This window comes from Perissodus microlepis, chromosome 23, assembly GCF_051167445.1.
Source record: "Perissodus microlepis isolate ML-2025 ecotype Zambia chromosome 23, ASM5116744v1, whole genome shotgun sequence".
Lineage (NCBI taxonomy): Eukaryota > Metazoa > Chordata > Actinopteri > Cichliformes > Cichlidae > Perissodus > Perissodus microlepis.
Window position 1 is genome coordinate 15,130,033 of NC_140482.1, and position 576,716 is coordinate 15,706,748.

A 576,716-nucleotide genomic window follows, 5' to 3' on the forward strand; every position below is an offset into this window, starting at 1 on the left:
TAAAAAAGGCCCACTATAACATAATTAAGGATTATTTGACAAAACACCAGAATAAATATTTGCTACCAAGCATACAATGATAAAATATTTCTGCAGTCCTGGATTATAGCAAAGAATGATTGCAAGTACAACATTTTCTTCCTTAATTTTACATCACATTTGCTGTGAATCTCTAACTATGCTGGGAAATAGACGGTTAGGATTTAACAATAGAAATGGTACTCTGGTTGAAACCTATAAGGCATAGAAGGGAGAGTGGCTCAGTCTCCACTGAGTTGGCTGCACCTGAATGATTCATAGGAATTTAGAGACATAAAGCTATTTCTGTTTATGTAGTGCATCTGTCACCTCTTCAGAGGGTGGACATCTCATTTTGATTCAGGATCCATATAACATATAAAGTAATGGATGTGTGCACATCTGTGTGTGTGTGTGTGTGTGTGTGTGTGTGTGTGTGTGTGTGTGTGTGTGTGTGTGTGTGTGTGTGTGTGTGTGTGTTTTGTTCTGGCTTGCTGGACTCTATGGTCTCCAAAATTAAAGTAAGTTAATTTAGCGGTCTATTGAGTAGTCCATTCTATTTCCCATCACATCCCAAGGTGACAGCATGATACTCCATAATACACTTTGCTGTTGTTTTGAAGAGAGAGCAAAGGGAAGGAACGGGCAAAGAGATGGCCGGTGTGTTTGCTTTGTCCTCTCCTCATACACTATAGTGCTTTCTCTGACACAACCTGCTATTACAGCCCCTCTAATCAGATTTGCCGAGCGAGGCCAAATGCAGGGCTCCTATCTTGACTACCTTAACGCAGCGAAATGGGTAAGCCATCAGAACCCTCTTTGGACAGGCAGCTGAAATAACAGTGATCACTCCTGACAGCAGCGCATGAGTGGAGACTGCACTCGCATTTGGCACGGTATTCAAATGTCATTTCACCTTTGCTGCACGCTAAAAGGTGATGGCCGTCATCTTTCTTGCCACACAGATAGGTTGGCTGTAGGCAAGGACTCAGGGGACAGATACTGACACCAATATGAATCGCAGAATGAAATTGAACAGATATGTTAATGACACGCCACAAATGTCACACGGGCAAGGTTGACGCTCAGATGTGCAGTGTATAATTAGATAATATTTGAGGGCAAATTGCTGTGTTGATGGGTTAATGCGGCTGAGTCAATAGCAATAACAAGTCCAAAAACAGGTCAAGTATCATCTGTAAAATGATGCAGGAAAATCTGCCCATGCTCAGTGAGATAATGCTTTCAAAAAGATGCAAATATAATCAGTTTTTCATAATCAGAAGGTAGGAAAGATTAGCATGTTTCTTGCTGCTTGTGAGCAGATAATTTCAGTAACAGCATATATTACACAGTGGGAATTAGTAAGACAAAGGAAGGAAGCAGAAAAAATACATATAATAAAGCCAAATAGCTGGTGTTTGGGGAAGTTATGACATGATAACAACAATGATGAATTGTGACACTTGCTACAATTTAAAATTCATTAACAGGAATTGAGCACCACAGTCTGGTTACCACAATGTTTTGCTCACAAAATCAGACAATAAGTAGTAATGCACTGTATCGTTCGGTTATTATAAAAACCAACTCTTGCAATTGAACTGAAACTGTAACAAAATTTGACTTTTATACTGGTGAGTCTAAGGTATAATTTTGATATTTTCACTTTCATAATTTAATTAAAGATACAGACACAGATGCACTGCAGTAAACAGATAAATCTGAAATACAATAGAATAAATGTCAGCATAAAGCCAGGGCTCTTATAGTGTGACCTATCCATGCACTATTTACACTGCTATACATATGTTTCATCCAAAGTTTGTGTTATACTGTCATATACAGTCGTGTGAAAAAGAAAGTACCTTAGTTCTAATGCTTAACTAGGTCACGCCTAGTTAGACCAAAAACCAAAAAACAACATTTTGTGTTTTGGTAATTTTAGCCATTCGGAGGTGGACTTGCTGGTGTGTGCTGGTTCTGGTCATTGTCCCAATGCATAACCTAAGTGCTCTTGAGCTTCAGGGCATGAAATGATGACATAGAAAACAGAATTCGTGTATGACTGTTGGTATGATGTTTTCTTTATGAAGTGCTGGGTTAGTTTTCTGACAGCTGTAACACAACTCAAACCTTCCAAAAAGTTCAGCTTTCGGTTCGCAGTCCAAAGAATATTTTCCCCAAATTTTGTTTGGGTTTTTTTTTGGCAGATGTGAGACACTCTCGTAGTTTGGTTTAGTATCTGATAGACATTTAATGTAATAATGAATAACAAAATATCAGAAGTTGTATTTGAATTATTTTATTTTATTGCATTGTGTCCTGATTTATGAAAAAATAAGGTATCAACCCTTTCTTTTTCACCATGATCATAGCAGTTCAGACTGAGAATAAAGAAGTATCTCCTTTCAGTTTGAATTCATTTCACCACTCCATCACAGGGTAACCTCAGAGAGACTAATAACCATGATGCTCATATCTACACCTATCATCCATGTCTAGATTTTTAAAGAAAACCAGAGCAACTGAAATTACCCTCACCAGAAACCCAGAAAGTGTGAGCAGTGATGCAGCAGTACTAACCACTACACCATTCATTTATGGCACCACAACATGTACTGCACTCATGTGTCTTGTTTTAGGAACTTTGTGACCCAAAAGTCTCTCTGAGAGACAGCAGCAGGTAGTAGGAAGCGTCATCTAGCATTGATCATTACATTAGGTCACTGTAATCAAGTATGCAACATCTAGATTTGCATACATGTTAGTACAGCTGCTTTTGAATCTTGTGCATCTTGTATTCTGGCTTGAGAGAATAAAGTAAAGGTCAGTTTAATGCAACATTATGATACTGCATATCTCTCTACATGCTAGTCCTGATCCCAACATTCCAGCCAAATTAAAAAAAATTCTCCCTTATGCATGTGTACACTGACAGCTGTAGATAGCAAGAGCCACTAGGCTGCTTTTTTATTTTACTTTTTAGTCTGCTTAGAGGATGCATGCACAGTTGGTGCCCTTTAAGCACAGTGTTTATAACAAATTGGTGGGTAAGGAGAAATTGGCACATAGCCATACATACACACAGCCTGAGGAAATTTACTTTGAGCAGACCAAGACCTAGACAAAGACTAAGAGACATGCTTGAAAGGAATGATGGCAGGACAAGCGACCACAATATAACCAAATAGCAAAGCCACAACAAGATACATGAGAACTTTTATTTAGTAAAACAGACAGTAGTGCAAAGATAAAACCCTAAAACAAGAAGAATAACACTAGATGTGAACACTGGACGCACCAGAAGAAAATAATTCTATAAACAAATAAGAGTGGAGAAATAAAACAGGGACCATGAAGACAACAGATCCAAATGATAGTTGAATTGTGACAGTGAACTGGCGAACCCTATTTGTCAAGAATTCTGATTTGGAGGAAGTCCTAAAGTAATCATTAGCCAAGAATAAAAAGTGAGTGAACATTTCATTAATTTCAGTGCCACGCACCTCAGGCAGACTCAGGCTCAGGGAGGGCAGCCATCTGCTGCAACCATTTGGGGTGAGGGGAAAGAGAAGAGAGGCAGAACATTAGGTATTCAGAGATTTGTAGTTAGCTACAAATTAGTATTCATCTGTGTTTCTTAGGCTCTTTTTGAATTATTCCATAGTCACTGCAAAATTCAAAGATAAAGCTATTTGACTAGGAATGAGACAATTTGGATTACCTACCTGTGATTTAATCTCAGTGCTTATGGAGCTACCACTGCAAAGACTAAAATGTCAGTAATATCAGTTAACTATCTGCAGAAATATTACATCCTGTCTTTACAAAGCTGGACAGGAATGCCATCGAGTGCCATGCTGACAATCAAGCGAAGACAAAGAAGCTGCTGCATGAGTCATTTCTCAGCAGGATAAAGTGAGAAAGCTGTCCACGGCCCACCTGATCCTCACATTAAAATATCACTGAACCTTCAGAGGAGTACAAGGTGTAGAGCAGATTTTAAAATCCTTCATCTCTCAAAGAACCAGATGCGTTTCCTTTGATAAGATCAGCAAATCTCCCACAGCTCACAGCCATGGAGGACTGAAGCTCATCTAAAGGCAAGAGGAAAGTTCTGTCACTTAATATATACAGTAGGTGGGTGTTACATCAATCCAGCTATTTTCTTAACCGCTTATCCAAATCAGGGTCGTGGGAGTGCCAGAGTCTAAACCTGGCTGTCAAAGGGCAAGAGACAGGGCACAAACGCCACACAGTGAGGTCTGGAGTAGGTGTGGGTGTGCCACTGTCTGGGAATACATTGCACTCAAGTTTGAAAATGCATTACTGTGAAATACTGCCTATAAGTAATGTAAGTAACAAAGAAAAAAACAACAACAACACAATTTTCTGATATAGTAATCCCTTTTTGCCTGATAATGTATGTTTTGTTCACTTTGATGCATATTCCCCCGGTTAACCTCTAGCCAACAAAAAGAACAATGGACATCTTTTCATATTATTCCTTGTAAGTGATTGATACAGCAGAGGAAGGAGACAATGAGATAAGGGCAGGAGTATCAATCATCATTTGCGGAAGGTCATCTGTGTGGACACTGAAACCATTTCGTCCCTTTACTTGAGTTTTAAATTTAGCCTCCTGTCAGCTTCAGTCTGGATATTATGGCAAAAGATCCCTCTTACAGTAATTAAGTTGACCTTCAGGATGCTGATTATTCCCCTACACGTTCTTGTATGGGTTGGCTGTATTAACATACAGCCATATTATGCAATCCAATTGATTACACCTTCTTAATTAGTTTGACCTAGCTCAGTAACGTGTTCATGTTCAGTCAGGAAATACACTTAAGACCAATGCTATGAAAACTGTCTAACATATAATGAAAACAACAGTAGCTCCTTGTTCCTAATGACTATTTTCATGCTCTTATCTACCATCTGCTGCACTGACAAGGTGTTGCCTCTCCGTGATGCTTAATTATGTCCTGTACAGTGGCAGAAATGCATTAGTGGAAGTGCTGTTCCCCGGTTCATGCACTGAACTCCACCTTTTAATGCCGTTCAGCTGATTAAACCGTTGCTTAAAAGTTAATAAAAGTCGAGCATGCTTTTTCTACCATTGTGCACCCCTAGCTACATCCACCATTAAACATTTTCATTGTTGCCTAGCAGCAAGAAGGAAGACTGATTATGGCAGAGACCTCTAATCATTCCCTTTACTCGAGTGACATTCAGAAAGTGCTTGAAAGCAAATCCTTTTGAAATTAATTCAGTCTCAGCACTTACATTTACTTCACATGTTGTATGCCTGTATAGCAATTCTGGCTGTCTGTTTTAAATCGTGCATGTATAGGCATCCTAGATTGTGGCTAACACAAGCTGTGAAGTGATAGGGTAAACTTTTAAGAAACATGCCTACCAGGCCATCTACATAAGGACTTATGTAGATGAATGGGAAGTAAATGAATGGGAAAAAGGTTATTCCAGCACAACAACATGATTGGCTTTCTCTTTCTGGTTTGGTCGTTTTAAAGCAGATGATTGACTTCTGGAGTTTATTGGCAAGAGTGGTAGATGTCCTACAGTCACCAGCTGATGGAATTATCTCATATATATATTAAGGATTTGTTAAGTGCTTTCTCTCTGATGTAACTTGGCTGCACTCATACTAACTTCAAGGTAAGTCAAAAACTTAGTCGTCTTTTATCTCTTTTATGTCTTTTACCTTTTACCTCTGTTTTGCATTATCTTGCTGGAAAAAGCCATCAGAAGATGGGCACACTGTGGTCATAAAGAGATGGATGCACTCAAAAACAATACTGCATTGTTTAAACAAGCTCAGTTGGAGCTTATTTAAATCCCACTAACAGCCTGGAGCCTTATTTTCCTTTTTTCATCTCTTAGCTTTCCTGTTCTCAGTAGAACACGGTGTGATCTTCTGCTGCTATAGCCCACATGTTTCAAGATTCAATGTGTGGTGTGTTCAGAGACGCTCTTCTGCATGCATACTTGGCTGTAATTACCAGTTATCTGAATTACTGTTGCCTTCCTATCAGCTTGAAACAGTCTAACCATTCTCCTCTGACCTCTGGCATCAGAAGGCATTTTCACCTAGGGACCTCCATCTCCCTGGATATTTTCTTTTTTTCAGACAATCCCCTGTAAACCTTAGAGGTGGTGGGAAAACATGTCAGTCAATAGCTTGACTGACATGCTAAGTTAGTATAAAGATTCCTGCAAAGAAATAGGCTCAGAACTGTACAGTAGGTCTGCATGTGAGCTCATGCTTATTTGCCTTGATATCAATACTGCTGACAAAAATCTCTATGAATCATCTGAGTTCCCTGAGTGGATTTCCTGCTGAACTAAACCTTAGTATGAGAACAGTTCAAATACACTGGTGCTTGGCAGGTGGCATACAGTGTATAATGAAAACAGCTGCCAACTGCATTGGAAAATGACACAGAGGAAAACTGCAAGAGTGTCTATGCGCTGTAAAACCAAAACAAAGAGTTTGAAAGGTGCTAAAAGGGATAATTTTCATATGCAATCAGACAGTATTAAAATGTTTAGAACAGCTCCAAGTTTAACTTCTAGCCTTCAAAACATTCACTGTATGTAGGCACGGCTCTGTCTGTGCTACACTATAGCCTTCACACATATGAAGTGGTTCCAGGCTATGCTATTGCAGAATAGAGCCCAAATGGCATATGTTTTTTAAGACTGATATCGATATGTGATTATTTAAAAGTCGGATATTCTGATAAATCAGGTGATACTTTTTTTTGTCAGACTCACAAAACAGAAATTGATTTCAGTAATATTTGCAGTTATATTTGTACAGTTATTAATTTACACAGTACAGACAGGTTGGTAAATAGCTGATATGGGCCGATACTGGCTCGCCAATTAATCACTTAGACTCTGATGCAGCTGGCTTGGCACTGATTGAGAAGTATCCTAAATTTCAACATGTTGGTAAGCCAAGTGATATGCTGAGAGACTCTGCAGAGTACAGAGTATATGCAAATGTGTTGCACCAGCTGCTCCCTTAGTTCTGTGGAGCCAAAGGCTGATTTGGTCAAGTACAGTAAACCTTGACTTCATCCTCACCCTGTTACACTCTTAAAACTGTAATCTCATTAAATTGATTACAGTAAATTTCATTTTTTTGTATGTTTTTTTTTTACATTTTGTTGGTTTTCGACAGATAACAGATGACAGCGAATGTTTCTTCTGGGACATACAGAGAATAAGTGGTAAAGTACACACATGATTCAACCAGGAACTTCATCACATCAACAAAGAAACCCTGACTCTCCAATATTGCTCAACAAGCAGCTTCTGACTGTTAACTATGCTTGTCATGCAAATTATTTCCATATCACAGTGCATCAGTTTATCAAGAAGCTGAAAATATGAGGTCAGCCTTAACTACACTACTCCCTTAATGACACAGCAATGCATAATATAACATGTGCGCTTGAAAACATCCACACTGCTTCAGCTGCTGTTTGGTTTACAGTGTGCTGTTTCTGGTATGACACCATTATATTCAAGACAAACTATCTGCTTTGCAAAAACCCAACTCTACCGCTGTGCTGTGGGATCTCACCATCAATTATTCCTGAATTTCCTTAACCCCAAAGTCACCACTGTAGAAGTGACAACTCAGTCGTACTGGCTAGTTGTGAGCAATCATTCAAAACATCACATGCTCTGAAATGACGATACTACGCTGCTGATTCAGACAACGAGGCAGCAACCAGATCATGGATCTGAATATAGATATTTCATCTTTGCTGGATGCCTCCCCTTTGATAGTCTTATGCATATTCATTAGCTGTGATATCCACCAGAAGGTTATTATCCATAAATGTCACTCTGTAATTAATTAATCCTGTCTGCTGGTTGCTCTCCCCGCTTCATTAATGAGCCAAGTCTAGCTGATTGTATTCATATTCATGTGTCCAAATATACAGCTCTATTTCAGATTCAGATGCCAGAATATTTCACTTCATTAGCAGCAGGAATCGCCGGAGGGCCATTTGACAGGCAGGATCTGCATTCTGAGTTTCCTGTCAGCAGTGTGCTCAGGATCCCGTTTGTCTGTTTGGGTTGTTACAGTAATGAGGGAGCACATGGCTCTGGAGTCAAAAGTGAGGGGAATCTCTTGGTCAATGAGGTAAAGTTTACTCACATCGGAATGAGAATCACCTTCGACGGGTAATGCGGTCCAAGGAGATGCTTATGGGGGTAATTTTGTGCTGTTTAGCAAATTGATTTTTAAAGCTACCCCAGAGGCACATCTATTAATGTTGGTTTGAGTTTTAATAAAAATCCAATATGAATTTGCACAAAGCCGAGAGGAGTAACTCTGGCACATTAGGCTAATAGAGAAGAATACCGCAGCTCACGAATGGCTTGCAAATAGTTTGACATTTACCCTGCCATGCACTCAATTATTGGCTGAGAATTTTATCCTTAGGCTCTGCTCAGTTATGCATGGTGCTTTCTGCAAATGGTAATAATCTATATGGGCTTTAAGGGAAACAGTAACACATGCCCTGCTGATATGTGGCCAAAGTGTGTGCTTAGCAGCATGGCTTAGCGCTACGAGAGATAGCATCATAATTGAAAAGTCACATGTCAAATCCCCCAACATTGTCTGGATGTAAAGTGTTCTCGAGTAAAACACTAAACCACTCATCGCAAGCTGATAGGAGCATGAGCAAAATATATAACACATCAATGTAAATTGAAATACTTGAGTGGAAGGATTCTTTTGTGTTTTCCAGGGCTTCTGATTTAAATCACCTGCAGCTGGGTCTCTTATATTAAACTACAATCCCTCAGCAGTTTTCGAAAGCCATTGAGTAAACTGGCTTGCTAACTTTAGGAAAACGCCAACTGATAATAGAGATGAGCAGCTGGTGCAATACTCTTCATTAATGACACTTAGACAGATGCTTTAGTTTTACTTGAAGTTGGCTAAAGCTTCTTTTAGTCCTTTGCTTTAGTTTGATTACAACGGTACATTATGAATTGCTATTTGGGCTGAATGCTAACCTCAACCACCTGCTAATGTTTCTCAGACCTTAGTTTTGAGCAAATAATAAACAAATTAAATGTGAACAGTGCAATAAATGTTTTGGCAGTTTGCTGGAGAATTCAGGTGTGTGTAGCGGACATCCCGGGAAATCCATCCCAAAATGGTGCAATGCTCAGAGAAACTTTAATTTAAGAGCTGCATCTCAGGCTCTGTTGGCCTCAGGTAGCATTTTAAATGATGCAGCTCATGACAGTGCAATTAGAAAAAGACTGAACAAGTATGGCTTGTTTGGAAGAGTTGGTCATACTGCGTAACGTTGTATCTGAACAAACCGCAAGACTTCTGGAACAATGTCTTTTGGAGAGATGTTTGCTCACAATGCACATTTGGAGAAAACCACACATATTAACTGTCAAATCACAGTGGTGGAGGAGTGATGATTTGCGCTTGTTTTACATGCACATGACATGGGTACCAGAGTATTCTAGAGTCAAATGTGAGGCCATCTGTCTTACAGCTAAAGCCTGGCCTATGCAACACACCTCAACCTTATTGACATATTAACTTAAGAAAGCTGTATATGAACCAATATTGCAAAGAAGACTGAGCCAAATTTCCACCACAGTGATTTGAAAACTTTCCCTTTCTGTTAAATTTAGTTCTACAAGCTACTGGGGTGTACTCTCTTTCACATGGTTGTACATAGTGTTACAGTGGTTTATCCTGTTGTAAAACATGACCAAAATTCAAATGATGATTTCTGCTTGTATGAAAATAATACCTATGTTACAACAGCCATTACATAATTTAAGACTACCACAAGAGCTTGTAAAAACATTGTTTGTTTTTTGTTTTTTTAAATTAATTAATAACCTTACATAAAAAAGCAAGAAGTGGTATCTCCCAAAAGCAAACCTCAGGCATGCCTTTATTCCCACCCTGTCAGGTATAGACAATTGTCAGTTAAGCCTTGGCAACATCCAGAGACTCTTGCACTGCCACTGCAAGGTGAGTACGGGTTGCAGAAGGGGAGAACACCTGTAAGCCAAAAGTTAAGGCTTCTGCTTGAAGTACTCTAAGGACTTGATTTTGTACTCGTGCCTGTGGACAATGACAGTGAGGTTGAATATCCTAATACGGTCAACAATGTTTGGTCTGTGAGCTCAGCAGCCCCACTCAGCTGCTGTTTAAGCCTTTTGTTTCTAAAAGAACAGCTGATCAGAAGAAATTTTAATCTTATAAGGAGGGTGGCTTTATAGGGATAGGAGCTAAAACTCATGAATTGAAGGGCTTCTCCAAAGCCTGGCATAAGATAAATAAGGATTATTTTGAATTACAAATCATGCAAAACTAGTCTAAAAGACATCAAGAATAGGAATATGACACTGGAAATGTCCATAAATGCCCCACTTTAAAAAATGTAATTAATTTCCCAATGATGCTGGTCCTGGTTGTTGCTGTTTAGATTAAACACAAAGTTTAAAGCAGACACTGACAGCATTTTTCAGTTCATAAACCAAAATATTGGACAAATTAAACATATAACATGATGATAATGTAAGTCATTATCTACTAAAATTATTAAAAGACATATATCCTCAGTGTTTGTTCAAGAAAATGTCATGATAATCTCGCTGTGATGACGTATTCTCTAAAGTACAAATGTCACACTGATGTTGATGCAAGATGAAAAATTGGGAAATCACTGAAGTCATTAGTGGTTCATCTTCATCTATAATAAATTTCCCACTGATTGACATCATCATCTCTGAGGCCAGGGTAGTAGCTTCAAAAAACGGACTCCAAGTGATTATGAACTAATGAAATATACAGAAATACATAAAGGTTAAAAAAAAGAATAATTATCTGTGATATGTGTGATAATATGTGATCAGCACCCCTCCCTTTGCCACAGAGGAGGCCAGCTGATGTATGCCACTTTGTACTACAGCGTGTGGTGAGTCATACCTCAGGTCTTTCAGTGAAGAATGGTGTGGTTAATTGAAAGCTCCTCTGGGTCTCAGTTAGGACTGAATCTTGTTTGGCATCGGAAGCACTTTTTCCCTGGGAAAAATCTATAGTAGATTAAAAAAATATCTTCACATTTATTAACTTTGAGCACATGGGATTATCTCAAAAAACTACACGTCAGCAAGCTCAAATCAAGGCACTTTTTTTAGATGATACATGTTTCACTGGAGAGCCGTGTGTGAGCTCATTAATCCCAAAAGCAACGAATTACCATGATTAGCTGACATTAGCTGTCTTTAATCAAGCTTTGTGGTTTATGCACTCTTAAACAACTCTGAAAGGACTCGAGGAATTTAGTGCAGTGCAGACTTTACTGACTTTCAAATTTTAAAAGTTTCTTGGTAAGTTTCTGTTTTTATAGCAGTCTGAAAAGAGGAAAACTTAATGCTTCAGCACTGCTATTAGCTAATTGCTCTTTTGTTGACAGTTAGCATACCGTTAGCTACTGAGTGACAAGGCCTGATAGAAATAAAGCAGGATTGCTCAGTCTCCAATGCAATTTTTGATAAAAACAGTTGACGCTGTATCTTTTATAGTAAAATCAGATAATTATCCCATGTAAAAATACAGTAGTTGATGTGGTTGTTATTAGTCGCTGTTATTCTTAGAGCAGCTATTATGCCCTTCTGTCAATTTCATGCTTGGTGCTGTTGTTCTATTACTCACATTTATGCCATGGCCAAATGTAGATAAAAGCCATATCACTGCTTTACCAGCACAGCTGCTTCTGCAAATGAAAGCAATTACAACATTTTATTGTAAAATACTGCACAGAGCATCACTAATTGATGATTCCTAATTGTGTAAGATTATCCAAGGGTGAATATTTTCTTTAAACTCCACAAGCGGCAGCCGTTTTTCAGTATTGCGTATTGTATTTTCACTTTAGAAAGGAGGAGATTCCTAAAATTCATCCTTCCGCTTTCTACTGCGAATCTGGGTCTGGTTTTTGGGGATAGAAGTCAAAAGCAGAGATGCCCAGATGCTCCCTCCCCCCAGTTACTGCCTCGAGCGCTTCCAGGGGGATTGTGAGGTAACTGAGAAACATAATTTCTCCAGATTGCGTTTGTCTGCCCCAGGTCCCCGCCCAGTTAGACATGCCCGAAACACCTCGCCTGGGAGGCATTTTAATCGTATCCCTGAACCACCTCAAAGCAGCTCTGCTCCGCATCCCTCCCAAAAACCTTACCTCCTCATCCCATCTCTGACGGTGAGCCTAGATACAATGGGATAAAGCTCATTTCCACCACGCGAATCTGTAATCTTATTCATTTACAAATCCGTTATGTACTGAAACTGAGGTGGAACATAGTCAAGTGAGAAAAGATTGGGTGGAGAATTAACACCTTCAAGTTTGTAGTCAAGCTTCTTAGCTGGTAAACTCTGAATTGTCCACTCTGAGCTAGGGATGAGTTGTTGCCTTAAGTGGATGAGTTCAGGTATCTTAACTGGTAGTAAAATATTCTCTAAAGATATTGCTTATAAGACCTATGCCTAAAGATAGATTTAATGGATCCTTTACAACATTAAGAAACATAAACGCTTACTAATAAGATTCTGGCATATAATCCCCCCATGACTTCCTTCATCCAAGCAAAGAAACTCAAGTGTTTCTCTGGAAGTTTTTTATTGTGTGAGGAAAGCTTTCTGTCATCTGGCTCTAAAAGCCTTTTCTCACCACTTGGATATATATGCACAGACTCAATTATGCTTCCTGTACAGTAGCGCCAAGCTTTATAGTGAAAGAGCCCCGCATCACAGCACAGAGAGATAAAGTGACCAGGATACGTGACTTCTTCACGATTTCCGTCCTAATGCATTAATCTGTGTCTGCTCCGAATATCAAAACGCCTTTCTCACCTGAGCTCAACGCACCGCTGTGTTTCTCTTTTTTAAGGCGCTGCATCAGTTTGAAAGAGTTACAACCTGAAGTAATTTAGGCCTATTCCCTTGGAAAATCCTCCTGGTGTGCCCTTGAACATTGAGTCCGCGATGCGAACAGCCATAAAGCTCTCATTTGTCATCTGGATTGTGTCTCGGTTCCCCCCAGAGCTGGCATGTCGGGACAAAGAAAGAGACAACATGAGGGCTACTTTATTGCCTGATGTTTAGTTGCTTTTAATAAGAAAAATAGAGTTTGGGCCGCTTCATTTTCTCCCACTGCAATTTATGTTCCCAATTCCACTCCATCTTTTTTTGAGTGCACTGTTTCCACCCTGAAAGCCGATTTTAAAAGCTTCAGCAGGTGATGTGACCTCATCTTGAATTTATAAAGCATAAATCAGCGAGTTCTTGAAAGCGCTGAGAATTCACTGCCTACCTGCTCCCCTTTGCGCCATTTAATAAGGTTATATTGAGTCTGACAGGTGTGAATGCAAGCAGTCGTGTTATGGCATATTCATCTCTGTTCCCCCCCTCTTCAAGTCAATGACGGTATAGGCATGTAATGGCTTCCATAGAAATGCTAAGTGAAGCTTCTTTGCTGAAATGACTGGTAGAAGTGCTTATGAAGGAATTACAGAGAAACCTCAGTCCCAGATACACGAATCTGCTGGAAAGTCAAACACATCTTCTTTGCACCAAAACATGGCGTGCCTCCAAGTTTTCTCACCTTTTCAACCCTCCATGCAATTCTCAAGGTGCTTGCTTTGCTCCCAGCATTAAATATTTGTATCCATCCTTCATGGTACGCTTTTACTTTACCACGTGCTACCACCAGCTACCAGTCAGTTTCTAAACCTACGAACTGTCAAAACAATATTCATCTTCAAGTTATATTCTGTAAAAAATCATGGCTAAATGTATTTATTGGTTTTTTTTTTTGCACCAATACCAGTTTGTACAGAAAGCTTTTTTTCTGTAATAGAGATAATTTCTCTTCTGCTCAGGATTTTAAGTGGAAGAGGGAAGTCAATTCTTTCAAACAAGAACACTGAATTTTATTGTTAAGACTGCACTATGTACGTTACATACACACAATCCTAATGTGTGCAACTAGAATAAATATAAGATAAAAAAAAAAAAAAAAAAAACCAGACAGTCATAAGAATGTTAACTTACAGATATGTAAATAAATATGAGGGATAAATAAGAATTGGACAAGAGATAAACATATATCATTGCAGTCAATTTACATTATGGTTCGAGTGAGTAAACATCAGTCCCAGACTGATGTAATGACTTCATTATTCTAATAGAATAAGCATTTCTCTAAATTTATAGTAAATAAAGGCTAAAGAATACAGTCCTGCTTATTGCATTAGGGTTAACAACCCACAAGACCCACAGGATCCATAGTTATGACCTTTAATCTTTTGATTTGTGTTGCCAAACATGATTTTTCAGTGTTCTTTGTTTTCCTCAACACCGTCTCATTTTGGTGATCAACAAAAACTTTATGCATCTGACATTAAATATATATTTTTATTCAAATGCTTTAGTTGCAAATTTAGGTTCACTGACATAAAAAAAATAAAATAATACAAATAAAATGCATGTGAGAGAATTATCCCATGTTTGGTTTAAATGCAGTACACTGTAAACCCGGTTAAGTTCAATACACTTAAATCGTTTGAGGAAACCGATTCCCTTCAAATGATTTGAGTAATCAACCCAAAACAAAAAATTAACTGATTTAGTCAAGTAAACTTAAAAGTAAAATTGTCACAATTTACTATATTGAGTCATCGCTACCTAAAGTGTTTAAGTATTCAATATTTCAAAAATAATTTGTTTAAGTACAGTTAACTTAATCTAATAGAAAAAACTAAATTGTTTAAGTGGTGCTAATATTACAAAACTCACTTTTTTGCGTAGTGTTTAATTAAAAGCGTCTTTTAATTAAATGTATTAGTATTACTAAAACTTAATATGTCAAGGCAAACACACTCAAAACCAAAGACCACTAAAGTGTTTTTTGTTTTGTTTTTTACTTTATTTATAACAAAACAAGACTTTTGTTTTCCTTTGAACAGTATTCCAATTTTTACACATGGCGCTTCTAAGAAGACATTTCTTTCAGAAACAAACACAATATTTCAGTTGTTCCTAGCCACTTTTTGACAAGAATTTATTTGTGGTCTCTGAGGTAGTTTTTTTTGAACAGTAAGTTTTTTGTTTGCACAATTGGACTTCCAATAAAACATTTTCTTTAAAACAATCCTTTTAAACAGATAAAACTGTGTATCACAAGTAAAGAACTTTGGTGCGACACTCTGGGTAACAAGTTGTAACAGTAAAACTTATTTTCACAAATATTTTAACTTGGAAAAATAAAAACTATGGAATAAGGAATGGCCCCAGCGAGACAATGAAATTAAAGGAATAGTTCACTGATTTTACATAATAAGATATGTTCTTACCTTAGCTTTGACGAGTTGATGCATACCTGTCTTGTCTTTGTGCGAGAGAAAGGCTCTCCCATATATTCCAAATACCTCCACTTTTTGCTCCTTTTAGAAGCTACCGAGCTCCCCCACGTTTTCCCTATTTATGTAAAATTACATGAAAAGTGACACTCTCCAAGTTTAGTTTAACTAAATTTAACGTGTGGATTTTCTAAGCCGATAAGAAGGGGTACTATATAACAAGGTGTAATAACACTGTAGGAGCACTTCTTCATCCCCCCAGTAACTCAGTCTATGCTCCAGAGTGCACTAGGGTTACTGCGCGCTTGTAATATAGTGCCCCTTTTTATCGGCTTAAAAAATCTATACGTTAAATTTAGTGAAACTAAACTTAGATAGTGTAACTTTTCATGTAATTTTACATAAATAGGGAAAACGTGGAGGAGCTCGGTAGCTTCTAAAAGGAGCAAAAAGTGGAGGTAGTTGGAATATATGGGAGAGCCTTTCTCTCGCACAAAGACAAGACAGGTATGCATCAACTCTTCAAAGCTAAGGTAAGAACATATCTCAGTATGTAAAATCAGTGAACTACTCCTTTAAGCCCTGGTTTTGCCATCCACTAAAAACAAAAAAAGACAATTACAAACACAATAATGACTTCCTGAACTTGAGAAAAAGCTGCTCAATGAAGAGTGAACATTCAATGTATCTATGCACACATTGAAAGCTCATTTTTTAGCCTTTGGAGTTTTGGAGGAGGATCGTTTCGTCCCAGATTCAGCATAATCTGCTGGATAAACAGGAATGTATTCTTCATGCACTTTGGGTACTCCAAGTGGAGTGCATAAGTCAGTCCAAACAGGAGACACATTGCCAAAGGAAGAGTGCAGATGGAATCCATTACCACATTGCCCTCTAGAAGGATCCCCAGCTGGGAGGGGTTCAGTTCTTGCTCTGGACTTCCGTTTTCACCATTGAAGATGATTCCTATTGGGATTTCAAGGTCACCATCAGCAGCATTCTACAGAGGGGGGGAAAAAACTGTGAGTTAACCTGTTGGTGGAGAGTAACACAAGTATAAAAGGTCAAAGTATTGTATTTCTATAAATGCTGTTTATTATTTAAGTACAAGTTAATTGTTCAAATAAAAAAAATAAAAAAACAGGAAAATTTGGGGAATCTGTAAGGCTTATTGTCATTATACAACTGTATAATGAAGTTTGTCCTCTGCATTTGACCCATTCTTCAATGTTGATAAGGCAGCAACCCGTCAAGAGATTTTTTTTGTGCAATTTTGAATGCATTATTTTACAGTTTATGAAGCACGACGTGTTCTGCGTTCTGATTGGCTGAGGACCGTGACTCCTGTACGGCACAGAATGCTTTCAGTTTGTCAAATGAAGTGCTATTTGTCACATCCAAACCTCAGTAAAGTGTTAAGTCCAGAGAGAGGAAAAAACACGAGTTTTTCTGAAACACGAGTCCCGTTTGCAGAGTTCAGTACGATGTACCGCACGGAGCAGCGAGGGCCGAGGACGAGACGCTGCTCAGCTCTGTATGGCGCTGCAGCGGCGCACATGTTAATAAAGTAAACTTTACGAGAGGCCGTACAGGTGCAGAGGAGCGGTGTTCAGCCCCTCGAGCCTCAGCGAGGGGCTGAGCGTCAGAGCGCGGCTGTGCAGAGAATAATGACAGGTTTATTTGTCCGTGTGAACGGCTGGAGGTGCCCGGCCGTGCTCTGGTCCTCCTCCTTATGGCAAGCCATTAGTGCCAAAATTCGCCAAAAACTAATGGCTTGCCATACCTCCTCTGACCGGGGCCGGAGTCCGGACCCGGGCTAACCCTGAACACGGTTTGGATGTGCTCACATCACACAATGGAACCGCGCGGTTTGGATGGACGAGGAAGATGCTAGAACCATTACGCATGAGCAGGGGTTAAGGCTGTGAGGGTTACAGCCTTAAAACATTTATAATAAATACTTTTCACTACTTTGCGGATTTCACTTATTGCGGGTTGTTTTTGGGACGTAACCCCCGCGGTAAACGAGGGTTCACTGTAGATTGAATTAGCGTGCACATTTGCGTAATGTAACATGCAACTATTTTTGCTTAAAGTTGAAATACAAAGATTTAACTCACCTGTTTGCGTGGAGGTTGGAGGAAAAGTACTCCCTATCGACTGTAGACTGAAACAAACATGTCCAATCCCAGGCAAAACCACCAAAAACGACTTGTCTTAATTTTTCCTGACAAACAAGTCCAGACGTCTCTTCGGTTCCAGTGCCGGGAAAAATATGGGAGGGGCAACAAAAACTTAAAAATAGTGAAAGTGCTTTCAACTAAACATGATCAGTAAACATCAAATTTACTTTTATTATTTGAGTGTTGAGTTTAAAACTTATTCTCTTATAAAAAATTGAACTTAAACTATTTATTAGAATAAACTTAAAATAGAAAGGACCATGTTAAATGTATTCATTTTAGTGCATCACATGCAAAACAATATAGGTTAAGTGCAAAAAGCTTCCACCAATGAGTTCTGTCTGACACAGTTATATGATTTTAGTTTTACAAAGAAAATTAATTACCATCAGTGATTATAGCTAAACCATTTGAATGCAAATAACTTTTGGGATTACAGTGTAGTTGGCTAGTGAATAGTAAATTTGGAACCACTGGTGCACAATTATTTTAAAGTGAAATGGGTCTGTGAACCACACCTCCTCCTTACAAAATCTATAAATATACCAGTCGAGACACAATCACTGCTCTGTGTTTGCCTTGCTATGCAAGACAATTCAATTCAATTCAATTCAATTTTATTTATATAGCGCCAAATCACAACAAAAGTCGCCTCAAGGCGCTTCATAGATACAGAGAAAAACCCAACAATCATATGACCCCCTATGAGCAAGCACTTTGGCGACAGTGGGAAGGAAAAACTCCCTTTTAACAGGAAGAAACCTCCGGCAGAACCAGGCTCAGGGAGGGGCGGCCATCTGCTGCGACCGGTTGGGGTGAGAGAAGGAAGACAGGATAAAAGACATGCTGTGGAAGAGAGACAGAGGTTGCAGAACTGCAGAGATAACTGATGTTGAGCCCAGTCACGACTTTTGTTTTTGCAGCACTCCTGTGCTCTGTTTCGTCATCTGTCTGGTCAACACAGCAGAGGAGCCAAACAGAAAGCACAGGAGCAAAGTGAAACAACAACTGCACATACTCAATTAAACTAACAAACAGGTATACAACATAAATATTAGTGCTGTCAATGTCAGTCTCGTTATGCGGTTATGGCATTAACGTCATTTTAACAAGATTAACGCTGGCAGCACTAATAAATATACTTAATATTCCATACTTCTGCTTACTTTTAGTTACATGTTTTTAGTCTTGGCTCTCAATAGACTAAAAGTAGGATGAAGAGTTTTAAAGAGAGGGACTGTGATTCTCCTGAGATAGCCACTATATCTTTAAATAACAGTGTTGTTTGCCGCTAAATTCATGTTCAAAAGTTAATTTTGGGCTTTTCCATTCTATCAAAGTAAACATGAAAGAAAACGTCACCTGACTGAGGGTAAACATCTGGCTTAGAAAGATGCCAAACAGTGGACGAAATCTCATTATGATCCCTCCTTAAGGACACCTTATATCACCACTCCACCTAGTCGCAAGTTCTACAAAGTTTCAACTTTCGAACTCTCGTGTTTTACTTTTTCTCTTTGAGTAAAGTGCCGTTGCAGATTTATTGTATCATAACTCTTGAATGACAATTAGTACACCTCCAGTATACTCACAGACATACCGTTCTCTTCCCATCTCTTCTCCTGACAAATCAGGAGAAATGGACCTCTGCGGGGAGAGTCTGAAATAAAGCAGATTAAGGAAGTGGAGGGTTGTACCTGCCAAGAATCTCTCTGCTGGATTTGCCCATGCGGCTAAGAATTTGGGGAAGTTTCAAAAATTAGCCTGTGAGCACGTCTCATGATGGAATTCTCTGTGCAAGCATGCGAGAGGAGGCGTTTAAGTGCATGTGTGCTTGTGAGTGTCTGAGAGAGAAAACTTGAACAATGGCATGGAGAGTTCTTCCACTTCTCTAACTTCTCTCATAGTTGGGATTAAGGTGCTGTCTGCGCACAGTGTCGTGGGACTCTCTGCAAACGGAAAGATTAGAGGGAGAAATATTACCTGAAGGCTTACTCTGCTATCTTTTCACATTTTGCCTGACTTCCCTGCTGTGTTGAATGTCCTTTAAACACAGTGTGCTTATGTGTGTGCTTATGAGTGGTCCATCCCTTCTGTTGTTTGCCAAACTTCCTTCCTTCTAGCAAAAATAAAAAGAACTTGCAGAAGACTGCCAGCCAGTCCACCATGTGACGAAAGGAAGGAAAGTGTCTTTTCTTCTCTTGTGATTGTTCAGCTCGTTCCCACCCTCCTCCTCTGCACCCCCCCCCCCCCTCCTCCTCTGCACCCCCCCCCCCCGTGAGCGGCCAATATCGCTCCTCTCTGCATCTCCTCATCCAAATGAGGCTCAGTGTTTGATGTGCAGACTTCCTTTGAGCCCCTGTGGGAGATGAAGTTGAAGTTTGTTCCCCTTGTTAACAGAGACCCTTGCAGCCAGGATCCAACAGGCAGCCCGCTGCTTCCCTCCCTCCCTCTTGTAGGAGGGAGACGTCTGAGAAACGTTATCTGCTGACTTCAAATGAGCGCTGAAGAGGGGGCAGCTTTGTTAAGGAACACTGTGGCTCCTCCGTGCTATTCAGAATTGTTTTAATTCCTCCTTTGAGCAAAGCTCCTCAGTCGCTCTGGTTTTTATCATTAAAGCACTTCTTCTGTTTCGTGGAAGGGAGGCCAGATTTGGATGCAACACAGTTGCTGCCTTTAAAGCGGGTGTAATGAAGGTTTAGGAATGACCTTGATGAGAATAGCACTCCGTTCTCTGAAAAAAAGGAAAAAGGGAAAAAAAAGAGTTCCGTCGACTAGAACGCAGGAAAAAAATTAAAAGCTATTAAAGTTGTGTCTTTGTGGAGCAGTCTGCTTTTATCACAACTGGACCAGACTAAAGTGTAACCCATTACGCTGGAGAGGATTATAAAGAAATGTTCGCCCAGTATCAGTGTCCTTTGACTGCATGGTGGTCAGTGTTACATTACCTCATTAAGAACCTGTGCAAGCTAAAAATGTGAGAAAGAATTTACAAGATTTACAACCAAATTTAGATTAATGCTTCAACTAATGATGGGTTTATGTTTTTCATTGTTCATAACATTTTCTTTTTTAATTTTTGCAGGCTCTCTTTACTGCTTGGACTCAGGTCTAATTCACACAAAGGGTTTGGAATATCGAGATAAATCACTTTTTAATTTAATACAGCCAAAAATTGTACCATAAAAATTGCAAGTAGGTCCCCCTCTCTATCTACCAGCTCTGAGCAGAAAGCCAGATGAACTATGGTGGACCACGTCTCAAAGACTGCAGTGACTTCAATGTCATGTTCATAAGACCAGTCTGAAATGATCTGAGCTTGTTGACATGGTCTGGTATCCTGCTGGAAGCAGCCATCAGAAGATGGGTACACTATGGTCATAAAGGGATGGACATTGTCAGCAACAATACTCAGTCTTTGGCATTTAAACAATGACCAGTTGGTACTAACACGGTAAAGTATGCAAAAAATATACCACACACCGTTACACCACCACCAACAACCTCAACTACTGATACAAGGCAGGATGGATTCATGCTTTCATGTTGTTTATGCCAAATGCTCACCAGACCAAATGTAACAGCAGAAACTGAGACTCATCAGATGAGGCAACGTTTTCCAATCTTCTTTTGTTGAGTTATGATGAGCCAGTGTGAACATCAACAAGACATCTTTGTCAGGAGAGAACTGCTGCTTACTGGGTAATTTCATTATCAAAGCCTTCCTTGTAAACGCTAGAGATGGTTGCGCCAGTGGATCAGCATTTTTTGAGACACTCAGAAACACTCACAGCTGTCTGGCAAAAACAACTGTGTCAAGATTAAAGTCACTTAAATCACCTTTCTTTCCCATTCTGATGCTTTGTTTTAACTTCAGCAGATCATCTGTACCTTGTTTACATGCCTAAATGCACCGATCTGCTGCCATGTGATTGGCTGATTAGATATTTGTATTAACAAGCAGTTGAACAGGTGTACCTAATACAGTGACCAGTGACTGTATATGCTAACGTATCATAATGTTAATATTTTAAACTGGTTTAAAATGAGTTTCACAAAGGCTGGCCTACAACTTTTCTTTTAAATTTGTGTTATGTCACGAAGATGTTGCATCCTTTTCTGGAGTCTTGTCACAGCAAAATGTCAAGGTAGGGAACCACAGCACTTGTCTAGGAAATAGTGTAATTTAATTTTTTCACTGATTTAAGCCTTGGAGGTGCTAGTTTTGAAAAATGACCTTTTCATTATGCTAAACTTACCTGTGGCTTTGTGGGCTAAAGGGATAAACTACTGTATAAATAAAAATGTTTGCTTTTAAAGCTTTTTTGGACACCCACATATAAGATGGAAAGTCGGTAGAAAGAAAAAAGTGAGATCAGGAACGACAACGTCTCGCTGTCTTCTACCAGGACATGTTTATTTACAGCGGCCAATGATAGGAGTCACAAGTGTTCCACAGGTACGTACAGAGAGACATCAATAGTTCCCACCTCCTGCACAAAGCACACTCAGCGGGGACAGTCCAAGGGACACGGGGAGCATGGGGACAAAGAGGACACATACTGTACACTGAGCTCAAACACACCTGTTTTTTTAGCCCCCCTTTTACAGAAAAAAGGGCCGATGGATGATGGAGGAGACAGAGAGGAAAGGAGGACAAGAGAGGGGAGGAGAGGAGGGACCGGAGGAGAAGAAGGACAGGGGTGGGGGGGGGGGTTTAGACTTATATTCAAATACAAAAGAACATGTACAAATCGTATAGCCCCCAGGCACTGTGCTCCCATATTTACAGTGATCGTAACAGGCAGCGGAACCACTCCATGGCAGGACCATCCTTTAGAGATATGCAGGTACAAGGGCTCGCTGTGAGAAAACAAAGCCAGCACTACGTAAGTCTGAGATAAAAACCAGTGGAGTCTGAGAGGCAGGGAACAGTGGCGGAGAGGGGGGCGGGTGGGGAGGACAGGAGGGGGGCTGGCAGACACATGGAAGGAGTGCTGCAGCCTAGGGAATTAATCACTGTCGAGAGCTACATAATCAGGTTTTAACTATCAGAGCACACCCCGGAACTCAGCATGAGAGCTCTCGCCAACTCGCACCACGGTTTAAAAAAATGTTTTAAAAGGAAACACCCCGTGCACTTAGAGCACTCTGACATTCACACTTGGCATGTGGTCATCATCACCTTCGCTTGCCACATGGTGCACCATGGTGATGGAAAGTGTACTCGCACTTTATTATAAATAGGTAACAACATTAAAAAATAAATATAATAAATGCCAGAATAGCACTTAACTCTTTAATGTAGTGTAAGGTTTGGAATCTGGAGACTCTTATTGTGGAAAATTGAAAAAAAAACACAGTAAAAATGGGAACACATCCTCGCAAACATACAAACGGATTAACTTACAGTACGTGCAGATACATTCAGCGGACATACATGCAACCTGATTCATGTAGACGAGTCTAGTCACCCATGGATGTATGCCCTCATACATGCGCACACACATAGTCATGTAATGATTCATGTGATGCCATCAAACCACTCAACAGCCTCGACCTGACATCTAGTTGTACTAGGTAGTTGCACACGTCCGTTCCTGTCCAGTGTCGGTGATTAGAACCCACAATCCTATGACTACGTTTCCCAGAAACCACAGCATCACAATACAATTCAATCTTATGACACATTCTGTGGCACAAAGCAGCTAAGCTGTGATCAAAAGTTCATTTGTTGGTCTACACTGCTACAGCGACTTTGGGCCACAGGGGGGGGGGTGTTTAAAAAAAAAAAAAAAAAGAAAGAAAGAGAAGGCACACTAATGCCGTAATTACTGCCTCCATTGAAATGCCGTGAAATAGCCTCAGGACATGGGTTTTTCTTAAGGGAAAGCAAATGACTGGGAAAAAACAATATTACACCATCACTGAACTTTGGACCAAAACACAACAGAAGGAAAAAAAAAAAGAAGAAGAAAAGAAAAAAAAAAACAGCCAACAGCTTTTCATCCAAGGAGTGTTCACAAAAAAAAGAAAAAGCCAAGCCTTTTGCATTTGGAAAAAAGGACACATCCTTTAGGGTATATTTACATAAAAGCTTTGTAAAATACTCTTTTTTTCACCTATGTACAACACGTGACAACATCAGAGAGAATAGTGACCAGACCAAAGAAAGAAAAACTGCATCAGAGGCCAATCTGAGGCAAGAATAATCAAAGAAACCAAAGTTTATCATTTAAAACAGACATGACGTACATGTTGATTTATTTCTCTCGAGCATACCTTTTCTCTTTTGTTCCCATGCCTTGAGTGGTACCTTGCTGCTACTTCTGCTTTTACAGATAGCAAAGATTACTGGTCAGGGCACTCACGGGGACGCCTTTCAACACATTAACATAATTTTTTCATTACTCATTGTATACCAAAGCGTAAATTGACTTGCAGTGCGGCTAACCTCTGGCAACAATATACGACACATTACGGTGTATGCAGCTGATGAATAAAACATTCTTATGCGCACATTGTTAGAGAGTGAGACGCCTGAAGAGCGCCAACAATATTCGGCGTCAATTTAGAAGGCTTTGCTAACAGTGACATCAATGCACATGTGTGGTTTTTGTACTGTATACTTCATAGACTGCAACACACTCTTCCTTCTTGTGATTTTTGGATACTGTTGAGTACTTATAAAGAGTCGCAAAAGCCCTTCTGAAATCAAACCAAACCAAATATTAGGCCTAAAGTCTTCTGGAAAAAGTTAATATTGTTTCAGGTAGAAATGCAACCAAGAACTAATGCATCACATAAGAGTTTTCTTTAGACAATAAAGCGTCAGAGCTTTTAAGGACTTCTTTACCGTGTGCTAGCGAAGCCTGCTAGCTTAAAGTACAATGACTGAGAATTTGCCTTTGTAAGCTAGGCACCTAGCTTGGCTATCACAGGCATAAAAAGGATGTTGTAGAGTAACACTCAGGCATGGAAACAGGCTTAAATCACTGTGACATCCTGCAGTGAAGGTCAGCCCATGCATTGCTCTTACAAAGACAAAAAAAAGCATTAGCATTGAGATATTTGGGGCACACCAGCGTACTAGCTTATGCCTCCGCTTGTGACTGTCTTTTTTGAGAGACATCAAAGAGGAGAGTGCTAGAAACACCTTTCAACTGCATGAAAATCCCATGTGGGGTGTAAAACAGACAAATAAACAAAAACCAGAATCTGAGAAATAATATTTAAGGCAGAAAATAATATACAATCATTGATCAACAAGAGCTTTCCACTGATGCCATGTTTGTAAGAACATGATACATTAATCACTCAGGGTGTCTAAAAGGTTGACACTTTCTTCCTATTTTCTCTCTATTATTTTTTGTATTTACACATGCCTTTCTCTGGGGCATTGCTATAAACAGATATGGTATTTTACTCCACTATTTTCCAGTGTTGTAGTTTCTCTGGGTTTTGGTCTTGTGATCCGAATGTTCTTTTGGTGGCGGGAGGACCGACCCTTTTACGCTTTGCTGTCGTCGGGCTTTGTGTGGATGCTGTTGTCACTGTGCACTTTGATTTCAATCGTATCCGGCTTGAGAACCTCTCTTCCATTTTCTTCCTTCAGCGGTAGCTTCCTGCAGAGACAGAGAAATGCACAACGTGGAAGTGAAATACGCAGTTTGTGCACTTCAAAGCTTGGTCATTACAAGAACTTAAAGCATACATACCATTATTGTGAACAGGCGCACAATAAATTGTACATAAAGCAGAGCTGAATTACTGCCGTAAGAGTTTAGGCTTAATGGTTTCCTTCAAAAAATGTGTGCCTAACAGCATTGAACTCCACCTTATAGACCTTTCGGTGTGTGAATGAATTGCCTCCTTTGGGATTAATAAAGCTAAATTTAATTGAAGAGAACAGGCAGCAGGAATATTAAATATAACAGCCTCCACGGGGCTTCACAAGGGGTTAGAGAAAGCCAAATTATTCCTATTTTGCCTGTGTTTGGTCTGGATGGTTGGAGAGCTGATCAATTTGTCAGCTTGTGTTTGTTTTCAGTGCTCTAGATGTCTGATGAGGATGGAGATGAGGCATGAATAATTATAAGCAACATGACTTAGCAGGCTTTTTACAGGACTTTCTCCATCTGTTCACCAAGGACGAATGGCATCCACTTACGTTTTTAAAGAAATCAGTGCACACATATGGTACATAGACGCTAAAGTATTTGTTGGTTTCAGCAATCTGTGATAGTTCAGTGATTCCCAACTAAGCCATACTATGTATGTTCAGGAATAGCAATGTAGATCGATCGATTTGCTTTGGTCCTGAAAGAATACTTTAAAAGAATGCCACTGATTGAAATTAATTTTATTCAGCATAATCATCCTGTTATCCTTATTTAGAACCCAAATTTTCTTTTACGTTATTATTAAAAATCCTTATTATCTTACGCTGTTTCTAACAAGTCAATTTCTTTAGGTTTCCCCTCCCTAATGGCATACTTTTTCTGACTGACATTCCCCCCCAAAAAACACCACATGTGAGCCTCAACCCCATATTGTACATACAGCAGGAAATGTGGCTTTGGCTAGGCCTAAGATGAACCCTATAACACCAGAGTTACACAGGTCTACAGCCCGATCAGTGACCATCTGACAAATAGTCCCAAGTAAATAATATGTATTACCCAAACGGCTGCAAGTAACCGCAGGAGGTTGCTGGCTGATGCACCTTGGACAAAACTGGTTGCAAAGAATTTGCTGCACCAAAAACTTCAGTGCAATTTCTTTGGCCCCAAGTAGATTGCCACTGTCATTCGCACTTTGCATTTTAATCTCAAAGCTGTTATCAAACTTGAAAAGGTGTGACACAAACTGGAAGTGGGGAATGTTCTCCAGTAAAGCAGAAAACGTGCCATATTGCCACATCCAACATATTTCAGAAGGGGCAACTTTTACTTTGAAAGCAAAAGCTCTCTGGTTTCACTTTCTTGCTACCACTTGGCAAATAGTTTGCTAGTGTTTGCAACCAAGTTGTCATCTTCCTTGCAACCTGTTGGTGAACAAAATCATTGCTCATGACTCAGTAAATCCAGAAACCATTTGCCAAACGCTCATGGAATACATACTCTTCTATAGCAACCTGGTGGATGCCAGCTTCTCAGTGACTAGTCTTTAGGCCGGCGTAAATGGAGATGTGGCAATCATATTCACATATGTCAGCAACCACTTGCAACTAATGATGGAATACAACTTGTCATCTCCCTGCATCTGAAACATTTGCTTTAAAGATAGGGACAAAGTCTGAGACCACTTAGTCTGCCATCTTTACATTGACACTGGTGCATTAAGACAGGGATAAACCAACAATAAGATTGAGTCAGTCAGTTTTCCACTGCACAAAGGTGTTATACTCGCTTATGCAAGACTGAAGGAGACAAACTTCATAATTTTTTTTTTATAAATTTATAAACAAAGATACAGCTAGTTCATTTCATTAATAACCACCATTCTACCAAGACCAGTGCAAATCTGCAGCTTAAAAATGAGTCGCCAGAGCTTGAAGGTGCTGCACACTCAACCTTAAAGTTGGTTGTCATAACTACTTGCAACCGGTCCCAGACTCCGTGCTATGCAAGTTGGGGAAACTTGCATTCAGCTGAGACTGAAGAAGTCACTTGGATGAGCGAGGAAACATTTCTCCCGCTGAAAACCCTACGTCCAGATGAACAGAATCAACTTTTTTGGACTGCAATAACTTCAGAGCTCGCACATCTTCAATATGGTGCAAGTCTGACTCATTTTGAGACAGACAGAAAAGGAAATAGGCACGGGCTATTTGACTTACTCACAGCCCTGTTTCAGGCACGCTTGTTCATCTAATCTTCCACGAGTTTTGTTTTGAGTAATGCAGCAGAAGGACATCACAGCTTTATCTTTATGCTAATATGCATCAGTATGATGAAAATCCAACCAGCTTGTGCTTCAAGCAATATGATATATGAGAGCTTTCATCTGCATTTGGCTGATCTGGCTTTATCCAAGTGCGGTTAATACAGGCAGTGGGTCAGAATAAAGTAATGCTGCAACATAATGAGACCTAAATAGTAGCATTTTCTAATATCTTTTGTTGTAATGACCCACATTTCTATTCTAATTTGACTTGCACAAATTCAAACATGCAAAATGACCCATAACTAGGGAGTAGCTATTAGAAAAAAGCTATATTATTCCCCCTTCTGTGCCATTACAGGTGGCTTCTTGCCATTATGTGCACTCTGTCAATCGAATTAGTATCCTTTGATGTGTTCATTCGCCAGGAGGACAGAAATTTCAAAGAAATATCTATCAGCAGTGTCAAATCTCCTCATCCTAGCCTCTAAAACACTAAAGCCTAACCAAAAACCACTTATTGACAAACCAACAGGGACACATTCACCGAAAAAATACGAACCACGGGGGGGCTACCCATGTAAAATCAAACAGGCGTCTGTCTTTTGTCATTTCATTTTGGGGAATAAAAACCCTGCTCTGAAATTTCAGCAAGGGATGTCTAAATGCAATTTTACTCTCAGCGGTAGCTTGCGCCCACACCAAACAACCAAAATAAAAAAAAGAGAGAGAACAAAATAAAGCAAATAAACAAAAATAAAAGAAAGAATGAGAAAACAGATGACAATTACAGAAAATGCAAAGCGAACGTGGCACTGAGTTGCATCTCTTCCTGCTACACAGCCCTTTCTTTTACCCTGCGTCTCTTGGAAGTAAGACAAGTTTAATAAGGAGATCAATAAGGAACTTTGGCTTTTACATTGATTCACATTGTCAGAGGCCTCTTGCTCCTAATATGCGCTTCATTCAATGCGTATTTCTCCAGTTCTATCAAGACATTGAGGGAAAAAAGAAGGGGGGGGTTAAGTCACAAACAAAGAAAGGAATTATAGACCTGTACCAGGCCAGTATTAATAACACTTGACCTTAAAGATTTTCATTTTCCTGAGTTCATGAAGCGGTTCCACTTTTTATTTTGCCGCTGCTAGTCTGTCATGACTCAGAGACATAAACAATCTGTCAAATGAAGATTCTAAATGAAAAGCTCTATATTGTCTTTTGAGTATAAAAAAAATCATTTGAATTTTTTAGAGCTTTTTAAAAATCTTTTTTATTAATGTTAATGGTAGATATATCCACATGATAAACATTTCCCGGATGACTCATACATTATTCTTGGAGCAGAACTTCTCCTTTGAAAGAATACTTAATTCGAGGCTGACACGACTCTCTAAATAAATACAAACCTGCAGCTAGCAGGGGTTGACCGAAACAGCTTGTTGTTTTACTAATGCAGTTCTTATACAGCTATTGACATTTAATAAAACATTGCATATGAATCAGTCATCCCTGCTGTCATTGAAATGTATTCATTTAACTAAATAATTCTGTTTTTTTGCATTGTTTCTTTCTTCAAAGGTCTGAGATATCTCATCTAGTGCATCAGTGGACACTTTTATTATTCCCATTACTGGATGTTTTCACTGTGTAAACGCTGAATTTCCTCAACTAAATTGTCAATTTTAAAAGGCACTCTACATCAACACAAAATCACCCTCAAATTGCCATGCTGGACGTTTTACCAAGCTCCGGGAGAGTTCTTCAGTGAGCGAGATCATGAACGTAAAACAGTAACCCTGCATGATACTGTACCTAATAAGCCCAAATATTGCAACTGGCCAGAGGGGGGTTCCCCCTTTGGTTGATTGTGGATGTTAAAGTTCCTGCACAGTGAAGCCAATTTCATGTCTCATTAGCTCCATGCAAACCTAGATTGGACTTATACTCAGATGGGGAGGTTTCCTCAAGTTCTGCGAAGGCTCTTGCTGTGTGACGTTTCCTGTTTTTTCAGTGAGGAGGCAAAATCAAAACAATCCCGAATCCATTTACTGAAGCAAAGTATCAGTACAGTTTGGAAGAAAAAGAAAAAAAAAAAGAAGAAATTCTATCAAAAAAATATTAGAGAAAATATTGGCTGAGGCAACTGTAACTGTTAAAGCGTCTGCAGTTGGCATACGGCATGCTCTTTGCCTTCTCTGCAATTTGATAAACTCCTTAACATAGTTTTACCATTTTAGTTATTCAAATGGTCAAAAAAAGTGCAATGAAAAACATAAAACTACTAGAACTTCTAGAACTACTTGAGGTTGGCGTTAATAATTATTGATGGGGCTCTGTGTGATGAGAAAGCAATATTTCGCATGTTATATGTTGATTCAAATTATAAAAATTGCAGTTATACATCTGCCGTGGCCCCAACTGGTTGCAGCAGATGGCTGACTCTCCCTGACCCTGGTTCTTCTGGAGGTTTCTTCTTTCTAAAAGGGAGTTTTTCCTTCCCACTGTTGCCAAGTGTTTGCTCATAAGGGCTCCTTTAATTTTTATTTATTTATTTATTTTTGGGGGGGGGGCTGTCTTTTGGCTGCTGCCTTCCAGAGTCACCACAGCAGATCATCTGTCTCCATCTCACTCTATCCTCAGCATCCTCCTCTTTCACACCAATCCTCTGCATGTCCTCCTTTCCTATATCCATGAAACTTCTCTGAGATCTTCCTCTTTTCCTCCTGGCTGGGAGCTTCATCTTCCCTCCTCTGCACATGTCCAAACCATCTCAGCCTTTGTCTCCAAACTGCTTAAACTGAGCTGTCCCTCTGACTCCGTTCTAATCTTGTCCATGCTGGTCACTCCCAATGAAAATGTTCAGCTCTGCTACCTACAGCTCAGCCTTTTCCCCAAATGCTAAAAGAAATAGAGCCATTTGGAGTCATTTTTCATCACTGTGAACATACTATCTCGTGTGCATATACTGCTTGTTTGTCCAAAAATATGCACACACCATCAGAAGTTCAATTCAAAACATTGTTTGGCACACAAGGCAAACAGCAATGCTACTGGGTCTTGACAAACCTCTGATTATGCTGCGAGAGCCAGCAGCTGTGTGAAGCTCACGGTGCGCTGGCGTGATATCAGAGTGCATATGCAGATACGTATTTGTAGTCTGTAAGCTTCTAAGTGACACCAAAGCGCAGCAGGGGCGACTTGTTCTTTCCTCTGCAGACATTAATTAAGCACATGGCCATCTATGGCAGGCCATGAAGGCAGGCTACAATCTTTGCTTTTTCACTGTTATAAATTAGGTGGCTTGCAGTCTTAGCTGCGGTATGTGCCTGGAGAGTTTGTTTACACCCTTATCAAAATCTATACATGTATATATATTTTTTTCCAGCAAACATTTTTTTTTTTGTTTTAGAGTTGGCATCCGGGATCTTACTGTGAATTTAGAAGTGGAAGTCTTTGTCAAAGGCACTTTGACGGAGCTGCTGATGGACAATTTGGCTGTTTACATGTGGATCAGACGCCTTGTTCCCTGACCTGATGTAGAAATGAGCTTGTTTACACGACTGCGGAGTAAGAATGTAGGGAAACGAAGACCAGACAGATATATGTCCTTTTTCTCATTTTTACACAGTCAGGTATGCTCCAGCCAAAGCCTTTTAGCTTCTCGAGACAAGCAGATTTCTGTTTGCTCTGGAGTTAAGAGTACTGTGAGCTCACACTTAATTAAATGTCATCCACCTCAGTCTGCTGCTCCAGAATTAGAAATTTATGTGCTCTCTACATGTCAATAGCACAGACTGTCTTGTCTTTCAAAAAAATTGGAGAATCAAGAGGCTCCGGATCCCTGTAATGATGTTTAATTTTATTGAAACAGGAAAACAAAGGGAGAAAAATGAATGTGCTTGCGTTGAACAATACATTATAGAAAAACATGGTGAAGCACTAATTAGACTAGGACTCCTGGTATATTCTTGAATGACAGCAAATGTAGTAACAATAATTCTTCTTTGATTAATTCACTTTACCTTTAACTTCATTTTCTCTAATGCAGTATCCTTCAGCTAAACCTTAAAGTTATATTTACATATGCAAAATATAGTTATACTTTCATTTGTTCCTCTTGTTTTGCTATATTAGATATTATTAATGACTTAAGGTGTCACCAAAGTCATAGCTTTAGAACTCAGAAGCTATTTCTGGTGATTTTTCAGTGAATTTGCCTTTTTTATTTTGATAATTTTGTCGTGTCCTTAAGATTTTAGGCTTTGTATGGTCGATGCTAAGCACTGTGGAACCATTAACATGTCTGACAAATTTCTAGGCTAACATGCTACCTCTGAGCTGACGCTAGGTAAGCTAGTTCCCTGATGCTTGACTTTTTTTTTTTTTTTTTGCATCTCTTTGCATTTACAGATTTCAAAGTGTCTTTCAACTGGCTATTTTGTTTAGGTCCTTTAGCCCCCCACTTTTTGTTTAATTCAAACAAAAATAATCAGATTTTTTTTCTTTTCTTAAGAGTACGTGTGCACATGCACAGTATGTGGGGTTCGAGGTTGCTTTTGTTGTCTTTGCTTGGACTGCCAGTGTACAGCTGGAAAAATTTAAGATAGCGTCAAACCACAAGTTTTTCACTGCATTGCTTATCACATTATACGTATGGGAGGGGACGAACTAGCATAGCATTAAAACAGTCCCAGTAATTGCTAACTTTAGGTTTTTATCTACCCGCTTCACTTATAGGACACTAGTAGGAACGAAGTGTGTTCAGACTTCATTTGGGATTCGTGTGACGTCAACAGGGGCAAATAAAACACTCTGACCTTCTTTTTACGCCATTGGTTTAGAACTCCATGTTGTTAGTGGACAGGAAGTCGTCATGAACAACACACTGACTGGCATCTCAAACAGATTTTTCTTTAGTGACTGACACTTCTGTAGAAATTCTTTCTTGCTCCATCCCCAGGCTGCCATGGCCTTAACTGTAATCTTCCATTCTGTTTTATATTTCCTGCTGTGAGTCATCAGGTATATATAAACACTTTCAAAAGTCTATCGACTCCAAGCCAGATCTATCACTGAGCCTCTACTCAAACTTCTTAAACCTGAATAAACAGCAGACTTCACCAGACGCCCCTCCTGCGCCACCTCAACGGTTAAAATGTCACTGTGACATATCATCAGCTTTACTCAACACTGACTTTTTGTCTCTTAGTAAAAGATTATCAGCAGCTGTTGTTTTGTATTAAAAGTCAATACCAAACTGTTCTTCTGGGTTTCTTGCCAGCAGGTTACTGGAGAGCCTGACAGGGGCACAAATCTATTTCTGGTTCACTGACTGACAGGATGGGACTGGAGCTGGCTGCACAACTATGACAAGCAACGAATATTAGGGAAAAAAAAAAAAAACAACTTCCAGAAAGAAAAAAATGAACACAGAATCCAAATTAAATGCAGGTAGAAAGAATATGAATCAATTTAAGTTTCCCTGCATAAACATGTATTTACTTTTTCTGTCTTTTGCCTGAATAGTGACTTTTTAAGGTCGTAAGGGGTTAAACAGTATAACTGGAGTCACATTTGACTTGATGCTACAGACTAGAGGTCCATTAGGTGTACCAGTTCTCCTCTATCTCTATATGGGTCCCATTGATATCTCAGCACACTGTCAAGAACTTAAGACTGAAACTGGAAGTGAGGACTTTTGAAGTCAACAGTACTACTTGAGTCTTTCAACTTTCCCTGAAGCAGCTATGCAGCCCAGTGTGTTCTGCAGATTCATAACAGAAAGACACCCACACACTCTCTGTCGTGCGTTTGTCCACTAGCCTAGCTCCAACTTCAAAATAACCCTGCACTGCTGGGTGTGTGGTCGCTCTGCTAACCTTCAGCATCACATTGAGGTTGGAAAACTGTCTCTATAACCCCGAATATTAAAAAAAAAAAAGATCTGCTGTGTCAGAAGTGCACTGACGATACCCTCCAGATTTTCTTCTTGGTTCCAAACCAGCCCACACACTCCTCAGCTCACATCCTCAGAACAGACACCCAGCACACACTCTGATCTGTGCCACTCATCACCTTCCTAATTTGAAGTTCACCCCATGCTATTTATCGCTGTAGACGCTCTCCATTGATGTTATTATTGACACTGTTGCTCACGCTTCGCTAGTCTTTACAACTTATTACCCCTCAGCACCTTCAGACTTGCACTATTGACATCTTGGAAACTCAGTTGGAGTTGTATTATTTCAAGTGTTATCTTATTAGTCTCCAGCTCAGTGGCATGACTCATTGTAAAGCAGACCACGGCATTTACTCCATTCTCGCTACACTAGTTCAAAGGAGTTATGGCCATCTTCACTGCCAGTTATGAAACCAATCTCTCTGCAGAGACACGGACTGCAACAGGACAACAATCAAAAGTGCTCAAACAACCAGAAAGTTTCTAACAAGTACTGTAGAATCTCTGAGGTACTGTCAGATGGACTCAAGTACCTCCTTCATCAACACTACCGTCATTCAAAATGTGTTCTTTTGGCATAATTTTAAGCTTGCTGTTGATTAGTCCTGTCAGTTTTAAATAAAGTTAATAACAATGTGCTGATCATAGATTGGTCCATGTTTAGAATTAGTAGCTTGGTTTATATGACAATTTCAACCACTTGCCTTTTAGCGATTCTGACTTCTCTGCTTGCTTCTACTAGATTTTTATGAACTGCAGCATTTCATATACATGTTAGTGTTGATCCATGTGTGGGGGTGTCATTTCCTGTGAAATCCGAAAATGTTGCCGGTAATTTGGAGCTATTTGTGATAACAAGAAGTCCTCCAACTAAGTTTGTTTGTGCCAACTTTTTGAAAAGACCCATGCTAATGTCCCTGGCACCACACGGGGAGTGATTTCATTTCAAAATACCTCCAGTGTTTTGGAGTTCGAGCCTCATGTGTGACTATTTTTAAGCCTCGCTTTCAATTGCTGTTTGATGTCACCATAAAAAACTACAAGTACTTTTTGGTTTTTTCACATTCACACGATGGCTGCAGGTCTCATACTGAAAAACTGAAATAGATGTAAAAATAAAAGGTTGCAGAAACATCTGTGGGGTAGTTTTCCACAGGAGGACTAATTCAGATGATAAAACTCAACAATTAAAAGGGAATGCCCTGAATCCAAGTCACATTTAACTGCATGTGTCTGAAGAGAAAACCACGAGATTCTGTGGTGACTGGGCATAATAATTCTATTTAATACAATACTTTACACTATTACTATAAACACTATGGTTTAAGCCTTGAGCTTGATTAACACTCATACAAGCTTATAATTACATTTACAGCAATATAACCTTTAGATTTATATGACCACTGACGCCTAAAAAATAGAAAATTTAGGATTCATCTTTTACTCAAAATTGAAATCTCAATTTTGTTGGTTTTAAAGACTCCTCTGTAGGTGGATTTACTTAAAAGAGGAGTGTTTTTAAGTTTAATCGAGTCATTTGTGTTATTTTAATGAAAAAGCCATCGAGTTAACCTGAAAAGCAAGATAGTATTTTATTCATTGCAATAATGCAAATGATGTGAATGAAGTGACCTGAAATATTTCTTAGCAGTTAATTAACACAGTTGCATGAAACCACTGACATTGACTTTTCTGAAGTAAATTAAAAAACAGACACAAAGAATTTTTGATTGCTCTTTCTATCGTGTTGGATTTTTCTCTCGTCATTTTCTCTACCTCATGAAAGTGAGATACTACACTGCTGAAGTATGCCTTTGACAACGTAAATCCAGTGTTGCTATTGCTGCAGTAATCACCTGATTGCCCAACTGACTCTATTTTAACAATCAGTCACTATGTACCTGTATATCGTCACCTGGACCTATACTACCTTTAGGACTATTTTGTATCATCCTGCTGTACTGTATGTGACTGTGACACTAGTCACATGCACACATCAGACAGAGTGTAAAGTCTTGTGTGAGTTGCTGCTCTGTAGATTCTGTGTGCTGTCTGGGCAGGCAGGCAGTCAGCCCTCCAGTGTCGCGAGATTAGTGACTCAGCAGAACTCAAACCCCTCCCTCCTCCACCTCCTCCTCACATGTGCCCCCTCTCTCCATCTCAGACACTGCTGGCACACTGACAGGCACGGCTGTGGCCAGTGACTAAGACTCTGTTTGTGCTATCTCACAGACACCGCGATGTAGTTAGCACCCTGCATAAAACGGTGGGACTACATTTTTTTAAAAATCAGTTGTACCATGAATTTCACGGGGGTGGGCTTCTAAATTGCATGCTGTCTGATGAGGGGGAAACAAAACAAAGAAAATGGTTTTCAGAGACGCTTGTGGCAACACTCATGGACTATTAGCATGCATATAGCATGAAATAAAGGAGGGTACACACACACACACACACACACACACGGCTGAAAACAAAGCGTGACAGCACAAAATGTACACGGTTGTACATGCATGCACGCTCACATAACGCATGCAAATGGATACTTAAAAGGTGAACTTGCTGCACATCATGTAAAAGGCACTGATGTAAGTGAATAAGACGTAATCAAAGACATACTGTGGTTGAAAGGGTGGCTGGGCGGCTGTTGTAGGTGTACCTACAGTAAATGGTAAAAAGAAATCTCCTTTTCTCATTCAGACTAAATATATATACGTATACATAAGAGGAATGAACATGGCATGAACAGCTAATGTTATTGCTCAGCGAGTCACTCGGGGATGAGATCCTTGAAAAAAACTGTTTTTTTTCTCCTTTTTTGCAGGCCTTATTGTTCATTTCTGAGAAATGCAAAGGCTTTTTTTGTTCTCTGTTAGACGTTTTCATACCAATTTCTCAAAATCTTTGTATTGACTTGTATTCACCCATTCAGGGCTTTCAATTCATTACTGCGCAAAAATTATACATTGAGAAGAAGAAGAAGCATAACCCTCAGCCATAAAGATACACCCACAGCAGATGTTCCCTCTTCAGGCATGAGCTGGCAAAATTGATACTGTCACTACACAAAATCAAACGCTTGGACTGAAGCAGTCAAAGGTTTCAAAAAAGAACAATGCAAAGAAAACCAAAGGGGATACTCACAGATAGGCAGCCTTCCCCTCCTCGATTTCTTTGCCCTTGCCGCTGGTGGCTGTTTTTTTGCTGCACAGGGTGCGCGTGATGCACATGAGCAGGCCGCAGTGACGCAGGAAGAAGCAGCTGACGTCCACCAGCACGAGGAGCAGCAGCAGCGCTCCCAGGCCGAGGCCCACCACCGCCCCCAGCCCCAGACCGCTGAACAGGGATTCTGCTAAGGCAGTGAAACACACAGGCGGACACACGCACGCACACACACACACACAGCAAGGATAAAACCACTGTTAGCAAATTTGGTTCGCTGACTTGTTCTCTAAGACACGTTCAGAGGTTAGGGTCAGATTGGGTGCGGGATCAGTGGAGCTGGAAGGGATTCATTGTCTCACTCCTGTGTCTTCAGGCCGGACGCCTGCAGAGTCGAGGCTGGAGGTCAGCTTCCTCCCCGGGAAACTATAAAGCTGTACCAAACTTTTACTCCAAGGTCAATGAATTCCTCCAGAGCCAGTTGGATGGTTTCCAACACACAGATAAGTCCTAATCCACAATTCCTCAATGCGCACAATCCTCGGAGGAGGGTGGAATTATCTCGATTATTAGCGTAAATCCACCAAATCTCCTCCAAAACAAATCAATTCTTGCCTTATAAAGTTTCTTCTGTATATATATAGTTCATGGAATGAAAGTTTGAAAGATTTTAAATAATTGAGCAAAATGAGATTTATAGTGCTCCAAAATAGGTGGAAATGTAACAAATATGGCTTCATCTCCACTTAGAATACAGTAAACGCTTCGTAAAACTGAGCATTTAATTGGCAGAGAGGGCAAAAACAAAACAGTTCTTCTCGGCCATATTTGCCCTCAGGCCTTGCATCTACCTCCTGTATCATGTGCCAAATGTGAACATCACACAGGTGCAGAGGTTGGCGCACACGTTCAGCTCTGCACTGAAGCCCGAGTACGCGTTAAGCATCGACGCACTGATGCTCTGGCCACTTCGTCCACTGTTTTATACCTCGCAGCACTAAACAGAATCACGTCGGGAATTAAATTAAGGGTTTTCAGCTCAGAAGTAAATGCTCTCTCTCAGAGCAGTCAACACACTGCTCTTAAAAACACGCAGAGATCTCGGCTCAGTTGGGTACAAGCAGCGAGGCCTGCTTCCATTTGAAAGTAATACAAAAATGAAGGTAGTGCAGTAAAGAGACACTCCCAGTGGGTCTCTCTGAATGGAGCTGTGGCCTTAAGTGATCCTGGGGTTGAGCAAACGGAGCATCCACTGCAGGATCAACGCTGACAGCTGGAGGTTGGACCTTGCCAGAAGTAATCAGTGATGGAAGAGTGAGAGTGAATGACCTTTTCTACTTAGGTACGCTCTCATCTGCGTGTTCAGTAGCCTGTAAGTAAAAAAGGGAGATCAGACAATAATGGGAAGGTGTAAGCACTCAGAGGCAGCTGAGTGGTGTAGTCTGGCACCTCCAATTTAAAAATAAAAAAATAAGTGAGCAAGGGGAAAATGCTGCAGGAGGCTTTGTTCGACTTCCTGCATCCTGACAAACCACAAAGTAAATGCAAGCTGAACGCAGGAGGTGTAAGCCGCCTTCTACCTATATGTTATATGTTTGATAGAAAGATGAATTTACACGCATGAACCATTTGGTTTTTCAAGGAAAAAAAAAGGAGATGGTTTGATATCTCATTCTGGATGTTATCCAATTGAATCTGCGCTAAACTGTGTGGGGAACCATACACTGTTTGAAAGCACAAAGCCTCAGGCTAATCAGTGTAAACAATTTCAAGGTCCAGATATCGCTCCTACAACAGTTTATCTTTGATAACAAGAATTAAAAAAAAAAGGTCAAAACCTGCGAGGCAGAAAGCAGTTTGAGTTTTAATCTCTTAAAAATACCAGATCATTTTCTCTCAACAATACAACTTAATAGCATGTTACACTTCATTCTCCAGAGTATTTACCTGCTTGCTAATTGATGAAGTACCAACCCTCCAACCGGCTACGACATTTGTTCGCTGCAACATGCTAAGGCTTGACTGAACAGTGACAGATAAGTATACCTAATGATTCGGTAGCTTGTTGAACCACCTTTAGCAGCATTAACTAGAAGTAATTGTTTTCTGTATGATTTGATGAGTCTCTCACGTGGTTGTGGAGGAATTTTCGTCCACTCTTCTTTACAAAGTTGCTTCACTTCATTGAGGTTTGCAGGGGTTTTATTATGCACAGCATTTCAATCGAGGTTGAGGTTTGAACTTTGGGCCATTGCAGCACAGTGATTCTATATTTTTCAGCCATGCTGTTGTAGATTTGCTGCTGTGGTTGAGTTTATTGTCCTGTTACATGACACAATTATGGCCAAGCTTTAGCTGTCAAACTGATGACCTAACATTGACTCTTCATAAATCCATAAATCAACTCAAGGAATGGAAGGTGCTGAAGTCCTGCTGCAGCAAAAGTCCAAATGATGTGCTGATATGTTGTGTTTGGTCTGTCCAAAGGATGCTGCTCGAGAGGTCTTGTGGTTTGCAAACCTCCACCATGCTATGTTCTTTTTACAGAGAACCTTTGTCACAGCAAATCTTCCATATGAGCCAAACATGTTCAGCTTTTTCTAATTGTGCTGTCACAAACATTAACATTCAACATGCTAACTGAGACCTGTAGACTTTGAGATGCACCCTTGGGCTAGTTGCAGTTTTTCTGAGCATCGTATGGTCTGACCTTGGGGTGAACTCCTTGAAAGATCATGGTGGTGTGTTAACACAAACCTAAATGCTCCAGACCAGCAAACCTCAGCAAGGTGATCACACTAGCTGATAATCAGTTAATCAAGTGGATTTAATTAGCAGTAATTGTCTGCTGCTGCACTCTTACTTACTATGGAAGCAGTGAAGGTAGAAAGAGTCCTGTGAAAACATTATTTGTCACATGAGTTTAACACCTGTGAGAAAGTGTTGAAAGAATATGGACGGTTTTTAACTCTCAGCGGAGCTTCAGAGCTTGTTTGCTTTTAGCAATAAAGATGCGTTTGGAACAGGAAATGGATAAGTGCTAATGGGCTGACAAGAAGGTGGAGAAGTCTATGTGCCTTTTTTGGAAGCTGAACTTCATGTGTAACATCTGTGAAGTGGTCCTTCAAAAGTATGATCTCCAAATGTATAAAGGAAACAATTTGGGAAGAGGCATGTATTTAGGCATGGTCTGTTTTCGACACACTGTGGTTTACATATTTGAGGATGCAGGAATCCTTATACTAGTGTCTTTTTGCACCATCCAAAAAAAACAGTGATACAGTCCCCTTCTCGCTGAAAATGCCTTTCGTTTAAAGCCGAGAGCGAGCACTTCAACCTCAACTACTGTTTCAAATCCAGTGCAGTGGAGTATGGAGCCAAACAAACAACAAAAAAATGTGTGAATTCCCAAATACTCCTGCACCGCACAGTGTCACGACCCAAATGACTCTTATGTCAGTGACTTTGCTCTTGACTTAGAGCTGAGACGGCAGACAGCGGATCCTGGCAGCGAGTCAAAGCACAGCGAGGCAGAGACAAAGAACCTTGTGGCAAAAGGAACTCTAATTAAAACTTTGCATTTTCGTAGAATCAGAGGGATTTGGGATTTGAAACTTGTCGACTGAATCAATATTTTCGCTGCGCCGAGGGCTACAGTTTTATATCTCACCTTTTGAAAGTCTGTCTAGGTTCCACTGGCTTCTAAAGCCACAGATTGAGAAATGGTAAACAACACCTCTACAGCTCCCAGGAAGCATCCACATATTCCAGAAAAGGCAGAAAATATCAGTTCATTCTTTAAGCCATACTTGACTGTTTGTCATCATCACACAGCTGTAGCTTCAGGCTTTCAAAGCAGTCACTCTGTCACTGCCACAGTCTGCTCTGTGTCTTTAAGTTTTAGGTGCTCTCCCTTGACGATGGGCCATAGACATTATACAGTGTCTATGTCATTAATTATAAAACTCAAGGCACCTCTGAGTAGGGATGGGTACCGGTATCCGGTGCCATTATGGCACCGGTTCTGACATAAACGGTAGTAACCAGACTGAAAAACAGCGCACATTTGCTTTATTTCGTTGCCTTTTTTTCTTCTAGCCAATCATTTTACCTTTCCAAAGATAGAAGGCCGGCCCAGGTACGTACGTTCTTTAAGAGCAGAGCTACAGATTAAAAATGCCCAAGGTGAAGCAGTCAAAAGTCTGGCTGTACTTCACAGCAAAAGATGCAAACTCAGCAGCCTGCAACAAGTGCTTTAAGGTGATACTATGCAGAGGTAACACCTCGAATCTGATGAAACACCTGGCGACGCATAGCGTTTTTTTAAAAGCCGAGAAATGCGCCGTATTTGATAGCTTGCTGCGAGACCTCACACCGAGCACATCTACTGCGGGTGTGGTGCCTGTTCTCGGACCCGGAGTCAGCAACATCCCCCAAGAACCCGAAGAGTAGAGTCCTGGCCCCTAGCCCTGCCAGTGTAGCAGAAATGAGCACGGATGATGATGGCAGCAGCAGCAGCTTCTCTGAGCAAGAAGCTTAATGTTGTTTGTGTGTAATTTACGTTGAGTAGGCTAACCACGTTATTAAATTAATGCACGTAAGGTGAACTAGCAAACACCGTCGTAGTTACATGCAGCTGTCTTCTTGTTTGATAGAGTGATACCATATATGCCCTATAGCTGCAGAAAAGTCTAACATTGTTATCTTTTTACAAAAAAAAAAACAGTTAAACACGAGAGGTTTTTGGACAAAGTTTTCATTTTCCATTGTTTAAGGACCGGTTCCAACCAAAGGAGGTATGTTGTATCAACACAAAAGGCTAACTTGGTTATCATTTTGCAGAAAAAAAGAGACTGCTAAAAATAAAAACATAAGAGGTTTTTGGACAAAGTTTGTGTTCTCCATTCTTTCAGCACCGGTTTGAGCACCGTTTAGGCACCGGCACCGTTTCAAAAGTACCGGTTTGGCACCGTTATCGGATAAAACCTAAAAGATACACATTCCTACCTCTGAGCTACATGACCTTAACACCGGATCCATTTATTAACACTTTTATTCTGCCTTTTGTTAACAAATGGCTAAAAATGTCATTATGAGAGTTTTTCCTGTGTTGTACATTTACAGTAATCCCTAAGGTGTCATATTTGATACATAGAGTTTTGTGATTTTTTTTAAATGTTTAAAAAAATGCCAGATGTAGCAAATATGATACAAATAAAAAACAAAACAAATATGAAACATAATATTTAAATATTAAAAGGTAATTATTACACAGTTTAGATTTTAAAGGGTTATCTAATGATACTAATATTTTCACTGTCTTTACATAAAGTGAAATGCACACACTTGCTCCTAAATTAAAAACAAGCTGATAGTTTTTTTTCTCCCCCCCCCCTCCAAGACTTCGAAGTGTCCCGATAAAGATTTTATTAAATTGTCATTTTTTTTCTTTGGAAGGGATGCCAGCAAAAACTCTTGAGCCTAAAAGACTGAAATCCATAAATATCAGGCTTCCATCCGATAAGGAGTATTACACTAAAGTGCTTAGCAGCAGCTTGACAGTTTGAGGTTGGATTGATATGTTACATGCTTGTTTACTTGTAGCTGTTTTTCCAGCCATTTTATTCAATTTATTCCCAGGTTCTGAAGTGATTTAGGATACGAACAGTGTGAGCTGTGCTGAAACACACGCACACAATAGGGCTGTTTCTGGATAAAGGTAGAATACTCAGAATAAATCTTTCAGAATAAAACTGAGATATCAGCTGTTCTTGTCAGCATTAAGAGGCCTCAGTGTCTGCTGTAGTTGACACCTCTATGGTGGTCCTAACGTGCAAAACAAATCCAGATGAAATACTTGCAACAACAAAAAATGATAAAGTACAATAAAATTAGAAAAACAAAACTACCTGACATGCATTAGAACTGTTCTTAATTTGCACACAAAATAAATGCATGTTTCAGGAATTAACGGTAACTTTGCACGGACTATGTTGAGTCAGTGACTGTTACTGTTTTAGCGAAACCAAATTATAATATATTTAATATAATATAATACATTTATTTTATTATTAATAGATCAATATTTTAAAATAACATATTTTAAAACGTGAACAACTTATTTAGGACGATAGCCACAGAGCAATGTCTTCATATAAAAAAACCACAAAACATATAAGTTAGACAATCGAATGATGGTGAAAGCATGCCTAAAAAAAAGAAGCTTACATTAAAGTCAATACAAAAGAAGGAAAAACAGAGCAGAAGAAAAAGACGTCACCACGCTGATATCAACAAGCACCTGATCTGTTAGCTCAGGAAGGCGATCAGCGCAATTACTGGAAGAACCTCCATGAGCGGGATTTTTGCCAAGAAATGGTGATGAAAGCAATAAGATCAGGAAAGCATTAAAGGGTATCAGTTTCATATCATATCATTCATATCTGTTATTCAATAAATGTTGCCAGTGCATTAGTCAATTTACAGATTCAAATGTTGTTGTCTAAGAAAGGCATTGTATTTAATGTGATTTTAATAGGCTCATCTTTGAGTTTAAATATGTGCATTTGTATTTTCTAGTACAGCGCGTACTGCCAGTGCATCATCACTGCTTTGTACGTATGGTCTGAGGTCATTTAAATTAGTTTGCAAACAATGACCAAATTCGGTAAGACAACACTGACGAATTTGGGACTTGATTATGTGCCACCATCAGTCATGGATTGGCCTCCACAGAGCCCAGACCTCAACATTATTGAAGCAGTGTGGGATCATGTTGACAGAGAACAGAACAAAAGGCAGAAACATCCAGAGAGTTCAGACTGTGTTGAAGAATAAAGGTGGTCACACCAAGTATAGACTTTCAAGCTCATTAGAATTGTACAAACTTTTTTTCCCTATATACATTTCTATGTATGTGTGCATAAATTTGAATGCATCACTGCACGTAAATCCCAAAACAAATCAGGAAAAAAAGGTGGCTCAACACTTGCACGGTACTCTACTTTTAGAGCAACATTCAAAGGTTCAAACTGTTGTTAAAGGAATCCGACTGGCATTTATATAATCTCATTCCTGCTCTTCAAAGTGCTTAAGATTACAGTTTACCCAAAGCCATATGGTTATATAGCCGTTTATTCAATATACTTAAAGTGCTTTATCTATTTCAGATCCACAGTCATTTCCAATTTAGTGTCACCAGTTAACCTAAAGCTACTTTCGGCTGCTCCTTTTTTCACAAGGTGTCACCACAGCGGGTACCCCACATATTTGATTTGGCAGGGGTTTTTTACATCACAAGCTCTTCCTTGACACAACCCCAAAGGGATTTGGACATGCTTATTTATTTATTTTTTTGTGTGTGTATCTAAAGTACTCATCTTTCTATGCAAGCTTTTACAATTATAACTACACTTTCAGATTAGGGTAGTCAAGGACTCCGCTGTGGCTCTGTAAAAGTCTATCAATTTTTATTACAGAAAATGTTCAGCCTTCACCTTTACTATATGAAACAGGTCAGATCTCTGCGTAAGAAATTTTTAAATTGCTTGATTTAAATATAACAAATGTGTGTTCACGAGGCACATCATGAGAGCTGCTAGGATGCTTTCCATAATATGCCTGGAAGAGAAAAACATGCACATTACTGCTTACATTTGATCAACTACTATTTCCTGTTGTTTTATTTGTTGGTGATGCCCAGTTTTTACTAATGTGCAACAAACGCTCATCTGGTCACCTAGAGTTGCCATAGTTGATTTATAATCTCAGAGTAAAGAGAAGTAATGAGGTCATTTCTGTTGGAGGGTCTTTTAGGAAATAGAGGGCAGTGCTGCCTTCCTCTTGCACTGAGTGATCACCTGCACTCAAACTGATGCAACGGCAGCAGTGAAAACCATCCTCTGTAATAACCCACAGGTCAGAGTGATAAACTGCCTGCGGGGCTTTGAGGGCAGAAGTTGCACTATGGATGCAAATACCTCTTTGCTGGCTTTTCAAAGGGAATTTTCATTGGATTTAAAGCTATTATTTATTCAAAGGCATGCTTCATTATCAAATGAAACAAAAAAAACTGCCATGCTTTACGTCTGAGTCACATACCAAGTTATCTACTTGGATAACAAAAAAGGTTTTTTCAACACAGAACTGCTTCTGATCTTCTTTGAACTTTCTACAGTGCCAATAAACAGGCAGTGATGGGACTTTTCACTATCAGAAATGCTTATCATCTGTGATGCTGGCATCTCTTCTGGCACATGTTTCCCACAATTTAGATATCAAGAAAAGGTGTCTGAAAGCTATTGTTTGCGCTTGCCTTTTTGTATTTGGATATCCGGTCATTAAGTCTGACGTCACTAGCCGTGTCTGGGCCTAAACTCCGCTGCAGGTCCATATATCAAACGATCACTATGGCATTACTGAGAGTTGAAAAACTGTCTAAAGTCTTTCATCTTTAATAAAATGATCAGCGTTCTGCTCTACCAGGTTGAGTTTAACATCCAGGCATCCATGAAAACGGAATTTATGACATTTAACGGAGTTAGAAGTTAGCAGGAAGTTAGCTCGCTAGCTTCTATCTAAATACAATATAGCATGTCCTGACTGCGTGGTTTTGGAAACAAATTAAAACGTACAGCTCTGTTATCACTTTAACATAAATGAAGACAGAAAACTAAACAGCAGTGACGTTTGTAGGGTTACTGAAGTTTGGCTAGCTGGTATATAATGATGTGCTACGTGACCGCTAGCGACACAGCTATGTCAGCATAACAAGCTAACTTTTTTTTCCACTCGATAAAAGTTAACGTGAGTGTTCTCGGTGGTCAGGAACAAATGTAATCGCATGGCAGGATGCTGTAAAAGGACCAAACTTCAGCCAGGAGAACAACTGAGATAATCCATCCACAATACGAGGTTAGTCATTCATATACTGCTGCATGGGCTGGGCTGTAGTTACATCCTAAGGTTTTAAAAACTGAGCTTAAATAAATGATTAGCGGTAATAAAAGCCGAGGGAGGTCAACAGTGATCACTGACTGTTTTAGGAGCTTTTTGAGATTAAATAGAAGAAAATACAAAACATTAAACATGTTAACAACACAAAAGCCATATTAAACGCAGACTACTTTAGGCCCGGAAGTAGGATTCGTCACGTCATCACTTAACGACCGGATAATACTCCAACTGAAAACTCCCAAAATCAACGTTTGTGCCTTCTCTTCACCATGATGTTCCAAAATCAGGTGCACTATGATGCACAGGACATATATCCAACATCATTCACTATGCAGAAAGGGGGAGAGAGTCTATCTTTACCTCTGTGTCTATGGTTATATTTTCACTTTCTGTATCTGCAAATGAGGCCATGCTGCAGCATCACTGTGCTTTCACTGTGCTTTCTCTCTCCAACTTGAGGTCTGCCTAATAGAAACACAGACAGGCAGTCCAACACTCGTGTGCTTGGCGCAGTCATCACTTCTGTATTTTGGACTGAGGATGGCAACAAATTTGACTTTGTCTTGAAATTTACAATCTGGCTGTGGGCAGAGCACAGAGACATGGAGATACTTTTGGCTAACAGTTCCTTAAGAGTGTTTGTTGATGTCAAAAAACAAATGGTGGCTAATTTTGTGTTGTCACATTTTTATTTTGCTGTTAATTTCCAGTATTGGCTGACTAGTATTATCATTTTTCCATCCTTGTATCTTCAATCCATCCATGACTCAGACATAAATTCAAAGCATTGCAATAATTACTATGTTCCATTTTGTCCAACATTTTCTTTCTTAACTACAGTTTAAATGAAGTCTTTTTGGTCTACAGAGTTATTAGTCCCTCGTACAAAAATTTCATATTTTGAAAGAGTGTTTCTTAAGTGCTGTTAAACAGAGCAAGGAATTTTTAACACAGCTTTTTCAAGTAAACTAAAACCACCTTTTCTTTCAAAATCTTCTCATATCCTCCTTTCTTCATTATTCCTTCCAACAAGATGACATTCCCTTTTCCAGATGCACCAAAGCAGCGTAACTAAATAATAATATTTCCAAGACCGTGTTTCATTGTGGGGCCTGCAGTGTTCTTTGGGTTATATTCCTCTCACTTCTTTCTCCAAACATAAGCAGGATCTCTGTGGCCAAATAGCTCTAGTTTCATCTCATCTGACCAAAAGATGCAGTTCTGGTATCTATACTCTTTCTCCAGGTTGTCTTTAACATACTTAAGTCTGGTTTGAAAGTGTCTCTTCTACAGATTATTTCTTAGTCTTCAACCTCTCAGTCCATTCCTGAAGATGAGCAGGGCTCTCGTGATAGTCTTCTTTGAGACTACAATTCCCAACTTGGCTAAATCCTTCACTACTGTCTTGACAAAGATGTTTTAAACCATTTATCACTTTTAAAAAAATAAGGAATCATGCTGTTTAAATGTGCCTCAACTCGCAACGTGCATTATAAACAGTGCAAGTTATACTCCAGAAAGGCAATATAAAAGAAAAACAATTGAAACAAACCAATGTTTAATGTAAAATGAGAACATGTTAGACGCTCATGTATTACTAACATGTGACAAGTTAACATCCGAAAAACTAATACACACTGAAAAGTGTGGCGCGTTGCCGTGCATTATGAATGACGCACACTGTTTGAAATTTAATGACAGCCACTAAAATAAAAGTTCAAATGTAAAATAACAAAACAATAGATCATCCTGCTGTTTTCTTAAGGTTATCTGAAGTCAGTTTGCGGAGGCATTAGTAGGAAAGACCAGACCTCCTACTTGCTACGTCCTCCAGCTTATCTGGGGAAACATCGAGTCTTTCCAAGGCCACCCTATAGAGGTAATCTCTCCAGCATGTCCCGGGTCTACGCCAGGCCTCCTCGTGGTACAGTAGGACAGCGGTCCCCAACCTTTTTCGCGCCACGGACCGGTTCATGCCCCACAATATTTCCACAGACCGGCCTTTAAGGTGTCGCGGATAAATACAACAAAATAAAACTAGTACCGGTACCGAAAAAAAAAGACGATTTATTCATAACACACGTGAAAAGACCCAGGAAAACCGAGTTAACAATAAAAACGATAACAAAATAACGCTAAAAAATGCTAAAAATCCTGAAAACCATACATTTCACACCTGAGCCTCAACTCTCGCGGCCCGGTACCAAACGACTCACGGACCGGTACTGGTCCGAGGCCCGGGGGTTGGGGACCGCTGCAGTAGGACATGCCAAGCTAGAACACCTTAGCCATGATGCAACAGCCTTAGCTGTCTGCTTTTGATGTGGAGGTGTAGCGGCTCTACTCTGAACCCCTCCTGAATGACTGATGTCCTCACCCTATTGCTAAGACAGACAAAAACAATGCGCCATCTGGTGGGAGATAGCTGCATAACATTTAAGACACAATTTATCGTCATTGGGTATCAATTAAAACTTTTACAATTACATTAAATGACTAGTAAGTCTGGTCCCGGCCAGTGACAACAGTGACCATTAGGCGACTAGTCGTGCACATCCCTAGTTTTTAGACACATCTCTCACTAGTCTTTTGTCCAGTGTCTTTGAAATCATCCTACCAGGCTTGTTATTATACTGTGTGTAAATTGGAAGATAACTCACACTGATGATTGATGTTACAAGCTTTGAGCATTACAAAGTTAAAGCACATCATTTCACAGTAGTGGTTTGTGCTATGGCTCAGTTCAAAAGGTCAACATTTCAGAGGGTTGATAATGCTGAGCCTGAACATTTTTATCTGTTACTGTATGCAAATAGAAATAATTTATGCTTTCTAAAAAGAACAGCATGTGAATTATTCCCATATGTAAGATCTGAGTTCCAAATTGATGCTTAAATGGCTCAAGATATGTTCATATCTGGATAGATGCTACTTATATGTTAAAGTAAGGAATTCTTTTTATCTTGCAGCTACCTGGCAAAACTTAGCAACACATTTTCCCCAAAGCATTTGTGTAAAAAACAATTGTGTGTTTTTTAAGACTGAAGTTTTCAAAAACTTTTGACTTCTGCACACCCAGTGTTCATTAATTCTTATTTCTCTGCTCTATTAACTAGTTTACTGACTTCTTCCGATTACTTGTTGATATATAGGCCCATTAGTACCATTCGGTGGCTAGACATCCAGCTGCTTGCGTGGCACCTGAAGCCATTCATACACATCTTTGACAATACAAACTCATTAGGTCTGACCAGTGATTGACTGTCTCTAGATGGGATCTATGAGAAAGTGACTCAATTAATGATGACCAAATGGGCAAGCATTGATTAAGAAGGTAGCAGGCCGCGATAAACATCATCATTTGCGGAGGGGAGCAAGTCTTCCTCCTAAGTGCTCACTTTGCGACGTGATGAGGAGTGGAGAAGGGGAGTTTTTTTGAGGACATCCTCAAAAAACTCAACATTATAATTAAATCCTCTCTAGTTTGCGAGAGATGGATGGGTTCTTGTTTTCCGTCCATTTTCAAGGAGGAAGCAGATCAGCCCTGATGCGATTCAAGTGCACTCAAGTGCCAGCGTAGAGGAAATGAAAAACCATGGGAAATTACTCTTAGGTTAGAAGAATATGGCATACTTAACAATCAACCTCAAAAGACTTCAAAGAAATTCAGCTTCCTTTTCTGTAATTGCTGCTGTCTGGGGTTATGGCTTTTTAAGGAGTAATTCAAGTGTCTGTACCTTGATCTTTGCAGTTACAATTCAAAGTTTAAACTCTGCTTAAGCAGTTTCCTATGCATGAACAAAAGTTTAAAAGCCAAAAGGTTACAATGCCATGTAACCCCTGAGTGTTGAAGGTCCTACAAGACCCTGCCTTGCGTGCTGAATCTTGCTGTACTTCACCACCAACAGTCACTTCCTGCTTTTGTTGTTGGTTAACAATGTATTGGCTTCTTTTCCATTGTTTTTCCTCTCTTCACTTTGCCCTTCTATCCCAGCTTTGGTATCTAAGTAGTATTTTAACAGTGCAGTGTTGATTCATGACTGTTCCCTCACAGTTCTCAGCATCCCGACTCCCCAAGTCCACAAGATCTTTCTTGACTGGAATCTAGAGTTGGGATATCGCCCATACAAGCTGGTTGCAATCAGGCATCATTTCTGAAAATACTTCTATATTTTTTCTGCCAAAAGGGCCTTCAGAAACTTAACTTTGTGAATATCAAGTGTTTTCTGTCTCTCCCAACAGAATCTGTCCTTAGAAGGTGTTTGGAGCTGAGACTCAATATCCTTGAAATGTTCAAAAGGATCTTTAAAAAAATAATAATTAATAACTGACATCAAGGACAATACATGCAGATTTAAGTGTTTGGAGATGGAGATGGTTTCTTTACCCAAGTACTTTTTACCATATTGAAAGCCAAATGTTTTAGTGACACACTGGAAATGGTGCCACAACAGACATTAATCTCACAATTCAAGTGGATTCAGAGAAACCCAACATTCATACATGCATATATAGTCTTATTATCTGTGCATGCCCATTGATCAAATGCAGATTAAAAGCAAACGTGGCTAACGTGTCCTAACTTGGTTCAGCCTGTGTGTGATTAACAATATCCAAACTGCAATTGTAGCGTAAAAATATATAATATGTTAAAACTTGGGAATCTTGGATGATTGAAAAGGATTTTCCCAAAAGCCTCTTTGCAGATCAACTCCATGTTGCTGCACCTTTTATCCATTTCCCAAGAAAATATAAAGAAATCACTTGTGGTTAAAGACTTTTGCACAGTATTTCAGAATGCAATTGAATGCCACTGCACTTTAGTGATTAAAAAGGCTAGTCTGTGCATATTTATTTATTTGCATGCCTATTCTCTCCTTCAGTGATCTATAGTAATGTGCCATTACAACCGACACTGATACACTAGAGAGTGCACTCACTGAAAGGTTTTATGTCAATAGCTGGTCGTTTTGCACACTGCCACATCCAGAGCAGAGGGATGTCCACACAGATCGGACTTTGTTATAGTTAATGTGAAGCGACATCATCCCTTCTGGACAGTTCTGAATGTAAATGTAAAGTCTTTGTATGTATAAGAATTTCGTCATTGCTGCTACGCGCACACAAATGTACACCTATGGGAACTACAAATCCCAGTTTAATCCCTGGTCACGGGCAAAACAAAGATCAGACAGTCTTCAAACACCATAAACCATCTGTGTGAGCCATTGTTCCTGCTCGCTTTCCTTTGCAGTAGCTGACATCAATTTTGTCTGATGTTAAAAGTGCTCCCTCAGAAACGCAATCTTTTGATCTCAACAGGATTATCTTTGTTCCATGAATAAATGAGGAAGTAAACACGTAAACACCACCATTGATCTCCTATTATATTGGCCTTCTATACCAGTAAGTATTACACTCCGTATATTTACTGTGGTGCATTTTACACAAGGCAAACAAATGTAGGTCTTGGATTAAAGCTTTTACAATTAAAATCCCTGCGGGTCAGCTTTGCTTGTACATCTCTTGATGTCTGACAGTTTTGTCAACTTCAGTCTGAATTTTCAGCTTTAATCTGACAATCTTTCCAGCCACACATTCAGCAGCAGATGCAGTTTTTATTTTGGAGTGGCAGTTTCAGAGCAACAGTACTTCAACTGATTATACCGAATGAAGCAATCCACTTTCATATGGAGAAAAACTGAGCAAGGACTTCAGAGACTGCAGTCAGTAAACATAATGTAAATGATGCTTTATTATAAGGCTCCTTTTAATCTCACAAATAGATATTGGGAAGTGTATCAGCTGGTTCAGTATCAGCAGTAACAGCAAGTGATCGTGTTGAGAAAGTTGCATTTTTACACACTAAATGATTGAACAATAGTTTTCTTCATTACACTGCTTGGCTTTCATTTTGAAAATTGATGAAAGACTTGATTTTTGTAATGGGCAGCTATAAAAGTATTCATTTCCCATTTTGATTTGCTGGCAACACTTCCAGGAAGAAGTTTCATTTGAGCTCCACGGGGGAGGAGAGAGTGCTGCCTAGATTATTTCTTCAAGTGCTTTGATGAGATTATTACGCACAAAATCTATGATGCCTGTTACTATCAAAGCTTTTTATGGCACATGACTGGAAAGAGAAGAAAGCGAAAGCCAGAAAGAAATGCGGCAGCCACAACAAAGCTCAACACAAGCAGTGTCAGACTATAGCAGGCCGCAGGGGCAGATTTAGGCATACTCGGGCATCATCGTGTCATATTTATTTCTCTTTTATGTAAGCGAGAGTACAGCGATCGGTGCCAGGTGCAATTACTGTAAAAGCCTATGTGACTTTAGTCGCTTTCCACACAAAACAAATAAAAACAACGCCTTCTGTTAGAAAAGGTTTTATTTTTTTATAGTCCTATGTGTCAATCTGGTGTACTCCGAGGTTACAAAGAACATGCATAAAATAAAACAATAAAATGCTGTTTTTACTCTTAAATTGGCCCTTGGTTGTTTGATATGCACCACAGCATGAGGCACTGATGACATGATGCATTATGGGACTCAGAGAAGCCTGTTTTAGTGTCATCAAAGTTTACACCTTATCATGTCTACATGAATGAATGAAAGTATTATTATAAAATATTACTCACAGTAAGCAATAACAGTCATGTTCATTTATTTCCACAAGCACGAACCTAATTCAAATGATTTTCTTTTCTGTTAGTCCGTGTGTAACCTTGGCGACTGCTAACGCTTGTGTCATTTAAAATCATTGCAGTACAGACTCGGATCACAGAATAAACAAATAACCAAAAGATTTTTCTAATGTTTACTGTTTATTTAGTTTCCATTCTTTATTTTGTAGGCCTGTGACTAACGTTTGAGGCTTTGTGTTATCTGGGAACACATACTGGTGGAATCCCATCTGTTGTCACTTGCCTTGCAGCCATCAGTGTAATTCTGATTGATTCAGTAGCTTGCAGAACCACCTTTAGCAGCAATCACTTGACGTAATCATTTTCTTAGTGACTTTATTAATCTCTCATATTGTTGTGCAGGACTTTAGTCTCACTCTGTGATACAGTGTTGCTGCAGTTCATTAAAGTTTGTGCACACTTTTTTATGCACAGCTCTCTTAAGGGCCTAACATAGCATCGATCAGATTAAAATCTGGACTTTGCGTCATTACAACACCTTGAATCTTTTTTCTTTTTTTAGTCATGATTTCGTCTGATTTGCTGCTGTGTTTGGGATCACTGTCCTGTTTCTTGACCAGTCTTTAGCCAAGTTTAGTTGCTGGACAGATGGTCCCACATTTCACTCTAGAATACTTTGGTATACAGAGGAGTTTGTGGTTGACTCAATGACCGAAAGCTGCCCAGTTCATGTGGCGGTAAAACAAGCCCAAATCATGACGTCTCCACCACCGTGCTTGTAGGTATGAAGTATTTGTGCTGAGACGCTCTGTTTAGTTTGGAAATCCTTCCAAACAAGCCACACTTCATTCTTTTACTAATTGTATATAAGCAAAATGGGTGTACTTACTTATTTAGAGGACCGTATAGAGTCCCTTAAAAACTTTGTTTTTCACATGACTGAACTGAACACAGCTGAAGTTTCAAATAATGAGGTCAGCATATGTTCAAGTAGTCCATGATCTAAAAGCTCAGACTTTAGACTTCTCTAAACACAATTCTGGATATTTTGTTTCTACTCTTGGCTCTGTGCTCTGACAAATGCGGAAATCGTTTACATGGTGATCGCAGGTACACAGGTCTGGCTGTGAGCGCAAGTGGAGCTGTGCTCAATTCTTTTGATTTTGAAGGGCAGCCAATCAAAAGAAAGCTAGCTTTAATTGAACAGGAACCGGAAGGAGTTGCTTCTGACAGCATAAATAGGGTACCAGTTTTTTGTTTTTAGCATTTTATTTTATGTTATTTTATAGACATGTGGGACAACGTGCCTATAAAATAACATGGAAAACATGTGGGACAGTTTTCCAATTTCACTGTACTACTGTACTAATTGTGACTGTGCAATGAAATAAAAAGAGTTATTATATCTTATCTTATGGTTGCGTTTAATGCTGAGCAGTGAGTTTTAAAGCTGGAGCTTGAGCTTAGATTGAACATAAATGATGAAATTATGCATTAATGTAGCAATTCCAAAATCCAGCCTTTTCTCATTCCCAAGTTGACCAACAGAAACATGACTGGGATACCGATCAGAAGCTTTCAATCAGTGATTTTCACTATTCAACTGCTTTCAAGCCATTGTGTAAACATCTAAATTCATTTGAAAAAGGAGACTGCAAAAATCTCTCCACCAAGAAAGCAGTTTGGTTGACAAGCCAATAAATAAATAAATAAATACAAACTGGTGTTAGAGAGACAATGTTGTAACTGGGTAGGGAAGAAGGACAGCTTAGTGGTTGAGAAGGTGAAAAAAAATATTTTCGTTTGAAAGAAAAAACTAAACTAAAATAAAAAGATGGAAAGGAAAGGGAGTAAATTGAAAAGTATTGCAATCAATGGTGTTTTTCTTAAAGAATTCTCTGTAAGCAGGATGTGAAGAAGGTTATTCAGCCTTTTACAAACTAAAATAGGATGGAGAAAGCGGATGGATGAGGAGGAAAAAAAGAAAACACATACTGAATACAGTAGCTGCATAACACACCGAGAGAGAACTGAGGAGAGAATGGCTACTGGGAGATAGAAGGTACCGATATAGCCTGACCATATTTTCTGTTTTGGGAAAAAAAAAGAAATAAACACAACTGGATGTTTCTTTCCTTAAGTGCCATGGTGTTTATACGAGAAGAGGAAAAAGCTAATGCAGTGAATTAGAAAGATGGCCCGCAACTGAGACTAGGAGAGATTTCACTTCTAATATTGTTCATTGGGATAGATGGACTTCTTTATGTCTACTTTAAGTCACTGAAGCAGAGAATGTAAAGGTGGAGTCTTTCCCTTTTTCTTTGCTAAAGCTGTATGATCAAATCAATATGATTTTGTCCGGAAGTATCAAGATGCTTTTGGTTAATGAAAGTTAAACCTTAAAACAGATACAACTAAGCTATCAGCTGGACTGGGTCAGTGGTTTAGAAATGGGAGTAATTAGAGTGTCCTGTGAAATATAACCATGAGACAATGATTGATAAATGACTGAGTTCTCTGTGAAAATCCTGCTCCATCCTTGCTGCGGGACATGACAGCTTCCTACCCTCTGTGTCTACTGTAAGCCCCTTTATTGCCTTCGTAGCTGGAAAGCTCAGCCGACTTATTCTTTCAAACAAACACATTAGGAGGAAAAGTGTTTTTTCCCAATTTCACCCTCTTCTCTCTCCCAGGCTCTTTCCCACGATGCACCTAACAAGATAGGACAGCCAATCGAAGTGACCCGCCTTAAGCTTGCCGTTTCCCTTGTCTTGTTTGCTGTTTGAAAAGAAGCCCACACTCTTACAGGCTATTTAGCCAGTGCAATAATGACAGAGGCAAACATCCAAAACAGCACAAATGGATGCGGTAAAAGGCTCTGAGAAGAAAGCAAAACAACACTGAAGCAGCCTTCCTTTGATTTTTTTTCTTTTAAATCACATGTGAAATTGGGGTCTGTAGGGGGAAGTGCATGGGATCAATGAAAGAAAAAACATTTTTATGTGTCTGTATCGCTTCATATATATTCCAGCTTCAAAGTGTATTCAAAGTGTATATATTTTTGCTTTACTGTGCACGTGTGCATTTGCATAAGTGCATGTTTAACAAACTGTGGAGGATTTAGTAAAACAAAACACTGTAGTTAGCTAAAAGTAGCAATGTTTTTAAACAACAACGTTCTTATTCCCTTTCAGGAAAATTAAATTTCTGTGTTCTCAAAGGTTTGTCAAAGGTTTGTTAACCTTTGACAAGGTCGGAGCGGGCACGCTCTGTTTTGCGTAACTATTTTTAAATCCCGGTAGCGCTGCAACCACGTAAGCTGGCGCAATAATTTTTTTTGCATATGAAACCGGAGGAGTTGTACTTACATCTTATGCCATCAGCTTGTCCTAAGTCACAGCTTCCTTCCACACAGTGGCGGGGCGGAGCGGGGGGGGGGGGGTGGCTTACTGGGCTTAAGCCCGGGTTGTTTTTTCAGAAGCCCAGGGTCTTTTGGAGTGTAATTTTTTCATAGTTAGATGCCTGGCTGACAACTGTATAAAACAAAAAGTACACACAATATTCGAAGCACATAGTGCACACTGTGGGAATTTACGACTGTGCGTAAATCCCCCCTAATATTGGTATGATCCGAGCTCAGCGACTGAACGAGGGGGCGGGGGGAGCTGCTGCCTGCGAGTGCGCTGTTGGAGAAGCGCAGCCAGGCAGACAGAGGAGAACTGAAGTTCGAGCAGGTACCAAAGCAAATCATTCGTACTGTACAAATAATGTAAATATGACGGTGTATCACGAAAGATTGATATCAAACTGATCACTTGACCCATATTACGCTACTTGCTCTTCAAGTGAATCAACAAATGGCGAAATGAAAAGCCGAACAACAACAATGCTGTTTCTTTAGAGCAGTGGTTCCCAAACTTTTTTCGCTGGGCCCCCCTTTGTTTTACAGAAAAATGTTCGCGCCCCCCCCCCCTCGCGCGCACGCGCACACACGCACGCACGCACGCACGCACCAACACGTCCTCCAACCACACACACCCATATTTTGCTCCATTGCGGTTTATTTCACACCTCAAACATTTAGTAAACAATTAAGCAAATACAAGTAATCTGCAGGTAGTAAGAAAATAAAACTACTAACTCTTTTACGCTACGTCCACACCTACACGGGTATTTTTGAAAATGCAGCTGTTTTGTCCACACATAAACGGCGTTTCGAATCACCGAAAACGGAGAATTTTTAAAACTCATTTTTTACGTTTAAGTGTGGACGAGCAATACGGAGTTCGTCACGCAACGTCAAAGGTATGTGCCTTTTTTCACGTCAGCTGTGCGCCACGTTATTGTTTACATGAGATGAATTGCAGAATGGCAGATAGTCAGCTTAACAGTATTTTGTCTCTATCTTCAGGTTTTACACGCTTACATACACACACAGTTACTGTCCTTCCATTTAGAAAGGCAGAGGCGTCACAGTGTAATTATTTTACATGTAGTTGTTTTTTTTCTTGTGTAATAATGTTCAACATTGCTATCAATACATTTTTCAAAAAAATGCCTCTCTGTGTAAAATGGGTTTAGAAACATAAACAGCTGTAGGATACTGTTTGTCCGTGATTTAGACAGGGGGAACAAATCGTGGCAGGATCAGCCTGATGTTATTTGTATCCCACTGTAACTTTACTGTATAAAGAGCTAACATCTCCAAAATGTCAGGAGTAGTTAGTCATTACAACAAGTGTTTTTTCCCTTTTCATGCCGCGCCCCCCCTGCAATGGCTCTGCACCCCCTCTAGGGGGCGGGCCCCACACTTTAGGAAGGTATGCTTTAGAGAGTCTTAGCTTACATGTGTGTTTATTTCCTATTTTCAGTTGTTACCCTCCACGGCTAAATAAATCGGTTTCAGTAATGTATGGGCTCAAAATGTGGTCATAAATATTTTGTACTTGTAAATCAGTTTTGTACTTGTAAATCGGGATTTGTATGTGTAAAAAGAATTTGTGTGTGCGTAAAAAAGATTTGTATGTGTAAAAAAGATTTGTGTGTGTGTAAAAAAGATTTCTATGTGTAACAAGAATTTGTGTGTGTGTAAAAAAGATTTGTGTGTGGACTTAGCCAAAAAAACCCTGCAAGTTACAAGTACGAATTTTGACCCTATTTTTCTTCCTTTAATCTGATTGGTCAATGTCATGTCAATCACAAATGTAACAATCCAATCAGAGAACAGATGGGTTTGGCTGTCGGAGGGGTACTTTTTTGAACTGCAGGTCCTTGAAGGGTAATACAGTTTGAAGCTGGAGGATCTCTATATAAATATCCGATAGCAGTTAGGTCCCCTAACTTTCAGCAGCTGTTGAAAGGATAAATCTGTGGTATATCAGTGGTTAGAAATACCATTATTACTTTAGGATTAGTTTAACACAAACTCAGGGCTGACCCGGGACCATTGCTGTGAGTCACAGTGCGCAGCATAAAAGTCCTTTCACATCGGACGCAGGAAGTGCTGCAGCTACCTGTACTAGATGCACCTGCTGCTTGTCGTTTCTATCTCTGACTTTATGTCCTCTACAAGAGTTTCTGTTTTTTTTGCTAGTTCTTCAAATGTTCAATAAAAACATGTATGCTAATTCGTAACGAAGAAAGCTTTGTAATGAAGACTGTCATTTCCAAAACACTGCCCCCCCCGCGGTCCGCAGCGCTGTCGAAAAGGCTGTGGAAGTCCCTGTATTAAACACGTAGACCTGTGACACAGAAATCACCAAACTCGGACGACCACAGACTGTTTTCCTTCGTGGTGATGAAGGAAAATGCTGGGTTGGCATGTAAAAGGGCATTTATTCCCTTCAAGGACCTGCAGTTCAAAAAAAGCGCCCCTCCGACAGCCAAACCCATCTGTTCTCTGATTGGATTGTTACATTTGTGATTGACATGACATTGACCAATCAGATGAAAGGAAGAAACATAGGGTCAAAATTCGTACTTGTAACTTGCAGGGTTTTTTTTTTGGCTAAGGCCACACACAAATCTTTTTTACACAAACACAAATCTTTTTTACACATATAAATCCCGATTTACAAATACAAAACTGATTTACAAGTACAAAATATTTATGACCACATTTTGAGCCCATAGTAATGTACTGATAGGGATGGGTACCAGTATCCGGTGCCATGATGGCACCGATTCTGTCATAAACGGTAGTAACCAGATCGAAAAGCAGCGCACATTTCGGCGCTTTATTTCGGTGCTTTTTTTTTTCCTGAGCTGTGATACACTTTAGATTCTAGCCAATCATTTTACGTTTCCGAGGATAGTAGGCGGGTCCAGGTACGTACGTTCTTTTAGAGCAGAGCTACAGATTAAAAATGCCCAAGGCGAAGCGGTCAAAAGTCTGGCTGTACTTCACAGCAAAATATGCCTGCAACAAGTGCTTTAAGCTGATACTGTGATACTGTCAAAGGAGGTAACACCTCAAATCCGATGAAACACCTGGCGACGCATAGCGTTTTTTTTAAAAGCCGAGAAATGCGCTGTATTTGATAGCTTGCTGCGAGACCTCACACCGTGCACATCTACTGCGGGTGTGGTGCCTGTTATCGGACCCGGAGTTAGCAACATCCCCCAAAAACCCGAAGAGGAGAGTCCTGGCCCCTAGCCCTGCCAGTGTAGCAGAAATGATGACGGATGATGATGGCAGCAGCAGCCGTTCTTCTCTGTGTGAGTAGCTTAATGTTGTTCGTGTGTAATTTACGTTGAGTAGGCTAACCACGTTATTAAATTAATGCATGTAAGGTGAACTAGCAAACACTGTCGTAGTTACATGCGGCTGTCTTCTTGTTTGATGGCAGATGCTCCCTTCACCCTGGCCAAAAAGGCTAAAATGACCAAAGAAAAAGTGGAAAACAGTTAAACATGAGAGGTTTTTGGACAAAGTTTGTGTTTTTTCCATTGTTTAAGCACTGCTTCCAGCCAAGAGTGATACCATATATCCCCTATAGCTGCAAAAAAGGCTAACATTGTTATCTTTTTACAAAAAAACAGCTGAACATGAGAGGTTTCTGGACCAATTTTGTGTTCTCCATTTTTTAAGCACCGGTTTGAGCACCGTTTAAGCACCGGCACCGTTTCAAAAGTACCGGTTTGGCACCGGTATCGGATAAAACCTAAACGATACCCATCCCTATGTACTGATATACAAGAATGGACATAAGGGGCTTCTTTCATAGAAAAAACTCTGGTAGATGTTATTTTATATATTATGCTTTGTATGTTGTTCAGTATATTTCAATGCAAACAGGAGGAATTTCAATACACAGCAGTGTATTCACAGTTTAAACCAGATATTTACATACACTTTATGGAAACACAAGAACTTTTTTTACTGTACAACATCAATTTAGAGTAAACCTGTTTTGTTTTGGATAAATAAATATTGAAATACCTTTTGAATTAGTTAAATGTCAGAATAAAGAGAGAGAGAGCTGTCTCTTTTTTCACTTTCATCAAATTTAGGAGTACATGTACACTAAGTTTATTGTTAATTAATAAGAAAACTCCAGACGATTTCATTCTGAGCTGAAGAAGCTTCTGATAGGTTAGTAGAGTCCATGTGAGTAAACTGGTGGCACACCTGTTGTTACATCCCCCAGGAGGATGTCTCTTCTCCCTACTAACTCTTTGTTTTGTCTAGGCTCCACCTCCTCTGTCCTGATTGGATGCTGCTCCGAGTCCGGCTAATTGTTAATCAGCAGAGCACTACTTAAGGCCTGTGGAGCTGTGCTTCTGTGCCCTCTGGCCATTTTGGTTGCCATACCTGTACAGGCTTGCATGCCTTTGTGATTTGTATGTGCATTGTTGTTTTCATGTTCAGACTGCTTGTAGGGGAGAGCTGCCTTTTTTTTTGACATCCCGTTTTCTCCTGTTTATGTGTTGTTAGGTAGGTTATGGTTATAGGTTGTGTATTTTGTTTTCTTTGGAGTTAGGTAAGTTTCTTTTATTTTTACATCAGGGATGTTTTGTTTGTTATGTTGGCCTTGGCTCTCCCTGAAGTTATACCTCAGTCTGAACCCAAATCTCATCACCAGCATTAAATAAACCTTTTAAAGTTACCATCTTGGCTCCTCCTTCACTATCCACCTTTATGTTCGTCCCTTCAACCCCCTAGACTAGCCAGGGGACGTAACCAGTGTTGGGTAAGTTACTTTAAATTAGTAACTTAGTTACATTACTAGTTACTTCTATCAAAAGTAACTCAGTTACTTCAAGTTACTCGTTACTTTCAGAGTAACTAGTTACTAGGGAAAGTAACTTTGGTTTTACTCAGAATTCTCTTGTTAATGTGTTGCTTCTGTAACTGGATACCCAGCAAGATTGCCAATCTTCTAGCTTTCTTACTTGCCACAAGTGCACTGTGCCACCTATAGAAAGGAAAAAATAGTGTGCACATTTCCACGAGAGAAATCCTACACCTGATTCTATCCTAGCCTGCTTTTTACATCCAACACAAAAACTGCAGTCGTGGTGTTTTCGATTGTACTAGGAACTCGGAAATTCTGCCTTCTGAATAGGAAGATGTAGGTAACACCGGACTGAAGATGAGCTGCATACAGGGCTGGACTGGGACAAAAAAATCGTCCCGGGCATTTTGACTAGAGACCGGCCCACCATTATAGGAAAAATCATAAAGCCTTTGAATGAAAATAAACACTGTTGTGACAGTGATGTACACTGTTCTGATGGTATATATGTATCAATCTATCAATTGTTGTAAGACTCAGATAATTATTTTTTTAAAAGTGAGACATTTTAAATGAGAATAAGAAAGTATTTCCTTGTGCCCCCCTTTCCCTTTTAATGCCCTACATGGACCCCTGGCAACACTTTGCTAGACCCGCCCCTGCACAGTTACCAGCTGTCAGCTACTTAGAAAAGGATCCTGGTGTTATTTGTCTCTCAGAAACAGTTCATAACTTCCCTTCAACTCATTCATGTCACCTAAAAGGTAAACCTGTTTCTCCATCACAGCTCTGATGATTCAGTAAGGACATCTCCTGGTTTCATCTGCATGTTTCCCTCTCATCACATAACCAAACCGATATCATGACCAGCAGCTTTACAGCTGTGGCTCCAGCCAACATCAGCTGATACTAGAAATTAATATTAAATACATTCTAACAACAGCTGATCAAGCTTAAAAGTGCTGCTGTTGTTTAGCGCGACAGCCGCTGGTTTCCTCTTTCTGGCGCAAAGAGGGCGACAAATAAACGAGAGAGAAAAGCCAATCAGCTGATCATTGATCAGTTTCATGATTGAAGTAGAAACAGGAGAGGGAGGGTGAGAGGATGAGAGAAGAAGAGGCAGCTGTGCAGCAAAGACACAGAATAACTCCAGCTTTGTGTCTTTTTCATTGTAGCTGAAGTCCGGGACAAACTGTGTTCCTTTTCACCTCAATACAAAATGCGTAACATTTTCTCTGAATACGAGACGATTCCGTTTTTTACGGGACGGTTGGCAACTCTAATAATTAACCGTATGAACAAAATAAAGTTCAACATCAGTAACATAGCACCCACCCAGCTGTATAGAAACTCCGTCATGCTAGCTAGCACGCAGTACGAAAAAGTCAGCATAACGAAAATAAACTCCAACTAAACTTTATATTTATATCTGACCCAGATGGACTGCAGGTCATAACTTCTTACCTGAAGTTCAGTTCACCTGACACTCTCGGACCAGCGGCCGCTTCGGGTCTCTCCTCTTGCCTCCCTTTTCCTTCATCCACCTGCTGGCCTCCACCACTTGCTAATGTTATTGAATCTGTGGAAGCTCCGCGATAGCCACCACACGAAGTAACGAATAACGAGCCTATCTAAATCCCAGTAACGCGTTCCCGGTTTTGGCATAATAACTAGTTACCGTGCTCGTTACCACAATAATAACGTAGTTACTGTAACGCGTTACTTAATAACGCGTTACAATAATAACGTAGTTACTGTAACGCGTTACTTAATAACGCGTTAGTCCCAACATTGGACGTAACACCTGTGGATCCATATAAGGCAAAACACAGAGCCTGTTTCTTTGACATGGGAAAATCAAGAGAGGTCAACCAAAACACCAGGAAAAGAATTGTGGAGCTCCATAAGTGTGGCTCAAGTTTGAATACAATTTGGTGCCATTTACAATTGATAATTTCTCTCTTTACTCTAAAATTTAACAATTATGTTTTTTATATTTATCAGTCTAAAAAAAATAAATATTTAGTCTGATTTGATGTTACAATTAAAAAAGTGTTTGTGTTTTTACCTGAAGAGTTTGTAAATATCTGGTTTCAACTGTATATTTGATGATGTTGGTGTTTGGCTTGATTGTCAGGACAAAGAGGGAGAGAGAGGAGAATGAGGACAGAACAGAGAGGGAACAAGAGCAGGTGAGATAGACATGTTAGTCAAATGGTTGTTTACCAAAAGTATCACCGTATCATAGGTACTCGTGTATCTCGTACCTAGTGTTTCTTTTTAGGTTTGTTATTTTTCAAATTCTATATTTATTAAGTTATACAGGCTTGTTTGCACAACAAGGCTAAATAATTATATAAACCTTTCTCAATCTAAATAGTGTACTTTGGTAGAATAGTGCTACTATCATCTAGTCAAAGGAGCTTGCAAAGAAAAGCGTCTGGACTTCTTTAAGTTACTGGATGACTGAGAACCTTCACAGACATGCTACTATCATCTAGTTCTGATTCTGGTTCTGTTTTGGTTAAGTCCTAAGTAGTCCTGATTTTGAACTGTTGTAGTCCTGTTTTAATTCCGGATCAGTTCTTGGTTTGGTTGAATTGGGGTTTAGTCCCTGTGTCTTGATACAGCCCCGACTTTGTTCTGCCTTGCTGCTTAATTAAAAAACTAGTTTAAGGTGTCCATGCATACTACCCTTTAGGGCTAAGCCCCGGGTGTATCAAATGTCTGCCTCCGCCTCTGCTTCCACATATGGCTTTGCAAAAACTGCATAAAAAGCACTTGCATCAACAAAAACATAATATTCCAGAAACACGCTTTGCCGATCCAATCAGCTGTTTGTAACACTTCCTACGTCCATCAGCTCGAACTATTGCATGTCCTCCATGTCCTCCCCGAAACCGGAAGTGACGGCATTTTGCGGAAATTTAGTTTTTTTACCATCAGGGCCTTATGAGCCTATACTGGTGTTTTTAAAAGTTATGTTTGACTTTATAACTTTCTGTGTCATTTCTGGGATGCTTAGGACTCATATTGCACTGCTGGAAATAGTTTATTTTGATGCATATGCTGTTTTTTTGCAAATTTGCATTATAATATTTATTTTAGTTTTTCCTGCAGTATATAAAAATTGGTGTATTTGTAAAATAAAACTGTGAAGACACTTAAAATAAATTTCATGTGGTGGGAAACTATTTTTTGCAACTTTTTTGTATTTACAGTTTTGAGGGATACGCCTCTTAAATTTCTCTAACTAGAAATATATGTTAAAAAAACAAAACCGATTTTAAATTTTTTTGTAGTTTATTGCACTTTTTTGCAATGTATGTAATTACTATGCACTTAATGCAGACATATTATTAAAATTTGGGCTATAATGGTTGTATTGATGTATATCAACTTGAAATGCTCCCAAAAATGGCTCCACAACATGTAAAAATATAATATAAGCTCTGGCGGACTTGGTTCTATGGTAGGTCTTAAAGGGTTAAGTTGCATATGTTAAAAACATACTACAGCTAGCAAAATAGTTGGTCAAAATTGCAGCTGTTACTTCGAGTGAGCATTTTGCTGTGTTCAGTTTAAGACAGCACTACTCTCACTAAATTCACATGTTATACAAGTACTCTACATAGTGTACTTGCATAGTGTGTATCATATAATAATAGTATCACAATTAAGAAACAGTCACAGTCATAGAAGCTAGCTCAACTTGCTAGTCAACACTAGCAGTAAATCATAACAGTTTTCCAATCAAAAGATAATCATTTATTTCTAAAGATAACCCTAGAACAAACAAAAAGAAAAAAGCCAAATCTAAATGAATACTACACAGAAGATGCCGCAGTAGCTGTAACCATCTTTATCTTTATATTTTTCTAGCTTTTTTTGCCCTCCCCGAACAAAAAAACAAGAAGGCTCAAGTCAAACTATCAGGAGAGAAACAAGCACATACACTGTTATGCAGCAGAACAGCGCAGTCTCGACATAAGAATACCCAAGACCAAGAGCTGAAGAAGTTATCTGTGTCTGTATATTGGCTTATGTAACCGTGTGCGTGTCGCTCTTTCAAATGAGAAGCGAGCTCGACTAGAGACGTTCCATCTGCGCTCCATTCTCAATGAATTTCAGCAGAATTGCAAAGCAGCACCACAGGAGGACCATAAGATAAACAGCGAGAAAAAACAAGAAGAAAAGAATGATATTTTAGAGAAGAAAAGTACAGCCTGAGGGTATTTTCACTCGTGCTCTGCTGGGTTTCTTTGAAGCGAACCGTGGTGTGATTGTAATACTTGTGCTGTTTTTATTAGAGCAGACGAGAATGAAGCCCTAGCAAGGATGCCAACAGTCAGAGTACCTGAACAGGAGAATGGTGATACATTTACAAGAACCTTGAGGTGAAAGCATAAATAAGAACAGTCAAAAAATATAATTCTGATAAAAACAAAAAGCAACAATATTAGCATCTTGACATGTTTGGCCAAATGCCAAAAGGGCAAATACAATAATATAAGGCACATTCGTTACGGTGACAAATCTTAAAGCAGAAAATACTTGCCATTTTTGCATGATGAGTGGCTAAAATCTACAGTTAGATTGCTGACTATTCTCCAAATGCTATTTTTTGATATGCCATCATTACAAGAAAATTTTTTTTGGCCATTTGCTATATAACCACCGCTCAGCTTATAATGTTGGGAAATATTTACATCCCTTACATTTTAGGTTCTTTTTTTGACCAGTAATTGGAACAACATAAAATATGTAAAATTTTCCCTTAGTTCCTGCTTGCATTTTATCCAGGGACATTTGAATAGAATGTCCAAACACATGAGACTGACATGTTCTGGACTTTTTTCCAATGATTTCTAAGCAGAATTATTGTTGTTCATTTTCTGAGATCATATCCTAAAAAAAAGTTCGATTTGACTACTGTAATTCATTATTATCAGGTGGCTCTGAAAGCTCCCAGAACAGCTTTCAGTTGATCCAAATGTTGAAGTGCTGACAGAGACTAGAAAGACAGATCATATGTTTTTCACCTTGGCTTCTAGATTTTCTAAAAGTATAATGGGAGGCTTCAACTTTCAGGCCTCTCTCCTGTGGAACCAGCTCCCATTATGGATTTGGGAGACAGACATCTTCTCTACTTTTAAGATTAGGCTTAAAACTTTCCTTTTTTAATAAAGCTTATAGTTAGCGTTAGATCATATGATCCTGAACCTCTCCTTAGTTATGCTGCATTAAGCCTAGGCTGCTTTGAGCTTCCCATGCTGCACTGAACACTTCTTCACTCACTTCTTCTCACTCTCCATTTGTTTATACACCATTACTGCTTTTCATCATTAGTAATTATGAAACTCTGGCTTTTTCCTATATTGTCTATGTGTCTTTTGTGCTGCGTTTCTAATATTCTAGTGTCTTTACCCTAGAATATAAAGCCCCTTGAGGCAACTCTGCTCCTAATTGGTGCTTTCTAAACAAACCTAAGTTGAACCGAATTTAACCACAGGTGCTTTCCACATCCAAGTTTCATCCACTTTTACTGCTCCATCATATTACCATGTTTTTAGCAGCATGGCTCAAGTTTCACAGGCAGAAAACAACTCTCTTTTCCCCATCAGGACTTCAGCGTATGTAGCATCAGCCTCAGGTAGGCAGACAGAAGCAGATGGGTTACTCCAAGGCGAAGCATCGTGAAAACAAAGTGAAAGAAATCTTTTTCTTATTTTCATCTATAAAGACTCAAAAGGAATACTATAAGCAAACTACTTCATTATTATTTCAACAGCATTTGTATAGAAAAGATACTGTCCAATGCTGTCCCAGCGATCACTGTGAATCCATGCAGTGACTACAGTCTGGAACTGCTGACTGTGTCGCTAAATGGGCCACATTTATAGTCTTTCTGTTTTTGGGACACCGACATCCACCTGTCCCTTTCACCTCATGCAACTGTGTGCTTCTTGTCTCTCAGCTTGAAAACCTGTGGTCTCGACTAAGCACTGGTGTGCACAAGCCCTGAAGCAGTTTTAAAGGGGACTGCACTAATGCACTGAAGTCAAGGCTGCTGCTCAAGCTTCCTGTAAAAAAACAAAACAAAACACTCTTCCCTTAATCGTTTGAAAACGTGATCCTGATAATGGAAATCGCTATCCGGGTACAATATATTTTGGGAGCATGATCCTGTTAGAGATTACTAGTTTGAATAGTTCATCCTTTACAGCTTCTTTCACTTTGTGGAGTATTGCTCTAACACTTAATATCTGTTCTCCAAACTCTCCAGTTAGTTGTTTTGTTTGCTCACTTTTTCTTATGCCTTCAAAAAACTGGCCAAATGTAGACAATAGGCTGTCAAACTAAGGACGTTTTGGCTTTTCACAGAGGAAAAATTCTCAGCTTTTCAACGCATCTCTAAAAAACTTCGGAGTAAAGTGCTTCCCTGTGGGATTTAAACCCCATTCGACAATCATACAGAGAGAAATCTGTTGCCGGAGAGGCCGGGGCACTATTTCTGAGATGACAGCAGCATCATTTGTCCAGAAAGCAAAGCGGCAACAAGGCCTGCTGCGTTTTCAGGCTCGCTTTATCTTGACTGGAACGTCTTGCTCTCTTGCTTTTGTTATCGTCAGCGCTCCTTCTAGTGGCACGAATAACCCACCACTTAACACAACAAGTTCAAAAGTGTTCTTTGGGGACGTTCAAAAGGCATTTAAGAGCAACTCAAGAAGGCATCTATGAGAAATTGGAAATGTTAAAAAAGGGCAAATTACAAGCCGAAGTTTTCCTCTATCATGCTTTTACCTGTAATGTCAGGTTTCTGTGGCATGAAGAACTGATAGAAGGTGGGCTCCGACAGGCCTTTCACGTTGCGCGCTGTGATTTCCACTTCATATCTCGTGTTCCACTGGAGCGGGTGCAGCAAGGCATGGTCCTTCGCACCTGGAACGAGCTTGGTCATCCACTGTTCCTCTTTATCCTGGCGGAGGGAGGGGGTAAGAGAGGGATAAGAAAGATAAAGAGTATCAAAAGACACCCTTATTACCTGGTTTTAATCAAAGCTCTATGTTTCACTTTGAATCAAAGGCGATCAGAGAAAGTGTTGTTGTATTTGATAAACAGCAATTTACCCTTTGTGTTTTTAATCTGGGAGTTTTGAGAGTTACTACAATCAGGCTCGGTTGTGAAACGCCCCCACAGATGTGTCTGAATAGGTATAAAGAAACAGTAATCCTGAGCCTGTCATCGGTATCACACAAGTTCTCTTTGTGGCCTCAGCCTTTTGTCTCTACTCCTTCCCGAGCCTTCATAAAGAAACCAACTGCAAACAAAGCACTGGAAACTGAAGAGTCAGTCTGAGAGCGTGGCGCTGAAAGCATGCTAACTGTACTGTGTGCTTATTAGTCTCACCTCCTTGGCACTTTTTTCCTCCCTGAGTTTGAGAACCACTAAAAATGGGATTTTACAAAAGTCAAGGTGCAGGACTTAAAAATATGCAACATTTCATCTGAATTGTAAAATCCTGACTAACGAGTCTGTGCAAAAACTGAGTGTAGCAATCCCAACAGATCAGCTGATCTCCATGCCAACTCACATCAACCAATGGATCAGGTCCCTTCTACTGTAGGGCTTGCTATTTAAGCTACTTTTATCACTTCTATCCCTGTACTTTTCTGCATTCGCAACTCCATCTATTTCGATAAGATTCCCAAACCACTGGCAGAAATGATAAATGGACTAGCTCTTATATAGTGCTTTTGTACTCTACTTAAACACTCAAAAGCTTTTATACAACATGCCTCATTCACAAATTAACACTCATTCACACAGTTACTTTTTGTAATACCTAAGTGCTTTCTATCTAACTTTCACACACATTCACTCGACCATGAACGCATTGGAGAGCAACTTAGGGTTCAGTATTTTCTGCAAGGCATGCAGACTGGAGGCTGGAGCAAGCAAAGCGCAAACCACTAACTTTCAAACTAGGAGATAACCTGTTCTATGGCCACCTCATAAACTGAGAGAGCAGATCCTGAACATGACAGAGCCTCCACCGTGTTCTACAGATCGGTATAGATACGCACTCTAGTACCTCTCCCCTGACCTACTCTGTACATTTTGACAACAACATTCCTAAAATTTCAAGTTTGGATTTATCAAAACACAACAACAAACTAAGTCTGGCTCCAATCAAGAAATGATGATACTTAAAATATCAGCAAAGATCTGTTTTATGTTGACTCAAAAACACACATTTTCAGGGTGAATCTTCATGAGGGTCAGCAATGTCATGTCTGATGTCAGTGAGGTAGCAGAATAGAGTCAATACCTCCAATTATAAATACCCGCAGATAAGAATCTTCTGCCTAAAGCGATCCGTACTGAAATGCTGTCTGCTTTCAGGCTCTCTGTTCCATCCACAGTGAAGCAGTTTGTGTGTTCCTGACGCCAGACAGGGGCATTAGATTAGTGGGGTGTGAAGCATCTTCACTGGCATCCTTTTCGGCCTCCAAAAGCCTCATTGAGACTTCCTGACCCTCTTTTCAGCAGCATGGTTTTATTATTTTAAATCTCTGCCGCTTTCTCAATGAGACAGAGAAATGCCTGCTTGGACACATTAGCACTGGGGAGATAGGAGATTTGGACCAGCCTAAATCCACTTAGTCCTGTGGAGAGTTTTTGTGCGAGTGCCATCTATTCTGCTTCCTGGCCTCAACTCAGTCGCTCCTCTTGTGAGTTTAAGCTGCTTTTTGCATTTTAACACACACACACACACACACACACACACACACAATATCAACTACTTGCTCACGTGTGTACCCCCATTTAGAACAAGTGAGTGAAACAAGAGCTGAAAAAATGTCAAACTAGAGAGTCACACACACTCCAGTGGAAGGAAAAGGCATTCCCAGTATCGTGTGCTGTCTAATGACTGTCAAAAAAAAGACATACTTGGAACTATTAGAAAACACTGACTTCTGCTGAATTTGTTGCTCTCATTTTTCTTGATTTTGAAAATAGTTTCTAAAATCTGCCAACTGTGATGGGTTTATTGTTAAAAAAGACTAGTAATCGGGAAAAAAAAGCCTCAATGACAACAAAAATACATTGATTGAACAAGTGAAACCTGCTTAAAAAGTGTAGCAGCAGAAAACAGTTACCAATCACTACAGGTTCTCTATGCCAAATCAGATTAAAGTTACTGGACTCTGAAGCATAAAAAAGGCCCCCAACTCAAAGGATGAACTAGTGTCTACACATAACAGACAACGTAGTAAAAAGAAAATAACTAAGTTGTCAGTTTGTTACTAGCAGCCTGCCACAAAAACACATTATTTGTTCCCATTTCTTTAGATGAATCTATGAAAATGCCAAAGACTACACAGTGTGAGACAGGCATGAAATAGTATTTTGCAACAACAAAGTGATCCCAACGAGCTATTAGCTGAAAACTTGTCATACCTCAACATGGTGTCGTTAAAAAAAAAAAGATGAACAGTATCTGAAAATCATGTCGAAAATCAACATTCCCTTTAAGACAGAAGGGAAAGAAAAGGAACACACATAAAGAAAGCTCTTAAAACATGTGGTTATCCCAACTGGGCTTTCATCAAATCAGCAAAGATGCACGGGAAAGAAGGTCAGACATCAACTAGGGAAAAACAGAAGGACAAACAGGACAACACTGTCATGCCTTATGTAAAAGGTTTATCAGAGAAACTCAGGAGAGTCTTCTCCAAGCACGACATCCAAGTGTACTTCAGACCCAGCAACACACTCAGTCAAAAACTGGTTCATCCCAAAGACAAACTACACAACGTAGTATATGCTGTGCAGTGCAGCCAGGAATGATCAGACATTTACATCGGAGAAACCAAACAGCCACTTCATAAATGCATGGCACAACATAGAAGGGCCACCTCGACAGGACAAGACTCAGCTGTACGTAGGCATCTAAAGGACAAAGGTCATTCTTTCGAGGATACCAATGTTCACATTTTGGACAGAGAAGACAGATGGTTTCAAAGAGGAGTAAAAGAAGCCATCTATGTTCACTGTGAATGACCATCTTTGAACAGAGGGGTGGTCTACAGCACCAACTGTCTGCCATCTATAATCCAGTTTTGAAAAAACTTAAAGAAGTCCAGTCGCTTTTCTTTTCAATCTTAGAACATTCATAACATTCATAGAAAAACAAACAGTGGAATCCTATCAGTCATGGATTGACCTCCCCAGAGCCCAGACCTCAAGATTATTGAAGCAGTGTGGGATCATGTTGACAGAGAACAGAACAAAAGGCAGAAACATCCAAAGAAGAGCTTTGAATGTCCTTCAAGAAGCCTGGAGAACTATTCCTGAAGACTACTTAAAGAAATGACAAGAAAGCTGCCTAAGACAGTTCAGACTGTGCTGAAGAGTAAAGGTGGTCATACCAAATATTCACTTCCAAGCTCATTAGAATTGTACAAATGCTGTTTTTGCCTTATATACTGTATTTCCATATATATTTGCACATTTCAGTACATCAGTTCACCCTTTTCCCCCATTTTCCTAGCAAAATGAGGTGGCTCAAGACTTTTTGCACTACTGTAATTCACTAAGCGGACATAAAATGGTACTTTCTTTGTATTTCAGTTTTCACTGTGTCCTTTCAGGTTTCTCTCCAAAAAGCAACAAGCATGTGTAATTTGCTACCTGGAAAGGTAGCAATTGGGAGGTAAACTGCTGACCTAAGGATGGAAAAATGAACGAGTGACAAATGAGTAGTGCCGTTGATTTAATGTGACCATTTCACAACGAGGACAAAAAGGCAGTGAAATGACTCACTAAAACTTTCAAATGCATTGACATGACATGAAAAACACCCTTAAAAGCAGCCTACTACAATTTAAACTTTGTGTTTCCAGCTGATTAATGATACAGAAATACAAATGGAGGCCAGTAAATGAAGGTTTAAAATTGCAGCAGCATTTCAGTCATCCTTTCTCAAAAAAAAGGTTAAGAAAGATTTTTCTTTCTTTCTTTTTTTTTTTTTTTTTTTTTTTTACACAAAACAAGGAAGTACAAAATGTGAACCTTCTACCTGTGTTAAATGTGCCTGCGTTTATTTACCTTGCGCATTAAATGTGGATGGGAGTGACTGGAGCAGGGATACGTTAATGAAGGTATTAATGTATCAAACTGGACTTGCCACTTATATAGGCTTGATATAGTGGGGCTGTCATGAGAAACTTGAAGGCAGCAGCTGTGTTTAACTGTAATAAATCACTCACAGTCTTGTACTTGACTATATACTCCACAATGGGCATGCCTCCGTCGTCCTGCTTGACCAGCCCCAGCCTGTAGGCCCTGCCCATGTCCCTCTGCCCATGGACTGCTGGCGGACTCGGCTCTCCTGAGGAAGACATGAGGCAGAGGCTGAGATGTAAAACAATGTCTTTGTGTGTGTGTGTTGGAATGTGCATTCCCAAGGAGGGGGGCAGGTGGCAACGTGACATATGAGATAAGGATGCAGTACAAGGAGAAAGAAGGTTTAAAGCTGAATTAAATTCATATTACAAGGTAACTCCCATTGCCTGGCTATAATTAATGTTGACTCCAGGTTTTTATTATTCACTGTATTTTGCTAATTGGGTCTTCTTTCTAACATTCATTCTCAGAAGCTGCACTGCTGTATATTATTAAGGATGGAAACACTTTTCCTGTGGCCTTGCCTGGATTTACTGCAATCCCGCCGTGCCAGATTGCTAGAATAAATGAAATGCTTACCGTAAACCCCTGCAGTGCATAATTTTTAATGCAGCAGTTTTACATCAAGACACAAATTTGACAGGATCTATTTCCAAGCCCAAATAATCTGAATTCATATCAGAGAAATAGGAGCAGGAAGCCGTCTCTGATAGAAACATGGCAAGGCTGCAGAGGATTGCAAATAGGCTTAATTTCACTAAGGTGCTGGTGCCTTGAATAGATTCCTGAAGAATGTTTGCATTCCAGTCACGTGGCTTTATTATGATCTATAGTTTCCAGATGTTTTATTTCATCTGTATTTTCTAATCCTAACAGCTGATATATGCCAGTAGCTAACAATTAACCCAGTATAACTGCTATCAAACTATTATATATTAATAATATATTATTTCATTCCATACGTTGTGGTCAGAAATGTACATATACTCCTCATGGGCATGAATGTCATGGTATATTTGGACTTTTAATGACCTCTTTGAAGTGTTCTTTTTCCAGGGTAGAGTGATTGTACAGCATACATCTTTAATAACTTACTAACTGGGTGTGCTTTACACGTTTGTTTTTTGGGGGAATTTTCTAGCAAGTTGTACTTCAACAAGATGCTTTTTGTAGCCATCAACAAGTCTCTGGTGTAATTCTTGCTGGAAATTTGACCACTCATGCCCAGGACCAGTGGATGTAAACTTTTGACCACATATGCATACGTCACTGATTCAGATTTGAATAAGTAAGTGGACTTACGGATGGGTAAGGTCTGGAAGGTTTCCGTGTGGCTGAAGTCGCCTTGGCCCTTTCCGTTGACAGCTGCCACTCGAACCTCGTATGTTGTGTTGGGCTCCAGTCCTGTCAGCACAACTGTGGCTGCAGAGACACAGGAACAGACATCGTGTCACCTGGAAGCAAGTGGTGACCATCCATCATGCAGATAGCAAAGCAAGTCATTAAGAAAGGGAGCTGGTTATTTTTCAGAGGGTTTCCAGTGTCATTGGAAGACAAGGAAAAAAGGGGAAATGGCAGCCTGCTGCCTGCTGTTTAGACCTCTCCAACTAGTATCCACCTGTAGGCTCCTGTGCCTATATGACTTCCCCAATTTATTTGCAGGAAGTGTAGATCCCAAACTTTAATAGCTATATTCTGCTGCTAATAAATTATTCAAAATCTCACTTGTCTGACTGAAATATGTTCAATGCTTTATTGACCTGTTAAAACTAACTAGTTTAGACAGTTACGCCTACAATTACAGGTTGGCAAAGCAGGCTTTTATAATAGAGAGAGTTGGTGTGATGGGAATAATGGTGCACACTTTTAAAAATTGTGGACTTTTAAAGGAAGGTATTACACACTCTTGAGCACATGAATCCCAAACACTTCTAGAGACTTCCTGTAGAGAAGGTAACTCCCTCCCCACTACCAAGAACTACCTGGCATTCATCTTTTGTTATTGTTGTTGTTTTCACTGACACTATTAATAGGAACTCTGAACTAATGTAATTGCCAGCCAGTGGTTGGTAGTGAAACATGGGCTCTTGCTGTTGTCCCGTATTTTCTCATAATCCTATTTCAACCTCTTCATTTTCGCTCCAGATTGCTTCGCTGTAGCGGATACCGAGTAGCAAGCTGAAGGGAATTTCGTGCAAGGATTTTTATATTTCCCCCTGATGAGCCACAATCACACTGTATTTCCAACATATCATGTAGGCGCAATAAAGTTTGGACTTCACTGCTGGTTCATTTCTCTGTTTTGTTCTAGAAGGGTCAACATAATAGCTGTTTGCACTTTTTTAATGGTGGTGGCCATTGATGAATTCATACTTCTGACAATTTACTGTACATTTACAGCTGGACCAATCACTGTAACACTCAGGTCTCTCAAGGTTAGCTGAAACAAGAGACCTTAAGATTGAGTTGTATGAAGTACAGTAGGTAATAGATCCTGAAGCACAGACATAGGAAAAAAGGAGGGCGCAATCAACCGTTCAAAGAGTTAATAGAAGTATGAAAAAGTTCCTGCAGTCCAAAAGCATCTACATTAAGAATGGCATTAATTAGACTAGTACTGAGTAGTTTTCTGGCCTTACTGAGCAGTCATAGAACTTTTTACGCTATAAACTACATGCAAAGTCACGTTTGAAAGCCTTTTAAAGTGTCTGTGTGGTTCAGCATCTTGCCCAAGGACTCTTTGACATGAAGACTAGAAAAGCCAGGAATGAAACCCCGACATTATGAAACTTCTACCACCATACTTACAACCGTTTAAATTAATCTATTGCACTTGTTTTTTTCTTTATATTGACTTAAATGCATTATTAGTGCTTAGTCTGTGAAATATAGAGAGCTAGATGCATGCAATGAAAGTTAGATTTTCTATCTATCTTAGGTCATTTGTTCCAAGACTAAAAGCTTTAACTGTGGTTCTAAAATATAAGGGAGCAACCGCTTGACTCTGCTAAATGATCAATAATGAAAAACATAAGAAGATTTAGAAACTCACCTTCAACAAAGTCATAGCAAACAGTGTGGTGGAAGAGTACATGTGCCTCTGACTCTAATGAAACCGCAGTAAAATATCAGATAGAATATTAATACGATAGTAACTCGGAGAATTGTGCAATGCGTCACATTCGTACTGTAAATTACATCTATTATTGAAGAAAACAGGCAATCTCATTATCAGACCATATTACAGATTCCTATTTAAATTCTACAGTCACTCGAGCCCATTTACATAACCGTCACAACTCAAAAAATCTGGGAGAGAGTGTGTAGTGTAATGAGCTTGAGTGAAAGTTGTTGTTTTTGTTAGTCTGCACAAATTAAATACTTGAATGGTAATAGGTGCTTTTGCAGTTCTTTAGTCCTGGAACTGAAAACAAATTCTGCAATTTGCAGCCGTGCTAGGTTCATTCCAGGCTGTAAGCGGACATTTCAATTTGGGCAGAAGCATTCAAATGAAACGAGGCCAGGCGTCTCATTATATGGAAGGGTTTATTGTGTAAGAATTTTCTGCTGAGGTTATCTGAAATGGCTTCTATGATTATATGACGCCACTTGGTGTGGCTTGTAATTAGTCTGGCTCACTTTAATATTTCTGCTTTTGCATACAGAGCTAAATTTATCTATATTAAATTGACAATCTTGTGCATTGTTCCTTTGTTCTTCTACACTATCTGCTTATATGTGCCTATATGTGATGTATGTATTTTTTTTTAAGTTCACTGCTAAAGTGCTACTTCCTATTTAGTATTCACCTCACTGCATCTCCATACTGTAATTGACTCTGAAATGAGGGGATATTAGTGATAAGCCCTTCAGGTTTGTCAGGCCCGCTTATCACCCGACCATTCGTCCTCTGGCTTTCATTTTCCATCCATCCATCTATCCATCCATCCTTCACCTCATGGTGTACTTTTCACCAACAGGCTCAGAAATCAATTTGCAGTCATAAAGCATAGGAAGAGGAGGAATGCGATCTTTCAGCTCAGACAGATTCTGGCGCTCTCCCCATGACGTGTTTGAGTTTCTTCATGACCCAACAACATCTCAGAGCCAAGGCTTTGAAGGAGCACATGGCAGGTCATGCAATACGGTGGAAACTTGGAGACCGTATTGCATGAGGTGTTAGTTGGTGTATGTGAGGTAGACAGAGAGAAATATTGATTTGAGCTAGATAGGATAATCTGGTGTGTTGAAGCATAATCTTCGCAGTCTGATAACTAAGTTTGAAACTGTGAACAGAAGGAGTCATTTCTATCTTGAAGTTCATGTGCTTTATCAAAGTGGAACTGGTAAATAGCAGTAATTACTTAAGGGTCAATAGTATATAATCTATGTGAATGTTTTTCATGTATTTAATGTGGGACAAGAAAAGAAACAGCTTTCTTTATATTCAACCGAGTTTGAGGAGGTCATTTAATTATTTGAGTTTATTGATTAGTTTATCGACTAGATTAAGTTGACAATGCTTTCACAGTAAATTATTTACATTTCTGTTTTTTAATGTATTATTTAGATAATTTAATATTTATGTACTCATCTTTAAAACAGTGAGAATAACTTAACTGTTGTGTGGATCCCTCATATTTACTCACTGACTCTATATAAAAGACCCTGAGTCCTTTAATTATTTGTGAAGTCTGGATTTGAAGCTTCAACCTGAGCTTGATTGGTTACATTGTAACCCAGGTTCTCTGAGGGGAGAGAATATCGTGCCACTCTATTTATTCTACATCTATGGCACTTGAGAGACGTTGACACAGTAATTCCAAAACATACATGTAGGTGTTGGATTTAGACATAAAGCACTTGCATAGAAATAAACTCCGGCCTCTAGTGTAAAGTGTGTGAAGACTAGAAAGGTGGTATATAAATCCAATTCTACTTCATCACCTTCCTGGTTCCTGTTACTTCGTTTAGAAGTACCGTATTTTCCGCACTATAAGCTATGTATATAGGCTATGTTTACTGACCTCAAACCGATTTTATGTGGTACACGGCGCTCAAAAATCTGTCAAAAAATGTTTTAGTAGGACTTTGCTAAGCTACGAAGCCTGATGGATTGTCTGAGCGTTATAGCTACCATAGTCAGGAGCCTCGCGGCTCATAGTAATTTGGGTCCATTTAATAAAATGATCAGTGTTGCTGCTTTGCCAGGTGTAACAATTAAGTTTAACATCCAGGCATCCATGAAAACAGAATTTATTAAATTTAACGGAGTTAGAAGTTAGCAGGAAGTTAGCAGAAAGTTAGCTCGCTAGTTAGCTAAAGATGATATAGCATGTTCTGATTGAGAGGTTTCTGGGCAAAAATAAAACGTACAGCTCTTCTATCACTTCCAACATGAATGAAGACAGAAAACTACACAGCAGTGACGTTTGTTGGGTTACTGAAGTTGGACTAGCTGGTATATAATGCTGTGCTAGTGATCTCTAGCGACACAGCTATGTTAGCATACCAAAGCATAACACAGTGAACCTGGAGAATGAACGCTAACTTTTTTCCACTTGATAAAAGTTCCCGATGGTTTTTTTTTGACAAATACAATCGCATGGAAAATTGCTGTAAATGGACCAAACTTCAGTAGGGGTGAACAACTGAGATAATCCAGCCACAATATAAGGTTAGTCATTAATGTAAAATAAGATAATCTTTATTAGTCCCACATGTGGGAAATTTGTTTTGTTACAGCAGAAAATGGACAGTGCAAAGTTACATAGCAAAAATTTGAAAAACACTAGAACAACATATACTGTTGTTCCAGTGTTTATAGAGCAGCTACCAGAGAATTCAACATTAATGAATCAATGGTACGTAAGTGGAGGAAGCAAGAGGAATGAGTTGAGTAAAGTTTGACTTATCTGACTGTTTTGTTTTGTTTAATGCACTTTATAATCCGGTGCGCCTTACGTATGAAAACAGACCCGTTTGTCAACAGTGCGCCTTATCTGGTCGTTAAGTCTGACGTCACTAGCCGTGTCTGGGCCTAAACTCCGCTGCAGGTCCATATATCAAACGATCACTATGGCATTTCTGAGAGTTGAAAAACTGTCTTTCATCTTTAATAAAATGATCAGCATTCTGCTCTACCAGGTGTAACAATTGAGTTTAACATCCAGGCATCCATGAAAATGGAATTTATGACATTTAACGGAGTTAGAAGTTAGCAGGAAGTTAGCTCGCTAGCTTCTATCTAAATACAATATAGCATGTCCTGACTGCGGGGTTTTGGAAACAAATTAAAACGTACAGCTCTGTTATCACTTCCAACATAAATGAAGACAGAAAACTAAACAGCAGTGATGTTTGTAGGGTTACTGAAGTTTGGCTAGCTGGTATATAATGATGTGCTACGTGACCGCTAGCGACACAGCTATGTTAGCATAATATAAACAAGCTAACTTTTTTCCACTCGATAAAAGTTAACGTGAGTGTTCTCGGTGGTCAGGAACAAATGTAATCGCATGGCAGGATGCTGTAAAAGGACCAAACTTCAGCCAGGAGAACAACTGAGATAATCCATCCACAATACGAGGTTAGTCATTCATATACTGCTGCATGGGCTGGGCTGTAGTTACATCCTAAGGTTTTAAAAACTGAGCTTAAATAAATGATTAGCGGTAATAAAAGCTAAAACAGTGATCACTGACTGTTTTAGGAGCTTTTTGAGATTAAATAGAAGAAAATACAAAACATTAAACATGTTAACAACACAAAAGCCATATTAAACGCAGACTACTTTAGGCCCGGAAGCAGGATTCGTCACGTCATCACTTAACGACCGGATAATCCCATGCGCCTTATGGTCCGAAAAGTACGGTAAAACAGCATGCTAACATGTTAGTAATCTGCTGTATAGCAGATGCTCCTTCATAATCAGTTCTATACTAGACACAACTGTGATTGCCAAAATGATCATCAAGGTCTGTCAAATAAGACATGAAATAACCAACTATGACTACAAATTTCTTAGGAAAGTCTTTACGTAGGTTGTAAATTAAGTAAGAATTGGGTTTACTTAATGATGGACTTCAGTGCAGTCAGATAACCCCTTCAAATCAGGATTTTTTATTCCATAAAGAAATTATAGAAAACTGAAAAATGCAAAAAACACATGAAACCTGAAAAATAAGAAAGCATTTTACACATCATTAGACTGTAGAAAACTCAGAAGGCTTATAGTGAAAATATGAGTAAGAATCAGTTGTTGACAGTGTTTTCAACTTGCTGGTATATTCTGGTAAAAAATCTTGAGATTTCCATAAAATAAGCTGAGAATGTAAATAGATTCATGCTTTTTCATTGATCTGATAAAATTCAACCTGCCTGAGCCATAAAATGGAAATGGTTATGGAAAAGAGTTGAAGAGGGCTTTTAGCAGACTTCACAATAACAATATGTAATGGGGTCAAACTTAACAGCGGATAAATGTTTCTCCCATTTCACTCAGTCAGTGTATATTACAGCGATTTTTAGGGAAGGTAACTGGCATGAAAAAAAGAAAAAAAAGCGAAAGCTGTGGATAAAAATAAAGTTTACACTTACTCTGGACACTGTGTGACTTGACATCCCTCCAGTCCTGTGAGCCCACCTCCTTGTACTGGACCAGATAGTAGTTGATGGGAACGCCTCCATGAGAGTCTGGCTTCATAAATGTTACGGTCGCTAGGCGCTGGGAGACAGCTGACAGACGAACTGAGTATGGATTCGATGGCGCAACTGGAAACACAAAAAATAAAGGCATGTCACAAACAAGCAGACAATTTCCATGTAGTTATTTTCCTTTGCAATCGTGTTGTTTTGCTATGAAATAAGCCTTGTCTAATCCACTTGCATGGTGTCAGAAACAGAATCCTGTTTCACAAACTTAGGAATGAATTCAAAACAACCTTTTCCTTTGCCTTATGCACTGACCGTGTAGAGAAAGGAAAAGACTGAGTAAGGCTGAAAGCACCAGATATAACCTTTAATTTTTAAGTTGTCATGCATCAACATCATTCATCATCAACTATTATTTAGGAGTAAATCAGCGAATACTTGATGAGGAATTATAACTACAAACATAGATCTAAACACGGTAAGATAAGATAAGATAAGATAAGATAAGATAAGATAACCTTTATTAGTCCCACACGTGGGAAATTTGTTTTGTCACAGTAGGAAGTGGACAGTGCAAAAGTTATATAGCAAAAATTAGAATACAATAAGAATAAAATACTGTACACAACTGTACAGAATAGAATAGAATAAAATAAAATACTATATACAGTAGAATAAAATATACAATAGGATAAAAATAGAATACAAATGCTTAATACAACTGAGTAAAAATACAACTTTGTCAGATAAAGAGTATTGCACTTAGTGTTATTGCACATGTGTGGATGTGTGTGTTTGATCAGTTGAAGTCTTTGTTGTGGAGTCTGACAGAAGTGGGGAGGAAAGACCTGCAAAATCTCTCCGTCCCACACCGTGGGTGCCGCAGCCTGCCACTGAAGAAGCTGCTCAGTGCTGTCAGAGTTTCCTGCATGGGGTGGGAGATGTTGTCCAACAGGGATGAAAGCATAGCCACCATTCTCCTGTCACTCACCACCTCCACTGGGTCCAGAGGGCATCCTAGAACAGAGCTGGCCCTTCTGATCAGCCTGTTCAGTCTCTTCCTGTCCCCGGCAGAGATGTTGCCACCCCAGCAGACCACACCGTAAAAGATAGCTGAGGCCACCACAGAGTCATAGAAGGTCTTCAGGAGTGGGCCCTCCACTCCAAACGACCTGAGTCTCCGCAGCAGGTACAGCCTGCTCTGCCCTTTCCTGTAGAGGGCTTCTGAATTATGAGTCCAGTCCAGTTTGTTGTTCAGATGAACACCAAGGTACCTGTAGCAGTCCACAGCCTCAATGTCCATACCTTGGATGTTCAGTGGTTGCAGTGGAGGATGTTTGTGCCTGCGGAAGTCTACCACCAGCTCCTTGGTTTTACTAGTGTTGATCTGGAGGTAGTTCAGCTGGCACCAGTCCACAAAGTCTTGGGTCAGTCCTCTGTACTCCTTGTCGTCCCCATCAGTGATGAGGCCGACTATTGCAGAGTCATCAGAGAACTTCTGCAGGAAGCACTGGGTGGAGTTGTGGGAGAAGTCTGCAGTGTAGATGGTGGAGAGGAACGGAGTCAGAACCGTTCCCTGTGGGGCCCCCGTACTGCAGACGACCCTGTCTGACACACGGCCCTGAGTTTTCACATACTGTGGTCGGTCGGTGAGGTAGTCCAAAGTCCAGGTAGTGAGGTGATGGTCCACTCCAGAGTTCTCCAGCTTGTCCTTCAGGACCGAGGGAAGAATAGTGTTGAAGGCACTGGAGAAATCAAAGAACATGATTCTCACCGTGCTTCCAGCCGTCTCCAGGTGAGCGAGGGAACAATGTAGGAGGTGAATGACGGCATCATCCCCTCCAATGCCAAGCTGGTAGGCAAACTGAAGTGGGTCCAGTGATGAGCTCACCAGGTGCCGAAGCTGAGCCAGGACCAGCCGCTCCAGGGTCTTCATCAGGTGGGATGTCAGAGCCACCGGCCTATAGCTGTTGAGGTCCTTGGGGCGTGAAGTCTTTGGCACTGGTACAACACAGGAGGTTTTCCAGAGCTGTGGGACTCTCCCCAGCCTCAGGCTCAGGTTGAAGATGTGCTCCATCACCCCACACAGTTGGTCCGCGCAGGACCTGACGACCCTTGAGCTGATGCCATCTGGGCCCGCTGCCTTCTCGGCATTAATCCTCCTCAGTTCCCTCCTAACCTGGGTGGTTGAGAGAGACAGGCTGGAGCCTTGTGTTGAGTGTGTATTGGATGCTGTTATTGGGGGTGGGGAGGAGTGAGCAGGGTGAGTAGAGGAGGTGTGAAGTGTCTGAGGTGTCAGAGGTGGAACAGCAGCAGTGGGGGTAGGTGAGTCTGCAGCCGATGTTGGAGACTGCCTCATGGATGAATTAAATCTGTTGAAGAAATGATTTAATTCATCCATGAGGATGAATGAACTGAATCTGTTGAAGAAATGATTCAGTTCATTTGCCCACCTCGCATCCCTCCCAGGCAGAGAGTTCTGATGTTTGTGGCCCGAGATGGTTTTGAGGCCTCTCCAGACTTCGCCAACGTTTTTTTGCTGAAGCTGGTTCTCCATCTTCTGCCTGTAGCTGTCCTTCCCATTCCTTATCAGTCCCCTCAGCTCTCTCTGCACCCTTTTCAACTCCTCTTTGTCTTTGGATTTGAAGGCCCTCCTCTTCTGCTTGAGGACAGCTTTAATTTTTGGGGTAATCCAAGGTTTGTTGTTGGAGAAACACCACACAGTCCTGGTAGGTACGGTGTTATCCACACAGAAATTAATATAGTCAGTAATGCATGTAGTAAGGCTGTCGATGTCCTCTCCGTGGTCGTCACAGATCACCTCCCACACAGTCGACTCAAAACAATCCTTAAGAGCCTCCTCGCTCTCCTCCGACCATCTCTGTACTGTGCGGGTGGCTGGTGGCTCCCTGCGCACTAAGGGCTCATACACAGGGACAAGGTGTACCAGGTTGTGGTCAGATCTGCCCAGGGGAGGGAGAGGTGATGAACTGTATGCCTCTTCTGCATTGGCATACAGTAAGTCCAGTGTTCTATTGTCTCTGGTTGGGCATGTCACATACTGGGTGAAGGTGGGCAGCGTGGAGTCCAGTGAGACAGGATTAAAGTCCCCTGATATTATGAGAGGGGCTCTCGGAGATTGTGTTTGCAGTCTGCTGACCACAGAGTGGAGAGAGTCACAGGCTGCATCTGCGTTGGCTGAGGGGGGGCATATGCTACGAATGTGCCCAGCCACATTATTAATGAAGGAAAGAAAAAAACTATAAAGCATTTAAAGTGTTTATACATTATGCAGGCAATACATCCCATTGTTGGTGGGATATTTCAGTCTAGAACAAAGAGCCAGAAAGACTGACTGATTGACTGACTAAGATTTCCACTCCCATCAGCTGATAAGAAGCAAGCACCAGCTGATGGCACCGCTGATACCCTTCTACACATCCTACTACCCAAGCTACTGAATTTGCTCCTAGCTTTTCAAGCAGCTTTGCAACCCACCTCCACAAAAGCTCATTGTTTTCATGCTGTGTGTGAATGATCAGCCATTCATGTCATTCATACCAGCTCTGACCTGTGCTGCAATGTAGTGGGGGAGGGAATTCTTGTGTTGGAGGGTGCACACTGCCAAACAGCAGATACTGCAGAAGGATAAAAAAAAGTCTTCTAGTGTGATTAATTTGACTAATGTGAAAACAATTGGGAGGACCTCAGAGTACAGAGGCAATTGTCTTAATATTTATGGACCTAACTCTGACAATTTAATAGACAGCAACTTATTTTATTTTCAGGTAAGTTGCCACATCACTTGACTGCATCACTTGTCCTTGGATATGTTTTTGATGTGACTCAAGGTGTTTTGGTTGTATTAGTGATTCTCACTTAAAACATCAATGCAAAATTCAGAACAGTTTGACTCACTACAAACACACTTCCACCCTCAGATTCTTCTATCAGTTTATGATCGAGCTTTGAAGCCAGTGTATTCTACATAAGGTACGTCTCAAATATCCGTTAACACAAACATGTTCACAGTGTGTTTTCTTGCGTGTGCCTGAGTGTGTGTTGTGCTGAATTGTAAGAGTCACAAACTCTTCTAAAACCTACTGTTTCCTGCAAGACAACATTTTTGGTCAGCTTTTTGCTCACTACTTTTTTCTTCCTTAGCTAGAGCAATTCAATCTGCACTAAAGATAATTAGACTGCACTATTGTGTATTAGCCCTCGCTACCGTAAATTAGGGAGTACTTCAGTTAAATAGCGAGGGGTATGGTAAATCAGCCAGCACTATTTGAGATTAGGCGAGGCTGAATAGGGGTTGGGAGTTGTAGTGGAATTTATCTTCCTGAGAATTGCAAATAAGGCTATTACCATTAGTAGAGAGGTAGAGGGTTACAAAGTAGTTGAATGGCTGGAGTTACTGGGAGAGCGGTTATTGAAAAGATGCAGGGTCGCTGAGACGTCCACACGTTCTGGTCTTGAAATTGAGTTGCTAGCCTCATTAGCGCATTAGTGGCAGTTCTGCAGACTCACCTGCCTGGGCCAAAATGAACTCCTGGTATCGAACTCCAATGTTGTTTCTGGCCGTGCAGTTGTAGCGGCCAAAGTCTCTGTCGGACATAGGAGTCACCTGGACGCAGATAAACAATACAGTCGATCACAATTCATATTAAAACTAAAGATTCCACTTGGACTTTTCTGCTTTCACTCCAACTGTGCTCAATATATAACTGTGCTTTATATACTAAACATGCACTGAATAATATGTATTTTTGGTGTTCATAGGACTGATTTGAAACAGAATTATACTGATATGCTTTGGCATGACCTTAAAAACACCTTCCAGTGGGGCTGATTTAAAACAATTCTACAAAAACGAGAGGATCAAAATCTTCCACAGCCTTGTGAAAGACTTGAATGCTTGATTGCCGTTCTTGCTGACAAGATAACCAGTTATTAGGTTTGGGGGGTGATTACTTTTTCACACAGGTCCATGTAGATTTGGATAACAACTTTTTCTGTAATAAATGAAATCATCATTTAAAACTGAATATGGGTGTCTAGTTTTCATGACTTCTTCAGTTAAAAGCATCCTTTATGACAAACTATTCACAATGACCACCACTGGGGTTTCGCTTACTTCCATTAAACTGGGCTGCCAATAGAAACATCAAAATCTGAATTTTGTCAAATTTTTGAAAACTATATCAGTGTGAGTAACTCTTCATAAAGATCCATCAGAATTTATTTTCTTTTTAAACTCATTAAACTACAGGTCTGTCTTTCACTGTTGTTTTTATTGTTTATTTAATTGTTTTTTTCCCCTCAAAGAAGAAAATTCAATTCATTACAAAAAACTCCATTTCTTTTGCACCTCTGTTTGATAAACCACACTGACAGAGTCATTATTAAACTTTCAAACACATTTTTTGTCTCGTGACCCTAAACCTAACCTGGCTGCCACCGGAGGACTTGAACTCACCTCCAGCACAGACTTGCCCTCGGTGCTGTGCACCCTCATGTTGGCGGTTCCCTCTGTGGAGATAGTGAAGCGCTCTCGCCTCCACAGCATGGTGGCAGGTGGGTTGGACATCACGTCGCAGCTAATGTTCACCGGATTTCCCTCCCATGAATAATAAACGGTGTGGTTGGTCAGGAACTTTGGTATATCTAAACAAAACAGAGTAATGTCACTTCTTGCACCCACCTCGTTTACATGGAAAAGGAGCTTTTTTTAAAAAACTAAAACAAGACCTGAATTGCTAAAAGAGTAATTGCTGGTGTGTCTGGAATTTGTGGCTGCCAATTAAACACTCAAATCAAAGGTGGAGCTGTGCTGGATGATCATAGATGTAAAAAAAATAAATAAATAAATAACTTGCTGAGGCTTCACCTTAAAGAGAAGACAGGGGGGGAAGCATTTAATTGCTGCTTCCTCAACTCCTTCGGCAGTGTAAAAAAAGAAAAACTTAATTGAAGCTACCTCACGCTATGGGTGGGGGTCTCCATTGCGATCGTGCCCCCCAAGAATAGGAATAAAGCATGCAAACAGAAGCTCATTGGCGCCGGCAAATAGAAAGGGCAGTAATGGACGACTGCGGCGGCGAGCTGTTGTGCGGATTTCTTTCGGCCCGGTCGGCCCCGCTCAGTCGGAGAGGCATTATGGTTGTTTTATGCTCGCTTGCAGGATTCCATTAAAGAGATTGATGCCTGGCTCTCTGTCACAGCCGAGGACGTGTTATCCCCCTGCAGCCTGCAGTGACTTAGTAAATGAGTTCATTAGTTCGGTGGCAACGGCTGGCTCAGCCCCTCCACACTCAGACTCACAGCCTGTGTCTCTGTGCAGAGCGCAGGAGCGAGTTGTCAGCTGTGGCTCCAGCAAAACAAGTTTGCAGTGTAATGACAGCAACTTTGCTTCACGGTTAGAGAGTGGGTGCATGAATTTGGGATTGTTTTTTTGCTACAAGTTTTTCCTAAAATGTCAACTTTTCAGGAACCGTGCAAAACAAAATTTTGAGGGGAATCCGTGAACTCAAAAAGTCACCTCAGTCTGAAAAGGAGAAAATTGGTTTGCATGTGACAACGCAGATATGGTCTTAATTTTTCCCTCGCTGTCTCTTTGGATATATTTGTTTGCCTGGCCTAGCTCTTTGTTGTTCCTCTGAGCTTCAATTGCTACCCAAAGAAAACGGAAAAAAAAAAACTCCACTGAGCCTCGCTACTAATGAACCTAATCATTCTGAGGCCAAAATGGAGATCTTTGCTTCAGAGCTCATTAAGCAGGGGAGAGCCCGCCCCAAATAACCCCAAACAACCAGCACTGAGGAATGGATGCACTCGTTGGGAAGTAGCAGAGCTGTCAGCAGGAGAAAAAAAGAAAGGCGATGCATGATATCCTCTCACTAATTAACCCTTCTGGAGGCAGTGTGCGTGGTGGGTGACTTGTTTATAATGATAGAATGCATTTCAGAGAGGGAAAAAAAAATGAAATAGCCAGACTACAAAAAGAATTATTAGAACTGAGCGTGAGTGAACTTTTGAACTCTCCCTAAATGTGTTTATGTGTCCCATTTCCACAGCAAGGACCGCAAAGAGCCGATAGAAAGGCAGAAAGGAGAAGCTTGTAAGAGGCTGTAACAGGTGACCAGGGCTCTGCAAAAACAACACTCCTCTGCATTTTACCCACAGGCAATGTTAGGCAACTTGTTGTTTGAATATCTCCAGTTCTTGGAAGCCTGCTGTGGACTGCATGTGCACTCTAACAAAAAGTGCGTGCATGGCGTTTAATGGGCGCGCTTACATTCAATGTCCAGGAACATGCTCTTCTGATGACCTCCGATCCTGCTGAGCGCCTCGCAGTCAAATCGACCCAAGTCGGAGAGCCTCACGCCGCTGATGGTCAGCACCGACTTGCCGTGACGCCCACGAACTTCAAACCTCCCATCCTGGCTCTGAGGACACAAACACAACAATAATTTTAAACTCAAATCCAAATGTAACAGACAGCTTAAATGGCAGAAGTTTCAAGTAGTAAAGACAGCATATGTACTAGTAATCCCAATAAGCCTATAGCTTAAGCTTCAGACTGTTTTCTTTCTACTCTTGGATCTGTATAATGTCATAAAGCAGGATATCTTTTTATGTGGTCATTTCAGACACACACGTCTGGCTGAGATCACAGAAATCATAACCACATGCTGCTCAAACCTTCTGTTTGGGAGTGACAGACGTGTCAAAAGAGAGTTCAGTTCAAGCAAAACAGAGAATGGAAATAAAACCAAACGCCCCAAAGGAAAAATACAGCAGGTCGTCTTTGTGCACGTTGTGAAGCTTAAAACTTATTTTCACTCTCTGACTTTTCCCCAAACAAGACACGGATTGCCTACTTGGTCTCTTCTTACTGACAACACTAAAACCTGTACTGGAGACACACACTGGGTCTCAAGTTATTGGACGTTAACTGGAAAACTGCCACCGCTTCAATATACTACCCACTATACTACAAGTTAATCCTTGTCTTAAATATGTACAAGGTCCTCAATATGCTATACTCATAGTCAACACAGTAAAACTTGAAAAAAAATGTAAAAAAGTAAAAGAAACAGTAGAAACACCTTTCAACTGTTATGAGTATCGAGACTGCATAGTTTGTCCACCAGAGGGCACTCTGGACAACTTTTCTGATGGAAACATGTTTGAAAGGCTGTAAACCAGGGGTGTCCAACTCCAGTCCTCGAGAGCTGCTGTCCTGCAGCTTTTGGATGCCTTCCTACTGCAACACAGCTGAATCAAATGGTTGGATTACCTCTTCAAGTTTGGCAAAGGCCTGATAACAAGCCATTCATTTGATTCAAGTGTGTTGGAACAAGAATGTGTCTAGACTTGGGTGAACAAATAATGGCAAACAAGTACACAAATTAAATACACATAGCAAATGTTAGGGAAATGTTATTTATGTTTCATGTATCTGGAAGAAGAAAATATCCTTGAGTATCACAATATTGGAATTTAAAATCAGCAAATATAAGTATCGGTATTGAAAAACTTATATCAGTCAGAATTTACTCAACTGTCTACCACAATAGCATAATTTAAAGTTAAATGTACTTCATTTTATGATAAAGTTTATAAGAAATAAACTCAGAAAAAATATAAATATAAAATATAATTACAAATGGTCAATTAAGACTATTTGCACACATCTCTTACATGATCGAGACAACACATTTTTTTGTTTTGACCCATACATCACACGGTTACATGAAAGCTGTTTATATCAACATCTGAACAACATCAAGTCCACCTCCAAAGCTGCATGGCGACCTGTTGCTCGCTACACCAAATCACACACCAATAGGAACCAAACATGGATATAAAACCAATATGAAATATTAACCACCTCACTACTATACACTGTTGGGATGATTAAAGATGAATAATGATATGAGTCTATGAGAGTCTATAAGACTGGCTCTTTTCTGTATTTAGAAAAATACAGCATAGATTCAGAATTTAAACAAGAATACATAAACTATATATCACAATATGTGGTAAACAAGTATACCTTAATATTAATTAGTTAAAATAAAAATGAAAACTTACATCAATTATAGTCATCGGCACTAATTTAGTGGTTTGAATTAGTTTGAGGCAGCACATAAAAAATAAACAGAAGTGAGCATATGAAAAAAATATAAATGCAAACAAGAATTCAAGCCTAATAAAATCAACTTTTTAAAAATCCCATAAGTATTTATTTACTGACCAGACTTAAAAGAAAACAGTATTATGCCGTTAAAATACAGAAGATGCTTCAGAATATCAGTTAGTTTTAACAAACAGCCTTGATAAAGAAAATATTCACAAAGAGGCAAAATATGTGCCGCTTTCTGAGGGATTTGTTGGTTGCAAAAAGAATCCAGATCTCTTTGTTTCACTCTGATGATCTTAGAGCAGATTTTAACAATGCTGTTCAGACTGTTGCGAGGCTGTGAACCCAGCTGATAAAAGAAAAACTCAAAAGAGTCAACGCTGCAGTGTCATCAGAAAATGTAATCAAGACTCTGTTCTCCTGAGTGCTTCTGCATCCTTCAGTGTATGTAATAAAAAAGTAAGCAGTACTAGATGTATCCTTGCATACACAGAGAGCCTGTGGACAATCCTACGGGGTCAGAGAGACGGTCATTTGCTTCCTGCTGTAATGGTTTTAGATGTTGTTCTTTAATATTTTATTGTTTTTATTGGCTCGCTCTAATCTGGCCAGGGGGAAAAAGTTGAAAATTAGCCATTCTGCCAGCACTTGTAGCTTTACAGTAACGCTGAATAATGTGCATTTTTAAAATACAATTTAAAACATATACAGTCTCTCTTAGCGAGTTGAAACTCAGGTGATGGAATAAAGCCAGAAATGAAGGTCAACTAATTTAGAGAAAGTTGTTGGTCCAACTTTGTTCTTGCCACCGAGTGGCGGCCCCTTGATCCATTTTGACACCTCCCTTTGCAGGCAATCGTCACTTGTCACAAAGAGTCAGGGTTAATGCAATAAACTGTCGATTTATTACAAGGTCATTACATCTGTATGAAGACAGATGGTATCAATTTGAAGCAACGGGTCAATTATGGCAGACGAGGCTATCATTCCAGTAATCGACATTCCCCCGTAATGAGAAAAAACACCTCAGGAGCATCCCCGCTGCAGACATGATACGGCCATAAGCCTTCAGACTGTTGCCATCAGATAACCTCCGTGACCCCAGAGAAACTACTTTTCAGTGATGCTGCCTATGGATGCAGAGTTGACACAATAGAGACCCGCAGCAGAGGATTTGAAGGTCACAGACAATAGGCAGAAGAACCGTTTCAAACATTGTTACCTTCCATCTCCGTTTCGGCTGATTTCGAAGATAATTTATCTCCTGTTGACACAGAGAAAGACTCTATATCTTTGTGTTATGTGAAATGATATATCATCGCAACGTTAACACTTGCACAGGAAACACAAGTTTGATTCATTATTGCTACTTCATGTCATGAAGTTTGCTGACATTTATTTGCACATAAGGTATCGCCATGAATAGGAAACACAGCTTTAGTTGAGCTCTTATTATTCATAGAGGCTTGGTGTGCTGGAGGGTATTTTTAATGCAAGTACCCGCCACACCACATATGACACATTATGATAGCGATCTCTCCCAGCCTCTTGAAGCCTCCGTGCACAAAAAAGACACAGCAGCAGCAGATTATGATTGAGCTATCACTGCTAAGTAACACTGAATGGCACACTGAAATAGACTCACATAATCAGCAGTGCTATGGGTTGTGTAGCTGCTTGTAGCAAGACAACAAAGGGATCATGATCAGGGACATGTCTGAGGGGTGAAAGACTGGTCAACAAATGCACTGACACATTTAAAGAAGCTTGGGATTGAGATGAATGTTAACCAACCCAAAGTCCCGATCAGTCATGATACCACTCCAAACTTTCATGCATCATTGCCAACTAATTAGTCAATTAATAGTAAAAACTAGAAGAGATGGTTTTTGGCTCCAGGCTTGATTTAAAACGGGGTTCCAGTTAGTATTGAAGATGTGTTACTAATAAAGGAATTATTAGAATTTGTGAAAAAAAGGAGCGGGAAATCTGAGGCTGAAAGTCAAATTGAGTTTCTATTAAATCTGTTTAGTAGATGTTTATGCCACAGGGCTTTGCAGGCTTTTGTAGCGATAACTGGAGGATAAAAAAATAATAATCTTGTGGCCATACAGAACTATGACGTTCTGTGTTTTGACAGTTTGTGTTTTCAGTTAGTTATCTTCAGGTACTTAGCCACAGCTCAGTTGACACAAATTAAGGCTATATATGCAACACATTTTGATATTGACCGACGTAATCTTACTTACTTGCATCAGCACAACAGAGCGATGATATAGAGGATTGTGATCAGGGACACATTTAAGGGGAAGTTTTAAAATGTCTGGCTAAAAAAATAGAACACTATTAGCTTAACTACAGCAGTTTAATTTCTGATTAGTCCGTTTATACATTTAAGTCCACAAGATTTTGTACAATTACACTTTTACAAACAAGAGTTTTACAAACAAGCTTACGATGTTCCCCCTCTGGACGCACAGCGAGGATGTCAGGAGTCACTGCAGCCACTGCTGTTTTTATTCCACCTACTGGCAACCATGTGAACCTCACCAGTCTTATTTTTCTAACGGTACATGTCTTCAGCATTACCAGTGAATAACTGTGGAACAACCTTTGACGATTACTAATACTTTAATACTTTGAACTCCTTTGTAGATAATGACTGCCTAAAGTCTATAACCCATGGACATCCCAATGCGATGGTGTACAAAACTGACAAATAGACAAAACTTTTTAAAAAGTGTTATTATCAAAAAACACAGGGATCTGAATGCATATCACACATATATGTAAAAAGCACACTTCAAGTTCATACGTAATGCTAAAGTAATTTCTAGGAGAAGGTGAGCCATAGCCCCAGGCTATATCTACAGTAAATGACAGCTGAGCGTAGACAGAATTTTTCTAATAGGACACAATAATATTTGACAACTTCTGTGATGAGATGGCCCGCCATTTCTACTTACAGCACTTTTTCAAATGAGAAAAAAATATACTTTTTCGCCCTGCACACATAGCCCTACGTAAATTGCATTACTGTTTCATCATGTGATTTTTTGGCAAAATTATTTGTACAGCCCCCTGGACGGTCACATAAGAAATAATAAGCCTAAACATAATACTTCCACATATAGCTTTAGTTTAACATAGCACACAAACCCAAGGCTCATGGGTGAGTTTGAGTTTGAGCCTTTCATCCACCAAAACCTCTTCTTCATGTGGACTTTGTTGATCTATATGTCTTACAGGTCTAGCTGCGCTTTAGTACTCCGCCTCACCACCCGTATATTACATTTGTAGCCATAGAAACTACGAAAAGGGAGGTTTAGTTTAAATATGTTCCTTTTTTTGAGGCCATCACCCTTCTTCCGTTTTATGTCTGCATTGCTAAAATCTTGCAGGACTCCTGCATATGCCCATTTGCATTTTTCTATATTCCAATCTACTTGCATGTTTGCATACTGAGTGTGTATTTGTGTGTACCTTCTGCACACCTTCATAGATTTCCCCAGTAAATCAATGCACATCCTGCCCCTTCTACTGCCCTCCTGTCACAACGCCCCCCCATCTCCCCACCTCAGGTAATACTCATTATGTGTCTAAGCCCCATAAGCCTCGGCCCTGAAGCCCCCTCTTCTGAATCACACACTCTTTATGTTGTCGCTCGCAGACTGCTTGGGCATTATCCTGTTTAGAATGGCTTATCTTTGCTCTTATCATCGCAATACTATCAACCAATGAGGTGAAGCGGCGTTTAAAGGCTCGGATCTGGTCTCTTTGTGCTGCCACTGCAGACTTTGCTTGTTTGCCTCGCCAGCTGAGGTCAATGGGATTGAGAGTGTGTGTGTTGAATAGGAATGCTGAGGGGGAAGGAGAGGAAATCTTCGAGGAGAGAGCTTCTGAGTCAGGAAATTACTCGCTAACACCGCCGCCTCCCCGCAATCCATCCACCCGCCCCCCCGTCTCTGCCAACTGACAGGGTCTGTGTCTAGAGACGAACTCAGCCCCCAAAGCACAGCCTGTTTGATATGCAGCTCAGTCGGACGGCGAGGCGAGCGGCCAGAAGCAAACACAGCAGCGACATGCACACCCATGAACTGCACATACGTGTTGATTCAACGGCACACTCACTGCAGGTACTCTGCACACACGAGCAGCAAACAACATAAAGACATATATTATAAGTAAAAAGAAAGAAGGGAGTTTAAAAGGACGGGGGAGATGACTAGCGAACAAACGGGTAGGCATGAGCAGGCATAAAAGGGGCAGACACATATGAAATCCTGTCCATAACTGATCCATATTTTCACAATAAAAACCAGGCATGTCATGTGCCACATCAAACACATGAAGCTATATCTGAAATGCAATCTCTCAAATGGAATTCTGGAGCGTGTTCCAGTGTTATTTCAGTCCAATTGTTGGAGAGTTTTCAGATATTAAAAATGTCAGCTGTAAATGTCAGCGAGGCTGGAAACACAGCTAGTCTAATTCTGGCAAGTGCAGCTAATTCTAACAGTTGGGTGCTGGGGCTGAACACGGGGGTCTTCATATTTGCACAACTATAATGATTACTGCATCACCTCAACCTCAAGACAACAACAAAATGACATTTAATAATGGCTTCTTGGTTGAAGGAAATGGAGGCCAACGAGGGGTTTCACATGGGATGCGACAGGAAATGATTTGCTAGACACTGCTATTATCTATTTTTGGGTGTTGCAGTGACTGAGGACCTGTACTGTCAGGCAAGAGACTTCAGGCTTAACCCTGATGTCTTACTGGCCAACAGTGGTTCATTTCTTTCTGAGTACAGTGCCTCTGTAACTTGAGAGACTGGAGAAGTTATCTTTGAGATAACAAGTTAACTGACTGATCAATTGTCTTTGAAAATAGCTTCAAAATTCCTTGAAGAGAGTAAGAGGCTTTTTAGTTTTTAGAGACCAAAACCTTTTGGCTTTCTCTGACAAGCGTCAGTGAGGGAAAATGTCTCAGAAAGGGTGGAATGTTTGTGCTTGATGCCACCAATTTCAGAGCAACTCCATTGTTATTTAGGGCCTATTACAGCAATACGGGTTTGAGACACAGACTCATTGGCACTAAGGCCTTCTGCCTGTTGACCCTGCAAGATTTGAAAGAAGGGCTGCTGAAGGAATTCTACCGTATTGCTAAAAAGTCTTGAGTCACCCTTTATTTCTTCATATTTTGCTTGGAAAAATTGGAAAGAGGTGCATGGATTTATTGAAACATTGGGGAAAATATATGGAAATACAGTGTATGAGGCAAAAACAGAGTTTGTACAAGTCTACAATCTTAAAAGTCAATATTTGGTGTGACTGTCTTTATTCTTTAACACAGCCTAGACTCTTTAAAGTTGAAATGTATTCATCACACATCGCTTTGAAACTGACACACGCTTACAGATGTTCCAGAAATCAGTTGCTAAGGTAACCTACCAATATAATTACTACAAGGTCATATGTTAATCAACAGTACTCGTTATTCTCACTGGTAGTTGCTTCAGCCTCTCACTCGGGAGTTGAGAAAATTTATGTCAAGTGCAACCTACTTTCTACAGTATCGGGTCACCATATTGCTTCCAGTGTGTACGCAGCTTTAGAGAAGCTTTCTTGTCATTTCTTCAGGAATAGTTCTCCAGGCTTCTTGAAGGACATTCAAAGCTCTTCTTTGGATGTTTCTGCCTTTTGTTCTGTTCTCTTTCAAGATGATCCCACACTGCTTCACTAATGTTGAGGTTGAGGATCTGGGGAGGCCAATCCATGACTGACAGTGTTCTACTGTCTGTTCTTCTATCCGGGTATGTTTTTACAGCATTGGCGGTGTGTTTGGGATCATTGTCATGCTGAAAAGTAAAGCTGTTTTCCAGACACTTTCTAGATGGCATTGTATGGTGGATTATGGTGGATTCTCAGCTTATAATTCCATCAATTTTGACAAGATTTCCAACACCACTGGCTGAAACGGAGGCCCAAACCATGACTGTGCCTGGGACTTTGTTTTTCTTCCATATATCCGTTTTTTTAAGGACACACTGCAAACCATGCTATGTTTTTGGCTAGTAGCTCTTTGGAAATCAAGTTTTTAGTATTTTCCATTGTATGACAGGATGACCATAACGAAGATACAATTTAATTTTTTTTATCTTGTCTATTATGTGCAGGCATAAGACTGGTTCAATCCATGAGCTAAGTGCCTGTGTGTGTTTGAATGATTCGTAGGCCGGTGTTAAGTGGCTTAACCCCAAAAAGTTTTTTTTCCAGGTATAAGAAGTGGACTAAAACGCCTGAAAAAGCAGCAAATGTCTAAATCTTTGAAAGGCCATCGAAAAGCCTAAGAGAACTAGTGCTCAAGACCCCCTAAAAAAAAGAAAGAAAAAACACTCAAAAAACCCACCAAAAAACAAGAATGTATGGCTCCTTCGAAGCAAAATATAATGAAATGGGCGGTCGTTCAAGACTTTAGCGCAGAACTATACTTTTATACTTTTTTTATTTTCTTCAAAGATTGCTGAAAGAATAAGGCTATATCTGTCGTACACATCAATAAAGTTAATAAAATGTGCCCAGAGATGACTACTGTCGGGACAATCACATTGAACTAAAAATAACATTGAACTGAAGTGAGTATAAACAATGAGCATAGTTTGAAGAGTGAAGTCGCTCAGGAAGTGCTTTAAACCTGCATTCTTTCTAAAGACAAGCCAGAGGTGACTCTTCTGGTTCCAGGAAAGGCATGCAACAGTACAAAAACTGCTACTTCCCTCTCTTGTTTTATGCCCTCCATAAAAAATTTCTTCAAGGCTTTATGTTATCAGTCAATAGTTTCAAGTAATTTTTAACCAAGCAATATGTTTACTTTGTAAATGACAATTGCATGTAAAAATACTTTTGAAAAACTAGTTGTTACTGTATGAGTCCCATGCATTCTCTTGCAAAAGAGCAAGATAGCAAAAAGAAAAAAAAAAAAAAGAGTCCATCCATCCATTTTCTTCCACTTATCCAATTTGGGGTTACAGTAGGGCTGGAACTACTCCCAGGTGTCACAGGGGAAGAGCAGTGGATACCCTAGATAGCCCTGCAACAAATTGGTGACCTAACACAGAGAAACAGACAAGCATTCACAAACCTACGCCCGATTTAGAATATCTTTGGACTCAGACACGGGCCCCACACAGAAAGGCCCCGGCCAGCTGGTGGATTCAAACTCAGGAATGGCTTGTTCTGGGGCAGTGGTGCTAACCACCACACCACTAGGCGAGGTCAAAGTGGCATTTATTACACGCTAACACACATGGATTTGGAATACATACAGCTCTAATTGCAGTGTGGTGTACTAACTGCCCCCTCAATGATTGGGGGCAGTGAGTTACTTTGGTAAGCCTGTCAAACTAGACAGCTTTTCTTTTTCTTCAGCAACTGTGTTACTTTCAGTCTTTGTTACACGTGCCTCATTATGTGGTTTGCACTTCTTGTGAGAGAACTGCAGCTTTATACCTGTCTGCTTTCTTTTTTAAAATTTCAAAAACCTGGGTTTACTTGCCAGGTTATTAATCACAATGGTGTGACTGCTTCACTGCAGTCTTTCGGCACAGAGAAGTCAGGAAACAATTGGTTGGAGTCTTCTTATTTCAAGGTTTAGCTGTGAAATCAACAGTTGAATCACAGCAAATATGTCAATCTTTTCAGAAGTCATCTACACAAAAGCACGGAGTTAATGACACTTGCTCTCTAGCCTTGGATATTCTGAATGACTACAACAGCAGACAGTAACTTTGATCAGAAGCAAAACAATACCCGAGGTGTCACAGAATGCTCTGCCTCGATTCATAATTAAATTCCAGGAACTGCATCCCATTATGCACTCATACCCTGGGTCAGGGTGTTAGCCTGACAAAGAATGAAAAGGACGGAAGCAACACTATGTAGTACGTAAAATTACATGTAGGACTTTCCGAAGCTTAACAACTCTAAACGGGAGACACGTGTGTGGCGGCTGGATATGCAGATTGGAGAGCAAATTGAGAGAGGAACATCCTGCTTTAAACCTAAATGACTGCTGCCATCCATCACGCCTCGCACTGCATGACTCATGTTTGTCTTTGCGTATGTTTAGGTGTGTTGGTTTGCACTGTGCATTTCCATAATTGCATTTGCTGTGGGAAGAGAAGCACTTACTCTCATTTTCGGCTGTGATTTATCAACCCGAGCGATTCGAGCCAATGCACACACTCATTTATCTCTGCGATGACCTTTTTCCCCAGCAAAAGGAACGGCTGCCATCTTTGTTTTTTTGTTTTTTTTTCTTCCTCTTTTTTAAGCTGCTTCTTACCCCCTGTCATGGAAGCGAGTATGGTTTTGACATTGATGGCATGCCATTCAGGAATAATTACTATTTCAAGAAAAGGCTTCTTTCAGTTTGTCACTTGTGTGGCTGTTATTATGGAGAAAGTGAATAATGGATGCTGGGAGAAACAAGTAAAAATAGAAGCTTTGTGTCGCTTCGGTTAAACCTGATTGAATATAATGTCAGCGAGTCTGAGGGAGGTACTGAAGACAGAAAGAAAGTACAAACTAAAAGATTTGCCCTGAAAACTTCAAGGTCCTGGCTTCCAAAATAACCAAAATAAAAGTGTTTACTGATTTCCCTTGAGATAATAATGTGAGTACAAGGTGAATGTGCATTTGTTGTTTGAGGGTCGCTCTCTTTGAGGGTTCACAGAGCGTGAAAATAAAATCTTGTCAAAAGGAAAAGATCCGGATCAATCATAATGTACAGCAGTGGCGGCAATGAATGGCTGTAATTGCAACATTTCACGTAAGGCAGATGGGAATGCTTTAATTTTAACGGTGCGACATATACGAGTAATTAGCCGTTACTGTCTGCTGTTGCTTTTTTGTAGTCCGCGGCAATAAGAACCAAGACTTGGTTTTTCTTCATATATATAAAATATAAAGTGACATTTTAATGGTCACCATGACAACGAAAGCTGGTATTTTCTCTGTAGCTCCAGTTAAGCGACTCCGTGACCTCGTGGGATTTGACGGAGAATTTTAGGACACCTTTCCGTCATTAAAAAAAAAAAAAAAAAAAAATCATTAGTGAAACTCCTTAGAGTTGACATTTGGCAAATCCGTGGCTCTCACTAGAGAGAAATTGTAGTCATTTCATAGCCAAAGATGCATTTCAAACCACAAGAACACACAGCAACGAATAAAGATTTGCAGATTCAAATGACACGTTTGTTTCTTCTCCTCATTTTCTTCTTCAGTCGTGGGTGAACTCAGTGAAGTGTGGTGCTGCGTTTTGCTGCACAGCGACTGCAGTGTTTTGATTCACACCACTGACTGACTTTCTCCCATAGCAACAGTGCCCGAGGCTCACTGGTAGAGCCATCTGCTGCGCCACAATGAGAGACAAAATGTGACTTCTTCGAAACAAAGCTACAATGAAATTGAATGAAGCGATGCTTCCATAAAACCAGCAGCGCCTCTGTCTTCACACCTCTGTCCATTACCAGTACGTGCACTGTTTTATTTGGCCCAGGACACACAATCTGTGGTTGACTCTCTAATGATTGGATTCTTTTAAGTCAGTTTTTGTACCTGTGATCATAATCAAAATACAATTTAAGTAGCTCCCATCCATATACATATGAATACTGTCAAATCTGTGTCTCATCTGTAATGTAGAGTGATCAATTCTGATAATAAACTCAGGCATGTGACATAAGAATCGAATAAGATCAGTTGTGGAAATTGCCTTAACACATATCACCCACCTAAAAATTGTAGCAGAACAAGTAACAATAGCAGTGACACTCCCCGATGACTGTGGTCTCTCAGAAGACTATCCAGGTAGACCCTGAGCTGAAAACCTAAGGGTGTTTTTCCCTCCTCATTCCAGCAACACAACAAACATAGTAAACTAGACAAAAGACTCACACGGATGAACTTTCCACAGGATTCACCTTTACAGACTTGAAACACATAGGCCAGGGATGTCAAACTCATCCACTTTAACTGGTAAAACTGCCCAGACATTTCTGTCATTTAATGGTTTATCTATTACTGAACTACTTTCGTGTGGTATGAATGGCAGTGTCTGTATCAATAGGCAAAGCTGTAAAACTTATGAAAATACAGTTAGAAGTTTAAAATCTGTGCACTTCTTCACATTTTCCAAAGCCTTGCAGTCGGCCAGATCGGAGTCTTTGCCAGCCCTATTCTGGGCCTTATGTTTGACACCCCTGACATAGGCCTTACCTAAACACCCACAAAAGCAAGAGGTGCCAGACACACCCAGACATCACATGAGCCTTTTAAGCAGCACTAAGGGGACTTGCACAGTATTAGGCAGGTGTTTTAATGTTTTGGCATATGGCTGTAAATGCATTTGGTATGCAACCCCAGTAAATTTCCCATAAATCCTTCCTACCTAAGTCATATCCTTTGAGCACGACACTCATGCCGTAATTCCAGCCTATGCTGTACGATGATGAACACAAACATACACGCACAGCCAGATGGGCTTTCTGGCAGCTTCTACCTTGTCTCCGTCCATGAAGGTCTGACCGTCGCTGGCTCTTCTCCAGGAAATGTCAGGCAGAGGCTCGCCCTCAGCCACGCAGGAGATCATGGCAGCGCTGCCCTCTACGGCTGTCACGTTTTTCAGCTGGGTGATATGGGGCTGGACTGGAGATCACAGAGGACAAGCGGGGGAGAGAAGGTAAATAAGAGAAAAAAAAGTGAGTAGAGGAGAACAGATTTGAAGGCCAGAAGAAAAGGTGTGAGTAAGGAAGGAGAAGTGAATAAAAGGATGAGCAGGAGAGAAACTGTCAAAGATCTAACTCATAAAGTGAGTTAGAAGATGAAGGCTATACCATGGGGTTTAAACACCGAGCTGATGCATGACTTTGGTACTGACAGTGTAGGCCAAGATAATTTATACAGTGCAGTCATACTCTACAGGTTTGATATAGTGAGAAAGCATGGCCTCTGGCCTATTTTGCACACACTCATTGGACTAGATGAGAAAACTGACTTTGCTGAAGTTTGAAAGAACAAATCAACTGTTCCACGTTTTTTATTTTAAATAAATACAGATTTCTGTCTGGAAGGATGCCTCTCCAGCACCGTGTGATTTGCTTTTGGCACAGAGTGAGCACCGCGATAAGTGCTGAAAAGCGTGCCGTTGGGGGCTGGTCCCTGCTCGCCTCCTCCTGATAAGATGCTCTAAGCAAGCCCTGAAACCTGATGCATGTCAAGGGCATAGAGCATGTCACATGAATCATGGATTACTTCTTTTTTCCCCCCACACACACTGCACTTACGTTGTTAACAGGGTGCTTGCAAAGTAGCATGGCATAAAATCCGAAAGGCAAAGGGAAGTGAACAGGAAATAGTGACTACTGTACTGAAGGCTTTTAACACCGCCCGGGGGGAAGTGTTTGGCAATTTCACATGGCTTCAACCTCAAGGTGAAGGAGCCATCTTGAGGGATTTTGGGAGCTTGTCAAAACATGGGGGTCACAAAAACATACACACAGGCAGCCAGGCAAATATTCCTCTGCCTACAAAGACTTTTAGTAAGTGATCAAACTGCGTAGGCACAAATAACCAACAAAGACGGTTAGACAAAATTAGCCTGAATCTCAACTTTAATAAAAAAAAAGGTTTACAGTAACAATAAACTCACTAAAAACATTCACGAAAATGGCTCGATTTAACCTACTGTATTCATGAGAAATTCACAAGTTTTGTTATTGGATGGTAGATGAGACATGGTTTAAAGGTTTAGGATGATATCACTGCAACAGCCCTTTAAAAAGGTTCTTGGTTTGAAACAACCCTTCTGGAAGTAATAAAAAAATCATTAAAACTACAATCACAGGTGGGAAATGTACACACATGCTTCACACAGAGAAAAAGTTGAAGTACTGATTCAACTTCTTTACTCAAGTCAAAGTGAAAAAGTTCTGGCTCTGAATGAATGTACTTACAGCGTCAAAGTAAAAAGCAGCTCTTTGAAGGACTTTTCAAGCAGCTATTTTTGTGTAACTGACCTTCGTTTCCTGTCATGATGTCACAAACTGTACTTTTCTCTGTCATAGACGGGTTTGCTTTGCACTCGTTTTCCCCAAATATGTTATTTTGCCTCTTTCATCTCTGTCTCAGATCCCTTCCCTTCATTTAGGTTCAAATCAGTTTGATATCGAGAAGGCGCGCAGTGACAGGAAATAATCAATAGCAGCCCTCACATATCTTGAAGCAAAAGTAATAAGGCTCCTTTGAAAATGTACAAATGTTGGGAGCGAGAGTAAGAAAAAGCTTACTTTCTCACTGTGTCAGAAAAACAAAGGGTTCTAGTAAGTTGTAGATACTTAGGGATACCTAGGGATTAGCGAATGGTCAGCTGCACCAACAAAGAAAACAGCCAATAAACAAGAAAAGGGGGTTTGTCAGATTACTGTATTTGGAGATAAAATAGTAAGATATAATTTGAGCAATTTAATCAGGTATGTGCAGAGGTTAATGTGGGCTGGATAATCTAGCTGTACTCTAACTGTACTGAGAGAATTAATAAGCAACGCAATCTGACATGCATTGAAGCAGGTTAATGCATGTCATTCTTGAATGAGTTAATCTTTCATGTGCTGCAGCCTGGCATTGCTTCTAGTGACAGCGTGGATTTAGTGCACAGTGGTGAGAAAATAATGACATCACACAGCCCCGTTACACCCTCCAGACATTAGTTTTTTTCTTTTTATTACTTTGATGCGTTCATGGTGCAAATGTCAATGAAGTTGTGCATGTGTCAAACTAGCACTACAGAAGACGAGCTTCCATGAATGGACTAAAAATTTTTTAGGTGGCAGGCGATTGCAGCTCATCAAACATCATCAAAAGTTGGTAAGCTAAACGTACAGTTGGGAAACAAAGGGGATTGCACTTTCCACAACCTAGCGGCAATACTGTGGAACAGTTTACCTCCTCTACGCACCATCGACTCTGTGGCTTCTTTTAAAAAACAGCTGAAAACACATCTATTTAGACAGACATCTGGGTCATGTTCTTGTTTTTGTGTAAAGCACTTTGTAACAGATTCCTGTCTTAAAAAGTGCTATATAAATAAATTTTACTTACTTACTACTAGTCTAAGGAGCTTGGAAAAAGAAAAGCATCTGGACTTCTTTAAGTTGCTTGAAGACGTTTCACCTCTCATCCGAGAAGCTTCTTCAGTTATAAGGTAAAATGTTAGAGAGTCCCAGATTTAAGCCCTATGAGAGTATCCCCCCAAGAGGGACGATGGACCCCCTAATGATCCTCTACCTATTTACATAAGCCAATGTGTGAAAATAGGTGTAGGTCACAATCAGCCAAGGTTTCCTAGCCCCACCCTATCATGTGATTTCCTGAGGTGCATTGGTGACCTCAGGAAATCACACGATAGGGTGGGGGCTACGTTTCACAATGAGTTCACCCGAAACCTTGGCTGATGGACCCCCTGTCCATCATCCCTCTTGGGGGGAACACTCCCATAGGGTTTAAATCTGGGACTCTCCACCATTTGACCTTAAAACTGAAGAACCTTCTTGGATGAGAGGTGAAACGTCTTCAAGCAACTTAAAGAAGTCCAGACACTTTTTTTTCCCAAGCTCCTTAGACTACGATGACCTGGATGACTGAGAACCTTCACAGACATACTTACTACTAGTTGCTGTATTTCTCAGGGAGAGTAACAAATGTTAACGTTTGACGCAGACATTTTTTTCAAAGATAAGAATTGCTCAGCGAAGTGAAATTTTTTGAACTAGAAATGCAATCAGATATTGGATCCATACATGATGTGTTGAATTATGTTTTTGTGAAACATCTCACAAAACGAACTGAAGTATAGAAGTTTTGCATTATTCAAGGTTGCATGAAAGTACTGCACTTTGACAAAAATGTCCAACTTAGTAGACATTTATGGTCCGAAAAAATTGAGTCATTGTTTTTTTTTTATGAAGAATGTTTACATATGGCATGTGTTATTGTAATGTTAGTCAGCTAATAGCCAAGGAGCTAATGAATCATCTCATTTTTACATTTTTTTTCTTGACTTTTGGCCTCCCTGTGAGTCCTGAAACTAAAATCTTCCATATGCCAGCATGTGCAGAAAGTATCTTATCATTGATAAGACACTTTTATATTTCTATAAGCATTTTGGATATGATTGATGCCTTGTGCCCGGTCTCAGTGCAGTTATACGAATATCGGCAGGCAGTAGGGATGAAGCAAACAATAAAAAAGAAAATCACTTAACAATAAACATCTTCTCAAATTCCAGCACAAACAACCACATTAATGGCTTATTTATGCTACAACCAAGTCCTCAACTCTTGTTTTCCTCAATCAAGTCAAATAGATTTGCTGGGAATAGCAAGGATAATTTTACTTGTTTCAACAACAAATCAGCGCACTTCAGAACTCATTTAGAATCAAGTGTCCTTTTCTTGAAAATAGTGCAACAATCTGCTTGATTCTGTTTTGTGTCCATACAAAAGGCCACATAGAGAAGAGGCAAAATTATCTCAACTGTTGGGTTTTTTTCCCCCCTTTTTTTGCTATAAGGCCCCATAATGAGGCACAATTTCTTTGTTAGGATGACGTCTGCAGAGTGAAAGATGTTAAAAGCATCATGTTCTGACAGCTCTCCGTGTGCAAACATACAAATACAGATTCAAAACGATCTGACTGCCAAACACAGAAAACTGTTAATGGCTGAAACTGGTCTGAACCAGTTCTACAGTTCCTATCCACAGCTGTTTGCCTCAAATGCTCTTCATCATAAAAATATTAAATGAAAAAAAAACTCATTTGTCAAGCGTGATGCAAAAACCACTCTGCAGGGACTGCTATTAATAACATTTTATTGAAAACATTTCCTCTTTAAATGAGAAGCGTTCTTTACGCTAAAAAGACAAAAATCCTAAATTTATTTGACCTTGGATTTTTACTAAGTGAACTTTATTCTTATTCAGTTTGTAAATTCAAATGAACTTCTTTAAGTTTCTCTTAAACTCAGCATGACAAAAAAACTATTAGTATTTTACTCTAACACATGGTAATACCTCTAATTACGCTTAATTATTCTAATTACAGGTATTATAATAATTGTACTTGCAAATGTTGTATTTTGCTACTGCACATTGTCAGCCCTGGCAGGCTCAATCCTAACCATAACCCGTGAAAAAGCCATTAGTATGTCAGAAAGAGAAGAAAGTGGCATAAATGTACAGTTTGTCACATTATTAGTTCATGAAAGACCAAAAAAGATGGTTTGCTTTGACGCCTCTTGGCTGCTTGCAGACAGTTAATGCAGGAATAAGCCTGCTTATGCAGCTAAACAGTATTTTCATCCTCTCTATAGTAATATTTGACATAAGGCTCTTTTCCCACCCACTGACAGGTATCAGAAGGTAAAATGTGGTACTGACTGTATCTGATAATTATAACGTCTGCATTTGTTGTTTCAGCTGTGCCGATCCACAAAGCAAATGTCAGCACAGATTCTCTCGTGTCATCCCTGATGCCTCTTGTAATGCTCCAGAGTTTAGAGGGTTTAACTGAAAAAAAAATCCACTGTGAGACAGTATTATTATTATAATCATCATTTTTGTTATTTTTATGGTGATGTAATTTACTGTCTTTGCTGTCAAGACTTGTTCTTGGCTACATGCATGAAGAAACAGAAATGGTAGATTCAAGTGAACATACATAGGGAATAAACCCCCCAGAAAAGAATGTATTTATGATGTGTTCAGCGAACGTGTGCAAATTACAGAATGAAAAACCCATTAAAGTGGGTGCTGTGTTTCATAGACTACTGACAATGGGGGAAAAAAATGCAAACTGTGGCAAACTCTTAAGAGTCTGTCTGCAGATAGATGAAAATCTCTGCTTCTGTGATAAATGTCACCCAGTACAGCTGCTGAGTGTTGCAGGGAAAATGTAGGATCTGCTTACTCTTTTTCTGAAACCTGACATTTACTGTTGATGCTTCAGATAGCTGAAGAATTATCTTCTATCAAACTGTATCGCTGACAACATTTAGCCATGGAAGCTGTCAAAAACGAATACTCTGCAGGTCAAAAACTGTTGCTGTAGCTAACAAAAGTTACTGTGCAGCAATGCTTAGCTAACTGCTAATATTGCTATCCTAATGTGCTGAGAGCGCCAATCATAACACTGTGTTTGTTAGCACTCTTTTTTCAAAGGGATCTCTTTCATTCTAAGACTCTGTATTTGCATTCAGAGACTTTAAAAACATAGCTTTGCATGCTGCCATATAAATGGGCTCTTTTAAAGAGTGTCTGAAACAATCCATTTTAGCACGTTTCTTACAGGTCACCTTGCTTACAGCCCATTTTCTTCTTCTTTTCACAGTCTTTGTAGAAGCCTTTGCTTGTTGGCATTTTCATAATTTAATTAAAAAAGATAAACTTATAAAAGATAAACGTGCATAAAGATTGCAATCCTTTTTCGTTCTAATCTCGATGAAAGTGACTTATAGCTCATAAAAATCCCAAATCCAGTATCTCAAAGTGTTCCTAAGATCAGTCAGGAGATATATATATATATATATATATATTCTATACAATATAAAAAGAAGCCTGTGGCACTTCTGAGGTGTCATTGAAGCCTGGGTTGTGGTGTTCAGGTCAGGCGAGGTGGCTGGCCAATCAAGCAAAGTAATAATATGGTCAGCAGATAATTTGGTAGTAGTTTCGGCACTGTGCCAGGTGATAAGAAATTGGCATCTCCACAAAGCTCACATGCTCTAAAATCACTTGGTAGACAGCAGTGTTGACTTTGGACCTGATAAAACACAGCAGTCCATCTGCCAGCACCTGCACCAGCAGATCACATGTCACTCTAACTCAGGGGTGTCAAACTCATTTAAGAATGAATCTCTTCTTATGGACTCAAACAAGTTTTGCTGAAAAACCGAATATGGAACAAGCAAAGCTTAATACTAAACAATATATATATTAGCTGTATAATACCAGTAGGCCAGCTCTAATAATAATTTGGTATGGCTCGCGGTATGGCCAAATTTGGCCCGCGGGCCAGAGTTTGACACCTATGCTTTAATTCATCACTGACTTCACCGTAGACTTCAAACACCTTGGATTCTGCTCTTTGCTCTTCCTCCAGACTTTAAGAACTTGATTTCCTAAAATACTGAACTTACTTTCATCTGAAAATAAGAATGTGTCACAGAACCTTTGGTTTAGGAGTGTCTTGATATAAGGGGTGAAACAGTTGTTTGTTGGCTCTGACAACATGCACATGTTAGTAGGTGTACAACAATCACCATCACACAAACGTTTATGCTATTAGCAACAACATTTGTTAAAAGCCATTATAGAAAAAAAAAGCAGATCTGAAAGGAACAAAATTAGTTTTGCAGGTTTGATGGATTTACATTTTGACATAATGGTGGTAGATAATTAGTAAAGAGGAAACTCCCACCAGATCCCAACTCTCGGTTGTTTTTTTTTTTTTTTTTTTCTTGGGGGGGGGGGGGGGGGGGGGGGGGGGGTGTTGGGCTTAATCAGGTCAGGTAGTTATAACCTTTAAAAAGAAGCACCCTTTACCTCTAAATTTGGTTGAAAAGTGTGATGGAAAATTTTTGTTTCACCTCATCTAACCTCTGCGTACTATTGATATGCAATTGTAAATTTCTTGTATAACGAAAGAGTGTATGAAGACGGGAAAACAAATGACTTTAAGATTTGCTCAAGGCCATGATACACTTCATTATCAAGCTGGTGCCTAGATGATGGCAAGGATTTCACTCCCAACCACTGAATAGACAAAGATTGTATCCGCACAACGGCTTTAAAGGAGCTGTTATTATTTTACCTGTTGGTCAACGCTGGTACAAACCCCGTTTGCATTGTATTGATCCCTTTGCAAGGGTTTAACTTTCTTTCAATAAATCTCAGAAAATCTGTTTGGTTTCAATGCTTAAATTATTTTTCCGCAACAAAAGAGAAGAGGTGATTCATGATTTTTTTTTCTCAAAAAAGAGCTTGGCATTTTTACTAAATTAAATAACTAAAATCTTATCCATACATCCATCCATTCGCTTCCGCTTATCCTTTTCAGGGTCGTGGGGGGCACTGGAGCTTATCCCAGCTGTCTTAGTGCGAGAGGCAGGGTACACCCTGGACAGGTCGCCAGTCTATCGCAGGGCTAACACACAGACACATTCACACCTCTTTTCAATTTAGAGTTTCAAATTAACCTGTCCCCACTAAATAAAATCTTATTTGGTTGTGAAATGTTAGAATGTGGACATATAATGCCGACTAGCCCTGAAAGTCATTTTTTAAACAATAACAAATTTAGTTTTATAAATCTCATGTCATTATGTGCTTCTGTCACTGGAAACAACATTAGCAGGGCAGCGGGCCTCATGGCAAAAATGGCCTAAGCTCTAATCTCCTGTTTGTCTGATATTTATATTTTATTCCTGCATAGTTGCCGTAGAGCACCCACAATTTCGTTTTAAATGTACAATGAAAATAAAAGACTATTCTCTTCTCTTCTATTGTTGGCATAGTTGAACTGTTGATAAAATACACCATTTTACTCTTTAATAGAATTTAAGATATGTTTTCTAGACTACTTTTGAACGAAACTGATGAAGACAGCATTCAGGTTTTACTTTTTTTACCAAATCTCAGTGTTGTTTAGAATTCTCCAAAGTGATCTGTAATATCTTCTCAACAATATTTGCTGGGTAGGAAAGTTAGTGGACCAACAAAGTCATAAAAGTCATTAAAGTAAATGGAAATCCACAGAGAAATTGTTGAGATATTTCAGTCCAGACTAAAGTAATAGAGTGACCAACCAAGCATCCCTTGAGCCACTCTTCTAGCATGTCTAACAAGTACATGCAGCTATTCCTTAATAGTATGGATTTTCTTCTACAGCAACAAATGACTCATTGCCTGAAAAGCAGGACAAGTTGACATAATCCCCGAAGACTGCAGGCTTCAGCCTTTTACAGCTCATGGACTGCTCTTGCAACTTTACAGAGCAGCCAAAAGACACACTATGTTTCCTGGAGGCCCCCAGATGTGAACATCTTAGAGTGTATAAAAGCAAACACCTAACAACAAACATGTGCAAACAGATCTGTGAAAGTGCCACAGAAAAATATGAGGCTCACAATGGGTTACAGCGCCTAAACACGAGTGAAGCGCACATACACACCTGCACACACCTTGTCTAACTTAAAATTCCTGTTTTCCTCCTGCCTGTGCTGTCAAGGGTAATAAAACTAACTTACAACTGTGTTCTCCCACCACACGGCCTGGAAGCAGAACTCCTCCCACCCCCTTAACTTCTTCATTTAAATGTGCATTTTGAAGAACAAGCGCTTTTCACATCTCCAAAGGATGTTGATGACTTGAGCACAAATCGCCATACATTTTCATGAGCTAGAAGGAGCGCTATCACAGCGATCTGTGAGGAAATAGCTGGCAGGTTTATGAAAATATAAATTGAAATTTTTTATGAGGAGCGCAGTAATTGAAATATGAAGCAATAAATGAAATATTTATTTTTCAACAGAAATATATCACTTTGATAAAGCTGTTATTGGTGTGGGCCGACTGCCATATTTGGACATTTTTTTCTGCATTTCTTTATAAAATGGAATTTGTGGATGTCCTTACAATAAAGCTTTATGGATCAACATAAAACACTGTTTACTGTCATGGGTAATGCTATTACATTTAAAATCTTTGGTAGAGCACCAAATACAGATAATGGAAAAAGAAAACAAACCCTTTAAAGTGATAGGAAGGGATTTTTTTATGTTAGTCCTGGTTTGGGGAGATAGAAGAAACAACGTGGTTTTGCTTACACTTATCTGTTCATGCAGATAGTTTCCCTTTCATTAGTCCAGGCTTTGAGATATTTCTATTTTTCTGCTGTCCCAGCACAATGAGGGTAGCTGTATATTGGGACTACAGAAAATGGTCCCCAATAATGCTCTACAATGGCATTTCAAGAACCACTTCAGTTCAGCTATCTTATAAATGATTTACACTCACCACTTTACACTTTATTATAGTAAAGGGTTGGACCCCTGTTTTTAATTCAGATTTGCCTTAATTCTTTGTGACACAGATTCAACAAGGTAGTGGAAACTCTCTTCAGATATTGTGGTCCATTGTTGACATGATAGCATTTCCTGTTCCACCACAAATGTTCTCTACTGGATTAAGATCTGGTGACTGTGGAGGCTATTTGAAAGTACAGTTGGTGCTCAAATAACACTAAAATGTTCCAAGAAAAAGTCCTCCAAACCATTACACACCAACAGACTGAACTATTGATATGAGGCAGGACAGAACCACACTTTCATGTGAGTTGACCAAAGACTGACTCTACCAGGAGAAGAAATTAAGACAATTTTTATAGTCTTCTGTTGTCCAGTTTTGGTGAGGTGTCTGTAGCCTTAGTTTCCGTTTTTCATTGGAAGATGGCGCCAGCAGTATGCACGGCGACACGTCCGTCAATTCTGCTAGCTTTGCTTTGGCTTTCGCTAGCCTTATCCTACTCTATTTTATCCCAAAATGCCCTCGCTCTGCATGTGTACAATCGCCAGTTACTCTTAGAAATCAAAGCATCGTATGACCTGGCTCTTAAGCAAACTGAGACAGGAGATGATTATGGGCCTCCTCCACCACTTTTTGAGCCCTGTATCCCGGTTTATCTGTGCCAACACACCTACACCACTTCCTGGAAGAAGCGCCCGAGGAAACGAGGAAAGTGGGCTGGTACACTCATCAAAGTCCGAGCTCTTCTCCGTGCTTCTCGTGGAACTACTGGACCAGCAGAGTGCATCTTTAGATGGATCCTGCCTGTTGTCCCTGGAGCTCCCACGACACTTGATCCCCCGCTCTCAGCTTTTTATTTCCCTAAGCGGCCTCGGACCCGTGGATGCGGCGTGGACCACGGAAATCTTCGCACACTTAACCGAGCTGGAACATCTGATGTTAGGATCTACACACTCCAAATGGCTTTACTAAATGTAAGATCATTAGCAAACAAGACGTTTGTATTAAACGACTTCCTAAAGTCACAACAGTTGGACTTTCTGTTTCTGACAGAAACATGGCTTCAACCCGGTGAGTCTGTAGCTTTTTCGGAACTGGTCCCTCCTAATTTCTCATTCTTCAGCCTCCCTCGGTCCTCTGGTAGGGGGGGAGGCTTAGCCACCGTGTTCAACGCTCAATTTCATTGCCATCAAACATTACAGCACGACTCATTTTCTAGTTTTGAACTCCAGTTGTTTGAGTTACACCTGAATTCTGCTGCGCCTTTGCTGTGTGCCCTCATATATCGCCCTCCCAAGTTTAACAAGGATTTTATCAAAGACTTTTCAGGTTTTATGGCTGGAATCGTTCTTAAATTTGACAGTTTTTTTAATCCTTGGTGATTTTAACATCCATGTCTGCTGTGACTATAAACTTTTGGTCAAGGACTTTTTAAATATTATTGACTCTTTTAACTTGACCCAGTGGGTTACTGGTCCCACGCATGAAAAAGGTCACACACTGGACTTGGTGCTCTCCCACGGGTTGGATGTGTGCATCACGGAAATATCCGAGTTGCGCATCTCCGATCATCTTCCTGTGTTGTTCACTCTAACACTGCGCTGCTCGATGGATAAGCCGTACGTCCCAGTGCGCAAAAAGCGAGCGCTTAATGTACTAACAGCGCCTGCTTTTTCTGCTGCCTTTATGGACTCTGGAATAATGAACTCCAACTGTAAAAGTGTTGAGGACCTTTCGGACATTCTTCATTCTACCTGCACTGATATCTTGGACTCTATTGCTCCGCTCAGGACTGTGCGCGCTAAGCATTTATCAGAGCCGTGGTTAAATGAACATACGCGCTCCCTCAGACGTGACTACAGACGCGCTGAAAGGAGATGGAAAAAGGACAGATTGTACAGGGAGTGCAGAATTATTAGGCAAGTTGTATTTTTGAGGAATAATTTTATTATTGAACAACAACCATGTTCTCAATGAAGCCAAAAAACTCATTAATATCAAAGCTGAATGTTTTTGGAAGTAGTTTTCAGTTTGTTTTTAGTTTTAGCTATTTTAGGGGGATATCTGTGTGTGTGCAGGTGACTATTACTGTGCATAATTATTAGGCAACTTAACAAAAAACAAATATATACCCATTTCAATTATTTATTTTTACCAGTGAAACCAATATAACATCTCCACATTCACAAATATACATTTCTGACATGTCTGTGAAGGTTCTCAGTCATCCAGGTCATTGTAGTCAAAGGAGCTTGCAAAGAAAAGCGTCTGGACTTCTTTAAGTTACTTGAAGACGTTTCACCTCTCATCCGAGAAGCTTCTTCAGTTCTAAGGTCAAATGGTGGAGAGTCCACCATCATTTCTGACATTCAAAAACAAAACAAAAACAAATCAGCGACCAATATAGCCACCTTTCTTTGCAAGGACACTCAAAAGCCTGCCATCCATGGATTCTGTCAGTGTTTTGATCTGTTCACCATCAACATTGCGTGCAGCAGCAACCACAGCCTCCCAGACACTGTTCAGAGAGGTGTACTGTTTTCCCTCCTTGTAAATCTCACATTTGATGATGGACCACAGGTTCTCAATGGGGTTCAGATCAGGTGAACAAGGAGGCCATGTCATTAGTTTTTCTTCTTTTATACCCTTTCTTGCCAGCCACGCTGTGGAGTACTTGGACGCGTGTGATGGAGCATTGTCCTGCATGAAAATCATGTTTTTCTTGAAGGATGCAGACTTCTTCCTGTACCACTGCTTGAAGAAGGTGTCTTCCAGAAACTGGCAGTAGGACTGGGAGTTGAGCTTGACTCCATCCTCAACCCGAAAAGGCCCCACAAGCTCATCTTTGATGATACCAGCCCAAACCAGTACTCCACCTCCACCTTGCTGGCGTCTGAGTCGGACTGGAGCTCTCTGCCCTTTACCAATCCAGCCACGGGCCCATCCATCTGGCCCATCAAGACTCACTCTCATTTCATCAGTCCATAAAACCTTAGAAAAACCAGTCTTGAGATATTTCTTGGCCCAGTCTTGACGTTTCAGCTTGTGTGTCTTGTTCAGTGGTGGTCGTCTTTCAGCCTTTCTTACCTTGGCCATGTCTCTGAGTATTGCACACCTTGTGCTTTTGGGCACTCCAGTGATGTTGCAGCTCTGAAATATGGCCAAACTGGTGGCAAGTGGCATCTTGGCAGCTGCACGCTTGACTTTTCTCAGTTCATGGGCAGTTATTTTGCGCCTTGGTTTTTCCACACGCTTCTTGCGACCCTGTTGACTATTTTGAATGAAACGCTTGATTGTTCGATGATCACGCTTCAGAAGCTTTGCAATTTTGAGACTGCTGCATCCCTCTGCAAGATATCTCACTATTTTTGACTTTTCTGAGCCTGTCAAGTCCTTCTTTTGACCCATTTTGCCAAAGGAAAGGAAGTTGCCTAATAATTATGCACACCTGATATAGGGTGTTGATGTCATTAGACCACACCCCTTCTCATTACAGAGATGCACATCACCTAATATGCTTAATTGGTAGTAGGCTTTCGAGCCTATACAGCTTGGAGTAAGACAACATGCATGAAGAGGATGAAGTGGACAAAATACTCATTTGCCTAATAATTCTGCACTCCCTGTATGTTTCCCTACAGATTTTAAGGACTCGTCTTTCTGCTTACCAAGAAGCTGTAAAAACTGCAAAGACACAGTTTGTCTCAAACTTAGTGTCAGTAAACAGTCACAGGCCTCAGGTACTTTTTAACGTTCTTAATCGCTTTCTTAGTTTATGTGATAATTCTGGAGTCACTTCTTCACCAAGTATGTGCGATGATTTTTTAGCATTTTTTAATGACAAGATCCTATCGATTAGGGCCCTTGTCTCGTTGTCTGCTGCCTCAGATCAGAGTCCTTCTCCTGTGTCCTCAGCTGTCTTAGAGCAGTTTGATCCCGTCTCCCTTAAGGACTTGACCGCGGTAGTTAGTAACCTAAGATCATCACACTGCCCCTCTGATTGTCTTCCCCCGAGCTTGCTTAAAAGCACTTTTAATACTGTTGGGCCTTTTATCCTGAGATTAATTAATACGTCCCTTGCTACAGGCTGCGTCCCATCATGCTTTAAACAAGCTGTAGTTCAGCCTCTTCTTAAAAAACAAAACCTGGACCCAACTGTTCTGTCCAACTACAGGCCTATCTCAAAGCTTCCTTTTCTATCTAAAGTCTTGGAGAAAGTGGTCTACCTACAGTTGCAGGCACACCTTAATTTTAATATGATCTCTGAAAAATTTCAATCTGGTTTTAAATCACTACATAGCACTGAGACGGCACTTTTAAGGATTTTTAACGATATTCTTTTAACTCTGGACTCTGGCAGCCCTGCTGCCCTTTTATTGTTGGACTTGTCAGCAGCTTTTGACACGGTCGACCATGACATCCTGTTATCACGGCTAGAATTTCATGCTGGCCTAAAAGGATCTGCCCTACAGTGGTTTCGTTCCTATTTGTCAGAAAGGTTTTTTTTATGTCAATATGGGCCCCCACAACTCCAAAATAGCCCCTCTTAAATACGGTGTACCTCAAGGCTCTATTTTGGGTCCTGCCCTGTTCGCACTCTATTTGTTGCCATTGGGCTCCATCTTCTCGCGGTACAGCATTTCATTTCATTGTTTTGCTGATGATTTGCAGATTTATCTACCTTTAAAAGCAGGGTCAGACCATCCGCAGCTCTTATTACGCTGCCTTGATGATGTCAAACAGTGGTTGTCATTAAATTTTTTAAAGCTAAATGAAAATAAAACTGAGGTTGTCATTTTTGGCAACTTTAATCATATCGACAGCACTCTGGGCACCCTTTCCTCGTATTGTAAAACACATGTAAAAAACCTCGGTGTCTACATTGATGGTTCTTTTAAATTGAATAAGCAGGTGAGTGCAGTAGTTCAGTCCTGTTTTTTTCAGTTAAGACAGCTAGCCAAGGTAAAGCCATACCTTCCGGCTAACGTCTTTGAGCGTGTTATTCACCTTTTTCTTACTTGCAGATTGGACTACTGCAATTCATTGTATTATGGTCTAGATCAGGCCACCATCCATCGTCTTCAGATGGTTCAAAATGCTGCTGCTCGCCTGCTAACTGGTACCAAACGGAGAGAGCATATAACCCCAGTTTTAGCTTCTTTACACTGGCTTCCTGTCTCCTACAGGATCCAATTTAAACTTCTACTTTTTGTTTTTAAGTCACTTAATGCCTGAGCCCCTCCTTACCTGTCTGAGCTCCTCTCTGCCTATGCTCCAGGAAAAACCACGAGGTCTAGCTCAAAACTAATGTTGTCCATCCCACGGACTAACCTCAAATCCCGTGGTGATAGATCCTTCTCTGTGGCAGGTCCCAGACTTTGGAATAGTCTCCCCTTAAATATTAGATCTGCACAAACACTTGAGCAATTTAAATCTTTACTAAAGACACATTTCTATGCCCTGGCTTTTAACACACTATGACCCAAGCATTTTGGTCTTATTTGAATTAGTTTAGTTATTGTTTTAATTCTTTTACTGTCCTTTTATTGTTTTTTATTGTTATTATTGTATTACATTGTTGCTTTTTAATACCATTTTTATATTGTTAAGCACTTTGTGCAGCATCGGCTGTTTGAAATGTGCTATATAAATAAATTTGACCTTGACCTTGACCTTAACTGACAGGAGTGGTACCCGTAATTATGAGCACTGTTGAAGAGGTGTATATAATAAAGTGGCCAGTGTCTGTAGAAAATTAGAAAATTAAATTAAATTAAACCTTATTAATATTTTATATATTGCTCTAAAACCTTCATATTTCTTGAACATGTCTTATTATATTTTGATTTTGATCCACAGTGCCTCTTACCTTATGGATCTATTTTATCTTGTTATATTATTGTATATTTTCTTTTACTAATCTTTTTGACATTATTTGCACTATTTTTAATAGTTGTGATTAATATCTGAAAATTTAGGATAAATAAACTATCTTATACAACTATAGTATTTTACTCAGATTGCATGCTTACCAAACACTTTGAGGAAGAGCTCTCTTTCCTGGGATCCTGCCTTATTGGTGGCTCTGCAAGAGTAGGTGCCTCCATCACCCTGCCGGATGTTGCGGATGGTTAACATGCTCCGCCCGCCATCAAGCCTGTTCAAAATGTACTGGTCCGATGGCTCCAGCTGCTGCCCTTTCCTGCACGAGTGAAAAGCAGAGGCACATAAGTAAGGAGTGGAAATATTTGGCAACTACCTCAAAACTGACACTGAACTCCTAAAATATGAATGCGTCAGTACACGTTTGATGTTACAGATGTATAATCTCTGTATTTTGGGTGTCAACCGATCCCATAAAAATCAGGCAAAGTGCAGACACCTCGGCTTTGAAACTATTTCTATCTATAGCAGGTAAACAGGTGAAAACATGACGGCACTTTTTATAGACACTATTTGAAGTGTGATGAAAGGATTGTTTTGGATAAACAGATCAGGCAATAATTGAAATAACAATTGCTCAATGAATAGTTTGTTGTATGTCATCAGAGTTGTGAAACTCTGCCATGCAGAAAAGTAACATCTTTATTGTGTCAGTTACAGGCCTGCCAGCACTCACTAGTGTTGCTGTGAATGTTTTCTTATGGACTGCAATGCTCACTAAATGACTCCGGTGTGGTGTGGAGATGCATTGCTGACTTAATGTCTTTTCTTACTGGGCTCTGTGGGGAAATTATCCAGAAAAATCAAACTGATAAATTGACGCATGTCTATATTTAAGCTTCCTAACAAAATCATAATAGTCTGACGCATGTTAGCTGCCTCCTCCGCTTGTTTATTTGCAGCTAGTTAACCAGGCATGTAGTCTAAAAGGTTCAAGGGATAGCTTTGTTTTTTCCCATACTTGCACAGATTTAGACAAGCTCACAGGTCCTTTTACAGCATTTGTAAGCCGGTAAAAATAAGATTAGCTTAGTTACTGAATTCATGTAGGATCAAGCAGCAATGGCACCCAAAACACGGGAAATACCTGTTTACATACATTTAATTTTGTAGCACACAAATTTAATTCTCTGATATGTAACCAGAATTTTCCTTTAAGATCTACTTTCCTATACTGCATATCAGCAAACTACAGACAGCTGAAGTTTGTGTTTAGTATGTGAATACCCAATACAGCCCAATACTTTACTTATGAGCTTATGGATATTACAAGAAAACAAATTTAGTATTGACCTGGGGGACACAACATGGGAAGATTGCTGATGTTGCTCTCCATGTCCTGGATTTGTAAATACATACCTTTGGTAACATGGTAGCATTCTTACTATGAAAACTGATAATACTGTTGTGCTATTTATGAATATTAATAAATACAAATGCCAAAAAAGGACAAATTTGGAAGGGACTCTTTAAAACTAACATATACAAACCAGTGTGTACAGTGCAGATTTAACTAGACTTTGTTTTGCATATTGCATTTCCTCAAATAAAATAACTGCAGCCAGTTAAAAGCTGTGTCTCTAATAAACACTTGGGAAGTGGTTGATGCAAACAAATTAAAGCCAGACAAAATGAATGTTTGTTCATGCCTGTGTCAGTTTAAGTAAACTGTGACAACATGGGTGCAGCAGTTTCTGGGTTGCTCTCTGGCAAAAGTAAGATCTCTACAGAGATCCAAACTGATCTTTATTATGTGTGACTTACTGCGCTCTGCAGTTTTATCAGTACATGCATTAACTTTACCAAAGCAAATGGAAAGTTTTTTAGTGAAATATACTACTTATTAAAAAAAAAACCTTAAAAAGAAATACAGGCCTGCCTTTGATCCAAGCCCTGGTTACTACTTCCTTCTGATAACTTGTGAAGAACCTTATTCTGTCATAAAACAAAAAGTTATTGCTTTAACTACTGCTTCAACACAGCTTTTCTCTACTTTGTTGTTATAACTAAGCTTAATTGGAGCTTTTCTAGTGCTTATATTTAATTTAAGCTCTATGAACGAACCCTAACACGTAAGACGTTTATGTTCTGGGAGTTTTCATGTAGGATAGCATGTTCAAACTTGAACAAGAGTGCCACAGTCACCATTTTTTGCCCAATTTATGTATTAATTAAGTAAAAATTTGATTTCAGACAGTTCATTATCAATTGAAAAATGGCTCATTTACTGCATGGTTTGCAGTTAGTTTTTCTCCCCAATTCTCACTCAGTAAAATATTTAATCTGCCCAGGGGATCTGAAAGGCTTACATATTGTTTTATGTATCAGTGTGAATGTGAAGCAGAGCATAAACGGATGAGATTCTCGAAATTAAAATCATTAAGGTTTTACATAAACGAACACAAAACAGATAAAGCTGATCTGATGTTTGCAAATGTGCTTCAGCATATTCAGTTGTGATTCATTATTAATCTGCCCCACTCGCAAATATAAAGAAAAGGTATGAAAAGAGATTAAAAAAAACAACAACATTTCGTTAAATATGGATAATAGCATCTTGTTTTTTTATTTTATTTTACAAGTTATTTTATGTAATAAATTCAGAACAGATATATCTCAAGTCTTCAGTTCAGGCTGTTGTATTATTCACAGTGTATATTTTACTGTTCCACTAAAAAACTTTTTTTAGGGATTTCACATGAGGGGATTTGAAGACTCAGACACAAATAGACACGAGTGCAGTTATAGTGCGTGGTGAGCTCAGCCTCATTGTACTGTAGGAAAAGCGAGAGGGAGGATAATTGAAAGTCGTCAGAGGAAACACCAAAGCCAAGTAATAATAACTCTGGTGAGCCAAAGAGGAAATGAAGAGAGGCCTCATCTTTGGAATGGACAGTGGAGGACGTGCTGCAGTGCTGAATGTCATTATACTGACTGACTGCTGACAGGTAGTCCATTACCCAAGATGCACAGAGGATGAGGTGAAACCTCGCTCTGACAGGAAATGCAACGGGAGAGCCTGGAATTAGTTAGGAGGGGTGGCATCAAAAGAAAAACTAAATTGGAATGTGATGTGTTGTTTATACCGAAGCCTTTGTTGTGATTTACGCATTTTAATTCTGTAGTCTGGGACTGACACACAGGACTTATTGACCTGGGAAATGAAACAGACTACACAGAAATGTTTGGCAGTCCATGGTCACTACAAAGTTCAAAATCTGCAGTCAGCTGAAATGAGACCTTGACAGGTGATTTATATTTTATTCAGTCAGCATTAAAAAAAAAATAGTACGTGAGCATTAGAGTGAAGTGGGAGCATGCAAGAGTACCCTTTCAAGTAAACCTCGCAGGATGGTATGCTAAAATAAAACATGCAGCACATTATGTACATTATGCTACTGACATCCACTGGGGTTTGGGTGTATTTTAGCCCCATGCTAAAGCACGTATGATATGTGTTTTTATGGTTTTTCTGTTATGCACTTTTTTCATTTCATGGTGCTAAAAGTGGCAAAAAATTCATAGAAAGAGGTGGATGTTGCTCCAATGTCACCATAAGCCTGTATCTAACCCCAAATGTTACAGAATCAGTCTATAACTGACTGTGACTGGTCACTGATGACCTTGTACTGTGACACATCTCTTTGCAGTATGGAACTTGACCTTGAACCTATCTATCTATCTATCTATCTATCTATCTATCTATTTCTATATAAAACAAGGTTGTCAGGACAAATTGTTGTCCTGCAGCAACTATGTTAATATTTGTTTACTCATTTTTTAGTTTAGATTTTTGCCAGTTTATCTCAAATAATTGCCATATTACATATTGCCGATTGCAAGTAATTGCCAACTGGACTCCGTTTAGCTGCAGACTGATTCCTACTGATTCTTAGTGCTCTCTTGATGCACCAAAGTTGCTTTGAAGACAGCAACTGACTGCGAGTGGTCTTCAAAGCAATAATTCCGAAGGAAATGAGATCACAAGTTCATTTCACAATGTCTTGTTAATATTTTTTCCAAGTATGACTGTGTCATAATAGGTTAAAAAGCACTCGCACAAAGTTAACATGCTAATTCAAATGGTGATGTTGAACTTGCAATTGTCATGTCTCTGATAAAGACTAAGGTGTCTAGGTCTGGCACAAGGTTGTGCCATTATCTACTTGTAGCAGGGTAGTGGCCAAGCCACATTACTACAGCTACACTCCATGAGACTAAAAGTGTCACAAAACCCCAAAATATGTCAAAAGAGAATCTCAGTATGACCCACACTTTGAGAGCGAATGACATACTGCCAATGTGCAAGCCTAAAAACCACAGAGCAATGAAAATACATGTGCACAGCAGGTTTTAGCGCCTCAACCTGCTATGTTAGGACACAAAGTTACTCCAATCACATTACAGTAATCCAAAGCATTACTGTAAAAACAAATCAAGTAATCATATTGTCAGTAATCCATCACGTATGCCTTTATTTGCATTGCATATGGTACCAGTTAAAATCCGACACACTCACCCATTCAAACCTTCAACTGGTACTGCAAGTTCTTCAATTATCTGCACGATGAGCACTCAGATAAAACAAAATCAAGGGTAATGTTTTTTCTGTGCACTTGGGCTACAATCAGCTGACTTCAGCTGATGTAGTAGGGGAAGAAAAATAGCAGAGCGGTGTCCAGCTTTCATTTTTCGCACAGTACTTTCGACAGCATGCTGTCAAAGCGAGCAGTGAAGAACTCAGACTGATGTCAGAGTATATGCTGACCCCAGCCAAGCATCTAAAGCTTCATTTTCAACAGGCAACAAAAGCAGTTACGGCACCTGTTCCTATCACAGAATCACTGTGGCCGTAACATTTTTCTTTGAAGTGCTGCGTTTTAACTTTGCCCTCGGCTTTGTGTGAATTCTTAAACACTTACAAAAAGACCTTGTGTGTGTGTGTGTCCTCATTAGGATAGGCCATGATGCCGGTGTGTGGAACAAGGTTCATATTGTTAAATGGTAATTGTGTGCCAATGCATCTCAGGTGGTTATGCGAAATAACACAAAATTAATGTGATGAGTGGTGTTTCTAATTCATTTCTACAGGTATAATTAAGTAACATAGCATTTTAACCTTTAAAAAGTAATGAGTTATGTGTAATGCATTACTTTTTGGTGTAATAACCCCGATCTGTTAATGCTCCTAACAAGAATCACCTTGCAAGATGAAAAATTAGGCTCAAGGATACCCAAGGTAGCGTAAGTGTAATGTCAAGGGGTTCTGAACAAGCATCCAAGTGTGACGAGCTGGGTGTCACCATTATGGTGACCCCTGGTATTCCAGCAGAAGCCAAAAGACACCTTGGGCATATCTCTGAGAGACCAGCAGCTTTAAAAAAAAAAAAAAAAACCTGGAAGAATCTGAGCACTGGGAATGAGAATAGGCTGCCTTCTGACCTGAAACCGCAACACTTCAGAACGGGGGTATCAAATATAAGGCCTGGGGGCCAGAATCGGCCTACCAAAGCCTCCAATCTGACCCACTGGAAGGGTTTGGAAAATGTGAAGGAGGGCATACATTTTAGACTTTTAGATGTGTTTTCATAAGTTTTACAGCTTCCTCCAGTCATACTGCACCAACGTAAATAATTAGATAAACCATTATGAATTTATTTGAAATTAACAGTCGCAATGAGCTAACAGAACTTTTTCTGTAATTTTACATGTGTATTTCTTACAATTTAAGCCCAAAGCAGCGTTTCATTATCATGTAGAAAAACTGAGATATATTGTTGAATTTACACTTCTTTTTTAAAATTAAAATATCTCAGGGATTAAATGTGTGATTAAACTTCTTTACGCTGACAGAAATAGGAGTTTCACTGGTCCGTCCCACTTAAGATCAAAGTGGGCTGTGCATGGCCCACAGTGTGAAACGAGTTTGACTTCCCTGCTGTAGAAGAACAAAGAATAAAGTCTCATTAGCTCTCGGTACTCCGCTGAGTTTCTCTGAGACTTGGTTTAAACTTTTCTTGATCTTGCGAACATCAAATTTTGTGAATGGCAGTTACATATCTGACCATGCAAGAGAATTTTATTAAGAAAAAGGTTTAGTCGCTTACTTCTGTGGTCATTTTTAATTGCCTCAGCACATCAGTGAGCACCATGTAAGAGTGAATGCTTCTGTATCTAAGCCTCTTTCATTCTGTGATACTATGAGAAACCTATCAAGATATCTTATTTCCCAGGCTCCTCATTTTAACGGGCTTTTTGTGAACTCACAACGTCAAACAAAACTCACTTTTACACTTAAAGCAAAACTGAGACTGAGGTCGTTAAGATGTCACAGGGATTGTCTCAATATAAAAGTAAGGATGGAGATGTGCACTTTGCCATCTTCACACTGAAATATTCTGCAAAATATAACGCCTGCTGTTAAATCATTAAAATTACATTTCACTGTTGTGCTCCAGAGCTGAAAAGCCAAGGTAAGACACCCCGGAGTAAAAGTAATTCCTGCTTTTTGGAGCCCCAAAACAAGGGAGCAAGATGAATGAGGTTTACAAAGTTGAGGCTGCTTCCAGCTGTGCGTCACCTTTCAAATTTTGTTTGTACTTCACAAAGTGATGCATGTGCCTCATTTTTTTCTGCTGTATTCAACCTCTCTTTCAAACAGACAGTTCAGTTCTCATTACATCTGTATTACTCACAGAGACAATGTCACATGAAATGCAGGAGTGAAGAATTCACCTCGCTGTGCTTCATCTTCTGCAGAATTGTGCAGCGCTCCTGTGATGAAGGTAAGCGCTCTGAGAGGTATGTGACCTCTTTGTTAGGGTGATGAATAAAGGCATCTGTGTTTACCATTGATGCACATGCTCAGCATCGGTTTATGTGCTTTTATCTGCTGCGCAGCACTGACCAAGTTACTTAAAAGTACAATAATAATAACAACAGATCATAGGCCCACATCATAATTATGGACTATGAAAGCATTAATTAATGCACTTTGCTACAGTTCGAATAATGCTCAGCTGATATATTAACAGAGAGCTAATATCTGCTGATATTGGCATATATTCTTTGAATGCCACAAACACAGCAATCAGCTGTAAATGAGTAATCCATGACTGGCTGCCCCTTCCTGAGCCTGGTTCTGCTGGACGTTACTACCTTCAAAAAGGCTAAAAAAAAAATGACATACAGCAGATGAACAGTTTCCTTAAGAAACAGAAAAAATTCCAGCAAACACCGGACGCAGGATCTGAGAGATGTATCTGTCCCTTCAGTTGATCCATCTACTGTTCACTGAGGCCACATCAGAAATCATCTCAGTGGAAGGGCGGCTGTCAAGTCATTCTTAAGGAGAGAAAACAAGGATAAAAGGCTGATATATGTACACAAGAACTGGACTGAAAATGTGGAGCGATGAATCCAAATTTTTTGAAATTTTTGGTTCAAATCATCATCAATGTGTATGTAGAAGGTCAGGAGAGAGGTACAACAGTGAGTGTCTATGACCATCTGTAATACACAGTGGAGGCTCTGACTTGGTTTTAGTTGCATTTCAGTTATTTGTGTTGGAGATCTTGTCAAAATCCATAAAATTATAAACACAGAAAAGGACCATCGATTGATTCACCATGCAATACCATCTAGAAAACATCTGATTGCCATTAGCTTCATTTTTTCAGCATGACAATGATCCCAAACACACTGCCAATGCAGTAAAGCATACCTGGATAGAAAAACACACAATGAAGCACTATCAGTCATGGATTGGCCTCCCTAGAGCCAGAAACATCCAAAGGAGAGCTTTGTATGTCATTCAAGAAACTGGTAGAATTATTCCTGAAGACTACTTAAGGAAATGACAAGAAACCTGCCTAAAAGAGTTCAGACTGTGCTGAAGAACAGAGGTGGTCACACCAAATGTGGAGCTTCAAGGATGTTAGAATTGGACAAACTCTGTTTTATACTTTATTTCCATGTATGTTTGCACAAATTTCAATAAATTGTTGCAGCTATTTCATTTTCCATTTGTACATGGTAAATGGTGGAGCTCAAACTCTAGTGGGGAAGCAAAATATCTTAATTTAAGACTAAACTAATATGTTGTTGAATTGTTGCCCTCTTTTTGCCCTTTAGAAACGTTGCCAAGCCCACAGTATTTATTTTACCAAATTAACTACAAAATATAGCAATTATGAGGAGCCATGAGGTCACTTGTAAGTCATGTTTGCTTGGATTGTTTATAACATTTATAAAGACATCATGTCTCAAGAGAAGATACTACAGGCTTATTTTCAGTTTATTATGTTTATTCTAGGATTCTATTAAAGTAGCTTTGCGTGATTTCAGAGTTCAAAATAACCCTCATTTATCTCAAACTGGGCCTTTAAGCCCCCTTAAATATAGAGATGGTTTAAACAGCAGGTGGGTAGGGTATACAGTCAGATCTATAAGCCTGAGCTGACCACAACCAGGCAGGGCTATTCATTCTCAGTGACATCACACAGAGACAAAAACAGGCAAAAAAGAGCTTTGGTGATTACTTTTACATACACGGACCTCATTACTTGAAACGTGTTTAATATGAGCATCCACAAATGAAAAACATAACAGGGCCCCTTTTTGAAAGCTGGACACAGTTCATTAAACTAAATTGTGTCAAATATGTTCAAACTACTCTTTCCAGTAAGTTCCAATAAGGAAAACTGGGGGGGAAACAGCATTTTAAGCAAACACTAAAAACTTCAATGGAACAACAATAAAGTGTTATCAATAGATGCTCAGGTGCAAAGAGCTTGTTATGATTGTCTGCCGAGTGGGTGCAAGCTAATTGCTCGATGTCGAGCTGTAGAGAGGATAGCGGAGTGTCAAATGCTCTTCAGGTGCAAATTTTCGCTCTGTTGCTATGTGCCATGGATATTACTGTGTGGCTGCTGAGGGCAATGTGCGAGGGTGGACTATAAATTCCTCAGAACTATGAAAGAAAGTGTAGTTGCTCTGAAAACAATATATGCATATTTGTACATAGGCATGAATGGGTAGTAGGGAACATAATAGCCTGTATTATTTGAAAATTAAGGTTAAATCAATCAAGCAGTGCTGTTTTTGTCCATTATGTTTTCTAACTGAATATATGGCTATTTAAGGAGTTGAACCTTTTGTGTATGATCGCCTTAATCATTTGGTTCAACATCATTTCCTCTCTTAGATGGATACAGCCATTTTTTCCCAGTCTGGAGTGGAAGAGTGGGCTTGTGTAGAGCTCAGCTCATACTTTATGGGATAAATTGGGGCGCCAATGCAAGCCAGGCTTTATCGCCCAAAATCAACACTGAGCCTCACAAATGCTGTTGGAGCTGAATGGGAGCAAATCCTCGAAAGCAGGCTCCAAGAATCTTGTGGGAAGCATAAGTGTAGGCGCTGCTATATCAGCAGATTAATTCTCATGGTTTTGGAATGAAATCATATTAGGGTAGCACTTTCGGGTGTCTACTTGGGTATAAACCTATCCTACATCCTTGAGGGAGCACCAATATTCTTTGGATGTCTCCCAATCCCAATATCTCTTTGAGCTTTACCTGTGCCATGTGACTATGGGGTCCGGAGATCCAGAAGTGATGCAAGTAAAGGTGACAGATTCCTGGTAGTCAGCTGTGGCATTGAAGGACTGCTGGAACACTGACAACACCGGAGGGACTGCAGACACACACACACAAAAAAAGAAAAGGAAATAACACATGGCGCTATTAGATCCTGAGAGTTAATCAAATCAATCCGGACTGAAAGCTAAAATTGGACTATAATCTAGCAAAACGTTCAGTATTCATAATGCTACATGGTGCAGGATTTTCACAAGAAGCAAATAAAAGACTTTCATGAGGATTGAATTGGCCTTGCGAGTGGCCTGTATGCAAGCGCTGGAAAAATGCTACTTCTGCTGGTAATCCCGTGGGGATTTCAAATAACATTTTGACCCAGCTTTGGTAAAAAAAAAAAAAACAGAAAGGAACCGAATACACTGACGTGAGGCCATTATTCTATTGTGCGCCTCAGAAATGCTCCGTTAAATCTATATAAACAATGGCAAGACAGAAATGTGTTTCAACATGAAAAAAAACAGCTGTGAAAACTAACGCTTTCCTTTTGTGAATAAACTATTCCTGTCAAGCGCTCGAGCTCTGACAATTGTTCCTCTTGTCAGGCCAATTTCTGCAGAATCAAAAGCAGAAGTGCTTTGTTGCCCTGATTTTATAGGTCTGTGGTTTGATGGACATGCAAATGCAAACTCTTTTTTTAGGGCTACAAATGACTCGTATTTATTTACGCAGTGCTTCTTTCACTTTTCTTGCAATCAAAGTGAAATACGACAAGGACGCCCTTTGACAAATCTTTAAAATGTCTTCACAAATCATATTTACATATTTTTTTTCATCTCCTATGGTTTATGTATTTTTTAAAGCACCTGGATCTTGATTTCTAATAAGAGTTTTCAGATGTATTTTTTGGGCCACCTGACACCACTAAATTCAAGAGAAAGGAGAAACTGGGACTCATATATACAAAACAGATGGATAAATAGAACCAGAGGCCTGAAGATTGATGCATTTGACTTTGGAGTGAACATTTATTTGCTTCAGTGTCCATACAACAGAAAAGCTTGGACATCAGAATCAAGAATAAACAGATGTGTCCAACATGATTTCATTTTACCGATAACAATGTTTCAAACAGTCTCGATGGTACCGTACCTCATTTTATTCACTGTATATAACCCTCATCTGCATGACTTTATCAGTCTCTTACATCATTGTGGATGAATTTTGGTCCAATCCTCTTTAGAGCATTTATTCATACAAAATTTATTATTCAGGTCATTTAGATTTGTAGGTGGTCTTTTATTTACTTCTTTAGGTCCCACCACAGCATTTCACTTAGGTTAAAGTCTGGACTTTCAGTTTCAACCATTTTATTGTAGATTTGCTGCTCTGCTTAGCATCATTGCACTGCTGTGTGACCTAATTTGAGCCAAGATTTAGCTTCACATTTGACTCTAGAATACGTTGGTATACAGAGGAGTTCATGCCCAGGGTGCCCAGGTGCTGTGGCTACTAAATAAGCATTAATCATCCACCACTGTGCTTGACAGCAGCTATGACGTGTTTGGTTTTAAACCTAAGTGGCACTTATGGCCAAACATCTCCACTTTGGTTCCGTCTGTCCAAAGGACATTGCTCCAGAAGTCTTGTGGTTTGTTCAGATAAAGCAAACCTGACCCATGCTTCATGTTCTTTGTAGCGTTCCAGGCAAACCACACTTATTCAGTCTTTTTCTAATGCTACTGTCATGAACTTTAACATCACAGCAACGTGAGTGTGTGGGGAGGAATTGTAATTGTCTTTGTCACTGCAGAACGATGGACTTTAAATGCATTCATAATTCTTCCCTGACTGATAGGCAGCAATAATTCCTTCCCTAAGATCAATACTGATGTCTTTCTTCCTCAGCACTGTGTTAGCACACACCTGTAAGCTACACGTGTGCACCCTCTGCAAACGTTCTGCTTTTATAGAGGTGCTCACACGTGCTGATGATCAATTAATTAACTGCTACCTATCCTCATAATTTCAATGGAAGCAGTAAAGGTGTATTTAGTTTTTCACAGGACTTCAAAGATTCTATTACTCTCAGTCATATATTTTTGCACAAACCATACCAAACTACTAGAAGTTCCCTTTAAATTCCTCTTTGTTTTTGCATGTTTTGCCACTGCATGTACTCTCCTTTGCTAAAATATGCGGTTATATCTAACTAACTGACATGCATCAGTCAGTGTCCACGTAAATGCAGCACGCTTTGCTAATCTTCCACAAGCAGCTGCACTGGCATGCTGGTAAACAGCAGAGGCCTTGATGACTTTATCAAGAGTATATGGTGAGCGCTGTCGGGAACATGTAGTGTGCCCCTGTCATGCAATCACCTGAGGGCTGTCATCTTGTCATTCAGTGAAAGGAGAGCGGAGGAAGAGCAGGCTTTTCTTCGTTCTCACTTGCAATGACAAGGGAATGACAGCTTCATGGTACAAGCATGTTTATCAGGCATCTCAATCCGTTTCACAAGCCTGCATTTACGCTGTACTTTGACTACCACTGTAACTGCTCCGCTGTGGTCCTGACCAGTCACAGGAAGTGATTAATCATGTCTGGAGCAGCTTATTGGAGCTCTGGAACATTTACTCCTCTATTTTGCTTCTGCTGGGCAGTTGACGACTATAGGTGAAAATCAATTAAGTGCACTACCTGAAATCCACTGAGTTAGAATAAGTGAACCAGTGAGTTGCAGTACTGTTGTTGATGTCTGTGGTTTAAGCTTTGAATTCAGGTCCATGAACCAGCTAAAGTATCTTTGTGGCCTTTTGTTGTATAACCAGAGTATTTATGGGTTTGTGTTTTCTACTTCTTTTTATTTTTATTTCATTTTGACTTTATGTTTTGAATTTAGTTTAGTTTCCAAAGTAAATTGTATTATTTCAATTCAGTGTTTTTCAGAGTTATTATATGGAGGGCATATGTCAGAGGCAGGACTGAGAAAAAACAGTAGGTAAAATCAGAGGTAGTACAAAAAATAAACACAGAAACATCCACAGCCTTTTGAAAGCTGTTGACTCACAGGTTTGTTTCTCAATAAACATGTTTATCAATGTGTCATCATTCAAGGTGTCATAAACTATACTACCTCTATGTTTTTATTTTAGTTTAATTCGTTTTCCAACTCACAAAATTATTTCAGTTAATTTGCTTTTTTTTTTTAAGTCTAGCTTTTTTTTATTTTTGGTTTAGTTTTAGGCAACTATAATGTAACTTCTTTCCTATCTATTATCAAATTATAAAGATACTTCATGCACCATGCATGAAGAAATGCATTGTGGGTAAGCAAAAGCACAGGCTGGAAGGATACTGGATCAATCCCATCACATCTGAAGGAGAAGATCAATGCTATCTCCACTTCTCTGTCTTCTCTTGTTGAAAAGTCTGCTTTGCATGTTGAAAGGTCACCAAACTCCTCCTCCTTCTCTTTTTTCTCCCTTCTTTTCTAAACGAGGACCATCTAAAAAGGTACGGGAGGAAAATAGTAAAAACGACTGAAGTCCAGACAACACGATGAGGACGTGCTATATTTGTCAATTAGCCCCCCAACTGCACCTACTGCATTTGCATAATTTCATCCGATTACAGCGTGAGCACAATCGAGGTAAAGGAAATACTTGGTGATATCATGTCCGTCATGTGTTAACATCCAGATAACATCCAGCACACCTGGATACAGGCTGATGTGTAGGTTTAAATCAAGGTTTTAGCTTTATAGAAGTTAAATTTCGCTTCTTCCACAACGAGCTACCAAAATGAGGCATGTGCTGCCACCGGTGTGTTTACAAGATCTGGTCTGCTTGTAATTAGAAGGCATTAAATTAAAACAAACAAAATGCCCTAAATGCAGCAAATTAAAAATGATGAAATTGCTGAAAAATGGGGACGCTTGCTATTGGGATCCAAACAAAAACCTGCTTCACAGGTACTGCAACTGGCAGATGCGAAAGACATTTCGCTCAAAGATGAAATTAAATATTAAAAATAGCTTCAGGACTCATTAAACTGCTGCTTTTTGATGAAGAACAGCGGCAAAGCAGGTAGACTTGCCTTTTTAAAAAAAAAACATACAGTGGATAGGGAATTCTAATCAAAACAAGGCATCAGCGCAGAAATGAAGCAATGCTTCTGTTCTGTAGTCTTTTTTTAAAGATCAGTTACACTAACAGCATCAGTGTGTATTACTATGAAGAAAAATACATCGGTACATCTACAGTTCCATAGTGTCTGATCTATGTGCCATCTCATGTTGTCTATGTACTGTTTCTCCTAAAAACAAAGAAAAAAATCAATGAAAATCTCCTTTTTTTGTCTGTAAAATCAACACAATATGGAGTGCACGCACACACACATTTTAGGTGCAGAGAGCTTTTCAGGGATAAAAATGGCCTAAGCAATAATCAAACACTATGAGTCCTTTCCAATAGTTCTGACTCTGCGAGTGAGATGAGCAAGCATCTGGCTGACATGATAACCATTGATTTCCAAGCCAATAGATCTCTATTCTCCAGTGTGTGCCCTCCTCCCCTCTCTTTTCCTATGCAATACGCTCCCACATCAGCGGGCCTTGTTGAAACAGGCCTGTTAATGAGACAAACTGCCAAGCAAGGAGACTTCAAAAGAGCAAATCAGCAACAGGGTTTAAGCATCCAAAAAGAATCTGGCAAGCTTTATGAATTCTTCATGTATTAGTCATATGCTTCAAACTTCAGAGGCTTGGGCGAGATAATGCGAGGTTCACAGACATGCCCACCAATGTGAGAATACATAAAAACATATTTAAAGATGACTCATTTTAAATGCAGGAGCTGGAGGACTTGTTTTCTGTTAGCCCTCTAATTAGCTTCAATAAAGTCAGGATAGCCCGTGTTTAGAAGTTGTGAAATCTTCTTGGTTAATGTCATGACTGTATTACACCTACTACAAATTAAGCGAGTCAGTGTTTTGAGACGAGACCCCTACTGGGTTCTCTATTCAGGATTTGTTTCGCTTTCTAGATTAACACACAAGTTGGAGTCAAACCAGCCCTGATTTACAACTGGGAATGTAATGTAACAGAGATGGGTATTTATATTCCCTTATTGCACGCGAAGCAGTTTTGATTGATGTTGCTGCAAAATCATGTAAGAGATCCTGAAGGACACAGCCAGTAGTTTCACTGACAGCTCAAAGGGAGAAAATTGTGGGGCTTCGTGTTTGAGTGAGCGAACCCACAATTAATTAGATTTGTTGAGGAAGAATGCAGGCAAAAAAAATCAGGAAGTTATTTCCATTTTACATCATCATCGGTTGCTATAGAAACTGGCTGCTGTGGCTATTGGGTCAGAGATGAATGAAAATCTGTGTTAAAGTGTTAAAAATGAATACAAGTGGCAGATGACAGTGCCGAACACTACAATCTGAAACAAGTAATCCAAAAATTATTGGAAAGTGGAATTATTGAGAAGAAGTTTTTTGAAAATGTACTTATTTTCTTGCTGTGCATTTTGTAATTTATGGTTTATAAAAGTAGACACTAAATTCCGTGACTGAATGTGTTCACAGGTCACAAATCAAGCCAGAAGGGGGGTCACTGTCCCATAAACATGAATATATTTAAAATCATTTTTGAAGCTAGATGAGCTAGAGGAGGAACCATGCAGATTTCATCTTCAAACTTGACATCTGTCCCTCATATACATTCTACAGTCTGGCTCCATTCAAGGGCAACAAACTCTGTCTACCACAACCTACAAAGCTAACTAGCTTAGTAGCCCCTTAAAGCTACTTCCTTATTCATTAGAGCTCACCACAGTACATAGTTCCACATACACCTCCTCCTGTAGATTTATTCCCAGATTTGTGTTAGGTGAATGTGTTAACCACTACAATACAGGCCCGCTTTGTAGTGCTTATACTTACTGAACCTATACCGAGCAGTACTGGACTTTCTCTGGGTTTTAACATATTGTCTTAAATTTGTCTTAAGTTCACTTAAGACACATATTGTAACATTTAGTGTAAATAGATGGTGCAAACTTTTGCTCACCACCAGGGGTCAGCATTTTTCCAGGGGTATGGTATTTATTTTTTAGATTTTTCCTGCTGTTCTTTTATATTTGACATGTCTTATTGTTATCCTACTGCTCAAAAGGCTTTGCCTTTTCCCATGCTGCCAAATATAATAACGCACAGCAGTTATGATGTGTTAGTAATGACTTAACAGGCTGATGTTCCCCATCTTGGCTCTATATTTAAGTTTAGTTGATATCTATTCAACAAAGTATATGCATGTTATGGAAGTTCCTTTAAATTTTGGTAACAGCTTTAGCTCATTTTGGAAGGCTGCAAACTACTTTTAACCGCAATAAATTATAGTAAGTGAATTTCACAAACCATGACAGAAAGCAATAAACAAAAGTAACAAATGGTGAAAATGTGCCAAGGAAATTACAAAAATGGAACTCAAACTGCTATGCAACTGTGCTTTATATTTTCATTTGAAAAACAGCATGAATGGTTTTACAACTTTGTGAGTTTGTAAGTAACTTTCTGTTCTATTGAATCTTTTCAGCATTTTTCTTTAAATTATGTTAAATATAGTCAATGAAAAGCTTCCTTGACTCATATGTGGATACTTTTGAGATCACTTCCTGAAATGTTCTACATTCTTCTAGTCACCAAGCTGTTTTTGCCCTCAGGTTGATTAGCCATTCAGCGGGTAGCCTCCTTCTCTCGATACACCATCATCTTCATCTATGGTCTGCTTTGATGATATGCTGGAGACTGGGAGCTGCAGCAGGTCAGCAGAGCTTCATTCGCTGCATGCTTGCAGGGAAGAAACCACTCTTTTATCAACTGACACATGAATATTTATGACTTCACATTGGTAGGGGAGTATACAGTAAGTTATTTCAGCTCTGCTTCTCGAAAAGAAAATGTTGTTCTGCATCACTGGCTAAAGTAATGTCTGTTAACATGTTGCTGAAATAGAGCAGACACTTCTTCTGACGTGCTAAATCAAAAGAACAGCATGACGTATTGTTGCTGCATGCTGAATATAAAAGCGCAACGCCCAACTTGAAGATGGTTATCAAGTTCAATTCTACTTCACAATAAAAAATTAACTAAAAAGACACTGCGGCATTCAATCAGCCAATCATCTCAGCTGGTAACTGGATGTGCAGAAACCAATTCAGGAATAAAATTTACAATTTTGTGCAGAAACTCTAAAAAATATTGTTTGACTGCTTTTTTAACAAAATGCACTAATTCAAGAGGCAATCTCACATATACATAAAATGACTCAATGAAATAATCAACATTATTTTGGGACAAAACACGCTAAATACTCTTTTTCCTGAGCATGCCTGCACTGTGCTGGAAACCTTTGTTTTTGTTTCCTTGACAATGTCACTAAATAAGATGCTTCTGCTGGCAAAGTCTATATAATAAAGTTGGCAAGCAATGTTCCCTCTAATTTTTCATGTGTCTGAGCGACACACAAACTCCCTTGGACCACTGTGAGCAACAGCAGACGTGTGCACTGTGGTCACGCCAGCATCGAATCCATCCAAGTTACATGGTTTATTAAAATAATCAAATTACAGCATTTACATTTATGTTAGACTACTTTTAATTACTGCTTTACTAATAACTGCTTTAGCCCACTTACAATGAAAAATTAAAAAAAAATCTTGTTCATGACCTGTGTAGTATGTTAACACTATTGGAAGTAAAAATAACTTGAACTCCAAGTTTGAAAACACAACTTTCTTTTTTCTTTTTCTTTTTTTTTTTAAATAAAGCTCTGACTTGTATTATGAGTATGAGACTGTGGTCTGGGAGAGAGTCCTGTAACTCTGTCTGCAAAATACAGTATATAAGGACCAATGTTGGGCAATTAATTATATAGTTACTTCTTCAAAAAATTAACTGAGTTATGCAAACAAAGTTTTTTGCAGCTGTTTACCTAAAAATGCAGCCAAGGCGTGTTTTTTTTTTTAAAATAAACATTTCAAACTATTTACAGAACAATCAGCTGTTCTGCATCAAATTTGATGCCACACAAATAATTTGTGCCACTCCAAAAAATAATTTCTGTCCACATAAAGGAGAACAGCCTGATACCTGCAGGCCTGACAACAGCAGATGTATCACTCCTGTAACACCCGTAACATTCAGCAGTCGCCTCATTGTTCTGACGCACACAACAAAACTATTGACTACACTACACACTAACTACACAAGATTCGCACTAAACGTCGCAAATCTCTCACATCTCTAAACACCGCCATCACTCCTAAAACTTCCCCCTTCCTAAACAATAAATGCCATGTTGCCATATCATTTTTTGATTGGTCCACATGGTACATTTTTCCACCAATAGGAAAAGGTGGGTTTTTTTTGGTGTTGTTTTTGCTCACAGGCCGAGAGTGCTTTCGAGCGTTTTCCTTATAAAACGCCGTTTTTACCGTTTCTTCCCGCAGTAAATATAAACAATGATAACATTCAGGATGAAAACCAAACATTGCAGATATTTTTATCATAACTCTGGTTTTACGTGGCCTATCAACACAATTTAAAAACTGGTATAAAGTCCACACTTTTTCCGTTAATTGTTCCGTCTGTCCTGCTCCAATGGTTGTACACGTTGTCATTAACGTGGCTTCACTCCACATCAGCCACGCCACTTTGCTAGCTAAAACACCGGTGTCGGCACATAAGGACGCTGTCATAGCCTGTCAGCGACGTTGATTAGCTGCGTATATACACGAATGTGAATCGCATTACTGGCTGGACTATGGGATAAGGTGGCATCATTCTAATCCCATATGGGAACAGCCAGTCACTTACTGACTAACACTGCCAAACAGAATTGTTAAAGTTTTAATTTTAATTTCATTCAGGTATGATTTTTTTTTCTTTGCGCAACACAGATATTCTGTGTGCAGAGACCGTGCCACCAGTGCGCAATTGCGCACGCGCGCACCTTAGAGGGAACATTGTTGGCAAGGTACTTGAAGGATGGCCTAAGGGCTTTTAAAACTTATTTCAAACATGAAGTGTTGTGCTGAATTCATCCCTCTTTAAACTGAGCTGTTATTCATTCAGAAAAATATTCTGATTAAGGAAATGTAAAGCTTAAATGAATGGATTATAAGATTTACTTTGATGGATACGCATTGTTACAATTTTGAAATTATACATGTTGAAAACGTAAACATTGCCATCCTTTTCCCCAATTTTCCTGTCTGAATACAGCAAAGTAATGTGTGAAACCTCATTCTGAGGTCTCAGGTTGAGCATTTCAGCCATATTGTTGTAATTTAGTAACATTCCATCAGGGAATGGAAACGTGGTTAGCTGTGATTTACTATATTTGATGGGAGTTGTACAGCATGTTTGGATTTCATCTTACAGTTTCTGTTTATTTCATCTTATAGTGTCTGTTGATTGTGTCCTATTAGCAAAGACTGGCACTTGTGAAAATTGTGAGGTCAGTTGTTTGCACATGAGCATTGTGGATTGACCTTTGGTCTTTGATGGCAGACTAATTGTAAATAAGTGTACCACACAGGCTGCCACTGGTTTCACTTTTTCCTGCTCCTTTTTTCAGAGAGACCGCTCATAACTTGCTGCAAAAATACATCGCTTTATTCAAGTAGTTTATGACCTAGAATGGTTGTGAAGCAGAATTCAGAAATAAGAAACTTGCACATGCAACAGAGTGAAAGGTGTTAAAAAATGAACCATAGCAATAAATGGGATGAAACTAGCTAGTATGACATTTCAAAAAGCAGTTCAAGTGAAGTTTTATATAGATGTGTCCAGATTTAGCTTCTTTTCATTGTTGGCTGTAACTATATCTTGGATAAGAATCAACGTCCAGTCTTATTTGGGCACAAATGAGTGTTTCAAGTTTTCCATGTTACACTGATAGAAATTAGGATGAATCCAAACATGCCCTGTAGCTGTATCAGTTTAGTTCTTCATAATTTCTTCTTCTTCTTTTTTCAGAATCTATAAACACAGAAGAACTGTGTTTCTACCTTTTTTCGCCACAGTTTGTGTCTTACTATGCTACCAAATCCCCAGGCGTCACAACAGGAAACTGTTTACAGTCTGTAGCTGACAGATAAAACATGTACCCTGTTGTACTCATTGACACACCTGAGGCCCCTAGCAATCTACTTAATCTCCATCTGGTTGTGTTGTCTGACCAATGCAAGGTGTCAATACAGTAGATCTTCTAGCTGCCCCTGTGGCTTACTTTGGAAAATCTTTGCACGAATAGTACTTCTTGCTCTAATTTGGTTTCACAGCTGCAAAGGAAGGGACTAATCCTAGTCAACACTACTGAAGTGTAATGCTCTACAAATGAAAGGCAGTGTTTTTGGGATCAAACAAGACTCAAGTTCTAGCCTCTTCCCCAGCCTACAAAAATAGCTCTTCAGATGAGATATGTAGCTTAAGGGGTTGAAATGGAAATAACTGGAATGCACAGGTTTGCTTGTTCAAATAACTGAGAGTAAAAACTATGGTATGGGTGCAATATGGCTTTCCATAGTTGAACTGCACAGTGCCTCGTACACTTTAGAAAACTCCTTAGGGACTATTTACACCATCAGGAAAAAAGAAAACGTGGATGTAAGTCAGATAGAGATGTCAGAGGAACCATAAGGCAGCACATCCACTGCTTTGTTCTTGGATACTTTGCATACTAACATAGATTTGTTGAAAAGAAGCAGAGCAGCAGTTTTTCAGATCTCTAAGTATTACTGTGAAGAGCTGAGTGGATGACATGTTCACTTTCTACAGAAAAAAGATGGGGAGCTTATACTATTTGTCTGCCCCATGACACTAGGTGACATTTAAGCAAATGCCCTCTCTATCTTTTCTACCTTCAGACCAACTCTTTTATGCCAGAGGCTTAACTAAAAGTCTCTCTGAACCACTGCTATCTCAGAACTAAATATCATGATGGCAGTTTGAGAAGTTGTGCAAGAAAAACATCAGTTTGCAGTAGCAGATCTTCTACACTACTTGGAGGCCATGCAGCTGTAAACACACAATGGTTTGATTATACAACCTGCTGAGACAGAGAGCAGAATTAACATTTACTGAGGCAGGAGGGGTTTAAGTGACCCAGCGAATGTACTGTTTTCCCCAGCTTTGTTTTGGTTTCCACAAATTTATGAATTAAGTACCTAGCTATTTAGGCCTTTTGTTTGTCATTTGCCAGTAGGTAAATTTATTGTTTGAAGCTGGTCAGTTTATGTACAAAGGTCATAACAGACTTTAAACAGAGACAAACAACTGTGGAATAAAAGCAGCACTACCACACACACTGTTCCTGGTGTGAGGAGTGACTGGCAGTGAGATAGAAAGAGAGCAGCGAGCAGGGAACATAAGTGGACAGGTATCAGCTGAGCAACCAAAGCTTAACTAGATTAATGACTGCACCTTTCTAGCAAATGTGCACCTTTGGGGTGTATGTGAGACCAGTCTATGTAGACCCACGAGCCCCACAGTGGGCCCCTTACTTTTAAGAAATGTGGGACATATGTTGGCCTCACATGGTGGGGCTTGTGTGGACAGGACAAATCCACAGTTACTTCATGCAGGCTTCACAGCAGTTTTTTTTTTAATTTGGATCCCCACAAGGGTTTTCTGAGTTCAAGCCCCATATGGGTATGCACACCTGCTTGAGGCCCAAATGGGAAAAAAAGAATTTGCCCTTAACCACATATCCCCAGAGTTCACGCAGAGTTGCCCAATGTGTACCAGCATAGGCATGTTTGGTGGTTTTCTTTCCCAATGCTTATGGCCAACAGTGGTCAGTTTAGTCCAAACTGCCAATAATAGCAGATGGTTTACAACCCAGCTCTGCACCAGAGAGAGTAAAGTAACATTTGAGCCCCATTTGACAGTACTTTAGATTTTGGTCAGTTCGTGGCACCAAGAAGAAAAGAAGTACTGCTTGTATAGTGAAATCAATTCTTAAGTGCCATAAACCTGCATTCCTTCTAATGACCAGCAAGTAGCGACTCCTCAGGTTAGCTTAATCACTAGTTTCAAATTCTTTCTATTGATGAAAGAGCATTCCTCGCTCCTCACATACCCGTTCAATAAAATGAATGTGACTTGACGATTTAAAATGGTAGACAACATCTTAATGGAGGACATATCATTGTTCGTGCCCACTTTTACAGTTTATATCGTGAATGAGCAGTTGCATCAGAATCATCCAGTTTTATTTCCTAACTTCCAGGTGGACAGCTTTAAGGGAACATTTCGAGTGCTCAAAAAAAAAGGAGACAAAGGCGCTGGTGTAACAGATGTCCCCTAGTCTAGTGGTACCGTACCAAAACTCATTAGTTTCAAGAAGACTTATTTAGCTCTAAGTGCTTTATATATTTCATGAGGACCAAATGGTGCAGCTTTTGTCTCACTCATGCAAAATGTTAAAAGTCTTCACAGACTTGCAGAATAAGTCTCTTGGAGGCAAAGTGAAGTTCACTTTAATGCATCTCCCTCTGGGTGTGGCTCCCTTACGGAGTTAGGATGCTTAGTGAGGTCTGGTCGCCTCAGCACCACATGGCGAGTGTCGTGTCGCTGCAATAATAGGTCGTGCCTCATTGAGCAAGCTTATTGGATCTTCCTCAGAAGTGAGGTAAGTGGTGTGCTAAATTGAATGCAATTCATAGTTTTTGGCGGAGGCTTGATCTGCTATTACATTAGGAGTGAGAGAATTACATAGGCAGAGACAATACTGCAGCTGTTCAACCGTTACAAGATGCTTGTGGCCGTAGTAAAATCACATTTCAATCACCTCAACAGTCTCAGGTGACTCACGGTAAATGAGGACAAATGAGAAAATTAATATGACATCCTTCGATTTTTGGGCCACAGAGCCCGAAGGCATCGCTAATTAAAATTTTCAATCATACTGAAGAACAGAGAGAATTACAAACTAAAACCACACCCCATAGTAGCCAGTAGACCAGCTAGTAAGTATTTATAATTCACTGAAACTGAATCTGTCAGAGCTGACAGCTCTTTTCTTATACTACAACTACAGGTCCATGCATTCAACCTGAATTTCCATCTGAGTTGCTGCACGACTGTAGGAGCTGTTTCAGAGACACTGCCTTCAGTCTGCAGATGATCAAAACTCTGCAAACACTCAGTGAAATATGTCAGCTACATGCTATAATACTCTACTAATCTTAAGTAACTGTTAACAAACTGACAGCTTACAGGATGCAGCTATTTTACCCCCAGTCTGGAGACTGGGGGTAAAATAGGTAAAATAAAATAAAATAGGTAAAATAGACAACAAACTAGAAAACAGAAAAAATTAAAGGAACCAAATTAGTGCTAATTAATTATACGAATGATACCTTGTTATATTTTGTCTTTTTCTGCAGTCACAGAGAAAAGGTACTGCTAAACTAACCTTGATCAGGTATTATGTTTTTAACCTTGGGCACCTGCAACCCTTAAGGCTTTGTAAGTGCAAAAATGAAAAGAATGAAAGGCGTTCAATTTTGAGAACAACAACAACAATACTGCAGAGAGGAAATTCATACCTTAATGTATGCTAATCTATTGATACTATGTGTGCAGGAGCATGGTCTGCAAATCTGCAAAGCTTCCTTTAAAGTTCCATCATCACAATTACTCTTCAGCTGAGTTTGTAGTCAGTACAATGTTGGCTAATAGCTATGAAACAAAAGTGGTTGGTGGTTCAGTTCCTAGCTCCTTTAGTCTCCAAGTCAAAGTATCAGTATTGGATACACATTAAAGTATTGGTTAAAGTATTGGTTAACATTTAAGCACTTGTGTGAATGGTTGAATGAGGCTTGCAGTAAGCAAGCACTTAGAAAAGCACTAAATAAGTACCAGTCCAAATATGATGTCAAGTCACCCGCAGCACAGATGCCCAGCAGTCTAATAATACTGGTGATTTAGTTTTTTTGATTTTTGCACTATGTAAGAGAATCCTCTGGGATTCAAGTGAGATATCTCCGTCTCGTCTTCCTCCCCTCAACCGGTAGGATGAGAGAGGGTATGTCATCTGAATGTGATACAGGTCTCGTTGTTGATGGCAGTTTTGAGTAACTAAGTAACTGTCGTCACCCCCAACCGGTCGCAGCAAATGGCTGTCCCTCTCCGAGCCTGGTTCTGCCTGAGGTTTCTTCCTGTTTAAAGCGAGTTTTTCCTTCTCCTTTCTCTGTATTATTGTAGGGCCTTTATGATACAACATAAAGTGGCTTGAGCTGACTCCTCTTGTGATTTGATGCTATATAAACAAAACTGATTTGAACTGAATTGAATTAAACTAAATGTCTGCCCAATCATCTCTTGATGGTACTTTATGTGCGTGCCATCGTGGCCATGAGTAACAAGGAATCCGGATTTAATCCTGTAGGGGAACCCTTGGACACAGCTACTATATCCAAGGAAGCCAACAGTCACACAAATTACCCAATCTCAGTTCAGAGGGGTTATGATGAAAAATAACAATACCGAACTCGTTTGGGGATCTGTAACTGGAATGAGTACAGCTGAATTCCTTTAATAACCATCTATTGGGGGGTAAGTCAAGCAAGGGCGGTATTTCCAGAGTGTTCCAGAGTGCTTTACCGTATCTTATACCTGTGTTACTACACTTGGATATTTGGACACTTTAGACATACACAACACAGTGTTGCCCTTGTTATTCTTTGCTGTTGTAATCTTTTGTTTTAAAGGCCTCATAATTTTTGTGATTTGTTTGTTCCTGGTTACTGGTATCGAGTTTAAAATTCTACCACTGTTATAACTCCAGCACACCCTTGGAAGCGCTGAGGCAGAAATTACAGCAGGGGAATCCCTCCATCTCCCTAATCCATTAAAAAAGCTAATTTTTCTTGCTATCCACATTGCTAAACTTTTCCCAATCTGTCACTGACAAATTCCCCAACTGTCAAGCTATACTGAGCACAGATCCACACAAAAACGTCACTGTTAAATTGCACTGAAGTTCTGGCACCCCAATATGTCAGCATGTATCAGCAATGTGTCTATTTTAATCTACAACAACTTTCCAACTGCTAAACAAGCAGGACATGTATGTATGTTCAGACTTTACAGCACTAAACTGTCAGCTGTTTTGTAGCCATTACACTGACTATTAGGAAAAACAAAGTTTTTAGCACGATTTTGCCACTATGGATATTTTTTATTTGGGTGAACTGAATCTCAGTCTGCACGTCCTTGCCCATTTACCCTGATTTTAGTTTTGTGTCCTCCCTGAAGATGTTGATTTTTTACTGCAGAAATCTTGGTTATTGTGGTCCGTTGGCAGGTAGACCTCAACATTGCTCTTGCCCATAAAATATAAATAACCTTAAACAATCTGTTATTGTTGTACATCAGAATGTCATCACGAATTCAAGTAAATGTTAAAAAAATCCTCACTCACCATTGACCACCACTGCAATGTCCACAAAATCGATCTCCCCGCGTGCCTCTACGCTGGCTTCACAGCGGTACACACCCTCGTCAGCCTTGGTCACCTGATGGATCTGCAGGTTGTTGTTTGGCAACACCTGGAACCTGCCTTCATAGCACACGTGAAAAGGAGGACAGAAGGACAGCCGGAGAAAGGCAGAAAGGGAGAGTGGAAATAACAAAAGAAAAACAGTGTATGATAGGGAGAGAAGCGAGATAGGAAAGTTAGAAAAACAGCAGGAGAAAATTGCCATCTCCACTCTTCAGTAGTTAGACTGTCAATCTTCTCTTCAGCACATTTACCTGATAAAGTCCACACAGATAAACACTTGCGCAATTACAGTTCCACACAGTCTCCTATTGTGGCCACTGGGAGATTGGCCTGGATTGCTCGGGCCTCTATCTCATTTCTCCCAAGCAAATATATTTATAACCACGAAGCGTAATTAGAGTGAAATGATTAAAGGAAAAAAAACATTCTTCTCCATGTTTCATCATTACCTTGCTGCTGAAGATTTGAATTTCAATTAAAAACCGTGACAGATTCAAGGGGTCACTCTTTCTAATCTGTTCAGGCGTGTGTTTTGTCTGGAAGGAGGACGGGGAAGCGGTGTAGAGAGTTGTAAATCAGGGAAGAGGCGAAGACGAAATAATGAGTCCTAGTCTGCTGGTTCTAACTGCAGCACCTGCTTTCTATCAGGGAAGACTGTTACTGAAAGTGAATCTTTCTTTTCTTTTAATATTAAGTAGACTACTCTTCTGACATTTAGCACTATTAGCGCTGAAAAGGGTGGTATTACCAGAAAGAGCTTCATAAATGACATACATCAGCCTTCCCTCGAATAGGATGGAAGATGATAGACAATAGTGCCACATAAATACACCCATTAGCTGGCTTTTTCCCAAAAGATGCAGGGTGTGGGTTTGCATTTTATCTCATGGGAAGCGGTATCTTCGAATGTCGCCATCCAACTGCTCAATAATCCGTCCTCTCAGCTGCTTGTTAACATCGTCTCTGTCTGAGTTAGACGCCTCCCTCCGGGGCTGATGGGGTTTCTATTCATAGAATTTTAGACCTTTGTCTTATTGTGAATCCACACAAAAGAAGGGAATAGCATTTCCCAGAGACCTGAATTTTTGCCACATTAGTGAGCCTTTTCAATGACCGAGAGAGAGAAACAGTTGGGCAGGCTGAGACTGACAAGCTTTTTTTCCTCTCAATAATTAAGTGTTTTTGGCATATTTACATTCGTCGTGCAATCCTTTTGAGATTATCACTCACATGCAACTTTTATTATTACCATAAATTACTAAAATATTCAATATCACTATACACACTGACTATTCACACTTAAGCAGTGGTACTTTATCCAAGTACTTTCTTTGACTAGAGACTTTGGGATGATTTGATCCAAAGCATTTCACACTTAAAAACAATATATATATATATATTTTTTAACAGGAATTTACCTTTAACACACGATTAAACAGATACATTATATGCTTATAAACAAAAAACAGATAACTTAAGCAGATTTAGCCAGAGGATGAGAAAATGAATAACGACATATAACCAATGCTAGGAAACTGTATTTCTGTGTGTCTGAAAGAAAAAAATACAGAACACTGCTATCGGTCTCCTGTATTGGTCACGCACTAGCCTAATACAGTTAAATATTTGTGTGTTATTTCAAATTTATCCCAGTACAGGTCTTACAAAGGGGGAACTTAGCCATAGATGCTGCAACTAAATAAACTAAATGACATTTTAACATGGTAGTCTACAGGGATTAGGTATTAGGCAGGTAGTTTTCAGCACTGGAGGCTCCTACTTGTGTTTTGTTAGCCATCTTCTTCTCCTTGGGTCTTTGCACATTTGTGGGCGTGCAACTCAATCAGCGTGATACCATTGACAGGAACGACGTATCATGTTATTCATGCACAAAGTAGAAAACTGCTCTTTACTACTCTCAGTGGACAAAAACTTTTACCGGGATTATATTATATATGCTACTGGCCTGTTACCAGTTAACCTAATCACTTGCAAAATGTTCCAGCAGCTGTTTCTTTTTAGCATCACTTAATCGCCCTTTGCCGCCCCTGTTGCAGCTTTTTTTGAGAGTAGTTGCTGCCACCAAATTGAACATGAGCAAATATTTTCCTTAGAATGGTGTATTTTCTCTCGTTAAACACTTGATATGTTTTCTGTTTTGTGCTCACAAGATTTGAAAAACTTTGGATTCTGCTTTTATTTATATTTTTACAGTATATAGCCTCTCAAATTTTGGGCAATTACAACTCAATTACTTTTAAAGAACAGTCATTGATACTGATTTTTGATTACCTACTGTAATTCAGACTTCACATCCCAAAACATAACTTTAAATTGTGTCCCTGATCTTGAGGCCTTCTGAATACCTTTGAGCTAACCTAACAAGCCATTTTTTGTTTGGTCACTGCAAATGACAGAGCAGTAGGATGTAATTTCCCACGGCAATTAAAAATAAAAATTTTAAAAACGCACCAAGAAATGTAATGAAAAAAGCCTATACGTGAAATCAGGGGGGTCAAAACTTACTGTGGTGCTCCTCAGTGATCTCTTTGTCCTGGTAGTACCACACCACCACGGGCACCGGGGAGCTAATGACATCACACACCACTTCTGCTGTCTCACCATAGCGGAACTCCTGCGGTGACTGAACATCCTGGAATGTCAGCCTCTCTGCAAGATCAAACAAGATGGAGATTGAACAGCTTTTTCCCCCCTCTGAGCATTCAGAACAGACAATTTATTGCAGGTCTGAACATCAAAAGGAAAATAAGCAGAAATTGTTGCGCTTTTACTGCCCTCTTAACTATGACTGTTTGGAGACAGAACATAAAGTTAGGGCTTTAAAAAAATAGTTTCCTTCCACTTGTCTTCATCTTGGCTGTATCCTGTGAGGAAGGGTAAACCCATAATATGGGTTTACGTGTTAGGGTAATCTACTAGCTGCTCATCTTGTGGCTAGGCAAGAACAGTCCCTGCAAAGGTACAACAGCTTTTTTTTTGTTTCGAGAATACAACTCTTGAATTTGTAAGTATACAAGAAAAAATCAGATCCACCTCATCCAAGACACTACAAACATAAAAAATCCAGAGTTTGAGGTGTCTTAACAGGATTTTACATACAACAGGTGACATCATTGTGTCAGTGTGACAGACCAACACTGTTATCCATAGGACTATTTCAAAACTATAATATTATACAAACCCAGCGTGCACACATTCACTGTTGACATTCAGTGCTTGAATTCTCAATAACACCCCTTGTGTGCACAACAACCACATTATTAAGCATAGCTGTCATGTTAAATAATGCTGCCCATCGGTTCCCACCGAAAGCATTTGGAAAGACACGCAGGAGAAAAATTATGCACAGTGCAAACTGACGATGAGCTTTTACTCTGAAAATCAAACAAAGCAAAAGCTTAATCCCTCCTTGACTGTTTTTCTGGGACACAGATAAGGCAAGTGTGATGAAACAGCACCAGGTGACAGCAAAAAGTAACTCGCTTTAACTTGCTGCCAGTCATAAAAGAATCAATGAGCAGAGTTATTCTGCAGCCTTACTGTTTGCAAAATTTGACAAAAGCACAGGCAGGCTTTGATTCACTCTATCTTGGTTTCAGCATTCTTTAATAGGTTCCCCTTGGTGCTTGTTTAAAGCTGTGTCCTCTTCCTGGCAGACATTGGGTGTTTTACGAGGACGCCGTTCTTGGACCAGCATTTCCTCACAAAGTGGGGTTCGACGAGAGCTCGCGTGACAACGCGAGCTCTCGTCGAACCCCACTTTCCTTGGCTTTTGATGTGTGTTTGGGCTGGCTCTGCTAGCGCCGCAACCACCTGCGTGCTATATTGTGAGCAAAGATGGGCAGTAACGCGTTACTGTAATCTGATTACTTTTTTCAAGTAACGAGTAAAGTAAGGGATTACTATTGCAAAATCGGTAGGAACGCTGCGTTACTGCGTTACTAAAACGTGATTTTTTTGCGAGAATGTCTCATGACAGTGACATAAGCGAGTGCCCCGTTGGTGACAACAGCTGTGTGCAGATCAACAATGGATCATATATCGAGTGCAGGAGAGAGTATGAGCCCGTGGAAGTACTGACCTTATTTTGAGTTTGATTCCATAAAAAGTGACAAAAACATTAGCGTCCGTTGTGCGTGGGAAGAAAACTTTTTACAGCGAAAAAAAACCCCTAAACTTCCAAGCAAGCACCGAGTGCGCAACGAAATTCACAGAGAAACTCGCGGATTCTTCAACTGACCGCGGCACACCTGCACCAGGGTAAACCTCCGCCTACCATAGTCCTGCTTTACAGGTGAAAATAGAGCAACAGGACCGCTGAGTCTTTGACTTTATTTATTTTTTGCTGTGTTTTACTTGCATCTATTTGAAAGAGTGAGTGTAAACACAAAAAATATTTTATTTTATGTGCTAGAATGTGCAGAAAATAGGTTTAACTGTTAAACTAATTTATTCAAGTCAGAGAATGTTGCATATAATTAAATTTTTGCTTGATGCATAAAGTTAAAAGATTAAAACTGATAAAACAAGTTAAAAAAAGAGACTTTTCCATTTGATTACATTTTGTATGATGGATTATGCAGAAAAAGTAGAATTGGGCTGAAAGATCTATCGCTTTATCACCTATTCAGGTTGTAAATCGTGTTTTTAAAAAGTAACTAAGTAACTAAGTAATTAATTACTTTTGAAAATAAGTAATCAGTAAAGTAACGGGATTACTTTTTTGGGGAAGTAATCAGTAATTAGTTACTGATTACTTTTTTCAAGTAACTTGACCAACACTGATTGTGAGGGTGTGAATAAATCAGCTACAGCTCCTCTATCAGTCCCTTCCCTTAGTGAGGCTTCAGCATTAGCATTTTGCTGTGATTTATGCCAGGCTGCTCCCCAAAATGAGCTTTCACTCCCCGGCTGCATCCTCCGCCTGTGAACGTGTCTGGCATCTCAGTGTCTTCATTAACTTCAAGGATGCCTTTGCGTGATTTTGTCATTCACTCCGTTGGCTTCTTATCATCCACCCTCCCCTCCATATGTGTTCTTTTTATTTGCAAAATCTGCTTTCTCCCCCTCTGCCTCCCTCTCAGGTTTGAACACTTCTGGTGTCACTTGTTCCTTCTGTTTGTATCCATTTCCTGTCTCTTTTGTAGTCGTGCTGCTCTACAAGAGAATCAGTAAGGGAAACATCCTCTCTGGAGTAACACTCTACTGCACACTTGACACTGGTGAATTGAGAATGTACTCAGTACTCTGGAGTTTCTTTGCTGTCTTTCGTAGACACATCACTGCAAAGATAACTGTCTGATAAGCTGACGAGCCAATTTCCCTGGACCTGCCTCAAATGTGAGACAGATTTGTTTCTGTGTGTTCCGGCCAAATTAGCTGGTTTTGGAAAATGAGCTTGTGCAGCATTATTGCGTTGTCCATTAATAAACTAACAGGAAATGAAAGGCTTAGACATTGTACTGGCTCACTCTATAATGACTATGAATTTTCTGTCACTGAATACGGTTGAAAACAGCACCATATTACACCAGCTAATTGATGTTGCGGCTTTTGCCACCAAAATAGGTTTTCATGTTTTTGTGACAGTAAAGGGTTTATCTTGAAATAAGAATCACTTTGATGCTTACATTACTTATACTATTTTGACTGCATAAGTCTGGTTATGCTAACAAGTACAGGTAAACTGCTTGCAGTACAATATAAATACCCTGATGGTGTGGAGGGTGGAACACTATTATAGGCCTTAATGGATCCCATTTTAGTCGGCAACAGAGGAGGGATTACTAACTATTTTCGGTGAGTAAAAGGACATGAGAATGACAATTACTATGCTACCTAGCTAACAGCTAGATAACATGTGTTACATGTGACCTTGCACGTCGTCATTCTTCATTAGCAGAAGAATTTACTGCTAAAGAAGTTGCATAGGTTCACGAAATGTGACAGCTGACAGACAATCATGGTTAAGCTGATATTTCAGATAAGAACAAAACATGCCATGCTCAACAGGTAGAGAAATAGCTGTAGTGCTTTATTGAAACTTTATTTATTAAAACATTATGGATGTACATCATATACGGTAAAAACAGAGTTTTTCTAACAATCATAGTCAATATTTGGCATGACCACCTTTATTCTTCAACAAAGCCTGAACTGTCATAGCCAGGTTTTCTTGTGATTTCTTCAAATAGTCTTCAGGAATAGTTCTCCAGGCTTCTTGAATGACATTCAAAGTTTAACTGTTCATCTGCCAACATGATCCCATGTTGCTTTAATAATGTTGAGGTCCGGGCTCTGGGGAGGCCAGTCAACGACTGATAGTGTTCCTTTGTGTGTTGTTCTATGCAGCTTTGATTTTACTGAATTGCCAGTGGGTTTGAGATTATTTTTGCCAACCAGAAACTTTCCAGTTGGTATTGCATGTTGGATCAAAATGTGATGGTACATTTCTGTGGTTGTAATTCCATCAGTTTCACAAGATCTCCAACACCACGATTGGATTCATCAGTCCATAAGACCTGTTGCAACTCATTTTCAGTCTGTTTCTTTGTAATTTACCCTGTTTCTCTCCCTTAAGAATAGCTTATTGGCAGTCACTAAAGACAACTTTGAAAAACCTCCACAAATATGACTGTCTACTTGTTCAGAAAATGAAAAAAAAAATAGGAGTGGCTCAAACTGTAGTGCTATTATAATAGCAACCATACTGCATTACACTGAAGTACTAACAGAAATCAAGCTAGCAGGCACAGCACACAGAACAGCAATGTTTTTGCTTAAATGGCAATCCTAGCATGCTACATTCTCACGTTGACAAATGTACATGCTAACCAGACAATGTTCTTATGGAGAGCATCAGTGTTAAATATGTTATCTTGCTAAAATTTCCCAAGTATCACTTTCTGTAGCTAATTGGCCATAAACCATAGTGCATAAGAAAAACGAATTTTGAAATGACTATAGATAAAAAGCAAATTGGTTACTTAACTTTTCTTGTTGTTTAGGACTCAAATGTCAAAATTTCATGGCAAGATTTGCTTTTAGATTTTACAGTTCTAATTAAAATCAGAAACACTAACCTCACTGTGGCTTTGGTGGAAAAAACTGAATCAGAGGATCCCTGAATTAATTAGTTGCCATCTCAGGGAACATGTGTGTACTAAATTTAATGTGAGTTAGCACAAGATTGGTCACTAACTCATTGCTAGCTACTGCTTTGTTTGTCTATGAACTTCATCAGACTGTGGACCAGCTTTTAATTCCAAACTGATCTGACAATCCGTGCTGCATGATTACATCTGGCCATCATAGAGAAGTCAGCAACTGCTGAGAAGATGTCAACACTTGGTCTCCCACAGGTCATGAATTTCATGTAGAACATGTTGCAGCACGCAGGTCTGTGCACCGTGCAGAGGAGTCCTCGCCTGTTCCGACTGTGTGCTGGCAGAACACCTGGCTGGATTTTAGGGTGGTTTTCATCCGCCTGCTGCTCATGGAATCTACACCGAGGACCCCAGTGAGTGATGCCTGGTTACCATGGAAACAATGGTTTTAGGGAATTGGTTATGTGTTGAATGAGGCAAAGGCTGAGTGGTGGCAGGTGTGATTGAAGCTGTGATGTCTCCCCTAATGGTTTGCTGGGAGAGGATGAAAAGGCAGCCACACAGCAGGTGATGATTTCCAGAGTGTGTGTACATATAACTGTGTGTGTTTGTGTGTGTGAGTGAGCTCTGGAATCAAATCCATGTACCTTGACGTTTTCTCCAATTAAACTTTGTGTAGACTCCTGATCAAAGACTCACACCTCAGAGGTCACTTGGCTCTTATGTAATCTTTTGTGCTTGTAGCTTTTGGAATCTTTGTCCTCTCACCTGCGAACAGAGAGAGTTCTACCTATGGTCTTTTTTTTAATATAAACCATGCTCTCGCAAGCATTTTGTAAATAGACTAACAAAAAAACTTGCATTTCTATAACCCACTTTAAACTGTTGCACTAAATGACTTCACACCTTGATTTGACACCAAATTCTCTTGAATAGCAGTAATTACCAGCACCAATTACGGCAACCTTCCGATTACAAGGCGAACTCCCAACTCTTGAGCCACGATCGCCCCTACCTTTTGGAGCTGTTGTTAGTACAATTAACCACAGAAAAATCCTTTTTAATTTTGAGACAACTGAATTTAAAATGTTCCAAAAGGCATAAAGCCCACAAAGCAGAGTAGTGAAGTATGGAGTAGTGAACCTATCTTTTAGGGGTTTGTTCAGATTAAATAGAACGCAATATAAAAAAATAATTGGACCCAGAAGCAGGGCTTAAATGTCATCACCTAACAACTGGATTGTGCCTGGAAAATGGCTAACAGGTGCAGCCAGTTATTGACATCTGTACAAAGATACATGTAAATGCAGTATATAAGGAAAAACAGAGGTTGGAAGTAAATTAGGTGTGATCAACTTTATTATTCAACACAGTCTTTCTTGCAATTTCTTTACATAGTCTTCAAGTATAATTCTCTAGACTTCTTGAAGGACATTCAAAGCTCTTTTTTGGATGATTCTGTCTTTTGTTCTGTTCTCTGTCAACATGATTCCACGCTGCTTCAATAATGTTGAGGTCTGGGCTCTGGGGAGGCCAATCCACAACTGATAGTGTACCACTGTGTTTTTTCTATCCAGGTGTGCTTTTATTACACTGGTAGTGCATTTGGGATCATTTTCCTGCTAAAAAACAAAAAAACAAAACTAATGCTAATGAAACACTTTCCAGATGGTACTGCATGGTTGATCAAAATTTGTTGATACTGTTCTGTCTTTATAATTCATCAATTTTGGCAAGATCTCCAACACCGGTGGTTGAAACGCAGCCTCAAACCATGACAGAGCCTCCACCGCGTTTTACATATGGCTGTAGACACTCACTGTACCTGTCGCTTGAATTCTTCTCTATAAACTGATGATTTCTGAATCAAAAATATCCAGTTTGGATTCATCGCTCCATCAGACTTGTTGCCACTGATAATCAGCCTTTTCTCCCAGTTTCCCTTCCTTGACAGCCACCCTTCCACTGAAATACTTTCTCATGAGGTTTCAGTGAAGAGTGGATGGATCAGCTGAAGGGCTAGATGCATCTCTCAGGTCCTGTGTCAGGTTTTTGCTGGTCTTTTCTTATTTATGTCCTTTTCTTAAGGACATTACTTTTAGATACTGTTCATCTGCTGTAGATAGTTGTTTTTAGGCTTGACACTTCTTTTGTCCTCCACTTGTCCAGTGTCCCCAAACTTAAGTACACACCGCACATGTGCCAAGTTTTCAGCTAATAGTTCTGGGAATCACTTTATTGGTGTAAAAATGCTATTTTATGCCTGTTAGGCTTTGTTATCTTGAATTCTTTTCCACTTATATCCGCATAAAACATGTGTTTGTGTTTTTTAGATCTACATTGTAATTTTCCCTAAGTTGCACAAAGCTCCCAGCTCCAGGAGATGATCTTAGTGAAACCAACATGTTTTTCTCGTTTTATTTCTAAATTAAATCACAGCAATAAGCTAGTGGGGTTTCAGTCGGATGTCTTGCTGAACAACAATTTAAAGATGCAAATTCACTGATTACTGCTAGAATGGAATCAGTAAAAGAAAAAAAAAAAAGGTCTATAGCCACCAACACTATTTCCTGGGCAAAACATTAAGTTTTTGCCCAGGAAATAGTGATTGGTCAGCAAGGCAGGTAAGTCAGTGCCCGATCTCTCATTATTCCTGACAGGATCTAAGTCCTGTGACATTGCTAGCCGTCATTATAATTTAATCACAAGAATCAGTCTAACTCACACACAAAGTCAAAGGTACACATAAACCTAAGATGCATGTGCACACACAGAGAGCTAACACAGCTTGTGGCTGTGGAGAGGGTGAGAATATGAATCAGCTGGTTGTCCTGGTGATCAAATGCTAATGTGAGGTGTTTATTCTCTCCGTGTCCTTATGTTCCAATCTCCTTAGGAAGCAAACACAGAGCATCTGTGGGTAAATGTGTCAGCTAGTGTGTGTGTTATCAAGCTTACGGTAGATCTCCAGCACAACGGAGGCCTCCTCGGTGTGACCACTGACATCGGTGGCCTGGCAGCGGTAGATACCCGCATCTTCGATGATGGCATTATAAATAACGAGCTTGGATCTGGATGCTTCTGTGTGGAGCGCCATTCGCTTAGAGGCCACGATGCGCTCACCCTGGGGGTTATACCACTCCAACTTGACCGGCTCACCGATAGCTAGGAGCAGAGAGAGAAGGAGATATATCAAATAAACTGATTACAAGGAGTGTATTTTACTCCGTTAGACCGGCAAAGTAAAGATTATGTCACAACCCAGGATAATGTTTACATTCATTCGTTGAAAAAGAGCAGTTTTCATGATTACTCACATTCACACATGAGATCTATAAAGAGGGCAGTTTTAAGTGCATACTTTGCACCTTCTTGACCTTCAGCAGCTTTATGTATTTCAAAATGAATCCAATAAGAAGAAGCTGCAACAGTTTCAGCAGTTTAAAGTCTCAAGATTGCTTATGAAAATATACCAGATTGCCCTTGAGTACCATTTACTTGGCATGGCTATACCGGAAGACTCAGCCTGTAGCAGATAACTAAGTTTGCTCACAACTGTGTCCCCACCCACTCTGTAAAAACAAGCTTTTACAGAGTGAAACTTTTACAACTATGTGAACATGGACACCTAATGCAGGGAGGAATTATCTGAAGCATCCACAAACCGAAAATGGAGTAGTCCAGGTAGCTCCACAGCAACTAACATTAAAGTTAACTTGAATTCTACAGTCATGTTGAAATAAAAATCAACTAATTATTTTAATTGGACACATGAAGGCTGCAAGCTGCTTCAGACCTGCTTAAAAATGTTTTCTGGAAAATAGTCATTATTATCCGAGTTCAAAAATATCAAAGCATTAAAACAACAAAGTGATCCAATGCGATTCATAAAATGTGATTCAGTCTCTCCAGTACAATTTTCATATTTTTGTAGGTTTCTTTTAACTGGACAAAATGACCAATTAGTATGGGTGCAAAGTAATTGCCATTATGCTGTAGGGCACATCTTAAGCTTGCTTTTGACCTGTCAGTGAACAGCCCATTGTACCCAAAAGACATTCAGCATCAAAACAATAGTCAAAGCCATCAACCACTTCAAAGACTTTTCACATGATGCCTACAAAAAGAAAATCTGGTTTCTAGGAAGAGGTTTTCCTCACTGAGCCTAGACTGAAGCAACTCAACTGCTTTGTTTGGCAGATCCAAAACTCATACTTGGTTATTTAACCCTGGTTAAATGAATAACTGGGGGAGAGATGAGCTATTAGGAGATGGATCTTCAAAGTCCTCATCACTAGAACGGTGTGCATCTGGAGACAAAATATAATAAGACGCTTCTCTCTCATCAAATAAGCCAACAGAAATATTTCTGTTGGTATTTCTATTGGTTTTCATCATCTAAATGTGATACAGGTCTCATTGTGATGGCAGGTTAGCGTAACTAAGTAACTGTCGTCACCCCCAACCTGTCACAGGAGATGTATGGCCCCTCCCTGAGCCTGGCTCTGCCATAGGTTTCTTCCTGTTAAAAGGCATTTTTTCCTTCCCACTGTCGCCAAGTGCTAACTAATAGAGGGTAGTTTGATTGTTGGGGTTTTCTTTGTATTGTTGTAGCATCTTTACCTTACGATATACAGTGCCTTGAGGCAACTACTAATGTGATTTTATTCTACATAAGTAAAATTGAATTTAGTTGACAGATGATTTGGTTTTTGACCTGTATCCAGAAATACTGATTTAACCAAAGTATCACAGTGATTCTGTGGCTCCATCCATACCACCAAAACCCAAAGCTCTTTGTCTTCCCATAGTCCACACTCGGTTTTCGACACAACCTGGCAAACTGAAAGTGCCCATGACTTGTCTTGGTCGCCATTTTTATGCTAAAATAAGCAAAGTACACCTTTTTTTCCACAGAATCTGTGACGGTTTCATCCTGTTTGGATGTAGTGAAACATCCACAAATATAGCACAAGAAAACTTGTGAAAAAACATGATGCAATGAGCAAACATGAGGAAAAATGAACATTACTTTTTGAAATCATTAAAGAACAAGTGTTAGGTTTCATATAGTAAAAATGACGCAGGGGGGCAAAATCCCAATTGAATACCCTTTATTTCATTAGATATTACATGTGAGTACTTTCTTGCTACCGTTTGGTTTGCTCTGCAGAGCTGAGGACCATCCACTGTCGTTGCTGGAACTAGTTTAGCGAACAGACGGGCTGAAATTACATGATTATGTCATAATCTTGGATTTACATGGCTAATAACTCTGTACAGGAACTGGGACATATGCAGTCCATAAATTCCACTCTTGTTCCTATGTTTATGCACAGCACTCCTGCGATTGCAAACACGGATAGATTCTTAAACATGGGTGCAAGCAGTAGGCCCGCTGAAAAGCTAACCTGAATTCTGATTAAAATGGCGCCCATATGTACCTTGTGAAACATGAACTCATCTGGCTACTGTAGGAGATGATAGAACCATCTGCCCGCAGCAGGTGCTGCTTGCCTGTAAATTCTGCAAATAAAAGTGTCAGTGTGGAGGGCCATTACTTGGCCCATCAATCAGCCAGAGACTGGAACAAGAGAGGATACAGACAGAGGCTTGTCCAGTTAGGAAACAAAAGATAGAGGAAGAATAGAAATGGCAGACACTGTTATATCATATCATAATAGAAAAACGGCAGTATGACCCCTTAGAAAGAGGGAGTAGAAAGCAGGCAGTCAGAATTCCCTTTCCCCCCCTCTCTGCTACTGTCTGTAAGATGCCCTTGAGTAAAGCTTTTATCATTCAGGTGCACAGCAGCCTGCATCAGAGGCCTGCAATGGCTCAGCTCACAACAGGCAGGAGTAACTGTGAGGGGATGGCTTCAGGTATGACTGGATTTTTTGCTAGGGAAATATGCGGATTATAAAAAGAGCATAGAGCTTAGATAAAAATCTATTTTAATGGCTCACAAACACAAGAAGGTACATGATAACAAAGTTCCTTCTTGATGTCCATGCTTCCAAAACGCCGGCTCCAGCTTACATACCCCAACTCCGATCATCATCACATGTTTCCAACAACCATCAGCGTTGCATGCTTGGCGTGTGCTGCTCATTAGTTTCAAAGCCAACAAATCTGATGAGGCAATCAAACACGAGTGTTGCTCAAATCACATTACAGCACCGAGCGTCCCGGGCTTTCCGACCGAAGGCTTGTGGGGAGCAGATAAGCTTCTAGCATCCCCGCGGCCGTCTCTTTATACCTGTTAGAATCCCAACGTTATCAGCACTTTCCATTTTACAGTCTGTTGACAGTTAAATATGCTCACACTGATGCAGCTAGTGTGGTGACAGGCCATTTGCTTCACAGATGATCTGAGAGGACAGGAGTGCAGAGCGTGATGCCCTGTTTTCCACGCTCAGCCCTGCCTCCCCTCTGTGCGTCTTTACAACTGCATGAATAGCTTGTGGAAATTTTCTGTTGAACAGCTCTGAAAATCTGCATAATCTCTGGTGTTATTACTGATTTCTGCTGGAAGACAATGACCGTCTCTTCTAAATGTTGTGCGGTAAGACAATGATCACTTTTTCTACACGAAACGTCTACTGCGGCACTGTGATTGAATGACAGCTTAATCCTGAAAATCACAAAGAAGTGACCCTTCAGATGGAACCGGGCCAAGCGGAAAAGCTTCGTGTCCTCGTTGGCAGTGAGAGAGCAGCTGAAAGAAATACCGAAGCAATCTCCTCAGCTCCTGCACAGGGTAGATTATTGATTAAGCAGGCCTCTTGGTGCCAAAATTAGCTGACCACAAGCCTAAACACTCTCAGATTCCCACAGCACCTGGCATTGGGGTCTTGGTAGAAATTGATTTAGGTCTCCAGGGAAGTAGATAGCAGCAGAGTAAAAGGCTGACCAGGGAAAGAATCTCACCGGTCAGCGTGTTTATGTGTGCCGCTTAGTATCAAAATGATTGGTTATATATCTATCTCTGTCTACTCTGTAATGTCTAGCCACTGGGAAAATGCAGGTCTACTGGGACGAGGGATGTGGCCCTCCCTGCTTTGGTTATCTGAAGAAAACACAGAGAAACACATTAGCTGCTGGATCTCGGCTGGCTACCGAGGTTGCTTTTGTAGCTGTCTCCTGTCTTCTGCAGCAGCCAACACTTGTTCTGGCTCTCTGCCACTTCAGTCACATGGGAGGTTAACCACACACCTAAACACCCATTTATCCACCTCCTTATTTGTCACACCACGAGCCCAGGTTATTTTCAAATAAGAAGAAAAGAGCTCTGCAGTAGGTGTCGTTGTTGCTGTTTGTTTTCTCCAACTGTAAAAAAAACCCCAAACTGGTTACAATATTGAATACTAATAAAGTCATAATTGTTTTTAATGACGCTTAAATTTGTTTGGAAAGTCTTGCTGACATGATTGTGCTAGTGTCTTCAAATAACAGGCAATAATTTCCCAAGTTTTAAGAAAAATACAGCTTCCTGAATGGACATTAATGAGACAAAATGTTTAATTTGTGGTGGACCACTAGAGGGCTCCACTCACACCCAGTGTATAGGAAGTGTGCTCCAAACCTTTGACGTTTGCGATGTCCAAGGTCTCTGACCCATGGAGCGCACGCCAGCAGCGCCAGTTGGCGGCCGTTTCCGAGTTTACCACAGACATTCAGCATGTGGCTGGTAAGTCCAATCACGTCGCTGACTGTCTCTCACGTGTGTTGGTTTCTCCGGTGTATGTCGGCGTCGACTACGCTGCCATGGCTGCCGAGCAACGTGCTGACCCGGATGTCCTTGCCCTTCGGTCAACAAAAACGGGCCTCGTGCTGGAGGACACCCCGGTGTGGGACGGCGGTCCGCACCTTCTTTGCGACGTTTCCACCGGCCGCCCCCGCCCGGTGGTTCCCCTTTCGTGGCGTCGTCGTGTTTTTGACTCGGTACATGCCCTCTCTCATCCCGGCGTCCGGGCCTCGGTCAAGCTGGTCAGCGCCAGGTTTGTTTGGCCGGGCATTCGCAAGGCGGTGAAAGAATGGGCGGCGGTTTGTATCCCATGCCAACGCTCGAAAATCCACCGGCACACACAGGCACCCCTTGAACCTTTCCGTGTCCCGGGTAGGCGTTTCGATCACGTTCATGTGGACCTGGTTGGTCCCTTGCCGCAGTCACAGGGTTTCACGCACCTTTTGACTGTGGTGGACCGCACGACCAGATGGCCGGAGGCGGTACCCCTGGCGTCCACGACAGCGGTGACGGTGGCCAGGGCATTTTTGTCAACGTGGGTTTCACGTTTCGGTCCCCCGGCTGACATTACCTCAGACAGGGGCCCCCAGTTTGTTTCTGAGCTTTGGTCTGCTATGGCTGACGGCCTGGGGGTCAAGGTCCACCGCACCACAGCATACCACCCGCAAGCTAATGGGATGTGCGAACGGTTTCACCGGTCACTTAAGGCCGCGCTCCGGGCTTCCTTAACAGGTGGTGACTGGGTCGACCGTCTGCCGTGGGTTTTGCTGGGATTGCGTAGCGCGGTTAAAGAAGACCTCGGGGTTTCCCCGGCTGAACTGGTCCTCGGCCAGCCTCTCCGGGTCCCCGGGGAATTCTTACCTGAGAGCCCTCCCCCATGTTTCGATACCTCTTTGTTGCCTTTTCGCCCCCCAAGAGACTCGTTTCCTATTCCTGGTCCTGTGCACCACTGCCTGCCTGACACTTTTGTTCCGAGTTCGTTGGACTCTGCTCGTTTCGTTTTCGTCAGGCACGATGCCCATAGAACTCCGCTGCGTCCACCATATGACGGGCCATACAGGGTTCTTAAACCGGGCGACAAACATTTCATTTTGGACTTTGGCGGTCGGCAGGAGGTTGTCTCTGTTGACAGACTTAAGCCTGCACATGTTATGCAGGAGGATCAGGTGGTCCCGGCCCAGGCCCCTCGCCGCGGCCGCCCACCTGCCACCGGGCTGATGGATTCTGTTTTTTCCCCCAGGGGCGACCCAAAATCAACGGAGTCCGGGTCGTCTGCAGCTTTTTCTGACCGCCAGTGCCAGCCTCGCTCCCGGGCTGGGTTGCCCTCTGTCAGTTCCCCACCCCCCCGGTTCAGCCGTTCCGGCCGTTTGCTTAAGCCCCGGGTCCTGGACTAGTTCTGCTGGGTGTTCGGGGGGGGCATGTGTGGTGGACCACTAGAGGGCTCCACTCACACCCAGTGTATAGGAAGTGTGCTCCTGTGTTTTGTGGCGCGATATGCTCAGTTGATGTTGGAGAAGAATAAAGAAGGAGTGAGAACTGAGAGCTCTGTGTCGTTAATGCTATACCTCCACAAATTGACATTTTCAGGCACCTCTCATATCTTTTGCTTGAAAAATGAGAAATCTGTGAAGCAATCTATTGAAACCTGACAAAACTACATGGAAATAAAGTGTATAACTACTCTTTAAGCAGTCTTCAGGAATAGTTCTCCAGGCTTCTTGAAGGGCAATCAAAGCTGCCTTTTGTTCTGTTCTCTGTCAACATGATCCCACACTGCTTCAATAATGTTGAGGTCCGGGCTCTGGGGAGGCCAATCCATGACTGATGGTGTTCCACTTTGTGTTTTTTCTATACAGGTATGCTTTTACTGCATTGGCAGTGTGTTTGGGATCATTGTCGTGCGAAAAAAAATAGATACTTTTCATCTGCCGTAGATAGTTTATTTTGTTTAGGCCTGGCACTTCTCTTTTGTCCTGGACTTTTAAAAGGACACATTACACAACACTCTGAGACACAGCAAGTTTTCGTCTAATAGCTCTTTGCTGGTGCAGGAAATATTTGCACCAGCAAATGCAAATAAAAGATATATTTAAGGGCCTGTCAAACTGTGTTAGCGTTGGCATTTTGAATACATTCAAATAAAGTCAACTCAAGAAACTGGAATAAATTATCTGTTTTAGTGACAGGCTGCTAGATACAAAACTAGTTCTTTCCAAGTTGTCTGTTATGTGTAGACACAACACTGTTTCATTCCTTGAGTTAGTTTTTGTATGCTTAAATGACTCATAGGCCAGTTTGTTAAGCGACTTAACAAACTGGCCTCAAAATAAGTAAGGAGTAAAGAACCAACGTCCAAAGGAAAGTTGTCAATGACTTCCAAAAAACCTGAAGAACTATTGCTCAATACCACTTTAAAAAAAAATGGCTCCTTCGAATCAAGATATAAACAAATCAAGGGTGACTCAAGACTTCTGCACAGTACTGTAAGAAGGCAATAAATCATGAAGGTATGTTATGAAGGCTGTTAATGTTTATTGATTGACTGGAGGTACACTACTTACTGCAACTACTGGTCATATTGTGAATAAACACTATGCAGTGTTTAAAGATGGCTGTTGTAGTGTAAAGTCTAGCAAAAATATATGATTTGAGCTACCAATGCCATACGCCGCCTGGTGTGTACCTGTGAGCACTGGCAAAAATGGTGGTATTTGACTTCATGGCAATGCAAACAGTTTCAGAGACCAGTGAGATGATGAAAGATCATCTATGACGTTTGAAGTTTGCACAGCAGGTCCATGGGAGGTTAGCATTTTATCTTCTGCTGCCATAGCTACTAAATAAATAGCAGAAATACATAATCAACCAGGTTAATGCACTTGACTAGTCAGTGGCACTTCTTCAAAGACTGAGGTTCACCTATTTCTTGATAAAAGGTCCAACGTTTTGCAGTGGGCTCCTTTGCAACTCTCCCTCAGAGCCTCATTGAAATGAATAAAGGGGCTGAATTTTTCTATTTAATGGCATGAACTCAGCTTTATGCTGTGAACCCAATACTGACACTGGGAGTCATTTCAGTTTGCAGTTTCTGCATCATGTCCCTGGTAAAGTAAACAGTGGCCACACAAGTACTGGACACAAAATATTTTACTTTTAAAGAGATAAAATAAACTATTCTGAATATTTTAAAAGGAAAGTTTAATTATGGTTTGTAGATACTGTGTTAGTAATGTTTTTTAATGTAGCATGCATTTTTTCCAAACCATTTCCTCAAAATGTATAATTACCATCCAAACCAATCTTCCCATTTGGTAATAATCCTTGGCTTTCTCACCTTATTGTCTTGCCAGTTTTCTCCAGTTCAGCAAAAAAACTCACGCTTCCTGTTTTCACGGGTCCGGGACTGCATTAGCAAAAAAACAGCCCATTAAAGTAGCAAACTGTGCATGAGGAATAATTAAATGAGGGAGTTTTTGGTGGGTGTTGTTTTTGTTTTTAAAGGTACATGCAATTAGCACTGTCAGTTGCCAACAATACTATTTGTACCTGGGATGAATATTTGCACCCATGTATAGCACAGTGTACAAAGCACGACAGACACAAGCATCTACCGTAGCCAGCAATGCCATTTTCATCCACACACACATTGCCAGAATGGCTTTCCAAAATATGGATAATGTTGTGAAAGGATTTATTTTAGCCCAAACTATTTCTACAAGAATCATTCATATCTCTCAGTTTATCCATTTAGTCATTCATATTTTGTTTTGCTTTTCCTGACCTGTGAGATCTTCAGGTCTTCGCTGTCTCCCGTCATCTCATGGTCTCAAATAAAAACTCCACTGAAAGTCATCTTTATGGAGTAAGTTTAATGAAAGAAAATGTGCTTAGTTTATTCTTTTGTGTATTAATAAGAGCTAATTCTGCCTCTCATATTCTCTTTTTAAAGCAAAGGTCACTGAATAGATAGGACTTCATTTACTCTCAAGTCAATGGTCTATATTTTAGAAGAGTTTGGTGAAAATGCCAGTGGATTAATGATCTATGTGATAATTAGCTGTAATAGAAATACTACGAAGGTCAAAGTTCACAGATCTAGTCATTCTTGACCTTTGTAGCAGCAGCTGAAGACAGGATAGAGGAGCTAAAGAAGATGTGAAGGGTGAAGGCAACAGGAGTCTCCAAACTGGCGGAGTGTTTCCAGCAGATCACAGAAACGACATCAGGAACATTTCTGTTCCTGATGTCAAGCTCCCGGGCCTCTGGTAGAGGACCCGAGCTTGAACGATAAACAGACCACCTGCAGGACAAGTGGGAAATGTATCTGATATATATTCATTAATTTTATAGAAAGTCTTTATTATAAAATTATTATTTAAAACGGGACCAGCAGCCTCCTTAAAGGTGTCTTGTTTAAGTCATTGCTCTTTCCTAATAACTTAAACCCTTGCATATTATTCGTACTTCATCCCTTCAAAGTATAATCCTAGTCAACTTTAACCTGGGCCATAAATATCCTCACAATAAGTGTCTAAACTGGACTTTGAGCATTGATAAATGGATGGTTAACCCTTTGTGAATATTTCATAGAGCAGGGAGAGTGCATTCCAACACTCATTTTGGAGAAAACCCTCAACTATCGCACAAAATCATAGCCTGTTTTACGTAAGACATGAAAACATATTGGTCATACTGCTTTAAATATAATTAAAGAAATGTTGGGATTTATTATTGAGTGATGTATAAATCTTACAGCTGTTGAACACTGTCCTCATTGCTATAGCATAAAAATCCTCACATCTACAATAGCTTCTGTCAGCCGCTCCCTTGTTAACCCTTTAAAGCCGGTGGGAACGGGCACGCTCCTTTTTGCGTAACTATTTTTAAATCCCGGTAGCACTGCAACCAGGTAAGCTAGCGCAATAAGGTTTTTTGCATATGAAACCGGAGGAGTTGTACTTACATCTTATGCCATCAGCCTGCCCTAGGTCACAGTTTCCTTCCACATAAAGCTTTGCAAAAACTGCATAAAATGCACTTGCAGCAACAAAAACATAATATTCCAGAAACACGCTTTGCCGACCCGATCAGCTGTTTGTAACACTTCAGCACGAACTATCGCATGTCTGCCATGACCTGGCCGAAACCGGAAGTGACGTCATTTTGGGGAAATGTAGTTTTGTTTTACCATCAGGGCCTTATGAGCCTATACTGGTGTTTTTAAAAGTTATGTTTGACTTTATGACTTTCTGTGTCGTTTCTGGGATGCTTAGGACTCATATTGCACTGCTGGAAATGGTTTATTTTGATGCACATGCTGTTTTTTTGCAAATTTACATTATAATATTTATTTTTCGTTTTTCCTGCAGTACATAAAAATTGGTGTATTTCAAAAATAAAACTATCAAGACACTTAAAATAAATTTCCTGTGGTGGGAAACTATTTTGTGCAACTTTTTTGTATTTACAGTTTTGAGGGACAAGCATCTTAAATTTCTCTAACTAGAAATATATATTAAAAAAACTAAAAAGATTTTCAAGTTTTTTGTAGTTTATTGCACTTTTTTGCAATTTATGTAATTACTATGCACTTAATGCAGACATATTATTAAAATTTGGGCTATAATGGTTGTATTGATGTATATCAAATTGAAATGCTCCCAAAAATGGCACTACAGCATGTAAAAATATAATATAAGCTCTGGCAGACTTGGTTCTATGGTAGGTCTTAAAGGGTTAACAAAGGATCAGCACAGCAGGGTCTTCATATTTGATCTTGCAAATATGTTGGATCTTTAGTTTCGAATGCCAAACCTGATGGAACAAACAAACTGTTCTTTAGGTGTACCATAAATGGCTCCTTCACATATAAAGTGATATGCACAAGATTTACTACAAGGTTGGATGCATGGCCAAACGTTTTTGTCACACTAGCCACTTGTGATATATGTGTACAATCTGCACCTGCGTCCTGTAATTCTTCATTTTTTAGCTGTGCAAATGTACAGCAGTTGTGAGTGCTCCCCAGACGGCACACTTGGACTCCACTTCGTTTTGCTCTATGCAGTAAAAAAGCATTCATGTGTGCCACAGACCATAGGGAATAATGGGTTTCAGAGCACAGCAGTGCCAGAGTAGCAATGCATCTGAAAGAGGCTTTATGGTGTTTTACTGTTTCACTGTTTCAAGATCGCCCCCGTGACCCTTCAAAGACCAGCAGGTCTCTGCCTCAGTGGGAACTTGGGCAAATGTGGTGGGGACAAAGAAAGTTCTCAAGGCAGTGCCGAGGTTTTCCTTGAACTCTGTCACCGCTATGCCATAACAAACACACACAGACACTGCATGTACAGTTTCACAGTTTCCCTGAAGGAGTGCCTAAAACCACAATTATCTAAAAAGTAGCTAAATAGGTATGGAGCAAACTTGAGTCAGGTTTGCTCCAGATCTTTTGACTCTGTCAACAAGTTATCCAAGACTTAGCTGATGAGCTTTATCGGGTATGTGGGAATGTGGTGGGATCAGACTTCAGAAGGCGCATTTGAAGGCCGATTATGTTACAGCCAGGCAACGAAGGCTGCTCCAAATGCGTCAGACAAAGAAGGATGGGTCCGGTGTATCCTTCGTGGCCCAACCTATCCCAGAATTCATAGCACGGCCAGCCAATTCCAGTTTCCAACAATGGCAGCAGCTACCTAGTTTTAATATTACTCTTTCTGGGTCACAAAATAAACTTTTAGCATATTTTCAGGCGAGAATGTAGCTGTGTAAACTTCAAATATCTGCTCGATTCATCAAGACATCACATATTTGCAAAAGTGCTCTGACGTTTTCGGAGACGTCTGTTACCCACCAGCTCGATAGCTGACTGGGAGGTCGAGGCTCACTAGAGCCGGCGAGAACACTGGACTCCCAGCACATCGTTTTCAGACCCCAGGTCTTTCGCTACTCAGGTTTAACATGATATATAAGTCGGCTAGATAACTAAAAAATGTTAATGTTTGACTTTTTCATTGTTTTATTTGTTCCTGAGTAAATCGGTTTGGCTGAGCTGGTGATGCAAATCTGAAGGCTAGACCGTCTCATTTCAAAGCCTTCCGGCCTCCTCGGTCTTCGAAGGACCCGGCCCACGTAGACCACAAAGGCCGGGTCCTTCGAAGGATGTGGCCTAGGAATTGGGACACAGCTCATGACTGTAGACAGTAGACTGGGTTTCATGTTTCTAAGCACTAGCTGGTGCGTCAAAGTGCATAACATCTTATTCCAAAGTAATTAAAGTGACTTTCCTAATACAAAAGTAAGAAGAGAACTCTCAAAAATTATGTGCTCATGTTGGATCCCACCGAGCTGACTGCATTTCCTTCGACTGGGAAAGTTGTGCAGTTTGTGTTTTGCATTAACAGCTGTTTAATGGACCAACATGGAGTTGGTCCATGTCAATCAAATGTAATTGATGCACACCTACACAGCCACGCGTAGCAGAGCAGCTGAGTTTTCTTTTTCATTTTTACTTGAAATTTGTTTGGAGAGTTGGAAATCTTCTTCTATAGGCTGCTCCCTTCCCCACTGTCAGCACAGTAGATCATCATCTGCCTCCTTCTCACCCTGTCCCTACTATTCTCCGCTGCCACACCAACCACAAATCACGATCTAAAGAAACCGCTAAGAAACAAAGCCATGCCATGTATCAGTGTGGAAAGGCTTAAAAAGCCATTTCTGAGGCGTTTTGAAATGACTGAAATTGATAAAGTTTCAGCTGAAATTATTTAAAAGAAAGATTTGAGATCAGACATGAATAATGCAAAAGCACTGACATTCAGCCAATATGATAAAAGGATTCTTCCTTCAGGCTACCACGTTGACTCATAGTTGACCTTATTTTGATCTTTGCTTTAATGTCTTTAAGAAAAAAGAGAGGTTGTGATCTTTTGATATAAAGAATGTGTCTATCGGTAACCCTCTGGCTTGTTCTTCATGGCAAACTTTTCAGAACAAGAAAGACAGGCATCAAATACACAAATCACTTCAACTCACATTCTTTTTGTCTTTTTAAAGAGAAACGTACTCATTGCTGCTCTCCAATCCGTGAATCAGCATACGACACAATTGCCTCTCTGCCCTTTCTGATCCTTCCTTTTATCGATATTGACGTAGGCCTAATTCATTCGGCCTGTGGCGACTGAAAGGTAAAAAAAAGTCACTTTACTTGTTTGCGGGTGGGTCTCAGTTTCACTGAGTTTTCTCTTTTTCTTGTCTCTCACTGTTTCTCAGTTGGCAGAAATGCATGTGAATATGGTAAAACTCAGGCTCGACGTGGCCGCCTGTGGTGAAAAAGGCCAAAAGAAAGCAGCGTGTGACACAAACACCTCCTCCCGTGCACTTTGACAGCGGATGGTGGCAACTTATCTCCCACCTACATCTACAATTCTTTTTCAAAGCCTTTTCCATTCTTCTCACTTCTGAGCTCTCCACAGTGAAAGCTCCAACTTTTCAATCTCTGCCAGTTTGATTCCATTTGCCTCGGTTATTTTTCTGTTTTTTTTCTGTCCCACCGAAGCTCGTATTAGACTTCGATGCCCCCTGGATGCTCCTCCCAGTACGTGTATCTAGTCCCTTTGCTGTTAGCTCCACACTGAGTGTGTTGGCAGGACAGAAGAGGCAGTCAGCAGGGGACGGCCTGGGCTGCCAGAGTGTGCCGCCACCCCACTGAGCCACTGGCTCCCACCATCGGGTTTTCTGCTATGCTGATATAACGTTCAGAGAGGACAATGAGAAGGAGGAATAGTAAGCCAGGAGCATCCCCCCCGCCCCCGTGTGGATCGAGTCACAGTGGGGTCAAAGAGTCCCTCACCATATGGAGGTTATGGATTGTTTTATGTTATCTGTCACACAAACAGACATTCATGAGCGATGATATAAGACTCCCCCCGTTGCCTCCAAACAGTCACAGATACAATACATATGCATAATATTAAAAAGAGATCCTTTATGGTCATTTTCAACGTCCTCCTTTTACTTTTTTGACTTTTGCACCATCATCAAATCAAAATGATGCTTGTTTATCTGATACTGGGCTGTAGTGAAGTGAAAGCCATTTTATCTCTTCTCCTTTTAAGGTGTATATGATATCCTCATGTTGGTATTGTTCCTGAATGATCATAATAACATCGGTCTAGGATCAGCATTGCTACTGACCAATCACATTGTTGCTTTGGAGTGTTGAGGGAAAAAAATGAGGAATTTGGTAAGCATTTAAATTCTTTGTTAATTCATACAGTATAATAAATATGTTATCAAGTTAGGTTTGCTGTTAGCCAAATTTAGATCACCCAGGATGGTTTGCTAGTGAAGCTTTAGCTAACTTCTTGGCTAATGCTAACTGAAAGCTCAGACAATGTGATTGGTCCAGTGCAATGTTGATCCTAAACCAGCTTTGTTATGACGTAGGAAAGGAGTGTCAAACATAAGGCCCGGGGCCTAGAATCAGCTTGGCAAAGACTCCAGTCCGGCCTCACAGGATGACTTTAGAAAATGTGAAGACGGGCTTAACTTTGTGGACTGTTAAATGTATTTTAATAACCTTTACAGCGCTTTCTGCTGATAAAGAACTCCCCAACAGCTTTTCATACTACAATAGTAGTTCCTGATTTTTCACTATTGACTATAAAAAAGTCTGTATGTTAACAGTCTAGTGTTCACAGTTTTCAAGATATCATATTCGATGTTTCTTTGATGGTCGACATCAATAACAGCTCAAGCTCATTTAATTTTGGTGAAAATCAAGTCAAGGTCAAAATCAATTTTTGCTACCAGTTTGTTATGGATCAATAGACCTTCGGGCACATGAGTTTGGCTAAGCATTTGAGCTTGACCTTCACAAGGGTTCACCACACAAGGTAAAAGTTGACCCTAAAAAATATTCTCAACAAATCATATCACGTAATATATCATATGAATAGAGAGAGCTGTACAATACATGTTTTGTTTTTTCAATATGACACCCTACATCATCACAATAATGCCATAACAGACTGAGGTCCTCATGTTGTAATAAAACCATCAGCAAAAGCAGGTTTCAGTACAGCCCCTTGTCCCTTGAGGCGTTGGCCTCAAGTGGTCTGGTTTATTACAGTTTAAGCCCAAAAAGTTGTGCTGACACATTTCTTTTGTTTACTGTAGCAGCATTTATATATGACTGAGGTTTACTGTTGGAACTGCACTTCTTTGTCTTATGTTAAACTGGCTTAAATGTGTAGTTAAACATTGCACAAACAAAAAGGGGTGTTTGACCGGTCTGGCCCACTTATGATCAAAGTGACAGGAACAAAGGATCAACACAAACACACGGATATCAGATCGTGTTTTCTTTTAAAGCCAACCTTTCTTCTGATTGGCTCTCATTCTGCACTCATGACATCGCAAAGAGCCAAAGGAGGGGGAAAAAAGTCTCAAAGGAAGAGTATAGAGAAGTTTAAAAAGAATAGCTCGTGCAGGTGGGGTGGGTGTCATGCCATTTGTGTACCTGTGCAGATGAAGAACTTGGACTCTCCGACACTTAACTCCACTTTGTTCAAGGATATAGACACTTGCAGGGCAGCTGTAAGAGAACAAAAGAGAGACAGAGGAAGAGCGGATAATGGATTAGTTATTGCAAGTGAGACTACAAAACACAAAGAAGTTTCACATTTGTTGACTGGATAGACATAATAATAGAAAATTGCTCCCAAAACGCGTCACCTTCCACAGCAAAGTGGGCTGTTTCTGTCCCTTTTTAAGAGATTCTGTTGCATTATCTGTTTGCATCACTTGTGTGTCGGGCTTACGTGCATGAACCCTTGCCGTATAAAAAAAGCGCTCCTCAGACATGTTTTTGGCTCGTTCTTGTATAAGAGGCATTGTCAGAGCTGAAAAGAACAGTTTATATATTCTTATTCAACTTTAACTGCTTTTCAAAGTTTCCGTTCAACAGAACAACAGACGCCTATTCCGCCGCACAAAGCTCAGAGACAGATTGGCTTGATACCTTCTATTAGGCACATGGCTGTTTGTGACAAGCTTGTCAGTCAGCCTCACAATGAACGGGATTCCTTTCAGCCTGAGGTAATGCTATTTGCTGTTATCTCTCTCTACAATGGTATATGAATTGAACAACAGTGCAATGCGGGATTTTAAAAGCTCAAAACGAGCAGAAATCGGCAAATAACTCAATAATGCCGGTGTTTTCTTTGCTCGCAAAACTTGTCATGCAAGGCTTTTTACACCCTCGCTAAGATACACCAGACTATTGTGCGGGGGGGAGTGCGGGCAATATGCTGCCTGGAAGACAGTAAAAACTTGCAGCGGGTGGCAGTGACAGAGGCAAAGTACAATCAGAGGCCATTTGTCTGTGCTGGTCCATTGTAAGTGGCACTATAATGCCACACAATAGCCGATCCAGTGAAAGTTTTTAAAGGCTGCAGTGAAAGGCAGGTATCTGAATAAGAGCCTGCCTGAAGTATGTGAGAGTGTCAAAGGAGGAAAACGGGAGGAGGAAAAAAAAAAAAAAAGCAGGAGCAGAGATGCAGCTCAACAGCACCGTGGAGCTGAGTGTGTCTACATGTCTAATGTGATGAGCGGTGATTGGCAACTCAGTGGGGAGAGGGTCAATTTTAGGCCAGGGCCTCTCGACGCAGCAGTAGTCACACGGCATCGTGAGACATTTTGATGAGCCTGTCATGTCTCAGCTCCTCGTTCTCAGCCCTTGGAGCTGCGAGTCTAGTTAGAATCAAAATCAAACCCCACACAGATACAAACACACACAGGCGCACACAGGCACGTAGATGAAGGCTGAATAATACTCTAATGGATGTTAATTCTCTCTATAACACTGGGAACTTAACAGGGCGGCTGTCAATAATTGAGGAAATGATGCAATGATTAGCTGCAGCTTCTCCGGGGAGAATGACTCTAACCAACAGCAGCGCCACACTCAAGCTGCTATCACTGGGAGAACTCTGTCATAACTGGGTGCCACCTATAGATGGCAGTAAAGAGGCACTGCCACATTTCCATGGTGGGGGTAGAGGAGCAGCTTTCAATACATTTGATCGTTTCTGCAGTGCAGCTCGATTGTTACGATGTCAAATAGTCAATGGTGGAAGTTCAGAGACTTAGTGGGCTCATTCGTATTGGGTGGATTATTTTCTTTTGGTGTTGCACAATGAAAATTCAATAGAATTCAATAGAAAGTCCATTCCACTTGCAGAGTTTGAAGTAGAAACAATTACTGTACCGCTTTCACACAGAGCTATAATTTGTATAAAGTACAGTTTTTGTGCTTAGCGTCAACTAACTTTGGACTCCACTGCTAAATAACAGAAGCTAAAGTTTGAGCATGTTTGGTTGCTTCACCAGCATCTAGAATTCAAATTTTTAAAAATGTTTTTCAGCTCTGAGCAGTTCATTCGCCCACTTTGTGCCATCATTGTGGCAGAGGGAACATCCATCAACAAGACACTCAAAATAAAAGCCACGTGACACCTGTGAGTACGTTTAAATTGGCCACTAATTGCCTGATGTGAAAGCACAGTACACTTCAAACATACGTGTAATTAGTCTGGAGTATAGCTACACACACCGCTACTGTCTACACACACATATACACACACACACGCATTGTTTCAAATGGATGCAAATGCTATTCTTAGGTTGATTAATCATGTCTATTTAACCCCGTGCCCTTCCGCACCACCTGCCTTTGACTTAAGGCAGATTCCAATCAGTGCTTCTAGCACTTTAACGGTTTTCAATTATTAATTGATTCTGGTCTGTTCTTGCTGTATGTGATTGATCACATAATAAGTCGCTCATAAAACTCAGTGGGCAAAATAAAAATGGCTTGATTTTTTTTTCTCCACATGCTTCTGGAATCGTAGGTGTGAATCATATAATTAAGTCGAACCTGGGGAAAATTAGTGTTCAGTTGGCATTTTTGAGCTAGAATGCACAACATAGAGTCCACACGGTGGCTATACATTGACATTTTAATGAGAATGCTGACGGGATTTGGAATATAGCATGGGATGGGAGAATTTGTTTACTCAACACTGTCTCGCCTGGAGGGGACACAAAGAGACATGCTATTTATATCAATTTTCAGGCATGGAATGTTTTTCGGCTGCATTCAACCGGCTTATTACAGAGCTTGGGTCAATACGTTATGTGCCTGGTAGCAATTATCAGCTCCAATTATTAGCTCCTTTGAGAAGCTTTGGAGACAAGCAAAATAAGACAACAAACAAAACCACTGATTGCCATTTGTAATGTGTCAGAGGTGGTCAATACTATACATGACTCGCCAGCTTTCCTAACAACAATGAGACATGATTAATTCCAGCATCAGTTATGGTATCTGAACTCGGCAACAAAGGTGAGAAAAAGCACAATGTTTGCCTCAGAGTTGCTAGATTAATACACACAACTGGCTGGTCATAGTACTCAGGAGGGCTACTGAAAAAATACAACCTAAATTTAAAAAATGAATCATAACTTTCTTGTGAAAAATTAAGAACAAATTATCCTCTCCCACTTATAGTGTTTGCCAATACCCTCCTAAAGATATTTAGAGGGTATTGGCAAGCAGAGGATAATGGTCCCAGGTACCCATGTATGTGACACTAATGCAACATTTTCTTCTTGGACACAGCTGCACCCATGCTTGGCACTGAAATGTAGCATGAAGCTCAGGAAAGTTGAGTACAGTAGAAAATGCTCCACTAACTTTTGGCACGTGGCTGTCACAGCCTGGATTCATGTGTGACTGTAACGGCTCATTATCTCACAGAGAAATACCTGTAATAGCACAGTAGCCCACATGTTTGCATTCAGTTTGTGGGAGTACAAAGACTTGATTTTGTCAGCATTTAGGACAGGTTTTAATGACTGTGTCACTTGGTAATCTCATTTTTGCAATAGCAAAAACTGACAACCGATAGTTGCAGACTGAAAATCGTTCTCATTTGGTAAATCAGATACCATCCCTCTATCTATTTAATTCCACTTATTTAGTTCAGAGTCACAGGGTGGTTGGAGGCTATCCCAGCTGTCCAGGTACTGTCCACCCTGGATAGTTCAAAAGTCTATCAGAAGGCTATCACAGAGAGACAACTATTCACGCTCACTTTCACACCTTTGGCAAATTTAGAATTGCCAGTCAACCTAACTCAAGTAAGTCTTTGGACTACAGGAGCATGCTAAAATAACCAGAGAGAACCCAGGATTTTAACCCAGACCATGCTGCTGTGAGGTGGCGTTGCTAACCACTGCACACAGTGTGATTAAGGCATTTACTGTAAATTAATTTGACATTGTGTAACCCGGTAGAGAAAACTGCCTTTGTTATTTTTTTCTTGTTTTCGCTTTATTTGTATAAATGTATTTTCATTATTTTATTTTGAAAAGAAACATTTATTTTGAAAAAAGGAAGTGTGATCCTCCAGCAAACTTTATTTTTCTGTTGCCGGATCACAAGGGGTAAATGCCTTTTTCATTGGTTGAAGGTGGTTTTAGCTCCGTCTTCCGAAACACCAGACCACCATTTCACATGAGCTAGATCTTTTCGCACGTGGAAGTAGATGAGACAGGCTACGGATCGCTGGTGCGGAATTTTCTAACATTTTGGTGAGTTGAGCCCATGTGTTTGAAAAAATAATAATGTGTTAGTCTGTTGCTAAAAGTTGTTTCTTCTGTTCATACCAATTCGCGAGTGGTAATTTGCTGTTTAAAAACGATTGAAATGCTGTTTGTGGTAGAATTTGTTTAGCATACTTGAAGGATGATTGGAAAAATCTATTATCTTGCTGGTTATATCTATTAATTACGGAGCCCCGCAGGGGACATGGGAGAAAAAAAAAATTAAGACGGACTTTTGCGGGATCTCGCAAAACTAACTCGGGATCTCGCAAAAGTTTTAGCCGCATTCTTCGGACGCCGGCTCGCAAAAGTTTTGCGAGATCCCGAGTTTGTTTTGCGAGATCTCGCAAAAGTCCGTCTTAATTTTTTTTTCTCCCATGTCCCCTCCGGGGCTCCGTAATTAATCACAATTTCATGGTTAAAAAGAGAACGAGAAATTCATTTGTTGTTTTACATGTGGTTAAAATAATTTCATGTACAACGAGAGATATATTCAAAGCATGCATGTAATGTATTACTGTGGTAATGTGATAGAGATGTGAAAAGAGATAAAGAACTAAAGCTATAGCTGTGATACAAGAGAAGAAACTGAGCTGGCTGTGTGCAATAATGTTAATATTGTTGTGCGGGCTAGGTTTTTTTTCCCTTGTTCGTGTGGAAGGAATTAAGATTTTGGATTCCGATGGATTCTCTCCGGATGGAGATGGCGAGCCTGAGCCCGGACTGAACTTTGCAGAGGAACTTAGTCTTCTTCCTCGACGGAGACTCCCAAGTGGTAACGCACAAACCACAAATGAAAGAGAAAAAGAACTAGACTAAGAATTTTTGACTTGACAAATGACCAAAGACAAAAAGACAATTGAATATTGAGCTCAAAACGACTATTTTTGGGGTTATTTTTGTTTTGCCGGCTTATTCTTATTATTGTTATTATTATCATTACTACTGTCAATGTGGAATTTGTGTCTTGTTTATTTCATTTTTGTGCAAAATAATAACCGTGCTGCTCAAATTCCTGTCTCCAGCCATTTCATTCTGTATTCGCCTCACTTTCTATTGTAGCCCTGCCGAAACTAGCAACTGGTTCGTAGTTTGACTGTCTTAAACTATTTAAAATGAGTCAGTGGTTACAATTGCATGTGGTCAAAAATGCAACAAATGTTCATAAAATGTAACAGGAAGCAGCTCTGTCACTGTCAATCTTCCTCCCGCATTCTAACACAGCACAAATGCTCCTTTAAGTCCAAAAGGCAAAGCTAGATGCACCATTAAGGGTGAATGGATCTAAAGTCCCAAAAATTAGTGAAATGAAAGACTAGTGTTGCATTTTCTCCCAGGTGGTATAATCACAGGTCCACGAGTCCTGGAAAGAAAAGAAGCTTTCGGGGATTTTCCAAAGAGTGAGTTACAAGTAGCTAGCTAGCTAGTACAAATGTGGGAACTTCAGAAAAGACAACTTTTAAGCCTTTGAGCATAAAACAAAAAAAAACCCCAAAAAAACAAAACAGTATATGCTTTGCAGTTGTTTCTTGTTTTTAATTGGGTTTTTTTTTTTTTTTTTTTTTTTAAAAACCCACAGCTCTAGCTCTTTAGGAGTACAGGGTGAAGGTTAAATGGTTTTCAGTACAGGTGCTTGCCGAGGGTCAGTCAGCGAGGTAGGTCTGCAAGTGCCATGTGAATCATAGACAACTGTCATCATATGGCAAAGCAAAGACACTGAAAATGGATGAAAATTCAGCCAAGAGAGCGTCTGAGAGAGCGAGGGGTCATACAGAACACGAGTGAGTGTTCTTCAGCCGTTAAGTGGGTGACTCGAATCACTTCGAGTGCCCCCGTCCATATTAACCACATCTACAGCAAATAGAAAAACAGAGGGATTGCTTTACAACTGCAGCTAAACACAGGGATGCTGCTAGCATGTTAGCAAAGCTTTGTGGTGAAGTCCACAGTTTAATTGAGCGTGTAAACAGCATGTGTAAAGTACAGTGCAAGAAACGGTGACGGAGAAATAAATGCTAAATTAGCCATGTGCTTGTGGTGCTCATGCTAGACTAATTAGCCACAGGGAGATGCCATGGGAAGGCCTGGTTAACACGTAAGTGTAGTGAAGACCATAATATTAAAAATGTGTTGAGGTAAGGAGCTGTAGACAAGAAAAGTAGGATTCATTACAAGAGAGGGCAAGTTATTTCACATGTTAAGTTTTACAGAAGCTGCCTCGTGCCTCAATCACCGGATTTCTCAATGGAAGTGATTAAGGTCAGCCAAGGAGGAGCTGACTGAGCTGGCCTTGTGACATGATTCAGCGACATCTGGAAGCGGTACAACAGGGTGCAGGAACTTGCCAGCAGCTAAGTTGGTGTGACTAAATCTAGAGCAGACTGAAGCGGGCTAAACGCACCGTTGCATTTAGCAGCAGGATAAATCCAGTCTTTGATTGACAGAGTGGAGAGTGCCCAATCAGCTGGAAGCGAGAGAGAGGGATGCGATTCTGTAATCCTGTACTCAATAAAAAAAAAAAAAAAAGAAGAAGCCCCATTAAAGCCATGGCCAAATAAATGCACCGCAGAGAACGTGCTTTTGTGTGTTTGTTTGTGCGGCTGTACATATAAGAACGCGTGGGGGTGTATATGTGGTTTGGGCCTTTACTTCATTGTGTGTGTGCGTGCGCGCGCAGGTTTTTTTAAGCACACAGAGCAGCGAGGGCCCGAGGCAAAAATGCTCTGCTTTAATTGTGTGTGATTTTGTGAAGACATTGAAGGGATTTCTTCCCTTGAACCACGGAGACGGCGAGAGAGAGACACACACACGAGTGGGATAGAGCGAGAGAGAAAGAAGGAAGGAGATAAAATACTACGTACAATGTTTTGTATTCACCTGAACCTGCATGTCTTACACACTTCTTCAAAGGCGTTAACAAAGGGTGACAAAAAAGGTGTTTGCAGCAGGAAATCATCGTCAAAAACACTAAACAGGCAGATTTTTTTTTTTTTTTTTTTTTTTTTTTTAAAGCTTCAACGTCTCTAGGTGAGCACTGGCACACGGGACTGAGCGATGGTGTGAGTATATGAAAGTAAAGACTATGATCTGGCTCTTACTTTGGTACTTTCGGCTCCTGTTTCTGTATTTTTATTGGTTATTGTAACACAGCCCCCCCCAAATTAAGTGACATTAGGTCATTGTGCATACAATCTGCACAGCATTATCACTTTTTATTATTTGAACCTCAACCTGGGTAGGAAAAAAACAACAAAACAAATACCCATGTTCTTAATATATACATCTCTGTCAAGATATATAATATATATCTTGACAGAGACGTTGACACGACAGGTCAAAGGTGATCAAAGTTGCTCTACTGGATGGAACAAAGCAGGGGTGTCAAACTCCAGGCCTCAACAGCCGGTGCCCTGCAAGTTTTAGATGTGGTCTTGATCCAACACAGCTGATTTAAATGTCTAAATTACCTCCTCAACATTTCTTGAAGTTCTCCAGAAGCCTGGTAATGAACTAATCATTTGATTCAGGTGTGTTGGCTCAAGATGATATCTAAAACCTGCAGGACACCAGCCCTTGAGGCCTGGAGTTCAACACCCCTGGAATAAAGTCTGGTGACTATGGAGACCATTTAGTCTACAGTAATTTCACTGTCATGTTTAATACACGGACTGCTAATTATATAGCACTTTTGTGCTCTGGGCACCCAAAGAGTGTTTTACTATAAGCCTCATTCACCCAATCATGCTAGCAGTCTGGCTAACATTTGTGCACACCCTCACAAGGATGCACGTGGTTCAGTATCTTTCTCAAGGATAATTTGGCATACTCTTCCAGTAGATAGGCGTGCTTTACTTCCTGAGCCACAGTTGCCCAAACTACTTTGTTCTCCGGCAGACTGTTGCATTTAAATGATGTCAGTTGGTATTAAGGACCCAAAGTATGCAAAGAAAATATCCTCCACACCAACACATCACCACTAGCAGCCTGAACTGTTGATTGAAGGGGGGATGGATCCATGCTTTCACGTTGTTTATGTAAATTTGTGATCCTACCAAATCTCGCAACAGAAATCAAGACTTTTCAGACCAGTTGGTGTTTCTTCAACTTTTAATTGTCCAAGTTGATAATCCTCTGTGAACTGTAGTCTTAGTTTCCAGTTCTAAGATGAGAGCAAATTGTGAGACCTGGTGCAGTCTTCTGCTACTGTAGCCCATTGACTTCAAGGTTCAAGGTGCTGTGCATTCAGAGGTGCTCATTTGTATACCTTGATTGTAACAAGTGGTTAAGTTACCATTGAAGCAGTTGGCCTTTATAATTTTTATCCTGGGGAATGTTTCTCACTGGATATTTTTGCTTTTTTCCAACATTCTCTGTAAACCCTGCAAATGTTTATATGGGAAAAACTTCTAGAATACTTAGACCAGACTGTCTGGCACCAGCAAATATGCCACATTCAAAATCACTTAAATCACCTTTCTTCTTCACTGATGCTTAGGTTGAGCATGAGCAGGTCATCTTAAACATATCCATATGATTGAATGCACTGAGTTGCTGACATGTGATTGGCTGATTAGATATTAACAATTGAAGCTAGCTCAGTATGGGGATCTGGTGGCTCTGTTATGCTGTGGGCTATGCTTTACTGGCATGGCATGCCTTGAGTCCACTTGTGGGACTAATAAAGGTATATCAATATCAATATCAATATGAATAGATAGCAGAACACCTGGCACCCTCATTGACATTGAATGACCTGCTGAATTACCTTGACAGTCACCAGATCTGAACCCACAACAATGTGCACAACATCAGTCAACCACAGTCATCAAAACACACATGCATTAATATTTCTTGGAAAGCTTGTGTTCCAGTAGAGTAGCAGTAGTGGAGATTTAATGCCATACTGTGCAGCAATCTTATGGCAGCACAGGTGACCATGTCAGTTTCCCCTGTCTTAGTGTCAGTTGGTAGCCTTTTATTATGTAAGAAAGTGAAAGCATTTTTGCTGTAGGACCTTGACAATGAATAAGCACTTGATTGAAAGCAAAGCAGTAACCTTTTACTGGGAGCACTGAATGCTGGAAAAGAGCTACAATGCAACGCTATTACAAAGATTAATTTCCTCCAGTGCAGCAAGGACGCTTTCATAGTATCTGGATCTTTAATTCACATAATATAGCAATGCTCTTGTGAAATACTTGTTGCCAACTTTGCCTATGGATTCATCTGAAGTTGTTTTGAAGTCTGTCAAAACATACCTGTATGTCTGCCAATGCTGCCTCCCTCAGTCCCCTGCTCTATGTATCTGTCCCTCTACATAACAAGCCTGCTTTCATGCTGCAGAGGAGAGGAGAGAAAAGGAGAGCGTCGGTTCTACTCAGCCAACCATATCCAATCGTACCGACATACAGGCTCAGGCCACGTGTACAGTCTCAGGCACAACCCACAGCTACCTATTATCTCACCACTCTCCCGCACACCTTCTCTGTATCTCTGCTTTTTGCTCACTGGCTGCTTTGCGATTTAGGTTCCCATCCTTAAGCTGCTGCGCATTGGGCTGAGGCGGCCGTGACGGACCACTCACTCTCTCTCTGCAGTCACGGATGCGTACGTGTTATGCGGCGACATGCAAATGCACAGATGCATTGTTTCAGACAGATGTGAAATCTTCTGCTAATTAGCACGAAAAGGCAAGATGATCTTATCTAGCAGGTGGCCATAATAGCATGTTTTGCTCATTTCACCACCACTGGCTCTCTATCTCCCTGTGGCCACTAGGCAGAATAAAACACTGTTTGTGTTCATATATATGGGTTGCTACAGTTCGCCTCTGGATCTTATTAACAAGGCCATTAGCATTACAGTAAACACCATACACATACTGCCTGTCATTAAAAACTTTGCTGTTTTCCAGTCTTATTGCATGTTGGTTTTTGTGGCTCACATTGTATCAGAGTGGAGAAAATATGCAAGCTGCCCTTGGGGCACTTGCTAAATGAATGCCACTGCTTTTAAAGAAAGCCCTAAGAGGACTGGCATGAAATTTCATCAAAGTGATATTTCTTAAAAGTACAGAATTACTTTACTTCCTTCTACCATAATTTTATATTAGCCCCCCTAACTTTCTTGAGCTACTTGCATTTATTAGACCCATAAATATTTTAGATCAGAGCTCTAAATACTAATGAAGGTAGTCTTTGTGATTATGAAAGACACAAACTCATTTTGTCAAACGCTTTTAATGATGACAGAGCCTAAGGCAAGGTCGATAACAGGTCAAACAGCTCCCATGTTCAGGTTGTGTAGCTCCCAAAAGGAAAGAGGTGTCTGCATTCATTAGGTCTACACTTCTGTGATAGAAAATGCAACTTGTCACGTCTTTGTCACTGGGAACAATGAATTCGAACAAGAGAGGAAGCTTGCTCATAACTCATGATCCAGCCACTGCTGAAGTATCTCTAACAGATTCTGATTTGCTATAAATCTTGTAATTAGTAAATCAAAATGGGCAGCACAGTTGCAAATTATACTGCAAAAGTCAAAGGATCGTAAATGCTCCCTCAAAAAGAACTAGTAACCTTGGTAAAACATTATATTCTTTTGTATTTCTTAACCAAAATTCTCAAAACAACTGGTCCAGAAAACCCAGATGCCCTCTTGGATACAGAACTCCAAAGAAAAAAGTGAAGGGAAAAGTGACAGAAAGTCAAAACAAGAAGGTATGAAGTTGCCTTATGTCAGTCTGAGAAACTGTAAGAAAACAATAGTACTATTCCTAAAGGACCATTTGTTCCACAAATCAATCACCAAACTCATGAAGCCAGACAGACAATCGAGGCTGTGTCAGAGGGCAGATGAGTTACCAGAAGGAAAAGCACAGAGCCCCAAGTGGCAAGGCAATCACCAGCTATGATAGAAATAAGGGGAGTAGAACAACAGGGCTCCAATTTGAGTTTTCAATTGTTACCTTGCAATCAGAGTGTCTAGATGTCAAAGGTGATGGCAAATGTGGGGAAAGAGACTCTCCAAATGACATCGGAGTGCATCGAGAAGCACACAAAAGCAGGTCGGCATGCAGATCCCAATGTTTAGAGCATAAAATCTCCAGCACATAAAAATACACCACCGCCATCCCAAAGTACCTCTCAGACAAACACGCTCTGGTACAACCTTGGTATTGTCTCATGACCTTTGTCTCCCTTATCCTCCATCACCAAAACGATTTCTATTCCAGATTGTGCAGTAAAGTGCAGCCTCACACTGTGACAGAATAAATCCAATTTTCTTGGATATTGTGTTTGTATTTATGGAAACATAAGGGGGGGAATCCAGCCTTTAAGCATAGGTGCAAGATAATGCCCTTATCCTCATTCCCTTTCTCAAAACAGAATCATGCTCCACTGGAAATTATACAGAAGCTCTGACCATTTCATTGCTATTTCGTTTCTTTTTTATCCCCCACTCACTCAGCACGCCTGAGTCCTGTGACTAATCTATTAGCCTTATATTTTCTTATCTCTGTCACCCTACCATTTCTGTTCCTCTATTTCCTTCCTTTATCCTTTCTCTTCTCATCGGGCTGCAACCTGTTTCTCAACATGGTGGCATCAGTGTGCTTCAGGGATTGGGGATAATACTCATACCTTTTTTTCCAAGTTTTTCCATTTTATTACACAAAAAAGCCAAAAAGTTCTCAAACAGTGTCAATCAAAAATCTTCTAATTAAAACTGATGCTCGGATAAGTACAATCAAGGTGTCAATCCATCACCTCGTCAGTCTGTATGCCAGCCTAGATTGCTAATGATGTGTTGATCAGGTGTAAAATTGCACTACAAAGGTAGAAGAAGAAGAAGAGCATCGCTGACACCGTAAATGGGTCGCTTGAGTGAGTTTTTTCTTTCTTTCTAAGGAATGTGGCAGCTTTCTTTTAGGTATTAATAAGGTCATCCATCAAGACAGAAAGGTTCCAGTCAAATAATCAGCTTAATAAGGCCAATTATAATGACCGACCATTTTTTTCTGCATACAGACAAGCTAATTAAATATATATTCATGAGATGCCAGTGCTGTCACTTTAGTGTCGCTTTGCAATGCTTCACTGAGAACTTTCCAAACTGCGTCCTCGGAGTCGACAGAAAAGGACCGTTTTTAAGTGACGTCACTAGCTAATCACTTCAGATTTGCCTGAAACGCAATACAGGGCTGATGGCCTGCTCCTCTATTACACGTTTTACACCTCAGATTCTAAAGAGGACTTTACAAATGTGTCATATGTTCACACACATACACACAGGGGCAAGCGATGGCGAGCGTATGTGGCTCAGGAGGTCAGCTTCTAATTGGAAGGTCACTGGTTTTGTTCCTGGTTCCTCCGGTCTGTGTGTCTAAGCGTCCTTGGGCAAGACACTGAACTCCAAATTAGCCCCGATGTATCTATCGAAGTGTGACAGTTTGCCTGATAGGTAAAGAGAGCTTAAGGTACAGCCTAAAGCTTTGTATGAATGAATGAATGCCCCCTCTGAAAATAGTCTGAGTGCTGAGTGAAAATAGAAAGTACCAGTCCATTTACCACTCACTCTCATATGATCACACGCAAGGTCATCGCAACTGACCTTAGCTAAAGGATGGCTTAACATGTAAAGGACCAGGACCAGGAATCACACTGACAAACCTGTGAGTATGTCACCCAGCCAATCACTTGCATTACTGTTCTTAAATTCTCTAATCCCATTAGAGTTCTGCTTCTGCTTCTTCTTTTTCTTTTGACTTTTACCTTTACAGGTTGCCACAGAGGATCATCTGCCTCCATCTCACAGTATTCCTAGCATCCAGTCCTCCCTAACTACATCCATGAATCCACCACTTATTGTAAATAGCAACCGCAAACCTCCACCAAGGCAGTCTCTCGGCAGTGTTCAGTTTTAAAGGAATCATACTGTATATTGCATATATTCTTTTTTTAAATATTTTTAATGTTTAAGAATTTTGTAGCGCAATACTTGACACAATTTTAAGTATAATTATTATAGTTTTTAAGGGGCTATAGTACATGTGTAGCACTCATGTCATTGTTTAGTAACATTTGTTTAAGTGTAGTAATGATTATCATGTGAAAGACATTTTTGATATTGAGTTTATTTTGTTTTCCATTAAAATAAGATGAGTGTTATATATTTAAAGGGTTCTAGCTTGTAATTGCAATCTCCATAACAAAGTCAGCATAAAATAATTGTTGCCATTAAAAACGCAGGCACCTGTTTCATAAAAGACATTTTATGAAAGTTTGACCTCATTTGATCTTGAAGAAAAGGTCAGAGGTCCAATGTGATATTTAGAATCTCCACATATCATATGTCTATATGTTGTCAATACAAACAATGGCATTAAGAAATATCGGTTTACTAAATAGGTCTAAATAGCATTATTATAGCTTTGATCTTCACATCATTCTATTGACCTAGAAGTAGAGGTCAAAGGTCATATCTGATCTGATATTTTAAATCTTTACATGGGACTTTCAATATCATGAAAATACCACACTAGTAAGAATCATACTTCAAGTTATGAGGCTTTTTTGTCAATTTCAAACATTAAATCATTAGGCTGACCTTGAAGACCTTGGACCTACTTGTACACCAAATTAAAGTTTAAAGTTTTATCAGAATCCATGCTTACACTATTATTGTATAGTGTATAGTTATATTATCATATAGTGTATAGTTATATTATTGTGTAGTTTTTTATAATGCGCTATAAGCACTTGTGCACTTTTATAGAGCTGTTTCCAATTTCGTTATACTATGTATAATGACAATAAAGGCTTTCAATTCAATTCAATGTTTACAGACATAATGACACATCTACATGCACACAAACATTCCCCAAAACAAACAGAACCTCATTGGCACATGCAATTATATTGTAGGTGGTACACTGGTGCAATGGTTAGCACTGTCCTGTCACAGCAAGTAGGCTCTGGCTTCTGACAGACTGGAGTGTTTCTGTGTGACATTTGGGCACACGTGAGGTTTCACTTTACGCTTGTAAATGGAAATGACTTGACGACGGATCTCAGGGGATTTGGCAATGGCATGCAAAAGTATGTAGTGCATTGAATTTAAAGGTAAAAAAAAGTATTATTTTTGATGGCAAAGGCTAACTTCAGACTTCACTAATATTGCTGGATGCGGAAAGGTTCAGGTTTACATAATTACAAAGTTCTGAGCACACCTCTCCATGCCACTACTGAAGACTGTGCTCTCTGATCTCTTTTGACTTGCCTCACTCAATCACCAGTGTTTCTCAATGTTTCTATGGCCGCCCTCCCCCCCGAAAATGGAACTTTTTCTCATGTTCTGCAAATAATATAGGAAATGCATGACTAACGTCATGGTGTTCAAGTTAATGGACCCCAGTATATGTTGGTGAAGGGTTTGATCATGAAGATCTCTTTGAAATTCAAAAAGTCCCTGCCATCAAACACACACTACATATTGATCTTCTGAAGAGGGTCGACTGAGTTCACATCATTGCTACGCCAGCCCCTGTATAAGTACACTGAGAAGATGGAACCCACGTGCAGTGGGAGGCTTTTCCCGCCTCTGTGGGAGGAGGTGACTCAATTGGGTTTGGCGAAGAGTAATTCAGTTATAAGACCTGGAGGACTGGGAGGCACTATCTGATTTCGGAGGGCCACTGGGAGGAAGTCTCGACGGTCCAGCAGAAAAATGAGCAATGAAGGAAAAAGAAAACATGAAAAATAGAGCTCATTGTGTCAAATCCTGCACATTAAGGTGTGTTATTTCACAAGCTAGAAAGCCAGTTTCAGAAGAGACAATCAAGCAGAAAAATGCAAATAGAGGATGAGTGTCACGACAAGGAACAGCAGTCTAAACACACCAAGAATTACGTTGGGCTGCTGTCAGCAGGAAGAGCCCTCTAGTAAAGGTATGTAGGCGTTTTGCCCGTCAGATTCACTAAAGCATGAAGCGAGAGAGCGGCTCGCTGCTGATGCCACTCTCCCACCATTCTCCACTCATTCTCCTCGCTCTCTAAGAAAGAAGCAGAGGCAAATAAAAATAGAAGTAATCCACTCCCTTGTTCAGCCATTCCCCTTTGCCAGCTGTTCATGTGGGAATAAGGTCATTTCGAAACACTTCTTTCTCTCTTTTTTTTAAAGCTAACCAGTCACGGCAGTTTAAAATACCGGTTAGCTTGGGTTCACTTTTCATCGCAAAAGAACATACAAAAGGGATATGCACATACGAGGTGATGGCGTAGAGGAATAATACAGTGGTTACTGTGGGTGGTTGCTAGCAGACTTGTCACACCGGGAGCTGAATCTTTAACAGCAGCTCATTAGTGCACCTACACTATGTATTTGTGGAACATCAGAATATTCACACGGGACGTGATTAAAAGCTTGGTGGGTGAACACAAGCAGAGCGAGTGTTGACCTTAATGGCAAGTGTGGATTGTTTTATGCATACTTTCAAGCAGGCGCATCATCACAGCGCTTCCCGATTGCAACAAAACACATCTGTTGGCTTAATTAAGGGGCTCGCTTGCTTGAAATTTAGCCCCCGTTGGTCACAAAGTGACCCTGGCTTTTCATATCTGGAACAAGCTTCCTCCACCGCACAAGGGATGCGGGTTTCATCGAACCCCAAAAAAGTTTCCCCTTTGGAACGTTCGGCAGATTGGGAACAAGGGTTGAACAAAGTGTGATTTTTAACATAAAAAACGTTCACTTCTGTAGATCGAAATCAAACATCCACAGTGCTCGAGCAACAGTTCCAGAACAGCTCCACACGACACAAAACAAAGATTTGCATTTCTGCTTTTCTTCTGGCAAAAAGATGCCCGCATTTTCTTGCTTTCAACCTCAATTGGGAGCTATTCTGCGTTCTTTGAAAAGAAACTGTCATTTGGTCTCAGCTGGCCAGTGATGCTCGGCTTTGACAATATGCAATTCAGCCGCGCAGACCGCCCCAAAGTACAATTGTACATTCTCAAAGAGCGACTGCAAGAAAAGACTTTGGACAAACATGTCAAAGCTATATCTGCCTAAACATTTTAAGAGGACAGGATGCGGGATTTCTGAATATGTGTAAACCAAACACAAATAGCCGCCATCCAAATCCCCACCTTGTTAAATATGATGATGATTTTCATGTTAATGTGGACTCTGGGTTGAAAGGAAGAAAAAAAAGAAAAAAAACCCTCCTCTGGCACAAACAAGAAGGAAACATCTAAAGTGATCACTGAGGTGTGCCTGTCTGCTACACCTCTAAGGGATGTTATCTTTAATTCTCATTCATGCGTGCCGGTGAATGAGCCGAACAACGTGGTTTTTTACATTCGTTTCTTCTTCTTTGCAGAAGGGATCATTGCCGCGGGGATTGAAATGGCACGGTGGTGGGCTGATTATTCTCCTGCCACATCCTGCCGGTGGCTGTGACACAGCCATTATCTCAGGCCCGTGGATTAATTCAGTCACAAAGGAGAGGACAGCGGCTCCTGCCAGGCCTGAGAGAGAGGAGGCTCTGGGGGATTATACAAGGTGGAGTCAGGCACAGCAGAACCATCTTCTGCCTTCCTGGGCTGCGATGAAATTCAAAGGTTTAAGGTCAAGAGTCTCTCTAATTGGGAGGGTATGTCCCGTGACAATCACTGTGCAGACCATTAAGGCTGGAATTTTCTGCTAAATGATCCACATTGTAAAACGAATTACATTCATTTTCTAAAATTTACAGCTGAATGGGATAACGATGTTCTCTCAATCTAAATATGAAGTGGACTGGATTGTAAATCCCAATTACACTAACACTGGAGACGAATACACAGTGCTGCTAAGGTAGGGTTTGATGTGCCATTACAATAAGTTGTGCTGCCGTATGGTTTTGAATTTAAATGCCTTTACCTTTTGTACAGCTTCCACAGCTACTGTAGTAAAGCAAAGGAATGCAGTAAATAAACAACTATATTCTGTCTAGCTACAGTGATTTTAATGTCGGGTTTTCATTAAAATACGAGGCTGAAAATTAGGTTATTTTTTTTTCAATTAGGCTCGCCACACAAAAGAAAAATCAGAGCCCGGGCTAATGTCATTCTCTTCTCTGATCTCAAGATCAGTGATTCAAAGGCTCAACCTGTATAACTCGCTTTTCAGCTTGTCCAATTCCTCCCACTTCAGCACACTTTTGTATTTCTATTTCCCTTTCTACCCATCACCCTTAATTTTACTCAAGTCAAAGCCTTTCATCTTTCCCTTTTCTTGCTTCGTTGTGCAATGAGTTGTCTGCTCACCTTTTTTCTGTGTGATTCCTTTCGGATATCATGTCTCTCTATTATTCACTCCGTCACTCTCTCTTGCTCTCTCGGTTTCTTGCTCTCTGACAGTTTCGTGGCTGCCCATGCAGCGCTTGTGACAGAAGCTGACACCAACTGTCACTGTGGCCCTGGCCAACGAGGAATTTAGAATGCCAGGACCAGCCACCACTGAGTCAAGTCATGCCAGTATAAATGTTACTCAAAACTTTCTCCCTCACTTTTTTCCCTGAACCCTGTACCGTAGATGCACGTTCATTTTACCGAGGAGTCAAGGGGTAAAAACAGTGGATCAGTGGCACTGACGGTCATTTACGAATGACACATGCAAAACTTGTACAGCAGCTATAACAAAAGAGGGCAAATTGTCATAACCTGAACGGACAAAGGTTCAGAGCCACATCATAAAACAGCTTGTAACGTCTGAAACTAAAAATACGAGATTATGCAATGCTGGGAAACAATTTTAAAACTCTATTTATATCTAGCTCTTAGGAAGCTCAGATTAGACATGTTTTAGAAACATAGCATAGTTAAGGCAATGGCAAAACTAACAGATTCATTCATAGTTTTCGGAATAACCTAAATCCTCCTACTATGCAAGTGACATATGTGTTAAAAAACCAAACAAAAAGAACGGTTTGGTTTGGGGCAACATTTCAGATGGTGGTGTTGGGGATCTTGTCAAACCAGTGCAGTAAAAGTATACATGTACAGAAAAACACACAATGGAGCTCTATCAGTCATGGATTGGCCTCCCCAGAGCCCGAACCTCAAAATTATTGAAGCAGTGTGGGATCATGTTGACAGAGAACAGAACAAAAGGCAGAAACATCCAAAGAACAACTTTGAATGTCCTTCAAGAAGCCTGTAGAACTATTCTTGAAGACTACTTAAAATAAATGACAAGAAAGCCTAAAAGAGTTCAGACTTGAATGAGTTGAAGAATAAAGGTGGTCATACTACATACTGACATTTAAGTTGATTAGAATTGTACAAACTCTGTTTTTGCCTTAAATACTGAAATGACAAGAAAGCTGCCTAAGAGAGTTCAGACTGTGCTGAAGAATAAAGGTAGTCACATCAAATATTGACTTTTAAGCTTGCCTGTGTGCAATAAATATGTGGGAAAGGTGGTTGGGTGGCTCAAGATTTCTGCACAGCAATGTAAGGGTAGAATGTAAAGATGTTGCCTGTGTTTGGGTTTTGCAGGTATTGGCCATGAAGCAAAGTTCTGTGGCTGCGATGCCATTGCCTGAGAATCTATCGGTTGTTTTCTCACAGACTCTTATCAAACAGACATTTAGATAATTTGATTGAAAAAAAAATCTTAGAGGATGAAGTCTGCTTTGTATACAGCATTTAACAGAAGAGCAAAGCTTCAGAGCCGAGGATGTTTTTTGAGGGACTGATAAAGGAATCAATTATGTTAATGGATAATTTACAACCACTCTGACAAATGATCATGCAAGTGCAGTGACTTTGAAGAGCGTAAACCAGGTCTGTTATATTAGCCAGAACACTCCTGAATATTGCACTTCACTTTTAAAAAGCTAGTCATGGATATTTATTGATTAGCTTCTTTTTTTTTTTTTCAAAAAGATGCTTTACTAGGCATGCACTTTTTTGTTTAGTGCTCCATATTGATTGCATTCAGGCACTGGGCATAAGAAAGAAGTAAAATGTACATGATCAGTGCTTGATGTTGCAAATGAAGCAAGCATCTTGAATATCTTATCGTGGAAAAAAAGGGATGTGCAATGTGTTTGTGTAAACCAAATTCCTATTATACCACCGTCATCTAGAGGGGGTGTTTGTGAAATCGCATCTGAGACTAACACCTCCTGCAGCGCAGAGAAAGGTCAACTCATTATTTAATTTGAAGCTGCATCTTTGAAAACAAAATAATGTAAAAGGAAAAAAAAAATGAATGACCTGACTTTGTGGGAAACGTACTGATTTGCATTAAGTTGTGGATGACTGATAGATGCCTCGTGTACTGACAGAAGCTTTAAGGCACTTTAGCTGGTGCATACAGTAAGTAGGTGACAGTTTAATAGGCTAATTAATAGTCTGCGAAATCTGCATGTGGCACTAGCGTACAGTGTTGAATGACTGCTTGTATGGCAGTTTTGCAGTAAACACATTAAAGAAGGATCCGTCACTGAGCTCAAATACCAACTCTCCACCCCACCCCACCCCGCCGTGACGGATGATAATAGTGAGTATCTATATCCATACACAGGCTCAGCTATGCATGGCTTTCAATTAGAACCGTCAGCAGCGTGCACTCTGTGCTCCATAAAGGTAAGCAAACAAATAAATATGCATGGAGGGGAGCGCTCCTTTAAAACATTACCCCTGAATGCATCTTATACCACTGTATATACTGAAGTGACAACTAGAGCCCCCTCAAGGCAAAATCGATATTTGAGCAAATGCATCCACAAGACATTTGACACACTGTCCTTTATAAAAACGCACAACACGAGATATGGTTTTCACAAACACGGTGCAATCAGAGTCATACACAAGCCTACATAGAGTACAGTGCACCACTGCGAGTATCCCTGACTTGGATAATTGTTGCCTCTGTAACTCAAAAGACAACATATCCCCAAGCTTTAGAATTAGCATATTCATTATTTAACTGGGGAGCAGCTGGCTAATTGGCAAATGAAATGCTTTCAATAATGTTCAGATGAGAAGCAGAATTTGATTAAACTGAATCTGGGGAAATTTTAGGAAAAAGATAAAGGGAGAAAGAGAGAGAGAGAGTGAGAAATGAATATAAATGAGTGAATTGAGGAGGGTAAGAAAAGAAGATCTCTTTTGGGACGTGAGGAAAGTGACAGTCTATGTCATAAGCGCTGCCATTGTGCAGATGTACCGACTCTGCGGTGTTTGTGTGCAAATAAAGTAATTCGCAAGTCAACAGAAATGCTTCAAAACACGCTTGCAATTATCGCAATTTCCCATCCGGCGCTTTCCGTAAACCCTCCAAAAAAAAGGGAGACGGAGGATATCACAGCTCAGTTCTGGCGCAGGTACTTCTGTTTTAATGGACTGCCGGAGCCAACTGAGTCATGTCAGCTTTCTAAATCAGAAAAGGAGGCTTGGGGGCGAGGGAGGGGCGTTGGATACGCTCGTAAAAATGCCCCCGCGATTCTCGTATCCGCTCATTCGAGTTAATGACACGTGCTCTCAGGTCATATATCAGCGTCTGTTTGATCCTGGTCTAGGATATTAAACTTTGATGGGTTCCCGCGTTCACGGTGTACCCGGTGTACCTTTGCAGAGGACAGTGCAGAGTTCAGTCAATATGTGCACCCATCTCATAGCCAACTGGAAATGACTTATAAATGCAGGCCAAAGTGTTGGCACCAAGCTGACACACAGCTTCATCCCAATAATGCTTCACATGCCATTTTGCCAATTTTCTGCCACTCGTGATCCGCAACAAAAGGTGACAGATGTCAGCAGGGTAGCGTCAAAGTACCGGGAGAGTGGAAGCGGAGCAGCGGGGCACTCGTACAGCAGAGATGGGTGGGGAGGGCGTGAGAGGGACTGGGCTGATGCACAGCTGGGTCATAGCAGCAGAAGCTGGAGGTGGCCGTCAGCTGGCAGCCTGCTTAGAGTTTCCCACCAGGATTCCTGTGCTGTGGCTGTGCTGTGGATAGCACACCACCGGTGTGCCACAATCACTACTGGCCTGCTGCTGGGAAATACTGTAAGTCGGCATGCTGCGGTGGTGGGTGACAGCCTGCCATCTGAGAAGCTACCAGTTAGTACCCACACTCTGCCAAGATTCATGACAAACAGGAAGCAAGCAAATCAGCGCTGCAGCTTTTCTCTTCTTGATGTGGGCATGTTGATGCTCGAAAGCCCATTGCAGGTGTTGCCATTTGTGCTACCGAGAACTTGGCTTCTATATTTGCAGATTCAAGGGTCGTCTAAAAGTGGAAAGTTCTCCATCACACAGTTTCTCAACCTGTTAAAAACAATTCCTGCAGTAAAGCATTTCTCATACACTTATATAGAAGTTGAACTTTCTGCTGCCACCGTCAGACACCAAGGTGAAGTTGCTAGCACTGTTGCTTCAGAGGAATAAGGCTTCATGTGTTCTGCCTGTGCCTGTGTGGGTTCTCTTTGGGTACTCTGGCTTCTTCCCACAGTCTAAAGATATGCATGTTTGGTTAATTGGTGATTCTAAATCTGGTGTAGCTATGAATGCGAGTGTGGATGGGCTGTGTTAGCTCTGCAATGGATTAGCACCCTGTCAAGGTTGCACTTCCCTCTCTTGCCCCATGACAGCTGGGATAAGCCTACTTAGGCCCTGAGTCTATGTCCCTTTTTATATATACAGGTTAAGTTAAACATAACTTTGCATAAAGTCTTGCTCACTTTTAAATTCCACAGCAGCTACTGTTCCACAATGTGATTACCTTGCACTCTCTGAATAGTGGAAAATTACAGTGAAAACTCTCTATAAAGCATTCTGTTCTTTATGCCAACCGATGAATATGCTTACCCAAAGAAACAGCTGAATATGTCCTTGAAGGTACTGATTGCAATTCGTTAGAGGTACTGATTGTGCATTTGAATCAATTTTGGAATAACTTATTATTTCTTTGAAGTCAAATACAGAAAAAAATGTCTGTTATAATATTAAATGTGTACTTTTTTATAGTTATGCATTCTCTAAGTCTCCCCTTTTACAGCCAGAACAGGTCTCAATGGCACAGATTCAGGAACTCTCTAGAGGTCCTGTGTTTTTTTGTTTTTTTAGGACAGCAGCATCTGCTCCTTTCTGTTGAGAGATGGACTCTCGTTGGATTTGTTCTGCAGAGTCCTGCTGGATTGGAATTTAATCAGGTGGCCCAATCAATGTATTGGACTGTATCTCTCAGAGGAGTTTTTTGCAGCATACACAGTCCTGCTGCTGGCATTCGGGTAGCACACGGTGTGCAAAAATTGCTTGGTGGTTAGGTGGGCAGTACACGTGACCCAAGGTTTGTTAAACGGACGTTAAATTCTAAACAAGATGACGCTATGGCTGATCTGCTTACATCAAAATACTCAACAGCAAACGTTTGAAACCACTTCGTTCGGGTGCAAAGGTGGATTATCTTTTTCCGTGCTCGCTTTAATAAAAGCACTTCTTCGAACACACTCATCACAGTGTGTTCTGACGTTACCTCTGTTGTTTGTTTTCCCATTTCCCACTTTGCATTTAATTGAATGCAGTCACTAGTGGATGAGTGCTGAGTTAGCTGACTGTGACGACCCTTTGTTTTTGGTGACTGAGCGCAGGTTGTTTCCACACAATCATTAGTAAAAGCCAGCGCTAACATTTAAAGATGAAGTCCTTGCTATGCAACAAAATGCAAACGAGCAAATCCACTGGAGAGACCAGTGCATGCTTTTATTTTTTACCATCGCCGGTGGTGTTGATAATAGTGTTTGTTCTTGGCCCACGCGTGGGGATACAACACGGGCTCCCACAGCTGCGCCACAGTGGCTTGGCGACAATGGGCATCCTGGGCGGCTCCGATGCAATGCAACAATTGTTTGAGGGAAGTGCAGAAAGGAGTCAGGAGAGCACAATCTCTTTATTTCTGATTAGCATTGGAAATGAGCTGTGCCATAAGGGCCTGTAGAGAGCTTTGAAGAAAGCAGCAATCTAGCAGCTTTGTTGATAACATATATATCAATGGAGCAAGTGTGTGTATCTGTGCAAAAGCAAGATGGGTGTCTGCTGCATTCTTTGAAGACAGTAACCATATGTAACTTCAGCACTTCCTGGCTGTCTACAGTGCACTTTGTAGCTGCTATTGTTTACACTGTAGGGGCTAAAATAACTTCGACTATCAATAAAAAAGAGAGTACGATTTCAGTTTTCCAGTCACCCCTCATCTCACTTTTCAGTGTTAGCGATGGCAAAACCGCAGCTCATTATCAGCAGCACAGCCTGTTTAATTATTCATACGAGCCTGCTCACTCTCATTGTTGTATGAAGTCCCTCTTCCCTCAGTTTTGTTTTCTTTTTTTTAATGCTTTTAAGAAAATCTGTTTCCTTGCAGCCTGGAGGTGCGGTGAATGGCAGCTTGAACAGTTTTGGCTGGTCTTGGTCGTATGTTTGCGCACGTTTGTTGTGCATACGCTCACTGATCAGAGGGAATGAAGGAGCACTCCGAGACCCCGGCTTTTAACACAGCAAAGCTTCGCTCGGAATAATGATGAACTATATTTCGGAAATACGTTTCAAAGCAAACACAGATGCAGGCTAGGTCTATATCAGCTCTGCACATACTTTGATCTGTTGTTTGGGTATGAAAGGAGCCACGAACTGCAGTTGTAAGGGTTGTTGTGGCATGCATACAGTTGATGAATAAATAACACTGGCTACCACAGGGGAGGCTCCGATCTGTAGTATTTCTTATACCTCCTTTCATGATAATCTGTCTCCAGAAACATTCCAATACATCCTCCTCATCTTAATTCTCCTCCTCTTTCCTCTGTCATCCCCCACCCCCCTTCCCACTCCCAACTCTTCTTTTAGATTTCTTTTGTTTCCATAGAAACTGGGTCTTGTCCCATGCATTCTTCTCTCATGGCAGCTTCCTTCCCTGTTGGATCGGCCTCGGAAAGAGTATCACTCCTTTCAAATAGGCAGCAGCAACCTCGCCTGCAGCTTGTAACGTCTAAAGGGGATTTCCATCACTCAAATGTAGGCAAGAACATGCTATAGCTATGCATAACTACACTAAATCTATGCAGTGGCTTAACACTGACAAAGTGGCACTATATTATGGAGCACTGTAAATGCCTAAAATAAATTAATTGTAATAAATGAATGAAATAAATGAATTAACATTCCAATTTTATAGTATTGAATGACTGCAAAATTTTAAGCTATATTTCTATCATTTTCACACCTACACAGTCTTCTGTCACAAGTCTGGCTTTAATAAACCAACGCTGTATTCACCCTATAACGCGATTTAAAAAACAATCCCTCCATTTGCATACAGAAACAAAAATACTTTCATAAATTTCACAAGAAACTGAAGAAATAGTACGAAATAGAAGCAATGCCAAACGGAAATAAAAAAAAATCAACAGTGTGCTTAACAAATTTATTAGACCTGTCATAAAGCACAAATATTTAATTCACTAGCTGGGCCCACGTCCTCATTTTATGTTTGACAGCGTTGCAGTAGGTAAAGGTGAATGGCTTGGACATGAATTGAGCTGCAGTTTGGCTAAGTCTTGGGGACTGGCGGATCCCCGTGTACTAAATAGAAGCGAAGAAGATAAATAATTGAAAAGGGGGGGGCATGTAAACAAGAATGAACAGCTTGTAGGACTGGGGGAACCTATATAGATGAGAAGCGGAGGCATGGTCCCACTCCTGAAATTGCGATACTTAATCTCCAAGAAATGTGTCAAAAACTTGTTTGTACTTTTTAAAGCCTGAAATTATGGATAGTTTATTTAACCTTCTGACAAAAAAAAAAAATCAATATTAATTTTCATGTTTTATTTTCAATTTGTTTCACATTTGCTACATTTGAGTGGGGGGAAAAACACACGGTATAGAAGTCTCAAAAACTCACAAAGTCTGTATACCCAAATTTATTCCTATTTCTTTTTGGTTTATTTATTTATTTTTTATTATGGCAGTTTTAGTCCTCCATACTACAAGTGCTATGGCTATAAATATATAGAAGTTCTTAACAAAGTGCTAGTTGGCCTATTGGCTTCACTGTTATGGATCAGTTACAACCACAATATTCTTCAGCTTCACACTGGATGCTGTTCATAGACCTACAGAAACTGACATGCCCACTACAAATCAAAACCACCACTTAGCATCAAACCATGCAGGAAATTAAATACTCAGGAAATCAATAAAATGGAACACCTGGGATAAGTGGCTGTTAGGAAAACGCAAATGAAAATGAGTTTTTATACACAAGTCATTCTACATTTTAATGAAAAGTCATTTTTATATTAAAGTTTCTAAAAGCCCAGTTTACTTTATTTTAGTTTTAATTTTCAGAGAATTTTATACAATCAACATAGATTTATTCCAGACGCCAAATCCTTTGATTAATATTTAGTAACTTCTCTCTTTCTTTTCCAAAAAAAAAAAAAAAATCAAAAACCTCTAAGCTACCAGATGATTGTTGACACACTATAAACCCATGTGTGTAGAAGCTGTGATTAATTAACAATTTCTTATTTCCAGTGATGGTCCTGTGGCCTTTATCCAAAAAGGGCAGCGCTGTCAGCGAAAGCTAATGGATGGGATGGTAGATGTGTTTTTTGCACTGGGATCTTGTTTGCGTGCTTGACAATAACAACATACAGATTGGTGCTTCGATGAAAATTTTGCACGAGCTCAGAATAATCGATGACTTTAATGAAGCCAAAGCAACAAACGTGCTGACATTCTGAGCTCACACGGTGAACAAATCCACAGTCGACGCACAGTTCACCACAAAGGCCAGATCAAACTTTTCCAGTTTTAGCTCGTTTGACCCTGCTAATACTCGTTGGCCTTCAATGACCCACATAGATTACTGGGTCAGCCAGACTGGCCCCATGGTTTAAAGATTTGTGGGCTGTCATGGCAATCATAAATATTTCTGGCCTATCCTTTTATGACCTGACCCTGTGAGCAGGTCAGTTAAGGTGCAATAGGGGTGCGATAGCAGAGAAGAAGCCTGACCAGCTGCTGAGCCATGGCCACAACCCCTAGTGACACTGACATCTTTCCAGACAGACGGACAAAATTAAGTTTACTCATGCCCTGCAAAAGGGCCCATTATTGCTGGATCTGGCTGCATATTTCACTGAGCTGAGGATGCACTTACTGTATTTTTGACACTTCAGCAGCATGAAAAGCAAGCGCCTTTCTTCATGTTCAAGTGGGCCCTGTTCACCTCACACCTCACATGTTCAGAAGTGTATTCAGCTATTTTTTTGGTCAGATTTGCAGTGAGACCTATGTGCTCCCTTTTGTGAGTGAAAAAGCAAAGGGAGGGCCAGATCAGCGAGCGCGTGAGGCAAGCTCGCCTCGCAGCTGAGGGACCGTTTGATAAACCTCCCGTAATTAAGTTTACAGGCTGATTGTTGTATTTTATTTGCTAAGCTGACACTTGTCAAAATAGAACATGCATGGCTGTTGGCAGCACACAGTGGGGGATTTAACCAGGTTATTAAAGCTTTAACCCATTTTCAATTCAGTGTGTGCTAAATGGATAACAACCACGGAGATGGATTTCCATTTTATCCTAATTCACTGGATCATTCCTACATACTCCATTTCCCCGATGGTTCCCGTTTCAGAACATCCATCTGCATCAAGCATTTCTCTTTCATCATCTGTTAGTATAATTTCACCTCATGCTCTGAGTACTGAAAGAAATAGAAAGGCGCTTTTCATTCAGGGCCGAGAGAAATATTTGCTGCACAAAAAAAGAAGAGCAGTGGCAGAGACGGGCGCATCAGGATAATTAATAGTGATTGTGAAATTAATTACCGCTTGCTTGCTTGTAACCTGTTAGCTTTAATGACATGACACTAACAAACAGATGTACGTTTTAATGCTAAAACTCCAAATGGTGCTGCAAATCTGTGCTGCAGCTTCTTGTGTGATTGCACTGGATACGGTATCTGATGGTCTGAAATTGGTAAGGCTATAAACAAAAGTTCTTTCAAATTAACACGGTGACTTCCAAGACCTTTAAGTCCAGCAGCAGCAACAGCGATAAGAACTTCTATGTGGAGATACAAAAAAAACCATGGCCGAACAAGCTGCAGGCTGATGACATTTTAATAGAAGCTTTAATCTGCTTAGGGACAGGGAAATAGTCAAGATGCTCCAGATATGATACCGCAATAGTTCACTGTAAACCCAAATGCTCAGCGTAATTAAATTTTAAAGCAGTGCAAACTTAATTTGAACTTAATTTTTCCACCTACTTTAATATTTTGAGTTTCTGTGACCTTTTTCTCCCTTTTGGAGTTGATGAGAATATTATTTTTTATTATTAACTCCTACTATCTTTTAGATCAGGTAAAACCCAATTATTGCATTTCAGAGTACTTACTTTGCTTGTATCTAATTATACTGTAGCATCCAGGCTGAACTTGTGTAAGTTCTGGGTTTGCACTTGCAGAAGTGCATGTGTGCTCTATTATGTTTATAGGTCAACTACTTACTTAACAATAGCTACAATACTGTATAAAAGTCTTGAGCTAACCAAAATGGTAAATGGGTCGGATTTATTGAAACATGTATAAACACAAATGGAAATGCAGTATTTAAGGCAAAAACAGAGTTTGTACAATTCTAATCAACTTAAATGTCAGTATGTAGTATGACCACCTTTATTCTTCAACTCATTCAAGTCTGAACTCTTTTAGGTTTTCTTGTCATTTATTTAAGTAGTCTTCAGGAATAGTTCTCCAGGTTTCTTGAAGGACATTCAAAGCTCTTCTTTGGATGTTTCTGCCTTTCGTTCTGTTCTCTGTCAACATGATCCCACACTGCTTCAATAAAGTTGAGGTCCGGGCTCTGGGGAGGCCAATCCATGACTGATAGTGTTCCACTGAATGCTCCTCTATCCAGCTACGCTTTTCCTGCATTGGCAGTGTATTTGGGATCATTGTCATGCGGAAAAATGAAGCTGTTCCCAAGCTGTTACTTTCCAGATGGTACTAAAGATATGGGAACAAATTGTGTTTTTGCAGCAGGCTGCTAGAAACAAAGTGACTAAAGATACGAATTAAAATTGGTTCTTGGTAAATTTTCTATTATGTGTTGATACAAAACTGATTCATCCCTGGAGTAAGGTGCCTTTTGAGTGGCTGAACAAACCAAAAATTCATTCCTCTGACGGCTTTTTAATCATTTTCAGTGCAATCCCTCTAACTGACCAATTTCAGCACCCAATTAAAGTACTTTAAAAGGCTTTCTTTCAAAAATTACTGATGTCTGATTCCAGTCATGTACATATAGCACAGCAGTTCAGCTAGTGCATGCAGGGACGTGGATGACAAATGATGATGATGTCTTTATGGAAAATTTAAAAAAAGAGGATTCTAATGCTAGTGTGTTGAGCATTATTGTGCTGACAGATTAGACACCATTGGTGTCTGGGCATATGGCAACGCAGATCTCCATTAACCTGCCAAAACACCCAAGAAAAACAGTAGCAATACCATTTAAGCCAACTCATAGTCCATTAATTCAGCTAATGATTAACTATATCCTAGCCTACAGTAGGGTTCAATCAACACGACATAGCTCACAATTCTCTAAACAGCTCATTCAATCAGTCAGTTTACGATCCACTAGGGTAAATCCAAATCCTCTAAGAAAGATGGAACAAATCGTTCAAGAGTTGCACATCACTGATCAGGCCATTAAGCCTAAACAACACTGTGCCTGTGACTTGAAAAGACAGCAGTGACATAATGCTGGGCTGCTGGTGGGATGACTCAACAGAGAATGAGCCAAAACCTGAATCTGTTCCAGCGCTGCCCTGTGTGAGAAAACAGCTAATGTTTGGTCACGTCTGGAATGTTTAAACAGATGGAAAAGAACCTTTTCCGCCAATCCTCATCACCTGAAGGCAGCCCTGCCCTATTTAGCCGGGCCCCGCGCAGGAAGCAGCACCTACATACATGCAAACAAATACCCACACATCTCTCACGTCAAGCCCCTCCTTAGTAATTCCCCAAGCCTGCAATACATCAAACCGCACCTGCAAGAACACTGACCCCTGCCATCCAGGCAACCTCTGCTTCTGCTCCCCTCCTCTCATTACGCCAGCTGTTTTCTCTGCAGAGCCCTGGACTCCTTCATTACAGGCCCTGCCGTGCTCACTGGTGAGCCCCCCAGGGCTCGTTATCGATAGCACTGCACTGAGCAGCCCAGCCGATTGGAAAGGCTCGCCACCGAGGCTCAGTGGACGCGCGGGGGCAGGTGCGGAGGATTCATTAGAGCCCAGTGGCACCACTAAATCTGATGCAGCAACTGCGACTTATTCCTCAGTCTGATAGGAGGAATTTATTGGAGGGGAGTCTTTTTTTTCCCACTTCCCGCTCTCTCCTGTGACGTGGGCACGAGAGGAGTTGTAAACACTGGGCTCTCCACATGAAGATAACGGTGGCAGAAGGTTATCTGTGCCACAGCGGGAATGATATATGCACGGCAAATACGGCAGAGTGGCGTGCTATTGCGTGCGCCTCCCACTCTTCCTTCGCTTCTCACTCACGGCCTGATGTCTGCGTGTCTCCCGGGCCCTCATCTTTACTGATCTGATCTGCGGTAAACACCGAGAGGTGTGTTGTTCTGCCGTCTCGGCTGAATTCGGCGCTCAGAAATCACCTGCCTCTTCTCTTCTCTTTAAACTTAAAGTGAAATCAACCCTCACAACCTCAGAGGGGTCTCCCTTAACTCCTAAAGCATACTCACCTACCACACACACTCGCACACAGAAAATCACACACCTGTTTCAATTCAATTCAATTCAATTTTATTTATATAGCGCCATATCACAACAAAAGTTGCCTCAAGGCACTTCATAGATACAGAGAAAAACCCAACAATCATATGACCCCCTACGAGCAAGCACTTTGGCGACAGTGGGAAGGAAAAACTCCCTTTTAACAGGAAGAAACCTCCAGCAGAACCAGGCTCAGGGAGGGGCGGCCATCTGCTGCGACCGGTTGGGGTGAGAGAAGGAAGACAGGATAAAAGACATGCTGTGGAAGAGAGACAGAGGTTAATAACAGATATGATTCAATGCAGAGAGGTCTATTAACACATAGAAAGTGAGAAAGGTGACTGGAAAGGAAAAACTCAATGCATCATGGGAATCCCTGGCAGCCTACATCTATTGCAGCATAACTAAGGGAGGATTCAGGGTCACCTGGTCCAGCCCTAACTATATGCTTTAGCTTATGCTTTATGTTTGGCATAAACACTTGTACACAACCCCAGTGGATACTTCAAGTGGCCCTTAACAACAGACCACTGAATGCTGATTACAAGCTCTCCACTAGCTAGCTCCCTCATTATCATGTCTTTAATTGGGACCGAGTTTGTATCCTTTCCTGCCGCGTCGCTCCTTAAAGCTTCTGCGGGGCTCTCGGTTGTGTTTACTGCTTCACTTGGTTGACTGAAGCAACGCTCTGGCCTGGGGACTTAGGAAAACAATGCCCCTGTTTACCCCACCCCCCACCCCCGGCAAGTACAGACAGTTTGTCTAGCTGCTGCCTTGACAGCGTGTCCTCTGGCTGAAAAGATGATGGTGGGGGAAAGAGAAAGAGCTATCACTGGGAAACAAAGTAACAATATAGAGAGCGCTGGATGTGTAAGTGGATAGTAGCTTGCTAGCCCTTATGAGGTTATAGGAAGCCTAAGTACATAGATAGAAACTCTATGCAGAGGCACACAAACAAGCTACTTGCTCTCTTCACCCCAATTTCTGTCACTGGACTGCTGTGCCCTGCAGAATCTGCACCATCGATCTATCCGGGCGGACTAGAGTAAATGTACAATTCACAATCTGTCTCCTTGCTTCTAATTTCCATTTGAGCGATTGGCCGGTATGGCTGGAGCATCGCCCAAAGGCTGAAGTCCATGGAGAGCGACTCTATTGTCTAGTGCTTTATTTATTCCTCTCTGGGCTAGAAAACTCCGGCTCCCTCGCCAGCCACCACCCCTCAGCTCGGCAGCCAGCAGCAGAAGAAGAATGGACGCCACAGAGGAGCAGAGGGAGCTGTCTGCTGTGGCTACATCAATTGGTGTCTGTCTCACAGGGGCCGGAGGAGTTGTGGGTGTTTCGGCGGTGCCTTGACAGTCCTTGGGCCGTTTTCAGGTTCACTGGCGAGAGTTTAAACTGCTGGGATCTTGGAGGGAGCTCAGAAAAAAGGAGATTCTGCTACTTCTACTCCATTTTCAGACTAGCTTGTAGGGCTTGGATTTATTGCGGGTACCAAAAAGGCATGTTATTGCAATGTTCACAGACAAATTAGCATTTTACACTTGCATGAAACCACAAACACCACAGAGAGCCAGGATGTCCTTCCACTGACAGTAGCTTCTATTTCAACAGAGACCAAAATCACTGTCAGCAATTACTTGCAACATAAACCTCATACATCAAATCTCCTTCAAATCGTACTTCAGGCTTAGTTCAGACTGCTAAGCCAACAGGATCGTCACAGTTTTATTTCTGGGAGCAGGATCCAGCTAATGGCAACCTTTGCATGTTCCCTCTATGATTAATGTAGAGTCTGAGTCATCATTAAAAGAGGCCGGCCCAATCTCACTTTGTCATTTAAGCCTTTTATCTCTTTCCCACTTCATTGTCTCATTGTCCTAAGTGCAAATCTCCAAGGACATTAAAGCCACTGGATTCTTCAGTGCATTTTCAATTGGGAAGACAAATCTTCTCCTTGCACAGCATTGCCCAGGACAGTTTTTACCTTAATATCTATGACATAACAAGCTAACATTTTTTGAGACAGAGGCATTTTGGTAATCTTACTATAATGACTGTAGCCAATGTATGTATGTCTGACTCCTCCTAGACAGCATCGTCCGTCTGGATGAAACTCACTACATAAACTGCCCAAATTACCAAGCTTATCCACATCTATGCAGCTTAAATCCTTAAAAATTATTTATATTTTATGTGCAGTACCAGCCACATAAAAACTAAATATATAAATCTGTAAAAGGACAAATTATCAAAATCATCAACAATGTACACGTAGAGTTGAGTTACTTAACACACCAACATATATATTTGTATTAATATATATAAAATTATTTACAATTACATAATATCTATTGCTTTCTTCCTGTTAAAAGAGAGTTTTTCCTTCCCACTGTCACCAAAGCGCTTGCACATAGGGGGTCGTATGATTGTGGGGGTCTTTATCTTACAATACAAAGCGCCTTGAGGCAACTGTATAAAAATAAAAACACAAAAAAGGAGACATAAATTTGTGACATGTGTGCCTGCAAACAAACAAGATTAACTAAGTATAGTAAATACAGATCCATCCCTTTAATTGATGTGAAATGATTCCTTTTCTTTGTGGAAGGACGTATGTATGAAAAGGTAAAGAGAACTTCTTAGCAATAATGGCTTCCCTCCTGAAAGACTTCATTTGACCATTTCTGCTGTTAAAGATGAAAAGTTACTCTGACACTAACCTGTCGTTTTGAAGTGTTGAGTCCGCTGCAAGCACAGAATGTGATGGATGTTGATGGCTGCGTCTACCACATACATCAATGGCGCACAAGGGAGCAGCTTTGAATAGTCAGCGCTCACTCTTGAAAAGGTTAACTTACAAAACAGTGGTGCTATTAGTGGTAATGGGGGAATGGAAGAAGAAGTCAACAGAAGGGAGAAATAAGGTAAAAAGCAGGCCTGTATGGACAGGAAAAAAGGCGAAGAAAGTGTTGAGATCAGACTTTGTTCTGTCACTTTTCTAATAATTCCCATGGCCGTGTATTACCATCTGCCTGCAGCACACTGCAGGGCCGGCGCTGGCTGCAGACGTGTCTGTCTGCCTGTGGCTCTGCCAGAACTCCATCTACCTGCAGTGACCTAACAGAGCACCCGTCTGCTTAGAACTCCCCCACCTAGTCCAAACCTGGCTCAATTAGACCCTCTGTGTGTGTGTGTATATGTGAGGCTTGTGCTACGGCGTATCCGTGCAAATATTTTTTTAAGTATGGCCGGTGTGCTTTTGTAAATAGAAGTGAGTGCGATGGCCAGGTGTCGCCATGTGTGTCGTAGCAAGACAGCAGCCGGGGGGACATTAGCTGTCGAGGAAATGTAAGGAGGGACAACCTCATGCTCACTGTCCTTCCCCGTCGACCAATGCTAAGCAGGCAACAGATGGCCTGCTGGCATACTAAGCTGTATAATAGTTGCACACAAACACACACACCCACACACACATACACAAATGCACACACTTTGGTAACTAGCATGTCTATGTCTTCTGAGAGCTGCAAAGTTGCAAATCTGTTTTTCATCCCTCTCCACCTTTAGCATTGCCAAGCACACAGTGCGGTGATGTCACACAGTACACTAGCGGGTTAATTTGCTTGTGTTATCTCTGTGCTCCTAACACTCATATGGATGCTGATGCTGTGTGATGATGCAGTGATGCAGGTATGTATTAAAGTCAGAGGAAGGAGTCCTGCAATCAGCTGAATGCAAAAACAAGAAAAACCTCTTTAGCCTTTTTTTTTAAACTAGTCTGTCTTATTAATTTGACCTGTTAAGCAACCTGGTGTCATCACAAAAATATACTATAGGCATTTCAATTTGCAGTACACAAAGACTTGTAAAGCAAACTACATGAATCAACATACATGAAAGGTGTTTGAGAAGTCCGCTCATGTGGCCCACCAGGATCATCTTTCTTTTTAGCCTCTCTGTCTATGGACTGCAGAGGCTTCATTTATGTCACTAGGGTAATTTCTTTCTTTCTTTCTTTTTTTTAAAATTTAATTTGTATTTGATGGACCCTAATTGGCATTTGCTTCCTGACGTTTTAATACAGGGCTAATTTACTCGTTTAAACTGATGTATTTTGTTGTCACCGTGGAAAGGAGGAGATGAGGCAGTTAGTGCTCTGTGCCACCAAATTAACACCTTCAAGATCCTATTCATTACAGCCCAGGCAGGGGGAGAAAGCGCATCCACCAGGCACCCCCAACCCTTTAAAAAGCAGCGCTGAGTCACAGATCACATGCTCCTCCATCAGGGATCGCCTCACATGCGGACTGTGACCTTGTTTTGAAATGCTAAAGCATTCCACTAGCCATTAACTCAAGTCATGCCTTTGGTTTTGGTGACTCATTAACTTCAATTCTCCGGCTCCACAGTTTGAGAAGCTCGGGGAACACATGAAACTAATGCGGGCGTCTGTGAGGCAGAAAACAAAAGCAGTTGTGAGCTCCTGAATTCAAAATGCCGAAGTGTGTGCAGCTAATTCGCCGTCCACTTAATGAGGCGGAGTTTTAATGAGTCGGGGATACGGATATATACACACATACGTTATCCCAAATTGCGAGGGGTGAGGCAGAAGCATTTCACCCCAGCACTGATCTTTTGGGACAAAGAAAAACAGCGTCTGTCTTCAGATCCATAGAAATTCTTCACAATACAAATGATGGTAAGCTTTTGGAAGATATTGGATATCAAAAGTGAAGGGAAACCTGTGAGGTCCCCGCTAACTACATAACTCATAGAATGAATGCACATTTTGAGGTATACTGTAGATCAAAGATGAATCTTTCATTCGAGCACTCTTTATTTATTAACAAATGTACAGTCAAAGCAGACAACCTGTAGGACTTCTGAAGTCAAAAGCTGTGAAGCAGCTTCTATTCTCTATTCGTCTCTTTGAATTTTGGCTATAGAGATTTTCTTTAAAGATTATGGAGGTCAGGTATTGATGTTGGAAGATATATATGCAGCGCTTATCTTATTGGCGGAAAAGAGCAGTTATGCTGTGAAGTTCAGTCGATTAAAAAAACCCCAGATTGACTGCATCTATCTTTGTTTATTTTCTATGATTTCCTTTTCGGACTTGAAGATGTCAAACCGTGTTCGCCTTTTCAGTTTTTGTGGCGTAATAGAGATGCAGATAGATAAATACTCACTTGTTTATCAGATAGATAAATACTCACTTGTTAATTAGCATTGATGAAAAGGAGTAGCAACAGTGTTTACAATGCAAAAACAGACACATAATGACTGATTTAAAGAAGATACATATAGCATTGGTAGAGTGCAACAAATAGAACGGGGGATGGATGAGCAGTAAGCTGCCTGACACAGGATATCCAACCACATCCTCCTTCCTTAAGACATTTGGATCCATGTGGTACATAGTCCACTCTGTTACTGGGTCACCTGACAATATTTAATTTTCTTCAATTTTAATCAAGTTAGTTTGCAAAGAAATAGAAATCACTAGTGACACTACAAAGAACTTGTACTGAATGTAGGCCAGTCATATTATATCAGTACCAGAACTGACCTAAAGTATAGTATATGCAAATCAGTATTTTCATACCTATAGTTTGTTTTCTCTGGTGCAAATCAGTTGTTTAGTTTGTAAACTTGTAGCTTTTCACATGGTTTGGTTTCTTTTCACACAGAGAAAAATCCAAGGGAACTCTAAGCGAACCAAAACGCGGCACTACAAACCATGTGAGAATGTTCAGTCCAGTTACTGGCCAGATGTGTTTGGGGCAGGAGCCACAGATGTAAATACAGAAAGAAGGTGCTATGCTTCAGACTAATTTATGTTTGTTTGATGGCTAGCTCCTAGCTCCAGAATAGAAAGCATACCTTTCTACAGAAAGGTGTTTAACTCAAACTTGCAACATACACCTGGTACTTGGGTCGGATCAAGGTCGGATCACATTAACACCATAAACGATCTGCTCTGGACTTCGTTAGGAACCGAAATGAGGCCAACTGCTCCAAAGGGTCTGCAGTTGTTTTGGTCCGCACCAGAGTGCGATAATCGTGTTCACGACTGTACAAACGACCGCAGACAAGGGGGAAAACAAACCACAGTTCAATTTAAACAGATCACAAACACAGCAGGCTGTATAAATATCCAAAGACTCTTTGTTCAACGTAGAAGTCAAGAGTCTAGAGTCCTTCTTCCTGCATCACCATCAAATGTTGGGTGTAAAATGTGTTGCCAAAATGTTACTCAATTCAGTTAAATTTGTATTTCTAGCACCAAATCACAACATCAGTCTTTGTCAAGCACTTTATATCTTGCACATGGGAATGTAGTACCAGTGGATGACTGAACAACTTTGCTGACCTATACCCATCAAGTGAAAAAGATGAAATGGAATGGACAAAGGCCAGTTAAGTTCTCCCAACCAAACATTACTTTGGCTTGGCTTTGTGTAGTGCTGTGATCAAACTGGAGCTGATGCACAAAGTTGGAATCACAATATTTAAAACACAGTCTGCTGTATCATTAATACGACACTTAAACTCAAGGGTGTTCCTATTCTTATAGCCCCTGATAAGCTGAGACAGCAAGTGGGAGATGGAAAGATACAATATGGATGGTGGACAGGCAGATGGACGGATAGATGGTAAAATGATTCATTAAGTCAACAGATTCTCCATTAATTTTCTGTGTGCGATTGTCATCCAGGGCCCGCAGATGCTACTAACACGAACATGCTAATGAGTCATTCATATGTGACAGGGTCTCGTTAATTTCTCATTACCATAGATCATGGCGCATGTCAGCTAACACGGTTGAATATGACAGCTCCCTTCAGTGCATATGTGTGTTTGTTTGCACACATTTCCTCATCATGGCGAGCGAACAGCTGTATGCCTGGTAAAAAGAGCTGGGAACACAATGAATATTATTTTTAGCTTCAAATAAGCTTTGCGAGCTCAGGTCTCTCCTCTTGTGTTAGGGTAAATATATTTTGGTGCCAAAAATGGCCCATGTGCCGAAACCTGAACACACTCCAGCTTCGTGGGTGTGCCGAAACTCGCCATAGTGCGATGTACAAGCTGATTGGCTCAATGGCGCGTGACGGCTGAGGTGATTGGATCAACAGTGCGTGAGATCCACTTCGATCGGGTGAAGTGACCACCGGCTGAATGCAGGAGGCACAGCTGCTTTTGAAGCTCGCGACTCTCCGTCCTGCCGCGCATTCCAGCGCACACACACCGAAGCACACATCCACTGGTGAGCATGCTGTAGCTCCATATGTAGTACCATGCTGTGTTGCTCTAGGGAGACATTACCATTTAGAGTAGGGGGAGCGATCCAGCAGTGCTAGACAGAGCCATGGCTCATGCAGTGGCCAAGCTCTCTACTCAGGAAGCGACACTCCTGGAACACTGCCTGCCTTTTGCCGTCTGTCCTGATGCCAGCAAACTATTAGCTGGAGTGTTATCCATCATGAAACTTCTCCTGGTTTGGAAGCAAAATTCATCCTCTCCATTCCTGTTTTGAGGATGGGTTGTCTTTGCAGCAAGCACAGGGACTCACACATCTGAGAAATTCCAAAGAAAATTCAGAGACATGCAACCTCTTACTGTGATTATGTGTATATAAGTACCAGCTAAGTCACCTGGCCAGGCGGCAGAAACTCAACCGGTATATTTGGATGATGTCCAACAGAGGCTGGAATATAATCATCTTTTACTGAATTTAAAACTGAAAAAAAGAAAGTTTTGAATGTGTGTCTCTATCAGGAAATGTAGTAAAGCATAACTCACATAAAGATTTTAAAATCAAGTCAAGGAATGAAGAAATAGAGGAAGTCAAAGATTTTAAGTCTTTAGGACTAGTTGTAGATCTGCACGTCAAATCTGATGAGCATGTGAAGACGATTTCAAAGATGGTAAAGACCAATTGGAAACGCTTTAAAATCATTCAACATCACATATCCACTTTGGCAGCTTGCTTATCTATGCGCTGCATGATATTTTCTCATTTTTCATATTATATGACGGTGTGAGTTCAAGCATCATGTTTATAAATAAGCATCTGTCATCTTTATACAACCAAACTTTCGTTTGCGTCATGAAAATACAGATTTTTGTGGGAAACTTGTGTTGCTGGTTCAAAATAAAGCAGTCAGTCGGTTACCAATTAATCTAACATACATGTCTTTGCACTGTGGGAGAGAGCTGGGGTACCCAGAAGGACCCTATCCAGCCAGGACCTTCAAGGAACCAACCGACAGTGCTAACCACTACACCACTGTCTTACCTTCAAAATGGACTTTACAGAAAGAAAAATATTTCATCTACAAGTACTGCAAAATAGACTTAACACACAAAGTTCCAAGGTTATTTCAAAGTCAGAAGCAGTTCTTTTAATACCTACTTGAGTCCGGCTTCAAAAGTTCCCACTGACTCCCATATTAAAATATAGAAAGTGTACAGCAGAAAGAAGCATGTTTACAGACTGATTTACACAGTAGTACAAATAAGGTATGCGTCTCCTCCTCCATAATGACTTTAATAATTGTATAAATGAATAAAGTCTGCATGAGGAGTGTGGTGGTTTTGAGTGACATGGGGAGGCAATCACAGAGGCAGCTAATTGGGAGCATTTTGAATGCAAATATCTGACAAATAATAATAGCAGATCATGTAAGGTCAATCTATGGTGCACAATTAATTAGCCATACATTCCATTAATGCATCTTTTCAACCACGCTACTATTAGCTAAAAACAACTCAAGCCTGTCATCCGAACATGGTCATATCTGACTCAAAAACTATAAAAACTATATGGTGCTATTTCAAGTAACGAACTTGAGGCTTTTAATGGGTACTCCATTAATAAGTTGATAACGTCACAGCGACGGAATTCAGTTTTGCATACACTGTATTGAAGAAAAATATATATAAACAATGGAATTCACACCTGGAAAAATTTGGAGGTATAGAAGATAAAGGAAAACTTTGCACACATGCAATAATAAATTGAATGCATGGCTGTAACCAACCATTTTTTTTTGGATTGGTCTGATTGGGTGGCTGTAGCTCAGGAGGTAGAGCTGGTCATCTGCTAACAGAAGGTTGGTGGTTTGATCCCTGGCTCCCCCAGTCTGTATGCCAAATATCCTTGGGCAAGATACGAACAACTTGTTCCTTGATGCATCCATCGGAGTGTGAATGTGGCTGAATGTTAGCTAGAAAGCACTTAAAAGCATAGAAGTGCTAGTGTGAATGGGTGAATGTGGCATGTTGTATAAAGTGCTTTGAGTGCTCCAGGAGAGTAGAAAAGTTCTATATAAGAATCACTCCATTTACCATTGGGTTGTGTTTTAGATGAGGCGACTCATAACTGGCTGGTTGTGAATCAGCCAGAGTAGGACCAGAGCCTATCCTCATGCTCTTTTAATTTCAAGTGAAGGAATAATTCTGTATTTTACACACAGATTCAATATTCCTATGTGCAGTTGCTTCTGCAAAAGAATGAAAATGTACAAACTAGTGTTATTGCAACTCTAGAGTCTAGTTGTAGAAGTGTGGTCTTCCACAACTAGAGGAAAAATTCAGAACCTTACTAATTTCTGTTGAAGGTAAGCACTGATTTATTTTAACGTGTCGCATTTTAAACGTGAGGAACAAAAAATATTGAAGAAAAAACAATCAAAGTCAGTTGGCGAGCGTACAAAAGAGTATGCGAGTTACGACCATCACAGAAGCAATCTGAGTAAGAGATTCGACTGCGATCAGAATAAATGAGCTGCCTCTGAAAAGGACCTTTCCTCTGTGAGATTTCTGTTAGCTCAGTCTGGCTTTCCCTGATAATCATACCAAATATTCCCCCTGCCTGTTTTTCACTGCTGAATCTGTGTGTGTGTCTGTGTGACATTTTTTAGCTCTGTTACAGAGCAGGAAGCTGACACAGGCAGCAGGCAAAAGTGGACTGAAACTGTCATCACACTGCCACTATAATTCACAACAATGATGAGTAATTTATCCAGGCTCATTTTCCAGGCTGATTTACTAATTGAACCTGGTAGGAAAATTGCTCGGGAGCAAAAAGAAAAAAAAAGAAAAGAAAATAATAATCAGACAGAATGATAGGGTACAGCGTCAGAGCGGGCTACCGCTAAATGACTGATTAATTACAGATTAAATACAGTTTAATTGATTTTAACTGATGCCGAACTTTGGGCGCAGTATTTAGCGCGTCAGGTTCTCCGGATTTAAAATCCTGTTTGGACAGAAGCTCTTCGATAATTTTAGCAACACATAAACAAGCAAATGTACCCATCACACCTTGCCATAGTGGTGCACACATATGCGACACAAACACACACACACTTCTTTTCTTCTCTGTCTTCTCCATTTAGTATTTTCAAGTAGAAATCTCGGCACTCAGAAGGTGCACACATTCATCTGAATCAACAGCGTACACCGAGTGAGCTTGCAGCGTGCACAGTGAAGCCGGCTATCTGGCAAACATAAGCAGAGAAAGAATATGCTGTGGGAGAAAGAGATCGCCCTGCGCACTGTCTCTCTGCCTGCCCTGTGCTTATCGGCGGCGGGGAGCTGGTGGCAGGCAATGGTGGCCCGTCACGGCTCTTTGGGCTGCCAGGAGATGGCCATTATCGCTGGCACTCCATGACTGTCTGCGCCACTATCGCCACTCCACAAGGTTCCTCTTTATGTGGTGAGGGATATTTCTCCAAAGTGTGTGCCCATGTAGTGTGTGTGAGGAGAGGAAGGCATCAAGGATTGAAGCTTCCTTCCATCTCAACACAGAGATCAATACGGGCTGAGAAAGGAGGGGGATGAGGTGAAAGCTTTTTACTGGTCAGAGGGCTGCCAACACTTTCCACTGTGGCCTGAACTTTGACTTGAGCTGGCACAAAGTAATGAAGTTTACATTCAGGTTAGTGTTGAGCGGTTCATAACAATTTAGGACGCGATCGAAAGGCTGTTTTAGAAGACGATGAGTCCTTAAGCAGGTTAGGTTTATTATAATGGCCATCTTAGTTCATTCCCACAGCTCATGTTTCATGATTATAGCAGTATCACAGCAGCAGAACAAATTACACTAGTTAGCAGTGTTGTGAGGTACTGCAAATGCAAAGCAGGTATTAGACGGGACATCACTTCATATTCTCTACTGTTCACTGGTTTCACCTTACTTAAGCTATTGTGCAGAGGTCTGGGGCAATAACTATAAAAGTACATTACATTCACTTTTTACTCTTAAAAAAAAGCAGTTCGAATCGTCCACAATGCAGGTTATAGGGATCATACAAACTCACTATTCTTGCAGTCTGAAATATTGATCTAGTGAAATTCCAAACAGCACAAATTCTGTTCAAAGCAACAAATAATGAACTACCAGGTAAGGTACGTACTACCAGAAAAAGCTTTTGTGTTTCTGTGTGTGGAGTGAAGCTGTGGAACAGTTTGAAGATGGAGTTGAAGCAAAATCCAAACATAAAGCAGTTCAAAAAGAGTTATAAAGATATGATCCTCATGAGTTATAAAGAAAAGGGAAAATGTTGAAAGTCAGTGAATGTCTGTTTAGGAAATTTTAAGATAAGATAAGATGAGACTTTATTGATCCCACACGGGGAAATTTTTTGCATCACCTCAGCTCAGGTACAGATATCAGAAGGAAATACAAAAATACAAATAAGTACAATCAATGAAAAAAAGTAAGATAATACACTATATACAATGGTAGCATACACAGTATGTGATTATGGATATGGTTGGAAATATGGAAGACATAAACTATATAGCTTGACATAACTATTGTACCACTACTATTCCTATTTATAGACATGTACACACACACATGTACACACTAAATATACATATGTATACATAAACATACATATATACCTGCACATGTCCATACACATGGAACGTCCATTATCCATGAAGTGGTGACCGTGGATGTTCACAGTGTCCAGTGACTTATGACATCGTGATTGAGGAGTTATAGAGTCTAACTGCTGTTGGGATGAATGATCTGCGAAAGCGCTCCTTCCTGCAGCGAGGGTGTTTCAGTCTCTGACTAAAGGAGCTGCTCAGCCCACTCACATACTCATGCAGTGGGTGATGTGGGTTGTTCATGATGGATGTCAGCTTTACTAACATCCTCCTCTCGCCAACCACCTCCACAGACTCCAGGGGACATCCCAGCACGGAGCTAGACCTCCGCACCAGTTTGTCAATCCTGCTCCTGTCCTTGTCCATGCATCCACTCCCCCAGCAGGCCACTGCATAGAAAAGGGCAGATGCTACCACAGTGTCATAGAATGTCCTTAACAGAGTCCTGCAGACTCCGAAGGACCTCTGTCTCCTCAGCAGGTGGAGTCGACTCTGGCCGTATTTGTAGTCCAGTCCAGTTTATTGTTGAGGTGAACACCCAGGTACTTATAAGAGACCACTATCTCAATGTCTTTCCCTTGGATGTTCACCGGTGTCGTAGGGGGTGACTTCCTCCTGAAGTCTATGATCATTTCCTTTGTCTTGCCAGTGTTGATTTGGAGTAAGCCAGCCAAAAAAGTCACTGATGACCCCCCTGTATTCCTGATCATTCCGTCTGATACGCATCCAATGATGGCTGTATCATCTGAGAACTTCTGTAGATGGCAATCGTCCGAATTATAACAGAAGTCTGAAGTGTAAAGGCTGAACAGGAAAGGTGAGAGAACCGTGCCCTGTGGTGCCTCCGTGCTGCAGATTACCACCTCGGACACACAGTCATGGAGCCTCACATACTGTGATCTGTTGGTAAGGTAGTCGATGGTCCATGCAGTCAGCTGTTTGCCTACTCCGGCTCCCTCCAGCTTCCCTCTCAGTAGTGCAGGTTGGATGGTGTTGAAAGCACTGAAGAAGTCAAAAAACATGATCCTCACAGTGCTCCCCGCCTGCTCTAGGTGAGAGAGGGATCGGTGTAACAGGTAGATGACAGCGTCATCCACCCAAATTCCAGAACGGTAGGCAAACTGCAGGGGGTCCATCACTGAGCCCACCAGTGGCCGAAGGTGGTGCAGGATGAGCCTTTCCATGGTCTTCATCAGATGAGAAGTCAAGGCAACAGGCCTGAAGTGGTTGGGCTTCCTGGGGTGTGCGACTTTTGGCACCGGAACCACACAGGAAGTCTTCCACAGTTCAGGCTCAGGTTGAAGATGCACAGGGCCACCTGACAGAGCTGGTCTGCACAGTCCCTGAGCAGTCTGGAGCATATTCCATCCGGACCTGCTGCCTTCCTTGCCTTTGTCCTCTTGAGCTGATTTCTCACCTGATCAGCTGTGAAGTAGATGTGAGGCTGGGCTGGAGTGGGGGGTGGGGCTGGCTTTGTTGTGGGTAGATGTGTGGATAGGGGTGAAGTAGGGTTGTGGTGAGAGGAGAGCTCAGGTGACAATGGCATTGCACCCGGAGGGGGGGGCGGCAACTGGAGGGGGGTTAATGGAACCTGGTGGGTGGGAGAGGTGATAAGTGGACCATTGTCAAATCTGTTAAAAAATAGATTCAAGTCGTTAGCCCACCCCCGGCCAGCCAATTTTATGATGTGATATATATTTTATACCAGAAATATGTTCGTTATTATTACTGCAGACTATATTAGCGGGATTAGTGGGATTACATAAGTGTGCACTTCGTCCCCCTCCTTTTTGATATATAACTGAATCTGAGCAGTTGAAGCAATATTTAAATGTATTAGCTTTATTTTGTATAGCATTTTGTTCTCTTCTTTTCTTTGCTAATGAACTTTGTATATTGTTTACATGGCTGAAATAAATTAATAGACAAGCAAACAAACAAACATTGTGGGTATTTTTGCAATACCAGGTAAATAAAGGGCCATTTTAGTAGTGTCAATGCAAATTTACTACTTTTAACTTCATTTAAAGGCAGCTTATGTAGTGGAAAGCAGTGTGTCATTAATTATGCAAATTCCAATGTCTCCTTTCAGCTTTAATGTATTTCTATAGTGTTTTTTTAACCTGGACTGTAAGTGTGTCTCTAAGACACATTGGGTTTGAATGTGCTATAGACTATAAATAAAATAGATGTGACAGTCGGCACAAAAACATTCTGACATTATTTTTAAAGTGTATGTTTGAGCTATATTTTTGTCATCCCCCCCACCAAAAAACAAAACATATTTTAACACAATTCAGCGGGCTACGTGCTGAATTTAGAGGATAGAAAAAAATCAGATCATGCTGGTAATGATCTGATACCAATAATAGCTGCGGTATTGATACTGTCAATATTTGGATCAATCCGCCACCTTCTACTAATTAGAAATTTAACTAGACTGTGGGCAGTGGAGGGGTCAAAACAACATAGAGCACTTTAGGTATTATATATCTTAATCACTCTGTAAAGTGAGGGTGTGCTGGGTATGACAACAGAATAATGAGACGTGAGGTTTCTGCGAAAACAATGACTCCCTCAACTTTTTATCAAATGCTTGGTGGAGGTTGCTTCTGGTGAAATTGGTCGCAAAGACGGTGCTCCACTCAAAATCCTGTTAGTCATTCTTGTAGTTGCTAGCAGATTGCCGAGGCTGCCTGTAGGTTGCATGGAAGATGCTGGCTTGCCAGCAATCAAATGTTAACAAACCACTGAGTAGTAGTGAAACTTGGAAAAGCCAGAAATGAATGACTTATCCCTTATGGGTGAAACTATCAAGATCCAAAAGGTGTGACTGCTCCTTCTTTTAACAGTTTCCATTTTGCAGCTTTACAGCTGGTGAGGATTTGCAGACAAGAGGTTTTTAATACAGCACTGTTGTTCTGACTAAATTAAGCTAGCAACAGGAAGAAGTCTACTTTCAAACACTTGCCTTCTGGTCAAGGTGTACACATGTTCCCCTTACTAATGTTTAGGCCTCCATTACTGAAACTTAGCATTAAATTTCATAGCAACTGACAACAACCTCCCACAGCCACTTGCAACTAGTCAAGGATTACTTACCTTTCCCTAGGGACAGTTACTTGCCAGGTGGTCCCAGCCATCTTGAGGCCTTCGTTCTCAAACTAACTTGCTAACTGCCTTTCGAAACAAAAAATGCAGATAAGGCTGAAAATGTTTTAGCTTTGCTTAAAATTGGTCATACAATATTAAACAATGTCAAATCTTGACCTGCTGGCGGCACAAGAAGAAAATCTAAGAAATCATAATGTGGAGTGAATATCTGCACAGAAGTTTCATAGAAATCCATCCAGTAGTTAGTGAGTATTTTACTGAAACTACAGCAGTATAATGTTACAGGAGATGGCACGAAAAAAAAAGTCAAAGGAACAAAGTGAAAGAGTCAGCCGCTGCAAAATGTGGATATTCAAGTTTGTGTGAGATGCAGAGAGAGTTCACCGGGTGATTGACCTGCTGCTTGTGACACTAGATGAAAAGATGCCCTGATAAAAGGTACCCTTTTATCAGGGCATCTTGGTTATTCACTTCAATACTATTCTATCCTGTAGCTGCAGAAAACGTTCACATACAGATAAGATATTAATAATGCTTAAAAGCTCATTTGATCCTCCAGAATCCAATATTAAAACGGCACGCTGAAACACTAAAGCACAACAAATTACTAATGGCAGCAGCCTCTCCATATCTTACGCTGAACTAAACAGAAATCAGAAAATGCTGCGTTTTCCCCGGCTGCTTGTTTTACAGATACTTCCCTCAGAAAAACGATGCAGTAAACATGCAAAGTATTAAGGTTTTCAGTTCAGTAAAAAAAGATAGCCACGAGCACAGAAAACTTTACCGCAACCAATGCAAACATCCTCATTTTTATTTCAATTTGTGACTCTTCTCCAACTTCTCCTGATACAAAATTAAGGTGCATTAATGCAGTCGTCAGCCGCTGCGCCTTCCCCACAGTCCAATCATGTTTGCGTCCTCAGGATGGTAGATAATTACAGTAGGAGAGTTGACACTAAACTCCCAAGCACTGCTTTGCACAAAAGCACGCACGTGTAAGGGCAGAGAAAATTTAGGGATGTGGGTGCAACAACCACTTTGTTCATCAAACGGCCGCTTTAAAGTGGGCACAAGCTGCCCTCCTCCTTGTTGTGGTTAATTTTGGATTTGAGTTGAATGCATTCTCTAATTTCTGTTTGGCTGCAACACAAAGTGAGTTTTGCTGTAAACCTTAGAAAAATGATGTACACTGATCACGTCATCCTTTCTTCTAATTCAGCTCCTAAATAACAATTCTGGTTTCACCTCTGGTGGTCCAAACCAAAGAGTGAGGGAGTCTTACTGGGCAAATCCAGATCTGGTGGAAGCAAACAATTAAACAATAAAAACCTATTCAAATCTTTCTACTGTGCAAGCATTTGTATGTATGTAATACAACCATCTGAATCCTGGATAATCTCTTCTGCATGGTGCAGAATATATAATCGGTCATGTGAATTGGCATATAGAAAAACAAAGCTTCTCTGTAGCATAAACACTAAGCATCGCAAAGACAGTACTGTATATTAAAGGCCTTTAATGCCTGAGTTACCCTGAGCTGTTTTTGAATAGGAAAATACCACCAAATAAAATTTTAGCTCAAATGAGATAAAAGTGAAGTTGTATTTCTCATTATGCGCTCATTCATTTGTGGCCACTCGTGTTGAAAGCTAAGGAGCTGCGCGCCTGATCACCCGAGAACCTTGTTCGTCGAGCCTGCAAAACCAGAGCCGTCACTCTGCTTAGACTGCGCCCTTTCCTCTGGAAACGCTTGCTGTCTTACTCATTTGTAGCACCTGGATATGGCATCAAGTCCCTGCAGTTTGCTAATTAGCAAAACTCAGCTGTCGAGTGAGCTTCTGAATAGCTGGAGAGGAAGCCTGCAAACAAAGTGTCACTTTGCCATGATATTTCCCTCATGCCTCAGTTGCATTGTTTGTTTCCCTAATCAGCTGCTTCCAAAAGTGTGGGGTTATTAATGGTACGCTAATCTCTGTGTCCGGGTGTGAAATGGGACAGGAAGTGCTGAAACAGGGACAGATTTTTGCTTTTTTCCCATTGTGCCGTTGTAATTTTTCACCCAGCACGCTGTTGTTTAGGTGTTTGCATTAATTTTGCATACCTCCCCCCATGCTTTCCCCCCCTTCGATTGCAGCCTAACCCAGGTGCCGATACTTAGGCCAAAGATCAGTTATGTGCCGCGTACACCTTTAAAAGTCAAGGTAATGTATGTTTGCTTGCAGAGATTAGGAAGTAGGTGTTAATGGGATGAGAGGGTACAGACTGAGTGCACCGGTTCCAGCCTCGATCTAAAACTGTGGAGCAGCTTTACATGATGTTGCTCAGGAAATAAATATCTGCCAGGAAGAGGGACTGACAAATAAATAAATAAGAGTCACGACACGCACAGCTTGTTCCTGTCACTGAATGTGTCATATACTGCCCTACAAATCATTAAAAAAAGAGCTGGGTCCAGTGTATATGTGTGAATGGATGAGCACGACTCTGATTTGTCAACATTACTTAAGCACAACATCACTTTTGTGGAGGTTTTAACCAGTGGTCCATCAATATGTGTGGTTCTGCTCTATATTCATCAATGCAGAGAGATTTAGCTGCATTGGCACAAAACCACAGATCAGACCCAATTTCAGCTTGATGTGTTGGGGTGGGGTGAAATTGATACAGCTGTCAGCAAACAATCTTTTGAAATCTCCCTGCCTCTGTGTGTGTGATCCCTCATCCAATATTAAGTGGCTTCCAACCATCCACAACATAAATGCCAAAAAAGTGCACATTCAATCTTGACACTCCATTAGAAGTCCTCAAAATATTAATCACGAAATGCGATGACATCTAAGAAGGCATCTCGAACCTGGCACTGGCAATAGTAGCTGATGCCAACGCCATCTGGACAAATCCCATCTGAATATCGAGTTCAGACAGATGGCACTGATGTAGGTAAACAGTAGCTGGACTTTGGAGCTTCCTAAAAAGTTAAAAAACAGCTTGTTGCTGTCTGTGATTAATCTTGATTTTAAAACAAATATACAACTGAAAACTGAGAACTGACACGGAGGCTGGTGGGTCAAAATGATACATAGGCAGGCAGACTGAGGTGAACAAAAAGCGAAAAAAAAAAACTGAAAACTATAACTACTTTAAACCTAAACTTTGAACACTAGGAAAAACTGAGCTTGGGAACACTGGGAAGGAAGAACAACAGGTCGTGGAGAACAACGTAGAGGCAATGTGTACATGTAAGGGTAATAAGAGAAAGTGGAGACAGCTGGGGAGACTGAAACAGATGAACTGAATCACAGAAGACAAGACAAAGGGATCAAAACTAAAAGCAAAGCTAAAGGAACACAGTGGAGGGAACACTAAGGGAGGAATTAAATTCAAAAGCAACTTAGAACTAAGAACAAAACATACATATACACATTACATGAACCAAGGACCAAATGGAATATTTAAATTATATTTAAATAAGTCAAAAGTTCAAAAGCTTAGAAATGCTGGGTAACAAACACAGGACCATAACAAGGATATGGTTGATTTTTCATCTGATTTGTATTCACCCACTGAAGAACTCCACAGTGGTTCCAGCCCCACTATGACCTTAAAATTGACGAACAGATGAAAATGGATAGATGGATGGAGCAGTTATAATCTGGTTGTTAAGTCTGACATCACTAGCCGTGTCTGAGCCTAAACTCTGCTGCAGGTCCATATATCAAACGATCACTATGGCATTACTGAGTGTTGAAAAACTGTCTAAAGTCTTTCATCTTTAATAAAATGATCAGCGTTCTGCTCTACCAGGTGTAACAATTGAGTTTAACATCCAGGCATCCATGAAAACGGAATTTATGACATTTAACGGAGTTAGAAGTTAGCAGGAAGTTAGCTCGCTAGCCTCTATCTAAATACAATATAGCATGTCCTGACTGCGGGGTTTTGGAAACAAATTAAAACGTACAGCTCTGTTATCACTTCCAACATAAATGAAGACACAAAGCTAAACAGCAGTGACGTTTGTAGGGTTACTGAAGTTTGGCTAGCTGGTATATAATGATGTGCTACGTGACCGCTAGCGACACAGCTATGTTAGCATAATATAAACAAGCTAACTTTTTTTCCACTCAATAAAAGTTAACGTGAGTGTTCTCGGTGGTCAGGAACAAATGTAATCGCATGGCAGGATGCTGTAAAAGGACCAAACTTCAGCCAGGAGAACAACTGAGATAATCCATCCACAATACGAGGTTAGTCATTCATATACTGCTGCATGGGCTGGGCTGTAGTTACATCCTAAGGTTTTAAAAACTGAGCTTAAATAAATGATTAGCGGTAATAAAAGCCAAGGGAGGTCAACAGTGATCACTGACTGTTTTAGGAGCTTTTTGAGATTAAATAGAAGAAAATACAAAACATTAAACATGTTAACAACACAAAAGCCATATTAAACGCAGACTACTTTAGGCCCGGAAGTAGGATTCGTCACGTCATCACTTAACGACCGGATTGGTGATAAACAGAGAGAAGCCCAGATTATGCTGAAAACCCTTAGTGGTCATTTTAACAGGTTCATTTTAAGCTGGAAAAAAGTCAGTGGAAAAAAAATTAACACCATATGTGGAGAAGTACTAGGAAAACCACTGATTTCAAAGATCAAGAGCTGTAGCCCAATGTGTTTCCATATAGTGTATGTCCATACTGTAGATGGAACTCATGTAAGAGGGCGGGGAGCCACATGGATTAGAGCCCACACCACTTTTCCAGCCTCCTGCCCCCTGATGCAGACTTTTGTTGCTGTTGTAAAGTGGCCACACACCACCCACTGCTTCCATTCAACAGGGTGGAACAACCATTGAATCCGATGATCGCTACCTAGTAGCAGGAAGAGAAGGCCCCCTATTGGATATATGCACAGGACTTAAAATCATAACAAGCATTTGAGTCTTGTCTATAAATGTATCTGTACTGCATTTGTTTCAAATTGAGCAGAGAAGCTGGATACAACCAAATCATCTCAGAGTGACTACCTGTGCCAAATCTGAGAAAATGTCACAGAGCTCACAAACTTGGGTGAACACAAACACGCTCAGGATTTATTATCTTTTACGTATTTACCTTGCTATTTTCATTTAAACATCGTGACGAGTCAGCAGAGCGCACACAATCAGGGTACAAACTCAAATTCCCTTTTTCTCCACCAAAACCAAATCAGAGCAGCAGTTGCCTCAAGATGCTTTATATTGTATGGTAAGGCAGCCCTTTCAGCAAGCGCCTGGCAACAGTGGGAAAGAAAAACTCCCTTTTAACAAGAAGAAACCTCCAGCAGAACTAGGCTCAAGCAAATGACCCACCTCTTCCACTCTAAGACAAAAAACTATATTTTTTCTTTCAGACCTGGACCTTGTCATCCATCTTTTCCTGTTTGATACCCGAACTCATCATTGCAAACATGATCATGTGACCTCAAAAAGGCCACTGAAAGCAGAGGATTAAGGCGGGGTGTGGAGGAAAAGGCAGCACATTCAGTCGTTGTGGGGTGACACTCGCTAATAGAGCTGTAATCTGGTGTGCGTTGACGCCAAAACTCACGTAACTGTGTCAGTGCCCACTCTTGCGGTGTGTTTGATGTTGTCAGAGAGCGAGGCAGAGCATGCACGCCTGACTGTGCTTGGAGCGAATGTGCGTGTGTGTGTGTGAAAGAGGGGAGGAACTGGGTGTCAGGGGACAGGGGAGGGAGGAGGATACGAAGGCAAAGGGGAAGGCAGCAATCAAGGCTCAATCTGCACATCCTCTGCCCCCAATTAGTGTATGAGGAGTATAATAAGCAGCGGCTGACACCTCCCAGCGGAAAATGACATAAACAAAGGGGCATGTGCGAAACAAGAGGAGGAGAAGGAGAGAAGTGTCGAGTAGGAAAAAGGGAAAGAAAGGAGGTGGAGGGGGTGGAATCAATTCTCAGCTTTGCGCCTCAGGCCACGGCATGTCATCACATCTGTATCAAACCTGTCAGAAGCTCTCGGTCTACCTGTTGGCTGAGCGAGCAACCGCTGAGAAGAAGAGAGGAAAGTGACAGTGGGTGAGAAAGAGAAAACAGGAGGAGGGGGAAACAAGACGGGAAGAGATCCGGAGGTGTGAGGGGAACAGGGAGCAAGAGTTGAGTTGTGACTAAAAAGCTTTTTGTCTGTGGTTTTTCCTTCTACAGAGGTGGGTTTACCAACTTGAATCAACAGCATACATACATTTGAAGAAGGGGATGCATTTTAGAACTGAGCAAATGAGTTAAGGCTTCTAGGTAGCAAAAAAGAGCAAATTAATACAATAAAATAGCTAAATAATGTTGTTTTGCAAAACAGCGCAAGGCAAATCACATATTGGACAAAGACATTTTTAAAAGCCAACATACAGGGCCTAGATCTAATAATCTGTTACAAACATTTTCTCTCTGAATTCGATCAAGGCACAAGTGTGCGTTAGCAAGTGCATGGTTTATTTTAGACCTCTTCACATCGATCCAATAAATAGTGGTGTTTCTCTCACAAGTGATGGTTTCCGAGTGCTTCTGTTGCTGTCTTGGCACTTTGCTAGAATTGGCCAACTTCTCTCTCGAGATGACGCACTTGGGCTGCCATGAGAGTGGGTAAGGGTTCCTCTCTTCTTTAGCTGGTGTGCCATCTGCACTGGTGGTTCGGTGTTGCTTGCACCACACGGGAAAATTATCAGTTTTCTCCCTTCACTGATTTTTTTTTCTTTTTTAATCCCCCTGGTGGTCAATCAGGGCCTTATATGTCACACTCTCACAACTCCCACCATTCTGCAGCCATGCACCTGATTTTTTTGGAGTGGGCACATTGCCTGTATGGGTGCATGCAAAGATGCCTTCTTCTTTTTCTTCTTTCACCTGCCTCCATCTCACCCTATCCCGAGCATCTACCTCTGTTACACCAACCCTCTGCATGTCCTCCTTCACTACATCCTTTCTCTAACATGCACATGTCCAAACCAGTACAGGAACTCTCCAAACCATTCATCATTGCAGGTCTCGCTGCCATCTTGTAAACCTTTCACCCTGACCCTCGTCTCCACCCGCTTCACCCCACGTACACTTTCTCCTTTACCTTCACCTTTCTTTGGATGGTTGACCTCAGGTATTTAAACTCATGTACCCTCACTCCTGTGCAGTCTTATTCTACAATTATCACCATATCTGAGCCATTGCTATAAGTGATGAGAAGGGATACGCGGACATGACTTTTACTCTAAAAGTTTGAATAGTTTTAAATATTTTATATGAAGCTCTTTTTTTTTTTTTTTTTTTAAAGGTGAGGCTCAAATGCAAAGTGGGCATATCATGGATTTCCACTCCAATTACAGATTTGCAAAGTCATGACAGCACTGTCACATCTAGTAAAATCCCTTCCACATACCCCTGATGAAGCAGCTTTGAAGTTGGCATTGAATATTTAACAATTTTAGGAGTTGTAAAGGTTCAGTGTTTGTGCTTCCTTACCTGTGTAAACACAATATTTCATCAGGGGCTCTTTTTGTGCTGAATCCTTATCTACAAAAACTCTCCAAAAGAATCAGCAGCCTAATGGTAGCGATTCTTACAGCGGAGTTAGAAAGACAGTGCAAGCATGCGCAAGGAAGTGCATGTTTTTGAGGTTGTTGACAGGTGTGTACGATACAGTTTCAACAAAACCTGATTTATCAATCAGCTCTTTGCTTCCGGCCTCCAACTGAGTGAGTGTAACTACAGCACAGCTGAACATTTTGACAAAATCTTTGTCTCTATCACACCGCATCTCTTCCTTCTGCTCACACATGAGCCAACGCACCAGTGAGATGTTATTTTTCATCTCACTCGCTCTGTTGGAAATCTCCCTCGGGCAATTCGTTGACTTCTCTCTTCATATTGAATTTGACAACTTCACAGCCAGATGTTGAAGACAAGATCATCTTTTAATTAACCTGGGACAAACTGCTATTTCCTCCTTGTTTTTCCTTCCTAACAGTGCTCGGCTAAGCTCATATACTGTCAAAAAAAATCATCCCAAACAACACAGACAGAACCACAACAGAGTTTAGCAACTTTTGTGAGTTAACCTTTAATTAACCTACATTCATCTACGCAAGCATAAAAGAAAATCTCGCAAATTGCTCGCTGTCTTTCATGTGATCCATGCAGCTGCATAACAAGGTACATCAAAAAGCAACTGAATATGGAAGTTGCTGCATGTTTTTTCTTCTCTTTTGAAAATAGTACCTTAAAGACCTGTCCAGCATAAGTGATATGCTCATATAGCATTGCTTTAGAGTTAATCAATGGGCTGCAAAATGACATGTGGACATGTGTATTTTGCTGTCAGCCAACACTATTCTTAACTCCTATTGTTACAGTAGTACCTTCAGTTTTTCGCATCAAAGTAGAGAGTGACTACTAAACTGACATTCCTCAACAGATGATCCTTGAGAACCAGGAAGACAGCTGGGGTCCTCCAAACCAATGGGAATTCTAATAATCTAAAGTCCACAGTATTAACAGCACATTTCCTGAAGCAAATAGAAGCTAAAGAGCCAAATATTTTCTCTCAGTGGATGCTGGAAACCATTAGTCACATTATTAGATGCTCACAAATACAACCCTGGATTGACCTGATATTACAGGCCACTGACTGATAACAAGTTTGCCATAATAAGTATATATATATCTATCTGTATAGTTCCAAAGCAACGTAACAATCATTTCAGTGAACTTAATGTACACTTACAAAAGTATAGACAAAAACCCTAATGACTTTCTTATGAGCAGGCATTTGGTGAAACTGCCTTTTAATAGGAAGTAAGCTCTAAAAGAAGCAGGCTGAGGGAGAGTGGGCATCTGCTGCAGTGTGTTGGGGGGCTGAGGGGAAAGAAAAGAGATCAATATGCGTGTTTAACTTTATTTTGTCTGTATTTCATGTGGTGGTTCTCCCTCATGAAAAAAGATTTGCTGGATTTCGTGTACAGTTTATCTGCTCTATAGATGACCTAGTTTAGTTTAAAAACAACTGCAAGCTTGGCATAGACAGACACAAGAAAAATGCATTACACGGTGCATCATTTACATTCCCAAATGAAACGCCTTACTACCCACCCAGAGTTCACCACGAGTTAAAATCTCCTTTTTTTAAAAATACCACAGATTTTTACATAAACAAACAAAATGAGAGAAGAATTTCCATAGCAAGAGCGGGGAGAAACAGAGGTTGGGTCATGCAGTAGGGATTCGTGTGGCAGCTACATGTGTTTATTGTCCAGCGAAAAGGGAGCAGATGTAACAGCGAGGGAGATGATATCTCAGCGATTACCCCACCCACAGGGATAACTATCTGCAGCAGCCAGGAACACAGAGAGAGAAAGATTTGAGAAAGAGACAAAAACAGGCAGAAATAAGGGGTAGTGAGGTAAAGGAGCTATGGGAATAACAATACCTGATTGCTGAGCTGATGCATTGCATTTGGTTTTTTCCCTTTGCCCAAACAATGCCTGTTTGTCCCAGAAACGCGTAGGAAACAATCCTGGAAATATAGCTCAGGACTGATATAGTGATATAGTCTCCAAAGATAACAAGAGATGAGATATTAAACTCTGAATGGCTTTTCCCGCCTTATAAAACAGCTGTTCTTTTATTTCTAGCAAAATTTCTACAAAAAACATGAGGAGGAATCCCCAAATAAAGTTTTTGTTACGCCATCACTTTATGCTTTTTGTCAAACAGAACAACTTTTCTGACTAAATAGCGAGCAACTCATTGTGCGTGTCCTGTTGCTCAGCCTCACAATCATCTGTGGCATCTTCCATTTGAAACTTGGCTCCCACGCCCTTCTTCTTTGGAGGAATATGTGGCACGGAGCTAGCCATTAGCAGTAGCTAGTGCTGAGCAAACGTAATTAAAGCAGTGGCAGGCTGGCTAATGCTGAGCTTAACACAATCCCTAGCCCCAGTCCCCCATGCTAATGTGATGGAATGTTTGTCGAGTTGTCCCTTATTGGCTTGTTAAAGACACGAGAGCCTGCGAGAGCCAAAGGAAAGCGAGACAGAAGGGCAGCTAGAAGCGAGAGGAGAAACAAAGCCAAGAAGGGTAAAGGGAGGGCTAACTGCTGAGATGAAAGGAAAGTAAAAACTCTTGTCAAACATCAATAAAAGAGACAAGAAAGTCGAAGCAAAAGTGAAAAAGCAAAGGAATGAATGAGTGGGATGTTGTGTACTCTGGATAGTAGAAAAGCTACGAGGCCTCAGAGGCCAGATAAGCAGATTTCTTTATTCACCAGAGTTAACTGAGTTGTAGCATCTGATATATTTTTTTATTCATTTCACGATTTTTTCTCACAAGAAATATTAATACCTTGCACTGGTGACACTGATCAATGTATTTATCTATCTATCTAACTATCTCTCTCTCTCCCTATATATATATATATATATATATATATATATATATATATATATATATATATATATATATATATATATATACACAGTGGCTTGCAAAAGTATTCGGCCCCCTGAGTCAATACTTTGTAGAACCACCTTTTGCTGCAATTACAGCTGCCAGTCTTTTAGGGTTTGTCTCTACCAGCTTTGCACATCTAGAGACTGAAATTCTTGCCCATTCTTCTTTGCAAAACAGCTCCAGCTCAGTCAGATTAGATGGACAGCGTTTGTGAACAGCAGTTTTCAGATCTTGCCACAGATTCTCGATTGGATTTAGATCTGGACTTTGACTGGGCCATTCTAACATGGATATGTTTTCTTTTAAACCATTCCATTGTTGCCCTGGCTTTATGTTTAGGGTCGTTGTGCTGTTGGAAGGTGAACATCCGCCCCAGTCTCAAGTCTTTTGCAGACTCCAAGAGGTTTTCTTCCAAGATTGCCCTGTATTTGGCTCCATCCGTCTTCAAAATCAACTCTGACCAGCTTCCCTGTCCCTGCTGAAGAGAAGCACCCCCAGAGCATGATGCTGCCACCACCATATTTGACAGTGGGGATGGTGTGTTCAGAGTGATGAGCAGTGTTAGTTTTCCGCCACACAGCGTTTTGCATTTTGGCCAGAAAGTTCCATTTTGGTCTCATCTGACCAGAGCACCTTCTTCCACATGTTTGCTGTGTCCCCCACATGGCTTGTGGCAAACTGCAAACGGGATTTCTTATGGGTTTCTGTTAACAATGGCTTTCTTCTTGCCACTCTTCCGTAAAGGCCAACTTTGTGCAGTGCACGACTAATAGTTGTCCTATGGACAGATTCCCCCACCTGAGCTGTAGATCTCTGCAGCTTGTCCAGAGTCACCATGGGCCTCTTGGCTGCATTTCTGATCAGCGCTCTCCTTGTTCGGCCTGTGAGTTTAGGTGGACGGCCTTGTCTTGGTAGGTTTACAGTTGTACCATACTCCTTCCATTTCTGAATGATCGCTTGAACAGTGCTCCGTGGGATGTTCAAGGCTTGGGAAATATTTTTGTAGCCTAAGCCTGCTTTAAATTTCTCAATAACTTTATCCCTGACCTGTCTGGTGTCTAAATCCAATCAAGAATCTGTGGCAAGATGTGAAAACTGCTGTTCACAAACGCTGTCCATCTAATCTGACTGAGCTGGAGCTGTTTTGCAAAGAAGAATGAGCAAGGATTTCAGTCTCTAGATGTGCAAAACTGGTAGAGATGTTCCCTAAAAAACTGGCAGCTGTAATTGCTGCAAAAGGTGGTTCTACAAAGTATTGACTCAGGGGGCTGAATAATTACGCACACCCCACTTTTCAGTTATTTATTTATTATTTATTTGTAAAAAATGTTTGGAATCATGTATGATTTTCATTCCACTTCTCACGTGTACACCACTTTGTGTTGGTCTTTCACGTGGAATTCCAATAAAATTGATTCATGTTTGTGGCTGTAATGTGACAAAATGTGGAAAAGTTCAAGGGGGCAGAATACTTTTGCAAGCCACTGTATGTGTGTGTCAAAACCATGACCCAGCTGCCTAATATCTACCTGAAGAGCTATAGAACATGTAAGTAACTGCATGTAAGTGGAGGGTTGCCAACTGCTTGCCAAAAATCTTTCGGTAAATCTTTGGGTTTTTTTTTTTTATATACATTTCTTATTGTCACACATACACAGAACAGCTGAAAATCTGTGGATAAAAGTGTCATTTTCTGAACTTTTGGTCAGGGGCAATTCTATTTTATACAATACTGGACGCACCAATTTTGTGGCTGAAACGCCCTTTCGCATTTCAACATGGCAATGCCCCCGTGCTCAAAGCCAGGCCCCAAAAGAATCGGTTTTCCAGGTTTGATGTGAAAGACAGCTTGACTGGCCTTTACAGAGCTCTGACCTTGCATTAATAACTGCAGAATACCAAGCATGAGCCTTATTGCTCAACATCAGTGTCTGACCTCGCTAATGCTTTTGTAGCTAAATGGCTGCAAATCCCTGCAGTTAGTTTTTAAAATCCAGTGCAAAGACTTCCAAGAAGAGTGAAAGGTTAGAGCAGCCTGCTTGAAGATGAGCTGTTCAACAGTCATAAGGTATTACCCAGTTTTCTTCAACTTTCTCTATGCCTACATTGTTTATTTGCTTTACCTCTCTGGGCCACAATTTCCACCTTTTGGGGGTGGGTGGGGGTTACATTTTAAGAGAATTACAAGCATAAATTTTCCCACGCTTTCAGAAAATTTGACATATAAGAATAAGCAGTCATTAATCTTCAGATATGAAAAATGCATCCATGCAACCCTACAGATATTTCTAACAAGAGTCATTTTGGCTTGTAATAGTAGTTAAAGCACTGATCTAATAAATAACACTAATAAATTTCATTACGTGTACCAATAAGCCACGCAAGTCAGAGAGCATTTAAAATGAGTGCAGAAGGGCTCACCTAAATGCAGTGATCATTAATGCTATCTATCACATGTTCCTGTCTCGCATCTCTGCTATAATGTGGCTAAGCTGAGTTCTGCAGGCTTTGGTCCTGCCCGTAGAGACCAAAGCCTGTACTTCCTTCTTATTCTGAGGAATGAGAAAGAAGTGCAGCACTAGTTTTGTGTATAGCCACTTGACCTGCTCTGAAGCATCACACTATGCCACAGCAGCCCAGCTGCAGAGAACTGTGATTTCTTCTGCGTGACTCTGAAAATGGCAAAAGACATGAAGGCAAGGACTGGATCAGGTCAAGCATGTTCTGCCGGTTGCTAATGGACGGCATGGGGACTGCAGTACAGCACAGACCCCCCCCCAAGAGCTACCATAAAACTTTGATGTAAGGCTAAATGCTCTCTACCAAATCCCCATGGAAAAAAGGAAATGTAAAAAAATGATGGTTACTCAACAAAAACGAATGGCAGGCTTCAGTGTGGCTTCTTTTTTGGCTCTTGTCAAGGTGTGGAGTCTTAATAAGCTCAGCTTGGAGACAAATGGATTTAGAGATGGCGCTTATTGCACCGATAATGAAAGGGTGCTTTTGCTGGTGTAAACAAACAGAAAATAATATAAATCAATAAAACCAAAGCGTGGTTGTTTTTCCATTCACAACATCGAGCTCCTCAGTAAAATAAAGGGAGAGAATATTGCAGAGACTGCCTCTGCAAAAATACATGACTGTACTATTGCTGAGGGAAATCAGGTTGATGAATGACTCAACATGTTCTGGCCATCTCCTCTTGTTAAAGAGAAAATGATAGTACAGAGAGCAGGGATTAAAAGTCTCACTTTGCTGGACTGCCTTTAGAGAAGATGATCTAACTCTAGATGTACTTTTATATTTACACTTAAAAGCTTAACCATTTAGTTTTTGTGGATGAGGCATAATTAGCTTTAGCCACAGACCATGTAGGTTATCCTTTACTAATCTGTCAACTTTACGCACAAAGTTCATTTGCTATTTCACAGTTCTTAATAATTTCAGTATCACTGAAACCTTGTTTTAAGATAAAGTCAGAAAAATAACATTCTCAATTTGTTGCCAGTTTATTAGCTTTAGCTAGTTAACCAATTGATGCTTCTAATAACTTGTCAAAATACACAATTTCTGCTACCGCTATTAGCCCATGAACTTTGATAGTTTACAAGACTGGCTTTCTTGAGAAAAATACTACATTCCACACTAGGGCTAGACTGGGACAAAAAAACGGCCCGGGCATTTTGACTAGAGACCAGCCCACCAGGTATTATAGGAAAAGCCATGAAGCCTTTGAATGAAAACGAATGCTGTTGTGACAGTGATGTACACTGTCTTGCTGGTATATGTATGATGTCTATAGATTTTATATCAGATAAAAACTTTGGTTGTAAGATTCAGATAATTACTTATTAAAAGCGAGACATTTTAAATGAGAATAAGAAAGAAAAGTATTTCTTTGTCCCCCCCTTTCCCTGTTAATGCCCTACCTGGCCCCCTGGCAAAACTTTGCTAGACCCGCCCCTGCACAGTTACCAGCTGTCAGCTACTTAGAAAAGCATCCTGGTGTTATTTCTCAGAAACAGTTCATAACTTCCCTTCAACTCATTCACGTCACCTAAAAGGTAAACCTGTTTCTCCATCGTCAAAGGAGCTTGCAAAGAAAAGCATCTGGACTTCTTTAAGTTACTTGAAGACGTTTCACCTCTCATCCGAGAAGCTTCTTCAGTTCTAAGGTGAAATGGTGGGGAGTCCCAGATTTAAACCTAGTGGGAGTTTCCCCCCACAGAGGGACAAAAGGACCCCCTGATGATCCTCTAATCGCCTGAGCCAAGGTGTGAAACTGGGTGTGGGTCCCAATCAGCCAGAGTTTCGGGTGAGCTCATTGTGAAACCTGGCCCCAGTTTATCATGCGAATTCCTGAGGTCAGATGGCCCAGGATGTGAGTGGGCGTTAAGGCGTCTGGGGAGGGAACTCAAAACTGGATTATAGATGGTAGACAGTTGGTGTCGTAAACCACCGCCTCTGTTCAAAGATGGTCGCTCACAGTGGACATAGATGGCTTCTTTCACTCCTCTTTCAAACCATCTGTCCTCTCTGTCCAAAATGTGAACATTGGCATCATCGAAAGAGTGACCTTTATCCTTAAGATGCAGATGGACTGCTGAGTCTTGTCCTGTGGAGGTGGCTCTTCTGTGTTGTGCCATGCGTTTGTGAAGTGGCTGTTTGGTCTCTCCAATGTAGAGGTCTGGGCATTCCTCGCTGCACTGTACAGCATACACCACATTGTTAAGTCTGTGTTTTGGAGCTGAATACAGCTGTGGCTCCAGCAAACATCAGCTGATACTAGAAAGTAATATTAAATAACTTCTAACAACAGCTGATCAAGCTTAAACGTGCTGCTGTTGTTTAACGCGACATCCGCTGGTTTCCTCTTTCTGGCGCAAAGTAGGAGATAAACAAACAAGAGAGAAAAGCCGATCAGCTGATCATTGATCAGTTTCATTATTGAGGTAGCAACAGGAGAGAGAGAATGAGAGAAGAAGAGGCAGCTGACAGCGTAAAGACGCAGAATAACTCCAGCTTTGTATCTTTTTCCATTGTAGCTGAAGTACGGGAGAAACTGTGTTCCTTTTCAGCTCAATATGAAACGCGTAATATTTTCTCTGAATACGAGACGATTCCGTTTTTTACGGGACGGTTGGCAACTCTAATAACTTATGAATAAAATAAAGTTCACAATCAGCAACATCATAGCACCCGCCCAGCTGTATAGAAACTCCGTCATGCTAGCTAGTACGCAGTACGAGTTATTGTAACTGACTGTAAAAAGTCAGCACAGCGAAAATAAACTACCCCTAAACTTGGTTTATATCTGACCCAGATAGACTGCAGGTCATAACTTCTTAGCTGAAGTTCATTTCACCTGACACTCAGACCGGCGGCCGCCTTGGGCCTCTCCTCCTCCTGCCTCTCCTTTCCCTCATCCACCTGCTGGTCTCTGTGGAAGCTCCGCCATAGAAACCACCACAAAACAACTGAGTTATTTTTACACATCGGCCAGCACCTGGCCAATCCACCAGCTTTCATTGTTTATACCATTACAAAAACCCCCCAAAAAACAAAAAAACACCCATCGGCCCATAAAAATGAAAAATCACCATCGGCCCACCGGGCAAATGCCTGGTATGCCCAATGGCCAGTCCAGCTCTGTCCTACACACTTGCTACTGAACAAAAAGTGCCCCCTGGCCCAAAACACCACTCTATACTCTAAGATTGTACTAATCTAGAAACCTTGCACATGCTAACAAATCCCCTTGTGTTTTAGGTTTGTGGAAAAAAATGACCACAAACCTCCAACGATGTTGATCTGGCAATGATCAAATCTCTGACTAAGAGATAATTATGCTACTGATCACCACAATATTCGGGTATACCAATACCACCTTGTTTACATGTACATAGATTGCTTCTATGATCTTTTCTTCATCTTCTTCTTCCGATGTTTTGACTCAAAAGTTCATGTACATCTAAATCACCTATCACTTTGGATAAGTAAAGGCATGTTTTACGTTTTGCAGAAGAGGCAAACAGATATGGGGAAGTACAAAGCTGCAAGATTTCCAGTATAAGAAAACAAGAGCAAACTGTTTCTCTGAAGTAATCCCTATAAAGTCTGCAAACTCCTTGGTTCTTCTTTTGTTCAAATATTGATTGCTTCGTGAACCCTGATCCTTTGATGTCTTCATTTCTATAAGTTCCAACTGTGCGAACATCAAGGTTTCAGCATTCGTCCTTAGTAGTAACAAACCTACCAGTAATCTGTGTATAGCAATTATCCTGTTCTTTAAAACATGATGCCATTTTCTAGTCCTGCTGACATGATCCTTTAAACACAAAGTACTTTCATCTTGTTTCTGAGTTTCAGCAGCTGTCTGGATGTCTGAAATAAAATTACTCTTCATTTCTAATAAAACAGTGAAGCAGGTAGAAAAAAGTGTTTATACAGTAAATGGCAGTAAAAGCACATAAATTTGCTTCAGAACAAAATCAATAGCAGAAGACTCTATGCATCATTTGAGTGTTTTTCCATTTGCCTTGTGCTTCTCAGTTGCCTGTAAAGTTGAACAATTTATTAAGATGCTGTACTGTATTGATTTAACAGCTCTACAAGACCTAACTCTAATTATATCTCTGACCTGTTCATTATTTTGAATTACTCAGGCAGATAAACCTGAGGGGGTAGGGCTAAATAAGTATATACTTCTGCCTACTCCTTTTCAAACAAGTACATGGAAAGATGTTATGAAATGTTGGTGAATGTATATGTCTGAAATAAAAATTAACTGAACTAAACTGAGATTACTCCTTTTAGTCAAAGGAGCTTGCAAAGAAAAGCGTCTGGACTTCTTTAAGTTACTTGAAGACGTTTCACCTCTCATCCGAGAAGCTTCTTCAGTTCTGAAGAACCATGAACTTCTTCAGTTCTGATGAACCTGAAGACGTTTCACCTCTCATCCGAGAAGCTTCTTCAGTTCTGAAGAAGCTTCTCGGATGAGAGGTGAAACGTCTTCAAGTAACTTAAAGAAGTCCAGACGCTTTTCTTTGCAAGCTCCTTTGACTACGATGACCTGGATGACTGAGAACCTTCACAGACATTACTCCTTTTAGTTCTCTTGGTAAGAGTTCCAGAACTCTCTTATATATACTCTGATGTGGATTGCCTGCTTAGCTTGCTGCATACCTGAATGTACATATCTGAACACATACCTTCCAGAGAATTTATGTTTTTCCTTCTGATTTCTTTCATACCTGAGTATATATCATTTAAAATTAGTATTGGGACCAAATTGGTGTCAAGAGGTAGATCCTTAATTTGTTGGACAAATATACGACTTTTATAGTTTTGTCTCTATATACAACCTTAGTGGATTTTAATTTGAATCATTAAAATGTGAATGGAGTGGAGAATTTTAGCTTTATCTGGTCCATCCATTCTCTTCCACTTATCCTTGTTAGGGTCCCAGGGTGGCTTGAGCCAATTCCAGCTATTATAGGGCGAGAGGCAGGGTACACCCTGGACAGGTCACCAGTCTGTTGCAGGGCTAACAACTAGAGACAGACAACCATTCACACTCACATTCACACCAATAACCAATTAACCTAACCCCGCTAACTGCATGTCTTTGGACTACGGGAGAAAGCTGGAGTACCCAGAGAGAACCCATACAAACACAGGGCGAACATGCAAACTCTACACAGAAAGGCTCCGGCCTGATGGTGGAATCTCACTCAGGATGGAGCTTTTCTGTGAGGCAGCAGTGCTTAATTTGACTTTGACTGACAAGCAGTTTCATGGCCAGGTAAGGCCTATTGTCTTTTTATTTCATGACAAATGAAGCAGACAAAGTATCTGAAGTTCCATAGCTTTTAATTGTTATTTTAAATATGAGGCCCAAAGAGATGTGAGTGCAACAACCAAAGCAAACCAATCAGAGAAAAAAAAAACATAAACAAAATCTGGCATATGCTTAAAAAAGAAGAAATGGATTGGCTAGCTCAGCAATACCAAAAGAGCCCAGAAGACGACTAAAGTGGATAAAGAAAGAATTATTTCAAGTCAAGAACACTCAAGGAGGTAGGTATGTCACTGTCAAAGTCTACAATCAGTCACCTCCACCAATGGAAATGGAGATGGTTTACAACGAGGTGAAAACAACAGGAAGACTAGCTTAGACTTTTTGCCAAAACACCTAAAAGAGCTGCCATTGTCCTGCAAATGAGTGGCATATTCTTCAATTGCCAAGTCACTTACCTGAGCCAACCCAACAGTGAATGCTTTTTAGTTATTTTAGACAACTGTATGCACAGGCCCACAAACAAGCAGAAACTGAAAGTGCTTGCTGAGCATCTCAAGGGAGGAAACGCAGCACTTGGTGGTGTCATGGGATGTAGATGTCAGGTCACCCACTGCAAAGGATTTTCATCCAAGTTTTAAAAATGATCCTTGTATTTAATTTTGAGCCTGAGAAAATGAGGGACTAGCTGTAAAAATGCCTGTAACTTCTAAACTGTTAAAGCAAACCAGAAAAAGAAAAAAGAAAAGAAACCTTTTGAATTAAAACTGAAAGTTTGTGCTTCAGTCTTGTCTTAACTATATGATCCACTATGGTGGTGTAGAGAAGCAAACCTACAGAAATGATCTCTTTGTCCAACAAACTATGGACCTAACTATATATGCAGCACTGACTCCTGAGAGGCCATTTTGCACTGAATCCAAACACAAATCACGAATTCTAATTTATTCAATTTCGGTATTACAGTACTTGAAGCACACTGTTCCCCACTATGCTGTTATACTAGAGCACTTCACAAGTCTAATTTCGCACATGCTGTACAGTACTACGTGGCTGCGTAAACACTAGTTTCTGACAAGAGCATATAACTTTTATTTCTGTACTAGCATGACTGCTATCAGTGTCCTCTTCAAGCTCCTCTCACTGTATTTCTGACAACCTGATAAAACCAAATACTGAGCATAATGGAATATTTAGCAGTTCTCTACAGCATGAACTCTCCACCTTACCAGAGTGGTAAAGCGGCTTACCAAAGTGAGCTTTCTCACTCAAATATAGGTTCTAGTGACTTAATTTCAATCTTTCAGAATAATTTTCAAAGTCTCAATATCTATTTAGGAGGATATGGCGAAATTATTTGAAGTGAGATCATTTGAGAGTAAATAAAAAAGAAAGACATGAATGAAAAGGCAGAAGCTAGATGCTTTAGACCATGAAGCTAAACACTCAAACTAATATTTTAGGTCTATTTTGCTTAATAGTCCTACTTGTTGTGTAATTACTCTGTTGAATAATTATTTTGTGTTTATTGTCTGTCCTGCATGGCCAAGTGGAGACAGGACAGATGGCGCACTTTGATGTGCATGTATGCTGGCAACAGCTCAGATCCTCGCAGCTCCTGACAGCCTTCAGCCATCACAGCTGGGATGTAGAAGGAGAGCGAAAAAGAAAGAGAGGGGGAGATGAAGAAAAAAATCAAAATCAAGCTTTACAGGCAATCGATGGCATTTCTGATGGCTGAGGATTAAGGAATGATCCCTTTCTGACTGAAAGTGGAAGTTTTGTGATGATGCCAGAGCTGCTGTTGGTCACTTGGAGTTAGAAAGGAATTTTTTCTCTAACCTGTGAGATTTGGATTACATCTGGAAGCTCAGCATGTTTTTGTGTTACAGCAACACTGCTTTATAAAACTTTTGGCAACACATACACATTTATTTTTAGCTTCACAAGAATGTGAAGCTCAGGGTGTAATGTGTTTGTGGAATCCTTGAAACCTACTGCTGCTACTGTTGTTTAGCTCTCATCATGTTACAGAAGAGGCATCATGGGAAGCTGAAGATATTGTAAATGTAACCAGACACACATCAGGAAGACTGTAAGACAGTGGAGAAACAAAATGACCACTTCTTCTCTGTAGCTAAACTACTAGCTAGTAGTATATTAGCCAACCTTTGTGTTAGCTAATCTTAGTGGGTCTTTACCCACTTTTTAATAACATGTTTGGTGTTGCATGTACATATATACAGATTGGGAAATGGTGGCTGGCAAATAGCTTTTATGTGTTTTTAACGATATGCAAACTACCCATCTATGATAATTTCCTGTGTGAAGCTCTTACAGCTCACGTATAGCTCTAACATTTAACGACCCCTCAGGTAAACGCTGAATTGGAAATGCATTCCAATAATGCAGTTTAATGTTCTAGTCATGATTAAGTGGTCATTCCTGTGCCAACAGGAGAAATTCCCTTCTCATTTTCCCACTTATCAGTTGGATGACAGAGAGTCTTGGTCCAAGTAAGGCCAAAGGTCAAAACATCTCTTGACCCTCTGCAGTTTGCTTCAAGACCAAATCTGGGAGCAGTCATCTCCATACCAAAAAGAAACGTATTCCCATTTTAATAGTAAGGACTCCACTGGTTTGATTTTGCCATTTCTAACATGATTCAGCAGCTGCTTCTGTGAAGATGCTACAGGTATTGTCAGTAAACACGTCCTGTTCACCTTGTGCATCTTATATTCAATTTGTAGTCAGCAGTGGTTGGCTGTATTAGTGATGAGCAGTAGCAGTGGAGTGGTACAGGAGAAATCATATGCCCTTGAATGTGAGTAAGACCGAAGAGATGGTGATCAACAGCCACAGCAACAGCAGGCTCAACTGGAAGACCAACAAAGAGGCTGTATATAAGAAGGGGATGAGGAGTCTCTGCTTACTAAGGAGGCTGAGATCCTTCAATGTGTACAGCAAAATTATATAGATTTTCTATCGCTCAGTTGTAGTGAGTGCAATGTAATTTGCTGTGGTCTGCTGGGAGGGCAGGATCAGTAGCTGGTGACACACCAACAGACTGAAGAAACTTGATCAGGAAGTCTGTCTCTTTAATTAGGTGTAAACTGGACACTTGTGAAGCCATCATAATTATCCATTATGGATAATCCTGACCATCCTTTGCAGCACTTACTGGACGTCAACGGAGCACTTCCCCTTCACAAAAGTATTCAGCTCCACTGCCACAAGGATAGAAACAGGAAATCGTTGGTACCACATGCTGCTATCCTCGCAATACAATATATGGCAGAGAATCATCTCCCAGATATTATTATCATTAAAATCATCATTATTATTTAACAACTTTTGTACCAAAAGATTTTTCCACATATGGGATAAATCATCCCCTGCTGAAAATAAATAAATAAATAAAAATAAATAATAAATAGATGAAAATAAATAAATTGCTAAAAATGATGTTAGGAAATCTTTATTAAAAATAAAGTAAGGTAAACCTCTGATGACATGGCCATTATCAAACTTAATTTAACAAGGTAGATGAGAAAATTTGCAACCAGGCTTAAATTGTGTGCAACTGGAATACTAGATGAAAAAGAAAACGACTACAACTGCAGGTGAACAACATCATTGAGTAAAATATGTGCAGCATGGCGAAGACTAACATCCCTTTTCGGCATAGTAATAACATCTTAGGTAATGCATTAATAGAGGCAGTCAGCTATCGATGTTCCTACCTCTCTCCTGTTAATTACCTCAGCTGTCCAGTGGAAGTGCCAAGCCAATATAAGTGATAATCATCTCAGCGCTCTTGAATGCTCACTGGTCCTCGTGAGTATGATTTCAAAACCCTCTGACCAGGTGATCAATGCGGTTGAGAATAGAGACGTTGGTGGACAAAGGACAGTCACACTGGAATCTTAAGATTCTGTGCCATATCAATTGCAGCTTCAAGCCTAAACACCAACCGATGCTCCCTCACTTACTTCTGTTTCATTAATCTGTCAACATATCAGCCAATCTTTAGGGTAAACTAAATGAGTTTCACCCTCTGAAAGTGAGCCAAATGAGCATTTTCAGCTGCTCTGTGACGACTCAGACTGATGAAACGCAGTGAAAGAATGTTCTTGCCACCTACAGCATTCGCACAAGTGCGAACACAAGCACAGCCACATCCCTTTATCATCCCGTGATAAATTAATTTAGCATATTTTTATATATCTGACAGTCCTATTCGTCACATCACATCATTGCACAGAAAAATAGAAGCCTCATAAAAAAATAGAAGCCTCTCAAGCCTTTGAGAAAAACTCAAAGTGAAAATAAAAGCACCTTAGCTAGATGGCCACACATGCTGGAGAAAGAGCCTGTAATGAACACCTCTTTTACATTGTAGCTAAAAATAACAGTTGCAACATAACATGCAGTTGCATGCATGGATCTTTGTTGTCACTGGCAAGCCTCTAAAGAAGGCATTGTTGATTTGCTGGTCATGGTTTCCACATAATAGAGGTTTTTTCTTTTCCTTTAGCACCAGCTTGAGTTTAGCATCAGTGTTTCTGAGTGAAAATGTCCAGAGAATTACTGGATAGATGCCATGAGAATTGGCAGTAATCCCTTTTAGGATGAATTATAATAAATGTAGAGATTCCCAGCCTTTTTATTTAATGCCACCTTAATGTAAAGTAATGCAATTTCTTCAACATCCATCCATTCATCAATCTATCAATTTTTTTCTCACACTTATCTGAGTCTGGGTCATGGGGGTAGCACTCTATACAGGGAAATCCAGACCTCCTTTTCCCCACCCACTTCTTCTGGTGGCATAATGTGGCATTTAAACGAGACATAGCACAGCCAAGAGACATCTCTCCTGCATTTCCTGGTTGTGCTTGGAGATCAGCTGGTTGTTATTTTGTGGCATTTTAAAACACGTTTTGCCAGCATGTAAGTTGCAGAGTGCCCTCTGATGGACAAACTATGCAACATCAGCACTTGTGACATGCCTGAAGGGTGTTTCTACTCTTTCTTCTTTACTTTTATCGTTTTCCTTTATTGGCTGTAAAAATGCAAATACCGATATATCAACAAATAGCTAATATTATCTGATATATCAGCCTCATTGCTATATCAGTCAGTTATTAAATGTTTGCTAATTAGCAATATTAGCATGCCAAATGACCAACATTACACTTGACAGACATTAGCATGTTAGCATTGTCAGTAGGAGCATGAAACCTTTCTCATTTCAGCATTTGCTTCACAGAGGGTGAAAATTATTCTTTCTCTCTCAGCCCAGTGCTTATCTCAATATTTAAACATTTATTCATACTCTTACAGCAGATGTAATTTTGATAAAAGTGTGAATGTTATAGAAACCTTTCAGAGGAATTTTATTCCCTGAGTCAAATCAAAAGATGGAGATTTAGGTTTTTTAGATCAATTTTAAAGTGGTGGTTATGGAATAGGGCTCAACTGGTGTCATGACAAAATGTAACCTAATAGATATGAATAACCTTTGAGAGATGTATATTGCATTACTTTTCAGAGACCAAATAACATTCTCGATTTGCATGCTGCACCAATTCAGCCTCTGCTGAAGCCTTTGCAGTGCTTACCCTAAGCTCATGCAGAGGTTATTCATTCAGTCATATATAAGCTATACACAATACACTTGTCTGAATATCTATCAAATAAATAAGAATAAGACGAACAACCACCCAAAACAAAACCAGTCCTAAACTCAATCCAGAATTTGGATGGGTATGTGCAGAAAAGATGCAATGAGAATTGGAATGAAACAGAAAAAGCATAATGCTAAAACCGCACGCTGAAAGGATAAAACCACTTAAGCATTCCATATTAAGTGGTTTCTGCCTAGGTTTTGACTTTTTTATATGGTAAAACTCTTTATTGCTAACTCTTACTCTCATCTAAACTGAACATTTACTGTAGCAATCATTGCACCTACAACACAGTCCTGTATCTACAGTACTGTGGAAACGTCTTGAACAACCCCTCATTCTTTTCTCTAGGAAAATATGAACTAGATATAGTGTTTTTTTTTTTTTTTTAACACACATAGCAATTCAGGAAAAACGAAGTTTCTACAATTCTAACCTCCTAGGACCTGGCGTCCACATATGTGGACATCACATTTTGGTTTGGCTAGACCAAAATACAAAATTTTGCTCTACAAGGGCCTGATAGCCACTTACGAGGACGTTTTACTGTCACTGTTCTATTGAAATTTAAAGTGAATGTCCTCATACATGGATCTCATTTTTCTCGGAAACAAAAATCAGTTAAAAAAAAAAAAATCACGTAATTCTTTGTTTATACATTCATCAGGTCACAATCAGCCCAAATAGCAAAGAGAAATTCCAAATGCATGCCAAGAAAGAGTTCGGTTCTTAGGAGGCTAATGAGCTTGAAAGTCAATATTAGCTATGACCAGTGTTGGTCAAGTTACTTGAAAAAAGTAATCAGTAACTAATTACTGATTACTTCCCCAAAAAAGTAATCCCGTTACTTTACTGATTACTTATTTTCAAAAGTAATTAATTACTTAGTTACTTTTTAAAAACACGATTTACAACCTGAATAGGTGATAAAGCGATAGATCTTTCAGCCCAGTTCTACTTTTTCTGCATAATCCATCATACAAAATGTAATCAAATGGAAAAGTCTCCTTTTTTAAAACTTGTTTTATCAGTTTTAATCTTTTAACTTTATGCATCAAGCAAAAATTAAATTATATGCACCATTCTCTGACTTGAAGAAATTAGTTTAACATTTAAACCTATTTTCTGCACATTCCAGCACATAAAATAAAATATTTTTTGTGTTTACACTCAGTCTTTCAAATAGATGCAAGTAAAACACAGCAGAAAATAAATAAAATCAAAGACTAGCGGTCCTGTTGCTCTATTTTCACCTGTAAAGCAGGCGGAGGTTTGCCCTGGTGCAGGTGTGCCCCAGCGGTCAGTGGAAGAATCCGCGAGTTTCTCTGTGAATTTCCCATTACATCGTTGCGCACTCGGTGCTTGTTTAGGGTTTTTTTCGCTGTAAAAAGAAGTTTTCTTCCCACGCACAACGGACACTAATGTTTTTGTCACTTTTTATGGAATCAAACTCAAAGTAAGGTCAGTACTTCCACGCTTTAAACGCTGCACGCTCATACTCTCTACAATAATGTCAAAGTCTGGACACTGGGGAGTCCAATCCATGACTCATAGTGTTTCACTGCGTGTTTTCTCTCCAGGTATGCTTTTATTGCATTGGCAGTGCGTTTCAGATCATTGTCTTGATCAAAAATGCTTCCAGATGGTTTTGCATGGTGGATTATAATTTGATGATACTTTTCCACATTCATAATTCAATTAATTCTGAGAGGTTCCAACACCTCTCCCTGAAATATACCCTCAAACCATAACAGAACCTCTACAGTCTTCGACAGATGGCTGTAGACATTCACTGTTGTACCGCTGATTTTGAGTCCACTTCTTACGTAATTTCTTTTACCTCAGCCTCTTCTCCTGTTTCCCTTCCTACAGCCATCTTTTCAGTGAGATCATCTAGGAAAAGGCATTGGTGATAGTAGATGGAACAATCCAAGAGCTTGATACATCTTATACTGTAAACAGCTTTTCAGCTCAGTCACTTCTTATTTTATCCTCCACGATAAAAAATGACAAGAAAGTTTGGCTCCTTGAAAACAAAAACAAAAAAGAAACTAGAGCTGGCTCTAGACATCTGCACAGCACTGTAATTCCAAATCTATATCGGAATCTCCTTCAACCTGTCATCCATAAAAATTTCAAATAATGTCACTTTTTTTTCAGCTGAGGAGAGTTAAGTAGTGTGTAATCACAACATCTAAGAATAATCTGTACTCACAGATTTCAACGCTTGTCTCGCTGATAAAGCTCTCCGATAGCGATCTGGTGAGCCAGTCTAATTAAATCGAGCCAACTTCTGACTCAGACCACTTTCATGTTTCACGATGTTGAAAATGGATTAAGACTGACCATAATGAATTCCTCTGGCTGCAGAAGTTTACATTACAGAAGCAAGGTGTGGGTGGGAGCAGGGTCAAGTCTGAGCTTAATCTCATCCACGGAAGTGTTAATTGAATCATTCCAACTGCAGCCAATAATCCAACAACCAGGAAATATCTCCGCCATCCTGTCTTAAACACCCATTTTACATTTATTACCAGGATGAGACTCTTTGCTCAGCACACTCACTTGCACTTATCTTTCAGTAGCTGAAATGGGTTTCTCACACAGGCTGGTTTTGCAAACCTTGGGAAAATGTTGTAATTTGTCTTACTGTTTTGCTAGTTACCTTAAGCTCTTAAGATGAAAAGTGCAACGTTCATCTTTGAGCAAACCATTAGCCTTGAAACCAACCATGAGTTCCTTTAAATTAAATAGTTCTTGCTAAGGCTAACACAAAATCTCCTGAAACTCTCACAAGTTTCTTTTCTGACTTTGTTTAAGCGATAAATCTGCTTGTCTCTTGGGTAAATGCACTTTTGATGCACGCTGAATCTCAATGGCAGGGATTTGCATGAATGAAAGGCAATTTTGAGAAACCTTAAATTCAACATACGCATACACACAACAACAGGCGCCTTTAAACAGCTGGCAAAAGTTGATAAGAGCCATTTTGTACTTCAAAGTCCTTGTATATGAACTATTTTTTTTTAAAGATCAGCAATTTGTTCCAAAAGCAAGCTGAAAATTGCCCATGGACATCAGCTTTGAAAAACCAACTATTTTTGGAGTCATGCTGCGATTTGTTGTCATTGTTAGAAAACAAACTCGAGGGGAAAATGCCCCAATGTGTCGCATCGCTGTAAATGATTCTTCTGTCTTGGGATCTAGGCTGACCTTAGGGAATAGCAAGCCCAAACTACTTTCCCATTTAATTAAAGCGTTCCAATGCCAATGTTTATTTAAAAGACTGATTTCTTAAATGAAGATCTAAGAATAAGCAGGAATATACAGAAGTTTGTTGTATTTTTAAGTGAAAGTATCTCAGTGATGGATATATATAAAAAGGGCATACAGTAGCAATCCAAGAAAATAACATCTTTAATGTAGCTTAAATTAGTGGTGCACACACTATGCTAAACCTTTACCAACATTACAAAAACAGCTCATTACTGATTCACAGTGCAGGATACAATGTTCATAGAAATCCCAACAAACAGCTCGACATCTGTGTAAAGTCAAATCAAATGGATTTGCCATATAAATATTTACTCTTCTTCTGCTGCAGTCAGGCTGTGGCTGGCAAATGTGGATCAGTGCCCAGGAGAAAGATTATGCATGCATGTGCTGCATTTATACTTTACATTGTATATTTTTAGTGCGTTGCAGCAGCTATCAACAGAAGGGCAAAGATTTCAGAAACAGCCCTGTTCAGTGTCAAAAAGGTTCTGTTACATTAAATTTCATATAAGTGGCTACATTAAAAAAAAACAAAAAAAAACTATACTATAATATAGTAACAACAACAGTAGCAACATTTGAAACAACTCTGGAAATGGTCTGAAATGCAGTCCTAAACCATGACAGAGCCTCCACTGTCTAAAACATGGCTGTAGGCACTCACTGTTGTGACATGACGTTCAAATAGTGTCTATATGCTGTAGATGGCTTATTAGGCTCACCAAATCTAACTTTGTTGTTCTCTTATCCGGTTTCCTATTTTTTTTGTTTAAGGACACATTGCACACTATTTGGCGATATGCCAAGCTCATTGTGAATCATCTTGTTGTTGCAAAATAACAATTTTATGCCTGTCTTTTCACATTTTCACAGATTCAGCTAAAGAAACAGGAGCAAATAGTCTTGTTGTTCAGAACATGCTTTTGCAGAATTGTCTGTTATGTGTAGGTGTGAAACAGATGTCAACTTAGAGTTGAGTGCCTTTTATATACTTGATTGACGAACAGGTCAGTGTTAATTAGGTTAATAAGTAGAAAGAAAATGTACTTGGAAATGCTTGGGGACAAGGACGTACTCAAAATGAGTATAAAAGTAGCCAATGTCCAAACTTTAAAAGGCCTTCAGAAATCCTGTAGAACTATTGCTTAAGACCACTATGAAAAATAGCAAAAAACCCTGGCTTCTTGGACTTTTGCACTGCATACTGTGAAAAAAAATAGTATTCATGCTAAAGGCATTTTATGACAGTTGAGGCAAATTTGCCTATGGGTGAAGGCATTAATTTATTCTCTGTGTGCCCTTGAATATTTACCCCATACATTTGTGCTCTCAATTACACATAAAATATGCACCAATGTCTAGCGGCAGATACAGAGCACGGTGTCAATAGCATTCAGTTGTAGCCACATTATCAAACTTTAATGTAATGACTGCAGTGTTTAGAAATAATTTGTCATGTCAGTACTGTTTAGCTAATGTCTATCTACAAAATGTAATACCTCAAAAATGATATCAAACAATAAATGACGCTCGTGTCTTAAGGCTGCATTTTCCTACCTTTCCCACTCTCATTAAAAGACTCAAGCCAACGCTTTTAATTCATCTATTATGCCTTCCAACTTCTCCTCTCTCCGTAGTAATTGGCCTTGAGTCCATTTGCTTTTATTAAAGATATCAATCTTTAACAATAAGTCATACATACAGTGTAATTTTTTTTTTTGAAATAAAAGGAGGTTTAGTTAGTTTTTTCTCTAGCAACCAGCAATGCAGATTTTCACTCTAATGCCAGTAAATGATGTGTTTGTTGAAGACCGCTACCGGCTGTGAATAAATACAATTTGCTTTTATGGCAGCAAAATGGTGTATAAAAATTGACTTTGGTGCTACAAATAATTCCAAGCACAACAGCGTATTCAGAATAGTTCGATTAATAGAGCTCAATATATGATGCACCGCCGGTGCAGTCGCTCATACTTTACAAGGTATTCCTTTAGCAGCTACACAGGTCACAAGGGATTATCCCTCACATTACAGGCTCATCAAACAACTGAGCTGCAGTCTCAGCTAAATGAGTCATGTGTAAGTGGATCGCCCACAACAGCGGTGTAATAAATATCTTGACATATTAAATGCACAAGTTAGCTTGAATTTACTTAACAACCTAGCCTTTTGGTTACAGGCATTGTTTTATTAAAATCAATTGACTGCTGCACGTTAACATCAGCAGGGGTTGGGATTAATTAGTCTACACCAGCAGGCAGCGGCTCGTATAAATATGCAGCACAGCAGTAACAGTTGTTAACAATTAATATGACAAACACTTTATCTCTGAAATATTGTCAACTTGCTTTGTTTTTTCTTCTTTCCTTCTGAGAATTTCTGAAACCACACTATTCCCCAACTTTCACCAATCTCAGAGATAACAGGTGGCTCGGTTGTAACACGCCACAAGGGCAATCTGAAAATGACAAATGCACTATTAGGATGATTGATGGTGCACAGTAACTTCTAGTGTTGGTAGGTTTTGGATTTGGCAGTAGCAAGTATGGTTGGCAAGAGCTGATTGGAGTGTTGTTTGTCCACTCATGGAGCTAATGCGGCTCTTGGCGCCTCTTCAAAATTAACACAAAAGTGTTAGCAGTGATAATGTGGGCTTTAGTAAACAACTAGAGTTGATTTTTAATTTTTTTAAATTGTACGTAGGCCTATTAAAAAAAAGTTAAGTGCTTTTTAAAGGTAAAATGCAATTCTCTTGATTCTTTTTTTAGCCGTGATGTATCAGAACTACAAGGTCGCAGAACATGATCAAAATGAATCTAAATTACCAAACGGATCATGATGTGTGGATTCAGAGCTGTTGTCTGCACGTCCGTATTCCACTTCCTTTCACACGCGTCCGCGTCCTTCATAAATACCATCACTCCCGTTTGGAGTAAATGAAACTTGTGTATTCATTCATAATATACACCATTATTTGTTAAGCGACTCGGAGTAGAATTTTCAACAGAGATGCATTCCTCTCATTTGAATTTAGAAGCTCAATTTATTGTGTGCCATGTGCCATTTTCTCCCAGAGTCTCTTCAGAGTCGTGTCTACAATCCATGAAATGAACAAAATGGCTCAGAAAATGAAAGGATTACCATAAAATTACATCCAAATAGTGCTGATTGCTTGATGAGCATCTGTGGTGCCAATTTCAAGCCCTCGAAATCCATGTCATCTCTCTACTGTAATGTGCTTCATTAACTACTCCCTGCTATATTTCCCAAACCACTTCATGTACTATAGAATATCGTCTCTTTGATGTGGCAGTAAATATGATAGATTCTTTCCAAAAATAAAAATTGGACCAAAATTTTGCCATCATACACTGATGGCTGTGATTGGCTTTCTCAGAGTGGCCTGGTAATGTGACCGTGAGGCGATCGCTACGGTCATGATGAACTCCGAAAACACAACTGCTCAGGGGAGTTTTGTGAATTAGCTGAAGGAGATCAGCGAGTCTCTCTCTTTGCCACTATTTCATACAGAGCCTGCGCACATGGATTACCAACAATCAATATTCAATTTAGCTCATATTGCTTTGAGTGTGGGTTTGCTTACTCGTCAGTGTGTGAGGAGTCTGGATCTTCAGCTTGAGGTGACTGTTTAAATTTAAAGTGTGTGTAGTGTATGGGGTAAAAGAGCAGAAGGGCACAAAAATAAAGCTTAACAGTCAAACAGTTGGAACTACCCTTCTTTTTCTTGACAGGCCTGATGGTAAAACTCATCCTGCATAATGATACTTTCCCTGTTGCTACAGTTATGTGACAAAGAAAGTTTTTGTAGGATTCTGTGCAATGCTGTGAAAAACTAAGCGCACTCTGTGACTCAAATTCTTGCACAGCACTTTTAATATCAATAAATTCATTCATAATATTTTTTGGGATGACTTTGTCATATATTGTTGTGAAGGAATGCCCACTTGTTTGCAACAGAAACATCTCTTCTCTCCATCACTGCTTTAGTTAATTGAGGGTTGCGGGTATTCATTTATGCACAGCTCTGTTAAGGTCCCAAAGCATTTTAGTTTGAGATCTGGACTTTGATTGGGCTGCTGCAAAAACTTAATTCCTTTCTTTTTCAGCTTTTCTGTTTTGCTGCTGTGCTTAGGATCATTGTCCTGCTGTAAGACCCAGTCGGGGCTAAGTTTTTGCTGCTGGACAGATGGTCTTCTATCAAATATCTAGAATACTTTGTTATACTGAGGAGTTCATGGTTGAATCTGTGAGTGCAAGGTGCCCAGGTCTTATGCCTGCAAAACAAACCGAAATCATTACCTCTGTGCTTATGGTTTGTGCTGAAATGCTGTGGTGGTTTTCACATACATGAAGCATCTCTACTCTCATGTATCCAAATGATATTGTTCCAGCAGTCCCGGGAATTGTTCCGATCTCACAGGTAAGCCATGCTGCCATGTACTCTGTAGAGAGCTGAGACTTTCTCATGGCAACCCTTCCAAAACCAGCTGCACTTATTCAATCTTTTTCCAGCTGTACTGTCATGAACTTTAACATCTAACATGCTAACTGAGGCCTTTAGAGTCTCCAGTTTGGTCCAGCTGTCTTGGAGTTTGTTCAGATTTGTAGCACTGTTTTAACATCTAGCTGAATGCTCGAGACCAACATATGCCTTTTAATTCATATGGTAGCAGTATGAGTGTACTTATGACCAGTGTTGGTCAAGTTACTTGAAAAAAGTAATCAGTAACTAATTACTGATTACTTCCCCCAAAAAGTAATCCCGTTACTTTACTGATTACTTATTTTCAAGAGTAATTAGTTACATAGTTACTTTTTAAAAACATGATTTACAATATGAATAGGTAATAAAGCAATAGATCTTTCAACCCAATTCTACATTTTATGCATAATCCAACATTTAAAATGTAATCAAATGGAAAAGACTCTTTTTAAAACTGGTTTTATTAGTTTTAATCTTTTAACTTTATGCATCAAGCAAACGTTAAATTATATGCACCATTCTCTGACTGGAAGAAATTTGTTGAATATTTAAACCTATTTTCTGCACAGTCCAGCATATAAAATAAAATAGTTTTTTGTGTTTACACTCACTCTTTCAAATAGATGCAAGTCAAACACAGCAGAAAATAAATAAAATCAAAGACTCAGCGGTTCTGTTGCTCTATTTTCACCTGTATATCAGGAGTGGGGTAGTCGGAGGTTTGCCCTGGTGCAGGTGTGCCGCAGCGGTCAGTGGAAGGATCCGGCAGTTTCTCTGTGAATTTCCCATTCTGTGGCAGCGTACTCTCGGAAGTTTAGTGTTTTTTTTCGCTGTAAAAAGAAGTTTTCTTCCCACGCAGTGAACAGCGGACGCTAATGTTTTTGTCACTTTTTACAGAATCAAACTCAAAGTAAGGTCAGTATTTCCACGCTTTAAACGTCATATGCTCTCCCGCACTCGTTATATTATCCATTGTTGATCTGCCACGAACGTCGCACTCGCTTACGTCACTGTCATGAGACACTCTCACAAAAAAATCATGGTTTTAGTAACTCAGTAATGCAGCATGCTTACAGGAAAGTAACAGCAATCTAATTACCTTTTTTTCAATAGTAATCCCTTACTTTACTCGTTACTTGAAAAAAGTAATCAGATTACTGCCCATCTCTGCTTATGATAGAAGTCTATTGAATTGAGTGAAAACTTTCCTTTTAACATAACTGTATATGTAACACACTAGGAAGGCTTTATCACTTGGAGACCTGCTGACATGTCTTATATAAGGTACATAGGTGTGTCCAGATATATAATTAATTTACATTGGAATAATGATGATACATTATAATCTAACAGACCATCAACACTGTTGCAGTTATTAAAAGTTCTGAGTTTATGTGTGAGTGGAAAGCATGCCCTTTAAGGGTTTTCTTCAATTTCTCTGAAAAATGCATTCTCATCTCATTGTGTCAAATATCGCCATTCTGTCAGATACTGGATTCACAAAGAGACAAACAAGGCGTGCTTTGGCTTATATGCTTTGATGCAATGGCCTGGGCAATAGACCAAGAAAAAAATGGTCACTTTTCAAAGGATGTAAACTCCCCTTTAAGAAGCCAAGAGTTTCCCAGCCAGACCTAGAGACTCTAGCTCCTGTCAAATTTTGGGAGCTTTGTGTTTTGTTTTCTTTTATACGCCCTGTTATACTCTTATTACATTTGCTTTGACCTGCTTCTTGGTTAGGCTTAAGCACTGACACGTTACAGTTGTATATGTGTGACAAGTTGGGACTGACACATTAGTCTCACTAATTATAAAAAAAACAAAACAATGTGTCACAGCAGGGATGCCAATGGACACCCTGTGAGCTCTGGTGAGATGCAGCAGCTTTGACAAAGTGTCAGTACTTACAGTTCCTGGGAATGCCAAGAATTTTTTCAGGATATGAATCAAGTTTATGGATTTGTGAGTCTTTATTAATCAGTTTTATCAAATATCAAATTGAGTTCCTGTCAGTAGGTATTGCTTTCATCCAATGAGAACATTACCAAGGTGGCTGGTTTGTTAGTCAGTCACTGATGGATATATTGCTGGGAAATTTGCAGAAACCTTCATGACGTGCAGACATAATGATGTTTACAATAAGGACCAATAAGGGACTACTAAAAACTGAATTGCAAATAAATGTGCTTCTCTCATCATCATTGGTAATTACTTTTGTGATTTAGGTCTAAACTGTAGCATCAACATTAGATTAAAATTTAATTTGTTTTATATCACGGTTTGTCCACATCCTTCCTAACCTGACATTTAGTACTAATTATGGTAGCAACTGCTATTGCTAACAAATGCTAATATTAACTGCCAAACATTGTTGTCATTATTTAGCTAAAATTTGCAATGATGACAATACATTTAGCTAGCGATAGCCTAATATATCTTTTACTTTAAATTTTACTATTTCATGAAAAATATTAGTTCACTTTAAATTTGATGCCAGCAACACGTCTCAAGAGGTTAAAAATGCAAGTGATACCAAAAAGAAACAGCTAGTTAGGTTAACTAGCAACAGGTCTGTAACATGACTGGGTATAAAAAGTGCATCTTACAGAGTTTCTCATAAGTAAAGATGGACAGAGGTTCACCAGTCTGCAAAACAACTGTGTCTACAAATTGTGGAACGATTTCAGAATAATTTTCCTCAACATATGCTCCATGAATACATTTATAATGTTACATTTACAACAGTGTTGCTTTTAACAGAAGAGTCCAGGTGTTGAATTGGCCTGTCTGCAGTTTAGACCTTTCACCAATTGAAAACATTCAATGATGATCATGAAACCAAAAACCTCTATCAGACAAAAGTGGGATCACGGTCATGGTAAATGGTAAATGGCCTGTATTTGTATAGCGCTTTACTTAGTCCCTAAGGACCCCAAAGCGCTTTACACTACATTCAGTCATCCACCCATTCACACACAACATTCACACTCATCTCCCAAATATCCAGAAGTCCTAGTCTCCTACCTTATGGACAGGAGTCCATAGAGTAGAGGATGCTATATAGTGAGAAATTTGATGCTATAACAGATTTTTAACTATGGTACAGATATGTGGACGACACCTGGGTCAAAATCAAGACACAAGAAGTGGAATCCTTCACTGCGCACATTAACGCTGTGGATAAAAACATCAAGTTCACCAGGGAAGACACAAAGGACAACTGTTTGCCTTTCCTGGACTGCGCTGTGCACATTGAAGAGAACGGCAAACTCAACATCGAAGTTTACCGGAAGCCCACACACACGGACCAGTACCTCCTCTTTGACTCCCATCACCCTTTGGAACACAAACTTGGAGTAATTAGGACCCTACACCACCGGGCAGAACATGTTCCCTCTAAGCCTGAAGGAAAAAAGAAGGAACACACACATGTAAAGGAAGCACTCAAAACGTGCGGCTATCCTAAATGGGCGTTCTTAAAGTCAGCAAAGAGGCACAGAAAAGAAGACCAGACACCAGTGAGGGAGGATAAGAAGGACAGACGCAACAACATTGTCATCCCCTATGTAGCCGGTGTATCAGAAAAACTCAGGAGGGTTTTCTCCAAGCATGACATCCCGGTGCATTTCAGACCCAGCAACACGCTCAGACAAAAACTGGTTCACCCGAAAGACAAAACGCCAAAACACAGACTTAACAATGTGGTGTATGCTGTACAGTGCAGCGAGGAATGCCCAGACCTCTATATTGGAGAGACCAAACAGCCACTTCACAAGCGCATGGCACAACACAGAAGAGCCACCTCCACAGGACAAGACTTAGCAGTCCATCTGCATCTTAAGGATAAAGGACACTCTTTCGAGGATGCCAATGTTCACATTTTGGACAGAGAGGACAGATGGTTTGAAAGAGGAGTGAAAGAAGCCATCTATGTCCACTGTGAGCGACCATCTTTGAACAGAGGCGGGGGTTTACGACACCAACTCTCTGCCATCTATAATCCAGTTTTGAGATCCCTTCCCAGACGCCTTAACGCCCACTCACATCCTGGGCCATCTGACCTCAGGAATTCGCATGATAAGGTGGGGCCAGGTTTCACAATGAACACACCCGAAACTCTGGCTGATTGGGACCCACACCCAGTTTCACACCTTGGCTCAGGCGATTAGAGGATCATCAGGGGGTCCTTTTGTCCCTCTGTGGGGGGATACTCCCACTAGGTTTATATCTGGGACACTCCCGTAGGACTTAAATCTGGGACTCTCTACCATTTGACCTTAGAACTGAAGAAGCTTCTCAGATGAGAGGTGAAACGTCTTCAAGCAACTTAAAGAAGTCCAGACGCTTTTCTTTCCAAGCTCTTTAGACTACCATGATCTGGATGAGTGAGAATCTTCACAGACATATAGTAGCAACTGCTACTCCTAACCTACACTAATGTAATTAATAGGTAAACACTGTAAACATTAGACATGTTAACATAACCACTCTAATGCTGGCAGTTCACTTAGCTAGCTTTACCTTTTTGTGATGGTATTTAGTAATATATTTTGGGAAGTAGTGACTAATCTTCTGGTTTGTGAAGCAACTAAGAAATGAAGTACTGTAATAATGAGGCCTGTGTGGTACTCATCCTCATATTCCCCTTAAGTAATGCTAAGGGACCACAAAAGCAATTACCTCCTTGCAGCACCAGGTAAAATTTTTATATGTTTCATATCATGATAATATCTCTTGTAAAATTATATTAAGGGCTAACTAACAAATGTCAGCATGCTAAAACATTGACTAAAAAAAGTAAAAATTGCGTAATATGGACGTTTTAATAAGTATAATGCTGATGTTAGCTTTAGCATTAGCTTTGTTTTGTTGTAGTTTGGAAGGCAGCGACTAATGACTTCTAATAAAGACCTACATCTGTTCATTTCTGATATTTCACACCCAAGCCTTAAAAAAACAAAACAAAAAAACGCAACAACACAATGCAGTAAACAAAGCTGTATGACAAAGCACTGTGCAGATACTATACATACGTGACAGAGATGGAGGGTGTTTTATTCGCAGAGAGATTTGGGGCTGAGCAGAGACACCTAATGTCACAGTGACAGGTGATAAAGATAAGCTTGTCAGGCTACTGGAGGCTTCCTCATTGCACCGATGCACACACCTCACTTCTTGCTGACATACACAATGGAGCGGCAAGCGTTAGGAGAAAAAAGAAGGACTCACTTTAATTTTCACCTCCTTTTTGCACCGTCCACCCCCCTATTCCCACCATTACAATTAGCACATGAGTGCAGTCACTTGTTTGATGTAATTTCAGGCAAAACTAGCACGGTGACATGGTCCACTAGTGCAGGATTTTGCCCCAAACTAATGAAGTCTCATGCCTATTGAAATCAGTTATCTAGGTTGCCATGGTGATAGTGAGACCACCACAAAGATGGGCCTTTGTTTCAAAGCGAAACTCAGTCTGCAGTTACCCCCTCAGGCCTGGAAAAACATCTTCGAGGATCGAGGCGTGTGTTTTAATTTTCTTACACATCACATAATCATGAACAACTTTTTAACAGTGGTTTATTACAGCTGTTGTCAATAAAGTGCAGCTGAGGATGACAATGGAAATCTGAATTCATGTGAAAAAACATGGCGGCTGGTGGTGGTGTTGCTGCTTGATAGACTCGCATATACGTAACTAGCTGTATGCATCTCTACCTTCCCGGGCTTACGCGAGCACCTCGAGCGCCTCTTTATGGATATATCGATTGTGGCCAGCTCATATACAGTGGTCAGCGCTGGGCATCAACAGAGAAAGGTCACTATCGTCCATCAGCTCCAGTCTGAGATTCGTCAATGTATTATAAAGCGCACTCTCCTTGCCAGAGGTGAGAACGAGAAAATCTATTGACCTAAATTAGTTGACGGGCTGGTTTCAGGAGTTATGTATGGGTTTTATGGTATCATGGTGGGCAAAAAAACATAAAAAAAACCCCCCAAATCAATACAAGCCAGTATCAAAGGCCCTAGGTTCTAATATAATATGTTGAAAGCAAATAGAGCCAACAGCTCGCCAAAGAATTTTTAAGATGTTTTTTTTTTCTTTGTTTTTGTTTCTTTTTTAAAGCAAAAGTTGCTGTGAACAAGCTGTGTGGTATAGATGCACTAAGATTTTTCATACTGTGCACTGAAGCTGATGTATAATTAACAGAATAACAAGAAAATGCAGCAAGTACAAGTCTGATATTATTTCTTCTGTTTTTTTGTCTTTATTTGGTCGAGGCTGGAAATAAAGCATCGCTCTGGGCCCAATACGGACCAAAGAAAGCCTTTGCAGTGCTGTAGAAAAATGGCAGAAGGTGCCACTGTTGTAGAAGCTTAGACACAGTGTGCGAAACGCCTTTCTCTCCTTGCTTAAATGTGCTTAAAGCCAAGGTGCAGTGCATCCTAGAGCACAAGGCAAACGCGACGCGCAAAGAAAGAAAAATGAACACACAAATTAATCGCCGACAGCTGTGGAGTTGCTGTTAGTGGTTATGGGCATGTGGGAGGAAGGGAATGGCGTGTAAATGAATTGCTGTATGCTCAATTAACACAAAATCCCTTTGTCTTCGGGCTCTGACCAGGGCAATTTGTGGGTGTTCAGCTGAAAATGTGGGGAAATGATTAATTAAGTAGCCCAAATGAAAATGAGTGGAGAAAATTGGCCTCTTTGTCTTCAGAAAGGGGAAGGGTGAGATTCTGGGGGCTCAAACGGGGAAAGGGGCAACATAGAGAGGCAAAAACGTACTTGCTTGTAGGCGAGAAAATGAGGGTGAAAGGACTGATGGTGTACTCACCTCTAAATGACTGAGACCAAAGGCCAGGCTATAACAGCTCTAATTACACTCTGGAAATTGCAGTCATTGTGCAGTAAATAAAAGAGGCAACAAGGTCAGTGTGCATGTTAGAGAGTCTGTGTGAGGAGGACAGAGATAGAGAGGGATTGCAGGCTTTCACTACTGCGTGTGTTCCCATAAATCAAATTTTCTTTTAATTATACACACACAAATTAAAGCAGTGGTGATAAAAACCCTGTGAGTTGAATTTGAAATGACGAGAGGACCATTAGGAGTTCCCTGTTATATGGCCTGCAGGGGATATGAAAATAGTGTGGTTATGAGCCAGCAAATAGACACATCCCATTCAGAGCTCATTCGCTCCGTGGTTTAACCGCACTAGTCTATTTACAGCATGTCAAACGCCTGAAGGCGCTTTGATTTTCCCTTGATGGGCTGGTTGGTTGGAAAGTGGATGTTAGAGAAGTTTGACAGATGCAAAAGGAAGATTGATGCTACTTCAAAGCCGCTCTGGAAGCTGTTTATTGGAGTGGGAGATAGCACTAGTTAAATCAGCCATCTTTGAAGTCGTGCAACAAGTGCAGGTGAACGGGCAGTCGTGTTTGTGTGCCTCTGTGTTCTGTGCGTGAGAAGAAAGTGGGGGAGAAGAATTAGCACCTTGTTAGTGGACACTGCAGAAAATAAGATTGGATAAAGGACGTTTCTCCCTTATTACAACCGAAGCCTGTTGCACACACTCACTCTACTCTCCTGTGAGTGCTATTGCACTGTGGTTGCTAACCTTTATCCTGAACTGCACCATCCATGATTTAGCTAAACTGATGGCAGTGTTGGGTCATTGAACACAAATACTAGCAAAGAACTTGAGAAATACTTAACTTATAAAGTGCAGTTGCTAAGTGGCACCAGAAGGTGGTGCCTCCTTTCTTTTTGTTGTCTTGACACACACACTCTTCACAAATTCTTATCATAGTTAGCTCATGTAGTGCTATGAATACCAGGAATTGAAGTGTATGGTCACTGTTAAGTATTGTAGAGTAAAGTAGCAGCTGTGGAAGTGTTTAAGTGTTGGATACATTTATGCGCTTCCCCAGAGCCCATGCCTACTAAACTAGCTGTTTGTTGCTAGTGACATGAAGATACCAGAGCTCGACTAGTTTGGGAATTTCAAGACCGATACCAATATTCAGTGTTTTAAAACTCAGTTTTCCAATATATCGGCTGACATATCTGGTTGCTGTGTTTGTGGTAATCCAAATAAGTTTGTTGCCAACAGGGAACTTGGAGTGTGCCCCCTGGTGATGAACAAGCTGTGTAGTGTCACCATTTATGGCTGAAGGGTGTTTCTTCCATCTCATCTCTGCATTTAAACATTTTTTTTAATCAATTTATAAATGCTGATCCGTAAATAGTTAATACTGGCCGATATTATCGACCTGCTGATATGGGAGGATCTCTGGTTGAAGGTTATTTCTCCATCCTACTGTAAAAACAACAGAAATGCAACCTGATCCTGTGTGAGGAAAAACAAACAAATTCTAACAATGGATTTAATTATATGTACAAAGGTGAAAGCACAACCAATCTTCAGCAAATACCCGAGTGTCACACACAAAAGAGAACACGCACACACTTTTTTATACTCGCCTGCAGGTTCCCCAGCCAGATTGATCTGTGCGATCGGCCAAGATAGCCGGGAGTGCCGGCCACATCTATTCACTGAATAAGTGCTAGGACAAGCTGTTCTTTCAGGGGCCAGCCGGGCAACAATAGGCCTTCTAATAGCTCCAGTTTGTCTCAGTTAAGAACAACAACCTCCCCCCTCTTTTTCCGCTACATGCGCGCACACACACACACACACACACACACACACACACACACACACACACACACACACACACACACACACGACTTACACCTCTAGCCTGTTGCTGTGTTGACCTAATAACTCCTCAATCTTATTGGGTTGTTTTCCCTCTTGGTTGCTCATCGTGGTGTCATCTTTCATTTGTTGTCACTGTATGGTTAAAATAATGTGGAGCTAAAATAAAAAAGAAAAACACTGAATCTGTGCTCCCGCTTTAAGCAAGATCCTGACAGATGACCTTCCCCGTGTAGGTGGGCAATATATGGAGATAATAGATTCTCATTACAGTATAATAAAATACATAAAGGATGATGAAGATAAAATATGAAAAATACCTCCCGGCCCTGCATTTTTACCTGATATTAACAGTACCTAAAAATAAGGAATAGAATAATCATCTGGAATTAGAATTTTTTAAAATCCTTGTATTAAAAACACCTTTAATCTTCCACTGTGTATGAAGCTTTTGTTTAAGATGATACATTTTTATTCCTGATACACAAACTATATAAAATTGAAAAGAGCTGATTTGTGCCAATAGGTTAAAACATAACACACATACAGACACACACATACATACATATATATCTGAGGGATAAATATATGTGTGTGTGTGTCATCCAAACCAAATGTGAATTGGTGGCCACAAAACCCATCAGAAATTATGATTAAGTGCATACATGCCTCAGTAAGCACATCACTATATTGGAGGCGTGTTTCCAATGAGCACGTTGGTTTCTTGTAATGTAATGCATTATTGACTACTTTTTGCGAAGACTCGAGCCCCCTCCCACAAGGCCACTGCTATGCCTAACTGCATTAGTTTACACAGGATATGACATTTCCATGCTGCAACTCACAAACAGAATAACTGAGTATCACATATGGTGGATACACACTAATTGACAGATGATCCAGTCTACCTTTCTTTCTTTCTTTCTTTTTTGCATTGCAGAGATTTTGAGATTGTTCACTGCAGTGTGAAGGAGGCTAAAAGTGGGGCGCAGCAGGCATGATGAGCGGAGAAAGAAAAAGTAGACAAACAAACCAATTACACAATTCCCATGAAAGAGAGGCAAGAATAAGCACCATCCACAACCTGCCATCACTTTGTTGCGGGTCCTCATTTTCATTTTGTGGTATAGCAGAGAGGATGATGGCTCTTTTACTCTGAAAATTAGCCCAGTGTAAACTGTTGTGCATACTTTCTAGTTGGCCTCTAAGGCTAGATCAAAAATAGGACAGCAACCGCCTTGCGAGAAGGAAAAATCTGTGGCTGAGTTTGGCGTTCGACTGCAAGTTGAATGCACAGGTTGGGAGGGACTTTGTTTTCAAACAGCAGTCGAACTCAGACTGACTGCAATCATTTGAATTGCAAGAGAGAACTTAAATCACGTGGTTTCCATTCCTGTATGAAAGCAAAGTTGCTACGTCACTATTTGTGGAGGATTTTCTTTATCAGGTCTATGAGATTCTGGCTTGACTCTGAATGTTAGTAGTATTTCTGTGGATACAGACAGTAACAGATTTTTTTTGATCTTCTCCAGTTTATCACAGTTATCTCCATAGTATCCAAAACAGGTTGCATGTAACTGCCAGTTTGACCTCATTCAATAGCAGACTGACTCTAATTGGTGCACTGAAATCGCTTTCAACTGGCAATTTACTCCAAGTCGTTACAGACAGAGTAGTAACCATTTCAAAGGCAACAAGATCTCAAGTTCATTGCAAAAGATCACAATAACTATGGCAGTGTTGCAGCCTTCAACCACTGGTTTCCCCAGATCACTGCAGCAGAACAAGATCCTCTTTGCAATTTAAACACGGATGTAAATCATATACTGAAAAATAAGCGTGTACTTAAATGCAACACTGTTGAATTATTGATACTGACAATATAAAAATCAAGTGTCAGTGAATATGCCATCTTCACAGGTTCTTTATTTGTTGAAAACACAAGACACTGCACATTTTCTCCTTTATTAGGCGTCTTCATGTACCATGCACACCCACCGAGCAGTATCTTGCTCAGTTTACTTTGTTTTAGGAGAAGTGGAAAGAGTCACAAGTTTAAGAATAGTTTTCCTTTTGAGATTTTGTTTCTAACAGCTGCAAAACTAAAAAAAAATAAACTTAAGTCTACAAAAGTCTATAAATAAAGAATAGGAACATACATATTTTTTAATGCTTATTTTAATAGGTCGTTATTTACAAATCAATGCTAAACATGATGGAAATACTCATTGTACTCACAGTACTTGAAGTACACTTAAAGTAATATGGTAATTTATAAATCAAACTTGAAAATATTAAAAGGAGTCTTTCAAATGTTTAAGGTAAACAGACATACAATTTTAAAAAGTATGAATTATTATTATTATTATTATTATTTTTTAATTTTAGATTTGCAAGACAGTTTCAGACAAATATAAACTGCAGCAATCGACCCTAAACTGATCTGTAGCTTATTTTTAAAACAGCTTAATTTTACAGTGGTAGGGCAATTTTTCTGGAGGATTTTAGGTAAATGTAGAAAAAAAACCTCAGAGGTAATGCGCATCTTTGGGAAATAAATTCACTGAATTAGTGATGTAACACCAACACAGAAGAGAAATACCCAAGGCTACGACCACTCATACACAGGTATGTTTTTAAAAATAAGATTTTTTTTTCCATGTTCATTTTCTAAAAAGGTTGATAAAATGTAAATGGCCTGTATTTGTATAGCGCTTTACTAGTCCCTAAGGACCCCAAAGCGCTTTACACAACCAGTCATCCACCCATTCACACACAGGTGATGGCAAGCTACATTGTAGCTACAGCCACCCTGGGGCGCACTGACAGAGGCGAGGCTGCCTGACACTGCCGCCACCAGGCCCTCTGACCACCACCAGTAGGCAACGGGTGAAGTGTCTTGCCCAAGGACACAACGACAGAGACTGTCCAAGCCGGGCCTCGAACGAGGCAACCTTCCGATTACAAGGCAAGCTCCCAACTCTTGAGTCACGATCGCCCCATGACAATTCAAAAAACGTCTACATGACAATTCAAAAAATGCCCTCAGTGTAAACCTTACCATAGAGAAATCCTGACCAAAAGATCAACCAAAAGCCCAAATACTTGTGCAGATGAGGACAGGGCCTAAATTTACACTTAGTGTTTCTAGTGTTGACACATGGACCGCAGCTTATGCCTTTATTGGTGTTGACCTTGCCTCTTTGATATTTTTGATCTAGTGAGAAAAATCTATCTCTATAAGCCGCTGTGCATTAGTGGATGAGATCAGACTGCCTTTATCCACTTTTAGCTTTTTCAGTCGATATGCTAACAAAAACACAACCCTCGAGCTCAGGTGTCAGTCACATATGCACAAGCATACTGATGGATCCATACACAGCTGTACCCCTGGGGATAATTCAGGCTTTTCCATCACTATTTCAGTTGTTGACTGTTGGATGCGACACCAGGTTGTCATTACCTCACTGGTGCAGCTCTCACCTGCCTCTTTCCTTCCATCTACCTGCATCTAGAGCCGAGCTAAGTAGCCACTTGACACATATTCCTCTGGCAACATTGCTTTTCATGAGCATATTCTCATGCTCATGCTTGTAAAATGATCTGTTTTATGGGCAAAGAAATGCACGCAAAGCTTAAAAGATCCATAATTATGTTCTTAGAGGTTTTTTTTACTGTAATATAATGTGTACAAATGCATATAATACAAAAAATACCTCTTTTAAACACCTTACATCTTTTGAGATTGCTAATAATTCCAACACACTTGACACCTGTTCCAGTAATCCATCTTTCTTTTGTTTTTTTGTCTCAAGTCGTTTGTGGTAGTAATGATTGCAAACTGAAGCCAAAGAGCAAAATTTCCTTTCAGTGGTCTGACTTTAAAAGATGTTCTGTTTGCAGAAAAAGCACCATCTTAATGAGCTACGTTGTATACATCAATTGAAAAAGATGACCATTAAGCGATCATGCATCCAGCTGAAGTATGGTAGCATTCTTCAGTGCTGCTTTTGGAGGAGAAAATCCATCTAAAAACTTGCTTAGTCTCCGTTTTGGGAAATGAGAGACCCTAAAGCAAGCTATATGCAATTTGAGGTTAATGGACTAAAACATGTAAAACTGCTGGCATGTTCCTTTAATTAACATGCCCACATGTACAGACTGGAGTGCATTTATTTGTGTTTATGTTGTGTTTGGTGCATCTGCAACCATTACCAAACAGGCAGGGAACAGGTGTGCCTTCACTAAGTAGCAAAGCTGATTGCCAAAAACTGCAGTTATTCAAACTACCACTTGAGGAAGGCCATAGAGAGGAGGTCAGCTATTATAAACCCCCATTAGGACAGAAGTAAGCCTGAAAACCCAACAACCACCACTCGTTATAGAAAAATGTGTATTTCTAGACCAGTTGGTTGGTTGGTTGGTTAGTCTTTATTATGGGTGTGGCCACTTTAAAAGACCGCACCATGTTCATCGTTCATCGTTGTTCTAAAAAGCACTACAAAAAGTGGACTGCTCAAGTTCCTTTCGAGCTGGATTTTACAACCTAAATTTTTATCCTAATTAAGATCAAAGTGCATCTTGCTAACCTCGTTAACTAGGATTAGCGTTAGCTCACAACCACAAAGTTGACCATCTTCTCCAAAATATGCTGAGTTAAAAAAAACACGACTGTGACAGCATGAAAAAGAAAGCTAAGCTTGAGGAATGTAAATATGAATCAACAAACCAGTGTCTTTATGATGATAGTTACAAGCATCTCCTATATACCGTCAGCACCCCTCACATTATATTTGAAAATGCAAGCCTCGCCCACTGATTTTCTCTTGTTTTAAACAGCTGTAAAGCCACTGCATGGTTGTGTGGCTTCAAAATGGCCAGTGAAGAAAGACACTGACTTTATAATGGATCTTATACATCTCCACATAGAGCTCTAACCCCTCCCATCTGGGAAATGGCTGTTCTTCTGTGGAGTAAAGCACTGCGGGAGGTCATTTTTTTTTAAACTATAAATACAGCTGCTAATCATGTGGGCACAGCTGGCAGCCTTGACTCCAACACCTTTCCTTCTTCTCTCCTGCACAAAGTGGTGTCAGTAATTTAGCCTCAACTGCACACTGATTAACGTGCACTGAAGAATCAGAATCTCAGAAGCCAATTTAGCTTCAAAGCTGATTTTTATTAAGAATATATTTATTGAAAATTGCAGTAGCCAGCTAATGTAATTCATATCTCCTTTGCGTCAAAACAAAAACAGTTCAAATCCAAACCTCAAGTCACGTCGCAAAGTTACGACTGCTTTAGGAAAGATGGGAAAAATGACAATCTAACCGGCAGGCTTCCCTCTCACCCGGTCTATTGAGAGCCCATTACACTGTAATCCCAAATGTGGGCTCTGACATCTCCGCTACCAGCATACGTGGGCGGAAAGGAACAAGTGAACAAAGGACAATGCAGCTTGTAATCCTGTTAAAGGATTAAGGGCTGGAGTACATGCGCACACACAGACACACATAAAAGACATACACTTTTTGTTTGGGAGCATCCCTCTGACTTACACTTCTTCATTAACCCCCACACTCGGACTTAATACCATTAGAGCAAACAATCCGAAACTCCTATAATCTTAAAACGACCTTAACTCTCGCCGACATCAAAGAGTTGACGGAGTAGGAAACACTTTTTTTTTTAAAAAGGCCTCATCTCATTTTGGACATGACTCATCTCTAAAAGAATGAAATTACATTAAAGCTTTTACTGTCTCACAAACACTCACACATGTGCGCAGTGACAGCACAAACGCAATGACTCATATGCAGTTTGAGCCTTTAGGCTATCCACTTGTCTTGTGGATGATCTCAGACAAATTTGTGGCAAGATATTACATTAAAGCCAGTAAAGAGATAAAACAGAGATTCTGTGAATGCACACACACACACACACACACACACACACACACACACACACACACACACACACACACACACACACACACACACACACACAGAGGGAAAAAAAAACAAGAAAAATCATTGGATGCCCACAAAAACAACACAACTTCCAGCAAAGAGGCATTAAGCCACACCAGTTGTGAAGCGGCCAGAGCTATTGTCATGAAGCCCTAAAAGCTATGAAGCAAAAAAAAAAAAACAACTTTAATCTTTAGACTGCTGTACCATGCTGTTAATGATCTGATCTGAAGCAAAAACACTGCAACGGAGCAGAATCGAACTAAAGTATACTGCTATATACCCGGCGAGTATATATCAGTATAGGCAGGACCAGTGCTTCTGCGACTTTCAGATGAACTCCAGCTCCTGTCTGCCCACCCATTCAGATTCAGTTTAGCCGTTTCAAAGAGTTCTCATTTGCAAAGATGTTATACCTCCAAGCCATTTGCTGCAACACTTTGTAGGCTGTAAACACAGCATGAGATTTTGCCTTATTTGTGATCTCAGCGTGTTAAGCAGGCAGCTTATCAATGGAGCCAGGAGCGGAACAGTCTATAATTTACTAAATGTCTATTTAGCCTAATTCAGCCTTGTTGGTTTTTGCACTGAGGTATCAACAGGAATCCAGGTCAGTGCAATCATCCTCAGTGTTTGGGCTTGTCATCTTGATTTCCTTTGAGGTCAGTTTCTTTTTTCTTTTTCCTTTTTTACAAACTCTTGTAACATTCTTTTTATCTCAGTTGCATCATATCTTATTTTCTGTTTTCCTGCTTTTGTTTGATATTTTTTTTATCAGTGGGAAAACATAAGGCCTGACAGTGTAAAGAGGAGACAACAACACACTCTGTATGACTAACACGCCAAAAGGTGTCAAGTCCAAAAAGGTGCAAAGCACAGAGTACAAAGTCAACCCCCCACCCCCACCCCCACACACACCAATGATTAAAAATACTGATTATCAATCAGCAGTATAGTTGTACAGTTCTTTGCCTTACCTTATGATGTCAGCAGAAATGAAGCATCACCATTGGCCATATGAAGATATATGAGAAGATGAGCAGGTATCCCACAGAGATCCACAGAGAGAAGGTGGGGAAAAAAACAGAACGAGATTTCATTAGTAAGCAAACTACGTTTTTTATATGTTACTGACTTCTTTGTGAGTGTTACAGAATCTATCGAGTGCAGAAGTCGTGCTAAACAGCGACCCAGTTTCCACACACTGCAACACTGAAAGTGACATCATTGTATACACGCTTGGTGCCTGCAGTAACAGTACATGCTGCAGTGATGACTGACAAAAGTAATAGCAGGAGAGTACACATTATGATTAGTGATTAGGTCACTGTCCAACCAGGTAGTACTGTTAAACTGTGGAGTGGTGTATTTTTCTTAATAGCCGGCTGTGCTTGTTAACTTTGCTTGTGTGTCATATCATAGATCTGTAAGTTAATTTATCATGTTATATATCATTGTACACAGTCAGATGGCCAAAACATCTACTATATATAATATTTCTAATTGTAAGGATTTGAATGTTATAAAAATATTTCCTAAAGCTACATAATGTTAATAATCCTGGTGACCTATGCAGTGTATATGGTTAATTCAATGCAGATTGATTAGTGTGTCCAGAAGACATAGATACATATGCTATATATAACAATGACTTACATATCATGATCAGAAGAGGTGAGCCGATATTGAATATTATACGTATACGCAGTGATTCTTCGTGTTTTTTAAATTTTTAATATTTGTCTTATTTTTCTTCTGAGCTCTATCTCAGCCAGCGCACTACTGTTGTAGGCTGAGTAGACCATCAGCAGGTCAACAGTTTGAGCTCCAGCTTTGACACTTTGCATGCTTAAGAGTTCCCGGACAAGATAATGTTTGGAACTATTTTGGTTTTCATGTGACGTATGACCCTGATGGTAAGCGCGTCATGGACAAAAGTAAAACAGTATGTTGGATGTGCCACGCAATGCTCAATTACATTGGTGGGAACTAGTGCGTTTTATATATATATATATATATATATATATATATATATATATATATATATATATATATATGTGTGTATATATATATATATATATATATATATATATTCTGCAAAACCTGTAATTAACTAGGGCAAAAGAACATGGATTCGCCAAATTGGGGTTAATGTTTTATATGGGTTTTTTTAAACATTGGGGACGCATCATATTTTTTACAGAAATGTAAGAAAATTCAATAAATGAAAGAAAACCCATTTGTTAGTTGGAAAACTGTACAAACCACATTGCAAACTATTTTTGGATGTTTTGATTTTGGATCTGCAGAGCTGCTGTGAACTGAAGGGACTGACTTGATGTAAATGCAGCAGTAAAGCTGCTTAAATGTCACCGAATGGAAAGCTGACTGTAGGAACAATGAGTCAGGTAATTTCATGGATATCTGGCTTCGCTCTCTCCACTAAAACTCATAGCACTATAGTAAAACAAAGTTCACTGGAATGTTCTGACAGCTCAGACAAACATTACATTAGCAGTCTGAGTCCACTTTGAATTCACTGTCGCTGGAATGTGTCAATGCGATCTTCCCTTCAAATTAAATGTCCTGTTAAAATTCAGAGCTTTTTTTATGTTCCACACACACTGATTTACCTTAAAACATCACTCTGACACCATTCTCATAAACCTATAGCATGTTTTTCTTTAACTCCTTTCACACGACGAGAATTGTCCTAAAAGGTCGTCTTTTATAACTTTCCGAAGACTTTTGGTTCCAAAATAACACAGAACTCAAAATTATCCCACTGTGATCTCATGCCATGTCTCTTTTTCATTTTCATCACCATTATTTCACCGAGGTGTTCACAAAACGACAGCAATCATGGGACAAATTCATCTCACATTACTTTCCAATAAGCTCAGAGTACAGGCTGACACCGAACACGGATTCTTGAGGGACGGATGTTATTACACCGTGTCATCTGGATCGGGATGGGAAGAATCGGGCCTTGGGGTCAGACGACAGTCAGGAGGAATTTATATCTGTTCTATCACAGTTATTTTACATGCCACATCTGTCTCAAGGAAGGGCAGCGATGTCTGATTGTCTCGTCAACATAAATCTAGTAAATCAGTTAAACGTGGGCTTGTTTTCACGGGCTGGGGCTATATTAAAGTTAACATTTCAATATGTTAATATCATGCTTTAGCAAAAGCTGCTTCATTGTTATCAAGGGAGCAAATTACTCTGGATCACAACAGAACTGGAAGTAAAACTGATGGAATTAGCATGGAAAAGAGAGAAATTATTATGCATAAAGGAACAAAAGATTACTACTGTGTGAGCCACAATAGTTTGGGTAATTTTACTACTTTCACTTTCAGGATTTAAAAACGTTTATTTGCAAGCATGATAACTGTTAAAATTTTAGTCTCAATTCTAAAACTTTGGAAATCACATTAGGCCAGATGGAGCACAGATATCGCTGCCACATTCATATTTAATACTTTGCAATTATCCGCTTGTGAGATGACTATTTGTAAAATTATGCACATTATAAATCAGCCTATTAAGAGTACAACCTCCTGTTCTCTTGTTGCTTCCTCTGGCCTCACTAATTTCTACTCTGCTGCCATGCAAATTCAGTGCCATTGTCAAAAAATAGTAGACAATAATTTCTTAAACCTATAGTCAAAGCAATGCTTACATAAGCCTGGCCTACACTGTTAAAGCTAACCTACCCTAATATCAACAAAATCATTGTAGCACACTGTTTAAATAACAAAAAGCTAATTACACATTTTTATATTTATGTCAGGAATAGATTTCATTGATTCATTGATTTTTTTTTTTTGTACAGTCAAATATCTCAAACTATATTATCTCTTTCACATTTTAAAAAAATCATAATGTTGGAAATTATAAGTAGCTTAGTGTGGTAACCAGCCTTGTTAGTAGACTCTATTGTTCCTTTTTTAAAAGGGATGAAGTTGTTGTCTTCAAAGTAAATCCCCACATTTCCACACAGTAATGGAACGATGACCGGAGTGCTGTACATTAAAAGTATACAGCTCCAAGAAAAATGACACAAACATCCAGAATAATTGAATACAATACTCAACATTAAAATAAATTAATAAATAAATATAAATAAAAACGATTAATACAATAAAAGCAGACAATAAAATGCAGTCGTCTATGAAAATGCCACACTGAAGCCAAATTTTTTGAAATGTGCTTCAAATGAAGCACATTTTTTTACTGTAAATTCCTAAGTTAATTTGTAAATTTTGTAGTAACCTGTAAATTGTAAATACTGTAAAACCTTTTTTCTGTCATTTAATGGTCGGGCATTGTACAGCTACAAGCATTTCACCCCCATGTCATACTGTGTATGGTTGTGTGTGTGTGACAAATAAAATTTGAATTTGAATTTGAATTTGAAATGCCAAGATCTCTGAGCTGCAGGGGTGTGGAGAGGTAGATTATTTCATATAGCTGGTGCAACTGCTGTAAAAGTTCTTCTCTTTAAATTTGGTTTCAGGTTTGCGTAAGAGCATCTGGTTAGATCATGTCAGAGCTCTTACAGGTATGCAAATGTAAGTGCACGTAAGTACGTAATCCATTATATGCAGGGGTTTCAGATTTGCTATGCAAAATAACAACTAGTAATTGCTGATCAGCAATTACTAGTTGTTATTTAAAGTCTATTTAAAGTTTTCAAATTCATGAGTTTAAAAAAATTCACCCTGTAGTCATTCTAATATGTTGTTGTTGTTGTTGTTGTTTTCAAAACAAGGATTTCAAAGTTACAAAAGACTAAATTGTTGTGGAGGAAACCCTAAAGATAACAGTATTATGTATGTGTGCCTCCTTGTGAGTCTAGTACCCGACCAGATTGATTGTTTTAGAAACTTGGGTGGATGTACAAATTTTAACTGGTCTTGTTTACTGTGTGAAATTTGAGTCTATGGATGCACATACACCTTTTACATTTTCAGTATGTGTGCGCTCTTTGCCTTTGTATCCCAGTGTTTAACATCCAGTATTTGGATCATTCAAGTGCCACTGGTTTATTTTTCAGTGTTTAACATCCAGAAGCACAGCTCCTGCCACCATTGTTGGGCCACAGTATTTCCTGGTACTGCAATTTTCATTTAAAGGGGAAGTATAACAGAAAACATGAAAACAATCGTTTTACCACAGGCCTGATCACTTGATCGTGGTTACATCATCAATAAAAATAAAATCCATTATTCTGATATATTTCTATTTAACTTGATGGAAAATGGAACATCATAGGAGTTCAGTTTCAGAATTGTAACAAGCCTGTCACAGGCTGGGTCTCTGACCCAGCGCTCTGAGTTCATTTTGTATTTGTCTCATTTTAGATTTGTGACTAGTTTATGCAGAGGTGGAAAGAGTACTAAAATATTTTACTCAAGTAAAAGTACTATTACTTTGCTGAAATTTTACTCAAGTACAAGTAAAATTACCTGTCTAAAAATGTACTCAAGTAAAAGTAAAAAGTAGCTCATTTAAAATGTATTCAGAGTAAAAGTTACATAGTTACTTTTCTGTCAGCAGGAGGACAGCCGCTTCTGAGTAGTGCAAAAAAAGACAGTGGGATATAAATCTCAAAGTAGTTCTTTTTTAGTGAAAAGAAAAACTTTACAAATTAAAGTGCAGTAGCAGTTAAACTGCAAGTCTATACATGAAAATGGATAATGGTCACCAAACCAATCAACCAAACTGTCAGGTATCACAGTGTTTTCAATACAAAACCATATCATTCTTTCACATGAGAATGTGTTCTAAACTGTCAAATAAGAGAACAAGTACTGAACTGAACGGCAGCTGCTTTAAAAATGTTTTTTAATTTTTTAAACTTGGCCCTGCCCTACTGTACCTCTAGATTAAAGTTCCTTTGTATCCATCCTAGAGTGTTACTCTCTGAACCTCCTGTTAATTTTGAGGAGCAGTTGATTTTCAAAGTTAGTAGAGTTCATCCTTGCTCACTTTGCAGTGAACAGTAGTCCAGCACAGCTAAAGAGACGCTCGAAGGCAGCTGAGGCAGGCAGGCCAGTGTTAAGTTTGAGAGAAAGTTTTTTGACGTCCCTAATCATCAATGCATTACATAGCTACCGCTGGTAAATTATACCAATATACCTCGTGTTTTTTTTTTTTTATTGGACAGTAACAGGCTAGTTAATGGGAGGTTGCAAGTGCTAATTAACAAGTAACAGAAGTCAGCTGTCTTTGACTAATCTAAGGTAAGTGAGCGCTCTGTTATTCTTTTGCCTGCAGTGTGAACATATGTGGGTTAAGTAAGAAAGTAGCCGCTTCTGTCTTTAATTTAACTATTTTTTTAAATAAATTATTATTATTAACAAACAGGAAAAACGTAGGTAAACACATTTTCTTTTGGCAATTTACCAACCCAGTAAAAAAAATGTAAGTTGCGTGGACAACAACGTGCCCGATTACAGCAAGTTGCTAGTACCAACCAACGTTATCTGTGTTCTTCACAGATGTCTTAACGTAATGTGATTAATTTGAACACAGCCTTTTTGCTACCATAACGGTACGAGTTGTATTTAACTTACCTCTACATGCTTGCGCAGGTTTGATGTGGAATTTTTAAAAGCTGCTAACTCGGTCTCTCTGGGCAAACACAGCTTACACTGCATAATAAAGCTGTTGCCTTTCTTGCACTTGAAGCCGAAATGGTCCCTCAAATACGGCCAGGGGTTCACATCCGTTTCTTCGAGTTCAGGGTCAGCAGAATTCGACGGTGCTTCTTTTTTCACTGGATCCGTAACACCGATGTCAGACTCCATCTTTAACGTGACCTTAGCGCCAATTTGTTCTACTACCCATTGTTCCCTGCAGTATTTCCGAAGCGCAATGGTTTTTTTTATTTTTAATTTACTCAGTAACGGGTGTGATTGAAAACGTAGCGAACTACAATACTTTTTAAAAAATATACTTAAGTAAAAGTAAAATTACAGACTTGAAAAATTACTTTAAAAAGTACAAATACACAAAAAAACTACTCAATTACAGTAACGCAAGTAAATGTAATTCGTTACTTTCCACCTCTGAGTTTATGTGTCATTCCTATTTAGCTTTAGTTAAGGAAAGGCAGTTGTTATTTATTGTTTCCTTGGTTTCTATGTTTGAGTTCTTGTATCGTTCATCACGTGTTAGGTCTGTTAAGCTTGTGTTGTCATGTCTAGTTTCAGTGTTTCCTGTTTTATTTTGAAGGAGTCGTGTGTTCTTTGTTCATTGTATTTAGTTTCACTTCCCCTGTCCTGTCATTAGGCTCATGTCAGTCAGCTGTTCTTCCATGTGTTCCCACTTCCCCTAATCACCTCCTGTGTATTTAAGTCCTCAGTGTGTCATTGTCAGATCGTCTGCTTTGTTTGCAAGCCAAGACGTTGTGTCAAGTTTCCTTATGTCAAGTCCATGTTCCTGTTGTAGGTTTTTAGTTAATTTAGCTCACTCAGTTTAGTTTATTGTTAGCCTTGCCTTTTGCCCTTTGTTTACAGTTATTTTGCCAGCCTCAATAAACGGCTCGTTTTCTGTTATTCAAGTCATGTTTCACATTTTGTTTTCGTCTGCATTTGGGTCCACCCTTCACTCTACACACAGTCAGCCCTGCTGATTGTGACAGAACGATCTAACCAGTCATGGACCCAGCAGACTCAGCTCTCACCGAGTGTCTGGAGGAGATGGCTCGGATCCAAGCAATCCTCAACCGCGTCCTCACGGCACCCGATTTGAAGAGCAAGCTTGTAATGGTGAACGTCGCTGAGGCTATTATGAAGAGGGATCCCCGCCTCCTTCAGCTCCCGGACTCACATGCCATAGTTGATGCTTTTACAAGGATAAAGGAGATGCTGCAGGCCCAGGAACTGTCGATTCATGTAATGGCTTCCAGCACCTCCCAGTCACAGCAACCCCACAACCAGTCGTCTCCACCGCTGCCTCTCGAGCCTGAGTGTGTCCGTGTCGGCTCGCTGAGGTTTGCCACAGCGCCCCTCCCTTAAGTGCCGGCACTGCCGCCCAGCTCGCCAGTTTCCTCTTCGCCATCACGGATTAGTCACTCACCCTCACAGTCTCATTCAGACTTCACATCTCCAGCCTCATTTCTGGCGAGGTTGTGGTCAGAGGATGAGGAGCCAGACCCCACAATTAGCCCTGCTTCAATCACAAACTGCTTCTAGAAAAAAGCGGCGTTTACGTCATCAACGTACCTCACAAAGGTTTGAAGTGAGTGACTATATTTTGGCTCCTCATGTTTTTTGAATATTAAAACTAACACTGCCTTACCAGTTCATGGGCCCGGCTATAAAAAGACTGTTTATGATTTTGAAATGACTAAGACTGAGAATTTTTCGGCCAAGTCTTCCACGGACCATCTTATCCCTTTGCAAAATTATCTAGCTTCTCTGTGCGTTGATCATGCCACGAACTATGCTTCCAAGAAACCAAATTATAAGACTGTTTGCACTGGAAATGCTAGCCATGAGGCTCAGCTAAGCTGCTGTGGGACTGTAATCCAGACCAGGTTGGAGCCAGAGGCTGAGTTGGAGTTTGTGCAGCCTTTTCCAGTGTCCACTGGAGGGCCCGAGGAGGCCGTCCAGCCTCATGCCTCGTCAGCTGGAGGGCCCGAGGAGCCCGTCCAGCCTCATGCCTCGTCAGCTGGAGGTTCAGCCGAGCCCGTCCAGCATCCTGCCACGCCAGCTGGAGGTTCAGCCGAGCCCGTCCAGCATCCTGCCACGCCAGCTGGAGCGCCACCATCTGGTCCACCACCTGCAGCCGCCACGCTGCCACCTGGTCTCGTCTCGACCCAGCCAGAGATCGTCGCCCCGCCTGGTCTCGTCTCGACCCAGCCAGAGGTCGTCGCCTCGCCTGGTCTCGTCTCGACCCAGCCAGAGGACGACGCCTCGCCTGGCCCTGCCACGCCTCAGCCTGGTCTCCTTCCACCTGCCAAGCCACGTCCAAGTCCAGCACGGCTGTTTCCGGAGCCTGTCAAAACAGCCTGTCGACGGAAACCAACCACACCTTCCAAGGATTATCGTCCACGCCGTCGACCACCAGCCAGTTCTCGTCCACGCCGTCGACCACCTGCCAAGCCGCCCAATGGCCTTCGTACACGCCTGCGTCGGCGCCGGCCGCCAGCGAAGCCGCCTGGCCGTCTTCGTACGTGCCCGCGCCGGCCAAGCCGCCTGATGGCCTTCGTACGTGCCCACGCCACCGTCGACCGCCAGCCAAGCTCCCTGACCGTCTTCGTACGTGCCCAAGTTGCCGCCGGCAGCCGACCAAGCTCTCCAAGTGTGGTCAGCCATGCCCACTTCGCCACTGCCGTTTTCCACGTTGTCGGCCTCCTGATCTGCTCCGTCGCCACCGTAGGACTCGTGGCCGGCCCCCTGAACCCTTGAACTATGGACTACTGAACAGTTGGCCTCCTGAACTGTGCAAACTCTTGTGCTGCTGTCGTCCTTGTCGGCCCCCTGAACTAATGACCTATGGACTGTTGTGCCGCCGACGTCGGGGCCGGCCTCCTGAAACTTTGAGTATTGGACTTTTTGCCTTGTCCCCCAGGGTTGTGTTATTTGGTCTCATGTCAAAGGAGCTTGCAAAGAAAAGCGTCTGGACTTCTTTAAGTTACTTGAAGACGTTTCACCTCTCATCCGAGAAGCTTCTTCAGTTCTAAGGTCAAATGGTAGGGAGTCCCAGATTTAAACCTAGTGGGAGTATCCCCCCCACAGAGGGACAAAAGGACCCCCTGATGATCCTATAATCGCCTGAGCCAAGGTGTGAAACTGGGTGTGGGTCCCAATCAGCCAGGGTGAGCTCATTGTGAAACCTGGCCCCACCTTATCATGCGAATTCCTAAGGTCAGATGGCCCAGGATGTGAGTGGGCGTTAAGGCTGGGGAGGGAACTCGCCATGTTCCTGTTGTAGGTTTTTAGTTAATTTAGCTTACCCAGTTTAGTTTATTGTTAGCCTTGCCTTTTGTTTACAGTTATTTTGCCAGCCTCAATAAACGGCTCGTTTTCTGTTATTCAAGTCATGTTTCACATTTTGTTTTCGTCTGCATTTGGGTCCACCCTTCACTCTACACACAGTCAGCCCTGCTGATTGTGACAAAGCCAACATTATACGAACCTGACAGCAATTAGTTAAAAATGTTTGAAGTTTTACTCTACTTTGTTTGAATATTTATGATGTTGATTTGATTTTTAAGTTTATTTTAACTAATCTTCTGTAGCACTTGAAGCACAGTATCTAAATTATATTCAAGATTTAATTCAACAATACTGTATTAACATACACATAGTGAATTAGCATTCCTTAAATAAAGGCATAGCAACATGAATCAATCACGTTAACTTCTTACTGTGTGAAAGACTTACTCTAAAACCAGGATGGTACAGGTTTTATTGTAACCTCAACCAGAACTTTTGTGGGGTCTTTGTTAACCTCACACGAAAATCATAATTAAAGATAATATAAATAGATTCAAAATAATACAAAATAAGTCAAAAGTTGAGAAAAATTACACAATGTATTTAAACCAAGCTCACTTGATATTTTCAGTTAACGGTTTCTACAGAGCAGGTTTGACTTTATTTCTGATTCATATTTTAAACCAATCACTACGAAACATAAATGACTATATACTGACTTTCACCACACTGTACTTTTTCCTTGTTGTGAAAATGTTGTTGTGGCTGAAATACAGAACAAACCCATGTTTAAACTTACCATAAATTAGTTTCTTTAACTGATATTTCCAAGTTTCCTTTCTCAATTTTTAAGACAATCAGGAAAGGGTGTCATCATTGTGCTGAGTGAAACTGAATCATCACATGCTATCCCTCAATCTGATGAACAGCATCTCATGATACATGATACAAATGAACCAGAGCAGCTGTTGCTGTTTAACAATGACCTTTCAATCTCTATTATTGCACATGCTGACAACAGGAGACACAATGCAAAAACTATTCCCCAAAAAGCTGTTCCACTCAATAAACCAGTTTGAAAATTAGTATTACATTTGGAAACTACCTGTATTTACCAAGCCATTAGAGGAAGCATAGTGTAAGAGCCCGGAGGGAACACACGTAGACACAAAATGAAATACCCAAGCTTGGTTTTAAAGGCAACGTTAGAAGGGCAAGCCTCTTATAGTAACATAATTTCATGCCTGAAGGTTCAGAAGTTCCCGCAAAGGTACACTATGCTTATTCATAGTGTTTAAAAAGGTGTACTGCAATTATCATAATATGATACTAAGTACCACAGGTAGAAGAATGGATAACAATCACCCAAACTCACTGGAGTCCAGAATACAATGCGAGCCCAGCTTCGTGAGCCTGCTTTGCTCGTCAGCCCGTGAAAACCCACATGCCAAATATAAAAACATGTGAGTTGATGCTTTTTGGTTTTAGCACCGACTCCACTTCTTGACAGGATAGAGCAGAGGATGTAAGCCCCACTTCAAAGTGCGACGTAAGGGGTACAAGCTTTACATTCAGTTAATCTGACCTGTGGGCAATGCTTTAGCCACTAGCACTAATGTTAATCCTTTGACTGTGCTCCGGCCCCCGCACTGCACTACACAGTCCACTGATCCTGGTGTCAAAGGATGCTGAACCCCTGAGACGTTTTAAGTCGGCTTCTTGTTGTTTCCAAAACAAAATCAAATACAGATTCTCTTGTCTCCTTCCAGATACAATCAGGGTAGGACTTCACAAAAAGGGGCTCTATCTTGAAAATTGACTGGACTGGAGATGGTTTACCACGAACTACAGGCACTTCACATGCGCTACAGGATGTCAGCACACTGCCTCTTTCTGCTAATTGCTGAGTGTGAAAAGCAGCCATGGAAAGCCAGCTGGGGAACGTCTGGCTGGGTTGACCTCATCAGCCTCCACTGCTTTTTTTTTTTAAATCTATTTTTTTCCAAAATAATAAATTGATTTTTAACAGCCTTTGCTGTCATCACATCCTAACTGGTGATTTTACTTAGTTTTTAGTTTTCCGGTTGTTGTTGTTTTTTGTTTTTCAATATAGCGTTACCAGCACATGTGAAGACTAACTTATGCAAGATGCCATATTTGTGTGAAAAACATTTAGCAAAACAGTCTTTTCACTAAATATGAGAGAATCTCAGGATATGAATTAAAGATGGACTTAGTCACAGTGACACCAGAACTGATAGTAGCAGTATCTTGTGATACAATACTTCTAAATACTATACTAATAATATACTAACTATACTAATACACTAATCCAGACAAAAAAATTACTAGTGCATTAAATCATCTGCAACAGTATTGATACCTCCTCCAACTAGCACACAACATCACATAGCCCCACTGCAGACAGACAGTCCCACAACCTGTTCACTTGGGAGCACCTGAATACAATGAACAATGCTGCAGAAACCTTGTGAATCATATTAAAGACTAAAGCCCCAGTGTTATGAAGGATTTTGTGAGGTCAGTAAAGTTCATATTTCAACAGTTATCAAAACTGTTAACCTGGCTGGCACAAACTTTAAAAAGGTAGCTAATTAGCAAATAGCCACTTTAAGGGAGCGGCTAACAAGTGTGGCTAACTGTTTAAAAAAATATGTCATGTTTCTCTTAAACATACTGATTAAAGGTGAATAAAGCCAATGAACACCTAAGCAGAAACTTTTCCTGGGTACTGCCATCAAGTTTGCATTGTCATGACACTAAAATTTCAAAGAGCATTGTCATCCTTTGGTTTAAGGCATCTTTGAGTTGAGCTTTTCGACCATTACAGTTCTGCTTTTTCATGATGAAATGTCATGAGTGAAGGGTAGGAATTAAAAAACTCAAAAGGCAGCCATGCCCCAAAGTATAGCAACCTTTTCTAAAATTTTCTACTAAACATAGGACAGTGTACACACTGGAAGCTCTGAAGCTGATGACTGGTTGCTTAAAGACCAGGCTCCCGTCGCCCAAGTGACCTTTCTAATGTATTTACTACTCGATCATATGTCAGTCAATGGTATTTTTCACTGTCATTTGTAGTTGCTTCAGTCGCTCACTTGGAAGTAAGAAAGGGTTATGTTCTGCTCCGCCCACTTCCTATCGCCCACTATTTTGGCCAAAGTCACTTGAATTCATGGAATGTGATTCATTTTCTATGTTCACTGTGGATTGCTTCCAGCGTGTATGTAGCTTTACTTACAAATGAACACCATGGTTTTTGGCCATAATTGAATATATGTAGCACCCACTAATATCTATTTCTTTCTTACATTTCTTTATTTGCGCTCTGTACAGCACTTGGGTCAACGTAAGTTGTTTTTTTAAATGTGCTTTGTAAATAAATTTGAGTTGAGTTGTATTAAAAAAAAACAACTGACTTCTTTTTGCAAACTTGGGACTCACCCCTTCCTTGCCGTTGTTTATTGATAATCTGTGCTAGGAGACTGGGAAGACATTACTAGCCTGACTTTGACTAAGTTAAAAAGAAAAAAAAGAACAACACACTGTTCTTTCCTTTAAACATAAAAAAAACATTTCATTACATTACAATCCAGCTCATCCACCTAAGCACGTAGAAAACTCTATGCAGTGGTGTTGACATGGTTGAACAGTATTTATGTGTAATCCCTGAAGCTTTGCAGATGATAGAGCTACCCACCAGCTCAGTTGTAGCTACTGGCTCAATGCTTACACATGAATGTTTTATAATTTCACAGGAGCTTTAAGGCCTGATATTCCACTGTATCATCTTCAGTGCTCTAAGTGCCCTCAATTCCTGAAGGGTTTGGGATTTCTTTTAATGTACTGTACAAGCCTAGAGTTGTAGTATCTATGATCCTTATGTCTCCCCCTCTTACACACACAAAGACGAATGAACACAGCACTAATATGGCCTGGCATTTGCTGTAAACATTTATCTGCATTCATAGCGATCGCTGTGGCTGCCGTGACAACCTGCAATAGACATCAAAGACGGTGACGAAGCAGGTCATGAGAGTCTCAGCGAAGGATTCATTCCTAGTAATAGCCACACACACTCTAAAGCCTCAATTGCACACGCCTACACACACTCCCACCCTTTGAATATTAATGTGGCTACCTGCTGGATGTCAGTTTACATCATGCGAAAGAGGCCACTGACGCAAGTGCAGGGAGGTGCACACACTTGTTTAGCGCAATGACTTTTATTACAGGAATTAGAGCTTGCCATAGGTATTAAAGGTACTGCGCTGCTTGGTTTGAATCATATCTATCTAATAGACTACAATTTGTTTTAATGTAAATGGAAAATTCTCTTTACACACTAAGGTTAATTATGTTCCACAGGGTTCTGTGCTAGGGCCAATTCTGTTTACATTATGTTACATGCTTTCCTTTAGGCAGTGTCATTAGAAGGCACAGTATACATTTTCACTGTTATGCAGATGACAACCATCTTTATCTATCCATGAAGCCAGGTAAGACAGACCAATCAGTTAAACTGTAGGAATGTCTAAAAGACATAAAGACCTGGATGGACGCTAATTTTCTGTTTCTAAATTCAGATAAAACTGAGGTTATTGTACTTAGCCTTAAAACTCTTAGAAATGCCATAACTAACCAGATGCTTACTCTGGATGGCATTACACTGTTCTCCAGTAACACTGTGAGGAACCTTGGAGTAGTTTTTGACAAGGATGTCCTTCAATGTGCATATTAAACAAATATGTAGATATTGTGTATTTCTTCCATCTGAGCAACATCTCTAAAATTAGAAATATCCTGTCTCAGAATGATGCTGAAAAAACTAGTTCATGCATTTATTACTACCAGGCTGGACTACTGTAATTCATTATTATCAGGATGTCCTAAAACTCCATGAAAAGCCTTCAGTTGATCCAAAATGCTGCAGCAAGAGTACTGACAGGAACTGGAAAGAGAGAGCATCTTCTCCTATCTTGGCTTCTCTTCTCTGGCTCCCTGTTAAATCCAGAATCAAATTTAAAATCCTTCTCCTCACATACAAGGTCTTGAATAATCAGGCCCCCTCATATCTTAATGACCCAAAAGTACCATATCACCCCATTAGAGATCTTCGCCCTCAGACTGCGGGCTTACTTGTGGTTCCTAGAAAAGTAGAATATGAGGTAGAGCCTTCAGCTTTCAGGCCCTCTTCGGTTTGGATTTGGGAGACAGACACCCTCTCTACTTTTAAGATTAGGCTTAAAGCTTTTCTTTTTGATAAAGCATGAAACTACTCACCGCAGACTGAAGCACTAGCAGAGGGGAGGGGAGAGGCGCGTTTCCGTGGGAAGTGTTATCCATTTTTGTTTAGAGACAGCAGAGCTAATAGCAGCTAATGAGGTAACAGTTAGCTCTTGTGTTGCACTGGGACCTGGGCAGTGTGACACCCGATAAAATTGCAGGGGACAGGAAGGTGTTAGTTGCAAACGAGGGGGTGTGAAGTGTGAAATGGACAACTCTATACATGAACTACATCCAACTGTGCAGTCTGTGGAGAAAGACGGCAGAAGTGTTGCTGAAGGGTGACAAATTAAGGGACAAAAACAACATTTTCCCAGTAACAATGAACAGTTAGTGCCAACCTTTACACAGTAGATTAGAGTAAGTTGCCACAATGAAAGTTTTTAGTGATTTTGCAACAGCCCGATATTTGTTGCCTTAAAAATCTGATATATCAGACAATATTGTTTTTCTTTCAAGTACAGAAAACATAAACAGACTTCCCTAATATTTGTCATCTAGTTATTTATGACTCCTTGCTGATATAATATGGCAATGTAGTTAAAAGTAATCTTATGTCATTGGCACAAAAAGCCGCAAATTATTCATTTGTGCTCTGCTCGACTATCTTTGGATCAACTGGTTGTTGTGTTTGTGGGACACTATGCAACATCAGGGTTAGATTGATTTAAAATGAACTGCAACAATCAAAAAATGCCCCTTAAAGTCATAAAGAACAGAAAAGAGTTGAAATAAATGAAAAGTAAAAACTAAACTAACATCAAATAATGTGTTAGCATTCCTGGCTAATTGCCGTAGATTAATGCGATCGTGCTTGAAATGTCTTCAAGAAGCTTGAAGTACTCCAGCTGCTTTCTTTCCAAGCTCCTTAGACCTCCATGACCTGGATGACTGACCATGACCTACACAGATACTGCTGCACAAATACTGCATTTCTCCTTCATTCAGATCTTTTCACTCTCTTCTTTTGCCCTTTTTCCTACCCCTCAACCCCAACAGGTTGTGGCAGATCTGCCCCTCCCTGAACCTGGTTCTGCTGGAAGTTTCTTCCTGTTAAAACGGAGTTTTTCCTTCCCACTGTCAACAAGCACTTGCTCATAGGGGGTCAGTGGGCAGGTCGTCTGATTGCCAGCATTTTATCTGTATTATTGTGGTGTCTTTATGTTACAATATGAAGCACTTTACTGTTGTTGTGCTTTATAAACAACTGAATTGAATTGAAAAAGTAGGCCTAAATTCAGTTGCACTATTAACTTTTCTTTATTGTATCTGACTTATTAGTAATTTTCATTTCACATGGCCAGTTCAACTCACATTATTGTAACCTGTGTATGTGCCATGTGAGAATTAAGTATGAAGTGTAGCTACAGTAACTAAACAGGTGTGAAGGCTGAATCGGCTGGTTGGGCCATTTCATACATAACAAAGCACCTGTTATGTGTTATTTTTTTCTCCTTCACGTCATCTCCACATATCACTGCCAGCTTTTAGCCTGTCACCACCTCACCCATGTGCTCTTTGGTTTCCTAAGGAGGCGGCACGTGCTACAGCCTGACTCCCCTGAAAAGCAGTCCTATTATAAACAACCAGTGACATTTCCTTAGCATAGACCTGGCATTTAGTGTGATAGATTTATTGACATTTGCTGTTTTATTTTTTTTCCCCGTCTTATAGTACTGGCTCACTGCAGCTCTTTAAAAAACCATGCACACACCACAATTCAAATCCTCCACTGCAACCTACTCCATGTCCCTTCACTCTGATTCTGTGTGTTGTTTTGACAAACGGCAATGTTGTGCGGCTGTGAGGCGAGGGCGAGTGGGGGGGCTTACAATCCTGCACATCAGCATGCAAAGGAGACTTGCCCGTGCCGCTACGTGCATACTGAGATGCTGTGGCTCCTGCGACTGCCACTGTGCAAGTTTATAGATATTTCAAAACCATAGACTCATAATTACAGCATATTTTGATTATCACGGAAGCATAAAGCCATAATGGAAGTTGTATTTCATAGAACGGGCCAGCTTGAATAGTAATAAGCAGTGAATCTAATGGCCTCTGAAGAGGACACACAGAGTCCATTAATTAGTTTCCTCGCTCTGTAACTTGAAATAAAGAGGCGCAAAGGGGAGATGCAAGGCATTGATAGCTAATGTGGCAGAATAAGCCAAACAGCATCCATCTAGGTTTGGGCAGTACCTCTCTGCATGCATGTTCGAGCGTTGCACAGGGTTGGTGTTTAGAAGGGGAGATGCCCTTAATGAGAGAGCTGCAGGCACAGACATACACACACATGCGAAACATCTTCTATCAGTGCTGCTGTCTCACCTCATTTTGCTCCTTGCTCCTTCTGTCTCTGTTTACTTGGCACCAGCTACCCCAAATCGGTCCCTGTGTAAAACGTCCAATCCTGCCTGCTTTCTCTTCCAGCTTCCTGGCTCAAATTAAAGCAACACCTGGTAGTTTTACAGTGTTTACTACTGTATTTTACTATGCTGTATTTCTTCCATCAGGCCAGTGCCAAGTTATGGGGATGGAAGTTTCTACATTGGACCTTGGGTAACTTTAAAAGAAAAATGGCTTGCATTGCTTCAGACAACCCCCCCCCAAAGAAAAAACAAAAGGTTCTCTCTGCCTTGCTGTGATCTAGCCGAGCTCAGTGAGCAAAAATTGAATACTAAAAAAAATTGCCAACATTCAGATCAGATACACACTTTTGTCTCAACATAATGATGAGTGCCAAGCGAGGAAGAAAATACAGTCTCAGAAAACACCACCAATTCTTCGCAAATAAGCCTCTTTCACAGCTTCTCCTCTTTATTTTTTGCTGAATTAAAAATAGTCCCTGACTGTTTAAACTACAAAAAAAAAAAAAAAAAAAATCACATTAGATCTGTGAAATATGGAGTGAGGCAGAGCCAAGGGGAAGGTATCCAACGCAGAGGCAGAGGGCAACACGACTGGACCTCCTCCTTGTTTTCAGTCCAAGTCAGTCTCATCTGGCAATTTGGGATTTTCAGTAGCTTTACATGATATCGCCACTCGAAGACAATTTTAAATATAAGGTCATTTTTCTTGTCCCAGTGGGAAGACCTAATAACTCTGCAATGCTAACAGGTATTTGAAGGTTAAAGGACACTGGAAGCAATGTACCTCCATAGACCGTGTAAAGGACAACTGGCCCCCCGAGTGCAGAAGAAGCTTTGTTCTGCAGTAATAATATAGGCCTGGACCAGAAGACGGAGCAAATAGCAGGTGGAGAACGTAAAGAGAAAGGCAGTAAAAAGTAAATTGGGACATGTTGGAGGATGGCGAGCCAACAAACCCAGGAATGGTGCGCAAATAAAATGGAGGAAAATTAAAGACAGAAAGTAAACAGGAGCAAATTGCTGACAATTGAACAAAAGATCTGCGGGACAAACACAAAGAGAGGAAGCAGGAGAAGGGAGGTGGGCAGGAGGCAAGGCAAAGATAATATAAGAAACAGGTCAGTGAACACTGCCCCTTTCCCCTCTTACCCCGCCCTGTCTGCCACAGGCAGTAATGCTGAGCTCTGTATTCCTCTTCCTCCTGTCTTCACTTGTTTAACTGTCCCCCCCCCCCCCCCCCCCCCCCATTTCCCTTCCAATTTCTTTATTTCCCCTTCCCAACTGTCCTCTCACCTCCCCCTTCATGAACTGTGAATAGCAAAGAAGTTACATCCTGGCAGCTTGCCTATCCCTGCCTACCAAACTGCTTCTTCTGTGCCAAATTTCATACAGTCTAAGGAATATGTCCACACACCAAGGTCAAATAGCGCCTGGGCAGGCCGTATATCATTGCCAACAGTAAACACCTGCAGAGCTCAAATCAAACCTCTTCTTCTTTATAGAGAATACATACTGATCATCTCACTCAAGTGATAATCTGACAATACTGACAATATACTCACACACAACAAGATATTAAAGTACAATCTTTGGATATATAACAAAAAAGGCTGAAAATCCTCACTTAGCTTAAAGTGTAACTAACAAATGTTCTGCATAATTGTTGGCAAATGGCTCCTGTCCCCAGAGAAATTAAGTAGGTTGAGAACAGCGTGGCTAACTGTAAATACTAAATATGTATAATGATATCTGTGGCTTTCAGAGCGCTTACATTCATGAAGATTTCAATTTGCAAGAAAGGAAAAATATGGGATATTTTTCATAGGTTTAAACAACAGATTTTATATAAAAAGAACATCAACTACTGGTATAAGAATCCTACTGTGAAGCCGCTGTTTAAGTATTCTGGTCATAACAATCTTTTTCTTTTTAAATCCCTGAACCATACCCCGCTTTATTGCCTCTTTTACACTAAATGTTACCATAATTAACAAAATGAGCATTATCTCAGAGTAAATAAGACTTGTCACTTGTGGCCAAGATCATAAACACATTAGGAAAATGTTCACTGTATACTTATGTTCTTACTGACTTATATAGAGTCTGACAACTTTTTGATACAGAAGCAATCGCCCCCTGCTGGCCATAGAAAGAATCCAGGCTTAATGAGCTTCACCAAACCAATGATGGTCAGGACAGGAACTTAATGACCCAGATGACATGTTGTGGTTGCTGAGAATAAATATACACCCGACCCTACTATGAAAAGGATTTCCACGTTGTCATTTCTTGGGTGATAACTTCACACTGAGATTCTGACAAAAGAAAAGTGTAAAGCATCTAAAAAGCACAGACAGATAAAATATGTTGTAAATGTAATTTGGTTGCAGACCGCCCTCAGGAGATTGTGTTAAATGACACATGCGTCCTCACAGATAGAGGTCAATATTCTAGCATAATGGCACCATTGTTTGTACAAAGGGAAACATACAGCACCGTAACGATGGCCTCACATCAAGCTCCAAATCGTGCCCTAACCATCGGCTTCCTTTGCCTTCTATGGCGACCGCTGCCAATGACCGTCACATCTACTTTAGCAGCTAATGGAAACCAAATCACGAGCACGAAATGGTTACAACTGACCAGCCTTTCACCCAATCCTCTCTGACGCTAACACAGAGCTCCCCCACGTGAGTCATTCTAACATCGTTTTCACATCTGCTGCCAGTGTGTTACGGTACTCCTCCCATATTCGACACACTAAATTGCCCTTCATTACAGTTCGGGGAGATTCTGAACAGGTGTTGTGCGAATGTTTGATCCCAATTTGAAAACGACATTTTTCTCTCACTGAGGGGGTGTGAGTTGGATTTTTATCTGTCTAACATGAAGCCCAATAGTCATTAAAACAAACAAACAAAACATAACAAAACAAAAAAAAACAATACTGATCCCACATTCGATATCTCAAATCATTGTCTGCCTTGTAGAGATGAGTCCTGAAAAGGCAGTGCTTTTTCAATCATTCTTGACTTTTTTTTTTTTTTAAACCACAAATATGAATCCTGAACAAAACATATTGATTGGGTGCTTTTAGAGGCAGTGTGGGGACAGGGGATGGGTTTTTATTTAAAACAAGCATGGGACTAGGGTTGTTAAAGTTGATTAGTATCGAGTCTCAGATACTGATCAATGTTAAAAATGACTATTAGACAGATTAGATACTCATTTTCAACAGGATTCATATCAGCAGTCATGTCTTGGCCTACTACACTTGACACATAACTTTATACAGCACATCTGCAGACAGGCAGGAACACAGCAGCTTGCAATAGCAGCTAAAGTAGTTAACATTCATTCAGCAACACTTTAAGAGGAATTACAGAAGGTCAGTTACCCTCCCATTTCAACAACACTGAAATATCAAACAGTTATTATAAATGTTAACCTGGCTGGCGCGCATGTTAATGTTAACTGCTTAACTATTAGTAATTACCCACAAACCCAGGCTTCAGGGGGTCACAAGCTAGCGTACTCCTAGTGCTGGTCCCAGTCCTGGATAATCATGTCTAGGAGGAGCCAAAGGGGTTTAGACCATTACGAACTGGCTGATAATCGAAGGCTGAGGTGTATTGGTCTGATCTCTGGATACCTAAACTCTTATTAGGGACTGTGAGATAAAATGTTGGACCAAACACACATGCAGAATTGCAATCCTGGGTTTTGGTTGATTACAGCTACAGTAAGTAGAGAAAAGGGCTCCTCTCTTTAAAGAAAAAAAAAGTGTTTCCCCATTGTCTACAATTATATTGCTCCATCATTTCACTCAGCTAACACCTTGCTTATTGTTGGCAATACATTTTTGCTATCAAACTCCAATGTATAAAACTTTAAAGGTATCTCAGTTTCATAGAGAAATTTCTTTATTCCCTACTGCTTTGGCCCAGTATCAGTGGAGGAAGGATGTGTTTGTCCTGATGAATTAAAAAAATAATTGCGTTGAGATAAATGTTAAATAATCCTCCAGCAAACTCCGCTAAGCACAGGTTTATCGGCGGCTATCATAAACACTTGTAATAACTGCCCTTCATCTGGGGACAAAAATTGCCTCATGAACTGCTAGGCGTATTCTCAAAAGCTTCCCTCTATCTTTAAGCGTTTCTGTTCACAAACCATCACTTATCCTTATCTTCTCTTTTAGGAAAGCAAGTGCTCGCTCCCCTGGGGTGGACAGGTTTCTCTGTCAGGTGGGATGGTAGATGGTATTTATCTTGTCATCTGGGATGGACAGGGGATTTATTTAATGCGTTAAGAATGGTAGGATGGATGGAGGTTGTCGGTTGTTAAGGATGTTTGTCTCATGACCAGGCAAGGTAGGATATCTGCATCAAGGATGGGCTATTTAGCAATTTTATGTCTTAATGGTTAAGGATAAAAAATTTCAGCCGTCTATGGGCTGCATTTCAATATTGAACTGAATACATTGATATTTTCAAAGATACTTGTTGATAAAGCTTTTGGTTTGCTGTTAACTATCTCCCATCTTCACACTGTACAAAGAGTTTTCATGAAAAGGCTTCAGCTTTCCTAACTTTCTTTATCTAATTTTGATCAATTATCTGGAAAATTAAATCAAATTCATAGTGTCAGAAACCAGCCACTGCAAAGAGAAATGTAAGGTTGCTAGATTTAGAAACTAACAAATTATCAGCAAATACTAAAGTAAAAAGACAATCTTGGATATTTCTCTAAATTTTCTCAGCTCAGAATTCAGTTTTATATCTCAAAATGTTTCAAATAATATAAAAAATACTCAGCAAATCGCCAGTGGTCTTCTTTACTATTTCACAAACCAGTAATTCTGTTTTCTGTTGTGCAACCACAACATACTAGGATTTGAAAGTGAAAGAAAGCTATAGCATAGTTATACAAACTCCAATGCGACTGCATCCAATACAAACTCATGTTTGCTCTGTTTGGGGTTTGATGTACTCCTGTGAGAAACAGCTAGTTTGTAGGAAAATAATTTTCAGAGTCAGCTCATCTAAGTTCCTGTGAGAAAAATGGTGAGGAAAATGGACCTTTATAGATACTGCACAAAATACCAAAACTGTAAACTGCATCCAGGACAGAATCAGCTGAATAATACTGCGAACGCAACATTGGTTCATTTTAAGTACCTTCTATATTTAAAGCATGATAGCATGCTAACAGCAAGCTAATAGAGGAAGCAGAGTGTTATTAAAGATGGGTGTACATCTTTAACAACACTCTGAGCTGCACTGATGAGCAGTCAGACTTTAAAGCAATGTCACCGTCATGTTTTGATAGATTTCTGTCAGTGTCTATGACTGTAGTATAAGGCTTATATTGTTACTTGGCAATTATGTGTTCAGGTTGTGTTAGAGAATAGTACACAAGTGATGTAACAACTAGTGTATCAAATTACATTCCCCACGTAATAAGTAAGGTGGTGAATGTAATTTTACTTTTTTTTTCTTTTTTTAAAAGTAACAAATAATGTGTACCTAGTCATTGCTAAATAATTACTCATTTATTTACAGCACCAGGAACAGTCATGTTAAGTAAGAGATCCCCCAAACATCGCCAGTTATTCCTAATGATCGTCAAGAATCCAATCCCCTAACAATCCAATGATCATACAATTCCACAAACTGCTGTTTACATGAAAATATTGATTGGAGCAGCTTTAAATACCACATTTACATAATTATCCATTAAATTCCTCACTAGTTTTCCAGAGAAGCATGTCTTGATTACAGGTTCTCCCCCTCCCTTCCACTTGTCCTTCTGTCTGCATGGCACTGATGTTTAACTTTCTCTTAAGAATGGCAAGATGCATCTGGAGACTGTACACAAAAAGGTGACTGCAGTTTGTATCAGGTCAATGCTACGGACAGCAGTTTGCTGTTGTAATGGTATAAATTCATATGAGCATCTGTCTACCCAGAGAAGTGCTGCAATATAAATGCTGTACATCACAGTGGCTTTACAAAAGGATATAACAGAGGTATGTATTTTCCTCTCTGCAGGAGACACAAAAACAGACAACAATTTCACAGCAATTTAAACAGGCACAATATACCAACAGAACAGAGGATGTCAACGTAAAACCACAAAGTAAAATGGATAGAACTCAAAAGACAGAGGAGCTGAAAATCCAATAATGGCGTCTGCATTTGTTGATGTTCCTCCAATCTCGCCAAGTGCCGTGTCAATGACGGGGTCACGGATGCCACGACTGGCTGCAAGTTATTTTGGGCTTTGCACCAATCAAGCGCCCAGCACTCTGACCCCTTGTATTTCCAAAGCCTGCTGGGTATCGATCAGACCGCCCGCCACTCCAGGTGTCCTTCTTCTCATCCACTGAGTCATTTGTGTGCAGCTGAGGGAAGAGCAATGAAACCCCCCCGAGCAAAGTGAAAGTGAAAATTGTCCCCTGCATTCTCTGGTTCCAGGTGGGTGCCCTTTTGTTGTGGCATTTTGAGGTTACATATCTTACTTTCCCATTTTTTGGCCTTTGATTGTTTTGTGGAGGTGCTGCTGATTGTGAAAGAACAATCTGTCTGTCTGCCTTTTTTTCCCCCTTCTTTTATATTGTGATGTATGTGCTGCAGCTGCTACAGAGCAAAAAGGATTTTCTATAAACAAACATCAGGATGGAGAGTTTTTGGGGAATTTAACACGTACATCATTAAATATATAAGCCTCAATCTTATCTTTTGTTTTCCTGTATCATTCAATACTTAATTTCTGAACAACATCATGTACAAAGCTTTGGTCAAATCATGTGTACGTACAAATTTTAAGCTTTTTTTAAAAAAAAAAAAAAAAAAAAAGCTTGGTAACACGAATGCAAAGTTCTGTTCTTCAAAAACTCTGAATGTATTGACACAATACATTGTCTGTGCATGCGTGCTTAAAGTAGTAATGTCTTGTAGACAGTTGGCTGTGCTTTAAAGTGCCATTGTATTCTTTATTTCAAAGCCTTTTGTACATTGCAATATAAAAAAATGACATTACCCTAACGCCATAATTTTTGTGTTGTCATTGCACATAAATGGATATCTAAAATAATCCTATTCCATATGTATTTTCATTTGGGATACAAGAAATTACATTCATAATATCTTTTTCTTTTTGCACACTTAGTGTTGAGACTCTGTCACAGAGAGACCAGTTGAGCCCAGTGGTGCACAGAAGGAAAGAGACAAACAAACTGAAATTAGGAACGGTTCATCAGTTCTTACAACATAATCCGGTGATATTTCCATATTTTTTCTTTTTGTCACTAAATCCCATAAACAGAAAACAATGAAGTGACTTAAGTATTATGTGGAAGCTAAAGACTGACATGCTGCAGCTTATCCCTCTTTAGCATTTCCCACTATTGTTGTGCATATATATGTGTAATAAAGCAAATACGATACATTTTTATAAATGTAAGTATGCAAAAACAAACACGTTGAGTGGCAAAGACACAAATACAAAATGCCTCTAAGAATATATATGGAATTTTGCATCTTAGTCAAAATTTAATATACTATTTCTTTTTACAACTTTACAATTGTAAAATTTGCAATTATACATTTTTTTTTACTGGATTTTTGCAGTAAAAATATCATTTTGTTTAAAGAGCTTGCACATACTGGTAAAATTACAGAAACATTAAAAAGGACCAATATTGTTAATTTACAGAAGCTGTGGAAAAACCTTACATTAGGTGATGGCCTAATAAATTTGTTACACACCCAGACTTAACATAAAGATTTTCAAACTATCAAACCTGGCTCAGTGATGGGACATGGATGCTCTGGAGGTGGGCTTTTTAGGTGATGCCTGGTTGCTAGTAATCATTCCAGGCAGGTAACCCGTTAATACATTCACCACCCTGTTATTTGCAATCAGCGGTATCCTTAACTCATGTCTCATGTCTTACCACCCACTTCATATCAGCAGCTTATATTTTGAGTGTCCTCACGTGAGGTTTCTACATGTAACTGAGTTTTGATAGTCTCAGGTCACTGCTAGTCACTTCCTGGGTGGACATCGCTTTACTTGGACCACTGCAAGTAAATTACTCAGTCCTCAGACACAGATTTTACTGTGAAACGTGTGCAATCATATGCAACACTGTATCCACCAAATATGGGGACTCATCACAAACTCAAAGCCAACTTTTTTTAAGAAATTTCTCTCGGTCTAAAGTCTGAAGTTGCAGTACATTAAGTTGCCAGTGTCTGTGGAAAGAAACAACCCATTAGCAACGATTTCATCAAAAACACAAAAGAGCAAATGATCTGTTTAAAACAGGGCTCTTTTGATTCCAAGTCAATCATTAATAAGTGCAGTAATTGCTCCGTTACTCTCTTGAATTCTGAGCAGCCTTTTCTTGACAATCCATGGCGGCATATCCATTACCACTGGCTGCTTCACAGTACAAGTCACCCAGCTGAGCGCTTCTAAAGCGAGGTAATGACAGCAGGACATTCTGTTTTCATTAAGAGTACTTAATGCTCTGACAAGCTACTAAGAGAGTGAACAGCGAGGCTGATATCAAAGTGTATTACACGCATGCACGCACTGTTTTTCCTGTGAATCCCTTTTTGTTGAATGGCTACAGCAGGACAAATGAAACTATAAATAGTATCAGAATGGGATTTTTCTTTTTTGGTTTCCATGAAAATATCTCTGACTGAAAAGATCTGACAAAAACAAAATAATTAACGTCTCCTCTGTTCATTTTATATACGCCGAATAATCAGAACACAAACTAAACAGGCTCTTGTCTTGTTAGATTACTACATCGCCTGCCCTCTGCTTTCTCTTGCACGACTGACAGGAGAAAGAAGACGCTGTGTAACCTCTGAGAGGTAATCGCTTATTTGTAGACAGACCACTGATTTAGGTAGCTTTGCTATATCATTAAGAAAACCTTTAATAAATTTTTAGCTGATTTGAGTGCTGCTAAACAATTTTCCAGCCGCACCTTTCCACTCACTGACACTTCAGTTATAAAAGCCCATTTTCTTAATTCTGAACTAATATGTTTCCTGCACTCCACGAAAAGGACTGTATTTTTTTTCTTAACCTGTTGCTACTTATGATGTACAACAGATTTCTGAGGACTCCTCAGGAACCTTGCGCAAATTAAATAAGAAAAAACAGAAGGTTGCTAGTTTAAAAGACACTATAGTGCATTTGTGTGTGCGTGAGCAGTGGCAGCAGTTTCACAGGAGCCTCGCTCAGAGTAGTACGTTTCCACCTACACACTGCTTGTGAAATGAATAGCATCTGCAGGCTATTATGGCAAAGAAAGGAGAAGGATGTGAAGTTGTGAGAGTAACAGACAATGAGAAGACATACAAGGGTGAGGAAAGAGTGTGGGTGAAGAGTCTATGGCGCAAAGGACATAACAAAAGTGTGTGCACCAAGAGAGTGATTTTTTGTTTCGTTTCAGTTCTCCAGATGTCTCCTGGCTTCTAGGCACGAGTTTCCAAACATACCTAGAGCCCAGTTGTATTCTGGTCTCTAGGTATTTTCAGGGACATGCTGCATACGAGGTAATTTGAATCTGGATCCCTCCTTTAGGTACTCTAAATCCTCAGCAATAGAAGACTTTGCTTTCTCTTCCCTTTGATTGCCACCTAGCAAGTCCCCATCTAGTCATTAAGCTCTCATGTGCTCTGTCTTATTCTGTCCTACACGACGGCAGACACAACCACACATACACACTCATGTGCACGCATTGCTCTTTAGCAGGGTTTCATCCTTAATCCCCCGTCTCTTAATGCTTGTTTTCCAACTGTAAGCCCATGTGGTGTGCCTGGGATTCTGCTGGCCCAGTCTCCCCTGTAGATATCATAGCTAAGCTTAGCTGAAAGAAGAAGTGACAGAGCGAGCGACAGTACCACAGAGGAGTGAGAGCAAAGATGAGAGAGGAGGGGCCAAGCATTGCCACAGGCTGGTGAGCAGGTTAAATAATGAGAGGGGGGGAGAAGGTATCACAAGAGTGTGTTTGGTTACTGATACCTCAGTAATGCCCCTGCAATCTTGCCTGACTTGTAGTACGCAGTCCCGGTGGACCGCAGCGTGCTGTTGCTGTAGAAATCTCCTAAATCCACAGTATTTTGTATCCAAGTCACATTACAAACATTTGACTTTGCAAGTCATCAATATCTGTGGTATGGCTTAATCAGTGCTATGTGTGACACCAGGGATATGGAGCATTTGAGATGCACTGAAAATCTCAGCTGCTCTGGGATGACGAATGAACAATGAGTGGCAATTCAAAAAACACGATAGGTGCAATTAACCAAACAAAATGCATATCACTGTGTGGCTTTCCAATGTGATTTTCAGATTTCTCATTGTGTTCATATTTAGTCTATTATATTTTTCTTTATGGTGAAAGCAGAGCTGCCTTCTCAACCATAAAGCAAAACCATTCTTGGTGAAATAGCGGTAGCGCTGATCTCAGAGTGGCAATATCCTCAAAATGAAAACTATAATTTTTAGAAATTCTTGTTGCTTCTTGCCTAAAATTACGTTAGTGTTTTCATTTTACCTTTGTTTTGAGGTCAACTGTGAAATTTTTCAAAGAATTGATAAGTAAAGTAAAAGAAATTTGTAAAAAAAAATCTACACTGTTTATATAAAAAATAAACACAGGATTGGGGTCTACTGTTTTTGTAAGCTTGTCATTTTTCATGTTTCTATCTGGTTTTGTACAGGGCAGTGTTACTGTCATCGTCCTAAGGATTTGTATATTCGACTTTTAACAAATCCTGAGTCACTTCTTATTTCTTCAAGTCTTGCTAAGAAAATGGAAAATAGATCCAGCTGTTTACTGAAAGATGTTCAAGGTTCAAGGTTCAAGGTTCTTTATTTGTCACATGCATAGTTATACAAGTATAACACACAGTGAAATGTAGCCTGATACGCTCCTCGACATGTGCAAAAATGGGGGGGGGTAGAGGAAGAACATTATATATATATATATATATATATATATATATATATATATATATATATATATAAATAGTATATACATTGGGTGAATGTGCAGTAGTAGCAGCAAGCAGGTGAATTCTGTACATTAATATGAATAGACATCTGACTATTTTACAGAATAGACAATATAAACATATTTAAAATTAAAGGAATTTGAAATGTACATTGTGCCTTGGTTTAGAGTGTCTGGAAGAGAGTCCTGTCTCAGTCAATTATAGATGATGTGAGAGGGCGGGTGTGTGTGTGTTTAGGGCCCGGATGGCTTGGGGATAGAAGCTCCTCTTGAGTCTCTCTGTCCTTGCCCGGATGATGCGGAACCTTCTACCAGATTGCAGAAGTTGGAACAGTTTGTTGCCAGGATGGGACGGGTCCTTCAGTATCTGCGCTGCTCTAGTCCGGCATCTCCTGGTGTAGGTGTCCTGAAGCGGGGGGAGAGCGATCCTGCAGCAGCGTTCTGCTGTACGGATCACTCTCTGGAGAGCTTTTTGGTCCTTCACACAGCTGTTCCCAAACCACGATGTCATGTTGTGCAAACATACATGATAAATACATAAATATACAAGGAAAAACGGAGTTTGTACAGTTCTACCAAGCTTGAAAGTCAATATTTGGTATGACCACCTTTTTTGTTCAATACAGTCTGAACTCTCTTAGGCAGCTTTCTTGTAATTTCTTCAAGTAGTCTTCAGGAATAGTTCTCCAGGCTTCATGAAGGACATTTAAATCTCTTCTTTGGATGTTTCTCTCTTTTGTCATGTCCCCTCTCTCAAGATGATCCCAAGCTCCTTCAATAATGTTGAGGTCTGGGCTCTGATATCTCTTATTTCTGGCCCTTTTTGTAGACTCAACTAAAAAAGTAGTAATCTCTGAGCAATAGTGAAACATAACTTTCACCTTCAGACTACTGCACCCGAAAAGTTCTAAACAGTGCAACAATTTCTCTGAAGGTTAGCAGCCTCCAGTTATGGTTTACAGTTTCTCTACCATTGGCAGGTAGTTGGCGAGTGTCTTCCATGTGAACTACAGGTGATGGCATCAACCTGCTAGTTACCAACGCAACCACGAGAAGACTGTGCAGCACCACATATCTCTTTGCAACCAATTTCATGCTAACAACTGCCAGCAACCACTCCCAACAGGTCTATCAATATAAAATTTTCCTTTGCAAACTGTGGTTGCAAGATAGTTGCCATCTGGTCCCTAGGCCTGTGTGGCCGGGGCCTTAAGTGGCTATTTGTGGAACTGCGGTTTCTGGCACTCAGATTTTTACCCCTAATTTAGTAAAACAAACCACTGCTAAATGCAAAAATGAGATTTTGATCCCTCAGCTGTACATCGTTTAACTCCACTGGACATCTTTCTATTCTCAGTCAATGCTTAACCCATTTTAAATTGAAGAACAGTACCTACTATACACTGCTATATCCTGTTTTCCTAGGAGACATGCCATGTAGCTTTAAAGGGGAAAAAAAAGCTAAAGTTGTAGCCCAATTATATCTATAACTATTTTGCTTCATATATAATCAATTTTAATTAATTGGCTCTTTGAAAGGGTTCATCTACATCTCATTGTCTTCACTGACTAACAGCAGACCTTGAGTTAACGTGTCCAAGGTCAAAAGTGACCTTTCCTGTTCAAGTACACCTAAATATAAAAAACAGCTGACTGGAAAGAAAATTTATTTTTTAAAAGTGTTTTCAGCATTGAGGTCACTGAGCTGTCACAGAAAATGGTAACAAACAGAGCTTTTCTTTCACTGTATCTGATACTGTGATTGGCATTAGCTTCAAGGTGAAAAATCTGTCAGTCAGCTAGAAAAAGCAGCACCACCCAGCAGACACGCAAACAGGTGTTATCTCTGCATTTCACCTATGGTGGATTTATACCAGCGTTGTGGCCTTCTGCTTCCATGTGTGTCCTTGTGTGTGTTCAGTATGGATTAAAGAACTCATCCAAACTCCTGGGACACCAAGCAAACATTCACCTCATTCCAATACCTAACTGTGGCATAGATATAATGAAACCTTTCCTGGTGGGTTAGAATTTGCAGTGTACTTGTCAGTATTAATTTTACCTATTACACTAATTGTGTAGTTTTTGTGCAAGAACTCCCTGAGTATAAAGGCTCAAACAGGCAGAGAAAATGTTGCTGGGTAATGTCGCATATCATGTATTTGGCAGTCCACAAGTTTAATATTAGCATCCTGGCAACATTTACTGGATTGCGCACAAAAACAAATACATAAGCTGAAGCATGTATGCAAGCACACTTGAAAGCAGTGGAACAAGAGCACCCTGATGAAAGGCTGATCTTTTGCTTGACTGATCAAGAAAAAAAAAAAGCAAGTGCGCAGCAGAGGACAAACACTGCAGCCTCTCATCAGTGGAAGTCAAAGAGACCAGTGCTGTCTTTGCTCTGTGGTTTGAAATGGTCTCAGTTGGCAACAGTCCTTTCTCCCAGATCGGCCTAGATGTGGTATCGATTTATGTTTTTGCTTCATGCCAGGATTCCCTGAGAAAGTGGAAATGTTCGAAAATGCTGGCGGAGTGTGTGGGGACAGGGGCATATCTGTCCGTCTGTATCCATGTGTGAGAGCCTGTGGGTGTGTGTATGTGTAAATGGGTAAGCTGGGATCAGGAGCTTTTCCCCCCACAAAACTTGAGACAGATCCATAAAAAAGTCGCTGGTGATGTGAAATCCTGCAAAGTCTAATTATAACATTTTTCCCCTGGTCCGCTGGGTAGATTTTCTGGTAAATTTGACACAATTAGTAATGCACATTTCTTTTTTTTTTCTTTGTTTTGTTGTTGACCAAGTGCAAGTGCTCAGAATGAATCTCTCTGTCTGGCTGTGTTTCCTGGGAACAAAACAAGTGGGGTCCTGTGATGAATGGAGAAAAATGGTCTCCATGCAAGAGTTAGGGGTTGAATGTAGCTTTAACAGCTTATTCTTCACCAGCACACTACAGCTTATTCCATCAATTATAGTTTGTGCAAGTACAAGGCAAATGAGGCAAAGAAACCGCTCAGTCCAGGGAAACGGCTTTGCCAAAGAGCCAACCATCAGCCAATATGAGCTCATCTGCAAAACAACACCATAAACCATTTGGAAAAATATACAATCAGGCAAAATCCATGTCAGTAACTCAATGTATTTAGGTTTGTATACATGGTTGAGATGACCTGCTCAAGTTTAAATTGAGCATCAGAATTGGTGAGAAGTGTTATTCAAGTTACTTTGAACATTGCATGGTTGTTGGTGGCATGAGTATTTCTGAAAATGCTGACCTACTGACCATCTCTAAGGCTCATAGAGAATGGTCCAAAAAGAAAAAAATGTTAACAGTGAATTCAGTGAGCAGCAGTTCTCTGAGTAAAAATGTCTGGCTGAGAGAAGAATGCCTAGACTGTATCAACCTGATAGTTTGATAGCTGGCAAGAGTAACTCAAGTAATCACTCAGTACACCAAAGTATTCAGAAGAGCATCTCTGAAGCAGATGGGCTACAGGAGCAGAAGACCACACCAGTTGCCAGCCCTCATAGCTAAGCTCAGAACCAAGGAAACAATTTTCATTGGCTCACCAAAATTTCACAACAAAAGATTGGAAAGATGTTGCCTGGTCTGAAGAGTCCTGCAGGTTTTAGATATCACCCTGGGTCAACACTTGACGCCTGGAGTTGGACATCCCTGCTTTAGTCCATTCACTCAGTCCTTTGGGATGTGGTGGAATGAGGAATTCACATCATAGGTGTGCAATCAATAAATCTGCTGCAGCTGTGTGATGCTATCATGTCAATATGGACCGAAACTTTCTAGGTTTGTTTCCAGCACCTTGTGCAACTTGTGCCATGAAGAATTAATTGGAATTCTTTATAAAAGCCAAACAAGAGTACATGTTGGGTGAAGAAATAATTAAAACTTGGCTTAGACTAAGAAGGTTTGGTGCCAGAACCTAACCATTTCAAAAAAAATCAAAGTAAAACTTTCAGAATCTCCTAGTCAAAACTTGGCTGTGTTTTTATCACCTACCTCCTGTCACATAGTCTATCTCTCTTTTACAGTGCTTTAGTATAAAGTGAGGCAAGCATGAATTGTTTAAGATGGGAGGAACCAATGAGCCATGTGGTCATTTCTTTAAATTACATCCATCCACACAAACAGGACAGCAAAGGTTTTTGAATGGGTTTGAACAAATACATTAAATTAAGAGTGTGCAACACAAGATGTATTTTAAAAATCTTTCACATGTTTTGTTCACTATGTCCTCAAAGACGATTAAAATTAAGCTGTCTGAGAAGGTAATAGTTGTTTTGATTGCTTGTACTGAATCCATAAATTTAATAAATAAATTCACAAAGGAGAGGAAATCAGCGCTGACAAGGTCAGACCACCAAAGAAAATGGTAACCCAGCCCAGTGAGAAAGAAAATGTTTCACTACGTCTGTCTTCCCACACTGCTTGTTCCAATCAGTACAGCCACAGTCATGCTATTTGCAGAGGGCAAAGTAAAGTAACACTTAAGACTGACACCGCTACTTTAGACTATTTTCTGATTAATTCACACCATTTTGATTTGAATATCTGCCTTCCAAGTCAGCAAAAAACAGTCTAGCATGGAAGTTCTCTTGATTACTACAACATGCATGCAAAGACAAAATCTAGGGTGTGTCTAAAAATGCCCATCTCTATCAGAGGTGACAGAAAAATGCTTTATGGACCTAAATATGACTAACAATTGTTCTGCAAGATATTGCCCATGAATGCTACACATGTGTTCTCAGACCATAATGATCTAACTTCTGTCAATGCTGGTTATTAGCAATGAGTAGTTTGCACAGAATTAGCTTTGCCTGATGCCTTTAAAAACCAAAAGCCCTCCGAATGGCTGTTTTAGCATCAGACGGAATCATTAGATTTTATGTTGCCATAAAGCTATGGTTGCTCATCTCTTTTTATGGCATTTCCAGCATTGTGAATTATAGTACCTAAAGCTGTGATAAGGCAGTCCGTGGCTCCATCCTACCCTGCATGCTTTACGAAGAGGCCCAGCAGGGTTGGATGAATTTTATGGTACTTAAGCTATTCTCATGCCATACAAACAAGAGGTCTTCCTCAGAAAAAAACATTACATTACAACGGACAGGGCTTTTAATAGCTATGTATAAGAAATAGTGTGCTTGAGGAAACTGGTAAATGATGAAAGAATATGCTTTAAGAGGAACTGAGCGCCTCATTCTAGGCCCTTCACAAATTGAAAATACATATCCCTCTCAGCCATTACCCCATGACCACTGAAATACCAACCACTTCAAAGCTCTTTCAAAACATTGCACAGGCATTTTAATGTCCTGATATTACACCTGCTAATATCAAAGTTTCACAGAGTCATGGTTACACATGTACTTCTTATTTTTACATCTGTACCAGAAAATTCCACTCCCACTACCAAAAACTATTACTACTCCAACAGTCCTAAAAAATTTATTCTAATATAATCACTTTTACTACCTGTTCAGACAGAAGAGTTCAGTCCAGAGTAATTTAGTTTAAAGTAGAATATTTCCATCTGCTGTAATTTATACTCTGTACAGAAAACAGCAGGCGTCGTTGATGGTAACAGACATTAGATTTATTCAGTCATACACAGCATGAAAGGAAGCAGGTGATATAAAACTGGGTTGCAAACTAGTCTGCACAGACACCAGCAAATGTAGGCAAGTTAAAGCACTTATACTTGTCTGTGGGCTGCCTGAACTAATACCGTGGTCAATGTAATGTAATGGCTTGGGACACGAGGGCCAGGCAAGAGAATAATTATCTTTTTCTTTTGATTGTTTTAGAAAGGCTAACTGGATTGCAGTTGAGATTTCTAAAGGTCACTTGATTGCTACGCTTACTGTTGGCAAAGGAATGTAACTCATGTTGCAGATACGGAATGGAACCACATTCAACTGACCTGAGCAAAGTAGAGCAACTCTTGAGAGTTTTTCTATTGTGTAGTGCTGTGTTAGGCTTTTGGCAGTTTTCCCCACTGAATTACACTCTGTTTGTGGCAGATAATGTGTGAGTAAAACCATATTATATTGCCATTATTAATACCATAATATATAAGATGCTTATTTGCAAATTAATACTTGCGATAAATAATTACCAATGCAATCTAATAAGTCTATACAGACAGTGACACAGACAGAGAAACTCTGTTAGTCATTGCAGACTAGAGGTTAGAGTTTTCTGGCTATCATTGAGTGAAATCAGTTGCAAAGAGGGTACTGCACCAAAAACCTCCGTGTGGTTGCTTTGGTGTCCCTGTACCTCAGGGGGTAGAGCACGTCATTAACTAATTGGGAAGTTGGTGGTTTGATCCCTGGCTGTTCCAGTCTGAATACCAAATGTCCTTTGACAAGATACTAACCCCCCGTTGCTCTCCAATGCTCTTACGTAGAAAAAAAAAGTGCCTGTATGAATAAGGCAAGTTGTATAAAGCACAGAGAGCTCAGGTCGGGTAGAAAAGTGCTAAAACCAGTCCATTTACCATTTAGTTTGGAAAACATCAAATTTGTATGCAAACCTCACCAACTACTCACTGAGTGGTAGTGAATCTTGGAAACTATGTGAGGCAAACTGGAAACAGAGAACTCTTGGCTTGAAGGTAGGTTGAATTTGTCTGTCATCACTTAAAACCAACATGTTTCAAAGGGTTTGTGTCGCTCTCTTCACAGTTTTACTACCAGTTAGCAAGAAGTGTTGTTGTCTTCCATACAAACTAAAGGGAACTGCTGCAATCTATCACCTACCGAAGTAATTAAAATGACGCTTCTTTTTTTCCCCACAGCATCCTCTGCGTGACCATTTTTACCCAGTGACAGTCAGCCACCACTTGCCAATTGACCGGGGGAATATATATTTATATTTGAGATCTGAGGTTACCAGGTAGTCAATCACTGGTCTCCAGGCTTGCATAACTGGGGCTTTAGTAATCGATTGAACAGCGACTGCCTCCAACTATTCACAACTACTTGGGGAATATGCGTTTTTTATTAGTGAGCAGTGACACTGCCACAAAAGGAACTACTTGGGGTAAGGAAACACAAGATGGGATAAGACGATAGGTGATCAGCTAAACGTTCAATGCACCAACAAGGGGATTTTAAAAAATTGATTACACCTGGTGATTTTAATTTGTATTTTGTTTCAGTTTAAAGCTGTTACAGTATCATACTTCATATAACCAGCTCATTGTTAAACAAATAAAATCCCTGTGAATGTGAATCTCGGAAATGAGTCATTGATGGTTCAAGTGCAAGAAGGTTTTTCTGTTCAAAACATTTCAGAGTGAGTTGTTGTCCCAAGTGTTTAAGTGATACAACGCTGATTCTCAGTGATTGAATTTGTATTTGTTTTTCTTGTCATCTCTGATGCCCCTTGGAAGTAAGAGCCGTCTCTATAGTAACGGAATACTAAGTCTGCCAACTGCCAACATGGACGGCCCTGCACGGTCCACGCCACCCACAAATCAATCGCCACTGAATCCATTCAATAAATGAATTCTCACCACTAGCCTCTGAAACTCAGATGCTGTAAAATTGCTGATGATTGCTCAGGAAGATGAACACTGACAGAATATTCATGAAGTGGTCAGGGTCAATACTGCTACAGAGGTATAAGACATCCTTCACTGACGTAAATAATCCTTTTTAAACAGCGAATAAAAAAGTAAAACAGTGTTGTGGCCATGACAAATGTGAGGGGTACAAGATATCAAATCTCATGGGGGCGGCTGTGTAGCAGCAGCAAACAATATTAGGAACGATAGCCGTATCCTATTGTAGATTAGGATTAGCAACGCTTCTCCTGTGTTTATGTTTGCGCGATTAAAGTGTGGCTGAAAAGCGCTGCATTTATATTGCAGTCACCATTCCACACAATACACACTCGCCTGATTGTTATAAATAACATGACACAGAGACTGTTTCACTAGCGGGCTAATAACAGTGACAATGAGTGTATTTTGTGAGGGAAAAATGAATTTGATGCGATTGGTATTCACAAAAAGAGCAGGGAAAAGGTGTTGAATCCTAAACAGCTTCCCATACACCGCATTTACTGTAGAGGATGGTTAGAGACTCTTTAAACTAATTCAAGCATGCATTTCAGGAGACAAAGGAGACCAGTCATAAATCTGGTCCATAGGCAGTAGTAAAGGAGGCCTCTGCAGATTATTTATGGATTATTTAAGGTTTTTCACAGAAAAATGGCTTCCTGTCCCAGCTTTCTTCAAGCTCATGAGGCAAGAGTCGATGACAGAGACTGTCCTTTGTTTCAACCTGTCTAGTCACTTGGGCCTTTTGAGCTGTCACCAGAATATCCTACAGCTAAGAAGAGCAACTTTTAGCCCAATTAAGTAACATGTGTTAGCCTGCAGGGAACTGGTAATCAATGGTGCTCAATTGAACTGAACTGTATGGTCTTGAGTGATCATCCTTCATCTTGGCCTACTTAAGTGCCCTTGAGCAAGATAGTAGTGTCTACAACCAGAACTGCAAAGAAGGATGATAAAATTAGAACACATTCCCCATCTAGGTCAAATTAATCTACCCATTGCTTAAAGGGAGTCACTCTACAAACAAAGCTATTCTACATATTCCACCAAAAATAAAAATAAAATAAAATAAAATAGAGGATAACCTAACTTGGGATATTAGTCCAGCGGCAGCAGAGCAGGGTTAGTCATCCTGACCTCGGTTTAGGACCAGCTCTTATTCCACCCACACCAGTCAGGACCCTCTGGCACATCTAATGCATTATGTAGAACCTCCATAAGTTCAAGGAAGACAGATGCCCAGGGCATGTCATCCACTGATTAAGCTGCTTATCCCATGTGTACATTTTTTTAATGTGCAAATTCTTAGTGAAAATTAGTATAAGAGTGCCCACTGATGTGCCACGATAAACTGTAGTTCCAGCATATGCTAGACAATGTTAGAGGAAATATGGGGAAATAAAAATGTGGCTAGATTTGAAAGCATTACAACAAAATGAGCATGTGTTTACAACTGTGGTTTCCAAAATGGGCACTTCAGCAACCTGTTACCCTAAAAATTGGAAAAGGCCAACCTTTATTTCCTACCATCAAATTAAACCAACCATTAAATGTTACACTTGGCAAATATAGTACTACCCAAACAGCTCCTTATCTGCAGACATACTTCTGCTGGTGAGAAGAGAGACAAAGACAGTGGGGAGTTTATTTCCCACTTATAACACGAAGAGAAAATGTTACTGGTACATTGTGCATAACTTAAAAAAATAATTATTCTGCAGACAAATATTCCCCATCTGTGTTAAATGGATCAATATTATTGCTATTTAAAATACTTTATATTTTGCTTAAACCCCAGTAACATATCATGTTCATAGCTCTATTAAAAAACAGACCTACACCTTTATTTAAAATTTTAAAAAAGCATATTAAATATACTAATTACACAAGAAAAAATAGTTTAAATATTGAAATTGAACAGTGGGTGACACAGTTAGCTGTCAATATCTACAGGGGATTAAAAATTTGTATTTAAAACAGAAAGTTGTGTGTTAGCAAAACAGCTGGTTAAACTCCATATTTGGTCAACTAAATGACTTCTGAGAGATGCTAATCTGAAAGTGCTGCTGGTGCCTGCACCTGTTCAACATGCCTGTTTTATTGAACGAGACATGGCAGGAGGCGATGTCTTCTTTCCTTATTAACATGATAAAGAAGTTATTAAAAATGTTTTCACACTAGACTAACTCCTCTACGTGTCATGTTGACCAATGTGGTTAATATGAAAAAAAAAATGAATCTGTCACAATTATAAATCACAGTGTGCTTGTTTACTTGTTAATGCTAACTCTATAGCTTGTCTCACAAAAAAGTCTCCTGTCACTTCTCTCATCAAAGACACAATCAGAAAAGGCTGCTGTCCTTAAAGCCGGACAAATTCAAGCCATTATTAATGGGACAAAAGTAAAACACTGGACCCATGCATTTCAGTGTCTCAGTGATCAAGCAAGGTCACATCTACTTTCAGAAACAATAAGACAGTAATTTAAAGGATGAATGGAAGCACAATGAGCTTTATGACTAAACAACAAGTTAAAAAAAGAGTAATCATCTTTACTTTGGTACATTTTAACTGATATCTGTTTTTAGGTTTCACCAGATGAGCACTGCTTGCTTTGCTTGCCTGACACAATGTCGCTGCTTTTTATAGTTATCTTTCTAACTCTGCTTTTGTTTGTGGGTGAATGAGCAACATAAATAAATGCTTCATAAAATACTTTATGTAAGTGAGAGTTTGGATGTTAGTTTATGTGTTTTACTTTTTCGTGTTGGGAAAAACTACTGAAAGATATTTCCTGGTGCTTTGGCCCATTAAGCAGAGAGGCAGCACTAATGTTTTAAATTGACTGCCTTTATATATTTTGTAATCTCACCAACTATGCAATGGGCTTAACACTTCAAGCCAACTATTCACATAGCATTTGTGAACTACTAATGTAGGAGATCTCATGGTTTTTCCAGTGTCCCTTCTCACATGCACAGCTCTTGTCCACCCACTCCAGCAGAACTGAGCATTAACTAAGGAAGGACGACAAGGTCGCTGCTTTATTGACAGCACTTGCCACCATTGATCCTCATGAGGCGAAGAGCACAAAAAAAGTGATGAACAGAAGAGGAACAAAATAGACTTGCCAGCAAAGTAAATCACAATTGAATAAAGCATTCACTCTCATTCTCATTCTCTCCCATTGAGATTAAGTGACTATTGTTCCAGTAACCCTTAATCTGATCAGTGGTGAGTACTGTATGAGCAGAGGGAAATGCATAAAGGTGAAAGAGAGGCTTCTGCCCTTACAAAGCAAACAAAGCATGACCACTCATGCTGTGAATGCTCCAATTACTTGCACAGGGGTGCAACAGTTTCTAATGATCCACAGATTTCTATCCATCGTTAATCATCCTTGAAACTTTTTTTGTTCCCACTGAGCAACCGCGGAGTAATTAGTTAAGTTATTTGGATAATTGCCTTGACTCGAACTGCAAGATTAAAGCGTGCACAAGGAAGATGACCACTGATGAGATAAAAGACAATGGTGCTAATAAACAACAACAATGGGTTTTTCCCAGATTCCCCTAAGACAAAATAAAAGAATGGCTGACAAACTTTGTTGCTTTTTGTCTCTAATAAACTTAAACAGATTGCGTTGGCCTGAGTTGGCTTCCTTCGGGAGTTCTGATAGGGAGTGCAGTTTCTTTGTGTTTGAAATTGACTTGTTGTGAGGGATGTTTATTTGGCTTGCAGGGACTCACAGGGACTTGTAACCTCAAGGTATCACTCATTTAACTTATCTCTAGAGCACATTTCTTTTTCAAATCTTTTTCCATTTATGAACTGGTAACCATGGCACCACAGCCTTCACTTTTAGCACTATTTCCTATCAGAAGAACTTTCCTACTCAAATCTACTGAAAACTTTAAACCAGTACCTTTTGAAAATAATCAATGCTGCTTCAATTATAGCAAAAAAAATTGTTATCATCTAGGAACCCAAAATATTAAGCAGGTAATGGAGAAATATGTTTGTAAAATCATTAAGGCAAAAGAATATATATGCTTTTAAAGCTTAACAACATTGATACACTGTTAAAATATTCACAGATCATTGATCTTCAGTTTGTGTATTGTATATTTGTAATGTTGTTTTTCTCTCACAATAAAACTGCTTTCACAAGCATCAAATATATATATATGTATATATATATATATATATATATATATATATATATATATATATATATATATATATATATATTAGGGGTGCAACAATACTCGTATCGATATACAAAAATTTTTATTTATTTTATCAACTTTTCTTCTGACGATGCTGTCTGTGTTGAGCGCTCAGTGGATCTATGTTCGACTACTCCGCCTAGGCTGCACTGTCGAGTGCAGATCCACTGAGCGCAACGCAAGCTAGCAAGACAGAAGCTAAGCTTGTTGCAACATGGCAACTGCCTCAACACTACCCGAAATTGAGCCTCCCCCACCCTCATTCAGATCTGGCGTTTGGAACTATCTTGGTTTTCATGTGAAGCATGACCATGATGGTAAGCATGTCATGGACAAAAGTAAAACAGTATGTCGGATGTGCCACGCAATGCTCAATTGCTGGGAACTAGTGCGTTAGCCGTCCAGCCCCAAGCACGGGGCGATCCGCAGTAACTCGTTAACAGAGATTTGCGGCGTTAACGTCATTTTAACGAGATTAACGCTGACAGCACTAGTGGGAACACAACGAATATGACTGCACATTTACGGCGACATCATCCTAGTGCAAAGACAAGTGGAAGCAGACAAAAACAACAAGCACGCATGCTACATATATATATATATATATATATATATATATATATAACCTCCTGTCAACAAAACCTGAAAATCAAAAATGTCTTTGCCAGTAAAAAATTAATAAAACATAAAGCTTTCTCTCTTTTTTTTTTAACACATCAGTGTTTCTTTAAATATATGTGACATGTGTAGAAATGCAAATACATTGGTAGAGAATATGTGAGAGATTGAACAGTGCTGATAGACAGTGAAAACTCAACATATAGCATATACTAATATGACTCTTGGTTATAAAGATAATCAATATAGCAATATAACAATATAGCATCAATATAGAAGGCATGGATTTTATGATCCCAGAGAGCAATAAGATAAGACAACATGCTACCGGTGGGGAAATGGGAGTGTAACCTAATGCCAGGATAAACCTGTCAAAAGTACCCTCTAACCTGTAGGGCATCACAACTAGCACGAAAAGGCTATGCTGTGACAGGGTGATCAATTTAGGAACCACAGCACGGAGTAATATGCATAACTGACCCTTTAGATCAGCAAACAATATCATAGAAATAAAATGGAATCAATCTGCTATCACTTCATGACTGAACGGAGTCAAGTTGACAATTACTTGTTTGTCATAATACAGCGATTAACTGTGATTAATTTGTAATAAACATTGCAAATCTTTTACTGTCTGGTTCAAATCCAGCCACAACCCAGATTAGAAACAAAAAATTCAGAAATTCCTCCACAAACACTGAATAGTTGCTACAGAATGACAATTTAGTTGCAAACTGAGAGTAACCGCATTGTTTGGAGACAGGCTGCTTCCCACCAGGCATTCTTTGCAATCATCTTGAGATGAGGTGGTCTTAAATTTTGAGGTGATGAGGTGGTGATGAGGTGGTCTTAAAAAATCACAGAATCTCACCCCAACAGGTCACAGCAGATGGCCGCCCCTCCCTGAACCTGGTTCTGCCAGAGATTTGTTCCTGTTTAAAGGGACTTTTTCCTTCCCACTGTCACCAAATAGGGGGTCATATGATTGTTAGGTTTTTCTCTGTATGTATTATTGTAGGGTCTACCTTACAATATAAAGCACCTTAAAGTGACTGTTGTTGTGATTTGGCGCTATATAAATACAATTGAATTGAATTGAATTGAATTGAAGGGAACTGACACTGACACTCCCCTTTGGTGATAAACACATCTGATTTTCTAGATGTGCCTTTGTCACTGGTATGTAGTAATTCAACCCATCTAACACTATATAGATCTCTATTGCCTTCTGCCTGAACACCCTGTTTCAGCACAAAGCAGAATTACAGCGCACAATGACATCAACTTGCTATTTTCTTATGATTTAAACTGGCCATAAAATCCCACATGCAAGTCATCAACATTTTCTTCACCTGCATCTATTACCTTAAAGCTTGTGTTGGTATTCTTCTGGGGACTTTTGGTTTCTTCTACCAGTTTATTAGGATGTGAACCTCTTGACTTTCCAAAATTAACTAAATTTGCAAAAAACTCAAGAAAACATAGTATTCTCTAAGACTAATAATAACAATAGTGGATTGAAATTAAGAATAAGGTGTAAACATAGTACATGGTTGACCTTTAAAGAGACAGTAGGTGTAGCAGTGGGCCCTCAGAATACTATCACCCTTCAACCATCTTAATTGTATATGATGTTATTCAGTATTTAGCCTTGGTTAAATGTTATGTTGAAAATTATTGCGCATTTATTGATTTGAACTTCTATATAATTGAATTACAAAGAATTGAGTAAATAAAGCACATACAGGGTTATTAGCAAACATATGCAAGTATTTGCACATATTATTTAGCTCTTAAAGTCCTTAAATAAATGAACCGTGTGTTTTTAATAAGTTCTTTATGAAACATACTGTCTCGCACATAAACACAGATAATAAAAGTTGAGACTGAAAAAAACCCCATGATGCTTAATAAAAAAATTCTCAATAAAACAAGAAATTAGTATCCCAGGTTTTCACCTCAAGTTATACAACTGAAAATGATGAAAGGTAAAAGACTAAAGATATGAGGTGTCCCCATGGGAAAATAGTTTGTATTTAAATAGCTGAGACTATTATACCGACCTATAAAAAGCACTGAAAAAAAAATCAAACATAATAAAAAAAACTTCAAAGCAAACAAGTCTTCCCGTTACCAACAGAAAGTTCAACGTTTCCCCACGGACAATATCTGCATTGTTCTGATTTGCTGTTTCATTGAAAAGACATGCTGCCTGCTTTACCCCTGACATGGCTGGCCTGCCTATTATATAATTAGATCAAAAAACAAATGTTAAACCCTCACATCAAAGGCTCGATTTGAAAAATCCATCTCTCCAATTGTGGCTGATTAGGGATCCTCCAGAGGCAGTTGGGAGGCAAACGTGTGCTGGGGTGTAAATGAGATTGGGCTCTCCTCTTTTGCAGTAGATGGGAAAATAGACTAGGTAGAAGGATTAGAAACCAGGGTTCACCTCTCTCTTTTTGCATTCCTCTCTCATGCTCTCCTTTGCTCTGCAGCCCTCTGCTCTCTTTTTTCTCTTCCTAAATACACCTCCTCCACCTCCTCCATCCCTCTACAGTCCCACTCAGTCTTTCTCCCTCTGTTTCTTTCCTCTACTGACTTGTTTTGAATTTGCCTGACCAAACAAATGCTACAGCACTAGAAAGGCTTAATTACCAGATAAACCTGTGGGCGGCTGCTCGGCTGTGATATGTTGGCTGACCGGTAACCAAAAGGTTCCCGGTTCCATCTGCAGTGTTAAAAGAACAGAGTGGCTCTGCAGTAAGACTAGTGGGTGGCCAGTACTGCATCATCCACATCACTCAAGAGCTTTTGAACAGGCACTGTATCCAAACTGATCCAAAAGTGCTTTAACAAAAATGACCCTGAATAACTATTTAATAAGATACATGTGGGTGGGTTACAAGGACTTTCTGATGAAAACAGTGGCAATTTCACAAAAAATGTTAGCATTTTTTTTTTTAAACGGGTTAAGCGGTCTCATTTAAAAAACACAGTGTCATTAAAGTGCTACATAACAAAGTGTGCAAGTGCACTAAATGGGACTGGAGTAGAGTGTAAACACATTCAGTCCAAGTGTCGCAGGAAGATCAGGCGCAGCTTAGCTGACATGCTTTACATTTTCAGATTTAGCAGTTTGCATGCTTTATGTTTCATATTGTCAGTATATATCTGTCACTGTCAAGTCGAGGAAATGAGGTCCTATACGTTAGTGGCTATTTCAGTCCCCTGGGCGGGCAACGGAAAGTGTTGCTTTTCAAAGCAGCATCACAGTGGAATAGTTATATTTTGAGGGAGAGGTAGAGCCCCAGGGTGCAATAATTTCTGTATCATTCGGATTCAGATTTTAGGAAAAATATTTGTGCAGAAGAGTGGATTGGTTAATACAAGCAGATTCTTGTTTGCCCTAAGCTAAACTGACAATGATAGTTCTCTGTATCCCAGCTAATTCAATAATCAGTTCTACAAACACTTACACTAAGTCACATATACACTGCTTAACAAATATATTCGACCAATCCACTTGTTCGTTCCCTGATGGTTAACCCAGCAGTATGTACAAGCTCTTTAATCATATGATATTTTTATGCTAAAATATAATTATTCTTATGCATGAATGTTTTAATTTGCTCCTTTACAATGCAATTTCTGTTTTGTGTTGTGTTTTATATGTATTATTTCTATATTGCTGTCTTTTCGTTACAACATAAAGCACCTTGAACCGACTGTTTTGAGTTGGCACTATATAAATAAAACTGAACTGAACCAAATTAAAGTTAAATTACATTTTACTGAGAGATAATCAGAAAGGTCCCAACCGCTATGATGACAACCCAGAGAACCGAGCTGCTGTATAAGAAATGGTTTAACTGGAAAACATTTTCTGAGAGTTTACCCATCTGAGGTGGGAAAAAGAACAGCTTGTGAGTTACTGCTTGGTCCTGACAATGTCTGTGACAGGTAATATTAATAGATATGAATTAAGAGCCTGACTGTTGTTGTAACAGGTACACAAATGCATGCACCTCTCATTTTGCGTGTGCTCACAGGAAATTCTAAAATGCTTAAAAATCTCAGCCAGGAGTCTAAAGCTACAAACCCAGCAAACCCAGAAACTCAGATAATAAACTTGTGAGTCAAATGAATAACCTCATACAGACAGGCCTGTGTGTGTACCTCTGATGGTGCACACTGCAGAGAGGACATCTGCATTTATAACTGATAAGTTATCATCACTGAATCAATGACTCCCACAAAACCTAAGTTGAGAAGACACACATGCACACGCAGTGCGATGTGCTATAAATTATTGCGGGGAGGATCATATCCAATATCCAACAGACTACTTGCTCTGACTCAGAAGTGAGCGGGGTAGGAAACGCTTAATGAAAAGGCAGGTTATGTGAGTCAGCCCCCTGCAGAGTGTCCTCCTACAGTCTGCTACATTACGTCTGCAGCCTTCTCTCAGCAGCAGCTGTCCTTACAATGTGTTTTAACCAAGGAGCCAAGTAGATCTCAGTCACAGGCCTTTATGACTAATTCAGGAACAACAAGCAAAATAAACTTTGCACAAAAAGTAAGGAAATTTGTGTTTGATCGATTACTTCTTTGTTGTAACAGCGATTCATGATGATAAATCTCTTTAAACGGTGCCACATTTTTGAGCAGCATAGCTGAGTACATGGGTTGAGCAGCAACTGGGTTGCACCCATGAAAAACCCACTGGCAAATCTTCTCTGCCAGTGTCAAACAGCTTATTTTGGTTTGAGAAGTATTGCTATACCAAGGAAATAATCAACCAAACACAAATTTTCTTACATTTTGTGCTAATTTTATTCCTTTGGCTGTGGTGCCACTATACATGGCTTGCACCCATGGATCATTTGGACTACACCAAAAACTAGCTGTGCTCGTCAATGATGGAAATGCTGTCACTTAATTGTTACTAAAAAATACTTAGCCAGCTAACAAGTCAAATAAAACACTAATATGTTATAGCATGCTTTAGCTGTTTTTAGTGTTAGAAGGGTTAAAAAAAAACAATCAGTGAGGAGTAGTGTCCTTCACATCAATTCAGAATATGGACAAATGGCCTGCTGTGACTAATTTTAATTGCCAAGCTTTTATTGGTTGATCCCTTTTTAAGGAGGGGCACAAAGGTCATAAATGCCCTGAATGCAGAGCCGATTATTTAATAATATCTAAAATTATTAATTAGAATCACAGCCACAAAGGAGAATCTGTTACAGGTTGATAATCCATGTAGCAACTTTTCATTCATTACACGATGTGCAAATTTCAGGTACTGAAAGTCATGAGTCTGATGTTTTAATAATACCTCCACGCTTTCCCACTGCTCCACACGCGGTGTTAGAGGCCCTCCTGTCGCTGTTTTTACTTTTAAATTAAATTATCCTCACTCCATTATAAATGGGATTTCATTTTTCCCCCCTCAGTGATACAGCACTCTGGTTCAGGAGAATAAAAAAATACCTACATTTTACTGTTTTATTTGAGACTTTAGTATCTCGTGCTCAAAATCAAAACCACCTCAGAGAGACACATCCTCTTTTAAAAGCCGAAATCCATCATTGCGAAGACAGACACAGAAGGAGCACATGAAATATGACTTGTTCACTGGTGTTTGTGGCATTAACTTTATTTTTCCCACTTTCAGGCACTGCGAATAAATAACAGTGTTGCACCTGAAAATAGTCCCCCAACCGTCATGTGAATATTAGCGTAATAATGCCATATAGGTTCCTCACATTCATCTTCAGCTTGCTATTTACAACTGTGGATTACAGCTTTCCGGCTCGCCGTGTGGCTGTGCGAGTTGTCTTTGATGTCGGTGGGAGCACAGTGGGAGAGAGCGATGCAAGGAGAAACATACATGGGAGAAAAAAGTGTTTATGTGAAATTGCCCAGCACTTTACTACTAATGTGCTGGAAGAAAGCCATAAACAATGGTGATGTTATGTCTTTAAAGCTCCTCTCAGCAAGTTTATTACATAAAAAAATATTAATATCAGCTTCTCAGCTGCATAAATCACGCTGTTGGGCTGCGGCCGTGAGACACAGCCTGCTCTTAATAATAAGAGATGCCACACTTTGCTCTCTTTTCCCAAAAGAAGCTCAAGTGGCACGTTACGCATGCAGGAAAACAAATCAAATAAATCAAATCTAAAGAGCAAAATATAAAGTGGCTCACCGAGCCTCACTCAAAGGTGTAAAGTGATTATAGATCAGGTAAAGAAACAAGACAAAAAGCCTTAAGAAATCGGTAAAATGCAACCATGCTGAGTGCATTTAATCATCATCAAGATCAGGCTCTGACACCACTCTGACACTCTGAGTGGAATATATATTAACGGCTCTTACCTAATTCATAAAGCATTTGAAGTAACTCTACCATTATACATACAAAGAATCAAAGGATCATGCATATTAGGGTGTCGCCCCATAAAATGGGACGACATCCTAGTATGGGTTCCCAGCGCTACACTCACCAGTATATACACGTATTGTTGAGCTTCATAGGAAAAATTACAGACTCATTAATGACCTACTTTTACCTTCCATGAAACTGTTGACTTTTATATGATTGGAAACAAAACAGCGAGCCTTTTACCCCAAGAGCTGAAGAGTTGAACTGCCTTGGAGTTTGGAAATGTCTGGGGTTCAGCCTAAGTAACCACCAGCACAGTCAAAACCTGATTGGCTGGTTCTTCAGCCTCTCCAACCACTCCAATGTTTTGTTAGAGAGTAACAATGATGTCTCTGACCAGCCATCACCTTCTACAACTTAATTTTATGATTCTATCAAAAGCTGAAAAGATGAATATTGCATAGCAGCAAGGAGCTATTATATATGACTTCCATTTATCACACGCAGGAAGATTCAATTCGGCCACAAAAGGAACCGCCCATTATGACAATCATAAATTACTTCTTGATAGGCACCTTTGTTCTTATCAGACATTTCCAGCGGGTCTAAAATTTGCTTTATGCATCATGTATGGATGTATGCACTAAAGTGGCATAGTGAGTGAAGGCTTGCATGAGAAACTGGGCTTGTTCCGAGACAATCAATTTTACTGTGTTTGTTGACGCGCTGCTATGCTCGCCCGATTAGCTTCTGAAAGGATGTGCAAAAATGTGTGCTGCTGTCAGTTTCAAACTGTTAGCACGTGGTGGACTCTTAGAAAGTCTAGCATTCAGCACCATCTTCAGCTGAGACAGATGTAAGCTGAACGCTCACCTTTCAAGAAGAAAATTCACACTTTTCTCTGTCTTCTCCCCCTGTGTTAAAAAAAATAAACCACTCATCTATTTTACAATTTATATCCCAAAAAACTTCTGTTAATTCACCTCATATGTCTTTCATACTGTGACTTTCCTTTTATCATGGTGTTGGGCTGTCACTCTCACACTCATTACTTGTGTCTTTTTGTTTCTATCTCTTTTAGACCTCCCTTTGAAAAGCATACTTTTATCTGACTGGCTAACTTCCAGAAGCCTGCTGAGGGACAATAAGCAGTATAAGCTGTAGTGCTTGTATGCTGTTTTTCCTTGATATTAATTATATAAAAGGGGAAACACTGGAATCCATCAGCAGTCTGAACCATGAGCTTTGGGTTCACATAAATTACCCCTTGTGTGGAAGAAAATATAGCCACTAATAGGAAAGTGATTTTGATATAATTTCAATGGCCACCACAGCCTCTTCAAGTGCTCAATCCACAGTTCCGACATGATCAACTTTTCTGGCTTATGTACTATATCGCACAAAAGTACTGGGCCACAACTCTTAAACTTTGAATTCAGGTGTTTTGAGTCTCATTGAAACAGGTGTATGAAATCAAACACCTAGCCACGCAGTCTGCCTTTACAAACACCTGTGAAAGACTGGTCATTGTATATAGAGTCAATATTAGCTATTTACCCATATATCAGTACCAGCACTTATAATAACAGACAAATTTAAATCTAAAAAATACACAAGAGAAAGATTCTTTAACCATGTGATGATGTTGCCTAATCTGCCCACCAGAGGTCACTCTGCAAATTCTATTGGCAACACATGTTTGGGCACATGTTTGACACAAATACAACGAAAAGGTCATCCAAACAGAGCTGTGCGCAACTTGTGACAACAAAACCAGATTAATTCTCAGACAGGACTTATAAATATCTACACGTAAAAATTTTAATGTGTCTGAAAGAAAACAAATATTGGCCAATACATCAAATTTTCAGTTCAGCAAATATTGGTATCAGTATCAGTCTTAAAAATCCTACATTGCTTGGGCTGAGTGACCACACATAAGTTCATGTGCGTGGTTGAACGCCACTTTTGCAAATTAGTTTGTGAAATTTCTTATCCACGATCAACTGTAGGTGGTATCACTACAAGGAAGGACGTTTTCTGTGATTTCAGGAATCACAGAAGTTCAGCTGTAAAGTGGCAGACCACATAAAGTTAGAGCAAGGTCACTGAGCACTGAGGCCCATAGTGCGTTGGTGTAATACTGTAGGTGGTCCAGTACTTTTGTCCACATACTATACCAACCTATCAGACATGCCTCCTTGAGCCCTGTGTGAGATCACTGTAGGAGGATCAACATTTCCCATTGAAACCCCATACAAGGGCCCCAAAGGGAAAAATTACTGTGGGCTCTCTGCAGGTATACCCATTTAGGGCCCTTGTGGGATAATTGTCTGTCCCACCCACACAGCCGCACAATTCATCCACAGCTACCCACTGTGGCGCCCCAAAGACATGTTTGCTTGAGAAAGATCACTGAACAAATGCCAAACAAATGTACAAACACTAATTCACCAGCAGGAAAACAAAAGTGCTAAAAACACTTGCCTTCCTTTAGATAAGAAGCAAAAATGCCAACAATACAGCTGAAGCTGTCATGATCCTGTATTGTATTCATCCATCCGTTTACTGTTTCAGCTGCTGATTAGCTCATCGACGCAGAAGTGAGGCAACTGCTCTATTTCTCCTTACCAAACTCTCAGAGATTTCTACTCAGGAATTTCTGAGCATCATGACTCAATTACTAATAATCTTCCTCACCGCTTATTAAATTTAAGCCATGTTTAATATGGACATCCAACCATCCAACAGAACAGAGACAAAAAAAAGAAAACCCCATAAAAGCGCCACTTCAAGAAGGCTGTGGATGTGTGCACCTGTTTGCCTGCCTTTGAACACCCCTTTGTACATTTTGTTCCTCTGATTCTTATTAAATGCATACAATTAGAGAGCCATTAAATGTAATGAATAAAAGTGCAAGGAGATGCCATTAGTCTGAGAGCTGGCCTGATTGAGTCAAGTGTAAATCAAGGTGCAGATTAAGTAGTACTGTGAACGTTTCTGCCATTAAACTTAGAGACGTGCTGTCTTTGTTTTGTGGATGGCCGTAAAACAATAGGGCACCTTGGCTGTATTGGGAGGCCCACACCAAGTGTGCAAGAACCCCACATTATTACATTATTGGCAACAAAGAGTTCTGGGGCCAAATCCATATAAAAGATATGACTCACAATTACTCATGACTAGAGGCAATGGTGGAATTACACCTGTCACTGAAAACTGTCTACATAGTTACACACATTTATGGAAAGAAATGTGATGAAAGACGGCAATTATATTAAATATGCATTTATTAGAAGTAAAGTTCATGTTTGATTGACATTTGCCCACCCACCTATGAAAACCCATATTTTACTTCACCTCTAATGCACACAGCACTTCCTGTAATGGCCCTTGCAGGTGTAATAGCTAATCCCTGGTATAATGTTATCAATTTGAGCACCATTTCTGAATGAAAAGGGTAGGCTTCAATTAAGTTATGGAGCTTGCTCTTAAAGCCCTACATATGCACAGGTCAGCCTAATGCATCTTTAAATGGCAAAAGCTCCTACCAGCCCGAGATACTAAACTGCCAAGAGAGGTTTATGGTCCACCTCAGATAAAAGATTGTGGCACTTTTCTGTGATGCAGGGTTGTTGTCAGTGGAGCAGCTTTCCTCATATTTCCACGGGGGATGAAGGAACATGCTGTTGCAGGACAGGAGGAGAATCAACAAGATGATGAGGGAATATGGAGGGAAGAGAAGGAAGCAGAGAGGGGAAGAGTGAGGACACGACCACAGGAGACGCATTACCTAAAGTTGGTTATACAGCAAGACCATTATCACCCTTGTTATGGGGGGATTTTCATGGAATAAAGCTCCTCATCTCAGCTTATTAGCCGTGGCAGCCAAAGATGACATAACAACAGCAATTCAGAGAATGGGATGTTTGGGGTTGTTTTAAATTTAATTGATATTAGATTAAGTCTTATTTTCGTACATTGTACCCAACAACACTTAGAACTGGGAAAAGCCTGGATAAATTGATGATTTTTTTTAAACCAAAATAATTGCAATATTGGCTTTTCCCATATACTGGAAACTGGAAATCTCATTGCAATTACTGGGATTAACATCCAAAAAGCTGCCACCAAATTGGCCAAGGCTGGAATACTCTGAAATTGTTACGAGAAAACATTTGCTCCATCTGATAAAAATAACGATAGGAAAAGCAAAGAAGCCCAGTTATTTTCTTTGGCTGCAGCAGAGCTTCATTTTAGAGCAGATAGTACATCATAGTTAATGTGTTGCCGATTTGCCCTCTTGAACTTCACCCAGAGTATATCATAGTCTTATCGTCACAAATGCCTCATTCACTGGGACCAGCTGTAAGTTTCTCTCTGATAAATGTATATTTCATCACCTGAAAATATAAATCACCAGGCCGGCTGTTACCTCCTCTCTGCACAGAATGCAGCGCAACAGCTTTTGCAGTGAGGGCGGTGCAAGGGTTGATGGATTCCTGACATTTTGCATGAGTTTACAGTGTTCACAGGGGAAGGATCACAGGGGCACATTAACATCAACATAAGAGGGAAAGTGTTTGCAATGCTTTTGGAGATGAAACCCATCTTTCTCCCCAGTAAGAGGCAGCACTATGTGGATCTGTCACTGCTAATCTTCTGCTTGTCCACGCATGGCAAAGCTTTACAAACAGCTCATCGGCACCGGGGAGTCAAATGTGCCCGGATGCATGTATGCATGTTTGCACTGTGAGCGCTAGGGAACTCAAGCGTGTGCAAATAAAAGTGCCTATTAAACTGCAGGGAGAGCACCATGAAGACTTAAAAAAAATTTATATATTCTTCCTGTATTAAAAAGAATGTTTTAATATAAAAGGTCAACTATATAAACTTTTAGCCCGGTTTAAGCCCAGGTTTGAGTTTTTTTCCTCATTTATCCTTACTTCATGAACCAGATTCTCACCATTGTGTGCTCAGTGAGTGTGCTGACCTCCATTTCTGAGATTGGTCCAATACAGGGACAGCCAGATGTCCTTGTTGCCACCCCAGAACATCAATGCCCCTCGAAGGGGTGGAGGGGACTTGGTGAGGCCAAATAACCACATAAACAGCACAGGATTACATGCATTCTTTGAGGTTTAGCCCAAATAGGGGCAATGGCAGGACATGGCTGCTCCAGGGGGGTGCCTCCTGTTGATAGTCAGTATCGCTCCCTCTCCACAGGGTACCAGGCGCTATGATACCCAGAGAGGGGAAACAGGCCACTTTGAAGGTTATCAACCAGCCAGGAACTGCAGGAAGTGAGGACTGTTTGAAATAAAACTGGCATGGCTAGTAATGGCTCTGACAAAAAATACATTCAAGTTTCCTTATGGACTCATCTGTTTTCCACATTTAATTCAACAGTTAATCAAAAGTGTAGCATGAGACACAGAAGTAATAGAAGTGCCTGGAGATCTTTTATAGTCTGTGACTCCAACCTCTTGCCAACTATAAACTGTAGAAACTGCACTTTTCCACAAATAACTGTTGTCTCATATCCAATTTAGGCTTTGCCGCGTTGTTTTTCCTTGTCATCAGTTGGAATTACTGTACTAAGCTAACTGATGCTTTCGAGACATCAGCTGAGGCCAGGCAGGCAGCGATCACCATTATGGCAACTTCAATAATCTCAGTGTCGAGGTGTGCTGAAATTTGGAAGGATTCATTATTTGGATGCACCAGTTCTACAAACACAAAAGTAAAATGTGATTAAGCCTGCAGCCTCTCCTTTACAGTGTCACTTATCGGATGAAATAAGAACAACAGAAATCCAGCAGAGCAAGCAAAACATGAATGAACATCAGAAGCGTCCCCATGAATATTTCAGTTCTGGTGTCATTTCTGCTCTCAGTCCCCCTCTCTCAAGAGGATCTCCTTCTATTTTGGTCATTATGACCCTTCCTCCAGCTCCAGTTTCATCTTGAAATATCTTTGCAGCACGAGAGGCTTAGAAGGTTGTGAAAATCTATATTATTTAACGTCCTCATACAATAAACTCCTGTGACTTCTTATCATATAGCCTCAAAATCCACAATAAATTGTGTACGTCCATGGGATTGGCTGAGCTTCATCATGCTACCAAGAAAAATATTCAACTTAAAGTTTGTGTGATATTTTGTTGCACTTACACATTAAGCCTAATTTGTGTCATGACAACTTGAGTCAAATAGGACTGGAGAAAGCCTAAAGGAGGGGAAAGCAGCAGCAATATCCTCTCATTGAACACAGAAGGCAGCAATGCCGACATGACTTTAAGGCAGAAAAATCATGAAGATATTGTGGTGGAGGTGGGTTGCTAAGAGGCTTGCAGAAGCAGCACCATGTGTATGCACGCTAAAGCAACTTAATAACTATATGCAGAAAGGACATGTGACGTGGGCTTGCATGGAAATCAGCTAATATGCCAGGACTGCTGGGTAAGCTCGACTCCGTGGCCTACCAAAAGAACAAAAAAATCAAAAACATTTTACAGTACATAACATGAGAGCAGAGCATGAATGTCTGTGAATCTTAGATAGAAAACACTTAGACTTAGAAAGATGTTTTTTATGAATGGGGGATTGGAAATGTTGTTTAGAACATTTTGCCCAAGTAGAGTACAGAAGCGCTAAATAAGAACCAGTCCATTAATCATTTAGCATATTATGAGTGTTGATATTGCATAGTTTGTCCACCAGAGGGCACTTTGCAACTTCCCTGTTGGCAACATGAGTTTTGAAAGCCAGAGAACAAGAAATGCATAAATTATTCTGATAATAAACCAGATAATTTTTAACAGCAGTCATATTATCTTAGTAAGGACTGATAAAGAACTATACATATACTGCATTTTAAAATTGGTATTGATATCAGTATAGTTCTTAAAAATCCTACCTCGATATGACTCTATTTAATACATAAGCCAAAATATTCATTCCATGTGCATCCATGTGTTACATAATTGGCCGGAGCATATCTTAGATGAGGCGGGTTATTCCCTCGATAGTATCACAACGATAACACATAGAGACAAAAAAATCATTCACACCTTTAACCAATTTGAAAATCACCTTTTCACAAAACATGCATGTCTTTGGATTCTGAGGGAAGAAACGTAAACTTCAATAAGGCCCCAACCAGCCAGTGGATTTGAACCCAGGAACTTATTGCTGTGAAGCTACAGTGTGACCTATTTATGCATCACACCAGTCTGTGATTATCTACAACTACTCCGTCTCCTAATGAGGGAATTGAATATTTTAGTAACTCTTAATTAGAAGTGAAATGCAACATGTTTACAGCATAGGGGTCAAGAGAATATGTAGCACACACACGCAAGAACATATTCAGGTGGGTGTGCTCAGAATAAATTAAGCTTATGAAATAATCAAATTCACATCCAATTAAGATGCACTTGGTTGTTTGGAGGACTTAAGATGAGCTTTAATGACGTATCAGATATTTTGAAAATGTCTCTTTTCAGATCCTGTAACTACAAAACAAAGTCTTCGATTCCTATTCATTAAGTTAAAATGTTAAAAAAAAGCGAGTGGAACATAAACTGCTTGGGATATTTTTAGATTACTCCCAGCTTCATCCCTCATGAGTCCAAGTCGAGCCTCACTGTGCAGCCTGAAAACAGACTACCTTCTAGGGCGATTCTAGCTGTGGTTAGCTCTCCCCATCAAGATCAGCTTGATCGCATGCAGATGCCCACTGGTATCAGCATTAGCAAGTGGTATTTCTATTAGATTTAGTCACAGTCCTGTAGTCTGCCCCTCCTGCTTTGTAGCGGTGTTTGCACTTTGTCCTAATAGAGCAAAAAGAGCACCCCTTGTCTGAGCAATTTAAAAAAGCAATTTGTTCTCTTTCTCCCTCTGTTTGCTTTTACTGTGTTCTGGCCCAGTGCACTGGGAGCAAGCTAACCTTACATAAATTACTCCTAGTGCCTATGAAAATGTCAACAAGATGGGCTAACTTCTCTACTCCCCTGATGGTGTCTATAGACAAAATGTTTGTGTGTGGCTCTGTGTGGGTGCAGCACCCATGCAAAATGCATGCACATGTGACTGAGTGAGCGCCCCCTCACCATGTGAGTGAATCTCTCACTTGTAAAAATATGATTGTGTGTGTGTGCGGGTGAACGTGTCAGGCACCAGGTTGGAGGCGGGGGGACAGCCGGGGTGGCTTGCTGACGAGGATGGATGGATGAATGTGAACATCTCTTTCACGCTCCTTTCACAGCGGCTGGGCTGATTCATCTGTCTGAGATGCCTTTGTCATTTCGCTTGTCTGACGCGCACCGACCACTCCCACTGATGGATCATTCGGAGCCCCCCCACCCACCCGCCTACGAATGCATCTGTGTGCGGCGCACGGTCATCGCTGGAATCGCTCCTCCCGCTGGGCACGTGGGAGCGCGCAAGCCTGCGCGGAGCATAAATGTGCATTTGTCAACACGAGTGGACATCCTCCGTTCCTTTCTACAATTGTGTTCTTCATTGAAATCAAACAAGTGGTGTTTTTCAAAAACAAGTGCGTGAAAACAAGTATGGAAATATGGTCTCACGCTGCTCTTGCCCACTACAAATGGTTCCTCTCAGCAGACGGGTACCTTCTAGCCCCCGTCACCTGCTGCTTTCTCCCACAAACTGCCTCTTAAGCTCTTTTTTATCTGTCGCCATCATTTAAGCAGACACTCACACGTGTGCATAAAGCTTCCTTCACACTGAGTTTCACTTTGTTTTAATCTCATTCTGTTCAAAGACAAAGGCCACAGTGAAATGGAAATTAAAAGGCATCAGTTTGCTCTTTCTTCACTTTATTGGTTTCAAAATCCAGAAGGCTTTTTCTCTTGTGTGTGTGTATTATTGTGCATTGGAATTTACACCTTTATGGGATACAGCGGTCGACCAGATAAGATGTGACAGTGGTGGGAAAGGAAAACAATCAGGGTTGACTGTTTGCCAGGTTTGGAACAAAAGCAGGTATCTTTTCTCCCCTGTGAAACATCCACAAGCCAGACCAAAACATGGATTACACTCAGCTGAAATCTACTCCCACAGCGGGCTGAAATTGCTCTCTCTAGAAAGACTGCCTGTTCTGGGATTTGGCATCTTGTCAAGTGTCCCAGTGTGTACCGTGTGTATAATGGATTGAGTAATACTGTGAGGTAAGTCAGGAGTGGCAGAAATTGGGGTTATATAAAGTAGGTCTATGTGTGTATCTATGAGCTTTTATAATAAAGGGACAACAAGACAGAGCACGATATGTGTGTGTGTGTGTGTGTGTGTGTGTGTGTGTGTGTGTGTGTGTTTTAAAGCAAGCCCTGTAGTAGCTGACTTAGTAGTGACTTCAACACCATGAGCAGCTCCTACAGTCCTTTAGACTGCACATACTGCTTGGCCACAATATTAAAAGTGCTGTGAATAGCACTGACCATCTCCTTACAAAGCATTCACACGGATGTTTATCTTACACATACCACACAATTATACACTGGTGCACACTCCCATCACACCACAAGGAGACTGTCTATCTATCAGGACCCACGGGATCTGTTGCTAACATCTTACTGTGGCTAACTTGTATTTAGGAGGCATTTATGAGAACAGAGTTATAAACATTTTGAGATGTAAGTTTGTCAGCTGGAAAAATCATTAATATAAAAAATTTAATCATAATCCATAATCTGCATTGCCACTTTAGTTGACTTGAAATACATTTTTATTTCAATCCACTGTTTTCATTGTCTTGTTGTTTATTTGCACACTAGTTTTCTTGCTAATACTGGACTTTGGATATTTTTTTATGCTGTGCACGGAAGCATCTTATCCCAGGTTTGGCAGTTGAAACACTTCATGGTTCAGTCACACCCACGTAAAAACAGGAGGGCAAAAGCAATTAGAAAAATTTAAAAATCATTTTCTTCTTCTTCTTTGTTTTTTGTTTAAATTGAGTGACCAATTTGAAATACTTGCAGCTCAAAAATTGAGACGATTGCGCAGTTCACCTGATGAACTGTGCAAACATTCTCTGACGGGTTTGCAAATAACTGCTGTCTAATTCATGAATGCAGAGAGATTTCCAGCATGTTGCAATCAACCTGAGTCAGTCTGCTCCGATGTAATACGGGACTCAAATCACATAGTTGCCAGCTGGTTTTTCTTATGGTTCTATTCTTATATAAAAGCAAGGTTGCCAACCACCAATGTTATTTTGCAGTAAAATTGCCTTCCTGCGGCAACCTCCCTATTTGTGGAGGAATTATAGAATTTGTGTTACAAATCTACAAGGCTCTGGCTGAATTAAGAGTCAAAGTAGTTCATATGATTTTCTGTGTATGTAAGCAACACCAGATTTGTGATTTTTGCTGATTCACTGCAAACATTGGATCCCAAATTGATCCCATTAAAATGATAGCTGACTTGTTCTGTCTTCGTGCCATTTTATCACACCCTCATGACAGCAGCAGAGTGAATCCTGCTCCCCATCTTTAAAGCAAATGTTTCAAAGGCAACGAGATTGTAAGTTCATTGCAAAAAAAAATCACAATCATCTTTGGTCGTGCCACAGTCTCCTGCCACCACTTACTGGTGTAACAGTAGCATTAAAAGTTAGCCAGACATCCTCCGCTTAAAATTAACGAAAAAAAATGGTATCATCACGCTGAAGTAAATGCAGAAGCGTGACTTTCATCCAGCATTTTTTTTGGGTTTTTTTCCACTGGCGTGTTGAGTGCACAAAAATCAGACAGTCAAAGCCAAACTGTGCTCTCCATCAGCTCTTGAGGTAACTCCGCGGTGAGATATTCAGCAATCAAGACACCTTTTTACGCAGATGATCACAAAAAAGGATAACCCTGTTAATGTCATATCTCCAATCATTCAGACAGAATGATTTTGCTCACTTACCAGAACAAATGACTAAAACAAGCTACGAAAAAAAAATCGAGGCGTGTCATGTCGATTGATACTTGCCACATAATTCTAGTTTATATATAATTAACTCTAATAAGATACCTCAACAGGAAAACAGAAGGATTTCTATTATATAGCTCATTAACTTCCTACCATAAGTTTTGTAGTGTTACTTCACAGACATGAAAAGAGCCCAGTCAGACAGAAAATCAAGAAATATAAATATATAATTTAGCGATTTGATTATTGGCTTGTATGTTCAATTTAAAGTTGAAAAGAAAACTTTAAAGCTAAAACAGACAAAAAGACTGAAACTAAACTTAATTAGGCTATTGATAGGGGTTCTTCCATCTGCATGTGACGTGTGACTGAAAGTTTCAGAACAGTAAGCAATTTATTGTCTGGCTTATTTGCATTGCGACACTCGTGGATGTGATTATCAACTGAATGAAAGGAGGTGGAGGAGGAAGAGGACAAAACCTCATTACCTTAAACGGTCTATACGTTTTTGTTTTCTCCACGATGGTGTCGGATTTAAAAAAAAAAAAAAAGGCCACGAGCGGCAATTTATAGCAGCCGTGAAGAAGACTGACGCCACGAGCTCTTTCTTCAACAAGAGCTGTAATTACAGTCTTATCTACTTTTCTGAGCAATTACTGAAATGGAGGGGAACCTGTGCCCGCGCGCACACAAACACAAAAATGCTTGCATACACATTAACACATAATCTACATAATCACCAGCGGGTCAGAGAGGCTGTGTGTGAGGCTGTCTTGGAACTGATTGCGTGAGTTTCTCACATCGTGCGTGTGTGAATGGTTTAACCTGTGTGACCACAGTTTGGGGCAGCAGTAAGCGACAGTTACTCGAATTACTGTCTTAATTGGAACGGTGGGGAGAGAGGCCACAGATGACCGTCCCCGTATGGTCCCGGAGGGAGGGAAGGATACATAACCCCCACGCACCCTTTTTGCCCTCCTGGGGAAACACACCCTTTCGATAAAACTGACTTTACAATAGATCCATTCAACTCTTCCACCCTGTGTGTTTATGATAAAGAGATCGAAGAATAATAGTAACCCAGGAGTATTTTGCTTCCAAGTGTGTCTTCATAATTACAGCAAGGTGCACAAATCTACACACATATGAGGCATTTACTCAGAATAATTAAGTCTTGACAGCTGGTTGGCTATTCTCCAATAATCTTACTAATGCATGTTCCCACCAAGTGGCTGAGCTTTCATTTACCTAACTGCAGAGACTTTTATTGTTGTTTTTGTGTTTAATAGGTGTTAGAGTTAATAAATCTAAACTTTTCTCAGACTGTGTTATTTATAACTTTGAATTTCCATATTGATCATTTCTAACCAGGCATGTACCAGCACAATCTATCAAGGGCATGCAGGGTCTTCTTGGTTATCCCCCAATCTACAGTACTGCTGTAGATAAGAGTCCCTATTTCAACCTATTTCAATTCTCATACAGTGGAAAAAAGCAGACACATATGCAGCTGGGTCCATATTTTTTGGTCAGTAACACAGTTTTTGTAACTTTCCCTCTGTACAGCACCACATGAGATTCTAAATCAAATGATCACAATGTGATTGAAGTGCAGACTTCCAGCTTTAACTCAAGGGGCTTTACCAAAATGTATAGGATTAACTGTTTAGGAATTACAGTCATTTTATGCATAATCCTCAATTTTCACAGAATCAGAAACATAACATTAGTATTAAATATAAGGCTTGTTTTTAACACTTGAATGAAAATCCTTTGAAGTCAATGACCGCTTCAAGTCTAGAACCCACCAAATGCTGTCCTTGGGTTGCTGCTTGATGCTGAAAAGCATGCTCTGTTTGGCTGAGATCAGGTGACTGACTTGGCCATTGAAGTCCCATTTCTTTGCATTGGGTTGCGTTTGAAGTTTGATTTGGGTCATTGGTCCATTTGCTGTGAAGCAATGTTCAATCAATTTTGCAGCACGTGTTTGAATCCGAGCAGAGAGTATTGCTCTGTGCACTCACAGGGCCACAACATTTCCTCCAACGTGTTTGACACATGATGTGGTATGCTTCACATCATGAGCTGTCTCTCTACTTCTTCATACTTTTTCTGAGCTGTGCAGTCACTTCTAAAAGTTCCCTGGAAAAGTCTAAATCTAGTCTTTGTCTTGATGCATGTTCAATCATCCAGGTAAGGACTCAATTAAGTGATGAAACATCTCTCCTACTGAAAACGCAACATCATGCCTTTTTTTTAAACACAGACTTAATTTGGTCATCTTGCATTTTATTTGCCTTCTGTTGTCTTTTAGGACCTATGGTGTTGCTGAACTGGTCATAGCATTCATTCATTTTAAGTATCAGATTGCTGATTTGGCCTCTCCTAAAGTTTTTGTTGCCTTTCCGATAAGCTTATTTTAATTTTCAGCTCAATGATGGCCTCCCTCACTTGCATTCACAGCTAATTTCTCATTGAATACAAAGAGAACTGGCCTCACCTGGCCATGAAACCACTTCCCAATGAACTGTGCAGTTACTTTAGAAATGACATACTGTGTATAAAAATGTCTGTAATTCTTTTTGTATAGAGGCAAAATACACTAAAAATGCTATTAAAGTTCATTTCACTTAAAATCAACAAACTGTGATAATTACATCAAGCTGGCGATGAAGAAGAATAGCTGATTTAATATAACTAATTATGATATCACTGAAGGTAACTTAAAACTCAGTCAACTCAACCTGCCTCACTGTACAGTGGCACAATTACTGCTGTGAAAATGATGGATATGTTCCATTTATAATGGGCTGCATTTATTTGAAAAATGACTTTCGGCTCTGTGGGTTTCTGTGGTACTTGTACTATATATTAGAACAATACCCTATAATAAAACGTGGTTGGAACTTCCTTCCTCCTCATAACTTCCCTTTAATCTCCTAAACCATTTAAACCTGCCTGGTACCTTCAACATTTCTTCATGCGCATTCCTTTGCGCAATGAACAACACAATGAACAGATGGTACAGTGGCCACTGTGACAATTTTCACCTTCAGTCTTCCCTTCATTGCTCAAGCACATCATTTCCACTGACAAACAGCAAACGAGCAGCCAAGTGGAGGAACGTCCGCCGTCTTCCTAACTAGAAGGAGGGAAGCTAACAAGTCTCATCGCGAGGATCGCGAGCTGTCAGATCAGATGCGAGGGAACATGCTAATTGGCTGACACCACGCTCATCCTAAGGAATTATTTGTGAACGTTCCTCAGGAATTTTTGTGGGCTTGATAAAAAGAATGGGGAAAAAACGGAAAATGTGTTGTTTTTATGCACAGTCAGTGTTTCGTCATCTTCTCCTTTTTTTGTTTTTTTCAATTTTATCAATTCAGAACTTTACATGTGTGGCTTTCTGACATTCTAGCAAGCTTTAGCCACACATAAATGCACACACACGCATCTGACGAGCAACTGGGACTTCACGGTTCAGTGAGCAAGTGCATAAATAAGCTTGAGCTCTGCATGTAGTAGTGTATATGCGCGTGGGGACGAAGAGAAGCAGGCGTCTGTCTGTCTCCTGGGTACTGATGTGTGCGCTAACCACCACTGGCATTTCCCCTCGCTTCCAATCGTGGCTCAGGTAATTGGATTCCTCACAACTGAGGGAGCAGCGTCCTTCTGCGACACAGCGGAGTGTGTATTTACATCGCCACATGTCGGTCAGTCTGTGGCCTTAATGCTAGTTGGGAAAGGTGTTTGGCTCGTCTCTTGTAACGCTACAGAGCGTGAAGATGATTACCTGCGATGATAGCGGCTCCAGTGTTGACTCCACACAACGGGGAGGATGAAGCTGAATGGTGGCGTGAGTCGCAGCCCGCGCTTGACAGGCCACAAGCTCAGCCTGCTCTCGCTGAAAATCACAGCAAATCTGTACTTTTACCTAATAAACCCACAGCTAAATTGTCATTTTGGGCAAATAAGTGGTAAAAAAATGTTCAGCTTGATATCAATACAGAGTACTTCAATAGAAGCTGTCATTTGCTAAAGGCTACATAAGAGTTTTCATTCCAGACTGTTTTTCAAGACATGATTTAAAGGACGAGTCTTTTATGCCATATTGACGTCGCAGTTTGCCACATCATCCTCAGCTTCATTCCAGGTGATGCAGTTTCCAATTACTTTTCTTTGATTTCTATCACAAGTTAAATTGGCCATCTCTTTCTACAAGCCCAGGGCAAGTCAACTTGTTGTTTATCTAACAAGCTCCGCTGTATCAATTACCACACTTTCTCACAATAATAGCTTCTAATCTCTCCTATAATAGAGAACAACTTATCAAAACTACACCTTGGGGTATCTCTTGTTCCAAATGGCATGTAGCTACACAGATCTATGGATTTATGCCTTTAGCTACCGTGGAACTAATGAAACCTCAGAAGAACAAACAGATGCAAAAATAATAATAACAATAATAATAATAATAAAACAGTCATTTCTCTGGTGGTGTTAATCTTGTTAACGCTCACTGTGTGTGATTCAGGTACACGGTTTTTTCAGTCGCACAGGTGAGAAATCCATCAGAGGAGAATCACACCAGCAGCAGCTGAATTTTGAAAGAAATGGGGTACTGAACTTGTTCTTCTGAATCAAAAAGGTTTCTAATGGTCATGAAATAGAAACACAGCAGCTCTTAACACACAGCTAATTACTGGCTTGTATTTGGCATTTTCTCATATTTTGGCATTTATCATGTTTTGGATAAATGTCCCTCTATGATGTGAACTCAAACACTTGGCCATACTTGCCAAGAATGCTTTATTTGTTTCACCCTGAGAGTAGTGAATACTTGAGGACATATTGCCATGACGTGTATCTGTCATGTTTTTGTTGCTCATGGCCAGATGAGGGACGTATTAATGGATGCTATTAGCTTGGTTTACTGGTGTAAAAGGTACTCAAGACTCACAACTAACTTTGTCATTTTTTTTTCATGCGACGCAATCATGTTCTGGACAAAAGTAAAATAGATTATATGTGCAGAAGTTGCCTACACCTGCAGGAGATGCTTGGCCGTGCAAGCCTATGCCATGAAGCTCCCGGTGCACAGTTTACATGCTGATGATGATGCCAGAGGACATTTAGATGTCTGTAGTTTTTCAGATAGAAGGACATCGGCTGCTTTTTATCCACTGTGAGCCCCATCACTTGTTTCCTAAATGCTTCCACTCTCCAATAATAACACTTGCAGGTGATCGTGGAATATCTTCGAGGCAAGAACTGACTTATTGGAATTGAGTTTTCCTATACCTTAAACAAATGTATCTAAAGAACGAGGTGATTGGATTTTATGAGTGAAACACTTGAATTCAAAGACTGAGGCATAGTTTTGTCCGTATAGTGTATGTAACTGGGTGGGTTAATTGTACAAGGCACAAAAACTTATGGTTATGTTAAAATTTAGACTCACTAATGGAGCCGTGTAAGTCAGATGCTCATCAATGGGTATAAACGGTCAATAAATTTAGCATTGCTGGTGAGAAATACGAGCACTAAACACAATAGCTCCTTTTGTCACAACCTCTGTATAAAAAGCCAAAGCAATTACCACTCTTAGTCTGAATTTCTCTACTTTGTCCTTCGATAACAAGCTAATTTCTATGCATAGCAATATCTACTATGGCCATTTTATTTCATTTATTGTTAATTGTGAGAGTTAATAGGGCACTGACAGGGCTTGTATATGTGAACAACCCATCAAACTGACAGTGATTCATGACAGGGTTCAGATGCATGTAGCATGTAGATGAACATACATTAATAAAAGGACACATATTTCTGTTTTTGAGTGTTTTAATTGATGTCCTGTGTGTATTGCTGATAGAAAAACATCTGCTTTGATAACAAAAAAGAAGAAACAAGGAAAAATATTGGCCAGAGGTGCATTTTATATAATTTTCTCCCTTGTGTGATTTAGTTACTCAATTGCTTTTAATTAAAAAAATAATAACGCCCACAGTGCCATGAATAGATACAACTATCATTATCTCCATTCTGACAAACACGCTGAACAATGACCATATCGCAGGCCTGCTTTATATTTAACAAACAGTAAGCTCTGACTAACACTGTTTGCCAACATGTCCACCCATCAGAGTCGAGATTCCCCATCAAAACCCGTGTTGTGACAGCAGTCTGGCCCCGCGGTGCATTTTTGTCGCTGCTTTTTGATCGTGTTTAGATACAGTTCTAAAGAGCCACTTTTTCCCAATGACTTGGATTTGAAAGGGACAGGGAAAACAAAGCGGGCAGACGGGACAAAAGCTACGGCTAATCCAAAGCTAATCATTGGTAATGGCAGACATTAAACACGATCCATTGACAGCCGCTGAATGCGAACCAAGCATATCTCGTTTAACTGTCTAAAGTCAATAGGAGGGAAATGCGGGGATGCACAAAAGGCATATCTCGGTGCCTGTGAAAACCCACAGTGCATTTCCTGTGCATAATTAATGGAGACCCTCATTCAGTGCTGAGAATAGGGGTAAAACAACAACATAATTAAAAGTAAACACCCCGAAATGCCTTGGTCATGAAGTTTCTGATCCTCTGCTCAAACAAATGCGCATGCAAAACAGGCAACAAATGAAGGCGTGGATACACAACGTTCAAACGTGCACACAGATTCCAGGCTTCTGCGCGTTCACCCACTCAGGCACCCCACAGAGGGGTATCAGCGTGGCAGCTGGCATAGCCCTGGGCTCTGGGAGTCTGTGGTTCCCAATGCTCAGTGCCTGGGGGGTGGGGGGTCTGCCACCAGGAGCTGTCACTCAGAGCCACAGGGGAGGGGCTTAGCAAGGAAGAAGATGATATCACTTGTTTACACTCCCCACCGGGGATACGCGTCGAAAGGCAAATGTATCTGGAAGTGTCTAATTTGACTCTTCCTAGCGAGCCCGAGGAAGTTTAATATTTACTGACTGCATTAAACTTTGCTTGAACGTTAAGAGCTACAGAAAAGAAAAAAAAATGTAAAAAAGGGCAAAACATTGCCTACATTTTCAATGTCACTTCTTCTCTCCCTTAAGGCTCCGAAAGAGACACTTCTGCTGCAAAAAAGGTGTCACTAAAAGACGGAATGAGGAAACTGTAAGGTCCCGTTTAATCTTTCATCACTGCTTTATGCATTAAGAAAAATCTTTTTTGCAGTAAAATATTGATGTACAAAAAAGAAAAAATTGAGGTTTGACTCGCCCAAGGAGAGGACATAATGTCTCTGGTGTTCTGTGCGAATGCTTCCTGTCATCTCATTTCATCACACTGTTTCTATTTACCTCCTTTTTTTCTTTTTTCTTTTTGTTTCTGCTGTGTTGCACTGTGTCTTTAGCCTGGTGAAGGATACATGAAGGGCACAGTGCCCCAATTCTAGCTCGTGACCTTGAGGGGTTTTGTCTGACGGAAACAAGATTGTCTGTGGGAAAGAAAAAGGACCTACTTTGACCAGCGGCAAGGAAGACACGGTCTGCCTCCAGTGTCATTTGACGTTGACTTCTATTGCAGTCAAGCATTTACATACCCCACCGCTCAGATAACAGATTCACAACTTTAGAATACATTTTCTGTCTTTGTCCAGGCACCTCTTTTCCTTCAAAGTATGAATAATTCAAACTTTTACATATTTATTTATATAACTTGTGTACACACAGTATATGCATTGTCAGAAAAGAAAGTTACAGTGAGATAAGAACATGAGCAGATACACACTCAGCATTGCTTCAGAGCAATTCATCGTTTGCTGATGTTCTAACGCTTCACTCAGTCAGATGCTTAGGATTGTAGCCAGAGGTTAAATGGGTCGCTATGAGCAAGCGTTGAGTGTATCAGGCTGGTTTATGTGTGTTTGTTTTTGTGTGTGAGTCAGTAAAGTGGGAGTAGCGTTTGCAGCAATTATAGAACAATCCCTATCCAGCGAAAGCCTAAAATTTATGTGACAAATAAAAAGTAAACCCAAGCATGACCTCCAGGGGTGTTTCTGTAGAAGGAAAATGTAGCACATTAGCCACACGTGTTATATTAGCCCTGTCCCACTAACATAGATTCAAACCATTGTTTCCATTAGAAGTCTCAGTCTGTATTTCTCAAATTGCTTTATAACTTATAATGTTGTTGCATCAGGGCAATAAAGTCATTTTTGTGCCATTTTTTATTTTCCTTAATCTCTTTTTAATGGAGGATTGGGCAATTGGGCAAATATCATGACTCTTTCACCAGCTGTGTTTTTGGGTGGGTTTTTTTCACCTTATTTAGCTAATTTAGTAGCCTGCATCCTTAAATGTTTTGCTAAATAATTAACTCACAAAGCACGAAAAAAGCCCACAAGACATTAATGCTAATAGCATCCTTAAGCTAGAGCTAGAATAACACACAAGCATCCTTTCGATAAGGAAGTCTAGTGCCATCGTGATGTCTCATTGTGTGGTCGATGTTACGCACTGTACAATAAAGCGCCAGTGGGGAAGTCGCCATTCCCATGCCCAACAAATTTCTTAGGGAACATGCTAGCACAGAGCATAAGCTAATTAAATCTTCCATTTGTTGCCAGTCTTGAGTTCCTGGTGACTGGTTTATCCACATCCTTAAACAGCACTTAGCTCACTCCCCAACTATTTGTTCATATAGCAGCTGCAAAGTGTCCATTTAATTGTTTCATATAGGATGCTCTCCCCTTGCTATGTTGATGTGATTAACCAACATAGCAAGCAAATAATCATTAATGACACATTCCTAGTGGATTTCATACTCACTGGCGAACAGGCGTTGAGAGAACAAAGAGAGGCTTATACCGGACTGAGGCCTCAGTCACACAGGTCTAGAGAGACCAGCTGGTGAGGGGTAAGCAGTGAGAATCACTGTTCAAGCCTTTTTGTGATTGCTTTGGTCTGTGACCTATAGTTTACATGTAAGACTTGATGGCAAACACTTGCTAGCTAATCACTGAGTATGCATATGACACAAACCAAAAATGGAAAATGTTTGTCTTCAAAGTAAATGTTGTGCCTTACCACTGAAATCAACACATTCTAAATGGCACAGCTTTTGCTTTGAAGGTGAATGGTTTCTGGTTTTCACCGCAAACGCTCGCTAACTAAACTCCAAGCGTTGCAAGATGGAGTCTTCCATTCAAACTAAGGGTCACCTCGGCAATCTGTTCACAACCAAAGCAATCACACGGAGCCTTTTGCTGAACAACCGCATATCTCTTTGTGATCATTTTCACCTAGCAACAGCAAGCAGCCGCTCGCTAAGGCTTGCTAACTGGTCAGGGAGTGTACAGTTTTCTGTAGTGACAGGTCGTTACCAGGGGGTCACTGGGCAGTCTGTTGGTCTGTATGGTTGAGACTCAGGAATCAGTTTCATAGCGACTGCCAGCTAACTACTCGCGATTGGTCAGGAAATACTCATCTTTCCCTGTCGAACCAGGCGGTGGCCAACCACTCATTTAGCCTAAGTGAGTGGAGAATAACATGAACATTGATGGTGTCATTATTATTTAGCATGCAAAGACTGTAAATAACATGTAAATTAACCTTCAGGTCAGAGAAGTGAAGCCGCTGCAGAAGTGTCTAAAATCAGCATGTTACTAATGGCCAGCAGAGGGCGACTTAGTTAGAATGAATAGAAGGCAAAGAGCAAAGACCCTTATTTGCTTTTGAACTGATTTGAAATCATGTTGTAATAAATGGATGCCCCATTTATCATGAATAACTCCTTGATTATTGCCTTTAAAATAAAACTGAAAAACTTGTGACTTTTAGTGTCTAGATTGACTCAAGCTCTAAACACACTGGACCTTAAAATTCCAATAATGCAGCCCATTATAACTTTATTAAAATCATCATCATCCATGATTAAATGCATACTTCTTTTAAACTCCACACTCCAAGCGTGTAATATACAGTTACAGTGAAATATTTCAAAAAAGTACAAGGAGCCATGCCTGCCAGGGTAGTCTCGTTGTACAGCTATGCTACTAAGCAAAGCTTGTCGCCAGTAAAATGACCAATGTTTGCATAAATGGTGACGTGTTATTCAGTTACAACTACAGAAGATGAGCACGACCCAAGTGTTGATGCCACCAGACAAAGAGATAATCTAAACAAATCAAATCTGCACGGCTATAAATTATTATTAATCTACTGGGGAACTGTAGATGTAGCAAATCCAAATAAAAGGCAGAATTAGCACTGGGGATAACAGTGTCAGGATATGAGAAATTCTGTATGTCACGATTACTTAATCTTCGGATTTCATTATCTACATGACAGATAATTCCACTTCCCCAGCTCAAAAACCCACCAGGAGCATTTCAGCCGAGAAAAGAGGAGCGACGCAGCGAGGAGACTGAAAGAGAGAGAGTCTAAGTGAGAAAGACAAGGCATTCCACGGAGCGCCATCCTCTAAGGTCTGTCAGCTTCATCTCTCTCCACCAATAAGACAAGCAGCTGGACATTTCCCAGAGGGCTCTGGACTGAGGTATTGGCCTATCAGGGTTGTTAGATTCTTACTTTGCCTTCTCTCCTTCTCTTTCCTCAGAGCACGAGGGCCGTCACACCTGTCAGACCGCCACCCGACATCTACACTAACAGCCTCCCAGTGATATAGCTCCCATACAACTTCCAAAGGCACACTGCAGATGGGGGCTTTTTTTTTCCTGGTTGTGGCTCCCCACTCCACCATGTTTGTTGTCGGCAGGTGAGGCTTAAGTCAATAAGTGACTAGGATGTGGGGAATAGTGCTGTGCTGGCTGCATTAGTTTGTCATGTAACAGCTGCACTCTTAACAGTACCGATGTGCTTTTTTTTGGTTTGTTTTTTTATCAGTACCAGCAACTTTGTTTACGATTACCCTGCATGCATTCACTAATGATCCAATTATCCACTAGATTTGAAAAGAAGGAAAAAACTGTTGAAAGGTTGGATGCGCTACTGGTTACTGTGAGCCCAATTGAAACTAATCTGAAACACTGAAACACTCCCTTTGAAAGGCAAAAAAAATTAGACATATTTTTAACTTTACCACTCAAAGCATGAAGACTTTTCAGAGAGCCAAGCAATACAGGGGATGCATAACAACATGTCATCTCTTTTGAAACGCCAAAAATAGCGAAGCGTGCACAGAGGAGAGAAGCTCCCACTGGATCCGCAGACTGTCTGCAGAGGAAAACTTAAAAAGCTCGCTCATTCAGTGCACTGGCTTCTGCAGCAGCCAAGCGAAAGTTCACAGCACGGTGCCGCCACATGCACTTTGAATCTTTGAAACCCACTGCAAATCAACAACATGGATAACAAAAAGGACCCAAAAGTACAAGATCCATAGCGATGGGGCCTAATTTCATAACAAGCAAAAAGTCAAATAACAATTTATGCCTATGCCCCCAAAAAGCTGATGTGGTTTTGCAGGCAGTCCCTGATACTTGTGGCTAACCTTGATTTGAGGAAGTGATGTGAAGGTTGCCCCGGCCTCCCCAGAGGGTCACTGACATATCTCACATCAACAGAATGTGAGAGCCTGTGGGGTCCTTTGATTTATTACCACCCTAATTAGGTCACCAGAGGCCAAGATTCATTTGACAGGAAGCAGAATCAAAACGGCATCTTTCACCGCTTCCACCGCTGGCACCCACCCCCTGCCCACCCCTGCTCCTTCCCCATGCTAATAATACACATTTGCTCTGAGTGGCCTGGCCTCTTCTGGTGACAGTCATAATATATGGAGATCTCCCCCATACATATGGAAGCCTATGCTAATTGGAGGGTAAAGCTGCACAATTACAGCGGTAAACCTGGCGGAGGAGACTGTGCTACAAATCACTGTAGCACAGCATCGGTAATGACCGTCGCCATAAGGGGTGCTAGTGCGATGTCAAACACTGAAGAAATCATAAAGACGGTGAATAACGAGACCTGAGCTCTGATAAAACCCTCGCTGAGATGAATCTTTGTTGCGTCAGTCTAAGAGCTGATGCCGAGGCTAAACACCGCATGGGCCATATCATCTCACTTGTGTAGCTAATCTCAGATCTTGTGCATGATGCTATTTGTTATTCAAGTGGTGTGAGAAGTATACATGAATAAGAAACAGAAAACAAACCAAAAAAAGAAAAAGCATTGGTTGCACAAAGCTGCACAAAGCAAGTCTGTGGCTCTGAGCTTCATATCCGTGTGTGGATGATGCAATAAGGGGAGTCAGGCCCTCACAGTGGCAGCGGGCCTCTCCAGTTCAGCAACGAAGCTCCAGCCAATCTCATCACCACTGACACCAGCAGTCATCAATAACCCTGCCAGAGGCTGGCGAGAGTGCCACTGCGCTTCCACCACATGGACACCTGCCCTTCATTCCCCTGCAAGCAGCAGGAAGGGGTGTGCTTTTGTGCAAATGTATATGAAGAGAGCAGATCCAGGTATAAAATTTGTACATTTGTATCCCCCGTAGGAGTCTTTGATTTTTGCTGTGAGCCATATTGAGCAACTGCTGTGCTGTATCTCTGTGATATGGAGGATTCTGTCTGTAATTATTATCTATCAGACAAGGATTTAAAGCCGCACTAGGCAGCTTTCCATGTTGGCAGCCTGTAGCGAGAGGCAACCGTGTGTGTGCGCCGTTGCCACTTCAATACCCTGAAGATGTATAATATGATGTCAGTGAACTGCACACTTGTGTTATCGCCCCGGAGAGTCTGTGATTACTATAAAAGATTCAAAGTAGAGAAGGATCTCAAAGAGTTCTATTTTCTCGCCACAGTGTGATGACTACAATTTCAAATTTCAAGTTACCCAAACAACAGCTGAAAACCCAACAGGTATTGGTTTTTCTATGAGCGAAAAACACAAACTTCACACCGGTAAAGAGCTGTGAATAACCCTTTTTCATTAAAAAGAAGAAAAATCATTGATACAAATCGCTATCAAAGTCTACAGAAGGTCATACACACCAGCAGCCTTTCTCAAGCCACATAGAGTTCCTCATAAAAATACCCACCTTCAGAGATGAAACTAGCATGCTTAGAGTCTAATAGAAAAAAATGGGTCTTTTGAGACAATTTCTCATTGTGTAACATTTGTACGAAAGCCAACATCCTCGTAACTAGGAGAAATCAGTTGTTGCTAGGAGGTAGTACAACCACTGGGCCATCAATCTTAATCTCAAGGTGATTGCACAGGTCTCCTGGTGGGAGGCAACCCGTCTCCAAACACTCAGTGTCCACAGAGAATCTCATAGATATGAAACAAAAATGCAGAATTTCCACCACAATAGTGACATAGTCGCTGCAGGATGGTGATTTAACTGCAAAATTGCACAAGTATTTGACAACCTTGCTTCTAAATATAAACAGAATACAGCGTGTTCCCTATTACAAAGAGACGTGTCACAGTAGAGTTGTGCTCATCAGCACAAACTGAGTCGAGTCAGACCTGCTGCAATCACTCTCCGACAGATTAGCAAAGTTCTGCAAATAACTGCCATCAAATTTATAGACGCAGACAGATTGCCAGCATCTTCATCACCTTCACCCTCCACATCCTCTCGAGCTCTTCTCTGAGCCCTTGGTATTTCTCCAGCTTCTCGTGTTCCTTCTTCCTGATATTGCTGTCATTCGGAACCGCTACATCGATCACTACGGCCGTCTTCTTCTGTTTGTCTATATATATATATATATATATATATATATATATATACAGTATTATACAGTATTTACATCTATCTATCGATCTATAGAGGTAGATAGATCGATAGATAGACACAGAAATGCATTGTCTTTTAAACATGGTATAAATTTAGTAACAAAGTCTCACTTTCCTATGCGTTACATTCCCTTGAGGTTCCAGCCAACAGCAAGTGCTGCTAGAACAAAGCCACAGAAAAGAGGCAAATCACTTCTTTCAAAGACCCCCCTAAGGGACTGTGTCTTGGATGATACAGTAAAAAAAAAAACTGAGGAGCTACCAAAGCCTCTTTGCTGCCACAACACACTTCCCACTGCAACTCCCTCTAGTCACCTCATTTCTCTTCTTCCCTTTCAACAACCCTCTCCCCATTTTTTTCTTTCCCATCCTGCCATTCCTTTAATCAACACCCTCTGACTCCCACTTCCTTTGCTCCTGCGGAGGCCCGGATGGATGAACATTGCTCACTTCTCCCTGGGGGGGAAATGAGACACGTGGACACCCACTGTGGTACACAAGCCACAGGAGAGTGTGTCAGAAGACTTTAGACGGGAGCCTTGCTTCCCTTTTCCATTAAAGCCCAGGAGCAAATGAGCGACGGCAAGCGGACAGGAAAAGAAGATGCGTAGAACGACGCTGTTAGAAGAAAAAGAGACGTCTGAGGATCTTTTAGACTGGCAAAGCGAGCTGGAAAGCGAAGAGACTAAGTGCCTCAGACTGCACTACCATATGATTCTGCTTCGCCATTAGCTAGCCCTGGAGAAAGCAGGAACAGAGGAAAAAAGGAACTGGCTAGCGTCCCTATACATTATTCACAGTCCTTTTTAATGGCCATTTACAGGGTTGTGAAATTTGGCACTGGAGCGCCACAGGAACAATGTCTTTGTTCCAGAAGTCTGCAGCGATATTTCTGCTATCAGACTGCCAAAACCCACTTCAGAATAAAGTTTTTGTTCATGTTGCCTTCCATTGTTTTGACAGGGCATTGTTAAATTTGTGAGAATGGCTTTATCTGCAGTTTTAGATTCACATCAGAAAGTTTGAGCCTCTCAATCTCTCAATGCGAGTGGAAAATATATTTATATATCTTTTAAAATTAGTTTAGCTGAGGATGAAACAAGCTGGACGATGTAATCTTTAAATAATACATTAAGCAAAAGGAAAAGAAAAACCCTCTTGCTGTCATTTAAGGCTAAGCAGATTTTGATGGAGTCTGACAGTCAAGATATTAGCGACAATTATTTTTAGGCCTGCTTATGAGTACAAGAAGCAAAAAAAGCTGGATGCAAATATAATTAGAATACTTTGAAAAGCCATTTGGAGGTGCTAATACACAGATATGTCATAATGTATACCCATCACTGTGCAGATAATATTTACCATATGTCTTCCTAGAATTAGGCACACATTTGTACCACTATGAGTCTGCAGGTGTTCATGTTTTTAATATAATCCGTGGTGTTTTCTTCTCAGGAGAGATTTTTGTTCTCAGACTTTAAGTCAAGCAACACAAGTACCTGCAGCACCAGGCCTGGGGGATAGTGCTCTCTTAAGAGAGTAAATGTCCCTTCGCCCGCTGTTGTTCCATAATCCACAAGGTTAATGAAGCATGAACATTGTTAAAACACTAGTAGCTTGTAACTGAGTATATACAGAGTTTTACAAAAACCACTAATACTAATGACAGCTGTCATTTCTTTTTTTTTTCTTTGTATTATCATAGGGTCTTTACATTACAATATAAAGCACCTTGAGGCAACAGTTTTTGTGATTTGGCATTATATAAATAAAACTGAATTAAATTTAATATGTTAGAGGGAAAAAGACCTCCGGAAGGAAGCAATAATGGACACATTTTAGTGTCAGCTGAAGAAAAATAGTGACAACATATTAGCAAGTTCTCTTCCTCTCACTCTTGGTGGCAACCATCATCAGCAGTTAAAGCAAAGAGACAATAATGAAATGACTTGGAAAAACAGCTCCTATAAATAAATCCTTTCTAGGGTTTATAGATAATAGTCTTACAAGAGAAAATATATGAATAAAATGCCTTGTTGGTGCCAGAGATGTGAAGAGAATGGTCAGGCTGCTTCGAGCCTATAGCACTTGTTAAAACCAGGGTATGAAAAGAGCATCTCCGAAGCAGCAGCAGAAGACCACACCAGGTGCCACTCGACTCAGCTAACAACAGGAAACTCACTTGTCACTTGGATGAGTGACGAAACGTTTCTCCCACAAAACGCTATGTCCAGATGAACAGAATCAACTTTTGGAAACAGGAAACTGAGGCTGTACTTCACACAGGCTCAAAAAAATGAACAACATTAGATTGGGTCAAAGGAGCTTGCAAAGAAAAGCGTCTGGACTTCTTTAAGTTACTTGAAGACGTTTCACCTCTCATCCGAGAAGCTTCTTCAGTTCTAAGGTCAAATGGTGGAGAGTCCCAGATATAAACCTAGTGGGAGTATCCCCCCACAGAGGAACAAAAGGACCCCCTGATGATCCTCTAATCGCCTGAGCCAAGGTGTGAAACTGGGTGTGGGTCCCAATCAGCCAGAGTTTCGGGTGTGTTCATTGTGAAACCTGGCCCCACCTTATCATGCGAATTCCTGAGATCAGATGGCCCAGGATGTGAGTGGGCGTTAAGGCGTCTGGGAAGGGATCTCAAAACTCCCACTAGGTTTATATCTGGGACTCTCCACCATTTGACCTTAGAACTGAAGAAGCTTCTCGGATGAGAGGTGAAACGTCTTCAAGTAACTTAAAGAAGTCCAGATGCTTTTCTTTGCAAGCTCCTTTGACTACGATGACCTGGATGACTGAGAACCTTCACAGATACATTAGATTGGAAAAAAATGGACCTGAAGAATCTTATTTCTGCTGTGAAATTTTGATGGTAGGGTCAGAATTTGGTGTAAACAACACAAAAGCATGGATCAGTTCTGCCTTGTATAAACAGGTCATACTGGTGGTGGTTTAATGGTGTGGTGGATATGTGTTGGCACATTTTGGCTTCTATTATTGCTGCTGACCATGTCCAACCATTTATGACTACAGTGAACCTCAAATCATCTCTTTCGTCTTTCTCAGTAAGCAGATCTTAATGCAACAGAGCACCTCTGGGATTTGGTGGAACAGGGATTCTCATTTTCTGTAAGTACCATCATAACTGTTTTTAAACAATGTGCAATTTATATTTATTTAAACACATGTAATCTATATTAACAGATAGATAGATACTTTATTGATCCCACAAGGGAAAAATACCTTGTGGGATCACAAGGTATTTTTGTGTATTTTACATTCAGATGTAAAGTGTTTGTACCACAAATTACAAACACTTTACATCTGAATGTATAAAATACACTTTAACAGTAACATGAGCAAAATGTCTATGTTTCTAGAATGAATTTTAAAAAACCCAACATCCAAATTCCCATGCATGAAGATTACAGATTACAGTGTCATTTATTCAATATTAATGTCCTTAGTTCAAACTCCAAACATTACCATTAGTAATGTTTGACGTTCTTCTTCTGACTCTTGGCCCTTTGTTGAAATAGATTTTCCATCCTCTCGCTCCAACGTCCCATTTTTCACATTAACGACGTGACACCCCCATAGTTTAATCTAATAAGCATGAATCAGTTGATTGATACGGTCCTGTCAGGAAGAGGACTTCTAACGTGACAGAGACGATAGCTAATTCAATATAGCAGCCTCGCAGTGGTATGTGGCAAGAGGTTGGACTAAGTATGAAAATGCTTCAGAGCTCGTGTGTGTTTCGGGTGTAGTGGGTGACTTTGCGAGACATCTGACTTTGTGACGTCCTTTGTGGCCTCCATAGCTGTCAGAGAAAACGACAGGCGCTTATCTCCTTCTGTCTGCTGGCTTATCTACTGCTCACCTACACATCGATGGGAAATCAATGTGAAGCCTTCAGTGCGCAGTCAATATAACAAATGACCAATTCAAGCTAGCACTTACAGCTCTCCTGAAAGAAGCCTTCACTCATTGCCACGGGCCCGATGCTGAGCAGCGAGAAACGTGCAGGTTCAACCTCATCGGGAGCACACGTACATACACGCCAAACTGCAAACCCCATGTGATAATATGGGAAAGGCTGCAGGGCACGGTGTTTTTAGATGGGTGGAGACAACCCTGAAGACAGCCCACAGGCTAGAGACAAGAATTGTTGCTTTCACTTGAGAACTACACAAAGAAACAAGGAGACGCATAAATAGCTTTGGTACTCTAAATCTAAATGTACATTTGGAGTTCAGTGAAATGACAGTATTAGAAGAAAATATTAAGAAAATGGAAAATATTTCAACTGAAGTTGTTTTGCCTATTACCTACCATGGAGATTTCACAAGACAGTTCACAAGCCAATTATCATGCCAAAAAAAAACAAAAACATGTTTTAAAGTGTTAATAGTCCCAAAAAGCGGGGTGTTAGTTGTTCATTTCCAGCTGCTTGGCAAAATCATTCCCATTTCTGCATGTATGCACAGCACAGCTGGAAACAGGCTGTGATAAATATATTTGGATGAGTCATTCAACCTACGGAGTGTGGATCAGCATGCCCATTTTAGTCTAATAAAGCAAGAGGAAAGGTGGCTTCATTCAGGCATTTAGTTATTCTTCTAAGACACGCCGGATCGTCCACTGCATGCCAACAACGTGAGTCACAGTTTGAATCTGCTGCCCAAAGCACTTTCAAAGAAATGTCACAGACTCCAAAGGGCCAGCCAATTTCCAGAGAGATCTCCAGTGAAATCCGCCCTTCATTACATCCTCCCCCTTCCCCACGACTCGTTGTCTTTACTTTCATGTCATGGGTTGATTTTCTTTCTTTTAACATTTCAGGAGAGGACGTGTCAGAGGTCCTCGCATTCGATCCGTCTCCCTTCCACGTCGCAGAAACATTCCTCAAATCCTCGCCCCCTTAAATGTGTCAGACTCACAAAGTCAGGCCCCCGTTGCAATTGACCTTCTGCGTCTCTGGGAAGAGAGGCAGAGAGCGCAACGACGGGACGACACTCCTGCTGAGAGCTCAATCAATACAATACCTGGGAATCAGAGAGCAGTTAGCGCCTTCCTCCCCTGGTAGCAGAGGTGATCTTGAAACCTTGAGCCTGTATTTCACAAGCAAGGCATCAACAAACAGCTTTGAAAAACAAACACCAGAGCACAGGCACTATAACTTTATATATCATTTCATTTCATCCAATAAACTTGAATCCCCTTCAAATCAACTATCTGGTGACTATTGTACCCCTTGTTTGGGCTAGTGTGTAGTGAGTGGCTCAGTTGCTAAGCTTTCCTATTTTAAAAAGAAAACATTGCTTTTTTTCAGTTTTTTACTACTTTAAAAATATCCAGTATCTGCTATTTAACAACCACACAGCTCTTGACTTATTTTCACCAAGTGCAAAATAATGGATAATATGAAGCTACAGCGGGAGGTTCACATCTGACATATTCTTGAACGTACCCTTTTGCTCTTTTTCTCTGTCTGAGAATGGCTTTCAAACAGTGCTAAGACCTATTTCAGTATTCGAAGGTCAGCATGTTGACACTTTGATTTGATAGCAACACATGTGTTTATAGTATGAGTACCATGGTGTTCAAGTTAAGTCCTAGAAATGCTCATAAAACAACATTTATGTTATATATTTTAGATACTCTTAAAAAATGTTTTACCCTCGTTGATGGAGAACACCAGTCTTATTTTCAGCTGAAGCTGTATGTACGGAGGTACAACAGTGAGTGTTTACAGCCATCTATGAAACACTGGGGAGGCTCTGTCATGGTTTGGTTTCCATTTCAGACAGTGGTTGTGGAGATCATGTCAAAATTGATGGAATTATGAACACAGAATCCAGATCTTGATCCATCATGCAATACCATGTTGAAAGAATTAGATTTTCAGAAGAGATCCCAAACACACTGCCAATGTTGTTAAAGCACACCTGTATGGAAAAACTGTATCAGTCATGGATTGGCCTCACGAGAGCCCAGACCTCAACATTGCTGAAGACGTGTGGGATCATCTTAATAGAGAACCAAACAAAATGCAGAAACATCCAAAGAAGAACTTTGAATGTCCTTCAAGAAGCCTGCAGAACTATTCCTGAAGACTACTTATAGAAATGTGAATACAGGTTTCGTAGGTATTAGTAAGCGCTTAATTCATCATTTATATATCATTACTCCTCCTTAGTATGTCATTTATAAATATAGATATGTTTATCCATCTGTTACTGTTATTGTTGCATCATGTACACCTTTGACTGCTAGTAACAATTATAATCATAATCACAGTCATAATGATATATCTGTAGATATAAATGACATGCTAAGGAGCAGTAATGCTATATAAATGATGAATTAAGCACTTACTATAAATTACTAGTACCTTGGTAATAATGCCACACTATTAAGCTTTATTAAGGTACTAGTAATTTGTTGGTTCAAGACTATTGCATAGGACCTCAATCCTCACTGCGTGAATAAAATTCAAACATTTCTTTAAAAGCGTTCAACTGGTGAAACAACGAATAGCTTGTTCAGTTTACTTTTGGCTCCCTTTGACAAAGCACTGTAGCTGGAAATGGAGAGTTTGCTATTATTAATGTTAGTATCATAACTGCTATGCTGCCAATCCCGAGGGGCTCTTTTCGCATGAATTTTCAGGGACTTTGTGTTCACTTCTTTATTGTTAATTGACCTTGGAGGAATTCAGCTGATACCCCTACTGAGCCGCAGCTGAATTCAACACTTACAATGGTCGCCTTGTTCAAAAGAAATGCAAACAAGACACCCAGCACTTGTTAAAGTCATACTGGCACACACAGAGGTCTGTGATTTAGGCTCTGTCGTTAATTGCAGGGATTTTACTTTAACCACGAGTCTCTTAAGTCTTCATGTGAATTAGAAATGATGCCAGGGTTAGTAACCTGACCTAGAAATATTTTAAACAAGAGACTGTGACTTCAAAAGAGAAAGTCTTTCTCCCCCTTAGACAAGAGGACGAACCTGAGGAAGAGAAGTGATTGCCAAGCTAGCGCTCATCCATCCTTCTCTGCTTTAACATTTGTATCAAATGTGCAATCAGAACCCTTTATGACTGAACACTTGAGTTTTATGCATCTACTAACACACGATAAAGACATGACAAAAAGTCTTGGTTCATGTGAAATACACCCTGAAGACAACAAGGGTAAAAAAGCGCTGACAGAAGTGCGAGGGAGGAGGATGCTGTAGTTACGCCGCTTCCTCAAATGACCCCCCACTTAAAAAAGGCTTTTAATATATCTGCAGCCAGTTTAAGCTTGGATGATAGTGTGTGGCAGTAAAAAAGGCACTTAGAGCAGTAATGTGCGATCTTTGAGGATAAAAGGTAACCTCTCTAACTCCTGGGGAAGGAAATTACAGGGCAGACAATAAATTCTGGTCTGCTACAATTTGCTATTAGTCTGGCTGTGTTTGAGTGAGATATGGCACAATAGAAATGGAGGGGAGAAAGTGGGTTGAATGAGGATTGGCCATAAATTTAAAAATGCCATTTGAAAACAAGTTTTATACTCAGGAGAAGTGATGCAGCTATTATGTTTTAATACCAAATGAGTCGGAATGTGTTATTAGAAGGGTTCAAGGTTTCTCTGGCCGAGGTCGTCTTGTTTTTTTAGATTTTATGAGGATTTTTTTCCGCAGCTTTTCTTCTGCTCTCCAGGCACTTCCTGTCACATCCCTAAAAACTGTGATGGTAGGCCAACCAAGTTCCTAAATGAACGCTGGTGGCAGGCTAAGTTATTACTGTTGCATGAGTGCACCAAAACGAGTCTGACCAGTCTTGGATCTGCACATTTAGTCGATAGTAAGGCAGTGATAAAGATTTTAGGAGGGGGGGGGACGTGGTGATTGGAAGAAAACAAAAGAAAATATGAAACTAAATCAGAGATATAATTTTGACAGTAAAGATTCAGATTAGATATGCAGTAATGTATGCATCTTTACGTCTGCTGGATTTGATGCCTTTTGGGTTAAATTCTCTATTCTCATTTTTTTGAAGTCAACATGTTTTCTAATTCTGCTGTGAGTTTAAATTGGTAAAGATGAAAAGCAGAGCTGCTGTATAGAATAGAAATTAATTTTAAAGTGGTAGAGGAGGCAGTATGTTCTGATAAGCAGGAAGACTCTGAATTTATGTTACATTGTGAGCAGGGCTGTAGAAATGAGTCCAAATGCTACTGGATAAATCAACCACCTCTAACAGGTTTCTGACAAGCAGAGCCCAGCAGAAATTTCCCATTAATCATTCATTGAACTTACCAATTACTACACATTTTATATACAAACATGATGGCACAAATATGGACTGTAAATAAATGATGGATGAAGGCACAGGATACACATGACAAATGGAAATCACAAAGTAGTCATAACCTAAAGAATATCTTGCTGTATTGTTCATTTTAGTCTAAAATCAACACCATGCTGTATGAAATAAACTTGAAATTAGTAAAAGAGAGATATTTCAATGTGTCTTATTAAGTTTTTGTTGTTTTAAGTATGAAGCAGGAGAATTTTCTCATAGACAGAAATGCAGCATTTGTAATTTTCTTGGCTGACACTTTTAAGCATGCCCTGCTGAAACTCATGTTTGCTAATTCTGATTTTGTTTCTAAGAACCATGGCTCACAGCTACATAATCAACTTTCCTTCAGTGCAAACTTTTAAAGTTTGAAGAATTTTTACAAAATGAAAAAATTGCAAAGAATTTCTCCCTGAAACAACTGAAAATTGTGCTCCGCTACTGGAAAGAAGTGAGTTCCTCTACATCCACCTTTATCTGACGAATTGCACCAAACAAAGTGCAGCAGATTTCTAAAACTAAACATAATTTTACATTACATAATTTTCCAGCATATCTATAAGTTTACCAGATACCAGGACATCAACCCTTTTCAACTCTTCTTTAAATGTTTCCTTATAGCGCTTTGATCCTTTCACTGCTCATACTGAGAATCAAAGCAAGGCTGCAAACTTTTGGATAGCTCTGAGGTCTGGCTAGCTTTAGCTTTAGCCACTCTCCCTTTGTTAGCTTCTTCAAACTTGCCATATTGTGATCTGAGAGTTAAGTGTTTCATTAGGTTTTGTTACAAAAGTTGTAGTGATGTTTAAAATTGTTTACTTTGTTTCTTTCTCACTAAAAGTCGCAGGCACAAGCTAATAACATGTTAGCCAGAGATGACTATCTGCCTGTATGCCTGCATACGTCAAACACACCAGATCATAATCACATATAGGTGATACTCACTGGCCTCTCAGTGGTCCAGGCACACTGAAAAATTCCCAGGTCTAATCTCTATGCAGTGGTTCAGTGATCTCTATTCACAGACTTCTTTTTAACCATGAGAAAGAATGCAGTCTTTACTTTTCAGAGCCAAAAGTTTTTCAGATGATCCTGCATCTATCATTTATACAGAATCAGTTGGCATGAGCAATGCTTCCAAACGCTTCCAAAACTTTAATTACTTTAATTACTTTGCCTTATTTTACAAACTCTAACCCTGTCATATAAAGAAGCTGTGAGCAAGACAAACCTGTTAATACCTCTAAAAATAGTATTGAATGAGGTCAATCCTTCAGTCTACACAGACCAAATATATTTTACAGCGTAAACAAGTTGTAATTTTAAAAAAGTGAAATTGTTTGCAAGAAATAATGCTGCTGACAAATAACCAACTGTAGTCGCCTTTAGTGGCCCAACAGTATACATTATCTCTGCAGTTACAGTTTGGTTTCTAGACACATTATATAAAATGATCTCCAGTTTGACAAACATTGCCATGGGTATCATGTTGGTCACTGGAGTTAAGAAAAAGAAAAACAATGGATTCTGTGCCTAATACTTTGGCCCTGGAAGTGCCTAAGACCTTCAAATCACTTCTTGTTGGCAGGTCAAGACTTCTTCGTTAAAGTTTTCTGCTCTGCTGGTATTGACAAGTGTTCCAGCCCTTCTTGATTTTAATTTGCATGAGAAAGAGATGTGACATTAAACATGACAGCGTTCCAGCAGTTGACCTGTTTCAATCCAGAGAGATGTGAGCCGTGTTATAAACCAAAGGCTATAAGCTAAGGGCATTTTTGCACCAAGAATTTTAGGCGCTGCCAATGCTGAGCTTCCTTAGGTTTGGAGAGAAAATGCACAGAGTGGAAGGAAAACATTTTCTGAGTGAAAGTAGGTCCAAAGAGTTGATTTAAGTTCAGCAGCAGACTGGTCCTTAGGTCCTTTTACAAGGTTAGCTAGAGCTTCCTCTGACATGTTCAGAATCTCAAGCGTTTCCCTACACAGTCGTCATACTGGACCTCCAGAGTCCTGCTCCTTCTTAAGTGACACCTTAAAGTAAGTGTAGCCAGACATGATTAAATCTACATTTTCCTGGTATTGCACACATTTACATCTCCTCAAAGAAGAGTACAAGCTTCGACTCAGACAGGAGCCTCATATCTTACAAGTAGAAAATAGAGGAGCAGTTTTTCAGGCTATGTTTCTGAGTGTCTGCATCTGCACTGAAACATCAGAATGTAGTCATTAAAGTCGACCTTTTTCACTCTAACAAACTTAAAAGTATCAGTCGACAGCTGCTGTATCATTCACTGAGGCGCTGTCAAGGAAAATGCCTAAAATATACACAAAAACTAGTTGAAACCATGCGTTCACCAAAATCTCGCAATAACTTGTAGAGGAAAAAGAAGAAACAGAATTAATAAAACAGTCACGTGCCAAGCAGCGCCTCATATACAGCCACAAGGTGGTCCTCGATAGAAAATGCATGAGCTCATTTCTGCCATAAAACCCAAAAATATCATTCCACTTTCTCCTCTCCTCCGTCCATGGAATTTTTTTAAAGCAGCCTCTGAGCAGCCTGTTGATTTCCTCTTTTCAAAGGTGATAAAAATTCATTACATGTGAGAACACTGCCACGACACATGCACACACAGGAAATGTCATGAGTTTCAATCAAACGCCCTCCCAGTCACAGCCACTGAAGCACCACGGCTGTCAGTGATGAATTGCTTTCTGCATGCATTCGTAATGTCCCTGCATCATCACAACAGGATACACACATCTGTCATACTTGAATGTGAACAACAAGAACGCCTATTCTCTGCAGTGGAGACCATATGTGGTGCACACTGCACAGGTATCAATTACTGTACAGTACATTAGAGAGATGCAGATGGTGTAGATGCTGTAGAGGGTGGACAGCCGTTTGGAGATGCTAGCACAAAGACAAACAATTGCTATGACGTCTATGTGTGTGTGTGTGTGTGTGTGTGTGTGCACTGAACAGTGACTTACCTATGTAGATAATCCACATGGGACGAAAGCATGAAACAAAGAGAGAAAAAGAAAGTAATTAGTTCTGTGATATGGTTTTTCAACACAATATCAAGTAATACCTCCTACAAAGCCTTATTAGGAAATTGTGTGATACGCTTTTGCAAATATTAGTTTATCTTTGATCTAAAACTATTGTTGGAAGTCTCACAGCTTCAGCTTTTACACAGTGGAACCAGCTTTATGTGCAAGCAGTCACACAAACCTGCACTCTCCTGAGGTACTCCTTGATGATTTTTACTCCACTAGTCAAGAACAAATTAGCATCTTTGCAAGCGCTCCCGCAATCAGGTTGCTCAACTGGGAATCATTCAGGAAAAAGGAATAAAAGGCACTCGGAAAGTTTACTTTTCCCGAGCTGTGATCAATGGAGGGCAGAGGAGAGAGGAAGACACACGCAGAGAGGTGGGGGTGGGGCCTCCGGGGGAAACGAGCTATGGCACAAGCAGTAATTAGTAAGCTTGTAAAATAAAGCAAGGCAGGCAGCGTAATGGTTACCGATATACTTCTGATGTCCTTGCTCTGTTGTTTGGCAGATGCAGAAGGAAACTGCAGATGATGACAAAGAACCGAGGGTGTTTAAGGCAGGAAGAGATAAGACAGGGTAAAAGCTTATGTATAAATCAACAGTTGTTATAAGGAGTGATGACAAAACAAAAGATTTTGTTTTATTCTATTTTATGTAAATAATGATGAATTTGGAATTTATGTGCTCTTCAAGCTAAATGGGCCTCGTAGTTTATCACTGTAAAAGAATATTAGAATGCTGTGAATGTCAGCTGTTGGTTGCCATTATACTGTTTCTAGAGGTAGGATCAAAATAGCGGAGTCCTGCAAAATTTATGTATCAAATCAATACAGTCATGCTTTATTTTATTACATAAAATGAACTCTTTGGAAAATTAAAATCACTTGCTTTTGGAGTACATCAGTTGGCACTGTTGATTTTTGTTGTTGTTTTTATGAGCGATTACAAAGATGGCAGCCAGCAAGAAGGTGAAAATTGGTAAAACAAAGATGAAGAAACAAATCAGAACAGCGCAGTCTGGGTTTAAGTCAAATATACAGACCTATTTTTTATTTTATAAAAAAGGCTGGGACAAAGAAAATGCACGTGATGCAAGGGATTTGTATGAAAGTAAAATACTCTATATCCTGGTAACATCAGCTGGAGACGGCAAAGCTAGCTCAACTGAAAAACCATCAAACACAGCTTGATAAAGCTACTTCCCAGTTCAGAGCGAGCTAAGGCAATAACACATTCCACCACCTACTTTATGTGCAAAGAGGACGGCTGGCCATGGTTGTGGAAAAGGAGCACTTTTATCAAATAGTCAAGATACTGAAACCCAGACATGTGACACTGTCTTCATGTTTTTCTTCATAGACACCGTGAAGTGTAAATTTGAGGACAGTAGAGTATGGCAGAAACATTTGCATTAACTTGCATTAACACAGGCAGTTTATTGACAATGTTGGTCTGCTTGACCATTTTGTCCCATTTTGCTGCAGTAAAAATAACTGAAGTGAGAAGAGCAGACTGAATTTTTTATCTTATTAGATAAAACAGATATTGATAAAGCAAACATGTCTGTAAAAGTTTGAAATCGCAGTAGTATGGTATCATGAAAATATAATTCTGTACATATGGCATGGTAAAATTTATGCTCACACTTTAAACACGTCACTGAACAATCTCAATGTGAGTGTTGTTAAACATCTACCTCGATTTCTTTTTGGTTTCTTTTTTAAACTGACAAAATATCAGCTTTTGTCACACGTTACCCACTTCTTCCACTCCCTGGTTACAGGAATGCTGCTGAATGCTGCCCTGAGACTTTGTGAGAAAGAGAGGAAGGGAGTATAATAGATGTAGAGGAATGAGTCATCAGGTCAAGGGTTTTCTAGACAGTTTCTAATAGATCAGCCTGACACCTTTAGTTGCCACCTGTGTCTTTTTTTTTTCTTGGCCATGACACAGTCACATACTTCCTCCAATCATCCCTGCTACTTCCAATATGATGGCTGTCATTTATCTTACGGCTGCCAGTCATGTTTGGTGATTTGATGGCCCTGGGCCTGAGGTAATACACGGGCTACAAAATATGTGAAATGGCAGGGCTGAGGCTTAAATGGTCCTTCAGAGGTAGAATAATCCTCCAGCCACACTTTAGTGCTAAGCCAGAGATCCTGTTAAGAGTGATTCCAAAATGGCTTTCGAATATTACCTCCACTATGGCTGGATTTGGATATTTACAGCACTATTCAGGCAACTTGCCCTTGGGTGTGATTTTTTCCCCATTTGTTTTCCATCATGGCAATCATTTCTGACCAGTATGTTGTCAGTGGTTTTTCAGAGCAATTTAGTGTGTGTGCTTACAGCCATAGCACCTGGGAAAATAAGTTTTCACACAAAAAGAAGCAAAGTCCAAAAACACAACTGCACAACATCAGTACATTACGCCTTTTAGACAGCCTGTCTGACACTCAGTGCAAAATGAAAAAAGTGTCATACATCTGCATTTCCAACAAGCTGGTGGAACCAAGTGCTGTTTCTACTGTTTCAACGTTGATTTAAATAAATGGGTTTTATTAAAAATTTGCAAACAAAATCTTGAGAAAAATCACACCAAGCTGTCATTGTGAAAACACCCTAAAATGTCAGTTGCACGCCCTCACAACTTTCACATTTCTTCACACAACCATGTAAGTTGACAGACTGCCAGAGACAGGAGCCTAGCAAAGAGAAAACAAGACTGTGAACTGTAAAAGAAGTGCCCTTGGTGCCATCAAAACTGCAAGAGACAGGAATGATTTTAGACATTAAATCCATGTGCTTTGCTGCAGCATCAAAAGATATATCGGTACAGCAAGCAAATACAGTAGCTTAGACAGTCAACAGACCAAGCAAACACGCAACCAGCACTGCCACGCTGCTAGTGCGTCTTCAAACACAAAGACCCATCCAAACGTCAAAGAAGCCAACATTTTTTGGACAGATTCACGCTGGTGTCAAGTCAACAACAGTTAACTGAGAATAAAATAAAACATATGTCACCGAAAGAGACCCAAGGCAGACACATGACAATCTGGAAGGATTATAGCTCTTAGCTGGCTTGGGGAGACCCTGGTGTCCCTTGGTGGTCTGTGCTAAAAATATTGCCCCCATGACCTGAAGATGGAAGACGGATGGAAGGATGGATAGCTTGCCAACGCTCTAGCCCTTCTAACTAAACTATCAATGCTATTACGTAGTTGCATATATAAATGTTATGATAACAACAGGACCTTAACTGTACCCATCCAGATTGAGTTTCTAGGAACTTGGAGTAAGGTGAAACCTCCACTGATTGTCCTTTACTTTCAGTCTTGGAACCTATTAGGATTCTCACTAATGCAAAGCCTGTTTTACACCCAGCAGTGCTTACCTGTATGGAAGCTAAGTTTATTAGTCACCAGAATTCCCACCATAAACCTTCCTGTAACAATCTGCTGGATCTGCATATTTGTATACACACAACTACTTTACTGTAAAGTTTCGGCAACCACAGATGAACTTACCAGCTAGAAAAAAGGACAATTTTAATATGTTATATTGGGATTTCAAACCTGTTCTTGTGTGCAGCTTCCACATTTTTGAAGTGTCTCAAGTAAGAATAAACTTGGCTGCCTGTGATAACTGCAGATTATAGGGTGCCAGCCATCACTAATCGCTTTAGAAACACCGCAGGGTATCTCGATTCATTTGAGCTGTGAATCTGGAGGTCAGATGAAGAGCAATATTCAGAAGAGGTTCATGGTATTCATACCTCTTTCCTTCACTAATGGGCCACAGAACACATTATCCTTCACCCATCTGGCGTATTTTCTTACATTCCCAAGTGCACTGAAGGGGTATTAAGAAAGAGCAACCGCTAAACAAACTTTTGAGGACACTGACGTCGTCCTAAGGGGGGCATTAAAGTGAACCTGAGACAACAGCTCATTTCATCACAAACCAGCAATCTGAGTATTTAGGTGCTGTGAGCTGCTATTGATCGAGGCAGATAATTGGGTCCGTAATGGAAACAATGCTGCAGGTAATGCTCCACGGGGACCTTGCAGGGGATTTGAATATGATGAAGTGCGGAGCTGATTGTGCCTCGTTGAGAAGCTGTCAATGTGTCATTTCACATTTCCCCCCCCGCCATTTTCACTCCTCCCTCTCCCTCCACTCATCCACCTCTCTGTGTCAGAATATAGCATGTGTGATGACATCTAATTATGTCAAAATCTAATGGAACCTACTTACCATTACTACAATATTATCAAAATAATGAACAAGGGTTATAATCAGCAGAAGGATCTAACAATAATCAGACATACAATGGATAGAAGGCTGCATGATTATGTCAGAAATACTCATCTTGATTAGTTTGTTAAATATCATGATCTCAGCCATTAATCAAAATCATTTATCGCTGGTTCGAGAAGAGGATTATTTCATTATTTTACCATTTTACTTGCACCATATTTCGAAGCTCGAATCTGCTCACACTGACAATTTAATGTCTGATTTTGTGGACACTAGAGTCCCGCTGATTGTAGGCTAGTGTTTGCATTATTGATTTGTTTGTTTGCCTCTCAAAAGTTAGCATTACTATCTTGATTAAATGCAGCCTCTAATGGAGGATTGTAGTGCAACAAGCCTGACTCAACTTTTGCTGCAGTGCAATCCATTTTCCCCCAGCAGCGCAGAGCTGTAGTCAATCAAATACATGTAAGAGAGCATTCCTGATAGATTGCTTTGTAACACGAACAACTTAAATCTGCTTTTTACCTCGTGATAATCGATAAAAAGATGACTGTAAGAACTTGACTCATGCAGCGTGACTGAGGAAGGAAAATCAAATCCTGTCTGACAGTTTTTATAAAGCTGTGCATTGTTTTGCACAGATTTAGAAGAAAAATTTAACAATTAAATACAAATAAAGCAAAAATAAAAACTTGTGTAACCATTAGTCAAATCAGCACTTGAGGATTGTATTTCATCATCACTACACCCAAAGGAGCACCTTCACATCAGTGCTTACTTTTTTTTTTTTTTTTAAATAAAGAGTAAAATAATGTCATTCTTTCATCCTTTCATCAGGTCCATCAGGCTTACCAACCAGAGATATCACAAAAAACTTGACGTCTGATAATTGTCTTCTTCTTTTTCTTTCAGCTGCTCTTAGGGGTCACTACAGCAGATCATCCATCTCCACCTCACCCTATCCCTAGCATTGTTCTCTACAACACCAGCTCTCTGCACAACTTCCTTCACTGCACTGATGAACCTCCTCTATGGCCATCCTCCTACCTGGCAGGACCATGTACAACATCACGACTTTTTAACACTCAAATAGTTACAGCATCATTTGTTTACAGAACTACTTCTTGCCTTAAAATATATATTGGAAATGGATGGATCAATGGATGGATGTGACACACTGCTACCGCCAGAATGTGGCTATTAAAACAACTAAAACAGTAGAAGAACATGCTATTGTTTCCCCACGGGTGATCTCTGGGTATGAAAACATGAAAGTGCCAAAAACTGCAGTTTTTTTTAAGTGCCACTTGACATTGGCCCCAAAAGCGAGTTAGCTCGCATGGATTTCCATGTTAAAAATGGCTGACTTGAGAGCATTAAGAACAATATTTGCAGTTCAATACAAAAAATAGTTTCAGTTTCCCTGAATAGTTTGCCCCTTTCAAAATATTTCTAAAGAAAGTGAATTTAAAAAAACAAAACAAAACTCATCCATCTGGACACTGGAGTTAGGAGAATGGCTGCTTTGACTGGCAGATGTCCCGACACAGACCGCTGGAGCCGAGCCATCTGCTAGGCACCGCCTAGCCTAATTGGAGTCACTGACCTGCACATCTCAACCAGTCTGTGCTGCTGGTGCCTTTTGGACCATTATCTGTCTCGTTGTGCAGTGCAGACCATTCAAAAAGTTTGTGCTTTAGACTTAGTGACTCGACTTATGACACAACAGTTAATGGATATAGCCTGCTAACCAATCTAGCAAGCTAGCTGATAACTTAGCACCCCACCTTATTGTCCATTTATGGTAATTTCTGGCTGAAAAAAACGAAGAAGTAATTAAAAATCACTAATGTTGAAGCTTCAAGATGTGTGGTCCAAAACTAAAAGGTGATGTCTTTTAAACCTTCTACGCTAAATAACAGGCATTAGCCCAGTAGAGCCTGTATGGTAGAGTGAAATTAGATGCTACCGTACAGACAAAAGAAACCTGTAAAACCAAATTACTTCAGTTCAAAGTATCTTGTATGGAACTCCTTTAAAAAATGAAAATGAAGAAGTCGAAAATTCGCCAGGTAAGGCTAGCATGTTAAAAGTCTTTGTAACTATGTAACTAAGCACAGTTATTCGAGAGGCCTTTTGCATGCAGAGCGTATAGTAATGATGAAAGCAATTCAGTGTGATCAACTTAAGGGTATGGTAATAAAAGGAGTGAAATCCATTACAGTAACCAGCTTACTGCAGAAGACGATTAAATGAGTGCCAGTCAAAAGCAGAGTTTCAATTGCTTTTATAGATTTGAGCATGTCATTAGTTCAAACACTTCATGAAGGCCAACATCAGCTGTAGATCAGCTGATCTCAATAACTTCAACAATCAGAATCAATAAAAAATAGTTCTTCATTTCTTTAACAGTTAGGTGCAAACTTACCATGATCTCCTTAGAATAAAACAAAACCTTAGAAATCCCAAAATTGTCAAGGATATATCAAAACATAATATTTTCATTACCAGGTTGTCTTTTGAACTCTTGCAATCTCGTTTCACTATTTCTTCAAAACTTTTCTGAAAATGCATCACTTTAGCAGCTTCATATGGCATCTCTTCATTATCATTCTGGAGTGAAAAAGGTCCATATTTTATATTTAGAGCCATGTTTAAATGAAGTACTTGATATATGGAACACTTCACTCCTGCCAAAGTACATTACACACTTTTAATAATGGAAACATAAAATTAGAATATATGTTATCTGTAAATGATGGTTTGGGGTTGGCACAAAGACTTACAAATCAGTAGAGTGGTTACAAGCGCATCCACAGGATCTCTGGCAACTTCCTCCACATAAAACACTCAGAGGTGTCACCTATTAAGACTCCCCTGACACCCAAGGAGATCAGGTTTACGTTTCAGGATAATGTTAACATCAGCCAAGGGCAAGCCATGGCCTTTCGGAGTCAAATTTGTGTTCTACAGGGAAGCAATTCAGCTCTTTTTATAATGGGGGCTGTGTGTCCTTGATAACTACAGTAGAACTCAGCTAAGTATGACTCAGTTTCCCTGAAGGCGAAGTAGCAGCTGATACAGAAAATGACACCAGAATAAGAAGAAGAAATTTCAGGACAAAGCTCAGGTTTGAATTTGAAAGAAAAATTGGATTTAACAGAGACGGATAGAGATGTGGTGGGGAATGAAAAAAAATCTCTGGGTGAGCAGAAAGCAAATATTTTTTTTAGATAAAGAAGGATCTGAGAGAGAGTGAAGATTCTCCATCTTGATTTGTCAATGAAAGAGAGAGAATAAGACGGAGGTTGAGGGAGTAGGGAGGCAGAGGTGATTACGCAGTTTCCACATTCAGAGTGACGTGCCGCAGACACCCATCAAGGAGTTCGTTGGCAGAATGCATTAAGTATTAACATGTTGCTGCAGTGCAATAAGACCTCTCCAAAGTCTCTGCACTACATGCTAATTTCATTACAGCAGCTATGCAAGACAGACATCTTTGTATGGAAATGAGGGCGCTCAGTCTAAGTAAATTACAGCTCGTGCCTGCCGAGTGTGTGATTATGGATCTATGGTGTTTTTGCTGTAACACTCATTCAAATGTGTAAAGCATTTTGAGTTGAGTTGGGCATTGAAACCATACAGGAATACTCAGGGTTTAAAGATAACTGTAGAATAAACTGTTAGATATCTATTAGATTTCAAAGCTTAAACCTTTTTGGGGTTAAATCCTGACAGGGTTTGGTGTAAAAAGTAAAATGGCATATGGCACATGACTGAAATGCTACACAATGTTTAATATATTATCAATATTTTAGGGAATATGCTGACCTATGAGTCATTCAAGCATAAAAAACGTAAGGGAAGTCAATGTCAATGTCATTCCCAAAGAGCTATTAGCCAAAAACTTAGCCAATGTCAGCATGGTGTGCAGTGTGTCCTATATATTTTTGAAAGATCACATCTGTCCTGGACAACTCTAGGACAAAACACTGGCTATAAACAGCCACGAGTAAAACATTGTGGAGGCACTGTCACGGTTTGGGACAGAATTTCAGAGAGTGGTGTTTGGGATCTTATCAAAATTTATAGAAATATTAATGCAATTATTAATGTTATCATCTGGAAAGTGTGAGATTGGCAACATCTTTATTTCTCAGCATGACAATTATGTCAAACACACTGCCAATGCAGTAAAACAGTTTCAAATGTCCTTAAAGGACCCTGGAGAACTGTTCCTGAAGATTGCATAAAGAAATTACAAGAAAGTTTGCTTAAAAGAGTTCAGACAGAGTTGAAGGATAACTGTGGTTGTATCAGATACTGGCTTTCATGCTTGTCGAAATTGTCCTAATTCTGTTTTTGGCCTCATATACTGTATATATGTGTATCCATGCATGTTCAATGTTCGATATCAAGAAATGAGGGGCAGGCCAAGACTTGTGCACAGTAATCTTTAAATCATGCCAGACATTTCTTTACACAAAATGAACAAATTGTTGTATTTGGAGTGAAAACTTAACAAACTTTGAAAACTGACAAGAATTAAGCTGACAGTCAATCAGTTGGCAGCCAGATTAGGTTCTATTGATCTCCACAAGGGAAACTAGTTGACTAATCAATATCCAGTGATTGTTTTTAAATCACAAGTCACGGTTTTGTTTTTACTGGCTGCTTGGTTAGATTTAGGAAAGGACTGTTAGAAACATTTCTTGGGTACTGGGATGATGAGTCCAGTTACAATATTTAACTGGCAACCTTAAATGGGATTACAACTGTAATCCCTTGCTAAGGTTTTGCCTGTACACTGTTCATTTTAACCACCTTTAAAAAATCAAGAAGTCATGTGTATGGAAACAGATGTCACCAAAGACCTTTTTTTAATTACTGTGGGGTATCTTGGTAGCCTTAACCAGTCACTTATAAAAAAAAACATCTAAATGAAGTATGGTTTGAACTCTGCTCCTTGCAATTTCCTTTAAAAGTATTGCTGATTAATCAGGGTTCAACAATAATAAAACCAGACGTTTTTAATAACCTTGGTAGTTACATTCGTTGTTATTGCCAGAAGCAATCCAGCTACAACATACAGCCTACAAAACCTGATAATATTCAAAAGCCACTGGCGACACTGGAGGACTTTAATTTCCTGAGTAAAGACAGCGTATACTGTATCTTTTAAGATATAGCATTAGCATTTTCTAACTAATTCGATTTTATATCAGTATGAGCCACCATTTACATGTAAGTTAATCACGTAAACCTGCTGGTTTTACATGGTAATATCACCTTGACATGAGATGAAGTAAAACTGCAACACTTTAAAAATATTTGTGTATTAAGTGTGTGGATTTCCATTTAATGGCAGATGTAGAATTTACTTTTGGAAACTTGAAATTACCGGTTTAAACCCAAAAACTGCAAATGCAAGACAGACTGATGACAAATAAGTGCAAACTGTAGAAGATTTTACAAACCTACACAGTTGATGCTTACATAGTGTTGTTATTTTTCCATACTTTCTAATTCATTCGCTCTCTAGACCTGTCTCTCACAGGCAAACGGTCTCATTCACACAAGTCAATGAACCAATCCCTCCTTCCAATTCCTCCAACTAAGCCGTTGCTGCCAATTTTCCATTATAAGTCAAGTGGGAGTTTGACTGACTTATCTTGCAGCTGTCACGGTTATATTTAATAAATGAGACTCTGCTCTTGTGTTTGTAGTTTGCGTAAGAAGCCATGGATCTTCCAGTACTGTAAAAATGTGTTAAGAAGTCATTTAGTTAAGCATGGGACCTTAAAATTCTCTGTGTAAGTTGTGAGGGAAAATCCCAAAAGAGTGAGTCGACTTGCCTCCATTAGACATTCTTTCATAAATACTCAAAGAACGAGCAACTTTACCTTGAAATACGTTAGGCTTTTCATATGAAGACTTTTTTGGGATGTGTTTACAGTAATTCCATGAGAAAGGAGATTTGTTAGAGGCAGACAGAGAAAAGTTTGAAATCTTTGAATGGGTCACAGAATCACTATCTTCATCTTAGCTAGTGATTCTTTTAGTTTACTGTAAGTTGATGGGTCTTGGTTGAGCATTATACTTTCATGAAGAGACTGTAAATGGTCAGTGGCCCTCTAATGAACTGGTTTCAAGTTGTATTGTAACAGCCAACAAGAGATATCTATATATATGACAAATACTCCTAAGGCCTGGGTTTATTAACATGTTAAATATAATATAGCCATCATATCTGTGGTTAGCCTAGTGATTAAACAGATAGTGACTGCAACCAGTCATATTCCCAATTCCCTGAGCAATGGTAAATGGCCTGTATTTGTATAGCGCTATACTAGTCCCTAAGGACCCCAAAGCGCTTTACACATCCAGTCATCCACCCATTCACACACTGGTGATGGCAAGCTACATTGTAGCCACAGCCACCCTGGGGCGCACTGACAGAGGCGAGGACACTGGCGCCACTGGGCCCTCTGCCCACAACCAGTAAGCAACGGGTGAAGTGCCTTACCCAAGGACACAACGACCGAGACTGTCCAAGCCGGGGCTCAAACCGGCAACCTTCCGATTACAAGGCAAACTCCCAACTCTTGAGCCACGATCGCCCCATTTTCCACCACGCTAGTTGCTTGGTGAAAAATGGGGCGATCGTGGCTCAAGAGTTGGGAGTTCGCCATTTTTCACCAAACTAGTTGCTTGGTGAAAAATGGTCACACCAAAAATGATCTTAAAGAGGTATACAGTATTGCAACAAAAATGTCTTGCAATTGCTTTGGTTGATAGTAGATTGCTGCAGTTCCCTATAGTTTGCATTTAAAAGGTGACTTGCAAACACTCATTAAGTGGTAGACAAACTAGAAAAATATAACAGTGTATCCATACAAATAGCAAAAGTTGCACCTTTTAAAGCATGTTGGTTGCAGTGTTAAGGTACAACTTTTACCTTGAAGGCAAATATTCCCCATTTTCAGTCTGCATTGCACTTTTTTAAGTTTTGCTACTGCTTGACAAGTGTTTGACAAGTTGCCATTTTCTACACGTACTACAGTAGACCATGAAAATTTACCAGCAACCAAAACAGTTCCAAGGTTTTAGGTGAAGGACCCTCTTTGCAACAAATTTCACCAACCATTCTCTAGGACTGTGTCATGGAAGCCTTATCGAGCACGAGATTATCCACATCAAAAGTATTTCATTTTTTAGGGGAAAAAGATACCGAAATATACTCAAAATGATTTGAGCATTATATGTCAAAGTGTTAGATTATGTCAGCCACCATTTCACTGCTTACTAAATTGTCATTTGTCGATTGTTCACAACAGTCATCACCAGTGCTCCCACACAAAACCTCATCGGCATGTATGCCACTCATCACTAGAGTGCCATTCAAATGCAAATAAGCATCGGGGTATTTGTAGCTGTGTCAACTCCCAGTTTTTATAGCTGACCAGGTGTATAAACACTACACAGGGTTGCAGTCGATTTTTTTCTCTGTTAGTTTGCTTTGTACTTTTTAATTATTGTCATTTTTAACTGTTGTTGAACTGCACAGAAACACTTTATGCTGTTGTGGCTGATATTTGATTCAACCAGCATGCACTAAATTAAGTGTAACTATTTCATTTCTTACCTGTGCAAGGACCACAACATTTTCCGTTTCACTGTTACAGTATTTTTGGACCATAACTATGAAAGTGACAAATGAGTGGGGACCTTGTTAATTGGTAAAGACACGGGTGGGATGCCAATATGCTAATAGGAATTATCAGTATTTAAGGCTGCAGTAGAAGCTGTGAAAACACCTGACAGCAAAATTTTTCTTCCTCTGTTGGCTTAAGGCCACTGCATGGTCCAGCAGAGCAACATAAGAGGCCCCAGTGGGACAAATCTGTTTTCAAAGCAGGTCAGGTCTGAAAACCCAATGTTGTTGGCAAGTGACCACCAAGGTCTTTCCAAAATGGAGGCCAACGTGTCCTCCAGAGATGGCAACACAAGCTTATATAATATCTGCTCTCCCTGAGTTGAGGGTAGTGGCAGAATTGTCCTGCCTGTAAGCATCATCACGTATACTGTATTTGTAATGTCTTTGTTGTTCAGTCTCATTTTTTGAATTCATTCCTCTTCTACCACCATCAGTGATCACTTTAACAAGGCTCTAGAGAAACACCTGAACTCTAACCAGGAATAAACTCCTTTGAATATTCAACTCCAAAACAAAAGGATGCTAACATTGATCTATTTTTGCCAGATGGGTCTGTTTCCCAAGACATTAGCCACAAGAACACGTTAAGCTAACAATACAGCAAGAGTGTTCAGAAGTTTCTTTTGGAGTCTTTCTGCCCCCAAATGGTGGAAAATCATTTGCTGTACTGACAATATTTTTTTTGTTAGCGCTACTCTGTTATGTTTGATGTTGGACTCTGGCAGCTTGTGCCTGTGGGTGTATGGGTTTATGATCAAAGGTAAGATTTTGAGATTTTCAGGCCCAGCCTTTGCAGGAGGGGTAAGCTCTACAGTGACATTTTTCTCTCCAGTCTTAGAATCTGCACCCAGCATGCCATGTCCCCGTTTATCAGGCTCAGACATTTTTGAAATGATTGGCAATTCTTTGTTTAAAATAGATCTCTTGAATTTGCACAGCACAAATTTTTGGGTGGCTTTTTTTAGACTTAATACAATATTTCCATATCACACACTTTTTAATAAATATGCTTGTTTCCTGACACTGGTTCTTAGGCCACCTCCAGTGACTTCTTTGAGAATTTACTCAGAGAGAAAATCTCACTCTCTGCTATTTCAGGGCCTTTCTCTGACACATTTAAAAAATGGTTGCATGGGGGTAACAGTATCAGCTACATCCTTCATGGTAAATGGCACAGGAAATACAGGAGTTCACTTTTCAGTCCAGTTTTCTCACATGACTGTAGGATTTCACTATTATAGCAAAAAAATTGTTTTGATTATTATTGATTACCATTATGTATCACGATCATTCAATGATTTCTGCGAGAAAAATGTTTTTAATACACTGTCACATAGACATAACATTGCATTCACACTCATGTGGCGCACCATTCCTGTTAATGTATAAATCTTGGTATCCAAATTAATTTGATCCTGTTTATTATCATAAATTCACTACATCTCTTAGAACGAAAAAAGTAAAAAGATTAAAAAAAAAAGATAACTTATTTTAAATCACCAGGGCACTGCCTTCACCTTTACACTGTGCCCTGTTCCTGTTTATTAAAACATCGCTGCAGGCAATAAAGGCGTTTATTCATCTGACCTAAGTGCATCTCGTAGAAGCAAAGCATTTCTTTATATAAAATATAGTCTTTGACAGTCACTCCTGTCATTTTAGCTGCATGCTATACGTGAATAAACTTATAGTAAACTATTAGTCCCCCTTGCATACAGTGTAGCCATAGCCTCGTCACCATATGAGGGGATAACATATCATTTGTCCATCAAGTTGACTGTTTTCCCAAAGCTTTAGTTACTCAGCATGTTTGCTGGACAGATCTTTGCCCGGCTGGAAAGCAGTTGTGTTGGTGGTTTCAGGCATCTGTGTGAAAACATACAGCCTCACTTTTTGTTCTTTTTCTTGGGTAGTATGCACAAATTATTCTGCCACTTGTTTGTGTTTTCAGATGGGTAAATAAGTTGTGGTTCAGACAAAACACTACAACACTCTGCATTTTCTTCTTGACAGATAGATAGATAGAAGCATTCATCAAGGCCAAAAAATTACCTTTGTAAAAGTAAGGAAGAGATCAGAGAAACACCCTTCAACCTTGTTGCATGTTGATGTTGCACATTCTGTCCACCAGAGGGAACTCTGTGCTATGTGTTTCGAACACAATAAACACAAGGAGCTGATCACAGCAGGGTTGTGCATGACACAAAGGAGTAATTCACAATTTGTGTATTTCCTTTGGCAATTTTTACCTTTATTGGATAATGAAGATCAACAGGACAGAGAGAGACATGCAGCAAAGGCCCACAAGGTTGGATGTGAACTCACGCTGTTAGCCTTCTGGCTGTGTAACATGTGGTTAACTCCTCAATCACTGACCTAAAGGAGCACCTCTAATCCATGCACTGTTGTGACAGCAATACGCTTATTTTTAAACTGCGCACTGTCATATTATGTTAGTTGAGACTGATAAGAGCAAGTAGGGAAATTTGATTGTTTGTTTGAGTGAAAGAAAACACAAAAAGAAGCTTTTGTGTTGGATTTTCAGCTCACCAAATAATGTTTTGAGTCATGCTGTACATCAGTCTTTTAACATAGTATTATGACATTCAGGAAACTTGAACCTGCATGGTGCAGAGAATAGCCGTAGTTGGCACATGCAGGCAAAGGACTGCATGTGCCAATCACGGCACACGAGAACTTGATTTGCTTTTACTTTGCATTCACACATTTTCTGTGTTGTTAGGATAGAAATTCTAGTAATCGTGCAGCCCTGACTGACTGTCAGTCGCAGACACATTTATTATGTGCCCAAATAAAGCAAACAATAAAGTCAGGTTGGAAAGAATCTACTTTATCATTTTGATTGCGTATTTCAGTCACTCTCAACTCCAGAGAACTGCTTTGTCTTCACAGAAAATGACATAAGCACATTGGTGAAAACCATTTTAAACCAATCAATTTGAATCCATTTAAAAAAAAAGAAAGAAAGACACATTTTTTTCCTGTAAAAAGCTGAATACAAGCCTTAATTGTGTCATAAATATTCTCCTTCTCACTCACTATTTTTCCAGGAAAATGAATCTTAACAGTCGACTACACAGTAGAGCGAAGAATTACACATTAGAGTGAAATGGCTTAACCTACAATAGCTGAAAGTTTCGTTTCCCTTGAGGTTTTCTCCTTTTATACTAGGAGGTGCTGCGGGGGCTTTATTTCGGAGAAAAACATAGTACTTTAAGGTCGCAGCTAAAAAACTGCCAGAGAAGAAGCTACACTGAAGGCTTAAGCAAAAGTCTAATTTTCAGGTGCATTTGAAGGTTGTGCCTCAACGTTTTTCCCCGGCACAATGTCATCTTAGCTTTTTGTTCACTACCCAAAGACGTTTCTAAAGTCTGAGTGCATACGTCTAAGGAAGGAAATGAAAGTCATACTCAGAGTTGAGTTTTTCCCCTTTTCTAACCCCTTCGCGTGCAAATTCAATTAAAGCGGCAATGCAGAATGATCTAGAAGCCACAATAAAGATGGCATGTTTGCAAATTGATGACAGAAAATGTGCAGTGGCTCACTTAAAACATTTGTTTTTAAAAACATTGTCCTTTATTTTAAGGAGAGCCCAGTTTCAGATCAGGATAACTGGCTTTAATAACCTAATTTCTTCACCAGTGAAAGAGGCAGGTGTAAATGAGAGACACTGCCAATCTGTCACACACATTTAATTACTCTAGTAGGCCATTATGATTTAATAACAGCGATGCTTTGGCCCTTATGCTCTCAGAGGTCCTAATTTTACTTGTCACAGCTCTGACTTTAGTGCACGGGGGTGCTTTGTAAACAGTATCTTAAGTGAAAAGCAGGGAAAGCTGATTCATTTTGAGATCTGGATGGCATAAAAAACAATCCAGATCTTCTGGATAATACCTCATGGAGGGGAGGAAAACACAGGAAACAGTGAGTCAGCACTCCAGCTCATGTGTGAAAATCCTTCCCCCCTAAACACCAGCTGGGTGCAGGAACCGGCTGTCAGCAGAGGCCTCGGCGGAAAACATGCTCATAACCTGGAGGTCAATGATGTAGAGGCAAACTTTAACCGATTCCCCCCATGAGAACCATTAACATCTAATTTCATCTCATTTGTGTACAAGTGGTCTGTGAATTAAACACCTGCCAAGCACCAAATGCCCCGGACATTTGTCTCAGTGGATTAATCGATAAGGGTAACAGTAACTTAATGTACAAAAACATTTCTGCATCATGTTAATCATGTTGCCTCTTTAAAGTACAACTTCACAGCAGTAATCATCTCAGGGCACTTGAGTGAACGAGAGGAGAGCGGAGGAGAGGTGATCAGAGCATCATAAGAAGTCTGCCTTCAGCCTAACTGTATGGTGCATATCTGACAAATGGTTCAAATCCACCTGATCTTGCTAGTGGCTTTATCAAGAGGGAAAGTTTGAAGCCTGATGATAAACTAGAGGGGGTGTCTGCCTCTTGAACCTAAACTGGGACCTGGTTCCACAGGAGCGGAGCCCCCACAGGGTTCAGTGCTAGGACCCATTCTGTTTACATTATACATGCTTCCCCTAGGCAGTATCATTAGAAGACATAGCATACATTTTCACTGCTATGCCGATGACACCCAGCTCTATCTGTCCATGAAGCCAGATAACACACACCAATTAGTTAAACTGCAGGAATGTCTTAAAGACATAAAGACCTGGATGGCCGCTAACTTTCTGCTTCTTAATTCAGATAAAACTGAGGTTATTGTACTCAGCCCTGAAAATCTTAGAAATATGGTATCTAACCAGATTCTTACTCTGGATGGCATTACCTTGGCCTCAAGTAACACTGTGAGGAACCTTGGAGTCATTTTTGACCAAGATATGTCATTCAACGCACATATTAAACAAATATGTAAGACTGCTTTCTTCATTTGTGCAACATCTCTAAAATTAGAAATATCCTGTCTCAGAGTGACGCTGAAAAACTAGTTCATGCATTTATTACTTCTAGGCTGGACTACTGTAATTCAAAAGCCTTCAGTTAATCCAAAATACTGCAGCAAGAGTACTGACAGGGACTAGAAGGAGAGAGCATATTTCTCCTGTTTTGGCTTCCCTTCATTGGCTTCCTGTTAAATCCAGAATTGGATTCAAAATCCTGCTCCTCACATACAAGGTCTTAAATAATCAGGCCCCATCTTATCTTAATGACCTTGTAGTACCATATCACCCTATTAGAGCACTTCGCTCTCGCTCTGCAGGCCTACTTGTTGTTCCTAGAGTATTTAAAAGTAGAATGGGAGGCAGAGCCTTCAGTTTTCAGGCCCCTCTTCTGTGGAACCAGCTTCCAGTTTGGATTTGGGAGACAGACACTATCTCTATGTTTAAGATTAGGCTTAAAATTTCCTTTTTGCTAAAGCTTATAGTTAGGGCTGGATCAGGTGACCCTGAATCCTCCCTTAGTTATGCTGCAATAGCCATAGGCTGCTGGGGGACTCCCATGATGCTTTGGGTTTTTCCTTTTCAGTCACCTTTCTCACTCACTATGTGTTAATAGACCCCTCTGTGTGAATCATACTTGTTATTAATCTCTGTCTCTCTTCCACAGCATGTCTTTATCCTGTCTTCCTTCTCTCACCCCAACCGGTTGCAGCAGATGGCCCCGCCCCTCCCTGAGCCTGGTTCTGCCGGAGGTTTCTTCCTGTTAAAAGGGAGTTTTTCCTTCCCACTGTCGCCAAAGTGCTTGCTCATAGGGGATCATATGATTGTTGGGTTTTCTCTGTATGTATTACTGTAGGGTCTACCTTACAATATGAAGCGTCTTGAGGTGACTGTTGTTGTGATTTGGCGCTATATAAATAAAATTCAAATGAATTAAATCGAATTGACAGCCTCAGGCTCCGCCTTCCATTCTACTTTTAGATGAACTAGATCTCTACACTGAGAAAAAATGCTCCTAATTTCACAGAACAGAAAAAGTCAGTTTACTTGTCATGTCATGTCCAAGTAATGACTGCATTATCAGGTCTGTAAGAGTCAACCTGTGTCCACAGACATCCAGTCTAAGACTGCTAACCTGACGATCATCAGGACTGTCAGAAAAGTGTCCAATTGTTGGATCTTTATTTAGATAGCTAATTATAATGACACAAAACCCTGCCAGACTTATGCAATTGGAATTCTTCTTCATACAACAGTTATGTTCAAACCTAACATGTCATTAAAATCTTTATTCTAATTAGCTAAATGCTAGTTGCTTAATTTCAGTTTAGCACAACAGTCACACTTATTGACAGTTTTAATTCGGTTTTGTTAGTGTTGAGTCTGGCACCTGTTTAGCTCATTGAGTGCACAGGAGCCTCTTGAATGACCACAGATTACGTCTTCTGTGTACACTATTACCTCTTTTAAGTAGGATTAAAAAGCAAAAAGTATCAGGTAATTAATAAAAAAAAGTTAAATCAAACATTAGATGACTTTAAAAAATGACTTCAAAAACATCTTTTGTGTTTTTGTTTCTTTTTCTTTCTTTATCTTGGAACCCATTTGGAAAAGCTCAAGCTTTAGCTTGGTAGTTACAGCTTAGAGTCATTTTTGAAGCACATGTGCCAAAAAATTTGAAGCATCATGTTAGTTTCTGATCCCATTCTCCCCTTCCTCCGACATTTCCTGTGATCTCTTCAATGACAGCTATCAAAACAAAGACCTGAAAAGACTTTCAAAAGGAAAACTGCCAAAAGTCAGAATTTTGAGCTTTGCAAATGAATACGAATGCAAATATTGGTCTGTCACACAAAACTATTTTTTTCTAAACAGTCTCTTTTATTTATTTTCTGTTTCTTTTGATGAATTTTCATATTTTTCACATTGTAACAAGCGAGTTAACCAATAAACATCAATCAACGATAAATTATATGTTGCATTTTTCTGCAAGAAGGTGCAAAGTGAGATCAAGTATAGAGAAATAATGGATAAGGGTGAAAAGTGCTCCAGGCACCGCTTACCTCAAATTATATGCTGTGTTTTCATATCAGAGCATTTCAGTAGAAGAGGAGCCCAATGAGACAAGCGTTCCCAAAACATTTCCAAGGATATTTGTTGTTAAAGCCAAACTGAGTATCTGCCGGCATTTTGCTGGTGCCAAGTTGATAAAGCATAGAAACAAACATAATCTCCTCTATAGGTTTCTGTCATTGTAGCTTTAGTTCTAAGTAAATAAGGCAAAACTGAACCGATTTCACTAGGGGATGTGAGGCACCCACTTTTAGAGCCTTTGTGTTTGACTGCCTGTGTCTGTGCCAGAGAATAAGATATTTCAAGAACACATATAACAAAATATCTCATTTGCTTGGTGTTCAGGGGAATACGCATCCCCTATCTGGACTGAAAAGACAGGAAATGACAAAGAAAAGCTTGAGAAAGAAATCAATCGTCTACTTCCCTTTGTGGGATCGAATTGGGTTTTGACAAAAATAACCTCGCTTTCTACGCTGCAGTCTTTTTTCACCCCCCGTCACATTTGCTGTATAACTAAATGAGTGGGTTTCGGTAAAGTGTGCACATTGTTTCAAGGGATTACATGTTTCGTAACAGAAAGTAAGGTAAATCTCAGAGTTTTTCTTCAGTAGGAGCTCACTTTGTTGCCTGCCGTTCACAAGTTTGTCCTGAACGCAAAGTTGCTAAAATCAGTGAAACCACAGAAGTTTGTGAAACTGCACAGTGCACTTCACCTCTGTTAGTGAGTCTGTGGGCCGTCCACCTGTGCTCTGTGTTTGTCTGTGTGCACCCAAGCATGTTATGCTCTAACTTATCTTCATGCGTGTGTCTTCTCTCACACCCTTGGGGGGTTGAGAAGGAGGAGGAGGGGGTGGACTGAGTACAGTGACTCCATCATCGATCGATTTCACTGGATGATTCGTCTTCATTAACGCTGAGCAGTATTAAAGCAATCCCTGCGGATGTGTGAGAGACGAGAGCGAACGAGGGACTCTGGGATTCGATGCGCTGCGTGCCACCGAATTTGCCGACTCATCTCAAATGCAAAGAGGGGGTCAAAATGCTGCCAGGCGCCATATGGCTGCACGCTGACAATAAAGACAGCCGTGTCTGGGCTTGTTTTGGAATTTATTTGATTAAAAACCACTTTAAATAAAGTTTAAAGACCTGAAAGATGGATGGAATTGAATTTTGCTACTTTCCTTTCAATATTTAACATCACCTGAATGATAAAAATGACAAATTATGATACTAACAAGCTTCTTCTGTTATAGCCTAATAGCACTTTTAGCTGTAGCCCTGGGCTCCACACTTATTCATGAATACATCGTGCATATTTGTTTAATGCTTACAATGAGCTAATGGATACTGCATTAAAGCTAATTACTCAATCCAATCATGGCTAATACAGCAAGCTGAAAATGGCATGACATCAGGAAATAGAAACATCCACAGATAAACACCATAAATCCATGAAAGCAGCCTGAGGTCATAGGGTTGTCAATAAAATCCATACCCAGATACTACCTGATCGTAACGTTTACTGTTTTGGTAAATGGCACGTGTACTGATTCCCATATAGCGCTTTTCTCCTCTACTTGGGCACTCAAAGCACTTTATACATTCACATTATACATTTGTAACAGTATCATTATCAACACTGCTGTCTTTGCCACATCCTGTTGACACATAGCTTCACAAAGCACCTCAAGAAGAGAGGTGTTCACAACACCCGGGCTTGCTCAGCATGGCAAGTGCTACTGCTAGTGTCTTGCATACAAAGCAAATGACCAAGGAAAGGTCTTAAACTTATATGCGAACAATACTGTAAACTGGAAGTAATGAAGTCGAGGAGCATAGAGAACTTAACATCTTCAAATCCAAAGCTGTGATCTTTGGGATAGCTCAGGTGGTAGAGCCGGTGCTCTACTAATCAGAAAGTTGGTGGCTTGATCCCCATGTGCTCTAGTCTGCATGCCTAAAATCCTTGGGCAAGATGTTAACCCCAAGTTGCTCTCTAATAGATCCATTGGCGTAGAAAGAGCATAGAAAAAAGTGAATGGGTGAATAAGGCAAGTTGTGTAAAGCGCTTTGAGTGCTCAGAGTAGAAAAGCGCTATATCCTCCTGAGAACTGAGGAAAAAAAATCTTCCCATTGAACTTTTTGTGATTTTCTGTCTCTTTGGAGCTAAAAGAGGCCACCCAAACACACGAGACATCAAGGGAAAGCCCAGGATGTCCTCTATTTAGCACATCAGGACTTAGTAGAGTAGCTCAAGTAAGTCAAAAGATATAAACCAAAAACAAATGTCCATTACAAAGGACATAAAATTATAGGCTGCTTCTCAGGAGAGCAAAAGAACCAGTACATTTACCATTTATCGGGAGTTTAGAGACCTCTGTAAAACCTCCCGTTTAAACCTAACCATGCAAAAAGTGAATCACACATATGAGCATGCAAATCTTATTTTGTGGTTTGGCTTTCGTTCCATGGTGGTTTCTGATTACTTCCAGAATATACTATCATTGTGTACACTTTCTAAAAGGTCACTAACGTTTCATGAAATGTTCTCAAATCTATTTTGGCATCAGCTGCTGTACCGTTACTGCTCATGTGCTCTAAATTACAGTCAGAGCCGATAATTGAATCACCGGCAGCGATTGTCGACAATCAAGGGCATCGCCAAGCCGTCATCCAACTCATTTGAGATGAGTGGTTATGACACCGAGTGGGAGCTTGGGAGTAAAAACAGATTCAACACTGACCTTTGCATGCAAAGAGAAATTGGCATATACATGCTGATATGTGTATGAAAGTGGAGGTCATGGATTTATCATTTCTCCCCCCATAGCGCCTCCAGCATCATATTTCGCCCTGCCTGTTTGTAATTGACCGTAGCTGACAGACACCTGTCCCATGCTGACCTACTCCATCAGCAGGGCAAGGGTGCCACTAGGGCCGACTGTCACTCCCGATCGTGTTAAGTGACGGTCAAATGCAGCACACATAGTCAACCACTGGAACCTATTAGCCGTCTTACAGCTCTCACATCAGGACTCGCAGAAAAACAGGCGAAAAAGGTGCGTGTTAGCGAGTGCGTGACGGAACAATGTGCAATGATGTGATTCATTTGGAGAGGTGAGGAAGCAGTTGAGTGCACAATTGTGTGTGTGCGTGTGTGTCTGAGCACGAGGGTTTGTGTAAAATGTCAGCAGGGGAGTTCAAGGTTCACTGGGAGTTCAGGGCATATGTCTCTCTTTCTTGCTTCCCCCTCCGCGTCCTATCCATCCTGCACACACTTGACAGCCGGTTCTTCCTGGTTGCAGAGGGACCCCAACTCAATGTACATGACTCGCGATTTTCCTGTCGCATCTGCAGGGCACGGGGTGAAGAAACAAGACGACAGTGGAGCGAAAAGACGAGGAGAAAGCAGGAGTGGCAGTGCGTGCTGAGGGACAGCTGGTTGCTGCGGTTTATTTCGCTGGCTTTTTATTTCACTGATAGTCGAGTTTATCGACCAGCTGTCAATTTTACTATACTGTAGGCACAGTACAAGGTGGCAATAAACTCCATCTGGGACTGCATGAGAAACATCTCAGTGAAGCTCTGTCATATATTTTCTGTCTTCTTCAGATACTGACAACTTCAAGTGATACTAGTGTAAGAATATTTGAAGGAAAAAAGTAGGATTAACTGGCAGGTGAGATAGAGCAGGGTGTCAAACTCATTTTACATTGCAGGCCACACATAGCTCATGTTGCTATCACTGTAAAGAAGTCTGACAGACTTAATACCCGAGATGTCTTAGTGTATGAAAAACAAGTGCAGCACTACATCTCAGTTTTTTTCTGTATAGCAGAGAAATGTTACTCTGGTAAATGAAAAGAAATCTGTCAGCATGAAATAAATGTGCAAAATAACAGAAAATGTTCTGTTAGTTCATTACCTGCACTATCCTGTAATTATAAACACAAAGATGCTGTTTGATTTATTATTATTACTGTGGACCCATTCTTTTTTTTTTTAAAAAAGGACAAAGATAAACAAAAAAAGAAACTAAAAAAAAGAAAAAAGAAACTAAGAATAATGGCCACCTTTTTTCTCATGATTCCTGATTACATTGCATTACTGATTCACCTCCAGCAAAACACCCGATCTCATCTTCATCGAGGCAGGTAAGCTATTTTTCTGCTCAAAATTCCTAAATAATTTATGCAACATTAGGTACGGATATTAAATGATTAGTAAATAAGTTATGAATCCTAAATTGTACTCACAATTTCTAAGCCATAAATGATTCACCGGACACGTGTTGAACATCCCATAAACGGCACTTATTTTGCAGCTTGCTCAGCTCAAACTGCTCTATTAACACTAAACCGTATGTGAGATTCATCTGTGTCCTGTATATCTACTTTCCAACAGTATTATGAGTGAGAATAAAACTGCTACTAACTGGCTTTGGAACACATTTCAAAGAGATTAATCATGCTTATGAAGATAATTCAGTTTCACTCTGTGCTTAAAACCCAGTGATTTTGCAGCATTCAGTAATGATAATGTTCCTCAATCTCCGTTAGACAATCGCACAGAAACTTGATGTAATGTTCCTCTCACCTAGCACTGGAGCAACACACTCTGCCTAAAAATACTTCTTCACGGTTTACACTTATTATCGGATCCTCTGCTGTTAGGAATGCTGTTAGACTTAAAAGAAAAAATGCTTTAACAGATTTTTTATAGCAGTAATTTATCAAATGTTATCGTGAAATTGTGAAATGAATTGATAATTCTGATGAACGAGTAGAGAATTATCACCTCAACCTCTTCTTCCTGGAACCTTATAACAAGTCTGAGCTCACTGTTTTTGTTCACAGCTTCATTTCTAGTGCTGTGGGCATCTGTTTTCAGCAAGAAAAAAAAACCTCTACGTATTTACTCCACTTTACACAAGCTCAGTATGAATAGCAGAGAGACAGCTAGCAGCTAGCTTATGAAGATGGTGGAAAGAAAGCCAAAACAGCAAAAGCAGAGATTAACGCGGACAGAGAAAGTTTCACAAATGGCTGCTCTATGCTGGCTCCATAAATGAGTCACCCATCACAGATTCCAATGTTAAAACACCCAACTTAACAACAGATGTAAACAAAAAAGTGCCAAAACTGGTTGTAGTCCATGCCGCTTTTTTCCAAATTTGAAACTGTGCATGACGTCCATATTTAAATATCACATACAATTTCAATGTTTTAAAGCTTAAAGTTCATGTTTTAATGTTTTAAAGTAGAAGCAATTTACCCTTTTCTTTAAGTATGCTCACTTTTGGTACCAATAAATCAACGGGTCAATGGCTGTCACGCCAACTGGAGGCTACAAAATAGTTTTCTGTAAACCAATGAATAATGTCTCAATACACGATAATGTTTCTATTTACCAAATATATGTTAAACAATAGTTTCACATCTTGAATGCCCCTTCAAGCGGGATTTACAAAGTCAGAGCAGCCGCACCAAAAGTGTAAAAACTTGTAATCTGTCTATGAATGTCGGCTGTGTTTTTAAAATACCAAACCTGCTCTGCAGCGCTAGTCGTGCATGAATGGCTCTACTTTGCATTATAGCTAAATAAATCCTGTTTTTTCTTGCCTTTCCAATTTTTTTACTTTCATAATGCGTTCAACTCAGGATCAGATATTTGACTTCTGAGGTAAGCGGAATTAGGCAGCAATGCAAACTTGACTCTAATTCTGAAATAATTGCCAGGAAATTCACATTTTTGAAAATGACGTGTTTATTGAGTTTTATATTAATTAGTATGTTTGAGCTTTAATTTGTATCATATTTGCTACTTATGTATTGCACAACATATTTAGGTTTTCAAGGGAAAAGAAATTCACACTAAAGACAAAAGTCTTAAAAACTCAGACTTATATAGAGTATAAACTCTTTGTGCTGTTTCATAATGCCACAAAACTCAATTACGCCATGTTTTTGGAAAACTAAGATTCACAGCTGACAAAATAATCTAACTTTGAGAATATGTGATCATCATGATCATCATGAGATGGTGTTGAAAGATATGAGCTCCAACAGCTTCAGAGCATCAAACTGAGGTTAGAGCAGTTTTGTCAAGGTATAAAAAAACAAACAAACTCTGAAACCCATTTCAGTTTCTACAATATCACCCTAATTACGGTGTGCACTCTAAATAAAATTACAACCAAAAGAACATTCATGACGGCGATTGACTGTTCACGATTTTAATAACTGCACTGTCAAACACAAAAATCTAAGACATAGGTCAAATGATTTAGCTCTTAAAAGCAGGAAAAAAGTACAAAAACCTTAATCTGGGGCCCTTAATATCCAATTTCTTAAAGAATAATGCCCACTCAGTCCTTTCCCACCCCTCACGCTCTCTTTATCTCTCCTGAGGCAGTCCAGCCTAACGATGCTTAATGAGCAGGAGACTGCTGGGTGGGTCATCAGTGGAGTAGAAAATCAGCTGTGTTCTCTGCCTTGCCTTGTGGTCTTAAAGTCACCTTGGCCGTGCAGACGTGTGAGGCCCGACTCCTCGTTGCCGTCACCTTGGCCTCGGAGCGTGCACGCTTCACCTGCTCACCATTCATGCAGCCAAGGAGTCTTTCAGACAAACGCTGGAGCTTAGGGGGTAATAATACCCTACATATCATATCATGAGGGCACTCGGGCCATATGGCTATGAGAACCTTGTTCCTGTGATTTATTACGGTCCCGGTGATTCCTCTCTGATGGATGGCTAATGGAAGCTGCTGGACACAGACTTTGTTGAGTAAAGATGCTCCTATCTGCACTGCAGTGCGTCATTCCAGCACACTGGCCTACTGTGTAGGAGGCACGCGCCCCTTGCACTTTTAAGATTCGCGTGTTCGACGTTAAGATTTGTGCACCGTGTGCGTTTACACAGTAGAATTTCTGTCTGAGCTCCACCAAGGCACAGATGCGTCTGTCCTCTCACCAAACTCTTTCCCCAAGCCTTCAATCAAGCCGGCACAGCAGCCCACATGCAGCGACAGTGCACCACGAAAACTGAGCAGAGCCCCGCAGCTCCCAGCTGGAGCACTTTTCTTGAACAGCATGCGTACAGGAAACTGTCACTGTCAGAGTCAGTGTACAATATTGTTACTAATAAAAAAACAGTATTGGTTTAAAATATGGTTTTGGAGATACGATTCTCCTTTAAATTTAAATTCTGTAACTCTAATTAAGCTCGACGTAGATTATAAGCTTGTTTGGGTTTTTTTGTCTTTCTTGATTTTACATGCCTTTAATTAGTTTCAGTATTATTATGAAACCCAACAAGCAGAGCCTTGAAATAACCTTGGGTAAGCTTCTTTGACGGCCTTTCACCAACTCTGATGCCTTTTTTTTATTTATGTGCGACTGTCAGCGGCTGATTTGTGTGAAGCTGAATACGCTCCAATTTTCATTTGAAACGCAGCAATTGTTTTCAATGAATCTGTCTCGCTGTGTTGTTTCTGTTTTCCTTGTCAGCTTTTTGTTGACAACAGCATCAACAAGTAAGGCTGATGCATGCCTAATCAAATTGACTAATAATACATGCCCTTTAATTATTCCTCGCATGACTCCAATAGTTATCAGATATCAAAAGTGCAATCAGGAACCGCTTGAGCTGCATTCTAACCAGATGTTAAAAAGGCATAGAGCATCTGTGTCCTTATATCACAATCCTTACTCCTTTAATTCTAATTAATAAGGGACCAACATGTCTGGGTATAATCCTTACATTCCTCCATACAAAGCTTTAGATAAAACAACATAACAAAATGAAATACTTGCTTCAGACATTATATTTATGCCTCATGTTTTGAGGGTAACCCTGTGTGGTTCAGCCCAACAGCTAAAAACACAAAACTAACTGCTGTATCTGTAACAGGTTCAACAGTTTGTGAAGAACAAATCCGAATGGAGCTGGTTTCAGAGCCGCACTCCACAGTTTGCATGTGGGATTATTTGGACTTGAGCCAAACGAGAGACAAAAGCCCATTAATGTGAACAAGCTGGAATGGTTCAAAAATAACGAGTGGCAATACAGCTAAGTATGACAAGCATGGTTATTGTGGCACTAAAACCTTTTTACTTTTTGTATTTCCTGAAAGCTAGGGTTAGTAAGTGATATAAAATTCTATACTAATAATAATAATGTGATTATTACAGGAAAGCACTGATTGAACTGATGCAGTTAGTATATGCAGAGGTTGCAAAGACATGTGCAACATCTCTCTGATCTCTGATCAGTAAAAGATTGGTGTCTGAGATTTAAAAGAACGGTGTTTGTATTGAGGTTTTGCAGACATGTGGCTAATAATCACATGATGTTAACTTGTTTGCCATTTTGGATATGTGACAATCATGGTGACAATGTAGGACCAACGAGGAGACAGTAGCGTGGGCGTAGGGTCTGGTTTGCACCCATCTGGCAACCACTGGTCATGTGGGAGAAGTGAGCATTCCCCAACCGATTGACAAAGACTTGTTTTGGTTGCTAGCACATTGGTGCTGTCATAGTTTGAATGGAAGTGCACTTGTCTACAAATACCACTTCTACTCTCTGAGCTGTAGTAATGCAGACAAACATGAAAACTATAGTTAACTTTGGTGAACTGCTAGCATCCAAAGCAATCATTAGGAGGTTTTTCTGTACAGCACCTTCTGTGCAGTTGATTTCATCCAGTGACTGCCAGAAAGCTTCAGGAAACACTGCCAACAAGTTGGGAAACATGTGTTTCCCTAGCAACCACTGGTGGCATCACATCCAATATGGCAGACAAGTCTTGAACAGTGTCCCAATGATGAGGGAATCTCTTTTAACTGTTAGCTAAACTGCTAGTAAACAACTTTTTCTTATCCTTACAATGAAATGATTGTTATTTATAAATATCTGAAATGATGAGTGTGAGCCCTGAAGCAGTTTCCTGTCAAAGACCAGATTTAAATCAGATTGAGATGCTGTGGCATGACCTTATACAGGCCATTCATGCTGGGAAAAACTTCCAGTGTGGCTGAAATAAAACAATTTTGCAAAGAAAAGTGGGCCAAAATTGCTCCACAGTGATGTGAAGGACTCGCAAACTCTTGATTGCAGACCTTGCTACCAATGGTGACACATCCACTTATTAAGTTTAGGGCGTAATTACTTCTTTATACAGGTCCAGGTAGATATGGATAACTTTATTCCCCTTAATAAATGAAATCACCACTTAAAAACTGCATTTTGTATTTCGTCTGTTTATCTTTGTCTAGTATTAAAGTTTGTTTGACAAACACTCACTGAAACATGTGTGTTTGTTGTTCTGTATGAGACAAAAAAAAAGCAGCCAAACAAGCAGCTGTGTCACTGTTTACAGTATATATTACCATCAATATTACAGATGCATTGTGAACATCTGCGACAAGAGGCATTCACAGTGTCTCTGCGTTGAGTCTGCTTCTATCCTTTCCTAGTCACAACTTACTAAGTGAAATATCATAAAATCTTTATTATTTTGCTCGCTCGCAGCAGTGTGCTGCTGTTTCTCAGTCTGTTGCTTTTATCTGTCACTACAGCGTTTTGCGGAGATGTAACAAACTTCTACACCTTTGTTATCTTTAAACTTATGTGAAGGTGTATTAGATAAGCAAGTCCCCTCATTAAATAAGAATGAAAAAAAAAACCCAAAACCCTACAACGCTACAATTCCATTTAACTCTGACCCTTTACTTCTTTATTATGAATCACAGCAAACCGCGGGAGAGAGTGCTGCGCCGGCCTGAAAACCTTTCAACTAATTCCGCCTATTCAAGTCGCTTCTTCTTACCTCCTTTGAAAGTGCCGATGTGGTGGGTGTCGCCACGTACTTTGTCACCCAAGGCTAGTAGCAGACAATAACTGGCTGTTTGTAAATCCACTGGAGAAAAGCATGACTAACTCACTCACTTGACAGGAGCTGAATAAAGCACTACACGGAGGAGCAGATGAATGCTATAACCGGCCCAAGCATCGAGGCAGGCACAGTCTGCAACATCAGCCAGCTGTGGGGTTTTTGAACACGAACCCCTTACATCACGTACCACATGACGAGTTCCTCGCCATCGTGAACTTTTACTTCATTCCAAAGAGGTGAGCCAAAAAATGGATGAAAGGAACAAGCAAACATACTTAACTACTATGACAACAGGTGCTGGAAATGCAGAAAACACAGAGGTTAGCAAAATGCATGCAGTCGTCAGCCTCTCAGACCTGACGTTCAGCCTCCACTTGCAGATGTGACAACTGCCACCTGGGAGCAGGTCACATGATTAATGCTAATTAATGCTAATGCCGTAAATAACTCGATGACAGCCCAAAATTAGCTGTTATCTGTTAACCTGCTGTGGTGTTTTCTGCAAGCCTGTGTGCACTCAAACAGATAAATCTGAAGAGATTTGAACAAATCCGACAAAGCATTGCATCTTCCTTCTAGACGCCCTGTCACGTCTGTTTACGGGGATTATAATGTTTGGCTTTCAGTCATGGAGTGTAGTATTATTTATTTAAGCATCAGGGCTTACAGATGTTACGCACACGCATGGTTCAGACACAGCTTGTTTCTAAGGTTATGTAACGACTGCTCCGATGGAAGGCGCCTTTACGCAGAGTCATTAGTCAACTACAGGAGCTCTCGGACCAAGCAGTTCTAGGGCACACTTACCCTAGAGGTAACTGCCCACCGGGGTGCTTCCTTTAGAAAGCAAACGCACTCACCTTCGAGATCTTTTTCCATGGAAAACTAAGATGATGCATTAATAGTGTCGTAGGTTTCATGATGATGTTGGACTTGAAAAGGCATTTGAACAATGAGTAACACTGGCCAGAGTATTTTACTTTCTTCTGATCTTTTTTCATCTGATTATTTTTCTCTCAACATTTCTTTACTGTGTGTGGATGCACAGTGAAGCAAACAGTTTTAAAGGAAATGCCAGTGAAAATAGTGTCATTTCAACTTCCTCTTTGAGAGTACCAAAGCATAAAGCCTGAAAACTGCCTTCTATCAGCTGTGATAGCAACAAATAAGGGTCACAGGATAGAGGAAAAAAGGTCTGTCTTCTTCCTACTGCATGATCAAATGTTAGATTGGCTTTAATATGGGTTTATGGAGACTAGGGTTAGGGGTTATGACCCCTATCTACCCCTCATATTCTGCTGTGACATGACGGAGTCTGGAAAGTTTGGCAACAACATTCTGGAATATTGGGACTTTAAACCAATACTCAAATGTTGTCGCCGAACTTTATGGACTCTGTCACGTCACATCATGCTGGGCCCTGTGTCGTGGACATAGACCATCTCAGGTATGCTGGTTCTTCTCTAAAACACGTCTGTACAAATGTTTCACAATAAAAGCCACAATAAAAGGAATGCAGAGCTCCTGTGGGCTAAAATGACAAAAGGCTTTTAATACCTATACCCAAGAAATCCTGAATGTTCTAAAAACAGTGTGGTTCAGTACATTTGAAATGCCAGGAGTAGTAAAAGAACTGAAATATGGCCAGCTATTCATCACAGGGATGAGAAAAGGCCAGTTATCTTCAGCAGGTGAGATTTTTAAAAAAAAGAAAGAAAGAGAGAGAGAGAAAGAGACGTTTAGTAATTATTTTCTTTTCTTCCAGAGTTAGAAAAAGAAAATTTTCCTTCCTTCTCCTTTTTTACTGGTTAACATACAGCCTGCTGACATAAGCTCAGAGTGTGTAATATTTCCTTTCTTGTCAGCCTATTAAACGCATGAGATGAAATTTTAAGTCAGTCAACATGGCGTAAATAACATGACAGCTTTGAGCTTTCCCTGCATAACATACGCTTTCTTAATAAGTTTCTAGCACAACAGTACAGAAGAGACTACGCAGAAGTATGCAAACTGCAAAAACAGTGATGAGTCTTTGCTCCACAGCACTCTGGCAGCTCTACACCTCTGTTCATATAAGCTTAGTGGAGCTTAACAACCTCCACTGTTTGTGTTTTGTTAATGACAATAAAGATATTAACAAACTGAGAAGGCAAGTAAGCTCATTTAGAAATATTTTGTTTTTACTTACATTTTTTTTTATTATTATTACTAAGGAAGACACTGGCTACACAAGTAAACAGAGAAAATAAGCCAATAAAGCACAAGTTCTCTACCTGGCTGTGCATGTTTTATCTAATCTAGCAGTGTTTTCTTCATAAGCTTCTGTTTTGTCTTTTTTTTTTAGCCATGAGCCACCATGGAAAGGAAAATGAGGACAGAGGGAAGAAAAACAATAATAATAAAAAGGGGTAAAGATTATTTTAGTACTTCATTTTGAGCTGCTCTATGTAGAAAAACTCCTGTTTGTTTGTTTGTTTGTTTGTTGTTGTTGTTGGGTTGTTGGGGGGTTGTTTTTTTGTTTTTTTTTTTGGGGGGGGGGGGGTGCAAACAGACTTTCACTAAACAAAAGGGAAGTGGTGTCAAAACAGAGTGACACGCAATTTCGCTCACTACATCTCCCGACGACGCCACCAAACACGAGTAACCTCTGGGGAGCCCCCACCCCCCGACGCTGGGGCGTGTTTACGTGCGGGTGTCTCTGGATTAATGTGAAAATTGAACACCACTCCCAGGGTCAACACTCAAACTCCTCACCCCCTGCTTCAGCAAGCCAAATAAATATGCATGCCTGCGCTCGGCTTCTTTTGCATCCTTGAACTACGCCTGTCTTCGCATATGCTAATGACAAGCTGGAGAGGGAGAAGGCGGGGGGGACGAGTGAGGGCCGGTATGCGGAGGGGGCTGCGTTGAGGAGAGGCCAGCTATCCCTGGCGACCGCACGCAGGTGTTTAAGCTCTACTGAGCGCGAGCTCGTCCCCTTGAGCAGGCCAAGGTTAGCGCTGTGTTTGACTTCGACACTTCACCTTCCTGTAGCAGCTCTCCAAGCCCCTCCAGCAGGTGGAGAGACGGAGGGGTGTGTGGGGAGGCGGGAGGGTGAGAAAAGAGGAGCACTGCGTGCCAAGGGTTTCTGTGTGTGTTTGCACGAGGGATAGACAAAAAGGGAGGGATGGAGGTCAAGCCGGCATAACAGAGGATCCTTACATTAGCTCTTCAAAAGCGGGCGACTCAAGCGGTGGAAAAGATGCCAGAAATCACTGACGCTGTTCCAGCCAAATGAAAAAAAAAAAAAACCTCTTTACTCGGACTACGCAGAAACCGGGCCGCAATATAAAGACTAAATCCAGAAAAATGCTAATTTATCAAGGCACAGGTGAACCAGTTTGTCAAGTCAAATCTGCTGCTTGTTTGTCCTCAACTTTACACAAGTTCACAAAGCGAAGTCTTCAGAACCATGACGACCTACCGAAAAGCTTTTGTTTTGTCCCTTTCAGTGCAGATTCAGCGTGTTGATTATTTGCTCAACTCTTTTTTGTTCCTCTGCTGCAATAAAACTGAAGAGATGCAGACGCAGTGAAAGGGAGCGATGCACGGCCTATGGTTTCATATCTGCCAAGTCAGAACAGAAAGGTTTCTGTGGGCAGGAACTCAAATGGCATTGAGTTTTACTTGTAAAGACACTTTGAAAGCAGACTTCGATGTTTGATGCCAAAGCTGAGGAGTAATTATGACGAATTATCACGTATGATGGCTTAAAGTTTTGGAAGTCACAGGATGTCACACACCGCAACTGGAGCCTATAAAGCAAAACTGCCTGTTTTTTTTGTTCTTGTTCCCTTTTTTGTGATGACACTGATTGATGATTTGAAATGTGATCTGATTTTTTTTTTTTAATCGCCGCTTTTGTTGCATGTTTGTCCAACTTTTATAAGCGGCTTTCATGTTTATCAACACCGGCAGGGGGCTGTCATTGCAAAAATAAATGCCGCATATCTCCCTGCCGCTTTTACTATAAGACCCAATGAAATAAATAATCCTCCATAAAATAAAAAATGATTAAAAGGGTTGCGTTTCATTGCGAAAGCGAGCGTCGTGACATTTACGGCGCTCGTGTAAAGTTGTATCGAGCGGCATAAAAAGTGCCGGACTCGTCTGCCAGAGTCCATTTGAAAGTTACGAGCTTAGAAAACACTGGGCCTCCTAATTAAACACCCAATCAGGAGCTCTGATATTAATGGAGTCCAGCTTAGCTCTCCGTGCTTTATCTTTCTGCTAATCTACACGATCAGTTTCCCCCGCTTTCCTCTTCTTCTGCTTGTGTCTTTCTCTTTTTTTTTACTGCAAGCGTGTGTTAGCATGTACAGTACAATATGTGTGGGTGCATCAGCTGCACGTGTGTGAAAGTGGGTGCACGTGTGCGTGGCTTCTGGAGGACTTCTCTGCAGTGTCTAACAGCTCGGTGGCAGCGATTTTTCATGGATTACCTCTGCTGCAAAAAACCCCAAAACATCCACACATGAAGAGCAAAAGACTAAGAGCTGAATGAAAACACTAATCTCTTCTCTGTTTGATCTTGATTAAACATCTTGTCAGATTTGTACGATTATGGTAATCACAGCGACTTTTGATTTTGGCAGAGGGAGGGAGGGGAAGAAACAAACCCCCCCCCAAACCGAGTCGTATCAAACGGGCTGAGCCGATTACACAGCTTTGACGTTTTCCTTGAAGACGGAAATACATCTGAAAATGATGTTTTGCTGACGCTGAAGCAACAAGATGACACAACACAAGTGGCTCTAGTTGCGATTTTGTACACATCTAAGGACGGGCGGTTAAAAATAACTGGTTTCTGGTGAGAGCTGACGATGGTACAAAGTAAATCAAAGTCAAAGCTAATGGCATCCTGTGTGTTAGAAGGGTTTGATTACCAGTGGGGGGTTGATCTGTCATTCTCCTTCCATGATGGCACCCTTTATTCTCTCCAACTGTGCAAATGGCATGACGGATTAGACATGAAATGCGTGTTTTGTGCGAAAATGATAGTTTGGGCTAAAGGGAGCCGGTTTAATTCATCAGAAACCAGAACTGGGAGTCCAAAGCTACTTTTGTCTGCAGTGCTAAAGAACTGCAGTGTGGATACAACCCCAAATTAGGACAAATTTGCACCAGTGTGTTGTGATTTAAATAGTAAAAGAGAGAGAAGCTTACTTCCACTTTGGTCTTAAGTTGGACGGACAACTAAAACTCCACTTGCTATTGGTGTAAGGAAGTTTAAGTACACATTTAATCTCTGAGATATTGTCGAATTAAAAAAAAAAAAGTATATACACCAGTGCTACCCCACAGGTACAAACGTAAAAATCGTATGCTACTTCCTTCTGAAGGTGGTCGCATTCACAAGATTTTCAGAAAACATGACCTCTGAACTTGAGTTAAAGGTCATTGAGATTTAAACTCATCCAAGATTTTAAGTCAATGCACCAATGGTCTCAATTTCAAAATCAGAAAACCTGACCTTGGATTTTCACACATACTAATGTGACCTTGGACCTTGACTTTGAGTTTAAGGTCACCAGGATTCAAACTGAGACTTTTAGTAGGTGCACCAATGCTATTATTTTCAAAATCCTACGTTGCCTAGCTCTCGAGTTATTGCATTCACAAACTTAGATGTGCATGCCACCCGCCCACCCGTGGTGAAGACAGTACCACATCACAAAAATCTTTCAGCACGACGCTTTGGGCTTAAATTTTAAGAAATAAATCTTTAAAATTACTGAAACTATTGTGGTAGCTTGTTGCCCAGACTGTCCTGTAATTATAAAACAGAAAGTTTACGGACAAACAATTACCTATTTTTGTGGACCGAGTCCACAAGAAATTTTGTGTCAAAGAGAAAAGAACATAATTTTTTATAGCAAAAAGCACAAAAAAGAACTTTTCTGTTATTTAATTACTGTTGTGTAGCATGACTGGCAACGGGGGAGGTCAGCAGAAAAGCTGTAAAATGTATTAAAATACATTTAAAAGTTCAAATATCTAGTCTATATTTATCTATGACCCCCTTCACATTTATCAAAGCCATCCGGTGGGCTGGATTGGAGTCTGTGCTGGGCAGATCCTGGTCCCCAGGCCTTATGTTTGATACCCGTGCTTTAAAACATTTCCAAGCTTGCTCATTTCCGCTAGTGGTTACAGTTTTTTCTTAAACCCTCAATAATCCTTTGTGGAGTCGTACTTTCAAGGGGACAGTTTCGGGAAGTGGACTCGGGAAGAGCCCCGAAACTACTTTTTTTTTTTCTGGAATCATGTCACAGGGTTGAAACCTCTCACTCCAGAGATTGGATATGATGGCAGAAGGGTGTCGTGTCAATCTGAGGACACAGCACTACGCCACGACTCTCCTCTTTAAGCCTTTTCAGCTAAGAAGCTACATGCACAGAAAACCACTGTAGACAAACACTTTTTCTTTTTCTTTCTCTGCACACACACAGACACATACACACACACTTGGCTCAGGACACAATGGGTCCTGTAAAAAGAGGGGCTCTGGTGCCGAATATGTCACTGTGCCCTGAGATGCTATGTTCAGGCACAGCCAACCAGCAGGAAACATTTGCCCGTTTCACCTGCCTGCCTTGAAACGCTGTATTCCTGTCAGAGTCACACATTCCTGTCAAATGTTTAAGCCTTCCCTCCTACGTCCCCCACCGTGCTTCTAGCTTCACATTCGATTGACAAAGATGTGGAGGGAGGAAAAAAATAAATAAACAAATTAATACGAGACTGTGCCCGTGTTTGCTCATGTCATCCACACAGTTACATGAAAATAGCATCACAGAACATCCGCCCCCATCCCCATCTGCCGGTACACTAACAGGGCGAGGCAGAGCTGCGCTTCTAAGGGTGAGGGAGCCACATTTCAGGACCGCAGACAGCGCCTATGCTAGATGCAGTGTGTCGGGGAGATTCAGAACTGGCAGCTGGACAGCTCCCCCCCTCCAGCCTGCCTCCTGGCTGGCCCAGGGCGGAGAAGAGGCCAGCTGGGCTGAAGATGTGTGATCTTCAACCTGCCTGAGGACCAGTGGGAGCTGGGGATGAAACGACATGGAGACGGATCAAAGATAAAGACAAAAACAAACAGAGAAACAAACTGACACATGGAAGGGTAGGTGAGAAGAAAAGAAAAAAAATCTTTGAGCAGCATCACATCCTTCCCCCAGAAGGAATGAATGTCCTCTCCAGTGTTTACCCCGCATCTTCACAAGCTGCACTGAAAGAAACCAATTCACTAAGTTCGCTAAGAGTTTTTTTGTGGCGTCATTTCTCCTGCCAAAGATGAGCACTTCTGTTTTAAGTTGCTCTTATGTAAATCTTTCTGTTTAACTGAGCTACAGCAAGGTTACTAACATAAGTTTAGTTCAGTCCAGCAGCTTTAAACTACTATATTTTATTTTATCAGCTTCAAAAATGTCAAAATAAGACCAAGAAAAATGTCTTCTCCTGGGATGACAGTGGCTCAGGAGGTAAAACGGGTAGTCTATTAAGCAGAAGGATGGTGGACAAGTATCCTTGGACAAGATACTTAAACTAGATTTGGATTCATCAGCACTTAAGTATAGAAAAAAGGGCCTGTATGAATGTGTGTGCAACTGGGTGAATGAGTCTTGCAGTAAAAGGCACTTTGAATGCTCAATTAGACTACAGCAGTTTCTTCCAGGAAGCTGATTATGAATGTTGTTATTCTCTTTGATGGATTAAGAAATAAAAAAGGGTAAAAAAAAAGATGCTACATACACTTGGATGGGCTGTCCAAGCAAAGTACTTGTTTGGGAAAGTGCTTTGCTTATAAGTACTTTCCACTCTTTAGAGCAGGCCTCACGTCATAATGACGCAGTAGGCCAAGGGCTCAGAGAAGGTCTTCTTTTAACATGGTAAATGGCCTGTATTTGTATAGCGCTTTACTAGTCCCTAAGGACCCCAAAGCGCTTTACACATCCAGTCATCCACACACACATTCACACACAAGCTACTGGCAAGCTACATTGTAGCCACAGCCACCCTGGGGCGCACTGACAGAGGGAAGGCTGCCGGACACTCTGACCACCACCAGTAGGCAACGGGTGAAGTGTCTTGCCCAAGGACACAACGACCGAGACTGTCCAAGCCGGGGCTCGAACCGGCAACCTTCCAAGTACAATGCGAACTCCCAACTCTTGAGCCACGATCGCCCACAACATCCACCCAAAAGGCCTATGTTCTATCTAATTTTAGGGTGACATAGAAGAATGAGGATAAATATGCCCAGTTAGGAATAGCTTTCAGAACTGGGTGGCTATAGATCATTTCAACATGTGAGGATCATCTCTAATTACATCAATATTACAAGAAAATGTTTTTCTGCATATCATTCCACACCCTGTATCAATGAGGATACAGAAGACTTTCCCTTTATATGAAATACCAGCACTAACACTAGTCTAAGAAGAGTTCACATGCACACATCTATACACACACACCAAGTGTCCTTCCTGTGAACCTTGTAGTGACAGTCTAGGGACTGTGGTACAGTGGGACAGTGGCCCAGAGGTTCAACAGTGAGCTTGTTATGCCAAGGTCGCCTTTTTCAGTCTCACACCAGCTGGGAAAATCTATGTGGGGAAATTGAGTGAGAAAGGCTTTCCGCTCCCTTAACATTTTCCGTAGAGGTGTCCTTGAGCAAGATACTGAAGCCCACTTGGCTCCAGGGGAATATTGGAGTGTCCGACAGTAGTAGAAGGCAGTTACAGAGCAGCAACAGTGTCAGTATGCGTTATAGGCTGAGTGTGAAAGAGGGCATAGTGGTAACAGAGGACGAGAGCTCAGCCCAACTTCATTTGACAAGTTGTTTTTTTTCTCTCTCTCTTTCCAATAACTCGGTGAGATGAGGACTAGTGAGCGCGAGTGATTTTCTTTGGGAGTAACGAATTGTGAAAGGAGTTCAAATTATTTCAAGGGAACACCAAGTTCAAGGACATCCCGCTGCACCACTGCTGCCTGCCTGCGCATCTGCCAAGAAGAAAGGTACGGTGGAAAGTGAGTGTGAAATCAAAGAGCCAAAGTACATCGGCAAAAGAAGAGCTCAAGTTAAAATAATAAGGAAACACTGACAGGGAATCCTTTAGAAATAATGCCAGAACAAAGCAGTGGGATTCAAGGTTGGATAATCTATGTCATATTCTGACACTAATATAAAAACTAATATAGGTGGGAAAATATGCTAGAGGTATTCTTTGATGTGAATTTAATTTCAAAGTGATTCACGATAGCATCTGTTTCACTGCAGTTTTTAATCCTTTAATAAATATTTATTATACACAGGACAGCTCGTAAGTTTAGGGTTACTTGAAAAGAAACTTGTTTTGGGGAAAAAAGCATCATATTTTTTCCCACAACCAAAAAAGTTTGTGGGAATCAGAAAATGCCATATGAGCCTACACAGGTATATTATTTAGAAATCACCACTCCTGTGTTCCAGTAGCACACTGAGTTACCTAATGTAAGTTTGCAATGGCAAAAGAACTGATCAAAGCCATTACTTAGACACAGCTGAAAACTGTCGTGCTGATTAAAGAAGCAATGAATTTGGTTATTCAAGTGTCTTCGCAGAATCACTAACAAGATACTTGAGGACTGCTTGGCACCATATTATTGAGGATGATGAAGAAAATGTGATCATTTGGGGGTGTTTTGGTGGTGCTGAAGTGGAACATTAGTACAAGATGAAAGGGATCTTGGACAAGAAAGGTTCCATTTTGCAATCTTTGGACTCAAGCCTATTTCCTCCACAAGAGGACAACAAAACAAAGCAAAACTCCAAGCTTTGCTAGAGCTATTTAGAGGCGAGGAAGTCAGCTTTTCCCACTGGCTGATGCTCAAAATGTCAAGTCTTTTGAACTGTAGTGGGAACCTACAACACAATGGACAATTATCCCATCGACCTATTTTCTTCCACTTATCAAATTCAAGGTCACAGGGGGCTGGAGCCTATCCCAGCTTGGACATTTATTCTATGAAAGTAAAATCTTAAGATGCCTTGATTCTTGATGCACCAATCCAACTTTTTCCAGGTCTTTAAGTATCTGTCAATAGTGAGTGCAGAATCAGTACCAGTATTTAATTAACAAGCTGTAGGCATAGATGTGAGAAAAAGGCTGGGAGTCACTCCTTCAAGTGTAAAGTATCAGGTTTGGCTTGTACAGTGCTTTATACTTTATAACTTCATACGTAGGGATGGGTACCAGTATCCGGTGCCATTATGGCACCGGTTCTGACATAAACGGTAGTAACCAGACCGAAAAGCAGCGCACATTTCGGTGCTTTATTTTTTACTGAGATGTCATACACTTTGGATTCTAGCCAATCATTTTACCTTTGCAAGCGTAGTAGGCGGGCCCAGATACGTACGTTCTTTTAGAGCAGAGCTACAGATTAAAAATGCCCAAGGCGGACTGGTCAAAAGTCTGGCTGTACTTCACAGCAAAAGATGCAAACTTAGCAGCCTGCAACAAGTGCTATTATGCTGATACTGTGATACTGTGCAAAGGAGGTAACTCCTCGAATCTGATGAAACACCTGGCGACGCTTAGCGTTTTTTTAAAAGCTGAGAAATGCACCGTATTTGATAGCTTGCTGCGAGACCTCACACCGAGCACATCTACTGCGGGTGTGGTGCCTGTTATCGACCCGGAGTTAGCAACATGAACCCGAAGAGGAGAGTCTTCCAGTGTAGCAGAAATGATGACGGATGATGATGGCAGCAACAGCCGTTCTTTTCTGGGTCAGTAGCTTAATGTTGTTCAGTTTACGTTGAGTACGCTAACCACGTTATTAAATTAATGCATGTAAGGTGAACTAGCAAACACCGTCGTAGTTAATGCAGCTGTCTTCGTGTTTGATGGCAGATACTCCCGGCACCCTGGCCAAAAAGGCTAAAATGACCAAAGAAAAAGTGGGAAACAGCTAAACATGAGAGGTTTTTGGACAAAGTTGGTGTTTTTTCCCCATTGTTTAAGCACTGCTTCCAGCCAAGAGTGATACCATAAATCCCCTATAGCTGCAGAAAAGGCTAACATCAGGGTACCTAGACCCGGTTCGTAGAGTACGCTTGGGGAGTGTGATTGTGTGTACAGCGTCTCTTTATGTCTGTCTCCACGTTGGTTGAGTGTGGAGTAAGTGCATATGAGAGCATGAGGGTGGGAATGGATGTTTGTATCTGTGTGTGCCTGTATGTCTGTGTCTATATGTCAGGTTGGGTATCAGACGCCACCTCTCTGGGGACATCTCAGGCCCTCCAAGGTTTGGAGGCCTATCTCCCCCCACCACCACTTCCCCTGCCGGTGGCGGACTCCCTCAGACATCGGTGCGTTGGTGGTTCTTTGTGTCCGGGGATGGGCGTCCAGGTACACACCGGCTCACTCCTTGGCGGCCGCTTATCGGGGCCTGGAGCCTGGGGCTCGCTCCGGCCACTTCGGAGGTGGGGTGCCCCCGGCCTCTCGGCCTGGGGCTCGGTCACTCAGGTGCAGCTGGCTGCCGGCGGAGCTCACGGGCGCGTCACTGCAACCCCCCCTGGCTTCTGCTCCGCGGCTGCTGAGTGACCCCTCATCTGGGACTCTCCTCAGCTCTTTCTGGGACAGTGGCGCGGCTGCCCCTCTGTTGGTCTTCCTTGGTCTCTTGTGTTCTGGGGGCCTCTGGATGTCTGGAGTTTTGATCTCCTCCATACCTGCTTCATGCCCTGGAGGACAGGGCAGTGGCTCCCCACACCCTCTAGCAGATCATTACATGAAGGAACCTTTTAAAAAAACAAGCGCGTTCATGCTCACAGGTGTACACACGGGTGATCACACACACAAACTACACCCTTTTTGGCTCCTACCTCAAAGCACACTGTGTGCTGTCGATCTTACGTGCTGAACAATAATGTTTAATATTTAGTATTTACTGTCATATTCCCATATATCATTGTGATGTTGTTTATTCTATTACTCTTGTTTTCTTCTGCTTGTTTTCTTTTTTCTTTCTCAACAGGTGATCCAGGTGATCGATATATGCATTTTTTTTCTCTGCTTATTCTGTTGGTTTTTGTTTTTTGCCCTTCTCCCCCGTCCCTCTTCTCAGCTGTTTTTCTTTCCCTCTTTCTTTCTCCCCTTCTTTCCCCCAGTCAAGTCTGTCCCGTATTCAGCAAGTGAAAATAAAATAAACAATAAAAGGTGAATCAAATGGACCAATACAGCAAGGCTGGGATGGTCAATTTGGTAAAGTAAATCCGTTGGGCATCTTTCTTCGCCTTTAGACAATAATTCTAATGGCAAAAGAGCCAAACGGGACAGGCAAAAAAAAAAAAAAAAGAAAAAAGAAAAAAAGAAAAGGCTATCATTGTTATCTTTTTACAAAAAAACAGCTAAACATGAGAGATTTTTTGACAAAGTTTGTGTTTTTTCCATTGTTTAAGCACTGCTTCCAGCCAAGAGTGATGCCATAAATCCCCTATAGCTGCAGAAAAGGCTATCATTGTTATCTTTTTACAAAAAAACAGCTAAACATGAGAGGTTTGACAAAGTTTGTGTTCTTGATTCTTTAAGCACTGGTTCGAGCACCGTTTAAGCACCGGCACCATTTCAAAAGTACCGGTTTGGTACTGGTATCAGATAAAACCTAAACGATACCCATCCCTATTTACACGACAGTGTAACGAAATATAATATAAATATACTAAAACTGCATTCAATGGTAAAGTGTTCTGATCTCTCTGACATGAGTTTTTTCAGATTCTGCCATTAATTTTCTGTCCTCTCTTCTGCAACTTTACCTTGTGGTGTGCCTCAAAGATCAGTCCTAGGACCTGTCTTGTTTACATCCTGAGTGATTTTGATTATAATATTGCTATGCAGATGGCATCAAATCCCACATGTCATCTTATCTCTCTATCCACCTTCCTACCAAGCTGTGTCTCTCTGGCAACTTTATTTCCAGGGTGACTTAGAAGCTTGCAGACATTCTATCATCTTCAGTTCGACCAGATCTTACTTTTGATCAGGCGTTCAGTTTTGATGCATCTTGTACAAACCTGCTTAAATCATCTGTGTGTGTGTTTCAGTCTGAAACGTGGAATGGTTTTCATTAATCACTGATCAATAATTATGATTCATTATTCCTTTACCTGGGAAAATCGTCTTTGATTGCATAAAGTCAGTCCACAATCCTGCTGGAAAGCTTCTACAACCTCAACCTGGGGCTAAATGAAGAAATGGATAGGCTCAATACAACAGGAGCTCAGCGCAATTGGCAGTCCACAAATATAATCAAACAGTATATGAGTGACTTTGGTCTTTGTGATGCATGGTGCTCCCTTCACCCCAACAGTAAGGAATATACTTTCTTTTCACATGTCCATCACTCCTACTCTCACCTGGATTATCTCCTAGTCAGCAGCTCACTGCTGAGTGACATCTCAGACACTGAGATTCACCCTATAGCTGTCAGCGATCATGCTCCTGTATCTTTAACACTAATACACAAGAATAATACTACGCCAAGTAAAAACTGGAGATTTAATACATCACTACTCAAAGATGAAGAGTTTATCAAATACTTACAAAAAAGGACTATATTTAAGCTATAATGACATTCCTGGAACATCAGCATCTGTCCTCTGGGAAGCAGGGAAAGCTGTGATGAGAGGTAAAATAATTTCTTTCTCATCACATAAGAAGAAAACAAAAATGTTCAGGAACCAGAAAAAAACATCAAATCCTTAGAAAAAGCCTATGTGTCCCACCAAGATCAAGAAATATTGAACAAAATACGCAAAACAAAACTAGAATTAAATGAAATCATTAATAAAAAGACTCAATTCTTAGTACAAAGACTTTGCCTCCAAAATTTTGAACACGGTAACAAATCCGGACAATTTCTAGCTAACCAGTTAAAAATCCATAAAGAAAAAACAACCATATGTGCTGTTAAAGATTTATCTGGGAATACAATATATGACCTTAAAAAAATGAACAACATTTTTAGGGATCTTTATGAAACTTTATATACACCACAAGTAAACCCATCGAAAAACGAAATTGATCAATTTCTCGACAATGTAACTCTTCCAAAATTATTAGACACCCAAGCAATGGCAATGGATTTGCCACTGACGCCAGGTGAACTCCAGGAAGCCCTGATAAGCATGCCCAATAATAAGGCTCCAGGTCCAGACAGCTTTCCTGCAGAATTTTACGAAGAATTCTGGACGATTCTAGCACCAAGTTTTCACAGAATGTTGCAGGAAATCAAGGAAAATGGCAGACTACCACCAAATATGAACTCTGCAAATATTAGTCTCTTACTAAAACCAGGCAAAGACCCTGTATTTCCTTCAAGCTATCGTCCAATAGCCCTTATAAATGTAGACCTTAAAATAATCTGCAAAGCTCTCTCAAAGAGATTAGAGAAAATAAGTCCCCTTTTAATTCATCCTGACCAAACTGGTTTCATAAAAGGTAGGCACTCATCAACAAATACACGTAGATTACTTAATTTAATAGACTACTCATACAGTAAAAATATTGAAACCATAATATTGTTTCAAGCAAAGGCATTTGACAGAGTTAACTGGAAATTTCTATTTGCAACTTTACACAAATTTGGTTTTGGAAACTCTTAAGCTGGTTAGAAATATTATTCCCCAACAGCTTGTGTCAGAACAAATGACCAAATATCCCCCAGCTTCTGTCTCCTGAGGGGCACCAGGCAGGGATGTCCACTCTCCCCTTCACTGTTTGCAATTTTTATTGAGCCACTAGCAGCAGCAATCAGACAGGCTACAACAATTAAGGGCATAAAATGTAAGAATGTAGAACATAAAATGAGCCTTTATGTGGATGATGTGTTACTTTTTCTCCAAAACTCACAAACCAATCTCTCTGGGGTAATTGCATCTTTCTCAAAAGTCTCAGATTATTCAATTAACTGGCCAAAGTCTACAGTTCTTCCAATTAATTGCTCCTTCCATAATTCTTCATCTACCCGACTGCAATCTGGAAATATTAAATATTTAGGTATCAATATCTCTCCTAAGCTTGCAGAATTAACTAAATTAAAACACATCCCACCTTTAAAGACAGTAGAAGGCGATCTGGCTAGATGGAAATCTCTACCCATATCACTCATGGGAAGGGTTGCCGCTATAAAAATGATGGTCTTGCCATGTCATGTCTGCCCCGTCTGTAACAACCGAAAATCAAATCAAATAAATACATAATTTTAAAAAAAAAAAGAAAAAAAAGGAAGCTTCTAACCAGGTACTAAAACAGGTCTACATCCATACATAACTACTAAGACTCTGAGGTCAACTCATCTATGCTCCCGGTCCACTGGCCCACTGTGGTAAAGATAGAGACGAGGATGACGCTGAGCTATGTTACTGCCAAAAGCTGTGGGTAGTGACCGAAATAACAAAAGAATAACACAGTGGATACAGTCAGCAGAAATGAATTCCCTATTATGGGTTTCAGGCTCTTCCTTAGAAACAGGGTGTAGAGCTCAGCCAGAGGAGCTAGAAGAGGTGATTCAGGCATTTCTCTGAGATGCCTTCCCAGACCAAGGTGAGGTCTTTGGAGCCTGTCTAACCAGGAGGAGACTGCTGGGTCGACCCAGGACATGTCCAAGTTATTACATGCCTCGGCTGGTTTGGGGCCCTTTTCACATGTCCCCCAGAAGAGCTGGAGGAGTTGTCTGCAAAGAGGGAGGTCTTATCCTCCATAATCTGCACTAACCAGACAGTCTGGTAAACCATACTGTATGGAGCGCAAGATTCAACCAGTTGTTAAAAGTCAGTGAAATTGAGTAAGCTACACTAATCAGGGGAGGCAGTTAGACAACAAGAGGCTGAGTGTGCTTTGATGCAAGCAGACAGGGCCTTTTCTGAGGCATTCACATGAATTAGACTCAAAGTGAGGCTCGTTGTAAACTGGCACACCTGTTCCTTCCGCGCCCCGAGGACTGGCCCTCCCACCGAGCTGAGTACAGTAGCACTTCAGAGGCTTGCCTGGAGTCTCTTAGAAATTTATGGACTAAAATGTTCACTGCTGTGCTTCTTAACTAGCACTTGTTTTATTGTGCATTTGCTCTGGTTTACAGTCTGTATTGAATTATACTAAAATGCTAAATTAGGCCTGATAAACAGCTTTCCTGCTGAAGTTTGTGTCTGATTTCAGTGGAAAACATCACAGAGCTGTTTCCAGCGTCGCTAAAACAGCCATTTCAAAACATCCGAAGTTGGTATTAGTCTGTCACAATTATTGGTATTCAAAGGAGTTATATACTAATCAGAACTGTATGACCACATGATGTGATTATTCGAATATGGTCTTTTAGTGAAGATTTACGTTAGATTAGATCAACCAAAAAAATAGCATTTGTGTGTTTGGAAGGTGCATATCTCACCTTATTGCATATTTAATAAAGGAAGTGTTGTCTTTTGTCTTCTGCAGTACTGTGATTTGTAAGTAAGTTCTCCACATCTCAAAGGAATCAAGCTTTAAGACGACACAGTTGAAATTTATAAGAGCTGCAGGGATATTTTTGGTACTTGGTAAATGATGGATGTATAAAGTGGTTTTACAACAGAAACAGCAAGAATCCTACAACATATCAGTTTCCTAAAGACTGTCGATATAAAAATGTAAACCAATCACGCAATTTTTACTACAGTTGCACCCAAATATTCATTCATGATTCATTCATGGGTAGGCTTTTGTGCTTTTCTTATGTATTAATATGACCTGTAACCCCCATCCCTCTCACTCACAGCAACCACCACGAACTTCTGTTCACTCTGTTGTTGCCTATTATCAGTAGATTTCGCTGTTTTCCCCTCATCCCTTACCTACTGCTTCACAATGAGGAGCACAGAGGGCAGTGGTGCACACTGGGAGATAAAAAAATGTAAATTACCTTTTTAACTTTCTTTCTGAGTAATCATTTTATATGTAAATGTAGGCAAAATCACAGCACAACCTTTGCTGGGGGAAGGTTGGTTATTTTTTCTAAAGGCCAAAAAAAGAGATTATTTTGTAAATCCTTTAAAAAGATAACTGTGCACCCAGCATCCATATTAGTAGGTACATGTGTACAGTCGAATGCAGCCCTGTCATAAAGTTTACTCTTATTCTTACAGGTAGCTATTCATATTCATGCTCTACTCAATGAAAAAGAAAAACAACCTCTTTTTATTTTTCTTTGTATCATTCTGTGCTCTCAGCTGTTGGAACATTAAAAGCCTGCATTGTTGAAATCTATCAAATTCCCAGAAATCCGGCTCTTCTTAAACTGCACACTGTTTCTGCTTAACAAATAACAAAAAGAAAAAGAAAATGCCTTGGTCACCCTAAAGCAAAAGAGTCCTTGTGATACCACTGAAGATCCAACAGAATGCCACATACATCAACACGAGCAAACACTTGAAAAACAAGAAGAGCTCTCAGAGAGTATGGTCTTGCAGCCTAGGCCATGAGCCTTTTTCACGGTCTCAGAAATACAGACATACAGATCTAAATTTCAAGTTTTCTTCCACTGAGTATGATCCACCTCCCTGTCAGATTTTATGAAATACAATACAATTCGTTTAATCTTGCTAAAAGATTATAAGGGCAATCAAATGTCACCTTAGCGGAGTAAAAAACAATAAATTCTTGCACATTTTCTTTTTTTGAGGCAGAATTTTGTAGAGACCTGCAGCACTGTGCAAAAGCACTTAGTTATTCCTCCTAACTTTATATTTTTCTTTCAAACAGCCAGACTTTGTCATTTTTTAAAGTGGTCTTCAGCAATAGTTTTCCAGGCTTTTCAAAGCGTTTCTTTGGACATTGGCTGCTTTTTCATTCATTTTCCATCCAGTCCTAGTACCCAAGCATTTTCAGAGGAATGTTTTTGTGCTTGTTAGTTTGTTAAGACACTTAACACTGAGCTGTGAATCAATCCAGCATAAAAAGGCCACCTAAATCAAGGGATGAACCAGACAACAGACAACTTGGCAAAGACCAATTTTAAATTGCATCTTTAGGCACTTTGTTACTATCAGTCCTGTTCCAAAAAACACGTACTTTCTTGCTGTTTCTTTGGTGGAATCTGTGAAAAATATCAATTAAAAAGTGACAATAGATCGCACTTTTCTGCCAGCAGGATGAATCCCGGACAGCTATTTGTTACAAACCTGGTATATCTCAGCGCGGTGTGCACTGTGCCCTTAAAAAATTTGAGAAAACTGAACAAGTGGAGGATAAAATAAGAAGTAGCACACCTAAAAACCTATCTACAACAGATGAGCACAATTGTAAACTGTCATTAAGTTAATAACAGAAAAAAATTCCACAAAGACCTGGCATATGACCTGAGAGATGCAGCCGCCCGCTGTGAACATCTACTGTTCACTGAAGCCTCTTCACAAATAGTCTCAGTAGAGGGGCGGCTGTCAAGAATATATATATATATGATGTATGTTTGCAAATTTCCCTTTAATGGGCCTATTTCTTACTTTCACCTAGCAAAATATAAAGAGTAGTTCAAGACTTTTGCAAAGTAATCTATGCAGTCACTTCGGTTATGCATGTACGCTAACTCACAGTGAATTTCCCAAGTGCGTGCCTGGGAGTCATCGAAACATAATGTATGCAAATATAAAGTATAAATGGATGAAGCAGAAAATGATTAAGTAAATAAAGCCTACAATTTCATAACTTGAGGGAGGATTTGTGTTTTCATATGGAAAAACATGACTTTTCCCCCCTTTTTAAGACCTGTGTTTATCTATGCAGCTCTATGACTTACTGTTCTAATTGTGGCTCTAGTGGTCAGTTCCCAGATGCTGTGCTGTCAGGAATGAATCAGGTGATACAGAAAAAGAACACACTTTCATAGCTGGGAGCGGCACAAGATACTGTTAACCTTGTACTGTTGGGCGCTGAGCAAAACTGGGGATTAAAACTGGGGATTAAATATTTTGCTCAAGGGTACATGCAGAAAAAGTTGCTGATGGAAAGGAAAACACTTCTCCGCAACTAGATTTTCCCAGCTAGTCTGGGATTTATTTCATGCATGCAAAATGTGCAGAAAATAGGAATTAAAGTTTTCACATCAAGGATGAGAGACAATGGCCTCCCGTCATCCCCCCGAGGAGAATTATTTGAATATCAATACGGGATCCCGTCTGTTCGAAATATCCCATTTCAGCCACAATGAGACATGGAATATTTTGGAGGTAACAGAAAGGAAGCGAGAGAAAGACAGTAATAAAGAGAGAAAAGCAGGATCGGGGATAGATACACAGACTCAGATGGGTAAATAAGACAAAGGTGGAGAAAAGACAGCGGAGCAGAGGGGAAAAGAGAAAGAGAGATTTAGTTTTGACAGGAGGCAAAGAAAGACTGAGGGAGCATGAAAGCGGCAGCTCATCATTAGCGGCGTCACTCCCTTCCACCTCCCTCTTTGTCATTCACAGACACATCTGCATCCGAGCATCTAAACATTATTGAATAGCCCACGGAGCTGTGAAGCGGAGAAGACAGGTGGAATTGCATTCTAACGCCTCCAATTAAGCCGATCAATAACGGCCTGTTGGAGTCTTGTGGGCAGCATGAGTGGAAGGGAGATGGGAGCCAGGGGGAAACAGAGGCGCGAGGGTCGGGGGCATAATGAGGAATACAGCAAGGGCTGATCCAGGAAGAGACAAAAGAGGGAGGGGGGGAAACAAAAGAAAGGGAGAGGATGTGGGAGAGCAAAGAAATTGGATAGAGAGGATTGTTTCAAAGTCAGATGAAGGATAGAAGAAAAAAGTGGTGAAGAGTGATGAACAAGAGGGGAAGAAGAGGGAAAGTTTGATTACGGCAGATGGTCAGATTATTATTGTGCTGCGAGAAGAGCTGAGGAGGGCACAGGTGGACAGAAGAGGGGGAGAAAGCAGGGGTAACACACCACTTGAGCAGAAAGAGAACAACATCTCGCCACTCTCCTCCCCACCCCTGTCGGTGATTTCCCCAGAGAGGAGGCGGAGGAAAGGAGCAGTGGCAGGGAGAGAATTTTGCTTGTGGCTGAAAATGTCTCTTTGTGTCTTACTGCTGTTGTAGTTTAACAGCATCCAAATGAGCAGGGGCGTCATAAATAAAATAAAATTAAAAAAAAAGACTTTTAGGTGTCGTGTGTCTATCAGCTGTTACGAAATCATGCTCTTCTTCACCCCATTAGGTTCCCTCTTTGTTGTTTGGCTTGTGTATCAGCAAATAACACGAGAACAAACGCCAGCAGAGCGAGATGCATCAGGGATAAATGGCATCAAGCGGAGTCACCACTTGTGTGTTTAATCGCTCTTTGTGAGGGTGTGTTTGCACGCGGGCCTCTGTTTGCGAAGTGATAAGCTTGACTCCAAAAACATGCAAAGCACATTTTTATTATAAAAACCAGAACTGAATCTGTGCAAGCAAATAAGCCATTTCATGCTCAGCAGGAGCTACAGGTGTTGACCTGAATATGCATGCATTCACATACACTCAGACACACACACACACACATCTGTGCGCATGAGCACATAAATCAGAACGCCCACAGACATTTCTAAATCCAACTTTTTTTAATGCCATCTAAGAGCAAATTACCATCATGTTTTTGCATTTCTTGAACCATTACTAGACCACCGGTGCTGCTACGCTGTCCAGGCCCTGTAATTTTACTTCATGAAAATATTATATTGTGTGTTAAAGCCTTATTCACTAGATGGTTCAGCATGCACCCTCTGGTGTGTCACTGTTTCATCCTGGCCACAGTTACATCTGCCTCTGCAAGCCACTTTGAGACCCATTTCCACCCCGGCTCCTCCATCTTATGCTGCAACCTCTATTCCAGAGCGCGGTACAATGTGTAAAATGAAGCTTATGCAGATGTTCAATAATGAAGATCAGTAATTACTCATCTGCCTGCTTTCCTTGGTGTTTGGCTGCTAATCTATTCTTTGCATTACTACTGCTTTCCCACACTGTCAAACTCCATGCAACATTGTTCTAGTCCAATCATCTTCTTCCCTGTCATCTTTGAGCCAATCAGCCTTGAATCTGAGAGGTTTAAATCTTTGTCATATTCCACTTCAAACTCGTGTTCATGGAACTCACCTCCTCCCTGTCTCCACCTCATATCAGTCAGAGCTCCATCTTCATCTTCACCAACACAAGCATCAGTTTCTGTTATGGTCAATTCTTCCAAATAATCTTTCCTTATTGAATTATAAGTCAAATAAGATTGCAAGAATTTTAATCCTATGAACCCATATTTCACCCACAAAAGAAAAAACATATAAAATTGCTCTATGTTTTAAAATTTATGGATGCCAGACACCTTGAAAAAAGTTGGGAGGAGGGCAACAAAAGGCTGGAAAAGTAAGTGGTGCTAAAAGAAACAGCTGAAGGAGCATAGTTGGCAGCTGGTCTGTAACATGACATCAAAATAGCATCTTAGAGAAGCAGAGGTTCACCAATCTGCAAAAAAAGACTGTCTACAGATTTTGGAACAATTTCAGAAAAATGTTCCTCAATATCAGCAAACGAGCCTGAGAATGTGGAGAAATCTTTCTATGCAAGGGGCAAATGTCAGTGTTGGATGACTGTGGTCTTTAGGCCATCAGGTGGCACTGCATTAAAAACGGAGATCATTCCTGTCATGTAAAAGACTCAATAGGCTCAGGCAGGGAAAAAGTCATTTGTGAACATGATCCAGAACTGACCCAGGACTGCCGAGCACCTAAAATCCTCTATCAGACAAGTATAGTCCAACTGTGTTCTCCCAGAAGTCCTCAGTTTCCAGCCATCTATGGCACTGCTGTTAAAAGAATACGTTACACAGTGGTAAACATGGCCCTGTGTCAATGTTTTTGAGACATAATGCTGCCATCCAATTCGAAAGGAGTTCCACGTGAAATCTATTTAGGTCTCTCTCTGGAATACATGTCTGCAAACATGTTGCTTAGCTTTGGCAACTGCTTTGCTGGATCTTGAGTTAAGATCAAAAAAGTAACAGCCAGGTTACAGGCATTAGAAAATAACAGCTTCACATTTTTATTGGTAGTTGTTCTCAGGTTCATTCTAAACTTCAAGTTATGCATATCACATAGGTAGGCTGTCAAATTAATTCCTCTTAGTGGCAACACTTGTGATGTATTTATGTCACCCGCAGCCTTGACAAATAAATTCTCCCCCAAGGTCCTCTTCAGCTGAGACAGAAGCTTCGCTCTATTTTCACCGGCATTCTTGCAACAGAACATGACTTTGAATTTTGTCACCCAAGAAATAAATTCTTTTTGAAGGTATATATCGAGCGTGAGTGAATCATTTCTTCAAAAATGTCTGCTGATTGAAAACGAGCACAATTACTTTATATGCAATTCAGTGACAAATAATGTAAGTCCAAAACAGAGTTTATCCTATGTTTGTTGCACTATGGAGTAAAACCTTATTAGTGTCTGAAAAATCACATTAGTTTTTGTTTTAAAATTCAGCGTCTGCATTCGAGTGTGACACTCTTTCTTCTAAATCAGCTTTTCCATTAGCTGGAGTGAGGCACTCTAAAGTCTCCGTTTATAACAAAACGAAAGTTTTAAAAGGTTGTCTGCCGTGTTGCTTCCAGCCTGGCCCAGCCATGACGTGGTACTCTGGGATCTGCTATCTGATTGCCCGTTTGCCAGCGGCACACAGGACGGCGAGGTGTGGGGTGCACGGAGCGTGCTGCTTTGCAGCAGCGAGAGCGTTCCAGATGGCTGTGATTTATGAACCTCTCCGAATGGTGCGACTAATGAACACTACTCAACATGTGTTTGGGATGGAGGGACCGTGTTCGGCCATCACTCTGTCTTCGAGGAGAGGGTCTCGAACATTGCTTCATAACTACTAATGGGTGCTGAATGCACTGCAGATACAGCCATGCAACCCATCTGTTACATATGAAACCAAAACAAACAGTGATGAAACAGTGCTTCATGTGCAAACATAAGGATAACAAATTACTTCAATTTGCATAATTAATTAGATGAATGTAATGAAATATTAGGTCAGAATGGAAGGTCTACCACTCCCCATTGTTTGCACCTGGGCTACATTTCTGTTGATGTTAATTGAACACTATAAGCCATTCTGTATAATCCACAAATGGTCTACACTGTCACTTCATGTAATGCCAGAATCCCCCCTCTATGATCTGACAATCTCTAATCCAGCAGTAATTATTTTTGTCAACCACTTACATGATTACTGAGCTATTTTTACAGTCGCATGGATGATTCCAGGTGCTTTTATAATAGCAGATAAGTGTAATCCCATTCCATGGATGTGTTGCTCCTGCACCCTGGCACCGTGCTATCCAGTGCTATGCTCCAGGTGAGCATTAGCGAAAAGGTAAAAGTGATAATCCACGGTGTATTCAAAAATGGCAACTTTTAAGGAATCGGTCCCGTTTATAACAAGGTGTTGTTTTTCTTCTTAACATTTTTTTTATATAAATATGAACTGGGTTTTGAAATGGAGTCAAATGTTTTCTTGGTTTATGGAGGCCCACGTAATCCTCGAACCAAAGCAAACCATGCAAGTTATAAGAGATTAGAGAACCCGTTTCTTTCATAGTCCAAGTTAAGAGCCTGGCAGTGAAATTCGGAAGAAAATAACGAAAAAGTTCAAGCTTATACATGCGCATACATACAGTGCTCTGTTCCTGATTTCTAATTTTACTTTCACGTGTCAGATCATTAAGAAATAGTAAAACAAAATCGATATTTTAAATCGTTTATTAAGAAAAAAGGGGATTGCATGTGACTATTAGCTAGTTTGGAAAGCTCAGTTTTATTTCACTAGCCACACCCACATTACTTTGGGGTAACTTTACTTTTTTACATACATGGTAACTTCACTGGTGATAACAGCTTACCCCATGCCAATAAGCAAAGATCAGGCTACGTGACAGACAGTGATATAATTGCATCTGACCAATCAGCCCATAGCTTTTAAAACTTCTGTATTCCTGCATAATTTGGCAAATTCGGTCCCCCTTACCCAGGATTTCTAGAAATGAGTGAAATAGTGGAATGGAAGTTGGTGGGACCATATCTGATGATATGCCCTGTTCACCTAAAACTAGCACAAGTGACAGCAAGCCATTTTTAAACATATACCAGAGGCATGTAGTAAGCCATATTCAGGGTACATTTAGAGATAGCACAATATATCATAAATATATTTATATCTTTATATTTACCCTAAACCAGATTTGATAACTTCATTGACCTTGATTTGCAACATAAAAATTCAACATTTTCAAAAAGTCACATAAGTAAAAAAAAAAAAAGCGCCTGTAATATCCTTGAAGACCACTCGAGCACATCGTGGTGGATCCTCATATAAATCATAACCAAAGTTTCAAATAATGTAGTCAGGGTATGGACACATATTCCTTATGAGAGTAATGCTTGGAGTTCAAACTGCTTTGCTTCAGGTTTTCTATTCTCGGCTCCATATGACGTCAGAAGGAGTGAATATCGTTAATGTGGTTGTCTCAGGCACACAGTTCTGGCCAGTCCACCTTCTCCATTATTCTGTCTATTCTCTTCAACTTATCCAGTTCAGGACAATGGTGGCGCTGGAGCCCATCCCAGCTGATACCGGGCACACCGTGGACATGTTACTAGTTTGTAGTAGTGCTAACACAGATCCAAATAACCATCTATACTCACATTCATACCTACAACCAAAACAGAGCCACCATAGTAAATATAACTATTAACTAAATATAACTCTGGATGAATACCTTTAGTCCTTTAATCTTTTACTCACACTTTCATAGCTGTAAATATATTAGCTTTGCAGCTGTTTATACCTTTTACTTGCCTGCTATTTATAATCTGCCTCAAAAAAGGAATTTCAAAAATCCAACAGTTTACTTTTTGAGTGCTTGGACATCAACATTGCTTCAAAACACACTTGAAAAGCCTTTTACAAAGTCCATCAGTGAGGAATAACAAGCATCGCCAGACCTCCAACACAAACACTATGTATTATTTCAGGTATTGCATATTTACTCTCCAGCAAAGTGCACTCATCAATAGAAGTTGCTCTCTGTTATTTACTTACTGCTAAGGACTGTGGAAAGCATACACTTTGATTTTTTTTTTCTTGCAGTGCTGTGCCGGATGATATGTCTTGGTGAATGGAAACAGACTTTCAAAGCACAGCAGGAGATGGGAGGCTGCCACATATGTTTTTTTTTTTTAAAAACAGTATATGCTTTCTCAATCAGCTCCTAGGGGAGGTTGATCCTTTCAAAGGCGCACAGGCAACACAAGCTATGGCTATATGTTGGCATGGTCTATGTTTAGATTCTACACATATCTTTTACACATGTGCAATTACATAATTATTGCCTCTAAGCGAGATTTGAAATATATTTAATAAAGATGTTTTCATACGCAATGAAGAAAAATGCCAGGAGTTGAGTTTGACAGAGTGAAAAATCTCTTCTTCTCCCATAGGTGTCAATCTTCTGGGTTTTTTTTCCAAGCCATGCTGTTCTAGGGGTGGGATTGTAAACAGACTGCCTCAAATGTCTGAGGAAAAGATTTAATTCTGTTTTTTGAGTCGTCAGATTCAAATTTATTGCATCACTAGTCCTTATTTTTTCTTGTCTTCTAAGACAGTTGCAGATTAAATGCAAATGGATCATGCAAATGGATCAGCAGCCAAGCAGCTGAGAGGTTACAAGGTAGAAGAAAAATCAATTTTGCTGCTGGTCTGATGAGGTTTATATGCACTTTTCAGACTTTTGTATAGATTACACAGAAATGTGATTTTAATGCAAACTATTTTCTAGTGGGGACCAGCTGAATGGAGACTTGATGATGAAAGCAAAGAAACAACCAGAATTGGGATGTCTGTTAGACTGTGTCTGCACACACGCAAACACCATGAGACCAGTTAATCAGGAAGCGATAAAACTGCTAATTTTCCTTTGGACAGCAATGCTGGCTAGCAAGTGCTTTTCCCATCCGTCACTGTCAAAGTTTACTCTATACTCTAAGCAATCTATCAAACTTTCAGTAAGTAAAATCTTTCTATTAAATATGAAAGCATTTTGCTAATTGCCAAATAAACTCCACCAATAGCCTTTATGCTACTCTTTTATGCATCCAATTGTGAAATTGAGGAATGATTGTGAGTGCTCCATTTAGGCTACTCTAGCCTGCCTACTGTTGTTGATGTCTCTGCAACCCACCTCGACCCCCTTTCTTGCTGTGTCTGACTTAATCAGTGCCATGTTTATTGTCACTGTTGTGAATCTGCAGATAGAAATATCACCTTTTGTTGGAAGTGTCTCTCACTATAATAATATTACACGGCCCTTTGACTTCTAAGCAACACATCAAAAAGTTTAATATGTGCCAAGTGTGAAACTTGTTTAGACTTGCATTATTAAAGGACCTCTTTCTTTTCTTTCTTTCCAAGGCATAAATCATTTAAGGTGCATTACTGACTTCAATTTAGTTACAATATGCTGATGTATTCCTTTCCTATAAATAAATTGTCCATTTTGCTCTAATAAGGATTATTATGGCAGACACTTAACAAATGCCCTCTGTATTCGCTCTTCTCAACACCAGTGAAGTAGCTCCCTTATTTGCATAGAGATGCTACAATGGTGATATGGTCTGTTAATCACCAGACGCCGTCTCCAGCGGCAGTCGTCTGAGTCAGATAGCGAAAGGAAGTTTTAAAGTCAAGTGGGAGGAAACAGAACTGCAAGGGAGTAATCATGTGGATATTACTGTGCAAAAGACCTTCTACAAAGGCAGTTGAGAGTTAGAGAGGTGTAATTTTCCAACAGCAATGAGGACGACCAGATAACACCTTAAATCTGCCAAAAGTTAAAACTGCAATAAAAAGGACAATCTTCTGGTCTAAATCGTAGGAAGACTTTTGAATCTTTATTCTCCAACATCACACAAAAAAAAAGGTGTACAGTATTTTTTCTGCTATATGTGAAGAGCTCTTCATCAAGAAATTCCCAGGCCATCAATGACTTCTGCTGGTGGCTGATCTCATCTGCTTTCATATAGATACCCTCTTGTATTGATTGGATGGGCAGAAATTAAACTGGAAAACATGGAGATGAGATGCACATGCACTAATGAGTGAAGAGAGAGTGTTTAGAAGATGGAATGAGTACTTTAAGAAGCTGATGAATGAAGAAAATTAGAAAGATGAGGAAGGATGGAGGACAGTTAGTGAATCAGAAAGTGCAGAAGATTAGTAAGGAAGAAATGGGTAAGAAGAGAGGTGACAGTCAGTGAGCAACAGTATAGCTTTGAGAGTCTTGATGGAGAAGAATAGAGAAAGGCCAGAATGAGTTGTCTTTGTTAATCTAGAGAAAACACATGAAGCAGGTGGAAGAGAGCCTGGAGAGGTGGAGGTATGCTCTGGAGGGAACATGAATGAATGTCACTAGAAACAAAACAGAATACGTGTTTGTGAATGAGAGGGAGACAGGTGGGAAGGTGTGAGGAGCGGAGGTAGTGAAGGTAGATGGGATTAACAATAATTCAAAGCAATGGACAGCAGACAAAAAAGGTAGTGAGACCTGCTTTGACGGGTTTGGGGGCTGTGGCAGTGACAAAAGTACAGGCCAGAGCTGAAGATGTTAGGATTTTCAATGGGAGTCACCAGGATGGACAAGATTAGAAATTAGTCCATCAGAGGGACAGCTCAGGTTGAGCGGTTTGGAGACAAAGTTAGAGAGACAAGGCAGAGGTGGTTTGGACATGTGCAGAGGAGGGATAGTGGATATATTGGACAAAGGATGCTAAAGATAAAGCTGGCAGGAAGGAGGAAAACAGGAGTCTCGGAGGAGGTTCATGGATGTAGAGAAGGAGAACATGCTGAGGGTTGGTGTGACAGAGGAGGATGCTAGGGGTAGGGTGAGATGGAGCAGCTAAAAGAAGAGAAAAAAAGAAGACTTTAAAATACAAAGTCTTCTTTGCGTTGCAGCCGTTTATGTCAGATAATGAAATTATTTTTCCTATTCTTGAAGAAAATGTTTGAAATACCAAATCATTCACAAGCTGTAAAAGAAACATATTTGCTCATGAATGGATCTGGCTGCTGTTTGATGGAACAGGATGTCATTTTAAGAACAGGCCACAGAGAAATAATGAAAAATAACCTATTCAGTTAATTCAGTTTTTTAATGTTGATTAATGAGCAGTGTACCTTTTAAATAAACAAATAAACCAAATTTGATGAAAACTGAGGAAAAGCTTGCAGTTAAACTAATTCTTTATTATTTGGCTAGAAACATCCATTAACAGCCTTTTGATTTCAAAGGTGAAGAAAAAATATGCGTGGTATGTGCTTCAGGGGCTGGAAACAGAGAGGCTGAAAAGTCTGGCTCCAAGTTTGTCTGCTCGGGTACGTTATTTACAAGAACAACATAGTTGATGTAAGCACAAGGCAACACTCAGACAAAAGGTTTGGCTGGCTCAGACCCAATTACGCACAACCGTGACAGCAAGAATTGAGAGATACACCAAACATATACGAGCACAGACGCACTTTGCCGTGCAGCACGTGCATTACATACACACGTGTATGCTGAATTTATCTGTGAAGAGGAAAAATCTGAACGAGGCTGATGCCAACATGCAAACAGGCATCATCTCTTCCTCTCGCATGCAAACAAACTCACACAAAGCAACAAGAAGAGCTGAGACAGGTAGAACCCACACCACAGTGAGACTTACTGAATATTTCATTATGTTTTTACTGGCCTGTCAGGAGCGTTGGTGATGTGCAGTGTGTGTGTGCGCACGTATGTGTTCATACAGTATCTGTGTCTCCATATGTGCAGATCTGAACTGTATACATCTGTGCTGCCTATTCTTGTTTTTATATTTTTGTCTAAGTGTTTATGTGGGTGTTTGGCTGGGCCTGACAGCCTGTGGTTCTGATGGGCTGTCAAGGCAATGCTCAGAGGAGAGCCTGTGACCAGCTACAATCAATTCATCAGGGCTCGATGATGCGCCAGAGAACAGGCGGGTCACATGATGATTTTAGCAGGGTGGTGAGTTTACTTCTAGTAAAGAGAAAAAATATGTTTCAAAGAAGCTGAATAACAAGTGAAACTCCTACAGTATCTAAAAACACCCATATCTACTTTGTAAGACAACATCGTGCGCTACTTGGCACTCTAGCATACAACAGATCAGCAAGCTTGGTTTTGGACTTGTTAGTATAGCACTGTCCTTAATAATTTGCAACTTATGGTGCAATACAGATAGGACCATTATCAGGCAGTCATGCCCAAAAAGCCTACAAATTTGGGGTTTATTTTACCAGCTGGAACTCAACAAACATTACTTTATAAAGTTGTACTATCTTTGTAAAGTTGTACTGATAGTTACTAACAGTTAGGGCTGCCACAAACGATTATTTTGATAGTCGACTAGTCGGTGATTACTTTTGCGATTAGTCGACTAATCAGATCATGCATCCATTCAACGTAAAACGTACAGCTTATTGCACTAGCATGCATCTGCTCTTATATAACTATCATTAGCTTACAGCTTTAAGTGTTTAAGGTATGTGCTAACTAAAAATAAAGACAAGATGATAGTTTATTAAATTTTAATGAAATTTGCAGATTGTTTCGGCGGAGTTTAATAAACTGCTCCTTGCTATCTAAAATATAACAGGACACCGGAGTAGATTCTCACACTTCTGATAATCAGCTGTCTGCTTGACGTTTATTCAGCTGTGTAAAAACTATAACTTTAATCTCATCCAAACCGATTTACTCAGGAACAAATAAAACACTGAAAAAAGCCAAACAACATTTTTAAGTTATCTAAGTGACTTATATATCATGTTTAACCTGAGTAGCGAAAGACGGCGGTGGGTTTGAAAACGATTTGCCGGGAGTCTGCTGTTCTCACCGGCTCTAGTGAGCCTTGCCCCCGGCTAACTATCGAGCTGGTGGGTAACAGATGCCTCCGAAAACGTCGGAGCGCTTTTGAAAATATGTGGCGTCTTGATAAACTGAGCAGATATTTGAAGTTTACACAGCTACATTCTCGCCTGAAAATATGTAAAACGTTTATTTTGTGACCCAGAAAGAGTAATAAGAGTAATATTAAAACTAACCAGCTGCCGCCATTGTTGGAAACTAAGCAGGGCCGCGATGGGCCGCGCTATGAATTCTGGGACACAGTTTCTTCTTCTTTGGTGTTTAACGGCAGCTGGCGTCCTTGTACACGCAGTGCTGCCATCTTCTGTTTCGGTCCGTCTACACTCTTAAATCCTACTACTTATTCCTGCGTCTTTTGGGATCTTACAAAGCTTCAAACGACATGTCGACTATTAAATTAGTCGTCGACGATTTTGATAGTCGACGTAATCGTGACTTGTCGACTAATCGTGGCAGCCCTACTAACAGTACAACTAACAGTACTAACAGTTAGCCAGGGAAGCTAACTTCATTAAGTATAGCTGTTCGACTGCTCGTTAACAGACATAAATATTCAGCCAATCACATGTCATTTATACATGTAGACATGGTAAAGACAGCAACAGCAACAGACAACTACATGTTAAAACCAAGGTATGCAGAAGAGCATCTCATCATCTTCAGTAGCAGAAGACCACATCATCTGGGTAAGCATCTCGGTAAGGTGGTGTGGTCTTCTGCTTCTGCTACTACATCTTCAGATGGTGTGGTCTTCTGTACCATGTCACAAAGCTTAAATCATCTCAACCTGGTTTCTTAAACAGGGTGTTACATCCGCTGTACTCAATTTGTCTTGAGAGTCAGCAGATTGTGGTGGAAAAGCAGATTTTGACTATGGATACTCAACCTAAAACTCTGCAGGCCAAAATTTCTGAGGAATGTCTCCAGCACCTTGAGACTGTGCCATGAAGAAGAAGGCATTACCAAGGTTAAAGGGGTCCAACCTATTACTAGCAAGGCATACCTAATGAAGTGATGAGTAAGTATAGCTATTTAACTTGAATGATTGTTTGAAGTGGTGTTTCTCACCACCTCTCAAATATTTACTCTTCTTTTGGTATTCACTGACTCCTGAGGGAAACACCTGCCTGATGGGAAACTACACTATTTACCAGCTAGTTGAGCATTTTGTTTGATCAGCTGCCACTGAGTTTATCACAGCTGTATACAGTTGCCTACACCTGTCCAAAAGAGGGCAGATAACAGAACTGTCAAAAATTAAACAGTTGTGTTTTTTGAAACAGAAACAAGAGCTGAAAGACGCAAAAACATTCAACAAAACCAAATATTTGTTCAATTTTGACACTCTCCTTACCTAGATATTTGATCAATTTTTAATAAAAAATTATTGATCAGTGTCTGCTTTAAATTAGCAACTTTTGTTTGAAAGCATCGCTTTTCAAACATTCTGTAGTAAAACACATTTACATCTGCAAAAAACTACAATCAATATTTCATATTCTATTGAAAGGGTGGAAAATGAACGTGTCAGGTTTTTCCCCAGCAATCGCTACAGTAGCTATTGATTAGTATTCAGCCCTAATATGGGCAAAAAGTGTTACCCCTTGAAATCGAAACAAACAATATAACAATACACACACACACACACACACTCACACAAAAGAAACATATCTGCCTCACAAACGACTTTTGGACTTTAGAATTTTGGCCAATTTAACTTCTAATTTAATCATTGTTGCGGGTTTTTCAGAGCAGAGCAATTAGCCTCAAAGTGCTTCGAAAACAATTGCTGGTCATTATTTTCTCTTGCAATATCTTATTACTGAAAGAAAACAATGTTCTCCTGTTATGAGTGAATTACTAATAATGGGTCTTTATCCCACAGTCTTCAATTCAAAAAGATAGAAAGACTGTAGAGAGAAAGAGATGTGTGTTTTTCTCCCAGCCTCATTCGGCTCTAATATATGCTGGAAAAGTCAGGTAGACACTGGCAATCTTGTTAGAAGCCTAGCAAACCAAGAGCTGTAGGGGTGCCGAGGTCAGTTTCTTTTCCCTGTGTCTCTCCTCATCCTTGCACCCACTCTCTCCCTCTCTCTGGTGCTTTTTCTTCACTCCCCCCCGAACTCCACCCCAAACATGAACTCCCTCACCTCCTCCCCCAGTCTCAATCCTCTCTGTTTGTTTATCTGTCTGCTTGTTACCTTCTCACTCCATCCTCTCTTCATGTCCCTCGCTTATTTCCCCCACCCCCCACCTCCTCTTCCACCATCTCCCTCAGTAACAGGTGAGTTCCCAGAACTAATTACAGGAGACTATCCCAGGGTGCAGCGGGGGCCGGCTCATTTGCAGGCGGAGGGAGCGCGAGAAGGCTGTCTAATAACATTTTCTACCGCCTGATTAAAAACAGCCCATAAATCACTTGTTCACATAGGTCTATGTGCACGCACGAGCATTTGTACACACACGCGCAAACCCAACACACACACACTCGCACACATTCTCAGATAGAGCCATCAGACTTGCGCCTTTAACACACACCAAAATACTGTACGACCAAATTTGAGTGCCTGAAGGACGCACACATACCCACACACAGTCACTGTCTTGCTGCCACATAAAGCCAGCATTAATTAGGATGTTTATACTTACATATAATGTTATATTGCAGTTATAGATTTTATATAGTTTACAGAATGCCTGCAGTTTTCTTCCCATTATGATTTGCATGATGAGAACGATAACGACCCCCAGCAGGAATTTAAACAACGGAAACGATCGACGTCAGGACGACGCAACTGCAAAGTGATCGCAGCGGATGAGCGGGGAACTCATTAACACGTCTCATCTCGTCGACACTCACACCCTCCCCATTGATCTTCCACACCGGCCGCGTTTGCTGTTTACATCTTCCTTACATGACTGAACAAGGAAATGAACATGGGATGGACCGTATTCTGTCACCAGGTGGACACATTAATAAATCTGCAAACACACCTCCTCTCCTTCGCTATAATGAAGTAGCTGTAAGACGCCACAGGGGGTTTGTGTCGCTGAGGTCGTCTTCTGGGTCATTCTGTAGGTTGTTTTTTTCAATGGATCAATAAATCTTCAGGCCTGTTAAACTGCAATTTCCATAAGCCTGATTGGACTGCTTTAAAACTGCTTGTTTGACCAATAGCCTTGACGCTAAAGATAATCAATAGATCATGTAACAGCAAATACAGATCTAAGGTATTGCCAGCTCGGAGACCCTTCAGACTATGCAAACCTTCACCGGAGTACAACTGCAGGGTTTAGCTTTTTTTTCTGGCAGATGTATTGTAGATATTATGAATATAGAACCTGGAACTACTTAATGTTCTGCATTTATTTCCCTAAAAACTTGTTTAGTCAGATACAAAACTTTTGGCACATTGCCTAGTCCAATAACTTACTAATTGTTCATGCTTCAAGGTCTTTCTGTATCACTTCACAGAGGAAGAAGACCAACATGCAGAACCAGGAGGCAAACAAAAAATTCCTAATTTCAACCTTTAACACAGACACGCGCTCAAGCACGAAAAAGCAGTCAGTGAAAGCGAGCAAAGCCCTTTAGGGGCAATAAAAAGAAAAAGCAATATCCGAGATCATACAAAAAACATGCCTAGGGAGGTCAATGGGAATCATGTGGAATACTAGGAACACTTGAAATGATTGGAATGCTTGATGGCAAGTGTTGCAGGAGTGATTAGCTGGTTAGGAACCCCTGTGGCAGGTGAAATGCAGGTGATATTTCTGAGGGCTGGGCAAAGGGGGCTTCACAGGAGCGAAAACTGAATCTAAATTTAACAATCCAAAACCACGACACCTTCTTAGCAGTGAGAACTTTTCGCAACAAACTTCAAAGAGAACATGAAAGGCATCGGTGGCTGATTAGATTAGAAAAGAAATACAAATAATTTTTGAAAAGGACCTCTTTTTCCAAAATGTGTTATGCTACATCCTGACATAAATGAAACCTGTGGAGTTTTAAATCACTAGTAATGTTATGGGTGCTTGTGTTTTAACCGAGACAATGATACCTAAATGATACGCGCACAGCATCATGGCGAATAATAGTAAGACTGTCATACAAAAGGAGGTTACTGAGCTTTCTCTGTCACATAGGTGGCTGTCTTTTAACCTGACGAAATCACCATGGTAACTTGGTGATTACATTGGTAATTACATTACGCGGTCAGGAGCAGATTATATGTGTTCAGAGTGTTGGTTTAAAATCATCCAGAAGTGCCATGTTTTCACTGATTCTTCTATGTACAGTACGCTTCCAGTGCAATATGTCACCACCATCAACACCACCGGATGGAGACCAGCTGTAAAATTCTGCATTTATTCAATTAGAGATGCAGAAACTGCATATATAAAAAATATATAAAATAATGCAAATTAGAAAAATGATCAGTTACATATACAGCTGTGCGTGAAAGCAAAGCTGTCGATTTACCGGTAGATCTACATTCATACCCTTACCTACGGCTAGACTTATAGTCAAGGCCGCCTAAACCAAGGCCAAGACAATACCAAGACCAGGGGGTATCGAGACCAAGACAAGACCAAGTCGAGACGAGACCAAGACTGAGACCAAGACCGAGACAAAGTCGAGACGAGACCAAGACCGAGACAAAAAAGTCTTTAAACTGCAGCCAGATGCTGCTTCGTTTACGGGTGTCAGGCATATTTATGTGTTTTTGCGATGCACTCGCACAGCCCTCCTCACCGCTGTCTACTGTCTCACCCACTTACTAAGAGGACAGATGCACGCTCCACTTGACTGTCGTGTCTCTCACCCTCTCTGTTTTTCACATAATGATATTATCCTATATCCTCGCATGTGATTGGCCACAATATGGACGGATTGGAGCATAGCTGAGCCACTGTGTGAGAGCTGAGCAGCGGAAGGAAATTAAGTGAGGAGCCAGCTCTCGCTCAATGGGAGTCAACTCTTCTGATTCACTACAAAGCACTCTCTAAGCACGGCTCTTAGAGCCGATGCCTAAGTGTCATGGATACTGTTAACTCCAGAGGTGAAGCCAGACATTTTATACACCCGGGGCTTAGCCCTAAAGGGTAGTATGCATGTGGGATGGGGGGATTTTGAAATTTGTTCAAAAAAGAATGACTTCATATAGGAAAAATATATATATATCACATATGCAGGACACCTTAAACTAGTTTTTTAATTAAGCAGCAAGGCAGAACAAAATCAGGGCTGTATCAAGGCACGAGAACTAAACCCCAATTCAACCAGACCCAGAACTGATCCAGAATTAAAACAGGACTACAACAGTTCAAAATCAGGACTACTTAGGACTTAACCAAGAGAGAACCAAACTCAAAACTAGATGATAGTAGCACTAAAAATCATCATAGACCTGCACTACACTTATTTTTTAATTCAACCAAAGTACACTATTTAGATTCAGAAAGGTTTATATAATTATTTAGCCTTGTTGTGCAAACAAGCCTGCATAACTTAATAAACATAGAACTTGAAAAGTAACAAATGGTATCTAAAAAGATACACTAGGTACTAGATACATGTTCTGATGAGTTTTGACAAACAACCATTTGACTAACATGTCTGTCTCACCTGCTCTTGTTCCATCTCTGTTCTGTCCTCCTTCTCCTCTCTCTCTCCCTCTCTGTTCCTCTCTCTCCCTCTTTGTGCTGACAATCAAGCCAAACACCAACATCATCAAATATACAGTTGAAACCAGATATTTATCTGTGAAGGTTCTCAGTCATCCAGGTCATCATAGTCAAAGGAGCCTGCAAAGAAAAGCGTCTGGACTTCTTTAAGTTACTTGAAGACGTTTCACCTCTCATCCGAGAAGCTTCTTCAGTTCTAAGGTCAAATGGTGGAGAGTCCCAGATATAAACCTAGTGGGAGTATCCCCCCACAGAGGGACAAAGGACCCCCTGATGATCCTCTAATCGCCTGAGCCAAGGTGTGAAACTGGGTGTGGGTCCCAATCAGCCAGAGTTTCGGGTGAGTTCATTGTGAAACCTTATCATGCGAATTCCTGAGGTCAGATGGCCCAGGATGTGAGTGGGCGTTAAGGCGTCTGGGGAGGGAACTCAAAACTGGATTATAGATGGCAGAGAGTTGGTGTCGTAAACCACCGCCTCTGTTCAAAGATGGTCGCTCACAGTGGACATAGATGGCTTCTTTCACTCCTCTTTCAAACCATCTGTCCTCTCTGTCCAAAATGTGAACATTGGCATCCTCGAAAGAGTGTCCTTTATCCTTAAGATGCAGATGGACAGCTGAGTCTTGTCCTGTGGAGGTGGCTCTTCTATGTTGTGCCATGCACTTGTGAAATGGCTTTTTGGTCTCTCCAATGTAGAGGTCTGGGCATTCCTCGCTGCACTGTACAACATACACCACATTGTTAAGTCTGTGTTTTGGAGTTTTGTCTTTCGGGTGAACCAGTTTTTGTCTGAGCGTGTTGCTGGGTCTGAAATGCACCGGGATGTCATGCTTGGAGAAAACCCTCCTGAGTTTTTCTGATACACCGGCTACATAGGGGATGACAATGTTGTTGCGTCTGTCCTTCTTATCCTCCCTCGCTGGTGTCTGATCTTCTTTTCTGTGCCTCTTTGCTGACTTTAAGAACGCCCATTTAGGATAGCCGCACGTTTTGAGTGCTTCCTTTACATGTGTGTGTTCCTTCTTTTTTCCTTCAGGCTTAGAGGGAAAATGTTCTGCCCGGTGGTGTAGGGTCCTAATTACTCCAAGTTTGTGTTCCAGAGGGTGATGGGAGTCAAAGAGGAGGTACTGGTCCGTGTGTGTGGGCTTCCGGTAAACTTCGATGTTGAGGTTGCCATTCTCTTCAATGTGCATGGCGCAGGCCAGGAAAGGCAAACAGTTATCCTTTGTGTCTTCCCTGGTGAACTTGATGTTTTTATCCACCGCGTTAATGTGCGCAGTGAAGGATTCCACTTCTTGTGTCTTGATTTTGACCCAGGTGTCGTCTACATATCTGTACCAGTGGCTGGGTACTCTTCCTTTGAAAGAGCCAAGAGCCTTCCTTTCCACTTCCTCCATGTAAAGGTTGGCTACAATAGGTGACACGGGGGAGCCCATGGCACAGCCATGTTTTTGTCTGTAGAAGCCTTCGTTGTATTTGAAATATGTAGTGGTGAGGCAGAGGTCTAACAGTGTGCAAATCTGATTGGGTGTGAAGTTGGTCCTGTCTTCCAAGGAGCTGTCTTCTTGTAGTCGTTTTCTGACAGTCTCCATGGCCTCCGTGGTGGGTATGCAAGTGAAGAGAGAGACTACATCAAAGGACACCATGGTTTCATCTGGATCCAGGGTAAGTTTCTGGACCTTGTCAGTGAAGTCGGTGGAGTTCTTGATGTGGTGTGGGGTGTTCCCCACGAGAGGAGCAAGGATGGTAGCAAGGTGTTTTGCAATGTTATAAGTGGCTGAGTTTATGCTACTGACTATGGGTCTGAGTGGGACAGCTTCCTTGTGGATTTTAGGAAGTCCGTAAATGCAGGGTATGGCATCCCCTGGGTAAAGGTGGTGATATGTAAGGCGGTCAATGATTTTGTCCTTTTTAAAGTCTTGAAGGCAAGCTATAACTTTCTTTTTGTAGCTGCTTGTGGGGTCTCGCTTTAAGGCTTCGTAGGTATTGTTGTCACTGAGGAGAGTAGTGATCTTTGTATGGTAATCTGTAGTGTTTAGGACCACGGTGCATCTTCCCTTATCAGCTGGTAAAACAGTGATGTTGTGGTCTTTGCTCAGGGAAGCGACGGCCTTCTTTTCCTGTATTGTGAGGTTGGACGGAGGGACTTTGGCACTGGAGAGGGTGGCTGAGACTTTCATCCTGATTTGCTCTGCTTCTGTCTGTGATAATTTATTAATTATTAATCCGTATGGCAGATTCTGTGGCTGTGATGAGGTCCACTATGGGCAACTGTTGTGGAGAAATGGCAAAATTGAGTCCTTTGGCTAATACTCTCTTTTCAGGTTCAGTGAGATTCCGGTCTGAAAAGTTCTTAACCCATTTCTCCTGACTGTCTTCAGGAGTGTTTTCTTCTCTGGGTTGTGTAGGTTCAGAATGAGGACTGTGTGTTTTTGAAAGCAAGGTGTGAAATTTCCTGCGTTGTCTTTCTTTTCCTTTAGAGTGTTGGGCCCGCTGAGCCTTGTCCACAAACTTGTAAACCTCTTCTAAGATTGGAGAGGGTAGAAGGGTTTCCAGTTGCTGCAGAGTCTGGCTGATCTTGATCTGGAGAGCATCTATAGTGAAATGGACCTGTCTTATCCTTTCACTTAAAAGGTGATTTTGTGCTCTCTGTAGAATCAAGTCTGCTCTGTATCCCCTGACAGTGGATCCAAGGCGCAGGCTCTTAGGAACCATCTTTGAACAGAGGCGGTGGTTTATGACACCAACTCTCTGCCATCTATAATCCAGTTTTGAGTTCCCTCCCCAGACGCCTTAACGCCCACTCACATCCTGGGCCATCTGACCTCAGGAATTCGCATGATAAGGTGGGGCCAGGTTTCACAATGAACTCACTCGAAACTCTGGCCGATTGGGACCCACACCCAGTTTCACACCTTGGCTCAGGCGATTAGAGGATCATCAGGGGGTCCTTTGTCCCTCTGTGGGGGGATACTCCCACTAGGTTTATATCTGGGACTCTCCACCATTTGACCTTAGAACTGAAGAAGCTTCTCGGATGAGAGGTGAAACGTCTTCAAGTAACTTAAAGAAGTCCAGATGCTTTTCTTTGCAAGCTCCTTTGACAACCAGATATTTACAAACTCTTCAGATAAAAACACAAACACTTTTTTAATTGTAACATCAAATCAGACTAAACGTTTATTTTTTTAGATTGATAAATATAAAAAAACATATTTGTTAAATTTAAGAGTAAAGAGAGAAATTGTATGTATTTCTTAATTGCAAATGGCACCCAAATTGCAATTAAAATTGAGCCACACTTACGGAGGTCCACAATTCTTTTCCTGGTGTTTTGGTTGACATCTCTTGATGTTCCCATTTCAAAGAAACAGGCTCTGTGTTTTGCCTTATATGCATCCACAGGTGTGCCACCAATTTACTCACATGGACTCTGCTAACCTATCAGACGCTTCTTCAGCTCAGAATGGAATCGTCTTTTCTTATTAATTAACAGTAAACTTAGTGTACATGTACTCCTAAATTTGATGAAAGTGATAAAAAAATAGACATCTCTCTCTTTCTTTATTCTGACATTTAACTAATTCAAAAGATATTTCAATATTTATTTATCTAAAACAAAACAAGTTTACTCTAAATTCATGTTTAACAGTAAAATGTTTTTTCCCTAAAGTGTATGTAAATATCTGGTTTTAGCTGTGAATATACTGCTGTGTATTGAAATTCCTCTTGTTCTGCATAGAAATATACTGAACAACATAAAAAGCATAATATATAAAATAACATCTACCTGAGTTTTTTCTTTGAAAGAAGCCCCTTATGCCCATTGTTCTGTTCATCAGTACATTACTGAAACTGATTTAAAGTGCTTTGTTTAGCTGTTGAGGGTAACAACTGAAAATATGAAATAAACACACATGTAAGCTAAGACTCTCTAAAAAAACAGCACTGTTGTTGTTCGGCTTTTTATTTCGCCACTTGTTGATTCACTCGAAGAGCAAGTAACGTAATATGGGTCAAGTGATCAGTTTGATATCAATCTTTTGTGATACACTGTCATATTTACATTATTTGTACAGTACGAATGATTTGCTTTGGTACCTGGTCAAACTTAAGCTCTCCTCTGTCTGCCTGGATGCACAAACTCACAGGCAGCAGCTTCTCCCCCCTCGCTCACGTGAGTAAGTGCTGTGCTCAGTTGCCTAGTGCCTGAGCTCGGATCATACCAAAATTAGGGGGAATTTGCGACTGTGCGCTATGTGCTTTGAATATTGTGTGTAGTTTTTGTTTTATACAGTTGTCAGTCAGGCCTCTAACTATGAAACAAATTACACTCCAAAAGACCCCGGGCTTCTGAAAAAATGACCTGGGCTTAAGCCCAGTAAGCCACCCCCCCGCTCCGCCGATGGTTGACTCCATATCTCCCAACCACTATGGCTGTATCCCAATTCAGGGTCTGCAGCCTCAAAGTACGCAGCCTCAACGATCCTCAAGGGCCGCGTACTTAAAGACTGCTAAGGCCGGAAGTGCGAGGCTTGTGAAATGGGACGGTCTAGCCTCCATTGCGCTGCCCAGGTTGCCTAGCAACCACGATACTAACAGCTGGAAATGTTTCATACAGCATTGTTTGACAGAAATGAAGGAGAAAATCTTTTGTTCATTTCTTTGTTTGTTTCTACATGAGCTTTGATCATTCTCTGGAAGATTAAGGTCAGCTATTGAACGGCGTATATTTTAAAGTAAAGGCTCTAAAACCAAGTTAGTACAAACGTCACTAATGTCACGTAACTTTGCCGACATGTGGCCAACAGTAATGTTTTAATGTTCTTCGTTATTAAACATTTGCACATAAATAGGTGACATAATATTCAGTACTTACTTAAAGTTTACTCTTCGGGCACCCCTCTTCCTCCGTTTTTTTTCCCGGCAAAATTATCCACACCCACCGCCACGCTATGCATTCTGGGATATGTTGGGCCACGAAGTCTACACCGCCACATCCTTAAAATTCAGGGAAATGAAGGACGCATTTGAGGGCCGCATTTCGAGCAGCCTTCAAATTGGGACAGCCTTCGTCGCGTCGCTGTGACATAATCGGCCTTAAAATGCGGCCTTTAAGGCTGCAGACCCTGAATTGGGATACAGCCTATGTCCATCTGAGACAGCAAGACCAAGACAAGACCGAGTGATCCGAGAACAAGACAAGACCAAGACCACGTAAAAGTGGTCTCGAGACATCCAACTCTACCTACGGCCACGAGGGCTGGGTAGTGACCAAAGGAATGGGATTGCATATACAAATGACAGAAATGATCTTCTTTTGGTGAAAAGAACGAGAAGCTAGATCATTTGGGAGAGGCTCAGAGTAGAGCTGCTACTCCTTCAAATTGAGAGGAACCAGTTGAGGTGGTTTTGTCATCTAACCGGGTCATCTCCAATGCGCCTCCAGGGTGAGGTGTTTCAGACATGTCCCACCGGGAGGAGCCCCCAAGGCAGACCCAGGACACGCCAGAGAGATTACAGCTTTCATCTTTCCTTGTGTCTGCCTGGAAGAGCTGGAAGAGGTGGTTTAGACTGCTGCCGTTGTGACCTGGGCCCAGATGAATGGAAGCAAATTGTTTTGATCACATATTCATGACGCTTAACATCCTATATGAAGAAGCGGTGTTGCATTCAATTTTCTATGCTCTTTATAGATCTTTATCTGATAATGTCTCTAGTTATTGATGCCGTGCAGAAGAGTCCAAGTCAAAGAATGCTTCAAATGCCACTTTTTATGTGCGCACAGATAGAGCCTGAAGCAGAAAGATTTAACAAAGAAAGCTTTCAGTCTCTGTTTTGATACTAGTTATCTCTGACTTGGGTTCTAGGTTGTGTCCATCCAGCTAATGCAGAGAAACCCCGACTATTTTGAACTGGCTTTGCAGTACACCCCTCTAGGTATGTTGAGATTTGCATTTTCAATTTAACTTCTTGTCATCAAAGCACATGTGAGTTGTGGATGGTTGATCAGAAAAAAAAAACAAGCAATTAAAGCCTTGTTTCCCTCAGTGTTATGTCAGTTTACACTAAATAATCAACCCTGTCCTCCAAGATTGATATCAATGGTGGTTAAAACCCTGCTGCCGCTTATCAGAGCCAGGATCATGCTACCAGGAGGGTCATTATGCTAAACGCCATCTTTGTACACACTACTGCAGATCCATTACGCACATATGCACATGGTGTCACAACCCTGATCCCTCTAACCGGCCCCCACTGAGGTTCATATGCCGTGGTGCTGTCGCTTCTGGCAGCTCCCGGCACAATAACCCAGTCAGCAGCTTACCAGCGATAGCATCACTGGCAAACAATGGCCACTTTTTCTGCCTCGCACACTGACGCAGGGCTATTTTTCATGACTCGCTAGTTTAAAATGGGCGAACATGTGGAGTTTGTGGTCAAAGCACATGAGCTGTTGTCAGATGAAGGCAGAAAATACTTTTTTTCCCCCCAATAAACTCTTCTAACACTTTTGCAAGCCTGTCATACACTTTCAGTTTGATGGACTTCCTCGGTGAGCCCAGCGGAGTAAACCCGAGTTTGATTCGAGCATCGGGAGGTGAAGGTTCGATATCACGGCGTGCAGGCTTGCTTCTTCGACAAACAGCAGCGGGGAAAATAGCGTTACAAGATAGGTGTCAAGAGTGAGGCGAGAGTGAAATCTGAAGCGACTTTACAGTACAGCTCCCGCAGAGGTGGGAGCAGCTGATTTCTCCCGCTGCTCACATGTCAAGCTGTTTTCGTGAAAGTTCACGCTGAGCCGCGGCTCGCACCACCCGTTTCACGCAGATGTACACCCAATGCATGCTGTCAGATAATCAGCATACCAAATCGCACGACAAGTCGCCGGATTGTAAAATGTAATGAATTCTTAGTTTGTGCCGCAGAGATCAGTGTATTCAGAAATTTACATTTCACATTGAACTCAGCGGTGAGCGTTACACCCTTGAACTCGCTCGGTGCTCATTTTCAGCTTTTCTTCCTTGCAGCTTTATAAAATTTCTCCCAGAAAACCGCAGGAGCTCTGCAGCTCTGTGTGGCCAGGAAGACGCCGCAGATGGCTGAACATGTTGAGTACGGGTACAGTGAGTGTATCTGCCTCCCTGTGAGCCACTGATGGACTATCGGGCTGTCTCATGATCACTTACTGAAGTAGGAATCCCGCCAAGTGATTATGATTGGACTATAATCGCAAGCTAGCTGGGAGGTCCTGATTTTGATTCAATGTCTGAACTTTTCTCCTCCACTCATCTGATTTTCTCGTCATTGCAGGGATGGCTGAAGGTTAAATTAAAACTTTATTTTTTTTGTAATTATCTCAAGATTTCAAGCCGAGGGCTGGCCATAACACCGCACTAAGGGATTCCAAGAAATTTCAAATACGTGTGTGTGCGTGTGTGAGAAAGAGAGGGAGTGGCTCTGACTGCATGCCTGCGTGCATGTTGTTTTGCATATAGTTTTGCTGATGCGGGCAGATATGGGCACTGCATCTTCACTCAACGTTCCGAGCCTTGAGCTAGAAAGGGGCACAACCCAAAAACAGCAGAAATCAAAGCGTAAGCAAAATCCTGAAATAAATATGCTCACAAACAAAAACACACAGCCGCAATCCCCCTACCTCCTCCCCTCGTCTGGCTTATAACTCATTTTCCACTTTAGCAGCTCCTTGCAAGAATCATATTTGATTTACACACATACACACAGTGTCAGGTTTTATAGTGGGATAACCGAAGCGAGCCACGTATCCTCTGCACACACATACACACACACGGAGAGAGAAAGCCCTGTCGAGAAGATGCAGTACTCAGGTGATGAAGCCTCAGAGTCACGTTGTCCAAATCTATAAAAGGTAAAAGACTCCCATTTAACAACCTTGGAGTGACACAGCATCCACCAGAGTCTGGGCCATGCGTCACGCCGAGCACCATGCGCTTCCATCACAGCTAACACTTTCAACTGGCCACAAAATCAGAGCGTGATACCTCTCCACATAACAAATCAAGGCACAGCACAGTCTGGGATACTGTAGCAACTTTGTCTTTCTGTTTCCTGTTTTCTCAGGTTACACAACTGAGGAGTTATGTAAGCCCTGTGCTAAAATTGGGGCAAAGCAGATGTGCCACACATCTACCTACCTACCCAAAAATGATAAGGAGAGCAGGCATACTCAGGGGACCGGTGGGGCATTGGGGGAAAAAAAATCCCAGGCTTGTGTTTGGGTAACAGTTTGTAACAAGTCAGAGCTGATTGGGACGTTGTTGTGCTATTGATAAAAAGAATCGCAAGCTATTTCTAGACCTTTTATCAGTCCGTGAGTGACGTGAGAGACACTCAACTGGCGGTGACAGTAGTTGTTTCCGAGGATCCTCAGTCAACACAAATGTATGCACAAAAATCCCCAAAACGAATAAGATTTTTCAATTACTGCAGTTAAAAAAATAATAATTCTATGTAAATTTCACCAATTTTGGTACAGAGCTCCATGTTTTCATTACTTCAGTTGTGATGTTGCTTTTAAAGAAAACAGCTTGGGAAGAAAAACAGAAAAAAATGCTGGTGTGGTGGATATGCATATGAATTTATGTATAAATTAAGTTTTTAAATTCCTGACAGATGGAGCCTCAGAATGTAAAAATTTAAATGTTGCAAAGTGTCAGTGTGTTGTGTCAGTGTTCAGTGCTGTGAACAACAACTTGCTTTTTTTGCGTTCAGCTGCTAGTGAGGGGAGGGGCTGTGTGAAGCTGTATGTCCACTGGAGGAGGTGAACTGTTGGCACCAACGCTGTTAAATGAATGTCTAATCCAATAGTCATTTTTAGTATCGATTTGCTTCGCAGTATTGATTTTCTGGAACCCCACTTGCTAGATACTGTAAGCCAGTCACTTATAATACTGTAAGACGAAACATGCTGTGCCCATAACTCATCATTAAAACAATTTTTAATTAACTACAATAGCTTACAATGGTTGTCTATATGGCAAATGAATACTACATCTTGCTGCGTTCAGAGGATTCTACTTTCTACTCCTACCACTACAAGTCTCATTCATCTAAACACACATATTCAGTTTTCTTTTTGCCTATGCACACATTCAAACACCAGTGGATACATCGTGTTCAGCATTTTGCCACAGGTACTTTGGCATAGATATCAGAAGAGTCCTGGATTGATCCACCAACCTTCCAACTGATAGTTGACCCGCTCTAAGACCTGAGCTACAGCCGCCTTATTCAACAATAAACGTAGCTGGAAACTCTTCAGTTTTCTTATCAAATTATTTTCTGAGAAGTGTTCTTGTATTTGATCAAATCTGCCTTTCTCAAGTTGGCAACAACTTTAAAGGAGGACTGGTAGGACCTGTGAATTATGTTGCTGTGTCTCCAGACAGTGGAAAGAATAACAGATTAAAAGTGCAATATAGTCTAAAGAGTTTTAAATCAAATTATCTTCTATATACACACACACACATTACCAATCCCTGGTTGCTCCTGATTACCATTTATTTGTATGAGTTCCCCTGCTTCTGCTTTGAATTCACCAGACTCAAAGCATATGGGTTTGTTCACTTATATTTTCCATGATAAAAACTGATAAGCTATTGCTTTTTTCAAAAGGATTGGGTGATACGGTGAAATCATATTCCACCTAACCCTATGTCAAATGTGATAATCCCTTTCTACCGACCTCTGAAGTGATCATTCAAGACATTTTCTATTTCTTTTGCTTTTTTGACAAAGGTATCTCTACTTTCAATAAATGAAGAGATTTGTTTGTTGAGTGCAAAGAAGCTTTTTCCTATCAATTTTTGTTGCGTTTGACTATAGAAGAGAATGGTTACATTTTTGGTTACATAATTCCACTTTTTATTGCATTTCTGTCTACCATGCAACCCCTTTTGAGAAAAATGTAAAGCCCCGTGTAGCTTTATTTGTACTAACTCCACATACAGCTTGAGCAATAATTGTTTTGAAAACATTCTTTTTTGTATTTTTGGTATTTATTTTTTTTGACAGGTTCGGATTGGAAGGAGCAGAAGCGGTGATCGGTATTCATAAAGCTAACAGACAGTCATTCTTGGAAGGAGGAGGACCAAAGTGAAGGAGAAAAGCAAAATTGTTTGCTGCACTGAGACAATAGATCAATAGGACCGGTCTGCAGCATGGTGTAAATTTGTTACACTGTACTGTATCTCTGGCAAACAACACAAGGCGGACTTCAAAGTACAAACAGTGGAATTCTTTATGTCACATAGGCAGAAATAAATTGCTTATAGGGTACTGTGCAGAAGTTTTAGGCACTAAGTGAAGAAGCTTCAAAAATAATGCAGTGAATGTTCTTTCGTTATCTCTAACTTTACAAAGTAAATGGAAGCACATCAAATCTGTGTCTGATGTGAGCGTACTTTGCCTTTAAAATGGGACCAATTCTCTTAGGTAGAGTTGTGCACAGTTTTTCAAGGCAGCCTGGTCGTTCCAAACATCTTGGAGAGTTCTTCTTTGATTAAAGCTCTCTCAGAGTCTTCTGTGTCATGTAATCCCAGACTGACTCCATCATGTTGAGATCAAGGCACAGTGGGGGCCCACGCCATCTGTTGCAGGACTCCTCGTTCATCTTTTCACTGTAGATAGCTCTTTATCACTTTGGCTGCATGTCTTGGCTAAAACACTTGCACAGTAGAGTTGGCGTGTCTGTCTGGTTGCATTTCTGCACAAATAATGATTTCACATGAAAAATTCAGAACTGACTAAATCCGTGACCTCAGCCCCAAAGACTTGCACACCGGCTGGTGCATTTTTTAGATTCCCTGCAGTCGTGTGATCGTGTTTATAAAAAACAGTAAAAGCAACGAAAGAATTTAACATTTAAGGCGTTTCGACAGTGTTAAAATTCTTTTGGCCATGAAATGATAATTTCAACTCACGGGCTGTTTTTTTTTTTGGTGTTGTATTTTAATTTCCCCACACATAATTACACAGAGTTGAGAGTAAAAATATAAACTAATGCTTCACTGAATAGCCTAGTGTTCACCTAAACTGAATTTAGATCCTTTTTTAAATTCATGTTCTTCTTTCCCGGCCTCTCAAAAAATTGTTTGAAAACCACTGCACTAAAGGAACTTCAATTCAAAGTCCCTCTTTATTATTTTTCATCATTTAAGTGTAACAGTGAGAAGAATTCATTATGGAAGACGAAGTTTTTCCACTAATTTAAACTCAATAGATGGAAATGAAAAAATAAATGGTTTTTTTGGTCTTTTTTGTATTCATTCATCAAGTCCCCTTCGACTTGATGAATGGATTCTAGTAGAGGAACAAATGATGGATGGAAACAACAGCCGTGTTTTATGGCTGATTTCACTGAAAAACAAGTATTTCAACTTAATGGTGAAACTGAGGGAAGAATCTAAAGTCAATAGACTTCATCCCAAGAGGACCATCAGTGTGTGTAATTTTATTCAGTGGTTGTTGAGTTCTCTCAGAAGCAAAGTAGCATACCAACCAAACATCAGATCCACACTGCCATCAATACACTGCTATTAGTAGTAGTACATTAGTATGCAGAGTACAGTGTTGGTCAGGTGTTTGAATACACTCATCATAGGCACTCTAAAAAAACAAGAATCCGACGCACAACTTATTTATTTTGGATTTTCTCTAATGCACACTACAATACAAGGCATTTGTATTGTCCATGTGGGTAGCTGCAGATTTTAGTCAAGCTTGAAGGTGTTGGAGCAGGGGCATTTTTATTGGTCAGCACTCTCATGGTTCATGGTTCTGTTAAACTAGCTTCGCTGTGGATGGTGAGGCTGGTGTTCCAGCAGTTTACAGTCCATGGCAGACTGGAGCCTTGGTGGTTCCCAGATTGTTCCTGAACATCCTAACCAAGTTCCTCTCAGCTGAAGGTGACAGTTGGTGTCTTCTTCCAGACCTTGGCAAAACGATGGCACAACCAGATAACTTGCACTTCCATACAATTGTTTAAACTGATGATGATGATGATCAGTTATTTAGAAACACTCCTAGAGACATTCCCAACTTGGGTAAATCTACAGTTTTCCTTCTTAGATCTTCACTGAGTTCCTTTGATTTTCCCATTGCTCATATCAGTCCAGTGAGTGCTGCCAAAAAATTCCTTTTTATGCTGGAAAGAGAAACTACCAGCTATAGTCAATAGTGATCATTAATAAGAAGTCATTAGGCATTGGCCTTGTCAAGTTAAGAGACACTGCAAAACCTTAAGCACCAATTACTATGAAGATATTTGAGCCTGCATGTATAAATTCAAACGTGTGCACTCAAAGTCATGAAAGACGATTGCCGGCCATCATTCATCTTCCAGCTGTGGATTAGATCAAAACGAGTGATCTTGTAAATGGCTTTTAAATACCCTGCAACATGGCAAGCATTAAAAAAATGCTTTGACTTAAATATTTTCTAAAACTGCTATTGTGCAAAATGTTAAAGTGAGACAAAGAACGATTCGTTATTCTCTCGCTGTATGTATTTGTACACTGTGTTACGCCACAAGCAAATATTCCACGCCAGGTTTTAATTAACTAGACTTTGTGACAAAATATGAATCAGTACTGTATGTTTTGTGTCCAGTGAGTTGAGTGATTAGTCGTTGTGTTAATCCTCGCTCAGAGGCATGCTGTTGTGAGGGAGTTGGTTGCTGTGTCTAATCTCGGGCATTGCAAAGATAATGATAAGAGTAAAGCGGGCCTCAGGGGCGCACCACTTTCCACATTTGTCACCAACCATTTCACGCTGTTGTCAAACGAGTAAGTGAGAAGAAATATGCGAGCCAATAAATCAAGAATCTGAGATGAAAGGAAACAATGTCACCACATTCTGAATTTTTAATTGATATCATTTATAGATTCATATGGATTGAAAATGTCACATAGCAAACTGTATGAGCACTTTAGGAACCATCCAGTGATTATTGTGTAATTCACAATCAAGCATGCACAAAGGCACAAAACGATATGTATGGTGCACTTTGAAATGGGCAAAAAAGGAGACAATGCATGGTGCTAATTGAAGCTGGATGAGCTTGGGCAGGCCTTTGAACATTAAGAAGGGAGGTGCAAAGGTGGGGAAGCAGTGGGCAGAGTGTTACAATCACACAGGTTATTTGGGGACTCTTGGGAAAGTAGAGGGGGACCTCTGTGAACTCCTCATTTCTGTAGGGCTTTATGTAGCGTGACGGTTCCAAATGAAACTCCCCGATCATGTGGGAGTGCTCTATTAATTTGTGGCTCAGGCCGCCTCCCCAGGGAGATAGCTGCAACAGCCAGTGCTGCATTCCCCTTTGCAGCTTCCAGCAAAGCTTCTTGTTGCTTATTGACTGAGGAGGCGCACTGCAATGTTTCTTCACGTCCACGGCTGCGGCTTTTTGCCTCAAGAGCCGAGACGATCTATCATTTCTCTGGTCACCTACTCCAGACTTTACAGGATGGATGAAAAGCAGCGTGAAATAAAAGCAATCTTGGTTCTCGGAGCAATACACAGGCTTTAGCTAGCTGGAATTCACACTGTTCCTACAACATGGCATGCCCTGAGAAATCTAATCTGGGTCTGTTACAAAGTCCTGTTGAAGTATGACCACAATAACAGGAATTTCAAGCCAACAAGATAGTAGGGTTAGAAGCAACCCTCTGGGAATGGGTGCCAAAATTGGATGAACACGCACCTTAAAAACAGATTTTTCAACTGTGAATTAGTTTAACACAAGGGTGAATATGCTGAAGTTTAGAAGTGTTAGAAAATGCTCGCTGTTAGTTTTGGATTCCGTACATCATGTCACAAAATTTCAATCCCATGTTTCCCTGAATGCTGGGATCATGTTTCGGTTGGTGGGAGGCTCGGTACATTCAGGACTGATCCAAAACAATGAGTGAACAAGATCACAAGACTCTCTTAAGACTCAGACCCTGAAGCCTACATGGTCACATGAAAGGACACAGGCAAACTTTCCTGCAAAAAACTCCCTCAACTGCTTCTCCATATTTCAGTGTTCATCCAGTTCATCCATTAAGTATGGATAAGCAACTTGAATGTGGTCTGAAGGAAAGCAGTGGTAAAGATCCCCACATTCAGCCTTTCTGTGCATGAATGAGCGGGACTATGAAATGTGAGGAATCTTACTTCACATGGAAAGACAGCATGTCACTAAATGTATCTTCTGATCCAAGCAAAGATAACACAGGTTCTTTAATTACTAAGAAATTCTTTGTGTATTCCCATGGAGGCTCATGTCCTTGGGAACTCTATGGATGGTGGGTGGGAAGACAACATTCCCATCGTACTCACAGTGAGAGTAGGCCAGCAAGGATGCTGCACAGATATACAGAGTAATTAAAAACACGCCTACACTTTGTCTGGTGCACCTTATGAGCGCCTGCAGGATGATTATTATAACTTTGAGAGATAACAACACACTCAAAACAACAAATTCATGAGCACCGTGGTTCAGAAGAGACTCAAGCAACATAAAATCCATAGGTGTTAATAACTATATTGAGAAACGGAAAAAAAACCCAAACATCATTAGCTTTCCGGGTAAATAACATTAAGCATGGATGCTGCTTGAAAAGCTTCCCACGTAGGGGGAGAACAGGATATCTTCCCCCTACAGACCCTGGTGATGAGATTCGTGTGGGAGGACCACGAAACAGAGCGAGCACATGAAAAGAGGAAAAAATGAAAGAGGGGGGAGAAAGTGAAAGAAAGAGGACTCAAACGAGTAAAGGATAAAAACAAAAATAAGCTGGCCCACATTGCATTAGGAGATTCTGTTTGAAGATTGTCTGGCATGGAGAGGCAATCAGGAGAGCAGAGGCTGCTTGGCCTCACTGTGAGCTATTCTGCTGCGCTGCGACCACATCTCAAGTGTCCCTCCTCCTCCTCTTTCCCCAATCTCCCTCTCATCTATCGCTCACTCTCCTCTCATCTATTCCTCATCAAGAGCGGCCTCCCATAAACAAGGATATTGGCCACCGGGCAAGAAATCTGAGAGGAGTGATCCCTTTTTCTGGATGGTCCCTGCATCATTTCCTAGCAGAACGAATTCCACAAGGACGCCGGCAAACCTAAAGTCTTCTAATGCAGGCAGGTACCAGTGGGGAGGGGGAGAGAAAAGGAGGGAGGAGGGGGGCTACACCAGTTCACTGCTTAAAAGACCATTAGGTATTGTAAGATGTGATTGGCAGCTGGGATGATCTCCTTGGGCGGGTCAGCACCGGGACCACACGCTATTCACTAGAGAGTCCATCAATCACAATTTGGCTTAATTAACCAGCAAGCATGGCAAGCCAAGGGCCCACTGTCTGGATGGATGGATGGATGAATGGATACAAGGAAATATGATAGATTCAATACAACACAGTACAGCAGAAGATAATTTAATACTGTAAGCCCACAGGAAAACTCAGATAGCAAGGCAAGCAGAGAAAAAGAGGACACAGCCAACCGAGCATCTGGTTCACATGACTCAGTATAGCTTTTTGGTTTGATTTTTTTCCATCTTCGCCTCATATGAGAGCTGATTTAATGTATTTATTCCTGCTATTTTATTAAGGCTTCAATCCTGCGAGGGCTAAGTCACCAGTGATAATAAGATGCGACCCTACCGCTATGGAGAAACAATAACAAGAACAATAAAATGTAAGTAGTTTTTTGTTGTGTGAGTTACAATGCTCTCTTTCCGTTCATTGGAAATACTTGGGAGAATCATTTTCATAAGCAAAAACAATAACCAATGATAGCTGGGATAGGCTTCAGCCATCCCAAGTGCCTGAATTGAGTAAGAGAATAGTTGGATGTACTGTGAGCTTTTCTGTACAATAAGGGTGTTCTGGGTTAATTTTGATGGATATTAAATCTACCAGTGTGGGTCAAATGACGGAAAGGGGGTTCAAGGGGGAGTGTCTCAAGAACTGTCTATGTCTCTGTCAGCTTTTCCCACAGAGACAGGCACCTGCTGGTCTTTGAAGGATCACGGGAGAATCTCCAAAAAGTGCAATACTAAAATAGCACAGGACTGATCGTATGTGATGCACTTAACGAACAAAGATCGTACACAGGTCAGAGAGAGACAGTGTCCTGATACAGACACTGAAAGAGTGGCATGGTGGTGGAGTGGTTAGCACTGTCACCTCAAGGTCAAGGTCCAGCGGTATGTTCACTTAACTCATGATTCTAAATCGGTCATGGATGTGAGGTAGATGAAGCATGTAGAACAAAGTGCTGTATGAACACATGTATAATCAAGCTTTGAGTGATCAGTAAGACTATATAAATACAAGTACATTGCAATCATTCCACCCACTATCAAAATAAGCTAAAAATAACCAAATTAGAAGCCATTCATTTTAAGCTAATAGAGATTTATTCTGAGTCAACTGACGTTACACTAAGAGCTAACTGAGATTAAAACAGATCAAACGAGGGGTTGGAGGGAGTCATAAGATTATAAAAAGCAGCTGAGGTGAAATTTCTAAGAGTGTGAGAAAGACATTTTGCAAGTCCTACACACAGACTTCCTACCACTGCTTTGAGAGTTTGAAATAGGAACGTTTTGTGTTCTTAGTGTTAATTAGTGTTGAATTAATTAATAATTAATAATTGATCACCTAAGTCAAGTTGTTAAAGGAGGACTTTTTTTAATGATATAGTAATGAGGACAGTATTTAATGGCTGTAATGTTTATACATGGTTATATAATAAATCCCAGAAGCTTCAGAATGTTCTTGTCATTTTCACTTGAACTATATTTAATGATTTTGGATGTTGTGTTTTCATGTCTTAGGCAAAACAAAATACGATATTGTGTGAGAACGCATTTTTCAAGGCTTAATCGTCTTATTACTGCCGGTTGGTTGCCGGTTCGAGCCCCGGCTCCGACAGTCTCGGTCGTTGTGTCCTTGGGCAAGACACTTCACCCGTTGCCTACTGGTGGTGGTCAGAGGGCCCGGTGGTGCCAGTGTCCGGCAGCCTTGCCTCTGTCAGTGCGCCCCAGGGTGGCTGTGGCTACAATGTAGCTTGCCATCACCAGTGTGTGAATGTGTCTGTGAATGGGTGGATGACTGAATGTGTAAAGCGCTTTGGGGTCCTTAGGGACTAGTAAAGCGCTATACAAATACAGGCCATTTACCATTTACTGGTGTCAGACAGGGTATGTACTAGAGATGGCACGATACCACTTTTTTATGTCCGATACTGATATCATAAATTTGGATATCGGCCGATACCGATATGAATCCAATACAGTGTGTTTTTTAATCAATAAAACTGTTTTTTTTTATATCTTGCTGCTTTTTGTATAAGTTCATACTCAAGTAAAAAAAAAAACACTAAAGCTATTCTGTTATACCTGTATGCAAAAAATACAATGCACCCAAAATATTTCATAGTTCAGAAACACTGATCAATCTAACAAAGTTAAACCTACACCATGCTCCCTATTCTGGTATTTTAAAGATAAGCAACCTAACTAATAGGGTTCTAAAACTCCCAGAAAAAATAAATAAATAAAAAAAATAGGGAACCACCCACCCTCCACCTCATGATGCTTAATTGACGTAATCAACTTTAATTTGGTGCAGTGTGAAAAAAATGCCCAGAAATAAATTATTTTTCAAGAATAATTAAATAGATTCAACATCTTTCTTCAACAGAACTGCAGACTGCACAGATGGTACCTTCCCAAAGGAAAAATTACTATAGCTTACTAGGGTATATTAGACTTAATAGTTACTATATACAGTAATGGACTTCTATACATTTTACATCAGATTAAAACTTTGGGTGTAAGATTCGGATAATTATTTATTAAAATGAGAATGAAAATAAGAAAGAAAAGTATGTCTTTGTGCCCCCCTTTTCCCTGTTAATGCCCTATCGGCCCCCCTGGCTAAACTTTGCTAGATCCGCCCCTGCACAGTTACAGCCGTCAGCTACGTAGAAAAGGATCCTGGTGTAGAAAGTAATATTAAATAAATTCTAACAACAGTTTATCAAGCTTAAACGTGCTGCTGTTGTTCAGCCGCTGGTTTCCTCTTTCTGGTGCAAAGTGGGCAATAAACAAACAAGAGAGACGGACTCGCGACAGAAAAGCCGATTAGCTGATCATTGATCAGTTTCACGATTGAAGTAGCAGCAGGAGAGGGAGGGAGAGAGAAGCAGTCGCTCCATATATCGGTTGTTAAGCTTAATGCGGGAATCCTTTACAAACATTCAGAGATGAACTTACACATTTGCTTTACTTCTCTCTGGGATAACTTCCTCGGAGATGAAATGCCGGATTGGTAGCGAGGCTACAAATACACACAGCCGCTCTATCACGTGACGCATACTGCTGCGACGTGCTACGGTTATGAGCCGAGTTACACTGTGTCGCAAGTTTTGTGAGGTGCTTTTTTGATATTTAATGGAATTGGATTACATTTTTTATTTCTCTCCGATATCCGATCCAGTAATTTACGTCAGCATCGGACCGATACCGATACGTAATATCGGATTGGTCCATCTCTAGTATGTACACATTCTAATTTGATCTGTAGTTCACATTTTAGTATGAACACCATATTTGAAGGAATTCCTGGTCTGGACTTGGCCATTGACCGAAAGGCATTGGTCAATAAAGTTGCTCTTTATACTACAAAGTTGCTGCAGCTTTAACCTCTTTGAAATTGACACAAACCATTACTATGACTTGATCAAATATGAACAGCTCCTCCACACTATCCTGCACCAGGAAGATCTGAACGTTGTTGCAGAGACTTGACACTCCTAACCACTTCACCACTCCATCATCCTTACAAAGCTCAACAAAAATTTATTGCCAGTATTTAATCTCAGAGATGAAGACATATTTCAATCTGTACTAGAGCTTAACTGATATAGAATTTTTAAGACTGATACCTACACTGATATTCGGTGATTTAAATATCTAATATGCCGACACATCGGCCAATACTTATTTTCTTTCAGAGAGATGAAACAAACTGATTTCCATAACATTTGTAATGTGTATAGATTTATTTACTTATTCACACTCTGCCCAGCTGTGCTTGGATCAGCAGTGTTGTAAACTGGGATATTGTAGAGTGCCCTCTGGTGGTCAAACTATGCAATATCAAAACTAATAATAATAATATATAGCAACTCGTGTTCACTCTTTTCTTTTTCACTTATCAGCAGCAAATAGCTAATATCGGCTGACAGTATGGACCCCTGGATCATTCGGAAGGGTTGGAATTTGTACTACATAAGCATTCAGGTACAAACCTGCCAAAACTAAGTTTTAGAATCCAAATATTTTTCACATATTTCACACAAATTTGCAACACACACACACCTTTAAACGTGCTTAAAGTGATTGGAGCCACTCCCTAGCTTGTCTCGTCCCATTGACAGGTGTATCCAAAAAAACCCACACCACTCTCTCATTAGTGTCTGCTAGCCAGCACAGCTACAATTAACATTAGTCCTTTCCTCAATCACCATGATGGACTATATTGACATCCACCAGTCTCCATAAGCCCACACAGCTCAGTCAACACGGGGCCCACATTCATCAGAAGCAGGTTGAGTAATACTGTTCTTTGGCTGTCAATAGATGGCTCTTCTTCATTATGGTTCTACCTATCTCTCAGTGTTCGCACATTCAGCTGTCTTCTAAGCTGTCATCCATCTGTGTCCATCCCACTGCCTTCTGAATCCAAATTTCTTCTGTCATTGTGTTTGTACACCTCCACTCCGTCACCTGCTACAGTCTCTTACGAAATAAAAAAATCCTTTTACCAGTGACTCATAAAGAGGGTTAGCATAACTGTGCGCGCATCTGCTGAGAAGCTTCCAACCAGCGTCTGTACCAATTTACCATCCATTTCAATGCATCTGTCCAATTTCTGTGAAGTTCTGTCTCTTCTTCACTTTTGGGCCATATCCTAGTTTTTACAAAGCTCAGGCTATTTACTGTAAAATCACAGAAAAAAATGCACTCAACATATTAGCAAAAGGCACACTCTTAGGCGTGTTTTAGATGTTTTAATGTGGTGCAAATTTCATTAATGGGATAAAGAGAGGAAAAATTAAAACTTCCTGATGCTGAATGCTTTGGAAAAATAATTGGCAGCGCTACAGAAAAAAATAGAAGAAAAAAAACATATGCGCCATCATTATCACTTCAAATATGTGTTAGTCAGGGCTTGACAGGTGTACGTGACTGACAGTTTCAAAAAAACTGAACAATTTGTTTAAAAGAAAATCATCAGTTTTAAGTGACTTGCTATACCAGGTGCAGTGTAACACAAAGGCAAGCAGAGGAGCAGAAAGAGAAGCTTTTGTAAAGGTTTTTGTGGGGTTATGTTTCTGTTTCATGTGGCAAGGTAATGGTGGTTATTGAAGTGTGAATAATACATATGCATTTCTGAACTACTCTTATACTTAACAATTTAAAAAACACTTATTTTGTCTGTTACATAGAGAAGAAAAGGAAAACATTTGGACATAGGGATAAGCCTTCTTTGTTGCATATAAACACTAAAGTGCAATTCATGTGTTGCAACGTGTCTGTGTCTGTGTAATAAAATTTGCAATTAGCAACTCTATCAGCAGATCCAGTATTTCTGCCAATATTAGCTGTTTGTTGAGGTCTCAGTATCAGCATTTACAAAACCTGATGAATGTAAATTAAACAAGTGGACAAGAGACAGGAAACATGGTCTAATTTTACATTTCAAATATCATTGTTAGTATCAGTTTTAAAAAACATATAATAGTTGGGCGGTAGTTTTTTTTAGCTAAAGTCTTGCCCATTTTATTGGCAGGTCATCTGTTGTTTTAACATTGGAATTGATACATTTTTTTTTTCAAATTAAACAGCTTGTAAAAGCTTAAGGCAATTTCCAAGAGCTCTACTAACTTTTAAATCCATCTGATTAAAACCTTTTCACGTCAATACATGACGTGCCAAGTAGGCCAGAGTTTTGTATATTGTATTCTTCCATTGTAGTATTTTGACTTTTGTATTCTCTTACTTACTAGCTTTTACTCCTGGTTGGTTTAATTGTATTTATATTCTCAGACCTTATTAGTTAGAGTTATCTTGCTTCTATTCCCAGCAATAGTTTGTTATATTGAGTCATCTTGCTTAAATGTTTGTTTACCTTTTGTCTGTGTCAAGTTTGGATGCTTGGTGTTATTTCCTGTTTTATTTTGATAGTCCCACTAGCCTCATAAACTTGTAACCTTGTAGATAAATATTGTCTGACTCTCCCCTTGCCATTTGTTGTGTTGTCCCTCATGCTGTGTGCCCTGTGCATTGTTTATTTTTTCCCATAATTTCCTGGTTTGTAAGTTCCTGGCTCCTGTCTTGCCTGGGTTTTGCATTTTGTTCCACAACGTCCGAGTTAAGCCCCTTTTCCATTTGTACCTGCTCAGATTGACTCGGCACGGCTCGCCACAACTGGTTTTCCATTACAATTTAGTACCTCTAAATATGCGTGGTCCTTGCAACAGCAATGCATCCAACCATCTTGCAATGTAATCAATATGCATTCCGAACTCTACAACAAAAGTAGACATTGAGACAAGAATATACCTGCTGCTTGGTCTACAGCTTTTCGTCACACTTGGGGGAAAATGGCATTATTTTTGCAGCCATTTCCCCCGTTGCCATGTATCAAAAATGGTGGTTTTGATTTTTGCGAATGAGACGCTCACATGAAGTGATGCTACTGACCAGCCAATCGGTGGCATGCAGTCTGACAATGTCGCATTTTAGTACCTGCTCCGATCGCTTGGAACCCCAGCCAAGCAGGCACTAAAAAGTTACCTGGTACCAGGTACTATGACCTAATGGAAAAACCTGAAAATGGTCGCGAACCATGTCGAGTTGATCCGAGTTGGCACTAATGGAAAAGGGGCATTAAAGTCCTGTTCTCCGTGTCCTGTGCTTGGATCAAAAACCTGCCTTCCACACAGCATTACATGATAACAGGATACTGTTTTTAATGGCTCCAGTTTGGCATCTTTCGTGGTTTTCTGTTTGTTTTTTGACAGATTTAACAGATGCACATTAATGTTATCAGTGCTAATCAACATTAAATCAGTGTACATACACACCTACAGTTCAAATAGTTCAAAACAGTAAATTTATGACATCAGATAACACCTTTGCGTTCCTTCACCAGCTTTCCATGAACAGATGTATCAATGTTAATTTTAAAAATAAAACAAAAATGTGAAAACATGGCTTTTACAGCTCACTACAAATGGATAGATAACACAAAATGGTGGCATCATCTGAGTAATATGGGTGACATCACCAAAAATAGTCAGTTTTTCAATAGTCTGTCCTAAAAACAGAGCAGCCGAGTCAAAGAATGGAATGAGCAGGATCTCTTCTCCAATTTAATGCTGCATTATGTCATTTAAATTAAAAAAAAAAAAGTCTCATGTGATTCACGTCAGCCCACTGTGAAGCAAAACCCAAGGCGTTAGTGCAGATATTAATGCGGTTTAAGTGGGTCACTCAAAACATACAACACAAACCAGAGCGGTTCTGAAACACTGCTGCCATTTGCCTGATTCCTCTCTTCTTCATTTAATCGTGCCTTCGGGCACCCATTCCTAAAAGTCAGGCCCAGACCGAGTGGGTTGCATCCCCTGAGGGGATCTGCTTTGGAGAAGTGGCCTGTGAAGTAAGAGTGTGTGAACGCCTGATCTACAGAAATAGAGTGAGAATCAGTAGAGGCAGAGGAAGACCACTGTTACCACTTTCCTCCATCCATCTGACAGTCAGCCTCAGTCAGCCAGTGTGCCCACTGATTCTGTTGTCACCCTGGCATCCTGGCTCTGCCTATTAGCCTGCTAGTTAGACTGACATTTAGACTGGCAGGACACACATAAGCAGGAGCCAAGGGGTCTCCTGCTTGGCGAGCACCAAACTGATGTAAAGCAGTAGACAAACCCACAGGAGTGCGCGGAAACATGCAGCAGCTGCCTCCGCCAATCACATCAGTCTGGCCTAATTTGATTCCATCTCGACAGGATTCAATTACATTTTATTAATTTTGGCACAGTGAGACTCCATAGAGTTTGATTCAATCTCTGGCAATGCAATTTAACTAGATGCAATCAGATTCACTTGAATTGAATGAATTTTTAAACATAATCTCTTCCTGCCTTCCTACACCCACCCACCCCACCCCACCCCTCATATAAATCTTCCTGTTGCTCACTCCATCCTGCCTAATTTTCCCTTTCTGGGATTCAGAATATAGGATTTAATGAGCAATGCCAAGCTCCTCCTGCAAGAAGACCCCGACTGCTTAGTGCATTTTCTTGGCTTCTGCTTGGGAGAGACTCCCCGAGGAGAACATTAGTCACGTCCATGATAATAATGGGTAATTTGACTGAAAAGAGACCGAGGTTGGCAGAGGGCATTATTGAACATGCTGCTGTTTTTGCTTCATGGATTTCAAATGACTTGAGGTTTTTCAAAATATGCCAAATGTTCACATAGTGGAGCGCATTGCTGGAATGCCATTTATCCCCTCAGCACCGCTGATATAACTTAAGTTACTTAAAAGCCCAAAATGTGTCACTACAAGACAATCGGCCTCCTTATAAGCATGAGCGTACAGCTATCTTAACCCCAAATGCTAATTGTGTTTACGGAGTTGCAGGCTGAATATGGCTTGCAAACAAACAACACTCCAAACTACCTAAAAGCAAGAGAGTTAATTCCATTCACGAGTCTGCAGATGATCATTAACCTTTCCAATAAGGATTTTACACTCATAGAAGGATTCTGAAACTTTACACTTCCAACCACAGATGAGGTTTCAGCCGATTGTTATTGTTAATGTTTTTCTCTTTTCTTTTCTTTTTTTTTTTGGGGGGGGGGTTGATCTCTTTTTTAGGTACTTTTGACTCTTGTAGTAGAAATTAGAGTTTGGTGGATCGATCCAAATATCGATAGTATCGATATTAACGCTGGTATCGGTATTAGATCGACACAATACCCAAACTTCACTTACACTAGTAGCACCTAATCAAGAACCAATCCTGCACATTTACACTGAAAGATAGGAGCTCGTCCCCAAAAAAGTAGCTGCAATCATCTATATTGTAGCTATGGGAAGGGCGCACCCACACAGAACTCTCGGCTGTGATGCCCCCACCCCACCAATTTCACTACATATTCTCTAACCTCCTTCTCAAAAGGCACAGACAGAACTGGTTCCAAACTGAAAGCAAAAAAGGTATTTAAAGGCAATTTGATTCTATTTGTGCTCACTTTCTGTCTGATTGTGGTGCTCAGTGGTTTTTCTAAATTCTCTTTGTGATCTTTGTGGTCATTTGCCATTGCTTTGTCGTTTTGAGGATCTTTGCCCATCAATTATAGCCTCTTTGTAATAGCTTTCTTTTCATTTTAGCTTGTTTTGCAGCCATTTCACTGACATTCTTGCAAGAAAAAAGAAAAAACTTTCACTTTGAGCAGGAAGCCTGGTCCATGGACGCCCTGATCCATAAAGCATTTTGTTCTGTGGCACTGTGGTTTTTGTATAGATAGTGGGGTTATTTACAACGCACATACATTTGTATCCTGGAGCTGTTCATCGCAGGCAAGGTAACACAGCCTACGCTTTAATAATTTAATAGTTCTTCAGTCTTTCAGTTTGGAAAAAGAAAAAAAGTAAGTTGCACATGTAGGAAGTAAAAATATATATATATGTGTGGCAGCGTCATATCTAAAAGTGTCTGATCATTTCCTTTCCTTTATTTCTGTCATTTCATTCCCAGCAAGCTGACAAAACCCCTGCGGCACAGATGCTTGGCAGTTCTTTGTTTTTCACGTATCCAGGTGTTATAACACTCTCCTCCTGTCTTACACGCCACGTACAAATTCGATGCTGAGGCTCGCACAGATTGAGTGCTAAAGGGCACAAGGAATAAAAAAAAAAACAAAAACAAAAAAAACTTGCAAGCAAATAAATAGCATATCCATAACACCGAGATTGCCCTTTGTACAATCCAGAGCCCTGCTGACTCTAGCCGTTCCTTAAATTGATTTCTCGTATGCAGCTGCCTCGAGGGGGCGATTCCATTTTCATATATACACTGGCTCTCTTTATATGTACGCCAGCACACCTCCCCCCCCCCAGTTTATTAGTCAAAGAGAGACACAGGCTATTTCATTTGTGAACAGCTTTGCATGCCTTTAAGAGGAGTTTATGACTGGTCTTGCATTTTGTTAAGAGCGATGTGCGGCATGGTGAGAAACTTTTGGGGGGGAAAGAAAAAAAATTTCTGACATTAACAGCTGCTGTAAAGACAATTCATTCATGGCTTGAGGATGAGCGCAACACAAACATGAGGCCAAGTGTGTGACCCTCGCATGCTTGTGAGCAAGTGCACAAACCGGAGCAGGATGTAAGCAAGCCTCCAACATGCTTAAGCCCAGGCTCAGTGTGTGTGCAGTGAGAGACACTTAAGTGCAGGGGCATAAATCTTCCAAACCCTGAGCCACTGACATTTCCCTCCCCAAGAGACACTGCGAAATATCTTAATTACGCCACTTAACATCACATCGGTGAGTCCCGGGCGAGCCCGAACGAGCATATAATTCATTGTACTAAGCGTCTGTAAAAAGCCAAATACATACACCTTCGAGGATGCGAGTGCAGGGCAGGAGGCGAGCTGGGACTTCAAAAGCAAATGTTTTCCTTTAGGAGCCCAGAGAAGGCATCTGCAGAGTTAGTGTAGTAGGAGTACAGGGCACCGAGCTGACTCCTGGAAGAAACCAAAGCTGTTGATGGGAAGTGGTGGTGTGTGTGTCTGTGGTGGGGGGGGAGTAAAACCTCTTTCTGGCTTTACTCCCTTCACTGATGGATTAGTGTCTGTTCAAAGGCCCCACACTGATAACAGACACAGAGAATCGAGCATCCTACTCATACTCCTACCCCTCGACTCAGAAGCAGTCTTATAATTTGCCTAAGAGCAGATTGTGAGCATTGTCTAACAGGTCAATTTGTGTGGACTTTGCTATCACACTCACATACACACACACACACACACACACACACAAAAAGCTTGATAAGAATGGAAATTGGTTTGGGGGTGGGGTGGGGAGGGTGGTGATGTAATACTCCTGCAACAAAAGGGAAAAATAAAGAGTGCGATGAATATCCCAGTTAGGGCTCTATGAACAGTAGCTGCCTATATGTGTCTTTGTTTGACCTCAGCTGGGATTAAATGTAATAATATACGAACGCTCTGAAGCAACGCCGCTCTCTGAATGCGCCCTCTTCATTTTCCTCTCTATCATAACCCAGCACTTTCTAACAGACTATTGATTAAGCCGGTAGAAATATGAGCTGCCGATAAACTGCACAGTCCTTTTGGAAGTGTCAGGGATAATAAACTGTGGGTGTCTGTGGCCCAGTGTGTCTTGGTCAGGTATGCTTCCCAGTCCTTTGCTGTTGTCAACCAAAACAAGTGCACAGTAACTGGGTTTGAACCCAGAGAAAGCATCTACTCCTTTATACTTTAAAACCATACAGCACTTCCTTTAAATCCACTTTTACCTCTTTAAAACTGTGGCACACATAAACAACTTGATCTACCATTTCCCATTTTGCTTTGGAACCCTGTAAAGCCTCCTCCAGGACCCCCCCCCCCACACACACACACACACACACACACACACACTTTGAGATCCACTCCCCCTCCTGAAAGACTTCAAAGCAAAAACTTGCAAAAGCAGTATCTGAATGCAACATACTTTAACGACTCGTGGCTTATGGCTTCACTCTTGGCACCACTTTGCAGCGCTCTACCCCCACCTGCCGTTGTGCGTCAGGAAGCCAGTGTGGCCACACTCAAAAAAAAAAAGACGAATGTCCTCCTAAAACTCACTCGACTCTTATTTTCCCCTCTATTTTAGTTCTTTGGTTTAATATGAACAAGTGCACAATTCACACCAAGGAAAATGATCACCTTGTGCTGCCCTGTCTTTTTTATTTTTACGTGTACTTATCCAGACGGTGGATTTTCAGTATTTTCCAGTGATTGTAAAGCTTCGGAGACTCTCAGCGAGCGACACGATTAAGAAACACACAAGAACGATAATATTTTTTTTAAGGCAAAGAAATGCATCCGCGTGCACGCAGCAGCCACTCAGGTTACATCTTTATGTTGCCCACAGGCTCGCTGGAGCGCGCTCACTCGGATCACACCGTCACCCCCTTACCCCCTCCCCTCTCCTTCGAATCAGGTGCGCGACGCACGCGGAACCCAATTAACTGAGTAAGTGTAACTCTGCTGTCTCAAATAAGACTAATAAGAATTTTTTTTATCCACACACACACAAAAGAAGAAACTTTGAGAAGCATCACCGCGTCATTAATCTCACATTATCTCGCACTGCCTGCGCGCGAGGTGCAGACGCTGTTGAAGGTGTTGACAAAAACCTCAGTCCATGACAGTGTTTTCTCTACAGTGCTCCTCACAAGACAGAGTGGACAGGGAAGAGTGAAAACACACACACACACACACACACACACACACACACTAACACACACACACGCGCGCGCGCGAAAAAAGGCGGTGGTCTTTGACAGATATGAGTGGATATTGACGTCTTCAGGTGCGCTGCCGGTTTAAGTTGGGAGGAATCAGTGATTAAAGCGGAAAGAAAGGAGAGCTGTTTGCAAATAAGAAAATACAGCAGCGATGTGAAACATGTTTTTTTAAAAAAAAAAAAAAAAAAAACTAATTGGAGTAAGAGATGATATCCTGGGGAAGTATGGAGTGCACTGCAACACCCTAAAAACCCCACAGGACCCCGTCATGATCCCTCTTTTCAGCAGGAAAGCATCCTGGCCCCCCTGCAAGACGTGCTTCAACTACAAAACAACGTCCACTTAAACAATCCACCCCTCTCTCTCTCTCTCACACACACACACACACACACGTACATTCACACTCCCTCTCTCCCCTTCAGCTCGCAGCCCTCTCTCTGGCTGCTGCAGACCGAGATGGCAAAATAACACTCAACTTGTCCACAAAGTCACTAAAGCTCGAGGGTTGCCACACACTCCGGCGCGCATCCCTTTACCTTGGCCGCCGCAGACGAGCACCCCGAGGAGATGGACGAGTTTGAAGATCATTTTCGGGCGGGTTTCGGGGCTGCCGGACGCCGCTTTGAGCTGCTGTAAAAAAACGACAAGGGCGACAAGCACACACGCTCGGCTCCGTTCATCCGCCGTCTTGGGCTCCGCTTGGCGACTGATTTGCCTCAGCTCCTTTCCTTCCCTTCCTTCCTATGCGCGCGCTCCCGCCTCCCTGCTCGTTCACCGTGTTGCTCTGCGCTGAGCCCCCCCCACCACCACCACTACCTTCACACTCCAGCATTATTCTCTCCAACCTCACTGCTGGTGGAGAAGCAAAGCTACGATGGCTTCAGACATGTGTTATGTTTTTGCCTGACTTTATTGGCTTCTTTAAAAAAAAAACAACAGTTAATAATAAGACATATTTAATCAAGCACAAGTTTATCTAGTAATTCTGAGGACCCCCTTGTCTAATAGCTGACCTCACCTCACCTACAATCCACCCTTTATAATCTTTTGTCAGAGAGTGGGCAAATGAAGAGGATTTATGCGCAAAACTCAGAGCTTTCTCTGCAAGGCCATTTCATATTAATGTCCTAAATCTTATCATTTATTGTTAATTAGCCCCGCAATAGACAGGTGTACTTTTATCCACTTTTAACGTAGTTTTTCCTGTGTTTTTACATATATATTTTTTTATTTATTATTATTATTATTATTATTATTAGCAGTAGTACTACTACTACTTAATAATAATTAATATATTTATATATTGTTAGTATTTTTCCTCTTCTTCTTATAATTATTTGTTTATTTTTGTATTTTATGTTCATACTTATTTATTTACACACACACACACACACACACTAGTTGTCACCCCAGTTAAGTGGAATGGAATAGATGGATTGACTAATCACTTATTCTTAATTAGCCCTGCAATAGGCTGCTGAATGTCCAGGGTGTGCCCGCCTCTCACCCCATGAAAGCTGGAATAGGCTTCAGTATCTCCTCCAATCCTTAACTGAATGGATGGATGGCTCAAACAATACCACTGTGCATTTGCATAATTTACACATCAAGCAACAATAAATATAACAGGTATTGCTGCTAAGGACAAACGCATTCTCAGCCAGTCAAAATCTCGATGCCACGCTGCACAGCAGTTGGCAGACAGTGGTGCTCTGGTTCGAACTGTCACCTCACAGTGGGTTAGAATCTGCTGAGGACTTTCAGCATAGCGCGTTCCCATGCTCCCTTTTCTCCCCCACAGACCAAATATATGCATGTCAGGTTAATTGGGGAATCTCAATTGGATATGCCTGTGAATGTGAGCATGAATGGTTTTCTATCTCTCTGTGTTATGTGGCTATGTGACACCCTGTCCAGCGTGTACTCCACCTTTCTCACACTGACAGCTGGGACCTATCCAGAACTGGATAAGCAGTTAAGAAAATGGACTTGAAAAAGCATTTTTGTGTCTTCTTAAGCTTTTCCCCTCTGATAGAATAACTCAGATATAGCTTCTTGTACATTACCTGCCCAACTTAAACAGAAGCCAAACAATATGATCACTACTATGTACTCAGACATTAAAAAGTGGACAAACTGTCAGCTTTAAAGATAAATCTTCTCAGTAAGAGTTTGGTTGAATCACAAAATGTACCTTAAAATATTGAACATCTTATTTTTTGCCAAGAAGGCTGCAATTTTGCCATGTTATATGTACAACAGTACACTTACAGCACAAAATCAAGGGGGAAAAATACAATTTTAAGTAGGTTAGGAAACTACTTCAGCAGTTTGTCTAGCAGCTGAGGACCAGTGTTACATAGTTTGTCTACCAGAGGGCCCTGTGCAACTTCTACGTTGGCATCATGCATGTTTGCACTGCCACAAACACAAAAACCAGTTGATCTGAGCAGAGCTGGGCAGAGTGTGAACAAGCAATAATTTGTTCTTTAAATGCACAGTCATAATATCCTAGTAAGGAGTCATAAAGAACTACACATAACAAATGTTTCATATAATGTCTCAGATTTTGTAATCAACAAATATCGGTATTGGTATCAGTCTTAAAAGTCCCATATTGGTCTGGTTAATTCTGTTCATTATATTAATGAATAATGAAGTAATGATGTTTACTAAATGGTTAATAACCGATTTGTCGATGTTGTAACGTTTCACCAGATGTTTACAAATACTGTAAATGATTAATAAATACTGTGTAGTTGATCTATTTGTAGAATTTTGCACTATCTGGCTCTTATAAACTTGTATCTTATGTTTATAGTATATAATCAGGCAGGTTGGATTATATTGGTCTAAATGGAAAGATTATGAGTCTTTAGTTATGTTCAGGAAAAGATCATGATCGATAAGCATCATATATTAGTGGACACTTCTGCTACAGCCTCATTGATTAGTAGTGAAACCTTCATCTGAAACCAACAATAATATTTGGTAATCACTAACAAATACATTATATTAAGTTTAACATGGGATAAAAAATTGACTTTCTACCTCTTGCAAGGCATAGCACTAATACTTTTTTCATATAGAAACTAGTTAAATCAACTATAAATTGAAAACTTACTTGCAAATAAATTAAATTAATAATTTAAGACTAAAATGACTACTAACTGATTCTTAACTTACCATGTATTAACAAGTGTTAATGCAGTTTTACAAGTATACTTAAGCATAAGCATACGACCTCTTATACAGGCAGACTTGAAGCTCTCCTGCTGAGAGCAAATGGGGTGTTGAATTAAAACTCTGAGTAACTGAGTAGCCAAAAAAAGAGTAAGTTAATGAAATGTATGGTGTCTTAGTTTGAGAGATATTGTGTATTTTATTAATGCAGCCTCAATAAACTGGGCAATAAAGAAACGCCTGAAGCTTCCCTTAAACATTTTGTCAAAATCACTTGATGGTCTGAGGTAACATGGCATTCAATTGCAGGATGGACTTCAACCCACAGTGGCCTCTTCGGGTTCCATTTCAGGATAACAACAACTCATTTTCTGCTCCATAATTTGACCCATATTGCTGTGCTCCTAACGGACATGTGTCAAAAGGGCTCCATGGCTGTAATTCCCGAAAGTCGCCTGACAGACTGATGCAATGAAGGCAACTGTGGCAGATAAAGAAAAGTCCCGACCTACCTAACAGCCATCCAGAGGTGAGTTGTCGGCTCTGGGATTTTGTTACGGTGCAATTTGTGTCAAACTTTCTAAGTGGAAACTGGGAAGGTGTGAAAATGAAGAGTAACAATCGTTTCCCAGTGAGGTCTGGCTGGACAGCAGATTTGGATTTTAAGTATTTAACAGACCATTGGCCTCCTAAATTCAGACTTTCTTTTGCAACTACAACAAGATTCATACTTTCTTTAATTTCTATTTTTTCTTAAAATTGTTATAAAAAAGAAAATGAATCTGATATGTTATTATGCCGTGTCCATTCTTTGGTAGACACTATAGCATGAGAAAATATATGATTTTAATTGTTTTAGCCCCATGGCTGATTTAGTAAAGTAAAATGTCTACCTACTCTTTAACAGGTTGATAAAAGTGCAAATGTAATGCAGAATATTCCAAGCCCTGCATGAACTACCCCTGACATTAACTATTCTACATTTATAAAATGTTTTAAAGGAATAGAAGCTTTGCCTGTAGAAAGAAGGTCTTGGATGCAAATGTAAGGTTTGGTCTGTTACTGTCATGGTCCTGGGTCGCTGACCCTTGTTTTGAGGTTATTGTTATTATTTTCTAGTTTATTCTGATTTTGAATTAGTTCTTTGGGTTTATCTCTTGTGTTAAGTGTTTTATTATTCCTACCTGTGTTCTCCCCTCTGTGCTCTGTTGGTGTCTCTGAGTTTGTGTTTGCAAAACAGTCTGTTTTACTTTGAAGGTCTGTGTTTCGTTTTGCTCATTAGTTTCAGCTGTTTTTTCCTCCTGAGTGTCACTTCCTGATTACCTTGTGTGTGTGTATTTATAGTGTGGGTCTACCTCTGCTCCTCATTGGGTCGTCTGCATTCCAGGGTTTTGTCTGCGTCGCTCTGCTCCTCGCCTCGTGTCTCCCCTTTGTGTATGTTTTCAGCTCTGCTCTCTAGCTTTCCCAGTTTAGTTTATTTTGTGATTCTCACCATCGTTTTGTGTACTGTCATCCATTGTCAATAAAGATCACTCGCATCACAGCCTTGTCTGCAACTTGGGTCCTCCTTTTCCAAACACCACACGACTGCTGCCCCAGCCGTGACAGTTACATATATTGTGTTTGGGTTTTCTTTAGAGGCATTGGGTATACATCTCACTATGAAAATAAGAAATAAGTGTAGCAATTCACCAAAATGCACAAACATAAAAACAAATACAGTATGTAAGGAAAATAAGGAGTTCTCAAGAGTATGAAAGTTCATATGTGGTATGACCACCTTTTTCTTCAAGCATGAACTATCTGAAGCAGTGTCCCCACTGGAAGTGGCCTCGCAACCAGAAACTATAACTGGTTTCATAACTCCATCAGACCTGTTGCCACTGATTTTCAGTCCAGTTCTTGTATAATGTGGCATACATCAACCTTTTCTCCCCATTTCCCTTCCTTAAAAATGGCTTCTTGACAGTCACCTTTCCACTGACAATATTTCTGGTGAGCCTTTGGCGAACAGTAGATGGATCAGCTGAAGGGCCAGATACATCTCTTAGGTTCTCTGTCAGGTTTTTAGTAGATTTTTCCTATTGCTTAAGGACATGACTTTCAGATAATGGGAACAAATGATGTGTTTTTGTGACAGGCTGCTAGTAACAAAGTGCTAAAGATCCCATTTAAAATTGGCACTTTCTGTTATGTGTAGACACAACACAGTTCATCCCTTGAGTTAGGTGCCTTTTTTATGCTTGAATGACTCACAGGTCAGTGTTAAGTAGCAAATAAACAAACAACAACACATATACTTTTAAAATGGTCAGACACAAGGACAGCGTCCAAAGAAAAACCTGGGGAACCACTTAAAAAAATCCTTTCCAATTGCCTTGAAACCAAAATATGTAGAAATGAGCACTTGGTTTAAGACTTTTGCAGAGTTCTGTGCAGAGAGCAAGATGAACTAAAAACTGATAACTTTGAATTTATATGTATTTATGTTTAAATACACTCTATAAGCTACTCTTCACACTTTCAGAATGGTAAGCATACCAGTGTCACAAAAGCACTGTAACTGCATTTAGCTTTAATAAGGCACATTTTCCTTTTCATTTAAATGTATAACAACATAATAACTCCTGTCAGGGCATGTCCATTCGTACTTTAAAGGCTCAGTCCATCTCAGAGCGAGCATGTCACTGGTGTAGACGTGTCACTCCGCTGTTGCACAGTATTGCATAATGCAGCTCCTTTTGTGGTGAGGGAATAAAAGACTAAGTGTTTTGCACCAAGTGGAAGAACTTGTGGCCTATCTTGAAGTCAGACCGTCAGTGATCGCTCCATCATCACGGCTGTCGTTATGCAGGCCTAGTTGCCGTAGCAACCAAGTTAAATGGCTGTATTGAAGAGTGGTCCTCACATTGGAGTCTTATGCACAGATAATTAATTGTTGAGGTCTTTGTAAAGCTTAACTTGTCATCGCCACTCGATGAGTGCTGTAGATGGATTTATCACTTGAAGATGAATCAAAAGCATACAGCAGTGTAAGTTTGACCTGCAATTATAACGCCTCCATCAGAAAAAGACCTGCGATTTCCCAACACATAAGAAACACTCACACAATGTCATGTTTTATGTCAACATAACATGATCCATAGGGTTCTCTTGATTTCATTTCACTTGCTCAAAATAAATGTGCACTGAGCTGATTTGTTCTCCAATAGAAGAACTGAACCTTCATGTATTTCTACTGTGTTGAGAGTTGATAAAGTCAAATGTGAATAATCATTCCTTGAAATGTATGATGTACCTCCCCTTTTTACACTTTTGGAAAAGGTTTAACACTCCACTAATTTCTGTTACTGTTGCAGCATAACAAAGTCTTCTGCACCGTAATATCTGTAAGCTAACTGTGACCTTTGCAATATCACAACCTATACCACATTTCCTCAAGCACTGTACATTTGGATTGGTATTACACCACTACATGATGGTTTTTAACTTTGTGTATTTCTTTGTATAGTTATACAATGTTATGGTCTAGTTTAGCAAAGGGCACAATATAATACTGTATACGATACATAATAATAGAACCATCTCAGAAGGCAACTTCTGAGATGACCTGCTGAAGAATTGTTTTATGCACTTTGAATTGCTGTGGAATATTTATTACATATTTATTAAATTGTCAAATATCAGATTCCCAGGGACAGTATTTCAGCATAGTATCCTATTAAAATACATGAAATCTCTGTCTGTATGTTTGTTTCTTTGTCCCTCAGCTTCTCCTACATGATCAGGAGTTGGACAACCAAACTTGGCACACAGGTGCATCTTAAGCTCCTTATGGCTCTTATCAGTATCAGCTGTTATGCATGTGCATGTACTGGTAAAGATAAATTTACATACAATTGGTTGAGGAAATAATTTTATACGTTACAGTTTGATGGAAATAACTCTAAAGATATAGCTGAACATTAAAATTACAATGAAACTGAACACAAAGATGATGTGCAATGAATCTGTTTTAAAAAGTGATGCAGGTGAAGAGACTTCAACGTTTTGACAGAATTAACTCTGTTGGGGATGGGGGGATGTGACAGGGGCGCCGCTATTGCTCACCTGGTTGAGCTGGAGATCTATTCATCAGGTCAGTCATTTCATGTACCAAAGGTGCTTCAGGGGCTTGGGGTTGAGTCCGCCTTAGACCATTTGCTGTGTGTCACTCCCCCCACTCTCTGCCTGCTTTCTTGTCAACTCTGTGAACTCTCCTATAAAATAAAGGCTAAAATGTGCCCAAATAAGTCTTTAAAAAAAAGAGCAATGTGACAGGTGGTCTTCCATGAGATTACAGTGTTTACTATCTGGCCAAATAGACATGAGAATACAAAGCTCATATCATGCTCTTTCTTCTAAGATTTGACACACGTATAGAATATTGACCTGTAGGTACAGGGATGAAGCAAACCCCCCGCCCTTTCTTTTCTGTCCTTCAAAATAGATTGAAAATTCTCTCACCATTATATATCTGTAAAAAAACACCCTTCTGTGTTCCTTTTATATATATATATATATATATATATTCTTCATTAAGGCAAGAGACGGCAGGTGTACAATGCATGTCAACCATGGACTCACTTCCCAATATGTCACCCTCTGCTTTGCAACGTTGAATATAAGTGAGACAGACACTTCAAGAGAGTTATGCACGTCATTAACTAAAGTGTCTTTTCTCTCAGCTGAAAAGAAAACATTGTGCATTTGGTGAAATTGAGGCGGCGAAAAACAAGTTAAAAAACGCTTGCCTCAGCAACTTCTCGAACACAAAGCGCGCTTTATATTCAACACAAGAAGAGAAGGATTATTATGATTAATGTGGTGCATGGATGTTTTTAAATAAATGACACCGAGCCCAGCCACAGGGACATTGTTGATTCTGAAAAATTACATGTGGTTACAGTTGTGCGTATACAGTAAATAGTCCAAAGTGATGTAGACTTAGATAAATTGAATGTCTGTCATCCTAGAAAGAAATTCCAGATGGCCGCTCCCTTCAGAGCATGCTCAGCCTGTTTCAGCCTGGCACGCTGAGCCGATACATTAAGAGAGTACAGAATCTGAATTTGTAAAATGTGCATGCAGTGACATCTCTTAAGTTTCGTTACCACCACGACAGCAGACAATCATACGTGTCTCTAAGGCTATATAACCACAATGGCAAGTTCACATTCATTTGTAAACTCTAGGTGGCCACATCAGCAAATGAATGACCTGATGAATAGATTATAAAGTCCTCCGTCTCCACAGCCCCCCACCAACGCCTACATGTGTCCCACATCGGTCTGCTCCCTTCCTGTTTCCTCTTCTTCCTTCTCTCTGGAAGATGTTTGCCCTCTCTCTCCCTCACTCCTGCTCTGGTGTGGCAGAAAATTTATAGTACTGTGCTGATTTCCTGGCACGTGGTATACTTGTGGTGCTGGTGTGTTTGCATTGCTCTGCCATCATGAAGAAACTGAGCTGTTTGTGTTGGACGTGGAGCTAATAAATCTGTTAGGTTAATGAAAGCCAGGAAGAGCAGAAGAACCAACTGAGCCTATATATGTATTGTCAGGATTATAAAAAAGAGAATGTGGCATATGTTTACACAATTTTCCTTGTGCTATTGAATATACTGCATTTACACCACATATTGCTTCCCAGCAGACTTATCGTAGCTGTTGAGGCCATAGGCAACAGCTACGAGAGTATAGAGTATAGAGCTGCTTTTCACGATGCATTTAACTCAGTACTATGAATCAAACACACTCGAATTAGCAACCAGCTGTCAAAGATAATCTCATGTGCTATAATCATGTAGTTAAATAGGACTTTATGTAACATGTTCTTGCAAAAAGTTCACAATAAAAGCCTTGATAAGAAGTGAAACCTTTTTATCTGCCCGCCTGACACCACCGACCACATTCAGAGTTCCTTAAATCACCTTTCTTCCCCATTCTGACCCTTGAGTTGAACTTCAGCAGATCATCTCGCAATATCGACATTTACATCGCTTTATTCGATATTTGCATTAGTGACGCATATATAAAATAAATGTCTGGATCCAAAAAAAAAGACAAAAACATCCAAAAAAAGAGGCAACAAGGAAAACACAGTGAGAGAAGCAGAAACAAGGTAGGTCGGTGCTAAAATTATCCCACAAAGATGGAGGGAAGACATAGAAACTAAAGACACACCAGGGAGAAGTGTAATAAAACAAAAAATGAACTCTGACACTAATGAGGGGGGAACGAACACAAAGGAAGTAAAAATACAGAGATCCACAAGGAATAACAATCTTCAAAATAAAACAGGAACTATCCAATAAAACTGAGGTCACAAGAGACCATAATAAGAGGTTTCTGTTACAACTTTGCCACAAAGGTTGGAGAACTGCTCAGAAATAGTTAATCAGAATTTAAAATGACAATGATGCTAATGCTAACCAACATGAAGAATATATCAGTTCTCCACATGAAGTGGGGATAAAAGAAAAAGACGTGCTTACGGGATCTCGTGAGATAAAAAAGGACAGCAAAGCAAACATGGCCCCTTGAACTAATCATGTTAAGTACGCATCAGCAGTTAGCACTGTGACACCATCTTACTACAAACTTGAAAATGAAACGAAAGGAGGTGGAAAGTAAAACAGAGAGGGTGTTCATGTTAAGGGGCTAATAGCCAAAAAACAAAACACATTTTATTGGCTTGATTTTAATGAGACCTCAGAAAACAGAGACAGTGAGAGTAAGTCAGAGAAACTAGTTACTCCTTCCAGGCTGTTCCCCCTGACTCAGCACACAGCGTGGACAGCGCTGAAGGATCACTGAAGCCCTTGGTGATAAAAATGACATGCAGCATATACACACACACTGCTTTTGTGAAAGACTTTCACACCTTCTGCATCATTCTGCTGGGTGATACTACAAATCTGCAAAGTTGATATCTTAGAGTTGAGTCTGTTTTTCAACATTTGGATCCTCACTGGTATCCTGCACACATAAATTGATTACAAACACCTCCGGTAGTTGTATTTGGACATTCTCTGAGTGCTGTATTATGCAAAAAGATGCTTGTGGGAAGTGCAGGTGGTGGCTTTCTGTGTTGCTATGCGACTACAAATTCTGTATTTAAAAAAGTGTTTGTTTTTTTTAGTTAAAGCTGAGGAGTCGTTTAAAAAAATGGATGCAGATTTCCATGTTACCTGTTCGCACTCGTGCTTTTGTGCCTCTGGGAAGGCTTTTCTTTAACTCTTAAAAGGTCAGTCTCAAATAAGGCCTTCGTTTAAAGCAATTTCTTTTGCTTCTCAAAAGCTGGACTGCGTATTTTTAGTAGAAAACTGGCTGTGTCCCGGTGACCTGAGTTTCTCACAGACTGTGGCTTTTTAAACTTACTGCGGGCTGTTGGATGAGGTGTAGGAGTTTGGACTCATTTTAAAAAATTGATTTAAATGCTCTCCCGTCTCCACTAAACTCTATCGTTTTTAAAAAATAATAATTTATTTTTAACATTCGGGCTACAACCCTGCTGCTACGAATTCTCATCTACAGTCCACCAGAAATGAGCAAAATGTTATCGTGGAATTTTCAAATCCTGTGTCCTCAGTAATGTACGACCGGATATTGATTTTGAGGGACGTTATTATACATATAGGCTCAAGCTATAGTCAATAAGTATGGGAATTTGAGATGTTTTAAAAAATCTGTAAATAGCCCCTCTGATGACCATGATCAAGCTCTCCGTCATGTTTGGCGACAGGGTTTTTATATAGAACAATATTAAAATTAAAGAAACTGGTTTTTTAGACCTCAAATATGAAACATTTAAGACCTTCAAGTCACTCATTTTGGTTCGTCTGGAGTTCACGTCTGATTGGTACCAGAGTAAACAAAAGTATGGTTGAAAAAAAATACCTGGCTGAGTGATTCTGTTCTGGCTTTCAGGAAAGAATGCATCCAAGCTCCAAGTATGGTTGCAAATTTTGAAATCTTTCTTGCTTAGATTTCAGGATATGGTTGGACCTCCAAAGATGGCATATTCTTCATTTTTTACTTTTTTTTAAATTAATCAAAAGCCAAAGTTTTTGTTTGATGCAATAAATTCCAAAATTCTAAGTCCTAATCCTGGAAAAAGTCCTGAGACATGTTAAACAAAAAACTCTAAGACTTCTTCTTTAAAAAGGCTGAAACTATAACAACAAGTATCTTAACTTCCTGGAAAACCTCTTTGTTAATTAGCCTGATACTGTCACCTTTGAGGATTTTAAACCAGTTTGATTTGGCTGTGTATAAATAAAATTGAATTGAATTATTAAAAACAATCAAAGTATGTAGAATGTTTGTTACTTTGAGCCTCTGAAAATTGTGTACTATATGTAAAGATGGTCATAATTCCTAAAAAACAAGTAGTTATTTTTCTTAAATACTTAAATAGTCCACTGTGGTGGCACACAGAGGCAACATGAGAAAAAATGTGTTATAAATAAACTGTATCTAATGTATATCAAAGCCACAGCTTTGCCTAATTTTAGTTGTTATCTGCTCTCCCAACCTTCATGTCAAAATAAGTTGGTTCTCTAGTCTTGACCCAAAAAAACCAAACAGCAGCCTTCAGTGGAAGAGCTTCATGTTCCAAAACTGAAAGCTCCACATTAGGTCAGGAGCACAACCAGGATGGTGCTCTCTATTCTTAATATTCATGTGGGCATGCATGAGTTCCTCCTTCAGGGTCAGAGAGTCAGTGTCGAGATTTACTCCAGGTCTTCGGCCGTTTGAGGCAGAACATTTGGAGTATGTGACCATGCTATCTTGCGGTGGCTCACAGCACATGGAAAAGGCTGAAATTATTTGGAACACCAGCACAATCAGCTGCTCTGCTTTCTACATTTGGCTCAAGTTCAACTTTGTCCTTTTCCCCAAAATGAAGTTCAAATTGGAGGGTCGGCAAATTGGCAAGTGGGTGCGGTCTCTGAATCTTTTGATTGGACCTCATGTACCTTAATGTGGCTGAAATGAACAAGGCATAGAGCTTGTATTTTGCTTTTCTAGCCATTCATGTACACATTTTGAAAACATTGAAGAATCCCACTATGTCAAATTGCTTCACATCATGTGGCTAAAAATCAGTTCTTCGAAAAGAACATGCAGTACAGCACATACCCTCATAAACCTGTTCATCACTGAGAACAGAAGCACATCCTATCACTGATTCAGCTCCATCTGAGGTAAACATACATATTATAAAAATGTCCTGTAAGTGTGTGATTGCTATGTCGGTCGTGTAATCACTGCTGCTTACTGCAGAGAGCTGGCAATTTGGTCTCGCGGGCTGACTGGCCTCAGGATTTTCTTCCACTTGATTTTGGGAAGGTGAAACAGTTTCCTGTTCCTCCGTGCTGTTTGGTCTGTGGTGTTATTGTAGATTTAGCTCTTGTCTGTGTGCTCTGGCTTGAATAAACATGGTGAACTATACACGGAAAAGTCTTCATAATCTGCCACTGTATGACCAGCTATTTTGATTTCTTGAATTTTCCTTGAGTTCCATAATAAAAACTGTATGAACCGCTGTGGCAGAATGGCTACATCTATGATTACAAGATCCACATTTAAGAGCTTCAAAGTATTATTTGGGATCACGCCTACAAGCCTTTATGTAATAAATCCTGTTTGGGATACTGTTGGAGCTTTTTATACATTACTGGCACAGTCTTTGGCATAGTATCAAACATTAAATGTTATATTCCAAGTTTCTATATTAATCATTATCTTTGAGACAAAATTGTGTCATTATGTTTGGTTTAAAACTTTACAGGATGTTATTATAATTATTCAGCTGGAGGGACGCTGTTCTTCTGTGACTGGTTGTTTTATGTAAAGGAACTTTATAAACTCCGGGAAAAGAGTTCACAGGTCATGTGGGAGGTAAGCTGTTACACAGCTGTAAACTTGATTAAGTTACCTGTTCAGTGCTTTCTGATTGGTCTGTAGGGATGGGAATTGATACGGATTTAGCAAATCAGATTCCATTATCGATTCAATTCCTTATCGTTCTCATTGGCTCGGCTTTGAGAGTCACCTCCATCTCTGAGCAGCATAATGTATCAAAGACATTGCATTCAGTCAAGTTAGCTGTATGCTGTGTGGTCAAATGTTTGTGCATGTATTTATGAAGTATTTCCTCTCTTTGTTGTGATCAATGGTGGGTCATTTCTCAAATAAAAAAACTATTACATATATTACACTGAACATCTTGATGCATTCTCAATCATCCAGGTAAGTAAATCTCCAAAAGCTGATTCTGTTCATCTGGATGTAGCGTTTTCAGTGGGAGAAACGTTTCGTCAGTCATCCAGTTGACTTCTTTAGTCTCAGCTGACTGCAGGTTTCCCCAATCTTATAAACAGTACATTTGCATAATGACTGAAACCAGCCCACTGAAAAATCTACGTCCAGATAAACAGAATCAACTTTTGGAGAATTACACAGAACACTTTTCTTAAATGTAGTGTGGTACGTTACTTAATTACTCCCAGGAGAAAGTAATTCGTTACACTTCTTGTTACATTAAAATGACCTGAAACAAACTGTCTCATAGTCACCATTTAACAATATAAAGCTATAGACTGCAGCCCAACACACCTGTCCTACTGAGGACACACATATTATCTTTCTCTTATTTAGACATGAACATAAAGGCTACAACACAAATCAAAGAAAAAAAAAAACAGCTCTAAGAGACATTAAAGCGATCACCACGGTGATTCTGCTTTGGAAACATGAACAGATGGAAACGGAGGCTACAGCCTGACTGCCGCTTGGCTGTCGCGCTCTCGTCCTTTGCAATAAAAATAAAAGTAATGTCTATATCCACACTGTAGACTGAAAGATAGTGGAACTCTCTACAAGAACTCTACAAGAACCAGTTCTCGATTCCCATCCCTATTGCTCTGCAGCTAACAAGCACTCTAAATATATTTTTAAGTCCTCTAAAGTCTGATGTCATGATCCACGATGTATGCAGATATGTTTATCCAATCAAATAAATCTACAATAAAATTACTGTAGTGCAATATTGCTTTATAAAGTAGAATAAATGAGAAATCTGTAGCGCTTTATTACAATGAATTACTCAATTCCATTGTACGATATACTGTCTCACTTCTTCTCCGTGACTCATTTTACCCAACAAGCATTTCATTGTTCACAAATGTAGATAAAGCCACTGTTTCTCTTCACTTGTTTAACACAGTGTGTTTGTCCTTAACTTCTAAGAAGTTCTGAATGTATCTGTTTCTGGTTAATGTTTTTACATCTTTTAATAAAACTTTAAAAAAAAAAAAAAAGTCACAATAACGAAGGGCTGGCACTTATGGTGCACTTAGTCTGAACGTGTCTATGTATTTGTATTTCTCATTAAAGAGTGTCACACACAACTTTTGGCACTTTCATAACCAGGAGAAACATAGAAAGGTAGGATTCATCATTTAGTGTGTCTGAAAGTGCAATATTTATTATTAATCTTGTCAAGCAGAAACTGTAAGTACTTATTATTCTTTGAAAAGAACAAGACAGATGTCAAAGGAGGAAAATCTCATCCTGAAGGAAAGCCTTTCATTATGTTCGTAGATGCTTATACTAGACAGCAAAGAGAAGATGATTTGCGGCTTAAGTCAAAAGCATTACTTAAATCCATCAAACATCCATTAAACTTCATTTTTAATCTCAGTCCATTGATCGAGAGTTCTGCAGATCAACAACTGTATCAGAGCTATTAATATGGCTCGACCTGTTTGATACAGGTTATATTGTGAAAGCCAATTTGACTTGCTGAGCAAACGGTAACAGTAATACTTCTTATTCTCGGTTGAAAACTCGATGGAGGATGTCAAAGTAAATTTTTCCTGGTTATTAAAATATACTTTTTAGTCAGCGGGAATACTGTAATACCTCTCTCAGAGCATTAAACAGAAGAATGCAGAATTCTTCATACTTGCAGGAAAACCTCAGGGACACGACACTCAGCCAGGATCTGCTCTAAGCACTTTTCTATTGAAAGGCACGAGGAACTGCAAACTTGCAAACTCTTCTCACTCCATCCATAAGTAACTTTTTACAGCCTGTCATTTACCTTGGTCACACAGGAGCTGTAAAAATTCATTTGTTTACACAGTTAATGAGCTAAGGGTGTCATTAATTTTACACTGCATTTAGGACTTTAAGCTGTCTGGACCTACAATTATGCAGCACTATTGATGGGACATCACATTTTCCCCCTTAGCTTTTTTTACTGATAAAACTGCTATCGAAAACACAGAGTTAAGAAACATTACTAATATTAAAAGCACTTTTAATAGTGTGCATATTCTGCCTAATATGCAATATAAAAATAGCTGGTCATGCTGCCATTTAAAGCTGCACTCTTCTTCTAAGTTACATCTAAGTCAAATGATCATGTTTAAAGTGAAAAAGTTAAGTCCCTTTTTTCAACTAGTGAGGTGTTAGCATCTTTAAATCCTGTATATAGATCCAAAAATCTCTGTGTTTTTGTTCAGCATTGGTATTCTCCTTGAACTCTCTCATGCAGGCCATTTTTGTCCAGTCTCTTTCTTATTGTTGAATCATGACCTTTAACTTTAACTGAGACATGTGAGGCCTGCAGTTCTGGGTTCTTTGTGACCTCATGGATGAGTCGTTCTTGGAGTAATTTTGGTCGGCTGGTCACTCCTGGGAAGGTTCACCGCCGTTCCAAGTTTTCTCCATTTGTGGATAATGGCTCTCACAACGATTCACTGGAATCCCAAAGCCTTAGAAATGCCTTTGTAACCCTTTCCAGAGTGACAGACGTTATAGACTTTGTTTCCAAAGTGTTTCTTTAGACTGTGCCATGATATGTTGCTTTTTGAGATCTTTTACACTTTGTCAGATAAGTTCTGTTTAAGTGATTTCAAGATTAATCAAAGTTAATTCATGATTTAACAGGGGGGTCAATTTTCACACAGGATCACGTAGATTTGCATATTTTTTCCCTTTATAAATGACATCATTATTTAAAAACTACATTTTGTATTTACTCAGGTTATTTTTCTCCAGCATTAAAATTTGTTTGCTCATCTGAAATTGAGCATGACAAATATGCAAAAAACCCAAACAAACTAGGAAATCATGGCGCAGTAGATGACTGATTGACAGTGTTGGGTAAGTTACTTTAAATTAGTAACTTAGTTACATTACTAGTTACTTCTATCAAAAGTAACTCAGTTACTTCAAGTTACTCGTTACTTTCAGAGTAACTAGTTACTAGGGAAAGTAACTTTGGTTTTACTCAGAATTCTCTTGTTAATGTGTTGCTTCCGTAACTGGATACTCAGCAAGATTGCCAGTCTTCTAGCTTGCTTACTTGCCACAAGTGCACTGTGCCACCTACCAATAGAAAGGAAAAAATAATGTGCACATTTCCACGAGAGAAATCCCACGCCTGATTCTATCCTAGCCTGCTTTTTACATCCAACACAAAAACTGCAGTCGTGGTGCTTTCGATTGTACTCAGAACTCGGAAATTCTGCCTTCTGAATAGGAAGATGTAGGTAACACCAGACTGAAGATGAGCTGCATACAGAGCTGGACTGGGACAAAAAAATCGGCATTTTGACTATTAGCACCATTATAGGAAAAATCATAAAGCCTTTGAATGAAAACAAACACTGTTGTGACAGTGATGCACACTGTTCTGATGGTATATATGTATCAATCTATCAATTGTTTGTTGTAAGACTCAGATAATTATTTTTTTAAAAGTGAGACATTTTAAATGAGAATAAGAAAGTATTTCCTTGTGCCCCCCTTTCCCTTTTAATGCCCTACATGGACCCCTGGCAACACTTTACTAGACCTGCCCCTGCACAGTTACCAGCTGTCAGCTACTTAGAAAAGGATCCTGGTGTTATTTGTCTCTCAGAAACAGTTCATAACTTCCCTTCAAATCATTCATGTCACCTAAAAGGTAAACCTGTTTCTCCATCACAGCTCTGATGATTCAGTAAGGACATCTCCTGGTTTCATCTGCATGTTTCCCTCTCACCACATATCCAAACCGATATCATGACCAGCAGCTTTACAGCTGTGGCTCCAGCAAACATCAGCTGATACTAGAAATTAATATTAAATAAATTCTAACAACAGCTGATCAAGCTTAAAAGTGCTGCTGTTGTTTACCGCGACATCCGCTGGTTTCCTCTTTCTAGCGCAAAGTGGGCGATAAACAAACAAGAGAGAAAAGCCGATCAGCTGATCATTGATCAGTTTCATGATTGAAGTAGAAACAGGAGAGGGGGTGAAAGAATGAGAGAAGAAGAGGCAGCTGTGCAGCGTAAACACAGAATAACTCCAGCTTTGTGTCTTTTTCATTGTAGCTGAAGTCCGGGACAAACTGTGTTCCTTTTCACCTCAATACGAAACGCGTAATAGTTTCTCTGAATACGAGACGATTCTGTTTTTTACGGGACGGTTGGAAACTCTAATAATTAACCTTATGAACAAAATAAAGTTCAACATCAGTAACATAGCACCCACCCAGCTGTATAGAAACTCCGTCATGCTAGCTAGCACGCAGTACGAAAAAGTCAGCATAACGAAAATAAACTCCACCTAAACTTGGTTCATATCTGACCCAGATGGACTGCAGGTCATAACTTCTTACCTGAAGTTCAGTTCACCTGACACTCTCGGACCAGCGGCCGCTTCGTGTCTCTCCTCTTGCCTCCCTTTTCCTTCATCCACCTGCTGGCTTCCACCACTTGCTAATGTTATTGAATCTGTGGAAGCTCCGCGATAGCCACCACACGAAGTAACGAATAACGAGCCTATCTAAATCCCAGTAACGAGTAACGCGTTCCCGGTTTTGGCATAATAACTAGTTACCGTGCTCGTTACCACAATAATAACGTAGTTACTGTAACGCGTTACTTAATAACGCGTTAGTCCCAACACTGCTGATTGATTTGAATAAAAGTGAATAAAGTTTCAGTATTCACAAGGCTTCCTACCACTAAGAGTTCCTCACAGTTTTGAAATCCTTAGAGATTTCAAGAAAATTCTTAGAGCTGTGGCATTTTCTACAAATTTATACTGAAAGTTAAAACTAAATCCTGGTCATGATAAAACTTTTTCATAAAGCATTTTAGTCCTTAAAAGATTTCCTGAGGTGAAAAACTGATAGGGGTGAAAAAGGTAATAAAAAGACAGAGAAAAATCAAGATATGGGGGAAATATGATGTTTATCTTGAACAAATATAAATAAGTAAAGGTTTCTGATGATTACTGATGTTTAAGTGTGTGCACTGAATTAGGAATGGACCAGATTCATGTCAGTGTATACTCCTCCCCACCTGCCCCACTGAACAAACAGCCTGTCTGTGCTATTCTGTACAACGAATGAGGGGTAGATGTAATTCTTGCCTTTGATGCATGTATGCTGAGTCTTCCTGTCCATCCTGGGCCCAGACACAGTGCAGCTCTTTGTTTTGTTGTTGCTGGATCTAGAAGGGAATTTAGATGAGGGAACATTTCCTGATACAAATTAGTTTTTAGATGGCATGTAGGAGGAAAAGTTCAAAATAAGTAACTACCATTTCGGTTGGCTCCTCATGCTGGCAGCCATGTGGGGTGCCTCAATCATTGGGCACGAAGATCATTCACTCTCACATATTTCTCCCCTTGCTGGCTGCTGGAGGGCTTGTTTTGGAGCTGACTTATAGTCAATCTCTTCTTTATCTAAAAACTCAATGTCAGACCCTGATTAGACGGTGCTGCTACATGTCACCTGGTTGAGCAGGTGACCCATGTACTAAAGGCTAGAGGCCTCAGTTTAAGCCTGCCCGTAACCATTTCCTGCGTATATATTCAATTTTATTTATAAAGTGCCAAATCACAGCAACAGTTGCCTCAGAGTAATCAGCACTTGATATGGAAGATCTGATTGGTTAGAAATATAAAAAATCTCCCAACCTTCCTGCCTACTGTTTGCACTGTTATATTTATTTAAGGCAAAAAGGCCTCACGTTCTGAAAAGTCTTCATCACCGACTAAATCTTCCTCTCTTCTGAAATTTGAGGATGGATCAAGAGATCAGTGGTTTGATGTCTGGCTCCACCTCTCCATGCATAAAAGTGTCCTTTGGGACTCAAACTGTACTGATACTAAGTTGTAAATGTTAAATAAAAGTGCTTCACTACCAGTGTTGGTCACTTGAGAATAGTAATTAGTTACTAATTACTGAAAGTAATCCAGTTACTTTACTGATTACTTGTTTTCAAAAGTAATAAGTTATTTTATTACTTTTTAACAACATGATACACAACCTGAATAAATAATAATAATAATAATAATAATAATAATAATAATAATAATAATAATAATAATAAAGCAATAGACCTTTCAACCCAATCTTTTTCTGCATATTTCATGATATAAAACTGAATCAAATGAAAAAGTTTTTTTTTTAAATTGTTTATTAGTTTTAATCTTTTAACATTTTGCATCAAGCAAAATTTAAATTATATGCAACAGCCTTTGACTGGAAGCAATTTGTTTAACATTTAAACCTATTTTCTGCATATTCCAGCATATAAAATGAAATAATGTTTTGTGTTTCCACTCACTCTTTCAAATAGATGCAAGTAAAACACAGCAAAAAATAAATATAATCAAAGATTCAGCAGCACTAAGTCCTGTCACTCTTAAGTCTATTTTCACCCTTTTAGCAGGAGTGGGGCCAGTGGAGGTTTGCCCAGTGCTGCAGCGGTCATGTTAGTGGGGGGATCCTCTATGAATTTCACATTCCAGTGGCAGTGTACTAGGTGCTTGCTCAAGTTTTCTTCCCACGCAGTGTACAGCGGATGCTAATGTTTTTGTCACTTTTTACAGAACCAAACTTAAAGTGATGTCAGTACTTCCACGCTTTAAACCCTGCATGGTTGTACTCTTTCTGCACTCCATATTATCCGTAGTTGATCTACACACGTCTGTTGCTGCCACGGATGTCGCACGCTCGTACGTCATTGTCATGAGACATTCTCACAAACAAAATCATGGTTTAGTAACAGTAATCTAATTACTTTTTATTGCAATAGTAATCCTTTACCATACCAAAAAAAAAATCAGATTATGCGTTACTGCCCATCTCTGTTTACTTCAGACACTACTACTGTTTGAATATATGCGTGTGACTTGGTGACTGAGACTTGCTTTAAGAAAGCTTTTGAGTGCTTAAATTGAGTAGAAAGGCATCATATAGTACCAGTCCATTTACCGTTTTAAAATGGCTCAGGATCTCTGAGTAGAGAATCTTTTCGTCATCTTGGTCAGTAAGGAGCCACACATTCAAAGCTACATATTTGTTGTGTCCCACGTGTGATGGAGCATAAGAAAAAAAATAATCAAATAAAACTGAAAGTAAAATGTGTGGGAATGTGGGAACAGGCAGGTGTAGGTGCTTGAATCCTAACAGTGTTGGAACATTGAGTGGGAAAAGCATGAGAAGAAAGAAAAAAACACCACACAACGGGCACATATATACAAACAAACAGAGTGAAGGGACACAGCATCTCCATAATTTCCTGACCCACCGCATAAATAAAAGTGTAGGGGGTGTGAAGTAACTGGAAACATGTTATTTTATACGTTCTTCAGAGAAAATGAGCCAAATTAAGAAATCTGAGGTTGAAAATACGCGTAACATTGCACAGGCTCTCCTGTATTTACAGGATACAGATATTTTTTGTTAATTGATAGAACGCTTCTTTATCTTTCTTTCTTTAATTTAAGTTTCTATTTCTAATAGATAAATAGACAGTTGAACACAAAGTTCCTGTTTTTTCACCATTGCTTTTTTTCCTTTGGTGTAGTACAAATTGCAGTCTAGGAGGTTTTTATCAGTAGGAAGACCTGTAAAACTTACAACACTGTTAAAAGTTTAAAATTCACCTCACTTGCATTTTCTAAAGATGCTCAGTGGTTTCGACTGAAACCTTTGGCCCCTGTGCCTCATGTTTGGCATCCCTGCATTAAAGGATCCAGGTCTGACTAACTGAACTGTCAAATCTGGAACGTGCATATTTGAGTCATGTTAGTTTCATGATGTCCACACTCCAGAACTAACCTTCTGAACTGTTTCTGCAGTCTTACATTTGATCACATGGTCAGTTACATTTGATGAATTAATTGGCAATAAAGTTGCCACCATAATGCCAATGGTTAGATGGAAAAACAAAAAAGAAAGTACATTTCCTTGAAACACTTCATAACCAGAGGTAATTAAACTATATTGACAGCAGGTGTGCTAGTAATAATAAATAATACAAGCTAAACACTTTATTATGTTAATATCATATGAGCCATATAAGATTAACTGCTAGAAACACAAGCATAGGAAATAAAAGTCAGCAAGCATATAAGTATCAGCAGAATTTACCTACTACACAGGTAGGTGTGTGATTTGACACATTTTGCAGGTTAAATATGGCTCCTAATTTATTCAGTAGAGATGCTCATTACAGAGTTCTCAAAGTACAACCTGCAGGCCAACAAACAGAGAAAGGAAATAACACTATTGTACTTTTCATTCATCCCCAGTTCGTCTCACATGGCATGATAAAGAGCACAGAGGATGAGCGTTTCTTTTGAATTTGAGCTTGCCTGTTTCAGACATCAAAGCAGACTGAGCCTTCCCAACTTCCCTGTTGTCTCTGTGTGAAATGTCGTTGCTCTAATGGTTAAAAGGAAACTGTGATTCAGTGCAGCGCTGGCAATTAACAAGCAAAAAGCACCATTTTGTGACAGAAACATTAAAAACACTAATTAAATGTGACTGATGTGTGTCATTTTCTTGTGGGTAGTTCGCTCATGTGCCGGCTCACTAAATTGGTACTCTGTCATCAAAACTTTGAGAACCCCTGGGTTAGAGTATTCATAATTATACTATTTCAACACAGTGAATTCTGTGATTAGCTCTGTTAGTTTTCCATTCTTTCCATTACCAGTTAGACTGCATTTCTTCCCCTTTTTCTGACCAACCAGTCACGTTTCAGACTATTTGTCATACCTAGCAACATAACCAGCCATACCTCCTCACTTCACCACAGGTAAAGGCTTAATTCCCCTCCTTGCTCAGTGTTGCCCAGAAACGTTTCCTTTATAACTCTTAAGCTTAGAGTCTTGTTAAAAATTTTCAAGTGGTTAAGTTGCATCCACACAGAAGGCAATTTGCTCATCGCTTTGTTGCTGATGACTTGTCACCAGCTGTCATTCCAGGCTCTGGTTACCAAGGAAACCCTCGTTTGCTAATCAAGGATATCCTGCGTTCTCACTGGATGATGATATGAAGTTGGTGCTAGTGATGATGTTCACACAGGTTTTGGTTGTTGTCATTGAATATAAATTGCTATTTATTTGATAAATGCAATAGATAGATAATAATAGTTTTTTTAATACTGCATGTTTAATGCTTATTTAGTTTTTATGTTAAAAAAAATAAAACAAAGATATTTATAATTCTGTTGCACAATGGACAAGAACTGGATTTGTATGTGCTCTGCAGTATTTTTTTCACAATGTATATTTATTTGATTTTCTAAACATTCAGATTTTTGCTACTTTTTAAAAAAATAAGATATGAGGATTGTAATTACTGAAAATGTCTTTTAATTGTATGAATATATTATTTAAAGCATCTTGTTAACTTAAGTGATGCAACAGCAATTATAAACACTACTTTACCATATTTAATTATTTATAACTTCTATATATTCTATGCTCTCAATATTGCTGCCTGCATAAGGATAGAATATGCCACAGGCTGATGGAGGCTTTACTGTCCGTACACAGTGCTTGACAAATTTATGAGACCACCACACAATGTTAGGTTTATACCCACTAAAAGTACTGGTAATTATGAAAATAATTCCTTATGTTTCTGCAATATTTAATCCCCCAGAATGAAAATGATATTTTGAAATTGGTAGATTAAATGTTAAAATGATATTTGTAATGCTAAAATTTAATTATTTTTGTTATCTGTGAATTTTCAAACTTTCAGTTTTACAAAAAAAGGCAGAAAAAACTGTGAAGCACGTTATTATTAGTTTTGGATTAAGATGCCAAATTAGCATTACTTATTTGCTTAATCCTAAAAAAGAAAGAAAAAGTTTTATCGCTCCACAACTCGTCTCAGATTTGGGCATAAAAATCTGAAGAACATTTATTTTATTTTAAACTTTTAAAGGCTTAAAGTTGCTGATATATATATATATATATATATATATATATATATATATATATATATATATATATATATATATATATATATATATATATTTATAAAAGATGACCTGTTAAACTAGTTAAGCGCTGTACATCACAGGGTTTATATATATATATATAATTTTATATATATGTTATATATATATATATATATATATATATATATATATATATATATATATATATATATATATACACATGTATATTTTATAAAAGATGACCTGTTAAACTAGTTAAGCGCTGTACATCACAGGGTTTATATATATATATAATTTTATATATATGTTATATATATATATATATATATATATAAGTACAAATAAAATAAAAGTGATGAAATACATTTATATTCAGAAAACTTTGACTGTGTACTATTTTTTTTTAATGAAACACATTTGATGTTGATCATGACCATATTTTCCATTAACCTTAGGTAATATCCAAATGAATGTTATATCACATAACAGTTGTATATATATATATCTGTATATATCTGTTGGAGGTTTCTTCCTGTCAAAAGAGAGTTTTTCCTCCTCACTGTCGCCAAAGTACTTGCTCATAGGGTATCATGTGATTGATGGGATCTCTCTGTTTCTGTATTACTGTGGGGTCTTTATCTAACAATTTAAAGCACCCTGAGGTGACTGTTGTGAGATTTTGTGCTATATAAAGAAAACAGAATTGAAATTAAACTGAAAATTGTCTATGTAGATATAGAAATTTCCTGAGTTTGCAAACAGAAAATCAAAGTTAGCACAAACTGTATAAAACCATTCTGTAGTATCTCTAACAGAAAAAAAACATCAGTGGTTCCCTTCATATTTGTTTTTATTCATCATGAATACTTAACATAATTTTACACACTACTTGACAAGATGATAATGATGCAGAAAAAAATCATAAAAATGAGCATATAAAAGGTCAAATTTCTTTCCAATAATGTGCAGTGTTTGGCTGTTTGACTGTGACTGACCCGAGGAAGGAAATGAAAAGGAGACACACAAAGAAGAAAGTGTTAGATATGTGAGAAATGAGGAATCAGAACAGTAAGAAACATGAGAAAGGAACAAAAGGCATTATCAGGCCCAGAAACTAATGATACGGAAGTGATAATGGCAGCATTTTTACTCTCAGGTAATGGCCAGGAACAAAAGACATCTCAAGAATGTAGCATATCAGACTGAAGAAGCTCTTAAAGGTTTGATTGTATCTGCACTTCATTTTGTTTGGTTTAAACCAGTGGAGGAAATGTCATCTGTTTTTTTTCTCTTCCCATTCTGAATTTCCCGAATACAACTTCTGATTGCAATGACAGGTGATTCTAAAGAAATGGTAAAAGCTTGCTTTGTTTGACTTGGTTTTTGTGGAGTTGTTTTACTGCTTTTCCGGTTGACAGTTTTCAGCAAACAGACATAAATCCACTGCACACTACCTGCACAGTTACAAAATCCACACAGATAAAGGCAGTGACTAGGTGGCTGAATGTGCAGTGTAGAATTTTAGTGAGCTAAAGAGCCAAAAATGTTCCTCATAAGCTGATGGAAATGAAATGAAAGCCGAGAAAATATTGGTCTTACGTTTCTTCAGGTGGATACAAGTAGTATGAATGCTAACAATACACAAAAGGATATGAAGAAAACTGTGCAGGTTGAGACCTCGGAAAAGTTAATATCTTGGTTATCTATGTTTTTCTCGTTTTTTCCAGATTGTCATTACATGTGGTAATTGTGGTTCAGAAGTAGAATACAAACTAATGATGCAGCACGAGTGTTGCCTTTATTTGCAGACTCATGGAGCCGTTCCTGAACATCCCTCGAGAAGCGGTGGGTGTGTGGGCAGTGAAGAAGGGGTTAGGTGCGATTACGTAGGGGAGTCTTGCAGAAAGTAATCCCCCAGCGGCACGCCAAGCGAGCCTCTCGGTGGTCAGAGGGTTTCGTCAGCTCGCTCATTAAAGCCCCCTATCTCTTCTTCTTTCGGCTTCAAATTGCCTTCCCAGCCTCATACTGCGGTGGGGCCAGAGGGTCAACAGATTATCTTCTTAATCCCGTTAATCCGTCCTCACATCAGTCCGGGATGATTCTCACCATAATTGTATTCGCCGCTGCCTCAATTAGAAAGAAGCAGGGGTCTGAGGAAATGAGGTGGAATGAGACGTCAGGGAGGATCAGCAGCAAGAACGCACATGTTTTTTTTTTTTCTGTAGTGTGTGTGCGCGTGTGTGTGGCATTGCACAAGTAAGGAGCAACCCAAAGTTCATGTCTGAGGAAACCGGCTGGGTTAGTTCCTCACTGTCAGTGAAAGTGTGACAGTAGTTCAGTGAAGTGCAGTGACGACAACTCGACTGATTTGTGGTCCAGTTGCGTAAGGTGGCTCAAGCTTGAGGACTGAAGCACTCGGTGCAGTAACACAATCAGCCACTGGAAATGTGTGTGTCGAGACGTGTGAAAGACACAAAATAGCTGCGTTAACATGTGTCCGGCACTGAGAGGTGATGAAATATGTAAATAACATGAGTTCATAGTGCATGTATCTGTGAGCTTCTCTCTGCTCCTCCTATTATCCCTGTCAGTATGATAAGTCAAAGGTTAACCACTCCTAATGGGTGGACATTATGTTAATTAGACGATCTATTAGCGTCCTGTCAGATTAGGCTCAGCTAACACGAGGCTGGGTCATAGGGCGAGAGGCTGAGAAAATCAAACAGGGGTTTTAGCCTCTGCAGAACTTTTCTTTCCTAATGGTTCCACACTGTGTGGCAAACTGTCTTCAAGCTGGGGGTGATGTTATAGGTAATGGCCAGGAACTAAAGACATCTAAAGAATGTGGCATAAAAGACTGAAGAGGCTGTTAAAGGTTTGTGTGCCTGCAGTTTATTCAGTTTGAATACTAGAAGATTGCTTTGTTTCGCATGGTTTTGGTTTCTGAAACAAAAGCTGTTTTCATGCACAAACTCCAGAAAAAAACCAGGAGAATCAAGTTGGGACACTGTCCAAAGTTGTCACATCTGACTACGACACAATGTGATCGGCTTCAAAGCGATTTGCACTTCTTCAAAAAGCTCTCTTATTGTGAATTCATCTATTACCCGCACCAAATGGACAAATGGACATTAGACAAACTGTCAATGACAGATTTGAATGTTAGAGACACTTTAATGTCCAGCTAGGTCAGACTCCTGTCTTCTCATGTGTGACAATGGTTTAAAATCCATGGATAATAAATTCATAATCCCTGATGTCTTTCTCCCTAGCTACTTCTCCAGTTCCAAATTCCAAATCATTTCCATCCCACATGGAATATTTTATTCCTTCAACGCTCTGGGGTGTCTCAGAGAGTCTCGCAGCTGATCTTACAGCTAATCTAGTTTTTGTCAATGTAAATGAGCACATTCCAGGTATAGAGCCATCTTGTCCTGTATTTAAAGTAAATTCCAAGTTTAAAGTATTCCTTATTGATCATAATCTGGGCCTTGTTAATCCCTCAAGGTCATTCACATGAGTTAAGGTAAAACTATTGCAATGCTCGTTAATGGTACTGTACAAGTTCAAATCCTGAGTGCTCTAAGGCTTCAGAAATTTAAGGATCTGGCTCACATCCCAGCTTTACATTTGGCTGCAAAATGTGTGAGGTTACAGGTCAGTGAAGACACCAAGCTGCACACTTACCACTCCTTGATGTTCATAAAAATCACAAACAGATTTGGTGACCGAAGATAAGATGAATGGATGGATGCCATTACTGGGAAGTGGCAAGAATTATAGACTTGCCCGTATTTCCCATGCTCTGCTGTTGAGAGCAGTAGAGAGCACAGGGAAGAAAAGCTGAATATGATAACCAGTCTGGACTTCAATTTTCCATTATTTCATTTTTTAGCAGCATGATTCTCAGTCCTGAAGAACTGCAGGTTATCAGATATCAGAAAACCTGTTTTGTTGTTTTAGGTTGCTGTACAGCTTTTCCAGCAGGAGCTTGTCTTGCACTTTCACTCTTGACAAACTGCACAGTGCACTACATAGTTGGACCTTTCGGTGCGGTTATTTATTTATATTGAACGACCTATGCTGCACAAACAAACTGCACCAAGGGAATAAATGGTCCACAGTAGGGTCCAAAAACAGTACACAAGCATTTGATGTTTGATGTCCCCAGAGGAAGAGAAAAAAAGCTCAATTTCAATGTCCATTCATTCCTCCATCATTTTAAAAGTGTGCATAAGTGCTATGAATGCAGAAACTGGATATCAAATAAAGAGAAAACTGAAGTGCTGCAAGGCTCTTAAGGCTAATCTGACAGGTGCTCTTCAGATGCAAGCTCAATGTTAAAAGAAAGGGTTGCTGAGGCATGTTTGTTCCTTCTCTTCCTGTAGAATTGCTACTATAATACTACTATAATAACATTATTATATTATTTTACAACAAACATAGTGCTTCAGGAACTGTTTTTTTTCTTTATTTTCGGTTATCGAGCAGAAATTGGATGGATAGGATTTCTTTTTTTTTTGTGCAAGATTTGATCACATTTCAATTTTCACTGAAACAGATACCTCGTGAATTGATAATCCGCATCATCTACAAGGCCTTACCTTACAAAACCTTTGCAATTTCCATCCTCATGATTGTCTTTGCTGCTGGGTTGTTTACATACGTTTCACAGCTCAGTGTTATATTGTGTATTTTATTACATTATCGAAGGCAGTGTCTTCGTGATTATATTCGGAGTGTGCAGCGCCCAGGGGCCCCACTTATCCACGCTGCTCCGGTAGAATTAATATGCTTCTTGATATGACCAGGGTTCAATGCTCAGCCTCAGGTGTCTTTTTAATTACTGTTGCTGCTTCTTGTTGTCTTGGTCACCTGTCTTGGTGGGTACTACCGGTAGTTGTAATTTTTCCTCTCTACCTATACAAAACAATCCCTACGTATTTTCTGGCATGAAGAAAAGCACAAAAGGATAAACAATCTGAGAGAAATATACCTCCTGAGGGAAAAAGCACAGTGTGTCTGCAAGGAAATGGATCAGAGTGAAACTGTAGGTGTTGGTTGTCATCCTTGTGAATGGATTACTCCTTCATTCTCTTTGACCTTCAGTGTCTCCATGTCTGCCGGTGTGAAGTCAAGCTTGGGTGACCTTTGGATTTTTACACAAGACTCCTAGCCTACTGACGTAACTCTTATCTTTCTCTGGTGCTGATAATGCCTTTCCTCCCCCCACTCGATCTTGATGTGGAAAAGTCAGTTTTCCTCATATCGCTAGATGCAGTAAGAAAGATTATGGCTCGGCGTGGGTGAGTGCACGTGCCTGTGTGTATCTGTGTGGGTCTAAGCACAATAACCTGTGCATCTGTGAAAGACAGAGAGAAACAACATAAAATTGGTTAAATTGCCACAGTATCATAATGGCTCCTATTTTTGTTCAGAGCTTTTACATCTGAATCAGAGTATGGTAATGACCTGTCTTTGTCTTGACAGAGACTTTGTCTTTAAAAACCTCTGCGCACAAAAAGGAGGCGACAATAATGTGTGTACTTGCAGCTCCTATTAACCAAACCTCAGTCATCTGCTAATGCAAAATGAAGGTAAACAAAACATGAGCAGCTGTACTGTGAACTCAATAGACCAACAATAGACGATGGCAGAACAAGCATAACATTTTAGCTAAAGTCTTTAATCTGTGATTCTACAAACCCTGACCTTTGTTTGGCATGTCCACTCTTTATGCTAACACCTGCAAACTACAACAGACAAACAGGAAAAAAAATCAAAGTATTTTATTGCTTTTATTACCTCAAAGTGTTTCTTAACATAAGGCATGTATATGTTGCCTTAAATACAACTTCATTGTGCATTTTAAAAAAATTAAGAGTGCCATGAACTAAAACTTTACATACATTACTTAAGGATGTAAAAATGTGGTATACTGTAGACACATTACATGGAAACTCCAATGTTTCGAGCAAAAAAATGAAGAATGTTACAGTATTTCATTGTGAATTTAAGTAAATTACCATTGGATATAACTAGCTTATTCAGTATAAGCAACCACAATTATGGAGTAGAGATGTTAACACGAAAGGTATCCAGATGAGTATTATCAGGGCCGTCCACAGGGAACCGCAGACGGTGGTAGAAGAAAAGAAAAGTTCTGTATCAAAGTTGGATTAGAAAAGTAGGAAAAGATGCACAAACCAAAGGGATGACCACAGCATTTAATAATGAAGGAATGTTCATTCAAGAACTCGGGAGAGCTTTACAAGGAGCAGATTCAGCTGATGTCAGTCCATCATGAGCCATCACGCAGAGAAGTCTTCAGGAAATGGGCTGCAACTGTTGCATTACAAATATCAATCAACTCCTGAACCAGAGACAACATCAGAAGAGCCTTACCTGAGCTGAAGAGAAAAAATAAGTGGACTGCTGCTCAGTGGTCCATAGCGCTCGTTCAGATGAAAGGACTTTTTGCATTTCATTTGGAAATCAAGGTCCCAGAGTCTGTAGAAAGAGCAGAGAGGCACAGAATCCAACCTGTTTGAAGTCCACTGTGAATTTTCCACTGCCTGTGATGATTTGGGGTGACATGTGAGCTCACGGTGGTGGTGGTGCTGGTTGGCCCACTGTGTTTTATCAAGTCCAAAGTCTAAGCAGCCATCTGCCAGAACATTTTGGAGTTTTATGGGGATGCTGATTTCCTTTTCTACCTGCCACAGTGCCCAAACTACTACCAAATGGTTTGCTGACTATCATGATCCTGTGCTTGATTGGGTAGCTAACTTCCCTGAGGTGAATACATTGTGAAGAGGAAGATGAGAAACACTTGACCTAATAATACAAACAAGATAAATGCCACTATCAAAGCAACCACAGCTACATTGACCCCTCACCAGCGCCCATGTTAAAGGAGCCCCAATCAGTTATTTAGAATAATATAAATGAAGATACTTTCCAGACGTTTGACATTTCCATATCGTAAATCCTTTTTTGATTGATGAGATGTTGATTATGAGCCATAACTTTACATGTAATCAACATGGAACATCTGAAAGGTTACATTTGTGAATTGAGTTACAAAATGCACTTTTTGAATGACATTCTAGTTTTTTGAGATGAAATAATAACTAAAAATTACAGAAAGTCAAGCGACAACCATTTTGCTTTACTTGAGACTTGGATGTCCTAGTTTATATAGTCTATTTGAAAAAACATAGCAAGAAAACACAGATACTTATAATAATAATGGATTGGATTTATATAGCGCTTTTCAAGGCACCCAAAGCGCTTTACAATGCCACTATTCATTCACTCTCGCATTCACACACTGGTGGAGGCAAGCTACGGTTGTAGCCACAGCTGCCCTGGGGCAGACTGACAGAAGCGAGGCTGCCATATCGCGCCATCGGCCCCTCTGGCCAACACCAGTAGGCGGTAGGGTAAAGTGTCTTGCCCAAGGACACAACGACCAGGACAGAGAGCCCGGGGATCGAACCGGCGACCTTCCGGTTACAGATACGCTTCCCAACCCCCTGAGCCACGGTCTTATAAGTATATAAGAGATTTACGAACTAAGAGGACTCCCACATACTCTCAGAAAGTGTAACACTGCAGTTTCTTGTCCATGATGTTTTCCACTGAAGTAAAAGACCACAGGACATAATTTATTTATTTATTAAGTTTTACAGAAACAGTTAACAGTTCGGTCATCAGCTCGCCCCCTGTAGCTATATACAACACAAAAAGTCTCAGTTATATCTTCCTTCATAAGAGAACTGAAGTATATATTTAAATGAGTTTTAAATGTAATGCTAAATTCCCTAATTACTTTCACCATTATAAAGTCATTTAGTTACTTTCCAAAGAAGTAACTGTATCTAATTACGAAATCTTACTAAAGTGCACAACACTGATCTAATAATATCAGGAAGCAATTTGAGAAATTTTGAGAAAGCGCACATTAGAAAGTTAACGTGAAGCCGCCATAAAGCAGAAAATCATAATTAAAATAAAAATTTCAATAGACGTGCACCAAAAAGTATAATATGTGCTGAACGTACTAATTACATTAATGTGAAACTGCAGTTTATATCTAGACTTTTCAAGTTAGACATCTCTAAGAACAGATAATCCACAGAGCTGAGACTCCGTGCAGGCTCATTTACAGGCCAATCAAGTTTTCTTTTGGATCTTACTGTTATGTCAAGAGGACGTTTTATGGTCCTAATATGAGACTGGGCTGACAGACACAAAAGTAGTCAAATTTAAGAAGAGAATCTGGTCTCGTTGTTATGTTAAATCAAGTTTTGTCATTAAACTTTGGGCAGGGCAAGGAATAAAGCAGATCTTTCCTTAGGGTATGAACCAAAAACTGCACTGAATAACAGTTTGAATCATTTGTAGTCCTAAAATTCAAGAAGTCTCGTAAGAATTAGATATCTTATAACCCAATCTAAATCTGCATTTACAGCGTCTGCTGTAATTACTGATTCAATAAAGAAAATAACTATAAAGTTTGCAGGCTAGAAAGAAAAAGCCTGGTTCAGTGTTTACAGTCGCCTGGAATGAAGCTACAACTGATGCTCATTTCTACCATAGAGCATTATACCTGCTGCACTGTGTCAGTAAATAGTGTATTCTAGGTATCCATTTTCTGCAGGCTTTTTTACAGTACATTGGTTGGTAAAAACCTTGAAGATGCAACTACAGAGCCATCACGCTTACATTTATCCCTACATTTGCTGACAACAGCTAGTTTACTAGCTTTCCTACAGTACGCATCTCTCCTACACATTTGGCGGATGCACTTCCCTTCAGGTTTATCATGCAGAACAATACCACATTAAAGAAGAAGTTAAACAATTACCAGCTATTCTTTTAAACCATTTGGACACAAAAAAACAACAGGAAAAAGGATTTCGTCAATGAGGCTGTGGCAAACATTTTGTTCCAGATGAAAAGAGCTGATGGAGACGAAGAAAGAGAGCACAGTGTCTGAAAAATAGGAAAATTGCCACATGCAGATGAATGACCTGAAGACGGGAGGGCAGAATTTACACCATTGTTTGCTTTTCACACACAACACTACCAGAAAGGCGATCTTATAACAACTGGCCCTGTCAGAGCTCATCTGGAGCTGAATTAAAGGTTCAGGGAGGGGAAAAAGCAGTACTGCAATAAAACAAGCTAGCTGAAAAAGGAAATGAGATCAATAAAGCTTCAAGAGAGTCAAGATTTGATGGGGCTGAAAACCATGTTGAGCTTGTTTTCACCTGCTAAGTCTCTACCATTAATCTGCAGCACAGCATTATGGATTATATTGCAGATTGATTTGCCGGTGTCTCACATTTGCTCTTTAAAGCCAAAACTGCACACGACATAAATTCTGGGAATGTGTGAACCTGCTTTTCAGCAGTCTTTCACATGTGTTTTTGCTGTGTAAACACATTCGTAACAGAAATAATGTGTGTGAAAACAAAACGAACAAATGAGAAAGGCAACAGCGACCGCTATCTACACTGGGGTTCCTGCACCATTTTAAAAATCACAGTCATTGCTTTTCAAGGACCGTTTTAAGAACAATTTCAAAAAATGCATTATATATTTGGCCTTCATAAGCAAGTCTTAACCACTCATTGGATAAACTGGCATCAATAGAGCGATGGTGAAGATGTGCAAACCAATAACTAACTGTCATACAGTCTATGCTTACAGCACAGGCTTAAATGTTCTCAACTGTTTTCAATTGTACTTGAGTGTGATTAAATTGTTGGCAGACAGATAAAACCAAGACTGAAACATATATTTGGTAAATATTTGTTATTGTTGGTTTATTTCTTATCTATCTGCATCAAGTATGGTGTAGATCAAGTTTTTTTTTTTCTCATGACCAGCAGCATGGGTCTGCAGCAGTATTTTGACCAAATGAAGCAGGGACACATCACCATGGCAACCAAGAAGCTACAAGAAGTAGCTATTGTATTTTAACACAAAACCTTGATTTTTTTCTAAGCAGAACCAAGACGTTTTTAACGCCTAAACCAGGGATCGGCAACCTGCGGCTATGGAGCCGCATGCGACTCTTTTGTCCTTATACTGCGGCTCCGGGTGGTTTGGGAAAATAAATTAGAGGTATTTAGTTGAAGTGTATTTTATTTGTGTTTAGTTCTAAATTGGAAGATTATTGTGATATTGAAATATAAAAATAAAATTATATTTTATTATTTTTCATTGCTCAAAATAAGCGTCACACTCGCGGAAGCCGGTGTAACCGCCGAAACGCCTTGCATTTATCGAGACTTTCAACCCCAGGTAGGCCAATTATGGATCTTCGGATCCACATTATGTCAGCAGCTATTCTCCACCGTGAACTATGTTAAAAACAAACACCGCTCATGCCTCACAGATGACAGCTTACAGTGCTGCATAAAGATGAAAGTGACTTCGTACAGCCCCGATTTGCAGACGATGTGCGCAGAGGTTCAGGAGCAGAAGTTCCATTGAAAACATACCACGGCAGACCTGCTGCTTTTCAACATTTCTTTATTGACCACTTTTCACACATGGTTGCTGTACGCATACAGCCGGCTGTAGCTTTTCAGCTCACAGCCCGACAACACAACAGCAGAGAGAGCACAGACTTTAAGGCAGGGAGGCGTGATTGCGGGTGCCGCTCAGGTGCGTCCACCTCCCCTGCAGCGGCGCTGCAGACCACGCCCCGCCACACACATTAACCAGGTAAAATACATATTTAGGCAGAATTTTGCAAATATCTATTTTTTATTTTTTTTTAGCAGCATAGTGCTTTTTTTCCAATTATTTTTTAAAAGTCAGGTCAAAGCTCCAAAAGCCCAAAGGTGATCTGGTGGCGGCTCACAACAGTTTTTGTTTGCTACATGGATCATTTTAGTTCAGCTTTCCTTTTGTTATATTTCTTTAAGAGTTCAAAATGTGTTAATTACATAAATAAAATGTAATTTTCTCTGTAGCACTTCATGGATTTCATAAACAACACACCTTAGTTGCTCTGTGGATTCTTTTAAAAAGCAGTTAAAAACTTTTCTGTTCAAACAAGCCTTTTGTTGATCTACATATTTTATATTCTTTACATTATTTACATTTGATCTTTTATATTGTGTATAATGTCTATTGATTGTATTGTTTATTTTAATCTTTGTGTACAGCGCTTTGTGACTGCCTGTCTGTTAAAAGCGCTTAATAAATAAACTTTACTTACTTACTTACTTACTTTAGTTGTTCACACAAAGCATAAAGGTAAAAAAAAACAATACATACAGTGTTATCTTCATTTTAGATGTCAAAAAGTATTTGCGGCTCCCAGTGTTTTCTTTTGCATGGAAACCGGGTCCAAGTGGCTCTTTGGGTGTTAAAGGTTGCTGACCCCTGGTATAGCCGAACATCAGGCTCTCGTCTACCCAGTATCACAGCAAAACATGTAATCAGCACGCCGATCCAACATGTCCACGATTTGCGACTCTAAAGTGTGAAATGGACATGCATGCAGAACTTGCAGTAAGCTACAGTAACGGCAAAGGGAGATATTTTATTTCAATCCGAAATTAAAGCATTTAAACAGACATTATTAACACATTTACATGTAAATACAAATTAGCCACCTAGCTTAATCGTCTCTTGCCTCTCCCCCTGCTGGTAATGCATCTCCTGATTGCGTATCCATTTCACGCTTTGTAGAGGCAAAGCGTGAAATGGACATGGTGGACCGATGTGTCTATGACATTTTCTGAAGCAGCAAAATGCTTCCCAACCCTAACTGGTTTGCTTTTTTAGAAATGGATCAATCTCATTTGTGTACATGAATGCAAATCATTACTTTTTAGAGATGAAAAATCCTATTCGGAGATGTGAAAATTCAAATGAATAGATTAAGGACCCCTAAATTGGTAGATCATAAGGAAATTAATTTTGAGGGGTGAAAAAGTCAAAAAAGCTATATGTCATTATGGTTCTCTATACGCTATTGTGGATGAATGGATGGATGCTTTTAATGTTCCCTATCTTTTGCTTCTCGCATTTTAAAGATAGAAATGTCCCTGAAATCACACCTTGACTTCACAGCTTCCTCACAGAAATTACACCTGTCTTTGTTTGCTGCTTAGTGTGTGCCGTTTCCAAATGACATATTACATCTTTTATAATAACAGTAATAACAACACACACATCTTCTAATTGGATCAGTAGCTCTAGGCCTGGTAACAGCTTTTGCCCTTATAATACCTCAGTTTTTTCTTTCTCTTTGAAGACACACAGACATCTAACTGGCATAACTTTATATTCCTAATACTATGCATTTTGTTATTTTCTCTCATTTTGTTGTATCTTGTCAGTCATGTTTTTCTCTGTCTGCTTCTTTGAGCCTGATAGATTATTTATAACGCTCCTTTTTTAGTCTAGACTTCACAGATGGTTCTATAAACACGCTAATCAAAGCCTTTGATTCCCCCCCACCCTTTTGCTTTTCTCTTGGGTTTTGTGATCACATCAAGAGCATGCTCTGCATTGTTACAAAGTTTGGTATAGATCACTCAATCAAGTTCTCCTTTTGGACTTCACAATGATGCTTTAATTTCTTATAGCTCACTTGCAGTTAACATTCGTCAGCAATGCTAGTTAAACCCAGAGAAGAAACATCACATATTTAATCTCATAGCCTGATGGGTACCACAGTTAGCTATACAGCCCTATGAAAAAATGTTTTCCCCTTCCTGATTTATTTATTTTTTTGCATATTGTCACACTTACATGTTTCAGATGATCAAATAAGTTGTTAATATTAAACAAAGATGAGTAAAATGCAGTTTTAAAATTATGATTTCATTTATTAAGGGGGAAAAACAACCTGGTATTATTGATGGTACCATCATCTCTTCTGTCTATCAAATGGCTATCTGAATGGCTATCAAACCACATTTTCCACCTTGGAAAACCTTCATGTGGCTAAATGTAAAAAATTCTGTAAAGAAATGATTAAATGCAGTTTTTAAACTGCAAAATGCAGTTTAAAAACTGCATTTTGCATGTATTTGGTTACCATTCTCTCATAGTATAGAAAGGCAACCCGTATTCTACCATATTTTGTCTGATGATCTGAAACATCATCATCATCAACATCTGAAAAAGAGAGAATAGTGCAAACATTTCTAAATGTGCAGCACCGTAGATATAGACAGGGGTTAAGTGAGGATGTGCATTTAAAGAAATAGTCTGCTGTGGTGACTACATTTGCTCCCGCTGCTCAAAAACATCAGGTCATTTGCAAACTAGTAGGGAGGTATCTATTCAACTTGGAACTATGCACTATGAAAACTGTGATATGGTAAATGAAGGGCAAGATTGTGCTGAAGTTAAATACAGTTAAGGTTTGGGCTAAGTAACCTTAATAGCTGATGGCAGCTGATGTGTATTTCCGGTTAAGTCTTCTTGAATGGTAAAAATGTATGTAAAAACATAGATGTTGGGTGAAGACACTGGTGAGTTACAACCCACAACATTTTCCCTGGCTATAAAAACCCCCATGCAGCACTCTCAACATTGATTTACAGCAGCCATCAATCAGCCCTCCCCAAGTTGGAGAAACTTTCACTCATGGCTGACATAAAATTATATTATTGTGGTAGGCCTGGGCTGGATTGTCCCTCTGGGACCTGGATGCAGTGGTGATTTTTGCCACCCTTACTGTCCCCTCCACTCTGAGTCGCACCCCCTAAACAGAAGTGGCAACGGGATGGGGATGAAACAGTGCACCCAGGGAGCTGCCCCCTTCGCGACCTGCTTCTCAAACCATCGATCTCACTCACAGGCCCCCGCACCGGCACATGGATCTCCCTGATTGAATTCCTCCTGCTCCTAACAGATCTGCTGGTGTAGGCTTGCTTGCTAGCAAGAGGCAAGACATTATTTAAGAGGATGAAACCTGATATGAATCATTCTGCCATGGTTTTCGTTGAATGACTACTTAGCTCACTTTTTATGAGCTAAAAATAACTCTTGTTTACGCTCACACTGACATGCCTTAAAAAAGCCAATTAGGTACGAGTATCAGAAACTTCTCTGTCTCTTCATCCACCTATGCTATGTGCTCCCTTTGTGTCTGCATATGTGTGTGTGCCTGTGCATTTGACAGGTGCCAGCAGGCCATGCGATTTATCCCGCAGTAAAACACTTGTTATGCAAAGCACTTATTAAAGCGTCAGCAGGGAGGATCGATAAACCATTCTTTACGCCAACAACTTAAGAAAACCTGGTCACGGAGAGACAGCGTGCAGTGGTTTGCTGTGATATATGGCATCAGCGGGTCAAAATTAATTTACTGATGCGAATGTGAGAAACGCCATGCCAATAAAGTGGCAGGGAGAAACTATTATGAATCAGTTTGCCTGGCTGTCTGTAACCATAAATACTAAAAACATCATTAGAGGCTTAGAAGGGAAACATCAATTCTAACGATTATTAGCACTGGAAATCTATGAGACTGAGGAAGTACAAGTGAAAAGAGCCCACGGGACTTTAATGACTACCAGCAATGAGTGTTGGTGAATAATGTTTGTGCACCAAGTACATAATTGTGTGTTTGATTACAGAGGAAGTGAAGAGGGAAGTGATGGAGATGAAGTTCACTCCTGTAAGTGACACAGTCATCATGTACATTTGTAAGTGTGACTAAGCACTCCATGATATTGCAGCACTGCTGCATGACACCTGTTGTTGCTGCTCTGGAGTAGGCCTGAGATCATCATTCACAAATCCCCCGTCATTCCCATCAATCAGTTTCACCACTCTTGGAAGAGCTCATTGATCTGGGTCTGCAGGTAAGAGGGGCTGCCATTTTCAGGAGTGCCTAAGATCATTGTCGTTGTCTCCCAAAACAACTGACTAAATTCCCTGAATCAAATTCACACTTTTTAGCCAGCACCTTGAACTTCTCTGAGAAGTCGGAAATTAATCAAGTATTAATCAAGTATAGTATTCAATCACTAAAACTAGTAAAAAAAAAGAAAGGCATATAAATAACTACTAATTACTACTACTAATCCAAAAGTAATTATGGACTATACAGTTGTCGTTGTTTTTTTCAGCTTTTTGTAAAAAAAATAAAAAAATAAATAAAAATTTAAGGATGACAACAACAATTACAGAAACATTCAGGAAATGGTACTTATCAATACTGTGACCACCCAATACACCTTATTAGGTGGTCTAATAAATGTGTTAATGACTGTATATTGATATATTTTTTAAACATGAAAGGTATTTGTTGATCTCATAGCTTGCCATTTTAAGTTGAACATTTGTTTTTAACCTGATGTCAAAACACCACCAGGGTTGCAGATGAAAAAATGAACCAACATCTCTAAACACCAGTACAAACAATACAAAATCATAATTACAGTCAAAGTTCCTGTGTCCTAATGGTTGACTTAGTCAATTATCCTGCACAGCTTACATTCATTTATTTATTATAAATCTTTTACTAGTTTCTCTAATAGCTTTAAAGTTACTTTCTCTATACAGCGCTTTTCCAGCATAGAAGTTCATACAGTACATCTGTACATATATCAAGCACACTTACACTCTGCTCAATCCTTTGTGTAATCTTTGTCACGCTGTGCATTTAACCTTATCTAATACTATCTTGCATTTTTGTCTTCATTTGTAAGCTGCCAGTATACCTGCCTGTATTTGTCATTGCTTATATACTGCCCAACCTCTTTAACATGAACAAGCACATAATAAAAGTAAAAGCCCTGGGTTGATTACAGAGATGATAACCACCTAAGTGTGACCACTTAGGGGCATTGCTGATAAGGAAAGGTAAGGGGAAAGCTTAACCTGCTTAGCAATACAGGCCCTTGATCTTCCTTATGAAAAAGTTGTTTACAACAGAATTATGGTACCCAGAAAAATCTGGAGCACTGTTAGATGATGCTGTCAGCTCAAAGAAGTCAGCCAGACCTGAACTTTTCATGGTCAGAAGCTGCCAGAAATGTTTGTTCCTTGCTGTTTTCCTGGCTTTGAAGAAAGGCTTGTGACAGGTGCAAAATGGATTCAAGCTGGAGTTCAACAAATTTTTAAAAGAATTCAGATTTTTAGCACAAGAAAAACAGAGAACAATTTCCCAGTGAAATTCTAAACTGCAGACTTCAAATATATTGTTTAAACAGTCAATATAACAAGCAAGTAAGGATAATGTTTATTAATAACTATTCTTTTCTTAATACAGCATTATTAAATTCATTATATTACAAAATATAAACTGATGTATTAACACAGCAATTTTTTCTTATGGACTCTTTCAATAACATGTTACATATGTTGATGTTTGAGTCAAATCATTCTTTCAGGCCTAGTGTTCAATGTCAAGGGTAAAAAATATCTCTATGCTCGCTGCGCCCTCTCTCCCCCTGGTACACTGCGCAGAAACACCTTGCCACACAAACTCCATTTGGCCGAGGCAGTGAGTCGGCCTCCTGTCTCCTTTACGGTCGAAAAAGATATCTACTTTAATTTTTTAAATAAGAAATAAAGAAATTATAATTAGTGAAGATTGATAAAAGTTTTTGTTTCCATACCATAATCAATTCTACTTATACGCTATAAGGACAAAAGTAGACATTACAATTACAGGAAATGAGCAGCTATGGACAACCATGCCATGAGGTTTTTGTGCTGCTGTTAACACTTACATACAGATGAGCACAAATTATTAGTTTTTTTTTTTTTTTTAATCAAAGAAGCTCTTTTTTAATAGAGCAAGTGATTTTCACCATTGCATTTAAAAAAAAAAGACTAAATGATTTCTGTTTACACACAAATAGTCTCTCTGTGTTAGCCCAGAGATTGGCAATCTGTCCTGGGAATCCTCTTTCACTCGCCCAGTGGTATCTGGCTAGTTTTTTTCAGAAAGCACAAAAATGACCAGTGTCAATATTATTACACTACTTAAAAACTGACCTTTTCATTAATTCATACCACAAGCTACTGTGCAATGATGTGCTTTAACTTTATAAATGCTTGAAGCTTATAAAATCTTCCAATTTACACACTAAAATTCTAGGGTTTTCACTTGATAAAACATCATGCCTAAAACAAAAGAAATCAGTTTAGACTTAAGAAAAAGAATTGTTGATGCTCACAAAGCCAAAGATAGATATCTGAAGCTATCACAGCGCTTCCAAGAGTGACAAGTATCATCAAAAAATTCAAAGAGAGACACATAGTGTCTCTCTTTGAATTTACAGACCTTTACATAGTTTTCAGTGCTAGAAGTTGTATTTTCCTTTCCTACAAGGAGTAGTAGTTTTTTTTCTTTGAATTCAAACCAAGCCTGGCAGAGGTAGGAAACGATTTCAAAGACTCTGGAAAGAAAACTAGTGAGAGATGTGTCTAAAGACCTCAGAACAACTTCCAGGACACTAGTGAGTGAAATAGTTATCATGAACTGACTTGTTGCAGCGGTGGCATCTTTAGTCCGACCCGCTGTTTCACAGATGGTTGTTAAGGCAGGCGTATGGGTAGAGGCTCGATTCCACACAAATGTGGCAGTAGAAGTGAAAAACCTTAGTTCAAAGATTAAAAGGTGTAACAATATAATACATGTCTTTACTCCTTTTTAATTATCTATCTAAACACAGTTTGGAGAAAGAGATGAAAAAAAGACTCAGGTGGGTGAGAGTTCTACTACTGAGTTGGTGATGGAAACACTGATAAAATCAGATAAAAAGCTTGGCAGCATAAGAGCTGAATGGATTGGACATTTTGTTCTCAAATGAAATGTCTTTTCGATTTTTCATTGCTAACAAAGATGAGACGAAATTCCAAAATCTATCCACTGTTTTGTCTGCAGCACAAGTTAGCATTCCCTAATCTGTAAATCAATGTGACCTTTGAAGTTGGAAAGCACTGCATTAACATGTAACAAGAATATTCATTTTCCGGTTGGTTGTGGCGACTAAACCTTCATGCAGATGTAGTAATATGTATGCTTTAAAATGATCCTACATCTTGCATACAGAGTAGAAAAAACTATCAAAGTGTTCTCTAACACAAAGAAGAATTTTCCTTCCATCTCTGCCTCTCTCATTTCTATTTAGAAAAAAAAAACACCAATACATTATAACTAATTATGTTTAAAGAGCTACTCGGCCCACTGTAGAAATCAATAATCATCTCTGAAGGCATGATATTGATTCTTTTCTGCATATTTTTGGCTTAATACTGACTAATTAGTGCCTGCTAGCTCTTTATATTATATGATGAAAAATTACGTAACAGCATGAAAGATAAGGCTCAATCCAGAAAGTCCACAATTTCCCTAGTTAAAACTTTAGAGCCGATGCAGACCGTGTCTGTCGATACTATTGAGCCAATCAAATAATAGCATAGATGAGTGATTAGTGTTTAACTGTCGAACTGAGATCAATCTGACTGAGTGATGCATAAAAAAGTCTCTGCAGATTCATCACGAGGATGTTTACATCTGCACATATGCGTATGTTAATCTTTCAGCTGTCGTGCAGTAAAAATTTTTAGACTTACAGACAATAACGTGAAATCTAAGAGACAAATCCTTCAGCAAAATAAAAAGCTGCTGTTCTGACTTTATCCTTTCCTCTGTACGAATGAGTTTGTACTGTGACATTTACTTAAGTGCTGCATGAATGCATAACTATTAATAATTTAAATGAGCTGGTTCAAGTGTGTCTGATTCATGTTTGAATGATTCACTTGTCACTGTTCTACAAGTTCCATAACCTCACTTCTCTTTCGTCATGTGGAGATGGTGAATTCTGTCGGAGTAGGCTGCTCCCAAGCGCCTTTCTTCTCTTTTTTCATATCACTGAAACCAAATCATCATCATTTTTGTGAAGTGTTTTAGACCAACATATCCTCCCGGTAACATATGTTTAATTAAAGGTGCTGAGTTTTAGGACAGTGTTGTTACCAGTGTTGGCTAAGAATGACAGCTATAAAGGGAGCTTTATACTCAGATTACATGTTAAGAAATTCAAAAGGGCATTTAGGCAGATAAAAGCTTCAGTCACACCAGTGTGGCTGTGAAATGCAAATGCTTTTAACTTCACAGCAGGGGAGAGTCTGAAGGAAAAGTCACTGGTGTTGATGAGTGTGTAGAGTTTCAAAAGTGAACTTTGTCTTTTATGCTCAGAAACCGTTTGATCATGCTGTTCAAACTCATCTTAGAATAGCAAAATGTACATCATCAGTACTTCTGGTAAATGCGGCCCCATGCAGTTGTGGAGGGAAACAATCTGCACTAACTCAACGCCCGAAGTGATCGACACTATGTATTTATTTTGTATATGTCATATGTCTCTGCAAAAGAGAAAATGTTTCACCGGTGACAAATGTTAATACAAGAGAGGGTCACCCACCCAACAATGAATATGTGTGCAGCTGCAAAACACTTCCTGCTGTCCATTTGCAGGATGCACAATTCCATTAGCATGTCCTCATCCCCAACAATATTTACTTGAGGCGATTCTTATTTATTTATCTATTTGTCAGCATGTGGTCGAAAAGGTTGATGAAACAGCAAATGGTCTACCATTTATGTGGGAATAATTATATGGAAATGGTATTCACAGGCCACTGTGTTGCTCTGGAGCAGATGCTATTGAATTGATGGCAGCGAAGTGACTGGCAGCAGCGGGAATAGATTGTCCTGAATGATTTGCGTTTCCCTCCAAGCCAGGCGTGTCACCAGTCGGCCTCGGCCTTATCTACGTGTGGTTAGCCTTCTGTACGAGCCGCTTGGAGCGCACGCTTCTCACAAGCATGCCTTGACAGGAATCGGTCAATCTAAATAGGGAGATGTCATTTTCTGATCTGCTTTGCTTTAGCATTGGATTTTCATCAGTCCCTGGTTGTTAGAAATTTCCCTTCCTTTCTTTCTTTCTTTCTGGTTTTAAATTCGCTGAGTGAAATAAAAACAGTAGGTAATTTTGCCTTTAATTGCCACTTGGGAAGAAGGGAAAATTACTAAAACATGCTCTCGACAAGACTACTCACAGATCTTGATGAAAGCAAAAATAGCTGTAGCGGTGCGGTTAGAGGAGATCTAGATCCACTTCTTCAATTCCCAAACTGTTAATATTAATAAACGCTGTGTAGAATATCTAAGCAGGCTCTTCTGGTTCTGAGTGTTCTGAGGATCAAATTTAGTTTTAGTACAGACAGCATTAGTTCCTTGGATTACATAATATGTGGTTACTACTGAGGAAACACATTCAAAAAATAGCTGTCTTTCTAAATGTAAAAAGTACACACCTGTAGACCTGAAACGTACAATTTCAAGGATTATCTGCATTTGTGATGTTGCTCAATATCTAAAAATGTTGACTGGTTTAACACTTTGGTCCCATCTACAAATATCAGTAAAAGGAAAAAAGAAAATGACAGCGGATGAAGCCTATAAGCTTTAGTGAGCCTCTGATTTCTCCTTATCACTGAATATTTCTGCTTGACTTAAATTTAATTGAACAGCTGTTTTCTAAGCGCAACCGCTAGAAAAAAATATGTAATCATCATACTTTGTTTAACTCTTCTAATTTGGAGCCAGTAGGCATTTATTGATGCTTTAATACTGTTTGGGGCTGGGCTCTGGGGAGCCCAATCCATGACTGGATTTGAGGCAAACGATGGAAGTGACTAACAGCGAGAGGAAAGGGTACCAGTGGCTAAGATGTAACACAGTAGTAAATATATTAGAGGTTTATCTAGGCATCTGGAATACCCAGATATAACTGTGAGGACACAGCTCGATGTTTATGTGATAGGCTAAATTTTACTGCATTTCAATTTTCATTGAGTCAGTCTATTTGTTTCCACACTGAAATAAATGAATCTGAGTGAATGTAAATACAATAAAGTAACATTAATTATGCAATGTTTGCATCTATACATCAATTTATACATTGTTTAGAAGTCTTTAGTTGTTCAAAATCTAAGATATTATGCATTTTATTTACTTTACTAGGTTTTATATAATGAGGTGTTTTTAAAGCAAATCCATAAAAAAATATCTTGTCCAGTTGAGTGTTTGTAGTTAAACTTTTCTGGATTGCATTTATATAGCGCTTTTTCAGGACCCCTCAAAGCACTTTACAATACCACTATTCATTCACTCTCACACACTGGTGAAGGCAAGCTACAGTTGTAGCCACAGCTGCCCTGGGGCAGACTGACAGAAGCGAGGCTGCCATATTGCGCCATCGGCCCCTCTGGCCATCACCAGCAGGCAGTAGGTGAAGTGTCTTGCCCAAGGACACAACGACCGAGACTGTCCGAGCCGGGGCTCGAACCGGCAGCCTTCCAATTACAAGACGAACACCCAACTCTTGAGCTACGATCGCCCTTACTGAGTAAAGCCAAGAAATGTCTGCAATGTCCTTTTTAAATACATTACATGGGGAAACCATTTGAATACAAGCGCGCTGATCCACACAGGTGTGCACACGGGTGTTCACTGTTCGTAGACTTAAATCACACCTTTCTTGGCTGCTACTTCAAAGCACATTGTGCGCTGTCTGTCCTGCGTGCTGCACAACAACATTCAATATTTAGTATTTACTGCTGTTTACACTTAGCTAGATTAATGCGATGGTGTTGTGTTTAGTATGTTGCTTTGTTGTTTTTTTTTGCTTGTTTTCTATTCTTTTTCTCTCAACAGGTGATCCAGGAGATTTTTTTTTTCCCTTTCTCACTGTCCCTCTCCCCTTCTGTTTTTCTTTTCCTTCCGCTTTCTTTCTCCCTTTCCTATCCCTCACTCATGTCTGTCCCGTCTGTAACAACTGAAAATAAAATAAAATAAATAATAAAAACAAAGGTCGATCAAATGGACCAATACGGCAATGCCATGATGATCCATTTGGCAAAATAAATCCATTGGGTATCCTTGTTGGTCTTCAGACAACAATTCTGACGGCTAAAGAACCAAATGGGACAGGCAAAAAAAATAAATAAAAAAAATACAAAAGGCAAACACTTCTTTGTCTACCTTTGCAGTTGTCAGTAATTACTGTAGCATCCTGAGGGGGTGTGTCAGGAAAGCTTAGTCAGAAGTGAAGCCTATGGGCGTTAGCTAAAATGTTGAGCATGTTGTACTGTATAATAATGAGTTGCAATCGTTCCATTGTGTTTACTACTCAGTTGTCCAGGTCATGCTAGATTAATGACGCTGTACCACAGATTAATGATCCCTTTGTCATCAAAGTGTTACTTTACACATTAATAAAATAGAAAGCTGTGAAGCAAAGCACTGCCGTCCAGCTAACCTTTGTTAACAGTAACTCTGCTCTTCACAGTGTTTTTTTTTTTTTATAAAGTAATGACAAAGTCTAAAATAATGAAAAATTATCCTATTTGTGTAGCACGGTTACGCTATATGGTGCCTGTAGAATTTTTTCAAAGGTGTGGCCTTACGGCCTTATTAAGATGGCACATCAAAAACAGAATTTCGAGTTTTATTATGCTGTTGTCAAATATAGGTTGCTTAAGAAATATGGCAAAAAAAAAAAAAGAGAAAGAGAAAAGAATTACATGCCTGGTAAATTTGCTGCTATTGATATTGATATCACTGAAAATAGGTACATATGAAAAACTAAATAAGATTTTGAAATGTATGATAATGTGTTTTAAAGATCAGTAACTAACAAGTTAATTTTTCATGTTTCATTGTAGGGTCTTTCTCTCTCTTGTGCTCACGTTTATTGTAATTATTACCAACATTGGACAGTCTTGCCATGGGGACCACGAGTGGGGGCCAGCAAATTTTTGGGGGTGGACATTGCCCCCGTCCCCAGTGCAAACATGTTGAACAGTTCAACATCACAACTTGAAATACTTAATATTTTATTACACCTACAATCCTCAGGCGACAAAGTAGGCTGTCTCTTTCCCTTAAATATGAAACTCTTTGTTATGAAGCAAGTAAAAGCTAACAACCTGATTACCCCACATACATATTTTATACATACATTTTATACACATACATATTATTGAGTTTTTTTTACTCAGAAGTACCACTGCAGGTATTCTTTTGTGCATTAGCAACAAAAACTTAATTTGAGCCTGAGAGGGTTAAAGCAGTGGAAGACATTACCCACACAAACACTAAGAAAGTTGGAACTAGCTTGTTGGCGATTCCACATTTTTGTTCACTACTTGATCATGAATAAAATGCCATTAATTAAAAATACTGATTATGATTTGTCTGACTTACAGAACTGTACAAAGGTCTTGCGCCTCTTATTTCTTTCTATTGTGCTTCCAAGTAGCCAGACTTTCTTGCAATTTTTTAAGTTGTCTTGAGCAACACTTCTCTAGGTTTTCTGAAAGGTTTTGGACTGCTTTCTCATTTTCAGTTAGAGGAAAAATTCACATGAAACTATAGAAAAATACCTACATTTTGATAGACATAAATTTGTATTTTTGCACCCATATCATGATTCCCATAGAGCTATTAGCTAAACATGGCATATCTGACCATGATGTGTAGTGTGTCCTTAGAAAAATGTGGAAATTGAGCAAGCAGAGGGCAAAAAAACCAATAAAACAAAACAGTGAAAAGTCGTGTCTTTAAGAAACAGGATCTGATAATGCACTTGATCCATCTACTGTTTGCCAAAACCCCATAAGAAATGGTCTCGGTGGACAGGCACCACCACACAAGAACTGGTCTTGTGTAGTATTTGAAAGTCCCCAGGGGTTCAGGAGAGAGGCACAACAGTGAGAATCTACAGCCATCTGTAAAATATGGTGGAGGCTATGTCGTGGTTTGAGCTGCATTTCAGCTAGTGGTGTTGGAGAGCTTTTCAAAACTGATGAAATTATGAACACAGAAAAGTATGGTCCGATTTTGACCATGCAATACCATCTGGAAAAGCATCTGATGTATTTGAAAACAATCATGAAATTCCATTCAAGTTAATTGTAGATGGAGAGCTATTTGGGAGGGAAAGAACAAGCAGTTGTTGTTGAAAGATTATGAAAATTTGGGTACTTTGGAGCTGAGACCCAGATAAGAGGAACTACAAAGAATGATGATTGGAAGAGAAGAATAACAAACTGTTTGTGGTGGCATTCTCCTAAACAATAGATGTTGGGACTGAGACGAAACTTCCCCCACCCCCACAAATGATAACACAGCCACTGGCCCAGGGCTTTAACTGTACTGTTAGACAACGTAAGTGTAGGGGGGAAAAATGACATGATGCAGCATTTACATGAAGTGGAGAATTAGATCATAATGTACAGAAAACACATTTTAAAAATCTAAATTGATATGAATATAACAACATTGTTCAGCAGCTTTAGGATTGTAAAGGCTAATCTACCCCAGCAGATTTTATTAATGGAACAAAAGCATACATTCCCATTTGCAGCATTTTACACTGGGGCAGTAGAAAGTGTTTACTTAACTGACTCCATCCATTTAATTCTAAAGAGTCGGTCTAAGTAGTGCTTATATTCAGAACTTTAACAGCAGACTTAGGACTTTCAGTCAATTAGAGAAACACTACATGATAAAAAGGCTGAAGCAGGCAGAGGTACTTGCAGTTAATTGATTGGTAACCGAACAATGCACACAATGATGTACAAGCCCCCATTTAATTACGAGTATTGTGGGGGTGGGGTAGCTTAGAGAGGCTCAGTGAGAAAGAGTTTATTTTTTTAAGCAGAACCTCAGAGGTTGTGTGAACTAAATAGTTTTTTCCCCCCTCAAATGTTTAAAAAATTATGGCAAGAGTAGTCGAAAACTGCATAAACCTGCAGATAACTCATTAAAAGTACGGGGGTGAGTGTGGCAGTAGCAATTGTTTGTAAAAAAGTACATTTGCATTTTACTCGGGAACATTACTGTGAGCTCCGTTCCCACAATCTGCATTTAATTTGTGCAGCTGTTTATTTTTCAGTTTGTTTGTTTTTTCCAGTGGGCTATCAGGCTTAATCAGACAATTTCACATTTTCATACCAAAGCAATATGAAATCATTATGACTACCACTACCATTATATCTTCCAAAAAGTGTTTCTGGTGCAGTGTACTGAAAAAGCCATACAGTCATGTAGGTTGGGAACTCTTTGAATGCCGCTAAGTGCAAATTCAAAAGCAAAGCACAAACACATCAAGACATCATATTTCAGCACCCTGTGGCAAGCCACTTTTATTATATACTATAAACATAGGTATCCAACATGGCTTGGCTTACTTCAGTTACGCCTGGCTCATAGGAGGCCCTGATGAATAACAAAGATAAAAAGAAGGGTAGCGTTTCAATTCAGAGAGACTTAAAAAAATGCAATCTAATTAGTTTCAGCACAGATGCAGGCTCTAAAAGGCTACTGGCACCCTTCCTTCAACAAGAGTATCTGCCAGTTCAAGCCTTTTGTGTATTCTTGCACAGTAAATGCATACACTTACTGGCAATGGCCTCATCCCAGCCTGATACATACTGCATATACAAGTCTACAAATGCATGCAAACACACAAACATAGGTTAAGAAAATACTTTGTACGGGCATCTTTCTGCAGCAATGGCTAAAATGAGCCTGATGCCATGCTTCATGTGTTTGTGTTGTTGAAAAAGCTGGAACACGTACCTTAATGTGCCACGAACAATTTGGAATTAACCTCCACATGACCTCTGAGAAATGAAGAATGATTTCATCAGAAAAAAATGTGTTCAAGAACAAATGAACAAGTGTAGTTGCTGCAGAGACGGCTGCAGTGACATCTTTAACTTTCCAATCCCATCATTGTTGTGTTATCTGTAATTGCACTGGCCGAGCTCAATTCTGTTTGTTGAAACTAGAGGTCAGGCCAGGAGGTTTACTGAAACAGCGCTCTATTGGCAAGTTGCACCTCCAATCTTTGGCTTCTAAATCCACTCAGTAGCTCCAGGGGCAGGTCGACTACAGACTGTGGCTGACGTTTATTGAATAGACACAAGTCTTCATATTCAGTGACTCCATTGCAAAATAGTTAGCAGCAAATTGATGCCCTAAGTCGATCATAAATTAATCACCTTTATAGACCTGCTAATGGTTTTCTAATGGAAGTGTCTGTGTAACTAGTAAACATTAGCATTTACATGATCCTCTCAAATAAATTACATTTTTCCATGCCCCGGTGCTATTATTCCACTAAAATAGTAATACTGAATGCAATGTATCTGGCAATCTCTGTTAATATCCCTAATACATTTTCAATGTTCCTTGCTGTTTTTTAATCTAATAGGATTTTTTCACCCCTGTTGTAAGGGCTGGGAGTCAATCTCTAAGATGTTATGGCAAATATGAAGCCCCACAAAAAGCATAAAATATTACTGATTGCCTTCAAAAACCACTGCTGCTGTGATGAAATTCTTTGTCTTCTCATGTGTGACATTGGCGTCTATCTGAAGGGCACCAATATAATCTTTTTAACTTACATCATTCTGCTTTTCTGTAACCTTCAACAGGAAAATTGCTTTTGTTCCTGACACATGAAAAGCCTTGATTTGTTTCCTGTGTGATAAAAAATTATATAATTGAATAAAGAAGAGCGGTGATGACATGAAACTTTAGGCTGTTGAATGAGGAGTTGAATGGTCCTATGAAGCACTGTGATTCATTCTGATGGCATGTTTTGTTGAAAACAGGGGGTGAACGGTGTTTTTGTGATGTCAAATTTAATTCATATTCAAGACTATTTCATTCACCAATTCATAATTCACCCTTTTTAGCTTTTTTCATGGGTTAAATTTGTACGTTAACAATGCAACTAGAAAAATAAATCTTCTTCAACTCTCTCAGTTGACGCTGACAAAATATGAACTGATTTTTGTGTAAAGAAGAAAGTATCCAAAGGGCATTTGCTTCCTGAGAACATCTCTTCCAGTCCCCTGCATCAACAATTTACAACTGTGAGCAAACTTGGCTAACTTAGAAATGGACTCTAATAACCATTAATGTGAACAAATGACTGAGCCCTCACATGAGGGCAAAACAAAACTTTATGTGACTTCGGACAGCATTTTGTTGGTAACAGTGTTAGCGAGGAGGCAAGCTATGGATAGCATGCTAATCTCTACAGAAGACATAAAACAAAAGGTGGATATAGATAGAGACTTAGATAGTCTTAGTAAATACACAAGCTAAAGTAAGCATGCTAAACTCTACGTTTGGTTTCGCTGTGTACAAGGAATCTCAATTTGTTCTAAAAGATCTTGAATTATATTCATTCACTTGCTGTTTGGTATATGTCTTTATACATACATAATAAAAATTGTATTTTATTATCACTTACTATTTTATTATTTAAGGAATAATTATACAAATGTATTTAATTTTCAGTTACTTTATGCTACTAATACAAGAAAAAAAAAAATTTTTAGGCAATTTTGCATATAGCGGTCATACACTGAAGGTCAAGATCTTTTATTCTGAAAGAAAGCATAGAACAAACTGAGTTTTCAAAACTGGATTTCACACATATGTAAGGACTCAACATCTGGGGATCACTTTTGATCCCAAAGCAATTGCACAGGTCATCTGGTAGATGGCAAGCTGTGTCCAGACTAACTCAGTGTCAGACTGAGTGGTAAAGGTTTGCAAATAACTGCCATCTAATTTATGTATGAAGACAGACTGCCAACACTCATGGTGAATCTGAGCCGGTCTGAGCCAGGGAGTGGAACTTGTCTGTGTTGTGTCTTTTTTTTAATAGGAAACTGAACTCAATGGCAAACCGATAGCAGACCGACTCCTTCTTATTCTTTATCACTGACTAAACACAAAAGCAAAAGCATGAGGAAGTGATTGGTCACTGCATTTAAAAGATCCAGCATAAGCTGCAATTATCTGCATATGCAGATAGGTCACTAGCAAATTTCATATGAAATCTTAACGAAATAACACATTACACAAGAAAAGGTATTATGTTTTCTTGTTAAGTTGGAAGATATTAATAAGATATTATAAGTTATTTAAATAGGATTTAAAAGTTTTAAGTATGATTTTGTAAATAAAACAGCGTACAGAAGTGCTCATGTACAATGACCCTACTATCGTCTTCTCAGATGTGAGGTCTGCAGTTGGGCCCTTCTAATCTATAAAACTGAAATAATCTTGCCAGATGTCATTTCAGCTGGAAAATGAAAAGTCGCTGTCTAGAAACGAGCAGCTGGCTTTTGTCCACCTTGGAAATCAGAGCTCCATTGTGTCAAAAATCAAACATTTAGAGAGGTAAATCTGTTTCAGTTCTCACTGTAGCCTGCATACGTGCTGTGTGGGAATGGAAGCTTTGCAAGCAGAGCAACAGTGGGTTTTAGTGAACAGCTGATTTTATCTTCTAGCAGTTGCAGAAAAAGTGAAAAGGTCACAAGAATGTAGTAAGGATACCATTAAACATGCGTGATTCTTTTAGAAACAATCTGGATTATTCATGCTGAACATACGGAGGGTTACCTTGGATACTTGTACAGGTGGGTTGAGGATATATGGCATCATTCAGTGGTGGTTTGTGGGTAGAAATTAGCCCCCACCCCCCACCCCCTTTACTCCTGCCGGGAGCGAGCTAAGGTCGCAAATGACTGCGGTTGCCAGACGCTCATATTTTACCTTCTCATTAGCAGTAAAGGAGGACAAGGTAATTACTGTGTTGGAGTGGCAGCTAGGCTCTGAGGTAAAGCAAGGAAGCTCCACATGATGAGATGTGTATTTTACCAAGGCTGGAACCCCAGTCGGGGCGACAAGCCGACAGAGAGTAATCTAACTGCTAAACTGTGAAAGGAAATCTGTGCACTTTCTTGCACGCACGTCTGATTCCTCCTAAGATTATAAATAATACACAGAGTTCTTTAAGTAAACAGCTCAGAAGTTAGACCTGCCCAATTATTTAAAAAGAGCCAAGAAGAAAAATGTACCACATGCATTAACGAGAAAAAGAAGCAAGAGGAGACCAGGTCAAAAGTCTGAATGCATGCTGGTGTACTAGCAGTGCTACTACTCTGTCTTCCTTGTGGCATTCACTGTGATCACGCAGGACAATATGACACCAATTACAGCAACAAAAGCTGCATGAAGATCAGACATTGCAGATACACCATGACATAGCTGGTATTCCCTGCAAATGCTGGCTAGACACCAGGTTTGAGCCAAACCCCCTTCACGTCGTTAAAAATGTAAAAGATGAACAGCTCAGGTTATCTTGGTCACCTTTTGAATATATTTCTGTTCCAAAGCTTTGACATTTTCTTTATTCAAAAATCTTTTCATTCTTCGGTCAGTTATTGACATTTTTGCCCACAGGAAGAGATGAATTGGAAGTCAAGACTGAAAGAAAGGAGAATCTTCACACTCATTCCTTCCTTGTGCAGCAACTTCCTGATTCTGACTGGTAGTTTTCATTTAAAAAAAAAAATAGTGGGGTGCTGTTTTAATCTGCGTTGGTGAAAGGAGACAAAGATATATGCTCGCCCAGGTTTCTTGATAAAATTTGTTTCTTGCTATTGTGCTATCCAAAACATTTCATCTCCTGTGACTGTGCACACTTGATTGCTTCTTTTCAAACAGATATTTTTACTTTAGAAAGTAATTTATTCATAATGAAAAAGCTCTGTCAAAAGCACAATAAAAACCCTTCCCTTTTTTCCCCTCTTTGTGAGTGAGTTTCTACTATTTCTTCCTGCGTCTTCAATCTTGTCTTCTTCTGTTTTCCTGCACTCACAAACTCAAATGCCACCTGATCAAGGATTTTTCTGTCAATACTCCTTGAACCAGTCTGTGAACATAGTTATTTAAAATCTACTAATTCTCAACCCATCCTCACGCTGATCTCTACAACGTTTAAGAAGAGTCTCAATCAACCACCTGTTGGTTTTACTCCTCCACCCTTGGTTGCATTGGTTGCCCTGTTTGATTTTTTTCAGAGGCTTATGAGAGTTTGCTTTTATACGCTTTGGTCAATTTTATTTTCAACAAATACATACAAATGTGTGTATGTGTATGTGTGTGTGTGTTTCATTTTTCCTTGTTTCCAGCCAACATATCTTGTACTCTACATTGCACAATTATATTTTTTTAATAATAAGATATTTCCAACTTCGTGCCAACAGTTTGGAGAAGATGATTTTCAGTTTCACTGTGACAAATGCTCAGTTTGTTGTTAGTGTACTTGATTCAGCTCTATGAAATGGAAGACTCACTGTGACCTTACAACCCAGTATCAAACAACGCAATTTTGGTTTCATTGTCAGATTAAGAGACAGCAGCGCTGGGTAAAAATATGCTATCATTCATTTAAATGGAGCAGGTCCACTGGCAAAATTAATTTTCTAAGCTTTTTTCAGACTAGTCGCATAACATGTAATCATACCTATCAATCACATTATTGAAACCACATCTTAACAGAGTATTAAGATGTATCCTTATTTTGCAAGGAAAATGGGCAGAAATTTATTGAAAGGTGCCAACATGCAGCAGTGGGTCATGAATTAGAACCTTTATTTATCCTTCAATGGTTCATAGCTGAGTGTTAATAAACTAAAACCGACTATTGCACACGACCACATTTAAAGAATTACAAGAAAGTCTGATTCCTGGGAGGCAAAATATAAAGAAATGGGGGGTAACTCAAGACTTTTTGCACAGTCCTGTATGTCATCTTCATGTCAACAAAACAGCTCTTTTCTTTCAGCACATGGGCATTTGACCACTTGGGGTGTCCTGTGATGATGTTTGGGTTAATCCAGTGATGCTTGAACGGTGGGACCTGCAGGACTTGGAGTTGAGGTGAACTTCTTGAAGGTTTTGTCCTGTTCCTAGACCATTTCTGAATAATATATTTAGAATAATAGGCAGACTGTCCCACTGGAGGAGACCACTGCTGTCATGAAGAGTGCTTGATCAACATGGTACATGGAATGTTAACTCCCACATACTCAGGTCTCAAGTAATCCCAAAGTACTTTATATTACGATCTAAAGACTCAACATGATTAAAAAGAAACCTCTACAAACACATGTTCCCAGATGAGCAAGGACTTGGCATCTGATTGATTGATTTGATTTGATTTTATTGATTAGCATTCAAATATCTCAGTGAAGACAGAACAAAGATCTACCACAAAGCAAGAAAGCATGAGACAAGGCTAATCAAAAGGTACTGGCTGAAGCATTTGCTTATTACGCCAACCCTTTTAACAAAAGATCTTTTTGCATGTAGCTCCTGTACACAGGGCTCGAAGCAAATAATAAAACAAAGCAAAAACAAAACAAAACAAACAAACAAACAAACAAGAAAAAAAACTTTCCACCTTAAATAAGTAACTACATCAAAGCGAAAGAATCAAGAGTTTGTTTGTTTTTTGTTTTTGTTTTTTTTGCTCTTTTCATTCTTGATATATATATTTTTCTAATACTCTATTTTTAAACATATTTTTAAACAAGGAAAATGAACTACACCTTTTTAAATCACTGTCATAACTATTCCACAGGTTAACTCCTCTAACAGAAACACATCTCTACTTTATATTTGTCCTTATCTTGTTTTGTTTTTTTTAAAGAAATCTGTTCCCCTTAAGTCATATTGACTCTCTCTGACTTTGAACAGCTTCTGAGTACTGGGGCAAAGCAAGTTATTTTGTGCTTTATACATTATCTGTGGCATTTTATATTCAACTAAATCATAAAATTTCAGGGTATTCAGATTAATAAACAAAATGTTAGTTGGTTCTATGTAGTTTGATTGGTTTATAATTCTTATAGCTCTCTTTTGTAACTTGAAAATAGGAAGAGTGTTCGTTTTATATGCATTACCCCATATCTCCAGACAGTAAGTCATATATGGAAGCAACAGAGTACAATAAAGTGTGTATAATGATTTTTTGTTCAGGACATGCTTTGTTTTATAGAGAATAGCAATGGTTTTTGACATTTTTGTTTTCACATGGTTTATATGAGACTTCCAACTCAGCTTATCATCAATTATTTATTTATTTATTTATTTTTAGAAAGAGGGGCAATACATATTAATGAACATTTTAACAAATGTAAATATGCCAGATTATAGCCTTGGGCTAATTTCCATCTGCAGACCCTCTGGCAGGTTGGTGTTAAACACAAGTTAGTAAAAACATACAGAGACACTATTTACAGGTCATGTGACAAGGACAAAAACAGTGATCACATTATACTAGAACAAACAATGACAATGAGAGTGGACACAGAGGACAGTATAGATAACAATAACGGAAACACATCAATTATATTGCACAAACCCCAGTATTGTACATGCCCTGACCGTCGTGATATTGTGTTCACCCATTGCACTAACAGTTGTTTCCCTTTTTGTAATACACTAACTCTTTTTCCCGTCCAATATAAAACATGATTATTAAACATGATTACATGTTTGTGTGTCCCTCAGCCGCCCTTTTAAGTGACTCTTAAAGATGGGTAGACTTGTACTTTCCCTCACTGACAGTGGAAGACTATTCCAGAAGCTCACTCCCTGATATGACAGAGCATTCTGTGAAAAGGTGGTCCGCCTGAATGCCAGTTCACAATCACCTCTAACAGTGGCTCGAGTCAGTCGAGACCCGGCAACACTGCTAGACTTTTGTTTAATAAAATCACTCATTGGTGGAGGCGCCAGACCATGTATAACTTTGTATATTAGACAGGCAGATTTAAATAATTTGAAATTAGTAAAATTCAAAAACTTGTATTTTTCTAAAATTTGACAATGGTGATATGAAAAAGGTTTTTTTATCTAATATTTTCAATGCTCTTTTGTAGCATACTTCGATTGGCCCAATAGCAGCAGAGCTCGTATAGGACCAACTTGTAATACAATATTCAATATGAGCCAGTATCATAGAATGCAGGAATGTAATCGCTGCTGTGTCTGTTAATGATGTGCGGATATGTCTAAAGTTCTGTATATTAACATTTACAGTTTTCACTACTTTTTTAATGTGTTTTTTAAAGGATAATTTAGAGTCTAGTAGCACTCCCAAATACTTAAATTCCTCAACATTAATTAATTCTTGTGCACCCAAGCAGACTTTTACTGCAGCCACGGTTGTTTTAGGTTTACTAAAAAACATTGATACGGTCTTTTTAAAATTAAGGCACAAGCATGAGTCATTCAGCCATTTTTGTAAATCATGTAATGCCAGTGAAAGCTGATGGGCTGCATCATCAGCAGTTTTGGCTTGCGTAAAAATTACTGTATCATCCGCATACATAATCGTGTCCACATTTTTGCACACATTAGGCAAGTCATTTACATAAAGTGAAAATAACAGGGGGCCTAGAATTGAACCCTGGGGGACACCTTGCGTACAGTAAAGATAGGGTGACTTGCTATTCTTTATTTGCACGCATTGTTTTCTATCTGATAGATAAGACTGTATCCATTTAACAGTGTGATTACTAAAGTTAAATGTCGACAGTCTAGACAAGAGCTTAAGATGATTCACAGTGTCAAACGCACGCTTGAAATCAAGAAAAACAGCCGCAACATAACTGCTCTTGTCTAAGTAAGATTTCACTCTCTCAACAAAAACACAGACAGCCGTTTCAGTTGAATGAAGAGTGCGAAATCCGAATTGCATAGGGTGCAAACCCGGATTGGAGTCATTAAGATGTTTGATGATAGAGTTAGCAACCCACTTTTCTGCTATCTTTGAAAAGATAGGGAGTATGCTAATAGGTCGATAATTAGCAGGGTCTGTTTTATCACCCGATTTATAAATTGGTGTAACTTTTGCCACCTTCCAACTCAGAGGAACGACTGCCTGCGTGATTGATAAATTAATAAGATGGGTCACAGGCACCAAAAGACAAGATTTATAATGCTTCAAGAAATTGGTATCAAATCCAAACTCATCCCTTGCTTTAGAACTTCTTAATTTAGAGATTATATTTTCTACTTCATTTTCTATAATTTTCTGAATATTGAACTTTGAATCTGGAGAAGAAACATCCTCTTTGGTGTCGGCATTCCCAATATTTTGTTGAGGGTCACAAGAATTAGAAAACAATTGTGCAATTTCATTAATAGTACTTTGGAAAAAATCATTTAAATTAGTAGCTAGGCTGAGAGGCTCTGATACCAGTTCATTGGCAAATTTAAGTTCAAGGTCTGTATCAGCATTATGCTTACTGTTACCAAGGAGTTTGTTAATATTTTCCCAAATTAGGTTACAGTTTCCTTTGGCACTATTAATTACAGTCATGAAAAAATTTGCTTTTGCCATTCTCAAAGTTTGTGTGACTTTATTCCTTGCAGATATAAAATGTAATCGATCAGTATTTAATCCAGATTGTAACGATTTTTTAAGTAACTGGTCTCTGAGTCTCATAAGCTGTTTACATTCAGTATTAATCCAAGGCAAGGAATAAACTCGTTTCTTTAAATGGCTCTCTTTCTGAAACTGTGACAAGACCCCTTTAATAGCAGAGTATAATAGATCACAACATTTATTAGTGTCATCATAGGATAGTATGCTAGTCCAATCAAAATTATTTAGAGCTGCCATTAAATGTTGCTCTTGACTATTTGGAATAAATGTTTTTTTTATATTCATGCTTTTACTGACACATCTCAGTCACTTTTTAGTCAGCTTTCTAGAGAAGAATATTGCATTGTGGTCAGACAAGCCAGTCAAAAAGTTATGTTTTTATCATTCTATCCGGTTTGTTAGAAAACACCAGGTCTATTAGAGTTCTAGAGCGATTTGTTATTCTAGTGGCAGGGCTCGCAAAATCGCTAGCCCGACGTCCCGGGGCTAGCGATTTTTCCAGTCGGGCTACCAAAATCTAACTCAGCCCTGCCCGTCGGGCTATCATAGGAAGGAAAATATATGTCTATGCTTTTGCATTCTTTCGCCAATGTAGTTGAGTAATTATGTCATTGGCATCGATGAGCCACTGTCAATATGTGACATATTGAAATCGCGTTTGAATTTGCGCTTGTTTTTTTGCTTTCACTTTCATTTTGCAATTGCGCGAACGGTGTGCAGAGAGCAGCAGCACTGATTGGTGAGTGACGATTAATTGCGCACCAATTCCTCTGACATCGTCTTATCACTCATTAGCTTACTATTCAAATGCGACAAGTGAAATCTCTCGCAGCAAGCTTAAACATGTGAGAGGTTGAGTGCGCAAAGAATCGCTGACCGTTATGTAAGTACGTGTGTAAAAGCAGCAGGATTTACGCTGGTATTTTAGTTCTGCTCAGCCAAATAAGACAGGTCAGGGTGAAGAAGGGGCAGCCAAAGAAAAGCCTACCACAAAACGGAAACGTTATGACAAATCAGACTATGAGGCCAAAAGAAAGCGCAGCTTTTTTGGTTTCATGGACAAAAGAATTTCTGTGGCTGGAATATGACAAGCTAAATAACATGATGTTCTGCCAGGCGTGTTGTGAGTTTCATTTGATTTCTGAGTCGACAAGCGCCTTTGTTACTGGGACCAGTAATTTTAAGAAAGACCCCATCAGAACCCATGAGAAATGCAAGAAATGCATTATTGCCCAGTCTGCAGTATCTTTCCCAGAACAAACAGCAATTGCAAAAAAACATACTAAAAATAAATCAAGCACAACAAGAACTCCTGAAAAAGCTGTTTAGAACAGCGTGCTATATTGCAAAGAGTGAACTACCATTGGCAAAATTTAGCAGTCTTTGCAAACTTCAAAAAGCAAATGGCCTAGATCTTGGTTCCACTTGCCTCTTACCTGTGACTTCATTGGAAATTTCAGATTCAGGATCTGACACAGACTGATTCATGTTCTACACAGTTCTTACAAGAAATTCTTCATAGAAATTTCTGTTCAATTTGAACCAAGTATTTGAGTTGATGGTTGTAATTTTTATACAGTTGTTGTGATTTGCATTTTAACAATTTTTTTGATTAATTTTTGTTTCTGTTGCAATATTATACTTTAATGTATAATATTGTAACGAAAACAAAACATAAAAAAATTGATTTCTTTTTTATTCGGGCTACTTAAATTTATTTTGGGCTACCAAAAACTGAAGAATGCCTGCCCGAAGGGCTACCAGAGATTTTGAAATTTTGCGAGCCTTGAGTGGGATCATTGATCATTTGTTTTAAACCAAAATTATCTGTGATTTCTTTTAGTTTCTTTCTGTCGCTTTTGTTATCCCAATTTACATTTAAGTCTCCCATTAGGATAAGTTCATTGTTGAAGTCGCAAGAATTCAGAAGCGCCTTGAATTGGTCATAAAAATCTACTTTTGCTAAAGGTGGGCGATAAAGACATAAAACAGTAAATGACATTTCTGCTGAGAGTGACACTTTAACTCCAACACATTCAACAGAGATTTCATTGGGCCAGATTATTTGTGTACATTTTAGAGAGTCCTTCATATACAATAACACCCCTCCCCCCTTTCCTTGATGCCTATCTTTTCTGAAGACATGGTAGCCTTGTAGAGTTACCAGTGCTTGTGGAGAAGAGGGTTTGAGCCAAGTTTCCGAAAGTCCCATGAAATCAACATTTGAATTAATGAGAAGATGTTCCAGTTGTTCCCTCTTAGGGGCCATGCTGCGTATGTTCAGATGGCCACCTAGGAGCCCTTTGTCTTTACACTGTGAATCCCATATAGTCCTAGCTTGATTAAGAGTCCGAAATAACTTAAACGATTGATGCTTTTTAAACACAGGGTTCCTCTGTGTACCTATGGGTGTGATAGGTTGTGTTGACTTACTAGGTTTCGTTGTAATCGGGACCTGCAATGATGGTGTTAGCCCAGGAAGCTGCTGTAGCCCAGGTAGCAGTGATGGTGTTAGTTCAGGAGGCTGCTGTAACCCTGGTAGCAGTGATGGTGTTAGTTCAGGAGGCTGCTGTAACCCTGGTAGCAGTGATGGTGTTAGTCCAGGAGGCTGCTGTAACCCTGGTAGCAGTGATGGCGTTAGTTCAGGAGGCTGCTGTAACCCTGGTAGCAGTGATGGTGTTAGTCCAGGAGGCTGCTGTAACCCTGGTAGCAGTGATGGTGTTAGTCCAGGAGGCTGCTGTAACCCTGGTAGCAGTGATGGTGTTAGTCCAGGAGGCTGCTGTAGCCCAGGTGGCAGTGATGGTGTTAGTCCAGGAGGCTGCTGTAACCCTGGTAGCAGTAATGGTGTTAGTCCAGAAGGCTGCTGTAGCCCAGGTGGCAGTGATGGTGTTAGTCCAGAAGGCTGATGTAGCCCCGGTAGCAGTGATGGTAGCCCAGGAGGCTGCTGTAGCCCTATTGGTAATGATGGTGTTAGTCCAGGAGGCTTCTGTAGCCCAGGTGGCAGTGATGATGTTAGTCCCGGAGGCTGCTGTAGCCCCGGTAGCAGTGATGGCGTTAGCGCAGGACGCTGCTGTAGCCCAGGTGGCAGTGATGGTGTAAGACCAGGATGCTGTTGTAGTCCTGGTAGCAGTGATGGTGTTAGCCCAGGAAGCTGCTGTAGCCCAGGTAGCAGTGACGGTGTTAGCCCACAGTGCTGCTGTAGCCCTGGTAGCAGTGATGGTGTTAGCCTAGGAAGCTGCTGTAGCCTAGGGAGCTTCTGTAGCCCTGGTAGCAGTGATGGTGTTAGACCAGGGAGCTGCTCTAGCCGAGGTAGCAGTGATGGTGTTAGCCCAGGGAGCTGATGTAGCCAAGGTAGCAGTGATGGTGTTAACCCTGGGAGCTGCTGTAGCCAAGGTAGCAGTGATGGTGTTAGCCCAGGGAGCTGCTGAAGCCAAGGTAGCAGTGATGGTGTTAGCCCAGGGAGCTGCTGTAGCCCAGGTAGCAGTGATGGTGTTAGCCCAGGGAGCTGCTGTAGCCCAGGTAGCAGTGATGGTGTTAGCCCAGGGAGCTGCTGTAGCCCAGGTAGCAGTGATGGTGTTAGCCCAGGGAGCTGCTGTAGCCCAGGTAGCAGTGATGGTGTTAGCCCAGGGAGCTGCTGTAGCCAAGGTAGCAGTGATGGTGTTAGCCCAGGGAGCTGCTGCAACTGTAGCACAGGACTTGAAACAGGTCCGGGGTTACGCTCAACATCGCCAGCCAGAAGTATTGTCATCAAGAGATTCACAACCCCCAGGAATGATCTAGATACCGTTTTAACACGTTTACCTGGGGGCGGCCTAGCATGTCCACAATCCAGGATTCTTGAGTACAAAAGATGTTGGCTCGTCTTGGCTGGGTGGAGAGTTAAATTAATCATTTTCCGTGGATACATTAAGCTCAAGAGGAGGTAGAAAGACACGAAGAGACCAAACAAACATGGCAAAATCCAAGATTTTTTGATATATTTTTTTGGCAAACACACAGGACCTGCCTGCCTCTGTGGCTTCACCCTGGCGGCCATCTTAAATGTATCTATGTCGTATCATATCACTCCAAGAAATTTATTTTCGTACACTCTTTCAATTTCAATTCCATTAACCCTGATTTTAGATACATTTTTCATTTGTCTAGTGCCAAAAATAATCAATTTTGTTTTCTTTATATTTAATGATAACTTATTTACATCAAACCAGTTTTTTAATATATTTAACTCCTTTTCCGCTGTAGTCAGAAGCTGTTGTAGGTTTTTACCTGAGCAATACAGAGTGGTATCATCAGCAAACAATACACATTTTAACAGTTTGGAAATGCTAAATATGGTAAATGGTAAATGGCCTGTATTTATATAGCGCTTTACTAGTCCCTAAGGACCCCAAAGCGCTTTACATATCCAGTCATCCACCCATTCACACACACATTCACACACTGGTGATGGCAAGCTACATTGTAGCCACAGCCACCCTGGGGCGCACTGACAGAGGCGAGGCTGCCGGACACTGGCGCCACCGGGCCCTCTGACCACCACCAGTAGGCAACGGGTGAAGTGTCTTGCCCAAGGACACCACGACCGAGACTATCCAAGCCGGGGCTCGAACCGGCAACCTTCTGATTACAAGGCGAACTCCCAACTCTTGAGCCATGATCGCCCGATAAATATGTCATTTATATATAATATAAATAATTTAGGGCCCAGCACAGAGCCCTGAGGAACACCACAAGTTACCTTCAACTGCTTAGATTTTACATTATTGAATTCGACATATTGATATCTGTCATCCAGGTAACTTTTCATCCACTTGTATGCTAACCCTCTTATGCCATATCTCTCTAGTTTATTCATTAATATAGAATGATCAATTGTATCAAACGCCTTTTTTAAGTCTATAAAAACCCCAACAGTATATTCCTTATTATCTATAGCATTAGATATCCCTTCTACACGTTCCATCACTGCCATCGAAGTGGACCTTTTCACTCTAAAGCCATATTGGTTATCACTTAGGAGATTATGCTTCTCAATATATTTATCAAGTCTATTAACAAATAACTTTTCTAAAATTTTTGAGAACTGTGGGAGTAGTAATATTGGCCTATAATTGGTAAACTGACATCTCTCTCCGTTTTTATGGATTGGAATAACTTTTGCTATTTTCATTTGTGAGGGAAATACACCAGTTTGAAAGGACAGATTACAAATGTATGCGAAAGGTTGCACTATATATTCTATAATACTTTTAACTAATATCATGTCAATACCAAAACAGTCAGTGGACTTTTTATTTTTAAATGTCTTCACAATGTTAATTATTTCTCTATGAGTTACAGCACCAATAAACATGGAGGACACATTCTGAGTAATATGTTTATTTAAGTCATTATTATTTCTTGACTCTGGAATTTCTTTTGCTAAATTAAAGCCAACATTTACAAAGAAATCATTAAATTCATTTGCAATGTCTTTAGTTTTATCAAGCACAATATCTTTATCTTTTTTAAAATAATCTGGATAATTCTTATTTTTTGAGCCCTTTTTGATTATACTATTTAATATCCTCCATGTTTCTTGTGTGTTACTTCTACTTTTCTCCAATAATTTGTGGTAATATTCTTTCTTACTTGTTCTTATAATATTTACTAATCTATTTTTATATAACTTGTACTTTATTTCAGCATCTTTTGTCCTCTGTTTTATGAATCTCTTATATAGATTATTTTTCTTTTTACATGCATCTTCTATCCCCTTTGTGATCCATGGCTTATTTGATCTGTGATGCTTTCTAGTGATGTTCATTAAAGGACAATGTTTTTCATATAGTGAAATTACAGTTGATAAGAATGCATCATATGCACTATTTGAATCTTCATTTGCAAAAACCTCATTCCAATTGTGTTCCTTTAAGTCCACCTGGAGGGCAGCAATGGCTCTTGTTGTTCTATGTCGTATCATATCAAATATTTGATTCTTTTGTTTAGTTTTAATCCCAAAATAATTTTGAAAAATTGCAAAAACAGGAAGATGATCGCTTATATCAGTTATAAGAAGTCCACCTACTATTTCATGGTCAATTTTATTTGTGAATATATTATCTATCAATGTAGCTGTATCAATTGTTATTCTACTTGGTTTTATAATTACAGGGAAAAGGGAGTTACTATACATTGTATTTATGAAATCTGTTGTTTTCTGATGTCCATTTGGGTTTAGCAAATCTATATTAAAATCACCACAAATTATTTGCACTTTTTTATCATTTAGGTTGCTAAACATAGCAGCAAGTTTTTCATTGAATGTCTCAAGGCATGAACCTGGTGTCCTATAGATGCAACTTATAATTATATTGTTAGCTTTTTCAACATGGATTTCAATAGTGACACATTCCAATACGTTATCTATGGTGCTTGACATACATTCAATCAGACTACATTTCAAAACTTTATCTACATATAAAGCAACACCGCCTCCTTTTTTATTCACCCTGTTCATTGTAAATAATTCGTATCCTTCCAGTCCCATTTCACTAACTTTCTCATTATTGAGCCATGTTTCTGATATTGCAATTATATTAAACTTTTTTAACTTACTTAAACATTCTGTAATTTTAGAAAAAATTTTATACAGGCTTCTACTATTGAAATGTATGACCGACAATGCATTTTCCATTTTAATATTCATATTGAATTGGTCATCTGTATAGTACTCACAAGTATTAATGGTGTTATTGTTGAAGTGGGTATCTGGGTCAATGTTACTTTCAGGGTCATGTATGTTGTGCTCTGCATAGTTAAACGTTTTGAAGTTCGTTTTCTCAGTGTGTGTGGCAAAATAACCACCTTGACAGTCCTTTTCATAATCAAATTCTTCCTCTTCAATATCTCTGAATGGAAACCTATAATCTGTGTCCAAACTTGACATTTATGTGTTTTATGTTGTGAGCCTTGTTAATATATTAAAATAAGTAATAATCAGTGTTGGGTAAGTTACTTTAAATTAGTAACTTAGTTACATTACTAGTTACTTCTATCAAAAGTAACTCAGTTACTTCAAGTTACTCGTTACTTTCAAAGTAACTAGTTACTAGGGAAAGTAACTTTGGTTTTACTCAGAATTGTCTTGTGAATGTGTTGCTTCCGTAACTGGATACCCAGCAAGATTGCCAGTCTTCTAGCTTGCTTACTTGCCACAAGTGCACTGTGCCACCTACCAATAGAAAGGAAAAAATAATGTGCATATTTCCACGAGAGAAATCCCACACCTGGACCGTTGTTGACCGCCGCCATGATTCTAGCCTACGTCACAGCGTCATGTGCGCTTTTTACATCCAACACAAAAACTGCAGTCGTGGTGCTTTGATTGTACTCAGAACTGGGAAATTCTGCCTTCAGAATAGGAAGATGTAGGCAACACCAGACTGCAGATAAGCTGCATACAGGGCTGGACTGGGACAAAAAAATCGGCCTGGGCATTTTGACTGACCGGCCCACCATTATAGGAAAAATCATAAAGCCTTTGAATGAAAACAAACACTGTTGTGACAGTGATGTACACTGTCTTGATGGTATATATGCATTAATCTATCAATCGTTTGTTGTAAGATTCAGATAATTATTTTTTAAAAGCGAGACATTTTACATGAGAATAAGAAAGAAAAGTATTTTTTTGTGCCCCCCTTTCCCTGTTAATGCCCTACCTGGCCCCCCTGGTAAAACTTTGCTAGACCTGCCCCTGCACAGTTACCAGCTGTCAGCTACATAGAAAAGGATCCTGGTGTTATTTGTCTCTCAAAAACTGTTCATAACTTCCCTTCAACTCATTCATGTCACCTAAAAGGTAAACCTGTTTCTCCATCACCTGTTCAGCTCTGATGATTCAGTAAGGACATCTCCTGGTTTCATCTTCATGTTTCCCTCTCACCACATATCCAAACCGACATAATGACCAGCAGCTTTTACAGCTGTGGCTCCAGCAAACATCAGCTGATACTAGAAAGTAATATTAAATAAATTCTAACTACAGCTGATCAAACGTACTGCTGTTGTTTAACGCGACCTCCGCTGGTTTCTTCTTTCTGGCACGAAGTGGGAGATAAACAAACAAGAGAGAAAAGCCGATCAGCTGATCATTGATCAGTTTCATGATTGGTGTAGAAACAGGAGAGGGAGGGGGAGAGAATGAGAGAAGAAGAGGCAGCTGACAGCGTAAAGACAGAATAACTCCAACTTTGTGTCTTTTTCATTGTAGCTGAAGTCCGGGACAAACTGTGTTCCTTTTCACCTCAATACGAAACGCGTAATATTTTCTCTGAATACGGAACAATACCGTTTTTTACGGGACGGTTGGCAACTCTAATAATTAACCTTATGAACAAAATAAAGTTCAACATCAGTAACATCATAGCACCCATCCAGCTGTATAGAAACCCCGTCATGCTAGCTAGCACGCAGTACGAAAAAGTCAGCATAACAAAAATGAACTACACCTAAACTTGGTTTATATCTGACCCAGATAGACTGCAGGTCATAACTTCTTACCTGAAGTTCAGTTCACCTGACACTCGGACCAGCGGCCGCCCCGGGTCTCTCCTCTTGCCTCCCCTTTCCCTCATCCACCTGCTGGCCTCCACCACTTGTTAATGTTACTGAATCTGTGGAAGCTCCGCGATAGCCACCACACGAAGTAACGAATAACGAGCCTATCTAAATCCCAGTAACAATTAACGCGTTCCTGATTTTGGCATAATAACTAGTTACCGTGCTCATTACCACAATAATAGCGTAGTTACTGTAACGCGTTACTTAATAACGCGTTAGTCCCAACACTGGTAATAATTCAACTGTAAATTTGTTCCTCCCGACTACTTTTTTGATTATAATTCACCATCTTGAGTAACTTGAACAACTTGAAACCCACAGTTTTTTTTGTTTTTTTTTTGTGTGTGTATGGCTCACTGGTACAAATCTCTAAAGCCAGCTCTGGAATAAAAAAAGCCTTATTATCATATGCAGCAGTCATGTAAGACTTCAACATTTGGCTGTTTTAGCTGCGTAGTCAGCTGTTAACATTTCTTGTTCAGTTTATCTGACTTTTCTGCAACCCTAAAATCTATTTTAAAAACCACTCAGCCAGGGCTGTTATGATAAAGTTCTGACAAAGCCCATGGCCACAGACTCATCTGCTGTTGCTGATCCTTGCAACGGGTGCTTGAACAAATGTCAAGGTTTAATTAAATGAAGTGTTATTAAATTAAAATTGATTCGTATTTTCTACAGACTACTGAACATGGTACGTGGGACTGAGCCAAAAGACCAAAGTTTGCATTTGGGTCAGAGGACCGGAGGATGGCACATTAAGATGCTGATACGACCTTTGGCATTTCGCAAAATAGATAGCAACCATAGAGTCATTAAGATGTAGCCTGTAATGGGGCTACTATGCAGTGATCTTCAGGGGTAACAAGTAAAATCCCCAATCTTCATCACTCACCCACCTACAGACCCACATGCAGCTCACTACTACATAATGACTGCCTAGGGCATATTGTTCACATCTGGAAAATTCTTTTAAATTTGTAAGACTTAAGCCGCTAGTATAATAAAAAATTGAGGCCAGGAATATCACATGGCATTTAGTCAAAACCTCGAGCCAACACAATACATGCATACATTTATAAATGGAAACAATAACAAGCTCATACCATTAAAAATAAATAAATAAATAAAAATACTTGAATCTCGATGCCAAGGCAGGTAAATGTCCTTGTTATTACAGGAACAATGTCCCCAGAAGTTTAATGATTAGATGGTTTGAAACGTTCTCCCTAACAAATCCAGCTCTAATGACATCCACCCATTGTGCTGACACACCCTGGAAGCCTTCTGCAGCTGTTAAAGAGGCACCATGATGTGTTTTTTTTATTCAACACACAAGCTTATTTTAGATTTTAGTATTAGCCACTAACACAACACTAATAGGCATAACATTATTAATTTATTCTGTGCAGAGCTGAAATCATTACATAGCTACAAAGATAATATAAAGCTGTGCATTGCTTATGTTACTGTTTTGTTCACTAGCTTTTTTTAATGAATCCAAATCACAAAAACTTGACCTTTTTATTGAAAAACTCTAAACAGTATATTTGTGCTTTAATAAGAATAAATGGTCTTAGGGTTTTTGTCAAAAAGTGCACATATTCATAAACAGCTGCTTTTTAAGACTGGATGTTCTGTATGTTACCAACTCAAGATTATGTTTGTCATTGCCAAGTAAAGTATTTCACATAACGAATTTACTAGTAGTTTGAGTCTAATTGAGCAGTAATGAGAAGGCTGTTAAAAGCAGTACTAAATGGCCTAATTGTTGTAAAATAAAGCCATGCAAAATAAAGCACGATCAAGAGCTCTAGAATAATTGGGAAAAGAGGCAGTATGCAGATATTATGCATGTAAGGTAATTAATGGAAGTTACTAATTTTGCATTTGGGTGTAGTCAGTGTCACTACTGGCAGCATGAGGTAATATCTGGAGCCTACAAAGGTTGCACAGGTAGTCCAACTCCTCCAGGATGACACATCAGTACATGCCATTGGCAAAAGGTTTGCTGTGTCTCCCAGCACAGTCAGACAGTTACTCTAGGAGAGTTGGACAGGGCTGTAGAAAGTCAGTAACCCATCATCAGGACCAGGATCTGCTCCATTGTGCACGGAGGATGAGCGTTGTCAGAGTTACGAAATGATCTCCAGCAGGCCACTGGCCTGAATGTCTTTGACCAAACAACCAGAAACAGACCTCATGAGGGTAGCCTAAGGGCCCGAAGCCCTCTAGTGGGCCCTGTGCTCACTACCTCATACCATGGAGCCAGTCAGGTCCACCACTGGAGTTCTGTGCTTTTCACAGATGAGCGCAATTTCACCCTGAGCATATTTGACATATGTGAAAGGGTATGGAGAATCCGTGGAGAATATAATGTTGCCTGTAACATCACTCAGTATGACTGGCCCATTGCATATCCATGGAGGGAAGCACAGACCTCTACAGCCTAGGCAGCGGCACCCTGACTACCATTAGGTATCAGGCTGAAATCCTTGGACCTACTGTCAGACCCTTTGATGGTGCTGTGGGTCCTGGGTCCCCAGTGTTGTCACACATGCACACAAGCACGTTGGGGCCATACAAACTGCTGAGTTCTGAGTTATTGCAATGAAATTTCATTGAAGCAGGCTCGCCTCTTATATTATTTTTTTTCACTCTTCATTTCATCCCTGTGTACGTTGATAATATTAATTTCCATCAAATGATGTGGCATCTTTTCATATTTCACTCATCCCAACACATCCCCAACCTTTTGACCTGCAATGCAAAATAAACACAGGATATAGGAATCCAAAATGTATACTGGGACCATTTTTGATGGGGAGGGGCTCAGCACCTTAATAAAACCGAAAATCTAGCTCACTAATGTCATTGATGCTGTAAAAGGGTGTATTTTAACTCGAGCATGACCTTTTTCATATGAGACTCAAAGCGCTCTTTGTTCCTAGACCTAACCAGATAGGGTGTCAAAACAACACCTACAAATGTCCCAAGACAAGACTTGAAATCCAGCCCCCTCACAAAAATGAGGTATGTCTGTGACTCTTCCATCCTAGCATGAGTCTTCTGATGTTTGAAAGTTGATGTCAGTATATGTCATTTCAGGAACACTTACAGCCATTTCAGCTTGGAGGAAGAAACATTTAATATTGTTGTTTAGTTGTAGGACTTTTGATGAATGCCTTTCTTAAAACTGCCATAATGTCACGCATTGTAAGCACATCCAATCTTCTTTGTTTGTCAAATTATTTAGGAAAATTTGTTTTCACTTTCAAGTGAGCGAGCAACACACAAAGCCTCCTGTTCAATATAGCTGAGGTTGTTTTTATTATAAATTCTACTTCATATATTAACAGCAATTTAATATTGGATGTGCTGCATAATTTACATGTAATGAGATTTGATTTACAGTCAGACAAAAACACACCCCACAAAGATATTGACCAGGGTGCTGCAGGCTGTACACCCACAGATGATTTCAGGGACACGGACTGCAGCACCTTTTCAATCATTGTCCGGATAATATTGGTAAAGCTGATGTGTTTGAAACAAATTACAGATGGGAGCATTTAATTTACAGCTGCGCACCCACAGATGAAATTGGATTTGATTGCCTGTGTGTACCGCACTTGCATTGTTAAGTCTGCAGCCGAAGTAGCGCTCGCAATATTTGACATCCTGACACACTAACTAAGAAACCGCCAGCATTACATCAGAGGGAAGCCATTATTCCCCGGTTGTGGGAGTATTATGTGTGGCAATGACTTGTGTCATGTCCCATTAATAATGGTAATGATAGCATTAGGGGGGCACGATGGGATGTAATTCAAAGATCTGCAGAGTGTGAGTGACAAGGTCATTCAAAATGACAGTAAGCAGGCCTGACAGTTCGTCACAAGGAGGAATGTGCACTTTGCTTTTTTAGGTCGCTCACAGAAGTGTGGTGCCCACACTATAACAAAGTTTACTCTGTTATAAACCATTAACAAGTGGCAGTTGTGTTGTTAACATATGGTTTGTCTGAGTGCATTAGCTTTTCCATCCATATTTTCCTCAGGTTGCAGATTTTAGAGTTTTCTGCTGTGAGTCACCAGCAGCAGGTGTGTAATACCTGGTGTGAGAGTGTCAAATACTTTAACGAAACTCTGCCAGCTAATATGATTACACATATTTCATCAACATGAAAATGAACATGGTTTTACGTGTTCTTTTGGAGTTAAAACTCCCATATTGAGCTCTCACTTAGGAAAAAAATCTAAGGTTTTAGCTGAATTGAAAGTTCTTCATAAATTCTATATTGAGCTGGTTGTCTCCTATCAACAATTACATGTTGCATTCATAAGCACTATGTAAACATTAATAAGGTTTTTAATGCAAATATTTGTGTTGATATGAAAAACTTTGGCTTTGAGATGTTTTGACTGCAAATGCTCCTTGGCATCTCAACGGTATGTAAATAACCATCAAGAAAATCATAAATGTCTTAGAAACCTGTTACTAAGCAAGAAAATGTCATTATCCTCACACTGTTTGCTAACCTCTATTTGGGTTAATTGTGTTCTGTTTTTTTCAAACCACAGCTCCCCTAATCTTTTTGGGAGTATATTAACTATATTGTTGCCACATTTTTGGCATTGAGGTGTAGAAAATCACCTGAGCTTTTACAGCCTGTGTGTGTGTTTACATCTTAGCTAATTTGCACCTTGATGTGAAATTAGCTATTAGCATTTTCCATTTGTACAGAAACCACAGATCATTAGGCACATATGGAGTTATACACTCATTAGTTACACATTGATATTGCTGATTTGGACCCCCTGTTGCCTTCAGAATTGCTCAACTTCAAAAGAAGTGTTGGAAACATTCTTCTAGAGATTGGGACATGGGACTCTTACATTCCTCCACATCCCAAAGGTGCTCTGTTGGATCAAGATCCGGTGATATGGAGGCTATTTAAGTGCAATGAACTCATGGTCATGTTCAAGAAACCAGTATGAGATGATTTGAGCTTTGTGAAATGGAGCATTATCCTGCTAAAGGATCCATCAGAAGGCAGGTAAACTGTGTTCATAAAGGATGGACAAATGGGCCAAGAGTTAGCAAAAAAAAAAAAAGTACTAGCCTGAACGGTTGACAAAAGGCAGGATGAATCCATGCTTTTATGCTGTTTACACCAAATCCTGATCCTACCTTCTGAATGCCACAATAGAAATAAAGACTCATCAGACCAGGCAACACTTTTCTGTCAGTCTTATATTGTCCAGTTTTGGTTAGTCTGTCCATGTTGTAGCCTTATTTTTCTGTTCTTAGATAACAGAAGTGGAACCTGCTGTGTAATGGCACTTTTATGCAAAACTGAATGAATTTTGCATTCAAACATAAAAGGAAATGCAACTCATAATATTGCAATCAATATGAACCATGTGAAGTTATATAGAGAATATTCAATGACAGATATCAGATTGAACAGGACGAAAACAGCTGTGGTTAACAATATATTTCATTCTCTTTGGATCATGCTGGCAGCCAGATCTTTGGTTCTGTATATAATTTAGCTGCGAACATCACCCATTATTCATCTAACAGAGGGCACTGTTGACGGAAAGAAATTTACACACAGTAAATCACAACTATAGCCATTATCAGACGATCTTTCTATTTCGCTAGTCCTTAATGTGTATGTTCTTGGCAGAAATCACTGTTTTAATTTCTTATAAAGCAAAACACAGCACCACTAAGAGTAAATCCTCGATTAGTCATCAGATTGTGATTGAGTGTGACCATTAAAATAGTGTAGCTGCTGCTCTTTATCACTTGAAGATGAATTTCAGAAATATGATTATTCATTTCGGTGGTGTCCCTGAAAGACCCTTCATCATTGTAATTAAAATATGTTTAAAATAAGAAAAAATGTTTTGTTGTTTCTCAAAATGACAAGCTTTATTTACTAAGTATATTTAGATTTCTCGTATTTTCTGTGCAGAAGCCACTGTATATAAGTTTAAACAACTTTTTATGCAAGTTTTCCCTTGGGCAAAGAACTGGTTTTGCCCAGTATTCCCAATATTGAGGATCTACTTTGTTTACTTGCCATTTGTAAGATAGAGAGAGAATACATTGTTCGCTGCAGATTTACCTACAAGGTTGTGGTCCCGATTGCTAACTTCATGTAGCATATATAGCATATATCCTGGAACATACTAATAATGTATCTATGATGTCTTACCTCCAACAGTGTCCAAGATTGTGTTGTTCCAATGCTTCAAATCACAGCGTAGTCGGCATTGGGGTCTTTTATTTTGGAAACTTACTGGCTTGTCCATTTCTCTGGCTTACTTACTTCCCTCGTAACCTGTTCTGTATAGCTTTACATAACATTTGTAAAAGTCAGTTTTCTCTGGGGTGGAGTCGGGTGGGCTGCCCCGGACTCTGTGGGCCTGCTGCTGCGGGCCCCGGTCCGGATGGGCCTGGGCCCCCTTGCCCTGGTGGGTTCCAGAGTGTGGGGGTGCCTACTGGGGTCAGCGGGGGGAGCTGGCCCCAGGGAGGGGCCGCTTGCCCCTCCCTTTCTTCCCTCCCCATCCTCAGCTGCCTCCCTATTCCCGCTCTACCACACCCACCCACACACGCGGGGCTTGGGGTGCAGGTATGTCACCAGGGTGCAGGGGAGGCACTCCCCCTCTGTCCCCTTCTGGCCGCCTGTGCCTCAGTTTTATTCTGCAACCTAGACATCCACATTACTCACACTCTCACATAACACATACATATAGGGCCTTGGGGGTGGACACGTTTTACAGCATCCAGAGGATGGTCGGTGTATTCCAACCCACCTCTGGCGCTGGTGCCCTACCCTCAATTTTAAATGCATATAGACACTAAGGGTTTTCGGGACAAGCCGTGCTGCTCTCTGATAGGAAGCAGGAACCATGCTCTCCTGTGTTTTAAATGCACTTTAGAACAGCACACAGCAACACTACATATGAGTGGGCGTAGGGAGGTTTGGGGTCTTCACTCACCCCCGGTTCTGTTAGCCGTCAGGGCTGGGGGGCTGGGAGGAGGTGCTGGCCGTCAGATTGGGGTCTGGAATGCGGGGCCTCCCTGCTACTGCAGATAAGGAGGTGGTCCGCTTGCCTCCACCCCAGAGAGAAGGGTAACATCTCCTGGGTCTAGGTGCGGCTTGCCCCTCTGGGGGCAGGGGTACCTGGACCTGGGATATAGAGTATGTTTGGGGAGTGTGACTGTCTGTGCAGTGTCTGTCTACACGTTGGGTGAGTGCCGAGTATTTGGTTGTGTATATGGGGGTGGGAATGCACGTTTGTGTCCGAGTGCGCCTGTTCGTCTGTGTCTATATGTCAGGTTGGGTCTTAGACTCAACCTCTCTGGGTACATCTCAGGCCCTCCAAAGTACGGAGGCCTATCTCCCCTCACCACACTCCCTGCTGCTGGCTGATGCCCTCAGACGTTGGTGTGTTGGTGGTTCTTGTCGACTGGGGCTGGGCGCTCATGTATGTACTGGCTCACTCCTGGTGGCCGATTGGCGGGGCCTGGCGCCTGTGGCCCGGCTGGGCCCCTTCCGGGGGGTGGGGTGCCCTCAGGACTCTGGCCTCTCGGCCTGAAGCTCGGTCCTCTCTGGCACAGCTGGCTGCCGGCAGAGCCCGCGGGCACGCCACTGCAACCCCCTCTGGCCTCTGCTCTGTAGCTGCTGGGTGACCTCTCGTTTGGGGCTCTACTCAGCTCTTCCCAGGAGGGTGGCACGGTTCCCCCCCTTTTGGTGGTCCTCCTCGGGTCCTCGTACTCTGGGGCCTCTGGATGTCTGGGGCCTGGATCTCCTCCATACCTGCTTCATGCCCTGGGGGACGGGGCTATGGCTCCCCACACTCCCTAGCAGATCGTTACAACCTTTGGAATACAAGCATGCTGATCCACACAGGTGTGCACACAGGTGTACACATGGGTGTTCACAGACGCGGACTACACTTTCTTGGCTGCTGCCTCAAAGCACATTGTGCGCTGTCTATCTTGTGTGCTGTGCTCAGTCAGATCCAGCACTCATTCATCAACCAATAACACAATCATGACCAATGGGTGATGTGATAATGGCTCCGTTCATCTTCTGTATGATTTCTTCACAGACTTCAAGAGAAAAGGTTTTTCTCTGAGGAAAAAAGTTTTTGCTTTTCCGTCTCCTGAAAAAGTTTGATTTGCCAGCTGGCTCAGCTGGTAATGATTTATTGATATGATTGGTTGGTATGGTGATAGACAGATTGGTAACCTGAAAAGATTTTTTTTTTAAAGTTCCGTAACTTTTCCGAATTATTTTCAAGGACGATCTCCCAGATGGTTTTATGTAACAAACCATCTGGCCTGAAACGTAACTACTCTCTCCTGTGCCCACTTAGAACAGACAAAAATTAGCAAAAGTCACATGAGAAAAAAACACTACAGCAAGAAACCCCCGCCTTACTGATCCTACTTCTTCAGCCAGATGTATAAACTCCAGAATTTCTCAGTAAGTCAGATATGACAAGGAATACTATTTATAGCCAATGGTTGTACACTTAGATTTACTTCTATTTTTCAAGGTAGCTCTCAAAGAATCCAAGCAGCAAGAATGATTCTGCTGAGAGAGCTCCTCTCTCTAATACATGAAGGCAAGGGGTGTAAGAACAGACTGTGATCACAGCAGCAAACACTCTTGAACACAGAGCTTATCAATAACAAATCCACAAACTCAGCCAGATATACAGGATCCTCAGCTAACAGGTAAAGGCTAACAGTGCACCAAGTACAAATCTATGAACATAATTGGATGTTTTGATTCTGTTATTCAAGCAACAGGATGATACAAAAAACAAATCAGTGAGAGCACATTTAAGCTGATGTGCTCATGACTTCTGTGTGTTGCCTCTATCTGCTGTATTTTAATTACCCTTTTCGAACAGGGCAATTTCTTGCTCCCCTGAAAAGGTTTAGCAGTTAAAAAAAGATGTTTTTTTAATATTACAACCTGAATTCCAAAAAAGACGCATCACCGTGTAAATAAAGTTCTTGTGAACTTGTGAATATCCCTTGAACGTCTTGAGAGGTACATCTTTGTCCAAACATCCACTTGAACTCAAGTATGACCCAACCCAAATATGATAGTCAAAGGTCTCTGTGTCCTGATAGAAACAGATTTTTGGTGATAACACAAGAATCCATATAAATATTTTACTTTGGCTCAAAATTTTATGCCTTTAATGAGATTTTATACATAAAAGGTCAAAGGTCAACTTGCCACTGGTTTGTGAAAGCTATTGTGAAAAGGTTATTCTAGTTTGAAGTTGTTTAAAGGTACATAGTGTAAAAACTCCCAGTAAATTGCGATTAACTTAATGCATTTCTTTACTCCTCCCAGTTAAAGTGTATAATCCTACAGTGGACAAACAACTCTGACAATCATTCATCTGTAGTGAGTGTAGGCAATTAGTCTGCTTTTTAACTCATCTGTCAGTATGTGTCAGTGTGTATTTACTCTGGAGAAGGCTGTAAAACTTTCTGAAAGGAGTCTGATATGAGCTGATGAGTCAGTGAAGCTCACTTCTGTCTGATGACAGTGATACTGAAGTGAGTTGTTGAGAAAAAGTTTTGCTCTTGCTGTTTTTGCTGCTGTTAGCCTCTGTTAGCTGCTATTAGCCAGCGCTAGTAAAACTTTCTATGAAGGAGCTGTAAGATTGTTGAACTCGTACACTTAGTGAATAAAATTTCATATGACGTGAGAATGTAATCAAACTTTTTACTACAGAAAAAGTGAGATTTTTAGGACACTCAAGCCTGATATTAGCTGGCATAATGTTAGCTTATAACCAGCTGTTGTTGTTGTTTAGCTGGCTCGTTGACAGCTGCACAGATACAGAAGGGTTGCATGTGTAATCTGCTGACAATAACATCAAGAATATTGGGAGTAAATAAGCATATTTATGCATGGTTTTGTGCATTAGAGCCCTGACGTCACCATAGAAGATGAGGCTTGAGGTGAGCAGAAAGAACATCCTGGAAATGAGGGAGCAGAGAGTAGTGGCGGAGGAGGAAGACCTTGAGAAAAGAGATGATGAAAATATATAGGTATAAATGTTAAATGGGCATATATAGATCTGCAAACTGGCACCTGGTCCTATCTGTTATGTGAATGCATCAAAAGTTGATACAATATGCTTTATTTATGATCTAGTGTCACTTTGAGGTTTTGCTGATTAAAATCCTATTATGTAAATCTAATTGTGTTTGCGTAGATCTTCAAGAAGAGCAATCTGTGAAGGTTCTCAGTCATTCAGGTCATGGTAGTCTTGAATACTTGAAATGAATATAACTGGATGTTTTCACCTCTTATCCATGAGGTTTCTACACTTCTAAGATGAATGACAGTTCCTGATGGATAGTTCCAGGTATTTGTCCCAATACTCTGCCTCATTTTCAAGCGTTCAGTTTATCATGCTTGTCTGCACTGTCTGATTGTTGGTCAGGTAAAGCTTGACAATTGTTGAGCCAACATCTGGCAGTATTTTTGCAATGGTCAGATAAATCAGATAAGAAGGTCACCTACAGGGAGTGCAGAATTATTAGGCAAATGAGTATTTTGTCCACATCATCCTCTTCATGCATGTTGTCTTACTCCAAGCTGTATAGGCTCGAAAGCCTACTACCAATTAAGCATATTAGGTGATGTGCATCTCTGTAATGAGAAGGGGTGTGGTCTAATGACATCAACACCCTATATCAGGTGTGCATAATTATTAGGCAACTTCCTTTCCTTTGGCAAAATGGGTCAAAAGAAGGACTTGACAGGCTCAGAAAAGTCAAAAATAGTGAGATATCTTGCAGAGGGATGCAGCAGTCTCAAAATTGCAAAGCTTCTGAAGCGTGATCATCGAACAATCAAGCGTTTCATTCAAAATAGTCAACAGGGTCGCAAGAAGCGTGTGGAAAAACCAAGGCGCAAAATAACTGCCCATGAACTGAGAAAAGTCAAGCGTGCAGCTGCCAAGATGCCACTTGTCACCAGTTTGGCCATATTTCAGAGCTGCAACATCACTGGAGTGCCCAAAAGCACAAGGTGTGCAATACTCAGAGACATGGCCAAGGTAAGAAAGGCTGAAAGACGACCACCACTGAACAAGACACACAAGCTGAAACGTCAAGACTGGGCCAAGAAATATCTCAAGACTGATTTTTCTAAGGTTTTATGGACTGATGAAATGAGAGTGAGTCTTGATGGGCCAGATGGATGGGCCCGTGGCTGGATTGGTAAAGGGCAGAGAGCTCCAGTCCGACTCAGACGCCAGCAAGGTGGAGGTGGAGTACTGGTTTGGGCTGGTATCATCAAAGATGAGCTTGTGGGGCCTTTTCGGGTTGAGGATGGAGTCAAGCTCAACTCCCAGTCCTACTGCCAGTTTCTGGAAGACACCTTCTTCAAGCAGTGGTACAGGAAGAAGTCTGCATCCTTCAAGAAAAACATGATTTTCATGCAGGACAATGCTCCATCACACGCGTCCAAGTACTCCACAGCGTGGCTGGCAAGAAAGGGTATAAAAGAAGAAAAACTAATGACATGGCCTCCTTGTTCACCTGATCTGAACCCCATTGAGAACCTGTGGTCCATCATCAAATGTGAGATTTACAAGGAGGGAAAACAGTACACCTCTCTGAACAGTGTCTGGGAGGCTGTGGTTGCTGCTGCACGCAATGTTGATGGTGAACAGATCAAAACACTGACAGAATCCATGGATGGCAGGCTTTTGAGTGTCCTTGCAAAGAAAGGTGGCTATATTGGTCGCTGATTTGTTTTTGTTTAGTTTTTGAATGTCAGAAATGTATATTTGTGAATGTGGAGATGTTATATTGGTTTCACTGGTAAAAATAAATAATTGAAATGGGTATATATTTGTTTTTTGTTAAGTTGCCTAATAATTATGCACAGTAATAGTCACCTGCACACACAGATATCCCCCTAAAATAGCTAAAACTAAAAACAAACTAAAAACTACTTCCAAAAACATTCAGCTTTGATATTAATGAGTTTTTTGGGTTCATTGAGAACATGGTTGTTGTTCAATAATAAAATTATTCCTCAAAAATACAACTTGCCTAAAAATTCTGCACTCCCTGTATTTGGACTTTAGTTTGATACAGCATGCAACATCAAATCTTCAACCATTCAGAAAGGCTCAGCCGAGACTGATGCCCCTGTGTTATGTGTAAGGATTGCTGAGGCTTACTGTGTATTACAGAGTACATGATCTGCAGCCTGGTGATGATCTGTTTTCATAAGCTGATCTCTTTTTGCAGACATGACACATACAAGATGTACATTTTAGAATGGGTAAGAAGAAAAAAACCTCCCTTAAAATTCAGCTGCTGTGCTTCTACCGGAAAACAGAGATCTTATTCAGTGTTTTTACTGCATAGCATTTTACTCCGAGTCATTTCTGTGACTCTGACTGTTTCTCCAGCAGAGCAGACAACTTTTACTGTGTTCCTACTATAGAACTGATACCTTTTTCCTCAGAGTAATGACATCTCCATGGGGGGCACATCTTTCTCTAATAGCTGAGTTTCTGTTGTGGAACATCCTACGGTCGTCGTCTCACAGGTGAACAAACATCTTTTATTCAGAGCAGTGTTACCGCAGTGTATCTGTCCAACTTTAATGCAACAACAGTTGCTCCAGCTGCAGGAGCTGTTTCTATCTGATTGAGTGAGAGTGCCATTGACCTTCAGCCATTTTACAGAGACTGTATTAAAAAGGCCCAGCCAGAGCCCTGATTTTATGGCCGAGCCTTCCCAAGGTCCCACTGACCTGATGGATATTACGAGGATAAATCAAACTTTCATGCCAACACACTCATCCACAGTAGGGGATGAAGCATGACTGTGTGCTGAAGAATGGCATGACTTGGAGTTAAGGAGGGGTTTGTGCATCTGTGTGTCACTGTGTGTGTAAGTGTGCCTTTTACGATGTTTCCAGTCCTGGATTCAAAGGAAAGTAGCTGGTTGGCCATTTTATTTTGATTGGCTGGGCCTGACGATTGAAGTCTTTAATTTTTGGGCTTTTTTGAATCGAACAATGAAAGTACTACTTTCTTATTTACTTACTATTTAGTAGTAGCACTTAGTATTTATTTAATCAGAGATTTCTTAAAATAAAAAAAACGTATTTACTGTACATTTCAACAACTGGTGTGTGGACAAAGGTGATGCCGCAACTTAAAATTGCCACGTGTCATCATACACAGGCGTCTGATGATTATGATGATGCCCAGCATTGAGATGGCAGATTTTGTTTATTGATAGCTATAAAACAAATTGACATTTGACAACTTCACCAGCACCATGAGAAGAAAGAGCCACATACTACTGTATATTATTTTTTTCTCTAGTTTTCATGCATTGATTTTTAATACAAATGGGAACATTTGACAAATGTACAAATACATCTAGCTGTAAAAAGTAAGACCTTGACATCACTCTGCTACGGTCTATTACAGCATGCTGGTAAACATATAAATATCTAAAAAGACTACCTGTCAACAGTGTAACCGTTTGGCTAGTGTTAAAGGTGAATGAGGTAAGGAATGAGGTAAATACTGAGAAAAGTTACTTGGCACTCAAGGGTAAAAATCATTAAATCCAATTATTGCTGCAATAGAGTACTCAAAAAGGGGTCCATTTTGGTACTTTAATTATAAGCTTTTACTTATGATTATTAAAAATGTATTAAAAATAAGTGGTCCTTTTCAGTTCTTGAAACCTCAGGTGAACTACAAAACATGAAAGATTACATTGGATATTTATTTCTTTAACAAAAACTAAGTCAAAATGCACAAGCAATATTAAGAAAACTAAGTATACCCTTACTGATTCCGTAGAAATTAACAGGGTAAGTAGCTGCTAATGAAATGCACTTGATTACTTGATCATCAGCGAGGATTAGCACCCAGTGTGCAAACAATCTAAAGTCCATCATTCTACAGTGACAAAGATTATTTGCCAGTGGAAAACATTCAAGAGCAGTGCCAGTCTTCCCAGTAGTGGATGTCCCAGCAAATTTATCTCAAGGTCAGACTGTCCAATGCTCAGAGGAACTGCAAAAAACCAAAGAGCTACAGCTCAGACTCTACAGCACTCGATTAGCATGTCAAATATTAAAGTTCATGACAGTACAATGAGATCACTGAAATGGCCTCCACAGTCGTCAGATCTCAGTCCCATATCACACCTTTGGGATGTGTTAGGACGAGAGATTTGCACTGTACAAATCTGCAGCAACTGTGTCCAGGATTTCTGCAGAATGTTTCCTGCACCTTGTTAAATTCATGTTATGAATTAAGGCATTTCTGTTGGGGACTCCAACCCAGTACTAGCAGCATGCACTTAAGAAGATGTTTTTCTTTATTTTTCATTGTGTTTGCGGGTGCCAGTGAAACACATTAAAAAATTAACAAGTTAGCACATAAACACTCAGATTTGACAGCTGCTGCATGTATAATTTGCCAGCAAGCAGCCTGATCTGTCCTAATTGTGTTAACTGGTGCCGTGGACCACCTAAAGGAGCGGTGTCATTACTGTAAAAGCATTGAAGCAAAATGTTCTTTAATGTGGATACATCAAGTTAACATTAACAATGCTGACACACAGGGTGAGTGAGAGGACAGTGGTGGATGGCAGCTCTATTTTCAAACTGTCCAGAGTCTCACATTCAGGGGCATTCAGGGTTTGTTATTCTGGGATTTAAGCTTCAGTGTGTGTTGACAGCTTGATAATGCTGCCCTGATTCAGACAGCAAGCTGTGCTCCTCTGGATTTACCAAGAGCAGATAGTCTTAATGAGATGTAACTGTAACTTCCAGTTTCCTGATTATCACTCCTAAAAGTCTTCTTGTGGCCACAATATCAAACATGAGCAAGTGTTAGATGAGAGGAGAATACTTGTTAGACATCTGACAAAACCAACAGTTTTGGTCAAAACTAATTTTATGAAAGTTGGGTAAAACATTAAATGATGATGTTGAAGCTAGAGGATTAAGCAATCCAAAGGATACCATCTGCTGCATGCCATTCAAGGTATTTAAAAGCTGTCCACATATACTGTTAAGGACTCTCGCTTCCAAGTAATTATAATGTATTTGTTTTTTTCCATAGGGTAAAAGTGCTCTTATATTGCATAAACACAAAAGCAGAAGAAAAGGAAAGCCTAGAAAAAAACATCATTAGTGAAAAATAAATTGAATCTGTTGCAAGACTTAAAAAAAGAGAAAAGATTTACTGATTTAAAGCTGAACTTCAGATTTTCACCACAGTGTCAGACGGGTTCACTCAGAACTCGGTGGTCAAGTGCTTTGAACATATGATTACCGATAATGTACTCCCAGCCGGCTTTGCTAATCGTGGCCTCTCTCAGCATCATGTGTGCTTCCTCTGCTTCCCTCCGTGTGTTATTCGCAGAGATGAGAACAGAAGAGAGAGAGAGACACAGACGAAGTGATGATAATGTTTCTCGAGCTGATGACAGCTTGTTCCGAGGTTATGTAGAAGCTTAACAACTTTTAATCCATTGAAATGGTTTGTTTGTCAAGACACTTATTTAGCCTCAAATTCCACCCATTTAATGCACATAAGAAACTTTTGGTATGTGTACCAGTTTTTCATGCCTTTTTTCCTCCTGTGTTTCTGCTGGAACCTCCTGATGTGCCACGTAGCATTGAGCTGGTGCTATGTCTCCCTGCACATAGCAAAAGAACTTCTGAGTGGGGCTCACAGATGTGGAGATAGTGATCCTATGTTGTTGTTTGTGGATGCCAGAATATTCATAAATGAGGCTCAGGTTTTCAGCACTGTGCAAAAATTTTGAGCCACTCGTCATTTCTTTATTTTTTGCTTTCCAGAAGCCAGACTTTCTAGACTTTTTAAGTGGTTTTTGGGATTAATTATCCAGACCTGGATCAGATTTTGACCCACCATTCAAGACCATCTTGAAAGCTTCTGCTTGGAAACAGCTTCATTTTTCAGCATGACAATGATCCCAAACACATTCCAAGTGCAGTAAAACCATACCTAGATAGAAAAAAAAAAACCCCGTAGTGGAACACTATCAGTCATGGATCGGCCTCCCCAGAGTCCGGACATCAACTTTATTGAAGCATGGATCATGTTGACAGAGAACAGAACAAAAGGCAGAAACATCCAAAGAAGAGCTTCAAATGTCAAAGTTTCAAGCTTCAAGAAGTCTTGAGAATTATTCCTGAAGACTACTTAAAGAAATGACTATGTTGAAAAATAAAGGTGGTCATACCAAATACTGACTTTCTGACTTGTTAGACTTGCAGTTTTTGCCTTATATACTGTTTTTTGATGTATGTTTGCATGTTTCAATAAATCACTGCACCTATTTCCGAGCAGAATCTCAAAAAATGAGGAGTGGATCAAGATATTTGTACAGCACTGTAGATTGACAGCTAAGCCATTTAAATGTTTAAACTTTTTATTTCATAGAAAATATTTAAAAATATGGGCCTTTGATGAAAAGCTGTGTAATGTCAGAGTGGTCGCCTCTACAAACAAATCCTCATCAAGCAACTTCGCATTGCACCCCTCGGCTCAATAGATTGTTATAGCTTATTCTTACTCAAAGCATCACCATCACTTTTGCGTCCTTGGCACTGTGGCAAATAAATGAGAGCTATCATTTCTTGTTTTGTTTGTTTGGTTTTTTTTGGTGTTGGAGCAGGGAGGCTGGGGGAATAATTTGAATAATAATAATGGCTAGTAATCTTTTACTAAAACAGTCTGTTTTGCCAGCAAAAAAATATATAATTAGCTTCAAAAATTCCTGTCCATAGTTCACTTCCTTTCCCCAAAGACACTCTCTCTTAGTCGCTCAGTTTCCCATAGCAGCATTTCCTGTACCTTTTTATCATAAATCCATTTCTGTTGTTATTGGGTCAGACTTACTCTCCAATGGGACTTCATGTTGCTGTAAAAACCAATAAAAGAGAGCCCCTGGCAAGTTTCCAGACAATTTATCATTGCTGCTAAATGTAAGCAGGGCACTGTGGTGTTTTTTTTACAAATTTACAGGCAGGTTATGGAAGACTGTGAGTCTGTGTGTGGAAGCTCACACAATTTCTAACACTGTTTAAATGTGTCAGTCAGGCAATGTTTAAGGACTGATCAGCACAGACTCACAGTGTATCAGAGAGATGTGGAGATATCAAGGGGTATCAGCTGGGGAAGGGTGACATACTTTTCTGTGCAGCTTCTAAAAAACTACATGTTACTTGGGTAAAAAAAAGATTTCTTGAAATAATGTTAACATTGAGGCAAAGACAGTAAATATTCCACAAAGACCAAAAACTACTGCACCGCTTGTTGCTTGCATTGATGACAATTAATTGAGAGTTTACTATTTAATGAAAAATTCTTTTGAATTAGATCTGACTTCGGATTTCTTTTTAATTCCAAACATGGGTCAAGCTGTAAAAAATGTTGGATCCTACAATTTTCCTAATCCTACTCAGCAGCCCCTTTTATTATGCTGTGCTCCTATCATATCAGTATTTTCATTATTATGAGTTCCTTGCTCATAGATAGTATTCATATCTTTGCCCAAGTCATAATTACTCCAGGTAATCTTGGAAGGAATGGTGGGTATGCTGAATATGGATGCATGATGTCAGTTAAGTCCACTGCTGAATACAATTAAGGAAGACGTTTCACATATAGATACATTGGCTAGCAAATTACAATAAGTTACACATATTCACCATTTAATAAATTCTTATTAAGTGACACATTAGTGTTCTGTAAGTCATTTGTAGATTGTGATATCTGATACTGTTAATAAACTGTCTCTTTGTGTCTCCCTGCATCAGGTTAACCACCTGTCCAGAATGTACCCTGCCTTTCACTCTATGGTAGCTGGGATAGGCTCCAGCCCCCAACAACCCTGATAAGGATAAGCAGAAGAGGATGGATGGATAATAAGCACCCGGGTTTCATATTTTAAAGTTGCATTCTTTTAAAACGAAACTACTACACTTACTAGAGTGTATTCTTGAGTGATAGGTAACACCTTTAAAAGAGAGTGAGAGAGTGCTCTTCAGATGTACACATTCTGTTGCCATTCAGTGGCAGAAAACAGCAGGGGGAAACTACTACTACTTTATTACTGAAACACTTTGGTTTCTTGACATTATCTGTTGGAAAAAAAAAATCAAGGTTTTTTTTTTCTGTAAGAATAAATGAGCAGCCAAGATGTGGCGCTGTATAAGATTTTAAATGTAAAGTTAAGTTGTGGGCAGAGGTTTTCATACACTCATCATGAGCATGACCTGTTCTTTTTCCAGGGTGATTGTACAGCATACACCTTTAATGACTTAAAAAGCTAAAATTGGGTGAACAAGTATTTGTTCTAATCTGCACAGTGTCAAAACTACACATACAGACTCTAATATATGCATACACTCAATTTTTTAATAAATGGTTCTGAGCTGAAAGGTCAAGGCCTATTAATTTCTCATGCTCAACTGGTAGTTTGTCTTTGCCAGCATAAAAAGGATTTGTTTGACAGCATTTACTGGACTGACCAATGCTCAAAACAATGGGAAAGTCTAAGGAACTCATTGAAAATCTAAGGTCTAATGTGAAGACCTTCCAAATGTCTCTTTGAGCCATTTCCAAAAAACTGCAGGTTCAAAAGATCATCAGTTTAAACAGAAAGAAGCTTTTGCTCCAAAACCTTTAAGCTTGACTAAAACTTGCAGCTGCTGACATGAAAAAGCCAAATGCCTTCTGGAGAAAGGTTTTATGGTCAGGCAAGACAAAGATTTTAGGTATGTTTCAGAAGGCGAGGCTTTCAAACCTAAGAACACTGCATCAGCTGTCAAGCATGGTGATGGGAGCATCATGCTCTGGGGTTGTTTTGTTGCAAGTGGTACTGGTACATTGCATAAAGTAGATGGAATAATGCAAAAGAAGGACTATTTACAATTTCTTCAATTTGACCTCAAATCAAAAGCTAGACAATTAAAAGTTTGACACAGTTCGGTGATCCAACAGGACAATGATCCCAAACAAAAATCAAACCTAATTATGAAATGGAAAAAGCAGACTATCATTAAGCTTCTGGAGTGGTCTTCCCAAAGCTCCAACTTCAATTTATTGAAAATGTTTGAGACTGCATGTGTACTTTTGATTAGAGAAAATTCAAAATACATTCAAACTTGTGCACCTAATTCTTGTTTTTCAAAGTCATAAGTGATGTATACTGAACAATCATTCCACCCTGAAAAAACAAAAAACAAAAAAACAATTCAAAGAAATCTTTAAAAAACCAAAAATAAGCATGACACTCATGCCCATTAAACTTCTGACCACAGCTGTATCTCTAAATATTGTGATACTGGACTTATGGGTTAAATGGTGTCAAGGTGGACTGGTTAAAAAAGATGTTATGTTTCTGAAACCTAATCACAAATTGCTTCATTTTAAACTGACTATTAAGATTTATGATAAATACAAAGATGTCATATTTAAAAAATATATAAAAAGAGTAATGGCTGCTCTTGTGGTACTTCCGCCTTATGAGAGTCACACTGAACAAGCCATGGTATTAATTCATGTATAAAAGTATGCTATGAGTGCTCTGCTTGGGTTTAGAGATATTTAATAAATACATGGTATGGGTGACTCAGTTTGTTGACCCGTCTGTACGCTACAGTTCAACAGCTATGATTTCAAAGAACTATAACAGGGATGGCCACTCGTCAGTGGTGCCCGCAGCAGCAGTTAAAAGGCTTTTCAGGGAACACGTTTAGTTATTGGGCTAGCAGATGCAGAGCATGGTAGCGCAGAATACAACGTATACAATTTTAGCTGTCTGATGTAGATTTGAACACACAGCCATTATGTTTGTCTCTCTTCATCAATATCACCCATCCTATGTGAAACCATGTGCTTCATCATGACACCAGTATCACAAACTGGGGTTCAAGTGAAGTCGCACACTACAATAACCAAAAGGTGATGAATAGTCCTTAAATAACAAAAAGTCCACAACGATGAATAAAATTTAATTGAAATAAGGCATGAGATCAAACCAGGAACCTTAGGAGAACCTGAGATTAAAGAAAGGTGGGGGATCACAAATATTTCCAAAAATTTCACATTTATAATGAATACTGGCCTGACAAATATCATTGTAGTCAATTTTTTTAATCAAAAATTTAAATTATTCCATGTTTTCAGCCTTTCAAACGTGAGGATTTTCTGCTTCCATTGTTTTGAATAATAGTAGCTTTATTACCTCAATTAGCTTTGGATGGTTGGTTGGACAACAAATAATCTGAATATGTTATCTTCAGCTGGGGGAAACCATGATTGGCATTTTTACAATTTTCTGACATTTTGCTGATGATCCATGGTCAATTAAACATTTAATTGCACCCCTAAATGATATACTTGCTTAATCATTTAATCAAGTATTTTCTTCTTTCATGATTTAAAATTAGGCCCTTATAAGAACATGTTTCTGATAACATGTAGTAGAATATACAGTACAGAACATTCAGCATGGACTCCTTTAACAGAAACAGACATTATATATCAGTAATCCATATTCAAATGAAAACCCAGCTCTGAGATGAGGAAAAACTTACAGATAATGTTTGAAACTGTTTTCAAGTCTGAGTTAAGTCAAGTCAATGTCATTCTTACACAATCGCAAGCTCGCTTAAATGTGAGAATATCAGCAAAGTCCACAGGAAGGAATGTATAAGGAAACTATTCTTAGCCAGAAGTTCCTTCTTGGAAATAGTTTTACAGCAAAACAAATCAAGCACAACCTTGGAGTTCTGCTGTGGCACAGTGAAATGCTTCCTCACTGCATGGGTGGAGGAATGAACATGACATGAACACCAAAGAAGGAAAATTATGATAAAGAGTGCGGACAGGTCCATCATGGTTAATTAAAGTAACACAGGCTCAAATTGAATTTGTTTTGACTCCTCCTGCCAAGAAAATCACTAATTCAGGGAGGATGGCTAAACTCTGGCTAATGAAACAAGTGTGAGTCCATGTGCCTTTGGTTTATAAGCACAGTTCTGTTTTTTATCGTGGCTCAAGAGTTGGGCGTTCGTCTTGTAATCGGAAGGTTGCCTTTTCGAGCCACGACTCCGACAGTCTCGGTCGTTGTGTCCTTGGACAAGACACTTCACCCGTTGCCTACTGGTGGTGGTCAGAGGGCCCGGTGGCGCCAGTGTCCGGCAGCCTCGCCTCTGTCAGTGCGCCCCAGGGTGGCTGTGGCTACACTGTAGCTTGCCATCACCAGTGTGTGAATGGGTGGATGATTGTGTATAGTGTAAAGCGCTTTGGGGTCCTTAGGACCAAGTAAAGCGCTATACAAATACAGACCATTTACCATTTAATGCGGCAGCGTGAAAGTGAATGAATCAAATCTGAAAAAAAAAAGTTTTTTCCAAAACAGAAAACAAAGTGTGATCACACACAAACAGGATCAAAGTCCCGTGGTGAACTGCACCAACGAATAACCTGCATTCAGCTGCCAAGACGGAGATGTAGCCCTGCTTTGACATTTGAGCAGAAACAAAGCCAAAATACTGTATGCATGACTGACAGGATGTTGGGGATTTGCCCTTTGTGAGAGCTTCTCTTATTGGCTCGATGATTTTCAAAGAGGTTAGAGAATGTCAAGCAAGGAAGCTATAGTAGGCTCTGGCACTGCTCGAGAATAACACCAACTTGTGCTGCAGACTTATCAAAGCGCTGTTTTTATTAGTTGAAAAGAAAGTTGAGCGCTGTAGCTAAAATGAATAAAAGATCAAATACGTGATTATATCTGGTCGGGTGATTATATCCAGCCTTAACTGCACTGTTATATTGCACAATGATCCAAAATATTGAATGTGAAATGTCACCAAGACTAACGACTCCATTTCCAGTTAACTGTGAACATTTTCTGGTCATGATGGATGTGTTTATAGTGTGGCAAATGACCTTGACAACAGATGGTGATTATACTTTCACTATTTTTTCCCCCTTTTCTCTGTAGCCTTCTCGCAGGCCAGCAACACAAAGCAATTAACGGAAATACACAGCGAGCTTCAGAGAGATAGCGCCATGTTAAATACTTGACAAAAGAATTAAAGTCTTCAGTGTTTCATAGAGTTAGCCAGAAATAAATTCACCTGTCTTCACATGTTTATATGCACTGCTGGGTTTATACAAAAGAGTTTAGGTTCTCATTGCAAAATCACCAGCCAGCCTAGCAATCAAAGCTTTTTGCTAATGTCATCTTCTTTTTTTTTTACAGATTGGACCAACATGACTGGGGGATAGGACAGGGAGAAAGAATGAAAGAACGAGAGGGAGAGAAAGAAAAATAGAGGGGAGAAGAGATGGTGAGAAAGGGGGGAAGAAAAAAAAAGAAAAACAAACAAAACACCAGGATCACCTGTATGGAGATAACAAAACAGAAGAGAAAAATTAAAAAAAAAAAGCAACATAATAAACACAACACCATCACAATAAACTAGCTAACAGTAGATAACAGTAGATACTAAATATTAAATGTTATTTTGCAGCACGCAAGATTGAGCACAATGTGCTTTGAGGCAGCAGCCAAGAAAGGTGTGTACACCTGTGTGCACACCTGTGTGGATCAGCACGCTTGTATTCAAAAGGTTTCTCTATGTAACAATCTACTAGGGAGTGTGGGGAGCCATAGCCCTGTCCCCCAGGGCATGAAGTAGGTATGGAGGAGATCCAGGCACCAGACATCCAGGGGCCCCAGAATACAAGGACCCAAGGAGGACCACCAAAGGGGCAACTGTGCCACCCTCCTAGGAAGAGCTGAGGAGAGCCCCAAACGAGTGGTCACCCAGCAGCCACGGAGCAGACGCCAGAGGGGGTTGCAGTGATGTGCCCGCGGGCTCTGCTGGCAGCCAGCTGTGCCCAGGGGCCAGGCCCAGGGGCCAGAGGCCTGAGGGCACCCCACCCCCTGGAAGCTATTTATTTAGCTTTATTTATTTAAAGCTAAATAAATAAAAGCTCTAAAACATAGTAGAAACACCTTTGTGGAGCCTGAAATGAAGTTAGGTGGCGGTGGTTCTGATGGCTGGCAAAATAACACAACGGCTGAGAATTAAGAGCTGAAAACTTTGTTTAAACTGTTTCTTTGTAAATATGCATAAATATTTACATATTTAAATATTTATATATTCATAAATATCGAATCAGCAAATCAAAAGCTAGCTAGCTACATACATTACCAAAATTGCTAGATATAAATAAAAATTGTAATATATATATATATATATATATATATATATATATATATATATATATATATATATATATATAGCCAATATGATGTTACCCCATTTTAATGCCTCGACTGTTCTATTTTAGATATTGCTATATTTATTTTTGGGACCGAGAATTAACCGTAGTTGGACCAGACGCTGGAGTGCTAATTTGTAAGGAAATGCTACCAGATGTGTGGGAAACATAGTCCATGAAAAACAAAGCCAACGCAGAGGTGCTTTAAAACAGCATTCTTTATGAAGACCATCAGATGGCTGGTGGTTGGAATTGATTTTCAGTCCTATGGAAAATGTCCTGACCTCTGTCAACACTGTCATGATGAGTCAGTCATTCATTTTGACTATTATATGATATAATATGATAATAATATAATAATTATAATAATGATATTAGTCAATAATGTCGCAAGTGGTTTTACAGTCAACCCCGCCCTTTCTCATCACATCTGTTTTTAATTTTAAGTTTTTTAACCAAGATAGTCTCCAGACTTCAAAATGGAACACATCGATCTCATGAAGATAGGTATAGCCAGCTTTTACAATGTCTGTGGTTAGCAAAGTGTTCCCCATAGAGACACAGATACCTTCTATTACTATGTAATATGCAAATTTAATTCTATTTAATGCAACAAAACATAAAAACAACTTGGTCTGTTAGTGTTGTAGTATTTGTCTCAGCTGCTCTGTTATTCAGATGGGGTAAACAGCGGGTAGCTCTGCATTTTTGATTTGGCAGACTTTTATGTCCCTTGCCCTTCCTGACACAGCCCCAAAGGGATTTGTGTTTCCTACTGGAACCAAACCAGGGATCTTTCACTCATTAGGTGAATGTGAACACAACTCTATTGATACTTGAATAAACACCGCTCCAAAGGGCAACGGCATCACCAACACAACTGATCGCTTCTGGCCTTGGTGGCGTGGACACTGAAAGGCTTAATACAATTTAAATAAGTGGGACCATCCCCCCAATATAACAGGCTATAACATGTTTATTTCTGTGTAAAGTAGATTACACATTAGAATCTACAGGGATTGACTCACTTAATTAGCCATTCAGGGAACTGCTGCTTTTGCGGTTTTGTACCTGCGTTGCTGTTATTTCACTGCGAAACAATTACTGGCAGTCAGGGTTGCTTTCTCAGGGTTAACTTACCCTCATCCACTCAATTTGAACTATGAGGGCCACAGTCATTGTCTGCCTCAAGGCAATTTTCAGCTACATTTCTAGGGAGGTACAAATGAGGTTGCGGCATAGGCTTTCAGAAGGGTTTGGGATTACGATGTACACATGGTGAAGATTTAACACAAAAGTTATGGTTTAGCTTCATTTTGCAGCCCTGGAAGTTGTAGCTTTGGCACAAAGACAAGCTGAGAGAGATGGTAATGTCATTAGTTTAAGTTATGAACCAAAACAACAGAATAATTTCATAGCATTTTACCGTGCAGTTATAGAGAAGTTCAGTCACAACCACATATATCAACCACAAAATAATGCTAAAGGAACTCAACGGATTACAGCAGTCTGTAGGGCTGTCTGTGAATTAACTGTCTGTGAATCATAAATGTCTCCATAAAATACCATGGCGATTTATCTAGTAATAGCTCAGAAATTTCAGTCTTGACCAAATTGGTGGACCACCCAACAGCTTCGTATTGACGTCCCCAGAGCCATGCCACTAGCATGGAAAAAGAATTAGGTAATTTACTGTGCCCGAATGTCACTTGATCAGATTACTTGTGATTGTGCATCTTCTTTTCAAGCAACATTTGCCTCTTATCCCAAGCCTTTCATATAGTTCAACACAAAAAAGCAACCATAGAGAAGCAAAGCAGCTTTTCATACACTTAGGTTTATATGTATTTGGACAATGACACACGTTTTGCAGTTTTTCCTTTGTACACTGTGACAGTGGGTTTTTAACTCAAACAATCAAGATGAGATTTAAGTGCAAAATTAAGAGTGTTTTCATCCTCTAAAGCAATTGGTCAGACTACCATAATATTAAATAGAAGTATTATTTTTAATACTTTGACTGCAAAGGGTTTTCCTCCTTGTTTGTGGGTCTCTCTGCCATCAGTTCTTCAGTAACTAAAAAGCATGCTTTATTGGGTTGAGATCCGGTGACTGAGTTTGCCATTGAAGATTATCCAATTTCTTTCCCTGGAGAACATTTTGGGTTCCTTTTGCAGTGTGCTTTGACTCAATATGTTACATTTTCTGGACTTCCTGGTGGAATTCATTTTAAAATTGTATTAATAACATATAAAGCTCTACATGTACAAGTATATAGCAGAGCTACTGACACCTTATAAATGCAGCTGGCCTCTCCAATCATCTGATCAGGTTCTCCTAACTGTTCCACAATCTTTTGAAACCAAAGGTGATCACATCTTTAAGGTTGTAACACCTAAACTCTGGAACAGCCTTCCTCAGGTCAGCTTAACCTGTGGTTCATTTCAAAGGATTCCTGAAAACTCATTTTGTAGCTTAGCTTTTCTTTAATCTTTTGCCCATTGTGTGTGGCCTTTTGTTCTCCTAATATGTATGATCATGAGGTGTTTCTCTCTTTCTTTGTATTAAGACAGACTTTTTTTTAGATATTTTCCACCAAAGTTAATTAATGTTGGAGTCTTGGACATTGATATGCCACCTCTAGTGTTCTTATCTTGGCTAGATATTATGAAGAGTTTCTTTTTACCCATTTTTATTTGCAACATCTGTTTGGAAAATTCAAGGAAAGAGCTTGTGCACGTTCAATACTTGTAATCAACTCTACTTATAATCAACCCTGTGGCTTAAGTTGTCATTGATTAATGAGGAGAGGGACATCACCTGGCCACTAAAACGCTTGTCAGTCCATTTTCCAATAATTATTGAGTCTGAAAATTGGAGAACATTTAGAAAAAGTCTGTCATTCCTAAAGGTTTAATGCAATTCTTTTGTCAGAACCCTTGAATTAAAGCTAAAAGTCTGTAATTCAATCATGTCTTAACTGTTTAAATCCAAGTCCACTCTGGTGATTTACAGAAACAAAATTATAAAACTTGCATCACTGTCAAAAAATAGATGGACCTAACTGCTTTTTGGGGTATTTTAAATGGTGAACATGCCCATGGTTGATACAATTGCTGAATAAAAATATAGAAGTTAATTTACATGTAAACCAAAATAGCATGGCAAAAATTGCTTGTTTTTTTTAATGTGTGTGATGTGTGAACCTAATTTAAACGGGCTAGTAAAATTCATGTTTAATTACAGATGTCACTAATAAGCAGCCAAATGTCAAAGACTGTGTGTGATATGCCCCTCATTTTCTCCCCTTTCTCTCCTTACATGCCTCATTTACTGATTAAATATTGATAGCTCATTAACCAGCTTCACTTAAGTGTTTATGTTAATCCCAGCACATCATGATAGTGTATTTTTTTTTATCTTAAAATGTTAAATTTAGTATTTGTCTTGTGATGCCAACTGTTAATACAATATATAATTACTCACATGGAAGTTCAGTGGTGACTGCACTGATTTGAGATATTTTGCCCCATAAAAATATGATGTCTTGAGGTGATTTCTTATTTTGGTCCACTCTTCCAGGCTGACATCTATACCCAAGCTGAAAAATGGCTGGGAATGGGTGTAAAAGCAGTGTGTAAACACTAGATGTTTGTCACATCACAAATAATTAGCTTCCCCCGTGCCTCAAGTTCAAACATATTCAAACAGTAACTCACCTCACCTTTATTTGATAAAATGCAGCAAACCTGGAGTCATTTACTAACAGCATGTTTATGTGGAACAGTGCGTTCCAGACACTGATGTCAGGTAAAGAAAATAAATTTAAAAACTATAAATAAACAAGTCTTCACTCTTTTTGGCAAACAATTTCTGCTGCAGCCAGGCAACTAATGAAGAGGGCAGAAATGTGTAGGAGAAATCTAATTTCATTTTGAATTTCAACACTACACCTTAAGAAAACACAAGGCATTCAATTTAATTCACTGTGTGCTCCCGGATAAACAAATTTTACAATTTTTCAACCCCCCCCCCCCAAAAAAAACCAAACAAACATCGCTGAATAAAAGAAAATGAAAAACATAGCCAGTTACCATGGCGCTTTTTGTTGTTGTTGTTGTTGTTGTTGTTATTCAGCAGAGTTTCTGATTATGAATCAGGAATGGGCTTCATTATTTAGCACACAAAGACTGAGAGCAAGCAAAACATCCACCCACCTCCTGGCCTGTGTGTTACCAATAAACAACACAGTCAAAAGGCTTTTCACTCCAATAAAAGACCTCAGAATACACAGCAGACAAGCTTGTGCATAAACAAGAGGATGCAGAGCAGAAAGCCTGATTATTACCTTCACTTGAAGAAATATTCTGCAAGTGGAGGCTGAGCTAAAACCGCTGATTTTTGTCCCTAATAGTATTGAGATCTAAACAATTAGAAATAGATTTTTGGATATAAACAGCATGCTGAGTTGTGGTAAGAATATTTCCCATTGGCTACAATGTTAACCAGAGGCGGAGGCAGACATTTGATACACCCGGGGCTTAGCCCTAAAGGGTAGTATGCATGTGGGATTTGAGGGGGGTGGGGTGGGGGTGGGGGGGTGGGGGGGGGGGGGGTAGAAATGACTGAAAAAATCAGAATCAGAACTACATGATAGTAGCACTAAAATCATAGATCATCATAGACCTGCACTACACTTATTTTTTTAATTCTACCAAAGTACACTATTTAGATTGAGAAATGTTTATATAATTATTTAGCCTTGTTGTGCAAACAAGCCTGAAAAGTTTATATAATTATTTAGCCTTGTTGTGCAAACAAGCCTGTATAACTTAATAAATATAGAATTTGAAAAATAACAAACCTAAAAAGAAACACTAGGTACGAGATACATGAGTACCTATGATACGTTGTTTTGGTAAACAACCATTTGACTAACATGTCTGTCTCACCTGCTCTTGTTCCCTCTCTGTTCTGTCCTCATTCTCCATCTCCCGCTCTGTTCCTCTCTCTCCCTCTCTGTTCCTCTCTCTCCCTCTCTGTTCCTCTCTCTCCCTCTCTGTTCCTCTCTCTCCCGCTCTGTTCCTCTCTCTCCCTCTCTGTTCCTCTCTCTCCCGCTCTGTTCCTCTCTCTCCCTCTCTGTTCCTCTCTCTCCCTCTCTGTTCCTCTCTCTCCCGCTCTGTTCCTCTCTCTCCCTCTCTGTTCCTCTCTCTCCCGCTCTGTTCCTCTCTCTCCCTCTCTGTTCCTCTCTCTCCCTCTCTGTTCCTCTCTCTCCCGCTCTGTTCCTCTCTCTCCCTCTCTGTTCCTCTCTCTCCCTCTCTGTTCCTCTCTCTCCCGCTCTGTTCCTCTCTCTCCCTCTTTGTGCTGACAATCAAGCCAAACACCAACATCATCAAGTTTAATTGTAAATGGCACCAAATTGTATTCAAACTTGAGCCACACTTATGGAGCTCCACAATTCTTTTCCTGGTGTTTTGGTTGATATCTCTTGATTTTCCCATGTCAAAGAAACAGGCTCTGTGTTTTGCCTTATATGCATCCACAGGTGTGCCACCAATTTACTCACATGGACTCTGCTAACCTATCAGACGCTTCTTCAGCTCAGAATGAAATCGTCTGGAGTTTTCTTATTAATTAACAATAAACTTAGTGTACATGTACTCCTAAATTTGATGAAAGTGATAAAAAATAGACAGCTCTGTCTCTCTTTATTCTGACATTTAACGAATTCAAAAGATATTTCAATATTTATTTATCCTAAACAAAACAGGTTTACTCTAAATTGATGTTGTACAGTAAAAAAATGTTCTTGTGTTTTCCATAAAGTGTATGTAAATATCTGGTTTAAACTGTGAATATACTGCTGTGTATTGAAATTCCTCTTGTTTTACATAGGAATATACTGAACAACATACAAAGCATAATATATAAAATAACATCTACCAGAGTTTTTTCTTTGAAAGAAGCCCCTTATGTCCATTCTTGTATATCAGTACATTACTTAAACCGATTTATTTAGCTGTGGAGGGTAACAACTGAAAATATGAAATAAACATACATGTAAGCTAAGACTCTCTAAAGAAACAGCATTGTTGTTGTTCGGCTTTTCATTTCGCCATTTGTTGATTCACTTGAAGAGCAAGTAATGTAATATGGGTCAAGTGATCAGTTTGACATCAATCTTTCGTGATACACCGTCATATTTACATTATTTGTACAGTACGAATGATTTGCTTTGGTACCTGGTGAACTTCACTCTGCCTGGCTGCGCTTCTCCAACAGCACACTCACAGGCAGCAGCTCCCCCCACCCCCTCGCTCAGTGTCTGAGCTCGGATCATACCAATATTAGGGGGGGATTTACGCACAGTCGTAAATTCCCACAGTGTGCACTATGTGCTTCGAATATTGTGTGTAGTTTTTGTTTTATACAGTTGTCAGCCAGGCATCTAACTATGAAAAAATTACACTCCAAAAGACCCTGGGCTTCTGAAAAAACAACCCGGGCTTAAGCCCAGTAAGCCAATGGATGTTGAATTAGCCTAAGCATAGCTTTGGATAGGCAAAATCAAATCAACGAATATAAGAATCAATGGGAAAAATGGGAAAAATGGGAAATAGATTGTCAATTATACTTGAATAGGTATTTTACTGTGAAAAAACAATGAAATGGTAATTAATGAATTTGTTTGGTAACATTTATAATATAGCCTGTGACAAAGGGTGCTATTCCCTCTAATTTACTTTGTCTTTTGTGTGTGTTTTTGTTGTTGTTGTTTTTTTTTTTACTAAAGTTACTACTTTGTTATCCTTGTTACACTAGGGTAACAATTCAATATTTCACAGAAAAAAAAGTCTAATTAATTATAAGTAATGTGTCACTTCTGGATATTTTTTGGGAAAAAACAAATATTTTACTATCTTACACCTTGAATACTTTCAAGTTCTGGCTGTAATATGGAGTGCCTTTACCTTGCTTTGATACATTTATGCATTATATTAATGTACATGATAGGGGTTTAATTATTAACTATTTAATCCTTGTTTTACAAATAATAATGTGATCAAGACTGTCTTTCATACTTACAGAAAAAACTAAACACAGCATGGATCAATTTGATCTTCTAATGATCAACTTTTATAAAAAGAAACCAAACAAAAAAATGGACTTCCCTTTTGTGATGGGGGGGGGGGGGGGGGGGGTAGGAATATCTTGTTTGTGTGGTTCTTCCACAAATAAGATATTTATTGTAGATTATTTTTCAAGCACATCAATAATTTAACATAGCCTTTAAAACCCTTTAAAACATACAACTCTTTTTTTCCTTTTCAGTAAAAACCTGAATTATTTACTTGGTTGTACACTCAAAAGTATTTATGTCCAAAATGCTGACGTCAAGTAATTTGATTACATGTAAATTGTTACTTGTAGAAAATGTTAAATATAATGGCATCAGGTTAAATGAAATGTACTGATTTTTATACGTTCAGTTTATACCAAGCAAATTTCCCCTAATCATTAATTATTTGACTAAATAAATCAATCAACATTTTAAGTTTTTATATTTCAGCTGCATTTTATTCCAAATTATTGCTTTAAATAAATTAAAATATTCCCTTTATTCTTTTTTTTTTCTTTTTCTTTTTTTTTTACAAAAAGTACTTATTAATTCCACTTTAAATCCGGGGTCTTTAATCTTGGGTAGTATTATAAAGTGCCCTCTAGCACAGATGCTGTGACTGTCACTGTAGTAGTGACATTTCTCACATTTAGATCCAAACTATGTTCTTTTCCTACATCCAGCCAAACAGCTATAGCTTTAAAGCAGTGTAAACAAGCTTACATGAACACAAAACTGTCTGAGCTAAAGGTTAGTGGTTTGTATATGATGGTTTTTATAAAGCGTTACCAAAGTTATGTAGTCAGGACTTGGCCAGATAGTGGCTGGTGTCAGTGTGGCTATGCCCATCACTTTTGTAATCTAATAATGTTTTCAGAATATGAAATAAAATGGTAAGAAGAGAGGAATTTCAATAATTATGTAACTAGTCTGCATTTTCAACGTTTTTGTCAGATGTATTACTTACAGACAGTAGTCTTATATTATCATGCTACTACTTAATTTCCATAGAGGTTTATTTTTTAGTTCTTACAGCTAAACTATGTTAATAATGTTAGCAGTAGTATTATGCAATAGTATTTCACTCTGCATTCACACCCTCATCATATTTGCAGTGGTGCATTGCACTTCTTAAGTTAAATCTGTTGTACTGTAATGTGGGAGAGAGAGTGAGGTCTGGGAAGTGTGGCTAACTGAAGCTGGTAATGAGCCAGGAGGAGAATCATCCTATTCCTGTACTTTAAGTGATGTTTTGAGCAGAAACTTTGATGAGTCAGAGCTGACTCATTTTTGCCCATTTACCTTTCATGCTTAATAAAATATGTCCAAATATTCCTCTTTCAGTATTAACACTTTGCAGTAATACAGGAGAACCTGCTGAAGAGACATGAGTCAAGGGAGAAGCAATTACAAGTATTTTACACAACAGTGATCTTAAGGTGGCAAAGTCAGGCAAAAATACAAACTGTAATTTTAGAAAACTGAGTCAAAAACACAGACAAACCCGGAAAGGAAGACTGATTTTATTAGACAGAAAATAAGATAGGGGTCTTAGGAAGAAAAAGGGGCAGAGAAATCAGATAGGACAACACACACTAGAGAGAAGGCCAGGGACTATTTTAGATGAAGGTCTTTCCATTTGTCTCTCTTCATTGTGGCCGCTGCTACACAAGAAAAATCATGCAGGTCAGAGCTGTTTCAGGCCAGGTGAAGTCTACAACTGATTTTAGAAAATGAGTTTGTAATTATCTCTCCCCAGAAGCTCAGGGCAGATGTTTGTAATAGGGTTGTCCTTTTTTATTTTTCCATAATGAAAAAGGGGCTTTGACACACACACAAACATAAAACGTCCAACAATGCTTTTGAACAAAGAGTCCTTGACTTCAACCCAGTTGGCCTCTGGATGTTGCCATGAGGGCTTTAGCAATAACTACATGGCCACATTTCCAATAGATGTTCTTTTGTTGTCATGACTTTTAGTGCATTTGGCAAATGAAAAGAGAGGGGAAAATGTTTCTGCAGGCTTATACAGAAGCTTTAATGTTTTACAAATTCATGACTACTTCAAGCTAAAATGCACTCACTTCATTACATAAACCTGTTCTGCTGCACATTTACATAAACATCTAATCCATCAATCAAACAGCAGCAACTCAATGCATTGTAGCATGGACGTGCTTATGACCTGCTGAAGTTCAAATCAAGCATCAGAGTAGTGAAGAAAGGTGATTTAAGTGGCTTTCAACCTGACCTGGATTTTGGCACCAGATAAGTTGGTCTGAGTATTTCAGAAACTGCTGATCCGTTGGGATCTTCCCATACAACCAGTCTGTAGGGTTTGCATATAGAAGAAAAATATCCAGTGAGCTGTAGTTGGCCAGAATGCTTTGAGCAGACAAGAAGTTGACAATAACTCAAAATAGCACATGTACAACCAAAGTGTGCAGAAGAGACTGCACAACGTCTCGAACCTGGAAACGGAGGCGGAAGACCACACCAGGTACCACTCCTGCCAGCTAAGAACAGGAAACTGAGGTTTCAATTCACACAGACTCCTCAAAATTGGACAAGAGAAGATTGGAACAATGTTGCTTGTTTTGATAAATTTCTCATTCTGGTGTGGTAGGATTGGATTTGGTGCAAACAATGGATCCATACAGTTGAGCTGGTGCTGGTAGTGTAACGGTGTGAGGACTGTTTTCTAGGCACACTTTGGCCACCACTAACTCAGCATCCGAGCTGAGTAGTGCTGCCGACCACGTCTTTCCCTCTATCACTTCAGTGTACCATCTTCTGATAGCTGCTACCAGCAGGATAACACACCATATCACAAAGATCAAATCATCTCAAACTGGTCACCAGATTTCATTGAAATATGTACTTTTATTTTCACGTTTAGCTAAACTCAATCCCTCAGTTTGATTTTGCCTATCCAATCCCTAATCTGAGTTTAATCACCAGCATCCCACCTTTAATGAGCCTTTTTTTACATTAGATATTTGAACATGTCATTGCAGAAAAAGCAGACACATTAAGAAAGACTTCACTCTAAATGGGTGTGTGTGTTTCAGAGCTCTGTTTATTCTCACTCAGTCTTGCTGGGACACTTAATGGAACTGAGCCATCACTAATGTTATTAGTTACACCTGTGCTTGTCGGAAACAGCCAACGTGCCTGCTGTGAAAAAGGCTTCCTGATCTGCCACAAACATATAAACATACACTTTTAAAATTTCTGATTTGGAAGATCAGAACAGATTATTTTTTCCCCTCTTTTTTTGTTTTTCACAACTTTCTTACTGTCTGACATTTGATACTAGGCAGGTAGTGTGCAGTCGATTTAGCTGGTGTGTTTTTTTCTGGGCTTGCTTTAGCTTGAAACAAGGCTGATAAGAACAGTTACACTAAACCAAAACAATAAAGTTGTGGGTTATAAAACTAAAAGACTCAGCTGAAACCCACCAGAACATTTAGTTCCTTTCAGAAGTGCAGAGTCAGATCATAATCATCTGTAGGTTTGCTACTTTAGGCTTTCTCTTGTCTGATACAAACAGCATAAGCTCTTTTCAGACATCAGACATTGCTGGCTGATCCTACAATGGCCTTGATTGCATTAAGCCAGGGTATTCAAGAATTTGAGACTTCCTTATTACTCATTATCGCAGGATTTCATGATCAAAGTTATTGTCAAAAGCCAACCTTCAACAGGAGCTGAAGTTTTGTTTGCTGCCTCCAGCAGCATAGCAGTCTTTCCTCTGAGTTTATTTAACACAGACAAAAAGGATTGCTGATGATCTTCAGCGTGGTCATTTATGGGCGTAACCCAACACAGCAGGGACTTCTTTAATTACTCGTAATTATCAATTATCCACAACATGAAGGCGGGACCTGTCAGGATCTAGGCATACACATTGGGTAGTCTCTTTGCCACCAACACACACAGAGGCATTGTTCTGAGATAACAAAGCATGCTGACTTGACGTACAGTAAATTCAAGGTTAAGCATGTATTAATGTCAGTGCACCTGACGTGACATGTGCTGTATTTGCATTGGCTTCCTGCGTAAGCTTTACACCTTCTCTTAATCTTACCCTCTGCCCTAGGAGGTGATCCTTCAGTTCTTAATAACTACAGGCCCAATGTGAAGATACATTTATATAATAAATGCTGCATTCCATTTTTCTCTCAAAAGGTCTCTCTTGAAAAAGATTAAAAAGCTCTTTGACCATTTTACCTGTAAAATACAGAAATACAGATTATGATCATTAGCAAGGCCATATCCTACATTTATTTACTGATACAAACTTTATTAAACTTTAGTGAATGGATCAGACAATATGCGATGCATAAAGTCTGATGAAAGTTCATCTGTTTGTTGCTGCTCAATGAGCCTGTCTCTGTGTTGGAAATGATGTTTTTATCAGTTATTGCTGATGGCTATAGCATTCCTGTGTCTCATGTGTAAATGCAGAAACTCTCCTATGACTCTGTATAGGCTCATGCTAAAGCTTGAAAACTACTTTAAAGTCTGTCTATATTCTGGAGTGATGACCGCACCAGTGAATGATGGAACACTCGACATCAAAGGAGAACGTGTTGGATATTCACGAAGGCTCTGGGGTGTGTATGGACTCGTATAGGTGCTGAAAAGTGGGAAAAGCCTCATGTTCAGACAAAACTAACTACATAAATAAAAATGAAAACACAAATAATTAATAAAATAATACAATTATAATAACAAATAAAATGTCTGTTAAACTTTCATGCCAAAACCGCCCCTTTTCCACCTCTTGGCTCCTTAATCAAGGGACTGGAACAGCTGCAACTAAGGTAACTCAGAAAACAAAAAATTAATCATACATAACAGTGTAAACTTATTTTAGAATGCAGTGTTATGTGGATATGTGAATTAACTCTAAACCAAAACCAGTTATTTATTGTCCTGTAAATAAATTCCTATATTTAAAGAAAGAAATGTGAATGCAATGTTACTTATAAGCCTCTACACTAACATGGTGGGTATTACCACTGTGTGGCTGTAAGTGCAGCCATCACACAGTCTGCTTTTATAGCTGTTTTTAACACTCGCCACTATCCACACGCTGCCAACACTCAACTTTAGTGATTACATAATTTTTAGTCGTCTGACCTTTTCCCAGATGTTTTTTAGAGTTAAATGCCTGACTGAATTTACTTGCTCTGTACCTGGCCTCGGTCATCCCTCTGTGTGCCTGCTTGTATGCAGATGTGTCACTGCGTTTCTTCTTTTCAACATCAAGAAGACGAGTAATATTGTTAGAGCCTGAATGTTCACATTATAATGGTGCAAGGTAATGGTCATTGGCTTTGATCAATATAAAAAAATAAGAGGGTGGCTTGAGTATCTTTTGTGGGCATGAATATAACTGAAAGTGGTTTCTTAGCAAGATAAAAAATAATATAAAATACAAAATAATCAACAGAAAGAAGCAAAATAGAAATTATTTTGTAGTTTAAATCTGTTTTCAGGTGGTATGATGTTGAAGTTACAGCAATATGGTCCAGCGTTTGACTCTAATGGGCGCCTCAACCCCAATCGGCTATGGCAGATGGCCTGTACATGCTTCCCGCCTTTTTATCGCATTTCTTCTGAGTCAGCCTGCGCTATGAACAACAAAATATCTTCTGGGGCCTGCAGCTAAAGTGACATCCCCTATAATCAGCCCAGATCTATTTTCCTTTACTAAAGACAAATTAGACATTGGGCCTTTTATCACCATTTAGCTGAAATTATTTAGACAATGCTTTTCTGACAGAAGAAAAGCTTAGAGGGTGATTTACACGCCACACAACTTTTTAATTCACTGGGCGTCTTCTCTCTAAGTCGATCACTGCGCACACCATCTATAATTAGATGCCAGTCATAATGATGAGAATCTTTGTAGTGGTGTTTGAATTAGATTAAGGTAGTGTGTGAATTAGATTTAAATCTCCCAATAGCCCGGTGTAGGCGAACGTCATTAGGCCTGCTTATGATGCCCTCAGCCATTCCATTAAGTTGTTTTCTAATTAATTTCAGAGTGTGTGTTCAGTGTGTAAATATCACAGAAAGAGGAGACATTAAGTTTGAAAAGTCATCTGCAGCAGCTAATGTATTCTCATTGAGTCTCCGCATACAGAAAAGATATAGCACAGAAAAAATCCATCCTGGCCTGTCTTCAGCTCCTAGAAGACGCAGAGGAATAACACATATATCTTTATTGGACCTGAGTGAAGGAACACTTTATTCTACATGTGACTTTCTGATGTGGATATGTGCGTGCAGTACTAGCCGACCCTCCTGTTTCACAAGCCCTGCGATGATCCACAATAATTTGCATGTTATAGCAGTAAAAGAAAAGAGATGTGTTCGAGTACTTTACATAAGGTGCAGTCTGCCTCATCAATCAGAATAAACACACCAACAGAGCTCCAAGGAGGCCGCTTATTAATGTTAACTGAGTGTTCTCTAAAAGCTGGATAAAGATATTTTTGCACATATCTACAAATGTGTTTAGTGGAATAACAAATGAGTCATACAAATGTGCTTTAGATGCTATTTCCAGAGGGAAAATGCACACTAGAAACTAACAGGTGACGGAGCTTGCATTTCTGAGACTATTTTGTGGTTGGTGGTGCAGATAACTTGGCAAAGGGGCAACATGACATTACATTAAGTCATTTCCAGAGGAGCGTTTGATGGCAGAAAATGATTCTAACAAACATCTGCAGAAGGAGCAGCAGTTCTTTTTTCTTTTCTTTTTTTTAGCATCAGTCTTTCAGAATCAAAGAACGAGAGCTTCTTCCCAACACTGTCATTTCACACAAGCATTCAGTGATCACACGGGGAGACATTTATCACAGAGGAGGTACCAACAGCAATTTCCTCACTGGCAGCAGCCTCAACAGACCGAGATGCAATGCAGCAACTGCTGCTATTAATGTTTTCCTTCAGTTTGTAGTTTTTAAATTTGCATCGAGCCATTTATTTATTTATTTATTTCACTTTGTATGTTGATAGTAGAGCTGTCACATTTGATTACTTATCTTTTTTTTTAATCTAACTGATAAAGTTATAGTAAAAGACAAATTCAGAACAAAGCAGTAATTTATGGTGTAGATTAACATCACAGTGCAAGGTGTATCAAAGAGAATTTCAATTTCCGATTTCAAAAGGATATTTTTTTAAAGTAATGGCTTGGAGTGAATTTTAAGTTTTACATAAAAATGCTTACAATGTTGACAAACGCTCAATATGTCCCCCTCAAGATAATCAAACTCATCATGTACCTTTTGTTGATATGAGCCAAATATTTTACTGCTACTATTCATAACCATCATCATTACCATGGCATTAATAACATAATCTACAGCACTGATATTGCATTCAGATGTTTAAACATACTGGCACCATATTAACCTTTATTACAGGTGCAGTTATAACTATTTTTATACACAACTTGCAGTTTGTGCTTACTAAAGAGTTAAAGCTCAGTCAGTAATTGAAGGTCAGAAGCTTCGTCCGGCGCTATGTCCAGACAATCTATTGTGCAAAGTGACTTAGAGCTATGGAAGGATTGCCTACACGCTTACAAGACACATATGCCATGTTATTCATTATTATCTTGTATTCGTTTATATTCTTTTTATTAAGCTTTGAGTGGTGGCATTTGATTAAAGCATTTATTCAATATATTACATATATAGTTTCAGTTAGGTTGTTACACATACGAGAGTGGCTCTGTCTGGTGAGAGGTCATGAGTCGGCGAGGTGAGACAGAGTGCATTTGAGGTCAGACACACACCCACACACACACATCGTAGGTAGATTCATTTCTAGGTAAGAGTTTAGACATATTTTGCAAGCTTGCAACTGCATTTTGTGCCTGCATAAGTGATAGTTTGTTGTAGGACGTGCTCTGATGTTCCAGAGATAAGCGAGGGTAAGATGAGTTACCAGATGCGCCTGGCGTGGAGACGAAGAGAATGTTCTTTTCAAATGTGTCAAAAGTCATTAACAGAACATTTATGGTTTTAACTTATGCATGTGATGTATCTGCTTGATGCATGAGGGAGCGTAAGAATACCCTGATGTTATAAAAACAACTGCTTTTGTATTTTTGGGCAGAGATTGACGCTGAGTGTGTGACAGTCTTCATCTCCCCACACGTGTGTTCATTAAAATCATCGTTTGACCAAACTCTCCTGGACCATCGTTGTTTTGTTCTCATCCTCAATATTCTGGACACGCGACACTTTGCAAGCATGCCTGGAGTCACTGATGTTTTTTTCTACCTACCAGCAACCGCGTGAAACTCACAAATCTGCTCTTTCTAACATTACATGTTTCGATCGTTACTGCAGAATTAAAGCACTTTAAAATGGATGATTGTGTTTGATAACCTCAGTATAACATGGTGAAATATTACAATTATTGTGGCACCCTAGTAGGTAGTGCAAGTTGTACTAAAACAGCATGTGGCTGTCATGATGTTAGTTTCTTGTTAAGTATGTGTTGAGTTTTGGTTCTTGTTTTTAAATGTTCTCTTTTCTCGTGACACTAAAAACGTGTTGACATTCTCCTGGTGCCTCCTGTGCTTTTCCTTCTTTGTCTCCCTGTGTTACTTCTAAAAGTGTCTTTTATGTGGCATTCTCTTCTTTCTTTGCCTCTGGCTGCTATTCTTCCTTTGTTTTCACCCTCCTTTTTATTTCTTACCATTGTTGTAGTCTGCTCCACCCTAATTGTTTCCACCTATGTCTCAGTTTCAATCAACCCAGAGTGTGCATACATACTTTGTCCCATGTTCCCCCCTCATTTTCCTTGGTCTTTGTTTCTAGTGCCATATTTTCAATTTGGGTTATTCGTTTTAGGCAATGCCTTTTGCTTTTTGTTCTTTGTCCTCATGTGTTCTGCATTCAAGCCCCCCATTTATATCAAATCACAAAAGAGGGAATCCTAGCAAAGAAATGTTTGCTGTAGTCACTTCCATATGCTATCACTTCATTGTGTTAAACTGCATGTTAACAGAAATATCTAATCCAACAATCAGATGGTAGGCTTTAAAAAGAAAAAGATGCTTGTCTGTGTCTCTGCCTTTGTCTATGAATTTGTTCATTTTACATGTTGTATTAGTTTTATTGTTACATTTATGTCTAGTGTCACCTCCCTGTGGACATGATTGTCATACAATACTGGCGATCAAATCTGTCATGGATATTTTCAAAACTGGGGAGTATTACCTCCTTCTGTCTTGTCTGGAGCTCTCACCAACATTGATCCATCACTGCTGTCTATTATTAACAGCTCATGAGGCAAGGTTGCATGCTACTTTAAACATGCTGAGGGAACTCCTTCACAAAAAAACACTTAATCTTGATGACAGTTAATTTGATAATTTTTTTTTTTCAAACTGTAGAACGTCAGTTTAGGTCATTATTAAGCAAATTACAGATTTTTAACCCTTTTCAGTCTGGTTTCAAAAGCAGCACTCCACCGATACTGCTCTATAGCAATCTTTTATTGGCTTCTGACACAGGGTCAAGGTCAAGTTTATTTATATAGCACATTTCCAAACAGTCAATGTTGCACAAAGTGCTTAACAATGTAAATAGTAAGAGGATATGTTCTTTAATCATTTTACTCTATCTCAGTGCAGCCTTTGATACTGTTGAGCATAATATTTACAGATATTTTACTTACTAAGATTTTGGTATCTCTGGCTCTACGTTACATTGGTTTTCTTACAATTTAGAGTTTCTCTCTCATCGAGAAAGTTCATCTTTAACATTGCCTCTCAACCTGTGAGGCCTTCCACAAGGTTCAGTCCTGGGTCCACTATTATTTTCTTTCTACATGCTTTCCTTAGCTGCCAACATTCAATCTGTTATTAACGTTCCTTATCAATTCTACATTTGTCTGTACAAGACTGATCTCCCTAGTTATCTGTTTCACCTGAACTAGTAATTGGCTCTCTAGAAGTTACCTTGTTTTAAACACCAACAACACTGAGACCATTATTACTGCCTCTCTTACTGCTATATCCTGAATCAGTCAGGCTCTTGCTTCTTTTTGTTTATTTGCTAAGTCTAGCATTCAAAATCTTGGCATAGTTCTACTCTGGACCTATAGCCTATGTGTCTGCATCTTTCATTTAAGAAACCTTTCTAAATTGTGAATTATTCATCATATGTATTATCGGCCTTAGACTACTGTCATGTCCTGTATAAACAAATCATCTCTATAACTCCAAGCTATACAAAATGCCGCAGCATAATGTGTATTATTAACACATTCTAGCAAGCGAGCTCACATCACTCCCATTATATGCTCTTTACATTGACTCCCAGTTGATTTTGAATTCTTTTTCAAATTCTTACATTCAGAGTACTAAATGGCCAGGCTTCAGATTATCTGTCTCAGGTTCTTGCAAAATGCACATCTGCTTGCAGTCTTTTTTATGCACAACTAAATACTATAGGGACACAGTTTGTAGCACCAAGGCTTTGGACCAATCTACCATTGCAACTTCGACTCTGTGGACTCTTAAATAGCAGTTAAAAACCTTTTTGTATAAACAGGCTTCCTGTTGAGAATTTTATTGATTGTATTTTATTGTCTTATTTTAAACTACCTGTTTATTTTATTGCGTCTATTTGTTTCTTTTTATCGGCATCACTTATTTTCTTATTTATTTTACTCTTTTCAGTTGTCACTGTGAAAGGGGCTTAATAGATACATTTACTTACTAATAGCGAGTTTTTTCATTACTTAATAATTAATCTTTTTCAATGTCCTGTGTATCGAGTTTTTGTGTGGCTCCTGTGACTGTAACTAAATAAAATAACTAAGTGTTGTATAGTAAAGTAGGACAGCAGAAGGAAACAGCGTAAGATCCTTAATTATAAGAAATAGTACATAAATAATAATAATAATTAATCATAATACTATATTCTATATTTAAAATATACATTATCAATAATATTATTCATAATGCATTCAATGTTACCAGCAGACAATATTTTAATATAAAATGTAACTTGTTTTGACTGATTTTATTCAGCTGGGTAGTTAATCTTTAATATTGTCTAGAATAGATTTTTGTAATTTAAAAGCCTGACGGGAAAGACTTCAAATTAGATTCAGCTGGATGTCTTGCAAGCATAGCATTACTTCTTCCTATAATGATGTTCATATCTACTGTCCCAAACAACCTAAAAAGGAAATAAAATACAAATAATCACAGGCTGATGAAATATATGTATGCATCTGTAGCTGCAAGGGAAAAGCCAGGGCAATCCTTCAGTCTGAAATCATATAGAGAAGAATTGTAAAGCTGGAATGGAAATACCTAAATATGAAAGTACACATATATCAAACTGGGATTCACAACACAAAGTTACTTTTCTCCGCTGGAGACAAACAAACAGATACGAACTAAATCAGAACACGAGCATGACGGATGAAGGTGCACCGAAATAAGTGGGCCAGGTGCCACAGGAGAAACTCACTGACGCTTCCCTTCACAAATTCAAGAGAGAGCGGCTCTTGTTTTGAAGTTTGAATTACTGAAAAAAATGTAAATGAAGGTGCTTTTATTAATAGATGAGTAGGAGAACACAGTGACTTCACTCGGGAAATGTGAATGTCCATTAATGGAGCATAGAGCATTAGTCAGCAGCATGAGGAAGCCCCACAAGTTCAGAGAGCTTTGTGAGTAGTCCGATTGTTTTTATAATGTCAATCTGTTATAGTAGCTAAGCAGTAGTAAGGTACCCTTTTTTGTTTATCTGATATGAATGTGAAGCTATCCTGCATATAATTAGCGTAGTTTAGCATTAATATCTGGAAACAGTGGAAATAGCTACTCTGTGTCTAAACCTAGATAAGGATGCCATCAGAACTGATACTTAAAATACCTTTTGATGCCAAAAGTCTGATAATGTAACGCTACTGTTTTATGTACCAAGTAAGGTTGTTAAAAAATATACTTGGATACTAATTGATATTAAAAGTAACTATTGAAATAGATTCTTGTTTGCAAAGGTATTGATCCCACCAGTGCCATCTCGTCCAGCTGGCAGAGAGGTGCATACAGGCAGACATACAGTAGCTCACTAACAGCTGAACACATGAACAGCAGCAAAACAAACTTGGCAAACTATTCTAAAGACTGATAGCCCCGTCTTCATGTGGATTTTCATGACCATTAAAATATTAAACTGTTAATATGTCTGTGAAGGTTCTCAGTCATCCAGGTCATCGTAGTCAAAGGAGCTTGCAAAGAAAAGCGTCTGGACTTCTTTAAGTTACTTGAAGACGTTTCACCTCTCATCCGAGAAGCTTCTTCAGTTCTAAGGTCAAATGGTGGAGAGTCCCAGATATAAACCTAGTGGGAGTATCCCCCCACAGAGGGACAAAAGGACCCCCTGATGATCCTCTAATCGCCTGAGCCAAGGTGTGAAACTGGGTGTGGGTCCCAATCAGCCAGAGTTTCGGGTGTGTTCATTGTGAAACCTGGCCCCACCTTATCATGCGAATTCCTGAGGTCAGATGGCCCAGGATGTGAGTGGGCGTTAAGGCGTCTGGGAAGGGATCTCAAAACTGGATTATAGATGGCAGAGAGTTGGTGTTGTAAACCCCCGCCTCTGTTCAAAGATGGTCGCTCACAGTGGACACAGATGGCTTCTTTCACTCCTCTTTCAAACCATCTGTCCTCTCTGTCCAAAATGTGAACATTGGCATCCTCGAAAGAGTGACCTTTATCCTTAAGATGCAGATGGACTGCTGAGTCTTGTCCTGTGGAGGTGGCTCTTCTGTGTTGTGCCATGCGCTTGTGAAGTGGCTGTTTGGTCTCTCCAATGTAGAGGTCTGGGCATTTCTCGCTGCACTGTACAGCATACACCACATTGTTAAGTCTGTGTTTTGGCGTTTTGTCTTTCGGGTGAACCAGTTTTTGTCTGAGCATGTTGCTGGGTCTGAAATGCACCGGGATGTCATGCTTGGAGAAAACTCTCCTAAGTTTTTCTGATACACCGGCTACATAGGGGATGACAATGTTGTTGCGTCTGTCCTTCTTATCCTCCCTCGCTGGTGTCTGGTCTTCTTTTCTGTGCCTCTTTGCTGACTTTAAGAACGCCCATTTAGGATAGCCGCACGTTTTGAGTGCTTCCTTTACATGTGTGTGTTCCTTCTTTTTTCCTTCAGGCTTAGAGGGAACATGTTCTGCCCGGTGGTGTAGGGTCCTAATTACTCCAAGTTTGTGTTCCAAAGGGTGATGGGAGTCAAAGAGGAGGTACTGGTCCGTGTGTGTGGGCTTCTGGTAAACTTCGATGTTGAGTTTGCCGTTCTCTTCAATGTGCACAGCGCAGTCCAGGAAAGGCAAACAGTTGTCCTTTGTGTCTTCCCTGGTGAACTTGATGTTTTTATCCACCGCGTTAATGTGCGCAGTGAAGGATTCCACTTCTTGTGTCTTGATTTTGACCCAGGTGTCGTCCACATATCTGTACCAGTGGCTGGGTACTCTTCCTTTGAAAGAGCCAAGAGCCTTCCTGTTAAACTGTTAACATATTGTTAGCAATTTAACTATTAACAATTACCTTATAGCCACTTTAGCATATAACATATAACACAATTATTTGTGTCTAAAAAGTGGAAAGTTTATCTTAAAATTCCAGATAAAGATAAAAAAAAAAACAACCCTCTACCAGCTCTAATTGATGAGCAACAAAAACATGGAGACCAGTCACCAGAAGCACAAATGAATTCAGCATGGACCAGTATTGTTCTAAACTTCTATGGTATGAGCATTTTACTGGGCATCGGTATCAACTTTGAAATTTTAATATTATGACCACCCTAAAAGTGAATACGTTTTATACCCTTTTATTTAGTTACTATATTATGCACAACATTCACATATCTATGCAGAGGGATATATAGGTGTATATAAGCAATAAGCTTTGCTGGGGCTGCAAAGACATGGTAAGGAACAAACCAGCACAAACAAGAATGCTGGAAATTACCTAATCACTGGAAATTTCTAGCTAATAAACTGATTGTCTTTTCCCCCTTTTATGCATCAAGTTTGATTTATGCTAGGGGAGGTATTAAGGTTTATTTGTGCTGCATTCATCAAGGTGCATAAGCGCTTTGGTTATTTGTATGAAAGAGACAAACTACTTGGTGAGTGTGGGAATCCTAGAAAGGCTTTTAGAGTGATTTATGTGTATTTAAATGTAAGTATATTTGGGTACAAATATAGAAAAATGCTAAAAGAATCTATTATTCAATGACAAATACTCAGTTGCTGTCAAAAAATATATTTTTATGTCTAAGGTTAAAAATATTTTGGTACTGATGGCTCCTCTCTTACCTAAATTTACATACGGATTTGTTTTGCATAAATGCCAAGTACTTGAGCAAAAGGATTTTTATGCACTTTGTAGGCAGGCAGATGCATTTGTCTCTTTTTTGAAAAGCAACACTAAATGTCAGTGATGCAATGCAAGGGAGATAGAAAAACATTTCCAATTAACATAAATTGTAGTTTCAGTGCACACACATCAATTTCTGAGTAGTGAACCCACATGACCAGCAGCATAATCTCACTGTCTACTAACCTCATAGTCATTTTACTAGAGAAATTACCAACACAGAGAAAAAAAAGGATAGGATAAGATAAGATAAGATAAAACTTTATTAATCCCTCAGATGGGTTCCTCTGGGAAATTCGGTTCCAAATAAGCACAGCACCGACAGAAGTTATAGAGTTACATCTGTGAAGGTTCTCAGTCATCCAGGTCATCGTAGTCAAAGGAGCTTGCAAAGAAAAGCGTCTGGACTTCTTTAAGTTACTTGAAGACGTTTCACCTCTCATCCGAGAAGCTTCTTCAGTTCTAAGGTCAAATGGTGGAGAGTCCCAGATATAAACCTAGTGGGAGTATCCCCCCACAGAGGGACAAAAGGACCCCCTGATGATCCTCTAATCGCCTGAGCCAAGGTGTGAAACTGGGTGTGGGTCCCAATCAGCCAGAGTTTCGGGTGTGTTCATTGTGTGTTCATTATCATGCGAATTCCTGAGGTCAGATGGCCCAGGATGTGAGACAAACTGCTGGAGACAAACAAACAGATACGAACTAAATCAGAACACGAGCATGACGGATGAAGGTGCACCGAAATAAGTGGGCCAGGTGCCACAGGAGAAACTCATTGACGCTTCCCTTCACAAATTCAAGAGAGAGCGGCTCTTGTTTTGAAGTTTGAATTACTGAAAAAAATGTAAATGAAGGTGCTTTTATTAATAGATGAGTAGGAGAACACAGTGACTTCACTCGGGAAATGTGAATGTCCATTAATGGAGCATAGAGCATTAGTCAGCAGCATGAGGAAGCCCCACAAGTTCAGAGAGCTTTGTGAGTAGTCCGATTGTTTTTATAATGTCAATCTGTTATAGTAGCTAAGCAGTAGTAAGGTACCCTTTTTTGTTTATCTGATATGAATGTGAAGCTATCCTGCATATAATTAGCGTAGTTTAGCATTAATACCTGGAAACAGTGGAAATAGCTACTCTGTGTCTAAACCTAGATAAGGATGCCATCAGAACTGATACTTAAAATACCTTTTGATGCCAAAAGTCTGATAATGTAACGCTACTGTTTTATGTACCAAGTAAGGTTGTTAAAAAATATACTTGGATACTAATTGATATTAAAAGTAACTATTGAAATAGATTCTTGTTTGCAAAGGTATTGATCCCACCAGTGCCATCTCGTCCAGCTGGCAGAGAGGTGCATACAGGCAGACATACAGTAGCTCACTAACAGCTGAACACATGAACAGCAGCAAAACAAACTTGGCAAACTATTTTAAAGACTGATAGCCCCGTCTTCATGTGGATTTTCATGACCATTAAAATATTAAACTGTTAATATGTCTGTGAAGGTTCTCAGTCATCCAGGTCATCGTAGTCAAAGGAGCTTGCAAAGAAAAGCGTCTGGACTTCTTTAAGTTACTTGAAGACGTTTCACCTCTCATCCGAGAAGCTTCTTCAGTTCTAAGGTCAAATGGTGGAGAGTCCCAGATATAAACCTAGTGGGAGTATCCCCCCACAGAGGGACAAAAGGACCCCCTGATGATCCTCTAATCGCCTGAGCCAAGGTGTGAAACTGGGTGTGGGTCCCAATCAGCCAGAGTTTCGGGTGTGTTCATTGTGAAACCTGGCCCCACCTTATCATGCGAATTCCTGAGGTCAGATGGCCCAGGATGTGAGTGGGCGTTAAGGCGTCTGGGAAGGGATCTCAAAACTGGATTATAGATGGCAGAGAGTTGGTGTCGTAAACCCCTGCCTCTGTTCAAAGATGGTCGCTCACAGTGGACACAGATGGCTTCTTTCACTCCTCTTTCAAACCATCTGTCCTCTCTGTCCAAAATGTGAACATTGGCATCCTCGAAAGAGTGTCCTTTATCCTTAAGATGCAGATGGACTGCTGAGTCTTGTCCTGTGGAGGTGGCTCTTCTGTGTTGTGCCATGCGCTTGTGAAGTGAACCAGTTTTTGTCTGAGCAGACAAGCTCAGACAAAAACTGGTTCACCCAAACTGGTTCACCCGAAAGACAAAACGCCAAAACACAGACTTAAGAATGTGGTGTATGCTGTACAGTGCAGCGAGGAATGCCCAGACCTCTACATTGGAGAGACCAAACAGCCACTTCACAAGCGCATGGCACAACACAGAAGAGCCACCTCCACAGGACAAGACTCAGCAGTCCATCTGCATCTTAAGGATAAAGGACACTCTTTCGAGGATGCCAATGTTCACATTTTGGACAGAGAGGACAGATGGTTTGAAAGAGGAGTGAAAGAAGCCATCTATGTCCACTGTGAGCGACCATCTTTGAACATAGGCGGGGGTTTACGACACCAACTGTCTGCCATCTATAATCCAGTTTTGAGATCCCTTCCCAGACGCCTTAACGCCCACTCACATCCTGGGCCATCTGACCTCAGGAATTCGCATGATAAGGTGGGGCCAGGTTTCACAATGAACACACTCGAAACTCTGGCTGATTGGGACCCACTCCCAGTTTCACACCTTGGCTCAGGCGATTAGAGGATCATCAGGGGGTCCTTTTGTCCCTCTGTGGGGGGATACTCCCACTAGGTTTATATCTGGGACTCTCCACCATTTGACCTTAGAACTGAAGAAGCTTCTCGGATGAGAGGTGAAACGTCTTCAAGTAACTTAAAGAAGTCCAGACGCTTTTCTTTGCAAGCTCCTTTGATTATAGAGTTACAGAATATTATATATATATATATATATATATATATATATATATATATATATATATACACACACACATATATAAATACAAAGACATATATAGATAAAAATATACAAAGGGGATAAATAGAATAAATAGGAATAAAATAAAAATAAAAATACAAGTGGATTGCACATTTCAAGTATGGAGTCTATTGCACCGTTGACTATTAACAAAAAGTATTGCACAAAAGGTAATTGCACAGTGAGGTGAAGAGGCACTACAGCTTAGTTGTTCCCCCCACCTTTGTCCTCCTGTTTCCCCTCCCTCTCCCCTCCAGAGAGGAGTTAAACAGTCTGATGGCGTGTGGGACAAAGGAGTTTTTAAGTCTGTTAGTTCTTGTCTTGGGGAGAAGCAACCTGTCACTGAACAGGCTCTTCTGGTTGTTTATGGCCATGTGCAGAGGATGCCCAGCATTGTCCATAATGTCCAGCAGTTTCTTTAGTGTCCTTTTCTCTGCCACTGTCACCAGAGTGTCCAGCTTCATGCCGACCACAGAGCCAGCCTTCCTGATCAGTTTTTCCAGCCTGGATGAGTCCTTCTTTGCTGTGCTGCTCCCCCAGCACACCACAGCATAGAAAAGTACTCCAGCAACCACCGACTGGTAAAACATCCTCAGGAGCTTCCTGCAGATGTTAAAAGACCTCAGCCTCCTGAGGAAGTACAGTCGGCTTTGGGCTTTTTTATACAGGTGCTCTGTGTTGCATGACCAGTCCAGTTTGTTGTCCACCCACAGCCCGAGGTACTTGTACTTGTTGACCACCTCCACCTCCTCCCCCTCTATCTGAACCGGCAGTGGACCTGCTCTGGACCTCCCAAAGTCCACAACCAGTTCCTTAGTCTTTGAGGATGTCACTTGGTGTTCGCTCGCTCTGCGGTAGAGTATCACTTCCTGTTCCTGCTCAAACACAGTGGTGTTTCTGAGTAGCTTATTTGCTTAGCAATTTAATTAACAACTTTTAAATACATTCTTCTTTCATAGTATAATCTTCACGTGCTTCATCCGAAGCACACTTTCTGTGTACTCACTACCTAATTTATAGCCAAAGTATTCACTCACTGTCTCTGTACTGTTTCGCTAGCTTAGCTCGTAGCCGACTCGTTAGCACCATGGCTACTTCACCTGTCCCTCCTGCACTTTCTTGCTCATTGTGTCAGATGTTTAGTTACTCCTCGGCCTCCTTTAGCAGTAATGATATCTGTAACAAATGTAGCATATTTGCAGTTCTGGAGGCCAGGATTACTGAATTGGAGACTCGGCTTCGCACCCTTCATTCACCCGTAGCTAGCCAGGCCCCTGTAGCTGGTGCAGCCGAAGATAGCGTAGGCCCCGCTAGCTGTTCCCCGGCATACCCCAAGCAGCTGGGGAAAGAGGGCGGCTGGGTCACGGTGAGGAGGAAGCATAGTCCTAAACAGAAGCCCCAGGTACACCACCAACCCGTTCATGTGTCTAACCGTTTTTCCCCACTCGGTGACACACCCGCCGGGGGTCAAACTCTGGTAATTGGTGATTCTGTTCTCAGACATGTGAAGCTAGAGACACCGGCAACCATAGTCAATTGTCTTCCAGGGGCCAGAGCAGGCGACATTGAAGGAAATTTAAAACTGCTGGCTAAGGGTAAACGTAAATTCAGTAAAATCATAATTCACGTCGGCAGTAATGACACCCGGTTACGCCAATCGGAGGTCACTAAAATCAATATTGAATCGATGTGCAACTTTGCTAAAACAATGTCGGACTCTGTAGTTTTCTCTGGTCCCCTCCCCAATCAGACCAGGAGTGACATGTTTAGCCGCATGTTCTCCTTAAATTGCTGGCTGTCTGAGTGGTGTCCCAGAAACGATGTGGGCTTCATAGATAATTGGCAAACCTTCTGGAGGAAACCTGGTCTTGTTAGGAGAGACGGCATCCATCCCACTTTGGATGGAGCAGCTCTCATTTCTAGAAATATGGACAAATTTATTAAACCCCCCAAAATATGACTATCCAGAGTTGGGACCAGGAAGCAGAGTTGCAGTCTTACACGCCTCTCTGCAGCTTCTCTCCTCCTGCTACCCCCCCAAAAACCCATCTCCATAGAGACTGTGTCAGCTTCCAAAAAGACAAAAAACAAACTAAAAACCAGCAACAAACAACTTAAACATAAACAATTACAAAGAAAGAACAGTACAGTATCCACATCTGAACCAAAGAGTAAAACAGTGAAATGTGGATTATTAAATATTAGGTCTCTCTCCTCCAAGTCTCTGTTAGTACATGACTTAATAATTGATCAACAAATTGATTTACTCTGCCTTACAGAAACCTGGTTGCAGCAGGATGATTATGTTAGTTTAAATGAATCAACACCCCCGAGTCATTCTAACTACCAGAAACCTCGAAGCACAGGCCGAGGGGGCGGTGTGGCAGCAATTTTTCACACCAGCCTATTAATTAATGAAAGACCAAGACAGACTTTTAATTCATTTGAAAGCCTGATGCTTAACATTGTCCACCCCAGCTGTGAAACTCAGAAACCAGTCTTACTTGTTATCATCTATCGTCCACCTGGGCCTTACACAGAGTTTCTGTCTGATTTCTCAGACTTTATATCTAATTTAGTTCTGAGCTCAAATAAAATAATTATTGTGGGTGATTTTAACATCCATGTAGATGCTAAAAATGACAGCCTCACCATGGCATTTAGTCTGTTATTAGACTCAATTGGCTTCTCTCAAAATGTAAAAGAACCCACCCACCACTTTAATCACACTCTAGATCTTGTTTTAACATATGGCATAGAAACTGAACATTTAACAGTGTTTCCTGAAAACCCTCTCCTGTCTGATCATTTCCTGATAACATTTACAATAATTGATTACACAGCGGTGGAGAGTAGATTTTATCAAAGTAGATGTCTTTCTGAAAGCGCTGTAACTAAGTTTAAGAATATAATCCACCCACTGTTATCATCTTCAATGCCCTGTACCAACACAGAGCAGAGCAGCTATCTGAACGCTACCCCAACAGAGGTCGATTATCTTGTTAATAATTTCACCTCCTCACTACGTACGACTCTGGATACTGTAGCTCCAGTGAAAACTAAGGTCTCTAATCAGAAGTACCTGACTCCGTGGTATAATTCTGAAACACGTACCCTAAAGCAGATGACTCGTAATCTGGAGAGGAAATGGCGTGTCACAAATTTAGAGGATCATCATTTAGCCTGGAGAAATAGTTTGCTGCTTTATAAGAAAGCCCTCCGCAAAGCCAGAACATCTTACTATTCATCACTGATTGAAGAAAATAAGAACAACCCCAGGTTTCTCTTCAGCACTGTAGCCAGGCTGACAAACAGTCAGAGCTCTGTTGAGCCAACCATCCCTTTAACGTTAACTAGTAATGACTTCATGAACTTCTTCACAAATAAAATTTTTATCATTAGAGAAAAAATTACCAGTAATCATCCTACAGATGTAATATTATCTACAGCTACTCTTAGTACCATTGATGTTAAGTTAGACTCTTTTTCTCCAATTGATCTTTCTGAGTTAACTTCAATAATTACTTCCTCCAAACCATCAACGTGTCTTTTAGACCCCATTCCTACAAAACTGCTCAAAGAAGTCCTGCCATTAATTAATTCTTCGATCTTAAATATGATCAACCTATCTCTAATAATCGGCTATGTACCACAGGCCTTCAAGCTGGCTGTAGTTAAACCTTTACTCAAAAAGCCATCTCTAGACCCAGCAGTCTTAGCTAATTATAGGCCAATCTCCAACCTTCCTTTCATATCAAAAATCCTTGAAAGAGTAGTTGTCAAACAGCTAACAGATCATCTGCAGAGGAATGGTTTATTTGAAGAGTTTCAGTCAGGTTTCAGAGCTCATCACAGCACAGAAACAGCTTTAGTGAAGGTTACAAATGATCTTCTTATGGCCTCTGACAGTGGACTCATCTCTGTGCTTGTCCTGCTAGACCTCAGTGCAGCGTTCGATACTGTTGACCATAATATCCTATTAGAGCGATTAGAACATGCTGTAGGTATTACAGGTACTGCACTGCAGTGGTTTGTATCATATCTATCTAAAAGACTCCAATTTGTGCATGTAAATGGAGAGTCCTCTTCACACACTGAGGTTAATTATGGAGTTCCACAGGGTTCAGTGCTAGGACCAATTCTGTTTACATTATACATGCTTCCCTTAGGCAGCATCATTAGAAGACATAGCATACATTTTCACTGCTATGCCGATGACACCCAGCTCTATCTGTCCATGAAGCCAGATAACACACACCAATTAGTTAAACTGCAGGAATGTCTTAAAGACATAAAGACCTGGATGGCCGCTAACTTTCTGCTTCTTAATTCAGATAAAACTGAGGTTATTGTACTCGGCCCTGAAAATCTTAGAAATATGGTATCTAACCAGATTCATACTCTGGATGGCATTACCTTGGCCTCCAGTAACACTGTGAGGAACCTTGGAGTCATTTTTGACCAGGACATGTCCTTCAACGCACATATTAAACAAATATGTAAAACTGCTTTCTTCAATTTGCGCAACATCTCTAAAATTAGAAATATCCTGTCTCAGAGTGACGCTGAAAAACTAGTTCATGCATTTATTACTTCCAGGCTGGACTACTGTAATTCATTATTATCAGGATGTCCAAAAAACTCACTGAAAAGCTTTCAGCTAATCCAAAATGCTGCAGGAAGAGTACTGACAGGGACTAGAAAGAGAGAGCATATTTCTCCTGTTTTGGCTTCCCTTCATTGGCTTCCTGTTAAGTCCAGAATTGAATTCAAAATCCTGCTCCTCACATACAAGGTCTTAAATAATCAGGCCCCATCTTATCTTAATGACCTTGTAGTACCACATCACCCTATTAGAGCACTTCGCTCTCGCTCTGCAGGCCTACTTGTTGTTCCTAGAGTATTTAAAAGTAGAATGGGAGGCAGAGCCTTCAGTTTTCAGGCCCCTCTTCTGTGGAACTAGCTTCCAGTTTGGATTCAGGAGACAGACACTATCTCTACTTTTAAGATTAGGCTTAAAACTTTCCTTTTTGCTAAAGCATATAGTTAGGGCTGGACCAGGTGACCCTGAATCCTCCCTTAGTTATGCTGCAATAGACGTAGGCTGCCGGGGGATTCCCATGATGCATTGAGTTTTTCCTTTCCAGTCACCTTTCTCACTCACTATGTATTAATAGACCTCTCTGCATTGAATCATATCTGTTATTAACCTCTGTCTCTCTTCCACAGCATGTCTTTTATCCTGTCTTCCTTCTCTCACCCCAACCGGTCGCAGCAGATGGCCGCCCCTCCCTGAGCCTGGTTCTGCCGGAGGTTTCTTCCTGTTAAAAGGGAGTTTTTCCTTCCCACTGTCGCCAAAGTGCTTGCTCATAGGGGGTCATATGATTGTTGGGTTTTTCTCTGTATCTATGAAGCGCCTTGAGGCGACTTTTGTTGTGATTTGGCGCTATATAAATAAAATTGAATTGAATTGAGGTGTTGAGTTGCAGGTGGTTTGTGTGACTCCATGCGACAAAGTTCCTCACCAGACTTCTGTACTCCTCTTCCTGATCATCCCAGATACACCCCATGATGGCTGTGTCGTCTGCAAACTTCTGATACTGGGCAAGTTTCGTCAATTATGATGATAGATATAGAAAAGAAGTTAAACAAAGCATGACACAAGAAAAATCAAAAATATGAATGAAATGTTATGCACCACAAAATGCAACTGGTATTTAAATGGCAACCTCAGGGAGGATGATGAAAATGTTAACAATTTAGTCACCTGAAAAATGACATCATGATGATCATAAAATGCTTTGCAATCAATGTGATTAGTTCTTACAAAGCATGAAAGGCAGAGTTGCAGGTTGCAGAGCGGTTTGCAAATGCTTAATGGCTATGGTCAGAATAAAGGAACTGGGATAGAGTTCAAAGGGTGACATCGAGGCCATCAGCTGATGTGAACTGCCGTTACACAGGCCTCACTAGCAGACTGCCATGGTCACTCACAGTTTACAAGGAAGATAGCAATTGGTAGCTAGCTAACCACCAAGTAGTAGAAAAACTTTTTAAAAAAATGTGAAGGAAACTGAAACAGAAACCGTTTGCCTTCACAGTAAAAGTTATGCCTTTTCACTAAAACCAAAACATTTCAAAAGGCACAGCTTTTACTCAGAAGATGAACAGTCTCCTTTTCTAGTTTGGGTTGGGCTCTTTGCCATTTTAGAACAGCTTAGCAAGCAGTAAACAAGTGTTTGTAATCCAGTCAGTGTCGTCCATACAAACTATGGGCAACCGTGGTAATCTCCTAGCAGCCAAAGCAATAGAAAAGAGGTTTTCGGTTCAACACAGTATACAACTTTGCAACCAATCTCACCTAGTGACTCCAAGTAACCACTTGCAGCCACTCACTAGCCAGTCGGGGAATAATAACTTTTCCCTAGCAACTAGTAGCCACCAACTAGTCTATTGGCCTGTGTGACTGGAGCCAACGATCGGTTGTTATCAGCTCTGTTTATTTTGTGTCTGAGCTGAATTATGTAAGCTTGTAATATAACATGTGTTTTATGTCTACTGCTAATTCTGACATTGGAAAGGTAAAAACCTGGCAGATTAGACAGACTTAAAATAGAAACCCTGTTAGACCACATTTCAAAACTGGAACGTGATTAATGGGGAGAGATGTAATAGCTGTATTTTTCCTCCCTTTGGCCAATTGGCTGTTTTGTTAGAAAAGAGATACCAGAATTAGAGGATATTCTATCTGGAGTCAGGCTTCCTCAGGGCCATGTCTGTTTCAATGCGGCTGCCTTAAGGCCTGGTTCAAAGACTGAACAAAGATAAAAGCCTGGAGAGTGGGGAAGCACAGGAGGGGTGGGAAGTAGATGATGTTGTTTGTCATTGCTTGTTAAAAACAAACTGCTGAAGATCATTGAAGGTCCGGCGCTTTCAAAACTCAGACCTCAGGCCTTGAACAAAGCAAGTGAGGGAATGAGTCCCTCCTAATCAAAATGAGAGTCCTCTCGCCCCCATATTGTTTCCCTCTTGGGTGGTGACTGATGTTGCATGGGTCTGAAAATGCATCGTGCAGTCCATTTCGAGGCATCCTCAGGCCATCTTGCCATCATGTTGTGGGTCAAAACAGCTCTTAAAACAACATCTTCATAAATTTAGGACATCATTGGAATGTCCCGGACACCTGAAAATGTTTTATCTTCAGGCATCTAGCCATCTGAGTTAAAAAAAAACAAAAAACGTAGCGATGTCCACTGGCTGCAGGAAAGAGCATTACTGGATGTCTGAACACCTCAGCTCAGCACAGCAGCAGCCGTGTTAGAGGTATAAGACTGAGAATATTGGAGGCAAAAATGATGTAAATTATGGAAAAGTGCTATTCAAAAGCAGCATCCAAAATCAATGGAAATGACTTTTGGGGGACATTAACTTGGTACGATTTCATATGTTGGTTAAAAGGCAATTTCCATTAGTGTGTGGTCCAAGTGGAAAGAAGAAAAAAACCCTGCCCTGTCAATCTACATCAGCCTGAGATTCATTGGAAATTCAAGCCATGAAAATGTAAATGGGAATTTTTCCTTTTCATTAAATGGTTGTAATTAATTCCTTAAACAACAGAGGACTTCTTCCTCCACACATTAATTTCATTGGTCTTCAGAGGGATATCTTAGCCTTTCCAGAATTAGCACAATTAACCACCGCTGAATAACGATCACTGGGCCATTTGAGATTGCTTCTGGCTTTTTCCTCTCTATTTCAGCAACATTATATCTAAGTGCCCGACAATAGTGAGCCCATATTTGTTCAATATATGAATGCATGAATTATTGATGCTAGCTGCTATATCTGTTGCCACTTCCCATGGGTACTGTCACTTCTTCATAATATTAGATAATGAAAAGAGTGAAGAGAAAGATCTACAATTTTTTCTTTTAAAAGGCCTGTCTCCAGCTGTCTAAAATCTTTCTTAAAAGCGCTATCTCCTCCGCTGCCTTCTTGTACTAACGAAGCAAAGGCAAAGGCTCTCATAAAAAATGAAAAAGCGTAGTGTTGAGATGGAAAAGAATATTTTTACTGTCACAATCTGCAAAATGTTGACAATCCAAGTAGGTTCATGCTGTTCTATAGTATTATGCAGCAAAATCCCCGATGTAGATTGTTTTTGTCATACTTCAAAGAAACACCGTCTTTAGCAGGATTTTGACATTGAAGGGGACGTGTGTGAATTTTAACAGGACTGGGAGAGGCTCTGTTTAGTTTGGGCTGAGTTTACAATAACGCACTTTCAAAAGTAGCTGGTTTACCCCACATTGTAGCTGACCCCATGGCCTGTGTGATGCATTGAAAACGTCAGCTGTGACATGCCTGTAGCCACTGCTGAACATTAAACAATAAGGCTCCCAGGTGGGAGAACTGTCTCATACATGACAAGACAAGCTCTATGTTACTCCGACCTCTTGTCTTTGAAAAACGTCTGAACTTCTGTGTAGAAGTGACTGAAGAAAGATACTTTCTCTTTATATATTCTTTTTTCTAGTGATCCAGACCTCTTGTACAAGAATTGAGCATTCAGATTATTAAATCATAAACACTATGCTGTAAAAGATGTATGTTTTCTCCCACTGGTTTTGAACTCCATAAATTGAAGCTTAAATATTAGCATTTTTACTTTTAGACTGTTAGTTCTTTGGACTAAGAAGCTTACATGGATGGAGTGCTAATTTACCATTAAATACTACACTGTAAAAAAAATTGTAATATAAAAGTATTTTACTGTGTATTTTACAGTTTTGTACTGTTTTTCTAGAATATCATTAAATTTACATAAATAGGCTGTGATTTTACATTTCAAATGTAAATTAACGTAAAATCACAGTAAATGTAATAAAACATAATTTTCTTGTTTGTTAAATATATTTGTCTGTACATATGCATATTTAGATTGTTAAAATACATTCACAAATGTATCATAATTTCACAAATATTTGTCCATTATTTGAAAGACCGAACTGTTAAATTCAAATGTAATGCTATGGAAAAATATATAAAATGATTCTTATAAACTTTTTTTATATCAAATAATTATTATTATTATTGTTATTTAGGGCGATTGTGGCTCAAGAGTTGGCAGTTTGCCTTGTAATCAGAAGGGTGCTGGTTCGAGCCCCGGCTCGGACACTCTCGGTCGCTGTGTCCTTGGGCAAGACACTTCACCTATCACCTACTGGTGATGGCCAGAGGGGAATTATAAAATGGAATTGTAAAGCGCTTTGAGGGTCTCAAAGAGCGCTATATGAATGCAAGTTAACTGTACATTTAAGTATTATTATTCACATTGCCGCATTCATTGACCTTGTTTATAGGTAATTTCATTGTTTAATCACATGAAAATGTTCCTAATTTAATGTTTAAAAGCACTTGAAAAAGGCAAAATCCCATGTAAAATTAGGGCAACAAACTGTATTGTCATTACTGAAAATAACCGTATTTTCATGAGAAAGTTATTTTCTGTTATTTTATGGTATTATTTTGGCGTCACAGCTGCCGGAATATTACTGTTTTTTTAGGATTTTTTTTTTACAGTGTAGCTAACACTGCACATGGATGTCTGTACTCTGCTTTTTAAAGAGAAAATGATTCTGACTGGGCCGCCACCACGTGGATTTTATGGGCCCAGATATAACCAAGCGTGGGCTAAAATATGGAGTCGCAAGTTATCAGCTAACACTAGCTGCTTTGATTAGCAAACTGTATTAATAAACTGTGCAGGTGCAATACAGGGGACAGATACTCTGGTATATCTGTAAATGACTAGCAAAATGCTCCAATCTTACTTATCACAGTTGAAGCACAGACTTCTGGGATGGTCTCTACCACACATAATAATTGTGGTAATATTAATCAGATAATCCATTAAAAATGATCAGAAAGAACCGGACATTGTATACACAGTGGAGAGCACCAGTTTAAATATACCAGTGGGCTACCTGGCTTTGTCAGATAAATGTCAATCAATATGGCCACACCTGTAACCCAGAGGTTTTATGAAGAGGCCAAAACCTCTTTTTAACATGCTTTATTAATACTTTTAAGCTAGCGTTTACTTCAGTTTTGAGCCCTGAATGTTCAAATGTTTGCTGTAGCTAGTTAGAGCAACTAGATACAGAAATAGATAAATAACTAAATAACTTCTCTAAGACCAGCAAGTTTGTTTGTTTTTTAGCAGCATTTCAATGTATAATACTCTTAATGCTTGTTTGTTTTAATTTGGGTTTATATAGGATCCAACTACAACTAAAGAGAATAGACTTCATAAAAAAATGTGCAGAGACTAGTAATTTAAAACCTTGTCTTTTGGATTTGGGGATCTATCAAAAGTAACACACGAGTAAAACACTACAATTTACTCACTAAAACTGTCTTCTTAAGCTTTTGCATTAGCAGAGATGAAGCCAGCAAGTAGCCAAATACTCAACACTGTCACATCCCTAAATAGGTGAGGTTAATAACAATTGACAAGCTGTACAGTTGTCACAAAGGGTCAAATTTGCCAAAGAGCAAGGCTTTATTTTATTATACTATGCTGTAAACATTATGGGATAACTTAGTCATTTCTGAAACTAGTCAAGTGGCCATGTAAGGAACTGCAGTGGTTAGTGCTTCTCTTTAACCCTCTCAGGCTCAAATTAAGTTTTTTGTTGCTAATGCACAACCAAGTCCTGCAGTGGTACTTCTGAGTAAAAAAAACTCATAAAATATGTATGTGGGGTAATCAGGGTAAACTGTTGCAAATCGGCAACGTCTGCCTTGAGAGGGTTAAAAGGATAGCACTTTTCTAATAGCATGTCAGGGCAGCTGTATTTCTGTTTTATAAGAGGTTCCAAATGGGTTTGTAGATTTACGGTCCTCAGTCCTTCCTTATAACCGCTAATTCAATACTGAGAGATCATCTGAAAGAGGATTTATTGAAATACAGAGATCGAGTAATAAACTATTTGGCAGAGCGGAGTCCAGCAATGGTAGGAAGTAGGACAGGTGCCCCAGGAGTCTAAACACTGGTGGTGGCAGAGATGAAACAAGTGGAGATTTGGATGAGGATCTCTATCTAGAATGGATGAGGTGGAGACAAGGTGGAGTCTTATCTCAGCCAGACAGAAGAAGCACTGAGATTTAAAGCACACGGGACACAGGCTGATTGGCTCACTGAAGACGGGCAAGAAAATGATTGGACCAGAGTGATGATGACAGAATTAAGGTTGACAGCATGGGAAAGTGCGAGTGATGTAAAGAATAGAGTAGCAGCCCAGACACCAAGCCACGCAGGCGGATGAGTGAATACAGTTCTTCCTTAATGAACTTACACGTGAGCTTCATTAACACTTGTGTGAGTAAAACATCAGAAACAACAGGTTTAGGTAGCAGCTTTGGTGTGTCAATTATAATAACAGAGAAATTTCACAGATGCACGGCTCATCATGAACCTTGGGAATTCATCTTGAGGAAATGAGTAATAAAAGTATAAAACAAAGCTGAACGCACCCCTGTGCAATGTCACTGAAATGATCTAAAAGTTTCTTATGATCACATAATCGTTTTATTTAGAGGGTTTTGATCAAATTAAAAAACAACAACTATATTATTCACGTTTTTAGCATTTAAAGTCATGATGATGAGTTGTGCCTGTTAATCAAGTGACATCAGTCAGAGACAATTCAACAGGCACTGCTGAGAGAGCAAATTCCCACATGTGTGGTTTGAGGGATCTGAATGGTGTGGGCATCAGTGTAGGATCAGATGAGTAACTGTGAAAGGTTATAACTTCCACTCTGTACACCTGCACAGATAAGACAGGATGTTTTCCATCTACATATAGCCACTCTGAATGCCAATCGGCAAGTGCATGTGGACTCCAGTGCCCTACCTGAACTAAATCCTTGCTTAATTTGCAATTTCTTAATGCACTTTTTTGCGATTATACCTTCTTTTCCTGCTCTCTTGTTTTTACATTTGAATCATTTGTGGTTCAGCTTGATTGGCTCTTGTCAGATTTATTGAAAGTACAGTTTGTCTGCTGTCAAGCGACGCTGATGTTGAACTCAAAGCAACCTCTAATTACTTTTTACTTTGCCAAGCCCAAGTCATCAGTTTCATCCGTCTTGGTTTCAGTGGATGGGTTCCAGGACCTTACGTGCCTTTTTTTTCTGCTTCTATAATCGCAGACGACGAGACATCGCATTACGCCACTTCAGGCATGTAAGTGAAGTTTCACCCATCTCATACATCAAAGATAAATACCAGGCTTTGACATCAACCATCAGAATAAAAGAGCAGGGGCATCTTTCTAGACTCATCACTTTACACCAATATTCATGTGGATGGAAATCCATCTTAGACGAACCAATTCCTCCACCGACAGCTGCCTCCGTAGACCATAATGCAACACAGCAAGAGCAAATTTTTTTTTTTTTTTACTGTCATCTGTTCTGAGAAAAAAAGCCATCTTTGACAGCTTTTCTTGTAATTTGAAGAACCTGGGGCAGCCCAAAGCATCATCACCATCTTATCTATTTGATGCTTTTGAAATCTGTCATTCCCTCCACCTCTAGAACAGGTTATTGCTCATTCAGGGCTTGGGTAGGGATAAAGTTCAACTGAGTTTGGGGTGATACTGACTGCAATATGCTTGATAGAGGCAAACTGGTGTCAAGGAGCAGGTCTGTAAAGCATCTGAGTTGGGAAAGTACAAGGCACTTAAAGCCTTTCATTGTGGGTGAAGTCAATGCTGTTAGCACAAACAGCCTCATTGCCGGGTGGATTTTGTGGGTGTGAGGCGAGAAGAAGAGGTCAAGTACATAAAAAGCATCTGCTCGCATGTAGATTGAACAGCATCGTCAGTTTGGTTAACTCTTATCAGCATTCCCGTCATCGTTTCAACAGCAGCTACTAATTTGAATATATTTATGAGATTTCAAATGAAGAGATCCAGCTTTATAAAAATGTACCCACACGTTTCTTCAGAATCCTAATTTATTATAATCATGCCTAAAATCTCCTCAATGACTCCCTCCACTTATCTACAAATGCCTGTGAATTTGCAGTGCTTATGTCATTATGCTGTTATAAAGTGGAACATCAGTTCAAAATATCTAGACATAAAAAGGAAAAGAGCTCTTAGTCTCATTTTACCCGGCTTCTATAGATCTACTCCTGCTATCCTTTTTCATTTTTCCCCAAGGAACCTGGATCTTGATAGACTCAGACAACCGTATCAAGCCACCGAATGACACAGTCTTTATTACATGCATGGCGACTCGGGGGAGGTGTCCACAGAGAGGATATGATGAGTTAATGGCAAGAAACTATGTTTGATATGGGATGGCAGTTGTTGTTCAGTGTACCTCCATCACACTGTGAATCTTGCAGCAACTGTTTGATCAGCAGAGACTTGACCACCTGGGAGGCTGGGGCTTTAAATTTCCACCCGCAGTCAGTTGGTAGAGAACATGGAGTCAACTAGCTGGACATCCAGATCCCACGAGGTCACCGACTGCATGAGGCTGAACACCAAAACACAATGCAAGCCAATTACCAAAGAGAGTAATAACAGAATAACATTTAGAAACATTCATGGGAATACATTTAGAACAGATGTGATAAAGTTGTAGACTATTTAACTACTAACAAAAGCTCACAGTGTAGGCAATTAAATGATAAAGAGGGTTATTAGTGGACATTAGTTTTTGATGTATGTGCTTCAGCTTCTTTAATGACAGAAAGGTGTTGTATAAAGGTGTCCATCTACATAAAGAAGTTAAATTCGAGACTTTTTAAGACATTTTTAAGACCTCTTTAAATGAAACTAAAGACAATCGATTAAAAGTTATGAAAATACACATTAAAAGTGAAAATATACTCTTTGCATGTAAACACATTGATATCACGTTAATATAACCGTTAAGGTGAAGCAAGTTGGGTTGAGTTTTAAGAACAATGTTCAAATCTTGTGAAGGCAGTTGGCCTCCTGAAAGCAGTGGCTGTTGTATCAAACTAGCTTTTACGTTTTTTCGGGTCCTAATACAGAGCTCCTCCCACCTTATAACAGGAAATGACTTGACCTTCTTGGGAATCTATGCAAGTTGGTTTTGGCTCTCTTTGTTCATCTTTATAGAAGGCTGGTGCCAAATTTGTTCTCATTTGCCTTTTTAAATTGTGCATCTATCCTTTGTTTAATAAGCATTGTGTTTTTGCGTTTTTTCTCATATTTAGTTTATACTTTATTTAGCTGCTATATATACATTTTACTGCAACAGGATGGAAACCCATTCAGTGTGTACACCGTCTCTGTCCCTGTGGTAGCTGGGAGAGGCTCCAGCCAACCCACCCCCTAAACCTTAAATTGTAAAAGTGGAACAGAATGGATGGATGGATTAACATCTTGACTCAGATAAATTGCTATTATGTGGATCTCCTTCCTTTTTACATGCTCTTAAAATAACATTTCCACTGACAGGATGTAGCCAATACTTATACTAAGGCTAGTGGGACATTAAAACTCCTTCTTTCCATCTACAGGGTGTTAGGATGCCTGGGTCGTTGACCCAGGATTTTGAGTTTATTATATTATTTATCATTTCTAGTCTTTGGTTTCTTTGAGTTCTGTCTTATGGTTTATGTCTCTGTGTTCTCTAGTTGCTCTGTCTTCCCTGTCAGCTGTATCCCCTTGTCAAGTTCGCGTCTCTGTGTTATGTTTCCTGTTTTACTTTGAAAGTCCGTGTTTCATGTAAATGCGTCTGGTTTTGCTTCCTTTGTCTCGTTAGGCCTGATTTGCCCCAGCTCTGTTTCCCTCCTGTTACCCATTCCCTGATTGCTCCCTCTGTGTATTTGCCCTGTGTTTCTCTGTGTCCGTGTTGTGATCTACCGTTTTCTATGCTGTGTTCTGTCTGCTTGCCTGAGTTTATTTGGAGTCTCAGTTTTGTTACCTTTTTTGAGTTCAGCATTAAAGCTGTTTTGAGTTTACATTGTGCCTCCGAGCGTCTGCACTTTGGGTCCACCATTCCTGCCTGCACACAGCCTTCACATAACACAGGGTGGGCCATTTATATGGATACACCGTAATAAAATGGGAATGGTTGGCGATATTAAAGTCCTGTTTGTGGCACATTAGTATATGTGAGGGGGCAAACTCCTCAAGATGGGTGGTGACCATGGAGGCCATTTAGAAGTCGGCCATCTTGGATACAACTTTTGTTTTTTCAATAGGAAGAGGGCCATGTGACACATCAAACTTATTGGTAATGTCACAAGAAAAACAATGGTGTGCTTGGTTTCAACATAACTTTATTCTTTCATGAGTTATTTACAAGTTTCTGACCACTTATAAAATGTGTTCAATGTGCTGCCCATTGTCTTGGATTGTCAATGCAACCCTCTTCTCCCACTTTTCACACACTGATAGCAAAACCGCAGGAGAAATGCCAGCACAGGCATCCAATATCCATAGTTTCAGGTGCTGCACATCTCATATCTTCACAACATAGACAATTACCTTCAGATGACCCAAAAGATAAAAGTCTAAGGGGGTCAGATCGGGAGACCTTGTGGGCCATTCAACTGGCCCACGACGACCAATCCACTTTCCAGGAAACTGTTCATCTAGGAATGCTCGGACCTGGCACCCATAATGTGGTGGTGCACCATCTTGCTGGAAAAACTCAGGGAACGTGCCAGCTTCAGTGCATAAAGAGGGAAACACATCATCATGTAGCAATTTCAAATATCCAGTGGCCTTGAGGTTTCCATTGATGAAGAATGGACCCACTATCGTTGTACCCCATATACCACACCAAACCATCACTTTTGTTGTTCCAACAGTCTTGGAGGGATCATCCAATGTGGGTTAGTGTTAGGGATGGGTACCGGTATCCGGTGCCATAATGGCACCGGTTCTGACATAAACGGTAGTAACCAGACCAAAAAGCAGCGCATATTTCGGTGCTTTATTTCTGTGTTCTTTTTTCCCCTGAGATGTCATACACTTTGGATTCTAGCCAATCATTTTACCTTTGCAAGCGTAGTAGGCGGACCCAGGTACGTACTTTCTTTTAGAGTAGAGCTACAGATTAAAAATGCCCAAGGCGAAGCGGTCAAAAGTCTGGCTGTACTTCACAGCAAAAGATGCAAACTCAGCAGCCTGCAACAAGTGCTTTAAGGTGATACTGTGCAAAGGAGGTAACACCTCGAATCTGATGAAACGCCTGGCGACACATAGCGGGGGGGTTTTAAGCCGAGAAATGCACCGTATTTGATAGCTTGCTGCAAGACCGAGCACATCTTCTGCGGGTGTTGTTCCTGTTATCGGAACCGGAGTTAGCAACATCCCTCAAGAACCCGAAGAGGAGAGTCAGTGTAGCAGAAATGATGACGGATGATGATGGCAGCAGCAGCCGTTCTTCTCTGAGTGAGTAGCTTAATGTTGTTCGTGTGTAATTTACGTTGAGTAAGCTAACCACGTGATTAAATTAATGCATGTAAGGTGAACTAGCAAACACCATCGTAGTTACATGCGGCTGTCTTCTTGTTTGATGGCAGATACTCCCTTCACCCTGGCCAAAAAGGCTAAAATGACCAAAGGAAAAGTGGGAAACGGCTAAACATGAGAGGTTTTTGGACAAAGTTTGTGTTTTTTCCATTGTTTAAGTACTGCTTCCAGCCAAGAGTGATACCATATATGCCCTATAGCTACAGAAAAGGCTAACATTGTTATCTTTTTACAAAAAAACAGCTAAAAATGAGAGGTTTTAGGACAAGTTTGTGTTTTCCATTCTTTAAGCACCGATTCAAGCACCGTTTTAGCACCGGCACCGTTTCAAAAGTACCAGTTTGGTACTGGTATCGGATAAAACTTAAACGATACCCATCCCTAGTTAGTGTCAGACCAATAGCGGTGGTTTTGTTTGTTAACTTCACCATTCACATAAAAGTTTGCCTCATCACTGAACAAAATCTTCTGCGTGAACTGAGGGTCCTGTTCCAATTTTTGTTTTGCCCATTCTGCAAATTCTGTGCGCTGATCTGGGTCATCCTCGTTCAGATGTAGCTGTAGTTTGTAAGGGTGCCATTTGTGAGTAGCTAATATCCACCGAAGGGATGTTCGACTAATGCAACTCTCCAGTGACATGCAGCGAGTGCTACGCTGTGGGATCTTGCTGAATGAAGCTAGGACAGCCACTGATGTTTCTTCATTAGTGACAGTTTTCTTGCGTCCACATTTTGGCAAATCCAACACTGAACCAGTTTCACGAAACTTAGCAAGCAGTTTGCTAACTGTAGCATGGAAGATGGGTGGTCTCGTAGGGTGTCTTGCATTGAAATCTGCTGCAATAACCCGGTTACGGCGTTCACCAGATATCAACACAATTTCGATCCGCTCCTCACGTGTTAACCTCTTCGACATGTTAATGGCTGTGAACAAAGAGAAACTTGTAAATAACTCATGAAAAAATAAAGTTACGTTGAAACCAAGCACACCATTGTTTTTCTTGTGGCATTACCAATAAGTTTGATGTGTCACATGGCCCTCTTCCTATTGAAAAAACAAAAGTTGTATCCAAGATGGCCGACTTCTAAATGGCCTCCATGGTCACCACCCATCTTAAGGAGTTTGCCCCCTCACATATACTAATGTGCCACAAACAGGACTTTAATATCACCAACCATTCCCATTTTATTACGGTGTATCCATATAAATTTGCCCACCCTGTACATGTGGCCAACAGAGTCCTGGTTTTTATCGTCAGTTTCCGAAGGAGTATTGCAAGCCCTACAATGACACTCAGATGCATAAGGGAATTTATTTATTTTTTTACACAACCTCCAAGTAATGGTTGGCTAATGTATTTTACCTTAATACTGTCACTCTGATATAGCTGATATAGGTATAGACATCTAAATTCTGGCAGCTTGTTCCAAAAATAATGTGACCTTAATGCGTTATAGATTAAAAAAAACTATACATAAATGTATATGTATATATGTATGTATATATATATATATATATATATATATATGGAGAGAGAGAGAGAGAGAGAGAGCGCCCAGAGTGATATAGCCAAGCTGTATGCCAAGAGTGAACGAGACATCGATTCAGTGATCCACACCACCAGGATATACAGCAATGATATCGGAATGTCATTCGGACTGGTAACAAAGAGAGGGAAGGTAGTCAGAACTGAGGAGATCAAACTAACAGAAGGCAACATTGCAGACATAGAGGACAGCTACAAGTACTTGGGGATCCCACAGGCAAATGGGAACCATGAAGAGGTCGCTAGAAAAGCTGCAACCAAGTACCTGCAGAGGGTCAGGCAAGTCCTGAGAAGTCAGCTGAATGGTAAGAACAAGAGCCAGGCTATCAACACCTACGCCCTCCCTGTGATCAGGTACCCAGCTGGGATAATAAGTAGGCCAAAGGAGGAGATCTGACATCTGACATCAAGACAAGGAAGCTCCTGACCATGCATAGAGGGTTTCACCCCAAGTCCAGCACCCTGAGGCTGTCCGCTAAGCGGAAGGAAGGAGGCCAGGGACTGGTGAGTGTCAGCACCATGGCCCAGGATGAGACAACGAACATCCACGAATACATCAGTAAGATGGCCCCAACCGACCATGTGCTCAGTGAATACCTCAGACAGCAGAAAACCAAGAATGAGGAGGAAGAGGAGGCACCATCATGGAAGGACAGGCCCATGCACGGTATGTACTACCGGCAGATAGCGGAGGTGGCTGATATCCAGAAATCCTACCAGTGGCTGGACCAAGCTGGACTGAAAGACAGCACAGAGGAACTAATCATGGCAGCACAGGAACAAGCTCTGAGCACAAGATCCATAGAGGCTGGGGTCTATCACACCAGGCAAGACCCCAGGTGCAGGCTGTGTAAAGATGCCCCTGAGACAATCCAGCACATAAAAGCAGGGTGTAAGATGCTAGTAGGCAGGGCATACATGGAACGCCATAACCAAGTGGCCGGCATAGCATACAGAAACATCCGTGCCGAATACGGCCTGGAAGTCCCGAGGTCAAAATGGGATACGCCCCCTAGGGTGGTGGAGAATGACCGAGCTAAGATCCTGTGGGACTTCCAGATACAGACGGACAAAAGGACAAAATGGTAGTGGCTAACTAACCAGACATAATGGTGGTAGACAAACAGAAGAAGACACAAAGTGTGTAGATCAACTGAGGCTGAAATAAAGTAACAAACTGTTAGTCTGTTACTGAAAGAAGTAACCTGATCCTTTTTTGACATTATTATTTTTAGTAGTAGAAGTAGTGGTAGTGGTATTGTCCTTATTACATATAGATATAGGCACACACATCTTTGGTTGATATATGACTGCAAATTGTAAAGAAAATGCACAAAATAAATGCTGTATTTACTTTTTTCACGTCAGTATATTGAAAGCCATTTTGCTACCTCTTTCGCACAAAACATGACAATCACTTCGATTTTGGTGACATTACTGCAGCACTTTCTTGTTGTTAATGTTTTTAATGTCTGTCATCATGATGTCTTCATTGTTGTGGTTATAGTTGTCTGACAATCTCCACGAGACACAAATGTTCGGAAATGAGAATAAACTATAAACAATATTTAAGGCTGAAAATTCATTGTTGACCTCAGAAACAATATTTTTCTAAACAATCACACAAGGAATACCTCCCAACTACCTGCTACCTAATTATCTTACCCATTCACATCTGAACATTATAAGCATTTTCTATATGTTTTTTCTTTAACTTGGAAGAGCAGTTTGCCGTCAGACAAGGCAACTTGCTTGGGGCCCCAGGCTAGGGGGTTCCTCTGAAGGCTGAAAGGCTTGAAACTAAAGCAGGGGCTATGTGCAAAGTCTGTATTGACAGTCAGAGCAACCTGATATCATGGCAAAGAGTATAATAGACAAGCCAGTCCACCATGTAAATTTCACGCTTGGGAGAGGCAAAGCGTGAAATGGACACAGTGTACCAGCATGTCTAATATACGTTTTACCTAGATACTGGGTTGGAAAGATTGACCTGACCTCCCTAAGGGCGCTATACCTGACTCCACTGAAAGTGGTATTTATGACTTAAATGTCAAAACTGATGCCAGTCAATGAAAATAAAGAGGAGCTGTCCTTATGATGAAAAAAAGGAGTGATGAGAAATGAAACGACAGTAGAGCAGTAAAGATAAGATATAATGCTATATAGCTAGATCCTGCGAGTCGCTAATGCAACTCCAACCTACACTATATCATTCCCTTTATTTCCTTTGGCATTTAACATTAGTTAACTTAGCTCGCAGAGCAGCCAGTAGCATCTCCGCTGGCTGTCATTTGATCAAGTTGAGTATGGCTAGCCAACAGTCAGAGACATGGCACCTAGCTAGCAAGCCAATAAAAGTTAAAAGCCAGTATTAAACACCGTTTAACCAGTCAGTTTGGTAATCTACCAAAACTATTACCAAAATAAATGTGATATCTGCCATTTTTAGAGAAGTTTTTTATGCATCGTTTTGCAGGACACTAGTCATGGGCAAATCTTCAGTGAAAGTTTTTTTGTAGCTGACTGATGAAAGCTGTCTGACAGCGCTAACTGTCAAGCTGCGAATGCTAAGTTATGAAAGTCTGATGTGAAGAAATCTGGACATGCACTCTACAAAGGTGAGTGCTGTAAGTTATTGTTACAGTGCTCTATGTAGAGTATGGGGTGTTCTATTATATTTTCCATATTGGCAAATATAATAAAATATTGGTAGCATAGACTTAGTGATTTTATAATATTGAACATGTTTTATGTTTTATGCAAACCTATGTAGACAGTGCAGGCTCCAGCACATAAGTTTAATCCTCTGTATTTTCAAATGAAAAGGAAAAGGCGCCATCGTTTTTTCTAAGATGGCTCCGGTGACCTAGACGGCAACCTAGACATCCACATTACTCACACTCTCACATAACACATACATATAGGGCCTTGGGGGTGGGTACGTTTTACAGCATCCAGAGGATGGTCGTTGTACTCCAACCCACCTCTGGCGCTGGTGCCCTACCCTCAATTTTAAATGCATTTAGACACTAAGGGTTTTCGGGAGGAGCCGTGCTGCTCTCTGAGAGGAAGCTAGTACCATGCTCTCCTGAGTTTTAAATGCACTTTAGAACAGCACACAGCAACACTACATATGAGCGGGCGTAGGGAGGTTTGAGGTCTTCACTCACCCCGGTTCTGTTAGCCGTCAGGGCTGGGGGGCTGGGAGGAGGTGCTGGCCGTCAGACTGGGGTCTGGGATGCGGGGCCTCCCTGCTACTGCAGATAAGGAGGTGGTCCGCTTGCCTCCACCCCAGAGAGAAGGGTTACATCTCCTGGGTCTAGGTGCGGCTTGCCCCTCTGGGGGCGGGGGTACCTGGACCTGGGATATAGAGTATGTTTGGGGAGTGCGACTGTCTGTGCAGTGTCTATTTGTGTCTGTCTACACGTTGGGTGAGTGCCGAGTATTTGGTTGTGCATATGGGGGTGGGAATGCACGTCTGTGTCCGCGTGTGCCTGTTTGTCTGTGTCTATATGTCAGGTTGGGTCTTAGACTCAACCTCTCTGGGTACATCTCAGGCCCTCTAAAGTACGGAGGCCTATCTCCCCTCACCACACTCCCTGCCGGTGGCTGATGCCCTCAGACGTTGGTGTGTTGATGGTCCTTGTCGTCTGGGGCTGGGCGCTCATGCATGTACCGGCTCACTCCTGGTGGCCGATTGGCGGGGCCGGGCGCCTGTGGCCCGGCTGGGCTCCTTCCGGGGGGTGGGATGCCCTCAGGCCTCTGGCCTCTGGGCCTGAAGCTCGGTCCTCTCTGGCACAGCTGGCTGCCGGCAGAGCCCGCGGGCACGCCACTGCAACCCCCTCTGGCCTCTGCTCCGTAGCTGCGGGGTGACCTCTCCTTTGGGGCTCTACTCAGCTCTTCCCAGGAGGGTGGCACGGTTCCCCCCCCTTTGGTGGTCCTCCTCGGGTCCTTGTACTCTGGGGCCTCTGGATATCTGGGGCCTGGATCTCCACCATACCTGCTTCATACCCTGGTGGACGGGGCTATGGCTCCCCACACTCCCTAGCAGATCGTTACATGGAGAAACCTTTGGAATACAAGCATGCTGATCCACACAGGTATGCACACAGGTGTACACACGGGTGTTCACAGACGCGGACTACACCTTTCTTGGCTGCTGCCTCAAAGCACATTGTGCGCTGTCTATCTTGCGTGCTGCACAATATCGTTTATTATTTAGTATCTACTGTTATCTACTGCTAGCTAGTTTATTGTGATGGTGCTGTTTTTATTATGTTGCTCTTTGTTGTTTGCTTTCTCTTATGTTTTTTTTCTCCATACAGGTGATCCAGGTGTTTTGTCTGTTTGTTTGTTTGTTTTTTCCTTTCTTCCCCCCCTTCTCACCGTCTCTTCTCCCCTTTGGTTTTCTTTCTCTCCCTCTCTTTCTTTCATTCTTTCTCCCTGTCCTATCCCCCAGTCATGTCTGTCCCGTTTGTAGCAACCGAAAATAAAATAAATTCATAATTATAATAAAGGTCAATCAAATGGACCAATATGGCAAGGCCATGATGATCCACTTGGTAAAATAAATCCGCTTGGCATCTTTCTTGGCCTTAAGACAACAATTCTGATGGCTAAAGATCCAAACGGGACACAAAAAAAAAAAAAAAAAAAAAAAAAGATGGCTCCGGTGAGGATGGCTGCCGTCGCTCAGTGTCCTCCTCAAATTTGCGTTCTTCTTATGTTCGCTGTTTTATTTCTTAGTTTCTTTGTAACCTGTAATGCTTTATCACCTGTGACAGACAAACTCTCCTGGACATTCATCAAAATTTTAATTCCGGACCTTCACCAACTGACTTTTTTGTGAATGGTGGTGACTCACCTTGGCTACCTGGGCTGAAGAAACACTGGAGAAAAAGGGGGAGAAAGAGCCGAGATTCTGGTCAGGCTGAGAAACAGACAACATCGCACCCCGCTTCCCAGCATTCTCTAGCAAACGTCCAGTCTCTAGAAAACAAGCTGGATGAACTAAGGGCCAGGATAACATTCCAAAGGGACATTAAGAACTGTAGTGTGGCTGGACCCTTCCATCCCTGACATGGCCATTATCACTGAGGAACTCTCCATTCACCACCGGGATAGAAAAAAGGACTCGGGTAAATGTAGGGGAGGTGGCGTGTGCGTAATGACCAACAAAGGTGGTGTACTGATGTACAGACAGTTTTGTAGAGGTGCTCTCCTGATCTTGAACATCTTATGAAGAGATGCAGACCTTATTTGACCAGGGAGTTTACAGCAGTATTCTGTACTGCTGTTTATATCCCCCCCCCCACGCTGAACCAGCCTGGCACTGGATGAACTATTTGATATTATCGAACGGCAGGAAACGTTACACCCGGAGGCTGCTTTTATTGTGGCTGGCGACTTTAATAAAGCCAACATGAAGAAAGTTTAAACTCCGTACGCAAATGCTTACAAAGCCCGCTCCCGACTTGCCTTCAGCAAACCAGATCACTCCTCGGTTATGCTTCTGGCAGCCTATAGGCAGAAGCTGAAAAGCGAGCAGCCCATGACGCGTTCGGTTCAACCCTGGACCAACTAATCGGACAGTGCCCTGCGTCACTGCTTCAGCATCACAGACTGAGAAGTCTTCCGGACTGCCGCTGACAACAACATCAACAATTATGCTGAGTACGTAACAGACTTTATTCACAAATGCATCAATGACATTGTACCACGGGCTATTGTACAAACCCCAACCAGAGGCCGTGGGTTAACGGAGAGGTCCGCACAGCACTCAGAGTGTGGACTGTAGCCTTTAAATCTGGAGATCCAGGTGAATACAAAACATCCCAGTATGCCCTCAGGAAAGCAATAAAGATGGCCAAGGGATAGTACAAAGAAAAGGTGGAACTCTGCTCCAGCAACTCTAACACCAGGAACATGTGGAGTGGTTTGAAGACCATCACAGACTACATGGGAAACAGCGGCAGAGTGAGGGAGGTAACTTCTCTATCTGATGAGCTTAACACCTTCTATGCATGCTTTGAAAAACATCTATCTCATGAGCTTTTGCTGGAAGAGGACAGCTGCCCTTTTCAGATATCTGAAAAGGCAGTCATGAGTAAATACTTTAGGAAAGTACACTCGGAAAGCTTCTGGACCAGACAACATTCCAGGTCGTGTTTTTAAAGCATGTGCCCACGACCTGGCAGATGTCTGCACAGACATTTTTAACCTTTCCCTGCTCCAGTCTGGTGTCCCAAATGCACTCACCTCCATTGCTATGAAGTGCTTTGAGTGCATCATATCTTTACTCCCTTCTTCACTTGATCCACTCCGGTTTGCCTACAGGCCTAACAGATCTACAGACGATGCAATGTATACCAATAGTACTTCACACTGCCCTCTCCCACCTGGACCGGAAAAACACATATGTGCGGATGCTATTCATCGACTATAGCTCCGCCTTCAACACCATCATGCCATCCAGACTTGTCATGAAACTCCGTGACCTGAACATCAGCTCCTCCCTGTGCAGCTGGATCCTGGACTTCCTGACAGACAGACCTCAGGTGGTTAGGATCGGCAGCATCACCTCATCCACACTCACACTCAGCACAGGTACCCCCCAGGGATGTGTGCTCAGCCCCCTGATGTACACCCTGTTCACCCACGACTGTACAGCAACACACAGCTCCAACACCATCATTAAATTTGCAGATGACACCACCATCATCGGCTGCATTTTGAATGGAGACGAGATGGCATACAGGGCAGAGGTGAGAGCCCTGACAACATGGTGCCGTGTCAACAACCTGCTTCTTAACATCAGCAAAACCAAGGAGCTCATCGGGGATTACAGGAAACTGCAGAGAGGAGGCCACACCCTGATCTACATCGAAGGAGCAGAGGTGGACAGAGTCAGCTGTTTCAGATTCCTGGGCATCAATATCAGCGAGGATCTGAGTTGGTCACACCATGTTGGTGTGATCACAAAAGCAGCAAGACTACAGCGCCTGAGAAGATTCGGCATGAACTCCAGAATACTTACAAACTTCTACAGATGCACCATTGAAAGTATTCTTACTGGCTGCATCACCATCTGGTATGGCAGCTGTAACACTCCGGAGCGCAAAGCTCTGCAGAGGGTGTTGAGATCAACACAGCGCATCACCAGGACTGAACTGCCAGCCTTGCCGGATCTCTATAGACCACGCTGCATGAGGAAGATGCAGCAGATCCTCTCTGATCCCAGCCACAGACTTTTCACACTCCTCCTGTCTGGCAGGCGGTTGAGTAGCATTCAGACCCACACTAGCAGACACAGAGATAGTTTCTGCCCAGAAACCATCAGGCTTTTGAACTGCTGACATTCTGCACACACCATTACACACTTACTACAACTACTGGACTCTACACACGGTCACTTTAACCACTTTAAATCCTCACTGCACAAGTTTTTGCACAAACTGTAAATACCAAACAATTGTCTTAAATTCTTTAATATTTAATACTTCATTATTTTTTTATTATTATGATTATTCATAGCACGAGCACCAGAATTTCATTACAGGTAAATGTGGCTACGCTGTTTATTTGAAACTTGAAACTTGGGAAGTTAAGACTCTTTTTAGGGGTTTTTAACTTTCATCTTTGCAACCCTGAAAATAACTGTAGTAATAATAGTAATAACCTCTTCCTCCATCTTCCTCTTATGTTGTATTCCAGGAAACTGTCTACTAGAGAAGGTACAAGAAGGAAAACAGGTTTAAAAAGTGTTCCTGATTTCATGACTTTACATTGCACACCATCAATACTTCCACAGTGAGGCTTGTCATTAATAATAAAACTTGTGTTGCTCATGACAGGAAGGGGAGGAAGCAACACAAAGTAATCATTAGTTTTTATAAATCTCTAGCTCTCTTCCACAGTCTGTCTTTTGTCCTGACTTATTCCCCCCACCCCACGTCTGCTACGGCCAGTGGGGTGGGGTGCCCTTCCCGAGCCTCATTCTGCCAGAGGTTTCTTCCTGTTATATTTTTTTTCTTCCCACTGTCGCCAAGTGCTTGCTCATACGGGGTCGTCTGTAGTGTCTTTACCTTACAATATAAAGTGCCTTGAGGCTTCTGCTGTTGTGATTTAAAACTATATAAATAAAACTGAATTGAAGTGAACCCAAACATTAGCAAGCACGTGCAAATTGTTCTGGCATTGCAGGGTCATCAGGAGTGTGATTGTGAATATTTGTTCTCTAAATTGTGTCAAAAGCATTAACTAACATAGGCCAGATTATTAGAGGTTATTAGCTAATGTCTATGAGCCATTAGTCCTCCTCCATCTTTTGGATGTCAGCACAAAAGCTGAGAGAGGAGGACAGAGAAAGGGAGATACAGGGAAGTAAAGAGAAACAGGGATGAATGGATGTGTCGCCAAAGTCAACATCGTTGTTACAATGCCAAGGAGGCGTCTGTTTTGATTTCACATAAGTCAGTAGTGTGTCATACAGTTATTAAATGTGTATTCTTCCCAACCTGATTTAATAACAACTTGTGTTACAAATGTGCCTTCTTTACAGATACTGAAGTTAACTTGGAAAACCAAGCTGTTTAGTCAGTTAACTATGAGCACATTTGAATTGGAGAGCCTCATGTCCCATGTTGAGGTGGAAACAGTGTTGTGCATGTCCCTCCTTTTATCTGCTTTGCTGCAAATTGTTCTTTAACTTACTCGGGTTGATCGTAGTTCAGCTTTGCTTCAGGTTCGATAAAGGGTTCACTTTAGAACATGCCCATTATATTGAAAACATCCATCAGCCTATGCTGAGTTACGAAAGTTAGATGTGAATTTAGGCCTTGGTCTAAACTCCTAACAGACTCTAGAATCACCACTGCTTGGAAATACTAATTTCTGTTTACTTAGGATATATTTGAGCTAACAACAGCAATTAGAAATAGTTTATTTTAACAAGGACAAAACAAAATGCACTGTTTAATTGAAACAACTTTATCCACAATGCTGTGGGGCAACTTATGTACCACATTGTGTGCTGTGGGTGGCCTGTAGGGCTTAAAAGGGATGACTTGATGTCCTACAACCTGGTCAGCAGCATAAGCCAAACTGAGCTCCACGAGGTAAAGACTAAGTCTATATGACGGCTGACTCCAAAGATGTTTTTTTTTTTGTTTTTTTTTACTGTAAAAGAAAAGAAAGCTCATATTTTAGCGCCTGTGTCCAGGTGGATGTTAGTCTGCCCTTGGGCATTTATTTTACATTGTTCCCGTCACCCTCTCATCCAGGTTTCACCATATACATCAAATAAAGTCAAAAAAATATTCCCCAAAATCATAAGGGAAAAAGCAGCGCTAAGAAATAGCAGCTTTAGAAACCTAAACCTTCCTCCCAAAGCACCACAGGTCACTTTTGTCCAGAACACCTCCAGTGAAAATTTCACTTTCAAGATATATATATATATTGAAATGGAGAATATTCACATGTATTACATATAACTGTTAAATGAAATCCATTATTATGCATTTAATAGATTCATTTGGGCTATTATAGGTAAATAAATACTGTACAGTATATAAATAAAAATTTTTATAATCATAATTACAGAGCCAGAAAATAATGATGTACATCCATCTGGGGCACTAAAGCTCTCAGCTAATACAAATCACTATGTTTTTATTCCGAACAGCCCAAATTGACGGTAATATCTCTATAAAGTCTGCCATATGTTCTTAAAACAGGTAAATCATAAGTACTGAATCTGACTGCAAAGTATAATTTGATGGGGTCATTCACTGCAGCCATAAAAAGCATGTAGCTGCAAGTGAGGTGTGATAGTTTCCAGTGTTGGGCAAGTTACTTTGAAAAAGTAATTAATTGTAGTTACTAGTTACTTCTTCAAAAAAGTAACTGAGTTAGTAACTGAGTTACAATATTCTAAAAGTAATTAATTACTTGAAAAGTAACTATTACATTACTTTAACGTTTAATGTTTAACCCTCTGGGGTCCAGGGTATAATTGGCCATTTTTAACTACTTTTGATTTTCCCTCTACATTTCACCTTTAAAAACGATTTACTTTGCCTTGTTTGGTATCATCCTTTTCAGCACAACCTCACGTGTCTGAATTTACAGTTATGTTTTCATTTTGACATACTGTATTAACACAATTAATCTAAAGTCAGACAAAAAAAATAAAATCCGAGTGGAAAAAGTTCTATTTTTTTACTGTAATAACCACAGACATGTTTAATGAATCAAATTTGATAACTTTAAATGCAAATATAAACTGTCAATTTTAAAATCATATGCACAAGTTTTACAAACAACAAAGTTATTTGCAGCCATTTACCTTTTACAATTTTTTTAATAACCATTTCAAACTATTTACATAACCATCAGGTGTTCTGCATTCAATAAGATGCCACACAAATTATTTGTGCAACTCTATACATGCACCCCCACTAATATTTTGTTAAACTTGGGAAACTTTAAATAGCCAACAACAAGCCTTTGGCATAATTCTGCCTGGATATTTGACCACTCTTCTTGGCAGAATTGGTGGAGCATATTCAGATTGGTTGGTTTCCTGGTACCGACCCAAATTTTTCAGCAGGTCCATCGCAGGCTTTTCCAGTTCCTGGCAGGCTTGAGACTTGGTAGTTCCTGAACATCCTAACATCTGAGGGTAACCCAGGCTTCCTGACTTTGGCAAAGTGGTGTCACATTTGAATAACTTCTACTTACGTATAGTTGTTGAAATCTTCGATCTTTATATAGCAGTTGTTTATAAATGGTTCAAAGAGACCTTCTGAACTTCTTCTTAGATCTTTACTGAGTTCAGACTGCTTTCCCATTGTTTTGTATTGGTCGATCCAAAAAAATGCTCTCAAAAAAAGAAAAACTACCAGTAGTTGTCAATCATAGGTCGTGTCCAAATTCATGGGCTGCATCCTCCTGAGGCCGCATTTGTAGACCGATTACGTCACAGCGACGTGCCGAAGGCTGTCCAAATTCGTAGACTCCTCTGAATGCAGCCGACAAATGCGTCCTCCTTTTCCCCGAATTTGAAGGATGGGTCGGGTGTGTCCTTCGTGGCCTACCATATCCCAGAATTCATAGCGCGGCCCAGCCAAACTCCAGTTTCCAACAATGGCGGCCGCTACTAAGTTTTAAAATTACTCATACTAATCCTTCTGGGTCACAAGATAAACTTTTAACATATTTTCAGGTGAGAAAGTAGCTGTGTAAACATCAAATATCTGCTCGGTTTATCAAGATATCGCATATTTGCAAAAGTGCTTCGACGTTTTCGGAGACGTCTGCTACCCACCAGCTCGATAGCTAGCCGAGAGCTCGAGGGTTACTGATGCGGCCGAGAACGGCACAACTCCCGCCACATCATTTTCAGATCACCGTGGACTTTCGCTACTCGGGTTAAACGTAATATATAAGTCACTTAGACAACCTAAAAATGTTATTGTTGGGCTTTTTTCAGTGTTTTGTTTGTTCGTGAGTAAATCGGTTTGGCTGAGATTAAAGTTATTAGATTAGATTAGATAAAATAAAACTTTATTAATCCCCCGGGTGGGTTCCTTCTTGGTTTTTACACAGCTGACTAAACGTCAAACAGAAAACTAATTAAACAGAAGTATGAGACGGTCGAGAATTTACGCCAGTGTCCTGTTATATTTCAGATAGCAAGGAGCAGACGGCCGAGTTTATTAAACTCCACCGAGACAGCGGTGACGCTAATCGGAAGGCTAGACTGTCCAATTTCCCCAGCCG

The 576,716-nt window shown here is 40.1% G+C and overlaps 1 protein-coding gene across 2 annotated transcripts; it reads right to left on the bottom strand.

The window, feature by feature from the left end:
* Positions 1-22,053: 22,053 nt before the first annotated feature.
* Positions 22,054-433,299, bottom strand: ncam2a (neural cell adhesion molecule 2a). 2 transcript variants are annotated; one of them, XM_084921573.1, is made up of 17 exons: positions 433,074-433,299; positions 165,149-165,223; positions 149,841-150,047; positions 142,282-142,425; positions 139,675-139,812; positions 124,158-124,275; positions 114,672-114,841; positions 99,063-99,208; positions 86,646-86,796; positions 84,828-85,015; positions 83,879-83,975; positions 79,295-79,468; positions 72,998-73,117; positions 71,779-71,900; positions 67,307-67,481; positions 36,646-36,853; positions 22,054-25,282 (listed from the first exon to the last, which is right to left on the bottom strand). In XM_084921573.1, exons 1-17 carry the CDS (start codon positions 433,123-433,125, stop codon positions 25,168-25,170), a joined length of 2,400 nt encoding a protein of 799 aa, XP_084777699.1. In that variant the 5' UTR covers positions 433,126-433,299; the 3' UTR covers positions 22,054-25,167. The 2 variants fall into 2 exon arrangements, with proteins under 2 accessions (XP_084777699.1, XP_084777698.1); XM_084921572.1 differs by having other exon boundaries at positions 36,646-36,850; positions 433,074-433,140.
* Positions 433,300-576,716: the final 143,417 nt, after the last annotated feature.

Bases quoted from the DNA above. Each gene is read 5' to 3' on its own strand.
- ncam2a (XM_084921573.1), bottom strand. From the start codon at position 433,125: ATGATCTTCAAACTCGTCCATCTCCTCGGGGTGCTCGTCTGCGGCGGC. The intron at 79,469-83,878 runs GTGAGTCTGCAG...TTGTGTTTCCAG, and splicing joins GTTCATTTTGGCCCAGGCAG to TTGCGCCATCGAATCCATAC. The intron at 67,482-71,778 runs GTGAGTGATTTA...TCCCTCCGCCAG, and splicing joins ATATAGTCAAGTACAAGACT to GATAAAGAGGAACAGTGGAT.